The 576,716-nt window shown below is 45.2% G+C and overlaps 3 protein-coding genes, 6 long non-coding RNA genes and 5 pseudogenes across 27 annotated transcripts; 4 read left to right on the top strand and 10 right to left on the bottom strand.

Moving 5' to 3' along the window:
* Positions 1–96,386: 96,386 nt before the first annotated feature.
* Positions 96,387–97,488, bottom strand: LOC311602494 (actin, cytoplasmic 2-like; annotated as a pseudogene). Its single transcript has one exon. The product of its transcript is annotated as an actin, cytoplasmic 2-like (transcript).
* Positions 97,489–109,201: 11,713 nt separating this feature from the next.
* LOC311601329 lies at positions 109,202–127,740 on the bottom strand. 2 transcript variants are annotated; one of them, XR_014780512.1, is made up of 3 exons: positions 127,393–127,740; positions 111,774–112,575; positions 109,202–109,579 (listed from the first exon to the last, which is right to left on the bottom strand). It is a non-coding gene; the product is annotated as an uncharacterized lncRNA (long non-coding RNA). The 2 variants fall into 2 exon arrangements; XR_014780513.1 differs by lacking the exon at positions 127,393–127,740 and adding an exon at positions 113,707–113,796.
* Positions 127,741–129,680: 1,940 nt separating this feature from the next.
* On the bottom strand, positions 129,681–132,730 carry LOC311601349. Its single transcript, XR_014780540.1, has 3 exons — positions 132,655–132,730; positions 131,553–131,709; positions 129,681–129,742 (listed from the first exon to the last, which is right to left on the bottom strand). It is a non-coding gene; the product is annotated as an uncharacterized lncRNA (long non-coding RNA).
* Positions 132,731–143,311: 10,581 nt separating this feature from the next.
* LOC311601412 lies at positions 143,312–151,722 on the top strand. The gene is made up of 3 exons (XR_014780572.1): positions 143,312–143,999; positions 150,889–150,957; positions 151,440–151,722. It is a non-coding gene; the product is annotated as an uncharacterized lncRNA (long non-coding RNA).
* Positions 151,723–231,023: 79,301 nt separating this feature from the next.
* On the bottom strand, positions 231,024–232,078 carry LOC311602071 (actin, cytoplasmic 2-like; annotated as a pseudogene). The gene has a single exon. The product of its transcript is annotated as an actin, cytoplasmic 2-like (transcript).
* A 79,260-nt stretch (positions 232,079–311,338) lies between these two features.
* LOC311601305 (circadian clock protein PASD1-like) lies at positions 311,339–561,766 on the top strand. 4 transcript variants are annotated; one of them, XM_084788681.1, is made up of 10 exons: positions 311,339–311,416; positions 543,551–543,636; positions 546,646–546,735; positions 547,156–547,255; positions 548,160–548,309; positions 549,346–549,476; positions 550,434–550,507; positions 552,164–552,251; positions 552,506–552,626; positions 556,428–557,067. In XM_084788681.1, the coding sequence occupies exons 2-10, from the start codon at positions 543,553–543,555 to the stop codon at positions 556,526–556,528; spliced, it is 939 nt and encodes a 312-aa protein (XP_084644807.1). In that variant the 5' UTR covers positions 311,339–311,416; positions 543,551–543,552; the 3' UTR covers positions 556,529–557,067. The 4 variants fall into 4 exon arrangements, with proteins under 4 accessions (XP_084644807.1, XP_084644808.1, XP_084644809.1 ...); XM_084788682.1 differs by lacking the exon at positions 311,339–311,416 and adding an exon at positions 525,976–526,417; XM_084788683.1 differs by lacking the exons at positions 311,339–311,416; positions 556,428–557,067 and adding an exon at positions 561,684–561,766 and having other exon boundaries at positions 541,142–543,636.
* On the bottom strand, positions 377,331–378,758 carry LOC311601944 (melanoma-associated antigen 10-like; annotated as a pseudogene). Its single transcript has 2 exons — positions 378,741–378,758; positions 377,331–378,216 (listed from the first exon to the last, which is right to left on the bottom strand). The product of its transcript is annotated as a melanoma-associated antigen 10-like (transcript).
* On the bottom strand, positions 415,039–461,142 carry LOC311601303 (circadian clock protein PASD1-like). 6 transcript variants are annotated; one of them, XM_084788673.1, is made up of 10 exons: positions 460,799–461,142; positions 433,190–433,275; positions 430,096–430,185; positions 429,576–429,675; positions 428,522–428,671; positions 427,349–427,479; positions 426,318–426,391; positions 424,558–424,645; positions 424,177–424,297; positions 420,175–420,332 (listed from the first exon to the last, which is right to left on the bottom strand). In XM_084788673.1, the coding sequence occupies exons 2-10, from the start codon at positions 433,271–433,273 to the stop codon at positions 420,232–420,234; spliced, it is 939 nt and encodes a 312-aa protein (XP_084644799.1). In that variant the 5' UTR covers positions 433,274–433,275; positions 460,799–461,142; the 3' UTR covers positions 420,175–420,231. The 6 variants fall into 6 exon arrangements, with proteins under 6 accessions (XP_084644803.1, XP_084644799.1, XP_084644802.1 ...); XM_084788676.1 differs by lacking the exon at positions 460,799–461,142 and adding an exon at positions 459,390–459,514; XM_084788674.1 differs by lacking the exon at positions 460,799–461,142 and adding an exon at positions 450,409–450,432.
* LOC311601943 (actin, cytoplasmic 2-like) lies at positions 437,792–443,925 on the top strand (annotated as a pseudogene). Its single transcript has 2 exons — positions 437,792–437,889; positions 442,009–443,925. The product of its transcript is annotated as an actin, cytoplasmic 2-like (transcript).
* On the top strand, positions 465,584–477,999 carry LOC311601942 (melanoma-associated antigen 10-like; the record flags this gene model as incomplete). The annotated part of the gene is made up of 2 exons (XM_084789699.1): positions 465,584–465,657; positions 477,252–477,999. 2 exons carry the CDS (start codon positions 465,584–465,586, stop codon positions 477,997–477,999), a joined length of 822 nt encoding a protein of 273 aa, XP_084645825.1.
* On the bottom strand, positions 500,622–506,186 carry LOC311601335. The gene is made up of 3 exons (XR_014780526.1): positions 505,855–506,186; positions 502,814–502,865; positions 500,622–501,565 (listed from the first exon to the last, which is right to left on the bottom strand). It is a non-coding gene; the product is annotated as an uncharacterized lncRNA (long non-coding RNA).
* Positions 533,103–538,011, bottom strand: LOC311602070 (actin, cytoplasmic 2-like; annotated as a pseudogene). The gene is made up of 2 exons: positions 537,971–538,011; positions 533,103–534,813 (listed from the first exon to the last, which is right to left on the bottom strand). The product of its transcript is annotated as an actin, cytoplasmic 2-like (transcript).
* LOC311601345 lies at positions 545,075–547,161 on the bottom strand. Its single transcript, XR_014780537.1, has 2 exons — positions 546,716–547,161; positions 545,075–545,559 (listed from the first exon to the last, which is right to left on the bottom strand). It is a non-coding gene; the product is annotated as an uncharacterized lncRNA (long non-coding RNA).
* On the bottom strand, positions 549,142–561,889 carry LOC311601320. 5 transcript variants are annotated; one of them, XR_014780485.1, is made up of 5 exons: positions 561,768–561,858; positions 561,120–561,226; positions 558,007–558,191; positions 549,725–549,929; positions 549,142–549,195 (listed from the first exon to the last, which is right to left on the bottom strand). It is a non-coding gene; the product is annotated as an uncharacterized lncRNA (long non-coding RNA). The 5 variants fall into 5 exon arrangements; XR_014780483.1 differs by lacking the exon at positions 549,142–549,195 and adding an exon at positions 560,018–560,174 and having other exon boundaries at positions 549,563–549,929; positions 561,768–561,889; XR_014780484.1 differs by lacking the exon at positions 549,142–549,195 and having other exon boundaries at positions 549,563–549,929; positions 561,768–561,859.
* Positions 561,890–576,716: the final 14,827 nt, after the last annotated feature.

The following is a 576,716-nucleotide window of genomic DNA, read 5'->3' as shown; positions in this document are numbered from 1 at the left end:
AAGCCTTCACTTACTAGGAAACTGGGAGAGAGGAGAGGACATCCTATTGGGAATCTAGATGAGAGAAGCATGGGAGAATGGCAAAGTAGAAGGATCCAGAGGGTCCTAGAAACCAACAAGTAGAACATTATGATAGGCAGATTTGGGCCCAGGGGTCCCACTCAAACTAAGGAACCAGACAAGGACAATACAGGCCATAAACTTTAAACCCCTACCCAGATCTAGCCAATGGTCAGAACATTCTCCACAGTAGAGTGGAGAGTGAGATATGACTTTCTCACGTATTCTGGTGCCTCATATTTGACCATGTCCCCTGGAGGAGAAGACCTGGTGGCACTCAGAGAAAGGACAGCAGGTTACCAAGAAGAGACTTGATACCCTATGAGCATATACAGGGGGAGGAAATCCCCCTCAGGAACAGTCATAAGGTAGGGGAATAAGGGGAAAATGGGAGGGAGGCAAGAATGGGAAGATACAAGGGATGGGATAACCTTTGAGATATAACAAGAATAAATTAATAATAAAAAATCCCTAAAGAAAACTGAAACAACCTGGTGTCAGCATTTTCTGAGTTCCTATAGATGTTGGGTTTTTATAGTTTCCTGTTTAATGCCATGTAGGATACAGATAACTATATTATTCTACAACTGAATGGCTTACCTGACAAATACTGAATAAGCTTTTCAGGGTATCTGCCTGCATCTGCAGACACACACCAACGGGTTAAAATATAAAATAAAACCCTCAGTCTAAACTATCTTGTTTGTAAGGACCAAACAAACTCCCTTTTGAAAAAGAGACTCCATTTTGCAAAGGAAACTCCATTCTGTGTTCAACCTATCCGAAGGCTGAACCCAGATTCCAGACTAAGCACACACTAGCCTAAACAGAAACAATGTTCACTGGCCACTCAATCAGCTCACCTTGGGAAAGTCCAAATACACTCTCTGCTGGTCAAGCTGAGCAGCAGGGTGTCTGGCACATAGCAACAACCAATTAGGAGAGGCCAGGTCAAGGTTCCTAATGCCCCCAGGACTGCCTCAGCCAACATTTTCTATAGGCCAACTTGCCCCTACATCTATTACCCAACCATGAAACTCTAAGTCTTGTAACTCTCTGCTTACAGCTTTTCTGCCCAGATGTCATCCAATCTTATACTGTAGAACCCATTTATTTGTCTAAAACCTATAACAAACCCCTCTCAAATAAGACTCCAGGCCACTTCCCTGCACCTGCTGCATCAGTGCATTTGAGGTGTGTCCTGGGTTCCAACCTGCAATATAAATACAACCTTGCCATTGCATTTGGACTTGGCTCTTGGGTGGTCTATTCAGAGAGTCTCTCAAAATTTGGACATAACATTGTTAGTAACTCCAAACATGCCTACTTAAGATAACCAGAGCTGGATTCCTGAACACTTAATATGCATTCCAAAAAGGTGATAGGTAAGATGATTGGCCCTTCCTGGAAATATCCAATTCAAATGCAGCCCACCTAGGAAAGCACTCACAGCCCCACCCACAAGAGCTGCTGCAGCACACACAAACAGGCTCCCTCTTCTCCACTGCATTCAGTAGTTTTGCTAATGCTTTACACTTCACCCAGCCCTCAATGTGTCCATCAGCTGACAAGACAGGAGGCAGACCTGTCACTGCTGAAACCCCTACCTGGGCTTGCGAGCTCTGCCCACTATGCCTACATCATCAGCCTCAGCTGCACCTCAGCATCAAGCCCAGCCTACCACTACTACCTATGTTATCACAGCCCCACTCACAACACCTACAGCACAAGCTACCCCAGCAGAGACAGCTTCTGTCCCGGCCCCCCAGACACACATCTACAGCCCCTTAGCTCAGCACTCACACCTTCTCACTAAGAACATACAATACTTCCCGCCACAGACAAGGTTCTCAACCCACACACCAGCTATGTATGTTGTGGTTACATTTGTAACAGTGGCAAAATTCCAGTTGTAAAATAGCAAGAAAATACATGAGGGACTGTGTTAAACAGTCACAGCATTAGGAAGGTTGAAACCCACTGCCCTTCCCTGACCTTTGCAACCACAGCCCCCACCCACTACTCTATCTCAGCAGGTCACAGTGGCCCACTGCTACAGGTGTTCTCTGCCAAATGAAGGTCAAGTGAGGATTCAGCCTTCTGCCCCCTCCTCAGAAAGTGACCACTCACATCATAGCCTTGGCCTGGTGCTCTGCATTCCCTGCTCACTTATCTCACCACTCACACAGCCCAGCCCACAACAACTGCCACAGCAGAAACAGCCCTGGGCCCCCTTCTCCTTCAGCGGTTCTGGGCAACATTAAGTAGGGACCAAAAGTTACACTGACACAATCCAGCACTTAGTGAAAGGCATGACCTCAATCAAGCCCTGCATCAGCAAGAGAGCTCAGCCCACCACTCTTCAGTCAGCTCTCACAACCCCACACTAGTATACACCCACACAGCCCCATCCTGCTCTTAGGGTGACCCTCCCTCCACTCAGGTCAACATCCTGAGCCCAGCCCAATTTTGTAAGTGATCACCTAGCCTCCCAGCCTGGCAGGCCCTTACCTCCAAGCTGCAGGATCCATAGCCACGCCCCCAACACCTCACCACTTCCTGCTTCCCTAGTAATCAGGTGGGCTTGACCCCATGCAGATGCAGATTGTCCCTCACACCCCTGCCTGAGTCAGCCTACCTTCCCCCCTCAGCTGTTAGCACTCCAGGACTCCGCCCCTCCCCCACCCATGGTCCCCCTTCTAGTGCCTGTTCCCAAGGGCACAGAGTTTCCTTCTCTAGCTCTTACTAGGTCCAGATCCACCCACCCTTCCACCCTAACATACAAGCCCCGCCCACCACTATTGACCTCAGCAGTCACAGCCCCACCCACAAGACCAGCACTAGTCCTCCTGCTGCAGGGCACCCTATCCTTATTTCCAAGTTTTCCCATAGACTCCTTCTCCATTCAGCCCTGGCCCAACCCTGACACTCCTTTTTGACTTCTTTCTGGGCCAGCTGTTATGGACCCTTGCCCCTGCCCTCCTTAGAGGTCCTCAGGATGAGCCTGATCCAATGGTGTCCCTAATGGTTAGAGCAGCCTGCTGTGCTGATCTCACAAACTGCCTGTTTGCAGAAGACCAAGCCTTTAATCCCACCACTTGGGAGGCAGAGGCAGGCTGAGAACTGTGAGTTCCAGGGCAGCCTGTTCAACAAAGCAAGTCCAGGACAGCCAAGGCTACACAGAGAAACCCTGTCTCGGAAAAAAAGGAAAGAAACAAGGAAAAGAATGAAAGAAAAAGAAAAAGAAAAGAATAGATTAGTCAGGGGATGGACAAAGGCACCTGAGTGGATGGTTGTAAACTTCCCTCAACAGTTTTACAGGAGCAACTGGCTCATGCCTGACCAATCATACTTTGTGGTGCTGAGCACCCCCTCACCTGGGGTGGGGGTCTTTCGGCCTGAACCTGGATGCATGGCCAGGACACTGTGAGCTGGAGGCCTGTGCTGCCTGGTGACCACAAGGCTGAGCCCACCAGGGGTCCCTAAGACTGAAAGTCTTGGAATCCACTCCAAGGGAATGAAACAAGGAAACTCTGGAGCAGAGTTTGTGCCCTTTGCCCTCCTGTGGCTGTGGTCTCCCTCCTGGAGGGTCTCAAGCAGTGCTGGGCCAGCCCCACCTCCTGCCACCCACTCTTCCACCTTCCTCCTGAGTGTGGAGGCAGGCAGGTGGCAAGCTCTGTGCTGTTCCTCCTGGGCCCTCCCCTTCTTGCCATTAGGCTGTGAGCTCAGTGAGGAGGCCCAGGTCACATGGCCTGTGTGCCCTGAAACTCCACTGACATTGATGCTCTGCTGCTTCTCAACAACATGCCCTACAGTGGGGTTTTGCTTAAGGACAGGCCATGCAAACCTGGGGTTTGGTGCTCTTGTGCCTGTCTGTGCAGTTTGAGAGTCTGGGGTCAGGGAGGGGAAGTGGCACTCACTGGATAGGATGGAGGCTTCTAGAGAAAGGCCCCACAAGGTCCTGCCAACAGAAGTGGCCATGCCTGAGGGAACACAGAGGAGGGAGTGTCCCCTTGCCCTATTCAGGTGTCAAACTGTGTTAGTGGATATCAGCATAGAGGCAGTCAGTCCTCTGGTTGTCCTGCCTGCTGACTCACTCTGAGGTCATTGCCTCCAGTACCAAACCTAACTTCAGCTGAGAAGCACTTACAGAAGAGACCATGCTGCCCCTTTTGGTCAGCAAATTCTGGGCTATTAGGTCCAAAGGCACCTAGTTCCCCTTCAGCAAAAGGAACCATTTCCCTTCTGTGCTGGGAAGGGAAGCTTCTGGGCAGATAGCTGTGTCTGATGCCTATGAGCACAACAAGACTCATGTTCGCATCCTGGCTACTTCAGTATAACAAATGTCTGTTTGAAAATCATTGAGATGGGGCTGGAGAGATGGCTAAGTGGTTAAGAGCAAGCACTGTTTGTTTTTCCAAAGGTCCTGAGTTCAAGTCCCAGCAACCACATGGTGACTCACAACCATCTGTAATGTGATCTGGTGTCCTCTTCTGGTATGTAGGGGTACATGCAGTCAAAACACTATAAACATATTAATTAAATAAATATTTTCTTAAAAATCACTGAGTTACAAAAAACATAAAGGAAAGATTACTAAGCATGGTTGCTGTGATCTCATTGAATGACTTATTTTGTGATTATCAAATTTTACCTCAGTAAAGCAATTTTTATTTTCCTTTATAGAGTTTCTTTCTCTTCTCTTCTCTTCTCTTCTCTTGCTCTCTCTTTTTCTTTTCTTTCCCTCTTTCATTCTTTCTTTCTTCCTTTCTTTTTTCCCAAGATAAGGTTCCTCTGTGTAGTCTTGTCTGTCCTAGACTCACGTTTTAGACCTGGCTGGCCTTAAACTCACATAGATTTGCCTGCCTCTGCCTCCCTTAGTACTGAGATCAAAGGCTTGCACCATGACACCTGGCCCTAAAATCTCTAGGCAACTGTTCTATTAGGTGAAAAGAGGAGGAGTTTACTGACCAAGGGCCCCATGAGGATCCCATGATGCCTGCCATGTCCATGGGTTCTTTGAGGCCTCAAAGCTTCCCTTTCCCCTTTTGAGGAAACCTCAGTAGGCCCAATCTCCGCAAGGACTTGTGCAGGTGCTTAAAGATGTACTAGTTAAACATCATGTCCAACCTTGGGCAAACAGCCCCAGCAGGCTGAGGGAGGCTAGCTTCCCATGGTGACCCTCCTGGAGTAGACTGAAGTCAGCTCTAAGTTTCTCTCAGGGTTTACACTCCCAATCCCTTTGTTCATTCAGAGACATTCTTTTCTTTTCTTTTCTTTCTTTCTTTCTTACAGTCTTGTGGGGTTTGTTTTTGTTTCTTTGAGACAAGATTTCTCTGTGTAGCCTTGTCTGTCCTAGAACTCAATCGGTAAACCAGGCTGACCTCAAAGGCACATAGATCTGCCTGCCTCTGCCTACTGAGCTCTGGGATTAATCTCCATGTCCAGCGATGCTGTGCTTGTTAAGAAGCTTGTTTGGCATAAGAGATCGCTTTTACAAGACCTCCCGTCACCAGGTTTATCTTCCCCATTTCCATTTTTTTCTATCCTTCTCGTCTCCTGGCACCTCCCTCTCAGGACCTTGTTACTGAAGAGTGACCTGCAGGTTCAGTCAAACTGCCACCTGAAGGGTGTGCCTGAGTACAGGAGAGAGAATAGGCATTCCTGTGATACCTCTGTCCATATCTGTGTACTGATTACGTATATATACATGAGAAGTCGAGCCCGGCAGAGAAGAATCAGCAGTAAACGTGGGACAGCCATATTCTGAAGAGAATGTTGGCCGCCTTAGATGCTTTGCTTCTGCACTCTAGTTCTTATAATGAATTATTAAAGCACTTCAAAAGCTTCTTTATTTTCATTCTAAAAGCCTGCCCTTGCTTCCCTGACAAAGTTTCTGTGAATTTAAAGGCATGAGAACATGCAGGTAAAACTCACAGACAGAACAACACCTATGAGGGCCAACTAAGCTTCTACACCACCTACCCCAGCAGGGGCAGAGCTTAGAGCAAGGGAAGAGCAAGCAAGGGAGGGATAATTTGCACTAGGAAATTTGCTTTAAAATTGCTTAGATCCACAGGATGAGGTTATTTTAACTGTAGTACAACACCCCCAAATTTCTGGTTACTTCATAGTCCAAAGCAGATTGGAGGAGAAAACATTAAAAAAAAAAATGCACCAAAAAAAGCGTAGGAATAAAAGGTCCTGAAAACAAAAAATGACATCAGTTCTTAAATTACTTCATGATGCCAGAAGGAAAAAGGAAAATGGTTTTTTATTTTGGTGTTATGTTTTTGTTTTTTGGTGAAACAGTTATAAAACCTCCAAAAATGCTCCTACTGGTTCCTCTAAGCTAATGCTCCTACCACAGCAGGGGTTTTACAGACCAATGGGCCAAAGACAAGAAGAGATATGTGAAAACGATAAAAATTAGGAAGAACAGCTGCAGCTACCAGATGGTTTTTTTTTAAAATTGTTTTCCTTTATTAATTTATTCTTGTTACATCTCAATGGTTATCCCATCCCTTGTATCCTCCAATTCTTCCCTCCCTCCCGGTGGTTTTGAAGGCCCCTGCACTAGCTCCAGGAGGTGACCAGAACCTACAGCAGGGAGGAAGCTCACCTGTGTGGGGGCTTTTTTTTTTTTTCTTATTCACTCACTCACTCACTCACTCACTCACTCATTTGCTTTACATCCCTACAGCAGCCCACTCCCTCCCCTCCTCTGGGTCCCACCCTCCTACCCTCTTTTCTCTCTCAGCCCCCTCCCCTTCTCAGAAAATGAGAGCCCCCACCCATCAACTCACCTTAGCACATCAAGTGTTTTTTTAAAGCTGGCCTAGATGCTGGTGGCTGGGGGCACGAAGGGTGGGGTGACTGGCAGCCTGGCAGACTGGCCTTAGGCCCCAGACCCTCCTCCACCCCAAGCCTCTCAGGAGAGCCACTTGCTAGTGCAGGTGAGCCAAAGCCATGGCCTGGCATGTGGCACAGATCAGGCAGGACAAATGTGCCTGAGAGGCCACAGGCAGGCGCTGACAGACACAGCTTCATAGTGACAATGCTAAAATATTTCTGACCTCCAAGTCCTTTTTCTATTTTCTCCTCTGCTCTGATTAATTTCTACACATCAGGTTTTACCAGCTCAGACCTCTAATTGGAAACACTGTCTTGGATGCAAAGGAGGTCTAATGAGCTCCCATCAATTCAAGCAGAGCACCTGCTGCTTTCAAAATGACCTGTGGCATTTAAGCCAAAGGGCTGACTCTAGAATGTGGGATTTGACCCTCCCATTTCAGGTTCATAGGTGTTTTTTCTTTCTCCTTATGTCCTTTAACCCCCTTTCCTGGGTCAGTCCGACAGAATAGCCTTCTGGCTCTGTGACAGGGACAAGGAGAACAGAGCAGCATAAGAGATAAATACAAAAAATCAAGGCTAAAACAGAGCTGGTAACATGTCCTTGAAGAGAGTTACAATGTATCCTTCCTCTCTTCTCCACCCATCCTATCAACTACCTATGAGATCAGCTTCCTTGACCCAAAGAGATGTTTATGTTGTGACTTTGATGTTTTGTGTACTTTAATTTTGATACAATTTGACAGGATACATAACAGTAATGCAGTACTTCCAAAAACTAACCGTTTATGGCTGACAAATTTCAAAAACAACAACAACAAAAAGCTATAGTTGTTAGGAATAAAGAGCTGCTAAAGGTAGGTAGCCTCTGTTGGGTCTCAGTTCCCTAAGGAGTACTTAGTTGTTCCAAGCTGGCCTTCTCAGGAAATTTTTTATAAAGGTGGGATGGGGCTTTCTCTATAGTACTATTAAATCTCATGGTATTAATAAATAAAAATTTGATGCGGCTAAAATAAAAATATTTTGATAAATAAGGGTTTGTATATAAAGATTGAGATAGATACATATATATTTGCAAAAAAACCAAGAAGCTTTCTCATAACCTATAAAATCCCAAGTAAGTTATTTAAAGTACACAGAAGATGCATAAGCTATATAAGGTATATGAAGAACAAAAATTAAAGGCAATATTATGCTGTTAAAGTTTATAAGGTTCATGTTAAGCAATTAAAAACATCCTGTAAAGTATATCAAATAAAGGTTTAAAAATATCTGACTCTCATTACATAATAACTGAAAGTATCAGACTGATGTAACTGATCTTCTGGGTTAATTTCAAGAGCTGCCTTGCACTGCTTTCTTGAATGATTCTGGCATATCATCAACTATCCCTACATGTTTGTTACTGGAAGGTCCCTATGTGTCCCTTGCATCTTAATTACCTATAAGGCTAATGGCTTTGAGGTCGATGGAGACGGATATAGAGTGTTTAAAATAGCACTTCGTTCATCACTTGAATTTTCCGTTTTCTAACAATGCACAGGTTGCCCAAGCAGATAGATAGTCCCCAGGTTGCAATAAAGAGCCAATGCTCTGCTCTCAAAGCACAATCCCCCTTTGGGTGCTGTGTTCCATGGCTCTAACATGGTACGTAGTTTTAAAGGGCTCTGTGCCTCTGGATAGACAACCTGAGAGGCTGGTTGAATTGTCCTGGACATACCCACCTGGTCAGGCTTGATATCCTGAGATCCCCTCATTGAACCCCATCCTATTATAATGTCTACAAATAAAAAAAAGACTCTATTAGACCTTTGGCTTTTGGCCACAGCTCTGGAACTCATGATCATCTATGGGACTTTTAGAGAGGAAAAACAACTGTAACATGTTTGGAATCAGTGCTTATATTAGCCCTCCACATATATTATTTACGTGGAAAGTCCCTCTGCTCCAAAAAGTAGGGAATGTTTCCAAATTATTTGTATCAGCTGTTTCTCTCCAATTGTATAGATTTCCCATCCAAACTAGCCAAAGACACACTGTACAAGTAACAACATATAACCGCTTTACAACCCTCCACCTCCGTTCAATATTATGATTATAATACGGGTACTGATAATTCTTTTCACAATGGTAGAAGGCATTTGTAGGTTGAAGGACATAAGAGTCTCTTGGATAATCAGACACCGGTAAACTCATCTGGACTTTAAAAATAAATAATAATTAAAAATGAGGGAACTTCTGAGGCCTGGCCTGATCAACTGAGGCTTTCCCCAAGGCCCTGATCTATGGGCAAGGCACTATATTCTTCTCCTCAAAATTAGGATCCTGTATGGCAGAGCCAGTAATAGCCTGGGGCCATGCATTGGGAGCTTTCCACCCAGAAGCACTGATGTATGGGGAAGGAAGGAATGTAGCTCATTCTCTAAAACCAGAATTATGCTTAGTAGAGCTGGTAATGGCCTGGGACCAGGGCCTTGGAGGAGCTATGGCTCCACAACCTGTGACCTCAAGTCTTCCAATCACATGGGGCTGTGAATACCAGAACCAAGGCCACTATGTGCTCAGTCCATAAAGCTCTCAGGGTGTCCTGTGATTCCCCTGTGTAACTTTGAACAGCTTCCTGCTGACTGTGTCCCACAGTATGATAACATCTGCTGATTTTGTCCCATCTCTCCACTGGAAAAGGTGTATAAGATGTAGTACTTCTTACAAACCTGCTTGGCCTAAGACAAAGCTGTAGCGAGATGTTTGGTGTCTTAAAGAACCCAGTTATGCTAGGTAAACATCTTTTTGTTTTAATCCCAGGTGTGGGCTATGTGGCTGCTTCAGATTGTCCACAGCAGCAGACTATTTGCCTCCTGTGTGCTTTGGCAGCGACACAGTTCTGCCAGCTGAAGATAGTTTAATTCTGGGGACTCTAGAGAGGGGATAAAAAGACCAGAGCCCCAAGAGAGCAAGCCTGGCTCTTTCTCCTGCTGCTTCCTGCTCCTGCTGCTACTGTTGCTGGTTTGTCACTTGGTCATGAGAAAAGAGGTGATAAGTAGATTTTGGAAGCCAGGTGCTGTGGTGCAGGCCTGTAATCCCAGCCCTCAGGGAGGAAGAGACAAGCAGACCTCTGTGAATTTGAGGGAGTCCAGGACAGCCAAGGCTACATGGAGAAATCCTGTCTTGAAAAACCAACTGAACAAACAAAATAAGAAGAAGAAGATGAAGGAGGAGGAAGACAAGCAAGGCTCAGGATGCAGGGCTCCTCAGGTCCTCAGGGTTGAGATATCCCTTCCTAGCAGCAGCAGCAGCTGGAGAAGGAGCCCACGGAATATTTTTGAGAAGGAAAGCTGGAAGACCTTTCTTTGCCAGCTCTGCTCTGGAGAAGACTGGAAAATCATGGCAACTTACAAAGCTTTTCTTTGTCTCCCACTTTTTGTGAAGAGAACCTCCTCCTATCTACACACCGCATTAACAATGTGCTTCAAGCTCCTCATCAGCAGACAGTGTTGTTTACTAAAAGGTACAAGACTTTGACAATGCACTCCAGTTTGTCCCTTTAGATGTCTGAAGACAGGCAGTCTGGTAGGCAGAGGAGAAGCCGGTTTATTTCACATACATGTGACCTTACACATGAGTCCTTTCTCTTTACTGGGGTCCTGCCACAGCACAGCACACCTTTCGCCAGCCACTTCTGCCATTTTCTGCATCACAATAAAAGACCAGGAGAATGTGGTGTGGTCAGTATAGCTGTGTTTCAAATTGGCTAGCCTAATCCATTTTGTTTTAGATCTATAGCTACTTCAACTTCCAGAGGGACAAGCCAGAGCTCCTGGGGAATACAGTCAGGAGCAAATCGACTAATGTGGCTGTGGTGAGCGAGGCACAATCTCCATTTACAAGTGCGGGGCCACATCCAAAAATGGATGAGGCTTTTACCTACCCGATGTTCCTCTTGGTTGCATAAGGCCAAGAAAGATGGCAAGAAGTCCCACCAAGGGGTTCCCAACAAACAGATACTTACAGGCAACCTTTCCCCAGGTCCTTCTAGTACACTGAAAAAGAGCAACATCCCTGTAACTGCCCATGACACCTGTCCACCACAGGAGACAAGTGGCGTGAGCTGAGAGTAATTAAATAGCAAGGAAACACATGAGGGGCTGTGTTAAAGAGTCACAGCATTAGGAAGGTTGAAACCCACTGCCCTTCCTTGACCTTTGCAACCACAGCCCCCACCCACTACTCTATCTCAGCAGGTCACAGTGCCCCACTGCTACAGGTGTTCTCTGCCAAATGAAGGTCAAGGGAGGATTCAGCCTTCTACCCCCTCCTCAGAAAGTGACCACTCACATCATAGCCTTGGCCTGGTGCTCTGCATTCCCTGCTCATGTATCTCACCACTCACACAGCCCAGCCTACAACAACTGCCACAGCAGAAACTGCCCTTGGACACTCTTCTCCTTCGGCAGGTCCAGACAACACTCAGTAGGTATCAAAAGTTATACTGACACAATCCAGCACTGAGCTAAAGGCCAGACTACCTCAATCAAGCCCTGCATCAGCAAGAGAGCTCAGTCCACCACTCCTCAGTCAGCTCTCACAACCCCACACTAGTGTACACCCACACAACCCCATCCTGCTCTTAGAGTGACCCTGCCTCCTCTCAGGTCAACATCCAGAGCCCAGCCCAATTTTGTAAGAGATCACCTAGCCTCCCACCCTGGCTGCCCCTCACCTCCACACTGCAGGATCCATAGCCACGCCCCCAACACCTCAACACTTCCTGCTTCCCTAATAATCAGGTGGGCCCCTCACACCATGGTTGGCCCTCACACCCCTGCCTGAGTCTGTCTACCTCCCTGCCTCAGCTCTAAGCACTCCTGAACACCGCCCCTCCCCCACCTCTGCCCTCATCTGTTCCCAAGGGATTCCACATTGTACAAAGTTTCCTTCTTTAACTCTTACTAGGTCCAGATCCACCCACCCTTCCACCCTAGCATACAAGCCCCGCCCACCACCATTGACCTCAGTAGTCACAGCCCCACCCACAAGACCAGCACCAGTCCTCCTGCTGCAGGGCACCCTATCCTTACTTCCAAGTTTTCTCATACTCTCCTTCTCCATTCAGCCCTGGCCCATCCCATGACACTCCTTTTTGACTTCTTTCTGGGCCAGCTGTTTTGGACCCTTGCCCCTGCCCTCTTTTGAGGTCCTCAGGATGAGCCTGATCCAATAGTGTCCTTAATAGTTAGTGCATCATGCTGCACTGATCTCACAGACTGCATGTCTGAAGAAGACCAAGCCTGTAATCCCACCACTTGGGAGGCAGAGGCAGGTGGAGAACTGTGAGTTCCAGGCCAGCCTGGCCTACAAAGCAAGTCAAGGACAACACAGGGTACACAGAGACACCAGTCTCAGAAAAAAAAAAAGAAAAGAAAGAAAAAGAAAAAAGAGAAAGAAAAGAAAAAATGTGTCAGGGGCTGGACAAAGGCAGCTGAGTGGATGGTTGTAAAATTCCCTCAACAGTTTTACAGGAGCAGCTGGGGCAGGCCTGACCAATGGTACTCTGTGGTGCTGTGCACCCCTTCACCTGGGGTGGGGGTCTTTAGGCCTGAACCTGGATGCATGGCCAGGACACTGTGAGCTGGAGGCCTGTGCTGCCTGGTGACCACAAGGCTGAGCCCACCCAGCGACCCTAAGACTGAAAGTCCTGGAATCCACTGGAAGGGAAGGACACTCTGGATTAGAGTTCATGCCCTTTGCCCTCCTGTGGCTGTGGTCTCCCTCCTGGAGGGTCTCAAGCAGTGCTGGGCCTGCCCCACCTCCTGCCACCCACTCTTCCTCCTTCCTCCTGAGTGTGGAGGCAGGCAGGTGGCAAGCTCTGTGCTGCTCCTCCTGGGCCCTCTCCTTCTTGCCACTAGGCTGTGAGCTCAGTGAGGAGGCCCAGGTCACATGGCCTGTGTGCCCTGAAACTCCACTGACATTGATGCTCTGCTGCTTCTCAACAACATGCCTGGCAGTGGGGTTTTGCTTAAGGACAGGTCATGCAAACCTGGGGTTTGGTGCTCTTGTGCCTGTCTGTGCAGTTTGAGAGTCTGGGGTCAGGGAGGGGAAGTGGCACTCACTGGATAGGATGGAGGTTCTAGAGAAAGGCTCCACAAGGTCCTGCCAACAGAAGTGGCCTTGCCTGAGAGAACACAGAGGAGGGAGTGTCCCCTTGCCCTATTCAGGTGTCACAACTGTGTGAGTTGACATCAGCATAGAGGCAGTCAGTCCTCTGATTGTCCTGCCTGCTGACTCACTCTGAGGTCACTGCCTCCAGTACCAACCCTAACTTCAGCTGAGAAGCACTTACAGAAGACACCATGCTGCCCCTTTTGGTCAACACATCCTGGACTGTTAGGTCCAAAGACATCTAGTTCCCCTTCACCAAAAGGAACCACTTCCCTTCTGACAGGCAAAATGGGCAGATAGCTATGTCTGATGCCTATGAGCACAACAAAACTCATGCTGGCTTTCTGGCTACTTCAGTATAACAAATGTCTGCTTAAAAATAAGTAAGTTAAAAAAAAACACACAGCAAGGATTACTAAGCATGGTTGCTGGGATCTCACTGAATGACTTACTTTGTGATCATCATATTTTACCTGGGTAAAGCAATCTTTATTTTGTTTTATAGATAGGATTTCTTTCTTCTCTCTCTCAGGATGTTGTCCCCTGTGCCAGTATGTTCCAGGCTCTTCCCCACTTTTTCATCTAAGTGACTTAGTTGTCTCTGGTTTTATGTTGAGGTCTTTAATCCACTTTGAATTGAGTTTTGTGCAAGGTGACAAATATGGGTCCAGGTGCATTTTTTTACACATAGACATCCAGTTAGACCAGCACCATTTGTTGAAGATGCTATCCTTTTTCCATTAAATGGATTTGGCTTCTTTGTCGAAAATCAAGTGTGACCATATGTGTGTGGATTCATATCTGGGTCTTCGATTTGATTCCACTGATCAACCAGCCTGTTGCTGTGCCAGTACCATGCTGTTTTAATTACTATTGCTTTACAGTACAGTTTGAGATCAGGTATGGAGATTCCTCCAGAGCACCTTTTATTGGACAAGATTGTTTTAGCTATTCTGGGTTTTTTGTTTTTCCATATGAAGTTCAGAATTGACCTTTCAATGTCTTTAAAAAATTGTGTAGGTATTTTGATAGGGACTGCATTGAATTTGTAGATTGCTTTTGGTAGGATGGCCAGTTTTACTATGTTAATTCTCCTGATCCATGAGCAAGGAAGATCATTCCATCTTCTCAGGTCATCTTCAATGTCTTTCTTCAGAGTTTTGAAATTTTTTTCAAACAAGTCCTTCACTTGCTTAGTTAGAGTAACTCCTAAATATTTTATATTGCTTTTGGCCTATGTGAAGGGTGTGGCTTTCCTAATTTCTTCCTCTGCAAGCTTGTCATTTGTGTATAGGAAGGCTACAGACTTTTTTGAGTTAATTTTGTATCCAGACAATTTGCTGAAGGTGTTTATCAACTGTAGGAGTTCTCTGGTGGAATTTTGAGGGTCACTTATGTACACTATCATATCATCTGCAAATAGGGATAATTTGACTTCCTCCTTTCCCATTTGGATACCCTTGATCTCCTTCTGTCGTCCTATTGTTCTGGCTAGAACTTCGAGTACTATATTGAAGAGATATGGAGAGAGTGGGCATCAATAGAAGAATGGATAAAGAAACTGTGGTACATATACACTATGGAATACTATGTAGCTATTAAAAACAAGGAATTCCCGAAATTTGTGGATAAATGGATTGAGCTAGAAATGATCATAGCAAGTGAGTTGTCCCGGAAGCAAAAAGTCTCAAATGGTATATACTCACTTATATCTGCATATTAGCCCAAGGGGCATGTCCCAGGAAAGCCTTCACTTACCAGGAAACTGGGAGAGAGGAGAGGACATCCTATTGGGAATCTAGATGAGAGAAGCATGGGAGAATGGCAAAGTAAAAGGATCCAGAGGGTCCTAGAAACCAACAAGTAGAACATTATGATAGGCAGATTTGGGCCCAGGGGTCCCACTCAAACTAAGGAACCAGACAAGGACAATACAGGCCATAAACTTTAAACCCCTACCCAGATCTAGCCAATGGACAGGACATTCTCCACAGTAGAGTGGAGAGTGGGATATGACTCTCTCACATACTCTGGTGCCTCACATTTGACCATGTCCCCTGGAGGGGGAGACCTGGTGGCACTCAGAGGAAGGACAGCAGGTTAGCAAGAAGAGACTTGATACCCTATGAGAATATACTGGGGGAGGTAATCCCTCTCAGGAACAGTCATAGGGTAGGTGAATAAGGGGATAACGGGAGGGAGGGAAGAAAGGGAGGATACAAGCGATGGGATAACCATTGAGATGCAACAAGAATAAATTAATAATAAAAAATCCCTAAAGAAAACTGAAACAACCTGATGTTAGCATTTCTGAGTTCCTGTAGATGTTGGCTTTTATAGTTTCCTGTTTAATGCCATCTAGGATACGGATAACTATATTATTCTACAACTGAATGGCTTACTTGACAAATACTGAATAAGCTTTTCAGGGTATCTGCCTGCATCTGCAGACACACACAAACGGGTTAAAATTTAAAATAAAACTCTCAGTCTAAACTATCTTGTTTGTAAGGACCTAACAAACTCCCTTTTGAAAAAGAGACTCCATTTTGCAAAGGACACTCCATTTTGTCTTCAACCTAGGCAAGGGCTGAACCCAGATTCCAGACTAAACACACACTAGCCTAAACAGAAACAATGTTCACTGGCCACTCAATCAGCTCACCTTGGGAAAGTCCAAATACAGTCTCTGCTGATCAACCTGAGCAGCAGGTGGTCTGGCACATAGCAACAACAAATTAGGAGAGGCCAGGTCAAGGTTCCTAATGCCCCCATGACTGCCTCAGCCAATATTTTCTATAGGCCAACTTGCCCCTGCATCTATTACCCAACCATGAAACTCTAAGTCTTGTAACTCTCTGCTTGCAGCTTTTCTGCCCAGATGTCATCCAATCATATACTGTAGAACTCAATTCTTTGTCTAAAACCTATAACAAACCCCTCTCCATTGAGAATCCAGGCCACTTCCCTGCACCTGCTGCATCAGTGCATTGGAGGTGTGTCCTGGGTTCCAACCTGCAATATAAACACAACGTTGTCACTGCATTTGGTCTTGGCTCTTGGGTGGTCTGTTCGGAGAGTCTCTCAAAATTTGGACATAACATTGTTAGTAACTCCAAACATGCCTACTTAAGACAACCAGAGCTGGATTCGTGAACACTTAATATGCAATCCAAAAAGGTGATAGGTAAGATGATTGGTCCTTCCTGGGACTATCCAATTCAAATGCAGCCCACCTAGGAAAGCACTCACAGCCCCATCCACAAGAGTTGCTACAGCACATACAAACAGGCTCCCTCTTCTCCACTGCATTCAGTAGTTTTGCTAATGCTTTACACTTCACCCAGCCCTCAACATGTCTATCAGCTGTCAAGACAGAAGGCCGACCTGTCACTGCTCAAAGCTCCTACCTTGGCTTGCAAGCTCTGCCCACTATGCCTACATCATCAGCCTCAGCTGCACCTAAGCATCAAGTCCTGCCTACCACTACTACCTAAGTCATCTCTGCCCCACTCACAACACCTCCAGCAAAAGCTACCCCAGAAGAGACAGCTTCTGTTCTCCTACCCGCACCTACAGCTGTTTAACTCAGCACTCAAAGCTTCGCCCTGAGAATGTACAATATTTCACCCCCCCCCACAGACATGGTTCTCATCCCGTGGGTCGCGACCCCAACACCAGCTATGTATGAGCCCTTTGAAGTCACATAGTGTCTTTTCTTGGGCTGTTTAGCTTTGTTTTCTATCTTTGTCCTAGTTTCAGATAGTCTCCTGAACCAGGACAGGTATGATGGAGGAAATTTTAAAACAAACATGCTTGGGTTGGGAGACAGGGTGTCTAATCCAACTCCAGAGGCAGCTCTTTAATAGAGTAGTACAGCATGAAGCAATAGAATTTCAACTAATATTAGTGCAACCAGATGGGGAAGAATACACCATTCTCACCAAAGGAAAAGCCTAGCAAGAGGGCAATCTAATTCAGAACATCTTTGAACAATATACAAGAGTACCCAGATTTATTTTTTAAAAAAATGAAAACCAAACCAGAAGAAAGTTGCTACTAAGGCTAAAATCATTGAACGGTGCAGACCCCTCACTTTGGGGGAGAATTCAGTGCCCCACTCTAACCAATGGACAGATCACTGAGGCAGAAACAAAATAGAGAAATAATGAAACCTACAGATGGAATGAATCCAATGTAACCAATGGTTATCTACAGAACTTTTCACCCAAGCACAAAAGAATATTCTCTCTTCTTTGTGCCATAGGGACCCTTCTTGAAAATTGCCAGTATATACTCGGTCACAAATCAAATGGTAACTTATACAAAAAATTGAAATTACCCATTGTACTTTCTCAGATCACCATGGATTAAGATGGATCTCAACAACAGAAATAACAAAAACCCTACACAATCATGAAAAATGAGCAACTCCCTACTTAGTGACAACTGGGCCCAGGATGGGAAAAAGAAATTAAAGACTGTCTAAAATTCAATGAAAATAAAGGCACAACATACCCAAGTTTATGGGATACATGAAAGCAGTACTAAGAAGAAAGTGCGGAGCACTAAGTGCCTTCATACAGAAATTGGGGAGATTCCATACTAGCCACTTAACAGCTCCTCTGGAAGCTTCCACAACAAAAGAGGCTGACACACCCAAGAGGAGCACATGGCTGCAAATAATCAACCTCAAGCTGAAGTCAACAAACTAGAAACAGAGGACAAGAGGAAGAATGAACGGAATCAAGGGGTGGTTGTTTAAGAAAGTCAAGAAGATAGACAAAAGACACACACTTAGCCAAACTAACTAAAAGGCAGAGAGAAAATATCCAAATCAACAAAATCAGAAAGGAAAAACAGGACATAACAACAGACACTGGGGGTCGGGGAACCAAAGAAACATTAGGTCTTACTTCAAAAAACCATAGTCTACAAAATTGGAAAATCTAATTGAAATGGACAATTAACTTGGTAGATTCCATTTATGAAGTCTAAATCAAGATGAGGAAAACAAGTTAAACATCTCCATAACCCCTAAGGAAAAGAAGCAGTCACTGAATGTCTCCCAACCAGGGGGAGAGGACTGGAAAGCCTCAGGGCCAGATGATTTTAGCTCAGAATTCTACCAGACTTTCAAAGAAGAGCTAATACCAATACTCTTCAAACTATTGCACAAAATAGAAACAGAAGGAACATTGCCAAACTCATTCTATGGGGCCACAGTCATTCTGTTACCTAAAACACACAAAGACTCATCAAAGAAAAACAATTTCAGGCCAATTTCCCACATGAACATTGATGAAAAATATACTCACAAAATGAATCCAAGAACACAACAAAGATATCATTTGCCATGACCAAGTGAGCTCCATCCCAGGAATGTAGACGTGGCTCAACATATAAAAATCCATCAATGTAATCCATCATATAAACAAACAGAAAGAAAAACAAAACATGGCCATCTCATTTGATGCTAAAAACCATGTGACAAAATCCAACACCACTTCATGATAAAGGCCTTGGAGAGATCAGGGATGACAGTTCTGATAAGCTGGAGCACTGACTACTTACTAATCAGTCCCAAGCCCAAGATTTTAATTTCCCTTTGGTGGTATTCTGAATATAGACTTGAGGGTGCCTCTCATCATGCTAAAAACAAGTCTGTCCAATCTGTATACCAATTTTTCTGGACTGAGAAAAGAATGTCCACGCTTTTACTGGGTCTCAAAGGCATGAGCCTGCCCCAGCTGTCTTATAAACACAACTTTAACTTTTGTCCCTAGTCTGTATGTGTCTCAGCAGGTTTTTACCTGGCTAACAGACTCGATCCAGAGCTGCTGAGAGCTGGACCTGCTGGAAGTTGATGTAAACCAGTCTCCTTGATGTGACTACTCCCTGTCTCTCCAGCTGGATCAGCTAAACAGATGCTTTTGGTAAGTGCCCCATTACCTAGCCTTTGACTAGCTTTTCAGCCTTTCTAGGCCCCAATAACAGCACCCCTAATGTCACCAGGAAAAAAAGTGACAGGAGAGAATGACTTTGCCCATTTTCCCACTTTGTAGGCTGAAATGCTAAGTCACAGGCAACTCTCTGGCAGGAGATACAAATGGCCACAAGGAAAAAAGCTCTTAGTTCTGTTTAAAGCAGTCGTGCTTTGTGCCCACCTCATATAAAGCAAAAGGAGGGTGCCATCCGGATAATTGTCATGAGAGCACAGTACCTGGCCCTACAACAGGCCAAGTCAGAGGAATACATGTCCCTACAGCAGGCCAACTCAGCAAATAAGTTTCAGGAGGACCTGTGATTGGGCCTTAAGGGGACCTGTCAGAGGGGGGGAATGAGAGACCAGAAGAACTAAAATTGGATTTCAGGGTCACCAGGACAAAGGTTAAGAAATAGGCCTAAAGGGGAGACCAGGCATGATAAGGCATATCTGACCAGCTGAGGTAGAAAGAACCAGTCTGGCTGCAGGAGGGCAGGGAGGGCCCTGGAATCCTGTGTTTGGAAGGTGAAACTGTCAGTTCTCAGTTTGAATCTTGACACACCTGACCTTTCCTCAGATGAGCTGGGTCAAGTTGCTCAACTTCATCCAGGAAAGAGGGCCTGAGGCTCATACTGAGAGCCCTGCCCAAGGCTGTTTGTGTAATAGCAGTCCTGGGAAGGCTTTGTGAGTCCCTGCCTGTGTGCTGGCCTTCAGTTTGCTTAAATAGTCCCTGGACTTCTCACCTGGGTCCAGCCTGGGAACTCACAAGCCTCACAGATGTGTTCTTCTCAGGTCAAGTTCCTCCCCTCCATGAGATCCTTAACCCTCTCAGGAGAAGGGAGCTGGGGCTGTAACTCCTCGACCACTGTGTGGGACCGATCTTGCGTGGTGTCCACATGACCCAGCTATGCCTATCTAAAATAGGGTTTCCTGAAGTGTATTCATCTTACCTGTTCCTCTTGACATGTTCCCTTTCCACCAGAATGAATCTGGCCAAAGACTCCCCTGCCCCAACTTTCATCCTGAGGTACTTTAAGTAAAAAAGACACTTCCTGCCTTGCAAGGTGGACACAGGGACATAGGTGAACTGTGCTACCTCATTTTTCTTAGCTTCAGATAGCCACAGTCCTTGGGGGAAGGTCCAAACTTTGAATCCCTTTGACCCTACAAAGATGGCACCAACTGCTGATATGATTCAAATCCTAGGTACTAGTCATCACCACCCAGAGATACCTCACTCACCCTAACTCAAGACGCCTAAGAGAAGCCATCCACAGCAGCTTCCCCTTAGAGATCCACAGGAAACAGTATATGGGTATAACAGTATTGTGTTTTAACTTATCTGTCTTGCCTATATTCCTTGCTAGAAAACAAACAAGACACAGACAAGTGTTATATTTTAAAATCACCTTAGTTAACCTGGAGCAGGGCAGATATCAATCCTCTAAACTACCTCCCATGGTGGGGCAGGCATGGGATCCCTGCGTCAATCCCATGCCATCTGCTTGAGATAACTGCTATCAAGTTACCTAGCACCCATAATGCCATATTCTTGCTAATGTTCTTCATCTGGGCTGAATTCTCCATCCACTCAGGCCTTGTGCTTCTCCTCCATCTAACCCATGGCTGACTTCCTCTCTTCTCCTCAGGTCTCTTTCTCTCCTCCTCTTGGCAGTCCTGCCTTTTACTTCCCAGGATTACTCTCTCTCCTAGCCCCACCTATCTCCTCTGCCCTGCCCAGGTGGGATGGCTTTTTATTAAAGAAAAGGTGGGTCACAGAGACAGCAAGCAATAATTAGCATGAAAATACTTCAGACCATCCCCCAACATAACAGGCTCTATGTGGTCCCTGACTTGTGGAGATGGTTAAGTCCCATCAAAGGTGAATTTCCTTTTTTTAATTTTAATTTTATTATTTTATTCAGATTACAACGCAATTGCCATACTGTCACTGGTATCCTCCCATTCCACCCTCCTGCTTTCACTCTATTCACCTCCCCTAGGTCTGAGACTAAGCTGGACATAGGCTATCAAGTCTCATCTTGGTAACCTGCTTATTCTTTCTTTGAGTGCCATCAGGCCACCCCACCAAGGGGAGGTGCTCAAATATGGGGCACCAGAGTCTTACTGTGCTTGCTCACCTGGAAGGATGGCCTATCATGGACACCTTCTCTGCTAACCTCACATGGCTCTCTCTACTGCTTTGGTACATATACCCTTCCCTCACCAGGCAGGTTCATCTTCCTGGGGAGGAGACTGGAGTGAAGACAGAGCCCATCTGAACACCCCTAGCATGTTTCTCAAGACTGGTAAGAGGAGCAGGGGTCCACTCTTGTCTTGGGGATTCTGAAGGATGTCCTATTGACTCCTCACAAGTCCCCTGCTGACCTCCATCAGTGACATCCATGCTTCAGGTCAAGGTCAGCGATGATCCCGCCTGTAGCGGTGCCCCAAGCAGGAAGTCAGAGGTGGCATCTCTGGTCCACAGTCTTCCCCACCACCAGGCCCAGCTGACAGTAGGGAGAGCTTATTTATGCGCTGACTCAGAGGTCTCCTTGCTCCTCCTTCTGGCCCTGCTCCCTTACTTCTACATATCTTAGGCCTTTCTCCCTGGGACAAGTCTGGCTCTTCAAGTACTGCAAGCAGAAGCAAAGATGCCCAAGGTAACAACACCAAGGACCGCCCGGGACTGAGGGAGTGTGGAAGCCCTCCTGTGCTGTGTAGACCAAGAACATGGGCCCCGCTCAGTGGCAGGCTGCACTATGGCTATCTAGAGCCTCTATCTAGAAAGTGATTCTCCGGTCCAACCTGTGCTGTCAGTTGGCCCTGATAGCTTGGCCATTCCACCACCCCTGCCCCGGTGAACCCGTAAGGGTGGGCGAGGATCTCATTGCTGTATGTCAGTACTGAGGCATCTTCTAAGGACTCAGAACCACAGAACATCACTTATAACCCTCCCTGCTTGCCCTCACCGTGAAGTCCCAAAAGGCAGATGAGGAAGCTTGGTCAGTGGATCACTCACACAAGTCAGCCTTAGTTTCCTACACCACTGTTAAACATATACTCTGTAGCTTAATTATCCCAGTCTTTCTCCCTGTCTGCCTGTCTGTCTGTGGTACACTTTTAGGGAAGCACTCAGAGCTCACAACTTGACTGACAGATACTTTGTCCCCTCCTCTTTCTGAAGTCCCCAAAGGGCATCATGCACTGAGTATTTGAAGAGGGAGTGGGATCGGCCTGCACTTCCAAGTATACATTGGCGGAAATACCATTTGGGTGCCTTCTAGATGGGGTGGGGCTTCTGCAGTCCTCTCCCAGGTCCTACATACATGCCGAATGCAAAGCCACTGTCAGGAATAACTAGAACTCTAAAAATAGCTCCTGTGTGCTTGTCTACAGTGCCCTACAGGTCAAAGGGCTGACTCCAGCAACTGGGAACCTGTTTGGCACAGTGCTCCCTCACCACAAGGGGACAGCTGTGGGGCCCTCTCTCTGCACTGTGTCTTCTGCCATCCACTCTCAAGTCTGACTCTCACCCTGGGGATGATGGGATCCTCTTTCAGGGAAACCAGACCATGTGACCCAGATGATCTGAAGTGCTTGTTTCTGGACCAGAGCCATCACAGTCTGCTCTCAGGCTCCTGTGCTAAACCCCAAGGAGGAGCCCCTGGGCACAGCCCTCCTGGGTGGCATGCTAACCATGCCATGAAGCAGCACTATTTGTGGCCCACCTATCCTGAGAGAGGCCCTTTCAGCCCACCCTAAGCTCTCGCCCATATGCTTCAAAGGTCCATCAAGACTTTCTCCTTCTAGGAATCTCACAAAATGCCTCTGAGACATATCAAGCCCCAAGGTCCCTCATGCAGATGGGGACGCAGAAGCTTGGGGAACTGCCTATGGTGGAATCTTCAGTGATGGCCACCTGTCCTGACCTCCTCTCTGCTCTCTTATGAGTTTCCAAAGTCCACCTGAAGTGCATCTTAGCTTCCCTTCCTGGAAACCCAGTTTTCCACGGAAGGAGTAGCAGCTCCCACTCAGGGTTCCCTAGGCATCAGCACAGAACCATGCATGCTTTACACAGTCCTCTCTCTGGGGGACGGGGCCTTCTCACATGTTCATTAATGACCATGACAGCTTACCTGGTTACCAATACCTACCTCCTCTGTCAAATACGCCTGGCTCCCTCTTGCCTCAAGTGGTACCCCATGCTCCAAAGGCTCACCTTCCTGAGAGAGGAGACAGAAATCAAGATGAATCAGCTCTCGAAATGCCTAGCAAGAGCGACTCAAGATCCAAAGGGTAACTGCCTTGGTGGCACATGCATGTAGACCCAGCATTCACAAGAAAAAGGCTGGTGGATTGCTGGGAGTTCGAGGTCAATCTGGTCCACAAAGTGAGTCAAGGACAGCCAAGGCTATACAGATAGACTGTGTCTTGAAAAATGAGAAAATAAAAAAGTCAAAACTGCAGGCCCCTGCATTTTATTGCAGATTCTGAAGACTAGACTATCCACTCCCAGGAGCTCACCCCCAAAACCATTGCAGGAATTTAGAATGCGATGTCTATCTGTCACTCTTCCAGGGGTTTAACAACTGTTTTGAAAGCTACAAGGCCGTGTATGCAAACAGCATAGTATGGCAACAATTCTTAAGGCACCTCAGAAAATGGCTCTGAGTGGCCCTTTACACCCAGTTCATGAATACTTGAAACCCAGCTTTACCAACACACTTCACCTGAAGGGCCTGAAATCAGAAACACCTGATCTACACTCTCCAGTCCAGAAACCTGACAAAATGGCTTCAACCACTGGGAACCAAAAGAAGCTCTGTCCCCAGACAGAGTGTCCCTTGCCTAAAGGTACAGCCACTTCACAAAATAGCCTCGAGCCCTAGGGACCTGGAGGCCCTCAGTCCCCAGATGTAGTGTCCCTTACCTAAAGGTCCAGGAACCTGAAGGGCATGGTGTCACACACCTTTAATCCCAGCACTCAGGAGACAGAGGCTTGCTGTGTGTTCGAGGCCTGCCTGGTCTATAAAGTGAGTCCAGGACAGCCAAGGCTGCACAGAGAAACTCTGTCTCCAAAAAGAAAAAAAAAAAAAAAAAAAAAAAAGGAAAGGTCCAAGAACCTGAAATAATGTCCTGAACCAAGAAACTGATTCTAAACCATATAAGGGAAGTAGGGTACTTCCCATTCCTGGATACTCACACAACTCACTGTGCCTCGTTCCCTCTAAACCCTGAATCCAAAACCCACAGTGTGCCCTTCACCATTCCTGACATGTCAGAAATTGGCTCTGATACCCTAGGCTCTTGGGACTCTGAAACATGCTGTTGATAATTCTCTAGGCATATTGAAATATTGCTCTGGACGCCAGGTCCTGTATCCAGATATCTCCATGGATGTAGATGGGGAAGCAGAGGTTTGAGGGGGCTTATGAACACACTTACTGTGAACTTTGCTTTAGGACCCAGAACAAGATGCACACTTGCTTGACCCTTTAGGCCTGTGCACTTGGGCTCTGAGGCTGTGACTTGCATATTGACCAAGAAACTCTTATGACCTATCCTCTCTAGAAAACTCTGAAGTAGACCCAATGGGCTGATTTCTACCAGGAAGAACTAGAGGGAGGGGAAGGGGCTCGGTCTCACAAGAACTCTCGCTCTGGAGCAGCACACACCATAGCCACTGAATTATACTCCAGGGGTCACCCTAAGCACAGTCAACCTTCCACAGCCCCCTCTCGGGACCTAGTTTTATCCTGCAATTTAAGCAGTCCTCTTTCCCTTGGGGGAATGCCTCAATGTGGCGCCTTTGCAAAGGCCCTAGTCAAGGAGCATATGGGGCCTGGTTGGTCATGTGGTTCCTGTTTATCATTGTGGGCCCCACTTGGTTCTTGGCTGACGAGGGGTATCAGCTTCCTCAATAGGGGACCACCTCTCCTAAAGTACTCACCTCCCCTCAGTGAGCATGGGGAGCCCATCTCCCTTCCAGGAACATCACAAAATGGTGCTTATTTTCCCAATAACCAGAATGTATGTTGTGAAGGGTGGGGGAGGGCCTACAGACTGGCCTTAGCAGGGAGGCATGCTCCAATCTCCAGGGAACTCAGAAAATAACTCTAGCACCCCCACCCCAACCATGGATGAAGACACTGGAATAAACATATACTGGGGGTCTTCTTGTGGGAACGATCCCCTTCCCCTCTCTCTAGTCCTTCCTGGTGGATATCAATCCATGGAGTCTACCTCAGAGTTTTCCAGAGAGGAGGTAGTGTCTGTCTTCCTCATGTGTCAGGCAATTTCCTACCATGAGCTCCTGAGAGGAAAGACCTGCATCTCCCAGGCCAGGGTACAGTAGTGTCCATCTCTTAGCACACAGGCAGTAGTTTGAGGTGTGCTTACACAGGGCTAAGGGAAGCTTGCCTGTGACCCTTGGCTGCTGCTCAGAGACTTCCTGGCAACATCTGTGGAGGGCAGGGACCCAGGAGAATGGAATCTCGTGCTTCCAGATACCTGAGCAGTGAGGAGACACCACCAGGTCAGTAGCTATAGCCTTCTGCACCCAGTTTGCTGAGGGCACAAAACTGCTGGTGCTGTCCATGGAAGGACAAAGCTGACCAAAGGGTCTGGAAGCCTGGGCTCTGGGATAGTCCCAAGGATTAGATAGAATAGCAAGCAGAATCTGGGCTCAACTTTAAGATATTTATTTAGCACAAGATTTGTTTTCATGTAGTAAGAACTGAAAATGGCCTATTTTCAAAAAATAGTGACCGGGATTTCATGATCTTGTTTTGTTTTTGAACAGTATTTTTTTCTGAAAATAAACAAACATTTAAAGACAATATTATATGTACATTTCTGTATATATATATATATATATATATATATATATATATATATATATACATGTATATGTCTATATATAATATATACATGTATATGTGTATCTGTAATACATTATATATATATATATATATATATATATATATATATATATATATTATACAAGGTTCACACAAATCAACTAAAGATAATGTTAGGCTCTATGTTTGAGCAGGTGAAAGGCATGTATTATTTCCACAAGTCTGTTTGGCTTGCAGTATAAAATCTTCCTCCATGCTAGATAAAAGAACAGAATATCATAAGGACCAGGGAGCCAATAAGATTCACTTGCTATGTGAAAGTATTCATGTGTCAGTTAATAGAAGTTCTTCTTTGATCAGATCTAATCTTTATAAATTTTGTTGGTAACCATATTTTTTCACTCTCTGTAGATACATAAGCATAGCCATGTACTCATCTCAATACTATTGAAGATTTCCATTCTAATGTCAACAGATCTTTATAATATATTGGTTGGCTTAGTTCCTCAGTTTTTTTCTCTAACCCAGTATCTCTCAGCTGCTGTTGTTCCTTTTTCACAACCATAAAGACAACTTAGATTTAACAAAGCATTATTAAGACTATCCCTGGGGATTTTACTCTTCCTTTTTCTTTAATAACTATTTCTTTTAAAGTACAATTAGCTCTTAGTACAACTGCTTGTCCTGTGGGATTATGTGGTATACCAGCAATGTGCTTGGTATTATAATATGCAATTGCTTCATCTTACTGGACACATATGCAGGAGCAGAATCAGTCTTAATTAGTGTAGATATTGCTCAATTGTCATTAATCAAATAAATTTATAATTATGCAATCAGCCTTTTCTGAACTTAAAGCAATTGTCCACTGATATCTTAAATGTGTATCTATGATGAAACCCAACCAGTATGCCAGATTTCATTTCTTTTGCTACCCTATAGAGTTACTCACAGCAGGTAATGGAATTTTATTATACAGAGAACATGTAGGACATTTTTAAAATTTTTCTTTGGCCTGTTGCCAATTGATGGATACTTTTTCCTTAAACCTTTACTGTTAACATCATGTTTTTCATGAGGTTTTGAGGCTTCTAACACATTTCATATAAGTAATTGATCAATTTTTTCATTTTCTTGGGCCAATGGACCTGGCAAACCTGTATGAGACTGAGTATGAGTAATTTATAATGGATAGCATCTACTTCTAATGACTTTTTGTAATTGCATAAATAATAAAGTTAATTCTGAATTATCAGGAATAGATTCAGAAGTTTCTATATGCAAAAAACTCTTTATGCATATTGAGAGTCAGTAATTATATTAAGAGATTCAGGAAAATCTAATAATACTATAAGGATTGTATACAATTCAGTTTTAAATTGAAGTATCTGGGCTTTGGATCACGTTGCTTATTTTGTCTTGTATATAACTTGCCATTCCCATCTTGATTGCATCAACATAGAATGTATGTGCCTCAATAATTGTGTGTTCATTTTACAATACATGGAAGAATTCAATTAGTTCTTTTATTAATTGTATGTTTTTCCTTTTAGGATATTTGTTATTAATTTTTCCCAAATAGTTACTACATGCTCTTTGCCAGTATCCATTGATTGCCCATAATGGCATGATCTCAGTATTCGTAAGAGGCACTACAATTTCAGCTGGGTCTGTTTCTGACAAATGACATAGTCTTATTCTACCTTTTATAATTAATTCAGAAACCTTTTCTATGTATGTCTTCAATTTTTACTTTGCTTATGTGCTAAGAAAAACCATTCCATAATGCTATCTTTGCTTTACATAATAAGGCCAGTAGGAAAATGAGTTGAAGGCAAAATAATCAAAATACAATCAATTTTAGGATCAATTCAATTCACATATGTATTTTGCAGTCTTTGTTCTACCAGGGCAAACTTGTTTTCTGCTTCAGCTGTTAAACATCTTGTACTGTTTAAATCTGAATTTCTTTGTGATGCTTAAAACGAATCTTAACTCATGAGTACCTAATCCAATTGTAGGCCTCAACAAGTTAATACCTCCCATTAACTTTTGAAAATCATTAAAAGTTTGCAATTGGTCCCTATGGTTCTGTACCTTTTGTGATAGAATTTTTGGTTGACTGATTTTATAACCCAAATAACTAAGTGATTCTCTTTGTTTTTGTCTGATTTCATCTGTAACCCCCAGCTTGGTAGAATTCTTTGTGCTTCCTTAAACATTTTCTCTGATGTATCTGCATCAGAATCAGCCAACAAAATATAATCCATATAATGACAAACAATAGATTGAGGAAATGGCCTACAAAAAATTTCTAAACGTTTTTGCACAAAACATTGGCATGAAGCTGGACTATGTAACATAGTCCTGTGGTGAAACTTTCCAGTGTTATATCTTTAGTGGACCACTGTTTTTCAGAGTAGGTATTGAGAAAGCAAACCTTTCCCTATCCTGCTCATGCAAAAGTGTGAAAAAACAATCTTTTGTTATAATTATAGACCATGAGTTAGACAATAAAGAAGGTAGGAATTCTAGGCTGTAAAGGACTCATTGGTTGAATTACTCTATTCACTGCCCTTAAATCTGTTATCATCTTCAATACTTCTGATTTCACTTTTTGTGTACAGCAAGCACAGAGGAATTCCATTGCTGCTAGATGCTTCTGTATGTTGAGCCTCCAGCTGCTCTTGTACCAGTTGTTCAAATGAGTGCAGTTTTTTCTTTGTTATGAGCCACTAATCTTGCCACACAGATCTTTTTGATATCTGATTTGTGGTGGCACATTTTATAAATTTAGAAATTTGATTCCTGTGATGTCCTCTGTTTGGACAAGGGGCACAGCTTGTGATTGTTCTCAATCACATGTATCAATATCTTCCTCAGGAACATCTACCATAGCACCTCTAATTTTCCCATTTGTTGTCCCCATGATTACAGAAATATTAATTTGGATATCCCATTGTTGTAAAAGATATTTTCCCCATAAATTTATGGGTATGTCAGCCACATAGGGTCTCAACTTCCCTGTTTGCCCTTTTGGTCTCACACGTTTACTCCATTGTATTTAATCCATTGTACAGCTTGTCTTATTTGCGATAATTTACCAATTTTTATAAACTGTGTATAAACATTCTGAAGTGGCCAATCTGGGTTCCAAGACTTTGGGAAAAGGATAGTAATATCTGCTTCTCTATCTGCCAGTCCTTATATTTCAATACCATTCATTTGTACCATGAATTTGGGTCTCGGATCAGTAACCACTATTTGCTGGTTTCTAGTACTCCCAAATGCACCTGTTCTTTCTACTGGAACAGCTTTATACTTGATGTAGGGAATCAGTAATAGCTGAGCAATTCTATTGCCTGAATTAATTTGCATCTCCTTTTTTACATATATCATGATTTTTATTTCTTCATTGCAATCACCATCTGTGATATCTGGATGCACAACAAATCCTTGAGTAGTTAATCTACTTCTTACCAAGATTATCCCTACTGTCCCAGAGGCAAAGGACCATAAATACTTATGTTTATCTTATAACATTCTACTTTTGGAGGATAGTAGAAGAGGTTTATCTGTAGCCAGATCCAAAGCTCTGCTCCTTTCCATGGCATGTATTAGATTAGCAATAATTAATTTTGATCTTCCTGTCCACTTGTTACCTCCCAGCTGAACAAAGGAAGATGGTGGCTTGTGTTGTTTACTACAGGGCCTCTAGCTGAGGTGAAAGATAATATAGTGAGATGAATAAAGTAGTAGCCTGGGGTCAGATGATAGAGGAAGAGAGCTCCCCCTTTCTTATGACAATGGGAGCGGGAAGGGTATGAAAGAGGGTGGGTGGGACTAGGAGGAGATGAGGCAGGGGGCTACAACCTGGATGCAAAATGAACAAATTAAAAATTAGAAAACAAAGTAAAAAGCTAATACATTTGTTGCATTTTACATAAAAAATATAGTGTCACCCAAGGTAGTGACTTGATTTCAGATAAGAAGATTGTAATTTAGTTATTGTGTAAGAGTAGTAATCCTGTAGAACAATAAGTACTATGTATAGATGAAATACACATTTCACAAAACGGTGGTGGCGCACGCCTGTAATCCCAGAACTCGGGGGGCAGAGGCAGGCAAATCTTTGTGAGTTCGAGGTCAGCCTGGTCTACAAAGCGAGTCCAGAACACCCAGGGCTACACAGAGAAATTCTGTCTAGAAAAATAAAAGTGATGAAACGTCAATAATTGAAGTAGAGTTAGATATTTTCTGTTCTAGGAGTTGATTACATTATAGGTCACTCTGGTGCAGTGATTGAACAGTTGTGTTTCAAATTAGACAGAAATTTTTATATAAAAACTAAATAGACCAATCTGTCAGCACACAAGGAAAGGCTTATAGGACAATGAAAGCTTAAAAAAAAGACAAAAGATCATAGCCTGTCAGGTCTTTTCCTGGTAGCCTGCTTGCTCTTCCTCTCCGTGTCACCAGGATCTCAAATGAGATATAATCTGAATAAATTACTTAAATAAAAATGTAAAAAAGACAAAAAGGACCAGCAAGGCAAAAGACAATGGGCCAGTGGGAAGAATACAATGTTGTCTTTTCATGTTTATAAAGACTGGCAAAGACAAGTGGCCTGCTAGATTTTGTTAAACTCAAGATTCTGAATAATAGACTTATGTATCTCTGGGTAAGAATTATCAAAAGGCATAGACTCTTATGTTCCTTTAAACTCAGCATTCAGTAAACTGAGACAAGTGAATCTCTGTGAGTTCAAAGGCAGCCTGATCTACAGGCTCTTCTTCTGTCTCAAACAGAAAAAAAATAGTTTTCTAGCTGTATAATTACTGAGTTAAATAAGTTAAACAAGTTCACATATAGAACTGCTGTAAACATTTAAAATTTTCTATTACTAGAAATAGGCAGCTGGGCCCAGTGGTGAATGCCTGTTATCACACCACTATGAGAAACAGGCAGGTGGATCATTTTAGGCTTTGAACTTTTTCAAACCTACTTTATTTGGTGTTCTTTAATGTTTATACAACCCTCCCAACCCACCTACCCTAGATAAGAAAGAAAGGTTAATGGGAACAGGAGAAGTAGACCTTCTTGGACTCAGTTCCTTAGAGCGATTCCACTGGCTTAGTTGGCAGCATTCCAAAAGACCTGTTAAAGAGGAAACCATCAGCTCAGAAAAGGTGACTGAAACTGCAGCTGCCAGAATCTGGAACAGCATCCAGAACCTAAAGCAGCAGCTGGAACCTTGAAGCATTTGCTGGAAAGGTTCTCTGTAGGAACATCTCAAAGGGTATTAATGAGCAGTCAAACAATAGGAAATGATGCCAAGATCAAAAAGCCCAGGCTCTTGTTTTGGGCTGATATCTATATTTCCTCTCAGAGTCTGTACTAGGATAATTATCAGTTGGCAAAGACCATGCCCCAACAAGGAGAGGTTCCTCTTCTAGTGGACAAACATCACTTGTTCTCTCACAAGTATGTTTCCAGTGGAAAAATACCACAAACCATCACACAGGTCTGTTTCAAATCTGACACTTGGCATCAAAACAAAAACATATTTACATCTACTGCATACACACTTTCTATTAAAAAATAAACTATATACAATAGGAATAATTATGAGAATTTTCCAGGAAAAGTTACATTTACAAGGTCTACTCCATTTGTATTTGACAATCTTCGAGAAAATATTCCATGATCTATTCCCTTCTAATGAATCCCATCCTAGTATCCAACATTTTTCTAAATCATTTTCTTACATAACTTATTTTATCACCCTAAAAACATGTTTTTGGCCTCAAACAACTAAAACTGAATTATAGTAATATTATGACTATCTAGTCTTCAACTTCATCAGAGACTTAAGAAGAAAATACTAATGGAAGGTCAGGCAAGAAGCTTTTAAAAGTACAGACATGACAGAGACAATTGATTGCCTGGACAGTCTTCAATGATTTTTTCTGTATCATTGTGGCATCCAGTCTTCAGCCTTCTAGCTCACAATATCTGACGAAGTTTTCTGTGAAGCAGGAATTTTGAAAGACTGGCCCACCTAGTCTCTGCAAAGTTGGGCAGTCAATTTCCCAGTGTCATGCTTCTACACAGTTTGGACAGTCAGTCTACTATCAGCAGTAGAGATGAGAACAGTTTTTTGGTCCATTGGTTATTCTGGCACATTTGTTTCTTTGATGGCCACCATCTTCACTGAAGTAGATTGGAGGTGCTTCTAGGAGCAGATGTGTCTCTTTTTCATTAAAAGCTCTTCATTATTAAATGCCATATTCTATAGATCTCAAGTATTTGAAGACTATTGACCTATTTACTATAGTGAATAACCATATCTATCTATTTATTTATCTATGTATCTATCAATCAATCAATTTATCTATCTCAGTATATTTAAATAGACAAACATTGTTTTTTTCAGATGACTCTCTTAGGGAGATGGTTGAGAGGTCAGCGTTCATGATGGAATGGCAAGTGTTGTACATAGACATCATGTACCTGACGTGTGCTGAGGAGCTACCTGCTGCAGGCACTGCCCCTTCCATCTTACCAGTAGCCAATGGAGAAACTGTCCCATGATCAGATGTGCCCTCTCTGCTCAAGCCATTGTCTCCTGAAGTGGGCAGTTGTCAGGGGCACTTACAGGGATGATGCTCTTTTTCAGTGTACTAGAAGGCCCTGGGGAAAGGCTGCCTGCAGGTGTCTGTGTGTTGGGAACTCCCTGATGGGACTTCATGCCATCTTTCTTGGCCTTATGCAACCAAGAGGAACATCTGGTAGGTAAAAGCCTCATCCATTTTTGGATGTGGCCCCGCACTTTTAAATGGAGATTGTGCCATCACTTACCACAGCCACATCAGTCGATTTGCTCCTGATAGTATTCCCCAGGAGCTCTGGCTTGTCGCTCTGGAAGTTGAAGTAGCCATAGATCTAAAACAAAATGGATTAGGCTAGCCAATCTGAAATACAACTATACTGACCACACCACATTCTATTGGTCTTTTTTTGTGATGCAGAAAATGGCAGAAGTGGCTGGCGAAAGGTGTGCTGTGCTGTGGCAGGACCCCAGTAGAGAGAAATGACTCATGTGTAAGGTGGTGACACATGTATGTGACATAAACTGGCTTCTCCTCTCCCTACCTGACTGCCTGTCTTCAGACATCTAAAGGGAGAAACAGGAGTGCATTGTCAAAGTCTTGTACCCTTTAGTAAACAACAGTGTCTGCTGAATGAGGAGCTTGAAGCACATTGTTAATGGGGTATGTAGATAGGAAGAGGTTCTCTTCACAAAAATGGGAGACAAAGAAAAGCTTTGTAAGTTACCATGGTTTTCCAGTCTTCTCCAGAGCAGAGCTGGCAAAGAAGATCTTCCAGCATTCCTTCTCAAAAATATTCCGTGGGCTCCTTCTCCAGCTGCTGCTGCTGCTAGGAAGGGATGCCTCAACCCTGAGGACCTGAGGAGCCCTGGATCCTGAGCCTTGCTCATCCCAGGTTACTATCTATATGCTTGGGCAACCTGTGGGTTGTTAGAAACTAGAAAATTAAAGTGATGAAGGAAGTGGTGATTTGGGGTCCATGGACCCCAAAGCCATAAGCCTTATAGGTCATTAAATGGCAAGGGACATAGGGACCACCCAATGACAAACAAATAGGGATAGTTGATGATATGCCAGAATCATTCAAGAAAGCAGTGCAAGGCAGCACATGAAAATCACCCAGAAGATCAGTTACATCAGTCTGATACTTTCAGTTATTATGTAATGAGAGTCAGATATTTTAAAACCCTTTATTTGATATACTATCCAGGCTGTTTTTAATTGCTAAACATGGATCTATAATCTTTAACAGCATAATATTACCTTTAATTTGTATTCTTCATATGCCTTCTATAGCTTATGCATCCTCTGTGTACTTTAAATAACTTACTTGGGATTTTATAAGTTATGAGGAAGCCTCTTGGGGTTTTCTTTTCAAATATATATCTATCTCAATCTTTATATACAAACCCTTATATATCAAAATATTTTTATGTTAGCCGCATCACATTTTTATTTATTAAAACCATGAGATTGAATAGTACTATTGAGAAAGCCCCTTCCCACCTTTATATAAAATTTCCTGAGAAGGCCTGCTTGGAACAACTAACTACTCTTTAGGGAACTGAGACACAACAGAGACTACCTCCCTTTAGCAGCTCTTTACCCCCAGCAACTTCAAGTATTTTGTTGTTGTTGTTGTTGTTGTTGTTGTTGTTGACATTTGTCAGTGGTAAACTGTTAGTTTTTGGAAGTACTACGTTACTCTTATGTATCGTATAAAACTGTATCAAAATTAAACTAAACATAACATCAAAGTCACAACATACACATCTCTTTGGGTCAAGGAAGCTGATCTCATAGGTAGTTGATAGGGTGGGTGGAGAAGAGAGGAAGGATACATTGTAACTCTCTTCAAGGACATGTTACCAGCTCAGGTTTAGCCTTTGTTTTTTGTATTTATCTCTTAGGCTGCTCTGTTCTCCTTGTCCCTGTCACAGAGCCAGAAGGCTATTCTGACGGACTGACCCAGGAAAGGGGGTTAAAGGACATAAGGAGAAAGAAAAAAAACCTATGAACCTGAAATGGGAGGGTCTAATCCCACATTCTAGAGTCAGCCTTTTGGCTTAAATGCCACAGGTCATTTTGAGAGCAGCAGGTGCTCTGGTTGGATTGATGGGCGCTCATTAGACCTTCTTGCATCCACGAGAGTGTGTCCAATTGGAAGTTTGAGCTGGTGAAACCTGATGTGCAGAAATTAATCAGAGCTGGACAGAAGATAGAAAAAGGCATTGAAGGTCAGAAATATTTTATCATTGTCACTATGAAGCTGTGAGTGTCAGCGCCTGCCTGTGGCCTCTCAGGCACATTTGTCCTTCCTGCTCTGTGCCACATTCCAGGCCATGGCTTTGGCTCACCTGCACTAGCAAGTGGCTCTCCTGAGAGGCTTGGGGTGGAGGAGGGTCTGGGGCCTAAGGCCAGGCTGCCAGGCTGCCAGGCTGCCAGTCACCCCACCCTTTGTGCCCCCAGCCACCAGCATCTAGGCTACCTTTAAAAAACCCTTGATGTGCTGAGGTGAGTTGATGGGTGGGGGCTCTCATTTTCTGAGAAGGGGAGGGGGCTGAGAGAGAAGAGAGGGTAGGAGGGTGGGACCCAGAGGAGAGGAGGGAGTGGGCTGCTGTAGGGATGTAAAGCAAATGAGTGAGTGAGTGAGTGAGTGAGTGAGTGAATAAGCAAAGTCCCCACACAGGCAAGCTTCCTCCCCTGCTGTAGGTTCTGTCACCTCCTGGAGCTAGTGCAGGGGTCTTCAGAGCCACCCAGCCAGGGCAGCTGATCTTCCTAATTTTCTTACTGTTTTCATGTATCTCTTCCTGTCTTTGGTCCATTCGTCTGGAAACCCCTGCTGTGGTAGGAGCATAGCCTCAGGGGAACCAGTAGGAGATATTTTTGGAGATTTTACAACTGTTTCACCAAAAACAAAACCAAAAACATAACACCAACACAAGAAATCCATTTTCGTTGTTCCACCTCGCATCGTGAAGCACTGATGCCACTTTTTGTTCCTACACCGTTTTTAAGTATTTTTTAAATGTTTTCTCCTCCAGTCTACTTTGGACTACGGAGTAACCAGAAATTTGGGGGTGTTGTACTACAGTTAAATTAACTTCATCCTGTGGATCTAAGCAATTTTAAAGCAAATTTCCTAGTACAAATTATCCCTCCCTTGCTTGCTCTTCCCTTGCTCTAAGCTCTGCCCCTGCTGGGAGTAGGTGATGTAGAAGGTTAGTTGGCCCTCATAGGTGGTGTTCTGTCTGTGAGTTTTACCTGCATGTTCTCATGCCTTTAAATTCACAGAAACTTTGTCAGGGAAGCAAGGGCAGGCTTTTAGAATGAAAATAAAGGAACTTTTGAAGTGCTTTAATAATTCATTATAAGAACTAGAGTGCAGACGCAAAGCATCTAAAGCGGCAAACGTCTTCTTCAGATTATGGCTCTCCCATGCTTACTGCTGATTCTTCTCTGCCATGCATGACTTCTCATATATATATATATATATACAGATATATTGTATGTAATCAGTATACAGATATGGATAGAGGTATCACAGGAATGGCTAGTTTCTCTCCTGTACTCAGGTACACCCCTTCAGGTGGCAGTTTGACTGAACTTGCAGGCCACTCTTCAGTAACAAGGTCCTGAGAGGGAAGTGCCAGGAGACAAAAAAGATAGAAAAATTGGAAATAGGGAAGATAAACCTGTGGGCAGGAGGTGTTGTAAAAGCAATCTCTTATGCCAAGCAAGCTTGTCAACAAGCACAGCATCGCTAGACATGGCAGTGCACACTTTTAATATCAATGTTTGTAGGCAGAGGCAGGGGGATCTCTGAGGTCAAGCCCAGCCTGTTCTATAGAGCAGGTTTCAGCACATCCTGGGCTACCAAGTGAAACCCTCTCTTGTAGAAAAAAAAAGGGTAGAGCACCTCATAGATTATTTACAGGGGTGAAATGGGATAAAATCAGCAAGCATCTATTTAAACAATGCCACACAAGGACAGGTCATCTCAAGAGCATGACAGAGCAAAGCACACAGCAGTGACCTTGGGTCTGATAACCATAGCCCCAAATGTTAGGAAAAGTGGGGTTCTCAGAATATGTAGCCAGGCTTGCCCCAGGCTGTTAGCAGGTATGCCAAGTATATTCCTGGTTACATTGGGGCCTCAGGGAAAAGTCCTCAAGGCCCTGGCTCCAAACCATTACTGGCTCCTCCAAGCATATTCTTGGTTTAAAGAAGGAGCTAAGCCTCTTCTCCACATATATTAGGGCCTCAGGGAAAGCCTCCGATGTTCAACCCAGTCCTCCACAGGGGAGAGGAATTCGCACAAGTTGTTCACTGAGTTTTTTCATATGGACCCTGCCTGACAGCAACCCACCCACACCTACACTAAGATGGAGGGAGGGAAGGAGGGAGAGAGAGGGGAGAGAGAGAGAGAGAGAGAGAGAGAGAGAGAGAGAGAGAGAGAGAGAGAGAGAGAGAGAGAAAGAGAGAATAGCTGCTTTGGAGTTATCCACAGTCCCGTGGTGACCTCACTAAACTCATTGCTTCAACAAGCCAAACTAAATGGAATTCTCCTTTGTTATGTATCTTCTGTGTTTGGGGTGGACAATCCCTTCTGCCCAGCTCCTCAGTGAAAGTCACCTGGCACATGAGACCTAAAAGAAACTGACAGAGTAAAAGAGATGGGTTGCAGTGCAGTATCTGCCAGGGGGATCTAGGCACGAGCATCTTCCTCTGTGAGGCCTCCAATGGCGCATCCCCTAGCTATGGTGATAGTTTTATGGCCACTGCTACAGATAATAAAGCCTGCACGTTCGGCTCAGCACTTGGCTCATAGGAATCTTGCCTGACTAAGGAAGAATTGCAATGGGAAGTGGACATGCGGAAGGTGTCCACCTAAGACACAGCAGCAAAAGCAAATAGAGGGAGGCTGGTCCAGAAGATCTGAATGAGGTCCTGTGAAAGGCTCTTTTATTTGCCTGTTTCAGCTGTTGTCTCAGAGGACTATTGCCTCTGTCTGCTGGCCTAGGCCTGGTCCTGGAAGCTCCTTACCTCTGTACACTCTAACCCAGGCCTAGGATGTTTTCAGCCTCTGAGACTGACTGCTAAATAAACTCGCCCTTCCTTGTTCTTACTGAGCTCCAACTCCAAGAATGAGCCCAGATTTGAATTCATTACTTCATGCTCCCTGTGTCTTCTGTCCCTGGTCTCTCGATTGTGTGAGTCTGAACATATACCGGCCTGAAATCTGTCTTATGATTCTGTTGTGTGTATCTCTCCCTATGTGTGTCTGTCTCTTCTGTTATGGTGAGTGCCTGCTCTCTGAGGTGTGTGTGTGTGTGTGTGTGTGTGTGTGTGTGTGTGTGTGTGTGTGTGTGTGTGTGTTTATGTGTAAAAACTGTCTGTTCGGTTCAGCTGGTGCTGTCACCTTGCCTCTGAGAGCCTGTGTTGCCCTCCAAGAAATTCTTTTGCATGGGAAATGGTAGAGAAGGGGATGTTCCCTGTCAGCTGGCCCTCAGGCAACCTCTAAGCAGCAGGAACCTAAACACACAGCTCTAGCACTATCAAGTCCTAAGACATAGACATGGAAGGCAGAGCAGGGAAAATACCTCAAGTCAGCCTAGGCTGGTTTCTTAGAGCCTCAAAAGAATACAATGTAGCTTCAGTTTCCCTGTCTACCTGTCTGTCTGGGGTCTGGCTTGGAGCCCTGCCTGCTTCTGAAACCCAAAACTGGCCCCATGCCTGAGAACCAGGTGAGAGTATGGTATGAACCTGGTCTCCCGAGTCCAGAGGTTCCTGTGAGGTGGAGTGCGGCTTCTGCTGTTCTCTTGGGTCCCATATACACAATGAGCGCTAAGACACTGTAGGGAGTACCCCCCACCTCCAAAAATCAGCCCTTTAGCTTTGTGTCCACAGGGAGTGGCTGGGGTAAAGGCTGATTCTGGCTAATGGGACCCTGTTTGTTGCAGTGATCACACAGGGGAAGAGCTGAAACATTGTGGGCCCCTCTCCCTGGTGCTTGGCCTCCCTGCCCCCTACCCCTACTCTCATGCCGCCTTTGGGACCTCTAAGATTGGCCCAAGCAATGCTTTCATGCCAACTCTCATGAGGCCCTTGGAGACACACTAACCAGTGTCAACACTGCATTAACTTAAAAGGTCTATATCCTGAATAAGGCCGTTAGCAGCTATAAACTGCCCACTGTGACTCAGAAAGGGCAGCAACATAGTCTGCCTGTTGGGCATGGCACAAAAAGGCTCCTCCTTCAAGTCCCTGGATGCTGAAATACTTGCATCACAAAATGTGTCTGAGCCCTTACCCCAAGTCACTGGATGCCAAAAAAAAAACAAAACAAAACAAAACAAAACAAAAAAAAAACCACCTGCCTATTTACCTCACACTCTCCCTGTTGGGCATGGAACAAAATAGCTTCCCCATCAAGTCCCCAGATCGTGGAATACTTGTGTCACAAAATAGCTCTGAGCCCCAACCCAATTCCCCGGAATACTGGATAAAATACCAGGCTCCTTCCCTTCAGGAACCTTATAAAATGGCTCCTGATGTCCCACCTCATGGTTTCAGATATCTCTATGGATGTAGATGGGGATGCGGAGGTTTGAGGAGGCTTATGACCACAGTCATTGTGAACTTTGCTTTAGGACCCAGCACAAGATGCATACTTGCTTGACCCTTTAGGCCTGTGGGCTTCGGCCCTGAGGCCGTGACTTGCACAATGACCAAGAAAGTCATGTGACCACTCCTCTCTAGAAAACTCTGAAGTAGACTCCATGGGCTGATTTCCACCAGGAAGGACTAGAAGGAGGGAAAGAGGCTCGTTCCCACAAGAAGACCCACTTTGGGGAAGCACACACCACAGCCACTGAACTATACTCCTGGGGTCACCCTAAGTGCAGCCAACTTTCCACAGCCCTGCCTCGGGACCTAGTTCAATCCTGTCATTTAAGCATTCCCCTTTCCCGTGGGGAATGTCTCAATGTGGCACCTTTGCAAAGACCCTCGTCAAGGAGCATATGGGGCCTGGTTGGTCATATGGTTCCAGTTTATCATTGTGGGCCCCACTTGGTTCTTGCCTGAACAGGGGTATCAGCTGCCTCATTAGGGGACCACCTCTCCTAAAGTACTCACCTGCCTTCAGTAAGCATGGGGATCCCATCTGCCTTCCAGGAACATCACAAAATGATGCTTAGTTTGCCAATAACCAGAATGTATGTTGTGAAGGGTGAGGGAGGGCATCCAGACTGGCCTTAACAAGGAGGCATGCTCCAAGCTCCAGGCACCTCAGAAAATAACCCTAGCACCCCCACTGCAACCATGGATGGAGATACTGGAATAAACATATACTGCCAGTCTTGTTGTGGGAACAGGCCTTCCCCTCCCTATCGTCCTTCCCGGTGGAAATCAGCCTGTGGATTCTGCTTCAGAGTTTTCCACAGAGGAGAGGATATGTGGGGAAATTTATTATCTACCTAGATGCATGCTGCTTCCTGTGGTCCTTGACTCAGAAAGAAGGAATCTCCCATTGCCCTGGCTAGCAGCCCAAAACTGGACCAGAGTGAGGTCCTCATTTCTGTTCCCTGTGAGACCTGCCCTCCTTGCTCTTCTGGACAGCTAAAAGGAGCCAGAATGCAGTTAGTCACACCATAACAATTAGATGGGGCGAGGCTGTACATTTCTGGCCATGTGTCTCTGAGTCAGGGCTCCTGGGGACCTACCTTCAAGGAATTGGGGTCAGAACAACAGCGCTACTGTGCAGCAGAATTTTAGCAGACCCATTGTATCTAGCCTGAATCTGGAGTGACAGCAGCTAAGCTGTGAAGCTGCCTTTGGTCAATGATCATTATCTAAGAGTCTTTGTGTTGTTGTCTTGAAGGTTTCTCAGAGCCTTTGCATAAACCCAGTGCTCTGACCTGTCTGGCAACCCAGGAAGTCTCATATGCCTGAGGTGATGGCTCTTTCCAGATAGTCCCTAGATCAGATAGGAACTTTGGGTGTGTGGAAATTGACTCGCAAAAGATGCCTTTTCTTACTTCGAGACAGGGTTTCTCTGTTTTATGCCTGGTTGTCCTGGAACTCACTCTGTAGACCTCGCAGGCCCAGATGAAGCATATTAGCAGGAATTTGGAGTTATGGATGTGAGGTAGCTTGATAGAAGTTATTGGAAGCAGATGGCATGGGATTGACACAGGGATCCCATGCCTGCCCCACCATGGGAGGTAGTTTAGAGGATTGATACCAGCCCTGCCCCACATTTACTAAGGCTATTTTAAAATATAACATGTGTCTGTGTCTTGATTGATTGCTAGCAGGACCTTTAGGCAATAAAGATAATTATAAAAACAATACTGTTATACCCATAGTCTATTTCCTGTGGAGCTCTAAGGGGAAGCTGCTGTGGATGGCCTCTGTTAGGCATCTTGAGTTAGGGTGAGTGAGGTATCTCTGGGTGGTGATGACTAGTACCTAGGATTTGAATCATATCAGCAGTTGGGGCCATCTTTGTAGGGTAAAAGGGATTCAAAGTTTGGACCTTCCCCCAAGGACCTTGGCTATCTGAAGCTAAGAAAACAGAGGTGGCACAGTTCACCTATGTCCCTGTGTCCACCTCACTAGGCAGGAAGTGTCTTTCTTACTTACAGGACCTCAGGATGAAACGTGGGGCAGGGGAAGGCTTTGGCCAGATTCATTCTGTTGGAAAGGGAAGATGTCAAGAGGAACAGGTAAGATGAATACATATCAGGTGTACTTCAGGAAACCCTATTTTACATAGGCCTAGCTGGGTCATGTGCATGTCACTCAAGATCAGCCCCCCCATGCCTCCTGGCCCCCGTGGTCGACAAATGATAGCACCAGTTCACTTCTCCTGAGAGGGTTTAGGATCTCATGGAGGAGAGGAACTGGTCTCCCCTTTAGGCCCATTTCTTACCCTTTGTCCCGGTGACCCTGAAATCCAATTTTAATTCTTCTGGTCTCTCATTCTCCCCCTCTTACAGGTCCCCTGAAGGCCCAATCACTGGTCTTCCTTAAACTTATTATGTAGCGCCAGTTATTCCTCTGACTTGGCCTGTTGTAGGGCCAGGTACTGTGCTCTCATGACAATTATCCGGATGGCACCCACTTTTTGCTTGATATCAGGTAGGCACAAAGCACAATTGCTTTAAATGGAACTAACAGCTTTTTTTCCTTGTGGTCATTTGTCCCTCCTGCCAGAGAGTTGTCCTTGACTCAGCATTTCAGCCTATAAAGTGGGACAATGGGCAAAGTCATTCTCTCCTGTCACTTTTTTTCCTGGTGACATTAGGGGCACTGTTATTGGGGCCTAGAAAGGCTGAAAAGCTAGTCAAAGGCTAGGTAATGGGGCACTTACCAAAAGCACCTGTTTAGCTGATCCAGCTAAAGAGACAGGGAGTAGTCACATCTGTGAGACTGGTTTACATCAACTTCCAGCAGGTCCAGCTCTCAGCAGCTCTACATGGAGTCTGTTAGCTCGGTAAAAACCTGCTGAGGGACAAAAGATAAAGTTGTGTCTATAAGACATCTGGGGTAGGCTTATGCCTTTGAGACCCAGTAAAAGCATGGACATTCTTTTCTCAGTCTAGAAGACTTGGTATACAGATTGGGCAGACTTGTTTCTAGCATGATGAGAGGTACCCTCAAGTCTATGTTCAGAATCCCACCCAAGGGAAATTAAAATCTTGGGCTTGGGACTGAGTAGTAAGTAGTCAGTGCTCCATCTTATCAGAACTTTTATCCCTGATCTCTCCAAGGCCTTTATCATGAAGTGGTGCTGCATTTTGTCACATGATTTTTAGCATCTAGTGAGATGATCATGTTTTGGTTTTCTTTCTGTTTGTTTTTATGATGGGTTAAGTTGATGGATTTTTATATGTTGGACCACCTGTGCATTCCGGGGATGGAGCCTACTTGGTCATGGTGAATGATATCTTTGATGTGTTCTTCGATTTAGTTTGTGAGTATATTTTTCATCAGTGGTCATAAGGGAAATTGGCCTGAAATTCTTTTTCGTTGATGGGTCTTTGTGTGTTTTACGTACCAGAATGACTGTGGCCCCATAGAGTGAGGTTGGCAATGTTCCTTTGTTTCTAGTTCATGCAATAGTTTGAAGAGTATTGGTATTAGCTCTTCTTTGAAGGTTTGGTAGAATTCTGAGCTAAAATCATTTTTCCCCCTGGTTGGGAGACATTCAATGACTGCTTCTTTTCCTTAGGGATTATGGAGATGTTTAACTTGTTTTCCTCATCTTGATTTAGATTTGGTTAATGGAATCTACCAAAAAAAAATTATCCATTTCATTTAGATTTTCCAATTTTGTAGACTATGGTTTTTTTGAAGTATGACCTAGTATTTCTTTGGGTTTTTTTCCTCCAGTGTGTGTTGTTATATTCTGTTTTTCCGTTCTGATTTTGTTGATTTGGGAATTTTCCCCCTGCCTTTTAGTTAGTTTTACTAAATATGTGTCTTTTGTCTATCTTGCTGCCTTTCTGAAAGGACTGCCCCTTGATTCCATTCATTCTTCCTCTTAAAGAACCGCTTCTTGCTTCTGTTCACTCTTCGTCTTGTCCTCTGTTTCCAATCTGTTCACTTCAGCTTGAGATTGATTATTTGCAGCCATCTATTCCTCTTGGGTGTGTCAACCTCTTTTGTTGTGGAAGCTTCCAAAGGAGCTGTTAAGTGGCTAGTATGGAATCTCCCCAATTTCTATGTGAAGGCGCTTAGTGCTGCGAACTTTCCTCTTAGTACTGCTTTCATTGTGTCCCATAAGCTTGGGTATGTTGTACCTTCATTTTCAATGAATTTTAGACAGTCTTTAATTTCTTTTTTATATCTTCCCTGGCAGAGTTGTCATGAGTAGGGAGTTGCGCACTTTCCATGATTGTGTAGGGTTTTTGTTATTTCTGTTGTTGAGATCCATTTTAACCCTTGGTGATCTGAGAAAGCAACACTCTTTTGGATGCAAGGAGGTCTAATGAGCTCCCATCAATCCAAGCAGAGCACCTGCTGCTCTCAATATGACCTGTGGCATTTAAGCCAAAGGGCTGACTCTAGAATGTAGGATTTGACCCTCCCACTTAAGGTTCATAGGCGTTTTTTCATTCTCCATATGTCTTTTAACCCCCTTTCCGGGTTCAGTCCATTAGAATAGCCTTCTGCCTCTGTGACAGGGACAAGGAGAACAGAGCAGCCTAAGAGAGAAATACAAAAAAACAAAGGCTAAAACAGAGCTGATAACATGCCCTTGAAGAGAGTTACAATGTATCCATCCTTCCTCTCTTCTCCACCCACCCTATCAACTACTTATGAGATCAACTTCCTGGACCCAAAGAGACATTTATGTTATAATTTTGATGTTTTGTTTAGTTTAATTTTGATTCAGTTTTACAGGGTACATAACAGTAACATAGTACTTCCAAAAAATAAGTTATGGCTGACAAATTTCAACAACAACAACAACAACAACAACAACAACAACAACAACAAAATAGTTAAAGTTGCTAGGGATAAAGAGCTGCTAAAGGTAGGTAGCCTCTGTTGGGTCTCAATTCCCTAAGGAGTACTTAGTTGTTCCAAGCAGGCCTTCCCAGAAAATTTTTTATAAAGGTGGGATGGGGATTTCTCTATAGTACTATTAAATCTCATGGTATTCATAAATAAAAATATGATGTGGTTAAATAAAAATAATTTGTTAAATAAGGGTTTGTGTATAAAGATTGAAATATATATATATTTAAATATATATAATATATATTTAAAATATATTTAAATAAATATATATATTAATATATTAAATATATTAAAATATATTAAATATATATTAAATATATTAAATATTAAATAAATATTAAATATTAAATATTAAATAAATATTAAATATAAATATTAAATAAATATTAAATAAATTAAATAAATATTAAATAAATATTAAATAAATATATTAAATATTAAATATATTAAATATATATTAAATAAATATATTAAAATATATTTAAATAAATATATATATATATATATATATATTTGCAAAAAAAAAACCAAGAGGCTTTCTCATAACCTATATATACCCAAGTAAGTTATTTAAAATACACAGAAGATGCATAAGTTATATAAGGAAAATGAAGAACAAAAATTAAAGGGAATATTATGCTGTTAAAGTTTATAAGGTTCATATGAAGCAATTAAAAACAGCCTGTAAAGTATATCAAATTAAGGTTTTAAAATATCTGACTCTTAATACATAATAACGGAAAGTATCAGACTGATGTAACTGATCTTCTGGGTGATTTTCAAGTGCTGCCTTTCACTGCTCTCTTGGATGAATCTGGCATATCCCTAAGAGAGTCAGCTGAGGAGGACAGTTGTCACTTGGTGTGCCCCCAATTAATGCAGCCTGGTACCTAGTGAGGAACAATTAAAAAAATAATCTGTCATCCCCACCATTCAGGGCACAGGTGGGCCTCTGCACTATCTCCAGTCCTGATGGGCTTGAGGAGGCTACACTGACCCACTGTGCCTTTGCTTCAGACTGCGGATTGAGAAGGAGGAGGCAGATTTACCCTGGGGATAAGGCCTCAGGTTGACACAAGAAAGGAAGCAGGGGCCGCAATGAGGCAGAATGGGACCTCTGACAGAAGACATGCAATGGCTGCCCTGTGGCAACACAGACTCTAGGACTGGACTCACTGTAGACCACAGATGCCACCTCTGATTTGTGCTTGAGGAGCTAATGTAGGGCTCAGAGGTGGCTTGAAACCTGCAACCTGGAGCTGAGAGTCCTGAAGGGCTTTGTGGGATAGGAAAGGGAGGAAAGACTTCAGAGTCTGCAGGACAATGCAGGGGCATGGCCGTTTGGCTCTCCAGTCGGCCTTGCCAGGCATTTCCAGAGCTGGTTCATCTTGACTTCTGTCTCCTCTCTTAGGAAGATGAGCCTTTGGAGCATGGGGTACCACTTGAGGCAAGAGGGAGCCAGGCGTGTCTGACAGAGGAGGTAGGTATTGGCAACCAGGTAAGCTATCGTGGTCATTAATGAATATGTGAGAAGGACCCATCCCCCAGAGGGAGGATTGCATAAAGCATGCATGGCTCTGTGCTGACCCTAGGGAACCCTGAGTGGGAGCTGCCACTCCTGCCGAGGAAAACTGGGTTCCAGGAAGAGAAGCTAAGATGCACTTCGGGTGGATTTCGGAAACTCATAAGAGAGCAGAGAGGAGGCCAGGATAGGTGGCCATAACTGAAGATTCCACCACAGGGCATGATGGTCCTTGCCCCAGACTCCGCAAGAGCTTAGGGGGCACTGAAAGTGCCTCTCTCAGGATAAGTGGGCCACAAATAGTGCTACTTCATTGAGAGGTTAGCAGGCCAGCCAGGAGGGCTGTGCCCAGGGGCTCCTCCTTGGGGATTTAGCGCAGGAGCTTCAGAGCAGACTGTGATGGCTCTGGTCCAGAATTAAGCACTTCAGATCATCTGGGTCACATGGTCTGGTTTCCCTGAAAGCGGATCCCATCATCCCCAGGGTGAGAGTCAGACTTGAGAGTGGATGGCAGAAGACACGGTGCAGAGAGAGGGCCCCACAGCTGTCCCCTTGTGGTTAGGGAGCCCTGTGCCAAACAAGTTCCCAGTTGCTGGAGTCAGCCCTTTACCCAGTAGGGCACTGTAGACAAACACACAGGAGCTATTTTTAGAGGTCCAGTTATTCCTGACAGTGGCTTAGCATTAGGCATGTATGTAGGACCTGAGAGAGGACTGCAGAAGCCCCACCCCATCTAGAAGGCACCCAAATGGTATTTCCACTGATGTGTACTTGGAAGAACAGGCCAACCCCACTCCCTCTCCAGGCATTCAGTGCATGATGGCATTTGGGGACTTCAAATAGAGGAGGGGACCAAGTGTCTGTCAGTCATGTTGTGAGCTCTGAGTGCTTCCCTGAAACTGTAGCACTGACAGACAGGCATTGCAGGCAGACAGGCAGACAGGCAGACATGCAGACAGGCAGACAGACTGGGATAATCAAGCTACTGTGTATAGGTTTAACAGTGGTGAAGGAAACTAAGGCTGACTTGTATGAGTGATCCCCTCACCAAGCTTCCTCATCTGTAGTCTGGGACCTCAGGGTGAGGGCAGGCGGGGAGGGTTATAGGTGATGTTCTGTGGTTCTGAGTCCTTAGAAGATGCCTCAGTACTGACGTACAGGGATGAGATCCTCGTCTACTGATCTGTCAAGCAACAGACTATATCCCACAGCCCTTCTGTCCTGGATCTCGCATGAAGCAGACAGGGCGTTAGAGCCAGAAGCTACAGGGAAATCCCATGGTCCTTCCCAAGATGGCAGCTAATGTGGGCTGTCCCTAGGATTTGTTTTTCCTTTGGGTTAACTGGGTGGCCAGGGGTTGGACACACCAGTGCCCCACACAACGTGGATCCCTCTCACCTGGGAATCGGCAGCACTTGTCTTTTGTAGCTGTCAGTTTGTCCGTTAGGTTGCCCTGCAGTCCTGGGTTTCCTGCTAATCAGAGGCAGTGTGCAAAAGGGGCTGCTGCCATCTTGGAATCCTATGTTCAGGATTTTAGACACACCGAGATAGAAAAAATGTTTTCTTCAAGGCTGCCAAATACAAATAGCCAAAACACTAAGAAGGTAGCATTTATATAATTCCTGGTTGTGTCATGGTTCTTCTTGCTTCAGGTAGTTTCTTGCATATACATATACATTTATATTATTACATATATATATGCACAAAAATTAAGTATAACAACAAAAACAAACAAAAAAATGTCTCACGTTTAGAGGCATAAGCCAGCTGTCAAAGCAGTAACACTTCAAATCAGTCTGTACACAAAGCTTTTTGACGTGGGAGGCATATAGTGTGTAGGTTTGTATCCCTGTTCAACCTTGGGCCCTTATGAAGACCAACAGCACCAATAGATCTGAGGTCAAACTGCCCTTTGCTATCATGTCTCTTGTGGAAGCCCCACTTTTAAGGAAACTGGCTGGCAATTTTAGAGCAGTGTGACATTATTTTTCTTCACATCAACCTCAGATTGATGCATATCTAAATGTAGATCAGTAAGGATATAAAATCTATTTTTATGAAAAAAGGAGATTACATAGTAATTTTAAAAAGATATTTGTCATCTTGAGTCTTAGACTGTCTTTGTAAGTAGCTTATTTTATCATCGGGGGGTCACAGTGTGACTGACTATGTACACCAGGCTGGTCTAGAACTCCTAGAGATCTTTCTGTTTGTGTCTCTATTGTGCTAGGATTATGGGTTTCTGCCACCACCTTGCTGCTCTAATATTTGAACTCAATTACACTCAAAATCTTTAAAAATCTTAAGCAAAAATCATTCAAGGAAGTAAGAAAATTCTAAGTCTTGGGTCAGTTGTGTCAATTTAGGCTTTAGTAAGCAAAGCCTTGTCCATCTTTTTTTTTTCAATTTAGTTATTGTCAAATTGCATAGGAGGACCCTTTTTAGAAAGAGCTGACTCATAGGTAAGGAGTTTTAAATTTCAGTTGCAATCAACTCTATGGAGAAGAGGTTTTTTTTTTTTGTTTGTTTCTTTTTTTAATAGTCGCTAACTGAGCCTCACATCTCTCAGATATTTTACTGCTTTTCCCATAAACTCTCTTAGAGAAGGCGCAGAAAATTATGATCACCACTAAGCACACTGCAAAAAACTCCATAACAGTGACAGTCAAAACAAAGCCAAAAAACAAAAAGGAGCCTTCTTCTATGGCAACTCGGAGAGGGACCATAGCAGTCTCTAATTTTTTAAACAATCTGGGTGGTTAACTCCATTCCTCAGATTGGTCTAGAAGACTGCTGACCTCCTAATTCTGCCTGTCCAAGCTGCCATGTGTCGCAGCCATCGTAGCCCTGTAGGAGTAGAGCCCACAGGCAGCTTGGAGCAGCACCTGTGAAATGCTCTGGCCCACGAAGGAATGTGCGTTAAACCACCTTGTGTGTCTTTTGCACCTTGGAAGGTTTGGGCTGGGGAAAAAAAAAACACTATTATTAAGAAACTGTTCTTCTCTTCCATCTTTCTAATATGTAAAGATTGGAAAACAGCTTGAGTTTACAGGAAGGTATGGCAGATCAGTTAGAGGCCATCAGCTCTGCGTTCTTTTTTCTCCTCAGTTTGTATCCTTTCTGCCCACAGTAGGTTCTAAGTTTGGGTGTTCTCTCTGGGAGGTTTTCCCCATGCTAAACTGTGACAAAGTATGATTTTTAAAGGTGTGGATACTTGATTTAGCTGAGCACCAATACATTGTCTTTAATTTAGAAGCATGGCCTAATGTTTTTATTAGTCCTATAATTATTATTACAGTGGTATTTTTGTCTCCCACCATATCTTCCAGCTAGCTGAAACCATCCATAGGATAGATGTCACATGTACTTTGAGGCCTGTTGACCTTTATGCTCTTTCAGTCAGAGACCACTGATTAATGGGGTGGGCCACCACACCGAGCTACTCTTCACTCATATAAAGAGTGCTTGGTTAATGGGAGCAAGATGAGCAAGGAAACACACAAAATGTACGGTACTAGGAGAAAGGAGGTACATCCTGTGGTCAAGGAGATAAATAGATTAAAGATACTAAATGGAATACAAGGAATGGTGCCCTCAGGCACTCAGAGAAAGTTCCAGCACAGCCAAGCTTAGGCAGTGAAGGAACCCATCAAAAACAGAAGGCTAGTTGTGCTGGCTGCAATAGGTTTGTCGCCTTTGAGGCCATTCCTGTGTTTGAATGCTTGGCCCATAGAGAGTGGTACCACTAGGAGGAGTGGCTTGTTGGAGTCCCTGTAGCATTGTTGGAAGAAGTGTGCCACTGTAGAAGGCAGCTTTGAGGTCATTTATGCTCAAGCTCTGCCCAGTGTGGCACACAGTCTCCTCCTGCCTATACAGATCAAGATGTAGAACTCCCAGCTCTTTCTCCAGCACCATGTCTGCCTGCAGGGCGCCATGTTTCCCACCATAATGATAGTGGACTGAACCCCAGAAACTGTCAGCCAGCCCCAATAAAAGGTTTTCCTATGTGAAACTTTCCACGATCATGGTTGTCTCCTCACAGCAATAAAAGCCTAAGGGTCTAAAAAGGTGTTGTCAGGAACATATAGGTCTCAGAATATAAAATATTGCATTCTGAGGGTCTAAGTAAATAATGTGAGATGTGTAACTTCGAGTTATAAAGGCATGAGGAGATGACTTAAGGTAAATGAAAAATGGGAAGTGTTTCAGATTGCTTTCCCCTTCTGTGTCATTCAGCATCTGGCAGTTGGCCTGCTTTCCACTTCCGGAGGGCTAGCACAGGCCCTGCTTGATTCCGGACCAGAATAGAATGACCTGGAGGTCAAAGGTCCCATCCCATTTTCCAGTCAGGGTGAGTGAAGGCCTGTACTAGCCTGTGCTGTGGAAAGGATGGAGACTCACAGGTCTGAGGGAGTAAGGGCAAAGGTCAGGTGTCTCTGACAGCTGTAGCCTGGGAAGTGCTCAAGGATTTTGCTTGGGGGTAGGGTGGGGTGGCCTAAGGCCACAGGACTCTGTTCCTGCCTGCACCTCTGATGGCCTCAAGGGAGAAGACACATGGCTCTTCCTGTGTGTGCCTCCTCTTGCCTGTGGTAAAAATCTCGGAACAGGCTTCTATGTCACTAAGGTGGACCAGAAATCAGTACAATAGCTAAAGAAACTCCATTTTTATGGCAGACTTGTGTCTTGTGGTTTTATTGCTGCACAGATACACTATGACAAAGGCAACTCTTGTAGAAGAAACATTTGATTGGGGCTGGCTGACAGTGTCAGAAGTTCAGTCCATTAGCATCATGGCAGGGAACATGGTGACATGTGGGCCGACTTGGCACTGGAGACGCAGCTGAGAGCTCTATCTCTGGATCCACAGATGAGAGAGACAGTGAGCCACTAGGCCTGCCTTGAGCATCTGAAACCTCACAACCCACCCCTCCCAATGACACACTTTCTCCAACAAAGCCACTTCTATGCCAGGAGGCCATGCCTTCTAATGATGGCATGCCCTTCGGCCTATCAGGGCCATTTTTATTTAAACCACCACAGATTTATAATCTGCATGGTGAAGTAAACCCTTTGATGCCCTAGTTACATTTGGCCATGGTGGTTTGCCATTGCTGCAGACACCCACAGACTGTTTGCGGAAGTAGTGCAGCCATGCTGGAGGAAGGATGCCATTGGAAATAGACTCTGGGTGCTCACAGCCTCATCCTATTTCCAGCTAAATCTCTCTTTGGTGTGTGGTTGAAAACTTCATCTATCAGCTTAGTTCTCTGGCACTTACTGATGTTGCATCTCCTGCCATTACGGACTTTCCCTCTGGAAATGTAGGCCAAAATAAAAATCTTTTCCTTCCTTAAGTTGCTTTGGGTCATGGTGTTTTAATCCAGCAACCAAAAAAGTAGCTCATGTACACTCCAGTGGTCACAGACAAAGCTTGTTGCAGTACTATGCACAACCCAGTAGGCTTCTTTGTAGAGGGCGAATGCATGCTCTCAGAGGGTCTTAAGACTGCCTATTTCTAGGAGCATATGGGACCTGTTTGTCCATGTGGTTCCTGTTTATCATTATGGGCTCCACTTGGTTCTTGCCTGAACAGGGGTATCAGCTGCCTCATTAGGGGACCACCTCTCCTAAAGTACTCACCTGCCCTCAGTAAGCATGGGGAGCCCATCATACTTCCAGGAACATGTGAAAATGGTGCTTAGTTTCCCAACAACCAGAATGTGTGTTGTGAAGGGTGGGGGAGGGCCTCCAGACTGACTTTAGCAGGAAGGTATGCTCCAAGCTCCAGGCACGTCAGAAAATAACTCTATCCCCCCCACCCCAACCATGGATGAAGACACTGGAATAAACATATACTGCGGGCCTTCTTGTGGGAACGAGCCCCTTCCCCTCCCGCTAGTCCTTCCTGGTGGAAATCAGCCTATGGAGTCTACTTCACAGTGTTCCAGAGAAAAGAGGACATGTGACTTTCTTGGTCAATGTGTAAGTCAGGGCCTCAGAGTCCAAGTGCACAGGCCTAAAGGGTCAAGCAAGTGTGCATCTAGTTCCGGGTCCTAAAGCAAAGTTCATAGTGACTGTGGTCATAAGCCCCCTCAAACCTCCACATCGCCATCTACATCCATGGAGATATATGGATACAGGACCTGGGGCACAGAGCAATATTTCAATATGACTAGAGAATTATAAACAGCTTGTTTCAGATTCCCAAGAACACTAGGGTATCAGAGCAAATTTCTGACATGTCAGGAATGGTGAAGGGCACAGTGTGCTTTTTTGGATTCAGGGTTTAGAAGGCAGGAGGCACAGTCAGTTGTGTGAGTTTCCAGGAATGGGAAGTACCTTACTTCCCTTGGATGGTTCAGAATCAGTTTCTTGGTTCAGGAGATTTTGTCAGTTTCCTGGACATTTTCTTTTTTTCTTTTTCTTTTTCTTTTTTTTTTTTTTTTTTTTTTTTTGGGACAGGGTATCTCTGTTTAACCTTGGCTGTCCTGGACTCACTTTGAAGACCAGGCTGGCCTCAAACTCACAGAGAACCTCTGTCTCCCGAGTGCTGGGAGGAGGAAGACATAAACAAGGAGAAGAAATATGCAGATAACACAAGTATAATCTGCACACCATTCAAAAACAAAAGAAGCTCATGAAATCCCAGTCCAGTATAGACCGGGAAAAAGTCACCATTTTTTGAAGATAGGCCAGTTTCAGTTCTTACTACATTAAAACATATCTCGTGGTGCTGAATAAACATCTTAAAGTTGAGCCCAGAGTCTGCGTGCTATGCTAGCAAACTCTTGGCAGTGTTCCGGAGGCCCAGGCTTCCACATCCTTGGGTCAGCCTTGCCCTTCCATGGACAGCAGCCACAGTTTTGTGCCCTCAGCAAACTGGGTACAGAAGGCTATAGCTACTGACCTGATGGTGTCTTCTCACACTGCTCAGGTATCTGGAAGCACAAGTTTCCATTCTCCTGGGTCCCTGCCCTCTGCAGATGTTGCCAGGAACTTTCTGAGCAGTAGCCCTGGGTCACAGCCAAGCATCTCTTAGCCCTGTGTAAGCACACCTCAAATGATTGCCTGTCTGCTAAGAGATGGACACTACTGTACCCTGGGTTGCTAGACACAGGCCTTTCCTCTCATCACTTCTGGGTAGGAAATTGCCTGACACATGAGGAAGACAGACACTAGAAACTTTACAAAGGAACCTGCAAATGCTTGCTACAAAAAGTCCTCCAATTAACACTTTTTTCTTTTTTCTTTTTTCTTTTTTTTTTTTAGCTTATTGAGATGGGGTTTCTCTTTGTAGCCATGGCTGTCCTGGACTCCCGTTGTAGACCAGGCTGGCCTGGAACTCATAAAGATCTGCCTGTCCTTGTCTCCAAGGTGCTGGGATTGCACCTGTGTGCCACCTCACCTGGCCACCTAATACATGTTCCTCAACCTCAAGGAATCAGAGCTATATTTAGTATTTGTAAGATAAGAAATAGCTGGGTGGGAACCAGCCTTCCTTGCTGGGGAAACCTCTCCACAGAGCTCTTGCACTGCAGAAGGATTGGGGGCTTTCCCTGTTCATCACACATTTGCCAGGGCATCAGTGTCGACTCAATGCCTGGCCCTGGACTAGGCACCTGGTCTCCTGGATGCTGTTCATACACTACATGGGTCTGGGCTGAAATAACAACATGAGGAAGCGCACATGATGTTCCTGTGGGGGGCACAGACACTAACTGCTGTTTATCTGTGCAACCCATACTGCAGCAGGAGATATTTAGCATAGAGGGCATTTCCTTAAAATTTTCCATTTCCCCAAACATTGAGATACTTGTTGCCATATCAGGAAGGTCAGGGGGCACAGCACGAGAGAGGTTCTCTTTACCATCCCCTTCATGAGGGCATGACAGTCTGGATGGGTCTGGGAACAGCTTGGAGTGGGCCATGTTCTGTAAGGCAAAGGTGGCTCAATGTTGCCTTGTCTTTAGAGTCTACACTGAGAGAGTGAGCTGACAGGGCCTTTCCTTAGCTGCCTTCTCAGCACCATTGCACCCCGGCTCCTCTGAGCCCACAGTGGTCACACCGTCCTCCCCAAGTGAGGAGAAGTCCATTTTGGAATATTTCCTCCTGCTCTCTCCTAGGTATGGGCTTCTAGTACGGGTTTTGGTGTCTGAAACTTTGTTCAGGTGCCTCAGCTGCAGCCTGGTGAGTACTGATTGAGCTACTGATTTCAGCTCCACAGGACCTTGTAGGCTGCTGAGAGTTCTGGGCACAGCTAATATGGCCTGATGATGAGAAGCTGCAGATCCAATGACAGAGACTCGCCCTCCTTCACTTCTGGACAGCTAAGAGTAGCCAGAATGCAGTTAGTCACATCATAACAATTAGATCGGAAGAGGCTGAACATTACTGGCCATGTGTCACGGATTCAGGGCTCCCGGGGACCTACCTTCTAGGAATTGAGGTCAGAACAAAAGGGCTAGTGTGCAGCAGAATTTCAGCAGACCCATTGTATCTATCTGGAATGTGGAGTGACAGCAGCTCAGCTGTGAAGCTGCCTTTGGTCAGTGATCATTATCTCAGAGTCTTTGTATTGTTGTGTTGAAGGTTTCTCAGAGCCTTTGCATAAACCCAGTGCTCTGACCTATTTGACAACCCAGGAAGTCTCATATGCCTGAGGTGATGGCTCTTTCCATATAGCTCCTAGATAATATAGGAACTTTGGCTGTGTGGAAATTGACTGGCAAAAGATGCCTTTTCTTATTTTGAGGCAGGGTTTCTCTGTTAGGCCTGGTTGTCTGGGAACTCACTCTGTAGACCAGGCAGGCCTTGACCTCCCAGAGTTTAACCTCCTTTGGCATTTCCTGAGCGAGTGCTAGGATTAAAGGCAGTGATACCTTTTTCATGTAACAACAAAAAGAGATTTTAGGGCCAGGTGTCACAGGTGCAAGCCTGTGATCTCAGAACTAAGGGAGGCAGAAGCAGGCAGATCTAGGTGAGTTCAAGGCCAACCAGGTCTAAAACACGAGTCTAGGACAGACAAGGGTAAACACAGGAAACTTATCTTCAGAAAAAAGAAAGGCAGGAAGGAAGGAAGGGAGAGAGAGAGAGAGAGAGAGAGAGAGGGAGAGAGAAAAGAGAGAGAAAGAAACCTTATCCCTAAAAGAAAATAAAGATTGCTTTACCAGGGTAGAATTTGATAATCACAAAGTAAGTCATTCAATGAGATCCCAGCAACCATGCTTAGTAATCCTTCCTGTGTGGTTTTTTTTCCCAACTCACTGAGTTTTGAACAGACATGTGTTATACTGAAGTAGCCAAGAAGCCGGCATGTGTTTTGTTGTGCTCATAGGCATCAGACACAGCTATGTGCCCATTTTGCCTGATAGAAGGGAAGTGGTTCCTTTGATGAAGGGGAACTACATGCCTTTGGACCTAACAGCCCAGAATTTGTTGACCAAAAGGGGCAGCATGGTGTCTTCTGTAAGTGCTTCTCAGCTGAAGTTAGGGTTGGTACTGGAGGCAGTGACCTCAGAGTGAGTCAGCAGGCAGGACAATCAGAGGACTGACTGCCTCTATGCTGATGTCAACTCACACAGTTGTGACACCTGAATAGGGCAAGGGGACAATCCCTCCTCTGTGTTCCCTGAGGCAAGGCCACTTCTGTTGGCAAGACCTTGTGGAGCCTTTCTCTAGAAGCCTCCATCCTATCCAGTGACTGCCACTTCCCCTCCCCCACCCCAGACTCTCAAACTGCACAGACAGGCACAAGAGCACCAAACCCCAGGTTTGCATGGCCTGTCCTTAAGCAAAACCCCACTGTAGGGCATGTTGTTGAGAAGCAGCAGAGCATCAATGTCAGTGGAGTTTCAGGGTACACAGGCCATGTGACCTGGGCTTCCTCACTGAGCTCACAGCCTAATGGCAAGAAGGAGAGGGCCCAGGAGGAGCAGCACAGAGCTTGCCACCTGCCTGCCTCCACACTCAGGAGGAAGGAGGAAGAGTGGGTGGCAGGAGGTGGGGCTGGCCTAGCACTGCTTGAGACCCTCCAGGAGGGAGACCACAGGCACAGGAGGGCAAAGGGCACAAACTCTGATTCAGAGATTCCTTCCCTTCCAGTGGATTCCAAGGCTTTCATTGTTAGGTTCCCTGTGTGGGCTCAGCCTTGTGGTCACCAGGCAGCACAGGCCTCCAGGTCTCAGTGTCCTTGCCATGCATTGAGGTTCAGGCCGAAAGACCCCCACCCATGTTGAGGGGGTGCTCAGCACCACAGAGTACCATTGTTCAGGCCTGAGCCAGTTATTCATGTAACACTGTTGAGGGAAGTTTACAAACATCCACTCAGCTCCCTTTGCCCAGTCCCTGACACGTACTTTCTTTTCTATTTCTTTTTCCTTCATTCTTTTCCTTGTTTCTTTCCTTTTTTTCTGAGACAGGGTTTCTCTGTGTAGCCTTGGCTGTCCTGGACTTGCTTTGTTGAACAGGCTCCCTGGAACTCACAGTTCTCAGCCTGCCTCTGCCTGCCAAGTGGTGGGATTAAAGGCTTGGTGTTCTGCAAACAGGCAGTTTGTGAGATCAGCACAGCAGGCTGCTCTAACCATTAGGGACACCATTGGATCAGGCTCATTCTGAGGACCTCTAAAGAGGGCAGGGGCAAAGGTCCATAACAGCTGGCCCAGAAAGAAGTCAAAAAGGAGTGTTAAGGGATGGGCAAGGGCTGAATGGAGAAGGAATCTATGAGAAAACTTGGAAGTAAGGATAGTGTGCCCTGCAGCAGGAGGACTGGTGCTGATCTTGTGGGTGGGACTGTGACTGCTGAGGTCAACAGTCGTGGGCGGGGCTTGTATGCTAGGGTGGAAGGGTGGGTGGATCTGGACCTAGTAAGAGCTGGAGAAGGAAACTTTGTGCCCTTGGGAACAGGCACTAGCTGGGGGCTTTGGGGGGGGGAGGAGCGGTGTTCTGGAGTGCTAACAGCTGAGGGGGGGAGGTAGGATGACTCAGGCAGGTGTGTGAGGGCCAACCTGCATCTGCATGGGGTCCAGCCCACCTGAATACTAGGGAAGCAGGAAGTGGTGAGGTGTTGAGGGCTTGGCTATGGATCATGCAGTGTGGAGGTAAGGGGCTGTCAGGGTGATCACTGACAAAGTAGGGCTGGGCTCTGGATGTTGACCAGAGAGGGGGCAGGGTTACCCTAAGAGGAGGACATGGCTGTGTAGGTGTATACTAGTGTGGGGTTGTGAGAGCTGACTGAGGAGTGGTGGACTGAGCTCTCTCGCTGATGCAGGGCTTGATTGAGATAGTCTGGCCTTTCACTAAGTGCTAGATTTTGTCAGTGTTACTTTTGTTCCCTACTTAATGTTACCCAGAACCGCTGAAGGAGAAGAGTGTCCAAGGGCTGTTTCTGCTGTGGCAGTTGTCGTGGGCTGGGCTGTGTGAGTGGTGAGATAAGTGAGCAGGGAATGCAGAGCACCAGGCCAAGGCTATGATGTGAGTGGTCACTTTCTGAGGAGGGGGCAGAAGGCTGAATCCTCACTTGACCTTCATTTGGCAGAGAACACCTATAGCAGTGGGGCACTGTGACCTGCTGAGATAGAGTAGTGGGTGGGGGCTGTGGTTGCAAAGGTCAGGGAAGGGCAGTGGGTTTCAACCTTCCTAATGCTGTGACTCTTTAACACAGCCCCTCATGTATTTCCTTGCTATTTTACACCTGGAATTTTGCGACGGTTACAAATGGAACCACAACATACATAGCTGGTACGTGGGTCACGACCCACGGGTTGAGAATCCTGTCTGTGGCGGGAAATATTGTACATTCTCAGGAAGAAGCTGTGAGTGCTGGGCGAAGGGGCTGTAGATGTGTTTCTCGGGGGCCGGGACAGAAGCTGTCTCTGCTGGGGTAGCTTGTGCAGCAGGTGCTGTGAGTGGGGCTGTGATGACTTAGGTAGTAGTGGTAGGCAGGGCTTGATGCTTAGGTGCAGCTGAGGCTGATGATGTAGGCATAGTGGGCAGAGCTCGCAAGCCAAGGTAGGGGGGTTAGAGCAGTGACAGGTTGGCCTTCTGTCTTGCTAGCTGATGGACACGTTGAGGGCTGGGTGAAGTGTAAAGCATTGGCAAAACTACTGAATGCAGTGGAGAAGAGGGAGCCTGTTTGTGTGTGCTGCTGGGTCATGACAAATGATATCTTTCATGTGTTCTTGGATTCCGTATGTGAGTATAATTTTCATCAGTGTTAAAAAGGGAAATTAGCCTGAAATTCTTTTTCTTTGGTGGGTCTTTGTGTGTTCTAGGTACCAGAATGACTGTGGCCCCATAGAGTGAGTTTGGCAATGTTCGTTCTGTTTCCATTTTGTGCAATAGTTTGAAGAGTATTGGTATTAGCTCTTCTTTGAAAGTCTGGTAGAATTCTTACCTAAAATCATCTGGCCCTGAGGCTTTTTTCCCCCTGGTTGGGAGACATTCAATGACTGCTTCTTTTCCTTACTTAACTTGTTTTCCTGATCTTGATTTAGATTTGGTAAATGGAATCTACCAAGAAAATTGTCCATTTCTTTAGATTTTCCAATTTTGTAGACTACAGTTTTTTGAAGTAAGACCTAATGTTTCTTTGGTTTTTCCCCCCAGAGTCTGTAGTTCTGTTCTGTTTTTCCTTTCTGGTTTTGTTGATTTGGATATTTTCTCTCTGCCTTTTAGTTAGTTTGGCTAAGTGTGTGTCTTTTGTCTATCTTGTTGACTTTCTTATCAAACAGCCCCTTGCTTCTGTTCACTCTTGGTATTGTCCTCTGTTTCTAGTTTGTTGACTTCAGCTTGAGTTTGATTATTTGCAGCCATCTACTCCTCTTGGGTGTGTCAGCCTCTTTTGTTGTGAAAGCTCCCAGAGGAGCTATTAAGTGGCTAGTATGGAATCTCCCCAATTTCTGTATGAAGGCGCTTAGTGCTAAGAACTTTCCTCTTAGTACTGCTTTCATTGTGTCCCATAGGCTTGGGTATGTTGTGCCTTCATTTTCAATGAATTTTAGACAGTCTTTAATTTCTTTTTCATTTCTCCCCTGGCCCGTGTGTCACTGTGTAGAGAGTTGGTCATTTTTCATGATTGTGTAGGGTTTTTGCTATTTCTGGTGTTGAGATCCATGTTAATCCATGGTTATCTGAGAAAGCACAATGGGTAATTTCAATTGTTTTGTATAAGTTACGGTTTGCTTTGAGACCGACTATATACTACGAATTTCAAGAAGGGTCCATGTGGTGCATAGAAGACAGAATATTCTTTTGTGCTTGGGTGAAAAGTTCTGTAGATAACCATTGGTTCCACTGGATTCATTCCATCTGTTGATTTCATTATCTCTCTATTTTGTTTTTGCCTCAGTGATCTGTCCTTTGGTTAAAGTGCGGCACTGAACTCTCCCACAATTGTGGTGTCTGAATCGCCATGTGCTTTAATAACAAGTTTGTTCTGGTTTTGTTTTTGTTTTGTTCTGTTTTTTAATAAAGTTGTGTGTCCTTGTATATAGTTCAAAGATGTTCTGAATTGGAATGCCCGCTTGGTAGGATTTTCCTTTGGTGAGAATGACATATTGCTCCCCATCCTTTTTCATTAATTATGGTTGCAATTCTATTGCTTCATGCTGTACTACTCTATTAAAGAGCTGGCTGTGGAGCTGGATTAGAAACCCCGTCTCCCAACCCAAGCATGCTTGTTTTAAAATTTCCCCCAACATACCTGTCCTGGGTCAGGACACTAAGACACTAAGACACTAAGACAAAGATAGAAAACAAAGCTAAGCAGCCCAAGAAAAGACACTATGTGAATTCAAAGGACTAAAATATAAGCTATACCTTACGATCTTAAAGAAAAAAATTCTATTTAAAGATGTATTTATTATTTACACAGCATGTGTGCCTGTATGCCAGAAGAGGGCAGCAGATCTAACTATAGATAGTTGTAAACCATGTGTAGTATTATTGAATATCATTAAAAATACCTAAAGAAAACTGAAACAACCTGGTGTTGGCATATTCTGAGTTCCTGTAGATGTTGGGTTTTTATACTTTTCTCTTTAATGCCACCTAGGATTCAGGTAATTATATTATTCTACAATTGAATGGCTTCCATGACAAATAGTGAATAGGCTTTTCAGAGTATCTGCTTACATCTGCAGACACACACAAACGGTTTAAAATGTAAAATAAAACGGTCAGTGTAAACTATCTTGTTTGTAAGGACCAAATAAACTCCCTTTGGAAAAAGAGACTCCATTTTGCAAAGGAAACTCCATTTTGTGTTCAACCTCGGCAAGGGCTGAACCCAGATTCCAGACTAAGCACAAAATAGTCTGAACAGAAAAAATATTCCATGGCAACACAATCAACTCACCTTGGGAAAGTCCAAATACACGCTCTGCTGGTCAAGCTGAGCAGCAGGTGGTCTGGCACATAGCAACAACCAATTAGGAGAGGCCAGGCCAATGTTCCTAATGCCCCCATGACTGCCTCAGCCAATCTTTTCTATAGGCCAACTTGCCCCTACACCTATTACCCAACCATGAAACTCTAAGTCTTGTAACTCTCTGCTTGCAGCTTTTCTGATCAGATGTCATCCAATCATATACTGTAGAAGCCATTTATTTGTCTAAAACCTAATTTTTTAAAACCCTCTCAACTGAGACTCCAGGCCACTTCCCTGCACCTGCTGTGTCAGTGCATTGGAGGTGTGTCCTGGGTTTGACCCTGCAATATAAAGAGATCCTTGCCACTGCATATGGACTCGGCTCTTGGGTGGTCTATTCAGAGAGTCTCTCAAAATTTGGGCAGAGCATTCATTGTTAATAACTCCAAATATGCCTACTTAAGATAACCAGAGCTGAACACTTAATATTCCTTCCAAAAAGAAGATAAGTAAGACGATTGAACCTTCCTGGGAATATCGAGTCCAAATCCAGCCCACCTAGGAGAGCCCTCACAGCCCCACCTACAAGAGTTGCTGCAGCCCACACAAAGAGGCTCCCTCTTCTCCACTGCATTCAGTAGTTTTGCCAACACTTTACACTTCACCCAGCCCTCAATGTGTCCATCAACTGGCAAGACAGGAGGCAGACCTGTCACTGCTCAAAGCTCCTACCTTGGCTTGCAAGCTCTGCCCACTATGCCTATGTCATCAGCCTCAGCTGCACCTAAGCATCAAGCCCCGCCTTCCACTACTACCCAAGTCATCACAGTCCCACTCACAACACCTGCTGCACAAGCTACCCCAGCAGAGACAGCTTCTGTTCTCCCACCTGCAACTACAGCTCTTTAAATCAGCACTCACAGCTTCTCTCTGGGAATGTACAAGCTTCACCGCCCCCTACAGACATGGTTCTCATCCCGTGGGGTGCGACCCCCACACCAGCTATGTATGTTGAGGTTCCATTTGTAACAGTGTCAAAATTCCAGTAATGAAATATCAACAAAACACATGAGGGACTGTGTTAAAGAATCACAGCATTAGGAAGGTTGAAACCCACTGCCCTTCCCTGACCTTTGCAACCACAGCCCCCACCCACTACTCTATGTCAGCAGGTCACAGTGCCCCACTGCTACAGGTGTTCTCTGCCAAATAAAGGTCAAGTGAGGATTCAGCCTTCTGCCCCCTCCTCAGAAAGTGACCACTCACATCATAGCCTTGGCCTGGTGCTCTGCATTCCCTGCTCACTTATCTCACCACTCACACAGCCCAGCCCACAACAGCTGCCACAGCAGAAACAGCCCTTTACACTCTTCTCCTTCGGCAGGTCCAGACAACACTCAGTAGGTATCAAAAGTTATACTGACACAATCCAGCACTGAGCTAAAGGCCAGACGACCTCAATCAAGCCCTGCATCAGCAAGAGAGCTCAGCCCACCACTATTCAGTCAGCTCTCACAACCCCACACTATTATACACCTACACAGCCATGTCCTGCTCTTAGGGTGACCCTGCCCCCTCTCTGGTCAACATCCAGAGTCCAGCCTTATTTTGTAAGAGATCACCTAGCCTCCCACCCTGGCTGCCCCTTACCTCCACACTGCAGGATCCATAGCCACACCCCCAACAACTTACCACTTCTTGCTTCCCTAGTAATTTAGTGTGCCCAACACATCCAGGTTGGCCCTCACACCTCTGCCTCAGTCTGTCTACCTCCCTGGCTCAGCTCTAAGTGCTCCAGAATACGGCCCCTCCCCCTCCCCAGCCAGCACCTGTTCCCAAGGGATTCCACAGAGCACAAAGTTTCCTTCTCTAACTCTTACTAGGTCCAGATCCACCCACCCTTCCACCCTAGCATACAAGCCCCGCCCACCACTATTAACCTCAGCAGTCACAGCCCCACCCACAAGACCAGCACCAGTCCTCCTGCTGCAGTGCACCCTAATCTTACTTCCAAGTTTCCTCATAGACTCCTTCTCCATTCAGTCCTGGCCCAACACTGATACTCCTTTTTGACTTCCTTCTGGGCCAGCTGTTGTGGACCCCTGGCCCTGCCCTCTTTAGAGGTCCTCAGGATAAGCCTGATCCAATGGTGTCCCTAATGGTTAGAGCAGCCTGCTCCAGTGATCTCACAGACTGTATGTCTGCAGAAGACCAAACCTCAAATCTCAGCACTCAGGAGGCCGAGGCAGGCTGAGAACTGAGTTCAAGGCCAGCCTGGTCTAAAAGTGAGACCAGGATAGCCAAGGATACACAGAGAGACCCTGTGTCTAGGAAAAAAAAGAAAACGAAAAAAGAAAAGAGGGAAAGCAAAAAGAAAAAGAAAAGAATAGATGTGTCAGGGCTTGGACAAAGGCACCTGAGTGGATGGTTGTAAACTTCCCTCAACAGTTTTACAGGAGCAGCTGGCTCAGGCCTGACCAATGGTAGTCTGTGCTGCTGTGCTTCCCCTCACCTGGTGTGGGGGTCTTTTGGCTTGAACCTGGATGCATGGCCAGGACACTGTGAGCTGGAGGCCTGTGCTGTCTGGTGAGCAGAAGGCTCAGCCCATCCAGGGACCCTAAGACTTAAAGCCTAGGAATCCACTTGAAGCGAAGGAAACAAGGAAACTCTGGAGCAGAGTTTGTGCCCTTTGCCCTCCTGTGGCTGTGATTTCCCTCCTGGAGGGTCTAAAGCAGTGTTCGGTCTGCCCCACCTCCTGCCACCCACTCTTCCTCCTTTCTCCTGAGTGTGGAGGCAGGCAGGTGGCAAGCTCTGTGCCTCTCCTCCTGGGCTCTCCCCTTCTTGCCATTAGGCTGTGAGCTCAGTGAGGAGGCCCAGGTCACATGGCCTGTGTGCCCTGAAACTCCACTGACATTGATGCTCTGCTGCTTCTCAACAGCACGCCCGGCAGTGGGGTTTTGCTTAAGGACAGGCCATGCAAACCTGGGGTTTGGTGCTCTTGTGCCTGTCTGTGCAGTTTGAGAGTCTGGGGTGGGGGAGGGGAAGTGGCACTCACTGGATAGGATGGAGGTTCTAGAGAAAGGCTCCACAAGGTCCTGCCAACAGAAGTGGCCTTGCCTGAGGGAACACAGAGGAGGGAGTGTCCCCTTGCCCTATTCAGGTGTCACAACTGTGTGAGTTGACATCAGCATAGAGACAGTCAGTCCTCTGATTGTCCTGCCTGCTGACTCACTCTGAGGTCACTGCCTCCAGTACCAACCCTAACTTCAGCTGAGAAGCACTTACAGAAGACACCATGCTGCTGCCCCTTTTGGTCAACAAATTCTGGACTGTTAGGTCCTAAGACATTTAGATCCCCTTCACCAAAAGGATCCACTTCCCTTCTATCAGGCAAAATGGGTAGATAGTTGTGTCTGATGCCTATGAGCACAACAAAACTCATGCCGACTTCCTGGCTACTTCAGTATAACAAATGTCTGTTTAAAAGTCAGTGAGTTGGGGAAAAAAACCACACAGGAAGGATTACTAAGAATGGTTGCTGGGATCTCCTTGAATGACTTACTTTGTATAGATAAGGTTTCTTTCTTTCTCTTCTCTCTCTCTCTCTCTCTCTCTCTCTCTCTCTCTCTCTCTCTCTCTGTCTCTCTCTCCTTCTTCCTTCCTTTTTTTCTTTTTTCCGAAGATAAGCTTCCTCTGTGTACCCTTGTCTGTTGTAGATCCACATTTTAGAACTGGCTGGCCTTAAACTCACTTAGATCTGCCTGCCTCTGCTTCCCTTAGTTCTGAGATCACAGGCATGCACCATAACACCTGGCCCTAAAATCACTTTTATTTACATAAAAGAGGTACCACTGCACTTAATCCCAGCACTCACTCAGGGGATGCCAAAGCAGGTGGAACTCTGTGAGGTCAAGGCCGGCCTGGTCTACAGAGTGAGTTCCAGGACAACCAGGCCTAAAACAGAGAAACCCTGTCTCAAAATAAGAAAAGGCATCTTTTTCGAGTCAATTTCCACACAGCCAAAGTTCCTATCTGATCTAGGGGCTATCTGGAAAGAGCCATCACCTCAGGCATATGAGACTTCCTGGGTTGCCAGACAGGTCAGAGCACTGGGTTTTTGCAAAGGCTCTGAGAAACCTTCAACACAATGACACAAAGACTCTGAGATAATGATCACTGACCAAAGGCAGATTCACAGCTTAACTGCTGTCACTCCAGATTCAGGCTAGATACAATGGGTCTGGCCAGAAATGTACAGCTTCACCCCATCTTATTATTATGCTGTGATTAACTTCATTCTGCCTCCTCTTAGCTTTCCAGAAGTGCAAGGAGGGCAGGTCTCTGTCGTTAGATCCGCAGTTTCTCATCATCAGGCCGTGTTTGCTGTGCCCAGAACTCTCAGCAGCCTACAAGGTTGTGTGGAGCTGGAAGCTCAATCTCTACTCACCAGGCTGCAGCTGAGCCACCAGAACCAAGTTTCAGACCCCAAAGGCCATGCTAGAAGCCCATACCTAGGAGAGAGGAGGAGGATATATTCCAAAATGGACTTCTCCTCACTTGGGGAGGACAGTTTGACCACTGTGGGCTCAGAGGAACCAGGGTGGAATGATGCTGAGAAGGCAGCTAAGTAAAGGCCCTGTCAGCTCACTTTCACAGTGCAGACTCTAAAGGCAAGGCAACATTGAGCCACCATTGGCTTGCAGAACATGGCCCACTCTGTGCTGTTCCCAGCCCCATCCAGACTGTCATGCCCTCATGATGGGGATGGTAAAGAGGCCCTCCCTCCTGCGGTGCACCCAACCTTGCTGACATGGCCCCAAGTATCTCAGTATTTAGGGAAATGGAGAACTGCAAGGAAATGCCCTCTGATCTAAAGATCTCCTGCTGCACTGTGGATTGCACAGATAAACAGCACTTAGTGTCTGTGCCCCGCCCCCCACATCATGTGTGCTTCCTCATGTTGTTATTCCAGCCCAGACCCATGTAGGGTATGAACAACATCCAGGAGACCAGGTGCCAAGTCCAGGGCCAGGCACTGAGTCGACACTGATGCCCTGGCGAATGTGTGATGAAAAGGGAAAGCCACTAGTCCTTCTGCAGTGCAAGAGCTCTGTGGAGAGGTTTCCCCAGCAAGGAAGGCTAGCTCCCATCCAGCTATTTCTTATCTTACAAATACTAAATATAGCTCTGATTCCTTGAGGTTGACGAACATGTATTAGGGGGGGGCAGGTGAGATGGCACACAGCTGCAATCCCAGCACCTTGGAGACAAAGAAAGGCAGATCTTTGTGAGTCCCAGGCCAATCTGGTCTACAATGTGAGTCCAGGACAGCCAAGGCTACCAAGAGAAACCCCATCTCAATAAGCCAAAAAAAATGTTAAGTGGAGGATATTTTGTAGCAAGCCTTTGCAGGTTCCTTTACAAAGTTTCTAGTGTCTGTCTTGCTCATGTGTCAGGCAATTTCCTACCCCATGGCACTGAGAGGAAAGGCCTGCATCTCCTTGGCCAGGGTACAGTAGTGTCCATCTCTTAGCAGACAGGCAGTAGTTTGAGGTGTGCTTATACAGGGCTAAGAGATGCTTGGCTCTGAACCTCGGTTGCTACTCAGATATTTCCTGGTAACAGGTGCAGAGGGGAGGGACCCTGGAGAATGGAATCTCCTGCTTCCAGATACCTGACTAATGTGAGGTGACACCATAGGGTCAGTAGCTATTCCCTCATGCATCCAGTTCGCTGAGGGCTGTCCATGGAAGGGCAAGGCTGACCCAAGGGTGTGGAAGCCTGGGCCTTCTGGTTAGTTCCAAGGGTCAGATAGCATAGGAGGCAGACTCTTGGCTCAACTTTAAGATATTTATTCAGCATCACGAGATTTGTTTTCATGTAGTAAGAACTGAAACTGGCCTATTTTCAAAAAATGGTGACTTTTTCCCAGTCTTTAGTGCACTGGGATTTCATGAGCTTGTTTTGTTTTTGAACGGTGCGCAGATTATACTTGTGTTATCTGTGTATTGCTCCTCCTTGTCTATCTCTTCCTCCATTTCCTCCCCTTCCTCCACTTCCTCTCACTCCTCCTCTTCCTCCTCAGTGGCCTCTCTTAGGGATATGGTTGAGAGGTCAGCTTTCATGATGGAATGGCAAGTCTACGTAGACATCACGTACCAGAGGTATGGACATCACGTACCAGAGGTATGCTGTGGAGCTACCTGGTGCAGGCACTGCCCCTTCGATCTTTCGAGTATCCGATGGAGGAACCATCCCATGATCAGATGTGCCCTCTCTGCTCAGGCCACTTGTGTCCTGAGGTGGGCAGTTGTCAGGGCCACTTACAGGGATGTTGCTCTTTTTCAGTGTACTAGAAGGCCCTGGGGAAAGGCTGCCTGCAGGTGTCTGTGTGTTGGGAAACCCCTGTTGGGACTTCATGCCATCTTTCTTGGCCTTATGTTTCAGAGGGGAATGTCTGGGAGGTAAAAGCCTCATCCATTTGTGGATGTGGCCCCGCACTTTTGAATGGAGATTGTGCCTCGCTCACCACAGCCACATTAGTCAATTTGTTCCCCACAGTATTCCCCAGGAGCTCTGGCTTGTCCCTCTGGAAGTTGAAGTAGCCATAGATATAAAACAAAATGGATTAGGTTAGCCAATTTGAAACACAGCTGTACTGACCACATGACACCCTACTGGTCTTTTTTGTGATGCAGAGAATGACAGAAGTGGCAGGCAAAAGATGTGCTGTGCTGTGGCAGGACCCCAGTAAAGAGAAATGACTCATGTGTAAGGTGGTGATACTGTTGGACACTAGAGTCCACTCGGGCAGTAGGGGGTCATCATGAGAGACCACTTGAGGACCACAGTGTTGATGCAAAAGCACAAGGTTTATTGCTTATGCTGGCCAGGGGGCCTAAGCACTCACTCGGGAGGGAGGGAGGCACACCCTGAGTCACTGTTACAGACTTTTAAGGCTAAAACCGCAAAGGTTAGGAGGGGCTGCATGCCCTATGTTAGGATTGACTCTGGCTAGGGGTGCTTGTCTAATTATTATTGGCTACTGCAGGGGTCGTTGGCCTCGGGAGCTGTTCTTGGCAAAGAGGGGTGATGGGGAGATTTCAGAGAATTTCCTTAGTTGAAAGTGTTTATCTTGGTTGGCCACCTTGATCTCAGAAACAGAAGCTGAGCTGAACTTCAATTCTTTTGGGGTCATTTTCCCAAGCTTGCCTGGGTCATGTTCCCAGGCTGGCTGAGAGAGGAGGCCTTACAATACATGTACGTGACATAAACTGGCTTATCCTCTGCCTACCTGACTGCCTGTCTTCAGACATCTAAAGGGACAAACTGGAGTGCATTGTCAAAGTCTTTTACCCTTTAGTAAACAACACTGTCTGCTGAATGAGGAGCTTGAAGCACATTGTTAATGGGGTGTGTAGATAGGAAGAGGTTCTCTTCCCAAAAAGTGGGAAACAAGGAAAAGCTTTGTAAATTACCATGATTTTCCAGTCTTCTCCAGAGCAGAGCTGGCAAAGAAAGGTCTTCCAGCTTTCCTTCTCAAAAATCTTGCGAGGGCTCCTTCTCTAGCTGCTGCTGCTGCTAGGAAGGGATATCTCAACCCTGAGGACCTGAGGAGCCCTGGATCCTGAGCCTTGCTCATCTCTCTTCTTCTTCTTCTTCTTCTTCTTCTTCTTCTTCTTCTTCTTCTTCTTCTTCTCCTTCTTCTTCTTCTTCTTCTTCCTCCTCCTCCTCCTCCTCCTCCTCCTCCTCTTCATCCTCATCCTCATCTTCCTTCATCTTCTTCTTAATATTATTTTGTTTAGTTGCTTGGTTTTTCAAGACAGGATTTCTCTGTATAGCCTTGGCTGTCCTGGACTCCCTCAAATTCACAGAGATCTGCTTGTCTCTGACTCCCACACGTGCTGGGATTACAGGCCTGCAACACAGCACCTGGTTTCCAAAATCTACTTATCACCTCTTTTCTCATGACCATGTGACAAAGCAGCAGCAAGACAAAAAGCCAGGCCTGCTCTCTTGAGGCTCTGGCCTTTTTATCCCCTCTCTAGAGTCCCCAGAATTAAACTATCTCCAGTTGGTAGAACTGCAGTCCTGCCAACCACACAGGAGGCAAATAGTCTGCCGCTGTGGACAATCTGAAGCAGCCACATAGCCCAGGCCTGGGATTAAAACCAAAATATGTTTACATACCATAACTGGGTTTTTTAAGACACCAAAAATCTTGCTACATCTTTGTCTTAGGCCAAGCAGGTTTATAAGAAGTACTACATCTTATACACCAATTCCAGTGGAGAGATGGGACAAAGTCAGGAGATGTTATCATACAGTGGGACACAGTAAGCAGGAAGCTGTGCAAAGTTACACAGGGGAATCACAGGGGAAACACAGGGCACCTCCAGAGCATTATAGACTGAGCACATAATGGCCTTGGTTCTGGTAATCACAGCTCCATGTGATGGAAGACTTGAGGTTGCTGGATGTGGAGCCATAGCTCCTCCAAGACTGGGTCCCCGGTCCATTACCAGCTCTAGTATGCATAATTCTGGTTTTAAAGAATGAGCTACATTCCTTCCTTTCTTATACATCAGTGCTTCTGGGGGGCATCAGGCTCCCAAGTCCTGGACCCAGACTATTATAAGCTCTGCCAAACACAATGCTAATTTTGAGAAGAAGGATATATTGCATTGTCCATAGGTCAGGGCCTCAGGGAAAGCCTTGGTTGATCAGTCCAGGCCTCAGACGTTCCCTCCTTTTTAATTATTATTTATTTTTAAAGGCCAGAAGAGTTTACCAGTGTCTGAATCTCCAAGAGACACTTATGTTCTCTGACCAACTAATACCTTCTAGCATTGTGAAAGGAATTATCAATACACGTATTCTAATCATAATATTGAATGGAGGTAGAAGGTTGTAAAGCAGATTAAATCCTGTAACTAGTACAGTGTATCTTTGGCTGGTTTAGATGGGAAATCTATACAATTAGAGAGAAACAGCTGATACAAATAATCTGGAAACAATCCCTACTTTTTGGAGCAGAGGTACTTTCCGAGTAAATAATATATGTGGAGGGCTAACATAAGCACTGATTCCAAACATATTACAGTTGTTTTTCCTCTCTAAAAGTCCCATAGATGTTCAAGAGGTTCAGAGCTGTGGCTAACAGCCAAAAGTCTAGTTGAGTCTTTTATTATTTTTTTCCTTTTTGTAGACATTAAAACAGGATGGGGTTCAATGAGGGGATCTCAGGATATCAACAATGAGCAGGTGGACCCTCCCAGGACAATTGAACCAGCCCCTCCTGTTGTCCATCCAGAGGCACAGAGTCCTTTAGAACCAGGGACCATGTTAGAGCCATGGAACACAGTACCCAAAGGGGGATTGCGCTTTGAGAGCAGAGCATTGGCTCTTTATTTCAACCTGGGGACTATCTATCTGCTTGGGCAACTTGTGGGTTGTTAGATAAAGGAAAATTCAGTTAATGAATGAAGTAGTATTTTAAGCACTGTATATCAGTCTCCATGGACCCCAAAGCCTTAAGCCTTATAGGTCTGAAAGATGGAAGGGACACATAGGGACCTCCCAGTGACAAACATATAGGGATAGTTGATGATATCCCAGAATCATTCAAGAGAGCAGTGCAAGGCAGCACATGAAAATCACCCAGAAGATCCGTTACCTCAGTCTGATACTTTCAGTTATTATGTAATGAGAGTCAGATATTTTAAAAACTTAATCTGATATACTTTACAGCCTGTTTTTAATTGCTAAACATGGACCTTATAAACTTCAACAGCATAATATGGCCTTTAATTTTTGTTCTTCATATACCTTATATAGCTTATGCATCCTCTGTGTACTTTAAATAACTTACTTGGGATTTTATAGGTTATGAGGAACCCTCTTTGGCTTTTTTTTTTGCAAATATATATCTATCTCAATCTTTATATACAAACCCTTATTTATAAAGATATTTTTATTTTAGCCACATCAGATTTTTATTTATTAATTCAATGAGATTTAGTAGTACTATAGGAGTAAGCCCCATCCCACCTTCATAAAAAATTTCCTGAGAAGGCCTGCTTGGAACAACTAAGTACTCCTCAGGGAATTGAGACCCAACAGAGGCTACCTTCCTTTAGCAGCTCTTTACCCCTAGCAACTTTATTTTGTTGTAGTTGATGTTGTTGAAATTTGTCAGCCATAAACTGTTAGTTTTTGGAAGTACTATGTTAATGTTATGTATCCTGTCAAATTGTATCAAAATTAAACTAATGAAAACATCAAAATCATAACATAAACATCTCTTTGTGTCCGGGAAGTTGATCTCATAAGTAGTTGATAGGGTGGGTGGAGAAGAGAGGAAGGATACATTGTAACTCTCTTCAAGGACATGTTACCAGCTCAGTTTTAGCCTTGACTTTTTGTATTTATCTGTTATGCTGCTCTGTTCTCCTTGTCCCTGTCACAGAGCCAGAAGACTATTCTGACGGACTGACCCAGGAGACGGGGTTAAAGGACATATGGAGAAAGAAAAAATACCTGTGAACCAGAAATGGGAGGGTCAAATCCCACATTCTACTGTCAGCCCTTTGGCTTAAATGCCACAGGTCATTTTGAGAGCAACAGGTGCTCTGCTTGGATTGATGGGAGCTCATTAGACCTCCTTGCATCCACGAGAGTGTTTCCAATTGGAGGTTTGAGGTGGTAAAACCTGATGTGCAGAAATTAATCAGAGCAGAGGAGAAAATAGAAAAAGGACTTGGAGGTCAGAAATATTTTAGCATTGTTACTATGAAGCTGTGAGTGTCAACGCCTGCCTGTGGCCTCTCAGGCACATTTGTCCTGCCTGATCTGTGCCACATGCCAGACCATGGCTTTGGCTGACCTTCACTAGCAAGTGGCTCTCCTGAGAGGCTTGGGGTGGAGGAGGGTCTGGGGACTAAGGCCAGGCTGCCAGGCTGCCAGTCACCCCACCCTTTGTGCCCCCAGCCACCAGCATCTAGGCCACCTTTAAAACACCCTTGATGTGCTGAGGTGAGTTGATGGGTGGGGGCTCTCATTTTCTGAGAAGGGGAGGGGGCTGAGAGAGAAAAGAGGGTAGGAGGGTGGGACCCAGAGGAGGGGAGGGAGTGGGCTGCTGTAGGGATGTAAAGCAAGTGAGTGAGTGAGTGAGTGAGTGAGTGAATAACCAAACAACAGCCCCCACACAGGCAAGCTTCCTCCCCTCCTGTAGGTTCTGTCACCTCCTGGAGCTAGTGCAGGGGCCTTCAGAGCCACCCAGCCACTGCAGCTGATCTTCCTAATTTTCTTAATATTTTCATGTGTCTTTTCTTGTCTTTGGCCCATTGGTCTGTAAAACCCCTGCTGTGGTAGGAGCACTGGCTCAGAGGAACCAGTAGGAGCCATTTTTGGAGATTTTATAACTATTTTCATCAAAAACAGAACCAAAAACATAACACCAACACACAAAAAAATCCATTTTCCTTGTTCCTTCTGGCATCATGAAGTAACTTAAGCACTGATGTCACTTTTTGTTCCTAAACCTTTTTAAAGTTTTTAAAAAATGTTTTCTCCTCCAGTCTGCTTTGGACTATGGAGTAACCAGAAATTTGAGGTGTGGTATTACAGTTAAATTAACTTCATCCTGTGGATCTAAGCAATTTTAAAGCAAATTTCCTAGCTCAAATTATCCCTCCATTGCTTGCTCCTCCCTTGCACTAGGCTCCGCCCCTGCTGGGGGTAGGTGGTGTAGAAGCTTAGTTGGCCCTAATAGGTGGTGTTCTGTCTTTGAGTTTTACCTGCATGTTCTCATGCCTTTAAATTCACAGAAACTTTGTCAGGGAAGCAAGGGCAGGCTTTTAGAACGAAAATAAAGAAGCTTTTGAAGTGCTTTAATAATTCATTATAAGAACTAGAGTGCACAAGCAAAGTGTCTAAAGTGACAAATGTCGTCGTCAGAATTTGGCTGTCCCACATTTACTGCTGATTCCTCTCTGCTGGGCACGACTTCTCATGTATATATACGTAATCAGTATACAGATATGGACAGAGGTATCACAGGAATGCCTAGTCTCTCTCCTGTACTCAGGTACACCCCTTCAGGTGGCCATATGCCTGAACCTGCTGGTCACTCTTCAGTAACAAGATCCTGAGAGGGAGGTGCCAGGAGACGAGAAAGATAGAAAAACTGGAAATAGGGAAGATAAACCTGTGGGCAGAAGGTCTTATAAAAGCAATCTCTTATGCCAAACAAGCTTCTTAACCAGCACAGCATCACTGGACATGGCGGTGCACACTTTTAATCCCAATGTTTCTAGGCAGAGGCAGGTGGATCTCTGAGCTCAAGGCCAGCCTGTTCTATAGAGCAAGTTTCAGCACATCCTGGGCTACAAAGTGAAACCAGGTCTTGAAGAAAGAAAAAGAAAGGTACAGCATCTTATAGATTATTTACAGGGGTAAAATGTGATAAAATCAGGAAGAAGCTAATCAAGCAATGCCACAAAAGGACAGGTCATCTCAAGAGCAAGACACAGCCAAGCACACAGCAGTGGCCTTGGGTCTGATAACCATAGCCCCAAATGTTGGGAAAAGTGGGGTTCTCAGAATATGTAGCCAGGCTTGCCCCAGGCCGTTAGCAGCTCTGCCAAGTATATTCATGGTTACATTGGGGCCTCAGGGAAAAGTCCTCAAGGCCCTGGCTCCAAACCATTACTGGCTCCTCCAAGCATATTCTTGGTTTAAAGAAGGAGCTATGCCTCTTCTCCACATATATTAGGGCCTCAGGGAAGCCACAGATGCACAACCCAGCCCTCCACAGGAGAGAGCAAGTCGCACAAGTTGTTCACTGAGTTTTTTCATATGGACCCTGCCTGACACCAAACCACCCACAACTACAGGGGGGAGAGAGAGGGAGGGAGGAGAGAGAGAGAGAGAGAGAGAGAGAGAGAGAGAGAGAGAGAGAGAGAGAGAATGAGGAGGAGGAAGAAGAGGAGGAGGAGGAGGAAGAGGAAAAATAAAATAAAATAGTTTTAGTTAATTCCTAAGGAGAATTTCTACTTGCTTAGCTAGACATGACTGAAGTCATCCAAACCTAATAGGTATAAGTAAGAGCACAGTTAACTAGCCTGCTCCATCAGCAGAAAGGCTTGTTGGAGATTAAGCTGCAAAGGCACTCCCTCCTTCTCTCTCTCTCTCTCTCTCTCTCTCTCTCTCTCTCTCTCTCTCTCTCTCTGTCTCTCTCTCTCTCTTGGGTAGAAGAGAGCAGAACCAAAATGGTAGGTAAGGAAGCACATTTATATTTACGACGATCCGTAGGGTGGGTTCTTTGAACTGGTACAGGACATTTGGATTGACCCTGAACTACTGGCCTTGCCCAAGAATTTTGTTCTTTGGAGCAGGTTAATGGAGGTTACTATTACTTTAAGGGAGGCTGCCCCTAAGCAGAAAACAGCCTTTTGGCCTCCCTTTACCCAATAACAATACTTGTGTTCACCCAGTCAAAGACTCCTTAGCTTTGCACCATCACTGACATGTTGGGAGCTACTTTGAACATAGTAATAGGCTCCACTGCGCATGTGTTTATTGACTGAGTCTAGGTGTGGAAGGTGCAGTGGAAGGAAGCCGCGCTCCACCTCAGTGAGGGGCAGCAGAGGCTATGGTGTGTTCATTTGCCTCCAGCACCAGTCTGCAGAGGGAGATACAGATTTACAGTGGGAATCCACAACCAGATAGAACAGGAGTGGTACCCTGCCTCCCAGTATGTAGCCCAGTCTTACCTCTCTTAAGACCAGCACCCTGTTTCAAAGTGGTAGTGCAGAGAGGACGAAGCCTCCCATGCTTAGTGGAAGAGGACTTGAATAAGATTCTGTCCAGGCGGCTCACCAGTTTTACTCATGTCCCATACCTGGGTGCACGCTTCCTCCATTATCCTCAGGCTTTTTACATGATTTCTCTGCCCTCCTCTGTCTTGTCCAGCAGGACCAGTAATTACGGGGTCACGAGGGGAGCCATACCTGAAAAGATGGGACGAGAAAGAAGGAGGTGAGACCAAGTAGAACTCCTATCAAGGTCTGTTTATTGAATCAAAAGCAAAAGCTTATATGGGGTGGAGGGAGGGGCTAAGCAGCAGGGGCGGGGGCCCAAGAATGCCTCCAGATGATGCCATCAGGGGAACATCCTGTGGTTTATCTCAGAACACTATCTCTCTATCTCTCAGAAAGTCCCTAGCTATCCTGCTGAACAACATCTGCAGGGGGTGAAAGGAGGAAGTTATACAAGGCTGAAAGGAAGAAGTTAGCTTTGGAATGGGCCATCAGTATTTTTCCATAGCCAGTAGATTCTTTTACCCTTGAGAGACCTTGGGTTGGCTCCCGACACTCCTCTGTGTTGTGGACTTCATCAGTAAGCTCCTGCATGTAAATAAATAGGGTGTAGGGCTTTGGATGCCTCTGAATTGTAGGGTTTTTCAGTTCAGCAATCTGTGTCCTTCCCACGTAGAGAAACTTCACATTTCTTACACATGTCCTTGAGACCAAGGCTGGCACTTTCTTGGGGGCCTTTACAAGCTGCCTTAGCCAGCTTCATATTACCACAGTGAAACACCTGAGGCAGTTTGCAAGGACAGTAATCTCAGTTTCTTCCCATGCCTTTTTCTGCTCAGGAGATAATAACACATCCTGGCAGGCGAGTGTGACAGGACCAAGTGCTTAAATGACAGAACAGGGGAGAGAAGAGGGAGACATTCTGCCCTTAGCGACCACAGTCTGTCAGAGGCATGCCTTAATAATGCAAACCCCTGCCACAATGGACCACTGGAGGATACTCAACGTCCACACTATGGCAGGAGCCTATTAACTCTGGTGACCACTCACGTATAGGGACAGAGTCCTTGAGTGGGAAGGGACTGGTGTGGAAGAGATTGTGAAAGTCGCCGTTTTTGAAGTGCCTTTATTCATTTGTGTTTATGTAGCCACTGCAGCTGCTATAGAATCTGTCCCATTTTAAGGAATGTCTGAGCTGCTGGTGATGTCACATGCCATTAATCCCAGAGCTCGGGCAGCAGAGGCAAACAGATCTATGTGCCTTTTAGGCCAGCCTGGTTTACAGATTGAGTTCTAGGACAGGCAAAGCTACACAGAGAAATCTTGTTAAAAAAAAACCACACACACACACACACACAAACAAACCCACACAAGATTGTAAAAAAAAAAAAAAAAAAATAATGTCTCTGAATAGACAAAGGGATTGGGAGTGTAAACCCTGAGCTGAATTTAGAGCTGACATCAGTCTACTCCAGAAGGGTTACCATGGGAAGCTAGCCTCACTCAGCCTGCTGGGGCTGTTTGCCCAAGGTTGCACATGATGTTTTAGTACATCCTTAAGCACCTGTACAAGTCCTTGAGGAGACTGGGCCTACTACAGTTTTCTCAGAAGGAAAAAGGGGAGCTTTTAGGCCTCAAAGAACCCATGGACTTGGCAGGTGTCATGGGATCCTCAAGGGGCCCTTGGTCGATAAACTACTACTCTTTTCACCTAATGAAACAGTTCCCAAGGGTAATAATCTTTGGAAGAGCATATGTGCCTTTGTATAGCCCGAAGGAAGACCTCAGTGGTACACATTTGTGACCGTGTCCCCTGCTTTGGGTGACTCTCTGTGTTATAATGTCTTATGAAGCTGAGTGGAATGCTTCCATAGTGTGCCTGCTTTTCAGTTGAGCACAGAATCCCCCAATGGAATCGCTGCTTTGGAGTTATCCACAGTCCTGTGGTGACCTCACTAAACTCCTTGGTTCGACAAGCCAAACTAAATGGAATTCTTCTTTGTTATGTGTCTTCTATATTTGGGGTGGACAATCCCTTCTGCCCAGCTCCTCGGTGAGAGTCACCTGGCACATGAGACCTAGAAGAAACTGACAGAGTAAAAGAGATGGGTTGTAGTGCAGTATCTGCCAGGGGAATCTAGGCAGGAGCATCTTCCTCTGTGAGGCCTGCAATGGCGCATCCCCTAGCTATGCTGATAGTTTTATGGCCACTGCTACAGCTAATAAAGCCTGCATGATTGGCTCAGCACTTGGCTCATAGGAATCTTGCCTGACTAAGGAAGAATTGCAATGGGAAGTGGACATGCAGAAGGTGTCCACCTAAGACACAGCAGCAAAAGCAAATAGAGGGAACCTGGTCCAGAAGCTCTGAATGGGGTCCTGTGAAAGGCTCTTTTATTTGCCTGTTTCAACTGTTGTCTCAAAGGACTAGTGCCTCTGTCTGCTAGCCTAGGCCTGGTCCTGGAAGCTCCTTACCTCTGTACACTCTAACCCAGGCCTAGGACGTTCTCAGCCTCTGAGACTGACTGCTAAATAAACTCACCCCTCCTTGTTCTTACTGAGCTCCAACTGCAAGAATGAGCCCAGATTTGAATCCATTAGTTCATGCTCCCTGTGTCTAAGGTCCCCGGTCTCTTGATTGGATGAGTCTGAACATGTGCCTACCTGAAAGCTGTCTTGTGATTTTGTTGTGTATATCTCTCCCTATATGTGTCTGTCTCTTCTGTGTTACAGAGAGTGCCTGCTGTCTGGTGTGTATGTGTGTGTGTGTGTGTGTGTGTGTGTGTGTGTGTGTGTGTGTGTGTGTGTGTGAAAACTCTATAGTTCAGCTGGTGCTGTCACCTTGCCTCTGAGAGCCTGCCTTGCCTTCCAGGAAATTCTTTTGCATGGGAAATGGCAGAGAAGGAGATCTTCCCTGTCAGCTGGCCCTCAGGCAACCTCTAAGCAGCAGAAACCTAAAAACAGAGCTTTCACACTCTCAAGTCCTAAGACACAGACATGGAAGGCAGAGCAGGGAAAATAACCTCAAGTGAGATTAGGCTGGTTTCTTAGAGCCTCAAAAGAAAACAATGTAGCTTCAATTTCCCTGTCTACCTATCTGTCTGGGCTCTGGCTTGGAGCCCTGCCTGCTTCTGAAACCCAAAACTGGCCCCATGCCTGAGAACCAGGTGAGAGTATGGTGTGAACCTTGTCTCCCTAGTCCAGAGGTTCCTGCGAGGTGGAGTGTGGCTTCTGCTGTCCTCTTGGGTCCCACACACAATGACCACTAAGACACTGTAGGGAGTAACTCCACCTCCAAAAGTCAGCCCTTTAGCATTGTGTCCACAGGAAGTGGCTGGGTTAAAGGCTGATTCTGGCTAATGGGACTCTGTTTGTTGCAGTGATCACACAGGGGAAGAGCTGAAACACTGTGGGCCCTTCTCTCTGGTGCTTGGCCTCCCTGCCTCCTACTCCCACTCCCATGCTGCCTTTGGGACCTCTGAGATTGGCCGCAGGCAAGGCTTTCATGCCAACTCTCATGAGGCCTTTGGAGACACACTAACTAGTGTGAACACTGCTTTATCTTAAAATGTCTCTATCCTGAAAAGGGCCTTTCATGGCTATAAACTGCCCACTGTGACTCAGAAAGGGCAGCAACATAGTAGGGCATGGCACAAAAGGCTCCTCTTTCAAGTCCCCGGATGATGGAAATCTTGCATTAGAAAAGTTTTCTGAGACCTTACCCCAAGTCCCTGGATGCCAAAAAAAGCTACCTGCCTATTTCCCTCACCATCTCTCTGTTGGGCATGGCACTAAAAGGCTGCTCCTTCAAATCCCCAGGTGCTGGAATACTTGTGTCACAAAATGGCTCTGAGACCCATCCCAAGTCCCAGGAATGCTGCATAAACCACCAGGCTCCTTCCCTTCAGGAATCTCGTAAAATGGCTACTGATGCCCCAGGTTCTGGTTTAAGATGTCCCCATGGATGTAGATGGGGATGCAGAGGTTTGAGGGGCCTTATGACCACGAAAGACCCCCTCCCCAGGTGAGGGGGTGCTCAGCACCACAGAGTACCATTGGTCAGGTCTGAGCCAATTGCTCCTGTAAAACTGTTGAGGGAAGTTTACAAACATCCACTCAGCTACCTTTGCCCAGCCCCTGACACATACTTTCTTTTCTTTTTCTTTTTCCTTTATTCTCTTCCTTGTTTCTTTCCTTTTTTTCTGAGACAGGGTTTCTCTGTGTATCCTTGGCTGTCCTGGACTTGCTTTGTAGACCAGGCTGCCCTGGAACTCACAGTTCTCAGCCTGCCTCTACCTCCCAAGTGGTGAGATTAAAGGCTTGGCCTTCTGCAAACAGGCAGTTTGTGAGATCAGCGCAGCAGGCTGCTCTAACCATTAGGGACACCATTGGATCAGGCTCATCCTGAGGACCTTTAAGGAGGGCACAGGCAAGGGTCCATAACAGCTGGACCAGAAAGAAGTCAAAAAAGAGTGTCAGGGCTGAATGGAGAAGGAGTCTATGAGAAAACTTGGAAGTAAGGATAGGTGCCCTGCAGCAGGAGGACTGGTGCTGGTCTTGTGGGTGGGGCTGTGACTGCTGAGGTCAATAGTGGTGGGCGGGGCTTGTATGCTAGGGTGGAAGGGTGGGTGGATCTGGACCTAGTAAGAGCTAGAGAAGGAAACTTTGTGCCCTTGGTAACAGGCACTAGAAGGGGGACCATGTGTGGGGGAGGGGCGGTGTTCTGGAGTGCTAACAGCTGAGGGGGGAAGGTAGACAGACTGAGGCAGGGGTGTGAGGACCAACCTGCATCTGCATGGGGTGGAGCCCACCTGATCACTGGGGAAGCAGGAAGTGGTTAGGTGTTAGGTGTGTTGCTGTGGATCCTGCAGCATAGACATAAGGGCCTGCCAGGGTGGGAGGCAAGGTGATCATTTATAAATTAGGCTGGGCTCTGGATGTTGACCTGAGAGGAGGCAGGGTCACCCTAAGAGCTGGATGGGGTTGTGTAGGTGTATACTAGTGTGTGGTTGTGAGAGCTGACTGAAGAGTAGTGGGCTTTGCTCTCTTGCTGATCCAGGGCTTCACTGAGGTCTGGTCCTTCTCTGAGTGCTGGATTGTGTCAGTCTAACTTTTGGTCCCTACTTAATGTTGCCCAGAACCGCTGAAGGAGAAGGGGGCCCAGGGCTGTTTCTGCTGTGGCAGTTGTTGTGGGCTGGGCTGTGTGAGTGGTGAGATAAGTGAGCAGGGAATGCAGAGCACCAGGCCAAGGCTATGATGTGAGTGGTCACTTTCTGAGGAGGGGGCAGAAGGCTGAATCCTCCCTTGACCTTCATTTGGCAGGGAACACCTGTAGCAGTGGGGCATTGTGACCTGCTGAGATAGAGTAGTGGGTGGGGGCTGTGGTTGCAAAGGTCAGGGAAGGGCAGTGGGTTTCAACCTTCCTAATGCTGTGACTCTTTAATACAGTCCCTCATGTGTTTCGCTGCTATTTCATTACTGGAAATTTGCCACTGTTACAAATGGAACCTCCACATACATAGCTGGTGTTGGGGTCGCAACCCACGGGATGAGAACCATGTCAGTAGGGGGGGGGGTGAAGTATTGTACATTCTCAGGGCGAAGCTTTGAGTGCTGAGTTAAAGAGCTATAGGTCCGGGTAGGAGAACAGAAGCTGTCTCTGCTGGGGTAGCTTGTGCTGGAGGCGTTGTGAGTGGGGGAGAGATGACTTAGGTAGCAGTGGTAGGCAGGGCTAGATGCTTAGGTGCAGCTGAGGCTGATGGTGTAGGCATAGTGGGCAGAGCTTGCAAGCCAAGGTAGGAGCTTTAAGCAGGCCTGTAGGTCGACCTTCTGTCTTGCCAGCTGATGGACAAGATGAGGGCTGGGTGAAGTGTAAAGCTTTAGCAAAACTACTGAATGCAGTGGAGAAGAGGGAGCCTGTTTGTATGTGCTGCAGCAACTCTTGTGGGTGGGGCTGTGAGTGCTTTCCTAGGTGGGCTGCATTTGAATTGGATATTCCCAGGAAGGACCAATCATCTTACCTATCACCTTTTTGGAATGCATATTAAGTGTTCACGAATCCAGCTCTGGTTATCTTAAGTAGGCATGTTTGGAGTTACTAACAATGTTATGTCCAAATTTTGAGAGACTCTCCGAACAGACCACCCAAGAGCCAAGTCCAAATGCAGTGACAAGGTTGTGTTTATATTGCAGGTTGGAACCCAGGACACACCTCCAATGCGCTGATGCAGCAGGTGCAGGGAAGTGGCCTGGATTCTCAATGGAAAGGGGTTTGTTATAGGTTTTAGACAAAGAATTGGGTTCCACAGTATATGATTGGATGACATCTGGGCAGAAAAGCTGCAAGCAGAGAGCTACAAGACTTAGAGTTTCATGGTTGGGTAATAGATGTAGGGGCAAGTTGGCCTATAGAAAATATTGGCTGAGGCCGTCATGGGGGCACTAGGAACCTTGACCTGGCCTCTCCTAATTGGTTGTTGCTATGTGCCAGACACCCTGCTTCTCAGCTTGACCAGCAGAGAGTGTATTTGGACTTTCCCAAGGTGAGCTGATTGAGTGGCCAGTGAACATTGTTTCTGTTTAGGCTAGTGTGTGCTTAGTCTGGAATCTGGGTTCAGCCCTTGCCTAGATTGAAAACAAAATGGAGTGTCCTTTGCAAAATGGAGTCTCTTTTTCCAAAGGGAGTTTGTTTGGTCCTTACAAACAAGATAGTTTAGACTGATAATTTTATTTTACATTTTAACTCGTTTGTGTGTGTCTGCAGATGCAGGCAGATACCCTGAAAAGCTTATTCAGTATTTGTCAAGTAAGCCATTCAGTTGTAGAATAATATAGTTATCCGTATCCTAGATGGCATTAAACAGGAAACTATAAAAAGCCAACATCTACAGGAACTCAGAAATGCTAACATCAGGTTGTTTCAGTTTTCTTTAGGGATTTTTTTTATTAATTTATTCTTGTTGCATCTCAATGGTTATCCCATCGCTTGTATCCTCCCTTTCTTCCCTCCCTCCCATTTTTCCCCTTATTCACCTACCCTATGACTGTTCCTGAGAGGGATTACCTCCCCCTGTATATGCTCATAGGGTATCAAGTCTCTTCTTGGTAACCTGCTGTCCTTCCTCTGAGTGCCACCAGGTCTTCCCCTCCAGGGGACATGGTCAAATATGAGGCACCAGAGTATGTGAGAGAGTCATATCCCACTCTCCACTCTACTGTGGAGAATGTCCTGTCCATTGGCTAGATTTGGGTAGGGGTTTAAAGTTTATGGCCTGTATTGTCCTTGGCTGGTTCCTTAGTTTGAGTGGGACCCCTGGGCCCAAATCTGCCTATCATAATGTTCTACTTGTTGGTTTCTAGGACCCTCTGGATCCTTTTACTTTGCCATTCTCCCATGCTTCTCTCATCTAGATTCCCAATAGGATGTCCTCTCCTCTCTCCCAGTTTCCTGGTAAGTGAAGGCTTTCCTGGGACATGCCCCTTGGGCTAATATGCAGATATAAGTGAGTATATACCATTTGAGACTTTTTGCTTCCGGGACAACTCACTTGCTATGATCATTTCTAGCTCAATCCATTTATCCACAAATTTCGGGAATTCCTTGTTTTTAATAGCTACATAGTATTCCATAGTGTATATGTACCACAGTTTCTTTATCCATTCTTCTATTGATGCCCACTCTCTCCATATCTCTTCAATATAGTACTCGAAGTTCTAGCCAGAACAATAGGACGACAGAAGGAGATCAAGGGTATCCAAATGGGAAAGGAGGAAGTCAAATTATCCCTATTTGCAGATGATATGATAGTGTACATAAGTGACCCTCAAAATTCCACCAGAGAACTCCTACAGTTGATAAACACCTTCAGCAAATTGTCTGGATACAAAATTAACTCAAAAAAGTCTGTAGCCTTCCTATACACAAATGACAAGCTTGCAGAGGAAGAAATTAGGAAAGCCACACCCTTCACATAGGCCAAAAGCAATATAAAATATTTAGGAGTTACTCTAACTAAGCAAGTGAAGGACTTGTTTGAAAAAAATTTCAAAACTCTGAAGAAAGAGATTGAAGATGACCTGAGAAGATGGAATGATCTTCCTTGCTCATGGATCAGGAGAATTAACACAGTAAAACTGGCCATCCTACCAAAAGCAATCTACAAATTCAATGCAGTCCCTATCAAAATACCTACACAATTTTTTAAAGACATTGAAAGGTCAATTCTGAACTTCATATGGAAAAACAAAAAACCCAGAATAGCTAAAACAATCTTGTCCAATAAAATGTGCTCTGGAGGAATCTCCATACCTGATCTCAAACTGTACTGTAAAGCAATAGTAATTAAAACAGCATGGTACTGGCACAGCAACAGGCTGGTTGATCAGTGGAATCAAATCGAAGACCCAGATATGAATCCACACACATATGGTCACACTTGATTTTCGACAAAGAAGCCAAATCCATTTAATGGAAAAAGGATAGCATCTTCAACAAATGGTGCTGGTCTAACTGGATGTCCATGTGTAAAAAAATGCACCTGGACCCATATTTGTCACCTTGCACAAAACTCAAATCAAAGTGGATTAAAGACCTCAACATAAAACCAGAGACACTAAGTCACTTAGATGAAAAAGTGGGGAAGAGCCTGGAACATACTGGCACAGGAGACAACTTCCTGAGAGAGAGAAGAAAGAAATCCTATCTATAAAACAAAATAAAGATTTCTTTACCCAGGTAAAATATGATGATCACAAAGTAAGTCATTCAGTGAGATCCCAGCAACCATGCTTAGTAATCCTTGCTGTGTGTTTTTTTTTTAAACTTACTTATTTTTAAGCAGACATTTGTTATACTGAAGTAGCCAGAAAGCCAGCATGAGTTTTGTTGTGCTCATAGGCATCAGACACAGCTATCTGCCCATTTTGCCTGTCAGAAGGGAAGCGGTTCCTTTTGGTGAAGGGGAACTAGATGTCTTTGGACCTAACAGTCCAGAATTTGTTGACCAAAAGGGGCAGCATGGTGTCTTCTGTAAGTGCTTCTCAGCTGAAGTTAGGGTTGGTACTGGAGGCAGTGACCTCAGAGTGAGTCAGCAGGCAGGACAATCAGAGGACTGACTGTCTCTATGCTGATGTCAACTCACACAGTTGTGACACCTGAATAGGGCAAGGGAACACTCCCTCCTCTGTGTTCTCTCAGGCATGGCCACTTCTGTTGGCAGGACCTTGTGGAGCCTTTCTCTAGAAGCCTCCATCCTATCCAGTGAGTGCCACTTCCCCTCCCCCACCCCAGACTCTCAAACTGCACAGACAGGCACAAGAGCACCAAACCCCAGGTTTGCATGGCCTGTCCTTAAGCAAAACCCCACTGCTGTGCATGATGTTGAGAAGGAGCAGAGCATCAATGTCAGTGGAGTTTCAGGGCACACAGGACATTTGACCTGGGCCTCCTCACTGAGCTCAGAGCCTAATGGCAAGAAGGGGAGGGCCCAGGAGGAGCAGCACAGAGCTTGCCACCTGTCTGCCTCCACAGTCAGAAGGAAGGACAAAGAGTGGGTGGCAGGAGGTGGGGCAGACCCAGCACTGCTTGAGACCCTCCAGGAGGGAGATCACAGCCACAGGAGGGCAAAGGGCATGAACTCTGCTCCAGAGTGTCCTTCCCTTCCAGTGGATTCCAGGACTTTCAGTCTTAGGGTCGCTGGGTGGGCTCAGCCTTGTGGTCACCAGGCAGCACAGGCCTCCAGCTCACAGTGTCCTGGCCATGCATCCAGGTTCAGGCCCAAAGACCCCCATCCCAGGTGAGGGGGTGCACAGCACCACAGAGTACCATTGCTCATGCCTGCCCCAGCTGCTCCTGTAAAACTGTTGAGGGAAGTTTACAAGCATCCACTCAGCTGCCTTTGTCCAGCCCCTGACACATTTTTTCTTTTCTTTCTCTTTTTTCTTTTTCTTTCTTTTCTTTTTTTTTTTTTCTGAGACAGGGTTTCTCTGTGTCCCCTGGGCTGTCCTTGACTTGCTTTGTAGGCCAGGCTGGCATGGAACTCACAGTTCTCCACCTGCCTCTGCCTCCCAAGTGGTGGGATTACAGGCTTGGTCTTCAGACATGCAGTCTGTGAGATCAGTGCAGCATGATGCACTAACTATTAAGGACACTATTGGATCAGGTTCATCCTGAGGCTCTCAAAAGAGGGCAGGAAAGGGTCCATAACAGCTGACACAGAAAGAAGTAAAAAAGGAGTGTCAGGGGATGGGCCAGGGCGGAATGGAGAAGGAGTCTATGAGAAAACTTGGAAGGATAGGGTGCCCTGCAACAGGAGGACTGGTGCTGGTCTTGTGGGTGGGGCTGTGACTACTGAGGTCAATGGTGGTGGGCGGGGCTTGTATGCTAGGGTGGAAGGGTGGGTGGATCTGGACCTAGTAAGAGTTAAAGAAGGCAACTTTGTACAATGTGGAATCTCTTGGGAACAGATGCGCACAGAGGTGGGGGAGGGACGGTGTTCAGGAGTGCTTAGAGCTGAGGCAGGGAGGTAGACAGACTCAGGCAGGGGTGTGAGGGCCAACCATGGTGTGAGGGGCCCACCTGATTACTAGGGAAGCAGGAAGTGGTGAGGTGTTGAGGGCGTGGCTATGGATCCTGCAGTGTGGAGGTAAGGGGCTGCCTGTCTGGGAGGCTAGGTGATCAGTTACAAAATAGGGCTGGGCTCTGGATGTTGACCTGAGAGGAGGCAGGGTCACCCTAAGAGCATGACAGGGCTGTGTAGGTGTATACTAGTGTGGGGTTGTGAGAGCTGACTGAAGAGTGGTGTGCTGAGCTCTCTTGCTGATGCAGGACTTGATTGAGATAGTCTGGCCTTTCACTGAGTGCTGGATTGTGTCAGTGTTACTTTTGGTCCCTACTTAATGTTGCCCAGAACCGCTGAAGGAGAAGGGGGCCCAGGGCTGTTTCTGCTGTGGCAGTTGTTGTGAGTTGGGCTCTGTGATTGGTGAGATAAGTGAACAGGGAATGCAGAGCACCAGGCCAAGGCTATGATGTGAGTGGTCACTTTTTGAGGAGGGGGCAGAAGGCTGAATCCTCACTTGACCTTTATTTGGCAGAGAACACCTGTAGCAGTGGGGCACTGTGACCTGCTGAGATAGAGTAGTGGGTGGGGGCTGTGGTTGCAAAGGTCAGGGAAGGGCAGTGGGTTTCAATCTTCTGAATGCTGTGATTCTTTAACACAGACCCTCATGTGTTTCGTTGCTATTTCATTACTGGAATTTTGCCACTGTTACAAATGGAACCACAACATACATAGCTGGTTTGGGGGGTGCAACCCATGTGTTGAGATCCCTGTCTGTGGGAGAGTTACAATGTATCTATCCTTCCTCTCTTCTCCACCCACCCTATCAACTACCTATGAGGTCAACTTCATGGACACATGAAGTTTATGTTTTGACTTTGATGTTATGTTTAGTTTACTTTTTATACAGTTTTACACGATACATAACAGTAACGTAGTACTTCCAAAAACTAACAGTTTGCCACTGACAAATTTCATCAACAACAACAACAAAATACTTAAAGTTGTAAGGGGTAACGAGCTGCTAAAGGAAGGTAGCCTCGGTTGTGTCTCAATTCCCTAAAGAGTAGTTAGTTGGGTTGGAGAGATGGCTCAGAGGTTAAGAGCACTGGCTGTTCTTCCAAAGGTCCTGAGTTCCATTCCCAGTAACCACATGGTGGCTCACAACCATCTATAACAAGATCTGGTGCCCTCTTCTGGCCTGATGGCTTACATGCAGGCAGAACATTGTGTACTTAATAAATCTTTTAAAAAAAAGAAAAGAAAAGAAAAAAGAGTAGTTAGTTGTTCTAAGCAGGCCTTCTCAGGAAATTTTATATTAAAGTGGGATCGGCTTTCTCTATAGTACTATTCAATCTCATGGTATTAATAGATAGAAATGTGATGCAGCTAAAATAAACATATTTTGATATATAAGGGTTTGTATATAAAGATTGAGATGGATAGGTATTTGCAAAAAAAAAAACGCAAGAAGCTTTCTCATAACCTATAAAATCTCAAGTAAGTTGTTTAAAGTACACAGAGAATGCTTGAGACCCTCCAGGAGGGAGATCACAGCCACAGGAGGGCAAAGGGCACAAACTCTGCTCCAGAGTTTCCTTCCCTTCGAGGGGTTTCCTAGGCTTTCAGTCTTAGGGTCCCATTCTGGGCTCAGCCTTGTGGTCATCAGGTAGCACAGGCCTCCAGCTCACAGTGTCCTGGCCATGCATCCAGGTTCAAGTCGAAAGACACCCACCCCAGGTGAGGGGATGCACAGCACCACAGAGTACCATTGGTTAGACCTGCCCAAGCTGCTCCTGTAAAACTGTTGAGGGAAGTTTACAGACATCCACTCAGGTGCCTTTGTCCAGCCCCTGACACATCTATTCTTTTCTTTTTCTTTCTTCTTTCTTTTCTTTTTCTTTTTTTCCCCCAGAGACAGGGTCTCTCTGTGTATCCTTGGCTATCCTGAACTCACTTTGTAGACCAGGCTGGCCTTGAACTCAGTTCTCAGCCTGCCTCTGCTTCCTGAGTGTTGAAATTTGAGGTTTGGTCTTCTGCAGACCACTGTGAGATCACTGGAGCAGGCTGCTCTAACCATTAGGGACACTATTGGATCAGGCACATCCTGAGGACCTCTAAAGAGGGCAGGGGCAAGGGTCCATAACAGCAGGCCCAGAAAGAAGTCAAAAAGGAGTGTCAGGGGATGAGCCAGGGCTGAATGGAGAAGGATTCTTGAGAAAACGTGGAAGTAAGGATAGGGTGCCCTGCAGCAGGAGGACAGGTGCTGCTCTTGTGGGTGGGGCTGTGACTGTGGAGGTCATAGTGCTGGGCGGGGCTTGTAGGCTAGGGTGGAAGGGTGGGTGGATCTGGACCTAGTAAGTGTTAGAGAAGGAAACTTTGTGCACTGTGGAATCCCTTGGGAAAAGGTACTGGCAGGGGAGGGGGATGGGCGGTGTTCTGGAGTGCGTAGACCTGAGCCAGAAAGGTAGACATACTGAGGCACAGGTGTTAGGGCCAACCTGGATGTGTTGGGCCCAGTAAATTACTAGGGAAGCAGAAGTGGTGGGGTGTTGGGGGCGTGGCTATGGATCCTGCAGCATGGAGTTAAGGGACTTAACTCTTACAAAATAGGGCTGGGCTCTGGATGTTGACCTGAGAGGGGGCAGGGTCACCCTAAGAGCAGGATGGGGTACTGTAGGTGTATACTAGTGTGGGGTTGTGAGAGCTGACTGAAGAGTGGTGGACTGAGCTCTCCTGCTGAAGCAGGGCTTGATTGATGTAGTCTGGCCTTTAGCTCAGTGCTGGATTGTGTCTGTATAACTTTTGATAACTACTGAGTGTTGCCTGGACCTGCCGAAGGAGAAGAGTGTCCAAGGGCTGTTTCTGCTGTGGCAGTTGTTGTGGGCTGGGCTGTGTGAGTGGTGAGATAAGTGAGCAGGGAATGCAGAGCACCAGGCCAAGGCTATGATGTGAGTGGTCACTTTCTGAGGAGGGGGCAGAAGGCTGAATCCTCACTTGACCTTCATTTGGCAGAGAACACCTGTAGCAGTGGGGCACTGTGACCTGCTGAGATAGTGTAGTGGGTGGGGGCTTTGGTTGCAAAGGTCAAGGAAGGGCAGTGGGTTTCAACCTTCCTAATGCTGTGACTCTTTAACACAGCCCCTCATGTGTTTTGTTGCTATTTCATTACTGGAATTTTGACACTGTTACAAATGGAACCTCAACATACATAGCTGTTGTGGGGGTTGAGCCCCAGGGGATGAGAACCCTGTCTGTAGGGGGCAGTGAAGCATTGTACATTCACAGGGAGAAGCTGTGAGTGCTGAGTTAAAGAGCTGTAGGTGCAGGTGGGAGAACAGAAGCTTTCTCTGCTGTGGTAGCTTTTACTGGAGTTGTTTTTAATGGGGCTGTGATGACTTAGGTAGTAGTGGAAGGCGGGGCTTGATGCTTAGGTGCAGCTGAGGCTGATGATGTAGGCATAGTGGGCAGAGCTTGTAAGCCAAGGTAGGAGACTTGAGCAGTGACAGGTCTGCCTCCTGTCTGGCCAGTTGATGGACAAGATGAGGGCTGAGTGAAGTGTAAAGTGTTGGCAAAACTACTGAATGCAGTGGAGAAGAGGGAACCTGTTTGTGTGTGCTGCAGCAACTCTTGTGGGTGGGGCTGTGAGTGCTTTCCTAGGTGGGCTGCATTTGGACTGGACATTCCCAGGAAGGGCCAAGCCTCTTTCCTATTTCCTTTTTGGAAGGAATATTAAGTGTTCAGCTCTGGTTATCTTAAGTAGGCATATTTGGAGTTATTAACAATGAATGCTCTACCCAAGTTTTGAGAGACTCTCTGACCAGACCACCCAACAGCCGAGTCCAAATGCAGTGGCAAGGTTGACTGGTTTAAACAGAACTAAGAGCTTTTTTCCTTGTGGCCATTTGTCCCTCCTGCCAGAGAGTTGGCCTTGACTCAGCATTTCAGCCTATAAAGTGGGACAATGGGCAATGTCATTCTCTTCTGTCACTTTTTTTCCCTAGTGACATTAGGGGTGCTGTTATTGGGGCCTAGAAAGGCTGAAAAGGTAGTCAAAGGCTAGGTAATGGGGCACTTACCAAAAGCATCTGTTTAGCTGATCCAGCTGAAGAGACAGAGAGTAGTCCCATCTTTGAGATTGGTTTATATCAACTTCCCGTAGGTCCACCTCTCAGCAGCTCTGGATGGAGTCTGTTAGCCAGGTAAAAACTTGTTGAGGCACATACAGACTAGGGACAAAAGTTAAAGTTGTGTCTATAAGACATCTGGGGTAGGCTTATGCCTTTGAGACCCAGTAAAAGCGTGGACATTCTTTTCTCACTCAGAAGAATTGGTATACAGATTGGGCAGACTTGTTTCTAGCATGATGAGAGGCACCCTCAGGTCTATATTCAGTATACCACCAAAGGGAAATTAAAATCTTGTGCTTGGGAGTAATTAGTAAGTAGTCAGTGTTCCATCTTATCAGAACTTTTATCCCTGATCTCTCCAAGGCCTTTATCATGAAGTGGTGTTGAATTTTGCCACATGATTTTTAGCATCTAATGAGGTGATCATGTTTCATTTTTCCTTCCATGGTTTATATGACAGATTACGTTGATGGGCTTTTATATGTTGAACCACTTCTGTATGCCTGGGATGGAGCCTACTTGGTCGTGGCCAGTGATATCTTTGATGAGTTCTTGGATTCAGTTTGTGAGTATATTTTTCATCAGTGTTCATAAGGGAAATTGGCCTGAATTTTTTTTCATTGATGGGTCTTTGTCTGTTTTAGGTACCAGAATGATTGTGGCCCCATAAAGTGAGTTTTGCAATATTACTTCTGTTTCTATTTTGTGCAATATTTTGAAGGGTATTGGTATTAGCTCTTCTTTGAAAGTCTGGTAGAATTCTGAGCTAAAATCATCTGGCCCTGAGGCTTTTTCCCCCCCCTGGTTGGGAGACATACAATGACTGCTTCTTTTCCTAGGGGTTATGGAGATGTTGTTCTGTTTTGTTTTTCCTTTCTGATTTTGTTGATTTAGATATTTTCTCTCTGCCTTTTAGTTAGTTTGGCTAAGTGTGTGTCTTTTGTCTATCTTGTTGACTTTCTGATAGGACTGCCCCTTGATTCCCTTCATTCTTCCTCTTAAAGAACTGCTTCTTGCTTCTGTTCACTCTTAGTCTTGTTCTCTGTTTCTAGTTTGTTGACTTCAGCTTGAGTTTGATTATTTGCAGCCATCTATTCCTCTTGGGTGTGTCAGCCTCATTTGTTGTGGAAGCATCCAGAGAAGCTGTTAATTGACTAGTATGTAATGTCCCCAATTTCTGTATGAAGGCGCTTAGTACTATGAACTTTCCTCTTAGTACTGCTTTCATTGTGTCCCATAAGCTTGGGTATGTTGCACCTTCATTTTCATTGAATTTTAGACAGTCTTTAGTTTCTTTTTTTTTTAAATTTCTTCCCTGGACCAGTTGTCACTGAGTAGGGAGTTGCTCATTTTCCATGATTGTGTAGGGTTTTTGATATTTCTGTTGTTCAGATCCATCTTAATCCATGGTGATCTGGGAAAGCAGAATGAGTAATTTCAATTTTTGTATACGGTTTTTCTTTGTGTCCGACTATATACTGCCAATTTTCGAGAAGGTTCCATGCGGCACAAAGAAGAGAGAGTACTCTTTTTTGTTGGGTGAAAAGTTCTGTAGATAACCATTGGGTCCATTGGATTCATTGTTTCTCTATTATGTTTCTGCCTCAGTGATCTGTCCGTTGGATAGAATGGGGCACTGAATTCTCCCACAATTGAGGTATCTGCATCGTTCTGTGCTTTTACCTTTAATAACAAGTTTGTTTTGGATTTTTTTATATTTTTTAAAATAACTCTGGGTGCCCTTGGATATTGGTCAAAGATGTTCCGAATTGGAATGCCCTGTTGGTAGGCTTTTCCTTTGGTGAGAATGGCATATTCTTCCCCATCTCTTTTCATTAATTTTGGTTGAAATTCTATTGCTTCATGCTGTACTACTCTATTAAAGAGCTGGCTCTGGAGTTGGATTAGACACCCTGTCTCCCAACCCAAGCATGCTTGTTTTAAATTTTCCTCCTACATACCTGTCCTGGGTCAGGAGACCATCTGACACTAAGACAAAGATAGAAAGCAAAGTTAAACTTCCCAAGAAAAGACACTATGTGACCTCAAAGGGCTAAAATATAAGCTATACGTTAGGATCTTAAAAAAAATTATTTTAACATATATATGTGTATATATATATATATATATATATATATATATATATATATATATACACACACACACACACACACACACAATAGATTATCTATAGCAAGAAGAACCATGACACAATCAGGAATTATATAAATGTTACATTCTTAGTGTTTTAGCTATTTGTATTTGACAGCCTTGAAGAAGACATCTTTCCTATCTTGGTGCATCTACATTTCTGAATGTAAATCAGTCTCCATCACATACTGTCATTATCAACTTAGAACACCTATCTAGACCTGAATACATCTTAACCCCTAAACAACTAAGCTTCATTGTAAAACTAAGTTTCTGTCAGAGATATTGGGCCAGAAGGCCGAAGAAGATGCTCAACGTTATAGAGAGTTTTGGGAGACTATTCAGGTAGAAAACTGTCTCTGTTATATTTTCATTTGGAGAGTTACTAACCTGCACTCCTGGCATATTCAGATAATCAAGTTTATTTCTTCTCAAGTCTCTGAGGGAGTTGAAGACCAGGTAGCTTACTTTTACTCGAGTTCTTTTTTCTTAGCCATTCTGACTAATGTAAGACAGACTCTCAGAGTCGTTTTGATTTGTATATCCCTGATGACTAAGGATGTTGAACATTTTAAAAAGTGTTTCTAGGCTACTTGAGATCTCTGTTGAGAATTCCCTGCTTAAGCAGCACCCCATTTTAAAAATTGGGTTATTTTGTTGATGTTTAATTTCTTGAGTTAGTTCTATATTTTGGATATTAGCCCTTTATCTGATGTAGGATTCTTGAAGATCTTTTCCAAATCTTTGGACGGCTGTTTTGTTCTATTAACAGTGTCCTTTGCCTTACAGAAGCTTTTCAGTTTCAAGAGGTCTATTTTCAATTCCCATAAAACTACCAACAATTCTTTACAGACCATGAAAGTACAATTCTCAACTTCAACTGGATAAACAAAAAGCTCAGAATAGCTAAAACAATCCTATACAATAAAAGAACTTCTGGTGGTATCTCCATGCCTGATCTCAAGCTGTACAATAGAGCAACAGTAATAAAAACAGCATGATACTGGCATAGAAACAGACTGGTTGATCCATGGAATCAAATCAAAGACCCAGAAGTAAACCCACACATCTATGGGCATTTGATTTTGACAAAAAAGCCAAGGCCATACAATGGAAAAAAGAAAGCATCTTCGACAAATGATGCTGGTCTAACTGGATGTCTGTATATAGAAAAATGCAAATAGAGCCACATTTATCGCTCTACACAAAACTCAAGTCAAAGTGGATCAAAGAACTCAACCTAAAACCAGAAACACGAAATATATTAGAAGAAAAAGTGAGGAACAGCCTTGAGCTAATTGGCACAGGAGACAACTTCCTGAACAGAACACCAACAGCTCAGGCTCTAAGATCAACAATTAATAAAGGGGACCTTGTGAAATTGAAAAGCTCCTGTAATGCATAAGGCACTGTCAACAGAACAAACTGGCAGCCTATAGACTGGGAAAAGATCTTTGCCAATCCTACATGCAGCAAGGGGCTAAAATTCAAAATATATAAAGAACTTAAGAAATTAAAAACCAACAAAACACACACCACAATTTTAAAAATGGGGTATAGAGCAAAAAAGAATTCTCAACAAAGGTATAGCGAATGTCCAAGAAACACCTAGAGAAGTACTTAATGTCCTTAGTTATCAAAGAAACGCAAATCAAAATGACTCTGAGATTTCATCTTACACCTACCAGAATGTCTAACATCAAAATTTCAAGTGACCTCACATGCTGGTGAGGATGTGGAGAAAGGGGAACACTCCTCTATTTCTGGTGGGAACGCAAATTTGTACAACCACTTTGCAAATCAATATGGCACTTTCACAGAAAATTGGAAATATCTCTACCTCAAGACCCAGCTTTACCACTCCTGGGCATGTACCCAAAACATATTCCACCATACAAAACGACATTTGCTCAACTGTGTTCATAGCAGTTTTACTCATAATAGCCAGAATGTGGACACATTCTTGATGTCACTCAACTGAAGAATGGATAAAGTAATTGTGGTTTATTTACACAGTGCGATATTACTAGGCAACTAAAAACAAGGTAATTATGAAATTGTCAGATGGATGGAACTAGAAAAGATCATCCTGTGTGAGGCAACCCAGACTCAGAAAGACACACATGGTATGTACTCACTTATAAGTGGATATTAGCCATATAGTAAAGGATAAACATACTACAATCTACAGAACCAAAGATGCTAAATTAGAAAGAGGGCCCAAAGGAGGATGCTTGAATCTCATTCAGAAGAGGAAGTAGAATGGAGAGCAGAAGTGGTTGAAGAGAGGGTACAGGATAGAAGAGAGGGTGCTGAGGGAAGCTCGGGCAGGAATCAGATGTGGGGAGAGCAGGGCCAGGAGGACAGAGGGCTTTCAGAGAGAAAAGAAACTGTGGGCAGAGGCCATCTCTGAGACGAGCTGAAGAGTCACGACAGGGTAGGCTCCTGGGGGTGTATGAGGGTGACTCTAGCTGAGACTCCTGGCATCAGGGGACATCGAGACTGAAGAGGCCACCTCCTAGCCAGTCAGGGCTTCCGGTGGAGGGAAGGGGACACCAACCAATCCAGAAAACCTTTGACCCAAAATTTATTGTGCCTACAAGATGTGCAGGAATAAAAATGGAGCAGAGATTGAGGGAATGCCCAACCAATGACTGGTCCAATGTGAGATCGACCCCTGGGAGAGAAGCAGCCTCTGACACCATGTATGATTCTCTGCTATGCTTGAAGATAGGAGCCTAGCGTAACTGTCCTCTGAGAAACTCAACTAGCAGCGGAAGGAAACAGATATTGAAACCCACAGGCATACATTAGTTGGAGCTCAGAAAGTCTGTGGAAGAGTAGAGGGATGGATAGCCGGACCTAGAGGAGACAAGAACTTTGTAGAAAGACCAAGAGTGTCAACTAACCTAGGCCCATGGGGGCTTACAGAGACTGAATCACCAACCGAAGAGCATGCTTGGGCTGGACCTAGGCTCTTGACTCATATGTAACTGATGAGCAGCTTGGTCTTCATGTGTGTCCCCTTGAATGCAGAGCAGGGGTTGTCTCTGACACGGACTTTATTGCCTGCTTGTGGATCACTTTCCACTAGCTGGCCTCAGTGGAAGGGGATGTGCTTCGTCCTGAAGCAACTTGATGTGCCAGGGTGGGTTGGTAGGAAGTGGGTGATGAAAAGGGCAGCAGTAAAGGCAGAAGAGGGTAGGAGAGCGGGACCTAGGGGAGAGGAGGGAGGGGGCTGCGATCTGGATGTAAGGTAAAAAAAAAATCAATTAAGAAAAAGAATAAAGCATTGCTTAGAATCGCTAGTAGAATGTTTCTATTCTCATGTGTATTTCTGTATTCCTGCTGTAACAACTAACCATAAACCTAGTGCCTTGAAACAGCACAAGTTAATTATATTGCAATTCTGCATAGTAGGTACCCAACATAGGTCTCTTTGGGATGTAACCATGGTGTCAGCAAGGTGGTTGTCCATTCCAAACTTTGCTTTTGAAACCTTCTGCATGCCTTGGTTTGTGATCTCCTTGATCCTTCCACCATCTTCAGATCTAGCAACGGGAGGTACAGACCTGTCACATGACATTTTTCTGGCTCATTTCTCTTTTTGTCATCCTTTTCCTTTGCAGTATGCTAAGGACCATAGTGGACCAACCCAGAGAGCGTCTCATGTCCATATTTTATGATTTGATAATCATTGCATGTAATAACATTTGCAGCTTTATTTTTTCACTGGACTTGTAACATATTCATTGGTTATGGAGACAAGAAGGTGGATACTCTGGAGAGACTGTAACTGGGCTATCTGTAGCATGTTCTTATAGGTTTCTCTCATGTACAATTGTGTTCATCCCATCTATAGCTCCCAAATATTTCATCCATTTATTATAGCAGCATCTAAAAAGAATCACTATTATCTGAAATTTATCAGTTCCAAAATCTCAAATTTCATCATTTAAACTCAGCTATTAAAAACAAGGAATTGCAGAAATTTGTGGACAAATGGATGGAACTAGAAATGATCATAATGAGTGAGTTAACCCAGAAGCAGAAAGAGTCATGGGGCATGTCCCATGAAAGTCTTCACTTACCAGGAAAGTGGGACAGAGGAGAGGACATCCTGTTGTGTCCCTAGGTGAGAGAAGCATGGGAGAATGTGGAAATAGAAGGATCCAAACGGTCCTAGAAACCTACAAGAAAATTAATTGATTATGATAAGTGAATCTGGGCCCAAGAGTCCTGCTCAAACTATGGCACCAGCCAAGGACAATACATGCAGTAAACTTGGAACCCCTACCCAGATCAATCAATGGACAGGACATTCTTCACAGTTGACTGGAGAGTGGGGTCTGACTTTCACACGAACTCTAGTGCCCCATATTTGACCACATCCCCTGGATAGGGAGGCCTGGTGGCACTCAGAGGAAGGATAGCAGGCTACCAAGAAGAGACTTGATACCCTGTGAGCATATACAGGGGGAGGAAGTCCCCCTCATTCACAGTCATAGGGGAGGGGAGTAAGGGAAAAATGGAAGGGAGGGAGGAATGGGAGGATACAAGGGATGGGATAACCATTGAGATGTAATATGAATAAATTAATAAAATATATTTTTAAAAATAAATTAAGTGTGGGTTCGGTTCTGGGTATAGTCCCTTTTAGGGTACGATGCCTTTCTAGCTAGCACAGCTCTGAACATCAAGAGACTCTCAGTGGCTCCCAAACTTTGATGATGATCTGGAATACTGGTGATATGCACTCCTATTCACAAAGGGAGAGTACAATGAAATCAAGCCACCATTTTTGCAAACAAATTTTAAATGCAAGGAAACCAAATCCTGTTAGTTTTCAAGACCTAGAAAGAACGAGGCTGGTGGCTTCACCCTTTCTGTTGACCAGCAGCAGCTACGCACTCAGGGTCCACACTCCCACCCTAGTCACCCTTCTGTCACCCATATAAGGCACTGCATAGTTCCAGGATATTATTTCATCAGCCTTTGGATGCCTTCTGCATGTGGGTGTTTGGTGCTCAGACAGCCTTTTTTCATATAATAATCTCTGTGCCCTATTTAGTCTGAAGCAGCAGTGTTTCTCCTCGTATAGAATGAATGGTCAAGAACTGTGGGCCTCCCACATTCCTCATGGATCTTTTTTTTTTTTTGGTAAGGTGTGCACTTTTATTAAATTGTCTCAAGTCAGTGCACAGGCAAGGCCTGGCTACCTCAACACCTCAGCCCACCCCCAGGGAGACCAAAGCTTTCATACATCAAGTTGAGGGGACCAAAAAACAAAGGGGGAGCACGGATGGCTGACTGACCATTCAAAAATTAAAAAACAAAAGTAAAGTAGTATTAAGGCAGAAGGCTTAAAAAAATTTTTGCAGTACATAATTTATATAGAAGCAATGCTGTCACCTCGCCAGTGTGAACTCAGGGAGTGGACTTGGCCATCCTCCTCTAGGGACTAAAGGTAGCTTTTGGGAGGGTGAGGGACTTCCTGTAGCCATATCCCATTGATACTTGGAATGACTAAAACGAAACAAAAAACAAAACAAAAAATGTACAATCAAGGTCCTCAGCCACATTGTAGAATTTTGGGGGATGCTTGCTCCAACAGACTGCTGTTGCCTTCACCATTCCAGTTTTTAAATCCTGAGTCAAAAGTGCCAAAACAAACAAAAAAACTTTAGAAAAAATTAAAAATAAAACAAAAACAAATAAAGCCATTCCAATGTTGTCTCCCGTTTTTTTTTTTTTTTTCCTCCCTGGGCACGTTAGGTTTTGTCAAAAGAAAGGGTGTTAAAACGCAGCTTAGTAACAGTCCATCTATAAGCATTTGTGGTGGACGATGGAGGACCTGGACTCATTGACCTCCTGCTTGCTGATCCACATCTGCTGGAAGGTGGACAGTGAGGCTAAGATGGAGCCACCGATCCATACTGAGTACTTGTGCTCATGAGGAGCAATGACCTTGATCTTCATGGTGCGAAGAGCCAGAGCAGTGATCTTCTTCTGCATCTGGTCAGCAATGCTTAGGTACATGGTGGTGCCACCCGACAGCACTGTGTTGGCACAGAGGTCTTCGCAGATATCAAGGTCACACTTCATGATGGAATTGGATGTAGTTTCATGGATACCACAGGATTCCATACTCAGAAAGGAAGGCTGGAGAAGAGCCTCAGGGCAGCAGAACTGCTCATTGCCAGTTGTGATGACCTGGCCATCAGGAAGCTCATAGCTCTTCTCCAGGGAGGAAGAGGATGCAGCAGTGGCCATCTCTTGTTAGAAGTCCAGGGCAACATACCACAGCTTCTCTTTGATGTCATGCACGATTTCCCTTTCAGCTCTCCTTGTGAAGCTGTAGCCACACTTGGTCAGGATCTTCACGAGGTCAGGTCCCGGCCAGTCAGGTCCAGATGCAGGATGGCATGAGGAAGAATGTGGCCCTCATAGATAGGCACAGTGTGGGGGACCCCGTCTCCAGAGTCCATTACAATGCCAGTGGTACGACCAGATGCATACAGGGACAGCACAGCCTGGATGGCTGCGTACATGGCTGGGGTGTTAAAGGTCTCAAACATGATCTCAATCATCTTTTCACGGTTAGCCTTGGGGTTCAGGGGGGCCTCGGAAAGTAGCATAGGGTGCTCATCGGGGGCCTCACACAGCTTGTTATAGAAGGTGTGGTGCCAGATTTTCTCCATATTGTCCCGGTTGGTCACGATGTCGTGTTCAGTGGGGTTCAGGGTCAGGACGCCTCTCTTGCTCTGGGCCTCATCGCCCACGTAGAAGTCCTTCTGATCCATACACACCATCACGCTCTGGTGTGGCAGGTATGGACCAGCGACAGAAGAGCTGCGAGATCACTCACTGGGGATGAGGACTCTACCCATCATGGATCTTTTAATGCAAGACTCTCCTTCAAAGATCTTTCTGAAGTGATACTTTTTTTTTAAAGCTGCCATGATAGTTGACTTTCCATACAGGCCCAAGATCAGCACACTCCAAGCTATCAGTAGTTAGTGTTGCAAACACAGGTATGATGGAAACACATTAACTAAATGGTTCTCTCCTCCCCTTTCCCCAACACCCTAAAGGTCACACATTCATCCCTGCCACCTAGGAATTACAGACAGCCTGATCATAGTGCGTAGCATGGACTGCTCATAAGTTGCCCGGCATGGGGCTGCTTCCCTTCCTCTGAAATGTATAAAATGTATAAAAAGGGACTCCAAATCCACAGACGGGCTTGAGCACCCTCATCCTTGCTGTCTCTCCAGAGTGTTACTAACTCTTCTAATACATATTTTACTCCAAAGACATCCAGTTCGGTACCCTGTCTTGAGCTTCTATCCAGTAGCTGTGACATTTGCAGAAGGAGCCACGTGGATCTTAGCAACAGCGAAGAACCTTCCCTGTGTCCAAATATACTTTTCTCCCCTTACTCTTGGGGCCTAACACTCAATGTCCCCAGTGGATGCCAGAAGCAGTGGAGAGTGCCAAACAGTCTACTTTCTTTCATATGCCTGAGGCAAGAAGAGATACAGATTTTGGTGTTTGGAATATACATGTATATAATCAAATGTCATAGGAATGAGACTGTAATCCAAACATAGACTCAATTTTGTTTATTTTTATTTTTTATTTTTTAAAATATTTTATTACTTTATTCGTATTACATCTAAATTGGTAGCCCATCTCTTGTATCCTCCCATTCCTCCCTCCGTCCTGATTTCCCCCTACTCCCCTCCCGTATGTCTGTGACTGAGGGGGAACTCCTCCCCCTGTATATGCTCATAGGGTATCAAGTCTCTTCTTGGTAGCCTTCTATCCTTCCTTTGAGTGCCACCGGGCCTCCCCATGCAGGGGATTGGTCAAAAATGGGGCACCAGAGTTTGTTTGAAAGTCAGACCTCCCTCTCCACTCAATAGTGGAGAATGTCCTGTCCATTGGCTAGGTCTGGGTAGGGTTGGAAGTTTACTGCATGTATTGTCCTTGGCTGGTGCTATAGTTTGAACAGGACCCCAGGATCCAGATCCGCCTGTCATAATGTTCTTCCTGTAGGTTTCCAGGACCCTCTGGATCCTTCTATTTCCCCTTTCTCCCATGCTTCTCTCACCTAAAGTCCCAATAGTATGTCCTCCCCTCTGACCCACTTTCCTGGTAAGTAAAGTCTTTCATGGGACTAGCCACAGGAGACAACTTCCTGAACAGATCACCAACAGCCCAGGCCTTAAGGTCAACAATTAATAAATGGGACCTCATGAGGCTGAGAAGCTTCTGTAAGGCAGGAGACACTGTCAGTAGAACAAAGCGACAGCTTACAGACTGGGAAAAGATCTTCACCAATCCTTCATCTGACAAAGGTCTAATATCCAAAATATATAAAGAACTCAAGAAATTAAACACCACCAAACCAAATAAGCCAATTGAGAAATGAGGTTCAGAACTAAACAGAGAATGCTCAACAGAGGAATGTCAAATGGCTGAGAAACACTTAAAGAAATGCTCAGCCTCGTTAGTCATCAGAGAAATGCAAATCAATTTTGTTTAAAATAAACCTTATCACATAGCCTGAAATGACTTGTGTATCTGGAACAAAGTTTTCAAGGGTGGACTTTTTCACTCAACTGTGTTGGTTTTCCAATGGTTTTTGATTGTACAGTATTTGGTATTTTTAGTTACCAAATGAGGGCTAAGCAACCTGGACCTTTTAACACCTTCTATATAGGCATCTCTCTCAGAAAGTTCAACTTATAAATCAAGTGGAGTACAGGAGTGCTGCGATTTATTTACTTATTTTAAAAAGGAGAAAAGGCTCAAGGACATGGGTGAGGAAGGGATGAGAAGTGCAGCTGAGGGAGGAGCTCAGTGTTGGGGTGATGGACAGGGCAAGGGAGCCTAAGGGAGCAGTGAGGCTGTGGGGTAAGGGGACAGTCATGGGCGTGGCATCTCTCAGCTTCGCAGTGAACCCAAGGCATGGGATATACACATTCCTGGTGATTTTGTGTTGACACATGCTTTGTGGTCCTACTTGGCAGCATACTTCTCTCCTCACCACCACAGCTGCTTTCTTCTCTGTATTTCCTATTTTGCATTCAGCTCCCCAACAGCCAGGTACAGATTCTGGGTCTGGTTCACCAAATCCTGGCTCTTACCAAATTATGGCTTGGTCCTTCCTTCCTTCCTTCCTTCCTTCCTTCCTTCCTTCCTTTCTTCCTTCCTTTCTTCCCTCCTTCCTTCCTTCCCTCCTTCCTTCCTTCTAGCCTTCCTTGTGCAGCCAGGAGTCGACAATTAGTTGTGTGAATATTTTCCTTGAATCCACATACTTTTTTTTGGCAGTCCTGTGTCATTTCCTTATATTCATGTGGAAACACCACAACTCTGAGCCTGCACCAGTGCAATTGAATGTGGCTGCAGAAACCCACACAGACACCCTGAGTAAATACTCTCTTATTAAAGTAAGGGCCATTAATCCTCAGATGGGTTCTTGATGCAGCCCTGCAATCACGCCAAAGTTCCAGAGAGCATCCACCCTTCTGTCTCCCAGGAGACTACTGCAAGTTTTCTCCCCTCATATCACTAGACTATACTCATCCCTGCTGAATATCTGCCTGGGTTGGCACTCCTACCAAGCCCAGGGTATTCTTAAACTCAACCACCTGTATAAATCTCTCAAGGGAGGGATTGGGATTACAGTTGCCCCCCCCTTTCCCCAATCTTCATGCTGCCATTTGTTGGTTTCCCCCATAGCCTGGTGGTTTCACTTCTTGCCAGGCCATCCGCCTTTTTCACCTTTTGCATTTCCTCCTTGTCCTCTATTCTGTCTTAAAATGTAGGATTGTTCAGGGCCTAGTTCTGAAGGTGCTTCTCTTGTACCACATACAGAATCTTGCCAAGAGCCTGTCCTGTGGCTTAATAGTAATTAAATGATAATTGCCCATTCCCATTTCCAGCCTTGATATTGACTCAGGACTCTAGACCTTTCTATGTAACCGGCTCTACCCTGTCTTCTTCATCTCAGTTAAACCACCTCCATCATTCATGTTTCTTTGACTAATACTCTGAGCACCCTCCTTGACTCCAGTTTGTAAGTATTCATTAAATTTCATGCTGTCATCTAATATTCACATTTCTTCCATCAAACTCCATCTAGAATTTTATTTCCTTCCCACTGTTTGATACAAGTCAGTGTCACGTTTCTCCTGGATTGTTCCAGCAGCCTCCCAAAAGTGTCCTAACTTCTACGTGTGACATCTCATTTTCATTAGGAAATAAGTCTGACGGGTTACTTGAAGACAGAAAAGATTATGGTGCTCCCTGATTCATAGCCTTCAGTTTCTTTCCATGCCATTTAAACTGATGGTCAAAGTCTCCTGTGATGGCCTGGGAGGCCTTGCATGATTCCCACCCCTACCTTAAAACATACTAGAGGAAGCTGTGCTTTGGTGGTGCTTACTCCTGTAAGTCTGTGTATCCAGAACAAGATAGTTCCTGTCCTTCAGGTTTCAGCAAAAAGCACATCCTCTCAGTAGAGCCCTCAATGGCTACCTTACTCTGCTCCACTTTTCTCCATACAGCCAGTCTTCATTCACTGTTCTGCATATTTGACTTCCTGGAGAGAGGCTGGCCTAATGTACAAGAGGTAGTGGCTCGTGCTTGGCTCATTGTCATCTCTATTTGTAGGTCCTGGAAGTGTACCTGACATATGACATCACTGAACAATATAGGATATGTGACTTTGGGATATCAGAGGAAAGCCTTGAAGTACAGTGATTTGAACAGAAAAATATATTGCTTTTTCAGTTTTTAAAGATGGAAGTTGAAGGTCCAGATGTTGCCAGGGTTGGTTCTTTCTTGAGATCTTTCTCCCTGGCTTGTAGATGGCGGTCTACAGTGAGTGCACTCACAGGATCACACTCTGTATATGACTGTGTCTTATCTGCCCCCTGTAATAGGGACCGCAGTTACATTGCACCAGTGCCCACCCATTCTACCTCAGTTCCCTCATTAAAGACCTTGTCTCCAAATGCAGTTACAGTCTGGAGCAGTGAGGTGAGGGCCACCATGGAAAGGACTGAAGGAGTACAACTGAGACTACAATCTAACCAGTGACTAGTGTGTAGAGGGTGAAGAATTCATAGAGAAACACGAGTCTTTTGTAGAGGAAAGGTCAGGACTTGAAGGTGAAGTGAGGCTTGGAAAGGAAGACTCACAGAGAGGTTTGATTTTGTTGAAAGCATGTCAGGAAAATAATTAATGTGGCTGCAAATAGGTATAGGCAGAAATGCAAGAAGGCATAAGGGAGAGAAAAAACAGGAAGAGGAGGAGATAGGACTGGTGAAGTTGAGGGACAAGGGAGGACAGGGTGGTCAAGGTTTGCTGAGGGAGGAAGCAAATCCAACTTTTGATCTAAAAAGATTTAGCAAACACCTGTTGTGGATAAGACAGTGGCTCTGTCCAGATGCCTCTTGCTCCTGAATGAAAAGGAATGGACCTTGAGGTCAAAGGTCCTGGTTTTCTCAGGACATGCTAAAGTGCTTTAGGGTGAGGCCCATGTCCTACGTGACTTTCCTGGTCTTACCATGGGAGGTGGAAATTGAGTTTTCCATGGAGTGTTACAGTTTAGCTCTGATATCAGAAGGCAGTGGAGAATTTGGAGTTCTACATGGCCATGATGATACCAAACATGTTATAGCCCTTTGTCTAGCTGCTGTGCCAAGCATGGCAGAAGAAGCAGGTAGATGTTTGAAACTGGCTGGCAGACAGGTCAGGTGAGACACAGGCTGGTGGTGCTTCAGCAGTGGTCAGCACCTAGCTATCAGCAATGTAGCAGCTCTGCCATCACTGTGCCTGCCTTGATCAACACTCAAGCCCCAGGCATTCAACAGTGATTCTTCCCCAGAATAAATGGAGTCTCAGAAGGTCATGGTAGAAGGATGGCGTGAGCACAAGAGAGCCAGCCAGCCAGCCAGCCAGTCAGCCAGCTGACTTTTATTTGTAAACCTTGGGCAGTGGGGAGAGGTTTGAGGGTGTCTGATACACTATGTGCCAGGACACTTGATTTACATGCAGGGATACAGTATCTCATTAACATGCAGTAGCATGCGGTCCTTTCATAATTATCCTACGGATGGAGGAAGAACTTCCAGGTAATAATAAAGGTCATTTGCTGGAGGCTGGAGGTGCTTGCTGAACAGTTTCTTACCAGGAAACGGTTGGGGTTGTAATCTCCCTGAGGGCTACATGATACTCCTGAGAGGATCTGTAGGTCTCAGATCAGGGGAAGGGAGAGCCCCACTGAGAAAGGGAGTCCAGTGTAATGGACTGAACTCAGTTGGATATCCTGATATGCCAGAGTTTGACCTCTCCAGTAGCACCCCACAAGCCCCGGTGCCAGATTCCAGTGATGTCAAAAGATACATGGTCCCTAGTTCCAAGAAAGAGGAGGCACCCAATGTACAGAATGCAAGTCAGACTCACTGTGTCTTAAGCTCACTGGTAAATACCAGGCCAGCTTTAACTGATCACTTCACTGACTCTCTGAGCAACTCTTTGAAGCAGGCACTTTTAGCCTCATTCCTATTTGGCAGATAAACAAACTGAGGCACAGAGATGCCAATTCACTTGCTGAAGATCAGAGAGTAATATGTGGTCTTGCCAAGAGGTGGAGCAAGGCCTTGTTCTTGAGGTTCCACTTGTCCTTCCCCTCCTTTGCCATAAACAGAGCTCCCATGCCTCTAGGCCCTGTAGATAATGCTGAGAACGCAAAGGTCAGTGTGGCAGCGGGTGGAAGGCCTGGCAAGGATCTTATTGGTGCTATGTGTCTTTCACATTTGTTTCCTTATATTTTACATGTCGTCAGTGTTGTCAACAATCTCGAATACTGAAGCTTTATAATAATTCTTGATATCTAGTAAGTAAAGGCCCATTCTGTATTTTATTCTTACTCATAAATTACTGTGCAGGATTTGGGGCTTTTTATTTTCCACAGCTAGATTAATGGGGAAAAGACTTCACAAAGTTATCACAAAATACTGGGATGGTGATATGGATGATGTGTGTTCCATCTAAGCCATGAAGAATCTTACATGGTGGCAGAGGCATCTAATCCTAGTCCTTGTGGACTGGAGGCAGGAGGATCAGTAGTTTAAGGACCTAAAGTGAGTTGAGGGGGCAGCTAGGTTACACTGTTTCCCATGTTAAAGCAAATAAAACCAAAATGAAAAATGTCCAGAGTAATCTGAGCAACAGGAGGTGACACCCTACAGTATGGCAGCTCTTGTGCAGGCCTCTGGTATTGAGACTCTTTGCCTACTGAGCCTTCCAGTTATTGTCTGATCCTAGGAAGTAGAGAATGTCCACTCCTGCTTTGTAGTTAGACTTGTAATCCAAGGCAGGCTCAGATATTGAATTGTCTCATCCTTTGGCAGCAGCTAGTGTTATAAATCTTGCATAGGCATAAGAATTGGGGGCATTTCTTAGCCATTAACACAAGCTAGCTTTAGAGCTCTTAGCCAAAGACTGGGAACATTTCTAGCCTAAAGACTTGTCTGCTCTATGGACCTTTTCTAGTGTCCCGGGACAGTGGTCTTTTCTGTGTGGTACTATGCAGAGAGGCAACAGAATATAACTCGAGGAGGAGAGAGAAATGGTTCTGTGCTTATGCACATTTTTTGCCCCAGCACAGGACCTGAGTTTGGTTCGCAGTACCCATTATAGTGGCCTACAACTATTTGTAACTCAAGTTCAATGAGATAATACATTCTTCTGATCTCTATAGGTGTCAGACATACACATGGTATACATACATTCAGGGGAAACATTTAATAAAATAAAAGTAATCAAAATATAACATATAGAGACATATGTTTAAAAGATCAAATCAGGAAAGCAGCAACTGCTGAATGTCTCCCTATAGACTCATTGAGCCTAACAGCTATGCCTTGTAGAACCAGCCACTGTCATTGGGGCTTACATTTTAGACCTATCACAGCCTCACCACTAACCACCAATCACATTCATTAAGGATTATGTTTGAACAAATGACAACACTGACTCTGAGAACAAATCATAGTCATTGAAGTTTGTGTTTTAGGCCAATCACAGCCTTGCTCTTAACAGTAACCACAGTCACTTAAACTTGTGTTTTGACCAATCACAGCCCTACCTCTTAGGACCAATCATAGTCAGTGGCTTTTATGTTCTCAGCCAATCTCCTAATCAGTGTGCATTCTAGAGTTGCCTGGATACAGTAGACAGAAGACCACTTTACTTCAAGTGGGTGATAAGGTAAGGTTGACTCGGAGCTCCGTTGTAATGGCAAAATACTGAGTTATTTTTTTGTCTAATCTTGTACCAATCATTGATATAGGGATGGGGAACTCACCAACTGTAAACTGTGGATTTCATAATTTCACATTTCAGTTATATAAGTTTTTAGTCTAGTCTAAAGTTATGTAGTTAAGTATATACCTTATGTAAGCTTAGTTGTCTAACTTGGTGCTTATAAAATGTCTGTCCTCTTCTTGAGCAATACTATTTATACCACAGTTAACAATCTCATGGAATACACTGAAGCAACTATTTTTTTGACTACATTATTCCTCTATGGCTTTCCCTATTTCTATGCCTTCTTTGTGGCTAAACATCCTAAAATATTTTCTAGGCCCTGTGTCCACTCCATCACATTGCATTTCTTCTTCAGTCATCATCAGCCAGGCCATAGCTGCTACACTCTTCATCCTATGGCACCAATGCTACACACCCTATTCTCATTGCTTTGTTAGTGAAGGCACTTGAGTGCACTCTGAGGGCATGCTGTGAGACTCTTGACCTAGAGTCAGAATCCCCCAGCACAAACGTTGTACACCCCGACTATTTCTTTCTCTTGTGAGTAGAGGAGCTAATTCTTACTGACATAAAACATTGAGGTGGGAGGCTGTGTTACTGATGTCTTTACTGACTCAGGTCAAGGAGGAGAGGTGGTAGGGCTGTGAAGGGGAACAGAGGACAAGATGAGGTGTGGTGTTCACTGAGCAGACCTGGGAATGTCCTGAAGATCCCCCCAGTGTAAGGCCTTTGTCCAGAAATGAAGAGCAGAATTCCAGCTTTTAGTTAGGGACTGGTGGTATGGATCCAAGCAGAGTTGTTAACCTTCTCTGGCATATTGTGGATCCTGAGTTTTCACAGAACCAAATGGAAAATTGCATGTTGTTGGGTGAATTTTCAATGCCATCATTTTTAATCTGAATTGTATTCCACAGATTAAGTCTTCTCTATGATACTAATTATAACTTTGCCTTGGTAAGGTAGCTCAGTGGTTAAATGCACATGCCATGTAAGCCTGATGACCTCAGTTCACTCCTCAGAACCCACATAAAAGTGAAAGTAGAGAACTAACTTCCCAAAGTTCTCTTCTGACTTCCACTATAAGCTATGGTATACACAAATCCCACCTCCATTCAAAAACTAATACTTTTTTTCTAATTCGTAACTTTGAGAACTCTAATATCAACTGCTCATTATCTTAATATAACATCTCGCATTTCTTTTTTGAGAAGGAATGTCAGACGTAAGGGCCAATTTTGAAAAAAATGAAGCTCCTGTCTTCACTACCCATAAAGAGTACCATCAGACGGCGGTTATGGTAAGGGTGCTTTTGTTGCGTACTCTATGTGTAGATTGTGTATAATACAAGATGCACTACAGCACATCTCAAAGCATAGCTGGAAGACTAAAGGCCTTCAAGTAATACAACAAGTATTACAACAGTACACATTCTTAAATGAAAACCTAAGCCACGTATGGACTTCTTTCTTCCTTTTATGCAGTTCATTATAAAAAAAAAGGACTGGTAAGTATCATATAATGAAATTTGTGTTGTGTAGAGGCCTCAAAATTATCATTTGAAGTCTTTCAATAATTTGTATAAAACCTAATGCATATTTGAACTACTATAGAAGGTGACTATAAACCACAGGGATGTTTATCGGCACAAGTGCAGGGGGAAATGCCTCCTCTGCCACCTTTTAGCTTCTGTCATGTGTGAGTAACTTCCCTGGAAAACCTTTTCTTAGAGAAGCTTTTCGTGCCACAAACATTCTGTAAGTATGAGCACAGCTGTCTTTAAGCAGAAAAAATGTTTAAAAAATTAAGGCCTCTGGAACGAGGTGTAGCTTGGGCCATTATTTTGAGCCATGAAAAGAAGGTGGAGTTTTTTTCTTTCGTCTTTTGTTTTTAATTTCAACTGAGGCTGGGGTTATAGCTCAGTCGCAGCACTTACCTAGCAGTGTCAATACACTGACACCAATAAAAGCAGCATAGTCTTTTGGATTAACACATAATGAATCCAGGAGCTGGTCAGTTGCTATTTCTGTGCTACAAATATCTCCATGTGTGTGAACCTTTGGGTGAGGATACACTCAAACCAGTTTGAAACCACAGCAGGTAATAAGTGGATATGTGAAAGTAATGGTTCCATTCTATAGTGATCAAGGTATGATCCAAATTTTCTACTTTCATGAGTTATCTTTGGTAAACTACTTCCTAAGAACTTATTTATCCAATCAATTTCAATTGTCCTGGCATAAAATTGATGATAACGTTCTCGAGTCATATTTATTATGGCTGAAGGTTCTGTAATGATGTCTACCTTTTGTTCTTAAAATTGTTGATCATCAGTTAAGAGCACTGGCTGCTAGCTGGGTGTGGTGGCACACGCCTTTAAACCCAGCACTAGGGAAGCAGAGGCAGATGGATCACTGTGAGTTCGAGGCCGGCATGGTCTACAAAGTGAGTCCAGGACAGCCAAGGCTACATGGAGAGACCCTGTCTCCCCCTTCCCCCCAAAAAAAAAGGAGCACTGATGCTCTTTCAGAGGATCTGAGTTTAATTCCCAGCACTCATGCAACAGCTCACAATTCTCTGTAACTCCAGTCCCAGAGGGTCGGACAGACATGTATGCAGGGAAAAAAACCCACTCATACACATAAAATAAACTTGTTTTTTGAAGATTGTGGTTTTCATTATGCAATTCACTTTATCAGGGGCTTATCACCAGGATTTCTCTTTTCAAAGAGCTGATTTTCATTTTCTTTTTAAAAGTTTTTACTATTTTTATGGTTTGCTTTTCACTTTTTTCTTTCTCCTTACAATTTAATTATTTTACAGATGTCATAAAATGAAACATGCTTCTTTTCTGGAATGGCTTATTTCACTCACTAAAATATTTGGTGGCAGAATTCCCTGTAAAGGCTAAATAAGATTTACCTACTTGTTATGCTACATTTTTCAGAGCCTTTTATCTGTCAGTTGCTTGGAGTATATGTTAAGCTTTCTCTGCGGTAAATAAAACTGCTAAGTTTGGTTACTCTATAAAGACAAAAAGCTTGATGTGGCATTGGTGGTATAGTGGTGAGCGTAGCTCCCTTCTAAGAAATGAGGTTTATTTAGTGCAAGTTCAAAATTCTGCTTCCGTCGTGGATGGCCGCTTGGTTGTATCGCTTGTGAGATGGCTTCATGGTGGAGCTGGATTTACAGTGGAGGTAGGAAGTGAGAGAACAACCATACTGTAAGACAGAAAGCCAAAGAGTGGTAAGCAGTATCCCTAGTGACCTAGCACTCTGCTTCTCCTCTTACAGACCCTACCACCTCTCACAGTGTGCAATGGGGGCCAAGCTTTCAAGGCATGAGTGCTTGCAGGACTGGCCATATCCAAACCATAGTAGATTGCCTCCACCTTTTTGCTATTGTGAATAATGCTGCCAAGAATGTGGACAAACACAGTTCTTTGAGGCGCTGCTTTTTTCCTCATGTATATCTAGAAGAAGAACCATTAGCGTCTATGGTATCCTCTAATATCTTGAGGACTGGTCATATAGTTTCTTCATTTTAACCTTTCAGTGACATTCCCTGAAAATCTTCCTAAAACTTGCAGTCAGAGTCCTATCAGGTCCTGGCTTTAGGCTTACTTTAGTTTTGTTGTTGTTGTTGTTGTTGTTGTTGTTGTAGTTGTTGATTTGGGTGGTTGTTTTGTTGTTGTTGTCATTGTTTATTTGTTTTTTTCTGTTACTGGGATTATAAACCAGGTCCTTTTGCACCTGGTAAGTACTCTACCAACATAAACACATACAAAACTCTCTGGCTGTGTTTTACCATGTATTTTAACTTATAAGTTGATGTCTTCTTTTCCTTTTATGCTAAAGATGGAACCCAGGTCCTCACAAACACTAGGGAAATGTCCTACCACTGAGCTATAGCCTCAGCCCCCAAATTGATATTTCTATGATAATTTTCTTTGGAGACCTTTTGCTTACATTTCACTTCTCAGATCACATCAAACTTCAAAAAACCCATGTTATCTATGTTCGTATGTTAAGTGCACTTTTCATGTCTAAAAATTCCCATGTTTAGTGTTAATTGGGTGCACACTGACATTTGTTTAAGTGACACATCATTTGATAAGTATCTCATGCCTAAGGTTAAGTAGATTCTGTTGTGTAGGAGGAAGAATTTAATTAGGTATGGTCCTACCTTAACGATATGTAAGAAATGGAAAACATTTTCAGTGTTCTATTATAATTATTTATGCACTTAGAAATAAAGCTATCATTTTATTATTGTTCCACTATTGAATTATATTATTATTATGTCTTTATTAGCCATTGGAAAACATTTCAACTATCATGAACATAGATGGAAAAGTCGTTTTTATATCACAGAATGTGTTACCTCTTCTTGGCCACCGTCCAGTAAGTTCTTCCAGATTCTGGAGAAGCGGGTCATTATGGTTTCCTGTTTACGGGTGATTTACTTTTAGCCTCATATAACCCATTGGTATCCAACTATGCCCATATTTCATCATCTTCTCCACTGGTTTTCGTGTCAAGTCAATAAAAACAAATTCTGGAAACAGTACATGGTGGTGGTTACAGCGTTGGTGGTCTCCGAGATGGATAGGAAAGGCTTCAACTGTTTGAGGTAGATAATACATAGGAAAACCATGGCCAGAATGGGCTGTAGCATGGAGCAGTTACTGGAGGGCAATGCAATTGGGTTGAAGCTCAGCACCTACCTATAGCCATAGGTGGGCAAGGGCAGAGCTAGGTTCACAGGGCAGACTAATAGTATTAGTATAGGAAGCAAAGGCTGTTCTCTCTCACTCTCTCCAGGAAGATATTGTGGGAAAGACTTTATTAGATATTATTCTTGATGATCAAAAGGATGAAATATCTCAGAAGATCATTCTCCAACTTCCTTTGGCAAATGCAGGTATGTATACATGGCTTTGTTTTGTTTCAATTTAATTTTGAATTTTTGAGTGATCAGTAACACTCAGTTGAATAATTTCTTTCTCTCTTACCCCTTAGCAATTTTTGTCAAAAAAATATCAGGTAATATAGCTGATGATCATATATTCATTTAAGTTTATAGCCTATAATTTTATTCACAACATTTCTTACATTAAAATCTATCTCCTCTGGAGGAATAGGGAGTAGTAGTTCATGGGCCCTGACTCTCAGCCAAGGAGCTAGTGACATTTCGTGGATACTGGGGGAAGGTGAGTGGGTTTTCTTCAATGACGTGGTCCCTGGCTGGCTGAGCATGCTCTGTCCCAGTGGTTCTCAATCTTCCTAATGCTGTGACCCTTTAGTACAGTTCCTCATGCAGTGCTGACCTCCGACCATAACATTATTTTCACCAGTACTTCATAACTAATTTTTCTACTGCTGTGAATCCTAATGTAAATATCTGTGTTTTTCAATGGTCTTAAGTGACTCCGTGAAAAGGTCATTTGTCCCCCAAAGGGTTATGAGTAGATGTGAAACTGGATCTGGGAGAGTTTGGGAGGCATGGGACATAAACTTGACCAAAATATATCACATGCATATATGAAATTATCAAAGAATCAAGAAAATTATTTTATGGAATAATCATCCTCCACTCTGTCTTGTTCTTTATCCTAAGCCCTAATTACAGAAGTAATTCTCTGATTTTAGTAGTGCTATATAAATACCAGTATACTAGTCTACAGATACAACAATGATAGCTCAGTGAGTATCAGTGTTCATGGGAAGAAAGTTGTGTTCTTTAAGATGTTCTTTTAACTAAGGAAGACTTTCATTGTGTGAAATAATTCCGCAGACTACATAACTTTGCCTCTTGCTCTCCTTAGTTGGAAGTCTTGTTGAATTTTGCTGTTGGGTAAGAAAAGGAAATGCATATCAGAATGCCCAGCAAAGAGATGCTGACAGAGGCAAATATGAAAAAAACAAAATGTATGCCTATGTGAAATTCATCTTGTACCTGCAGAATTATTATGATGGTAAGCAGTCCATCCCATGATATATACATGATGATCAGGTGTGATGGATTCCCTGATTGCTAGCATACATGTTCTTGTGTTATTGGCCTTTACAAAACATCTAACATCAATAGACTCACAATTTATGGCTATGCCTATTAGGCATTAAAAAAATAGTAGTGACTTTTATAAAGTGGTCCCATATAGAAATATGGTAGATGACATTGGTAAATGATGGCTGTCTCACCTTAGAAAACAAAATATTTTTAAAACTTAATAAAAAAAGAAAAGGTTAATGCACTGCCAAGCTTAAAGGCAACTCTATGAACACCTAAAGTTACAAATGGATTGTGTAGCTTGTAAATCATACCACAGATTGAATTACTGGTTGGGTTGGGTGTCTAGAATTCTAGCATCCTCTCAAGGACCAATATATAAAATATAAACACTAAAGTTCTGCACACTAACCTGGGGAAAGAAGTCATCTCTCTAACATTTTCACTAGACAAATCTATGCTATTTCCACATTTATGGCATGTATGCTATGGGGCCTGATGTTTAATTTTTAAGGTTTAAGGATGTGCAAGCAGAGAAATTGACATATAAAAAGTTAACTGCTTCAGAGCCATAAAATATACAAGACAATCAGAGGTGAGGTATAGTTTGTGCTTCAGGTAACCAAATGCTAATTAAAATATTTTTCATGTTTCTTAGAAATTAAAGGTGAAATATCTTTAAAACATATGGAAAAAATGCATGCACACACACACACACACACACACACACACACAGACACAAACAAACACACAGTTTTTTTAGAGACTTCCACAACAATCAATTGAGCAACAGCAAACGACTGACCTCAGCACAAGTTTACATTTGGTTTTCATATTTTGGTGATGACCATCTGGGGAATCTGCAGAGCTTGGCTGTCAATGAAAGAAGACAAGAAAAATACCATGGCTCAAAATCTTGAAAAATGCCATTGGGGTGGCAAACAGCATTGTGATGTATTATTTAGCTGCCACCTTATTTATCCAGTATACTTTTTAAATTAATTGACATTGTGTCATCTTTAGAGTCATTTATGGTTTGGAAGAAATATGTTCCTAACAGCAGAAACATTCGGTCATCAGCTCCAAGGCTGTTAGGGGAGCAACAGTACTATCTCGTGGGAACCATTTCCATCCTTCCTAAGCCACACGAATCAGTGAGTATGTTTTATGTCTCCCTCACTTTAAAGGGCACATCATCTTTGCTTTCAGCAGCTGGACATCAGTGCAGAGGGACTCAGTATTCAGTGAGGAAAGAGCAATTGTATATTTGTTTAGGAGGTGAATGGCAGGAATCTGGACTGATTACAGTGATTACAGTGGATGGAATCTCAAGGATTTGGCACCAATGGGGGCATAAGTAGAACACCATGGACAGGGCAGTGTTAGCAGCCTAGATGAAGACCTCTGGCCTGTGGTACATGATCCTCTTGTGGTGGTGTAGCAGATCCATCACTCCCACATTCAGTTTTAGAATAAACCGCCTCTCCATATTGAAAACAGTAATGAATGTTGTATAGAAGCGAAAACTGAAGGAAGTTGTCCGTCATCTGCCATGAGAATGTAGACTTCAAAGATGTAGGACTCAGTCCCAAGATCTGCTTCCTCTTCTGAGAAAGAGAAAATGAATCTTACTTGGCCGATCCGTATTCCGCTAGCCTTCATCAAGGCACCAGGACGTCTACTTGTGATTTACTCCAGTTTTTCTCTCTAGGCCTCTAGGACACTGTTCCTATACTGGTGGGTATTTTATAAAAGATGAGAACAGAAGGACAGCAGTCAGAAGAGTCTTTACAGTCTTTACAGTATGATGGCATTAAATAGTGAGTGGTGAACTTGAGTGAAAATGAAATTTCTCTTCTGGATCTACTAGGCTTGGGATAAATCATTTTGTGTATACTTTGTTTTTATACCTATAAACCTGGTGTCTTCCTCACACTGACCTGTGGATCAGTTGTAACTAGAATATGTAATGGATGCTATATATGTCAAGCATATTTTAGTATGCAGAGACATTTGAGTGGAAATTAGGCTGGGGCTTGACTGTGGGTTTGACTCTCAAAGATGCCAACATGATGATGGCAACAACGGAAATGGATATGCTAATCTTTCTGCAGGAACACCCCACTGAAATTCAATCCAATGTTATAGTTATTGACTCGGATGATGACATTCCTGTGAAGTGCCGCAGGTAAGAGGTATCATGGCTGTAAGTAACGCAGAGCTGAAACACATTTTTTACTAACGAAATTGCATACAATACATGATCAACTAAGGATTTCAAATGAATCTAAGATGACCAATTTGCTGGTTTCCAAATCTGTGTATTTTCATGTATGTGAGGAACTATGTAACTGGTGTCTGTTGCATTATTTTCTAGATTGGTCCAATAATGGAACAAGAAAAAAATATACACAGTACATCTGAGATTGTGAGCCTAACTCTTAGAACCCACGTAGCAGAAAGAGAGGATTGATTCCTGAATGTTTTCCTTTGTCCTCCACACAAGTGACATACATGAACACACACACACACACACACACACACACACACACACACACACACACTGAATAAAGAAATACATATTTTTAAAAACAGGAGTATTGAAAGCACACGTGATAGCATTTGAGATATGGAGTAAGGATAATCAATAGTTCACAGTTATCCTCTGTCAACTCTGTCTTTACAAGTAGAGACACTGAGAAAGCAAATAAAATATGAACTAGTTGACAAAACCTTACCATGAGCATATGTAACCTGAGTAGGCCTTCTGAAACCATTTGCTTTACTTAAAATAGGTTGTCCTTGGTCTTTCTCATTGTGTAAAAAAAAGTGTTCTCGTTATACCATTTGGGTGTTAAGCTTAATCCATAAAGAGAAAAATAGATAATATATTAAAAATGGAAAATTAATGGAGTATGAAATAAACACAATACCCAGAGATTTATCAAAACAAACATCTGACTGGCTAGTTCCCGTCCTTGAGCTAGAGTTCTTTCTGTTTATGAATGTCTTTACTGTGTTCAGAGCAGAGATTGGGTTCTAACAGTGGCTTCTCATTGGATCATATTTCTATATTGTTCTAAAGAGGTCAATTAGAACAAACACTCTTTGGAGCAGTATTACAGGAGGTAGGGCTTCTGTGGGTCTCATGTGGCCACGCCACTATTATGAGCTCCTGAGTGCAGTGTTCCCGTCATGGTCCACATGACACTGTTATCTCCCTGATCTCTGATTCCTACAGCCTTCCTGCCCTACCTTCTGCAATACTCCCTAAGCCTTGTGTGGAAGGTGCTCTTACAGATGTACCATGTATATCTAAACATGCCAATAACACTTAATTCTCTATAGCTTGACTAGTTGTGAGTTTCAATTTTAACCACTGAATACTGCGTAAATGAACTTCTCTGATGAGATCTGAGAACTGCACTAATCCATGGGCATGAAGACGAATTGCATAAAGACATTAATTTAGAGAGCACATTGACGCTATGCCCATTTAGCAAGGTAATGGCAAGTAGATTCACGCTTGGGGCTGGTGAACTCCCCAGCATTGTGTTCTTGATCAGATTTATAATACCAGACATATGTTTCCTCCCGTGGTATGGCCATCAATCCATTCAGAAATTGCTCGGTTGCCACGTAACATTGATGCAACTGTTGTAAACGTGGGCATATTTTGCCATGCTAGTCATTATTGTTGATGACAGTGTTCACAGCTGGCAAAACTGTCACTGACTTTTTTTCTCCCTTCATCAGCTTATATAACCCTGTCTAGTGCAATGAAAGCTATCCAACAAAGAGCAAGATTCCTGGCCAGTACACAACACACATTTTGATAATTCTTTCTTTATGGCTTTATTGAGGCTTGAAAAATGACGCCAGAAGAATGAATTGCAAAGAATTTGCCAGGATGAAGCTGCGAAAATGGAACATCCTAATTCAGACTCAGAAGAATGTACACTGACCACCGTTGTGTAGAACTATGAACCTTTATCCCTCTAATGTTGTTATTTACTTCATGTCTGTTGCAAACACACACACACACACACACACACACACACACACACACACACACACAGTGTTGGCTTCTCAATTGCTTGAAGTATGTTATTATGTTTAAAGTGTTTGGGTTCTGCCTGTGTTTCCTATTATTTGTGTCTTATTCTATCCCGCTAGTCAAATGTATTCTCTTCTTTTGGAATCTCAGGTTGAGATTGTAGATATTCGACCAGCCACTCAGCAAAGGCCACTTGGAACAATTCAGACCAGGAAATCAGCTCGGTTGAGCACAAGCAGAAACATAAGTGCAACTACAAGGAAGTGCACAGGTACGAGGACAAGCCTTTCTTCCACGGGTTTTACACCCCTGATATCGAGTAGGTACAATGAGCTACTTGGAAGTGGATGAAATAAATCAGATGACCTTCAAGGTTGTTAGGAGGTTTAAAATAGTGTTCTGTTTATAACACTGTGAAATCACAGGTGTCATGTCCAATTTTGCTCATTTTCTGTAAATCTTTGAGATGATGATTCAGAGAAATATAAGTAAATATCTTCTCATAGATTCAAGCAATCACTGATCTTACACATTTTAGAAACCCCAGTTAGAAATGTGCAGACTCTCCTTTTTTCTGTTGAATTTGTATTACTCACTTGCTTTTGATTTTAATACTGCAAACATTGTGATAGATCTGTCTTTGAATAAATAACACTTTATTGTTTATGTCCTTGCAGTGTCTTAGTGTAACAACATGTTTTTGTTGTTAGTTTTGTTGATGTTTTGCCGCAAATTTTTTATGTATTGTTCACCCTGTCCTAGAAGTCAGAGCGGGCCCTTTAGCTCCACTCCTGAGTGCAGAGATGACAGAATTATAGGCATGTGTGTTGCCAGGACATTGTAATGGAAGTAGCAGTGAAGGTGGTTAATCCCTCCAAAATACTGCTGCTTTTTTTATGTGTTTCTATAACAAAGTCCTAATTATACCATTGTATAAAACCTGCAACACTTGAGACATGGATCTCATTGCAGATAAGTTATATTGTGACATTTTCACTTATTATGGTTCATCTTTCTTTTCTCCTCAGTTTCAAATGTAGGTTTAATTGTCAAATAGTTTTAGTAGCACCACTTCCATTATTTCTGTAAGTTTCAGATCTCCTTTCCAAATAGTTCTTTGAAAACAGCACAAAGGTAGGTGTGTGTGTGTGTGTGTGTGACCATTTCTAACATTTACATGAAGAGTGATTGCACTTAACGTACTTATCTGAAGTTACCTTGTAGGGTTGTTCTGTGGAATTATATTCATTATTGTTATACCAGCTGTGGAGCACTCCTTATAAGATCCCACAGCTAGCCTTTCCAGTCAGAGGAGCAAAGCCAGATAACCAGCAAGAGACATTGAAATTTAGCAGTATCTGGAGTGCTTGCTATGGCTTACTGATATTTATTTTATTTTTTCATTTGGAACCAGAAAATTGCAAATATACTATTAAGATGCAAAAGTGATTTGGAAGTGATTGATAGCAGAAAAGTTTAGTCAAAGCTCTGAGCACTGAAACTGTCAGGGAACTAGAATTTTCCAAAAGGACTAAAATGGAATATATAAAACTAACTGAATGATTGAAGAAGTGCAATTTGCTTGTATCCATAGCATTGTTGTGAAGTGTGCATCCTGAAGCGGTGTGGAGCAATTGGGATGTATCTGGTGGGGCACTCTGCCTGATCCTGATGCTTATATTTTGTAAATGTTTTTCATTTTGAACTAATTTTGGACTTAGAGAAAATTTTCAATGCAGTAGTCAGGAGGGAGAGGCAGAAGGGTCAGGGGTTCATGGCCATTATCTATGCCATGAGTTCAAGGCCATCCTGGGATTCATGGAAGTTGTCACAAAAATAAAGTAATTGGAATAGAAAGAGCAATACACGGGAAGATGGACAAAAGCAAAAAAGAATACCTATCCATTCCATTGTGATGCCCTTAATGTCACACATTACATAATCAAAACAACATTGGTTTCATTCTTATTACCAATGTGAGGACATTTTCATCTGTCTCCTTTTCTTAGAAATGTACAGTTAGCAAATTTCATGTCACAGGAAACAATGGATCACTTTCATTTATTCCACATTATGACTATATTGCCAATTTTAATCCCTCCATCAGCAGAAGAACATCTGGATTGCTTTCAAGTTTTTGATAATTATGAATAATTTTACTACAGACATTTTTTCAGAGGTTTTGCATGGAACTTTCAGTTTGCTTGTGTAAATTCCTGTCTGTGAGACTTAGAGTCATTTGTGACTTATTTCAACTTGTGGCTCTACAGTCTAAGAGGGAATCTGTATGATAGAGTTGAAATGCCCTATAGCTTTTTTCTTTTGATCTGGGACTCTTCTTCATAAGGAGAATGCCCCAGCAATATGTTCTCTATTTGGTATGCAGAGTTGAAAGCATTATCAATGTGAAGGAAGTCACACATGTGATGGTAGAACTCACTGCTGAGTAAAACCATTGGGTTTTATTGCAGTAGTAACAGCTACAAAGATCCTTGTATGACTGAGCTGCATAAATGATTCCTAAATACAATCTGACTTTCAGTCTTCCCCAGCCACACCTCACTTTAGTGCCAAGCTCAACACTGAATCCAGATTCCTTACTGAGATTATCCATTTTGCAATACTGCAATACAGTCTAGAACCTACCTTGGATAGGTCTCATCATGTTGAAAAAGTTCCTTAAAATTCCCTTTGCTGAGTGAGTGTGCTTGGCATTTATCTATGGAGTTGCCTTATGTTAGACAGGGCAGACAGACCTTGGGGACCATCTTTAAGGGCTACACTTACAGAATAAAACTGGTCCTGATAAAAATAACCCAGCAGATTTAGCTCTTCATGTAAAGTCCCAGCTAGCCTTATAAGGAGCAGAAACATTCAATCTGGCAAAGAAGCAAGACATCAAAAGTATTTTCATTTTAAATGTTTAGAAATTCTAGATAGCTAAATGTGTACCATTTTCATATACATGCCTTGACCAAATGAACCATCAGTTGAAATTAATCCATGTAACGATAATTAGTCCACCAACCAGTCCAGCTGGTCAGTTATTGGGGGATCGAGGGGGGTCGCAACCTGTACATAAAGACATGGGCGGGAGAGAGACAGTAGCTCAAGCGAACAATTGCTTGTCAAGAGCTCGTTTATTAAAGGTAAGGGCAGGCTTTTTAAAACCTGCTTTAGTGAGGGCGGGGTACGCAAGGGAGTAGTGGAAAAGTACAAAATCTTCTGGGTTGAGCCCCGGGAACATTTGCAAGGGGAGGGGTCTTTCAGGTGAGACAAAGCAGGATGTCTCTGTGAATATCTTAGGATCAGATCGCTGTCTTCTCAGGACTAAGCCGGATGCCTTGCATACCTAATGAGTGGCCCAGCAGGATGTTTGCTGCAAATACTGAATGGGTGGGAGTCGGCCTCAGGCCTTTTGGTCCCTGGCATCCTCACCCCTTTTGTTTACTTTGGCCTGAGGGAGACCTTACAGCCCAGCGAATGACCTTTAGGAGGTCACCAGTCATTGTTACAGGATGGCGGTATATTTAAGAATCACTAATGTCCAATGTTTCAGGACAACAGTTATTCTGGACCGGCCAAATTCCCAAGGAGAGGGGGCCTCGCGATGGCCTGAGCCTGCTAGAGGATCGATGCTCAATCTTACCACGCCTATGGTCTGTCCTCCCACCAAGGACCGACCGACGTCTGATAACCGAGACTTATTCGATCGCTCCGTCTCTGACTTACCAGGCACTATCGCGGGTCAGGTCAAGGTGGGCTCAGGCCAAAAGATATAGGGGAGGGCTTGCACAGGTTTACCAAAGGCACCGAGGGCACAACCAGGCTCACCATCCAGCATTCTGCATCCTCGGGAACTGCAAAGGCCGCCCATAGGAACTGCAAAGGCCGCCCGTAGTTAACCGACTGAGGCGTAGGTGAAATCTCCTGGATGGAAATAGAAGTCTCATTTGAGTCCTCAGTCTCCAGGCTGCGGTAGTGAACCTGGATATTCTTGGTGGCAGCTTCAACCTGACTTTTAACAAACCCTGTAAGACGGTTTAAAGTCCATGGGCCAAAGGATAATAGAAGGAGAACACCAACGAGGGGCCCGAGCAGGGTGGGGAGAAGAGTAGTAAGCCAGGGGGAGGCAAGGTTAGGGTTGGGGAAATTCCCCCTTTCAGAAAATTTAAAAATGAGTCGGGGTCATGAATAGTAAAACGGGGAAGAAGAATAACAAGGACACACCAGTCTTTGGAGGAAAGGAAGGTAGGGGCATAGACGATCGAGGTTAAACCAGAGGAACAAGCAAAATGGGTGTTATTTGGCGCGAGAATGTAGGGGAGGGAGAGGTCGGGAATGACAGTCTGGGCGCGAACGTCGCTGAGGGGAAGAGGTTGGGGGAGGGAGCATATGGGGACCCAGGAGGCAAGTACCTATGCCGGAAACAGGCTGGAGGGTAATGCGATTGTCGGGAGCTAAGCCGGTGAGGGTGGGGTAACATTAGTAAAGAGCAAGGTGGAAAGAAGAGCAATACCCTCGTAAAAGGGCGGGGAGGGGGAGAAACACATCCAACATTCAGGAAATGACAAGGAGGAGTCATTCATTTTTTTTTTTTTTTAAGGCCCATATGGAGGCATTTGTCAACTGGGGAATGACATCAGCCGAAATGGGGGGGGGGCCCAGGGGGAGGGTAGGTCGGAAGGGAGGGGGTGGGAGGGGAGGGAGGCATGGGGGTGGCGGGTTTAGGCGGGGGGGGGGGGGCGGGTCAGGAGCAGGAACGGGAACAGGATGATGGAAAATATGATTAGGCCCAACCACTGCAGCGCCCTTACTGGGTACCTTTTTCAGGAGGTGTAACCAAAATGTAAGTCCAAAATCGTACTCTGATTTATAAACACGGAGGCCCCATTTAAATCCACGACCCGTCCAAATGGCACGTTTACCGGGCTCAGTGAAGCGAATGGTCAGGGGGTTGCACCAGCCATTGGTGACTGAACGAGCTACATTGCAAAGGTCTTTAAGGGTCCCAAGAAGAGGATGGCTTCCAGTACGTGTCGCCAGTGGTCTCACACCCCCAAGAGGCACAGTAAAAATCTTGGGCCCCACCACAGCGATGAGAGGGTCCCGGGAAAACATAGAGCCCTCCGGCCCAAGCAATCCCATCTTGGTGTAAGGTTTTGTGGAGCATGATGCGCTCCAGGTCATTACAGCAGCCGGGACTGGGACCACCAACCGAGCGAGAGAAAAAAAAATGTCTTCCACGCCCCAAGAAGAGGGGCCTCCCAGGGCCAGGGCACAGAGGTCAACCTGTAAATCGAGCCACTGGGGATTAATGCCCTGAGAGGAGGAGGAACTAACAATATCTCCCGCTTGGTTAATAATGACCCAGATAAAATTATAGATTGTATAAGGCTGAGGTTGGCGCAGAAATGCGGCGAGAATCACTTCAGGGAGGCAGAGGCAAAGGAGCGACGTGGTGAGTAGCAACGTGATGCATCGGCGGTATCTTTTTTATCCTAAAAAAGAGCACAATTACATCTTTTCCTCAGGGGAGTTCCCTGGGAGAGGGGGGTTAAAAGGTTTGACTAGGCGCTCAGGTAACCAGCGCGCATTTTGTTCTTTCTGATCATAAATGCAGGCATGACCTTTGCCCCAAATAAGGACTGGGTCGGGTCCATGCCATTGGTGGGTCAGTGGATCCTTCCACAGAGCCTTGGCATAGGTGGAGGAGGTGGAAGAGTGCCAAAGGCGATCGGCCGCCGAATGGCCAAGATCATCCTTTTGTAGAAAATTTAGGACGAACAATGCATGATTGAGAAGCAGGCGAGGCCCTGCTGTAGAGGGATATAGGATTCCTTTGGAAAACTGTAATTTATTAAGCATTGTTTTAAGTGTCTGGTGGGCCCTCTCGACAATTCCTTGTCCTTGGGGATTGTAAGGTATCCCCGTAACATGTTTAATCTGCAGTTGGGCACAAAAGGACTTGAAGGCAGAGCTTATATACCCAGGGCCGTTATCAGTCTTTAAGGTAAAGGGTTTGGGGGCAACAGTAAGGCAATACAAAACATGATCAATAACATTTCTAGTAGACTCTCCATCATACAATAAGGCAATACAAAACATGATCAATAACATCTCTAGTAGACTCTCCATCATACAATAAGGCAATACAAAACATGATCAATAACATCTCTAGTAGACTCTCCAGTGTACAATAAGGCAATACAAAACATGATCAATAACATCTCTAGTAGACTCTCCAGCGTGTGGAGAGGCGCAAATAAATCCACTAAAAGTATCTATAGACACATGAATATACTTAAGTTTCTTAAAAGAGGAGAAATGAGTAACATCCATTTGCCAGACCTGTCCAGGCATGAGGCCACGAGGGTTGACTCCCGTATGTGGCTCGGGAAGAAAGGTGACACATGCCTGGCATTCTTTAACAATAGCCCGGGCTTGTTCCCGAGTGATGGAGAACATGTGGCGGAGGCTTTGGGAATTAAGGTGGTGGAGGGCGTGAGCCTCCCTGGCCATAGCAACGGGGTCACTGGCGGATGGAACGGCCAGCCCTGAAAGCAGGGGGCGCGTGGCTGAGTCCACCTGGGCATTAAGTGTAGTCAGAGGCCCTGGCAGGGTAGAGTGAGCGCGAATATGACCAACGAAAAAAGGCTGAGAGCGCAAAAGAATAAGCTGTTGGATACGGGAGAAGAGAGGAGAGGAATTAGTAGCAGGCTTAATACGAGGAACCGTCTCGAGGAGTGGAACAGAGGATGCTACATAGGCACTATCAGTATATAGATTAAAGGGAGTATGGGGAAGCAATGTAAAGGCGTGTGCAACAGCTTCCAGCTCAACAAGCTGAGCAGAGGTATGGGGGGTTTGTTTTTGCAGGATAGCTCCGTCCACAGAAAGGGCAGCAACCCCGGTAGAGGAGCCATCAGTAAAAACCAGGGAAGCTTGGGGGAGGGGTCTGGAGCGGGTGACTCTCGGGAAGATGACAGGTTGTCGCTGCAGGAATTGAATTAGTTTATCTGGGGGATAATGATTATCTAATAGGCCGCAAAAAGAAATACAGGAGACCGCCCAATCATCTGAATTTTGAAAAAGCCACCTTATTTGTGTGGCCGAGTAAGGCGTGATAATAGAGTGAGGGTCCCTTCCGAAAAGCCTGGTGGCCGCTTCCCGCCCCTGTCGAATGAGAGACGCAACCAGAGTAGGATAGGTAGGAAGGACCTTAGTGGAGGAGGAGGGGAGATGAAGCCAAAAGAGAGGGGTCCGTTGCCAGAGCAGTCCTGTGGGGGCAAAGAGGGAAGGAAAAATTATGAGCGCGAAAGGCTGGGTAGGGTCATAATAGGAGATGGACTGGTGGAAGATGGCGTCTTCGACCTTTTGTAGGGCCACTGAAGCTTCAGCAGTGAGACTGCGTGGTGAAGAAGGGTCAGAGTTGCCTTTTAAAATATCAAAAAGGGGTTTAAGCTCTCCAGTAGTGAGCTTAAGGTAGGGGCGCAGCCAGTTTATGTCCCCCAAAAGCTGCTGGAAGTCATGAAGTGTTTTAAGGGTGTCTCGGCGGAGCTGGACCTTTTGGGTCCTGACTGAAGAGGTCCCAAGTTCATAGCCCAGAAAAAGAAAAGGGGGGTGTAGTTGTATTTTGTCTGGGGCAATTTTAAGTCCCAGATGACCCAAACTCTTAACAAGTTCCTGGGTGACGAGAGAGAGCTCAGCCGTGTTAGGGCCAGCAAGTAAGATGTCATCCATATAATGAATAATATATAAATGTGGGTACCTAAGGCGTAGCGGGTCGATGGCCTGGGCTACATATTTTTGACAAAGAGTGGGACTGTTGGCCATGCCCTGAGGAAGTACCCGCCATTGAAATCTGGGTGAGGGCCCAACATGATTAACAACAGGGAGGCTAAAGGCAAAACGTTTGGAATCGTCAGGGTGTAGGGGAATGCAAAAGAAGCAATCTTTAAGGTCGAGAACAAGTTTATGAAATCCTTTAGGGATAGCTACAGGAGAGGGGAGACCAGGCTGCAGAGCTCCCATGGGCATCATGGTCTTGTTAATTTCCCTGAGATCCTGGAGGAGTCGCCAGGCACCATTCTTTTTTTGGATGACAAAAATGGGGGTGTTCCAGGGGGAAGTAGAGGGCTCAACATGGCCTGCATCAAGTTGCTCCTGCACCAGCCTTGAGGCTGCGGCCAGTTTACGGGAAGGAAGGGGCCACTGATCGATCCAGACAGGAGAATCAGTTCTCCAAGTAATTTTATCGGCCTGGAGTGCAGGGGGAGAAGTGGCCCTTATAAAAAATTTTGTTCATATCCCAGCCCTTGGCGACTAATCCTAGGCATAGGGACAATGGGCTCGAGACGCCCCTGTCCCAGCTTGCCGAGGCCCTGGCCTGGCAAATAGCCTTGATCCAAAAGCTGATGCGTGACAGGAGAGGAGGGGCTATAGATAAAGACCCCCATCTGAGAGAGTATGTCCCGGCCCCACAGATTAACGGGTAACCCTGGGACAATGAACGGTTGCACCGTCCCTGTCTGGCCATCAGGGTCAGTCCAGCGAAGGACCTTAGAACTTTGAAGGGTATTGGTAGATATTCCGATGCCCTGAAGGTGAGTAAGGGAGGGCTGACAGGGCCAAGACGAGGGCCAAGAAGATTGGGACAGGACCGTCGAATCTGCCCCGGAATCAATGATGCCTTCAAAGGGGCGGCCATCAAGCCTTAGTGTAAGATGGGGTCTATCAGAAGTTAAGCGTTGGACCCAAAAAGCGGAGGGGGGCAGGGAGGGAGTCGGGGTGGCGGGAGGAGAGACAACAGAGTCAGCCAGGGTTAACGGAAGGGCCCAGGCCAGAATCTGACCAGGAGAGATGGAGAGAGGGCCCTGGGTAGCGGCGGCAAGGAGGAGCGTAGGAGAAGGGAGCGGGTGTTTTAAAACGAGGGGATAGATGAGTAGCCCGATAAGGGCAGAAGAGGCACGGCCGAGGACCAGGAGGGGAAGAGGGGGAGGGTTTCCAAAGAGGGCGACAGGCAAGGACAAGGTTCCATCCTCGGGCGTCAGTATTGTAGAGGTGGTGGCACGGAAGTCCAATCCTGTGGGGGAGGGCAAGGGGCCGCCGCTGGAATGGGAGGAGGTTGGGTTTGGGAGGTGGGGTAGGAGGTCTGTGGATGGAAGCGGGTCTGTAAATTGGGGGGAGCCTGTGACACCGGTCCCGACGCAGGCCGGAATTGGATAGGGTGAGGGGCCCGGGACTGGCCCCCAGAGGAGTTTCCCGAATGCGGGGGGAGAGGGTTACCCATGGCATCAACAGTGGAACGGCAGGTGTTCGCCCAATGACGACCTCTACGGCAACGAGGGCAGAGCGTAGTAGGGGGGGGGCCGGGCCACAGGTCCCCGGGATCCAGTGGGTGGCGGAACGACCGGCGGCTGTCCAGCCTGTGAGGGTGGGCGGTTACGCTCATTTGGGCAGGCGCGGGCAAAATGTCCCGGTTGGCCGCACCGGTAACAGGAGGCCCCGCTAGGGAGGGCTCCGACGGCCATAATGGCCTTGGTAAACTTATCAGTTAGGGGATCAACCTCTCGGCAAAGCTGAATCATCTCATCAAGATCCCTGCCCTTATATTTGTGTCTAAGAACTGCCTTACAGGCTGAGTTGGCATTTTCAAAGGCCAATTGTGTGAGAAATTTACTGTCTGTCTGGCCAGGACCAAGGGATCTTTCTGAAGCCTCCAGGAGGCGCGCAGCGAAGTCGCTGAAGGGCTCCTGAGGTCCCTGAAGAATCTTGGTAATAGGGGACAGGGCGGAGCCCGTGGAAGCAATAGTTCTCCAAGCAGCGAGAGCGGCAGAACTAGAATGTGAAAGTAAGGAAAAGGGGAGTGCACGCTGTTTTTCGTCAGTGGCATATTTGCCCTGGCCAAGGAGTTTGTCAAGAGACCATTCACGGGTCTCGCGATGTCCCTGCTGTACGTTTTTTCGGATAAGGTCACGGCAACGATCAGCCCAGTCCGCCCTCCAAGAAAGGAACTGTCCTCGAGTGAGGACAGTCTGTGCAGTGGTGATCCACTCGTTGGGCGTTAGATGACCTCCATCTGCCAAATCATCAAGGAGGGAGAGTGTGAACGGCGCATTAGGTCCGTAACTACGGACAGCCGTGTTAAGTTTTTCTAGCTTTTTAAATTTGAGTTTATGATAAGCAGTGGGGGTAGGGTCAGGAGCCGTTCCACCACCTTTCTGTTCTCCCTCCGAACCTGAGGAATCATGCTCACTATCAGAATCTACAAGGGCCGCGGACGACTGGGAGGGTGTAGGGGCAGGTGGGTCTCCCAAAGCAGCGCCTGAATCAATGGCCTCAGTTTTCGCCCCGCTCAGGGTGGGCTGGCTCTGGGAACGGGTGACAGGGAAAATAAACGGAGCTGTGGAGGAAATGCGCGTTGTTAAAAGCGAAAGCCGTTGTTGAAGCTGAAGAATCTTCGTCGCATGGGAGATCTGGTGTTGGAGATGAGCCTCCGTCTGGCAAAAGCAGTTTGGGAGGGAACAAGGTGGCGGGAGCCGGGAGGCAGGGTAGGGCTTAGTAAGGGGAGGGGGAAGAGTGAGCAAGGTAGAGGAGGGAAAGGTTGGCGCCGCGCGGAGGAGGCCATCATCGGAATGATGTCGAGCAGCCTCCTCCTCAAGGGTGGCAGCAGCATCCGGATCCAAGGGCTCATCTGGGGCCTGAGAAAGGAAAATGGCGGAATGGCGGGAGGCGCGTGAAGGGGGAACAGGAGAGGCTGGCGGACCGGACCGGACAGAGGGTGTCCTTTTTGGGGGAAAAACAGAGGCACAAAGTGGTGAACACCCGCGTTCCATAGCGGAAATAGGGTCCTCATAGGTGGGAGGAAGCGACGGATAAAGACGGCGGGAGGAAGGGGAAGGCTTGGACGCAGGCGCAGGGGAAAGATTTTTTAAGGGCTCCGAGGATGTAGGAAGAGAGGAACCCTGCAAAGAGGAACAGGAAGGAACACGAGAAGGAGGGAGAGATTCGCGCAGGCAGAGTTCAGCCACGGAGAGGAGCTGCCTCTCTCCGCTTTCGTTTTCGCCGGACTCAATTATGTCCCGTATAAGGCCCCAATAAGAAAAAATACTGTTCGACACCGCTGTATTACCATCTTTTTTAATAAGTGCATTAAGCTCACGCCCCACCTTCTGCCACTTTTCAGAATGAATAGTAGGTCCATCAATCATGAACCAGGGACAGGTCTGGTCAATAAAAACAAAAAACTCGATCAAATGTTTCTTTTTTACCCTAATACCTCTCTCTCTGAGTACGTCCTTTAAGCCTTTTATGAACTTTGCTTCCTTGGACAGCGAATGGCCCATTCTTGAGATATGCGAACAGATGACTCACCTAATGACGAAGCCGGCCGGGCGAGCTCGGCTGGTCATGAAAACTCCTGTGGACCGGTCCCTTAATCCGTTCGGGGAGAAACCCGCACCTCGAATCCCTTCGTGGTTGCCAGATGAAATTAATCCATGTAACGATAATTAGTCCACCAACCAGTCCAGCTGGTCAGTTATTGGGGGATCGAGGGGGGTCGCAACCTGTACATAAAGACATGGGCGGGAGAGAGACAGTAGCTCAAGCGAACAATTGCTTGTCAAGAGCTCGTTTATTAAAGGTAAGGGCAGGCTTTTTAAAACCTGCTTTAGTGAGGGCGGGGTACGCAAGGGAGTAGTGGAAAAGTACAAAATCTTCTGGGTTGAGCCCCGGGAACATTTGCAAGGGGAGGGGTCTTTCAGGTGAGACAAAGCAGGATGTCTCTGTGAATATCTTAGGATCAGATCTCTGTCTTCTCAGGACTAAGCCGGATGCCTTGCATACCTAATGAGTGGCCCAGCAGGATGTTTGCTGCAAATACTGAATGGGTGGGAGTCGGCCTCAGGCCTTTTGGTCCCTGGCAATCAGTGTCACCAGAAATTGGGTCCCTATGATCTCATACCGAGATTAAAATTGGCAAATGGTCTGACGGGCTCACTAGCAAAGTAGACTCCAAAAGGTAGCCCTTTTCGTGCCCATTACCAATACAATGATGTTCTTGAGTGGAACTCTAAGAATCAGAGTTGACAGCAAATTGATCTAATCGTCCAGGCAGTGAACGTAGGGTTTCAGATAGCTCATTGGGAAAGAGTTAGAGTAGGAAGGGCAAGAGTTTCATCCTGTGGACATATGACTCTGACTGGGCTCTTTCCTTTCTGCTCACTCCTGTCCTGGTCTTCAGCTGTCTGCTTGAAACCCAACTCCTCCTGAATCTATTTTCCTCATTCACCCCATTTGGTTCCACTTACTTGGTCCTGAATCACTTCAAAATAGAGTCAAAAAAGAGTTCTACAACTGATACCTGTAACACTGCCTTTGTGCTTGTCCTCCTCCACTTCCTGGTGGGAGCTGACACCTTTACTTCCACTGTGTAAGTGCGGAAATGACTTCAATCCAAGGCTAAAGTTGAGACTTTGGCTAGGTCTGACTTCACAAAAGCTGGGGAGTGGAAGGCCAGACACAGATGCTGCAGACTAAAAGGAAGTTTTGGGTTCTCAGGACGGCCATTAAGCCAAGGGGCATCTGGAAGGAAGAATAGTACAGGAATCCTAACTTTCCAAGCTCTCTTTCTGTCTCTGTCTCTGTCTCTGTCTCTGTCTCTGTCTCTGTCTCTGTCTCTGTCTCTGTCTCTGTCTCTGTCTCTGTCTCTCTGTCTCTGTCTCTCTCTGTCTCTGTCTCTCTGTCTCTGTCTCTGTCTCTGTTTCTCTCTCTCTCTCTCTCTCTCTCTCTCTCTCTCTCCATCCCCCCCTGCCTCTCTCTCTCCTCTGCTAGTACCTTGTAAACCAATAATGCAAAGATACTTGTCAGTGGCTCACTGGCTTGAAATAAAGGAATACTCCTATCACCACAGAATATTTCAGTTTACCACTCTCCCTGCTTTTTTTTTCTTTGCAGCATGCCTCTTCTGCTTACCTGAGAGAGACCAGGCAGCCTGGTCAAGATAATTCTGCATATTTTCTGACTGAAGAGAACACCATCAATCCTCACCCCTAAGGGGAAGATGAGGCAGAAGACCTAAGTCCATGGTCTATATGGGAAAGGGACATACAAGAGTCCCTTGATGTGAGAGGGTGGGTGGGTTATTTTCTTTACTCATAAGTTTAGTTTTTAGTTGTTTCTTAAGCATAATGAGTTTAATGGAAAGGAAGCTGCAAAAGCAAACTATTACATCCAGATTAGTGTGTGATAACTACTATTCATTTCCATCTGCTTGCCCCACACTTTTTCAAGTATACGTATATACATCTGTGCTTTTGCTGGGGCAAGCTGCCATCAATGGGCAGAATTCTAGGGTACTAATGTTTTTGCCAAAATAGGAAATGCCACAGAGGTTTGAAATGCAGAAAAATATTGTTCCATCATGCCCTTTTTTTTTTTAAATCTCGGGCCTTAATCTTGATTTATTCATATATGTCTTCTGTGGTCCTATGCCACTTTGTAACCTATATTCCAGACAACCAATTTGAGAAGTAATATCTGTTCAAAAAAGGGTATGTCTTTGCTTAATAAACACTATATTGTACTGCAAGTCTTGTGTCTGTGAGGCTGACTTTGAAATCCTAGGAATATTACTGACTTGGTAGACCCACACTTATGTCCTGATGAAGAGCCTATGTTCTAGAGAGAAACATTTCATGCAGTACCTGTTCCTGGCACATTGGCCTGTTTTCTACACTTACAGACTCCAATGGCTGGAACCCTCCTCTGTGGCTATGAATATAGGCACCCTTTTTGCACCTGCAACCTTTTTGGTTGGTTGATTTGTCTTTGTGTGTGTGTTATCCCCATCTTACTTTTAAAGACAGTGTCTACCACTGCACCTGGAGCTCACAAGCAGGCTAGATTGGCTGGCCAGTACAGTTCAGGGATCATCTCCCCAGAATTGTGGCCACAAAGGTGATTTTGCTTGTTGGTCATGTACCAAGAAGAACATTTCCACACTATATTAAGAGTGGTAGGAGTGTGGGGGGGTCAGGGGCATGGATAGCTCTACCAGAAATCACCCCATTTGGAGATGAGGTCTTAAAGAGGTATGGCCCTGAGGGCAACAGAAGGATGGTGGTGGCATGTGGGCTTTTGATAGCTACTCAAGCACCCTGGTCCCAGTGTGACTTTGGAGTTCACTCTAATTTGCTGGACAGCATCCATAGTTCTCAGAATCACAGCCTAAGCTCTGCATTTGCAAAGTTGTTTTAGCAATCTGCTCTTCAGCTGAAGAATATGCCATTGGGGAGCAGAACACTTTCCTCACAAAGCACAGGACTGCTGAGGACAGCGGTAAGATTGAGCGCTTCTTAGGAAGGCATGGGAATTCCAGGAGGCCTGAGGCCACCTGTGGGCATGACTGCTTCTGCCCACTGCTTAGAATGTGGTTGTTCTTGGAGATAACCTCCTTGAGCAGCCCTGCAATGGCTGAGCACAGTCACACTCACGTTGTCAGGTAGTTCATCAAATGCTGACACTCACCAGAGTTTCCTGCTGTAGTTGTTGCCCCTCCTGCATATGCTCAACTCCTACCAGCTGAGGGTAAGTAGAGGCACAGAGAAGTTCTCCAGAGATTGTGAGCAGAGGAGTCAACAGCTGCAGCCCAGGAGCTCTGTCCTTCTCTCGAACACCACAGAACAGCTGCAACACCTTCTAGATTGAAGAGCCTGGAAAGGAAGCCCCGGGACCTAGCCTGCCTTCTCCATCCTCAACACAGTAGTCATTAGCTCTAAGATTCAAAGTAGGTGGCTCTGTACCCTCTCCTGTGTTTCTCCACTCCAACAACAATGTCAATAAAGTGGCCCCAAGCTGAAAGCACCTCACTATAACCCAGTGAGGAGACATGGGGTGGTAGAGTCAGTTTGACCTTGTTTATCTTTTCAACATGAGGCCAAGTTCAATTCACCCTCCAGGGAGAGCTCAGGAGTTACATATTAGTGTGGCTCATGCAGGGGAAATGATGAAATTCACAAGGGCTTCCAGACATGGTTTAATTTAACTTCTACACTTGCTCATTTCCACATAGAAAGGACAAGACTTGGCTTATATATAATGGAATATTATATATACGCAGATTTACAGCTGCATATTCATGAGTTTTCTGTGGCATCCAACATTTATAAAGATTCTTAGTCCCAAATGCATTTTATAATAAAAAAGGAAGAGCATTATTAAGACTATCAGCTTCAGTCCACACCCTTCCTCCACATCTTTTCATGCCACAGTAGCAGCCAATAGCCAGGGCTATGTATTGAGCAATGTTTTGAAGTGTATCTTGAGGACAATGAAGGGGAAAGTAGGCTTGACGTGTTGTAGCCTGTAGGTATTGTTCACCCTGACTGGGCTGGAGACATGTTCCTGTTAATAACTGTCCCACCCACTGTGATCTCAAGCCACCTGAAGCCTTGCTCCTGAGCCCCTGCTGCACTCCCAACTCCTGCTGGGATTCTAACTCTGTCAGAGGACAGCCTGATAGACCCCACTGATAACCCTCACCTCAGGCTCTCTGACTAACTGAAGCAAGAGCCTGCTCGCCCGATGAAGGATTAATGTGTGTGGCCAGAAGCCTCACCTTGCACTAACTGACCTAGGACTACTCTTGCCACCCAAATTACACATCACCATGGAGTGGCCCCAACACTTTAACCTCAAGCTCGGGTCATCAGTGACAACAAATGGCTGCTGGGAGAAGGAGATTGAGGGTTGTTTTTCTGGCAATATAGACTCTCTCATGGGCTGTCTGTGTCCCAGTGAATGACTCCACACCCGTGCACATACTGGCTGCACTGAAGAGATTCAGTGGGCAGAGAGTGGTGGTAGGAAAACTAATGTGTGGAGTTAGGGGAGAGGGAGAAGGACAGACTGATCAAAGTACATGTTATTCATTCTCAAACACCAAATTAAAAATCAACTCTCAGATTCAGAGCTAGGTTTCCATTAACTATGCCACAGGGGATGTTAAATGATTAGGCTTTTCAGCAGGAACAGTAAGCAAGGCTCTGCTGCATGATCATCTATTGTTATGCAATGCAATCCCAGTCCCCCCTTATTGGTCCTATCTTTTCCTTCCCTCTGTAGTTGTTTCTTTCCTCTCAGCATGCACTCTGCCTTCAGCTTTGGTGAACCATTGGGTATGATACAAAGGTTCTGCAACTTTCTGCCCTCGTGCATCGCCAATATCATAAGCAGCACAAAGTTCTCTTTTGTCTCTGCATCTTTGCCCACAATGCAGGTGGAAAGGGCTCCACGTGGGAAGAGCCGCAGGTGGGAAGAACCCCAGATGGCAAGGGCCCCAAGTGGAAGGGGCTCCATGAGGAAAGGGCCCCAGGTGGGAAAAGCCCCACATGGGAAGAGCCCCAGGTGGGAAGAGCCCCAGGTGGGAAGAGCCCCAGGTGGGAAGAGCCCCAGGTGGGAAGTGCCCCAGTGGGAAGAACCCCTGGCTCTCCTAGACCATTCTTGACTTTGTTCAGCACCTGCCATAAGTGCATCAGTGCTCTTTTAAACTGCTCCCAGGATGGGTAGAGGTTGGCTCAGGTCTTAGATGTTCCTACTACTCCCAGAAGTGAGAGCCTTGCACAACTCAACTGGCTTTCCACAAATATTCAAGGCTTGTGACCCTGGTGCTTAGTCAACACTAGGAAAATGTTGCCCAAAGAAAATCAGTTACTTGAGACATGAGCGTGTGGGAAATAAAGACTGGCATGTAGCCCTGCACAGAAGCTAAGATGATCAGGCAAGACAGCATTCCACCTCTGCTCTGTCTTTCTGCCTCAAGTATAAACTTGTCCTAAGCTTATGAACCTTAACCAGTAAATGGGTTTAGGCTTAGTCCTTGGAGTGAGACCCTTCTACCAGTAGATCTGGCCCCTGGCTTAGCTGCAGTCTGATGAAACCAGGGAGCTAATGAAACTTGGTGGATGAGACTGCTCAATACACTACCAACAACTTGGTGGCTCCAGTTAGCCTCTGGGCATTCCTCCATGGCACACACAAGTCCTGACACTGCAGAGACATGGGGGTGGTGAATGGGTGAAATTTCTGGAGTCACTGATGTTTCCTGCCCAGATGGAGGCCTTGACCCCAAAAGTCAAAGGGTAATTAACCACATAGTCACCTTGGTGATGAAACAAAACCCACAACCCTACAGAATCAAACCATGTCAAATACAGAGAGGCCGAGGTCAGCAGACAGGACAGGCAAATTGCAGTATTTAGAATAGCGAATTCAAGTGTTTGTGTAATCCAAGTTCCAGCCTGTGGGGAAGGTAGGTGGAAGAGGAGCTGGAAATTCACCTGACTGGGAGTGGGGTAGGACTTCAGCAAGGAAACAACCTCTAGGTTTTAGGAGAGGGCTGGTATCATGGGATGATTTAAACCTGAGGCATTGGGTATGCCGTCTGCTAGGCAAGCCAGTGTAAGGAGGGTACTTGTGCACAGTAAATGCCTTGAGAAAAGTGGTTTGGTTTTCTGGTTTAGGGCTGATTTTTTATTCCACATGTGTCACCTGCCAATGACCAGTGTCTAGCCATGTCCATCTGGGATTTAGGGTGGAGAATCAAGACAATACTTTGAGTTTTTACCTGGATCATCTATGAATCCCTTTGTTGACTCCTGGGTTTACAAGGTAAGGTTAAGACAGTTGACTGACAGCAGGGACTTCATCTGTTTTCTGAAGCTCTCCAAGATCCTAAAAACAAGGAACAGGCGAAGAAACACATGTTAGTCATCTCTAAGTCAAACTTCAGCTCCTCCCCTACCCCCCTTCCCCGTGCTCCTTTGAAGGCACAGAGCAAGCACTGATCCTGTGAAAGGATGAGCATGCTGGGAGATCAGACCCTCCTAATTGATTGCATCTTTCCTTCTATTTTCCTGGCCCAATTGGGTCTTCTCCCTTGGTTCCCTCCTCTAGTCACTGTATGTTCTTCTCTCAGTCACCAAGATATCTGCCTGACTCTTCCCTGTAGGCTCAATGTTCTTAGCAAATAGATTTTATTATGAACTTATTGACCAAGAGTACCTCACTGATAACCCGACTAACCTAAATAATAAGAAAAAGAGTTTTAAAAATACAATAATGAAACCATAAAGATATCAGTTCTGAGGAATGGTTATCCTGGCATAATCAGCAGGATTTCTTCTGCAGGAACCTGGAGCAACCAGAACCCATAGCCTCAAATGGAGCCCAGAGCCCCGAAGCCTTCCCTCCAGCAGTTCTCTCTAGGAGCACCTTGAGGCACAGGAATGAATAGCCGAAATTATCCCCAAGTCTCCAAAGGATCCGCCTCTTATTTTGGGCTCACATATATACCTCTTCTCAGAATTTGTTCAAGCGTGTTTTTCAGCTGGTTAATAACCAATCTCCCCCACATGGTGATTTGACTTCTAAGGGGATAAACATTATCTGCTCTCTCACAAGTCTTTTTCTCATCCTCAACTTGTGATCTAAACAAAAACATGTTTATCTCTCCTTCATCTCCCCTTTCTATTAAATAAAATAAGTTATATACAACAAAATAAGAATTATCCAGTAAGTCACATTTACAAGGAGCAGTCAGTCCGTTTGTAGTTAAAATTTTCAGGAAATTATTCAACTATCTATCCTATGCTACTGTTTCTTATCCTAATATCTACATTTTTCAAACTAAATTTATATTACTACTGTTACTATCTAGTCTTCAACCCCATAAGAGATTCCAGAAGGAAAAACTATCTAATATGAAGGAAGTGCAGGCAAGCAACTTCCAAAAGTATTGACAGGACAGAGAGCTGAGTGTCTGTACTGTCACAAGTTCCTCTTCATTGTTGGGGCATCCCAGCCTTCAGCCAGCCAGCCCAAGGCATCTTAAAGACTGCTTCTGTACTGTCACAAGTTCCTCTCCATTGTTGGGGCATCCCAGCCTTCAGCTAGCCAGTCCAAAGCATCTCACAGACTGCTCTGAAGCAGGAATCCTGAAGGATTGGCCCACGTAATCCCTGCAAAGCTGGGCAGCTAATTTCTCAGTTTCAGGCTTGATCATAGTGGACAGTCATTCTGTCATCAGCTGTAGAGATAAGCAAAGTTCTTCAGACCAGTGGCTGTCTGCCACTATCTTTTCTTGATGGCTGCGTGATTAGACTCGAGGTGCTGCCAGGAACAGATGTGTCTCTCTGTCATAAAAGCCCTTTATTATTAAATGCCATTTTCTTTGGATCTCTGAAGTGTTTGAAGACCATCTATCTATCTATTCTATCCGTCATCAACCTATTCCTTTGGAAACATATACAAAAAACTTAATAAAGCTTATTCTATAATTAAGTAATTTATTATCTAGTCAGATTTATAAGTGACCAACTAACAATTTCTATCTCTGACTGTACTGAGCAAGTTGTAACAGTTGTATTTCACCTGTTCAAATAAGTTGTACATGTATAAAACATTACATAAATGTCAAACAAAATGATCTTAAGTTTCTACCAGTGTACAATATACAATTTAAGTTTCCATTAACATACCATATACAATACATAAAGCAAATGTTGAAAAAGAAAAAACTTAAATTCCTGTCAATCTACAATACCAATATGAAATATTTGAATACCAATATAAATTATTTGAGGCCAGCAGATTCAATAATCTACTTTTTATTCTATAAATCTATACCCTACCTTATATTCTTTCCTTATATTGTCCCTTCTTCACCCTTTATTCCCTAATGTTAGATAAGATAGAAAAATAAGGGAGAAAGAATGATAGAAGAAATCCTTAAATGAAACTTTTATTAACTTACAACTAACCCCCCTAGGCAAAAATGGACATCGATAACCCACCAAAAACCACCACCCCACATATTGGGAATGGGGACATCGTTCTCTTAAAATTACTTTTTGCTGTTTGGGGGAAAACATCTTTTGGGTAACCATAGAAAAATAAGATGTTGGCCAAGCGCTGCAAAAGCTAGCGGTATCTGTTTTGTCCAGTCTTTTTTGGATTGATCCTTGGGACTAGCCCCTTTTAATGTCAACAGGCATGCAATTGCTTGAGGAAATAGTAGCTAAAGCAGTCTTTGATGTTGAATTGCTCAGGCTACCTGCTTTGTCATGTATTTATTATTTAGACAGCATGTGTGCCTGCACGCCAGAAGAGGGCACCAGATGTCACTATAGATGGTTCTGAAGCACATGGTTAGTTCTTGGAAATTGAACTCAGGGTCTCTGAGCCATGGTTTGTAGTCATATTGAATATCATTAAAAATCCCTAAAGAAAACTGAAACAACCTGACGTTAGCATTTTCTGAGATCCTGCAGATGTTGGGTTTTTATACTTTTCTGTTTAAGGCCATCTAGGAAAGGAATAATTATATTATTCTACAACTGAATGGCTTATATGACAAATACTGAATACGCTTTTTAGGCTATCTGCCTGCATCTGTAGACACACACAAATGGGTTAAAATATAAAATAAAACCCTCAGTCAAAACTATCTTGTTTGTAAGGACCAAACAAACTCCCTTTTGAAAAAGAGACTCCATTTTGCAAAGGAAACTCCATTTTGTGTTCAACCTATCCGAAAGCTGTACCCAGATTCCAGACTAAGCACACACTAGCCTAAACAGAAAAAAAATATTTGCTGACAACACAATCAGCTCACCTTGGGAAAGTCCAAATATACTCTCTGCTGGTGAAGCTGAGTAGCAGGGGGTCTGGCACATAGCAAGAACCAATTGGGAAAGGCCAGGCCCAAGTTCCTTATGCCCCCATGACTGCCTCAGCCAATTTTTTCTGTAGGCCAACTTGAACTACATCTAATACCCAACCCTGAAACTCTAAGTCTTGTAACTCTCTGCTTGCAGCTTTTCTGCCCAGATGTCATCCAATCATATACTGTAAAACCCATTTCCTTGTCTAAAACCTATATTTAATAAACCCTCTCAGTTGAGACTCCAGGCCACTTCCCTGCACCTGCTGCATCAACGCATTGGAGGTGTGTCCTGGGTTAGAACCTGCAATATAAAGACATCCTTGCCACTGATTTGGACTCCGCTCTTGGGTGGTTTGTTCAGAGATTCTCTCAAAATTTGGGCATAACATTGTTAAATGCCTACTTAAGATAACCAGAGCTGGACTCGTGAACACTTAATATTCCTTCCAAAAAGGAGATAGGTAAGACGATTGGCCCTTCCTGGGAATATCCTGTCCAAATCCAGCCCACCTAGGAAAGCACTCACAGCCCCGCCAACAAGAGTTGCTGCAGCACACACAAACAGGCTCCCTCTTCTCCACTGCATTCAGTAGTTTGCCAATACTTTACACTTCACCCAGTCCTCAATGTGTCCATCAACTGGCAAGACAGGAGGCAGACCTGTCACTGCTCAAAGCTCATACCTTGGCTTGCAAGCTCTGCCCACTATGCCTACATCATCAGCCTCAGCTGCACCTAAGCATCAAGCCCTGCCTACCACTACTACCTAAGTCATCACAGCCCCACTCACAGCACCTGCTGCACAAGCTACCCCAGCAGAGAAAGCTTCTGTCACGGCCCAGCAGAAACACATCTACAGCTCCTTAGCTCAACACTCACAGCTTCTCCCTGAGAATATGCAATACTTCCCCCCAAAGACAGGGTTCTCCACCCGTGGGTCGAGACCCCCACACCAGCTATTTATATTGTAATTTGGTTCCATCCCTAAAAGTGGCAAAATTCCAGTTGTGAAATAGCAAGGAAACACATGAGGGGCTGTGTTAAAGAGTCCCAGCATTAGGAAGGTTGAAACCCACTGCCCTTCCCTGACCTTTGCAACCACAGCCCCCACCCACTACTCTATCTCAGTAGGTCACAGTGCCCCACTGCTACAGGTGTTCTCTGCCAAATGAAGGTCAAGTGAGGATTCAGCCTTCTGCCCCCTCCTCAGAAAGTGACCACTCACATCATAGCCTTGGCCTGGTGCTCTGCATTCCCTGCTCACTTATCTCACCACTCACACAGCCCAGCCCACAACAACTGCCACAGCAGAAACAGCCCTGGACCCCCTTCTCCTTCAGCGGTTCTGGGCAACATGAAGTAGGGACCAAAAGTTATACTGACACAATCTAGCACTGAGAGAAATGCCAGACCTCAATCAAGTCCTGCATTAGCAAGAGAGCTCAGTCCACCACTCTTCAGTCAGCTCTCACAACTCCACACTAGTATACACCTACACAGCCCCATCCTGCTCTAAGGGTGACTGTGTGTCCTCTCAGGTCAACATCCAGAGTCCAGCTATATTTTATATGGGATCTCCTAGCCTCCCAGCCTGGCAGCTCCTTAACTCCACACTGCAGGATCCATAGCAATGCCCCCAACACCTCACCACTTCCTGCTTCCCTAGTAATCAGGGGGGCCCTGCACACCCAGGTCTGCTCTCACACCCCTGCCTGAGTCTGTCTACCTCCCTGCCTCAGCTCTAAGCACTCCTGAACACTGCCCCTCCCCCATCTTGGCCTGCATCTGTTCCCAAGGGATTCCACAGTGCACAAAGTTTCCTGCTCTAACTCTTAATAGGTCCAGATCCACCCAGCCTTCCACCCTAGCATACAAGCCCCGCCCACCACTATTGACCTCCGCAGTCACAGCCCCACCCACAACACCAGCACCAGTCCTCCTGCTGCAGGGCACCCTATCTTTACTTCCAAGGTTTCTCAAAGACTCATTCTCCATTCAGCCCTGGCCCAACTCCTGACACTCCTTTTTGACTTCTTTCTAGGCCAGCTGTTATGGACACTTGCCCCTGCCCTCTTTAGAGGTCCTCACGATGAGCCTGATCCAATAGAGTCCCTAATGTTTAGAGCACCCTGTTGCAGTGATCTCACAGACTGAATGTCTGCAGAAGACCAAGCCTTTAATCCCAGCACTCAGGAGGCAGCAGCAGGATGAGAACTGTGAGTTCAAATCCAGCCAGGTCTACAAAGTGAGTCCAGGATAGCCAAGACTACAGAGAGGGACCCTGTCTCTGGGGACAAAAAAAGAAAAACAAAAGAAAAGGAAAAAGAGAAAAAGAAAAAGAAAAGATGTGTCAGGGGCTGGGCAAAGGCACCTGAGTGGATGATTGTAAACTTCCCTCAACAGTTTTACAGGAGCAGCTGGGGCAGGCCTGACCAATGGTACTCTGTGGTGCTGAGCATCCCCTCACCTGAGGTGGGGATCTTTTGGCTTAACCTGGATGCGTGGCCAGTACACTGTGAGCTGGAGGCTGTGCTGCCAGGTGACCACAAGGCTGAGCCCACCCAGGGACCCTAAGAGCCAGGCCTGCTCTATTGAGGCTCTGGTCTTTTTATCCCCTCTCTAGAGTCCCCAGAATTAAACTATCTTCAGCTGGAAAAACTGCAGCCCTGCAAGCACACAGGAGGCAAATAGTCTGCTGCTGTGGACAATCTGAAGCAGCCGCATCCCAAGCCTGGGATTAAAACCAAAAGATGTTCACATACCATAACTGGGTTTTTTTTTTAATTAATTTATTCATATTACATCTTGATTGTTAGCCCTTCCCCTGTTTCCTCCCATTCCTCCCTCCCTCCCACTTCCCCCCTTCTCCCCTCCCCTATGTCTGTGATTGAGGGAGACTTCTTCCCCCTATGTATGCTCTAAGATTATTGAGTCTCTTCTTGGTAACTTGCTATCCTTCTTCTGAGTGCCACCAGGCCTCCCCATCCAGGGGACATGGTCAGAAAAGGGGCACCAGAGTTCACGTGAGAATCAGATCTCACTCTCCACTCAACAGTGGAGAATATCGTGTTCGTCGGCTAGGTCTTGGTAGGGGTTCGAAGTTTACTGCCTATTTCTCCTTGGCTGGTGCCTTAGTTTGAGGAGGACCCCAGGACCCAGATCTGCCTGTCCTAAAGTTCTTCTTGTAGGTTTCCAGGACCCTGTGGGTCCTGTTATTTCCCCATTCTTCCATGCTACTCTCGCCTAAAGTCTCAATAGGATGTCCTCTCCTCTGACCCACTTTCTTGGTAAGTAAGGTTTTTCATGGGACGTATCCCTTGGACTAGTGTTTTGATATAAGTGAGTATATACCGTTTGTCTCTTTTTGCTTCTGGGTGAACTCACTCATTATGATAATTTCTAGGTCAATCCATTTGTCCACAAATTTCGGGAATTCCTCGTTTTTAATAGCTGAGTAATACTCCATAGTGTAAATGTACCATAGTTTCTTAGTCCAAGACACCAAAAATCTTGCTACAGCTTTGTCTTAGGCCAAGCAGGTTGATAAGAAGTACTACATCTTATACACCAATTCCAGTGGAGAGATGGGACAAAGTCAGCAGATGTTATCATACAGTGGGACACAGTCAGCAGGAAGCTGTTCAAAGTTACACAGGGGAATCACAGGGGAAACACAGGGAACTTTGAGAGCATTATAGACTGAGCGCCTAGTGGCCTTGGTTCTGGTAATCACAGCTCCATGTGATTGGAAGAGTTCAGATCACAGGATGTGAAGCAATAGCTCCCCCAAGGCCCTGACCCCAAGCCATTACCAGGTCTACTATGCATAATTCTGGTTTTAGAGACTGAGCTACATTCCTTCCTTCCCCATACTTCAGTACTTGTGGGTGGAAAGCTCCCAAGACCTGGCCCCAGGCTATTACTGGCTCTGCCAAACACGATGCTAATTTTGAGAAGGAAGTAGTTCCTTGTCCATAGGTCAGGGCCTCAGAGAAAGCCTTGGTTCATCAGGCCGGGCCGTAGAAGTTCTCTCCTTTTTAATTATTATTAATTTTTAAAGTCCAGATAAGTTTACCGGTGTCTGAATATCCAAGAGACTCTTATGTCCTCCAACCAACAAATACCTTCTAGCATTGTGAAAAGAATTATCAGTACACACACTGTAGTCATAATATTGAATGGAGGTGGAGGGTTGTAAAGCAGATTAAATGCTGTAACTTGTACAATGCGTCTTTGGCTAGTTTGGATGGGAAATCTGTAAAATTAGAGAGAAACAGGTGATACAAATAATCTGGAATCATTCCCTACTTTTTGGAGCAGACGGACTTTCCAAGTAAATAATGTATGTGGAGGGCTAACATAAGCACTGATTCCAAACATGTTACAGTAGTTTTTCCTCTCTAAAAGTCCCATAGATGATCACGAGGTCCAGAGCTGTGGCTAACAGCCAAAGGTCTAGTTGAGTCTTTTTTTTTCTTTTTTGTAGACATTATAATAGGATGGGGTTTAATGAGGGGATCTCAGGATATCAACCCTGACCAGGTGGGCTCGTCCAGGACAATTGAACCGGCCCCTCAGGTTGTCCATCCAGAGGCACAGAGTCCTTTAGAACCATGGACCATGTTAGAGACATGGAACATAGCATCCAAAGGGGGATTGTGCTTTGAAAGCAGAGCATTGGCTCTTTATTGCAACCTGGGGATAATCTATCTGCTTCGGCAACGTGTGGGCTGTTAGAAACCGGAAAATTCAAGTGATGAATGAAGTGGTATTTTAAACACTGTATATCAGTCTCCATGGACACCACAAACAGCCTATTAGGTGGGACAATGGGCAAAGTCATTCTCTTCTGTCACTTTTTTCCTGGTAACATTATTGGGGCCTAGAAAGGCTGAAAAGGTAGTCAAAGACTAGATAATGGGGCACTTACCAAAAGCGTCTGTTTAACTAATCAAGCTGAAGAGACAGGAGTAGTCACATCTGCGAGACTGGTTTACATCAATTTCCAGCAGGTCCTGCTCTCAGCAGCTCTGGATGGAGTCTGTTAGCCAGGTAAAAACCTGCTGAGACAAATACAGACTAGGGACAAAAGTTAAAGTTGTGTCTATAAGACATATGGGCTAGGCTTATGCCTTTAAGACCTAGTAAAAGCATGGACAAAAACAAAAACAAGCCCCTTCCCTTCCCTCTTGTCCTTCCCAGTGGAAATCAGCCTGTGGATTCTACCTCAGAGTTTTCCAGAGAGGAGAGGACAGCTGGGTAAATTTATTATCTACCTAGATGCATGCTGCTTCCTGTGGTCCTTGACCCAGAGAGAAGAAACCTCCCCTTGCCCTGGCTAGCAGCCCCAAGCCAGACCAGCGTGAAGTACTCATTTCTGTTCCCCATGAGACCTGCCCTCCTCGCTCTTCTGGACAGCTAAGAGGAGGCAAATGCAGTTAGTCACACCATAACAATTAGATGGGGAGAGGCTGTACATTTCTGGCCATGTGTCTCTGAGTCAGGGCTCCTGGGGACCTACCTTCTAGGAATTGGGATCAGAACAAAAGGGCTAGTGCACAGCAGAATTTTAGCAGACCCATTGTATCTAGCCTGAATCTGGAGTGACAGCAGCTAAGCTGTGAAGCTGCCTTTGGTCAGTGATCATTATCTCAGAGTCTTTGTGTTATTGTCTTGAACGTTTCTCAGAGCCTTTGCGTAAACCCAGTGCTCTGACTTGTCTGTCAACCCAGGAATTCACATATGCCTTAGGTGATGGCTCTTTCCAGATAGCCTGTAGATCAAATAGGAACTTTGGGTATGTGGAAATTGACTCACAAAAGATACCTTTTCTTATTTCGAGACAGAGTTTTTCTGTTTTTGGCCTGGTTGTCTTGGAACTCACTCTGTAGACCAGGCAGGTCTTGGTCTCACAAATTTCCAGCTGCTTTGGCATTCCCTGAGTGAGTGCTGGGATTACAGGCAGTGACATCTTTTTTGTGTAAGAATAAAAAGAGATTTTAGGGCCAGGTGTCATGGTGCAAGCCTGTGATCTCAGAACTAAGGGAGACAGAGGCAGACAGATCTAGGTGAGTTCAAGGCCAGCCAGGACTAAAACATGAGTCTAGGACATACAAGTCTACACACAGGACAAAAGAAGGAAGAGAAAAAGCGCACGCGCGCATGTGTGTGTGTGTGAGAGAGAGAGAGAGAGAGAGAGAGAGAGAGAGAGAGAGAGAGAGAGAGAGAGAAGAGAAGCAAAGAGAGGAGAAAAGAAAGAAAGAAAGAAAGAAAGAAAGAAACCCTATCTATAAAAGAAAATAAAGATTGCTTCACCCAGATAAAATCTGATAATCACAGAGTAGTAACTAGTTCAATAAGATCCCAGAAACCATGCTGAGCAAACCTTCCTGTGTGTTTTTTGTAACTCACTTTTAAGCAGACATTTGTTCTACTGAAGTAGCCAGGAAGCCTGCAGGATGTTTGTTGTGCTCATAGGCATCAGACACAGCTATCTGCCCATTTTGCCTGACAGAAGGGAAGCGGTTCCTTTTGGTGGAGGGGAACTAGATGTCTTTGGACCTAACAGTCCAGAATTTGTTGACCAAAAGGGGCAGCATGGTGTCTTCTGTAAGTGCTTCTCAGCTGAAGTTAGGGTTGGTACTGGAGGCAGTGACCTCAGAGTGAGTCAGCAGGCAGGACAATCAGAGGACTGACTGCCTCTATGCTGATGTCAACTCACACAGTGGTGACACCTGAATAGGGCAAGGGGACACTTCCTCCTCTGTGTTCCCTCAGGGATGGCCACTTCTGTTGGCAGGAACTTGTGGGGGCCTTTCTCTAGAAGCCTCCATCCTATCCAGTGAGTGCCACTTCCCCTCTCAAACCCCAAACTCTGAAACTGCACAGACAGGCACCAGAGCACCAAACCCCAGGTTTGCATGACCTGTCCTTAAGGAAAACCCCACTGCCGGGCATGTTGTTGAGAAGCAGCAGAGCATCAATGTCAGTGGAGTTTCAGGGCACACAGGGCGTGTGACCTGGGCTTCCTCACTGAGCTCACAGCCTAATGGCAAGAAGGGGAGGGCCCAGGAGGAGCAGCACAGAGCTTGCCACCTGCCTGCCTCCACACTCAGGAGGAAGGAGGAAGAGTGGGTGGCAGGAGGTGGGGCTGGCCTAGCACTGCTTGAGACCCTCCAGGAGGGAGATCACAGCCACAGGAGGGCAAAGGGCACAAACTCTGATCCAGAGTTTCCTTGCTTTCTTCTCTTCAAGTGGATTCCAGGGCTTTCAGTGTTAGAGTCCCTGGGTGGTCTCACCATTGTGCTTACCCGGCAGCACAGGCCCCTAGCTCACAGTGTCCTGGCTATGATTCCAGGTTCAGGCCCAAAGACCCCCACCCCAGCTGAGGGTATGCACAGCACCACAGAGTACTATTGGTCAGGCCTGAGCCAGCTGCTCCCATGAAACTGTTGAGGGAAGTTTACAAACATCCACTCAGGTGCCTTTGCCCAGCCCCTGTCACATACTTTCTTTTCTTTTTCTTTTTTCTTTCTTTCTTTTCTTTGTTTCTTTCCATTTTTTCTGAGACAGGGTTTCTCTGTATAGCCTTGGCTGTCCTGGACTTGCTTTGTAGACCAGGCTGCCCTAGAACTCACAGTTCTCAGCCTGCCTCTCCCTCCCAAGTGGTGGGATTAAAGGCTTGGTCTTCTGCAGACATACAGTCTGTGAGATCAGTGCAGCAGGATGCGCTAACCATTAGGGACACCATTGGATCAGGCTCATCCTGAGGACCTCTACAGGGGGCTGGGGAAAGTGTCCATAACAGCTGGCACAGAAATAAGTCAAAAAGGAGTGTCAGGAGATGGGTCAGGGCTGAATGGAGAATGAATCTATGAGAAAACTTGGAAGTAAGGATAGAGTGCCCTGCAGCAGGAGGACTGGTGCTGGTCTTGTGGGTGGGGCTGTGACTGCTGAGGTCAATAGTGGTGGGCAAGGCTTGTATGCTAGAGTGGAAGGGTGGGTGGATCTGGACCTAATAAGAGCTAGAGAAGGAAACTTTGTGCACTGTGGAATCCCTTGGGAACAAATCCTGGCAAGGGTGGGGGAGGGCCGTGTTTGGGAGTGCTTAGAGCTGAGGCAGAGAGGCAGACAGACCCAGGTAGGGGTGTAAGGGCCAAACTGGATGTGAGGGGCCCCCCTGATTACTAGGGAAGCAGGAAGTATTGAGGTGCTGGGGGCGTGGCTATGGATCCTGCAGTATGGAGGTAAGGGGCTGCCAGTCTGGGAGGCTAGGTGATCGCTTACAAAATTGGGCTGGGCTCTGGATGTTGACCTGAGAGGAGGCAGGGTCACCCTAAGAGCAGGATGGGGCTGTGTAGGTGTATACTAGTGTGGGGTTGTGAGAGCTGACTGAAGAGTAGTGGGCTGAGCTCTCTTGCTGATGCAGGGCTTGATTGATGTCTGGCCTTTCTCTGAGTGCTGGATTGTGTCAGTGTAACTTTGGTCCCTACTTCATGTTGCCCAGAACCGCTGAAGGAGAAGGCGCCCCAGGCCTGCTTCTGCTGTGGCAGTTGTTGTGGGCTGGGCTGTGTGAGTGGTGAGATAAGTGAGCAGGGAATGCAGAGCACCAGGCCAAGGCTATGATGTAAGAGGTCACTTTCTGAGGAGGGGGCAGAAGGCTGAATCCTCACTTGACCTTCATTTGGCAGAGAACACCTGTAGCAGTGGGGCACTGTGACCTGCTGAGATAGAGTAGTGGGTGGGGGCTGTGGTTGCAAAGGTCAGGGAAGGGCAGTGGGTTTCAACCTTCCTAATGCTGGGACTCTTTAACGCAGTCCCTCATGTGTTTCGTTGCTATTTCACAACTGGAATTTTGCCACTGTTAGGAATGGAACCACAACATACATAGCTGGTGTGGGGTTCACGACCCATGGGATGAGACCATGTCTGTGGGGGGAAGTATTGTACATTCACAGGGAGAAGCTGTGAGTGCTGACCTAAGGAGCTGTAGTTGTGTATCTGGGGTCCTGGACAGAAGCTGTCTCTGCTGGGGTAGCTTGTGCTGGAGGTGTTGTGAGTGGGGCACATTTACATAGTAGTGGTAGGTTGGGCTTGATGCTAAGGTGCTGTTGAGGCTTATGATATAGGCATAGTGGGCAGAGCTTGCAAGCCGAGGTAGGAGCTTTGAGCAGTGTCAGGTCTGCCTCCTGTCTGGCCAGTTGATGGACACGTTGAGGGCTGGGTGAAGTGTAAAGTCTTGGCAAAACTACTGAATGCAGTGGAGAAGAGGGAGCCTGTTTGTGTGTGCTGCAGCAACTCTTGTGGGTCCGGCTGTGAGTGCTTTCCTAGGTGGGCTGCATTTGAATTGGATATTCCCAGGAAGGGCCAAGCGTCTTACCTATCTCCTTTTTGGAAGGAATATTTAGTATTCCCGAGTCCAGCTCTGGTTATCTTAAGTAGGCATATTTGGAGTTATTAACAATGTTATGCCCAAATTTTGAGGGACTCTCTGAACAGACTACCCAAGAGCCGAGTCCAAATGCAGTGGCAAGAATGTGTTTATATTTCAGGGTCGAACCCAGGACACACCTTTAATGCGCTGACACAGCAGGTGCAGCGAAGTGGCCTGGATTCTCAATTGAGAGGGTTTTTTTTTTATAGGTTTTAGACAAAGAAATGGGTTCTACAGTATATGATTGGATGACATCTGGGCAGAAAAGCTGCAAGCAGAGAGTTACAAGACTTAGAGTTTCATGGTTGGGTAATAGGTGTAGGGGCAGGTTGGCATATAGAGAAGATTGGCTGAAGCAGTCATGGGGGCATTAGGAACTTTGGCCTGGCCTCTCCTAATTGGTTGTTGCTATGTGCCAGACCCCGTGCTGCTCAGCTTGAGGAGCAGAGAGTGTATTTGGACATTCCCAAGGTGAGCTGATTGTGTGGTCAGGGAATATTTTTTTCTGTTTAGGCTAGTTTGTGCTTAGTGTGTAATCTGGGTTCAGCCCTTGGCTAGGTTTAACACAAAATGGAGTTTCTTTTTCCAAAGGAAGTTTGTTTGGTCCTTACAAACAAGATAGTTTAGACTGAGGGTTTTATTTTACATTTTAACCCGTTGGTGTGTGTCTGTAGATGTAGGCAGATACCCTGAAAAACTTATTCAGTATTTGTCATATAAGCCATTCAACTGTAGAATAATATAGTTATCCGTATCCTAGATGGCATTAAACAGAAAACTATAAAAACCCAACATCTACAGGAACTCAGAAAATGGTAACATCAGGTTGTTTCAGTTTCCTTTAGGGATTTTTAACAATATTCAATAAGACTACAAATCATAACCCAGAGACCCTCAGTTCAATTTTCAGGAACTAACCCTGTGGTTCACAGTGAGATCTGGTGCCCTCTTCTGGCCTGCAGAAGGACATGCTGTGTAAATAATAAATACATCTTTAAACATTTTTTCTTTAAGATCCTAAACTACATCTTATATATTAGTCCTCTGAAGTTACATAATGTCTTTCCGTGGGCTGTTTAGATTTGTTTTCTCTCTTTGTCCTAGTGTCAGATGGTCTCCTGACCCAGGACAGGTACGTTGGAGGAAATTTTAAAACAAGCATGCTTGGGTTGGGAGAGAGGGTGTCTAATTTAATTCCAGAGGCAGCTCTTTAATAGAGTAGTACAACATGAAGCAATAGAATTTCAACCAAAATTAATGAAAAGATATGGGGAAGAATATGCCATTCTCACCAAAGGAAAAGACTACCAAGGGGACATTCCAATTCAGAACATCTTTGAACAATATACAAGAGCACCCACATTTATTAAAAAAAGAAAGAAAGAAAACAAAACCTGAACAAAGTTGCTACTAAACCTAAAAGCATTGAAGGGTGCAGACACCTCAATTGTGGGAGAATGCAGTGCCCCACTCTAACCAATGGACAGATCGGTGAGGCAGAAACAAAATAGAGAAAATATGAAACCAACAGATGGAATGAATCCAATGGACCCAATGGTTATCTACACAACTTTTCCCTGAAGCACAAAGGAATATTCACTCTTCTTTGCACCACATGGAACCTTCTCGAAAATTGGCAGTATATAATCGGTCACAAAGCAAAGGGTAACTTATACAAAAAATTGAATTTACCCATTGTGCTTTCTCAGATCACCATGGGTTAAAATGGGTCTCAACAACAGAAATAACAAAATCCCTACACAATCATGGAAAATGAGCAACTCCCTACTCAGTGACAACTGGGTCAGGGAAGAAATGAAAAAGAAATTAAAGACTGTCTAAAATTCAATGGAAATAAAGGCATAATATATCCAAGCTTATGGGTCACAATGAAAGCAGTACTAAGAGGAAAGTTTGTAGCACTGAGTGCCTTCATACAGAAATTGGGGAGATTCCATACTAGCCACTTAACAGCTCCTCTGGAAGCTTCTGCAACAAAAGAGGCTGATACACCCAAGAGGAGTAGATGGCTGCAAATAATCAAACTCAAGCTGAAGTCAACAGATTAGTAACAGAGAACAAGAGGAAGGAATGAATGGAATCAAGGGGCGGTCCTTTAAGAAAGTCAACAAGATAGACAAAAGACACACACTTAGCCAAACTAACTAAAAGGCAGAGAGAAAATATCCAAATCAACAAAATCAGAAAGGAAAAACAGAACATAACAACACACACTTTGGAAAAAAACCAAAGAAATATTAGGTCTTTTTTCAATAACCCATAGTCTACAAAATTGGAAAATAGAAATGAAATGGACAATTTTCTTGGTAGATTCCATTTACCAAATCTAAATCAAGATGAGGAAAACAAGTTAAATAACTCCATAACCCCTAAGGAAAAGAAGCAGTCATTGAATGTGTCCCAACCTGGGGGGAGGGCGGGAAAGCCTCAGGGCCAGATGATTTTAGCTCAGAATTCTACCAGACTTTCAAAGAAGAGCTAATACCAATACTCTTCAAACTATTGCACAAAATAGAAACAGAAGGAACATTGCCAAACTCACTCTATGGGGCCACAGTCATTCTTGTGCCTAAAACACACAAAGACCAACCAAAGAAAAACATTTTCAGGCCAATTTCCCTTATGAACACTGATGAAAAATATACTCACAAACAGAATTCAAGAGCACATCAAAGATGTCATTGGCCATGACCAAGTAGGCTCCATCCCGGGAATGCAGAGGTGGTTCAATATATAAAAATGCATCAACATAATTCATTATATGAAGAAACAGAAAGAAAAACAAAATATGATCATCTCATTAAATGCTAAAAATCATGTGACAAAATACAACACCACTTCATGATTAGGCCTTGAGGAGATCAGGGATAAAAGTTCTGACAAGCTGGAGCACTGACTACTTACTACTCAGTCCCAAGCCCAAGATTTTTTAATTTCCCTTTGGTGGTATTCTGAATATAGACTTGAGGGTGCCTCTCATCATGCTAAAAACAAGTCTGTCCAATCTGTATACCAGTTCTTCTGGACTGAGAAAAGAATGTCCATGCTTTTACTGGGTCTCAAAGGCATAAGCCTACCCCAATTGTCTTATAGACACAACTTTAACTTTTGTCCCTAGTCTGTATTTGTCTCAGCAGGTTTTTACCTGGCTAACAGACTCCTTCCAGAGCTGCTGAGAGCTGGACCTGCTGGAAGTTGATGTAAACCAGTCTTCTTGATGTGACTACTCCCTGTCTCTTCAGCTGGATCAGCTAAACAGATGCTTTTGGTAAGTGCCCCATTACCTAGCCTTTGACTAGCTTTTCAGCCTTTCTAGGCCCCAATAACAGTGCCCCTATTGTCACCAGGAAAAAAGTTACAGAAGAGAATGACTTTGCCCATTGTCCCACTTTATAGGCTGAAATGCTGAGTCAAGGCAACTCTCTGGCAGGAGGGACAAATGACCACAAGGAAAAAAAAGCTTAGTTCTATAGAAACAGTCGTGCTTTGTGCCCACCTCATACCAAGCAAAAGGTAGGTGCCATCCAGATAATGGTCATGAGAGCACAGTACCTGGCCCTACAACAGACCAAGTTACAGGAATACCTGGTCCTACAGCAGGCCAACTCAGCAAAGAAGATTCAGGAGGACCCGTGATTGGGCCTTCAGGGCAGGTGTCAGAGGGAGGGAATGAGAGACCAGAAGAACTAAAATTGGATTTCAGGGTCACCGGGACAAAGGTTAAGAAATAGGCCTAAAGGGGAGACCAGTCATGATAAGGCATAGCTGACCAGCTGAGGGGTAAAGAAGCAGTCTGGCTGCAGGAGGGCAGGGAGAGTCCTGGAATCCTCTGTTTGGACAATGAAACTGTCAGTTCTCAGTTTGAATCTTGACACACTGACCTTTCCTCAGATGAGCTGGGTCAAGTTGCTCAACTACATCTAGGAAAGAGGGCCTGGGGCTCAGACTGAGCCTTGCCCAAGGCTGTTTGTGTAATAGCAGTCCTGGGAAGGCTTTGTGAGTTCCTGCCTGTGTGCTGGCCTGGAGTTTCTTTAAATAGTCCCTGGACTTCTCACCTGGATGTGTCCAGACTGGGAACTCACAAGCCTCACAGATGTCTCCTTCTCAGGTCAAGTTCCTCTCCTCCATGAGATCCTAAACCCTCTCAGGATAAGTGAGCTGGTGCTGTCATCTGTTGACCCCCGGGGGCCAGGAGGCGGAAGGGCATACCGATCTTGCATGATGTGCACATGACCTAGCTATCCCTATCTAAAATAGGGTTTCTTGAAGTACACCTGATGTGCATTCATCTTACCTGTTCCTCTTGCTGTCTTACCTTTCCACCAGAATGAATCTGGCCAAAGACTCCTCTGCCCCACCTTTCATTCTGAGGTCCTGTAAGTAAGAAAGACACTTCCTGCCTTGCAGGGTGGACACTGGGACATAGCTGAACTGTGGCACCTCATTTTTCTTAGCTTCAGATGGCCACAGTCCTTGTGGGAAGGTCCAAACTTTGAATCCCTTTTGCCTTACAAAGATGGCCCCAACTGCTGATATGATTCAAATTCTAGGTAATAGTCATCACCACCCAGAGATACCTCACTCACCCTAACTCAAGATGCCTAAGAGAGGCCATCCACAGCAGCTTCCCCTTAGAGCTCCATAGGAAACAGACTATGGGTATAACAGTATTGTTTTAATAATTATCTTTATTGCCTATAGGTCCTGCTAGCAAGCAAGCAAGACAAAGACATATGTTATATTTTAAAATAGCCTTAGTTAACCTGGGGCAGGGCTGGTATCAATACTCTAAACTACCTCCCATGGTGGGGCAGCATGGGATCCCTGCCTCAGTCCCATGCCCTCTGCTTCCAATAACTTCTATCAAGCTACCTCGCATCCTGTGCCTTTAGGTAAGGGACACTACATCTGGGGACTGAGGTGCTCCAGGTCCCTAGGGCTTGAGACCATTTTGTGGAATTCTTAGACCTTTATGTAAGGGACTCTACTTACAGTGAGTGAGGGCCTCCAGGTCCCTAGGGCTCGAGGCTATTTTGTGAAGTGTCTGTACTTTTAGGCAAGGGACACTCTATCTGGGGACAGGTCCTCTCTTGGTTCCCAGTGGTTGAAGCCCTTTTGTCAGGTTTCTGGAATGGAGAGTGTCAATCAGGTGTTTCTGATTTCAGGCCCTCAGGGGAAGAGTGTTGCTAAAGCTGGGTTTCACTTATTCGCGAACTGGGTAGGAGGGGCCACTCAGAGCCATTTTCTGAGGTGCCTTAAGAATTTTTGCCATACTATGCTGTTTGTATACACGGCCTTGTAGCTTTCAAAACAGTTGTTAAACTCCTGGAAGAGTGACAGGTAGACATAGCATTCTAAATTCCTGCAATAGTTTTGGGGGTGAGCTCCTGGGAGTGGATAGGCTAGTCTTTAGAATCTGCAGGAAAACGCAGGGGCACACCATGTTGACCTTTTTATTTTCTCATATTTCGAGTCACGGTCTCTCTGTATAGCCTTGGCTGTCCTTGACTCACTTTGTGGACCAGAATGTCCTTGAATTCATAACAATCGACCAGCCTTTTCCTCCTGAATGCTGGGACTAAAGGCAAGCGCCACCAAGGCAGAAACACTTTTCGCTCTTGAGTCGCCCCTGCCAGGCATTTCCAGAGCTGATTCATCTTGACTTCTCTCTCCTCTCTCAGGAAGATGAGCCTTTGGAGCATGGGGTGCCATTGGAGGCAAGAGGGAGCCAGGCATCTTTGACAGAGGAGGTAGGTATTGGCAACCAGGTAAGCTGTCATGGTCATTAATGAACATGTGAGAAGGCCCCGTCCCCCAGAGAGAGGACTGCATAAAGCATGCATGGCCCTGTGCTGATGCCTAGGGAACCCTGAGTGGGAGCTGCCACTCTTGCCGTGGAAAACTGATTTTCCAGGAAGGGGAGCTAAGATGCACTTTGGATGGACTTTGGAAGCTCCGAACAGAGCAGAGAAGAGGCCAGGCCAGGTGGCCATCACTGCAGATTCCACCACAGGGCATGATGGCACGTGCTCCAGGCTCAGCCATCATGTCAGGGTACATTATTGCCAGGTGTGGGAGTGTGCCACAGTGAGAATCCTTGCACTCAAAGGCACACGCAGGCCCAGAGTCCTTTGGGCATAGGGCACCCCCCAGGAAAAACCCGGCAACAAGTTTTGAGAGCTGCCCAAGCTTCAGGTGTCAGATTCAACTCATCCTTTCTCTCCCCCTGCAGGCCTGTGAGTCTTCATCCCTCTGAGCTGCAACAAGTCCATTCCTGTGTTCCCAAGAATATCAGCATGGATCCAACTGTCAGCAGACACACAAGCAACCTCCTAGACAGCTCTCAGTCCCAAAGCAGGGCAAGGGGCCTGGATCTTGGCCACATCACAGGAGCTGAGGCAGGTGAGGTGGAGGCCACCGCCACCCACTCAGGGCATCCATCTGTTGGCAATACGCTGGGCTCTCCCCAGTGGCCTAAGAGCCTCCTCTCCTTACTATGCCAGGGGCCCTGTCAGTAGGGCATCATCTCTTGAGTCTTTTGGCAGACTAGTAACAAAACTGGCTGACCCACACTCTCCCTCACAAGGTGTCCTCAACAGAAAGAGGATTGATGTGGTTCATTTCCTTCTCCTCAAGTACACTAGGAAGCAGCTGACATCTAAGGCTCAGATTCTGTACATAGTCCTCCGCGGTTACAAGGAATACTACCCTGTCATCTTTTCTAAGGCCTCTGATTGTTTGAGGCTGCTCTTTGGCCTGGAGATAGTGGAAAGAAACGCCCTGGACCACATCTACTCTGTTGCTCTTGCCCTTGGGATCAACTACCATGGCACTCAGCATGGTTTTCCAGGCGTACCCAAGACAGGCCTGCTACTAATCGTGCTGTGCATCATCGTCATAGAGGACAACTGTACTAGTGAGCAGGCCTTGTGGCGCGTACTGAACAACATGGGGCTGTATGTGGGCAGTGAGCATTTCATGTACGGGGAGCCCAGATGTCTCATCACGGAGCATTTTGTGCACGAAGGGTACCTGGAATACAGGCAGGAGCCTGAAAGCGATCCTCCTTCCTTTGAGTTCCTATGCGGCCCAAGGGCCCGCGCTGAAACCACCAAGATGAAATTACTCAAGTTTTTTGCCAGCATCTTTAAGCAGGATCCCAGAGCCTACCCCTTTAGATATGCAGAGGCTTTGAGAGAGGAGATAGACAGGGTCTAGGCCAGGAGGGCCGGGCAGATGGCCCTTCTGGCTCTGCCCTGCACACGTTCTACTTCCCACACTGGCAGTTCCCATCCAACCCCAGTACAGGCAGAGTCAGTCATCTAAGTACCACACCATCATGTGACACAGGGTGGGAGCAGCTGTGTGAACCACTCTCTTCTGTTCTTCCCTCTACTCTGTCCTGTCTGAGTGGCTTGAGGTTGTCTTGTTGTTATAGAATGTTGCTACCTTTACTACAAGGCCCATGAACCTGGGATGTCTTAAGTCTGCAAATGGATTTAGCAATGCCCTTGCTGTTGTTCATCCACTTCAGGAGAAGGGTATTATTGTGTAAACAAACGAGAATGACTTCCTTCTATGTTGTGCTATTTCTCAAGCTACGATGGCATTCTAAGTGGACATTCCCAGGCAATGGGGAAGGCCTTGGCCTTTCCCTGACAAACAGAATAAAATGATCTCGATTGCTTCCTCAGTTTTTGTCTCCTGTTCTGGGCAACTGCAGTGAAGGCAAAGGGAAGGTGAAAGCAATTTTTCTGCATGCTCTCTCTGAGCACCAGCTGCTCTGTGAGAGGTCCTGGGTTAGCAGGCAGCCTTAAGGCTGGTCCACCCTCTTCTAGGAAGTGGTGTCACTCAAGTGCCCCAACCCTGTCAGGAGGACAGGTGAGAAATCCCTTCACAGCACAAGTACAGCAATGTTGCCGAGGGGTCACCTTCAGCTAGTAGCCCCAAGTTGGTGGAGTAAACCAAGGCCCTTATGGGTCTCAGAATTAACTAACCAGGAACAGGGCCTGGGGCGGTGTGAATGACTTAGGGCTGGGAGAAGGGAAAACTGCTCCAAGCTGCTGTGCTGCTGGACTTGGCATGGAGGACACGGGCTGGGGTTTCCTCGGTGACTGAACACTAGGATAACACATACAGTCAGAAAGGGTGTACCCCATCACCCCCAAACAGGAAAGGAAAAGTGTGCAGACAGGAAGCCTATCCTGGTGTTAGAGTTACAGAGGACACAGCACGTGTAGGGCATGGTTCACCTCTGCCCTCTGCACGTGTTCCTCCACACACACAGGGTAGAATCATGGGAAGGTGAGGCCTAGAGCTCTTGGCAGGGCCTCTTCCACCTCTCTAGTCAGGAGAGACAGAGATGACTACTAAGGGTGTATTAGTGTGTTGTCTACATGTGAAGTGTTCTGCACGTGTCCCTGGTATCCCCAGAGGACAGAAGAGGATGCCACATTTCATGGAAGCAGTGTTCCACACGCTTGTGAGTTTGCATGTCAGTGCTAGAAATTGAAACTTCCTCCTGCAAAACCAGGAAGTGCTCAGCAAAGCTCTAGCACCAGGCCAATTTGTTTTTTAAAAAACAAACAAACAGACAAAAAAACATTCCAATCCCCTTATAGGAGAGTGTGAGGGAGGACTCATGCATGCCTCAGTGCTGGTGGGGAGCTAGAGGATATATCTCAAGTTGGCTCTTCCTTCCACCTTGTGGTGTTGGTACCTAATTGGCTTCCGTTGCTGCTGCAGTATGCAGTCCAAGCTGGCTGCCTGGGAGATTCTGGCCCATTCTCCTGCCTCTCCTGCCATCTTGCCAAAGGAGTGCTAGGATTCCTGCATCAGGTGCTAGCTGCTGCATCCCACTATTTATGCAGGTTGCAGGGAGGTAATCAGACAGATCCTCAGGCATGAGCAGCTACCACTCTTATCCTGTGATCTGTCCCCCCAACCAGAAGATAGCATTCTAGCTCAGTTCTCTAGTGCAGTGGTGACCGAGATCTTAACATGTGCCCAACAAGCAGGAGGATTTAGTAAAGTTTATTCAGGAAATTTCATTCTGGCTGCTTGGCTGTCCCCTGCCCCTCCTTTCTCTGTGGTTCTCTCCCCTCAAGGAACTGCACCTAGAGGTTCACAGTCAGGTCCCCACTTCCCAGATGAGGAACTTTCAGGCATCCTAGCATTGGGAACGTCCCCTCTTCACACCAATTTCTGAGGTTTCTCAAATGGAGAAAGCCACTCTGATCTTTCTGAATTCAGGTAGGTGCTTTGCAGGGACCCTAAAGGTCTCTCTTTGAGTACCAGGGGTGTGGAAGTCACACAGCTTTGTCCCTGTGGTCAGCCTAGCCCAAATGCCTCACACTGTATGGATGAACCCCCTTTCCTTCCATTCTGGGGAACCCAGCAGAGACATCATTTTTAGGCACTCCCGGAGGAAAAGACCTGTGTAGGGTACGCACAGGTCCTGAGAGTGCACTGTGGGAGCTCTGGTCTGGTTACAACAACTTCAGATAATCAGGGTCAGATGGTCTGGTGAGCTGCACCCAGCAGCTACCAACATGGGGCAGTGAGCCCCCTCCTTTCCCGATCAGGGGCCTCTGTGGATAGAAGGCATTAGAGAGGTTCCCAGAAAGAAAGAGGCCCCAGGACTTAGAAAGAGGCCCCAGGACTTAGTCAAGACTGAAGATCAGACTTAGCCTCAGAAGCTGCAACACATGTCCATGGCCACTGACAGCCAAGTGCAGTGTATCCTGCTGTGGGTCTGGCAACAAATCTCATGTGACTTAGAGGAAGAAAGGGCAGCTCCCCATGCTTCTGCATCCCCATCTGCATCAGGGACCTTGGGGGTTGGGGTGTCTCAGAGCCATTTTGTGAGATTCCTGGAAGGAGAAAGCCTCAATTCTCTTTTGAAGCATATGGGCGAGAGCTTAGGGTGGGCTGAAGGGGCCTCTCTCAGGATAGGTGGGCCACAAATAGTGCTGCTTCATGGCGTGGTTAGCAGGCCAGCCAGGAGGGCTGTGTTCAGGGGCTCCTCCTTGGGGATTTAGCACAGGAGCCTGAGAGCAGACTGTGATGGCTCTGGTCCAGAAACAAGCACTTCAGATCATCTGGGTCACATGATCTGGTTTCCTGAAAGAGGATCCCATCATCCCCAGGGTGAGAGTCAGACCTGAGAGTGGATGGCAGAAGACACAGTGCAAAGAGAGGGCCCCACAGCTGTCCCCTTGTGGTGAGGGAGCACTGTGCTAAACAGGTTCCCAGTTGCTGGAGTCAGCCCTTTGCCCTGTAGGGCACTGTAGACAAGCACACAGGAGCTATTTTTAGAGTTCTAGTTATTCCTGACAGTGGCTTTGCATTCGGCATGTATGTAGGACCTGAGACACGACAGCAGAAGCCCCACCCCATCTAGAAGGCACCCAAATGGTATTTCCACCTATGTGTACTTGGAAGAGCAGGTCGATCCCACTCCTCTCCAGGCATTCAGTGCATGATGCCATTTGGGGACTTTAGAAAGAGAAGGGGACCAAGTGTCTGTCAGTCAAGTTGTGTGCTCTGAGTGCCTCTGGGAAACTGACCCACAGATTGACATGCATTGCAGGCAGACAGGCAGACAGGCAATGCAGGCAGACAGGCAATGTAGGCAGACAGGCAGACAGGCAGACAGGCAGACAGGCAATGCAGGCAGACAGGCAGACAGGCAGACAGGCAGACAGGCAATGCAGGCAGACAGGCAGACACGCAGACAGGCAGACAGACTGGGATAATTAAGCTACTCTGTATAGGTTTAAAAGTGGTGAAGGAAACTAAGGCTGACTTATATGAGTGATCCCCTCACCAAGCTTCCTCATCTGCCTTCTGTGACCTCAGGGTCAGCACATGTGGGGAGGGTTATAAGTGATGATTGTGGTTGTGAGTGCTCAGAAGATGCCTCAGCACTGACATACAGGAATGAGATCCTCGTCCACCCTCTCGGGTTCACCATGGCAGGGGTGGTGGGATGGCCAGGCTATCAGGGCCAACTGACAGCACAGGTTGGACCTGAGAATCACTTCCTAGATAGAGGCTCTAGATAGTGGTAGTGCAGCCTGCCACTGAGCGGGGGCCATGTTCTTGGTCTACACAGCACAGGAGGGCTTCCACACTCCCTCAGCCACGGGGGTCCTAGGTGTTGTTCCTGTGGGCATCTGTCGGCGTCGCACCGTCCAGCGGATATAAGAAACCAACAACCAGACTTCTTCTCGAGATCTTTACTCAGGATTAAGCTCAGTGGGAATGGCCCCGAAGAAGGGAAGGGCCAAGTTTAAGTACAACTCAAGGGCCAATCAGCTCATGCCAGGCTCCACCTCCTCATAGGTCCGCATCAGAGCAGGACTGCTGGTCATCAGATCACCAGTTACCCTTACACAGCCTTTTGCCATATAAGGACTTGTTTATCTTCGAGAGCGCTTGCCATCGGGATGGCTGAAGGTAGAAGCCTATGCCATATTAAGGCGCGGCACCTTTCTGCTTCTGGGATAACTCACTCATTATGATCATTTCTAGCTCAATCCATTCATCCACAAATTTCGGGAATTCCTTGTTTTTAATAGCTGAATAGTATTCCATAGTGTATATGTACCACAGTTTCTTTATCCATTTTTCTATTGATGGACACTTAGGCTGTTTCCATGTTCTGGCTATTATGAATAAGGCTGCTATGAACATGGTTGAGCAAATTTTCTTGTTGTGTGCTAGAGCATCTTCTGGGTATATTCCAAGGAGTGGAATAGCTGGGTCTTGAGGAAGCCCTAGTCCCATTTTTCTGAGATAGCACCAGATAGATTTCCAAAGTGGCTGTACTAGTTTGCATTCCCACCAGCAATGAAGGAGTGTTCCTCTCTCCCCACATCCTCGCCAGCATGTGGTGTCCCTTGAATTTTTGATCTTAGCCATTCTCATGGGTGTAAGATGGAATCTCAGAGTTGTTTTGATTTGCATTTCCCTGATGATTAAGAAGGTTTAGCATTTCTTTACCTGTTTCTTAGCCATTTGATAATCCTCTGTTGAGAATTCTCTGTTTAGTTCCAAGCCCTACTTCTCAATTGGGTTATTTGGTTTGGTGGTGTTTAATTTCTTGAGTTCTTTATATATTTTGGATATTAGACCTTTGTCAAATGTAGGGTTGGTGAAGATCTTTTCCCAGTCTGTAGGCTATTGCTTTGTTCTCTTGACAGTAGAGCTAGAAATGATCATAATGAGTGAGTTATCCCAGAAGCAGAAAGACTCAAATGGTATATACTCACTTATATCTGCATATTAGCCCAAGGGGCATGTCCCACAAAAGCCTTCACTTACCAGGAAACTGGGACAGAGGAGAGGACATCCTATGGGGAATCTAGATGAGAGAAGCATGGGAGAATGGCAAAGTAGAAGGATCCAGAGGGTCCTATAAACCAACAAGTAGAACATTATGATAGGCATATTTGGGCCCAGGGGTCCCGCTCAAACTAAGGAACCAGCCAAGGACAATACAGGCAGTAAACTTTAAACCACTCCCCAGATCTAGCCAATGGTCAGAACATTCTCCACAGTAGAGTGGAGAGTGGGATGTGACTCTCTCACATACTCTGGTGCCTCATATTTGACCATGTCCCCTGGAGGGGAAGACCTGGTGGAACTCAGAGAAAGGACAGCAGGTTACCAAGAAGAGACTTGATAACCTTTGAGCATGTACAGGGGGAGGTAATCCCCCTCAGGAACAGTCATAGGGGAGGGGAATATGGGGAACATGGGAGGGAGGGAAGAATGGGAGGATACAAGGCATGGGATAAACATTGAGATGCAACAAGAATAAATTAATAAAAAAAAATCCCTAAAGAAAACTGAAACAACCTGGTGTCAGCATTTTCTGAGTTCCTATAGATGTTGGGTTTTTATAGTTTCCTGTTTAATGCCATCTAGGATACAGAAAACTATATTATTCTACAACTGAATGGCTTACCTGACAAATACTGAATAAGCTTTTCAGGGTATCTACCTGCATCTGCAGACACACACAAACAGGTTAAAATGTAAAATAAAACACTCAGTCTAAACTATCTGGTTTGTAAGGACAAAACAAACTCCCTTTTGAAAAAGAGACTCCATTTTTCAAAGGAAACTCCATTTTGTCTTCAACCTAGGCAAGGGCTGAACCCAGATTCCAGACTAAGGACACACTAGCCTAAACAGAAACAATGTTCACTGGCCACACAATCAGCTCACCTTGGGAAAGTCCAAATACACTCTCTGCTGGTCAAGCTGAGAAGCAGGGTGTCTGGCACATAGCAACAACCAATTAGGAGAGGCCAGGTCAAGGTTCCTAATGCCCCCATGACTGCCTCAGACAATATTTTCTATAGGCCAACTTGCCCCTACATCTATTACCCAACCATGAAAATCTAAGTCTTGTAACTCTCTGCTTGCAGCTTTTCTGCCCAGATGTCATCCAATCATATACTGTAGAACCCAATTCTTTGTCTAAAACCTATAACAAACCCCTCTCAATTGAGAATCCAGGCCACTTCCCTGCACCTGCAGCATCAGCGCATTGGAGGTGTGTCCTGGGTTCCAACCTGCAATATAAACACAACCTTGCCACTGCATTTGGACTTGGCTCTTGGGTGGTCTGTTCAGAGAGTCTCTCAAAATTTGGACATAACATTGTTAGTCACTCCAAACATGCCTACTTAAGATAACCAGAGCTGGATTCTTGAACACTTAATATGCATTCCAAAAAGGTGATAGGTAAGATGATTGGCCCTTCCTGGGAATATCCAATTCAAATGCAGCCCACCTAGGAAAGCACTCACAGCCCCACCCACAAGAGTTGCTGCAGCACATACAAACAGGCTCCCTCTTCTCCACTGCATTCAGTAGTTTTGCCAATGCTTTACACTTCACCCAGCCCTCAATGTGTCCATCAGCTAGCAAGACAGAAGGCAGACCTGTCACTGCTCAAACCCCCCTACCTTGGCTTGCAAGCTCTGCCCACTATGCCTACATCATCAGCCTCAGCTGCACCTAAGCATCAAGCCCCGCTTTCCACTACTACCTAAGTCATCACAGTCCCACTCACAACACCTCCAGCACAAGCTACCCCAGCAGAGACAGCTTCTGTTCTCCCACCCGCACCTATAGCTCTTTAACTCAGCACTCACAGCTTCTCCCTGAGAATGTACAATGCTTCACCGCCCCATACAGACAGGGTTGTCATCCCATGGGTCTCGACCCCCCACACCAGCTATGTATGTTGAGGTTCCATTTGTAAAAGTGGCAAAATTCCAGTAATGAAATAGCAACAAAACACATGAGGAACTGTGTTAAAGAGTCACAGCATTAGGAAGGTTGAAACCCACTGCCCTTCCCTGACCTTTGCAACCACAGCCCCCACCCACTACTCTATCTCAGCAGGTCACAGTGCCCCACTGCTACAGGTGTTCTCTGCCAAATGAAGGTCAAGGGAGGATTCAGCCTTCTGCCCCCTCCTCAGAAAGTGACCACTCACATCATAGCCTTGGCCTGGTGCTCTGCATTCCCTGCTCACTTATCTCACCACTCACACAGCCCAGCCCACAACAACTGCCACAGCAGAAACAGCCCTAGGCCCCCTTCTCCTTCAGCGGTTCTGGGCAACATTAAGTAGGGACCAAAAGTTACACTGACACAATCCAGCACTTAGTGAAAGGCCAGACTATCTCAATCAAGTCCTGCATCAGCAAGAGAGCTCAGCCCACCACTCTTCAGTCAGCTCTCACAACCCCACACTAGTATACACCTATACAGTCCCATCCTGCTCTTAGGGTGACCCTGTGTCCTCTCAGGTCAACATCCAGCACCCAGCCCTATTTTGTAAGTGATCACCCTGATAGTCCCTTAGCTCCACACTGCAGGATCCATAGCCACGCCCCCAACACCTCACCACTTCCTGCTTCCCTAGTAATCAGGTGGGCTGGACCCCATGCAGATGCAGGTTGGCCCTCACACCCCTGCCTGAGTCTGTCTACCTTCCCCCCTCAGCTGTTAGCACTCCAGAACACCGCCCCTCCCCCACCCATGGCCCCCAGCTAGTGCCTGTTCCCAAGGGCACAAAGTTTCCTTCTTCAGCTCTTACTAGGTCCAGATCCACCCACCCTTCCACCCTAGCATACAAGCCCCGCCCACCACTATTGACCTCAGCAGTCACAGCCCCTCCCACAGGACCAGCACCAGTCCTCCTGCTGCAGGGCACCCTATCCTTACTTCCAAGTTTTCTCATACACTCCTTCTCCATTCAGCCCTGGCCCATCCCCTAACACTCCTTTTTGACTTCTTTCTGGGCCTGCTGTTATGGACCCTTGCCCCTGCCCTCTTTAGAGGTCCTCAGGATAAGCCTGATCCAATGGTGTCCCTAATGGTTAGAGCAGCCTGCTGTGCTGATCTCACAAACTGCCTGTTTGCAGAAAACCAAGCCTTTAATCCCACCACTTGGGAGGCAGAGGCAGGCTGAGAACTGTGAGTTCTAGGGAGCCTGTTCAACAAAGCAAGTCCAGGACAGCCAAGGCTACACAGAGAAACCCTGTCTCAGAAAAAAAGGAAAGAAACAAGGAAAAAAATGAAGGAAAAAGAAATAGAAAAGAATGTATGTGTCAGGGACTGTGCAAAGGGAGCTGAGTGGATGTTTGTAAACTTCCCTCAACAGTTTTACAGGAGCAGCTTGCTCAGGCCTGAACAATGGTACTCTGTGGTGCTGTGCACCCCCTCAACTTGGGTGGGGGTCTTTCGGCCTGAACCTCAATGCATGGCAAGGACACTGAGACCTGGAGGCCTGTGCTGCCTGGTGACCACAAGGCTGAGCCCACACAGGGAACCTAACAATGAAAGCCTTGGAATCCACTCGAAGGGAAGGACACTCTGGAGCAGTTTGTGCCTTTTGCCCTCCTGTGGCTGTGGTCTCCCTCCTGGAGGGTCTCAAGCAGTGCTAGGCCAGCCCCACCTCCTGCCACCCACTCTTCCTCCTTCCTCCTGAGTGTGGAGGCAGGCAGGTGGCAAGCTCTGTGCTGCTCCTCCTGGGCCCTCCCCTTCTTGCCATTAGGCTGTGAGCTCAGTGAGGAAGCCCAGGTCACATGGCCTGTGTGCCCTGAAACTCCACTGACATTGATGCTCTGCTGCTTCTCAACAACATGCCCGGCAGTGGGGTTTTGCTTAAGGACAGGCCATGTAGACCTTGGGTTTGGTGCTCTTGTGCCTGTCTGTGCAGTTTGAGAGTCTGGGGTGGGGGAGGGGAAGTGGCACTCACTGGATAGGATGGAGGTTCTAGAGAAAGGCTCCACAAGGTCCTGCCAACAGAAGTGGCCATGCCTGAGGGAACACAGAGGAGGGAGTGTCCCCTTGCCCTATTCAGGTGTCAAACTGTGTTAGTGGACATGAGCATAGAGGCAGTCAGTCCTCTGGTTGTCCTGCCTGCTGACTCACTCTGAGGTCACTGCCTCCAGTACCAACCCTAACTTTAGCTGAGAAGCACTTACAGAAGAGACCATGCTGCCCCTTTTGGTCAACAAATTCTGGACTGTTAGGTCCAAAGACATCTAGTTCCCCTTCACCAAAAGGAACCATTTCCCTTCTGTCAGGCAAAATGGGCAGATAGCTGTGTCTGATGCCTATGAGCACAACAAAACTCATGCCGGCTTCCTGGCTACTTCAGTATAACACATGTCTGCTTAAAAGTCAGTTAGTTACAGAAAACACACAGGAAGGATTACTAAGCATGGTTGCTGGGATCTCATTGAATGACTTACTTTGTGATTATCAAATTCTACCCAGGTAAAGCAATCTTTATTTTCTTTTAGGGATAAGGTTTCTTTCTTTCTTTCTCTTCTCTCTCTCTCTCTCTCTTTCTCTCTCTCTCTGTCTCTCTCTCTCTCTGTGTCTCTCTCTCTCTCTTCCTTCCTTCCCTCCTTCTTGCCTTTCTTTTTTCTGAAGATAATTTTCCTGTGTTTACCCTTGTCTGTCCTAGACTCGTGTTTTAGACCTGGCTGGCCTTGAACTCACATAGGTCTGCCTGCTTCTGCCTCCCTTAGTCCTGAGATCACAGGCTTGCACCTGTGACACCTGGCCCTAAAATCTCTTTTTGTTGTTACATGAAAAAGGTATCACTGCCTTTAATCCCAGCACTCGCTCAGGGAATGCCAAAGCAGGTTAAACTCTGGGAGGTCAAGGCCTGCCTGGTCTACAGAGTGAGTTCCCAGACAACCAGGCCTAACACAGAGAAACCCTGCCTCAAAATAAGAAAAGGCATCTTTTGCGAGTCAATTTCCACACAGCCAAAGTTCCTATATGATCTAGGAGCTATCTGGAAAGAGCCATCACCTCAGGCATATGAGACTTCCTGGGTTGTCAAACAGGTCAGAGCACTGGGTTTATGCAAAGTCTCTGAGAATCCTTCAACACAACAACACAAAGACTCTGAGATAATGATCACTGACCAAAGGCAGCTTCACAGCTGAGCTGCTGTCACTCCACATTCCGGATAGATACAATGGGTCTGCTAAAATTCTGCTGCACACTAGCCCTTTTGTTCTGACCCCAATTCCTAGAAGGTAGGTCCCCTGGAGCCCTGACTCAGACACACATGGCCAGCAATGTTCAGCCTCTTCCCATCTAATTGTTATGATGTGGCTAACTGCATTCTGGCTCCTCTTAGCTGTCCAGAAGTGGAAGAGGGCAGGTCTCTGTCATTGGATCTGCAGCTTCTCTCATCATCAGGTCATGTTTGCTGTGGCCAGAACTCTCAGCAGCCTACAAGGTCCTGTGGAGCTGAAATCGGTAGCTCAATCAGTACTCACCAGGCTGCAGCTGAGGCACCAGAACAAAGTTTCAGACACCAAAACCCGTACTAGAAGCACATACCTAGGAGAGAGAAGGAGGAATTATTCCAAAATGGACTTCTCCTCACTTGGGGAGGACGGTGTGGCCACTGTGGGCTCAGAGGAGCCAGGGTGCAGTGGTGCTGAGAAGGCAGCTAAGGAAAGGCCCTGTCAGCTCACTCTCTCAGTGTAGACTCTAAAGACAAGGCACCATTGAGCCACCTTTGCCTTACAGAACATGGCCCACTCCAAGCTGTTCCCAGACCCATCCAGACTGTCATGCCATCATGAAGGGGATGGTAAAGAGAATCCCTCTTGTGCTGTGCCCCCTGACCTTCCTGACATGGCACCAAGTATCTCAATGTTTGGGTAAATGTAGAACTGCAAGGAAATGTCCTCTATGCAAAGTATCCTCTGCTGCAGTGTGGGTTGCACAGATAAAGAGCAGTTAGTGTTTGTGCCCCCCACAGGCACATCATGTACGCTTCCTCATGTTGTTATTTCAGCCCAGACCCATGTAGTGTATGAACAGCATCCAGGAGACCAGGTGCCAAGTCCCGGGACAGGCACTGAGTCGACACTGATGCCCTGGCAAATGTGTGATGAACAGGGAAAGCCCCCAATCCTTCTGCAGTGCAAGAGCTCTGTGGAGAGGTTTCCCCAGCAAGGAAGGCTGGCTCCCATCCAGCTATTTCTTATCTTACAAATACTAAATATAGCTCTGATATCTTGAGGTTGAGGAACATGTATTAGGTGGCCAGGTGAGGTGGCACACAGGTGCAATCCCAGCACCTTGGAGACAAAGACAGGCAGATCTTTGTGAGATCCATGCCAGCCTGGTCTACAACGGCTGTCCAGGACAGCCATGGCTACAAAGAAAAACCTTATCTCAATAAGCCAAAAAAAAAAAAAGAAAAGAAAAAAGAAAAAAGTGTTAAGTGGAGGACTTTTTGTAGCAAGCATTTGTAGGTTCCTTTGTAAAGTTTCTAGTGTCTGTCTTCCTCATATGTCAGGCAATTTCATACCAGGAAGCGATGAGAGGAATGGCCTGCGTCTAGCAACCCAGGGTACAGTAGTGTCCATCTCTTAGCAGACAGGCAATAGTTTGAGGTGTGCTTACACAGGGCTAAGGGAAGCTTGACTGTGACCCAGGGCTGCTGCTCAGAAACTTCCTGGCAACATCTGCAGAGGGCAGGGACCCAGGAGAATGGAATCTTGTGCTTCCAGATACCTGAGCAGTGTGAGGAGACACCACCAGGTCAGTAGCTATAGCCTTCTGCACCCAGTTTGCTGAGGGCACAAAACTGTGGCTGCTGTCCATGGAAGGGCAAGGCTGACCCAAGGATGTGGAAGCCTGGGCCTCCGGAACACTGCCAAGAGTTACCTAGCATAGCACGCAGACTCTGGGCTCAACTTTAAGATGTTTATTCAGCACCACGAGATATGTTTTAATGTAGTAAGAACTGAAACTGGCCTATCTTCAAAAAATGGTGACTTTTTCCCGGTCTATACTGGACTGGGATTTCATGAGCTTCTTTTGTTTTTGAATGGTGTGCAGATTATACTTGTGTTATCTGCATATTTCTTCTCCTTGTTTATGTCTTCCTCCTCCCAGCACTCGGGAGACAGAGGTTCTCTGTGAGTTTGAGGCCAGCCTGGTCTTCAAAGTGAGTCCAGGACAGCCAAGGTTAAACAGAGATACCCTGTCCCAAAAAAAAAAAAAAAAAAAAGAAAAAGAAAAAAAGAAAATGTCCAGGAAACTGACAAAATCTCCTGAACCAAGAAACTGATTCTGAACCATCCAAGGGAAGTAAGGTACTTCCCATTCCTGGAAACTCACACAACTGACTGTGCCTCCTGCCTTCTAAACCCTGAATCCAAAAAAGCACACTGTGCCCTTCACCATTCCTGACATGTCAGAAATTTGCTCTGATACCCTAGTGTTCTTGGGAATCTGAAACAAGCTGTTTATAATTCTCTAGTCATATTGAAATATTGCTCTGTGCCCCAGGTCCTGTATCCATATATCTCCATGGATGTAGATGGCGATGTGGAGGTTTGAGGGGGCTTATGACCACAGTCACTATGAACTTTGCTTTAGGACCCGGAACTAGATGCACACTTGCTTGACCCTTTAGGCCTGTGCACTTGGACTCTGAGGCCCTGACTTACACATTGACCAAGAAAGTCACATGTCCTCTTTTCTCTGGAACACTGTGAAGTAGACTCCATAGGCTGATTTCCACCAGGAAGGACTAGCGGGAGGGGAAGGGGCTCGTTCCCACAAGAAGGCCCGCAGTATATGTTTATTCCAGTGTCTTCATCCATGGTTGGGGTGGGGGGGATAGAGTTATTTTCTGACGTGCCTGGAGCTTGGAGCATACCTTCCTGCTAAAGTCAGTCTGGAGGCCCTCCCCCACCCTTCACAACACACATTCTGGTTGTTGGGAAACTAAGCACCATTTTCACATGTTCCTGGAAGTATGATGGGCTCCCCATGCTTACTGAGGGCAGGTGAGTACTTTAGGAGAGGTGGTCCCCTAATGAGGCAGCTGATACCCCTGTTCAGGCAAGAACCAAGTGGAGCCCATAATGATAAACAGGAACCACATGGACAAACAGGTCCCATATGCTCCTAGAAATAGGCAGTCTTAAGACCCTCTGAGAGCATGCATTCGCCCTCTACAAAGAAGCCTACTGGGTTGTGCATAGTACTGCAACAAGCTTTGTCTGTGACCACTGGAGTGTACATGAGCTACTTTTTTGGTTGCTGGATTAAAACACCATGACCCAAAGCAACTTAAGGAAGGAAAAGATTTTTATTTTGGCCTACATTTCCAGAGGGAAAGTCCGTAATGGCAGGAGATGCAACATCAGTAAGTGCCAGAGAACTAAGCTGATAGATGAAGTTTTCAACCACACACCAAAGAGAGATTTAGCTGGAAATAGGATGAGGCTGTGAGCACCCAGAGTCTATTTCCAATGGCATCCTTCCTCCAGCATGGCTGCACTACTTCCGCAAACAGTCTGTGGGTGTCTGCAGCAATGGCAAACCACCATGGCCAAATGTAACTAGGGCATCAAAGGGTTTACTTCACCATGCAGATTATAAATCTGTGGTGGTTTAAATAAAAATGGCCCTGATAGGCCGAAGGGCATGCCATCATTAGAAGGCATGGCCTCCTGGCATAGAAGTGGCTTTGTTGGAGAAAGTGTGTCATTGGGAGGGGTGGGTTGTGAGGTTTCAGATGCTCAAGGCAGGCCTAGTGGCTCACTGTCTCTCTCATCTGTGGATCCAGAGATAGAGCTCTCAGCTGCGTCTCCAGTGCCAAGTCGGCCCACATGTCACCATGTTCCCTGCCATGATGCTAATGGACTGAACTTCTGACACTGTCAGCCAGCCCCAATCAAATGTTTCTTCTACAAGAGTTGCCTTTGTCATAGTGTATCTGTGCAGCAATAAAACCACAAGACACAAGTCTGCCATAAAAATGGAGTTTCTTTAGCTATTGTACTGATTTCTGGTCCACCTTAGTGACATAGAAGCCTGTTCCGAGATTTTTACCACAGGCAAGAGGAGGCACACACAGGAAGAGCCATGTGTCTTCTCCCTTGAGGCCATCAGAGGTGCAGGCAGGAACAGAGTCCTGTGGCCTTAGGCCACCCCACCCTACCCCCAAGCAAAATCCTTGAGCACTTCCCAGGCTACAGCTGTCAGAGACACCTGACCTTTGCCCTTACTCCCTCAGACCTGTGAGTCTCCATCCTTTCCACAGCACAGGCTAGTACAGGCCTTCACTCACCCTGACTGGAAAATGGGATGGGACCTTTGACCTCCAGGTCATTCTATTCTGGTCCGGAATCAAGCAGGGCCTGTGCTAGCCCTCCGGAAGTGGAAAGCAGGCCAACTGCCAGATGCTGAATGACACAGAAGGGGAAAGCAATCTGAAACACTTCCCATTTTTCATTTACCTTAAGTCATCTCCTCATGCCTTTATAACTCGAAGTTACACATCTCACATTATTTACTTAGACCCTCAGAATGCAATATTTTATATTCTGAGACCTATATGTTCCTGACAACACCTTTTTAGACCCTTAGGCTTTTATTGCTGTGAGGAGACAACCATGATCGTGGAAAGTTTCACATAGGAAAACCTTTTATTGGGGCTGGCTGACAGTTTCTGGGGTTCAGTCCACTATCATTATGGTGGGAAACATGGCGCCCTGCAGGCAGACATGGTGCTGGAGAAAGAGCTGGGAGTTCTACATCTTGATCTGTATAGGCAGGAGGAGACTGTGTGCCACACTGGGCAGAGCTTGAGCATAAATGACCTCAAAGCTGCCTTCTACAGTGGCACACTTCTTCCAACAATGCTACAGGGACTCCAACAAGCCACTCCTCCTAGTGGTACCACTCTCTATGGGCCAAGCATTCAAACACAGGAATGGCCTCAAAGGCGACAAACCTATTGCAGCCAGCACAACTAGCCTTCTGTTTTTGATGGGTTCCTTCACTGCCTAAGCTTGGCTGTGCTGGAACTTTCTCTGAGTGCCTGAGGGCACCATTCCTTGTATTCCATTTAGTATCTTTAATCTATTTATCTCCTTGACCACAGGATGTACCTCCTTTCTCCTAGTACCGTACATTTTGTGTGTTTCCTTGCTCATCTTGCTCCCATTAACCAAGCACTCTTTATATGAGTGAAGAGTAGCTCGGTGTGGTGGCCCACCCCATTAATCAGTGGTCTCTGACTGAAAGAGCATAAAGGTCAACAGGCCTCAAAGTACATGTGACATCTATCCTATGGATGGTTTCAGCTAGCTGGAAGATATGGTGGGAGACAAAAATACCACTGTAATAATAATTATAGGACTAATAAAAACATTAGGCCATGCTTCTAAATTAAAGACAATGTATTGGTGCTCAGCTAAATCAAGTATCCACACCTTTAAAAATCATACTTTGTCACAGTTTAGCATGGGGAAAACCTCCCAGAGAGAACACCCAAACTTAGAACCTACTGTGGGCAGAAAGGATACAAACTGAGGAGAAAAAAGAACGCAGAGCTGACGGCCTCTAACTGATCTGCCATACCTTCCTGTAAACTCAAGCTGTTTTCCAATCTTTACATATTAGAAAGATGGAAGAGAAGAACAGTTTCTTAATAATAGTGTTTTTTTTTTTTTCCCCAGCCCAAACCTTCCAAGGTGCAAAAGACACACAAGGTGGTTTAACGCACATTCCTTCGTGGGCCAGAGCATTTCACAGGTGCTGCTCCAAGCTGCCTGTGGGCTCTACTCCTACAGGGCTACGATGGCTGCGACACATGGCAGCTTGGACAGGCAGAATTAGGAGGTCAGCAGTCTTCTAGACCAATCTGAGGAATGGAGTTAACCACCCAGATTGTTTAAAAAATTAGAGACTGCTATGGTCCCTCTCCGAGTTGCCATAGAAGAAGGCTCCTTTTTGTTTTTTGGCTTTGTTTTGACTGTCACTGTTATGGAGTTTTTTGCAGTGTGCTTAGTGGTGATCATAATTTTCTGCGCCTTCTCTAAGAGAGTTTATGGGAAAAGCAGTAAAATATCTGAGAGATGTGAGGCTCAGTTAGCGACTATTAAAAAAACAAACAACCAAAAATAAAACCTCTTCTCCATAGAGTTGATTGCAACTGAAATTTAAAACTCCTTACCTATGAGTCAGCTCTTTCTAAAAAGGGTCCTCCTATGCAATTTGACAATAACTAAATTGAAAAAAAAAAGATGGACAAGGCTTTGCTTACTAAAGCCTAAATTGACACAACTGACCCAAGACTTAGAATTTTCTTACTTCCTTGAATGATTTTTGCTTAAGATTTTTAAAGATTTTGAGTGTAATTGAGTTCAAATATTAGAGCAGCAAGGTGGTGGCAGAAACCCATAATCCTAGCACAATAGAGACACAAACAGAAAGATCTCTAGGAGTTCTAGACCAGCCTGGTGTACATAGTCAGTCACACTGTGACCCCCCGATGATAAAATAAGCTACTTACAAAGACAGTCTAAGACTCAAGATGACAAATATCTTTTTAAAATTACTATGTAATCTCCTTTTTTCATAAAAATAGATTTTATATCCTTACTGATCTACATTTAGATATGCATCAATCTGAGGTTGATGTGAAGAAAAATAATGTCACACTGCTCTAAAATTGCCAGCCAGTTTCCTTAAAAGTGGGGCTTCCACAAGAGACATGATAGCAAAGGGCAGTTTGACCTCAGATCTATTGGTGCTGTTGGTCTTCATAAGGGCCCAAGGTTGAACAGGGATACAAACCTACACACTATATGCCTCCCACGTCAAAAAGCTTTGTGTACAGACTGATTTGAAGTGTTACTGCTTTGACAGCTGGCTTATGCCTCTAAACGTGAGACATTTTTTTGTTTGTTTTTGTTGTTATACTTAATTTTTGTGCATATATATATGTAATAATATAAATGTATATGTATATGCAAGAAACTACCTGAAGCAAGAAGAACCATGACACAACCAGGAATTATATAAATGCTACCTTCTTAGTGTTTTGGCTATTTGTATTTGGCAGCCTTGAAGAAAACATTTTTTCTATCTCGGTGTGTCTAAAATCCTGAACATAGGATTCCAAGATGGCAGCAGCCCCTTTTGCACACTGCCTCTGATTAGCAGGAAACCCAGGACTGCAGGGCAACCTAACGGACAAACTGACAGCTACAAAAGACAAGTGCTGCCGATTCCCAGGTGAGAGGGATCCACGTTGTGTGGGGCACTGGTGTGTCCAACCCCTGGCCACCCAGTTAACCCAAAGGAAAAACAAATCCTAGGGACAGCCCACATTAGCTGCCATCTTGGGAAGGACCATGGGATTTCCCTGCAGCTTCTGGCTCTAACGCCCTGTCTGCTTCATGCGAGATCCAGGACAGAAAGGCTGTGGGATATAGTCTGTTGCTTGACAGATCAGTAGACGAGGATCTCATTGCTGTATGTCAGTACTGAGGCATCTTCTAAGGACTCAGAACCACAGAACATCACTTATAACCCTCCCTGCATGCCCTCACCCTGAGGTCCCAGAAGGTGGATGAGGAAGCTTGGTGAGGGCATCACTCATACAAGTCAGCCTTAGTTTCCTTCACCACTGTTAAACCTATACACAGTAGCTTGATTATCCCAGTCTGTCTGCCTGTCTGCCTGTCTGCCTGTCTCTCTGCCTGTCTGCATGTATGCCTGTCTGCCCGCAATGCCTGTCTGTCAGTGCTACAGTTTCAGGGAAGCACTCAGAGCTCACAACATGACTGACAGACACTTGGTCCCCTCCTCTCTTTGAAGTCCCCAAATGGCATCATGCACTGAATGCCTGGAGAGGGAGTGGGGTTGGCCTGTTTTTCCAAGTACACATCGGTGGAAATACCATTTGGGTGCCTTCTAGATGGGGTGGGGCTTCTGCAGTCTTCTCTCAGGTCCTACATACATGCCTAATGCTAAGCCACTGTCAGGAATAACTGGACCTCTAAAAATAGCTCCTGTGTGTTTGTCTACAGTGCCCTACAGGTCAAAGGGCTGACTCCAGCAACTGGGAACTTATTTGGCACAGGGCTCCCTCAGCACAAGGGTACAGCTGTGGGGCCCCCTCTCTGCACCGTGTCTTCTGCCATCCACTCTCAAGTCTGACTCTCACCCTGGGGATGATGGGATCCTCTTTCAGGGAAACCAGACCATGTGACCCAGATGATCTGAAGCGCTTAATTCTGGACCAGAGCCATCACAGTCCGCTCTGAGGTTCCTGCGCTAAATCCCCAAGGAGGAGCCCCTGGGCACAGCCCTCCTGGCTGGCCTGCTAACCTCTCAATGAAGTAGCACTATTTGTGGCCCACTTATCCTGAGAGAGGCACTTTCAGTGCACCCTAAGCTCTTGCGGAGTCTGGGGCATGGACCATCATGCCCTGTGGTGGAATCTTTAGTGATGGCCACCTGTCCTGGCCCCCTCTCTGCTCTCTTATGAGTTTCCAAAGTCCACCCGAAGTGCATCTTAGCTTCTCTACCTGGAAACCCAGTTTTCCTCGGCAGGAGTGGCAGCTCCCACTCAGGGTTCCCTAGGGTCAGCACAGAGCCATGCATGCTTTATGCAGTCCTCTCTCTGGGGGATGGGTCCTTCTCACATATTCATTAATGACCACGATAGCTTACCTGGTTGCCAATACCTACCTCCTCTGTCATACACGCCTGGCTCCCTTTTGCCTCAAGTAGTACCCCATGCTCCAAAGGCACATCTTCCTGAAAGAGGAGACAGAAGTCAAGATGAACCAGCTCTGGAAATGCCTGGCAAGGCCGACTGGAGAGCCAAAAGGCCATGCCCCTGCATTGTCCTGCAGACTCTGAAGTCTTTCCTCCCTTTCCTATCCCACAAAGCCCTTCAGGACTCTCAGCTCCAGGTTGCAGGTTTCAAGCCACCTCTGAGCCCTACATTAGCTCCTCAAGCACAAATCAGAGGTGGCATCTGTGGTCTACAGTGAGTCCAGTCCTAGAGTCTGTGTTGCCACAGGGCAGCCATTGCATGTCTCCTGTCAGAGGTCCCATTCTGCCTCCTTGCTGCCCCTGTTTCCTTACTTGTGTCAACCTGAGGCCTTATCCCCAGGGGAAATCTGCCTCCTCCTTCTCAATCCGCAGTCTGAAGCAAAGGCACAGTGGGTCAGTGTAGCCTCCTCAAGGCCATCAGGACTGGAGATGGTGCAGAGGCCCACCAGTGCCCTGAATGGTGGGGATGACAGATTATTTTTTTAATTGTTCCTCACTAGGTACCAGGCTGCATTAATTGGGGGCACATCAAGGGACATCTGTCCTCCTCAGCTGACTCTCTTAGGGATATGCCAGAGTCATTCAAGAGAGCAGTGAAAGGCAGCACTTGAAAATCACCCAGAAGATCAGTTACATCAGTCTGATACTTTCAGTTATTATGTATTAAGGGTCAGATATTTTAAAACCTTAATTTGATATACTTTACAGGCTGTTTTTAATTGCTTAATATGAACCTTATAAACTTTAACAGCATAATATTCCCTTTAATTTTTGTTCTTCATTTTCCTTATATAACTTATGCATCTTCTGTGTACTTTAAATAACTTACTTGGGTATATATATATAGGTTATGAGAAAGCCTCTTGTTTTTTTTTTTTGCAAATATATATATTATATATATATATACATATATATATATCAATCTTTATATACAAACCCTTATTTAACAAATTATTTTTATTTAACCGCATCGTATTTTTATTTATAAATACCATGAGATTTAATAGTACTATAGAGAAATCCCCATCCCACCTTTATAAAAAATTTTCTAGGAAGGCCTGCTTGGAACAACTAAGTACTCCTTAGGGAATTGAGGCACAACAGAGGCTACCTACCTTTAGCAGCTCTTTATCCCTAGCAACTTTAACTATTTTGTTGTTGTTGTTGTTGTTTTTGAAATTTGTCAGCCATAACTGTTATTTTTTGGAAGTACTATGTTACTGTTATGTACCCTGTAAAACTGAATCAAAATTAAACTAAACAAAACATCAAAATCATAACATAAACGTCTCTTTGGGTCCAGGAAGTTGATCTCATAGGTAGTTGATAGGGTGGGTGGAGAAGAGAGGAAGGATGGATACATTGAAACTCTCTTCAAGGACATGTTACCAGCTCTGTTTTAGCCTTTGTTTTTTTGTATTTCTCTCTTAGGCTGCTCTGTTCTCCTTGTCCCTGTCACAGAGCCAGAGGGCTATTGTGATGGACTGAACCCGGAAAGGGGGTTAAAGGACATATGGAGAATGAAAAAACGCCTATGAACCTGAAGTGGGAGGGTCAAATCCTACATTCTAGAGTCAGCCCTTTGGCTTAAATGCCACAGGTCATATTGAGAGCAGCAGGTGCTCTGCTTGGATTGATGGGAGCTCATTAGACCTCCTTGCATCCAAAAGAATGTTGCTTTCTCAGATCACCAAGGGTTAAAATGGATCTCAACAACAGAAATAACAAAAACCCTACACAATGACTGAAAGTGAGCAAATCCCTACTCATGACAACTCTGCCAGGGAAGACATAAAAAAGAAATTAAAGACTGTCTAAAATTCATTGAAAATGAAGGTACAACATACCCAAGCTTATGGGACACAATGAAAGCAGTATTAAGAGGAAAGATCGCAGCACTAAGCGCCTTCACATAGAAATTGGGGAGATTCCATACTAGCCACTTAACAGCTCCTCTGGAAGCTTCCACAACAAAAGAGGTTGACACACCCAAGAGGAATAGATGGCTGCAAATAATCAATCTCAAGCTGAAGTCAACAGATTGGAAACAGAGGACAAGACGAAGAGTGAACAGAAGCAAGAAGAAGTTCTTTAAGAGGAAGAATGAATGGAATCAAGGGTCAGTCCTTTCAGAAAGTCAACAAGATAGACAAAAGACACATATTTAGTAAAACTAACTAAAAGGCAGAGGGAAAATTCCCAAATCAACAAAATCAGAACGGAAAAACAGAATATAACAACACACACTGGAGGAAAAAAACCCAAAGAAATACTAGGTCTTACTTCAAAAAAGCCATAGTCAACAAAATTGGAAAATCTAAATGAAATGGATAATTTTTTTGGTAGATTCCATTAAGCAAATCTAAATCAAGATGAGGAAAACAAGTTAAACATCTCCATAATCCCTAAGGAAAAGAAGCAGTCATTGAGTGTCTCCCAACCAGGGGGAAAAATGATTTTAGCTCAGAATTCTACCAAACCTTCAAAGAAGAGCTAATACCAATACTCTTCAAACTATTGCATGAAATAGAAACAAAGGAACATTGCCAAACTCACTCTATGGGGCCACAGTCATTCTGGTACGTAAAACACACAAAGACCCATCAACGAAAAAGAATTTCAGGCCAATTTCCCTTATGACCACTGATGAAAAATATACTCACAAACTAAATCGAAGAACACATCAAAGATATCATTCACCATGACCAAGTAGGCTCCATCCCAGGAATGCAGATGTGGTTCAACATATAAAAATCCACCAACTTCACCCATCATAAAAACAAACAGAAAGAAAAACAAAACATGATCATCTCACTAGATGCTAAAAATCATGTGACAAAATGCAGCACCACTTCATGATAAAGGCCTTGGAGATATCAGGGATAAAAGTTCTGATAAGATGGAGCACTGACTACTTACTACTCAGTCCAAAGCTGAAGATTTTAATTTCCCTTGGGTGGGATTCTGAACATAGACTTGAGGGTACCTCTCATCATGCTAGAAACAAGTCTGCCCAATCTGTATACCAAGTCTTCTAGACTGAGAAAAGAATGTCCACGCTTTTACTGGGTCTCAAAGGCATAAGCCTATCCCAGATGTCTTATAGACATAATATTAACTTTTGTCCTTAGTCTGTATTTGTCTCAGCAGGTTTTTACCTGGCTAACAGACTCCATCCAGAGCTACTGAGAGCTGGACCTGCTGGAAGTTGATGTAAACCAGTCTCACAGATGTGACTACTCCCTGTCTCTTTAGCTGGATCAGCTAAACAGGTGCTTTTGGTAAGTGCCCCATTACCTGCCCTTTGACTAGCTTTTCAGCCTTTCTAGGCCCCAATAACAGTGCCCCAAATGTCACCAGGAAAAAAAATAACATAAGAGAATGACTTTGCCCATTGTCCCACTTTATAGTTTGAAATGATAAGTCAAGGGCAACTCTCTGGCAGGAGGGACAAATGACCACAAGGAAAAAAAGCTGTTAGTTCCATTTAAAGCAATTGTGCTTTGTGCCTACCTGATATCAAGCCAAAAGTGTGTGCCATCCAGATAATGGTCATGAGAGCACAGTACCTGGCCCTACAACAGGCCAAGTCAGAGGAATAACTGGCGCTACAGCAATAAGTTTAAGGAAGACCAGTGATTGGGCCTTCAGGGGACCTGTCAGAGGGGGGGAATGAGAGACCAGAAGAACTAAAATTGGATTTCAGGGTCACCGGGACAAAGGGTAAGAAATGGGCCTAAAGGGGAGACCAGGCATGATAAGGCATATATGATCAGCTAAGGTAGAAAGAACCAGTCTGGCTGCAGGAGGGCAGGGAGGGTCCTGGAATCCTCTGTTTGGACAATGAAACTGTCAGTTCTCAGTTTGAATCTTGACACACCTGACCTTTCCTCAGATGACCTGAGTTAAGTTGTTCAACTTCATCCAGGAAAGAGGTCCAGAGGGCTCAGATTGAGAGCCCTGTCCAAGGCTGTTTGTGTAATAGCAGTCCTGGGAAGGCTTTTGTGAGTCCCTGCCTGTGTGCTGGCCTGCAGTTTCCTTAAATAGTCCCTGAACTTCTCACCTGGATGTGTGGAAACTTGGAACTCACCTGCTTCAGAGATGTGTTCTTCTCAGGTCAAGTTCCTCCCCTCCATGAGATCCTCAACCGTCTCAGGGGAAGTGAACTGGTGCTATCATCTTTCGACCACTGGGGGCCAGGAGGCATGGAGGGGCAATCTTGAGTGACATGCACATGACCCAGCTATGCCTATCTAAAATAGGGTTTCCTGAAGTACACCTGATGTGTATTCATCTTACCTGTTCCTCTTGACATCTTCCCTTTCCACCAGAATGAATCTGGCCAAAGCCTCCCCTGCCCCACCTTTCATCCTGAGGTCCTGTAAGTAAGAAAGACACTTCCTGCCTAGTGAGGTGGACACAGGGACATAGGTGAACTGTGCCACCTCATTTTTCTTAGCTTCAGATAGCCAAAGTCCTTGGGGGAAGGTCCAAACTTTGAATCCCTTTTACCCTACAAAGATGGCCCCAACTGCTGATATGATTCAAATCCTAGGTAATAGTCATCACCACCCAGAGATACCTCACTCACCCTAACTCAAGATGCCTAACAGAGGCCATCCACAGCACCTTCCCCTTAGAGCTCCACAGGAAACAGACTATGGGTATAACAGTATTGTTTTTATAATTATCTTTATTGCCTAAAGTTCCTGCTAGCAATCAATCAAGACACAGACACATGTTATATTTTAAAATAGCCTTAGTTAACCTGGGGCAGGGCTGGTATCAATCCTCTAAACTACCTCCCATGGTGGGGCAGGCATGGGATCCCTGTGTCAATCCCATGCCATCTGCTTCCAGTAACTTCTATCAAGCTACCTCTCTTCCATAACGCCAAATTCCTGCTAATATGCTTCATCTGGGCCTGCGAGGTCTACAGAGTGAGTTCCAGGAAACCAGGCATAAAACAGAGAAACCCTGTCTCGAAGTAAGAAAAGGCATCTTTTGCGAGTCAATTTCCACACACCCAAAGTTCCTATCTGATCTAGGGGCTATCAGGAAAGTGCCATCACCTCAGACATATGAGACTTCCTGGGTTTCCAGACAGGTCAGAGCACTGGGTTTATGCAAAGGCTCTGAGAAACCTTCAAGACAACACAAAGACTCTGAGATAAGGATCACTGACCAAAGGCAGCTTCACAGCTTAGCTGCTGTCACTCCAGATTGAGGCGAGATACAATGGGTCTGCTAAAATTCTGCTGCACAGTAGCGCTTTTGTTCTGACCCCAATTCCTTGAAGGTAGGTCCCCAGGAGCCCTGACTCAGAGACACATGGCCAGAAATGTACAGCCTCGCCCCATCTAATTGTTATGGTGTGACTAACTGCATTCTGGCTCCTTTTAGCTGTCCAGAAGTGTGAGGAGGGCAGGTCTCACAGGGGAACAGAAATAAGGACCTCACTCTGGTCCAGTTTTGGGCTGCTAGCCTGGGCAATGGGAGATTCCTTCTCTCTGAGTCAAGGACCACAGGAAGCAGCATGCATCTAGATAGATAATAAATTTCCCCACGTATCCTTTCCCATCTGGAAAACTCTGAATTAGAATCCACAGGCTGATTTCCACCGGGAAGTACGAGAGGGAGGGGAAGGCCTGTTCCCACAACAAGACCGGCAGTATATGTTTATTCCAGTATCTCCATCCATGGTTGCAGTGGGGGTGCTAGGGTTATTTTCTGAGGTGCCTGGAGCTTGGAGCATGCCTCCTTGTTAAGGCCAGTCTGGAGGCCCTCCCTCACCATTCACAACATACATTCTGGTTGTTGGCAAACTAAGCATCATTTTGTGATGTTCCTGGAAGGCAGATGGGATCCCCATGCTTACTGAAGGCAGGTGAGTACTTTAGGAGAGGTAGTCCCCTAATGAGGCAGCTGATACCCCTGTTCAGGCAAGAACCAAGTGGGGCCCATAATGATAAACAGGAACCAAATGGACAAACAGGCCCCATATGCTCCTTGACGAGGGTTTTTGCAACGGTACCACATTGAGACATTCCCCACGGGAAAGAGGACTGCTTAAATGACAAGATCGAACTAGGTCCCGAGGCGGGGCTGTGGAAAGTTGGCTGCACTTAGGGTGACCCCAGGAGTATAGTTCAGTGGCTGTGGTGTGTGCTTCCCCAAAGTGGGTCTTCTTGTGGGAACGAGCCTCTTTCCCTCCCTCTAGTCCTTCCTGGTGGAAATCAGCCCATGGAGTCTACTTCAGAGTTTTCTAGAGAGGAGTGGTCCCATGACTTTCTTGGTCATTGTGCAAGTCACGGCCTCAGGGCCGAAGCCCACAGGCCTAAAGGGTCAAGCAAGTATGCATCTTGTGCTGGGTCCTAAAGCAAAGCTCATGGTGACTGTGGTCATAAGCCCCCTCAAACCTCCGCATCCCCATCTACATCCATAGAGATATCTGAAACCATGAGGTGGGACATCAGGAGCCATTTTATGAGGTTCCTGAAGGGAAGGAGCCTGGTAATTTATCCAGCATTATGGGGACTTGGTTTGGGGCTCAGAGCTATTTTGTGACACAAGTATTCCACGATTTGGGGACTTGATGGAGAAGCTATTTTGTTCCATGCCCAACAGGGATAGTGTGAGGGAAATAGGCAGGTTTTTTTTGTTGTTGTTGTTGTTGTTTTTTTGTTTTGTTTTGTTTTGTTTTTTTGCATCCAGTGACTTGGGGTAAGGGCTCAGACAAATTTTGTGATGCAAGTATTTCAGCATCCAGGGACTTGAACGAGGAGCCTTTTTGTGCCATGCCCAACAGGCAGACTATGTTGCTGCCCTTTCTGAGTCACAGTGGGCAGTTTATAGCTGCTAACGGCCTTATTCAGGATATAGACCTTTTTAAGATAATGCAGTGTTGACACTGGTTAGTGTGTCTCCAAGGGCCTCATGAGAGTTGGCATGAAAGCATTGCTTGGGCCAATCGTAGAGGTCCCAAAGGCAGCATGAGAGTAGGGGTAGGGGGCAGGGAGGCCAAGCACCAGGGAGAGGGGCCCACAATGTTTCAGCTCTTCCCCTGTGTGATCACTGCAACAAACAGGGTCCCATTAGCCAGAATCAGCCTTTACCCCAGCCACTCCCTGTGGACACAAAGCTAAAGGGCTGATTTTTGGAGGTGGGGGTTACTCCCTACAGTGTATTAGCACTCATTGTGTGTGTGGGCCCAAGAGAACAGCAGAAGCCACACTCCACCTCACAGGAACCTCTGGACTCAGGAGACCAGGTTCATCCCATACTCTCACCTGGTGCTCAGGCATGGGGCCAGTTTTGGGTTTCAGAAGCAGTCAGTGCTCCAAGCCAGACCCCAGACAGACAGGTAGACAGGGAAACTGAAGCTACATTGTATTCTTTTGAGGCTCTAAGAAACCAGCCTAGGCTGACTTGAGGTATTTTCCCTGCTCTGCCTTCCATGTCTATGTCTTAAGACTTGAGAGTGCTAGAGCTGTGTGTTTAGGTTCCTGATGCTTAGAGGTTGCCTGAAGGCCAGCTGACAGGGAAGATCTCCTTCTCTGCCATTTCCCATGCAAAAGAATTTCTTGGAGGGCAACACAGGCTCTCAGAGGCAAGGTGACAGCACCAGCTGAAACGAACAGACAGTTTTTACACACACACACACACACACACACACACACACACACACACTCACCTCAGACAGCAGGCACTCACCATAACACAGAAGAGACAGACACACATAGGGAGAGATACACACAACAGAATCATAAGACAGATTTCAGGCCGGTACATGTTCAGACTCATACAATCAAGAGACCGGGGACAGTAGACACAGGGAACATGAAGTAATGAATTCAAATCTGGGCTCATTCTTGGAGTTGGAGTTCAGTAAGAACAAGGAATGACGAGTTTATTTAGCAGTCAGTCTTAGAGGCTGAAAACATCCTAGGCCTGGGTTAGAGTGTACAGAGGTAAGGAGCTTCCAGGACCAGGCCTAGGCAGGCAGACAGAGGCAATAGTCCTCTGAGACAACAGCTGAAACAGGCAAATAAAAGAGCCTTTCACAGGACCCCATTCAGAGCTTCTGGACCAGCCTCCCTCTATTCGCTTTTGCTGCTGTGTCTTAAGTGGACACCTTCTGCATGTCCACTTCCCATTGCAATTCATCCTTAGTCAGGCAAGATTCCTATGAGCCAAGTGCTGAGCCGAACGTGCAGGCTTTATTATCTGTAGCAGTGGCCATAAAACTATCACCATAGCTAGGGGATGCGCCATTGGAGGCCTCACAGAGGAAGATGCTTGTGCCTAGATTCCCCTGGCAGATACTGCACTGCAACCCATCTCTTTTACTCTGTCAGTTTCTTTTAGGTCTCATGTGCCAGGTGACTTTCACCGAGGAGCTGGGCAGAAGGGATTGTCCACCCCAAACACAGAAGACACATAACAAAGAAGAATTCCATTTAGTTTGGCTTGTCGAACCAAGGAGTTGAGTGAGGTCACCACGGGACTGTGGATAACTCCAAAGCAGCTATTCTCTCTTTCTCTCTCTCTCTTTCTCTCTTTCTCTCTCTCTCTCTCTCTCTCTCTCTCTCTCTCTCTCTCTCTCTCTCCCTCTCTCCCTCTCTCCCTCCCTCCCTCTCTCCCCCCTCTCTCTCCCTCCTTCCCTTTCTCCATCTTAGTGTAGGTGTGGGTGGGTTGCTGTCAAGCAGGGTCCATATGAAAATAATCAGTGAACAACTTGTGCGATTTCCTCTCTCCTGTGGAGGACTGGGTTGAACATAGGAGGCTTTCTCTGAGGCCCTAATATATGTGGAGAAGAGGCATAGCTCCTTCTTTAAACCAAAAGGAGCCAGTAACGGTTTGGAGCCTGAAGCTTGAGGACTTTTCCCTGAGGCCCCAATGTAACCAGGAATATACTTGGCAGACTTGCTAACAGCCTGGGGCAAGCCTGGCTACATATTCTGAGAACCCCACTTTTCCTAACATTTGGGGCTATGGTTATCAGACCCAAGGCCACTGCTGTGTGCTTTGCTCTGTCATGCTCTTGAGATGACCTGTCCTTGTGTGGCATTGTTTAATTAGCTGCTTGCTGATTTTATACCATTTCACCCCTGTATATAATCTATAAGATGCTCTACCTTTTTTTTTTCTACAAGAGAGGGTTTCACATGGTAGCCCAGGATGTGCTGAAACCTGCTCTATAGAACAGGCTGGGCTTGAACTCAGAGATCCCCCTGCCTCTGCCTACAAACATTGATATTAAAAGTGTGCACTGCCATGTCTAGCGATGCTGTGCTTGTTGACAAGCTTGCTTGGCATAAGAGATTGCTTTTACAACACCTCCTGCCCACAGGTTTATCTTCCCTATTTCCAATTTTTCTATCTTTTTTGTCTCCTGGCACCTCCCTCTCAGGACCATGTTACTGAAGAGTGGCCTGCAAGTTCAGTCAAACTGCCACCTGAAGGGGTGTACCTGAGTACAGGAGAGAGACTAGGCATTCCTGTGATACCTCTATCCATATCTGTGTACTGATTACATATAATATATCTGTATATATATATATATATATATATATATATATATATATATATATGAGAAGTCATGCATGGCAGAGAAGAATCAGCAGTAAACACGGGAGAGCCATAATCTGAAGAAGACCTTTGCAGCTTTAGATGCTTTGCTTCTGCACTCTAGTTCTTATAATGAATTATTAAAGCACTTCAAAAGCTTCTCTATTTTCATTCTAAAAGCCTGCCCTTGCTTCCCTGACAAAGTTTCTGTGAATTTAAAGGCATGAGAACATGCAGGTAAAACTCACAGACAGAACACCACCTATGAGGGCCAACTAAGCTTCTACACCACATACTCCCAGCAGGGGCAGAGCTTAGTGCAAGGGAGGAGCAAGCAAGGGAGGGATAATTTGTGCTAGGAAATTTGCTTTACAAATTGCTTAGATCCACAGGATGAAGTTAATTTAACTGTAGTACAACACCTCAAATTTCTGGTTACTCCATAGTCCAAAGCAGACTGGAGGAGAAAACATTAAAAAAAAAAAAAAACAACTTAAAAATGGTGTAGGAACAAAAAGTGGCATCAGTGCTTCACGATGCGAGATGGAACAACGAAAATGGATTTCTTGTGTTGGTGTTATGTTTTTGTTTTTGTTTTTGGTGAAACAGTTGTTAAATCTCCAAAAATATCTCCTACTCATTCCCCTGAGGCTATACTCCTACCACAGCCGGGGTTTCCAGACGAATGGACCAAAGACAAGAAGAGATACATGAAAACAGTAAGAAAATTAGGAGGAACAGCTGCCCTGGCTGGGTGGCTTTGAAGGCCCCTGCACTAGCTCCAGGAGGTGAGCAGAACCTACAGCAGGGGAGAAAGCTTGCCTGTGTGGGGACTTTGGTTAATCACTCACTCACTCACTCACTCACTCACTCACTCATTTGCTTTACATCCCTACAGCAGCCCACTCCCTCCTCTCCTCTGGGTCCCACCCTCCTACCCTCTTCTCTCTCTCAGCCCCCTCCCCTTCTCAGGAAATGAGAGCCCCCACCCATCAACTCACCTCAGCACATCAAGGATTTTTTAAAGGTGGCCTAGATGCTGGTGGCTGGGGGCACAAAGGGTGGGGTGACTGGCAGCCTGGCAGCCTGGCCTTAGGCCCCAGACCCTCCTCCACCCCAAGCCTCTCAGGAGAGCCACTTGCTAGTGCACAAGAGCCAAAGCCATGGCCTGGCATGTGGCACAGATCAGGTAGGACAAATGTGCCTGAGAGGCCACAGGCAGGCGCTGACACACACAACTTCATAGTGACAATGCTAAAATATTTCTGACCTTCAAAGCCTTTTTCTATCTTCTCTCCAGCTCTGATTAATTTCTACACATCAGGTTTCACCAGCTCAAATTTCCAATTGGAAACACTCTCGTGGATGCAAGGAGGTCTAATGAGCTCCCATCGATTCAAGCAGAGAACATGTTCTCAAAATGACCTGTGGCATTTAAGCCAAAAGGCTGACTCTTGAATGTGGGATTCGACCCTCCCATTTCAGGTTCATAGGTTTTTTTTCTTTCTCCTTATGTCCTTTAACCCCCTTTCCTGGGTCAGTCCGTCAGAATAGCCTTCTGGCTCTGTGAGAGGGACAAGGAGAACAGAGCAGCCTAAGAGATAAATACAAAAAACAAAGGCTAAACCTGAGCTGGTAACATGTCCTTGAAGAGAGTTACAATGTATCCTTCCTCTCTTCTCCACCCACCCTATCAACTACCTATGAGATCAGCTTCCTTGACCCAAAGAGATGTTTATGTTGTGACTTTGATGTTATGTTTAGTTTAATTTTGATACAATTTTATACATACATAACAGTAACCTAGTACTTCCAAAAACTAACAGTTTACCACTGACAAATTTCAACTACAACAACAACAACAACAAAATACTTGAAGTTGCTGGGGGTAAAGTGCTGCTAAAGGAAGGTAGCCTCTGTTGTGTCTCAGTTCCCTAAAGAGTAGTTAGTTGTTCCAAGCAGGCCTTCTCAGGAAATTTTATATAAAGTTGGGATGGGGCTTTCACTATAGTACTATTAAATCTCATGGTTTTAATAAAAAAATGTGATGCAGCTAACATAAAAATATTTTGATATATAAGGGTTTGTATATAAAGATTGAGATAGATAGATATTTGAAAAGAAAACCCCAAGAGGCTTCCTCATAACTTATAGAATCCCAAGTAAGTTATTTAAAGTACACAGAGGATGCATAAGCTATAGAAGGCATATGAAGAATACAAATTAAAGGCAATATTATGCTGTTAAAGATTATAGATCCATGTTTAGCAATTAAAAACAGCCTGGATAGTATATCAAATAAAGGTTTTTAAAATATCTGACTCTCATTACATAATAACTGAAAGTATCAGACTGATGTAACTGATCTTCTGGGTGATTTTCATGTGCTGCCTTGCACTGCTTTCTTGAATGATTCTGGCATATCATCAACTATCCCTATTTGTTTGTCATTGGGCGGTCCCTATGTCCCTTGCCATTTAATGACCTATAAGGCTTATGGCTTTCGGGATCATGGAGACTGATATACAGTGTTTAAAATACCCCTTCATTCATCACTTGAATTTTCTGGTTTCTAACAACCCACAGGTTGCCCAAGCAGATAGATAGTAACCTGGGATGAGCAAAGCTCAGGATGCAGGGCTCCTCAGGTCCTCAGCGTTGAGGCATCCCTTCCTAGCAGGAGCAGCAGCTGGAGAAGGAGCCCATGGAAGATTTTTGAGAAGGAATGCTGGAAGACCTTCTTTGCCAGCTCTGCTCTGGAGAAGACTGGAAAATCATGGCAACTCCAAAAGCTTTTCTTTGTCTCCCATTTTTGTGAAGAGAACCTCTTCCTATCTACATACCCCATTAACAATGTGCTTCAAGCTCCTCATTCAGCAGACACTGTTGTTTACTAAAGGGTACAAGACTTTGATAATGCACTCCAATTTGTCCCTTTAGATGTCTGAAGACAGGCAGTCAGGTAGGGAGAGGAGAAGCCAGTTTATGTCACATACATGTGTCACCACCTTACACATGAGTCATTTCTCTCTACTGGGGTCCTGCTACAGCACAGCACATCTTTCGCCAGCCACATCTGCCATTTTATGCATAAAAAAAAAGACCAGTAGAATGTGGTGTGGTCAATATGGTTGTGTTTCAGATTGGCTAGCCTAATCCATTTTGTTTTAGATCTATAGCTACTTCAACTTCCAGAGGGACAAGCCAGAGATCCTGGGGAATAATGTCAGGAGCAAATCCACTAATGTGGCTGTGGTAAGCTATGGCACAATCTCCACTTAAAAGTGCAGGGCCACATCCAAAAATGGATGAGGCTTTTACCTACCAGATGTTCCTCTTGGTTGCATAAGGCCAAGAAAGATGGCATGAAGTCCCAATAGGGGGTTCCTAAAAACCAGAAACTTGCAGGCAACATTTGCACAGGGCCTTCTAATACACTGAAAAAGAGCAACATCCCTGTAAGTGGCCCTGACAACTGCCCACCTCAGGAGACAAGTGGCCTGAGCAAAGAGGGCACATCTGATCATGGGACAGTTTCTCCATCGGCTACTGGTAAGATGGAAGGGGCAGTGCCTGCACCAGGTAGCTCCTCAGCACACCTCAGGTACATGATGTCTATGTACAACACTTGCCATTCCATCCTGAAAGCTGACCTCTCAACCATATCCCTAAGAGAGTCAGCTGACGAGGAAGAGGAGGAGTGAGAGGAAGAGAAGGAAGGGGAGGAAGAGGAAAAGGAGGAGGAAGAGATGGACAAGGAGGAGAAATACGCAGATAACACAAGTATAATCTGCGCACTGTTCAAAAAGAAAACAAGCTCCGAAAATCCCGGTCCACTTAAGACTGGGAAAAAGTCACCATTTTTCTGAAGTTGGGCCAGTTCCAGTTCTTACTACATTACAACAAATCTCGTGGTGCTGAATATACATCTGAAAGTTGAGCCCAGAGTCTGCATGTTATGCTATCTAACCCTTGGCTCTATTCCGGAGGCCCAGGCTTCCACACCCCTGGGTCAGCCTTGCCCTTCCATGGACAGTAGCAGCAGTTTTGTGCCCACAGCAATCTGGGTGCAGAAGGCTATAGCTACTGACCTGGTGGTGTCTCCTCACATTAGTCCAGTATCTGGAAGCAGCAGATTCCATTCTCCTGGGTCCCTGCCCTGTGCAGATGTTGCTAGGAAGTTTCTGAGCAGCAGCCCAGGGAGGGTCACAGCCAAGCATCCCTTAGCTCTGAATAAGCACACCTCACACTACTGCCTGTCTGGTAAGAAATGGACACTACTGTACCCTGGCCTGGGAGATGCAGGCCTTTCATCTCAGCGCCTTGGGGTAGGAAATTGCCTGACACATGAGGAAGCCAGACACGAGAAACTTTGTAAAGGAACCTGCAAACGCTTGTTACAAAATGTCTTCCACTTAAATTTTTTTTTTTTAGGCTCTTTGAGATGGGATTTCTCTGTGTAACCTTGGCTGACTTGGAACTCCCTTTGTAGACCAGGCTGGCCAGGAACTCACAAAGATCTGCCTGCCTTTGTCTCCCACGTGCTGGGCTTGCAGCAATGAGCCACCTCACCTGGCCACCTAATTCTTGTTCATCAACCCCAAGGAATCAGAGCTATATATGGCTCTTGTGGGAAGCACTGTCAACCTGAATGGCATAATTTTTCATTGTCAACCCAAATGCCCCATCCCTCCTACTCTTTCCTCCATCCCTCAACCTGTACTGTGTATATTTATAAGTTTTTTATAATTTTAGGTTATTAAAACTATATGACTTCTTGAGGTTTTATCAAACAAAAAACAAAGAAGAAAGAAAGAAGGAAAGAAAGAAAAAAGTAGCTGGGTGGGAGCCAGCCTTCCTTGCTGGGGAAACCTCTCCACAGAGCTCTTGCACTGCAGAAGGACCAGGGGCTTTCCCTGTTCATCACACATTTGCCAGGGCATCGGTGTCAAATCAGTGCCGGGCCCTAGACTTTGCACCTGGCCTCCTGGATGGTGATCATACACTACATGGGTCTGGGCTGAAAAAACGACATGAGGAAGCACATATGATGCAGGGGAGGGAGGGCACAGACACTAAGTACTGTTTATCTGTGCAATCCACAGTGCAGCAGGAGATTGTTAGCACAGAGGGCATTTCCTTGCAGTTCTCCCTTTTTCTAAACACCAAGGTGTTTGGGGCCATGTCAGCAAGGTCAGAGGGGCACAGCAGGAGGGAGGGTCTTTTTGCCATCCCCTATATGAGGGCATAGCAGTCTGGATGGGTCTGGGAACAGCATGGAGTGGGCCATGTTCTGAAAGCCAATGGTGGTTAAGTGTTGCCTTGCTTTTAGAGTCTGCACTGTGAGAGTGAGCTGACAGGGCATTTACTTAGCTGCCTTCTCAGCACCATTCCACCCGGGCTCCTCTGAGCCCACAGTGGTCACACCGTCCTCCCCAAGTGAGGAGAAGTCCATTTTGGAATATATCCTCCTTCTCTCTCCTAGGTATGGGCTTCTAGGATGGGCTTTGCTGTCTGAAACTTGGTTCTGGTGCCTCAGCTGCAGCCTGCTGAGTACCGAGTGAGCTTCCAGCTCCACAGGACCTCATAGGCTGCTGAGAGTTCTGGGCACAGCAAACTCCGCCTGATGATGACAAGCTGCATGCCCAACGACAGAGACCCATAAAGGTTTGTATTTCATTCTGTCCATGCCGTACACCAAGCCCGCTGCTTGTGTGAGAAGAGGGCCACTGGGATTCCCCTGCTGGGATCCATGGTCAGGACTGTCACCAGGTTGACAGGAAACCTGGATCCTTCTCATTGAGCACCGGTATCTGACAGACAGACTACACTCTGAGGCCCCTATACCTGTCCAATAGGTAGCTCAATCGGCCTGTTGTAGGGCCAGGCACTGTGCTCTCATGACCATTATCCGGATGGCACCCACTTTTTGGTTGATATGAGGTGGGCACAAAGCACGACTGGGTTAAACAGAATAAGAGCTTTTTTTCCTTGTGGCTATTTGTCCCTCCTGCCTGAGAGTTGCCCTTGACTTAGCATTTCAGCTAATAAAGTGGGACAATGGGCAAAGTCATTCTCCTCTGTAACTTTTTTTCCTGGTGACACTAGGGGCGCTGTTATTGGGGCCTGGAAAGGCTGAAAAGGTAGTCAAAGGCTAGGTAATGGAGCACTTACCAAAAGCAATGTTCCTTCTGTTTCTATTTTGTGCAAAAGTTTGAAGAGTATTGGTATTAGCTCTACTTTGAAAGTCTGGTAGAATTCTGAGCTAAAATCATCTGGTCCTGAGGCTTTCCCCTCCCCCCTGTTTGGGAGACATTCAATGACTGCTTCTTTTCCTTAGGGGTTATGGAGATATTTAACTTGTTTTCCTGATTTTGATTTAGATTTGGTAAATGGAACCTACCAAGAAAATTCTCTATTTCATTTAGATTTTCCAAATTTGTAGACTGTGGTTTTTTGAAGTAAGACCTAATGTTTCTTTGGTGTTTTCCCCCAATGTGTGTTGTTATGTTCTGGTTTTCCTTTGTGATTTTGTTGATTTGGATATTTTCTCTCTGCCTTTTAGTTAGTTTGGCTAAGTGTGTGTCTTTTGTCTATCTTGTTGATTTTCTTAAAGGACAGCCACTTTAATCCATTCATTCTTCCTCTTGTCCTCTGTTTCTAGTTTGTTGACTTCAGCTTGAGTCGGATTATTGGCAGGCATCTACTCCTCTTGGGTGTGTCAGCCTCTTTTGTTTTGGAAGCTTCCAGAGGAGCTGTTTAGTGGCTAGTATGGAATCTCTAAAATTTCTGTATGAAGGCGCTTAGTGCTTAGTCCTGCTTTCATTGTGTCCCATAAGCTTGGATGTATTGTGCCTTCATTTTAATGCAGCCCACCTAGGAAAGCCCTCACAGCCACAAGAGTTGCTGCAGCACACACAAACAGGCTCCCTCTTCTCCACTGCATTCAGTAGTTTTGCCAACACTTTACACTTCACCCAGCCCTCAACGTGTCCATCAGCTTATAAGACAGGAGGCAGACCTGTCACTGCTAAAAGCTCCTACCTTGGCTTGCAAGCTCTGCCCACTATGCCTACATGATCAGCCTCAGCTGCACCTAAGCATCAAGCCCCGCCTTTCACTACTACCTAAGTCATCCCAGCCCCACTCACAACACCCACAGTACAAGCTACCCCAGCAGAGACAGCTTCTGTTCTCCCACCTGCTCCTACAGCTCTTTAACTCAGCACTCATAGCTTCTCCCTGTGAATGTACAATGCTTCACCCCCCCTACATACAAGGTTCTCATCCCGTGGGTCACGACCCCCACACCAGCTATGTATGTTGAGGTTCTATTCATAACAGTGGCAAAATTCCAGTAATGAAATAGCAATGAAACACATGAGGGGCTGTGTTAAAGAGTCACAGCATTTGGAAGGTTGAAACCCGCTGCCCTTCACTGACCTTTGCAACCACAGCCGCCACCCACTACTCTATCTCAGCAGGTCACAATGCCTCACTGTTATAGGTGTTCTCTGCCAAATGAAGGTCAAGTGAGGATTCAGCCTTCTGCCCCCTCCTCAGAAAGTGACCACTCACATCATAGCCTTGGCCTGGTGCTCTGCATTCCCTGCTCACTTATCTCACCACTCACACAGCCCAGCCCACAACAACTGCCACAGCAGAAACAGCCCTTGGACACTCTTCTCATTTGGCAGGTCCAGACAACACTCAGTAGGTATCAAAAGTTATACTGACACAATCCAGCACTGAGCTAAAGGCCAGACTACCTCAATCAAGCCCTGCATCAGCAAGAGAGCTCAGCCCACCACTCCTCAGTCAGCTCTCACAACCCCACACTAGTATACACCTACACAACCCCATCCTGCTCTTAGGGTGACCCTGCCCCTTCTCAGGTCAACATCTAGAGCCCAGCCCAATTTTGTAAGAGATCACCTAGCCTCTCAACTGGGCAACCCCTTACCTACACACTACAAGATCCATAGCCACGCCCCCAACACCTCAACACTTCCTGCTTCCCTAGTAATTTAGTGTGTCCAACACATCCTGGTTGGCCCTCACACATCTGCCTCAGTCTGTCTACCTCCCAGGCTCAGCTCTAAGCACTCCAGAACACCGCCCCTCCACCTCCCCTGCCAGTACTTGTTCCCAAGGGATTCCACAGTGCACAAAGTTTCCTTCTCTAACACTTACTAGGTCCAGATCCACCCACCCTTCCACCCTAGCATACAAGCCCCGCCCACCACTATGACCTCAGCAGTCACATCCCCACACACAAGACCAGCTCCACTCCTCCTGTTGCAGGGCACCCTATCCTTACTTCCAAGTTTTCTCATAGACTCCTTCTCCATTCAGCCCTGGCCCATCCCCTGACACACCTTTTTGACTTCTTTCTTTGCCAGCTGTTATGGACTGTTGCCCCTGCCCTCTTTAGCAGGTCCTCAGGATGTGCCTGTCCCTAATGGTTAGAGCAGTCTGCTCCAGTAATCTCACAGACTGTATGTCTGCAGAAGACCAAAACTCAAATTTCAGCACTCAGTAGGCAGAGGCAGGCTGAGAACTGAGTTCAAGGCTAGCCTGGTCTACAAAGTGAGTCCAGGATAGCCAAGGATACACAGAGAGACCCAGTCTCTGAGGGAAAAAAAGAAAAAGAAAAAAGAAAAGTGGGAAAGCAAAAAGAAAAAGAAAAGAATATATGTGCCAGGGGATGGACAAAGGCAGCTGAGTGGATGGTTGTAAACTTCCCTCAATAGTTTTACAGGAGCAGCTGGGGCAGGTCTGACCAATGGTACTCTGTGGTGCTATGCATCCCCTCACCTGGGGTGGGGGTCTTTCGGCTTGAACTGGATGCATGGCCAGGACACTGTGAGTTGGAGGCATGAGCTTCCTGGTGACCAAAGGCTGAGCCCAAAATGGGACCCTAAGACTGAAAGCCTAGGAATACACTTGAACAGAAGGAAACACTGGAGCAGAGTGTGTGACCTTTGCCTTCCTGTGGCTGTGATCTCCCTCCTGGAGGGTCTCAAGCAGTGCTGGGCCTGTCCCACCTCCTGCCACCCACTCTTCCTCCTTCCTCCTGAGTGTGGAGGCAGGCAGGTAGAAAGCTCTGTGCTGCTCCTCCTGGGCCCTCTCCTTCTTGCCATTAGGCTGTGAGCTCAGTGAGGAGGCCCAGGTCACATGGCCTGTGTGCCCTGAAACTCCACTGACATTGATGCTCTGCTGCTTCTCAACAACATGCCCGGCAGTGGGGTTTTGCTTAAGGACAGGTCATGCAAACCTGGGGTTTGGTGCTCCTGTGCCTCTCTGCGCAATTTGAGAGTCTGGGGTCAGGGAGGGGAAGTGGCAGTCACTGGATAGGATGGAGGCTTCTAGAGAAAGGCCCCACAAGGTCCTGCCAAAGGAATTGGCCATGCCTGAGGGAACACAGAGGAGGGAGTGTCCCCTTGCCCTATTCAGGTGTCAAACTGTGTTAGTGGACATCAGCATAGAGACAGTCAGTTCTCTGATTGTTCTGCCTGCTGAATCACTCTGAGGTCACTGCCTCAGGTCCCAACCCTAACTTCAGCTGAGAAGCATTTACAGAAGAGACCATGCTGCACATTTTGGTCAACAAATTCTGGACTCTTAGGTCCAAAGACATCTAGTTCCCCTTCATCAAAAGGAACCGCTTCCTTTCTGTCAGGCAAAATGGGCAGATAGCTGTGTCTGATGCCTAGGAGCACAACAAAACTCATGCCGACTTCCTGGCTACTTCAGTACAACAAATATCTGTTTAAAAGTCAGTGAGTTGCAATAAAACACACACACACACACACACACACACACACACACACACAAAAAGGAAGGATTATTAAGCATGGTTGCTGGGATCTCATTGAATGACTTACTTTTGATTATCAAATTTTACCTGGGTAAAGCAATCTTTATTTTCTTTTATAGATAAGGTTTCTTTCTTTCTCTTCTCTCTCTCTCTCTCTCTCTCTCTCTCTCTCTCTCTCTCTCTCTCTCTCTCTCTCTCTTTCTTTTTCTTCCTTACTTTTTTTTCTTTTTTCCTAAGATAAGCTTCCTCTGTGTACCCTTGTCTGTCGTAGACCCACATTTTAGACCTGGCTGGCCTCAAACTCAACTAGATAGGCCTGCCTCTGCCTCCCTAAGTTCTGAGATCACAGGATTGCACCATGACACCTGGCCCTAATGTCACTTTTCATTGTTACATAAAAAAGGTACCACTGCACCTAATCCCTGCGCTCACTGAGGGGATGCCAAAGCAGGTGGAACTCTGTGAGGTCAATGCTTGCCTGGTCTACAGAGTGAGTTCCAGGACAACCAGGCATAAAACATAGAAACTCTGTCTCGAAATGGGAAAAGGCATCTCTTGGGAGTCAACTTCCACACACCCAAAATTCCTATCTGATCTAGGGGCTTTCTGGAAAGAGCCATCACCTCAGGCATATGAGACTTCCTGGGTTGCCAGACAGGTCAGAGCACTGGGTTTATGTGAAGGCTCTGAGAAACCTTCAAGACAACAACACAAAGACTCTGAGATAATCATCACTGACCAAAGTTTCATGGCTTAGCTGCTGTCACTCCAGATTCAGGCTAGATACAATGGGTCTGCGAAAATTCTGCTGTGCACTAGCCCTATTGTTGTGACCCCGATTCCTAGAAGGTAGGTCCCTAGGAGCCCTGACTCAGAGACACATGGCCAGAAATGTACAGCTTCACCCCATCTAATTGATATGGTGTAACTAACTGCATTCTGCCTCCTCTTAGCTGTCCAGAAGTATGAGGAGGGTAGGTCTCTGTCGTTAGATCCACAGTTTCACATCATCAGGCCATGTTTGCTGTGCCCAGATCTCTCAGCAGCTTACAAGGTTGTGTGGAGCTGGAAGCTCAATTTGTACTCACCAGGCTGCAGCTGAGGCACCAGAACCAAGTTTCAGACCCCAAAGCCCATAGTAGAAGCCCATACCTAGGAGAGAGAAGGAGGATATATTCCAAAATGGACTTCTCCTCACTTGGGGAGGACGGTGTGACCACTGTGGGCTCAGAGGAGCCGGGGTGGAATGGTGCTGAGAAGGCAGCTAAGTAAATGCCCTGTCAGCTCACTCTCACAGTGCAGACTCTAAAGGCAAGGCAACATTGGGCCACCATTGTCTGGCAGAACATGGCCCACTCCGTGCTGTTCCCAGACCCATCCTGTCTGCTATGCCCTCATGATGGGGATGGTAAAGAGGACCTCCCTCCTGCGCTGCCCCCAACCTTGCTGACATGGCCCATGAGATTTAATAGTACTATAGAGAAAGCCCCATCCCACCTTTATAAAAAATTTCTGAAGAAGGCCAGCTTGGAACAACTAAGTACTCCTTAGGGAATTGAGACCCAACAGCAGCTACCTACCTTTAACAGCTCTTTGCCCCTAGGAACTTTAACTATTTTGTTGTAGTTGTTGTTGTTTTTGAAATTTGTCATTGGTAAACTGTTAGGGTTTGGAAGTACTGTGTAACTGTTATGTATCCTGTAAAACTGTATCAAAATTAAACTAAACAAAACATCAATGTCATAAAATAAACATCTCTTTGGGTCCAGGATGTTGACATCATAGGTAGTTGATAGGGTGGGTGGGTGGAAGGGAAGGAGGGGGACAGAAAGAGAGAGAGAGAGAGAGAGAGAGAGAGAGAGAGAGAGAGAGAGAGAGAGAAGAGAAGCAGGAAAAGGAGGAAAAGGAGAAAAAGGAGGAGGAGGAGGAGGAGGAGGAGGAGGAGGAGGAGGAGGAGGAGGAGGATAAATAAAATTGTTTTAGTTAAATCCTAAGAAGAATTTCCACTTGCTTAGCAAGACATGACTGAAGCCATCCAAACCTAATAGGTATAAGGGAGGACACATTTAACTAGCCTGCTGCATCAGAAGAAAGAAAGGCTTCTTGGAGATCAAGCTACAAAGGCCATCTCTCTCTCTCTCTCCTCTCTCTCTCTCTCTCTCTCTCTCTCTCTCTCTCTCTCTCTCTCTCTCTGTGTGTGTGTGTGTGTGTGTGTGTGTGTGTGTGTCTGTCTCTGTCTCTCTCTGTCTCTGTCTCTGTCTCTCTCTCTCTCCCCGTGGGTCTTTGGTGTTGTTACCTTGGGCATCTTTGCTTCTGCTTGCAGTACTTGAGGTGACAGAAGAGCTGGACTTGTCCCAGGGAGAAAGGCCTAAGATATGTAGAAGTAAGGGATCAGGCCCGGAAGGAGGAGCAAGGAGACCTCTGAGTTAGCACATGAATAAGCTCTCCCCACTGTCAGCTGTGCCTGGTGGTGGGGAAGACTGTGAACCAGAGATGCCACCTCTGACTTCCTGCTCGGGGGACCTCGGAGGCGGGGATCATCACTGACCTTGACCTGAAGCATGGATGTCACTGATGGAGGTCAGCAGGGGACTTGTGAGGAGTCAATAGGACATCCTTCAGAATCCCCAAGACAAGACTGGGCCCCTGCTCCTCTTGTCAGTCTTGAGAAACAGGCTAGGGGTACTCAGATGGGCTCAGTCTCCACTCTTGTCTCCTCCCCAGGAAGCTGAACCTCCCTGGGGAGGGAAGGGTATATATACCAAGGCAGTAGAGGGAGCCATGTGAGGTTACCAGAGAAGGTGTCCATGATCAGCCATCCATCCAGGTGAGCAAGCACAGTAAGACTCTGGTGCCCCATATTTGACCACCTCCCCTTGATGGGGAGACCTCATGGCACTGAAAGAAAGAATAAGCAGGCTACCACGATGAGACTTGATAGCCTATGACCATATAGTGGGGCAGGGGGTCCAGCTGGGTCTCAGACCTAGTGGATGGGAATAGAGTAAAAGCAGGAGGATGGAATGGGAGGATACAAGTGATAGGATAGCAACTGCTTGTAATCTGAATAAATAAAATTAAAATTTAAAAAAGTAATTAACCATTGATGGGACTGAACCAACTCCACAAGTCAGGGACCACATAGAGCCTGTTATGCTGGGGGATGGTCTGAAGTATTTTGATGCTAATCACTGCTTGCTGTCTCTGTGACCCACCTTTTTGTTAATAAAAAGCCATCCCACCTGGGCAGGGCAGAGGAGATAGGTGGGGCTAGGAGAGAGAGGAATCCTGGGAAGAAAAAGGCAGGACTGCCAAGAGGAGGAAGGAAAGAGACCTGAGGAAAGGAGAGGAAGGCAGCCATGGGTTAGATGGAGGAGAAGCACATGGCCAGAGTGGATGGAGAATTCGGCCCAGATGAAGAAATTTAGCAAGAATTTGGTGTTATGGAAGAGAGGTAGCTTGATAGAAGTTATTGGAAGCACATGGTGTGGGATTGAGGCAGGGATCACATGCCTGCCCCACCAAGGGAGGTAGTTTAGAGGATTGACATCTGCCCTGCCCAAGGTTAATTAAGAAGATTTTAAAATATAACACGTGTCTGTGTTGGTTGATTGCTAGCAGGGACTACAGGCAATACAGATAACTTAAAAAAAAACAATACTGTTATAGCCATATTCTGTTTCCTGTGGAGCTCTAAGTGGAAGCTGCTGTGGGTGACCTCTCTTAAGCATCTTGAGTGAGGGTGAGTGAGGTATCTCTGGGTGGTGATGACCAGTATCTAGGATTTGAATCATATCAGCAGTTGGGGCCATCTTTGTAGGGTAAAAGGGATTCAAAGTTTGGACCTTCCAAGGACTGTGGCTATCTGAAGCTAAGATAAAGGAGGTGGCACAGTTTGGCTGAGTCCCTGTGTCCACCCGACAAGGCAGGAAGGGCCTTTCTTACTTATAGTACCTCAGGATGAAAGGTGGGGCAGGGGAGTCTTTGGCCAGATTCATTCTGGAGGAAAGGGAAGACATCAAGAGGAACAGGTAAGAGGAACGCACATCAGGTGTACTTCAGGAAACCTTATTTTAGATAGGCATAGCTAGGTCATGTGCACTTCACAGAAGACCGGGCCCCTCTTTGGTCACAGAGTTGCAGCACCAGCTCACTTCTCCTGAGAGGGTTTAGGATCTCATGGAGGGGAGGAACTTGAGCTGGAGACATCTGTGAGGCATGTGAGTTCCCAGTCTGGACACATCCAGGGGAGAAGTCCAGGGACTATTAAAGGAAACTCCAGGCCAGAACACAGGCAGGGACTCACAAAGCCTTCCCAGGACTGCTATTACACAAACAGCCTTGGGCAGGGCTGTCAGTCAAAGGCCCAGGCCCTCTTTCCTGGCTTAAGTTGAGCAACTTGACCCAGCTCATCTGAGGAAAGGTCAGGTGTGTCAAGATTCAAACTGAGAACTGACATTTTCATTGTCCAAGTGCAGGATTCCAGGACCCTCCCTGCCCTCCTGCAGCCAGACTCGTTCTTTCCCCCTCAGCTGGTCAGATATGCCTTATCATGCCTGGTCTCCCCTTTAGGCCTATTTCTTAACCTTTGTCCCGGTGACCCTGAAATCCAATTTTAGTTCTGGTCTCTCATTTCCCCCCTCTGACAGGTGCCCTGAAGGCCCAATCACGGGTCTTCCTGAAACTTATTCGCTGAGTTGGCCTGCTGTAGGGCCAGGTATTCCTCTGACTTGGCCTGTTGTAGGGCCAGGTACTGTGCTCTCATGACCATTGTCCAGATGGCACCCACTTTTTGCTTGGTATGAGGTGGGCACAAAGCACGACTAGGTTAAATGTAACTAAGAGCTTTTTTCCTTGTGGGACAATGGGCAAAGTCATTCTCTTCTGTAACTTTTTTTCCTGGTGACATTTGGGGCACTGTTATTGGGGCCTAGAAAGGCTGAAAAGCTAGTCAAAGGCTAGGTAATGGGGCACTTACCAAAAGCATCTGTTTAGCTGATCCAGGTGAAGAGACAGGGAGTAGTCACATCTGCGAGACTGGTTTACATCAACTTCCAGCAGGTCCAGCTCTCAGCAGCTCTGAATGGAGTCTATTAGCCAGGTAAAAACCTGCTGAGACACATACAGACTAGGGACAAAAGTTAAAGTTGTGTCTCTAAGAGATCTGGGGTAGGCTTATGCCTTTAAGGCCCAGTAAAAGCATGGACATTCTTTACTAATTCCAGAAGACTTGGTATACAGATTGAGTAGACTTGTTTCTAGCATGATGAGAGGCACCCTCAAGTCTATATTCAGAATACCACCAAACGGAAATTAAAATCTTGGGCTTGGGACTGAGTAGTAAGTAGTCAGTGCTCCAGCTTATCAGAACTTTTATCTCTGATCTCTCCAAGGCCTTTATCATGAAGTGGTGTTGGATTTTGTCACATGGTTTTATCATCATGGTTTGTTTTTTCTTCCGTCTGTTTATATGACGGATTACATTGATGGATTTTTATATGTTGAACCACCTCTGCATTCCCTGGATGGAGCGTACTTGGTCATGGCAAATGATACCTTTGATACATTCTTGGATTCGGTTTGGGGTATTTTTTTCATCAATGTTCATAAGGGAACATTGACCTAAAATTCTTTTTCCTTGATGGGTCTTTGTGTGTTATAGGTACCAGAATGACTGTTGCCCCATAGAGTGATTTTGGCAATGTTCTTTCTGTTTCTATTTTGTGCAATAGTTTTAAGAATATTGGTATTAGCTCTTCTTTGAAAGTCTGGTAGAATTCGGAGCTCATCTGGCCCTGAGGCTATTTCCCTCCCCTGGTTGGGAGACATTCAATGACTGCTTCTTTTCCTTAGGGATTATGGAGATATTCGACTTGTTTTCCTCATCTTGATTTAGGTTTGGTAAATGTAATCTACCAAAACAATTGTCCATTTCATTTAGATTTTCCAATTTTGTAGACTATGGTTTTTTTGAAGTAAGACCTAATGTTTCTTTGGTTTTTTCCTCCCACTGTGTGTTGTTATGTTCTGTTTTTCCTTTCTGATTTTGTTGATTTGGATATTTTCTCTCTGCCTTTTAGTTAGTTTGGCTAAGTGTGTATTTTGTCTATCTTGTTGACTTTCTTAAAGGACTGCCCCTTGATTCCGTTCATTCTTTGTCTTCTCCTCTGTTTCTAATTTGTTGACTTCAGCTTGAGTTTGATTATTTGCAGCCACCTACTCCTCTTGGGTGTGTGTTGCGAGCAGAGAGTTTACACTCAGAATCCGGAACAAAGGAGGCAGGCCAAGAGCAAGTGGTATGACTTAGCAAGAGAGGTTTATTAGCAATACAAAGGCAACTACAACAAAAGGCAGTGGCTAAGGCTCCAAGGCCAAGCCACCAATACCATTCCATTATACTCTTAAAACTATCTTAATTCTAATAGGAGTAGCATTTAGCATCTTATAATATCAATGTTCTGGGAGCTTATGCCATTAGGGTATACGACCTGATATTGCGACAATCTGTCGAACAGGTTCACTGCTGCGACTTGAATCAGTTCTCGGGTTGTTATCTGACAGCATGTCTATCTGCTCTGTCCGGGGAGAGCGCCCCGTCGGCTGGCAGCATTTCAGGTAATCATGGTGACAGCGAGAGAGCTGGCTGCTTCTTCTCAGGGTTTTTATACTTAACTTAACCTTGTCCTCTCTAATTCACACATCTAGCTTTCTGCGTCACTCTTATCACCAACTTGAAGTCGTGGCTGCTCCTAGGTCAGAATTTACTACTAAGGTTTTATCTATCACTCAGACATCTGGTCACACGTCAGCTTTTTGGACTGCCAACTGTTTTCTACACTGGACTTTGAAACAAGCCCTGACATGTAGCTGCTTCCTACACTGGGCTTTGAAACAAGCCCTGACATGTTTATTACAGTGTGTCAGCCTCTTTTGTTGTGGAAACTTCCAGAGGAGCTGTTAAGTGGCTAGTATGGAATCTCCCCAATTTCTCTATGGAGGCGCTTAGTGCTATGAACTTTCCTCTTAGTACTGCTTTCATTGTGTCCCATAAGCTTGGGTATGTTGTGCCTTCATTTTCATTGAATTTTAGACAGTCTATAAATTCTTTCTCATTTCTTCCCTGGCCAGTTGTCACTGAGTAGGGAGTTGCTCATTTTCCATGATTGTATAGGGTTTTGTTTATTTCTGTTGTTGAGATCCATTTTAAACCATGCTGATCTGACAAAGCACAATGGGTAAATTGAATTTCTTGTATAAGTTACAGTTTCCTTTGTGGCCAACTATATACTGCCAATTTTCTAGAAGGTTCAGTGTGGCGCAAAGAAGAGAGAATATTCTTATTTGCTTTGGCGAAAAGTTCTGTAGATAACCATTGGTCCCATTGGATTCAATCCATCTGTTGCTTTCATTATTTCTCTATTTTGTTTCTGCCTCAGTGATCTGTCCATTGGTTAGAATGGGGCACAGAATTCTCCCTCAATTGAGGTGTGTGCATCGTACAATGCTTTTAGGTTTAATAGCAAGTTTGTTCTGGTTTTGTTCTCATTTTTGGTTTTTGTTGTTGTTGTTTTCCCCCTTTTTTAAAAATCTGGATGCCCTTGGATATTGTTCAAAGATGTTCTGAATTGGAATGCCCTCTTGCTAGGCTTTTCCTTTGGTGAGAATGGCGTATTCTTCCCCATCTCTTTTCATTAATTTTGGTTGAAATTCTATTGCTTCATGCTGTACTACTCTATTAAAGAGCTGGCTCTGGAGTTGGATTAGACACCCTGTCTCCCAACCCAAGCATGCTTGTTTTAAAATTTCTTCCAACATACCAGTCCTGGGTCAGGAGATGATCTGACACTAGGACAAAGATAGAAAACAAAGCTAAAATGCCCAAGGAAAGATACTTTGTGACTTCAAAGGGCTAAAATATAAGGTGTATGTTAGTACCTTAAAGAAAAATATTTTTAAAGATGTATTTATTATTTAGACCGCATGTGTGCCTGCTCGCCAGAAGAGGGCACCAGATCTCACTATAGATGGTTGTGAACCACATGGTTGTTGCTGGATATTGAACTCAGGGTCTCTGAGGCAGGATTTGTAGTCTTATTGAATATCCTTTAAAAATCCCTAAAGACAACTGAAACAACCTCATGTCAGCATTTTCTGAGTTCCTGTAGATGTTGGGTTTTTATACTTTTCTTTTTAATTCCATCTTGGATACAGATAACTATATTATTCTACAACTGAATGGTTGTAATGACAAATAATGAATAAGCTTTTCAGGGTATCTGCCTACATCTGGTGAAACACACAAATGGGTTAAAATGTAAAATAAAACTCTCAGTCTAAACTATCTTGTTTGTAAGGACCAAACAAACTCCCTTTTGAAAAAGAAAATCAATTTTGCAAAGAAACTCCATTTTGTGTTCAACCTAGCCAAGGGCTGAACCCAGATTACAGACTAAGCACAAACTAGTCTGAACAGAAAAAATGTTCACTGGCAACACAATCAACTCACCTTGGGAAAGTCCAAATATACTCTCTGCTGGTCAAGCTGAGCAGCACGGGGTCTGGCACATAGCAACAACCAATTAGGAGAGGCCAGGCCAAAGTTCCTAATGCCCCCATGACTGCTTCAGCCAATCTTTTCTATTGGCCAACTGGCCCCTACACCTATTACCCAACCATGAAACTCTAAGTCTTGTAACTCTCTGCTTGCAGCTTTTCTGCCTAGATGTCATCCAATCATATACTGTAGAAGCCATTTCTTTGTCTAAAACCTATTTAAAAAAAAAAACCCTCTCAACTGAGAATCCAGGCCACTTCCCTGCACCTGCTGTGTCAGCGCATTGGAGGTGTGTCCTGGGTTAGAACCTGCAATGTAAAGACATCCTTGACAATGCGTTTGGACTCGGCTCTTAGGTGGTCTGTTCAGAGAGTCTCTCAAAATTTGGTCATAGCATTGTTAATAACTCCAAATATGCCAACTTAAGATAACCAGAGCTGGATTCGTGAACACTTAATGTTCCTTCCAAAAGGAGATAGGTAAGACGATTGGTCCTTCCTGGTAATATCCAGTCCAAATCCAGCCGGCCTAGGAAAGCACTCACAGCCCAACCGACAAGAGTTGCTGCAGCACACACAAACAGGCTCCCTCTTCTCCACTGCATTCAGTAGTTTTGCCAACACTTTACATTTCACCCAGCCGTCATCTTATCCATCAACTGGCCAGACAGGAGGCAGACCTGTCACTGCTAAAAGCTCCTACCTTGGCTTGCAAGCTCTGCCCACTATGCCAACATCATCAACCTCAGCTGCACCTTAGCATCAATCCCTGCCTACCACTACTACCTAGGTCATCACAGCCCAAGTCACAACACCTCCAGCACAAGCTACCCCAGCAGAGACAGCATCTGTCCCGCCATATACACACACTTCTGCAGCTCCTTAGCTCAACACTCAGAGCTTCTCCCTGAGAATGTACAATACTTCACCCCCACAGACAGGGTTCTCCTCCCGTGGGTCACAACCCCCACACCAGCAACCTATGTTGTGGTTCCATTTGTAACAGTGGCAAAATTCCAGTTGTGAAACAGGAACGAAACACATGAGGGGCTGTGTTAAAGAGTCACAGCATTAGGAAGGTTGAAACCCACTGCCCTTCCCTGACCTTTGCAACCACAGCCCCCACCCACTACTCTATCTCAGCAGGTCACAGTGCCCCACTGCTACAGGTATTCTCTGCCAAATAAAGGTCAAGTGAGGATTCAGCCTTCTGACCCCTCCTCAGGAAGTGACCACTCACCTCATAGCCTTGGCCTGGTGCTCTGCATTCCCTGCTCACTTATCTCACCACTCACACAGCCCAGCCCACAACAACTGCCATAGCAGAAACAGCCCTTGGACACTCTTCTCCTTCGGCAGGTCCAGACAACACTCAGTAGGTATCAAAAGTTAAACTGTCACAATCCAGCACTGAGCTAAAGGCCAGACTACCTCAATCAAGCCCTGCTTCAGCAAGAGAGCTCAGTCCACCACTCTTCAGTCAGCTCTCACAACCCCACACTAGTATACACCTACACAGCCCGATCCTGCTCATAGGGTGACCCTGCCCCCTCTCAGGTCAACAACCAGAGCCCAGCACTATTTTGTAAGAGATCATCTAGCCTCCTACCCTGGCTGCCCCTTACCTCCACACTGCAGGATCCATAGCCTCGGCCCCAACACCTCACTCCTCCCTGCTTCACTAGTAATTTACTGGGCCCAGTACATCCAGGATGGCCCTAAACCCTCTGCCTCAGTCTGTCTACCTCCCTGGCTCAGCTGTAAGCACTCCAGAACACCGCCCCTCCACCTCCCCTGCCAGCACCTGTTCCCAAGGGATTCCACAGTGCACAAAGTTTCCTTCTCTAACATTTACTAGGTCCAGATCCACCCACCCTTCCACCCTAGCATACAAGCCCCGCCTACCACTATGACCTCAGCAGTCACAGCCCCACCCACAAGACCAGCACCAGTCCTCCTGCTGCAGGGCACCCTATCCTTACTTCCAAGTTTTCTCAAGAATCCTTCTCCATTCAGCCCTGGCCCATCCCCTGACACACCTTTTGGACTTCTTTCTGGGCCTCCTGTTATGGACCCTTGCCCTTGCCCTCTTTAGAGGTCCTCAGGATGTGCCTGATCCAATAGTGCCCCTAATGGTTAGAGCAGCCTGCTCCAGTGATCTCACAGTGGTCTGCAGAAGACCAAATCTCAAATTTCAACACTCAGGGGCAGAGGCAGGCTGAGAACTGAGTTCAAGGCTAGCCTGGTCTATAAAGTGAGTCCAGGATAGCCAAGGATACACAGAGAGACCCTGTCTCTGGGGAAAAAAAAGAAAAGAAAAGAAAGAAGAAAAAAAAAGAAAAGAATAGATGTGTTAGGGGCTGGACAAAGACACCTGATTAGATGTCTGGAAACTTCCCTCAACAGTTTTACAGGAGCAGCTTGGGCAGGTCTAACTTATGGTACTCTGTGGTTCTGTGCATCCCCTCACCTGGGGTGGGGGTCTTTCGGCTTGAACCTGGATGCATGGCCAGGACACTGTGAGCTGGAGGCCTGTGCTACCTGGTGACCACAAGGCTGAACCCAGAATGGGACCCTAAGACTGAAAGCGTAGGAAACCCCTCGAAGGGAAGGAAACTCTGGAGCAGAGTTTGTGCCCTTTGCCCTCCTGTGGCTGTGATCTCCCTCCTGGAGGGTCTCAAGCATCCTCTGTGTACTTTAAACAACTTAGTTGGGATTTTATCGGTTATGAGAAAGCTTCTTGCGTTTTTGTTTTTGTTTTTGTTTTTGTTTTTTTGCAAATACATATCCATCTCAATCTTTATATACAAACCCTTATATATCAAAATATCTTTATTTTAGCTGCATCACATTTCTATCTATTAATACCATGAGATTGAATAGTACTATAGAGAAAGCCCATCCCACCTTTATATAAAATTTCCTGAGAAGGACTGCTTGGAACAACTAACTACTCTTTAGGGAATTGAGACACAACACAGGCTACCTTCCTTTAGCAGTTCTTTACCCCTTACAACTTTAAGTATTTTGTTGTTGTTGTTGTTGTTGAAATTTGTCAGTGGTAAACTGTTAGTTTTTGGAAGTACTACGTTACTGTTATGTATCGTGTAAAACTGTATCAAAATTAAACTAAACATAACATCAAAGTCACAACATAAACTTCATGTTTCCATGAAGTTGACCTCATAGGTAGTTGATAGGGTGGGTGGAGAAGAGAGGAAGGATGGATACATTGTAACTCTCCCACAGACAGGGTTCTCAACCAGTGGGTCACACCCCCCAAACCAGCTATGTATGTTGTGGTACCATTTGTAAAATTGGCAAAATTCCAGTTGTGAAATAGCAACGAAACACATGAGCGGCTGTGTTAAAGAGTCCCAGCATAAGGAGGGTTGAAACCCACTTCCCTTCCCAGACCTTTGCAACCACAGCCCCCACCCACTACTCTATCTCAGCAGGTCACAGTGGCCCACTGCTACAGGTGTTCTCTGCCAAATAAAGGTCAAGTAAGGATTCAGCCTTCTGCTCCCTCCTCAGAAAGTGACCACTCCCAATCATAGCCTTGGCCTGGTGCTCTGCATTCCCTGCTCACTTATCTCACCACTCACACAGCCCAGCCCACAACAACTGCCACAGCAGAAACAGCCCTGGACCCCATTCTCTTTCAGCGGTTCTGGGCAACATTAAGTAGGGACCAAAAGTAACACTGACACAATCCAGCACTCAGTGAAAGGCCAGACTATCTCAATCAAGCCCTGCATCAGCAAGAGAGCTCAGTCCACCACTTTTCAGTCAGCTCTCACAACCCCACACTAGTAAACACCTACACAGCCCTTTCCTGCTCTTAGGGTGACCCTGCCTCCTCTCAGGTCAACATCCAGAGCCCAGCCCAATTTTGTAAGTGATCACCTAGCCTCCCATACTGGCAGCCCCTTACCTCCACACTGCGGGATCCATAGCCACACCCTCAACACCTCACCACTTCCTGCTTCCCTAGTAATCAGGTGGGCTCTTCACACCCAGGTTGGCCCTCACATCCCTGCCTGAGTCTGTCTACCTTTCTTTCTCAGCTCTAAGCACTCCTGAACACCGCCCCTCCTCCATGACAGGCCACAACTCTTCCCAAGGGATTCCATAGTGCACAAAGTTTTCTTCTCTAACTCTTACTAGGTCCAGATCCACCCAGCCTTCCACCCTAGCATACAAGCCCTGCCCACCAATATTGACCTCAGCAGCCACAGCCCCACCCACAAGACCAGCACCAGTCCTGCTGCAGGGCACCCTATCCTTACTTCCAAGTTTTCTCATAGACTCTTTCTCCATTCAGTCCTGGCCCAACCCTGATACTCCTTTTCGACTTCTTTCTGGGCCAGCTGTGGTGGCCCCGTGGCTCCGCCCTCTTTAGAGGCTCTCAGGATGAGCCTGATCCAATGGTGCCCCTAATGGTTAGAGCAGCCTGCTGCAATGATCTCCCAGACTGCATGTCTCTAGAAGACCAAGCCATTAAGCCCAGCACTCAGGAGACAAGAGGCAGGCTGAGAACTGTGAGTTCAGGGCCAGTATGGTGTAGAAAGTGAATCCAGGACAGCCAAGGATATACAGAGAAACCCTGTTTTCAGGGAGAAAAAAGAAAGAAGAACGAAAAAGAAAAGAAAAGCTGTGTCAGGAGCTGGACAAAGGCACATGAGTAGATGGTGTAAACTTCCCTCAACAGTTTTACAGGAGCAGCTGGGGCAGGCCTGACCAATGGTACTCTGTGGTGCTGAGCATCCCCTCACCTGAGGTGGGGATCTTTTGGCCTGAACCTGGATGCGTGGCCAGTACACTGTGAGCTGGAGGCTGTGCTGCCTGGTGACCAAGAGGCTGAACCCACCCAGGGACCCTAAGAATGAAAGCCTTGGAATCCACTCAAAGGGAAGGAAACTCTGGAGCAGAGTTTGTGCCCTTTACCTCCTGTGGCTGTGGTCTCCCTCCTGGAGGGTCTCAAGCAGTGCTAGGCCAGCCCCACCTCCTGCCACCCACTCTTCCACCTTCCTCCTGAATGTGGAGGCAGGCAGGTGGCAAGCTCTGTGCTGCTCCTCTTCGGCCCTCCCCTTCTTGCCATTAGGCTGTGAGCTCAGTGAGGAGGCCCAGGTCACATGCCCTGTGTGCCCTGAAACTCCACTGACATTGATGCTCTGCTGCTTCTCAACAACATGCCCGGCAGTGGGGTTTTGCTTAAGGACAGGTCATGCAAACCTGGGGTTTGGTGCTCTTGTGCCTGTCTGTGCAGTTTGAGAGTCTGGGGTGAGGGAGGGGAAGTGGCACTCACTGGATAGGATGGAGGCTTCTAGAGAAAGGCCACCACAAGGTCCTGCCAACAGAAGTGGTCTTGCCAGAGGAGGGATTGTCACCACTGTGTGAGTTGACATCAGCATAGAGACAGTCAGTGCTCTGATTGTCCTGCCTGCTGACTCACTCTGAGGTCACTGCCTCCAGTACCAACCCTAACTTCAGCTGAGAAGCAGTTACAGAAGAGACCATGCTGCACATTTTGGTCAACACATTCTGGACTGTTAGGTCCAAAGACATCTAGTTCCCCTTCACCAAAAGGAACCATTTCCCATCTGTCAGGCAAAATGGACAGATAGCTGTGTCTGATTGTAAGACCCCCAGCATGGTGGTCTTAACGTGGAGACCCCCACCAAGAACCAGCGAGACCAAGGTTTCGGTTGCAACATGCAAGAGGCTTTATTGTAGGGGGACGGGTACCCGGGCGTCCCAGTCTCTGGAGAGGCTGGCGCGCCGAGCGAGTCTTTCGGGGGTCTTTTATAGGGATTTTGGCGGGAAGCGCGGTTACAGAAGCGAGAAGCATAGTTACAGGGCTCTGATTGGTAAATTTAAATGAGATGAGGTTATAGCCCGGTCATTAGATGGGCTCTGGGAACAGGGGAGTTTATCCGTTCTCTGGGCCAGGTGGTCGTCCATAAATATCTTGTTTGACATGAAGCGAGGTTATGGCCCGGCCATCAGATGGGAACAGGGGAGTTTACCCATTCTCTGGGCCAGATGGCCGACCATAAATATCTTGTTTGACAAGGACAAACTGTTTCTGTTATCTTAGCACGCTTTTATCTTTCTCCTCTGAGCCCCAGGCCTTATCTTATCCCGGGAACCTGTTATTCTAGTCTTGCCTTGCAAGATAGCGTTACTGCTGCTATGCTTGCTATGTCGGGTGCACAGGGGAGGGGGTCTTACATGATGTCTATGAGCACAACAAAGCTCATGCTGGCTTCCTGGCTACTTCAGTATAACAAATGTCTGCTTAAAATTCAGTTAGATACAGAAAACACACAGGAAGTATTACTAAGCATGGTTGCTGGGATCTCATTGAATGACTTACTTTGTGATTATCAAATTTTACCTGGGTAAAGCAATCTTTATTTTCTCTTATAGATAAGGTTTCTTTCTTTCTCTTCTCTCTCTCTGTCTCTCTGTCTCTCTCTGTCTCTCTCTCTCTCTCTCTCTCTCTCTGTCTCTCTCTCTCTCTCCTTTCACTCTTTCTTTCTTTCTTCCTTTTCTCCCAAGATAAGGTTCCTCTCTGTAGTCTTATCTGTCCTAGACTCATGTTTTAGACCTGGCTGGCTCAAACTCACCTAGATCTGCCTGCTTCTGCCTCCATTAGTTCTGAGATCACAGGCTTGCTCCATAACACTTGGCCCTAAAATCTCTTTTTATTGTTACATAAAAAAGGTATAACTGACTTTAATGCCAGCACTCACTCAGGGGATGCCAAAACAGGTGGAACTCTGTGAGGTCAAGGCCGGCCTGGTCTACAGAGTGAGTTCCAGGGAAACCAGGCCTAAAACAGAGAAACTCTCTCTAGAAATAAGGAAAGGCATTTTTTGCAAGTCAATTTCCACACAGCCAAAGTTCCTATATGATCTAGGGGCTATCAGGAAAGAGCCATCACCTCAGGTATATGAGACTTCCTGGGTTGTCAGACAGGTCAGAGCACTGGGATTATGCAAAGGCTCTGAGACACCTTCAAGACAATAACACAAAGACTCTGAGATAATGATCACTGACCAAAGGCAGCTTCACAGCTTAGCTGCTGTCACTCCACATTCCGGATAGATACAATGGGTCTGCTAAAATTCTGCTGCACAGTAGCCCTTTTGTTCTGACCCAATTCCTAGAAGGTAGGTCCCCAGGAGCCCTGCCTCAGAGACACATGGCCAGAAATGTACAGCCTCGCCCCACCTAATTGTTGTGATGTGACTAACTGCATTCTGGCTCCTCTTAGCTGTCCAGATGAGCGAGGTGGGCAGATTTCACAGGGAACAGAAATGAAGACCTCATGTTGGTCCTGCTTGGGGCTTCTAGCCAGGGCAATGGGAGGTCAAGTACCACAGGAAGCAGCATGCATCTAGGCAGATAATCAGTTTGCACAAGTGGCCTTATCCTTAGGACAAGCATGCAGGATAGCACAGAAGAAAATGCATAAGTGTTCCCACAGATACAGTTGCACATAAACCCTTGGGGAAACTGAACCCCATTGGCCTTCTTATCTGAGCTGCCTATTGGACAGGTGTAGGATCCTCAGAGTGCAGTCTGTTTGTCAGGTGCTCGAGCTCAAAAAGAAGATCCATGGTGACTGTCCTGACCATGGATCCCAGCAGGTGAATCCCAATGTTAAGTGGAGGACATTTTATAGCAAGCCTTTGCAGGTTCCCTTACAAAGATTCTAGCATCTGGCTTCCTCATGGGTTAGGCAATTTCCTACCCCGAAGCGATGTGAGGAAAGGCCTGGGTCTCCCAGGCCAGGGTACAGTAGTGTCCATCTCTTAGCAGACAGGCAGTAGTTTGAGGTGTGCTTATACAGGGCTAAGGGATGTCTGGCTGTGACCCAGGGCTGCTGCTCAGAGACTTCCTGGCAACATCTGTGGAGGGCAGGGACCCAAGAGAATGGAATCTCCTGCTTCTAGATACCTGACTAGTGTGAGGAGACACCACCAGGTCAGTAGCTATAGCCTTCTGCACCCAGTTTCCTGAGGGCACAAAACTGCAGCTGCTATCCAGGGAAGGGCAAGGCTGATCCAAGGGTGTGGAAGACTGGGCCTCCGGAATAGTGCCAAGGGTTAGCTAGCATAGCACACAGACACTGGGCTCAACTTTAAGATGTTTATTCAGCACCATGAGATTTGTTATAATGTAGTAAGAATTGAAACAGGCACAACTTCAGAAAAATGGTGACTTTTTCCCAGTCCTTAGTGGACCTGATTTCATGAGCTTGTTTTGTTTTTGAAGAGTGCGCAGAATATACTTGTGTTATCTGTGTATTACTTCTTCTTGTCCATCTCTTCCTCCTCTTCTTCCTCTTCCCCTTATTCTTCCCCTTCCTCCTCTTTCTCCTCAGCTGACTCTCTTAGGGATATGGTTGAGAAGTCAGCCTTCATGATGGAATGGCAAGTGTTATACATGATTTTCCAGTCTTCTCCAGAGCAGAACTGGCAAAGAAAGGTCTTCCAGCTTTCCTTCTCAAAAATCTTCCGTGGCCTCCTTCTCCAGCTGCTGCTGCTGCTAGGAAGGATGTCTCAACCCTGAGGACCTGAGAAGCCCAGGATCCTGAGCCTTGCTCATCCCTCTCTTCTTCTTCTTCTTCTTCTTCTTCTTCTTCTTCTTCTTCTTCTTCTTCTTCTTCTTCTTCTTCTTCTTCTTCTCCTCCTTCTTCTTTCTCACCTCTTCCTCCTCTTCCTTCTCCTCCTCCTCCTTCTTCATTTTCTTCTTACTATTATTTTGTTTATTTGGTTGGTTTTTCAAGACAGGATTTCTGTGTGTAGCCTTGGCTGTCCTGGACTCCCTCAAATTCACAGAGATCTGCTTGTCTCCGTCTCCCTGAGGGCTGGGATTACAGGCCTGCACCACAGCACCTGGCTTCCAAAATCTCCTTATCACCTCGTTTCTCATGACCACGTGACAAACCAGCAACAGTAGCAGCAGGAGCAGGAAGCAGCAGGAGAAAGAGCCAGCCCAGGCCCCAGGCCATTACCAGCTCTACTAAACAAAATTCTGGTTTTAGAGACTGAGCTACATTCCTTCCTTCCCCATACATCAGTGCTTCTGGGGGGGAAAGCTCCCAAGGCCTGGCTCCATCTATTAGTGGCTCTGCCAAACAGGATCCTAATTTTGAGAAAAAGGATATAGTGCCTTGTTCATAGGTCAGGGCCTCAGGGAAAGCCTCGGTTGATCAGTCCAGGCCTCAGAAGTTCCCTCCTTTGTAAATATTATTTATTTTTAAAGTCCAGATGAGTTTACTGGTGTCTGGATATCCAAGAGACTCTTATGTCCTCCAAGCAACAAATACCTTCCAGCACTGTGAAAAGAATTATCAATACACATATTCTAATCATAATATTGAATGGAGGTGGAGGGTTGTAAAGCACACTAAATCCTGTAACTTGTACAGTGTATCTTTGGCTAGTTTGGATGGGAAATCTATACAATTAGAGAGAAACAGCTGATACAAATAATCTGGAAACATTCTTGAAACTTTTTGAAGCAGAGGGACTTTCCGAGTAAATAATATATGTGGGGGGCTAACATAAGCACTGATTCCAAACATGTTACAGTTGTTTTTCCTCTCTAAAAGTCCCATAGATGATCACGAGGTCCAGAGCTGTGGCTAACAGCCAAAGGTCTAGTTGAGTCTTTTTTTTTCTTTTTTGACATTATAATAGGATGGGGTTCAATGAGGGGATTTCAGGATATCAACCCCAACCAGGTGGGCACACCCAGGCCAATTCAACCAGCCCCTCAGGTTGTCTATCCAGAGGCACAGAGTCCTTTAGAACCACGCACCATGTTAGAGCCATGGAACACAGCACCCAAAGGGAGATTGTGCTTTGAAAGCAGAGCGTTGGCTCTCTATTGCAACCTGGGGACTATCTATCTGCTTGGGCACCCTGTGGGTTGTTAGAAACCGGAAAATTCAAGTGATGAATGAAGTGGTATTTCAAGCACTGTATATCAGTCTCCATGGACCTGAAAGCCATAAGCCTTATAGGTCAATAAGATGCAAGGGATACATAGGGACCTCCCAATGACAAACAAATAGGGACAGTTGATGATATGCCAGAATCATTCAAGAAAGCAGTGCAAGGCAGCACATGAAAATCACCAAAAGATCAGTTACATCAGTCTGATACTTTCAGTTATTATGTAATGAGAGTCAGATATTTTAAAATCTTTATTTGACATACTATACAGCTTGTATTTAATTGCTTTACTTGGACCTTGTAAACTTTAACAGCATAATATTGCCTTTAATTTTTGTTCTTCATATGTCTTATATAGCTTATGCATCCTCTTTGTACTTTAAATAACTTACTTGGGATTTTATAGGTTATGAGAAAGCCTCTTGGTTTTTTTTTTCAAATATCTCTCTCAGTCTTTAAATATACAAACCCTTATTTATCAAAATATTTTTATTTTGGCTGTATCACATTTTTATTTATTAATACCATGAGATTTAATAGTACTATAGAGAAAGCCCTATGCGGCCTTTATATAAAATTTCCTGATCAGGCCTGCTTGGAAAAACTAACTACTCCTTACAGAATTGAGACCCCACAGAGGCTACCTACCTTTAGCAGCTCTTTACCCCCAGCAACTTTAACTATTTGTTGTTGTTGTTGTTGTTAAAATTTGTCAGCTGTAAACTGTTAGTTTTTGGAACTACTAAGTTACTGTTATGCATCCTGTAAAACTGTATCAAAATTAAACTAAACAAAATATCAAAATCATAACATAAACATCTCATTGGGTCCAGGAAGTTAATCTCATAGGTTGTTGATAGGGTGGGTGGAGAAGAGAGGAAGGATACATTGTAACTCTCTTCAAGGACATGTTACCAGCTCAGATTTAGCCTTTTTTTTTTTATTTATCTCTTAAACTGCTTTGTTTTCCTTGTCCCTGTCACAGAGCCAGAAGGCTATTCTGACTGACCGACCCAGGAAAGGGGGTTAAAGGACATATGGAGAAAGAAAAAATACCTATGAACCTGAAATGGGAGGGTCAAATCACACATTCTAGAGTCAGCCCTTTGGCTTAAATGCCACAGGTCATTTTGAGAGCAGCAGGTGCTCTGCTTGGATTGATGGGAGCTCATTAGACCTCCTTGCATCCAAGAGAGTGTTTCCAATTAGAGGTTGGAGCTGGTAAAAACTGATGTGTAGAAATTGATCAGAGCATAATAGAAAATAGAAAAAGGACTTGAAGGTCAGAAATATTTTAGCATTGTCACTATGAAGCTGTGTGTGTCAACGCATGCCTGTGCCCTCTCAGGCACATTTGTCCTTCCTGCACTGTGCCACAGGCCAGGCCATGGCTTTGGCTCTTGTGCACTAGCAAGTGGCTCTCCTGAGAGGCTTGGGGTGGAGGAGGGTCTGGGGCCTAAGGCCAGGCTGCCAGGCTGCCAGTCACCCCACCCTTTGTGCCCCCAGCCACCAGCATCTAGGCCACCTTTAAAATACCCTTGATGTGCTGAGGTGAGTTGATGGGTGGGGGCTCTCATTTTCTGAGAAGGGGAGGGGGCTGAGAGAGAAAAGAGGGTAGGAGGGTGGGACCCAGAGGAGAGGAGGGAGTGGGCTGCTGTAGGGATGTAAAGCAAATGAGTGAGTGAGTGAGTGAGCAAATAACCAAACAACAGCCCTCACACAGGCAAGCTTCCTCCCCTGCTGTAGGTTCTGCTCACCTCCTGAAGCTAGTGCAGGGGCCTTCAGAGCCACCCACCCAGGGCAGCTGATCTTCCTAATTTTCTTACCGTTTTCATGTGTCTTTTCTTGTCTTTGGTCCATTGGTCTGTAAAACCCCTGCTGTGGTAGGAGCACTGGCTCAGAGGAACCAGTAGGAGCCATTTTTGGAGATTTTATAACTGTTTTCATCAAAAACAAAAACAAAAACATAACACCAACACAAAAAAATCCATTTTCCTTCTTCCTTCTGGCATCATGAAGTAACTTAAGCACTGATGTCACTTTTTGTTTCTAAACCCTTAAAAAATTTTTTTTAATGTTTTCTCCTCCAGGATGCTTTGGACTATGGGGTAACCAGAAATTTGAGGTGTTGTATTACAGTTAAATGAACTTCATCCTGTGGATCTAAGCAATTTTAAAGGAAATTTCCTAGTGCAAATTATCTCTCCATTGCTTGCTCCCTTGCACTAAGCTCTGCCCCTGCTGGGGTAGGTGGTGTAGAAGCTTAGTTGGCCCTCATAGGTGTTGTTCTGTCTGTGAGTTTTACCTGCATGTTCTCATGCCTTTAAATTCATAGAAACTTTGTCAGGGAAGCAAGGGCAGGCTTTTAGAATGAAAATAAAGAAGCTTTTGAAGTGCTTTAATAATTCATTATAAGAAATAGAGTGCAGAAGCAAAGCATCTAAAGTGACAAAGGTCGTCATCAGAATTTGGCTGTCCCACGTTTACCGCTGATTCTTCTCTGCCGGGCACGACTTCTCATGTGTATATATACGTAATCAGTACACAGATATGGATAGAGGTATCACAGGAATGCCTAGTCTCTCTCCTGTACTCAGGCACACCCTTCAGGTGGCAGTTTGACTGAACCTGCAGGTAACTCTTCAGTAACAAGGTCCTGAGAGGGAGGTGCCAGGAGACGAGAAGGATAGAAAAATTGGAAATGGGGAAGATAAACCTGTGGGCAGGAGGTGTTGTAAAAACAATCTCTTATGCCAAACAAGCTTCTTAACAATCACAGCATCGCTGGACATGGAGATTAATCCCAGAGATCAGGAGGCAGAGGCAGGCAGATCTATGTACCTTTGAGGCCAGCCTGGTTTACAGATTGAGTTCTGGGACAGACAAGGCTACACAGAGAAATCTTGTCTCAAAGAAACACAAACAAACCCCAACTAGATTGTAAAAAATGTGTCTGAATGGACAAAGGGATTGGGAGTGCACCACTGAGAGGACCTTAGAGCTGACTTCAGTCTATTCCAGTATGGTCACCATGGGAAGCTAGCCTCCCTCAGCCTGCAGGGGTTGTTTGCCCAAGGTTGGACATGATGTTTAACTAGTACATCTTTAAGCACCTGCACAAGTCCTTGCAGAGATTGAGCCTAGTAAGGTTTCCTCAAAAGGGGAAAGGGGAGCATTCAGGCCTCAAAGAACCCATGGACTTGGCAGGTGTCATGGGATCCTCAAGGGGCCCTTGGTCAAAAAACTCCTCCTCTTTTCACCTAATGAAACAGTTCCCAAGGGTAAGAATCTTTGGAAGAGCATATGTGCCTGTGTATAGCCCCAAGGAAGCCCTCAGTGGTACACATTTGTGACCGTGTCCCCTGCTTTGGGTGACGCTCTGTGTTATAACCTCTTATGAAGCTGAGTGGAATGCTTCCATAGTGTGCCTGCTTCTAAGTTGAGCACAGAATCCCCCAACGGAATCGCTGCTTTGGAGTTATCCACAGTCCTGTGGTGACCTCACTAAACTCCTTGGTTCGACAAGCCAAACTAAATGGAATTCTTCTTTGTTATGTGTCTTCTATATTTAGGGTGGACAATCCCTTCTGCCCAGCTCCTTGGTGATGAGTCACCTAGCACATGAGCCATAAAAGAAACTGACAGAATAAAAGAGATGGGTTGCAGTGCAGTATCTGCTGGGGGACTCTAGACATGAGCATCTTCCTCTGTGAGGCCTGCAATGGCGCATCCCCTAGCTTTGGTGATAGTTTTATGGCTACTGCTACAGATACTAAAGCCTGCACATTCGGCTCAGAATTGGCTCATAGGAATCTTGCCTGACTAAGGAAGAATTGCAATGGGAAGTGGACATACAGAATTGTCCACTTAAGACACAGCAGCAAAAGCGAATAGAGGGAAGCTGGTCCAGAAGCTCTGAATGGGGTCCTGTGATAGGCTCTTTTATTTGCCTGCTTCAGCTGTTGTCTCAAAGGAATATTGCCTCTGTCTGCTAGCCTTGGCCTAGTCCTAGAGGCTCCTTACCTCTGTGTACTCTAACCCAGGCCTAGGATGTTTTCAGCCTCTGAGACTGACTGCTAAATAAACTCACCCTTCCTTGTTCTTACTGAGCTCCAACTCCAAGGGTGAGCCCAGATTTGAATCCATTAGTTCATGCTCCCTGTGTCTAAGGTCCCCGGTCTCTTGATTGGATGAGTCTGAACATGTGCCTACCTGAAAGCTGTCTTGTGATTCTGTTGTGTGTATCTCTCCGTATATGTGTCTGTCTCTTCTGTGTTACAGAGAGTGCCTGCTGTCTGAGGTGTGTGTGTGTGTGTGTGTGTGTGTGTGTGTGTGTGTGTGTGTGTATGTGTGTTTGTGTGCGTGGGCACGTGTGTGTGTGTGTGTGTGTGTGTGTGTGTGTGTGTGTGTGTGAAAACTCCTCTAAAGTTCAGCTTGTGCTGTCACCTTGCCTCTGAGAGACTGCCTTGCCCTCCAGGAAATTCTTTTGCATGGGAAATGGCAGAGAAGGAGATCTTCCCTGTCAGCTGGTCCTCAGGCAACCACTAAGCAGCAGAAACCTAAAAACACAGCTCTCACACTCTCAAGTCTTAAGACACAGACATGGAAAGCAGAGCAGGGAAAATAACCTCAAGTGAGAATAGGCTGGCTTCTTAGAGCCTCAAAAGAATACAATGTAGCTTCAATTTCCCTGTCTACCTATCTGTCTGGGCTCTGGCTTGGAACCCTGCCAGCTTCTGAAACCCAAAACTGGCCCCATGCCTGAGAACCAGGTGAGAGTATGGTGTGAACCTTGTCTCCTGAGTCCAGAGGTTCCTGTGAGGTGGAGAGCGGCTTCTGCTGTCCTCTTGGGTCCCACACACAATGACCACTAAGACGCTGTAGGGAGTAACTCCACCTCCAAAATCAGCCCTTTAGCATTGTGTCCACAGGGAGTGGCTGGGGTAAAGGCTGATTCTGGCTAATGGGACCCTGTTTGTTGCAGTGATCACACAGGGGAATAGCTGAAACATTGTGGGCCCCTCTCTCTGGTGCTTGGCCTCCCTGCCTCCTACCCCCACTCCCATGCCACCTTTGGGACCTCTGAGATTGGCCCCAGGCAAGGCTTTCATGTCAAGGCTCATGAGGCCCTTGGAGACACACTAACCAGTGTCAACACTGCATTCCCTTAAAATGTCTCTATCCTGAAAAGGGCCTTTGCCTGCTATAAACTGCCCACTGTTACTCAGAAAGGGCAGCAACATAGTAGGACATGGCACAAAAAGGCTCCTGTTTAAAGTCCCCAGATGCTGGAAAACTTGGATTACAAAAGTATTCTGAGACCTTACCCCAAGTCCTTGGATGCCAGAAAAACCCACCTGTCTATTTCCCTCACCATCTCTCTGTTGGGCATAGCACTTAAAGGCTGCTCCTTCAAATCCCCAGGTGCTGGAATACTTGTGTCACAAAATGGCTCTGAGACCCATTCCAAGTCCCAGGAATGCTGCATAAACCACCAGGCTCCTTCCCTTCAGGAATCGCGTAAAATGGCTCCTGATGACCCAGGTCCTGGTTTCAGATGTCCCCATGGATGTAGATGGGGATGCAGAGGTTTGAGGGGGCTTATGACCACGAAAGACCCCCACCCCTGGTGAGGGGGTGCTCAGCACCACAGAGTACCATTGGTCAGGCCTGAGCCAGTTGCTCCTGTAAAACTGTTGAGGGAAGTTTACAACCATCCACTCAGCTGCCTTTGTCCAACCCCTGACACATACTTTCTTTTCTTTTTCTTTTTCCTTCATTCTTTTCCTTGTTTCTTTCCTTTTTTTCTGAGACAGGGTTTCTCTGTGTAGCCTTGGCTGTCCTGGACTTGCTTTGTAGACCAGGCTGCCCTGGAATTCAAGGTTCTCAGCCTGCCTCTGCCTCCCAAGTGGTGAGATTAAAGGCTTGGTCTTCTGCAAACAGGCAGTTTGTGAGATCAGCACAGCAGGCTGCTCTAACCATTAGGGACACCATTGGATCAGGCTCATTCTGAGGACCTCTAAAGAGGGCACAGGCAAGGGTCCATAGCAGCTGGCCCAGAAAGAAGTCAAAAAGGAGTGTCAGGGGATGGGCCAGGGCTGAATGGAGAAGGAGTCTATGAGAAAACTTGGAAGTAAGGATAGGGTGCCCTGCAGCAGGAGGACTGGTGCTGGTCTTGTGGGTGGGGCTGTGACTGCTGAGGTCAATAGTGGTGGGCGGGGCTTGTATGCTAAGGTGGAAAAGTGGGTGGATCTGGACCTAGTAAGAGCTAGAGAAGGAAATTTTGTGCCCTTGGGAACAGGCACTAGCAGGGGGACCATGGGTGGGGGAGGGGCGGTGTTCTGGAGTGCTAACAGCTGAGGGGGGGAGGTAGACAGACTCAGGCAGGGATGTGAGGGCCAAACTGCATCTGCATGGGGTCCAGCCCACCTGATTACTAGGGAGGCAGGAAGTGGTGAGGTGTTGGGGGCGTGGCAATGGATCCTGCAGTGTAGAGGTAAGGGCCTGCCAGGGTGGGAGGCTAGGTGATCTCTTAGAAAATTGGGCTGGGCTCTGGATGTTGACCTGAGAGGAGGCAGGGTCACCCTAAGAGCAGAATGGGGCAGTGTAGGTGTATACTAGTGTGGGGTTGTGAGAGCTGACTGAAGAGTGGTGGGCTGAGCTCTCTTGCTGATACAGGGCTTGATTGAGGTCATGCCTTTCACTAAGTGCTGGATTCTGTCAGTGTAACTTTTGGTCCCTACTTAATGTTGCCCAGAACCGCTGAAGGAGAAGGGGGCCCAGGGCTGTTTCTGCTGTGGCAGTTGTTGTGGGCTGGGCTGTGTGAGTGGTGAGATAAGTGAGCAGGGAATGCAGAGCACCAGGCCAAGGATATGATGGGAGTGGTCACTTTCTGAGGAGGGGGCAGAAGGCTGAATCCTCACTTGACCTTCATTTGGCAGAGAACACCTGTAGCAGTGGGGCACTGTGACCTGCTGAGATAGAGTAGTGGGTGGGGGCTGTGGTTGCAAAGGTCAGGGAAGGGCAGTGGGTTTCAACCTTCCTAATGCTGTGACTCTTTAACACAGCCCCTCATGTGTTTCGTTGCTATTTCACAACGGGAATTTTGACACTGTTACAAATGGAACCGCAAAATACATAGCTGGTGTTGGGGTCGCGCCCCACGGGATGAGAACCATGTCTGAAGGGGGGGGGGTGTGAAATATTGTACATTCTCAGGGAGAAGCTGTGAGTGCTGAGTGAAAGAGCTGTAGGTGCAGTGGGAGAACAGAAGCTGTCTCTGCTGGGGTAGCTTGTGCTGGCGGTGTTGTGAATGGGGCTGTGATGACTTAGGTAGTAGTGGAAGGCGGGGCTTGATGCTGAGGTGCAGCTGAGGCTGATGATGTAGGCATAGTGGGCAGAGCTTGCAAGCCAAGGTAGGAGCTTTGAGCAGTGCTAGGTCTGCCTTCTGTCTTGCCAGCTGATGGACACATTGAGGGCTGGGTGGAGTGTAAAGCGTTAGCAAAACTACTGAATGCAGTGGAGAAGAGGGAGCCTGTTTGTGTGTGCTGCAGCAACTCTTGTGGGTGGGGCTGTGAGTGCTTTTCTAGGTGGGCTGCATTTGAGTTGGATATTCTCAGGAAGGGCCAATCATCTTACCTATCACCTGTTTGGAATGCATATTAAGTGTTCATGAATCCAGCTCTGGTTATCTTAAGTAGGCATGTTTGGAGTTACTAACAATGTAATGTCCAAATGTTGAGAGACTCTCTGAACAGACCACCCAAGAGCCAAGTCCAAATGCAGTGACAAGGTTGTATTTATATTGCAGGTTGGAACCCAGGACACACCTCCAATGCGCTGATGCAGCAGGTGCAGGGAAGTGGCCTGGAGTCTTATTTGAGAGGGGTTTGTTATAGGTTTTAGACAAATAAATGGCTTCTACAATATATGATTGGATGACGTCTGGGCAGAAGAGCTGTAAGCAGAGAGTTACAAGACTTAGAGTTTCATGGTTGGGTAATAGATTTAGGGGCAAGTTGGCCTATAGAAAATATTGGCTGAGGCAGTCCTGGGGGCATTAGGAACCTTGACCTGGCCTCTCCTAATTGGTTGTTGCTATGTGCCAGACCCCCTGCTGCTCAGCTTGACCAGCAGAGGGTGTATTTGGACTTTCCCAAGGTGAGCTGATTGTGTGGCCAGTGAACATTTTTTTCTGTTTAGGCTAGTGTGTGGTTAGTCCGGAATCTGGATTCAGCCCTTGCCTAGGTTGAACACAAAATGAAGTTTCCTTTGCAAAATGGAGTCTCATTTTAAAAAGGGAGTTTGTTTGGTCCTTACAAACAAGACAGTTTAGACTGAGGGTTTTATTTTACATTTTAACCTGTTTGTGTGTGTCTGCAGATACAGGCAGATATCCTGAAAAGCTTATTCAGTATTTGTCAGGTAAGCCATTCAGTTGTAGAATATAGTTATCCGTATCCTAGATGGCATTAAACAGGAAACTATAAAAACCCAACATCTACAGGAACTCAGAAAATGCTGACACCAGGTTGTTTCAGTTTTCTTTAGGGATTTTTTTTTTATTAATTTATTCTTGTTGAATCTCAATGGTTATCCCATCCCTTGTATCCTCCCTTTCTTCCCTCCCTCCTGTTTTCCCCTATTTCCCCTACCCTATGACTGTTCCTGAGGGGGATTACCTCCCCTGTATATGTACAAAGGGTATCAAGTCTCTTCTTGGTAACCTGCTGTCCTTTCTCTGATGCCACCAGGTCTCCCCTTCCAGGGGACATGGTCAAATATCAGGCACCAGAGTATGTGAGTAAGTCATATCCCACTCTCCACTCTACTGTGGAGAATGTTCTGACCATTTGCTAGATCTGGGTAAGGGTTTAAAGTTTATGGCCTGTATTGTCCTTGGCTGGTGCCTTAGTTTGAGCTGGATCCCTGAGCCCAAATCTGCCTATCATAATGTTCTACTTGTTGGTTTCTAGGACCCTCTGGATCCTTCTACTTTGCCATTCTCCCATGCTTCTCTCATCTCGATTCCCCATAGGATGTCCTCTCCTCTGTCCCAGTTTCCTGGTAAGTGAAGTCATTCGTGGGACATGCCCCTTCGGCTAATATGCAGATATAAGTGAATATATACCATTTGAGTCTTTCTGCTTCTGGGATAACTCATCGATATGATCATTTCTAGCTCAATCCATTTATCCACAAATTTCGGGAATTCCTTGTTTTTAATAGCTACATAGTATTCCATAGTGTATATGTACCACAGTTTCTTTATCCATTCTTCTACTGATGGACACTCTCTCCTTATCTCTTCAATATAGTACTCGAAGTTCTAGCCAGAACAATAAGACGACAAAAGGAGATCAAGGGTATCCAAATGGGAAAGGAGGAAGTCAAATTATCCCTATTTGTAGATGATATGATAGTGTACATCAGTGACTCTCAAAATTCCACCAGAGAACTCCTACAGTTGATAAACACCTTCAGCAAATTGGCTGGATATAAAATTAACTCAAAAAAGTCTGTAGCCTTTCTACACAAGCTTGCAGAGGAAAAAATTAGGAAAGCCACACCCTTCACATTAGCCACAAGCAATATCAAGTATTTAGGGATTACTCTAACTAAGCAAGTAAAGGACTTGTTTGAAAAAAAATTTGAAGACTCTGAAGAAAGAGATTGAAGATGACATGAGAAGATGGAATGATCTTCCTTGCTCATGGATCAGGAGAATTAACATAGTAAAAATGGCCATCCTACCAAAAGCAATGTACAAATTCAATGCAATCCCTATCAAAATACCTACACAATTTTTTAACAACGTTGAAAGTTCAATTCTCAACTTCATATGGAAAAACAAAAAACCCAGAATAGCTAAAACAATCTTGTACAATAAAAGGTGCCCCAGAAGTGTCTCCATACCTGATCTCAAACTGTACTATAAAGCAATAGTAATTTAAACAGCATGGTACTGGCACAGCAACAGGCTGGTTGATCAGTGGAATCGAATCGAAGACCCAGATATGAATCCACACACATATGGTCACTTGATTTTCGACAAAGAAGCCAAATCCATTCAATGGAAAAAGGATAGCATCTTCAACAAATGGTGCTGGTCTAACTGGATGTCTACGTGTAAAAAAAAATGCAACTGGATCCATATTTGTCACCTTGCACAAAACTCAAATCCAAGTGGATTAAAGACCTCAACATAAAACCAGAGACACTAAGTCAATTAGATGAAAAAGTGGGGAAGAGACTGGAACATATTGGCACAGGAGACAACTTCCTGAGAGAGAGAAGAAAGAAATCCTATCTATAAAACAAAATAAAGATTGCTTTACCCAGGTAAAATATGATAATCACAAAGTAAGTCATTCAGTGAGATCCCAGCAACCATGCTTAGTAATCCTTCCTGTGTGTTTTTTTTAACTTACTCATTTTTAAGCAGACATTTGTTATCCTGAAGTAGCCAGAAAGCCGGCATGAGTTTTGTTGTGCTCATAGGCATCAGACACAGCTATCTGCCCATTTTGCCTGACAGAAGGGAAGCGGTTCCTTTTGGTGAAGGGGAACTAGATGTCTTTGGACCTAAGAGTCCAGAATGTGTTGACCAAAAGGGGCAGCATGGTGTCTTCTGTAAGTGCTTCTCAGCTGAAGTTAGGGTTGGTACTGGAGGCAGTGACCTCAGAGTGAGTCAGCAGGCAGGACAATCAGAGGACTGCCTGTCTCTATGCTGATGTCAACTCACACAGTTGTGACACCTGAATAGAGCAAGGGGACACTTCCTCCTCTGTGTTTCCTCAGGCAAGGCCACTTCTGTTGACAGGACCTTGTGGGGCCTTTCTCTAGAAGCCTCCATCCTATCCAGTGAGTGCCACTTCCCCTCCCCCACCCCAGACTCTCAAACTGCACAGACAGGCACAAGAGCACCAAACCCCAGGTTTACATGGCCTGTCCTTAAGCAAAACCCCACTGCCGGGCATGTTGTTGAGAAGCAGTAGAGCATCAATGTCAGTGGAGTTTCAGGGCACACAGGGCATGTGACCTGGGCCTCCTCACTGAGCTCACAGCCTAATGGCAAGAAGGCGAGGGCCCAGGAGGAGCAGCACAGAGCTTGCCACCTGCCTGCCTCCACACTCAGGAGGAAGGAGGAAGAGTGGGTGGCAGGAGGTGGGGCTGGCCTGGCACTGCTTGAGACCCTCCAGGAGGGAGACCACAGCCACAAGAGGGCAAAGGGCACAAACTCTGCTCCAGAGTTTCCTTCCCTTTGAGTGGATTCCTAGGCTTTCAGTCTTAGGGTCCCAGTCTGGGCTCAGCCTTGTGGTCACCAGGTAGCACAGGCCTCCAGCTCACAGTGTCCTGACCATGTATCCAGGTTCAAGGTGAAAGAACCCCACCCCAGGTGAGGGGATGCACAGCAGCACAGAGTACCATTGGTCAGACCTGCCCCAGCTGCTCCTGTAAAACTGTTGAGGGAAGTTTACAATCATCCACTCAGGTGCCTTTGTCCAGCCCCTCACACATCTATTCTTTTCTTTTTCTTTCTTCTTTTTTTTCTTTTCTTTTTTCTTTTTCTCTTTTTCTCCCAGAGACAGGGTCTCTCTGTGTATCCTTGGCTATCCTGGACTCACTTTGTACACCAGGCTGGCCTTGAACTCAGTTCTCGGCCTGCCTCTGCCTCCTGAGTGTTGAATTTTGAGGTTTGGTCTTCTGCAGACATACAGTCTGTGAGATCACTGGAGCAGGCTGCTGTAACCATTAGGGACACTATTGGATCACGCACATCCTGAGGACCTCTAAGGAGGGCAGGGGCAAGAATCCATAACAGCAGGCCCAGAAAGAAGTCAAAAAGGTGTGTCAGGGGATGGGCCAGTGCTGAATGGAGAAGGATTCTTGAGAAAAGTTGGAGTTAAGGATAGGGTGCCCTGCAGCAGGAGGACTGGTGCTGGTCTTGTGGGTGGGGCTGTGACTGCTGAGGTCATAGTGGAGGGCGGGGCTTGTATGCTAGGGTGGAAGGCTGGGTGGATCTGGACCTAGTAAGTGTTAGAGAAGGAAACTTTGTGCACTATAGAATCCCTTAGGAACTGGTGCTCCAGGGGAGGTGGAGGGGCGGTGTTCTGAAGTGCATAGATCTGAGCCAGGGAGGTAGACAGACTGAGGCAGAGGTGTTAGGGCCAACCTTGATGTGTTGGACACACTAAATTTCTATGGAAGCAGAAGTGGTGAGGTGTTGGGGGCGTGGCTATGGATCCTGCAGTGTGGAGGTAAGGGGCAGCCAGGGTGGGAGGCTAGGTGATCTCTTACAAAATAGGGCTGGGCTCTGGATGTTGACCTGAGAGGGGGCAGGGTCACCCTAAGAGCAGGATGAGGCTGTGTAGGTGTATACTAGTGTGAGTTTGTGAGAGCTGACTGAGGAGTGGTGGACTGAGCTCTCTTGCTGATGCAGGGCTTGATTGAGGTCCTCTGGCCTTTAGCTCAGTGATGGATTGTGTTAGTATAACTTTTGATACCTACTGAGTGTTGTCTGGAACTGCCGAAGGAGAAGAGTGTCCAAGGGCTGTTTCTGCTGTGGCAGTTGGTGTGGGCTGGGCTGTGTGAGTGGTGAGATAAGTGAGCAGGGAATGCAGAGCACCAGGCCAAGGCTATGATGTGAGTGGTTACTTTCTGAGGAGGGGGCAGAAGGCTGAATCCTCACTTGACCTTCGTTTGGCAGAGAACACCTGTAGCAGTGGGGCACTGTGACCTGCTGAGATAGAGTAGTGGGTGGGGGCTGTGGTTGCAAAGGTCAGGGAAGGGCAATGGGTTTCAACCTTCCTAATGCTGTGACTCTTTAACACAGCCCCTCATGTGTTTTGTTGCTATTTCATTATCGGAATTTTGACACTGTTACAAATGGAACCTCAACATACATAGCTATTGTGGGGGTCGAGACCCAAGGGATGAGAACCCTGTCTGTAGGTGGCGGTGAAGCATTGTACATTCACAGGGAGAAGCTGTGAGTGCTGAGTTAAAGAGCTGTAGGTGCAGGTGGGAGAACAGAAGCTGTCTCTGCTGGGGTAGCTTGTGCTGGAGGTGTTGTGAGTGGGGCTGTGATGACTTAGGTAGTAGTGGTAGGCAGGGCTTGATGCTTAGGTGCAGCTGAGGCTCATGGTGTAGGCATAGTGGGCAGAGCTTGCAAGCCAAGGTAGGAGCCTTGAGCAGTGCCAGGTCTGCCTCCTGTCTTGCCAGTTGATGGACAAAGATGAGGGCTGGGTGAAGTGTAAAGTGTTGGCAAAACTACTGAATGCTGTGGAGAAGAGGGCGCCTGTTTGTGTGGGCAGCAGCAACTCTCGTGGGTGGGGCTGTGAGGGCTCTCCTAAGTGGGCTGCATTTGGACTGGATATTCCCAGGAAGGGCCAATCGTCTTACCTATCTCCTTTTTGAAAGGAATATTTAGTATTCAGCTCTGGTCATCTTAAGTAGGCATATTTGGAGTTATTTACAATGAATGCTCTACTCAAGTTTTGAGAGACTCTATGACCAGACCACCCAACAGCCGAGTCCAAATGCAGTGGCAAGGATGACTGGTTTAAACAGAACTAAGAGCTTTTTTCCTTGTGGCCATTTGTCCCTCCTGCCAGAGAGTTGGCCTTGACTCAGCATTTCAACCTATAAAGTGGGACAATGGGCAATGTCATTCTCTTCTGTCACTTTTTTTTTCCTAGTGACATTAGGGGCACTGTTATTGGGGCCTAGAAAGGCTGAAAGGTAGTCAAAGGCTAGGTAATGGGGCACTTACCAAAATCATCTGTTTAACTGATCCAGCTGAAGAGACAGAGAGTAGTCCCATCTTTGAGATTGGTTTATATCAACTTCCCGCAGGTCCAGCTCTCAGCAGCTCTGGATGGAGTCTGTTAGCCAGTTAAAAACCTGCTGAGAAGAATACAGACTAGGGACAAAAGTTAAAGTTGTGTCTATAAGACATCTGGGGTAGGCTCATGCCTTTGAGACCCAGTAAAAACATAGACATTCTTTTCTCACTCAGAAGAATTGGTATACAGATTGGGCAGACTTGTTTCTAGCATGATGAGAGGCACCCTCAGGTCTATATTCAGTATACCACCAAAGGGAAATTAAAATCTTGTTCTTGGGAGTAATTAGTAAGTAGTCAGTGTTCTATCTTATCAGAACATTTATGCCTGATCTCTCCAAGGCCTTTATCATGAAGCGGTGTTGAATTTTGCCCCATGATTTTTAGCATCTAATGAGATGATCATGTTTCGTTTTTTCTTCCATGGTTTACATGACAGATTACATTGATGGGCTTTTATATGTTGAACCACTTCTGTATTCCTGGTATGGAGCCTACACGGTCATGGCCAGTGATATCTTTGATGAGTTCTTGGATTCAGTTTGTGAGTATTTTTTTCATCAGGGGTCATAAGGGAAACTGGCCTGAATTTTTTTTCTTTGATGGGTCTTTGTCTGTTTTAGGTACCAGAATGACTGTGGCCCCATAGAGTGAGTTTGGCAATGTTCCTTCTGTTTCTATTTTGTGCAATATTTTGAAGGGTATTGGTATTAGCTCTTCTTTGAAAGTCTGGTAGAATTCTGAGCTAAAATCAACTGGCCCTGAGGCTTTTTCCCCCCCCCTGGTTGGGAGACATACAATGACTGCTTCTTTTCCTTAGGGGTTATGGAGATGTTGTTCTGTTTTGTTTTTCCTTTCTGATTTTGTTGATTTGGATATTTTCTCTCTGCCTTTTAGTTAGTTTGGCTAAGTGTGTGTCTTTTGTCTATCTTGTTGACTTTCTGAAAGGACTGCCCCTTGATTCCCTTCATTCTTCCTCTTAAAGAGCTGCTTCTTGCTTCTGTTCACTCTTAGTCTTGTTCTCTGTTTCTAGTTTGTTGACTTCAGCTTGAGTTTGATTATTTGCAGCCATCTATTCCTCTTGGATGTGTCAGCCTCTTTTGTTGTGGAAGCTTCCAGAGGAGCTGTTAAGTGGCTACTGTGGAATCTCCCCAATTTCTGTATGAAGGCGCTTAGTGGTATGAACTTTCCTATTAGTACTGCTTTCATTGTGTCCCATAAGCTTCGGTATGTTGCGCCTTCATTTTCAATGAATTTTAGACAGTCTTTAATTTCTTTTTTTTAAAATTTCTTCCCTGTTGTCACTGAGTAGGGAGTTGCTCATTTTCCATGATTGTGTAGGGTTTTTGTTATTTCTGTTGTTCAGATCCATCTTAATCCATGGTGATCTGGGAAAGCAGAATGAGTAATTTCAATTTTTTGTATACGGTTTGCTTTGTGACCGACTATGTACTGCCAATTTTCAAGAAGGTTCCATGCGGTGCAAAGAACAGCGAGTACTCTTTTGTGTTTTGTGAAAAGTTCTGTAGATAACCATTGGGTCCATTGGATTCATTGTTTCTCTATTATGTTTCTGCCTCAGTGATCTGTCCATTGGTTAGAATGGGGCACTGAATTCTCCCACAATTGAGGTATCTGCATCGTTCTGTACTTTTACCTATAATAACAAGTTTGTTTTGGATTTTTTTTATATTTTTTAAAATAACTGTTGGTGCCCTTGGATATTGGTCAAAGATGTTCTGAATTGGAATGCCCTGTTGGTAGGCTTTTCCTTTGGGGAGAATGGCATATTCTTCCCCATCTCTTTTCATTAATTTTGGTTGAAATTCTATTGCTTCATGCTGTACTACTCTATTAAAGAGCTGACTCTGGAGTTGGATTAGACACCCTGTCTCCCAACCCAGGCATGCTTGTTTTAAATTTTTCTCCAACGTAGCTGTCCTGGGTCAGGAGACCATCTGACACTAAGACAAAGATAGAAAGCAAAGTTAAACAGCCCAAGAAAAGACACTATGTGACCTCAAAGGGATAAAATATAAGCTATACATTAGGATCTTAAAAAATTATTTTAATATATATATATATATATATATATATATATATATATATATATATATGCAATAGATTACCTATAGCAAGAAGAACCATGACACAATCAGGAATTATATAAATGTTACATTCTTAGTGTTTTGGCTATTTGTATTTGACAGCCTTGAAGAAGACATCTTTCCTATCTTGGTGCATCTACATTTCTGAATGTAAATCGGTCTCCATCACATACTGTCATTATCAACTTAGAGCACCTCGCTAGACCTAAATACATCTTAACCCCTAAACAACTAAGCTTCATTGTAAAACTAAGTGTCTGTCAGAGATATTGGGCCAGAAGGCCGAAGAAGATGCTCAACGTTATAGAGAGTTTTGGGAGACTATTCAGGTAGAAAACTGTCTCTGTTATATTTTCATTTGGAGAGTTACTAACCTGCACTCCTGGCATATTCAGATAATCAAGTTTATTTCTTCTCAAGTCTCTGAGGGAGTTGAAGACCAGGTAGCTTAATTTTACTTGAGTTCTTTTTTCTTAGCCATTCTGACTAATGTAAGACAGACTCTCAGAGTCGTTTTGATTTGTATATCCCTGATGACTAAGGACGTTGAACATTTTAAAAAGTGTTTTTGGCTACTTGAGATCTCTGTTGAGAATTCCCTGCTTAAGCAGCACCCCATTTTAAAAATTGGGTTATTTTGTTGATGTTTAATTTCTTGAGTTAGTTCTATATTTTGGATATTAGCCCTTTATCTGATGTAGGATTCTTGAAGATCTTTTCCAAATCTTTGGACGGCTGTTTTGTTCTATTAACAGTGTCCTTTGCCTTACAGAAGCTTTTCAGTTTCAAGAGTTCTATTTTCAATTCCCATAAAACTACCAACAATTCTTTACAGACCATGAAAGTACAGTTCTCAACTTCAACTGGATAAACAAAAAGCTCAGAATAGCTAAAACAATCCTATACAATAAAAGAACTTCTGGTGGTATCTCCATGCCTGATCTCAAGCTGTACAATAGAGCAACAGTAATAAAAACAGCATGATACTGGCATAGAAACAGACTGGTTGATCCATGGAATCAAATCAAAGACCCTGAAGTAAACCCACACATCTATGCGCTTTTGATTTTGACAAAAAAGCCAAGGCCATACAATGGAAAAAAGAAAGCATCTTCGACAAATGATGCTGGTCTAACTGGAGGTCTGTATATAGAAAAATGCAAATAGAGCCACATTTATCGCTCTACACAAAACTCAAGTCAAAGTGGATCAAAGAACTCAACATAAAACCAGAAATATATTAGAAGAGAAAGTGAGGAACAGCCTTGAGCTAATTGGCACAGGAGACAACTTCCTGAACAGAACACCAACAGCTCAGGCTGTAAGATCAACAATTAATAAAGGGGACCTTGTGAAATTGAAAAGCTCCTGTAATACATAGGGCACTGTCAACAGAACAAACTGGCAGCCTATAGACTGGGAAAAGATCTTTGCCAATCCTACATGCAGCAAGGGGCTAATATTCAAAATATATAAAGAACTTAAGAAATTAAAAACCAACAAAACACACACCACAATTTTAAAAATGGGGTATAGAGCAAAACAGAATTCTCAACAAAGGTACATCGAATGTCCAAGAAACACCTAGAGAAGTACTTAATGTCCTTAGTTATCAAAGAAACGCAAATCAAAATGACTCTGAGATTTCATCTTACACCTACCAGAATGTCTAACATCAAAATTTCAAGTGACCTCACATGCTGGTGAGGATGTGGAGAAAGGGGAACACTCCTCTATTTCTGGTGGGAACGCAAATTTGTACAACCACTTTGCAAATCAATATGGCACTTTCACAGAAAATTGGAAATATCTCTAAATCAAGACCCAGCTTTACCACTCCTGGGCATATACCCAAAACATATCCCACCATACAAAAAGACATTTGCTCAACTGTGTTCATAGCAGTTTTACTCATAATAGCCAGAATCTGGACACATTCTTCATGTCCCTCAACTGAAGAATGGATAAAGAAATTGTGGTTTATTTACACAGTGCTAGATATTACTAGGCAACTAAAAACAAGGTAATTATGAAATTGTCAGATGGATAGAACTAGAAAAGATTATCCTGCGTGAGGCAACTCAGACTCAGACAGACACATATGGTATCACTTATAAGTGGATATTAGCCATATAGTAAAGGATAAACATACTACAATCTACAGACCCAAAGATGCTAAATTAGAAAGAGGGCCCAAAGGAGGATGCTTGAATCTCATTCAGAAGAGGAAGTAGAATGGAGAGCAGAAGGGGTTGAAGAGAGGGTACAGGATAGAAGAGAGGGTGCTGAGGGAAGCTAGGGCAGGAATCAGATGTGGGTAGAGCAGGGCCAGGAGGACAGAGGGCTTTCAGAGAGAAAAGAACTGTGGGCAGAAGCCATCTCTGAGACAGACGAGCTGAAGAGTCACGACAGGGTAGGTTCCTGGGGGTGTATGTGGGTGACTCTAGCTGAGACTCCTGGCATCAGGGGACATCAAGACTGAAGAGGCCACCTCCTAGCCAGTCAGGGCTTCCGGTGGAGGGAAGGGGACACTAACCGACCCAGAAAACCTTTGACCCAAAATTTATTGTGCCTACAAGATGTGCAGGAATAAAAATGGAGCAGAGATTGAGGGAATGTCCAAACAATGACTGGTCCAATGTGAGATCCACCCCTGGGAGAGAAGCAGCCTCTGACACCATGAATGATTCTCAGCTATGCTTGCAGACAGGAGCCTAACATAGCTGTCCTCTGAGAAACTCCACCTAGCAGCGACGGAAACAGATATTGAAACCCACAGGCATACATTAGGTGGAGCTCAGGGAGTCTGTGGAAGAGTGGAGGGATGGATAGCCGGACCTAAAGGAGACAAGAACTTTGTAGGAAGACCAAGAGTGTCAACTAACCTAGGCCCATGGGGGCTTACAGAGCCTGAATCACCAACCGAAGAGCAGGCATGGGCTGGACCTAGGCTCTTGACTCATATGTAACTGATGGGCAGCTTGGTCTTCATGTGCATCCCCTTGAATGCAGAGCAGGGGTTGTCTCTGACCCGGACTTTGTTGCCTGCTTGTGGATCACTTTCCACTAGCTGGCCTCAGTGGAAGGGGATGTGCTTCGTCCTGAAGCAACTTGATGTGCCAGGGTGGGTTGGTAGGAAGTGGGTGAGGAAAAGGGCAGCAGAAAAGGCAGAAGAGGGTAGGAGGGCGGGACCTAGAGGAGAGGTGGGAGGGGGCTGCGATCTGGATGTAAGGTAAAAAAAATCAATTAAGAAAAAGAATAAAGCATTGCTTAGAATCGCTAGTAGAATGTTTCTATTCTCATGTGTATTTCTGTATTCCTGCTGTAACAACTAACCATAAACCTAGTGCCTTGAAACAGCACAAGTTAATTACATTGCAATTCTGCATAGTAGGTACCCAACATAGGTCTCTTTGGGATGTAACCATGGTGTCAGCAAGGTGGTTGTCCATTCCAATCTTTGCTTTTGAAACCTTCTGCATGCCTTGGTTTGTGATCTCCTTGATCCTTCCACCATCTTCAGATCTAGCAACGGGAGGTACAGACCTGTCACATGGCGTTTTCCTGGCTCATTTCTCTTTTTGTCATCCTTTTCCTTTGCAGTATGCTAAGGACCGTAGTGGACCAACCCAGAGAGAGTATCATGTCCATATTTTATGATTTGATAATCATTGCCTGTAATTACCTTTGCAGCTTTATTTTTCACTGGACTTGTAACATATTCATTGGTTATGGAGACAAGAAGGTGGATACTCTGGAGAGACTGTAACTGGGCTACCTATAGCATGTTCTTATAGGTTTCTCTCATGTGCAAATGTGTTCATCCCATCTATAGCTCCCAAATATTTCATCCAATTATTATAGCAGCATCTAAAGAGAATCACTATTATCTGAAATTTATCAGTTCCAAAATCTCAAATTTCATCCTTTATACTCAGCTATCAAAAACAAGGAATTCCAGAAATTTTTGGACAAAAGGGTGGAACTAGAAATGATCATAATGAGTGAGTTAACCCAGAAGCAGAAAGAGTCATGGGGCATGTCCCATGAAAGTCTTCACTTACCAGGAAAGTGGGACAGAGGGGAGGACATCCTGTTGTGTCTCTAGCTGAGAGAAGCATGGGAGAATGTGGAAATAGAAGGATCCAAAGGGTCCTAGAAACCTACAAGAAAATCAATTGATTATGATGGGCGAATCTGGGCCCAGGAGTCCTGCTCAAACTATGGCACCAGCCAAGGACAATACGTGCAGTAAACTTGGAACCCCTACGCAGATCTAGCCAATGGACAGGACATTCTTCAAAGTTGAGTGGAGAGTGGGGTCTGACTCTCACACGAACTCTAGTGCCCCATATTTGAACACATCCCCTAGATAGGGAGGCCTGGTGGCACTCAGAGGAAGGATAGCAGGCTACCAAGAAGAGACTTGATACCCTGTGAGCATATACAGGGGCAGGAGGTCCCCCTCAGGAACAGTCATAGGGGAGGGAAGTAAGGGAAAAATGGAAGGGAGGGAGGAATGGGAGGATACAAGGGATGGGATAACCATTGAGATGTAATATGAATAAATTAATAAAAATATATTTTAAAAAATAAATTAAGTGTGGGTTCGGTTCTGGGTATAGTCCCTTTTAGGGTACGATGCCTTTCTAGCTAGCACAGCTCTGAAAGTCAAGAGACTTTCCATGGCTCCCAAACTTTGAAGATGTTCTGGAATACTGGTGATATGCACTCCTATTCACAAAGGGAGAGTACAATGAAATCAAGCCACTGTTTTTGCAAACAAATTTTATTGCAAGGAAACCAAATCCTGTTCGTTTCCAAGACCTAGAAAGAACGAGGCTTGTTGCTTCACCCTTTCTGTTGATCAGCAGCAGCTACGCACTCAGGGTCCACACTCCCAGCCTAGTCACCCTTCTGTCACCCATATAAAGCACTGCATAGTTCCAGGATATTATTTCATCAGCCTTTGGATGCCTTCTGCATGTGGATATTTGGTGCTCAGACAGCCTTTTCTCATATAATAATCTCTGTGCCCTATTTAGTCTGAAGTAGCAGTGTTTCTGCTCATTTAGAATTGTCAAGAACTGTGGGCCTCCCACATTTCTCATGGATCTTTTTTAAATTTTTTTTTGGTAAGGTGTGCACTTTTATTAAATTGTTTCAAGTCAATGTACAGGCAAGGCCTGGCTACCTCAACACCTCAGCCCACCCCCAGGGAGATGAAAGCCTTCATACATCAAGTTGAGGGGACCAAAAACCAAAGGGGGAGCACGGATGGCTGGTTGACCATTCAAAAATTAAAAAACAAAAGTAAAGTAGTATTAAGGCAGAAGGTTTAAAAATTTTTTTGCAGTACATAATTTATACAGAAGCAATGCTGTCACCTCGCCAGTGTGAACTCAGGGAGTAGACTTGGCCACCCTCCTCTAGGGAATAAAGGTAGCTTTTGGGAGGGTGAGGGACTTCCTGTAGCCACATCTCATAGATACTTGGAATGACTAAAACGAAACAAAAAACAAAACAAAAAAATGTACAATCAAGGTCCTCAGCCACATTGTAGAACTTTGGGGGATGCTTGCTCCAACAGACTGCTGTTGCCTTCATTATTCCAGTTCTTAAATCCTGAGTCAAAAGTGCCATAACAAACAAAAAACACTTTAGAAAAAATTAAAAATAAAACAAAAACAAATAAAGCCATTCCAATGTTGTCTCACGGTTTTTTGTTTTTTCCTCCCTGGGCACATTAGGTTTTGTCAAAAGAAAGGGTGTTAAAACGCAACTTAATAACAGTCCATCTATAAGCATTTGTGGTGGACGATGGAGGACCTGGACTCATTGTACTCCTGCTTGCTGATCCACATCTGCTGGAAGGTGGACAGTGAGGCTAAGATGGAGCCACCGATCCATACTGAGTACTTTTGCTCATGAAGAGCAATGACCTTGATCTTCATGGTGCGAAGAGCCAGAGCAGTGATCTCCTTCTGCATGTGGTCAGCAATGCTTGGGTACATGGTGGTGCCACCAACAGCACTGTGTTGGCACAGAGGTTTTCGCAGATATCAAGGTCACACTGCATGATGGAATTGGATGTAGTTTCATGGATGCCACAGGATTCCATACTCAGAAAGAAAGGCTGGAGAAGAGCCTCAGGGCAGCGGAACTGCTCATTGCCAGTTGTGATGACCTGGCCATCAGGAAGCTCATAGCTCTTCTCCAGGGAGGAAGAGGATGCAGCAGTGGCCATCTCTTGTTAGAAGTCCAGGGCAACATACCACAGCTTCTCTTTGATGTCATGCACGATTTCCCTTTCCGCTCTCCTTGTGAAGCTGTAGCCACACTTGGTCAGGATCTTCACGTGGTCAGGTCCCGGCCAGCCAGGTCCAGATGCAGGATGGCATGAGGAAGAGTGTGGCCCTCATAGATGGGCACAGTGTGGGGGACCCCGTCTCTAAAGTCCATTACAATGCCAGTGGTACGACCAGATGCATACAGGGACAGCACAGCCTGGATGGCTGTGTACATGGCTGGGGTGTTAAAGGTCTCAAAGATGATCTCAGTCATCTTTTCACGGTTAGCCTTGGGGTTCAGGGGGACCTCAGAAAGTAGCATAGGGTGCTCATCGGGGGCCACACGCAGCTTGTTATAGAAGGTGTGGTGCCAGATTTTCTCCATATTGTCCCGGTTGGTGACGATGTCGTGTTCAGTGGGGTACGTCAGGGTCAGGATGCCTCTCTTGCTCTGGGCCTCGTCGCCCACGTAGAAGTCCTTCTGACCCATACACACCATCACGCTCTGGTGTGGCAGGTATGGACCAGTGACAGAAGAGCTGCAAGATCACTCACTGGGGATGAGGATTCTACCCGTCATGGATCTTTTAATGCAAGACTCTCCTTCAAAGTTCTTTCTGAAGTGATAATTTATTTTTTTTTAAGCTGCCATGATAGTTGACTTTCCATACAGGCCCAAGATCAGCACACTCCAAGCTATCAGTAGTTTGTGTTGCAAACACAGGTATGATGGAAACACATTAACTAAATGGTTCTCTCCTCCCCTTTCCCCAACACCCTAAAGGTCACACATTCATCCCTGCCACCTAGGAATTACAGACAGCCTGATCATAGTGTGTAGCATGGACTGCTCATCAATTGCCCGGCATGGGGCTACTTCCCTTCCTCTGAAATGTATAAAATGTATAAAAAGGGACTCCAAATCCACAGAGGGGCTTGAGCACCCTCATCCTTGCTGTCTCTCCAGAGTGTTACTAACTCTTCTAATACACGTTTTACTCCAAAGACATCCAGTTCGGTACCCTGTCTTGAGCTTCTATCCAGTAGCTGTGACATTTGCAGAAGGAGCCACGTGGATCTTAGCAACAGCGAAGAACCTTCCCTGTGTCCAAATACACTTTTCTCCCTTTACTCTTGGGGCCTAACACTCAATGTCCCCAGTGGATGCCAGAAGCAGTGGAGAATGCCAAACAGTCTACTTTCTTTCATATGTCTGAGGCAAGAAGAGATACAGATTTTGGTGTTTGGAATATTTACATGTATATAATCAAATGTCATAGGAATGAGACTGTAGTCCAAACATAGACTCAATTTTGTTTATTTTTATTTTTTAAAATATTTTATTAATTTATTCTTATTACATCTCAATTGTTAGCCCATGCCTTGTATTCTCCCACTCCTTCCTCCCTACTGCTTCCCCCCTACTCCCCTCCCCTATGTCTGTGACTGAGGGGGACCTCGTCCCCCTGTATATGCTCATAGGGTATCAAGTCTCTTCTTGGTAGCCTTCTATCCTTCCTCTGAGTGCCACCAGGCCTCCCCATGCAGGGGATGTGGTCAAAAATGGGGCACCAGTGTTTGTTGAAAGTCAGACCTCCCTCTCCACTCAACAGTGGAGAATGTCCTGTCCATTGGCTAGGTCTGGGTAGAGTTGGAAGTTTACTGCATGTGTTGTCCTTGGCTGGTGCTATAGTTTGAACAGGACCCCAGGATCCAGATCCGCCTGTCATAATGTTCTTCTTGTAGGTTTCTAGGACCCTCTGGATCCTTCTATTTCCCCTTTCTCCCATGCTTCTCTCACCTAAAGTCCCTATAGGATGTCCTCCCCTCTGACCCACTTTCCTGGTAAGTAAAGTCTTTCATGGGACTAGCCACAGGAGACAACTTCCTGAACAGATCACCAACAGCCCAGGCCTTAAGGTCAACAATTAATAAATGGGACCTCATGAGGCTGAGAAGCTTCTGTAATGCAGGAGACACTATCAGTAGAACAAAGCGACAGCCTACAGACTGGGAAAAGATCTTCACCAATCCTTCATCTGACAAAGGTCTAATATCCAAAATATATAAAGAACTCAAGAAATTAAACACCACCAAACCAAATAAGCCAATTGAGAGATGACGTTCAGAACTAAACGGAGAATTCTCAACAGAGGAATGTCAAATGGCTGAGAAACACTTAAAGAAATGCTCAGCCTCGTTAGTCATCAGAGAAATGCAAATCAATTTTGCTTAAAATAAACCTTATCACATAGTCTGAAATGACTTGTGTATCTGGAACAAAGTTTCAAGGGTGGACTTTTTCACTCAACTGTGTTGGTTTTCCAATGGTTTTTGATTGTGTAGTATTTGGTATTTTTAGTTACCAAATGAGGGATAAGCTACCTGGACCTTTTAACCCTTCTATGTAGGCACCCCTCTCAGAAAGTTCAACTTATAAATCAAGTGGAGTACAGGAGTGCTGCGATTTATTTATTTATTTTAAAAAGGAGAAAAGGCTCAAGGACATGGGTTAAGAAGGGATGAGAAATGCAGCTGAGGGAGGAGCTCAGTGTTGGGGTGATGGACAGGATAAGGGAGCCTAAGTGAGGCTGTGGGGTAAGGGGACAGTCATGGGCGTGGCATCTCTCAGCTTCGCAGTGAACCCAAGGCATGGGATATACACATTCCTGGTGATTTTGTGTTGACACATGCTTTGTGGTCCTACTTGGCAGCATACTTCTCTCCTCACTACCACAGCTGCTTTCTTCTCTGTTCTTCCTATTTTGCATTCACCTCTCCAACAGCCAGGTACAGATTCTGGGTCTGGTTCACCAAATCCTGGCTCTTACCAAATTATGGTTTGGTCCTTCCTTCCTTCCTTCCTTCCTTCCTTCCTTCCTTCCTTCCTTCCTTCTAGCCTTCCTTGTGCAGCCAGACGTCGACAATTAGTTGTGTGAATATTTTCCTTGAATCCACATACTTTTTTTGGCAGTCCTGTGTCATTTCCTTATATTCATCTGGAAACACCACAACTCTGAGCCTGCACCAGTGCAATTGAATGTGGCTGCAGAAACCCACACAGCCACCCTGAGTAAATACTCTCTTATTAAAGTAAGGGCCATTAATCCTCAGATGGGTTCTTGATGCAGCCCTGCAATCACGCCAAAGTTCCAGAGAGCATCCACCCTTCTGTCTCCCAGAAGACTACTGCAAGTTTTCTCCCCTCATATCACTAGACTATACTCATCCCTGCTGAATATTTGCCTGGGTTGGCACTCCTACCAAGCCCAGGGTATTCTTAAAGTCAACCACCTGTATAAATCTCTCAAGGGAGTGATTGGGATTACAGTTGCCCCCCCCTTTCCACAATCTTCATGCTGCCATTTGTTGGTTTCTTCCATAGCCTGGTGGTTTCACTTCTTTCCAGGCCATCCTTCTTTTTCACCTTTTGCACTTCCTCCTTGCCGTCTGTTCTGCCTTAAAATGTAGGATTGTTCAGGGCCTAGTTCTGGGGGTGCTTTTCTAGGGCCACATACAGAATCTTGCCAAGAGCCTGTCCTGTGGCTTAATATTGCCCATTCCCATTTCCAGCCTTGATATTGACTCAGGACTCTAGACCTTTCTATGTAACCAGCTCTACCCTGTCTTCTTCATCTCAGTTAAACCACCTCCATCATTCATGTTTCTTTGACTAATACTCTGAGCACCCTCCTTGACTCCAGTTTGTAAGTATTCATTAAATTTCTTGCTGTCATCTAATATTCACATTTCTTCCATCAAATTCCATCTAGAATTTTATTTCCTTCCCACTGTTTGATACAAGTCAGTGTCACGCTTCTCCTGGATTGTTCCAGCAGCCTCCCTAAAGTGTCCTAACTTCTACGTGTGACATCTCATTTTCATTAGGAAATAAGTCTGACGGGTTACTTGAAGATAGAAAAGATTATGTTGTTCCCTGATTCATAGCCTTCAGTTTCTTTCCATGCCTTTTAAACTGATGGTCAAAGTCTCCTGTGATGGCCTGGGAGGCTTTGCATGATTCCCACCCCTACCTTAAAACATACTAGAGGAAGCTGTGCTTTGGTGGTGCTTACTTTTGTAAATCTGTGTATCCAGAACAAGATAGTTCATGTCCTTCAGGTTTCAGCAAAAATGGCATCCTCTCAGTAGAGCCCTCAATGGCTACCTTACTCTGCTCCACTTTTCTCCATACAGCCAGTCTTCATTCACTCTCCTGCATATTTGACTTCCTGGAGAGAGGCTGGCCTAATGTCCATGAGGTAGTGGCTCGTGCTTGGCTCATTGTCATCTCTATTTGTAGGTCCTGGAAGTGTACCTGACATATGACATCACTGAACAATACAGGATATGTGACTTTGGGATATCAGAGGAAAGCCCTGAAGTACAGTGATTTGAACAGAAAAATATATTGCTTTTTCAGTTTTTAAAGATGGAAGTTGAAGGTCCAGATGTTGCCAGGGTTGGTTCTTTCTTGAGATCTTTCTCCCTGGCTTGTAGATGGCGGTCTACAGTGAGTGCACTCACAGGATCACACTCTGTATATGACTGTGTCTTATCTGCCCCCTGTAATAGGGACCGCAGTTACACTGCACCTGTGCCCACCCATTCTACCTCAGTTCCCTCACTAACGACCTTGTCTCGAAATGCAGTCACAGTCTGGAGCAGTGAGGTGAGGTCCACCATGGAAAGGACTGAAGGAGCACAACTGAGACTACAATCTAACCAGTGACTAGTGTGTAGAGGTTGAAGAATTCTCAGAGAAAACATGAGTCTTTTGAAGAGTAAAGGTCAGGACTTGAAGGTGAAATGAGGCTTGGAAAGGAAGACTCACAGAGAGGTTCGATTTTGATGAACGCATGTCAGGAAAATAATTAATGTGGCTGCAAATAGGTATAGGCAGAAATGCAAGAAGGCATAAGGGAGAGAAAAAACAGGAAGAGGAGGAGATAGGACTGGTGAAGTTGAGGGACAAGGGAGGACAGGGTGGTCAAGGTTTGCTGAGGGAGGAAGCAGATCCAACTTTTGATCTAAAAAGATTTAGCAAACACCTGTAGTGGATAAGACAATGGCTCTGTCCAGATGCCACTTGCTCCTGAATGAAAAGGAATGGACCTTGAGGTCAAAGGTCCTGGTTTTCTCAGGACATGCTAAAGTGCTTTAGGGTGAGGCCCTTGTCCTACGTGACTTTCCTGGTCTTACCAGGGGAGGAGGAAATTGAGTTTTCCATGGAGTGTTACAGTTTAGCTCTGATATCAGAAGGCAGTGGAGAATTTGGAGTTCTACATGGCCATGATGATACCAAACATGTTATAGCCCTTTGTCTAGCTGCTGTGCCAAGCATGGTAGAAGAAGCAGGTAGATGTTTGAAACTGGCTGGCAGACAGGTCAGGTGAGACACAGGCTGGTGGTGCTTTAGCAGTGGTCAGCACCTAGCTATCAGCAATGTAGCAGCTCTGCCATCACTGTGCCTGCCTTGATCAACACTCAAGCCCCAGGCATTCAACGGTGATTTTTCCCCAGAATAAATGGAGTCTCAGAAGTTCATGGTAGAAGGATGGCATGAGCACAAGAGAGCCAGCCAGCCAGCCAGCCAGCCAGCCAGCCAGCTGATTTTTATTTGTAAACCTTGGGCAGTGGGGAGAGGTTTGAGGGTGTCTGATACACTATGTGCCAGGACACTTGATTTACATGCAGTGATACAGTATCTCATTAACATGCAGTAGCATGGGGTCCTATCACAAGAAGGAAAACACAGTACATAATTATCCTATGGATAGAGGAAGAACTTCCAGGTAATAATAAAGGTCATTTGCTGGAGGCTGGAGGTGCTTGCTGAACAGTTTCTCATCAGGAAACGGTTGGGGTTGTAATCTCCCTGAGGGCTCATGATACTCCTTAGAGGATCTGTGGGTCCCAGATCAGGGGAAGAGAGAACCCCACTGAGAAAGGGAGTCCAGTGTAATGGACTGAACTCAGTTGGATATCCAGATATGCCAGAGCTTGACCTCTCCAGCAGCACCCCACAAGCCCCGGTGCCAGATTCCAGTGATGTAGAAAGATACATGGTCCCTAGTTCCAAGAAAGAGGAGGCACGCAATGTACAGAATGCAAGTCAGACTTACTGTGTCTCAAGCTCACTGGTAAACACCAAGCCAGTTTTAACTGATCACTTCACTGACTCTCTGAGCAACTCTTTGAAGCAGGCACTTTTAGCCTCGTTCCTATTTGGCAGATAAACAAACTGAGGCACAGAGATGCCAACTCATTGGCTGAAGATCAGAGAGTAATATGTGGTCCTGCCAAGAGGTGGAGTAAGGCCTTGTTCTTGAGGTTCCACTTGTCCTTCCCCTCCTTTGCCATAAACAGAGCTCCCATGCCTCTAGCCCCTATAGATAATGCTGAGAACGCAAAGGTCAGTGTGGCAGCAGGTGGAAGGCCTGGCAAGGATCTTATTGGTGCTATGTGTCTTTCACATTTGTTTCCTTATATTTTACATGCCTTCAGTGTTGTCAACAATCTCGAGTACTGAAGCTTTATAATAACTCTTGATATCTAGTAAGTAAAGACCCATTCTGTATTTTATTCTTACTCATAAATTACTGTGCAGGATTTGGGGCTTTTTATTTTCCACAGCTAGATTAATGGGGAAAAAACGTCACAAATTCATCACAAAATACTGGGATGGTGATATGGATGATGTGTGTTCCATCTAAGCCATGAAGAATATTACATGGTGGCAGAGGCATCTAATCCTAGTCCTTGTGGACTAGAGGCATGAGAATCAGTAGTTTAAGGACCTAAAGTGAGTTGAGGGGGCAGCTAGGTTACACTGTTTCCCATGTTAAAGCAAATAAAACAAAAATGAAAAATATCCTGGGTAATCTGAGCAACAGGAGGTGACACCCTACATTATGGCAGCTCTTGTGCAGGCCTCTGGTATTGAGACTCTTGGCCTACTGAGCCTTCCAGTTATTGTCTGAGCCTAGGAAGTAGAGAATGTCCACTCCTGCTCTGTAGTTAGACTTGTAATCCAAGGCAGGCTCGGATATTGAATTATCTCATCCTTTGGCAGCAGCTAGTGTTATAGGTCTTGCATAGGCATAAGAATTGGGGGTATTTCTTAGCCAGTAACACAAGCTAGCTTTAGAGCTCTTAGCCAAAGACTGGGAACATTTCTAGCCTAAAGACTTGTCTGCTCTATGGAACTCTTCTGGTGTCCTGGGACAGTGGTCTTTTTCTGTGTGATACTATGCAGAGAGGCAACAGAATATAACTCGAGGAGGAGAGAGAAATGGTTCTGTGGTTCTGAACATTTGTTGCCCCAGCACAGGACCTGAGTTTGGTTCGCAGTATCCATTATAATGGCTTACAACTATTTGTAACTCTAGTTCAATGAGGTACAACACATTCTTCTGATCTCTATAGGTGTCAGACATGCACAATGTATACATACATTCAGGGGAAACATTTAATAAAATAAAAGTAATCAAAATATAACACATAGAGATATATGTTTAAAAGATCAAATCAGGAAAGCAGCAACTGCTGAATATCTCCCTATAGACTCATTGAGCCTAACTGCTATGTCTTGTAGAACCAGCCACTGTCATTGGGGCTTACATTTTAGACCTATCACAGCCTCACCACTAACCACCAATGACATTCATTAAGGATTATCTTTGAACAAATGACAACACTGACTCTGAGAACAAATCACAGTCATTGAAGTTTGTGTTTTAGGCCAATCACAGCCTTGCTCTTAACAGTAACCACAGTCATTTAAACTTGTGTTTTGACCAATCACAGCCCTGCCTCTTAGGACCAACCATAGTCAGTGGCTTTTATGTTCTCAGCAATCTCCTAATCAGTGTGCATTCTAGAGTTGCCTGGATACAGTAGACAGAAGACCACTTTACTTCAAGTGGGTGATAAGGTAAGGTTGACTCGGAGCTCTGTTGTAAGGGCAAAGTACTGAGTTATTTTTTTGTCTAATCTTGTACCAATCATTGATATAGGGATGAGGAACTCACCAACTGTAAACTGTGGATTTCATAATTTCATATTTCAGTTATATAAGTTTTTAATCTAGTCTAAAGCTATGTAGTTAAGTATATACCTTATTTAAGCTTAATTGTCTAACTTGGTGCTTATGAAATGTCTTTCCTGTTCTTGAGTAATACTATTTATACCGCAGTTAACAATCTCATGGAATACACTGGCAAAAGGGGCCAGATTGGCTGTACTTTTAAATACCAACATGTTTTTAAAATATATTTTATTAATTTATTCATATTACATCTCAATGGTTATCCCATCCCTTGTATCCTCCCATTCCTCCCTCCCTCCCATTTTCCCCTTACTCCCCTCCCCTATGACTGTGAATGAGGAGGGGCCTCTTCCCCCTGTATATGCTCATAGGGTATCAAGTCTCTTCTTGGTAGTCTGCTATCCTTCCTCTGAGTGCCACCAGGCCTCCCCATCCAGGGGGCATAGTCAAATATGAGGCACCAGAGTTCATGTGAAAGTCAGACCACACTCTCCACTCGACTGTGGAGAATGTCCTGTCCATTGGCTAGATTCGAGTAGCGGTTCAAAGTTCACTGCACTTATTGTCCTTGGCTCGTGCCATATTTTGAGCCAGATCCCTGGGCCCAGATCTGCCCATCATAATGCTCTTCTTGTAGGTTTCTAGGACCTCCTGGATCCTTCTATTTCCACATTCTCCCATGCTTCTCTCACCTAGAGTCCCAATAGGATGTCCTCCCTTCTGTCCCACTTTCCTGGTAAATGAAGGCTTTCATGGGACATATTTTTTGGGCTAATGTCCAGATTTAAGTAAGTATATACCATTTGAGTCTTTCTGCTTCTGGGTTAACTCACTCATTATGATCATTTCTACTTCAATCCATTTGGCCACAAATTTTGGGAATTCCTTGTTTTTAATAGCTGAGTAGTATTCCATAGTGTAAATGTATCAGTTTTTTTTTATCCATTCTTCTACTGAGGGACGCTTCAGCTGTTTCCAGGTTCTGGCTATTAAGAATAAAGCTGCTATGAACATGGTTGAGCAAATGTTCTTGTTGTGTGGTGGAGCATCTTTTGGGTATATTCCAAGGAGTGGAATAGCTGGGTCTTGAAGAAGCCCTGTTCCCAGTTTAATACCAACAAGTTTTATCACAAAAGTTACACAGTACAAAAAAATACATGAAGGATGATGAATGCTATGTGATAAATTATAGCTCATTACTATAAGAGGTATGATAGATTATAAACAATAGATGGTAAAGTATATGACATAGAAGAGGAAGAACTAGATAAAAGAATATACAATACATTTAACAATGGAGGTATAAAAGAAAGAAAAAAATGAAAGTTATCTAGATATATCATAGAGAAGAGATGGGAAATAAATAAATCTAAAGAGATTAGGTGATAGACACAGAATAGGTAGAGGATAGGAGAGAGAGAGGTGGATGAGAGATAAAAGGTAGCTAATGATAAATGATACTTGGATGGTATACATGCACAGGATAGCTTGAGGGATAGATGGAAGACGGGCATGGGATGCTTAGAGGATTGTGATCTATGGTTAGAGAGATACAGGACAGTAAGATGATAAATAACAGGAATATTATATAGATACATTATAGGTAGAGGAAATATGATATAAGTAGACACAGGGTATACAAAGGATGGAAGACTGATAGATGATTTTGATAGATGGAACAAGACCACAGGATAGCTATAGGATAGGTGATCCATAAATGGAAGATAGAATCAGAACAGCTGCAGTATAGGTGATCCATTGATGGACCATACACACAAGGTAACTGTGGGCTAGATTCAAATACAAACACAGGATAGGTACAAGGTGTATATGTAGATAGATTGACACAGAACAGCTACAGGACAGATGATAGATAGATTCAATATAAACACAGAATGGCTAGATAACCAAGTATAGGAATTTGGAAGATAGACACAGGGTATATAGATCGTAGGTGATAGACAGATGGATGACAGATACAAGATCAATAGAACATAAACAGTAGATAAATGGAAGATACTAGATGGAATGTAGACTTAGAAGAGGTAAATTTTGATGATAGATGAAATAATAGATCAGAGCGGGATACAGTATAGGTAGATCGTCAATCATACATAGGTGTAAATTAGACACAGGATAGCAGGGGTATAAATGATACATAGAAAGTAAACACAAGATAGATAGATGATAGATTGTAGATAGATGATAATAGCTGAAAGGTAAATATAGGTTAGTTGGGGATGGGATAGACTGTTGATAGAAAATACAGTGACATAAATATCTTCTCATAGATTCAAGCAATCACTGATCGTTCACCTTCTAGAAACCCCAGTTAGAAATGTGCAGACTCTCCTTTTTTCTGTTGAATTTGTATTACTCACTTGCTTTTGATTTTAATACTGCAAACATTGTGATAGATCTGTCTTTGAATAAATAACACTTTATTGTTTATGTCCTTGCAGTGTCTTAGTGCAACAACATGTTTTTGTTTTAGTTTTGTTGATGTTTTGACGCAAATTTTTTGTGTATAGTTCACCCTGTCCTAGAAGTCAGAGCGGGCCCTTTAGCTCCACTCCTGAGTGCAGAGATGACAGAATTATAGGCATGTGTGTTGCCAGGAAAATGTAATGGAAGTAGCAGTGAAGGTGGTTAATCCCTCCAAAATACTGCTGCTTCTTTTATGTGTTTCTATAACAAAGTCCTAATTTTACCATTGTATAAAACCTGCAATACTTGAGACATGGATCTCATTGCAGATAAGTTATATTGTAACATTTTCACTTATTATGGTTCATCTTTCTTTTCTCCTCAGTTTCAAATGTAGGTTTAATTGTCAAATAGTTTTAGTAGCACCACTTCCATTATTTCTGTAAGTTTCAGATCTCCTTTCCAAATAGTTCTTTGAAAACAGCACAAAGGTAGGTGTGTGTGTGTGTGTGTGTGTGTGTGTGACCATTTCTAACATTTACATGAAGAGTGATTGCACTTAACGTACTTATCTGAAGTTACCTTGTAGGGTTGTTCTGTGGAATTATATTCATTATTGTTAAACCAGCTGTGGAGCAATCCTTATAAGATCCCACAACTAGCCTTTCCAGTCCAGACGAGCAAAGCCAGATAACCAGCAAGAGACATTGAAATTTAGCAGCATCTGGAGTGCTTGCTATGGCTTACTGATATTTATTTTATTTTTTCATTTGGAACCAGAAAATTGCAAATATACTATTAAGATGCAAAAGTGATTTGGAAGTGATTGATAGTAGAAAAGTTTAGTCAAAGCTCTGAGCACTGAAACTGTGCACAGAATTTTCCAAAATAACTAAAATGGAATATATAAAACTAACTGAATGATTGAAGATCAATTTGCTTGTATCCATAGCATTGTTGTGAAGTGTGCATCCTGAAGCTGCATGGAGCAATTGGGAGGTATCTGGTGGGGCACTCTGCCTGATCCTGATGCTTATATTTTGTAAATGTTTTTCATTTTGAACTAATTTTGGACGTAGAGAAATTTTTCAATGCAGTAGTCAGGAGGGAGAGGCAGAAGGGTCAGGGCTTCATGGCCATTATCTGTGCCATGAGTTCAAGGCCATCCTGGGGTTCATGGATGTTGTCACAAAAATAAAATAATTTGAATAGAATGAGCAATACACGGGAACATGGACAAAAGCAAAAAAAAAAAATCTATCCATTCCATTGTGATGCCCTTAATGTCACACATTACATAATCAAAACAAAATTGGTTTCATTCTTATTACCAATGTGAGGACTTTTTCATCTGTCTTCTTTTCTTAGAAATGTACAGTTAGCAAATTTCATGTCACAGGAAACAATGGATCACTTTCATTTATTCCACATTATGACTATATTGCCAATTTTAATCCCTCCATCAGCAGAAGGACATCTGGATTGCTTTCAAGTTTTTGATAATTATGAATAATGTTACTAAAGACATTTTTTCAGAGGTTTTGCATGGAACTTTCAGTTTGCTTACGTAAATTCCTGCCTGTGAGACTTAGAGTCATTTGTGACTTATTTCAGCTTTAGTATTTAGAGGACACCCAACATCATGAGGTAGAGCCCAAAGGATGTTGCCATGAAAGGTTACTATTAACTGGGCTGGATTTAAGCACCAGTATAAAATGGGAGGTGGGCACAGAGAAATTCAGATATATTTGTCATTAACTTTCAAATATGAATGAATTTTAAAAAATACTGTCCTGTAAATGATTCCTAGTACCTGGCACATCTCCTTTTTTTTAAAGATTTGTATTTGTTTATTTTATGTATGAGTGCTTTATCTGCATGTATGCCTGCATCGCAGAAGAGGGCATCAAATTACAGTACAGATGGGTGTGAGCCACTATATGGTTGCTGAGAATTGAACTCAGGACATCGGGAGGAGCAGACAGTGCTCTTATCTTCTGAGCCATCTCTCCAAGCATATCTCATCCTTAAACATGAGATTAAACCACAATGTCCTGTTATATAACGATGGCACATTTTATTGTTTTAGTCCCAATCTCCTCTATGGTTGTTCCTTCCTCAGGTTCTGGACAGAAGTGTACGACAGATTCAAACAACATGGACATGGAATTAGAAGTGCCTCCAGAGATCCTTTTAAATGACAGCCAGGAAGAAGAAGGCTCCCCAGAACAAGAAGGCAGCAGTGATGAGGATGAGAATAAATCATTGGAAGAGGCAAAGACCTCCAATTCTAAGGAACAGAATATCGATGAAATGATTGTACTTTGTAGCTCCTCATCATATGAATATTACTGTCAAATAACAGAAAACACCGAAGACAAGAAAAATGTTAAGACCCTAGAAACCATTGTAGACCAAGGCCAAGGACATCAAAAGGCAGCAGAGACAGCCTCAACAAACCCAAACACAATCACACAGCATGTGCGCCCAGTGGCAGTAGTGGAACCCACAGTGCACATAGATCAGTCAGCCTCTGGAGTAACTGAGGTACATCTCAAAGTCTTTCAAGTACATTTTTTTAACCTCTAACAATGTTAAGCTTAAATTCACTCTGTTTGTTCAGGTTTACTTTATAGAAAGCATGATCTTTACTTTTCAAAAACATATATCACTGTTTGTAATGTCCTAGCTTTTCAGACACACAAGAAAATCTATTGAACCCTTAAAAACAGGCAGGTTGGATGTTCTCTAAGGCAAATCACACCCCCTTTCTTCTCATCTCGTTAAATATACAAGGACGTGTTTTTGAAAGGCCTTCTTGCCTTACATGGATTTTTGGAGTACCGTGAAATTTCCTTGAACTATTTAGAAGGAAATTTATACGAATAATTAAACTCTCAGTGTGGATACAGTCTTAAATTCTTAAAACAATCAATAGCGGATCTTCAATCTGCCTGTGTACAGGAGCTGAGGAGAGCCCAGCCAGATCTTAGCTTCTAGATATCTAAGGTTCCCTGTGGGCTTGTTGAGCGCTCCTTTTCCATGTTCACATGTGTTTAGTGTATTAAGGAAAGGCATGGACTAACTGCAAGTAATTTTGTGTCCTTACAAATGCAACCAATGAGATCTTTTCAATTCCAGAATCCACTTTTGCGGCAAAGGGTTGCCCTACTCAACACCCCACAAATAAGGACACAAGTCTATGATTTGACCATAACCAGAACCTTTGATGAAGAAGAGGTATGGAAAGTTTAAGTTAATAACTGAAAGGACATTTCATTTGTATAGGAAGTCTGATTGGCTTTGTTGATTCAACTCAGCCTACCCCATAGACTGCAGTTGAGTTGCTCCAGAGAATTAAACATATCTATGCTAGGGAGACCTCGATATAAGATAAATGCTATACACTTGCTTGTGCAGATGTTTTGGATGTTCAGAAATCTGTGACTCAGAGGCATGTCTGTGACTAATGTGCTACCAAAGCAGTCAGTAGTCCCCATAGCCCTGTCTGCATATAGAGACCAGACTTCCATTAGTTTGGGATTCATTTAAATGCACATTTCATTTCTGGGGGGGGTGCTTTATCAAACATCAAGTTATTTTTATAAATTACCCAATCTTACTCTAGGAACCTAAGGTCAAGATGCCCCAACTAACTTATCTTGGCTTCTGTTAAACTGCCTGCTTATGCAACCCTCAACTTCAGCTAACTGCTTATCTTAGCTCCCTCTTGCAGCTGTCGGGTGTGTTTTTTTTTTGTTTTTGTTTTTGGTTTTCTTTTTTGCCTTTAAAAGCTCCTTGCTTTCAATTCTTTGTGCTACACTTAAGTCCCAGTCGGCTGGATTAATGTCTTTGAATTGTCTATAAAAAGTTACTATCATGTTCGTTTTTGACACGTCAATATCTGCAGGACAGAGAACGAGAACAACGTATATATGAGTTGGCCCAGCGTATTGAGATGCTTCGCGGCTTGTATGACCCGCCACAAACTGGACAAGGACAAGCGAATCGGGCATGTCGGCCACGAGAACAGGTACAGGAGCAGCCAGAGCCTAAGATGTCAATAAGTTCATGTATGGTACCCCTGTATTTTTTTTTTACAATAACGCTGTTGGTTTTGTGTAGATGGTGACTGCTATTAATGACGTGGGGAGAGGCCCCATTAATTCTTATGGAAATGACAATTCTGAGCATCCACAAAATCAGACAAATAGGTAAGAGACAGACTGACTGGGGAGAAGGGTGGAGGCCAATGCTTTTTTCCCTTGTTCCTGCCTGTATAGTGCCTATCTCAGCATCTATTAATAAAATGGAAGATCTTCCACACAGAAGGTTTAGACAAGACAGCCTCAAATGCAGAGATTTCCCATCCAACCCTTGAAATCATTGGCTTTATTCCTCAAGTTCAGACTCTTTGCACAGGGTGTTTGTAGAGAAGTGTTTATTGACCATAACTAACTCCCGAGTTTCATGTCCATTCTTCAGCTTCTGTGGAAAGAAGGCATGGGAAATGAAAACCAGGGAAGTAGATGTAAGATGTTTGCTACTTGCTGTGAGCAGCCAATAACATAAACCTGGATGAGCTTTTACAGGTAACATGGAGAACTCCATATGAGCCATCATTCTTTGACCTGTGTAACAGCTCCAAATTTCTTACAGACATAGGGGAGATCCTGCTGATTGTACTCCTCTACTTCGGCCTCACCCATCAACAAGGTCACATCAAACAATGACAGTGCCACGTCAGCCATTGGCAACAGCAGCGGAATCCCCACCAGCGGAATCACAGTACTCATCGGCAAGGCCACAGGACCCACCAACACTGTCACATGTAGGTGCTTCTCAATCATCTGAAAGTCATAAATCAAAAATAACTGAAGGTCATTAATCAAAAATTCCTGGCCTGGGGGACTCAGGAAATTTCATGCAGTTATGAAATAATGCCATGGGCCACATTATAGACCAACGTTGTTTAGTATAGGTGAACTTGTGGCTCTACAGTTTAAAAGAGAATTTGTATGAGAGAGTTGAAATGCCCTATAGCTTTTCTCTTTTGATCTGGGACTCTTCTTCATAAGGAGAATGCCCCAGCAATATGTTCTCTATTTGATATGCAGAGTTGAAAGCATTATCAATGTGAAGGAAGTCACACATGTGATGGTAGAACTCACTGCTGAGTAAAACCATTGGGTTTTATTGCAGTAGTAACAGCTACAAGGATCCTTGTATGACTGAGCTGCATAAATGATTCCTAAATACAGTCTGACTTTCAGTCTTCCCCAGCCACACCTCACTTTAGTGCCAAGCTCAACACTGAATCCAGATTCCTTACTGAGATTATCCATTTTGCAATACTGCAATACCGTCTAGAACCTACCTTGCATAGGTCTCATCATATTGAAAATTTTCCTTAAAATTCCCTTTGCTGAGTGAGTGTACTTAGCATTTATTTATGGAGTTGCCTTATGTTAGACAGGGCAGACAGACCTTGGGCACCATCTTTAGGGGCTACGCTTGCAGAATAAAACTGGTCCTGATAAAAATAACCCAGCAGATTTAGCTCTTCATGTAAAGTCCCAGCTAGCCTTATAAGGAGCAGAAACATTCAATCTGGCAAAGAAGCAAGACATCAAAAGTATTTTCATTTTAAATGCTTAGAAATTCTAGATAAGTAAATGTGTAACATTTTCATATACATGCCTTGACCAAGTGAACCATCAGAGTCACCAGAAATTGAATCCCTGTGATCTCATACCGAGATTAAAATTGGCAAATGGTCTGACGGGCTCACTAGCAAAGTAGACTCCAAAGGTAGCCCTTTTCGTGCCCATTACCAATACAATGATGTTCTTGAATGGAACTCTAAGAATCAGAGTTGTCAGCAAATTGATCTAATCGTCCAGGCAGTGAACGTCGGGTTTCAGATAGCGCATTGGGAAAGAGTTAGAGTAGGAAGGGCAGGAGTTTCATCCTGTGGACATATGACTCTGACTGGGCTCTTTCCTTTCTGCTCACTCCTGTCCTGATCTTCAGCTATCTGCTTGAAACCCAACTCCTCCTGAATCTATTTTCCTCATTCACCCCATTTGGTTCCACTTACTGGGACCTGTACCACTTCAATAGAGTCAAAAAAGAGTTCTACAACTAATACCTGTAACACTGCCTTTGTGCTTATCCTCCTCCACTTCCTGGTGGGAGCTGACACCTTTACTTCCACTGTGTAAATGTGGAAATGACTTCAATCCAAGGCTAAAGTTGAGACTTTGGCTAGGTCTGACTTCACAAAAGCTGGGGAGTAGAGGGCCAGACACAGATGCTGCAGACTAAAGGGAAGTTTTGGGTTCTCAGGACGGCCATTAAGCCAAAAGGCATCTGGAAGGAAGAATAGTACAGGAATCCTAACTTTCCAAGCTCTCTCTCTCTCTCTCTCTCTCTCTCTCTCTCTCTCTCTCTCTCTCTCTCTCCTCTGCTAGTACCTTGTAAACCAATAATGCAAAGATGCTTTTCAGTGGCTCACTGGCTTGCAATCACCAGAGAATATTTCAATTTACCACTCTCCCTCCTTTTTTTTTCCTTGCAGCATGCCTCTTCTGATTACGTGAGAGAAACCAGGCAGCCTGGTCAAGATAATTCTTCATATTTTCTGACTGAAGAGAACACCATCAATCCTCACCCCTAAGGGGAAGATGTGGCAGAAGACCTAAGTCCATGGTCTATGTGGGAAAGGGGCATACAAGAGTCCCTTGATGTGAGAGGGTGGGTGGGTTATTTTCTTTACTCATAAGTTTAGTTTTTAGTTGTTTCTTAAGCATAATGAGTTTAATGGAAAGTAAGCTGCAAAAGCAAACTATTACATCCAGATTAGTGTGTGATAACTACTATTCATTTCCATTTGCTTGCCCCACACTTTTTCAAGTATACGTATATACATCTGTGCTTTTGCTGGGGCAAGCTGCCTTCAATGGGCAGAATTCTAGGGTACTAATGTTTTTGCCAAAATAAGAAATGCCACAGAGGTTTGAAATGCAGAAAAATATTGTTCCATCATGCCCTTTTTTTTTTTTAAATCTCGGGCCTTAATCTTGATTTATTCATATATGTCTTCTGTGGTCCTATGCCACTTTGTAACCTATATTCCAGACAACCAATTTGAGAAGTAATATCTGTTCAAAAAAGGGTATGTCTTTGCTTAATAAACACTATATTGTACTGCAAGTCTTGTGTCTGTGAGGCTGACTTTGAAATCCTAGGAATATTACTGACTTGGTAGACCCACACTTATGTCCTGATGAAGAGCCTATGTTCTAGAGAGAAACATTTCATGCAGTACCTATTCCTGGCACATTGGCCTGTTTTCTACACTTACAGACTCCAATGGCTTGAGTGGGCCATGTTCTGCAAGCCAATGGTGTATCAATGTTGCCTTCCCTTTGGAGTCTGCACTGTGAGAGTGAGCTGACAGGGCCTTTACTTATCTGCCTTCTCAGCACAATCCCACCCCGGCTCCACTGAGCCGACAGTGGTCACACTGTCCTCCCCAATTGAGGAGAAGTCCATTTTGGACTATATACTCCTCCTCTCTCCTAGGTATGGGCTTCTACTATGGGCTTTGGGATCTGAAACTTGGTTCTGGTGCCTCAGCTGCAGCCTGTTGAGTACAGAGTGAGCTTTCAGCTCCACACAACCATGTAGGCTGCTGAGAGTTCTGGGCACAGCAAACACGGCCTGATGATGAGAAATTGCGGACCCAAGGACAGAGACCTGCCCTCCTCACACTTCTGGGGAGCTAAGAGGAGCCAGAATGCAGTTAGTCACACCATAACAATTAGATGGGGTGAAGCTGTACATTTCTGGCCATGGGTCTCTGAGTCAGGGCTCCTAGCGACCTACCTTCTAGGAATCGGGGTCACAATAATAGGGCTAGTGCGCAGAAGAATTTAGCAGACCCATTGTATCTAGCCTGAATCTGGAGTGACAGCAGCTAAGCTGTGAAGCTGCCTTTGCTCAGTGATCATTATCTCAGATTCTTTTTGTTATTGTCTTGAAGGTTTCTCAGAGCCTTCGCATAAATCCAGTGTTCTGACCTGTCTGGAAACCCAGGAAGTCTCATATGCCTGAGGTGATAGCTCTTTCCAGATAGCTCCTAGATCACATAGAAACTCTGGGTGTGTGGAAATTGACTCGAAAAGATGCCTTTTCTTATTTCAAGACAGGTTTTCTCTGTTTTAGGCCTGATTGTCCTGGAACTCACTCTGTAGACTAGGCAGGTGTTGACCTCACAGAGTCCCACCTGCTTTGGCATCACCTAAGTGAGTGCTGCGATTAAGGGTAGTGGTACCTTTTTATGTAACAATAAAAAGTGATTTTAGAGCCAGGTGTCATGATGCAAGCCTGTGATCTCAGAACTAAGGCAGGCAGAGGCAGGCAGATCTAGTTGAGTTTGAGGCCACCCAGGTCTAAAATGTGGATCTACGACAGACAAGGGTACACAGATGAAGCTTATCTTCGGAAAAAAGAAAAAAAAGAAGGAAGAGGGAGAAAGAGAGAGGAAGAGAGAGAGAGAGAGAGAGAGAGAGAGAGAGAGAGAGAAGAGAAAGAAAGAAACCTTATCTATGAAAGAAAATAAAGATTGGTTTACCCAGGTAAAATTTGATAATCACAAAGTAAGCCATTCAATGAGATCCCAGCACCCATGCTTAGCAATCCTACCTGTGTGTGTGTGTGTGTGTGTGTGTGTGTTTGTTTTTTTTTCTTTTTGTAACTCACTGTCTTTTAAGCAGACAGGTGTTATACTGAAGTACCCAGGAAGCCGGCATGAGTTTTGTTGTGCTCAGAGACATCAGACAGAGCTATCTGCCCATTTTGCCTGACAGAAGGGAAGCGGTTCCTTTTGGTTAAGGGGAACTAGATGTCTTTGGACCTAAGAGTCCAGAATTTGATGACCAAAAGGGGCAGCATGGTCTCTTCTGTAAGTGCTTCTCAGCTGAAGTTAGGGTTGTTACTGGAGGCAGTGACCTCAGAGTGAGTCAGCAGGCAGGACAATCAGAGAACTGACTGCCTCTATGCTGATGTCCACTAACACAGGTGTGATGCCTGAATAGGGCAAGGGGACACTCCCTCCTCTGTGTTCCCTCAGGCATGGCCACTTCTGTTGGCAGGACCTTGTGGGGGCCTTTCTCTAGAAGCCTCCATCCTATCCAGTGAGTGCCACTTCCCCTCTGCGACCCTAGACTCTCAAACTGCGCAGACAGGCACAGGAGCACCAAACCCCAGGTTTGCATGGCCTGTCCTTAAGGAAAACCCCACTGCCGGGCATGTTGTTGAGAAGCAGCAGAGCATCAATGTCAGTGGAGTTTCAGGGCACACAGGCCATGTGACCTGGGCCTCCTCACTGAGCTCACAGCCGAATGGCAAGAAGGCGAGGGCCCAGGAGGAGCAGCACAGAGCTTGCCACCTGCCTGCCTCCACACTCAGGAAGAAGGTGGAAGAGTGGGTGGCAGGAGGTGGGACAGGCCCAGCACTGCTTGAGACCCTCCCGGAGGGAGATCACAGCCACAAGAGGGCAAAGGGCACAAACTCTGCTCCAGAGTTTCCTTATTTCCTTCCGTTCAAGTGGATTCCTAGGCTTTCAGTCTTAGGGTCCCATTCTGGGCTGAGCCTTGTGGTCATCAGGCAGCACAGGCCTTCAGCTCACAGTGTCTCGGCCATGCATCCAGGTTCAAGCCGAAAGACCCCTCACCAGGTGAGGGGATGCACAGCACCACAGAGTACCATTGGTCAGACCTGAGCCAGCTGCTCCTGTAAAACTGTTGAGGCACGTTTACAACCATCCACTCAGGTGCCTTTGTCCATCCCCTGACACATCTATTCTTTTCTTTTTCTTTTTGCTTTCCTACTTTTCTTTTCTCTTTTTCTTTTTTTTCCCCAGAGACAGGGTCTCTCTGTATTCTTGGCTATCCTGAACTCACTTTGTAGTCCAGGCTGGCCTTGAACTCAGTTCTCAGCCTGCCTCTGCCTCCTGCATGCTGAGATTTGAGGTTTGGTCTTCTGCAGACAAACAGTCTGTGAGATCACTGGAGCAGGCTGCTCTAACCATTAGGGACACCATTGGATCAGGCACATCCTGAGGACCTCTAAAAAGGGCAGAGGCAAGGGTCCATAACAGCAGGCCCAGAAAGAAGTCAAAAAGGTGTGTCAGGGGATGGGCCAGGGCTATTTGGAGGATCAGTCTGTGAGAAAACATGGAAGTAAGGATAGGGTGCCCTGCAGAGGAAGGACAGGTGCTGGTCTTGTGGGTGGGGCTGTGACTGCTGAGATCAATAGTGGTGGGCGGGGCTTGTATGCTAGGGTGGAAGGCTGGGTGGTACTGGTCTTAGTAAATGTTAGAGAAGGAAACTTTGTGCACTGTGGAATCCCTTGGGAACAGGTGCTGGCAAGGGAGGGGGAAGGGCTGTGTTCTGGAGTGCTTACAGCTGAAGCAGGGAGGTAGACAGACTGAGGCAGAGGTGTGAGGGCCAACTTGGATGTGTTGGGCCCACTAATTTACTAGGGAATCAGGAAGTAGTAGGGTGTTGTAGGCGTGGCTATGGATCCTGCAGTGTGGAGGTAAGGGGCAGCCAGGGTGGGAGGCTAGGTGATCTCTTACAAAATAGGTCTGGGCTCTGGATGTTGACCTGAGAGGGGGCAGGGTCAACCTAAGAGCAGGATGGGGTTCTGTAGGTGTATACTAGTGTGGGGTTGTGAGAGCTGACTGAAGAGTGGTGGGCTAAGCTCTCTTGCTGATGGAGGGCTTGATTGAGGTAGTCTGGCCTTTAGCTCAGTGCTGGATTGTGTCAGTATAACTTTTGATACCTACTGAGTGTTGTCTGGACCTGCCGAAGGAGAAGAGTGTAAAGGGCTGTTTCTGCTGTGGCAGTTATTGCGGGCTGGGCTGTGTGAGTGGTGAGAATAGTGAGCAGGGAATGCAGAACACGAGGCCAAGGCTATGATGTGAGTGGTCACTTTCTGAGGAGGGGGCAGAAGGCTGAATCCTCACTTGAACTTCATTTGGCAGAGAACACCTGTAGCAGTGGGGCACTGTGACCTGCTTAGATAAAGTAGTGGGTGGAGGCTGTGCTTGCAAAGGTCAGGGAAGGGCAGTGGGTTTCAACCTTCCTAATGCTGTGACTCTTTAACACAGCCCCTTATGTGTTTCATTGCTATTTCATTACTGGAATTTTGCCACTGTTACAAATGGAACCTCAACATACATAGCTGGTGTGGGGGTCGTGACCCACGGGATGAGAAACCTTTCTGTAGGGGGCGGTGAAGCATTGTACATTCACAGGGAGAAGCTGTGAGTGCTGAGTTAAAGAGTTGTAGGTACGGGTGGGAGAACAGAAGCTGTCTCTGCTGGGGTAGCTTGTGCTGGAGGTGTTGTGAGTGGGGCTGTGATGACTTAGATAGTAGTGGAAGGCGGGGCTTGATGCTTAGGTGCAGCTGAGGCTGATCACATAGGCATAGTGGGCAGAGCTTGCAAGCCAAGATAGGAGCCTTGAGCAGTGACAGATCTACCTCCTGTCTGGCCAGTTGATGGATACATTGAGGGCTGGGTGAAGTGTAAAATGTTGGCAAAACTACTGAATGTAGTGGAGAAGAGGTAGCCTGTTTGTGTGTGCTGCAGCAACTCTTGTGGATGGGGCTGTGAGTGCTTTCCTAGGTGGGCTGCATTTGGAATGGATATTCCCAGGAGGTCCAATCATCTTACTTATCTCCTTTTGGAAGAAATATTAAGAGTCCAGCTCTAGTTATCTTAAGTAGGCATATATGGACTTATTAACAATGAATGCTCTGCCCAAATTTTGAGAGATTCTCTGAATAGACCACCCAAGAGCCGAGTCCAAATGCAGTGGCAAGAATCTCTTTATATGCAGGGTCAAACCCAGGACTCACCTCCAATGCACTGACACAGCAGGTGCAGGGAAGTGGCCTTGAGTCTCAGCTGAGAGGGTTTGTTATAGGTTTTAAACAAAGAAATGGGTTCCACAGTATATGATTGGATGACATCTGGGCAGAAAAGCTGCAAGCAGAGAGTTACAAGACTTAGAGTTTCATGGTTGGGTAATAGGTGTAGGGGCAAGTTGGCCTATAGAAAAGATTGGCTGAGGCAGTCCTGGGGGCATTAGGAACTTTGGCCTAGCCTCTCCTAATTGGTTGTTGCTATGTGCCAGATCCCTGCTGCTCAGCTTGACCCTCAGAGGGTGTATTTGGACTTTCCCAAGGTGAGTTGATTGTGTTGCCACAGAATATTTTTTCTGTTTAGGCTAGTTTGTGCTTAGTCTGTAAATTGGTTTCAGCCCTTGGCTAGGTTGAACACAAAATGGAGTTTCCTTTGCAAAATGGAGTTTCTTTTTCCAAAGGGAGTTTGTTTGGTCCTTACAAACAAGATAGTTTAGACTGACGGTTTTATTTTACATTTTAACCCGTTTGTGTATGTCTGCAGATGTAAGCAGGTACTCTTAAAAGTATATTCACTATTTGTCGTGGAAGCCATTCAATTGTAGAATAATATAATTACCTGAATCCTAGGTGGCATTAAACAGAAAAGTATAAAAACCCAACATCTACAGGAACTCAGAAAATGCCAACACCAGGTTGTTTCAGTTTTCTTTAGGTATTTTTAATGATATTCAATAATACTACATGTGGTTCACAATCGTCTATAGTGTGATCTGGTCCCCTCTTCTGGCGTGCAGGCACACATGGTGTGTAAATAATAAATACAACTTTAAATAGAATTTTTTTCGTTAAGATCCTAAGGTACAGCTTATATTTTAGTCCTTTGAATTCACATAGTGTCTTTTCTTCGGTTGATTAGCTTTGTTTTCTACATTTGTCCTAGTGTCAGATGGTCTCCTGACCGAGGACAGGTATGTTGGAGGAAATTTTAAAACAAGCATGCTTGGGTTGGGAGACGGGGTGTCTAATTCAATGCCAGAGCCGGCTCTTTAATAGAGTAGTATAGCATGAAGCAATAGAATTTCAACTGATATTAGTGAAAAGAGATGGGGAAGAATATGCCATCCTCACCAACGGTAAATGCTACCCAGAGGGCAATCCAATTCAGAACATCTTTGACCAATATACAAGGACAACTAGATTTATTAAAAAAAAAAACAAACCAAAAATGAAAGGAAAAACAAAAGCAAAAGACAACACTGTTGTTATTAAAGGTAAAAGCACAGAAGGATGCTTACACCTCAATTGTGGGAGAATTCAGTGCCCCACTCTAACCAATGGACAGATCACTGAGGCAGAAACAAAATAGAGAAATGATGACACCAACAGATGGAATGAATCCAATGGAACCACTGGTTATCTACAGAACTTTTCACCCAAACACAAAAGAATATTCTCTCTTCTTATCCCCACATGGAACCTCTCGAATATTGGCAGTATATAGTCAGTCACAAAGTGAAACATAACTTATACAAAAAAATTGAAATTACCTACTGTGCTTTTCCAGATGGCCATGGATTAAGATGGATCTCAACAACAGAAATAACAAAAACCCTACATAATCATGGAAAATGACCAAGTCCATACTCAGTAACAACTGGGACAGGGAAGAAATGAAAAAAAAATTAAAGACTTTTCAAAATCAGTGAAAATGAAGGCACAACATACCCAAACTTATGGGACACAATGAAAGCAGTACTAAGAGGAAAGTTTGTAGCACTAAGCACCTTCATACAGAAATTGGGGAGATTCTAGACTAGCCAGTTAACAGCTCCTCTGGAAGCTTCCACAACAAAAGAGGCTGAAACAACCAAAAGGAGTAGATGGCAGCACATAATCAAACTCAAGCTGAATTCAACAAACTAGAAACAGAACAAGAGGAAGAATGAATGGAATCAAGGGGCAGTCCTTTAAGAAAGTCAACAAGATAGACAAAAGACACACACTTAGCCAAACTAACTAAAAGGCAGAGAGAAAATAACCAAATCAACAAAATCAAAAAGGAAAACCAGAACATAACCACACACATTGGGGGAAAACACCAAAGAAACATTAGGTCTTACTTCAAAAACCACACTCTACAAAATTGGAAAATCTAAAAGAAATAGACAATTTTCTTGGTAGGTTCCATTTACCAAATCTAAATCAAGATCAGGAAAACAAGTTAAATATCTCCATAACCTCTAAGGAAAAGAAGCAGTCATTGAATGTCTCCCAACAATGGGGGGAAAAAAGCCTCAGGGCCAGATGATTTTAGCTCAGAATTCTACCAGACTTTCAAAGAAGAGCTAATACCAATACTCTTCAAACTTTTGCACAAAATAGAAACCGAAGGAACATTGCTTTTGGTAAGTGCCCCATTACCTAGCCTTTGACTAGCTTTTCAGCCTTTCTAGGCCCCAATAACAGTGCCCCTAGTGTCATCAACAAAAAAAGTTACAGGCCAAGTCAGAGAAATACCTGTCCCTACAGCAGGCCAACTCAGCAAAGAAGATTCAGGAAGACCCATGATTGGGCCTTCAGGGGACCTGTCAAAGGAGGGGAATGAGAGAACGGAAGAACTAAAATTGGGTTTCAGGGTCACCGGGACAAAGGTTAAGAAATAGGCCTAAAGAGGAGACCAGGCATGGTAAGGCATATCTGACCAGCTGAGGGGCAAATAAGCAGTCAGGCTGCAGGAGGCCAGAGAGGGTCCTGGAATCCTGGGTTTGGACAATGAAACTCTGTCAATTCTCAGTTTGAATCTTGACACACCTGACCTTTCCTCAGATGAGCTGAGTTAAGTTGCTCAACTTAAGTCAGGAAAGAGGGCCTGGGTCTCAGACAGAGAACCCTGCCCAAGGCTGTTTGTGTAATAGCAGTCCTGGGAAGGCTTTGTGAATCCCTGCCTGTGGGCTGACCTGGAGTTTTCTTGAATAGACCCTGGACTTCTCACCTGGATGTGACCATCCTGGGAACTCACAAGCTTCACAGATGTCTCCAGATCAGGTCAAGTTCCTCTCCTCCATGAGATCCTAAACCCTCTCAGGAGAAGTGAGCTGATGCTGTCACCCATCTACCACGGGGGGCCGGGAGGCAGAGGGAGGCGGGGGCGGGGCGGGGGACAGATCTTGCATTACATACACATGACCGAGATATGCCTATCTAAAATAGGGTTTCCTGATGTACACCTGATGTGCGTTCATCTTACCTGTTCGTCTTGAAGTCTTCCCTTTCCACCAGAATGAATCTGGCCAAAGGCTCCCCGCCCCACCTTTCATCCTGAGGTACTTTGAGTAAGAATGACACTTCTTACCTTGCGGGGTGTATACCGGGACAGAGCCGAACTGTGCCACCTCCTTTTTCTTACCTTCAGATAGCCACAGTCCTTGGGGGAAGGTCCAAACTTTCAATCCCTTTTACCCTACAAAGATGGCCCCAACTGCTGATATGATTCAAATCCTAGTTACTAGTCATCACCACCCATAGATACCTCACACACTCTAACTCAAGATGCCTAAGAGAGGCAATCCACAGCAGCTTCCCCTTAGAGCTCCACAGGAAACAGAATATGGGTATAACAGCATTTTTTTTTTATTAAACTTATCAGATCTATGTGCCTTTGAGGCCAGCCTGATTGTGTTCTAGGACAAGCAAGGATACACAGAGAAATCTTGTCTCAAAGGAACAAAAACAAACCCCCAAAAAATTGTAAAAAAAAGAATGTCTCTGAATGGACAAAGGGATTGGGAGTGTAAACCCTGAGCAGAACTTAGAGCTGACTTCAATCTACTTTAAGAGGGTCACCATGGGAAGCTAGCCTCCCTCAGCCTGCTGGGGCTGTTTGCCCAAGGTTGGACATGATGTTTAACTAGTATATCTTTAAGCACCTGCACAAGTCCTTGTGAAGATTGGGCCTACTACAGTTTTCTCTGAAGGGAAAAGGGGAGCATTGAGGCCTCAAAGAACCCATGGACTTGGCAGGTGTCATTGGATCCTCAAGGGGCCCTTGGTCAGTAAACTTCTCCTCTTTTCACCTTTGAAACATTTGCCTAGGGTGAGAATCTTTGGAAGATTATATGTGCCTGTATATAGCCCAAAGGAAGCCCTCAGTGGAATATATTTGTGACCGTGTCCTCTGCTTTGATTGACTCTCTGTGTTATAATCTCCTATGAAGCTGAGTGGAATGCATCCATAGTGTGCCTGCAGAATCACCCAACGGAATCGCTGCTTTGGAGTTATCCACAGTCCTGTGGTGACCTCACTAAACTCCTCGGTTTGACAAAGGAAACTAAAGGGAATCCTTCTTTGTTATGTGTCTTCTGTGTTTGCAGTGGACAATCCCTTCTGCCCAGCTCCTCGGTGAAAGTCACCTGGCACATGAGACCTAAAAGAAACTGACAGAGTAAAAGAGATGGGTTGCGATGCAGTATCTACCAGGGGAATCTAGGCACGAGCATCTCCCTCTGTCAGGCAAGCAATGGCGCACCCCCTAGCTATGGTGATAGTTTTATGGCCACTGATACAGATAATAAAGCCTGCACGTTCCGCTCAGCCGTTGGCTCAAAGGAATCTTGCCTGACTACGGAAGAATTGCAATGGGAAGTGGACATGCGGAAGGTGTCCACCTAAGACACAGCAGCAAAAGCGAATAGAGGGAGGCTGGTCCAGAAGCTCTGAACAGGGTCCTGTGAAAGGCTCTTTTATTTGCCTGTTTCAGCTGTTGTCTCAGAGGACTATTGCCTCTGTCTGTTAGGCAAGGCCTAGCCTGGAAGCTGCTTACCTTTGTACACTCTAACCCAGACCTAGGATGTTTTCAGCCTCTGAAACTTACTGCTAAATAAACTCACACTTCCTTGTTCTTACTGAGCTCCAATTCCAAGGGTGAGGCCAGATTTGATTTCATTACTTCCTGCTCCCTGGTTCTAAGGTCCCTGGTCTCTTGATTGGATGACTCTGAACATGTGCCTACCTAAAAGCTGTCTTGTGATTCTCTTGTGTGTATCTCTCCCTATGTGTGTCTCTCTCTTCCGTGTTACGGTGAGTGCCTGCTGTCTGAGGTGTCTGTGTGTGTGTTATTCTGTGTGTGTGTGTGTGTGTGTGTGTGTGTGTGTGTGTGTGTGTGTGTATGTGTGTCGGTGTGTGTTAAAACTGTCTATTCGGTTCATCTGGTTCTGTCACCTTGCCTCTGAGAGTCTGCCTTGCCCTCCAGGAAATTCTTTTGCATGGGAAATGGCAGAGAAGGAGATCTTCCCTGTCAGCTGGCCCTCAGGCAACCTCTAAGCAGCAGGAACCTAACAACACAGCTCTCACACTCTCAAGTCATTTAGACACAGACATGGAAGGCAGAGCAGGGATAATATCTCAAGTCAGCCTAGGCTGGATTCTTAGAGCCTCAAAAGACTACAATGTAGCTTCAATTTCCCTGTGTACCTGTCTGTCTGGGGTCTGACTTAGAGCCCTGCCTGCTTCAGAAACCCAAAACTGGCCTCATGCCTGAGAACCAGGTTAGAATGTGGTATGAACCTTGTCTCCCTAGTCCAGAGGTTCCTGGCCGATGGAGTGCAGCTTCTGCTGTTCTCTTGGTTCCCTTGTACTCAATGAGTGTTAAGACACTGTAGGGAGTGACCCCACATCCAAAAATCAGCCCTTTAGCTCTGTGTCCACAGGCAGTGGCTGGGTTAAAGCCTGATTCTGGCTAATGGGACCCTTTTTTTGGCAGTGATCACAAAGGGGAAGAGCTGAAACATTGTGGACGCCTCTCTCTGGTGCTTGGCCTCCCTGCCTCCTACCCCTACTCTCATGCCACCTTTGGGACCTCTGAGATTGGCCCCAGGCAAGGCTTTCATGCCAGCTCTCATGAGGCCCTTGGAGACACACTAACCTGTGTCAACACTGCATTATCTTAAAAGGTCTATATCCTGAAAAGGGCCTTTGCCTGCTATAAACTGCCCACTGTGACTCAGAAAGGGCAGCAACATAGTCTCCGTGTTGGGCATGGCACAAAAAGGCTCCTCCTTCAAGTCCCTGGATGCTGAAATACTTGCATCACAAAATGGTTCTCAGCCCTTACCCCAAGTCCCTGGGTGCCAAAATACAAACAAACAAAACAAACAAAAAACAAAACAAAACAAAAAAACTCACCTGCCTCTTTCCCTCACCTTCTCCTTGTGGGGCATAGAATAAAATGGCTTCCCCATTAACTCCCCAGATGCTGGAATCCCTGTGTCAGAAAATGGCTCTGAGCCCCAACCCAAATCTCCGGAATGCTGGATAAACCATCTGGCTGTTTTCCTTCAGCAATCTTGTAAAATGACTCCTGGCGCCCCAGGTCCTGGTTTCAGATATCCCCATGGATGTAGATGGGGATGCAGAGGTTGGAGATGTTGGAGGGGGCTTATGACCACAGTCACTGTGAACTTTGCTTTAGGACCCAGAACAAGATGCACACTTGCTTCACCCTTTAGGCCTGTGCACTTTGGCACTGAGGCCCTCTCTGACTTGCACATTGACCAAGAAAGTCATGTGACCTCTCCTCTCTAGAAAACTCTGAAGTAAACCCCATGGGCTGAGATCCACTGGGAAGTACTAGAGGGAGTACAAGAAGACGTGCTCTAGAGCAGCACACACCACAGCCACTGAACTATACTCCTGGGGTCACCCTAAGTGCAGCCAACTTTCCACAGCCCCCCCTCGGGACCTAGTTTTCTCCTGTCATTTAAGCAGTCCTCTTTCCCGTGGGGAATGCCTCAATGTGGCACCTTTGCAAAGGCCCTAGTCAAGGAGCATATGGGGCCTGTTTGTCCATGTGGTTCCTGTTTATCATTGTGGGCCCCACTTGGTTCTTGACTGAACAGGGGTATCAGCTACCTCACTAGGGGACCACCTCTCCTAAAGTACTCACCTGCCCTCTGTAAGCATGGGGAGCCCATCATCCCTCCAGGAACATCTCAAAATGGTGCTTAGTTTCCCAACAACCAGAATGTGTGTTGTGAAGGCTGGGGGAGGGCCTCCAGACTGACTTTAGCAGGAAGGCATGGTCCAAGCTCCAGGCACCTCAGAAAATAACTCTAGCACCCCCACTGCAACCATGGATGAAGACACTGGAATAAACATATACTGCGGGCCTTCTTGTGGGAACAAGCCCCTTCCCCTCCGTCTATTCCTTCCCGGTGGAAATCAGCCATGGAGTCTACTTCACAGTGCTCCAGAGAGAAGAGGACATGTGACTTTCTTGGTCAATGTGCAAGTCAGGGCCTCAGAGTACAAGCGCACAGGCCTAAAGTGTCAAGCAAGTGTGCATCTTATTCTGGGTCCTAAAGCAAAGTTCATAGTGACTGTGGTCATAAGCCCCCTCAAACCTCCGCATACCCATCTACATCCATGGAGATATATGGATACAGGACCTGGGGCACAGAGCAATATTTCAATATGCCTAGAGAATTATCAACAGCTTGTTTCAGATTCCCAAGAACACTAGGGTATCAGAGCCAATTTCTAACATGTCAGGAATGGTGAAGGGCACACTGTGCTTTTTGGATTCAGGGTTTAGAGGGCAGGAGACACAGTCAGTTGTGTGAGTTTCCAGGAATGGAAAGTACCTTCCTTCCCTTGTATGCTTCAGAATCAGTTTCTTGGTTCAGGAGATTTTGTCAGGTTCCTGGACATTTCCTTTTTTTTTTTTTTTTGTTTTTGTTTTTGTTTTGGTTTGGTTTGGTTTTTTGTTTCTTTTGTTTTTTTGAGACAGTGTTTCTCTGTGTACCCTTGGCTGTCCTGGACTCACTTTGTAGACCAGGCTGGCCCCAATCTCACAGAGAGCCTCTGTCTCCCAAGTGCTGGGAGGAGGAAGAGATAAACAAGGAGAAGAAATACGCAGATAACACAAGTATAATCTGAGCACCATTCAAAAAGAAATGAAGCTCATGAAATCCCAGTCCAGTAAAGACTGGAAAAAGGCACCATTTTTTGAAGATAGGCCAGTTTCAGTTCTTACTACATTAAAACATATCTCATGGTGATTAATAAACATCTTAAAGTTGAGCCAGAGTCTACATGCTATGCTAGCTAACCCTTGGCAGTATTCCGGAGGCCCAGGCTTCCACATCCTTGGGTCAGCCTTGCCCTTCCATGGACAGCAGCCACAGTTTTGTGCCCTCAGCATACTGGGTGCAGAAGGCTATAGCTACTGACCTGGTGGTGTCTCCTCACACTGCTCAGGTATCTGGTAGCAGGAGATTCCATTCTCCTGGGTCTCTACCCTCCGCAGATGTTGCCAGGAAGTTTCTGAGAAGCAGCCCTGGGTCACAGCCAAGTATACCTTAGCCCTGTGTAAGCACACCTCAAACTATTGCCTATCTCCTAAGAGATGGACACTGCTGTCCCCTGGGTTGCTAGACCCAAATCTTTCCTCTCATTGCTTTGGGGTAAGAAATTGCCTGACACATGAGGAAGACAGACCCTAGAAACTTTGTAAAGGAACCTGCAAAGGCTTGTTACAAAATGTCCTCCACTTAACACATGTTTCTTTATTTCTTTATTTCTTTTCTTTTTTTTTTTTTGGCTTATTGAGATGGGGTTTCTCTTGGTAGCCATGGCTGTCCTGGACTCCTGTTGTAGACCAGGCTGGACTGCAACTCACAATGATCTGCCTGTCTTTGTCTCCCAGGTGCTGGGATTGCGGTTGTGGGCCACCCTACCTGGCCACCTAATACATGTTCCTCAACCTCAAGGAATCAGAGCTATATTTAATATTTGTAAGAGAAGAAATAGCTGGATGGGAGCCAGCCTTCCTTGCTGGGGAAACCTCTCCACAGAGCTCTAGCACTGCAGAAGGACTAAGGGCTTTCCCTGTTCATCACACATTTGCCAGGGCATCGGTGTCGACTCACTGCCTGGCCCTGGACTAGGCACCTGGTCTCCTGAATGGTGTTCATTCACTACATGGGTCTGGGCTGAAATAACGAAATGAGGAAGCACACATGATGTGGGGTGGGGGCACAGACACTAAGTGCTGTTTATCTGTGCAACCCACACTGCAGCAGGAGATACTTAGCATAGAGGGCATTTCCTTGCAGTTCTACCTTTTCCTAAACATTGAGATACATGGTGCCATGTCAGGAAGGTCAGGGGGCACAGCATGAGGGAGGTCCTCTTTACCATCCCCTTCATGAGGGCATGACAGTCTGGATGGCTCTGGGAACAGCACGAAATGGGCCATGTTCTGCAAGCCAATGGTGGCTCAATGTTGCCTTGCCTCTAGAGTCTGCGCTGTGAGAGTGAGCTGACAGGGCCTTTACTTAGCTGCCTTCTCAGCACCATTCCACCCGGGCTCCTCTGAACCCACAGTGGTCACACCGTCCTCCTCAAGTGAGGAGAAGTCCATTTTGGAATATTTCCTCCTTCTCTCTCCTAGGTATGGCCTTCTAGTATGGGTTTTGGGTCTAAAACTTGGTTCTGGTGCCTCAGCTGCAGCCTGGTGAGTATTGATTGAGCTACTGATTTCAGCTCCACACAACCTTGTAGGCTGCTAAGAGTTCTGGGCACAGCAAATACGGCCTGATGATGAGAAGCTACGGACCCAAGGACAGAGACCTGCCCTCCTCGCTCTTCTGGACAGCTAAGAGGAGCCAGAATGCAGTTAGTCACATCATAACAATTAGATGGGGTGAGGCTGTACATTTCTGGCCATGTGTCTCTAAGTCAGGGCTCCTGGGGACCTACCTTCTAGGAATTGGGGTCAGAACAGAAGGGCTAATGCACAGCAGAATTTTCGAAGACCCATTGTATCTAGCCTGAATCTGGAGTGACAGCAGCTAAGCTGTGAAGCTGCCTGTGCTCAGTGATCATTATCTCAGAGTCTTTGTGTTATTGTTCTGAAGAATTCTCAGTGCCTTTGAATAAACCTAGTGCTCTTACCTGTCTGACCACCCAGGAAGTCTCATATACCTGAGGTGATGGCTCTTTCTAAATAGCCCCAGATCAGATAGGAACTTTAGCTGTGTGGAAATTGACTCGCAAAAGATGCCTTTTCTTATTTCGAGACAGGGTTTCTCTGTTTTGGGCCTGCTTGTCCTGAACTCACTCTGTAGACAAGGCCGGACTTGACCTCCCAGAGTATCACCTGCTTTGGATTCCCCTGAGTGAGTGCTGGCATTAATGGCAATTGACGCCTTTTTTGTGTAACATTAAAAAGAGATTTTAGGGCCAGGTGTCACAGGTACAAGCCTGTGATCTCAGAACTAAGGGAGGCAGAGCAGGCAGATCTAGGTGAGTTCAAGGCCAGTCAGGTCTAAAACGTGAATCTAGGACAGACAAGGGTAAACAAAGGAAACTTATATTCAGAAAAAGAAAGGCAGGAAGTAAGAGAGAGAGAGAGAGAGAAAGAGAGAGAGAGAGAGAGAGAGAGAGAGAGAGAGAGAAGAGAAAGAAAGAAACCTTATCTATAAAAGAAAATAAAGATTGCTTTACCCAGGTTAAATTTGATAATCACAAAGTAAGTCATTCAATGAGATCCCAGCAACCATGCTTAGTAATCCTTCTGAAAGGGAAAATTTTTAATTAGCATTAAAGCAACCAGAACAGCAGAGCTCTCTAACTCATAAGTGCAGGTCGACAGGTATGCTAGCCCAAGGTCCCAGATGATAAGTCACAAAGAATGCGGAGCTAGGAGACAAAGGCCTATTGAGTGTTCCAGGGACTGGCTGGCCATAAAAGATAGGGAGGATACACAAGGACAAATTCCTGAGAAAAACAGGTACCGGACATGGTCGAGTGAGTAATGAGCCAAGACCCCTCATCCAATCTTATGGTGTCTGCTTAATCCCCCCTTAAGGCCCGCACACAATGTTCCAGGTTTGAGTTTAACCAGGTGTGTCGTTAGCTCAGGTAAACATCTACCCTCGGGTTCCAAGAAAAACAGGAACCGAGGACTGTTCCCATGTGATTATGTCTGAGCTTACCCCAGATCTGCCTACGCAATTTGCTGATGTTCAAATGTTTAAAACAACCAATCCTGTGTGGCCGCGCCAAAACTTCCCACTCCCCCCTACCCTTGCCCATATTAACCCCTGGGCTTCTGGGTCGACCCCTCTGTCTCCTGCGTGAGAAACGTGTCGACCCGGAGCTCTGCCAATAAACCGCCGCATGTGTTTACAGCAAGATGGTCGTTTGTGTGTCTTTGGGTGTGCACTATCCTGAGGCTTCAGTGAGGGTCACCCTTCAGGGGTCTTTCACTTTCTGTGTGTTTTCTGTAACTAACTGACTTTGAATCAGACATGTGTTATACTGAAGTAGCCAGGAAGCCAGCATGAACTTTGTTGTGCTCATAGGTATCAGACACAGCCATCTGCCCATTTTGCCTGGCAGAAGGGAAATGGTTCCTTTTGGTGAAGGGAAACTAGATGTCTTTGGACCTAACAGCCCAGAATGTGTTGACCAAAAGGGGCAGCATGGTCTCTTCTGTAAGTGCTTCTCAGCTGAAGTTAGGGTTGGTACTGGAGGCAGTGACCTCAGAGTGAGTCAGCAGGCAGGACAATCAGAGGACTGACTGTCTCTATGCTGATGTCAACTCACACAGTTGTGACACCTGAATAGGGCAAGGGGACACTCCCTCCTCTGTGTTCCCTCAGGCATGGCCACTTCTGGTGGCACTACATTGTAGGGGCTTTTCTCTAGAAGCCTCCATCCTATCCAGTGACTGCCACTTCCCCTCACTCACCCCAGACTCTGAAACTGCACAGAGCAGCACAGAGCTTGCCACCTGCCTGCCTCCACACTCAGGAGGAAGGAGGAAGAGTGGGTGGAAGGAGGTAGGGCTGGCCTAGCACTGCTTGAGAGCCTCCAGGAGGGAGACCACAGCCACAGGAGGGCAAAGGGCACAACCTCTGATCCAGAGTTTCCTTCCCTTTGAGTGGATTCCAAGGCTTTCATTGTTAGGTTCCCTGTGTGGGCTCAGCCTTGTGGTCACCAGGTAGCACAGGCCTCCAGCTCACAGTGTCCTGGCCATGCATTGAGGTTCAGGCCGAAAGACCCCCACCCCAGTTGAGGGTGTGCACAGCACCACAGAGTACCATTGGTCAGTCCTGAGCCAGCTGCTCCTGTAAAACTGTTGAGGGAAGTTTACAAACATTCACTCAGGTGCCTTTGCCCAGCTCCTGACACATCCTTTCTTTTCTTTTTATTTTTCTTTTCTTTTCTTTTTGGTTTTTTTAATTGTTGTTGTTTTTGTTGTTTGTTTGTTTTGTTTTTTCTGAGACAGGGTTTCTCTGTGTACCCTTGGCTGTCCTGGACTTGCTTTGTAGACCAGGCTTGCCTAGAACTCACAGTTCTCAGCCTGCTTCTGCCTCCCAAGTGGTGGGGTTAAAGGCTTGGTCTTCTGCAGACATGCAGTCTGTGAGATCAGTGCAGCTGGCTGCTCTAACCATTAGGAACACCATTGGATCAGACTCACCCTAAGGACCTCTACAGAGGGCAGGGGCAAGGGTCCAAAACAGCTGACACAGAAAGAAGTAAAAAAGGAATGTTAGGGGATGGGACAGGGCTGAATGGAGAAGGAGTCTATGAGAAAACTTGGAAGTAAGGATAGGGTGCCCTGCAGCAGGAGGACTGGTGCTGGTTTTGTGGGTGGGGCTGTGAGTGCTGAGATCAATAGTGCTGGGCGGGGCTTGTATGCTAGGGTGGAAGGGTGGGTGGACCTGGACCTAGTAAGAGTTAGAGAAGGAAACTTTGTGCTATGTGAAATCCCTTGGGAACAGGTGCTGGGATGGGTGGGGGAGGGGTGGTGTTCAGGAGTGCTTAGAGCTGAGGCAGGGAGGTAGACAGACTCAGGCAGGGTTGTGAGGGCCAACCTGGGTGTGAGGGGCCCACCTGATACTAGGGAGGCAGGAAGTGGTGAGGTGTTGGGGGCCTGGCTATGGATCCTGCAGCATGGAGGTAAGGTTCTGCTAGGGTGGGAGGCTAAGTGATCATTTACAAAATTAGGATGGGCTCTGGATGTTGACCTGAGAGGAGGCAGGGTCACCCTAAGAGCAGGACAGGGCTGTCTAGGTGTATTCTGGTGTGGGGTTGTGAGAGCTGACTGAAGAGTGATGGGCTGAGTTGTCTTGCTGATGCAGGGCTTGATTGAGGTCTGGCTTTTAGCTTTGTCCTGGATTGTGTCAGTGTAACTTTTGGTCCCTACTTAATGTTACCCAGAACCACTGAAGGAGAAGGGGGCCCAGGGCTGTTTCTGCTGTGGCAGTTGTCGTGGGCTGGGCTGTGTGAGTGGTGAGATAAGTGAGCAGGGAATGCAGAGCACCAGGCCAAGGCTAAGATGTGAGTGGTCACTTTCTGAGGATGGGGCAGAAGGTTGAATCCTCACTTGACCTTCATTTGGCAAAGAACATCTGTAGCAGTTGGGCACTGTGACCTGCTGAGATAGAGTAGTGGGTGGGGGCTGTGGTTGCAAAGGTCAGGGAAGGGCAGTGAGTTTCAACCTTCCTAATGCTGTGACTCTTTAACACAGCCCCTCATGTGTCTCCTTGCTATTTCTCAACTGGAATTCTGCCACTGTTACAAATTGAACCAAGGCTGAAGGGCTGAGAACCCTGTCTGTGGGGGGATTGGTGAGGGGTAAAGCATTGTACATTCTCAGGGAGAAGCTGTGAGTGCTGAGCTAAGGAGTTGTAGATGTGAGTGGGGGCTGGTACAGAAGCTGTCTCTGTTGGCGTAGCTTGTGCTGGAGGTGTTGTGAGGTGGGCTGTGATGACTTAGGTAGCAATGGTACGTGGGGCTTGATACTGAGGCACAGCTGAGGCTGATGATGTAGGCATAGTGGGCAGAGCTTGCAAGCCAAGGTAGGAGACTTGGGCAGTGACAAGTCTGCCTCATGTCTGGCCAGTTGATGGACACATTGAGGGCTGGGTGAAGAGGAAAGTGTTGGCAAAACTACTGAATCTAGTGGAGAAGAGGGAGCCTGTTTGTGTGTGCTGCAGCAACTCTTGTGGGTGGGGCTGTGAGGGCTTTCCTAGGTGGGCTGGATTTGGACTGGACATTCCCAGGAGGTCCAATCATCTTACCTATCTCCTTTTTGGAAGGAATATTAAGTGTTCACCAATCCAGCTCTGGATTTGCTTTAGTAGGCATATTTGGAGTTATTAACAATGTTGTGTCCAAATTTTGAGAGACTCTCTGAACTGACCACCCAACAGCCGAGTCCAAATGCAGTGGCAAGGATGTCTTTATATTGCAGGTTCTAACTCAGGACACACCTCGGATGCGCTGATGCAGCAGGTACAAGGAAGTGGCCTAGAGTCTCAGATGAGAGGGTTTTTTAAATATAGGTTTTAGACAAGGAAATGGGTTCTACAGTATATGATTGGATGATTTCTGGGCAGAAAAGCTGCAAGCAGAGAGTTACAAGTCTTAGAGTTTCATGTTTGGGTAATAGGTGTAGGACAAGTTGGCCTATAGAAAAGATTGGCTGAAGCAGTCATGGGGGCATTAGGAACTTGGGCCTGGCCTCTCCTAATTGGTTGTTGCTATGTGCCAGACCACCTGCTGCTCAGCTTGACCAGCAGAGAATGAATTTGGGCTTTCCCAAGGCGAGCTGATTGTGTTGGCAAGGAAATTTTTTTCTGTTTAGGCTAGTTTGTGCATTGTCTGGAACCTGGGTTCAGCCCTTGGCTAGGTTGATCACAAAATGGAATTTTCTTTGCAAAATGGAGTCTGTTTTTCAAAAGGGAGCTTGTTTGGTCCTTACAAACAAGATAGTTATCCAGGCATGGTGGCACATGCCTTTAATCCCAGCACTCAGGAGGCAGAGGCAGGTGGATCCCTGTGAGTTTGAGGCCAGCCTGGTCTGCAAAGCGAGTCCAGGGCAGCCAGGGATACTCACAGAGAAACCCTGTCTCGAAAAACCATTAGAAAAAACAAAAAACAAGATATTTTAGACTGACTTTTTTTTTATTTTTGTATTTTAACCCATTTGTGTGTGTCTGCAGATGTAGGCAGATACCCTGAAAAGCTTATTCAGTATTTGTCATATAAGCCATTTAATTGTAGAATAATAGAATTATCCCTATCCTAGATGCATTAAACAGAAAAGTATAAAAACTGAACATCTACAGGAACTCAGAAAATGCTAACATCAGGTTGTTTCAGGTTTCTTTAGGGATTTTTAATGATATTCAATAGACTACAAATCCTGGCTCAGAGACCCTGAGTTCAATATCCAGGAACTAACCATGTGGTTCACAACCATCTATCATGAGATCTGGTGCCCTCTTCTGGCGAGCAGGCACACGTGCTGTCTAAATAATAAATACAATTTGACAGAAAAATGTTTTTCTTTAAGATCCTAAGGTACAAGTTATATTTTAGCCCTTTGAAGTCACCTAGTGTCTTTTCTTGGGCTGTTTAACTTTGTTTTCTCTCTTTGTCCTAGTGACAGATGGTCTCCTGACCCAGGACAGGTATGTTGGAGGAAATTTTAAAATAAGCATGTTTGGGTGGGGAGACGGGGTGTCTAATCCAACTCCAGAGCCAGCTCTTTAATAGAGAAGTACAGCATGAAGCAATAGAATTTCAACCAAAATTAATGAAAAGCAATGGGGAAAATTACACCATTCTCACCAAAGGAAAAGCCTACCAAGAGGGCATTCCAATTCAGAACATCTTTGAAGAATATACAAGGGCACCCAGATTTATTTTTAAAAAATACCAAAAAACAAAACAAAAACAAAAACAAAAACAAAAACAAAAAAACAGAACAAAGTAGTTATTAAAGCTTTAAACAGAATGATGCAGACATCTCAATTGTAGGAGAATTCAGTGCCCCACTATAATCAATGGACAAATCACTGATGCAGAAAAAAATGGAGAAATAATGAAACCAACAGATGGAATGAATCCAGATGACCCAATGGTTATCTACAGAACTTTTCACCCAAACACAAAAGAATAGCTTTTCTTCTAAGGACCACACAGAACCTTCTCGAAAATTGGCAATATATATTCGGTCACAAAGCGAATGGTAACTTATAGAAAAAATTGGAATTACCCATTGTGCTTTCCCAGATCACCATGGATTAAGATGGATCTCAACAACAGAAATAACAAAAACCCCACACAGTCATGGAAAATGAGCAACTCCCTACTCAGTGACAACTGGGCCAGGGAAGAAATGAAAAAGAAATTAAAGACTGTCAAAATTCAATGAAAATGAAGACACAATATACTCAAGCTTATGGGACACAATGAAAGGAGTGCTAAGAGGAAAGTTCTTAGCACTAAGTGCCTTCATACAGAAATTGGGGACATTCCAGGCTAGCCACTTAACAGCTCCTCTGGAAGCTTCCACAACCAAAGAGGCTGACACACCCAAGAGGAGTAGATGGCTGCAAATAATCAAACACAAGATCAATTCTACAAACTAGAAACAGAGAACAAGACAAAGAATGAACCGAATCAAGGGGCAGTCCTTTAAGACAGTCAACAAGATAGACAAAAGACAAACATTGAGCCAAACTAACTAAAAGGCAGAGAGACAATATGCAAATCAACGAATCAGAAAGGAAAATCAGAACTTAACAAGAGACACTGGGGGGACAAAAACCAAAGAAACATTAAGACTTACATCAAAAAAACCATAGTCTACAAAATTGGAAAATCTAAATGAAATGGACAATTTTCTTGGTAGATTCCGTTTACCAAATCTAAATCAAGATGAGGAAAACAAGTTAAATATCTCCATAACCCCTAAGGAAAAGAAGCGGTCATTGAAAGTCTCCCAACCAGGGGGAAAAATGAGTTTAGCTCAGAATTCTACCAAATTTTCAAAGAAGAGCTAATACCAATACTCTTCAAAATACTGCATGAAATAGAAACAAAGGAACACTGCCAAACTCACTCTAAGGGGCCACAGTCATTCTGGTATCTAAAACACACAAAGACCCATCAAAAAAAAGAATTTCAGGCCAATTTCCCTTATGAACACTGATGAAAAATATACTCACAAACTAAATCGAAGAACACATCAAAGATATCATACACCATGACCAAGTAGGCTCCATCCCAGGAATGCAGAGGTGGTTCAACATATAAAAATCCATCAACGTAATCCATCATAAAAACAAACAGAAAGAAAAACAAAACATGATCATCTCACTAGATGCTAAAAATCATGTGACAAAATGCAACACCACTTCATGATAAAGGCCTTGGAGAGATCAGGGATGACAGTTCTGATAAGCTGGAGCACTGACTACTTACTACTCAGTCCCAAGCCCAAGATTTTAATTTCCCTTGGGTGGGATTCTGAACATAGACTTGAAGGTGCCTCTCATCATGCTAGAAACAAGTCTGTCCAATCTGTACACCAAGTCTTCTGGACTGAGAAAAGAATGTCCACGCTTTTACTGGGTCTCAAAGGCATAAGCCTACCCCAGATGTCTTATAGACACAGCTTTAACTTTTGTCCCTAGTCTGTATTTGTCTCAGCAGGTTTTTACCTGGCTAACAGACTCGATCCAGAGCTGCTGTGAGCTGGAACTGCTGGAAGCTGATGTAAACCAGTCTCATAGATGTGACTACTCCCTGTCTCTTCAGCTGGATCAGCTAAACAGATGCTTTTGGTAAGTGCCCCATTACCTGTCCTTTGACTAGCTTTTCAGCCTTTCTAGGCCCCAATAACAGTGCCACTAACGTCACCAGGAAAAAAAATGAAAGAAAAGAGTGACATTGCCCATTGTCCCATTTTATAGGCTGAAATGATAGTCAAGGGCAACTCTCTGGCAGGAGGGACAAATGGCCACAAGGAAAAAAAGCTGTTAGTTCCATTTAAAGCAGTTGTGCTTTGTGCCCACCTCATATCAAGCAAAAAGTGGGTGCCATCCAGATAATGGTCATAAGAGCACAGTACCTGGCCCTACAACAGGCCAACTCAGCGAATAAGTTTCAGGAAGACCCGGGATTGGGCCTTCAGGGCACCTGTCAGAGGGGGGGAATGTGAGACCAGAAGAACTAAAATTGGATTTCAGGGTCACCGTGACAAAGGTTAAGAAATGGGCCTGAAGGGGAGACCAGGCATGATAAGGTATATCTGATCAGCTAAGGTAGAAAGAACCAGTCTGGCTGCAGGAAGGCAGGGAGGGTCCTGGAGTCCTGTGTTTGGACAATGAAACACTTTCAGTTCTCAGTTTGAATCTTGACACACCTGACCTTTCCTCAGATGAGCTGGGTCAATTTGCTCACCTTCATCCAGGAAAGAGGGCCAGAGGGCTCAGACTGAGAGCCCTGGCCAAGGCTGTTTGTGTAATAGCAGTCCTGGGAAGGCTTTGTGATTCCCTGCCTGTGTTCTGGCCTGGAGTTTCCTTAAATAGTCCTGGACTTCTCACCTGGATGTGTCCAGACTGGGAACTCACAAGCTACACAAATGTCTCCAGATCAGGTCAAGTTACTCCTCTCCATGAGATCCTAAGCCCTCTCAGGAGAAGTGAACTGGTGCTATCATCTGTCGACCACAGGGGGCCAGGAAGCATGGGGGGGAGATCTTGAGTCACATGCACATAACCCAGCTATGCCTATCTAAAATAGGGTTTCCTGAAGTACACCTGATATGTATTCATCTTACTTGTTCCTCTTGACGTCTTCCCTTTCTACCAGAATGAATCTGGCCAAAGACTCCCCCGCCCCACCTTTCATACTGAGGCCCTTTAACTAAGAATGACACTTCCTGCCTTGTGAGGTGGACACGGGACACAGGTGAACTGTGCCACCTCAGTTTTCTTAGCTTCAGATAGCCACAGTCCTTGGAGGAAGGTCCAAACTTTGAATCCCTTTTACCCTACAATGATGGCCCCAAGTGCTGATATGATTCAAATCCTAGGTACTAGTCATTACGACCCAGAGATACCTCACTCACCCTAACTCAATATGCCTAAGAGAGGTCACCCACAGCAGCTTCCCCTTAGAGCTCCACAGGAAACAGAATATGGGTATAACAGTATTGTTTTTATAATTATCTTTATTGTCTAAAGGTCCTGCTAGCAATCAATCAAGACACAGACGCGTGTTACATTTTAAATTAGCCTTAGTTAACCTGGGGCAGGGCTGGTATCAATCCTCTAATCTACCTCCCAAGGTGGGGCAGGCATGGAATCCCTGAGTCAATCCCACGCCATCTGCTTCCCATAACTTCTATCAAGCTACCACACATCCATAACGCCAAATTCTTGCTAATATGCTTCATCTGGGCCTGCGAGGTCTACAGAGTGAGTTCCAGGACAACCAGGCCTAAAACAGAGAAACCCTGTCTCGAAATGAGAAAAGGCATCTTTTGCAAGTCAATTTCCACACACCCAAAGTTCCTATCTGATCTAGGGACTATCTGGAAAGAGCCATCACCTCAGGAATATGAGATTTCCTGGGTTTCCAGACAGGTTAGAGCATGGGGTTTATGCAAAGGCTCTGAGAAACCTTCAAGACAACCACACAAAGAATCTGAAATAATGATCACTGACCAAAGGCAGCTTCACAGCTTAGCTGCTGTCACTCCAGATTGAGGCTAGATACAATGGGTCTGCTAAAATTCTGCTGCACAGTAGCACTGTTGTTCTGACCCCAATTCCTTGAAGGTAAGTCCCCAGGAGCCCTGACTCAGAGACACATGGCCAGAAATGTACAATCTCGCCCCATCTAATTGTTATGGTGTGACTAACTGCATTCTGGCTCCTCTTAGCTGTCCAGAAGAGCGAGGAGGGCAGGTCTCACAGGGAACAGAAATGAGGACCTCACTCTGGTCCAGCTTGGGGCTGCTAGCCAGGGCAATGGGAGAGGTTCCTTCTCTCTGGGTCAAGGACCACAGGAAGCAGCATGCATCTAGGTAGATAATAAATTTCCCCATGTGTCCTGTCCTCTCTGGAAAACTCTGAAGTAGAATCCACAGGCTGATTTCCACCGGGAAGGACGATAGGGAGGGGAAGGCCTGTTCCCACAACAAGACTGGCAGTATATGTTTATTCCAGTATCTCCATCCATGGTTGCAGTGGGGGTGCTAGGGTTATTTTCTGAGGTGCCTGGAGCTTGGAGCATGCCTCCTTGTTAAGGCCAGTCTGGAGGCCCTCCCCCACCCTTCACAGCACACATTCTGGTTGTTGGCAAACTAAGCATCATTTTGTGATGTTCCTGGAAGGCAGATGGGATCCCCGTGCTTACTGAGGGGAGGTGAGTACTTTAGGAGAGGTGGTCCCCTAATGAGGCAGCTGATACCCCTGTTCAGGCAAGAACCAAGTGGGGACCAGAATGATAAACAGGAACCACATGGACAAACGGTCCCCATATGCTCCTTGAGTAGGGCCGTTGCAAAGGTGCCAAATTGAGACATTCCCCATGGGAAAGAGAACTGCTTAAATGACAGGATAAAACTAGGTCCCGAGGGGGGGGCTGTGGAAGGTTGGCTGCGCTTAGGGTGACCCCAGGAGTATAGTTCAGTGGCTGTGGTGTGTGCTTCCCCAAATTGCGTCTTCTTGTGGGAACGAGCCCCTTCCCCTCCCTCTAGTCCTTCCTGGTGGAAATCAGCCCATGGAGTGTATTTCAGAGTTTTCTAGAGAGGAGATGTCACATGGCTTTCTTGGTCATTGTGCAAGTCACGGCATCAGGGCCAAAGCCCACAGGCCTAAAGGGTGAAGTAAGTTTGCATCTTGTTCTGGGTCTTAAAACAACGTTCACAGTGACTGCGGTCATAAGCCCCCTCCAACCTCTGCATTCCCATCTACATCCAGAGAGATATGTGAAACCATGAGGTGGGACATCAGGAGCCATTTTTTGAGGTTCCAGAAGGAAAGGAGCCTGGTAGTTTATTCAGCATTCTGGGGACTTGGGTTGGGGCTCAGAGCTATTATGTGACACAAGTATTCCACCAACCGGGGACTTGGTGGGGAAGCCATTTTGTTCCATGCCCAACAGGGAGAGGGTGAGGGAAGTCGGCAGGTGGTTTTTTTTTTTTTTCATCCAGTGACTTGGGGTAATGGCTCAGAACCATTTTGTGATGCAAGTATTTCAGCATCCAGGGACTTGAACGAGGAGACTTTTTGGGCCATGCCCAACAGGCAGACTATGTTGCTGCCCTTTCTGAGTCACAGTGGGCAGTTTATAGCTGCTAACGGCCTTATTCAGGATATAGACCTTTTAAGATAATGCAGTGTTGACACTGGTTAGCCTATCTCCAAGGGCCTCATGAGAGTTGGCATGAAAGCGTTTCCTGGGGCCAATCACAGAGGTCCCAAAGGCAGCATGAGAGTAGGGGTAGGGGGCAGGGAGACCAAGCACCAGAGACAGGGGCCCACAATGTTTCAGCTCTTCCCCTGTGTGATCACTGCAACAAACAGGGTCCCATTAGCCAGAATCAGCCTTTAACCCAGACACTCCCTGTGGACACAAAGCTAAAGGGCTGATTTTTGGAGGTGGGGTCACTCCCTACAGTGTCTTAGTGCTCATTGTGTGTAGGGTAACCAAGAGGACAGCAGAAGCCACACTCCACCTCACAGGAACCTCTGGACTCATGAGACCAGGTTCATACCACATTCTCACCTGGTTCTCAGGTATGGGGCCAGTTTTGGGTTTCAGAAACAGGCAGTGCTCCAAGCCAGACCCCATACAGACAGGTTGACAGGGAAACTGAAGCTACATTGTATTCTTTTGAGGCTCTAGGAAACCAGCCTAGGCTGACTTGAGGTATTTCCCTGCTCTGCCTTCCAACTCTATGTCTTAGGACTTGAATGTGTCAGAGCTGTGTTTTTAGGTTCCTGCTGCTTAGAAGTTGCCTGAGGGCCAGCTGACAGAGAAGATCTCATTCTCAGCAATTTCTCATGCAAAAGAATTTCCTGGAGGGCAAGGCAGGCTCTCAGAGGCAAGGTGACAGCACAGGCTGAGCTGAACAGACAGATTTTACACACACACACACACACACACACACACACACACACACACACACACAGCTCAGACAGCAGGCACTCACTGTAACACAGAAGAGACAGACACACATAGGGAGAGATACACACAACAGAATCATAAGACAGCTTTCAGGCAGGCACATGTTCAGACTCATACAATGGAGAGACCAGGGACAGTAGACACAGGGAGCATGAAGTAATGAACTCAAATCAGGGCTCATCTTTGGAGTTGGAGCTCAGTAAGAACAAGGAAGGGTGAGCTTATTTAGCAGTAAGTTTCAGAGGCTGGAAACATCATAGGCCTGGGTACTGTGTACAGAGGTAAAGAGCTTCCAGGACCAGGCCTAGGCTAGCAGACAGAGGCAATAGTCCTCTGAGACAACAGCTGAAACAGGCAAATAAAAGAGCCTTTCACAGGACCCCATTCAGAGCTTCTGGACCAGCCTCCCTCTATTTGCTTTTGCTGCTGTATCTTAGGTGGACACCTTCCGCATGTCCACTTCCCATTGCAATTCTTCCTTAGTCAGGCAAGATTCCTATGAGCCAAGTGCTGAGCCGAAGGTGCAGGCTTTATTAGCTGTAGCAGTGGCCATAAAATTATCACCATAGCTAGGGGATGTGCCATTGCATGCCTCACAAAGGAAGATGCTCGTGCCTAGATTCCCCTGGCAGATACTGCACTGCAACCCATCTCTTTTACTCTGTCAGTTTCTTTTAGATCTCATGTACCAGGTGATTTTCAACGAGGAGCTGGGCAGAAGGGATTGTCCACCACAAACACAGAAGCCACATAACAAAGAATTCCATTTAATTTGGCTTGTTGAAGCAATGAGTTTAGTGAGGTCACCACGCGACTGTGGATAACGCCAAAGCCGCTATTCTCTCTCTCTCTCTCTCTCTCTCTCTCTCTCTCTCTCTCTCTCTCTCTCTCTCTCCTCCCTCTCTCCCCCCCTCTCTCCCTCCTTCTCTCCACCTTAGTGTAGGTGTGGGTGGGTTGCTGTCAGGCAGGGTCCATATGAAAAACTCAGTGGACAACTTGTGCGAATTCCTCTCTCCTGTGGAGGACTGGGTTGAACATCTGAGGCTTTCTCTGAGGCCCTAATATATGTGGAGAAGAGGCATAGCTCCTTCTTTAAACCAAGAATATGCTTGGAGGATCCAGTAATGGTTTGGAGCCAGGGCCTTGAGGACTTTTCCCTGAGGCTCCAATGTAACCAGGAATATACGTGGTAGACCTGCTAACAGCCTGGGGCAAGCCTGGCTACATATTCTGAGAACCCCACTTTTCCTAACATTTGGGGCTATGGTTATCAGACCCAAGGACTGCTGTGTGCTTTGCTCTGTCATGCTCTTGAGATGACCTGTCCTTGTGTGGCACTGTTTAATTAGATGCTTGCTGATTTTATTCCATTTTATCCCTGTAAATAATCTATAAGATGCTCTACCTTTTTTTTTCAACAAGAGAGGGTTTTACTTAGTAGCCACGGATGTGCTGAAACCTGCTCTATAGAACAGGCTGTGCTCGAACTCAGAGATCCCCCTGCCTCTGCATACAAACATTGATATTAAAAGTGTGCACTACCATGTCTAGCGATGCTGTGCTTGTTGACAAGCTTGCTTGGCATAAGAGATTGCTTTTACAACACCTCCTGCCCACAGGTTTATCTTCCCTATTTCCAGTTTTTCTATCTTTTTTGTCTCCTGGCACCTCCCTCTCAAAACCTTGTTACTGAAGAGTGACCTGCAGGTTCAGTCAAACTGCCACCTGAAGGGGTGTACCTGAGTACAGGAGAGAGACTAGGCATTCCTGCGATACCTCTATCCATATCTGTATACTGATTACATAAATATATATGAGAAGTCGTGCCCGGCAGAGAAGAATCAGCAGTAAACATGGGAGAGCCATAATCTGAAGAGGATGTTTGCCACTTTAGACGCTTTGCTTCTGTACGCTAGTTCTTATAATGAATTATTAAAGCACTTCAAAAGCTTCTTTATTTTCATTCTAAAAGCCTGCCCTTGCTTCCTTGACAAAGTTTCTGTGAATTTAAAGGCATGAGAACATGTAGGTAAAACTCACAGACAGAACACCACCCATGAGGGCCAACTAAGCATCTACACCACCTACCCCCAGCAGGGGCAGAGCTTAGAGCAAGGGAAGAGCAAGCAAGGGAGGGATAATTTGTACTAGGAAATTTGCTTTAAAATTGCTTAGATCCACAGGAAGAAGTTAATTTAACTGTAGTACAACACCCCCAAATTTCTGGTTACTCCGTAGTCCAAAGTAGACTTGAGGAGAAAACATTAAAAAAAAAAACCTTAAAAATGGTGTAGGAACAAAAAGTGGCATCAGTGCTTCATGATGCAAGGTGGAACAACGGAAAAGGATTTTTTGTGTTGGTGTTTTGTTTTTGTTTTTGGTGAAACAGTTGTAAAATGTCCAAAAATGGCTCCTACTGGTTCCTCTGAGCCAGTGCTCCTACCACAGCAGGGGTTTTACAGACCAATGGGCCAAAGACAAGAAAAGACACATGAAAACATTAAGAAAATTAGGAAGATCAGCTGCAGGGTCTGGGTGGCTCTGAAGGCCCCTGCACTAGCTCCAGGAGGTGAGCAGAACCTACAGCAGGGGAGGAAGCTTGCCTGTGTGGGGGCTGTTGTTTGCTTATTCACTCACTCACTTACTCACTCACTCACTCACTCACTCACTCACTCACTCATTTGCTTTACATCCCTACAGCAGCCCACTCCTGTTAATGCCCGGCTGGTGCTCTGGTGAGGGTCCAGGGTAGATTCTCTCTGTGGTGTTGGATTGCGGGTGCCCTTCTTGTTCACTTTGTCTCTAGGGTGGCCAGAGCTGATAGCTCAGGCAACCATTCAGGATTGGAAGAAGAAAAAGGAAGGAAAGGGAAAAAGAGCCCAAGGTTTCTTCTCTAGGGACTGGCTGTACCGCGGCTGAGGAGAACTTAAACTGACCACCTTTTTTCCTATGGCTGAGGCTGTAAAAGCGGCTTCTGGCTAGAAACTGCACGGGGTCGTAAAAGGAGGCTCTTTGATCTGTAGATAGGCCTCTTTACGGAGATCTCCAATAAGTTGGTGTAAACTTAGGCTTGATAGCTATAGAAGGCTGATGGCTCTGAGTCTGCTAACTTATTTGCTAATCTATAGAGAAATAAGAAGTAAGAGAGAGATAGAAAATAAACCACTCACACACATACATTCAAGAAAAGAGGATCAGGAGAAAAGGTGAATGAAGTCGGGCATCTTAACTTCAACTGAAGTTGAGCTGCTTCATTTTTTCTCCTCAACTTTTCTCTCGCTCTCCTTCTCTCTCTCTCTCCTTTATTGTAGAAGACCATACTTATACTTCTGAGAACAGGGAATTACCTCATAGTCAAAACAGTACAATTAATTACAAAAGCAGATGAATTCTAAAATACAACAGATTACATGCTTTAAATCTAAACATTTCTTATCTATGTATCCATTACATAAGTTCATGGTGAGTTCAGAATGACAAAGGTTGACAGGGTCTAAGGTTAATAGGGTCAGAAACTTACAAGAGTATACAACTTATCAGTTAGGATGAACCTGGCTATACATTATCCAGCTATCTAAGTTCGTTATGAGCTCAGGACAATAATTTTGTCTGTCTTTCATTCTAAGAAACAGAGTAAATTCAGACATCTCTAGGTATCTTCATTCCACATAGGTTCACATGGAGTTTAAACAAAGTTGGCTATATTTATGGTCAAATACCAGGATTCGTGGTGCCATCTGTGGTGGAGGCTTATCTGAAGCCACAAATCTGCTGGTAGGCTATCCTAGTGAGGCATTTGGAGGTCCACAAAGGTATTTATTGCAGCCATAAACTAACTTTAACTTTTAAAACTATTTGAGCCAAATCAGGAATTCCATAATCAGGGATTAATTCATCTGGATAACAAAAAGTACATCTTCAATAAGAACCTCTAGGAAGTTTGCTCAATCAGAGCTGGTCAGTACCCAGAAAATAACAATTCACACCAGTGCCAGATGTACTTATTTTTGGTTTTTCGAGACAGGGTTTCTCTGTGTAATCTTGGCTATCCTGGACTCGCTTTGTAGACGGGGCTGGCCATGAATGTAGTCCTGGCTGTCCTGGACTCACTTTGTAGACCAAGCTGGCCTTAGACTCACAGTGATTCACCTGCCCCTGCCTCCCTGGGTGCTGGGATTAAAGGCATGCGCCACCATGCCCGGCTCTAATGCCAGATTTCAGAGAGATGCAGCAGTGCACAATTGACAGGGTAGTCAGAGGTTGGAAGCAATTCTGGGGCACATCACGATACAGACCTTGCAAATATCAGATCACCTCCAGAGATCTCTCATGCCTCCTGGATTTTCCCAAATCAATGGCTCCTGACAGTATGTTAGAGGCTGGAAGTAGTTTCGGGGTACATCATGGTATAAGACCTTGCAAACACCAGATCACCTCCTAGACAGCCCACATGCCTAGTGAGCCCCCTCAACAGGGCGGCTCTTGGCACACTCCCTCCTCTCCTCTTGGTCCCACCCTCCTACCCTCTTTTCTCTCTCAGCCCCCTCCCCTTCTCAGAAAATGAGAGCCCCCACCCATCAACTTACCTCAGCACATCAAGTGTGTTTTAAAGGTTGCCTAGATGCTGGTGGCTGGGAGCACAAAGGGTGGGGTGACTGGCAGCCTGGCCTTAGGCCCCAGACCCTCCTCCACCCCAAGCCTCTCAGGAGAGCCACTTGCTAGTGCACAAGAGCCAAAGCCATGGCCTGGCATGTGGCACAGAGCAGGTAGGACAAATGAGCCTGAGAGGCCACAGGCAGGCGCTGACACACACAGCTTCATAGTGACAATGCTAAAATATTTCTGACCTTCAATGCCTTTTTCTATCTTCTCCCCAGCTTTGATTAATTTCTACACATTAGATTTTACCACCTCAAACTTCCAATTGGAAACACTCTCGTGGATGCAAGGAGGTCTAATGAGCTCCCATCAATCCAAGCAGAGCACCTGTTGCTCTCAAAATGACCTGTGGCATTTAAGCCAAAGGGCTGACACTAGAATGTGGGATTTGACCCTCCCATTTCTGGTTCACAGGTATTTTTTCTTTCTCCATATGTCCTTTAACCCCCTTTCCTGGGTCAGTCCGTCAGAATAGCCTTCTGGCTCTGTGACAGGGACAAGGAGAACAGAGCAGCCTAAGAGATAAATACAAAAAATCAAGGCTAAAACTGAGCTGGTAACATGTCCTTGAAGAGAGTTACAATGTATCCTTCCTCTCTTCTCCACCCACCCTATCAAATACCTATGAGATCAGCTTCCTTGACACAAAGGGATGTTTATGTTGTGACTTTGATGTTATGTTTAGTTTAATTTTGATACAGTTTTATACGATACATAACAGTAACGTAGTACTTCCAAAAACTAACAGTTTACCACTGACAAATGTCAACAACAACAACAACAACAACAAAATACTTGAAGTTGCTGGGGGTAAAGAGCTGCTAAAGGAAGGTAGCCTCTGTTGTGTCTCAGTTCCCTAAAGAGTAGTTAGTTGTTCCAAGCAGGCCTTCTCAGAAAATTTTATATAAAGGTGGGATGGGGCTTTCTCTATAGTACTATTCAATCTCATGGTTTTAATAAATAAAAATGTGATGCGGCTAACATAAAAATATTTTGATATATAAGGGTTTGTATATAAAGATTGAGATAGATAGATATTTGAAAAGAAAACCCCAAGTGGCTTCTTCATAACTAATAGAATCCCAAGTAAGTTATTTAAAGTACACAGAGGATGCATAAGCTATAGAAGGCATACGAAGAATACAAATTAAAGGCAATATTATGCTGTTAAAGATTATAGATCCATGTTTAGCAATTAAAAACAGCCTGTATAGTATATCAAATAAAGGTTTTAAAATATCTGACTCTCATTACATAATAACTGAAAGTATCAGACTGATGTAACTGATCTTCTGGGTGATTTTCATGTGCTGCCTTGCACTGCTCTCTTGAAAGATTCTGGCATATCATCAACTATCCCTATTTGTTTGTCATTGGGCAGTCCCTATGTATCCCTTGCAATTTAATGACCTAGAAGGCTTATGGCTTTGGGGATCATGGAGACTGATATACAGTGTTTAAAATACCCCTTCATTCATCACTTGAATTTTCCAGTTTCTAACAACCCACAGGTTGCCAAAGCAGATAGATAGTAACCTGGGATGAGCAAGGCTCAGGATCCAGGGCTCCTCAGGTCCTCAGGGTTGAGGCATCCCTTCCTAGCAGCAGCAGCAGCTGGAGAAGGAGCCCACGGAATATTTTTGAGAAGGAATGCTGGAAGACCTTCTTTGCCAGCTCTGCTCTGGAGAAGACTGGAAAATCATGGCAACTCCAAAAGCTTTTCTTTGTCTCCCATTTTTGTGAAGAGAACCTCTTCCTATCTACATACCCCATTAACAATGTGCTTCAAGCTCCTCATTCAGCAGACACTGTTGTTTACTAAAGGGTACAAGACTTTGACAATGCACTCCAGTTTGTCCCTTTAGATGTCTGAAGACAGGCAGTCAGGTAGGGAGAGGAGAAGCCAGTTTATGTCACGTACATGTGTCACCACCTTACACATGAGTCATTTCTCTCTACTGGGGTCCTGCCACAGCACAGCACACCTTTTGCCAGCCACTTCTGCCATTTTCTGCATCACAAAAAAAGACCAGTAGAATGTGGTGTGGTCAGTATAGCTGTGTTTCAAAGTGGCTAGCCTAATCCATTTTGTTTTAGATCTATAGTTACTTCAATTTCCAGAGGGACAAGCCAGAGCTCCCGGGGAATACTGTCAGGAGCAAATCGACTGATGTGGCTGTGGTAAGCGATGGCACAATCTTCACTTAAAAGTGCGGGGCCACATCCAAAAATGGATGAGGCTTTTACCTACCCGATGTTCCTCTTGGTTGCATAAGGCCAAGAAAGATGGCATGAAGTCCCAAAAGGGGGTTCCCAAAAAACAGAAACTTGCAGGCAACATTTGCACAGGGCCTTCTAGTACACGGAAAAAGAGCAACATCCCTGTAAGTGCCCCTGACAACTGCCCACCTCAGGAGACAAGTGGCCTGAGCAAAGAGGGCACATCTGATCATGGGACAGTTTCTCCATCGGCTACTGGTAAGATGGAAGGGGCAGTGCCTGCAGCAGGTAGCTCCTCAGCACACCTCAGGTACATGATGTCTATGTACAACACTTGCCATTCCATCCTGAAAGCTGACCTCTCAACCATATCCCTAAGAGAGTCAGCTGACGAGGAAGAGGAGGAGTGAGAGGAAGAGAAGGAAGGGGAGGAAGAGGAAAAGGAGGAGGAAGAGATGGACAAGGAGGAGAAATACGCAGATAACACAAGTATAATCTGCGCACTGTTCAAAAAGAAAACAAGCTCCGAAAATCCCGGTCCACTTAAGACTGGGAAAAAGTCACCATTTTTCTGAAGTTGGACCAGTTCCAGTTCTTACTACATTACAACAAATCTCGTGGTGCTGAATATACATCTGAAAGTTGAGCCCAGAGTCTGCATGTTATGCTATCTAACCCTTGGCTCTATTCCGGAGGCCCAGGCTTCCACACCCCTGGGTCAGCCTTGCCCTTCCATGGACAGTAGCAGCAGTTTTGTGCCCACAGCAATCTGGGTGCAGAAGGCTATAGCTACTGACCTGGTGGTGTCTCCTCACATTAGTCCAGTATCTGGAAGCAGCAGATTCCATTCTCCTGGGTCCCTGCCCTGTGCAGATGTTGCTAGGAAGTTTCTGAGCAGCAGCCCAGGGAGGGTCACAGCCAAGCATCCCTTAGCCCTGAATAAGCACACCTCACACTACTGCCTGTCTGCTAAGAAATGGACACTACTGTACCCTGGCCTGGGAGATGCAGGCCTTTCATCTCAGCGCCTTGGGGTAGGAAATTGCCTGACACATGAGGAAGCCAGACACGAGAAACTTTGTATAGGAACCTGCAAACGCTTGTTACAAAATGTCCTCCACTTACATTTTTTTTTAGGCTCTTTGAGATGGGATTTCTCTGTGTAACCTTGGCTGACTTGGAACTCCCTTTGTAGACCAGGCTGGCCAGGAACTCACAAAGATCTGCCTGCCTTTGTCTCCCAGGTGCTAGGCTTGCAGCAATGAGCCACCTTACCTGGCTACCTAATACTTGTTCATCAACCCCAAGGAATCAGAGCTATATATGGCTCTTGTGGGAAGCACTGTCAACCTGAATGGCATAATTTTTCATTGTCAACCCAAACGCCCCATCCCTCCTCCTCTTTCCTCCATCCCTCAACATGTACTGTGTATATTTATAAGGTTTTTATAATTTCAGGTTATTAAAACTATATGACTTCTTGAGGTTTTATCAAACAAAAAAGAAAAAAGAAAGAGAGAAAGAAAGAAAGAAAGAAAGAAAGAAAGAAAGAAAGAAAGAAAGAAAGAAAGAAAAAAGTAGCTGGGTGGGAGCCAGCCTTCCTTGCTGGGGAAACCTCTCCACAGAGCTCTTGCACTGCAGAAGGACCAGGGGCTTTCCCTGTTCATCACACATTTGCCAGGGCATCAGTGTCAAATCAGTGCCGGGCCCTAGACTTGGCACCTGGCCTCCTGGATGCTGTTCATACACTACATGTGTCCGGGCTGAAAAAACGACATGAGGAAGCACATATGATGCAGGGGAGGGAGGGCACAGACACTAAGTGATGTTTATCTGTGCAATCCACAGTGCAGCAGGAGATCCTTAGCACAGAGGGCATTTCCTTGCAGTTCTCCCTTTTTCTAAACACCAAGGTGTTTGGGGCCATGTGAGCAAGGTCAGGGGGGCACAGCAGGAGGGAGGGCCTTTTTGCCATCCCCTATATGAGGGCATAGCAGTCTGGATGGGTCTGGGAACAGCATGGAGTGGGCCATGTTCTGAAAGCCAATGGTGGTTAAGTGTTGCCTTGCTTTTAGAGTCTGCACTGTGAGAGTGAGCTGACAGGGCCTTTACTTAGCTGCCTTCTCAGCACCATTCCACCCGGGCTCCTCTGAGTCCACAGTGGTCACACCGTCCTCCTCAAGTGAGGAGAAATCCATTTTGGAATATATCCTCCTCCTCTCTCCTAGGTATGGGCTTCTAGGATGGGCTTTGGGGTCTGAAACTTGGTTCTGGTGCCTCAGCTGCAGCCTGCTGAGTACCGAGTGAGCTTCCAGCTCCACAGGACCTCATAGGCTGCTGAGAGTTCTGGGCACAGCAAACTCCGCCTGATGATGACAAGCTGCAGGCCCAACGACAGAGACCCACAAAGGTTTGTATTTCATTCCATCCATGCCGTACACCAAGCCCGCTGCTTGTGTGAGAACAGGGCCACTGGGATTCCCCTGCTGGGATCCATGGTCAGGACTGTCACCAGGTTGACAGGAAACCTGGATCCTTCTCATTGAGCACCGGGACCTGACAGACAGACTACACTCTGAGGTTCCTATACCTGTCCAATAGGTAGCTCAATCAGCCTGTTGTAGGGCCAGGCACTGTGCTCTCATGACCATCATCCCGATGATACCCACTTTTTGCTTGATATGAGGTGGCACAAAGCACAACTGGGTTAAACAGAATAAGAGCTTTTTTTCCTTGTGGCTATTTGTCCCTCCTGCCTGAGAGTTGCCCTTGACTTAGCATTTCAGCTAATAAAGTGGGACAATGGGCAAAGTCATTCTCCTCTGTAACTTTTTTTCCTGGTGACACTAGGGGCGCTGTTATTGGGGCCTAGAAAGGCTGAAAAGCTAGTCAAAGGCTATGTAATGGGGCACTTACCAAAAGCAATGTTCCTTCTGTTTATATTTTGTGCAAATCTTTGAAGAGTATTGGTATGAGCTCTTCTTTGAAAGTCTGGTAGAATTCTGAGCTAAAATCATCTGGTCCTGAGGTTTTTTTCCCCCCATTGTTGGGAGACATTCAATGACTGCTTCTTTTCCTTAGAGGTTATGGAGATATTTAACTTGTTTTCTTCATCTTGATTTAGATTTGGTAAATGGAACCTACCAAGAAAATTGTCCATTTCATTTAGATTTTCCAATTTTGTAGACTATGGTTTTTTGAAGTAAGACCTAATGTTTCTTTGGTGTTTTCCCTCAATGTGTGTTGTTATGTTCTGGTTTTCTTTTCTGATTTTGTTGATTTGGTTATTTTCTCTTTGCCTTTTAGTTAGTTTGGCTAAGTGTGTGTCTTTTGTCTATCTTGTTGATTCTCTTAAAGGACAGCCACTTTAATCCATTCATTCTTCCTCTTGTCCTCTGTTTCTAGTTTGTTGACTTCAGCTTGAATTGGATTATTTGCAGGCATCTACTCCTCTTGGGTGTGTCAGCCTCTTTTGTTTTGGAAGCTTCCAGAGGAGCTGTTTAGTGGCTAGAATGGAATCTCTAAAATTTCTGTATAAAGGCGCTTAGTGCTACAAACTTTCCTCTTATTACTGCTTTCATTGTGTCCCATAAGCTTGGATGTATTTTGCCTTCATTTTAATTGATTTTGAAAAGTCTTTAATTTCTTTTTCATTTCTTCCCTGGCTCAGTTGTTACTGAGTAAGGAGTTGGTCATTTTCCATGATTGTGTATGGTTTTTTTAATTTTATTGTTGAGATCCATCTTAATCCATGGCAATCTGGAAAAGCACAATAGGTAATTTCCAATTTTTTTTGTATAAGTTACGATTTGCTTTGTGACCGACTATATACTGCCAATTTTCGAGAAGGTTCCATGTGGGGCTAAGAAGAGAGAATAATCTTTTGTGTTTGGGTGAAAAGTTCTGTACATAACCATTGGTTCCATTGGATTCATTCCATCTATTAGTGTCATCATTTCTCTATTTTGTTTCTGCCTCAGTGATCTGTCCATTGGTTAGAGTGGGGCACTGAATTCTCCCACAATTGAGGTGTAAGCATCGTTCTGTGCTTTTTCCTTTAATAACCACAGTGTTCTGATTTTGCTTTTGTTTTTTATTTTCGTTTATGGTTTTGTTTTTTTTTTAATAAATCTAGTTGTCCTTGTATATTGGTCAAAGATGTTCTGAATTGGATTACCCTCTTGGTAGGCTTTTCCGTTGGTGAGAATGGCGTATTCTTTCCCATCTCTTTTCACTAATATTAGGAGAAATTCTATTGCTTCATGCTGTACTTCTGTCTTAAAGAGCTGGCTCTGGAGTTGGAGTAGACACCCCATCTCCCAACCCGAGCATGCTTGTTTTAATATTTCCTCAAACATACCTGTCCTGGGTCAGGAGACCATCTGACACTCGGACAAAGATAGAAAACAAGGCTAATCAGCTCAAGAAAAGACACTATGTGAGTTCAAAGTCCTAAAACATAAGCTGTACCTTAGGATCTTAAAGAAAAAAAAAATCTATTTAAGGATGGATTTATTATTTACACAGCATGTGTGCCTACAAGCCAGAAGAGGGCACCAGATCTCACTATAGATGGTGGTGAACCACATGTAGTATTATTGAATATCATTAAAAATACCTAAAGAAAACTGAAACAACCTGGTGTTGGCATATTCTGAGTTCCTGTATATATTGAGTTTTTATACTTTTCTGTTTAATACCATCTAGGATTCAGGTAATTATATTATTCTACAATTGAATGGCTTCCATGACAAATAGTGAATATGCTTTTCAGAGTATCTGCCTACATCTGCAGAAACACACAAACGGGTTAAAATGTAAAATAAAACCATCAGTCTAAACTATATTGTTTGTAAGGACCAAACAAACTCCCTTTGGAAAAAGAAACTCCATTTTGCAAAGGAAACTCCATTTTGTGTTCAACCTAGCCAAGGGCTGAACCCAGATTCCAGATTAAGCACAAACTAGCCTAAACAGAAAAAATATTCTGTGGCAACACAATCAACTCACCTTGGGAAAGTCCAAATACACTCTCTGCTGGTCAAGCTTAGCAGCACGGGGTCTGGCACATAGCAACAACCAATTAAGAGAGGCCAGACCAAAGTTCCTAATGCCCCCATGACTGCTTCAGCCAATCTTTTCTATAGGCCAACTTGCCCTACACCTAATACTCAACCATGAAACTCTAAGTCTGGCAGCTTTTCTGCCCAGATGTCATCCAATCATATACTGTAGAATCCATCTCTTTGTCTAAAACCTATTTTTTAAAAACCCTCTCAATTGAGACTCCAGGCGACTTCCCTGTACCTGCTGCGTCAGCGCATTGGAGGTGTATCCTGAGTTTGATCCTGCAATATAAAGAGATCCTTGCGACTGCATATGGACTCAACTCTTGGGTGGTCTATTCAGAGAGTCTCTCAAAATTTGGGCCTAAGATTCATTGTTAATAACTCCAAATATGCCTACTTAACATAACCAGAGCTGAACAATTAATATTCCTTTCAAAAATAAGATAGGTAAAACGATTGACCCTTCCTGGGAATATCCAGTCCAAATGCAGCCCACCTAGGAAAGCCCTCACAGCCACAAAAGTTCTGCAGCACACACAAACAGGATCCCTCTTCATCCACTGCTTTCAGTAGTTTTGCCAACACTTTACACTTCACCCAGCCCTCATCTTGTCCATAAGCTTATAAGACAGGAGGCAGACCTGTCACTGCTAAAAGCTCCTACCTTGGCTTGCAAGCTCTGCCCACTATGCCTACATCATCAGCCTCAGCTGCACCTAAGCATCAAGCCCCGCCTTCCACTACTACCTAAGTCATCCCAGCCCCATTCAAAACACCTCCAGCACAAGCTACCCCAGCAGAGACAGCTTCTGTTCTCCCACCTGCACCTACAGCTCTTTAACTCAGCACTCACAGCTTCTCCCTGTGAATGTACAATGCTTCACCCCCCCTACATACAATGTTCTCATCCCGTGGGTCGCGACCCCCACACCAGCTATGTATGTTGAGGTTCTATTCATAACAGTGGCAAAATTCCAGTAATGAAATAGCAACGAAACACATGAGGGGCTATGTTAAAGAGTCACAGCATTAGGAAGGTTGAAACCCACTGCCCTTCCCTGACCTTTGCAACCATAGCCCCCACCCACTACTCTATCTCAGCAGGTCACAGTGCCCCACTGCTACAGGTGTTCTCTGCCAAATGAAGGTCAAGTGAGGATTCAGCCTTCTGATCCCTCCTCAGAAAGTGACCACTCACATCATAGCCTTGGCCTGGTGATCTGCATTCCCTGCTCACTTATCTCACCACTCACACAGCCCAGCCCACGACAACTGCCACAGCAGAAACAGCCCTTGGACACTCTTCTCCTTCAGCAGGTCGAGACAACACTCAGTAGGTATCAAAAGTTATACTGCCACAATCCAGCACTGAGCTAAAGGCCAGAGGACCTCAATCAAGTCCTGCATCAGCAAGAGAGCTCAGCCCACCACTCTTCTCTCAGCTCTCACAACCCCACACTAGTATACACCTACACAACCCCATCCTGCTCTTAGAGTGACCCTGCCCCTTCTCAGGTCAACATCTAGTGCCCAGCCCGATTTTGTAAGAGATCACCTAGCCGCCCACCCTGGCAACCCCTTACCTACACATTACAAGATCCATAGCAACGCCCCCAACACCTCACCACTTCCTGCTTCCCTAGTAATTAGTGGGCCCAACACATCCAGGTTGGCCCTCACACCTCTGCCTCAGTCTGTCTACCTCCCTGCCTCAGCTCTAAGCACTCCAGAACACTGCCCATACCCCTCCCCTGCCAGCACCTGTTCCCAAGGGATTCCACAGTGCACAAAGTTTCCTTCTCTAACACTTACTAGGTCCAGATCCACCCACCCTTCCACCCTAGCATACAAGCCCCGCCCACCACTATGACTTCAGCAGTCACAGCCCCACCCACAAGACCAGCTCCACTCCTCCTGCTACAGGGCACCCTATCCTTACTTCCAAGTTTTCTCATAGACTCCTTCTCCATGCAGCCCTGGCCCATCCCCTAACACACCTTTTTGACTTCTTTCTTTGCCAGCTGTTATGGACTGTTGCCCCTGCCCTCTTTAGCAGGTCCTCAGGATGTGCCTGTCCCTAATGGTTAGAGCAGTCTGCTCCAGTAATCTCACAGACTGTATGTCTGCAGAAGACCAAAACTCAAATTTCAGCACTCAGGAAGCAGAGGCAGGCTGAGAACTGAGTTCACGGCTAGCCTGGTCTACAAAGTGAGTCCAGGATAGCCAAGGATACACAGAGAGACCCAGTCTCTGAGGGAAAAAAAGAAAAAGAAAAAAGAAAAGTGGGAAAGCAAAAAGAAAAAGAAAAGAATATATGTGCCAGGGGATGGACAAAGGCAGCTGAGTGGATGGTTGTAAACTTCCCTCAATAGTTTTACAGGAGCAGCTGGGGCAGGTCTGACCAATGGTACTCTGTGCTGCTGTGCATCCCCTCACCTGTGGTGGGGGTCTTTCGGCTTGAACCTGGATGCATGGCCAGGACACTGTGAGTTGGAGGCCTGCGCTGCCTGGTGACCACAAGGCTGAGCCCAGAATGGGACCCTAAGACTGAAAGCCTAGGAATACACACGAAGGGAAGGAAACTCTGGAGCAGAGGTTGTGACCTTTGCCCTCCTGTGGCTGTGATCTCCCTCCTGGAGGGTCTAAAGCAGTGCTGGGCCTGTCCCACCTCCTGCCACCCACTCTTCCTCCTTCCTCCTGAGTGTGGAGGCAGGCAGGTGGCAAGCTCTGTGCTGCTCCTCCTGGGCCCTTTCCTTCTTGCCATTAGGCTGTGAGCTCAGTGAGGAGGCCCAGGTCACATGCCCTGTGTGCCCTGAAACTCCACTGACATTGATGCTCTGCTGCTTCTCAACAACATGCCCAGCAGTGGCGTTTTGCTTAAGGACAGGCCATGTAGATCTGTGGTTTGGTGCTCCTGTGCCTGTCTGTGCAGTTTGAGAGTCTGGTGTCAGGGAGGGGAAGTGGCACTCACTGGATAGGATGGAGGCTTCTAGAGAAAGGCCCTACAAAGTCCAGCCAACAGAAATGGCCATGCCTGAGGGAACACAGAGGAGGGAGTGTCCCCTTGCCCTATTCAGGTGTCACAACTGTGTGAGTGGACATCAGCATAGAGACAGTCAGTCCTCTGATTGTCCTGCCTGCTGACTCACTCTGAGGTCACTGCCTCCAGTACCAACCCTAACTTCAGCTGAGAAGCATTTACAGAAGAGACCATGCTGCCCCTTTTGGTCAACACATTCTGGACTGTTAGGTCCAAAGACATCTAGTTCCCCTTCACCAAAAGGAACCACTTCCTTTCTGTCAGGCAAAATGGGCAGATAGCTGTGTCTGATGCCTAGGAGCACAACAAAACTCATGCTGGCTTCCTGGCTACTTCAGTACAACAAATATCTGTTTAAAGGTCAGTGAGTTGCAATAAAACACACACATACACACACACATACACACACACACACACGCACACACACACACACACACAGGAAGGATTATTAAGCATGGTTGCTGGGATCTCATTGAATGACTTACTTTGTGATTATCAAATTTTACCTGGGTAAAGCAATCTTTATTTTCTTTTATAGATAAGGTTTCTTTCTTTCTCTTCTCTCTCTCTCTCTCTCTCTCTCTCTCTCTCTCTCTCTCTCTCTCTCTTTCTTTTTCTTCCTTACTTTTTTTCTTTTTTCTGAAGATAAGCTTCCTCTGTGTACCCTTGTCTGTCGTAGACCCACATTTTAGACCTGGCTGGCCTCAAACTCAACTAGATAGGCCTGCCTCTGCCTCCCTAAGTTCTGAGATCACAGGATTACACCATGACACCTGGCCCTAATGTCACTTTTCATTGTTAAATAAAAAAGGTACCACTGCACCTAATCCCTGCGCTCACTGAGGGGATGCCAAAGCAGGTGGAACTCTGTGAGGTCAATGCTTGCCTGGTCTACAGAGTGAGTTCCAGGACAACCAGTCATAAAACATAGAAACTCTGTCTCGAAATGGGAAAAGGCATCTCTTGGGAGTCAACTTCCACACACCCAAAATTCCTATCTGATCTAGGGGCTTTCTGGAAAGAGCCATCACCTCAGGCATATGAGACTTCCTGGGTTGCCAGACAGGTCAGAGCACTGGGTTTATGTGAAGGCTCTGAGAAACCTTCAAGACAACAACACAAAGACTCTGAGATAATCATCACTGACCAAAGTTTCATGGCTTAGCTGCTGTCACTCCAGATTCAGGCTAGATACAATGGGTCTGCGAAAATTCTGCTGTGCACTAGCCCTATTGTTGTGACCCCGATTCCTAGAAGGTAGGTCCCTAGGAGCCCTGACTCAGAGACACATGGCCAGAAATGTACAGCTTCACCCCATCTAATTGATATGGTGTTACTAACTGCATTCTGCCTCCTCTTAGCTGTCCAGAAGTATGAGGAGGGTAGGTCTCTGTCGTTAGATCCACAGTTTCACATCATCAGGCCATGTTTGCTGTGCCTAGATCTCTCAGCAGCTTACAAGGTTGTGTGGAGCTGGAAGCTCAATTTGTACTCACCAGGCTGCAGCTGAGGCACCAGAACCAAGTTTCAGACCCCAAAGCCCATAGTAGAAGCCCATACCTAGGAGAGAGAAGGAGGATATATTCCAAAATGGACTTCTCCTCACTTGGGGAGGACGGTGTGACCACTGTGGGCTCAGAGGAGCCGGGGTGGAATGGTGCTGAGAAGGCAGCTAAGTAAATGCCCTGTCAGCTCACTCTCACAGTGCAGACTCTAAAGGCAAGGCAACATTGGGCCACCATTGTCTGGCAGAACATGGCCCACTCCGTGCTGTTCCCAGACCCATCCTGTCAGCTATGCCCTCATGATGGGGATGGTAAAGAGGACCTCCCTCCTGCGCTGCCCCCAACCTTGCTGACATGGCCCATGAGATTTAATAGTACTATAGAGAAAGCCCCATCCCACCTTTATAAAAAATTTCTGAAGAAGGCCAGCTTGGAATAACTAAGTACACCTTAGGGAATTGAGACCCAACAGCAGCTACCTACCTTTAACAGCTCTTTGCCCCTAGGAACTTTAACTATTTTGTTGTAGTTGTTGTTGTTGTTTTTGAAATTTGTCATTGGTAAACTGTTAGGGTTTGGAAGTACTGTGTAACTGTTATGTATCCTGTAAAACTGTATCAAAATTAAACTAAACAAAACATCAATGTCATAAAATAAACATCTCTTTGGGTCCAGGATGTTGACATCATAGGTAGTTGATAGGGTGGGTGGGTGGAAGGGAAGGAGGGGGACAGAAAGATAGAGAGAGAGAGAGAGAGAGAGAGAGAGAGAGAGAGAGAGAGAGAGAGAGAAGAAAGAGAAGCAGGAAAAGGAGGAAAAGGAGAAAAAGGAGGAGGAGGAGGAGGAGGAGGAGGAGGAGGAGGAGGAGGAGGAGGATAAATAAAATTGTTTTAGTTAAATCCTAAGAAGAATTTCCACTTGCTTAGCAAGACATGACTGAAGCCATCCAAACCTAATAGGTATAAGGGAGGACACATTTAACTAGCCTGCTGCATCAGAAGAAAGAAAGGCTTCTTGGAGATCAAGCTACAAAGGCCATCTCTCTCTCTCTCTCTCTCTCTCTCTCTCTCTCTCTCTCTCTCTCTCTGTGTGTGTGTGTGTGTGTGTGTGTGTGTGTGTGTGTGTGTCTGTCTGTCTCTGTCTCTCTCTGTCTCTGTCTCTGTCTCTCTCTCTCTCCCCGTGGGTCTTTGGTGTTGTTACCTTGGGCATCTTTGCTTCTGCTTGCAGTACTTGAGGTGACAGAAGAGCTGGACTTGTCCCAGGGAGAAAGGCCTAAGATATGTAGAAGTAAGGGATCAGGCCCGGAAGGAGGAGCAAGGAGACCTCTGAGTTAGCACATGAATAAGCTCTCCCCACTGTCAGCTGTGCCTGGTGGTGGGGAAGACTGTGAACCAGAGATGCCACCTCTGACTTCCTGCTCGGGGGACCTCGGAGGCGGGGATCATCACTGACCTTGACCTGAAGCATGGATGTCACTGATGGAGGTCAGCAGGGGACTTGTGAGGAGTCAATAGGACATCCTTCAGAATCCCCAAGACAAGACTGGGCCCCTGCTCCTCTTGTCAGTCTTGAGAAACAGGCTAGGGGTACTCAGATGGGCTCAGTCTCCACTCTTGTCTCCTCCCCAGGAAGCTGAACCTCCCTGGGGAGGGAAGGGTATATATACCAAGGCAGTAGAGGGAGCCATGTGAGGTTACCAGAGAAGGTGTCCATGATCAGCCATCCATCCAGGTGAGCAAGCACAGTAAGACTCTGGTGCCCCATATTTGACCACCTCCCCTTGATGGGGAGACCTCATGGCACTGAAAGAAAGAATAAGCAGGCTACCACGATGAGACTTGATAGCCTATGACCATATAGTGGGGCAGGGGGTCCAGCTGGGTCTCAGACCTAGTGGATGGGAATAGAGTAAAAGCAGGAGGATGGAATGGGAGGATACAAGTGATAGGATAGCAACTGCTTGTAATCTGAATAAATAAAATTAAAATTTAAAAAAGTAATTAACCATTGATGGGACTGAACCAACTCCACAAGTCAGGGACCACATAGAGCCTGTTATGCTGGGGGATGGTCTGAAGTATTTTGATGCTAATCACTGCTTGCTGTCTCTGTGACCCACCTTTTTGTTAATAAAAAGCCATCCCACCTGGGCAGGGCAGAGGAGATAGGTGGGGCTAGGAGAGAGAGGAATCCTGGGAAGAAAAAGGCAGGACTGCCAAGAGGAGGAAGGAAAGAGACCTGAGGAAAGGAGAGGAAGGCAGCCATGGGTTAGATGGAGGAGAAGCACATGGCCAGAGTGGATGGAGAATTCGGCCCAGATGAAGAAATTTAGCAAGAATTTGGTGTTATGGAAGAGAGGTAGCTTGATAGAAGTTATTGGAAGCACATGGTGTGGGATTGAGGCAGGGATCACATGCCTGCCCCACCAAGGGAGGTAGTTTAGAGGATTGACATCTGCCCTGCCCAAGGTTAATTAAGAAGATTTTAAAATATAACACGTGTCTGTGTTGGTTGATTGCTAGCAGGGACTACAGGCAATACAGATAACTTAAAAAAAAACAATACTGTTATAGCCATATTCTGTTTCCTGTGGAGCTCTAAGTGGAAGCTGCTGTGGGTGACCTCTCTTAAGCATCTTGAGTGAGGGTGAGTGAGGTATCTCTGGGTGGTGATGACCAGTATCTAGGATTTGAATCATATCAGCAGTTGGGGCCATCTTTGTAGGGTAAAAGGGATTCAAAGTTTGGACCTTCCAAGGACTGTGGCTATCTGAAGCTAAGATAAAGGAGGTGGCACAGTTTGGCTGAGTCCCTGTGTCCACCCGACAAGGCAGGAAGGGCCTTTCTTACTTATAGTACCTCAGGATGAAAGGTGGGGCAGGGGAGTCTTTGGCCAGATTCATTCTGGAGGAAAGGGAAGACATCAAGAGGAACAGGTAAGAGGAACGCACATCAGGTGTACTTCAGGAAACCTTATTTTAGATAGGCATAGCTAGGTCATGTGCACTTCACAGAAGACCGGGCCCCTCTTTGGTCACAGAGTTGCAGCACCAGCTCACTTCTCCTGAGAGGGTTTAGGATCTCATGGAGGGGAGGAACTTGAGCTGGAGACATCTGTGAGGCATGTGAGTTCCCAGTCTGGACACATCCAGGGGAGAAGTCCAGGGACTATTAAAGGAAACTCCAGGCCAGAACACAGGCAGGGACTCACAAAGCCTTCCCAGGACTGCTATTACACAAACAGCCTTGGGCAGGGCTGTCAGTCAAAGGCCCAGGCCCTCTTTCCTGGCTTAAGTTGAGCAACTTGACCCAGCTCATCTGAGGAAAGGTCAGGTGTGTCAAGATTCAAACTGAGAACTGACATTTTCATTGTCCAAGTGCAGGATTCCAGGACCCTCCCTGCCCTCCTGCAGCCAGACTCGTTCTTTCCCCCTCAGCTGGTCAGATATGCCTTATCATGCCTGGTCTCCCCTTTAGGCCTATTTCTTAACCTTTGTCCCGGTGACCCTGAAATCCAATTTTAGTTCTGGTCTCTCATTTCCCCCCTCTGACAGGTGCCCTGAAGGCCCAATCACGGGTCTTCCTGAAACTTATTCGCTGAGTTGGCCTGCTGTAGGGCCAGGTATTCCTCTGACTTGGCCTGTTGTAGGGCCAGGTACTATGCTCTCATGACCATTGTCCAGATGGCACCCACTTTTTGCTTGGTATGAGGTGGGCACAAAGCACGACTAGGTTAAATGTAACTAAGAGCTTTTTTCCTTGTGGGACAATGGGCAAAGTCATTCTCTTCTGTAACTTTTTTTCCTGGTGACATTTGGGGCACTGTTATTGGGGCCTAGAAAGGCTGAAAAGCTAGTCAAAGGCTAGGTAATGGGGCACTTACCAAAAGCATCTGTTTAGCTGATCCAGGTGAAGAGACAGGGAGTAGTCACATCTGCGAGACTGGTTTACATCAACTTCCAGCAGGTCCAGCTCTCAGCAGCTCTGAATGGAGTCTATTAGCCAGGTAAAAACCTGCTGAGACACATACAGACTAGGGACAAAAGTTAAAGTTGTGTCTCTAAGAGATCTGGGGTAGGCTTATGCCTTTAAGGCCCAGTAAAAGCATGGACATTCTTTACTAATTCCAGAAGACTTGGTATACAGATTGAGTAGACTTGTTTCTAGCATGATGAGAGGCACCCTCAAGTCTATATTCAGAATACCACCAAACGGAAATTAAAATCTTGGGCTTGGGACTGAGTAGTAAGTAGTCAGTGCTCCAGCTTATCAGAACTTTTATCTCTGATCTCTCCAAGGCCTTTATCATGAAGTGGTGTTGGATTTTGTCACATGGTTTTATCATCATGGTTTGTTTTTTCTTCCGTCTGTTTATATGACGGATTACATTGATGGATTTTTATATGTTGAACCACCTCTGCATTCCCTGGATGGAGCGTACTTGGTCATGGCAAATGATACCTTTGATACATTCTTGGATTCGGTTTGGGGTATTTTTTTCATCAATGTTCATAAGGGAACATTGACCTAAAATTCTTTTTCCTTGATGGGTCTTTGTGTGTTATAGGTACCAGAATGACTGTTGCCCCATAGAGTGATTTTGGCAATGTTCTTTCTGTTTCTATTTTGTGCAATAGTTTTAAGAATATTGGTATTAGCTCTTCTTTGAAAGTCTGGTAGAATTCGGAGCTCATCTGGCCCTGAGGCTATTTCCCTCCCCTGGTTGGGAGACATTCAATGACTGCTTCTTTTCCTTAGGGATTATGGAGATATTCGACTTGTTTTCCTCATCTTGATTTAGGTTTGGTAAATGTAATCTACCAAAACAATTGTCCATTTCATTTAGATTTTCCAATTTTGTAGACTATGGTTTTTTTGAAGTAAGACCTAATGTTTCTTTGGTTTTTTCCTCCCACTGTGTGTTGTTATGTTCTGTTTTTCCTTTCTGATTTTGTTGATTTGGATATTTTCTCTCTGCCTTTTAGTTAGTTTGGCTAAGTGTGTATTTTGTCTATCTTGTTGACTTTCTTAAAGGACTGCCCCTTGATTCCGTTCATTCTTTGTCTTCTCCTCTGTTTCTAATTTGTTGACTTCAGCTTGAGTTTGATTATTTGCAGCCACCTACTCCTCTTGGGTGTGTGTTGCGAGCAGAGAGTTTACACTCAGAATCCGGAACAAAGGAGGCAGGCCAAGAGCAAGTGGTATGACTTAGCAAGAGAGGTTTATTAGCAATACAAAGGCAACTACAACAAAAGGCAGTGGCTAAGGCTCCAAGGCCAAGCCACCAATACCATTCCATTATACTCTTAAAACTATCTTAATTCTAATAGGAGTAGCATTTAGCATCTTATAATATCAATGTTCTGGGAGCTTATGCCATTAGGGTATACGACCTGATATTGCGACAATCTGTCGAACAGGTTCACTGCTGCGACTTGAATCAGTTCTCGGGTTGTTATCTGACAGCATGTCTATCTGCTCTGTCCGGGGAGAGCGCCCCGTCGGCTGGCAGCATTTCAGGTAATCATGGTGACAGCGAGAGAGCTGGCTGCTTCTTCTCAGGGTTTTTATACTTAACTTAACCTTGTCCTCTCTAATTCACACATCTAGCTTTCTGCGTCACTCTTATCACCAACTTGAAGTCGTGGCTGCTCCTAGGTCAGAATTTACTACTAAGGTTTTATCTATCACTCAGACATCTGGTCACACGTCAGCTTTTTGGACTGCCAACTGTTTTCTACACTGGACTTTGAAACAAGCCCTGACATGTAGCTGCTTCCTACACTGGGCTTTGAAACAAGCCCTGACATGTTTATTACAGTGTGTCAGCCTCTTTTGTTGTGGAAACTTCCAGAGGAGCTGTTAAGTGGCTAGTATGGAATCTCCCCAATTTCTCTATGGAGGCGCTTAGTGCTATGAACTTTCCTCTTAGTACTGCTTTCATTGTGTCCCATAAGCTTGGGTATGTTGTGCCTTCATTTTCATTGAATTTTAGACAGTCTATAAATTCTTTCTCATTTCTTCCCTGGCCAGTTGTCACTGAGTAGGGAGTTGCTCATTTTCCATGATTGTATAGGGTTTTGTTTATTTCTGTTGTTGAGATCCATTTTAAACCATGCTGATCTGACAAAGCACAATGGGTAAATTGAATTTCTTGTATAAGTTACAGTTTCCTTTGTGGCCAACTATATACTGCCAATTTTCTAGAAGGTTCAGTGTGGCGCAAAGAAGAGAGAATATTCTTATTTGCTTTGGCGAAAAGTTCTGTAGATAACCATTGGTCCCATTGGATTCAATCCATCTGTTGCTTTCATTATTTCTCTATTTTGTTTCTGCCTCAGTGATCTGTCCATTGGTTAGAATGGGGCACAGAATTCTCCCTCAATTGAGGTGTGTGCATCGTACAATGCTTTTAGGTTTAATAGCAAGTTTGTTCTGGTTTTGTTCTCATTTTTGGTTTTTGTTGTTGTTGTTTTCCCCCTTTTTTAAAAATCTGGATGCCCTTGGATATTGTTCAAAGATGTTCTGAATTGGAATGCCCTCTTGCTAGGCTTTTCCTTTGGTGAGAATGGCGTATTCTTCCCCATCTCTTTTCATTAATTTTGGTTGAAATTCTATTGCTTCATGCTGTACTACTCTATTAAAGAGCTGGCTCTGGAGTTGGATTAGACACCCTGTCTCCCAACCCAAGCATGCTTGTTTTAAAATTTCTTCCAACATACCAGTCCTGGGTCAGGAGATGATCTGACACTAGGACAAAGATAGAAAACAAAGCTAAAATGCCCAAGGAAAGATACTTTGTGACTTCAAAGGGCTAAAATATAAGGTGTATGTTAGTACCTTAAAGAAAAATATTTTTAAAGATGTATTTATTATTTAGACCGCATGTGTGCCTGCTCGCCAGAAGAGGGCACCAGATCTCACTATAGATGGTTGTGAACCACATGGTTGTTGCTGGATATTGAACTCAGGGTCTCTGAGGCAGGATTTGTAGTCTTATTGAATATCCTTTAAAAATCCCTAAAGACAACTGAAACAACCTCATGTCAGCATTTTCTGAGTTCCTGTAGATGTTGGGTTTTTATACTTTTCTTTTTAATTCCATCTTGGATACAGATAACTATATTATTCTACAACTGAATGGTTGTAATGACAAATAATGAATAAGCTTTTCAGGGTATCTGCCTACATCTGGTGAAACACACAAATGGGTTAAAATGTAAAATAAAACTCTCAGTCTAAACTATCTTGTTTGTAAGGACCAAACAAACTCCCTTTTGAAAAAGAAAATCAATTTTGCAAAGAAACTCCATTTTGTGTTCAACCTAGCCAAGGGCTGAACCCAGATTACAGACTAAGCACAAACTAGTCTGAACAGAAAAAATGTTCACTGGCAACACAATCAACTCACCTTGGGAAAGTCCAAATATACTCTCTGCTGGTCAAGCTGAGCAGCACGGGGTCTGGCACATAGCAACAACCAATTAGGAGAGGCCAGGCCAAAGTTCCTAATGCCCCCATGACTGCTTCAGCCAATCTTTTCTATTGGCCAACTGGCCCCTACACCTATTACCCAACCATGAAACTCTAAGTCTTGTAACTCTCTGCTTGCAGCTTTTCTGCCTAGATGTCATCCAATCATATACTGTAGAAGCCATTTCTTTGTCTAAAACCTATTTAAAAAAAAAACCCTCTCAACTGAGAATCCAGGCCACTTCCCTGCACCTGCTGTGTCAGCGCATTGGAGGTGTGTCCTGGGTTAGAACCTGCAATGTAAAGACATCCTTGACAATGCGTTTGGACTCGGCTCTTAGGTGGTCTGTTCAGAGAGTCTCTCAAAATTTGGTCATAGCATTGTTAATAACTCCAAATATGCCAACTTAAGATAACCAGAGCTGGATTCGTGAACACTTAATGTTCCTTCCAAAAGGAGATAGGTAAGACGATTGGTCCTTCCTGGTAATATCCAGTCCAAATCCAGCCGGCCTAGGAAAGCACTCACAGCCCAACCGACAAGAGTTGCTGCAGCACACACAAACAGGCTCCCTCTTCTCCACTGCATTCAGTAGTTTTGCCAACACTTTACATTTCACCCAGCCGTCATCTTATCCATCAACTGGCCAGACAGGAGGCAGACCTGTCACTGCTAAAAGCTCCTACCTTGGCTTGCAAGCTCTGCCCACTATGCCAACATCATCAACCTCAGCTGCACCTTAGCATCAATCCCTGCCTACCACTACTACCTAGGTCATCACAGCCCAAGTCACAACACCTCCAGCACAAGCTACCCCAGCAGAGACAGCATCTGTCCCGCCATATACACACACTTCTGCAGCTCCTTAGCTCAACACTCAGAGCTTCTCCCTGAGAATGTACAATACTTCACCCCCACAGACAGGGTTCTCCTCCCGTGGGTCACAACCCCCACACCAGCAACCTATGTTGTGGTTCCATTTGTAACAGTGGCAAAATTCCAGTTGTGAAACAGGAACGAAACACATGAGGGGCTGTGTTAAAGAGTCACAGCATTAGGAAGGTTGAAACCCACTGCCCTTCCCTGACCTTTGCAACCACAGCCCCCACCCACTACTCTATCTCAGCAGGTCACAGTGCCCCACTGCTACAGGTATTCTCTGCCAAATAAAGGTCAAGTGAGGATTCAGCCTTCTGACCCCTCCTCAGGAAGTGACCACTCACCTCATAGCCTTGGCCTGGTGCTCTGCATTCCCTGCTCACTTATCTCACCACTCACACAGCCCAGCCCACAACAACTGCCATAGCAGAAACAGCCCTTGGACACTCTTCTCCTTCGGCAGGTCCAGACAACACTCAGTAGGTATCAAAAGTTAAACTGTCACAATCCAGCACTGAGCTAAAGGCCAGACTACCTCAATCAAGCCCTGCTTCAGCAAGAGAGCTCAGTCCACCACTCTTCAGTCAGCTCTCACAACCCCACACTAGTATACACCTACACAGCCCGATCCTGCTCATAGGGTGACCCTGCCCCCTCTCAGGTCAACAACCAGAGCCCAGCACTATTTTGTAAGAGATCATCTAGCCTCCTACCCTGGCTGCCCCTTACCTCCACACTGCAGGATCCATAGCCTCGGCCCCAACACCTCACTCCTCCCTGCTTCACTAGTAATTTACTGGGCCCAGTACATCCAGGATGGCCCTAAACCCTCTGCCTCAGTCTGTCTACCTCCCTGGCTCAGCTGTAAGCACTCCAGAACACCGCCCCTCCACCTCCCCTGCCAGCACCTGTTCCCAAGGGATTCCACAGTGCACAAAGTTTCCTTCTCTAACATTTACTAGGTCCAGATCCACCCACCCTTCCACCCTAGCATACAAGCCCCGCCTACCACTATGACCTCAGCAGTCACAGCCCCACCCACAAGACCAGCACCAGTCCTCCTGCTGCAGGGCACCCTATCCTTACTTCCAAGTTTTCTCAAGAATCCTTCTCCATTCAGCCCTGGCCCATCCCCTGACACACCTTTTGGACTTCTTTCTGGGCCTCCTGTTATGGACCCTTGCCCTTGCCCTCTTTAGAGGTCCTCAGGATGTGCCTGATCCAATAGTGCCCCTAATGGTTAGAGCAGCCTGCTCCAGTGATCTCACAGTGGTCTGCAGAAGACCAAATCTCAAATTTCAACACTCAGGGGCAGAGGCAGGCTGAGAACTGAGTTCAAGGCTAGCCTGGTCTATAAAGTGAGTCCAGGATAGCCAAGGATACACAGAGAGACCCTGTCTCTGGGGAAAAAAAAGAAAAGAAAAGAAAGAAGAAAAAAAAAGAAAAGAATAGATGTGTTAGGGGCTGGACAAAGACACCTGATTAGATGTCTGGAAACTTCCCTCAACAGTTTTACAGGAGCAGCTTGGGCAGGTCTAACTTATGGTACTCTGTGGTTCTGTGCATCCCCTCACCTGGGGTGGGGGTCTTTCGGCTTGAACCTGAATGCATGGCCAGGACACTGTGAGCTGGAGGCCTGTGCTACCTGGTGACCACAAGGCTGAACCCAGAATGGGACCCTAAGACTGAAAGCGTAGGAAACCCCTCGAAGGGAAGGAAACTCTGGAGCAGAGTTTGTGCCCTTTGCCCTCCTGTGGCTGTGATCTCCCTCCTGGAGGGTCTCAAGCATCCTCTGTGTACTTTAAACAACTTAGTTGGGATTTTATCGGTTATGAGAAAGCTTCTTGCGTTTTTGTTTTTGTTTTTGTTTTTGTTTTTTTGCAAATACATATCCATCTCAATCTTTATATACAAACCCTTATATATCAAAATATCTTTATTTTAGCTGCATCACATTTCTATCTATTAATACCATGAGATTGAATAGTACTATAGAGAAAGCCCATCCCACCTTTATATAAAATTTCCTGAGAAGGACTGCTTGGAACAACTAACTACTCTTTAGGGAATTGAGACACAACACAGGCTACCTTCCTTTAGCAGTTCTTTACCCCTTACAACTTTAAGTATTTTGTTGTTGTTGTTGTTGTTGAAATTTGTCAGTGGTAAACTGTTAGTTTTTGGAAGTACTACGTTACTGTTATGTATCGTGTAAAACTGTATCAAAATTAAACTAAACATAACATCAAAGTCACAACATAAACTTCATGTTTCCATGAAGTTGACCTCATAGGTAGTTGATAGGGTGGGTGGAGAAGAGAGGAAGGATGGATACATTGTAACTCTCCCACAGACAGGGTTCTCAACCAGTGGGTCACACCCCCCAAACCAGCTATGTATGTTGTGGTACCATTTGTAAAATTGGCAAAATTCCAGTTGTGAAATAGCAACGAAACACATGAGCGGCTGTGTTAAAGAGTCCCAGCATAAGGAGGGTTGAAACCCACTTCCCTTCCCAGACCTTTGCAACCACAGCCCCCACCCACTACTCTATCTCAGCAGGTCACAGTGGCCCACTGCTACAGGTGTTCTCTGCCAAATAAAGGTCAAGTGAGGATTCAGCCTTCTGCCCCCTCCTCAGAAAGTGACCACTCCCAATCATAGCCTTGGCCTGGTGCTCTGCATTCCCTGCTCACTTATCTCACCACTCACACAGCCCAGCCCACAACAACTGCCACAGCAGAAACAGCCCTGGACCCCATTCTCTTTCAGCGGTTCTGGGCAACATTAAGTAGGGACCAAAAGTAACACTGACACAATCCAGCACTCAGTGAAAGGCCAGACTATCTCAATCAAGCCCTGCATCAGCAAGAGAGCTCAGTCCACCACTTTTCAGTCAGCTCTCACAACCCCACACTAGTAAACACCTACACAGCCCTTTCCTGCTCTTAGGGTGACCCTGCCTCCTCTCAGGTCAACATCCAGAGCCCAGCCCAATTTTGTAAGTGATCACCTAGCCTCCCATACTGGCAGCCCCTTACCTCCACACTGCGGGATCCATAGCCACACCCTCAACACCTCACCACTTCCTGCTTCCCTAGTAATCAGGTGGGCTCTTCACACCCAGGTTGGCCCTCACATCCCTGCCTGAGTCTGTCTACCTTTCTTTCTCAGCTCTAAGCACTCCTGAACACCGCCCCTCCTCCATGACAGGCCACAACTCTTCCCAAGGGATTCCATAGTGCACAAAGTTTTCTTCTCTAACTCTTACTAGGTCCAGATCCACCCAGCCTTCCACCCTAGCATACAAGCCCTGCCCACCAATATTGACCTCAGCAGCCACAGCCCCACCCACAAGACCAGCACCAGTCCTGCTGCAGGGCACCCTATCCTTACTTCCAAGTTTTCTCATAGACTCTTTCTCCATTCAGTCCTGGCCCAACCCTGATACTCCTTTTCGACTTCTTTCTGGGCCAGCTGTGGTGGCCCCGTGGCTCCGCCCTCTTTAGAGGCTCTCAGGATGAGCCTGATCCAATGGTGCCCCTAATGGTTAGAGCAGCCTGCTGCAATGATCTCCCAGACTGCATGTCTCTAGAAGACCAAGCCATTAAGCCCAGCACTCAGGAGACAAGAGGCAGGCTGAGAACTGTGAGTTCAGGGCCAGTATGGTGTAGAAAGTGAATCCAGGACAGCCAAGGATATACAGAGAAACCCTGTTTTCAGGGAGAAAAAAGAAAGAAGAACGAAAAAGAAAAGAAAAGCTGTGTCAGGAGCTGGACAAAGGCACATGAGTAGATGGTGTAAACTTCCCTCAACAGTTTTACAGGAGCAGCTGGGGCAGGCCTGACCAATGGTACTCTGTGGTGCTGACCATCCCCTCACCTGAGGTGGGGATCTTTTGGCCTGAACCTGGATGCGTGGCCAGTACACTGTGAGCTGGAGGCTGTGCTGCCTGGTGACCAAGAGGCTGAACCCACCCAGGGACCCTAAGAATGAAAGCCTTGGAATCCACTCAAAGGGAAGGAAACTCTGGAGCAGAGTTTGTGCCCTTTACCTCCTGTGGCTGTGGTCTCCCTCCTGGAGGGTCTCAAGCAGTGCTAGGCCAGCCCCACCTCCTGCCACCCACTCTTCCACCTTCCTCCTGAATGTGGAGGCAGGCAGGTGGCAAGCTCTGTGCTGCTCCTCTTCGGCCCTCCCCTTCTTGCCATTAGGCTGTGAGCTCAGTGAGGAGGCCCAGGTCACATGCCCTGTGTGCCCTGAAACTCCACTGACATTGATGCTCTGCTGCTTCTCAACAACATGCCCGGCAGTGGGGTTTTCCTTAAGGACAGGTCATGCAAACCTGGGGTTTGGTGCTCTTGTGCCTGTCTGTGCAGTTTGAGAGTCTGGGGTGAGGGAGGGGAAGTGGCACTCACTGGATAGGATGGAGGCTTCTAGAGAAAGGCCACCACAAGGTCCTGCCAACAGAAGTGGTCTTGCCAGAGGAGGGATTGTCACCACTGTGTGAGTTGACATCAGCATAGAGACAGGCAGTCCTCTGATTGTCCTGCCTGCTGACTCACTCTGAGGTCACTGCCTCCAGTACCAACCCTAACTTCAGCTGAGAAGCAGTTACAGAAGAGACCATGCTGCACATTTTGGTCAACACATTCTGGACTGTTAGGTCCAAAGACATCTAGTTCCCCTTCACCAAAAGGAACCATTTCCCATCTGTCAGGCAAAATGGACAGATAGCTGTGTCTGATTGTAAGACCCCCAGCATGGTGGTCTTAACGTGGAGACCCCCACCAAGAACCAGCGAGACCAAGGTTTCGGTTGCAACATGCAAGAGGCTTTATTGTAGGGGGACGGGTACCCGGGCGTCCCAGTCTCTGGAGAGGCTGGCGCGCCGAGCGAGTCTTTCGGGGGTCTTTTATAGGGATTTTGGCGGGAAGCGCGGTTACAGAAGCGAGAAGCATAGTTACAGGGCTCTGATTGGTAAATTTAAATGAGATGAGGTTATAGCCCGGTCATTAGATGGGCTCTGGGAACAGGGGAGTTTATCCGTTCTCTGGGCCAGGTGGTCGTCCATAAATATCTTGTTTGACATGAAGCGAGGTTATGGCCCGGCCATCAGATGGGAACAGGGGAGTTTACCCATTCTCTGGGCCAGATGGCCGACCATAAATATCTTGTTTGACAAGGACAAACTGTTTCTGTTATCTTAGCACGCTTTTATCTTTCTCCTCTGAGCCCCAGGCCTTATCTTATCCCGGGAACCTGTTATTCTAGTCTTGCCTTGCAAGATAGCGTTACTGCTGCTATGCTTGCTATGTCGGGTGCACAGGGGAGGGGGTCTTACATGATGTCTATGAGCACAACAAAGCTCATGCTGGCTTCCTGGCTACTTCAGTATAACAAATGTCTGCTTAAAATTCAGTTAGATACAGAAAACACACAGGAAGTATTACTAAGCATGGTTGCTGGGATCTCATTGAATGACTTACTTTGTGATTATCAAATTTTACCTGGGTAAAGCAATCTTTATTTTCTCTTATAGATAAGGTTTCTTTCTTTCTCTTCTCTCTCTCTGTCTCTCTGTCTCTCTCTGTCTCTCTCTCTCTCTCTCTCTCTCTCTGTCTCTCTCTCTCTCTCCTTTCACTCTTTCTTTCTTTCTTCCTTTTCTCCCAAGATAAGGTTCCTCTCTGTAGTCTTATCTGTCCTAGACTCATGTTTTAGACCTGGCTGGCTCAAACTCACCTAGATCTGCCTGCTTCTGCCTCCATTAGTTCTGAGATCACAGGCTTGCTCCATAACACTTGGCCCTAAAATCTCTTTTTATTGTTACATAAAAAAGGTATAACTGACTTTAATGCCAGCACTCACTCAGGGGATGCCAAAACAGGTGGAACTCTGTGAGGTCAAGGCCGGCCTGGTCTACAGAGTGAGTTCCAGGGAAACCAGGCCTAAAACAGAGAAACTCTCTCTAGAAATAAGGAAAGGCATTTTTTGCAAGTCAATTTCCACACAGCCAAAGTTCCTATATGATCTAGGGGCTATCAGGAAAGAGCCATCACCTCAGGTATATGAGACTTCCTGGGTTGTCAGACAGGTCAGAGCACTGGGATTATGCAAAGGCTCTGAGACACCTTCAAGACAATAACACAAAGACTCTGAGATAATGATCACTGACCAAAGGCAGCTTCACAGCTTAGCTGCTGTCACTCCACATTCCGGATAGATACAATGGGTCTGCTAAAATTCTGCTGCACAGTAGCCCTTTTGTTCTGACCCAATTCCTAGAAGGTAGGTCCCCAGGAGCCCTGCCTCAGAGACACATGGCCAGAAATGTACAGCCTCGCCCCACCTAATTGTTGTGATGTGACTAACTGCATTCTGGCTCCTCTTAGCTGTCCAGATGAGCGAGGTGGGCAGATTTCACAGGGAACAGAAATGAAGACCTCATGTTGGTCCTGCTTGGGGCTTCTAGCCAGGGCAATGGGAGGTCAAGTACCACAGGAAGCAGCATGCATCTAGGCAGATAATCAGTTTGCACAAGTGGCCTTATCCTTAGGACAAGCATGCAGGATAGCACAGAAGAAAATGCATAAGTGTTCCCACAGATACAGTTGCACATAAACCCTTGGGGAAACTGAACCCCATTGGCCTTCTTATCTGAGCTGCCTATTGGACAGGTGTAGGATCCTCAGAGTGCAGTCTGTTTGTCAGGTGCTCGAGCTCAAAAAGAAGATCCATGGTGACTGTCCTGACCATGGATCCCAGCAGGTGAATCCCAATGTTAAGTGGAGGACATTTTATAGCAAGCCTTTGCAGGTTCCCTTACAAAGATTCTAGCATCTGGCTTCCTCATGGGTTAGGCAATTTCCTACCCCGAAGCGATGTGAGGAAAGGCCTGGGTCTCCCAGGCCAGGGTACAGTAGTGTCCATCTCTTAGCAGACAGGCAGTAGTTTGAGGTGTGCTTATACAGGGCTAAGGGATGTCTGGCTGTGACCCAGGGCTGCTGCTCAGAGACTTCCTGGCAACATCTGTGGAGGGCAGGGACCCAAGAGAATGGAATCTCCTGCTTCTAGATACCTGACTAGTGTGAGGAGACACCACCAGGTCAGTAGCTATAGCCTTCTGCACCCAGTTTCCTGAGGGCACAAAACTGCAGCTGCTATCCAGGGAAGGGCAAGGCTGATCCAAGGGTGTGGAAGACTGGGCCTCCGGAATAGTGCCAAGGGTTAGCTAGCATAGCACACAGACACTGGGCTCAACTTTAAGATGTTTATTCAGCACCATGAGATTTGTTATAATGTAGTAAGAATTGAAACAGGCACAACTTCAGAAAAATGGTGACTTTTTCCCAGTCCTTAGTGGACCTGATTTCATGAGCTTGTTTTGTTTTTGAAGAGTGCGCAGAATATACTTGTGTTATCTGTGTATTACTTCTTCTTGTCCATCTCTTCCTCCTCTTCTTCCTCTTCCCCTTATTCTTCCCCTTCCTCCTCTTTCTCCTCAGCTGACTCTCTTAGGGATATGGTTGAGAAGTCAGCCTTCATGATGGAATGGCAAGTGTTATACATGATTTTCCAGTCTTCTCCAGAGCAGAACTGGCAAAGAAAGGTCTTCCAGCTTTCCTTCTCAAAAATCTTCCGTGGCCTCCTTCTCCAGCTGCTGCTGCTGCTAGGAAGGATGTCTCAACCCTGAGGACCTGAGAAGCCCAGGATCCTGAGCCTTGCTCATCCCTCTCTTCTTCTTCTTCTTCTTCTTCTTCTTCTTCTTCTTCTTCTTCTTCTTCTTCTTCTTCTCCTCCTTCTTCTTTCTCACCTCTTCCTCCTCTTCCTTCTCCTCCTCCTCCTTCTTCATTTTCTTCTTACTATTATTTTGTTTATTTGGTTGGTTTTTCAAGACAGGATTTCTGTGTGTAGCCTTGGCTGTCCTGGACTCCCTCAAATTCACAGAGATCTGCTTGTCTCCGTCTCCCTGAGGGCTGGGATTACAGGCCTGCACCACAGCACCTGGCTTCCAAAATCTCCTTATCACCTCGTTTCTCATGACCACGTGACAAACCAGCAACAGTAGCAGCAGGAGCAGGAAGCAGCAGGAGAAAGAGCCAGCCCAGGCCCCAGGCCATTACCAGCTCTACTAAACAAAATTCTGGTTTTAGAGACTGAGCTACATTCCTTCCTTCCCCATACATCAGTGCTTCTGGGGGGGAAAGCTCCCAAGGCCTGGCTCCATCTATTAGTGGCTCTGCCAAACAGGATCCTAATTTTGAGAAAAAGGATATAGTGCCTTGTTCATAGGTCAGGGCCTCAGGGAAAGCCTCGGTTGATCAGTCCAGGCCTCAGAAGTTCCCTCCTTTGTAAATATTATTTATTTTTAAAGTCCAGATGAGTTTACTGGTGTCTGGATATCCAAGAGACTCTTATGTCCTCCAAGCAACAAATACCTTCCAGCACTGTGAAAAGAATTATCAATACACATATTCTAATCATAATATTGAATGGAGGTGGAGGGTTGTAAAGCACACTAAATCCTGTAACTTGTACAGTGTATCTTTGGCTAGTTTGGATGGGAAATCTATACAATTAGAGAGAAACAGCTGATACAAATAATCTGGAAACATTCTTGAAACTTTTTGAAGCAGAGGGACTTTCCGAGTAAATAATATATGTGGGGGGCTAACATAAGCACTGATTCCAAACATGTTACAGTTGTTTTTCCTCTCTAAAAGTCCCATAGATGATCACGAGGTCCAGAGCTGTGGCTAACAGCCAAAGGTCTAGTTGAGTCTTTTTTTTTCTTTTTTGACATTATAATAGGATGGGGTTCAATGAGGGGATTTCAGGATATCAACCCCAACCAGGTGGGCACACCCAGGCCAATTCAACCAGCCCCTCAGGTTGTCTATCCAGAGGCACAGAGTCCTTTAGAACCACGCACCATGTTAGAGCCATGGAACACAGCACCCAAAGGGAGATTGTGCTTTGAAAGCAGAGCGTTGGCTCTCTATTGCAACCTGGGGACTATCTATCTGCTTGGGCACCCTGTGGGTTGTTAGAAACCGGAAAATTCAAGTGATGAATGAAGTGGTATTTCAAGCACTGTATATCAGTCTCCATGGACCTGAAAGCCATAAGCCTTATAGGTCAATAAGATGCAAGGGATACATAGGGACCTCCCAATGACAAACAAATAGGGACAGTTGATGATATGCCAGAATCATTCAAGAAAGCAGTGCAAGGCAGCACATGAAAATCACCAAAAGATCAGTTACATCAGTCTGATACTTTCAGTTATTATGTAATGAGAGTCAGATATTTTAAAATCTTTATTTGACATACTATACAGCTTGTATTTAATTGCTTTACTTGGACCTTGTAAACTTTAACAGCATAATATTGCCTTTAATTTTTGTTCTTCATATGTCTTATATAGCTTATGCATCCTCTTTGTACTTTAAATAACTTACTTGGGATTTTATAGGTTATGAGAAAGCCTCTTGGTTTTTTTTTTTCAAATATCTCTCTCAGTCTTTAAATATACAAACCCTTATTTATCAAAATATTTTTATTTTGGCTGTATCACATTTTTATTTATTAATACCATGAGATTTAATAGTACTATAGAGAAAGCCCTATGCGGCCTTTATATAAAATTTCCTGATCAGGCCTGCTTGGAAAAACTAACTACTCCTTACAGAATTGAGACCCCACAGAGGCTACCTACCTTTAGCAGCTCTTTACCCCCAGCAACTTTAACTATTTGTTGTTGTTGTTGTTGTTAAAATTTGTCAGCTGTAAACTGTTAGTTTTTGGAACTACTAAGTTACTGTTATGCATCCTGTAAAACTGTATCAAAATTAAACTAAACAAAATATCAAAATCATAACATAAACATCTCATTGGGTCCAGGAAGTTAATCTCATAGGTTGTTGATAGGGTGGGTGGAGAAGAGAGGAAGGATACATTGTAACTCTCTTCAAGGACATGCTACCAGCTCAGATTTAGCCTTTTTTTTTTATTTATCTCTTAAACTGCTTTGTTTTCCTTGTCCCTGTCACAGAGCCAGAAGGCTATTCTGACTGACCGACCCAGGAAAGGGGGTTAAAGGACATATGGAGAAAGAAAAAACACCTATGAACCTGAAATGGGAGGGTCAAATCACACATTCTAGAGTCAGCCCTTTGGCTTAAATGCCACAGGTCATTTTGAGAGCAGCAGGTGCTCTGCTTGGATTGATGGGAGCTCATTAGACCTCCTTGCATCCAAGAGAGTGTTTCCAATTAGAGGTTGGAGCTGGTAAAAACTGATGTGTAGAAATTGATCAGAGCATAATAGAAAATAGAAAAAGGACTTGAAGGTCAGAAATATTTTAGCATTGTCACTATGAAGCTGTGTGTGTCAGCGCCTGCCTGTGCCCTCTCAGGCACATTTGTCCTTCCTGCACTGTGCCACAGGCCAGGCCATGGCTTTGGCTCTTGTGCACTAGCAAGTGGCTCTCCTGAGATGCTTGGGGTGGATGAGGGTCTGGGGCTTAAGGCCAGGCTACCAGGCTGCCAGTCACCCCACCCTTTGTGCCCCCAGCCACCAGCACCTAGGCCACCTTTAAAACACCCTTGATGTGCTGAGGTGAGTTGATGGGTGGGGGCTCTCATTTTCTGAGAAGGGGAGGGGGCTGAGAGAGAAAAGAGGGTAGGAGGGTGGGACCCAGAGGAGAGGAGGGAGTGGGCTGCTGTAGGGATGTAAAGCAAATGAGTGAGTGAGTGAGTGAGTGAGTGAGTGAGTGAGTGAGTGAGCAAATAACCAAACAACAGCCCCCACACAGGCAAGCTTCCTCCCCTGCTATAGGTTCTGCTCACCTCCTGAAGCTAGTGCAGGGGCCTTCAGAGCCACCCACCCAGGGCAGCTGATCTTCCTAATTTTCTTACCGTTTTCATGTGTCTTTTCTTGTCTTTGGTCCATTGGTCTGTAAAACCCCTGCTGTGGTAGGAGCACTGGCTCAGAGGAACCAGTAGGAGCCATTTTTGGAGATTTTATAACTGTTTTCATCAAAAACAGAACCAAAAACATAACACCAACACAAAAAAATCCATTTTCCTTCTTCCTTGCCGCATCATGAAGTAACTTAAGCACTGATGTCACTTTTTGTTTCTAAACCTTTAAAAAAAATTTTTTTTAATGTTTTCTCCTCCAGGATGCTTTGGACTATGGGGTAACCAGAAATTTGAGGTGTTGTATTACAGTTAAATAAACTTCATCCTGTGGATCTAAGCAATTTTAAAGCAAATTTCCTAGTATAAATTATCCCTCCATTGCTTGCTTGTCCCTTGCACTAGGCTTTGCCCCTACTGGGGTAGGTGGTGTATAAGCTTAGTTGGCCTTCATAGGTGTTGTTCTGTCTGTGAGTTTTACCTGCATGTTCTCATGCCTTTAAATTCACAGAAACTTTGTCAGGGAAGCAAGGGCAGGCTTTTAGAATGAAAATAAAGAAGCTTTTGAAGTGCTTTAATAATTCATTATAAGAAATAGAGTGCAGAAGCAAAGCATCTAAAGTGACAAAGGTCGTCATCAGAATTTGGCTGTCCCACGTTTACTGCTGATTCTTCTCTGCCAGGCACGACTTCTCATGTATATATACATAATCAGTACACAGATATGGATAGAGGTATCACAGGAATGCCTAGTCTCTCTCCTGTACTCAGGCACACCCTTCAGGTGGCAGTTTGACTGAACCTGCAGGTCACTCTTCAGTAACAAGGTCCTGAGAGGGAGGTGCCAGGAGACGAGAAGGATAGAAAAATTGGAAATGGGGAAGATAAACCTGTGGGCAGGAGGTGTTGTAAAAACAATCTCTTATGCCAAACAAGTTTCTTAACAAGCACAGCATCGCTGGACATGGAGATTAATCTCAGAGATCAGGAGGAAGAGGCAGGCAGATCTATGTACCTTTGAGGCCAGCCTGGTTTACAGATTGAGTTCTAGGACAGGCAAGGCTACACAGAGAAATCTTGTCTCAAAAAAACACAAACAAACGCCAACAAGATTGTAAAAAATGTCTCTGAATGGACAAAGGGATTGGGAGTGCACCACTGAGCGGACCTTAGAGCTGACCTCAGTCTATTCCAGTACGGTCATCATGGGAAGCTAGCCTCCCTCAGCCTGCAGGGGTTGTTTGCCCAAGGTTGGACATGATGTTTAACTAGTACATCTTTAAGCACCTGCACAAGTCCTTGCGGAGATTGAGCCTAGTAAGGTTTCCTCAAAAGGGGAAAGGGGAGCATTCAGGCCTCAAAGAACCCATGGACTTGGCAGGTGTCATGGGATCCTCAAGGGGCCCTTGGTCAATAAACTCCTCCTCTTTTCACCTAATGAAACAGTTCCCAAGGGTAAGAATCTTTGGAAGAGCATATATGCCTGTGGATAGCCCGAAGAAAGCCCTCAGTGGTATACATTTGTGACCGTGACCCCTGCTTTGGGTGACTCTCTGTGTTATAACGTCTTATGAAGCTGAGTGGAATGCTTCCATAGTGTGCCTGCTTTTCAGTTGAGCACAGAATCCCCCAATGGAATAGCTGCTTTGGAGTTATCCACAGTCCTGTGGTGACCTCACTAAACTCCTTGGTTCGACAAGCCAAACTAAATGGAATTCTTCTTTGTTATGTGTCTTCTATATTTAGGGTGGACAATCCCTTCTGCCCAGCTCCTTGGTGAGAGTCACCTGGCACATGAGACCTAAAAGAAACTGACAGAATAAAAGAGATGGGTTGCAGTGCAGTATCTGCTGGGGGACTCTAGACATGAGCATCTTCCTCTGTGAGGCCTGCAATGGCGCATCCCCTAGCTTTGGTGATAGGATTATGGCTACTGCTACAGATACTAAAGCCTGCACATTCGGCTCAGAATTGGCTCATAGGAATCTTGCCTGACTAAGGAAGAATTGCAATGGGAAGTGGACATACAGAATTGTCCACTTAAGACACAGCAGCAAAAGCGAATAGAGGGAAGCTGGTCCAGAAGCTCTGAATGGGGTCCTGTGATAGGCTCTTTTATTTGCCTGCTTCAGCTGTTGTCTCAAAGGAATATTGCCTCTGTCTGCTAGCCTAGGCCTAGTCCTAGAGGCTCCTTACCTCTGTGTACTCTAACCCAGGCCTAGGATGTTTTCAGCCTCTGAGACTGACTGCTAAATAAACTCACCCTTCCTTGTTCTTACTGAGCTCCAACTCCAAGGGTGAGCCCAGATTTGAATCCATTAGTTCATGCTCCCTGTGTCTAAGGTCCCCGGTCTCTTGATTGGATGAGTCTGAACATGTGCCTACCTGAAAGCTGTCTTGTGATTCTGTTGTGTGTATCTCTCCGTATATGTGTCTGTCTCTTCTGTGTTACAGAGAGTGCCTGCTGTCTGAGGTGTGTGTGTGTGTGTGTGTGTGTGTGTGTGTGTATGTGTGTTTGTGTGCGTGGGCACGTGTGTGTGTGTGTGTGTGTGTGTGTGTGTGTGTGTGTGTGTGTGTGTGTATGTGTGTTTGTGTGCGTGGGCACGTGTGTGTGTGTGTGTATGTGTGTTTGTGTGCGTGGGCACGTGTGTGTGTGTGTGTGTGTGTGTGTGTGTGTGTGTGTGTGTGTGTGAAAACTCCTCTAAAGTTCAGCTTGTGCTGTCACCTTGCCTCTGAGAGACTGCCTTGCCCTCCAGGAAATTCTTTTGCATGGGAAATGGCAGAGAAGGAGATCTTCCCTGTCAGCTGGTCCTCAGGCAACCACTAAGCAGCAGAAACCTAAAAACACAGCTCTCACACTCTCAAGTCTTAAGACACAGACATGGAAAGTAGAGCAGGGAAAATAACCTCAAGTGAGAATAGGCTGGCTTCTTAGAGCCTCAAAAGAATACAATGTAGCTTCAATTTCCCTGTCTACCTATCTGTCTGGGCTCTGGCTTGGAGCCCTGCCTGCTTCTGAAACCCAAAACTGGCCCCATACCTGAGAACCAGGTGAGAGTGTGGTATGAACCTTGTCTCCTGAGTCCAGAGGTTCCTGCGAGGTGGAGAGCGGCTTCTGCTGTCCTCTTGGGTCCCACACACAATGACCACTAAGACACAGTAGGGAGTAACTCCACCTCCAAAATCAGCCCTTTAGCATTGTGTCCAGAGGGAGTGGCTGGGGTAAAGGCTGATTCTGGCTAATGGGACCCTGTTTGTTGCAGTGATCACACAGGGGAAGAGCTGAAACATTGTTGGCCCCTCTCTCTGGTGCTTGGCCCCCCTGCCTCCTACCCCCACTCCCATGCCACCTTTGGGACCTCTGAGATTGGCCCCAGGCAAGGCTTTCATGTCAAGGCTTATGAGGCCCTTGGAGACACACTAACCAGTGTCAACACTACATTCTCTTAAAATGTCTCTATCCTGAAAAGGGCCTTTGCCTGCTATAAACTGCCCACTGTTATTCAGAAAGGGCAGCAACATAGTAGGACATGGCACAAAAAGGCTCCTGTTTCAAGTCCCCAGATGCTGGAAATCTTGCATTACAAAAGTGTTCTGAGACCTTACCCCAAGTCCTTGGATGCCAAAAAAACCCACCTGTCTATTTCCCTCACCCTCTCTCTGTTGGGCATGGCACTAAAAGGCTGCTCCTTCAAATCCCCAGGTGCTGGAATACTTGTGTCACAAAATGGCTCTGAGACCCATTCCAAGTCGCAGGAATGCTGCATAAACCACCAGGCTCCTTTCCTTCAGGAATCTCGTAAAATGGCTCCTGATGACCCAGGTCCTGGTTTCAGATGTCCCCATGGATGTAGATGGGGATGCAGAGGTTTGAGGGGGCTTATGACCACGAAAGACCCCCCCGCAAGTGAGGGGGTGCTCAGCACCACACAGTACCATTGGTCAGGCCTGAGCCAGTTGCTCCTGTAAAACTGTTGAGGGAAGTTTACAACCATCCACTCAGGTGCCTTTGTCCAACCCCTGACACATACTTTCATTTCTTTTTTCTTTTTCCTTCTTCTTTTCCTGTTTCTTTCCTTTTTTTCTGAGACAGGGTTTCTCTGTGTAGCCTTGGCTGTCCTGGACTTGCTTTGTAGACCAGGCTGCCCTGGAATTCAAGGTTCTCAGCCTGCCTCTGCCTCCCAAGTGGTGAGATTAAAGGCTTGGTCTTCTGCAAACAGGCAGTTTGTGAGATCAGCACAGCAGGCTGCTCTAACCATTAGGGACACCATTGGATCAGGCTCATTCTGAGGACCTCTAAAGAGGGCACAGGCAAGGGTCCATAACAGCTGGCCCAGAAAGAAGTCAAAAAGGAGTGTCAGGGGATGGGCCAGGGCTGAATGGAGAATGAATCTATGAGAAAACTTGGAAGTAAGGATAGGGTGCCCTGTAGCAGGAAGACTGGTGCTGGTCTTGTGGTTGGGGCTGTGACTGCTGAGGTCAATAGTGGTGGGTGGGGCTTGTATGCTAAGGTGGAAAGGTGGGTGGATCTGGACCTAGTAAGAGCTAGAGAAGGAAATTTTGTGCCCTTGGGAACAGGCACTAGCAGGGGGACCATGGGTGGGGGAGGGGCGGTGTTCTGGAGTGCTAACAGCTGAGGGGGGGAGGTAGACAGACTCAGGCAGGGTTGTGAGGGCCAACCTGCATCTGCATGGGGTTCAGCCCACCTGATTACTAGGGAGGCAGGAAGTGGTGAGGTGTTGGGGGCGTGGCTATGGATCCTGCAGTGTGGAGGTAAGGGCCTGCCAGGGTGGGAGGCTAGGTGATCTCTTAGAAAATTGGGCTGGGCTCTGGATGTTGACCTGAGAGGAGGCAGGGTCACCCTAAGAGCAGAATGGGGCAGTGTAGGTGTATACTAGTGTGGGGTTGTGAGAGCTGACTGAAGAGTGGTGGGCTAAGCTCTCTTGCTGATCCAGGGCTTGATTGAGGTCATGCCTTTCACTAAGTGCTGGATTGTGTCAGTGTAACTTTTACTCCCTACTTAATGTTGCCCAGAACCGCTGAAGGAGAAGGGGGTCCAGGGCTCTTTCTGCTGTGGCAGTTGTTGTGGGCTGGGCTGTGTGAGTGGTGAGATAAGTGAGCAGGGAATGCAGAGCACCAGGCCAAGGCTATGATGTGAGTGGTCACTTTCTGAGGAGGGGGCAGAAGGCTGAATCCTCACTTGACCTTCATTTGGCAGAGAACACCTGTAGCAGTGGGGCACTGTGACCTGCTGAGATAGAGTAGTGGGTGGGGGCTGTGGTTGCAAAGGTCAGGGAAGGGCAGTGGGTTTCAACCTTCCTAATGCTGTGACTCTTTAACACAACCCCTCATGTGTTTCGTTGCTATTTCACAACTTGAATTTTGCCACTGTTACAAATGGAACCGCAAAATACATAGCTGGTGTTGGGGTCGCGACCCATGGGCTGAGAACCATGTCTGAAGGGGGGGGGGTGTGAAATATTGTACATTCTCATGGAGAAGCTGTGAGTGCTGAGTGAAAGAGCTGTAGGTGCAGTGGGAGAACAGAAGCTGTCTCTGCTGGGGTAGCTTGTGCTGGAGGTGTTGTGAATGGGGCTGTGATGACTTAGGTAGTAGTGGAAGGCGGGGCTTGATGCTGAGGTGCAGCTGAGGCTGATGATGTAGGCATAGTGGGCAGAGCTTGCAAGCCAAGGTAGGAGCTTTGAGCAGTGCTAGGTCTGCCTTCTGTCTTGCCAGCTGATGGACACATTGAGGGCTGGGTGAAGTGTAAAGCATTAGCAAAACTACTGAATGCAGTGGAGAAGAGGGAGCCTGTTTGTGTGTGCTGCAGCAACTCTTGTGGGTGGGGCTGTGAGTGCTTTCCTAGGTGGGATGCATTTGAATTGGATATTCCCAGGAAGGGCCAATCATCTTACCTATCACCTGTTTGGAATGCATATTAAGTGTTCACGAATCCAGCTCTGGTTATCTTAAGTAGGCATGTTTGGAGTTACTAACAATGTAATGTCCAAATTTTGAGAGACTCTCTGAACAGACCACCCAAGAGCCAAGTCCAAATGCAGTGGCAAGGTTGTATTTATATTGCAGGTTGGAACCCAGGACACACCTCCAATGCGCTGATGCAGCAGGTGCAGGGAAGTGGCCTGGAGTCTTATTTGAAAAGGGTTTGTTATAGGTTTTAGACAAATAAATGGCTTCTACAGTATATGATTGGATGACGTCTGGGCAGAAGAGCTGTAAGCAGAGAGTTACAAGACTTAGAGTTTCATGGTTGGGTAATAGATGTAGAGGCAAGTTGGCCTATAGAAAATATTGGCTGAGGCAGTCCTGGGGGCATTAGGAACCTTGACCTGGCCTCTCCTAATTGGTTGTTGCTATGTGCCAGACCCCCTGCTGCTCAGCTTGACCAGCAGAGGGTGGATTTGGACTTTCCCAAGGTGAGCTGATTGTGTGGCCAGTGAACATTTTTTCTGTTTAGGCTAGTTTGTGGTTAGTCCGGAATCTGGATTCAGCCCTTGCCTAGGTTGAACACAAAATGAAGTTTCCTTTGCAAAATGGAGTCTCTTTTTAAAAAGGGAGTTTGTTTGGTCCTTACAAACAAGATAGTTTAGACTGAGGGTTTTATTTTACATTTTAACCTGTTTGTGTGTGTTTCTGCAGATACAGGCAGATATCCTGAAAAGCTTATTCACTATTTGTCAGGTGAGCCATTCAGTTGTAGAATATAGTTATCCATATCCTAGATGGCATTAAACAGGAAACTATAAAAACCCAACATCTACAGGAACTCAGAAAATGCTGACACCAGGTTGTTTCAGTTTTCTTTAGGGATGTTTTCTACTAATTTATTCTTGTTGCATCTCAATGGTTATCCCATCCCTTGTATCCTCCCTTTCTTCCCTCCCTCCTGTTTTCCCCTTATACCCCTACCCTATGACTGTTCCTGAGGGGGATTACCTCCCCTGTATATGTACAAAGGGTATCAAGTCTCTTCTTGGTAACCTGCTGTCCATTCTCTGATGCCACCAGGTCTCCCCTTCCAGGGGACATGGTCAAATATCAGGCACCAGAGTATGTGAGTAAGTCATATCCCACTCTCCACTCTACTGTGGAGAATGTTCTGACCATTTGCTAGATCTGGGTAGGGGTTTAAAGTTTATGGCCTGTATTGTCCTTGGCTGGTGCCTTAGTTTGAGCTGGATCCTTGGGCCCAAATCTGCCTACCATAATGTTCTACTTGTTGGCTTCTAGGACCCTCTGGATCCTTCTACTTTGCCATTCTCCCATGCTTCTCTCATCTCGATTCCCCATAGGATGTCCTCTCCTCTGTCCCAGTTTCCTAGTAAGTGAAGTCATTCGTGGGACATGCCCCTTCGGCTAATATGCAGATATAAGTGACTATATACCATTTGAGTCTTTCTGCTTCTGGGATAACTCATCGATATGATCATTTCTAGCTCAATCCATTTATCCACAAATTTCGGGAATTCCTTGTTTTTAATAGCTACATAGTATTCCATAGTGTATATGTACCACAGTTTCTTTATCCATTCTTCTACTGATGGACACTCTCTCCTTATCTCTTCAATATAGTACTCGAAGTTCTAGCCAGAACAATAAGATGACAAAAGGAGATCAAGGGTATCCAAATGGGAAAGGAGGAAGTCAAATTATCCCTATTTGCAGATGATATGATAGTGTACATAAGTGACCCTCAAAATTCCACCAGAGAACTCCTACAGTTGATAAACACCTTCAGCAAAATGGCTGGATACAAAATTAACTCAAAAAAGTCTGTAGCCTTTCTATACACAAGCTTGCAGAGGAAAAAATTAGGAAAGCCACACCCTTCACATTAGCCACAAGCAATTTCAAGTATTTAGGGGTTACTCTAACTAAGCAAGTGAAGGACTTGTTTGAAAAAAATTTGAAGACTCTGAAAAAAGAGATTGAAGATGACATGAGAAGATGGAATGATCTTCCTTGCTCATGGATCAGGAGAATTAACATAGTAAAAATGGCCATCCTACCAAAAGCAATGTACAAATTCAATGCAGTCCCTATCAAAATACCTACACAATTTTTTAACGACATTGAAAGTTCAATTCTCAACTTCATATGGAAAAACAAAAAACCCAGAATAGCTAAAACAATCTTGTACAATATAAGGTGCTCCAGAAGTGTCTCCATACCTGATCTCAAACTGTACTATAAAGCAATAGTAATTTAAACAGTGTGGTACTGGCACAGCAACAGGCTGGTTGATCAGTGGAATCGAATCGAAGACCCAGATAAGAATCCACACACATATGGTCACTTGATTTTCGACAAAGAAGCCAAATCCATTCAATGGAAAAAGGATAGCATCTTCAACAAATGGTGCTGGTCTAACTGGATGTCTACGTGTAAAAAAAATGCAACTGGATCCATATTTGTCACCTTGCACAAAACTCAAATCCAAGTGGATTAAAGACCTCAACATAAAACCAGAGACACTAAGTCAATTAGATGAAAAAGTGGGGAAGAGACTGGAACATATTGGCACAGGAGACAACTTCCTGAGAGAGAGAAGAAAGAAATCCTATCTATAAAACAAAATAAAGATTGCTTTACCCAGGTAAAATATGATAATCACAAAGTAAGTCATTCAATGAGATCCCAGCAACCATGCTTAGTAATCCTTCCTGTGTGTTTTTTTTTAACTTACTTATTTTTAAGCAGACATTTGTTATACTGAAGTAGCCAGAAAGCCTGCATCAGTTTTGTTGTGCTCATAGGCATCAGACACAGCTATCTGCCCATTTTGCCTGACAGAAGGGAAATGGTTCCTTTTGGTGAAGGGGAACTAGATGTCTTTGGAACTAACAGTCCAGAATTTGTTGACCAAAAGGGGCAGCATGGTCTCTTCTGTAAGTGCTTCTCAGCTGAAGTTATGGTTGGGACTGGAGAAAGTGACCTCAGAGTGAGTCAACAGGCAGGACAATCAGAAGACTGACTGTCTCTATGCTGATGTCAACTCACACAGTTGTGACACCTGAATAGGGCAAGGGGACACTCCCTCCTCTGTGTTTCCTCAGGCAAGGCCACTTCTGTTGACAGGACCTTGTGGGGCCTTTCTCTAGAAGCCTCCATCCTATCCAGTGAGTGCCACTTCCCCTCCCCCACCCCAGACTCTCAAACTGCACAGACAGGCACCAGAGCACCAAACCCCAGGTTTGCATGGCCTGTCCTTAAGCAAAACCCCACTGCCGGGCATGTTGTTGAGAAGCAGCAGAGCATCAATGTCAGTGGAGTTTCAGGGCACACAGGCCATGTGACCTGGGCCTCCTCACTGAGCTCACAGCCTAATGGCAAGAAGGCGAGGGCCCAGGAGGAGCAGCACAGAGCTTGCCACCTGTCTGCCTCCACACTCAGGAGGAAGGAGGAAGAGTGGGTGGCAGGAGGTGGGGCTGGCCTAGCACTGCTTGAGCCCCTCCAGGAGGGAGACCACAGCCACAGGAGGGCAAAGGGCACAAACACTGCTCCAGAGTTTCCTTCCCTTTGAGTGGATTCCTAGGCTTTCAGTCTTAGGGTCCCATTCTGGGCTCAGCCTTGTGGTAAACATGTAGCACAGGCCTCCAACTCACAGTGTCCTGACCATGTATCCAGGTTCAAGGTGAAAGAACCCCACCCCAGGTGAGGGGATGCACAGCACCACAGAGTACCATTGGTCAGACCTGCCCCAGCTGCTCCTGTAAAACTGTTGAGGGATGTTTACAGTCATCCACTCAGGTGCCTTTGTCCAGGCCCTCACACATCTATTCTTTTCTTTTTCTTTCTTCTTTTTCTTTTCTTTTTTCTTTTTCTTTTTTCTCCCAGAGACAGGGTCTCTCTGTGAATACTTGGCTATCCTGGACTCACTTTTTATACCAGGCTGGCCTTGAACTCAGTTCTCAGCCTGCCTCTGCCTCCTGAGTGTTGAATTTTGAGGTTTGGTCTTCTGCAGACATACAGTCTGTGAGATCACTGGAGCAGGCTGCTGTAACCATTAGGGACACTATTGGATCAGGCTCATCCTGAGGACCTCTAAAGAGGGCAGGGGCAAGGATCCATAACAGCAGGCCCAGAAAGAAGTCAAAAAGGTGTGTCAGGGGATGCGCCAGGGCTGAATGGAGAAGGATTCTTGAGAAAAGTTGGAGTTAAGGATAGGGTGCCCTGCAGCAGGAGGACTGGTGCTGGTCTTGTGGGTGGGGCTGTGACTGCTGAGGTCATAGTGGAGGGTGGGGCTTGTATGGTAGGGTGGAAGGCTGGATGGATCTGGACCTAGTAAGAGCTAGAGAAGGAGACTTTGTGCACTGTAGAATCCCTTAGGAATGGGTGCTCCAGGGGAGGTGGAAGGGCGGTGTTGTGGAGTGCATAGATCTGAGCCAGGGAGGTAGACAGACTGAGGCAGAGGTGTTAGGGCCAACCTGGATGTGCTGGGCCCACTAAATTTCTATGGAAGCAGAAGTGGTGAGGTGTTGGGGGCGTGGCTATGGATCCTGCAGTGTAGAGGTAAGGGGCAGCCAGGGTGGGAGGCTAGGTGATCTCTTACAAAATAGGGCTGGGCTCTGGATGTTGACCTGAGAGGGGGCAGGGTCACCCTAAGAGCAGGATGAGGCTGTGTAGGTGTATACTAGTGTGAGTTTGTGAGAGCTGAATGAGGAGTGGTGGACTGAGCTCTCTTGCTGAAGCAGGGCTTGATTGAGGTCCTCTGGCCTTTAGCTCAGTGCTTGATTGTGTTAGTATAACTTTTGATACCTACTGAGTGTTGTCTGGACCTGCTGAAGGAGAAGAGTGTCCAAGGGCTGTTTCTGCTGTGGCAGTTGTTGTGGGCTGGGTTGTGTGAGTGGTGAGATAAGTGAGCAGGGAATGCAGAGCACCAGGCCAAGGCTATGATGTGAGTGGTCACTTTCTGAGGAGGGGGCAGAAGGCTGAATCCTCACTTGACCTTCATTTGGCAGAGAACACCTGTAGCAGTGGGGCACTGTGACCTGCTGAGATAGAGTAGTGGGTGGGGGCTGTGGTTGCAAATGTCAGGGAAGGGCAATGGGTTTCAACCTTCCTTATGCTGTGACTCTTTAACACAGCCCCTCATGTGTTTTGTTGCTATTTCATTACTGGAATTTTGCCACTGTTACAAATGGAACCTCAACATACATAGCTGTTGTGGGGGTCGAGACCCAAGGGATAAGAACCCTGTCTGTAGGGGGCGGTGAAGCATTGTACATTCTCAGGGAGATGCTTTGAGTGCTGACTTAAAGAGCTGAAGGTGCGGGTGGGAGAACAGAAGCTGTCTCTGCTGGGGTAGCTTGTGCTGGAGGTGTTGTGAGTGGGGCTGTGATGACTTAGGTAGTAGTGGTAGGCAGGGCTTGATGCTTAGGTGCAGCTGAGGCTCATGGTGTAGGCATAGTGGGCAGAGCATGCAAGCCATGGTAGGAGCCTTGAGCAGTGCCAGGTCTGCCTCCTGTCTGGTCAGTTGATGGACAAGATGGGGGCTGGGTGAAGTGTAAAGTGTTGGCAAAACTACTGAATGCAGTGTAGAAGAGGGAGCCTGTTTGTGTGGGCAGCAGCAACTCTCGTAGGTGGGGCTGTGAGTGCTTTCCTAGGTGGGCTGCATTTGGACTGGATATTCCCAGGAAGGGCCAATCGTCTTACCTATCTCCTTTTTGGAAGGAATATTTAGTATTCAGCTCTGGTCATCTTATGTAGGCATATTTGGAGTTATTTACAATGAATGCTCTACCCAAGTTTTGAGAGACTCTATGACCAGACCACCCAACAGCCGAGTCCAAATGCAGTGGCAAGGTTGACTGGTTTAAACAGAACTAAGAGCTTTTTTCCTTGTGGCCATTTGTCCCTCCTGCCAGAGAGTTGGCCTTGACTCAGCATTTCAGCCTATAAAGTGGGACAATGGGCAATGTCATTCTCTTCTGTCACTTTTTTTTCCTAGTGACATTAGGGGCACTGTTATTGGGGCCTAGAAAGGCTGAAAGGTAGTCAAAGGCTAGGTAATGGGGCACTTACCAAAAACATCTGTTTAACTGATCCAGCTGAAGAGACAGAGAGTAGTCCCATCTTTGAGATTGGTTTATATCAACTTCCCGCAGGTCCAGCTCTCAGCAGCTCTGGATGGAGTCTGTTAGCCAGGTAAAAACCTGCTGAGAAGAATACAGACTAGGGACAAAAGTTAAAGTTGTGTCTATAAGACATCTGGGGTAGGCTTATGCCTTTGAGACCCAGTAAAAACATAGACATTCTTTTCTCACTCAGAAGAATTGGTATACAGATTGGGCAGACTTGTTTCTAGCATGATGAGAGGCACCCTCAGGTCTATATTCAGTATACCACCAAAGGGAAATAGAAATCTTGTGCTTGGGAGTAATTAGTAAGTAGTCAGTGTTCCATCTTATCAGAACTTTTATCCCTGATCTCTCCAAGGCCTTTATCATGAAGCGGTGTTGAATTTTGCCACATGATTTTTAGCATCTAATGAGATAATCATATTTCGTTTTTTCTTCCATGGTTTACATGACAGATTACGTTGATGGGCTTTTCTATGTTGAACCACTTCTATATTCCTGGTATGGAGCCTACTTGGTCGTGGCCAGTGATATCTTTGATGAGTTCTTGGATTCAGTTTGTGAGTATTTTTTTCATCAGTGTTCATAAGGGAAATTGGCCTGAATTTTTTTTCTTTGATGGGTCTTTGTCTGTTTTAGGTACCAGAATGACTGTGGCCCCATAGAGTGAGTTTGGCAATGTTCCTTCTGTTTCTATTTTGTGCAATATTTTGAAGGGTATTGGTATTAGCTCCTCTTTGAAAGTCTGGTAGAATTCTGAGCTAAAATCATCTGGCCCTGAGGCTTTTTCCCCCCCTGTTTGGGAGACATTCAATGACTGCTTCTTTTCCTTAGGGGTTATGGAGATGTTGTTCTGTTTTGTTTTTCCTTTCTGATTTTGTTGATTTGGATATTTTCTCTCTGCCTTTTAGTTAGTTTGGCTAAGTGTGTGTCTTTTGTCTATCTTGTTGACTTTCTGAAAGGACTGCCCCTTGATTCCCTTCATTCTTCCTCTTAAAGAACTGCTTCTTGCTTCTGTTCACTCTTAGTCTTGTTCTCTGTTTCTAGTTTGTTGACTTCAGCTTGAGTTTGATTATTTGCAGCCATCTATTCCTCTTGGATGTGTCAGCCTCTTTTGTTGTGGAAGCTTCCAGAGGAGCTGTTAAGTGGCTACTGTGGAATCTCCCCAATTTCTGTATGAAGGCGCTTAGTGGTATGAACTTTCCTATTAGTACTGCTTTCATTGTGTCCCATAAGCTTCGGTATGTTGCGCCTTCATTTTCAGTGACTTTTAGACAGTCTTTAATTTCTTTTTTTTTTATTTCTTCCCTGGCCCAGTTGTCACTGAGTAGGGAGTTGCTCATTTTCCATGACTTTGTAGGGTTTTTGTTATTTCTGTTGTTCAGATCCATCTTAATCCATGGTGATCTGGGAAAGCAGAATGAGTAACTTCAATTTTTTGTATACGGTTTGCTTTGTGACCGACTATATACTGCCAATTTTCAAGAAGGTTCCATGCAGTGCAAAGAACAGCGAGTACTCTTTTGTGTTTTGTGAAAAGTTCTGTAGATAACCATTGGGTCCATTGGATTCATTGTTTCTCTATTATGTTTCTGCCTCAGTGATCTGTCCATTGGTTAGAATGGGGCACTGAATTCTCCCACAATTGAGGTATCTGCATCGTTCTGTACTTTTACCTATAATAACAAGTTTGTTTTGGATTTTTTTTTATATTTTTTAAAATAACTGTTGGTGCCCTTGGATATTGGTCAAAGATGTTCTGAATTGGAATGCCCTGTTGGTAGGCTTTTCCTTTGGGGAGAATGGCATATTCTTCCCCATCTCTTTTCATTAATTTTGGTTGAAATTCTATTGCTTCATGCTGTACTACTCTATTAAATAGCTGGCTCTGGAGTTGGATTAGACACCCTGTCTCCCAACCCAAGCATGCTTATTTTAAATTTTTCTCCAACGTAGGTGTCCTGGGTCAGGAGACCATCTGACACTAAGACAAAGATAGAAAGCAAAGTTAAACAGCCCAAGAAAAGACACTATGTGACCTCAAAGGGCTAAAATATAAGCTATACATTAGGATCTTAAAAAATTATTTTAACATATATATATATATATATATATATATATATATATATATATATGCAATAGATTATCTATAGCAAGAAGAACCATGACACAATCAGGAATTATATAAATGTTACATTCTTAGTGTTTTGGCTATTTGTATTTGACAGCCTTGAAGAAGATATCTTGGTGCATCTACATTTCTGAATGTAAATCAATCTCCATCACATACTGTCATTATCAACTTAGAACACCTAGCTAGACCTAAATACATCTTAATCCCTAAACAACTAAGCTTCATTGTAAAACTAAGTGTCTGTCAGAGATATTGGGCCAGAAGGCCGAAGAAGATGCTCAACGTTATAGAGAGTTTTGGGAGACTATTCAGGTAGAAAACTGTCTCTGTTATATTTTCATTTGGAGAGTTACTAACCTGCACTCCTGGCATATTCAGATAATCAAGTTTATTTCTTCTCAAGTCTCTGAGGGAGTTGAAGACCAGGTAGCTTAGTTTTACTTGAGTTCTTTTATCTTAGCCATTCTGACTAATGTAAGACAGACTCTCAGAGTCGTTTTGCTTTGTATATTCCTGATGACTAAAGACGTTGAACATTTTAAAAAGTGTTTCTAGGCTACTTGAGATCTCTGTTGAGAATTCCCTGCTTAAGCAGCACCCCATTTTAAAAATTGGGTTATTTTGTTGATGTTTAATTTCTTGAGTTAGTTCTATATTTTGGATATTAGCCCTTTATCTGATGTAGGATTCTTGAAGATCTTTTCCAAATCTTTGGACGGCTGTTTTGTTCTATTAACAGTGTCCTTTGCCTTACAGAAGCTTTTCAGTTTCAAGAGTTCTATTTTCAATTCCCATAAAACTACCAACAATTCTTTACAGACCACGAAAGTACAATTTTCAACTTCAACTGGATAAACAAAAAGCTCAGAATAGCTAAAACAATCCTATACAATAAAAGAACTTCTGGTGGTATCTCCATGCCTGATCTCAAGCTGTACAATAGAGCAACAGTAATAAAAACAGCATGATACTGGCATAGAAACAGACTGGTTGATCCATGGAATCAAATCAAAGACCCAGAAGTAAACCCACACATCTATGCGCTTTTGATTTTGACAAAAAAGCCAAGGTCATACAATGGAAAAAAGAAAGCATCTTTGACAAATGATGCTGGTCTCACTGGAGGTCTATATATAGAAAAATGAAAATAGAGCCACATTTATCGCTCTACACAAAACTCAAGTCAAAGTGGATCAAAGAACTTCACATAAAACCAGAAACACGAAATATATTAGAAGAGAAAGTGAGGAACAGCCTTGAGCTAATTGGCACAGGAGACAACTTCCTGAACAGAACACCAACAGCTCAGGCTCTAAGATCAACAATTAATAAAGGGGACCTTGTGAAATTGAAAAGCTCCTGTAATGCATAGGGCACTGTCAACAGAACAAATTGGCAGCCTATAGACTGGGAAAAGATCTTTGCCAATCCTACATGCAGCAAGGGGCTAATATTCAAAATATATAAAGAACTTAAGAAATTAAAAACCAACAAAACACATACCACAATTTTTAAAATGGGGTATAAAGCAAAACAGAATTCTCAACAAAGGTACATCGAATGTCCAAGAAACACCTAGAGAAGTACTCAATGTCCTTAGTTATCAAAGAAACGCAAATCAAAATGACTCTGAGATTTCATCTTACACCTACCAGAATGTCTAACATCAAAATTTCAAGTGACCTCACAAGCTGGTGAGGATGTGGAGAAAGGGGAACACTCCTCTATTTCTGGTGGGAACGCAAATTTGTACAACCACTTTGCAAATCAATATGGCACTTTCACAAAAAATTGGAAATATCTCTACCTCAAGACCCAGCTTTACCACTCCTGGGCATATACCCAAAACATATCCCACCATACAAAAAGACATTTGGTCAACTGTGTTCATAGCAGTTTTACTCATAATAGCCAGAATCTGGACACATTCTTGATGTCCCTCAACTGAAGAATGGATAAAGAAATTGTGGTTTATTTACACAGTGGGATATTACTAGGCAACTAAAAACAAGGTAATTATGAAATTGTCAGATGGATGGAACTAGAAAAGATTATCCCGCTTGAGGAAACCCAGACTCAGAAAGACACACATGGTATGTACTCACTTATAAGTGGATATTAGCCATATAGTAAAGGATAAACATATTACAATCTACAGACCCAAAGATGCTAAATTAGAAAGAGGGCCCAAAGGAGGATGCTTGAATCTCATTCAGAAGAGGAAGTAGAATGGAGAGCAGAAGGGGTTGAAGAGAGGGTACAGGATAAAAGAGAGGGTGCTGAGGGAAGCTAGGGCAGGAATCAGATGTAGGGAGAGCAGGGCCAGGAGGACAGAGGGCTTTCAGAGAGAAAAGAAACTGTGGGCAGAGGCCATCTCTGAGACGAGCTGAAGAGTCACGACAGGGTAGGCTCCTGGGGGTGTATGAGGGTGACTCTAGCTGAGACTCCTGGCATCAGGGGACATCGAGACTGAAGAGGCCACCTCCTAGCCACTCAGGGCTTCCGGTGGAGGGAAGGGGACACCAACCGACCCAGAAAACCTTTGACCCAAAATTTATTGTGCCTACAAGATGTGCAGGAATAAAAATGGAGCAGAGATTGAGGGAATGTCCAAACAATGACTGGTCCAATGTGAGATCCACCCCTGGGAGAGAAGCAGCCTCTGACACCATGAATGATTCTCTGCTATGCTTGCAGACAGGAGCCTAACATAACTGTCCTCTGAGAAACTCCACCTAGCAGCGACGGAAACAGATATTGAAACCCACAGGCATACATTAGGTGGAGCTCAGGGAGTCTGTGGAAGAGTGGAGGGATGGATAGCCGGACCTAAAGGAGACAAGAACTTTGTAGGAAGACCAAGAGTGTCAACTAACCTAGGCCCATGGGGGCTTACAGAGACTGAATCACCAACCGAAGAGCATGCATGGGCTGGACCTAGGCTCTTGACTCATATGTAACTGATGGGCAGCTTGGTCTTCATGTGCATCCCCTTGAATGCAGAGCAGGGGCTGTCTCTGACACGGACTTTGTTGCCTGCTTGTGGATCACTTTCCACTAGCTGGCCTCAGTGGAAGGGGATGTGCTTCGTCCTGAAGCAACTTGATGTGCCATGGTGGATTGGTAGGAAGTGGGTGAGGAAAAGGGCAGCAGTAAAGGCAGAAGAGGGTAGGAGAGCGGGACCTAGAGGAGAGGAGGGTGGGGGCTGCGATCTGGATGTAAGGTAAAAAAAAAATCAATTAAGAAAAAGAATAAAGCACTGCTTAGAATCGCTAGTAGAATGTTTCTATTCTCATGTGTATTTCTGTATTCCTGCTGTAACAACTAACCATAAACCTAGTGCCTTGAAACAGCACAAGTTAATTATATTGCAATTCTGCATAGTAGGTACCCAACATAGGTCTCTTTGGGATGTAGCCATGGTGTCAGCAAGGTGGTTGTCCATTCCAACCTTTGCTTTTGAAACCTTCTGCATGCCTTGGTTTGTGATCTCCTTGATCCTTCCACCATCTTCAGATCTAGCAACGGGAGGTACAGACCTGTCACATGGCGTTTTCCTGGCTCATTTCTCTTTTTGTCATCCTTTTCCTTTGCAGTATGCTAAGGACCGTAGTGGACCAACCCAGAGAGCGTATCATGTCCATATTTTATGATTTGATAATCATTGCCTGTAATTACATTTGCAGCTTTATTTTTCACTGGACTTGTAACATATTCATTGGTTATGGAGACAAGAAGGTGGATACTCTGGAGAGACTGTAACTGGGCTACCTATAGCATGTTCTTATAGGTTTCTCTCATGTGCAAATGTGTTCATCCCATCTATAGTTCCCAAATATTTCATCCATTTATTATAGCAGCATCTAAAGAGAATCACTATTATCTGAAATTTATCAGTTCCAAAATCTCAAATTTCATCCTTTATACTCAGCTATCAAAAACAAGGAATTGCAGAAATTTGTGGACAAAAGGATGGAACTAGAAATGATCACAATGAGTGAGTTAACCCAGAAGCAGAAAGAGTCATGGGGCATGTCCCATGAAAGTCTTCACTTACCAGGAAAGTGGGACAGAGGGGAGGACATCCGAGAATGGCCAGACCTCAACCAAGCCCTGCATCAGCAAGAGAGCTTAGCCCACCACTCTTCAGTCAGCTCTCACAACCCCACACTAGTAAACACCTACACATCCCCATCCTGCTCTTAGGGTGACCCTGCCTTCTCTTAGGTCAATATCCAGAGCCCAACCCAATTTTCTACAAGATCAACTAGCCTCCCAGCCTGGCAGGCCCTTACCTCCACACAGCAGGATCCATTGCCACGCCCCCAACACCTCAACACTTTTTGCTTCCCTAGTAATCAGGTGGGCTTCTCACACCCAGGTTGGCCCTCACAAGACTGCCTAAGTCTGTCTACCTCCCTGCCTCAGCTCTAAGTACTCTTGAACACCGCCCCTCCCCCACCCCTCCCAGGACCTGTTCCCAAGGGATTCCACAGTGCACAAAGTGTCCTTCTCTAGCTCTTACTAGGTCCAGGTCCACCCACCCTTCCACCCTAGCATACAAGTCCCGCCCACCACTATTGACCTCAGCAGTCACAGCCCCACCCACAAGACCAGCACCAGTCCTCCTGCTGCAGGGCACCCTATCCTTACTTCCAAGTTTTCTCATAGACTCCTTCTTCATTCAGCCCTGGCCCATCCCCTGACACTCTTTTTGGACTTCCTTCTGGGCCTGCTGTTATGGAGCCATGGCCCCGCCCTCTTTAGAGGTTCTCAGGCTGAGCCTGATCCAATAGAGTCCCTAATGGTTAGAGCAGCCTACTGCAATGATCTCATAGACTTCATGTCTGCAGAAGACCAAGCCTTTAATCCCACCCCTTGGGAAGCAGAGGCAGGATGAAAACTGAGTTCAAGGCCAGGCTTGTATTTAGAGAGAGTCCAGCACAGTCAAGGATACACAGAGAAACCCTGTCCCCGGAAAAATAGAAAACAAAGAGAAAAGGGGAAAAAAAAAAGAAAATATGTGTTAGAGGCTGGACAAAAGCAGCTGAGTGAATGTTAACTTCCCTCAACAGTTTTACAGGAGGAGCTGCCTCAGGCCTGACCAATGGTACTCTGTGCTGCTGTGCATCCCCTCACCTGGGGTGGGGGTCTTTAGGCCTGAACCTGTATGCATGGCCAGGACATTGTGAGCTGGAGGCCTGTGCTGCCTGGTGACAACAAGGCTGAGCCCAGAATGGGATCCTAAGAAGGAAAGCCTTGGAATCCACTTGAAGAGAAGGAAATAAGGAAACTCTGGAGCAGAGTTTCTGCCCTTTGCCCTCCTGTGGCTGTGGTCTCCCTCCTGGAGGGTCTCAAGCAGTGCTAGGCCAGCCCCACCTCCTGCCACCCACTCTTCCTCCTTCCTCCTGAGTGTGGAGGCAGGCAGGTGGCAAGCTCTGTGCTGCTCCTCCTGGGCCCTCCCCTTCTTGCTATTAGGCTGTGAGCTCAGTGAGGAGGCCCAGGTCACATGGCCTGTGTGCCCTGAAACTCCACTGACATTGATGCTCTGCTGCTTCTCAACAACATGCCCGGCAGTGAGGTTTTGCTTAAGGACAGGCCATGCAAACCTGGGGTTTGGTGCTCTTGTGCCTGTCTGTGCAGTTTGGGAGTCTGGGGTGAGGAAGGGGAAGTGGCACTCACTGGATAGGATGGAGGCTTCTAGAGAAAGGCGCCCACAAGGTCAAGCCAACAGAAATGGCCTTGCCTGAGGAAACACAGAGGAGGGGTGTCCCCTTGCCCTATTCAGGTGTCACAACTGTGTGAGTTGACATCAGCATAGACACACGCAGTCCTCTGATTGTCCTGCCTGCTGACTCACTCTGAGGTCACTGCCTCCAGTACCAACTTTAACTTCAGTTGAGAAGCACTTACAGAAGAGACCATGCTGCCCCTTTTGTTCAACAAATTCTGGGTTATTAGGTCCAAAGACATCTAGTTCCCCTTCACCAAAAGGAATGGCTTCCCTTCTCTCAGGTAAAATGGGCAGAGAGCTGTGTCTGATGCCTATGAGCACAACAAAGCTCATGCTGGCTTCCTGGCTACTTTAGTATAACAAATGTCTGCTTGAAAGACAGTTAGTTACAGAAAACACACAGGAAGGATTACTAAGCATGGTTGCTGGGATCTCATTGAATGACTTACTTTGTGATTATCAGATTTTACATGGGTAAAGCAATCTTTATTTTATTTTATAGATAAGGTTTCTTTCCTTCTCTCTCTCTCTCTCTCTCTCTCTCTCTCTCTCTCTCTCTCTCTCTCTCTCTCTCTTTCTCTCTCTCTCCTTTCTCTCTTCCTTCCTGCCTTTCTTTTTTCTGAAGATAAGTTTCCTGTGTTTACCCTTGTCTGTCCTAGACTCACATTTTAGACCTGGCTGACCTCGAACTCATGTAGATCTGCCTGCTTCGGCCTCCCTTAGTTCTGAGATCACATGCTTGCACCTGTGACACCTGGCCCTAAAATCTCTTTTTATTGTTACATGAAAAAGGTACCACTGCCTTTAATCTCAGCACTCACTCAGGGAATGCCAAAGCAGGTGGAACTCTGTGAGGTCAAGGCCTGCCTGGTCTACAGTGTGAGTTCCAGGATAACCAGGCATAAAACAGAGAAACCCTGTCTTGAAATAAGAAAAGGCATCTCTTGGGAGTCAATGGCCACACACCCAAAGTTCCTATCTGATCTAGTGGCTCTCTGGAGAGAGCATCACCTGAGGCATATGAGACTTCCTGGGTTGTCAGACAGGTCAGAGCACTGGGTTTATGCAAAGGCTCTGAGAATCCTTCAACACAACAACACAAAGACTCTGAGATAATGATCACTGACCAAAGGCAGCTTCACAGCTTAGCTGCTGTCACTACACATTCCAGATAGATACAATGGGTCTGCTAAAATTCTGTTTGCACTCTAGGCCTTTGTTCTGACCCCAATTCCTAGAAGCTAGGTCCCCAGGAGCCCTGACTGAGACATACATGGCCAGAAATGTACAGCCTAGCCCCATCTAATTGTTGTGGTGTGACTAACTGCATTCTGGCTCCTCTTAGCTGTCCAGAAGAGGAGGAGGGCAGGTCTCTGTCCTTGGGTCTGTAGCTTTTCATTATCAGGTCGTGTTTGTTGTGCCCAGAACTCTCAGCAGCCTATGAGGTTGTGTGGAGCTGAAATCGGTAGCTCAATCGGTACTCACCAGGCTGCAGCTGAGGCACCAGAACCAGGTTTCAGACACCAAAACCCGTACTAGAAGCCCATACCTAGGACAGAGAAGGAGGAAATATTCCAAAATGGACTTCTCCTCACTTGGGGAGGACGGTGTGACCACAGTGAGCTCAGAGGAGCCGGGGTGGAATGGTGCTGAGAAGGCAGCTAAGTAAAGGCCCTGTCAGCTCACTCTCACAGTGCAGACTCTAGAGGCAAGGCAACATTGAGCCACCATTGGCTTGCAGAACATGGCCCACTCCCTGCTGTTCCCAGACCCATCCAGACTGTCACGCCCTCATGAAGGGGATGGTAAAGAGACCCCCCCTTGTGCTGTGACCCCTGACCTTCCTGACATGGCACCAAGTATCTCAATGTTTGGGGGAATGGAGAACTGCAAGGAAATGCCCTCTATGCTAAGTATCTCCTGCTGCAGTGTGGGTTGCACAGATAAACAGCAGTTAGTGTCTGTGTCCCCCACAGGCATATCATGTGTGCTTCCTTATGTCATTATTTCAGCCCAGACCCATGTAGTGGGCCCCACTTGGTTCTATGCTGACCAGGGGTATCAGCTGCCTCATTAGGGGACCACCTCTCCTAAAGTACTCACCTCCCCTTAGTAAGCCTGGGGAGCCCATCTCCCTTCCAGGAACATCACAAAATGGTGCTTAGTTTCCCAACAACCAGAGTTTATGTTGTGAAGGGTTGGGGAGGGCCTCCAGACTGACTTTAGCAGGAAGGTATGCTCCAAGCTCCAGGCACCTCAGAAAATAACTCTAGCACCCCCACCCCAACCATGGATGAAGATACTGGAATAAACATATACTGCGGGCCTTCTTGTGGGAACGAGACCCTTCCCCTCCCTCTAGTCCTTCCTGGTGGAAATCAGCCCATGGAGTCTATTTCAGAGTTTTCCAGAGAGGAGAGGACATGTGACTTTCTTGGTCAGTGTCCAAGTCAGGGCTTCAGAGCCCAAGCCCACAGGTCTGAAGGGTCAAGCAAGAGTGCAGCTTGTTCTGGGCCCTAAAGCAAAGTTCACCGTGACTGTGGTCATAAGCCCCCTCAAACCTCTGCATCCTCATCTACATCCATGGAGATATCTGGATACAGGACCTGAGGTCCAGATCAATATTTCAATATGCCTAGAGATTTATCAATAGCTTGTTTCAGATTCCCAAGAACACTAGGGTATCAGAGCCAATTTCTGACATGTCAGGAATGCTGAAGGGTACACTGTGCTTTTTGGATTCAGGGTTTAGATGGCAGGAGTCACAGTGAGTTGTGTGAGTTTCCTGGAATGCGAAGTACCCTACTTCCCTTGCGTGGTTCAGAGTCAGTTTCTTGGTTCAGGACATTTTGTCAGGTTCTTGGACCTTTCCTTTTTTTTCTTTTTGAGACAGATTTTCTCTGTGTAGCCTTGGCTGTCCTGGACTCACTTTGTACACCAGGCAGGCCTCAAACTCACAGCGAGCCTCTGTCTCCTGAATGCTGGGATTAAAGGTGTGTGCCACCATGCCCCTCAGGTTCCTGGACCTTTAGGAAAGTTACACTACATCTGGGGACTGAGGGGCCCCGGGTCCCTAGGGCTTCAGACCATTTTGTGGAATTCTTGGACATTTATATAAGGGACTCTACTTCCGGGGACTGAGGGACTCTGGGTGCCTAGGGCTTGAGGCCATTTTGTCTGGTTCCTGGGCCATTAGGTAAGGGACACTACTTCCAAGGACTGAGGGCCTCCAGGTCCCTAGGGCTCGAGGCTATTTTGTCAAGTGTCTGTACCTTTAGGCAAGGGACATTCTATCTGGGGACAGAGCTTCTCTTGGTTCCCAGGGGTTGAAGCCATTTTGTCAGGTTTCTGGAATGGAGAGTGTCAATCAGGTGTTTCTGATTCCAGGCCCTTCAACAGAACTGTGTTGCTAAAGCTGGGTTTCAAGTATTAGTGGACTGGGTGTGAGGGGCCACTCAGAGCCATTTTCTGAGGTGCCTTAAGAATTGTTGCCATACTATGCTGTTTGCATACACGGCCTTGTAGCTTTGAAAACAGTAGTTAAACCCCTGGAAGAGTGACAGGTAGACATAGCGTTCTAAATTCCTGCAATGGGTTTGGAGGTGAGCTCCTGGGAGTGGATAGTCTAGTCTTTAGAATCTGCAGGAAAACGCAGGGGCCTGCTGTTTTGAATATTTCATATTCTTGTTTTATGAGACACAGTCTATTTGTATAGCCTTGGCTGTCCTTGACTCACTTTGTGGACCAGATTGACCTCGAACTCACAGCAATCCACCAGCCTTTTCCTCCTGAATGCTTGGTCTACATGCATGCGCCACCAAGGCAGGTATCCTTTGAATCTTGAGTCGCCCTTGCCTGGCATTTCGAGAGCTGATTCATCTTGACTTTTGTCTCCTCTTTCAGGAAGATGATCCTTTGGAGCATGGGGTACCACCGGAGACAAGAGGGAGCCAGGTGTGTTTGACAGAGGGGGTAGGTATTGGCAACCAGGTAAGCTGTCATGGTCATTAATGAATATGTGAGAAGGCCCTGTCCCCCAGAGAGAGGACTGCATAAAGCATGCATGGCTCTGTGCTGGTGCCTAGGGAACCCTGAGTGGGAGCTGCCACTCCTGCCATGGAAAACTGGGGTTCCTGGCAGGGGAGATAGATGCATTTTAGGTGGACTTTGGAAACTCGTAAGAGAGCAGAGAGGAGGCCAGGCTAGGGGGCCATCACTGCAGATTCACCATAGAGCATGATGGGCCGTGCCCCAGGCTCAGCCATCATGTCAGGGAACAGTATTGCCAGGTGTGGGAGTGTGCCACAGTGAGAATCCTTGCACTCAGAGGCACATGCAGGCCCAGAGTCCTTTGGGGACAGTGCCCCCACCACCAACCTTGCTGTCATGGCCTCAAGCACCTAGATGGTTAGGGAAATGGAGAACTGTGAGGAAATGCCCTCTGTGCTAAGGATCTCCTGCTGTAGTGTGGATTGCACAGATAAACAGCACTCAGTGTCTGTGTCCCCAGCCCAACCCACATCATATGTGCTTCCTCATGTCATTATTTCAGCCCAGACCCATGTAGTGTATGAACAGCATCCAGGAGACCAGGTGCCAAGTCCAGGGCCAGGCACTGAGTCGACACTTATACCCTGGCAAATGTGTGATGAACAGTGAAAGCCCCCAGTCCTTCTGCAGTGCAAGAGCTCTCTGTAGAGGTTTCCCCAGCTAGGAAGGCTGGCTCCTACCCAGCTATTTCTTATCTTAAAATTCCTAAATATAGCTCTGATTCCTTGAGGTTGACAAACAAGTATTAGGTGGCCAGGTGAGGTGGCTCACTGCTGCAATCCCAGCACCTGGGAGACAAAGGAAAGCAGATCTTTGTGAGTTCCAGGCCAGCCTGGTCTACAATGGGAGTCCAGGACAGCCATGGCTACACAGAGAATCCCTGTCTCAAAAAGCCAAAAAAAAAAAAAAAAACTGTCAAGTGGAGGACATTTTGTAGTACGCATTTGCAGGTTCCTTTGCAAAATTTTTAGCATCCGTTTTCCTAATGTGTCAGGCAATTTCCTACCACGAAGCGATAAGAGGAAAGGCCTGCATTTACCAGGACAGGGTACAGTATTTTCAATCTCCTATCAGACAGGCAGTAGTTTGAGGTGTGCTTATACAGGGCTAAGGGATGCTTGGCTGTGACCCTCCCTAGGCTGCTGCTCATAAACTTCCTGGCAACATGTGCAGAGGGCAGGGACCCAGGAGAATGGAATCTCCTGCTTCCAGATACCTGAGCAGTGTGAGGAGACACCACCGGGTCAGTACTTATAGCCTTCTGCACCCAGATTGCTGAGGGCACAAAACTGCTGGTGCTGTCCATGGAAGGACAAGGCTGACCCAAGGGTGTGGAAGCCTGGGCCTCCGGAATAGTGCCGAGTGTTAGCTAGCATAGCACTCAGACTCTGGGCTCAACTTTAAGATGTTTATTCAGCACCACAAGATTTGTTTTAATGTAGTAAGAACTGAAACTGACCTATTTTCAGAAAAATGGTGGCTTTTCCCCAGTCTTTAGTGGACCGAGATTTCATGAGCTTGTTTTGTTTTTGAACAGTATGCAGATTATACTTGTGTTATCTGTGTATTTCTCCTCCTTGTCCATCTCTTCTTCCCCCTTCCCCCTCTTCCTCTTACCCCCCTCTTCCTCCTCAGCTGACTCTCTTAGGGATATGGTTGAGAGGTCAGCTTTCATGATGGAATGGCAAGGGTTGTACATAGACATCACATACCTGAGGTGTGCTGAGGAGCTACCTGCTGCAGGCACTGCCCCTTCCATCTTACCAGTAGCCGATGGAGATTCTGTCCCATGATCAGATGTGCCCTCTCTGCTCAGGCCACTTTTCTCCTAAAGTGGGCAGTTGTCAGAGGCACTTACAGGGATGTTGCTCTTTTTCAGTGTACTAGAAGGCCCTGTGCAAATGTTGCCTGCAAGTTTCTGTTTGTTTGGAACCCCCTATTGGGACTTCATGCCATCATTCTTGGCCTTATCTATCCAAGGGGAATGTCTGGGAGGTAAAAGCCTCATCCATTTTTGGATGTGGCCCTGCACCTGTGAATGGAGATTGTGCCTTGCTCACCAGAGCCACATTAGTGGATTTGCTCCTGACAGTATTCCCCAGGATCTCTGGCTTGTCCCTCTGGAAGTTCAAGTAGCCATAGCTCTAAAACAAAATGGATTAGGCTAGCCAATCTGAAACACAACTATACTGGCCACATGACATTCTACTGGTCTTTTATTGTGATGCAGAAAATGGCAGAAGTGGCTGGCGAAAGGTGTGCTGTGCTGTGGCAGGACCCCTGTAAAGAGAAATGACTTATATGTAAGGTGGTGACACATGTATGTGACATAAACTGGCTTCTCCTCTGCCTACCTGACTGCCTGTCTTCAGACATCTAAAGGGACAAACTGGGGTGCATTGTCAAAGTCTTGAACCCTTTAGTAAACAACACTGTCTGCTGCATGAGGAGCTTGAAGCACATTGTTAATGGGGTATGTAGATAGGAAGAGGTTCTCTTCACAAAAAGTGGGAGACAAAGAAAAGCTTTGGAAGTTACCAGTTTTCTCCAGGGCAGAGATGGCAAAGAAAGGTCTTCCAGGTTTCCTTCTAAAAAATCTTGTCTGTGCTCCTTCTCCAGCTGCTGCTGCTGCTAGGAAAGGAAACCTCAACCCTGAGGGCCTGAGGAGCCCTGGATCTTGAGCCTTGCTCATCCCTCTCTTCTTCTTCTTCTTCTTCTTCTTCTTCTTCTTCTTCTTCTTCTTCTTCTTCTTCTTCTTCTTCTTCTTCTTCCTCTTCTCTTCCTCTTTTCTTCCTCCTCCTCCTTCAACTTCCTCTTATTATTTTGTTTGTTCAGTTGGTTTTTCAAGACAGGTTTTCTCTCTGTAGCCTTGTCTGTCCTGGACTTCCTGAAATTCACAGAGATCTGCTTGTCTCTTCCTCCCTGAGTGCTGGGATGACAGGCCTGTACCACATCACCTGGCTTCCAAAATTTCCTTAACACCTCTTTTCTCATGACCAAATGACAAACCAGCAACAGTAGCAGCAGGAGCAGGAAGCAGCAGGAGAAAGAGGCAGCCCTGGTCCCAGGCCATTACCAGCTCTATTAAGCATAATTCTGGTTTTAGAGATTGATCTGCATTCCTTCCTTCCCCATACATCAGTGCTTCTGGGGGAAAGCTCCCAAGGCCTGGCCCCAGTTTATTACTGGCTATGCCCAACAGGATCCTAATTTTGAGAAGAAGGATATAGTGCCTTGTCCATAGGTCAGGGCCTCAGGGAAAGCCTTGGTTGATCAGGCCAGGCCTCAGAAGTTCTCTCCTTTTTAATTATTATTTATTTTTAAAGTTCAGATGAGTTTACCAGTGTCTGAATCTCCAACAGACTCTTATGTCCTCCCAGCAACAAATACCTTCTAGCATTGTGAAAGGAATTATCAATACATGTATTATAATCATAATATTGAATGGAGGTGGAGGGTTGTAAAGCAGATTAAATCCTGTAACTTGTACAGTGTATCTTTAGCTACTTTGGATGGGAAATCTATACAATTAGAGAGAAACAGCTGATACAAGTAATCTGGAAACATTCTCTACTTTATGGAGCAGAGGGACTTTCCGAGTAAATAATATATGTGGAGGGCTAACATAAGCACTGATTCCAAACATGTTACAGTTGTTTTTCCTCTCTAAAAGTCCCATAGATGATCACGAGGTCCAGAGCTGTGGCTAACAGCCAAAGGTCTAGATGAGTCTTGTTTTTTTCTTTTTTTTTTTCTTTTTTTTTTTTGACATTATAATGGGATGGGGTTCAATGAGGGGAATCTCAGGATATCAACCCCAAGCAGGTGGGCTCGCCCAGGACAATTCAACCAGACTCTTAGGTTGTCCATTCAGAGGCACAGAGTCCTTTAGAACCACGCACCATGTTAGAGCCATGGAACACAGCACCCAAAGGGGGATTGTGTTTTGATAGCACAGCATTGGCTCTCTATTGTAACCTGGGGACTATCTATCTGCTTGGGCAACCTGTGGGTTGTTAGAAACTGAAAAATTCAAGTGATGAATGAAGTGGTATTTTAAGCACTGTATATCAGTCTCCATGAACCCCAAAGCCATAAGCCTTATAGGTCATTAAGATGCAAGGGATACATAGGGACCACTAATGACAAACAAATAGGGATAGTTGATGATATGCCAGAATCATTCAAGAAAGCAGTGCAAGGCAGCACATGAAAATCACCCAGAAGATCAGTTACATCAGTCTGATACTTTCAGTTATTATGTAATGAGAGTCAGATATTTTAAAACCTTTATTTGATATACTATACAGCCTGTTTTTAATTGCTAAACATGGACCTTATATACTTTAACAGGGTAATATTGCCTTTAATTTTTATTCTTCATATGCCTTATATATCTTATGCATTCTCTGTGTACTTTAAAGAACTTATTTTGATTTTATATGTTATGAGAAACCCTCTTGGGTTTTTTTTTTTTTTTTTTTTTGCAAATACATATCCATCTCAATCTTTTTATACAAACCCTTATTTATCAAAATATTTTTATTTTAGCCGCATCACATTGCTATTTATTAATACCATGAGATTTAATAGTATTATAGAGAAAGCCCCATCCCACATTTAAGTAAAATTTCTTGAGGAGGCCTGCTTGGAACAACTAACTACTCTTTAGGCAATTGAGATACAACAGTGCAGGAGGAGGTCCCACTTGGTCTCAGACCTAGGGGAGGGGAAAAGAGTGAAAGCAGGAGGGTGGACTGGGAGGATACAAGTGACAGGATAGCAATTGAGTTGTAATCTGAATAAATTAATAAATTTAAAATAAAAAAAAGAAATTAACCTTTGATGGGACTGAACCAACTTTACAAGTCAGGGACCACATAGAGCCTGTTAAGTTGGGGGATGGTCTGAAGTATTTTGATGGTAATTACTGCTTCCTGTCCCTATGGCCCAGCTTTTGCTTAATAAAAAGCCATCCTACCTGGTCAGATCACAGGAGACAGCTTGGGCTAGGAGAGAGAGGAACCCTGGGAAGAAAAAGGCAGGACAGCCAAGAGGAGGAAGGAAAGAGACCTGAGGAGAGCAGAGGAAGGCAGCCATGGGTTAGATGGAGGAGAAGCACATGGCCTGAGTGGATGGAGAATTCGGCCCAGATGAAGAACATTAGCAAGAATTTGGTGTTATGGATGCGAGGTAGCTTAATAGGAATTATTGGAAGCAGATGGCATGGGAGTGAGCCAGGGATCCCATGCCTGCCCCACCATGGGAGGTAGTTTAGAGGATTGATATCTACCCTGCCCCAGGTTAATTAAGGTTGTTTTAAAATATAACACGTATGTGTGTCTGGATTGATTGCTAGCACTGCCTACAGGCAAGACAGATAAGTTAAAAAACAACACTGTTATACCCATATCCGGTTTCCTGTGGAGCTCTAAGGGGAAGCTGCTGTGGATGGCCTCTCTTAGGCATCTTGAGTTAGGGTGAGTGAGGTATCTCTGGGTGGTGAAGACTAGTACCTAGGATTTGAATCATAACAGCAGTTGGGGCCATCTTTGTAGGGTAAAAGGGATTGAAAGTTTGGACCTTCCCCCAAGGACTGTGGCTATCTGAAGCTAAGAAAAATGAGGTGGCACAATTTGGCTATGTCCTGGTGTCCACCCCGCAGGGCAGGAAGTGATTTTCTTACTTAAAGTACCTCAGGAGGAAAGGTGGGGAAGGAGAGTCTTTGGCCAGTCTCATTCTGGTGGAAAGGGAAGACGTTAAGAGGACCAGATAAGATGAACGCACATCAGGTGTACTTCAGGAAACCCTATTTTAGATAGGCATAGCTGGGTCATGTGCATGTCATGCAAGATCGGCCCCCGCTCCCGAGGTCGACAGATGACAGCACCAGCTCACTTCTCCTGAGAGGGTTTAGGATCTCATGGAGGGGAGGAACTTGACCTGACCTGGACACATCTGTGAGGCTTGTGAGTTCCCAGGCTGGACACATCCAGGTGAGAAGTCCAGGGACTATTTAAGGAAACTGCAGGCCAGCACACAGGCAGGGACTCACAAAGCCTTCCCAGGACTGCTATTACACAAACAGCCTTGGGCAGGGCTCTCAGTCTGAGCCCTGGGCCCTCTTTCCTGGATGAAGTTGAGCAACTTGACCCAGCTCAACTGAGGAAGGGTCAGTGTGTCAAGATTCAAACTGAGAACTGACAGAGTTTCCTTGTCCAAACACAGGATTCCAGGACCCTTCCTGCCCTCCTGCAGCCAGACTGGTGCTTTGCCCCTTAGCTGGTCAGATATGCCTTATCGTGCCTGCTCTCCCCTTTAGGCCTATTTCTTAACCTTTGTCCCGGTGACCCTGAAATCCAATTTCAGTTCTTCTGGTCTCTCATTTCCCCCCTCTGACAGGTCCCCTGAAGGCCCAATCACAGGTCTTCCTGAAACTTATTCCCTGAGTTGGCCTGCTGTAGGGACAGGTATTCCTCTGACTTGGCCTGTTTTAGGGCCAGGTACTGTGCTCTCATGACCATTATCTGGATGGCACCCACTCTTTGCTTGATGTGAGGTGGATACAAAGTACAACTGGGTTAAACAGAATAAGAGCTTTTTTTTCCTTGTGGCCATTTGTCCCTCCTGCCAGAGAGTTGCCCTTGACTTAACATTTCAGCCTATAAACTGGGACAATGGGCAAAGTCATTCTCTTTTGTCACTTTTTTTCCTGGTGACAATAGAGGTGCTGTTATTGGGGACAAGAAAGGCTGAAAAGCTAGTCAAAGGCTAGGTAGTGTGGCACTTACCAAAAGCATCTGTTTAGCTGATCCAGTTGAAGAGACAGGGAGTAGTCACATCTGTGAGACTCAGATAATCATAAAGCAAATCATTCAATGAGATCCCAGCAACCATGCTGAGTAATCCTTCCTGTGAGTTTTGTGTAACTAACTGACTTTTAAGCAGACATTTGTTATACTGAATTAGCCAGGAAGCCAGCATGAGCTTTTTTGTGCTCATAGGCATCAGACACAGCTATCTGCCCATTTTACCTGACAGAAGGGAAATGGTTCCTTTTGGTGAAGGGGAACTAGATGTCTTTGGACCTAAGTGCTCAGAATTTGTTGACCAGAGAGGCAGCATGGTGTCTTCTGTAAGTGCTTCTCAGCTGAAGTTAGGGTTGGTCCTGGAGGCAGTGACCTCAGAGTGAGTCAGCAGGCAGGACAATCAGAGGACTGCCTGTGTCTATGCTGATGTCAACTCACACAGTTGTGACCCCTGAATAGGGCAAGGGGACACTTCCTCTTCTGTGTTCCCTCAGGCATGGCCACTTCTGTTGACAGGACCTTGTGGGGCCTTTCTCTAGAAGCCTCCATCCTATCCAGTGAGTGCCATTTCCCCTCCCTGACCCCAGACTCTCAAACTGCACGGACAGGCACAAGAGCACTAAACCCTAGGTTTACATGTCCAGTCCTTAAGCAAAACCCCACTGTCGGGCATGTTGTTGAGAAGCAGCAGAGCATCAATGTCAGTGGAGTTTCAGGGCACACAGGACATTTGACCTGGGCCTCCTCACTGAGCTCAAAGCTTAATGGCAAGTAGGGGAGGGCCCAGGAGGAGCACCACAGAGCTTGCCACCTGCCTGCCTCCACACTCAGGAGGAAGGAGGAAGAGTGGGTGGCAGGAGGTGGGGCAGGCCCAGCACTGCTTGAGACCCTCCAGGAGGGAGACCACAGCCATAGGAGGGCAAATGTCACAAACTCTGCTCCAGAGTTTCCTTCCCTTTGAGTGGAATCTAAGGCTTTCATTATTAGGTTCCCTGTGTGGGCTCAGCCTTGTGGTCACCAGGTAGCACAGGCCTCCAGCTCACAGTGTCCTGACCATGTATCCAGGTTCAAGGTGAAAGACCCCCACCCCAGGTCAGGGTGTGCACAGAACCACAGAGTACCATTGGTCAGGCCTGCCCCAGCTGCTCCTATAAAACTGGTGAGCGAAGTTTACAAACATCCCCTCAGGTGCTTTTGCCCAGCCATTGACCCATCGTTTCTTTTCTTTTTGTTTTTCTTTTTTTTTCTTTTCTTTTCTTTCTTTTTTCTTTTTTCTTTTTCTTTTTTTTTTTTTTTTTTTTTTGATTGTTTGTTTTTCTGAGACAGGGATTCTCTGTGTACCCTTGGCTGTCCTGGACTTTCTTTGGCTTAGAACTCACAGTTCTCAGCCTGCTTCTGCCTCCCAAGTGGTGGGGTTAAAGGCTTGGTCTTCTGCAGCCATGCAGTCTGTGAGATCAGTGCAGCTGGCTGCTCTAACCATTAGGAACACCATTGGATCAGGCTCACCCTGAGGACCTGTACAGAGGGCAGGGGCAAGGGTCCAAAACAGCTGGCCCAGAAAGAAGTCAAAAAAGAGTATCAGGGGATGGGCCAGGGCTGAATGGAGAAGGAGTCTATGAGAAAACTTGGAAGTAAGGATAGGGTGCCCTGCAGCAGGAGGACTCTTGCTGGTCTTGAGGGCGGGGCTGTGACTGCTGAGGTCGGTAGTGGTGGGCAGGGCTTGTATGCTAGGGTGGAAGGGTGGGTGGACCTGGACCTAGTTAGAGTTAGAGAAGGAAACATTGTGCACTGTGGACTCCCTTGGGAACAGGAGCCTGGGAGTAGAAGAAGGCGGGGGAGGGGCGGTGTTCAGGAATGCTTAGAGCTGAGCCAGGGAGGTAGACAGACTCAGGCAGGGTTGTGAGGGCCATCCAGGGTGTGCAGGGTCCACCTGATTACTAGGGAAGCAGGAGGTGGTGAGGTGTTGGGGGTGTGGCTATGGATCCTGCAGCATGGAGGTAATGGCCTTCCAGGGTGAGAGGCTAGGTGATCACTTACAAAATTAGGCTGGGCTCTGGATGTTGACCAAAGAGGAGGCAGGGTCATTCTAAGAGCAGGACAGGGCTCTGTAGGTGTATACTAGTGTGTGGTTGTGAGAGCTGTCTGAAGAGTGATGGGCTGAGCTCTCTTGCTGATCCAGGGCTTCACTGAGGTCTGGTCCTTCTCTGAGTGCTGGATTATGTCAGTGTAACTTTTGGTCCCTACTTAATGTTGCCCAGAACCACTGAAGGAGAAGGGGGTCCAGGGCTGTTTCTGCTGTGGTAGTTGTTGTGGGCTGGGCTGTGTGAGTGGTGAGATAAGTGAGCAGGGAATGCAGAGCACCAGGCCAAGGCTATGATGTGAGTGGTCACTTTCTGAGGAGGGATCAGAAGGCTGAATCCTCACTTGACCTTCATTTGGCAGAGAACGCCTGTAGCAGTGGGGCACTGTGACCTGCTAAGATAGAGTAGTGGGTGGGGGCTGTGGTTGCAAAGGTCAGGGAAGGGCAGTGGGTTTCAACCTTCCTAATGCTGTGACTCTTTAACACAGCCCCTCATGTGTTTCCTTGCTATTTCACAACTGGAATTTTGCCACCGTTACAAATGAAGCCAAGGCTGAAGGGCTGAGAACCCTGTCTGTGGGGTGATGTGTGAGGGGTGAAGTATTGTACATTCTCAGGGAGAAGCTGTGAGTGCTGAGTTAAGGAGCTGTAGATGTGGGTGGGGTCGGGACAGAAGCTGTCTCTGCTGGGGTAGCTTGTGCTAGAGGTGTTGTGAGTGGGGCTGTGATGATTTAGGTAGTAGTGGTAGATGGGGCTTGATGCTGAGGTGCAGCTGATGCTGATGATGTAGGCATAGTGGGCAGAGTTTGCAAGCCTAGGTAAGAGCCTTGAGCAGTGACAGGTCTGCCTCCTGTCTTGCCAGCTGATGGACACATTGAGGGCTGAGTGAAGTGTAAAGTGTTGGCAAAACCGCTGAATGCAGTGAAGAAGAGGGAGCCTGTTTATGTGTGCTACAGCAACTCTTGTGGGTGGGGCTGTGAGGGCTTTTCTAGGTGGGCTGGATTTGGACTGGACATTCCCAGGAGGTCCAATCATCTTACCTATCTCCTTTTTGGAAGGAATATTAAGTGTTTACCAGTCCAGCTCTGGATTTTCTTTAGTAGGCATTTTTGGAGTTATTAACAATGTTATGTCCAAATTTTGAGAGACTCTCTGAACTGACCACCCAACAGCCGAGTCCAAATGCAGTGGCAAGGATGTCTTTATATTGCAGGTTCTAACTCAGGACACACCTCGGATGCGCTGACACAGCAGGTACAAGGAAGTAGCCTAGAGTCTCAGTTGAGAGGGTTTTTTTTTTTAAATATAAGTTTTAGACAAGGAAATGGGTTCTACAATATATGATTGGATTATTTCTGGTCAGAAAAGCTGCAAACAGAGAGTTACAAGACTTAGAGTTTCATGGTTGGGTAATAGGTGTAGGGCAAGTTGGCCTATAGAAAAGATTGGCTGAAGCAGTCATGGGGGCATTAGGAACTTGGGCCTGGCCTCTCCTAATTGGTTGTTGCTATGTGCCAGACCCCATGATGCTCAGCTTGACCAGCAGAGGGTGTATTTGGACTTTCCCAAGGTGAGTTGATTTTGTTGCCACGGAATATTTTTTCTGTTTAGGCTAGTTTGTGCTTAGTCTGTAATCTGGGTTCAGCCCTTGGCTAGGTTGAACACAAAATGGAGTTTCCTTTGCAAAATGGAGTCTCTTTTTCCAAAGGGAGTTTGTTTGGTCCTTACAAACAAGATAGTTTAGACTGACGGTTTTATTTTACATTTTGACCCGTTTGTGTGTGTCTGAAGATGTAGGAAGATACTCTGAAAAGCATATTCACTATTTGTCATGGAAGCCATTCAATTGTAGAATAATATAATTACCTGAATCCTAGATGGTATTAAGCAGAAAAGTATAAAAACTCAATATCTACAGGAACTCAGAAATGCCAAAACCAGGTTGTTTCAGTTTTCTTTAGGTATTTTTAATAATATTCAATAATACTACATGTGGTTCACCACCATCTATAGTGAGATCTGGTGCCCTCTTCTGGCTTGCAGGCACACATGCTCTTTAAATAATAAATACATCTTTAAATAGATTTTTTTTCTTTAAGATCCTAAGGTACAGCTTATGTTTTAGGACTTTGAACTCACATAGTGTCTTTTCTTGAGCTGATTAGCTTTGTTTTCTATCTTTGTCCGAGTGTCAGATGGTCTCCTGACCCAGGACAGGTATGTTCGAGGAAATTTTAAAACAAGCATGCTCGGGTTGGGAGATGGGGTGTCTAATCCAACTCCAGAGCCAGCTCTTTAAGAGACATGTACAGCATGAAGCAATAGAATTTCTCCTAATATTAGTGAAAAGAGATGGGGAAGAATATGCCATTCTCACCAACGGAAAATCCTACCAAGAGGGTAATCCAATTCAGAACATCTTCGACCAATATACAAGGACAACTAGATTTATTAAAAAAACAAAACAAAACCAAAAACGGAAAGAAAAAAACAAAAGCAAAACCAGAACACTGTTGTTATTAAAGGTAAAAGCACAGAACGATGCTTACACGTCAATTGTGGGAGAATTCAGTGCCCCACTCTAACCAATGGACAGATCACTGAGGCAGAAACAAAATAGAGAAATGATGAAACCAACAGATGGAATGAATCCAATGGAAGCAATGGTTATCTACAGAACTTTTCACCCAAACACAAAAGAATATTCTCTCTTCTTAGCCCCACATGGAACCTTCTCGAAAATTGGCAGTATATAGTCGGTCACAAAGAGAATCGTAACTTATACAAAAAAATTGAAATTACCTATTGTGCTTTCCCAGATCGCCATGGATTAAGATGGATCTCAACAACAGAAATAACAAAAACCCTACAGAATCATGGAAAATGACCAACTCCCTACTCAGTAACAACTGAGCCAGGGAAGAAATGAAAAAGAAATTAAAGACTTTTCAAAATCAATTAAAATGAAGGCACAATACATCCAAGCTTATGAGACACAATGAAAGCAGGACTAAGAGGACAGTTTGTAGCACTAAGCACCTTCATACAGAAATTTTAGAGATTCCATACTAGCCACTAAACAGCTCCTCTGGAAGCTTCCAAAACAAAAGAAGCTGACACACCCAAGAGGAGTAGATGCCTGCAAATAATCCAACTCAAGCTGAAGTCAACAAACTAGAAACAGAGGACAAGAGGAAGAATGAATTGATTCAAGTGGCTGTCCTTTAAGAAAATCAACAAGAAAGACAAAAGACACACACTTAGCCAAACTAACTAAAAGGCAGAGAGAAAATATCCAAATCAACAAAATCAGAAAGGAAAACCAGAACATAACAACACACATTGGGGGAAAACACCAAAGAAACATTAGGTCTTACTTCAAAAAACCACAGTCTACAAAATTGGAACATCTAAATGAAATAGAGAATTTTCTTGGTAGGTTCCATTTACCAGATCTAAATATCTCCACAACCCCTAAGGAAAAGAAGCAGTCATTCAATGTCTCCCAAACAGGGGGGAGGGGAAAGCCTCAGGACCAGATGATTTTAGCTCAGAATTCTAACAGACTTTCAAAGAAGAGCTAATACCAATACTCTTCAAACTTTTGCACAAAATAGAAACCGAAGGAACATTGCTTTTGGTAAGTGCCCCATTACATAGCCTTTGACTAGCTTTTCAGCCTTTCTAGGCCCCAATAACAGCGCCCCTAGTGTCACCAGGAAAAAAAGTTACAGAGGAGAATGACTTTGCCCATTGTCCCACTTTATTGGCTGAAATGCTAAGTCAAGGGCAACTCTCAGGCAGGAGGGACAAATAGCCACAAGGAAAAAAAGCTCTTATTCTGTTTAACCCAGTTGTGCTTTGTGCCCACCTCATATCAAGCAAAAAGTGTGTGCCATCCGGATAATGGTCATGAAAGCACAGTGCCTGGCCCTACAACAGGCCGATTGAGCTACCTATTGGACAGGTATAGGAGCCTCAGAGTGTAGTCTGTCTGTCAGGTCCCGGTGCTCAATGAGAAGGATCCAGGTTTCCTGTCAACCTGGTGACAGTCCTGACCATGGATCCCAGCAGGGGAATCCCAGTGGCCCTGTTCTCACACAAGCAGCGGGCTTGGTGTACGGCATGGACGGAATGAAATACAAACCTTTGTGACTCTCTGTCGTTGGATCTGCAGCTTGTCATCATCAGGTTGTTTGCTGTGCCCAGAACTCTCAGCAGCCTATGAGGTCCTGTGGAGCTGGAAGCTCACTCGGTACTCAGCAGGCTGCAGCTGAGGCACCAGAACCAAGTTTCAGACAGCAAAGCCCATCCTAGAAGCCCATACCTAGGAGAGAGGAGGAGGATATATTCCAAAATGGACTTCTCCTCACTTTGGGAGGACGGTGTGACCACTGTAGGCTCAGAGGAGCCGGGGTGGAATGGTGCTGAGAAGGCAGCTAAGTAAAGGCCCTGTCAGCTCACTCTCACAGTGCAGACTCTAAAAGTAAGGCAACACTTAACCACCATTGTCTGGAAGAACATGGCCCACTCCATGCTGTTCCCAGACCCATCCAGACTGCTATGCCCTCATATAGGGGATGGCAAAAAGGCCCTCCCTCGTGCTGTGCCCCCCTGACCTTGCTGACATGGCCCCAAACACCTTGGTGTTTAGAAAAAGGGAGAACTGCAAGGAAATGCCCTCTGTGCTAAGGATCTCCTGCTGCACTGTGGATTGCACAGATAAACATCACTTAGTGTCTGTGCCCTCCCTCCCCCGCATCATATGTGCTTCCTCATGTCGTTTTTTCAGCCCAGACCCATGTAGTGTATGAACAGCATCCAGGAGGCCAGGTGCCAAGTCTAGGGCCCGGCACTGAGTTGACACCGATGCCCTGGCAAATGTGTGATGAACAGGGAAAGCCCCTGGTGCTTCTGCAGTGCAAGAGCTCTGTGGAGAGGTTTCCCCAGCAAGGAAGGCTGGCTCCCACCCAGCTACTTTTTTCTTTCTTTCTTTCTTTCTTTCTTTCTTTCTTTCTTTTTTGTTTTTTGTTTGATAAAACCTCAAGAAGTCATATAGTTTTAATAACCTGAAATTATAAAAAACTTATAAATATACACAGTACACGTTGAGGGATGGAGGAAAGAGGAGGAGGGATGGGGCATTTGGGTTGACAATGAAAAATTATGCCATTCAGGTTGACAGTGCTTCCCACAAGAGCCATATATAGCTCTGATTCCTTGGGGTTGATGAACAAGTATTAGGTGGCCAGGTGAGGTGGCGCATGTCTGCAAGCCGAGCACCTGGGAGACAAAGGCAGGCAGATCTTTGTGAGTTCCAGGCCAGTCTGGTCTACAAAGGGAGTTCCAAGTCAGCCAAGGTTACACAGAGAAATCCCATCTCAAAGAGCCTAAAAAAAAAAATTTAAGTGGAGGACATTTTGTAACAAGCATTTGCAGGTTCCTTTACAAAGTTTCTCGTGTCTGGCTTCCTCATGTGTCAGGCAATTTCCTACCCCAAGGCGCTGAGATGAAAGGCCTGCATCTCCCAGGCCAGGGTACAGTAGTGTCCATTTCTTAGCAGACAGGCAGTAGTGTGAGGTGTGCTTATTCAGGGCTAAGGGATGCTTGGCTGTGACCCTCCCTGGGCTGCTGCTCTGAAACTTCCTGGCAACATCTGCACAGGGCAGGGACCCAGGAGAATGGAATCTGCTGGGGAGGAGACACCACCAGGTCAGTAGCTATAGCCTTCTGCAGCCAGATTGCTGAGGGCACAAAACTGCTGCTGCTGTCCATGGAAGGGCAAGGCTGACCCAAGGGTGTGGAAGCCTGGGCCTCTGGAATAGAGCCAAGGGTTAGATAGCATAGCATGCAGACTCTAGGCTCAACTTTCAGATGTATATTCTGCACCACGAGATTTTTTGTAATGTAGTAAGAACTGGAACTGGCCCAACTTCAGAAAAATGGTGACTTTTTCCCAGTCTTAAGTGGACTGGGATTTTCGGAGCTTGTTTTCTTTTTGAACAGTGCACAGATTATACTTGTGTTATCTGTGTATTTCTCCTCCTTGTCCATCTCTTCCTCCTCCTTTTCCTCTTCCTCCCCTTCCTTCTCTTCCTCTCACTCCTCCTCTTCCTCGTCAGCTGACTTTCTTAGGGATATGGTTGAGAGGTCAGCTTTCAGGATGGAATGGCAAGTGTTGTACATAGACATCATGTACCTGAGGTGTGCTGAGGAGCTACCTGCTGCAGGCACTGTCCCTTCCATCTTACCAGTATCCGATGGAGGAACTGTCCCATGATCAGATGTGCCCTCTTTGCTCAGGCCACTTGTCTCCTGAGGTGGGCAGTTGTCAAGGGCACTTACAGGGATGTTGCTCTTTTTCAGTGTACTAGAAGGCCCTGTGCAAATGTTGCCTGCAAGTTTCTGTTTTTTGGGAACCCCCTATTGGGACTTCATGCCATCTTTCTTGGCCTTATGCAACCAAGAGGAACATCTGGTAGGTAAAAGCCTCATTCATTTTTGGATGTGGCCCCGCACTTTTAAGTGGAGATTGTGCCATCGCTTACCATAGCCACATTAGTGGATTTGCTCCTGACATTATTGCCCAGGAGCTCTGGTTGTCTCTCTGGAAGTTGAAGTACCTATAGATCTAAAACAAAATGGATTAGGCTAGCCAATCTGAAACACAGCTATACTGACCACACCACATTCTACTGGTCTTTTTTTTATGCATAAAATGGCAGATGTGGCTGGCGAAAGGTGTGCTGTGCTGTGGCAGGACCCCAGTAGAGAGAAATGACTCATGTGTAAAGTGGTGACACATGTATGTGACATAAACTGGCTTCTCCTCTCCCTACCTGACTGCCTGTCTTCAGACATCTAAAGGGAGAAACAGGAGTGCATTATCAAAGTCTTGTACCCTTTAGTAAACAACAGTGTCTGCTGAATGAGGAGCTTGAAGCACATTGTTAATGGGGTATGTAGATAGGAAGAGGTTCTCTTCACAAAAATGGGAGACAAAGAAAAGCTTTGAAAGTTGCCATGATTTTCCAGTCTTCTCCAGAGCAGAGCTGGCAAAGAAGGTCTTCCAGCATTCCTTCTCAAAAATATTCTGTGGGCTCCTTCTCCAGCTGCTGCTGCTGCTGTTAGGAAGGGATGCCTCAACCCTGAGGACCTGAGGAGCCCTGGATCCTGAGCCTTGCTCATCCCAGGTTATTATCTATCTGCTTGGGCAACCTGTGGGTTGTTAGAAACCAGAAAATTCAAGTGATGAATGAAGGGGTATTTTAAACACTGTATATCAGTCTCCATGATCCCCAAAGTCATAAGCCTTATAGGTCATTAAATGGCAAGGGACATAGGGACCGCCCAATGACAAACAAATAGGGATAGTTGATGATATGCCAGAATCATTCAAGAGAGCAGTGCAAGGCAGCACATGAAAATCACCCAGAAGATCAGTTACATCAGTCTGATACTTTCAGTTATTATGTAATGAGAGTCAGATATTTTAAAACCTTTATTTGATATACTATACAGGCTGTTTTTAATTGCTAAACATGGATCTATAATCTTTAACAGCATAATATTGCCTTTAATTTGTATTCTTCATATGCCTTCTATAGCTTATGCATCCTCTGTGTACTTTAAATAACTTACTTGGGATTTTATAAGTTATGAGAAAGCCTCTTGGGGTTTTCTTTTCAAATATATATCTATCTCAATCTTTATATACAAACTCTTATATATCAAAATATTTTTATGTTAGCCGCATCACATTTTTATTTATTAAAACCATGAGATTGAATAGTACTATTGAGAAAGACCCTTCCCACCTTTATATAAAATTTCCTGAGAAGGCCAGCTTGGAACAACTAACTACTCTTTAGGGAACTGAGACCCAACAGAGGCTACCTCCCTTTAGCAGCTCTTTACCCCCAGCAACTTCAAGTATTTTGTTGTTGTTGTTGTTGTTGTTGTTGTTGTTGTTGTTGTTGACATTTGTCAGTGGTAAACTGTTAGTTTTTGGAAGTACTACGTTACTGTTATGTATCGTATAAAACTGTATCAAAATTAAACTAAACATAACATCAAAGTCACAACATAAACATCTCTTTGGGTCAAGGAAGCTGATCTCATAGGTAGTTGATAGGGTGGGTGGAGAAGAGAGGAAGGATACATTGTAACTCTCTTCAAGGACATGCTACCAGCTCTGTTTTAGCCTTTATTTTTTGTATTTATCTCCTATGCTGCTCTGTTCTCCTTGTCCCTGTCACAGAGCCAGAAGGCTATTCTGAGGAACTGACCCAGGAAAGGGAGTTAAAGGACATATGGAGAAAGAAAAAGTACCTATGAACCTGAAATGGGAGGGTCGAATCTCACATTCAAGAGTCAGCCTTTTGGCTTAAATGCCACAGGTCATTTTGAGAGCAGCAGGTGCTCTGCTTGAATTGATGGGAGCTCATTAGACCTCCTTGCATCCACGAGAGTGTTTCCAATTGGAAGTTTGAGCTGGTGAAACCTGATGTGTAGAAATTAATCAGAGCTGGAGAGAAGATAGAAAAAGGCATTGAAGGTCAGAAATATTTTAGCATTGTCACTATGAAGCTGTGAGTGTCAGCGCCTGGCTGTGGCCTCTCAGGCACATTTGTCCTACCTGCTCTGTGCCACATGCCAGGCCATGGCTTTGGCTCACCTTCACTAGCAAGTGGCTCTCCTGAGAGGCTTGGGGTGAAGGAGGGTCTGGGGCCTAAGGCCAGGCTGCCAGGCTGCCAGTCACCCCACACTTCGTGCCCCCAGCCACCAGCATCTAGGCCAACTTTAAAAAACCCTTGATGTGCTGAGGTGAGTTGATGGGTGGGGGCTCTCATTTCCTGAGAAGGGGAGGGGGCTGAGAGAGAAAAGAGGGTAGGAGGGTGGGACCCAGAGGAGAGGAGGGAGTGGGCTGCTGTAGGGATGTAAAGCAAATGAGTGAGTGAGTGAGTGAGTGAGTGAGCAAATAACCAAACAACAGCCCCCACACAGGCAAGCTTCCTCCCCTGCTGTAGGTTCTGTCACCTCCTGGAGCTAGTGCAGGGGCCTTCAGAGCAACCCAGCCAGGGCAGCTGATCTTCCTAATTTTCTTACTGTTTTCATGTACCTCTTCCTGTCTTTGGTCCATTCGTCTGGAAACCCCTGCTGTGGTAGGAGCATAGCCTCAGGGGAACCAGTAGGAGATATTTTTGGAGATTTTACAACTGTTTCACCAAAAACAAAAACAAAAACATAACACCAACACAAGAAATCCATTTTCGTTGTTCCATCTCGCATCATGAAGCACTGATGCCACTTTTTGTTCCTACACCATTTGTAAGTTTTTTTTTTTTAATGTTTTCTCCTCCAGTCTACTTTGGACTACGGAGTAACCAGAAATTTGGCGGTGTTGTACTACAGTTAAATTAACTTCATCCTGTGGATCTAAGCAATTTTAAAGCAAATTTCCTAGTACAAATTATCCTTCCCTTGCTTGCTCTTCCTTTGCTCTAAGCTCTGCCCCTGCTGGGAGTAGGTGGTGTAGAAACTTAGTTGGCCCTCATAGGTGGTGCTCTGTCTTTGAGTTTTACCTGCATGTTCTCATGCCTTTAAATTCACAGAAACTTTGTCAGGGAAGCAAGGGCAGGCCTTTAGAATGAAAATAAAGAAGCTTTTGAAGTGCTTTAATAATTCATTATAAGAACTAGAGTGCAGAAGCAAAGCATCTAAAGCTGCAAAGGTCTTCTTCAGATTATGGCTCTCCATGTTTACTGCTGATTCTTCTCTGCCATGCATGACTTCTTATATATATACATTATATTATACAGATATATTATATGTAATCAGTACACAGATATGGATAGAGGTATCACAGGAATGCCTAGTCTCTCTCCTGTACTCAGGTACACCCCTTCAGGTGGCAGTTTGACTGAACTTGCAGGCCACTCTTCAGTAACAAGGTCCTGAGAGGGAGGTGCCAGGAGACAAAAAAGATAGAAAAACTGGAAATAGGGAAGATAAACCTGTGGGCAGGAGGTGTTGTAAAAGCAATCTCTTATGCCAAGCAAGCTTGTCAACACGCACAGCATCGCTAGACATGGCAGTGCACACGTTTAATATCAATGTTTGTATGCAGAGGAAGGGGGATCTCTGAGTTCAAGCCCAGCCTGTTCTATAGAGCAGGTTTCAGCACATCCTGGGCTACCAAGTGAAACCCTCTCTTGTAGAAAAAAAAAAAGGTAGAGCATCTTATAGATTATCTACAGGGGTGAAATGGTATAAAATCAGCAAGCAGCTAATTAAACAATGCCACACAAGGACAGGTCATCTCAAGAGCATGACAGAGCAAAGCACACAGCAGTCCTTGGGTCTGATAACCATAGCCCCAAATGTTAGGAAAAGTGGGGTTCTCAGAATATGTAGCCAGGCTTGCCCCAGGCTGTTAGCAGGTCTGCCAAGTATATTCCTGGTTACATTGGGGCCTCAGGGAAAAGTCCTCAAGGCCCTGGCTCCAAACCATTACTGGCTCCTCCAAGCATATTCTTGGTTTAAAGAAAGAGCTATGCCTCTTCTCCACATATATTAGGGCCTCAGAGAAAGCCTCAGATGTTCAACCCAGTCCTCCACAGGAGAGAGGAATTCGCACAAGTTGTTCACTGATTATTTTCATATGGACCCTGCCTGACAGCAACCCACCCACACCTACACTAAGATGAGGGAGGGAAGGAGGGAGAGAGAGCGGGGAGAATGGGAGGGAGGGAGGGAGGGAGGGAGGGAGAGAGAGAGAGAGAGAGAGAGAGAGAGAGAGAGAGAGAGAGAGAGAGAGAGAATAGCTGCTTTGGAGTTATCCGCAGTCCCGTGGTGACCTCACTAATCTCATTGCTTCAACAAGCCAAACTAAATGGAATTCTTCTTTGTTATGTGTCTTCTGTATTTGGGGTGGACATTCCCTTCTGCCCAGCTCCTCGGTGAAAGTCACCTGGCACATGAGACCAAAAGGAAACTGACAGAGTAAAAGAGATGGGTTGCAGTGCAGTATCTGCCAGGGGAATCTAGGCACGAGCATCTTCCTCTGTGAGGCCTGCATCTCCTAGCTATAGTGATAGTTTTATGGCCACTGCTACAGCTAATAAAGCCTGCACTTTCAGGCTCAGCAGTTGGCTCATAGGAATCTTGCCTAACTAAGGAAGAATTGCAATGGGAAGTGGACATGCAGAAGGTGTCCACCTAAGACACAGCAGCAAAAGCGAATAGAGGGAGGTTGGTCCAGAAGCTCTGAATAGGGTCCTGTGAAAGGCTCTTTTATTTGCCTGTTTCAACTGTTGTCTCAGAGGACTATTGCCTCTGTCTGCTAGCCTAGGCCTGGTCCTGGAAGCTCCTTACCTCTGTACACTCTAACCCAGGCCTAAGATGTTTCCAGCCTCTGAAACTTACTGTTTAATAAACTCACCCTTCCTTGTTCTTACTGAGCACCAACTCCAAGGATGAGCCCAGATTGGAATTCATTACTTCATGCTTGCTGTGTCTACTGTCCCCGGTCTCTTGATTGTATGAGTCTGAACATGTACCGGCCTGAAATCTGTCTTATGATTCTGTTGTGTGTATCTCTCCCTATGTGTGTCTGTCTCTTCTGTGTTATGGTGAGTGCCTGCTGTCTGGTGTGTGTGTGTGTGTGTGTGTGTGTGTGTGTGTGTGTGTGTGTGTGTGTGTGTGTGAAAACTGTCTGTTCAGTTCAGCTGGTGCTGTCACCTTGCCTCTGAGAGCCTGCCTTGCCCTCCAGGAAATTCTTTTGCATGGGAAATGGCAGAGAAGGAGGGCAGCAACATAGTCTGCCTGTTGGGCATGGCACAAAATGGCTCCTCCTTCAAGTCCCTGGATGCTGAAATACTTGCATCACAAAATTTGTCTGAGCCCTTACCCCAAGTCACTGGATGCCAAAAAAAAAAAAAAAACCCCACCTGCCTATTTCCCTCACACTCTCCCTATTGGGCATGGAACAAAATAGCTTCCCCATCAAGTCCCCAGATCGTGGAATACTTGTGTCACATAATAGCTCTGAGCCCCAACCCAAGTCCCCATAATGCTGGATAAACTACCAGGCTCCTTCCCTTCAGGAACCTCATAAAATGGCTCCTGATGTCCCACCTCATGGTTTCAGATATCTCTATGGATGTAGATGGGGATGCGGAGGTTTGAGGGGGTTTATGACCACAGTCATTTTGAACTTTGCTTTAGGACCCAGCACAAGATGCATACTTGCTTGACCCTTTAGGCCTGTGGGCTTCGGCCCTGAGGTCGTGACTTGCACAATGACCAAGAAAGTCATGTGACATCTCCTCTCTAGAAAACTCTGAAGTAGACTCCATGGGCTGATTTCCACCAGGAAGGACTAGAGGGAGGGGAAGGGGCTCGTTCCCACAAGAAGACCCACTTTGGGTAAGCACACACCACAGCCACTGAACTATACTCCTGGGGTCACCCTAAGTGCAGCCAACTTTCCACAGCCCCGCCTGGGGACCTAGTTTGATCCTGTCATTTAAGCAGTCCTCTTTCCCGTGGGGAATGTCTCAATGTGGCACCTTTGCAAAGACCCTCGTCAAGGAGCATATGGGGCCTGTTTATCCATGTGGTTCCTGTTTATCATTGTGGGTCCCACTTGGTTCTTGCCTGAAGAGGGGTATCAGCTGCCTCATTAGGGGACTACCTCTCCTAAAGTACTCACCTACCTTCAGTAAGCATGGGGATCCCATCTGCCTTCCAGGAACATCACAAAATGATGCTTAGTTTGCCAACAACCAGAATGTGTGTTGTGAAGGGTGGGGGAGGGCCTCCAGAATGGCCTTAAAAAGGAGGCATGCTCCAAGCTCCAGGCACCTCAGAAAATAACCCTAGCACCCCCACTGCAACCATGGATGGAGATACTGGAATAAACATATACTGCCGGTCTTGTTGTGGGAACAGGCCTTCCCCTCCCTATCGTCCTTCCCGGTGGAAATCAGCCTGTGGATTCTACTTCAGAGTTTTCCAGAGAGGAAAGGACACGTGGGGAAATTTATTATCTATCTAGATGCATGCTGCTTCCTGTGGTCCTTGACTCAGAGAGAAGGAATCTCCCATTGCCCTGGCTAGCAGCCCAAAGCCGGACCAGAGTGAGGTCCTCATTTCTGTTCCCTGTGAGACCTGCCCTCCTCGCTCTTCTGGACAGCGAAAAGGAGCCAGAATGCAGTTAGTCACACCATTACAATTAAATGGGGCGAGATTGTACGTTTCTGGCCATGTGTCTCTGAGTCAGGGCTCCTGGGGACCTACCTTCAAGGAATTGGGGTCAGAACAACAGCGCTACTGTGCAGCAGAATTTTAGCAGACTCATTGTATCTAGCCTCAATCTGGAGTGACAGCAGCTAAGCTGTGAAGCTGCCTTTGGTCAGTGATCATTATCTCAGATTCTTTGTGTTGTTGTCTTGAAGGTTTCTCACAGCCTTTGCATAAACCCAGTGCTCTGACCTGTCTGGCAACCCAGGAAGTCTCATATGCCTGAGGTGATGGCTCTTTCCAGATAGTCCCTAGATCAGATAGGAACTTTGGGTGTGTGGAAATTGACTCGCAAAAGATGCCTTTTCTTACTTTGAGACAGGGTTTCTCTGTTTTAGGCCTGGTTGTCCTGGAACTCACTCTGTAGACCTCGCAGGCCCAGATGAAGCATATTAGCAGGAATTTGGCGTTATGGATGTGAGGTAGCTTGATAGAAGTTATTGGAAGCAGATGGCATGGGATTGACACAGGGATCCCATGCCTGCCCCACCATGGGAGGTAGTTTAGAGGATTGATACCAGCCCTGCCCCAGGTTAACTAAGGCTATTTTAAAATATAACATGTGTCTGTGTCTTGATTGATTGCTAGCAGGAACTTTAGGCAATAAAGATAATTATAAACACAATACTGTTATACCCATAGTCTGTTTCCTGTGGAGCTCTAAGGGGAAGCTGCTGTGGATGGCCTCAGTTAGGCATCTTGTGTTAGAGTGAGTGAAGTATCTTTGGGTGGTGATGACTAGTACCTAGGATTTGAATCATATCAGCAGTTGGGGCCATCTTTGTAGGGTAAAAGGGATTCGAAGTTTGGACCTTCCCCCAAGGACTGTGGCTATCTGAAGCTAAGAAAACTAAGGTGGCACAGTTCACCTATGTCCCTGTGTCCACCTCACAAGGCAGGAAGTGTCTTTCTTACTTACAGGACTTCAGGATGAAAGGTGGGGCAGGGGAGGCTTTGGCCAGATTCATTCTGGTGGAAAGGGAAGAAAGACGTCAAGAGGAACAGGTAAGATGAATACACATCAGGTATACTTCAGGAAAACCTATTTTAGATAGGCATAGCTGGGTCATGTGCATGTCACCCATGATTGCCCCCCTCCATGCCTCCTGGCCCCCTGTGGTCGACAGATGATAGCACCAGTTCACTTCCCCTGAGACGGTTGAGGATCTCATGGAGGGGAGGAACTTGACGTGCGAAGAACACATCTGTGAGGCAGGTGAGTTCCAAGTCTCCATACATCCAGGTGAGAAGTTCAGGGACTATTTAAGGAAACTGCAGGCCAGCACACAGGCAGGGACTCACAAAAGCCTTCCCAGGACTGCTATTACACAAACAGCCTTGGGCAGGGCTCTCAATCTGAGCCCTCTGGCCCTCTATCCTGGATGAAGTTGAGCAACTTGACCCAGCTCTTCTGAGGAAAGGTCAGGTGTGTCAAGATTCAAACTGAGAACTGACAGAGTTTCACTGTCCAAACACAGAATTCCAGGACCCTCCCTGCCCTCCTGCAGCCAGACTGGTGCTTTGCCCCTTAGCTGATCAGATATGCCTTATCATGCCTGGTCTCTCCTTTAGGCCCATTTCTTACCCTTTGTCCCGGTGACCCTGAAATCCAATTTTAGTTCCTCTGGTCTCTCATTCCCCCCCTCTGACAGGTCCCCTGAAGGCCCAGTAACTGGTCTTCCTTAAACTTATTGCTGTAGCGCCAGTTATTCCTCTGACTTGGCCTGTTGTAGGGCCAGGTACTGTGCTCTCATGACCATTATCTGGATGGCACCCACTTTTTGCTTGATATCAGGTAGGCACAAAGCACAATTGCTTTAAATGGAACTAACAGTTTTTTTCCTTGTGGTCATTTGTCCCTCCTGCTAGAGAGTTGCCCTTGAATTAGCATTTCAGCCTATAAAGTGGGACAATGGGCAAAGTCATTCTCTTATGTTATTTTTTTTCATGGTGACATTAGTGGCACTGTTATTGGGGCCTAGAAAGGCTGAAAAGCTAGTCAAAGGTTAGGTAATGGGGCACTTACCAAAAGCACCTGTTTAGCTGATCCAGCTAAAGAGACAGGGAGTAGTCACATCTATGAGACTGGTTTACATCAACTTCCAGCAGGTCCTGCTCTCAGCAGCTCTGGATGGAGTCTGCTAGCCAGGTAAAAACCTGCTGAGACAAATACAGACTAGGGAGAAAAGTTAATATTATGTCCATAAGACATCTGGGGTAGGCTTATGCCTTTGAGACCCAGTAAAAGCCTGGACATTCTTTTCTCAGTCTAGAAGACTTGGTATACAGATTGGGCAGACTTGTTTCTAGCATGATGAGAGGTACCCTCAAGTCTATGTTCAGAATCCCACCCAAGGGAAATTAAAATCTTCAGCTTGGGACTGAGTAGTAAGTAGTCAGTGCTCCATCTTATCAGAACTTTTATCCCTGATCTCTCCAAGGCCTTTATCATGAAGTGGTGCTGCATTTTGTCACATGATTTTTAGCATCTAGTGAGATGATCATGTTTTGTTTTTCTTTCTGTTTGTTTTGGTGATTGGTAAAGTTGATGGATTTTTATATGTTGAACCACCTATGCATTCCTGGGATGGAGCCTACTTGGTCATGGTGAATGATATCTTTGATGTGTTCTTCGATATAATTTGTGAGTATATTTTTCATCAGTGGTCATAAGGGAAATTGGCCTGAAATTCTTTTTCGTTGATGGGTCTTTGTGTGTTTTAGGTACCAGAATGACTGTGGCCCCATAGAGTGAGTTTGGCAATGTTCCTTTGTTTCTAGTTCATGCAATAGTTTGAAGAGTATTGGTATTAGCTCTTCTTTGAAGGTTTGGTAGAATTCTGAGCTAAAATCATTTTTCCCCCTGGTTGGGAGACATTCAATGACTGCTTCTTTTCCTTAGGGATTATGGAGATGTTTAACTTGTTTTCCTCATCTTGATTTAGATTTGCTTAATGGAATCTACCAAAAAAATTATCCATTTCATTTAGATTTTCCAATTTTGTAGACTATGGTTTTTTTGAAGTATGACCTAGTATTTCTTTGGGTTTTTTTCCTCCAGTGTGTGTTGTTATATTCTGTTTTTCCGTTCTGATTTTGTTGATTTGGGAATTTTCCCTCTGCCTTTTAGTTAGTTTTACTAAATATGTGTCTTTTGTCTATCTTGTTGACTTTCTGAAAGGACTGCCCCTTGATTCCATTCATTCTTCCTCTTAAAGAACTTCTTCTTGCTTCTGTTCACTCTTCGTCTTGTCCTCTGTTTCCAATCTGTTGACTTCAGCTTGAGATTGATTATTTGCAGCCATCTATTCCTCTTGGGTGTGTCAACCTCTTTTGTTGGGGAAGCTTCCAGAGGAGCTGTTAAGTGGCTAGTATGGAATCTCCCCAATTTCTATGTGAAGGCGCTTAGTGCTGCGAACTTTCCTCTTAGTACTGCTTTCATTTTGTCCCATAAGCTTGGGTATGTTGTACCTTCATTTTCAATGAATTTTAGACAGTCTTTAATTTCTTTTTTATATCTTCCCTGGCTGAGTTGTCACGAGTAGGGAGTTGCTAACTTTCCATGATTGTGTAGGGTTTTTGTTATTTCTGTTGTTGAGATCTATTTTAACCTTTGGTGATCTGAGAAAGCAACACTCTCTTGGACGCAAGGAGGTCTAATGAGCTCCCATCAATCCAAGTAGAGCACCTGCTGCTCTCAAAATGACCTGTGCCATTTAAGCCAAAGGGCTGACTCTAGAATGTAGGATTTGACCCTCCTACTTAAGGTTCAGAGGCGTTTTTTCATTCTCCATATGTCCTTTAACCCCCTTTCCGGGTTCAGTCCATCAGAATAGCCTTCTGGCTCTGTGACAGGTCAAGGAGAACAGAGCAGCCTAAGAGAGAAATACAAAAAAAGCAAAGGCTAAGACAGAGCTGGTAACATGTCCTTGAAGAGATTTACAATGTATCCATCCTTCCTCTCTTCTCCACCCACCCTTTCAACTACCTATGAGATCAACTTCCTGGACCCAAAGAGACATTTATGTTATGATTTTGATGTTTTGTTTAGTTTAATTTTGATTCAGTTTTACAAGGTACATAACAGTAACATAGTACTTCCAAAAAATAACAATTATGGCTGACAAATTTCAACAACAACAACAACAACAAAATAGTTAAAGTTGCTAGGGATAAAGAGCTACTAAAGGTAGGTAGCCTCTGTTGTGTCTCAATTCCCTAAGGAGTACTTAGTTGTTCCAAGCAGGCCTTCCCAGAAAATTTTTTATAAAGGTGGGATGGGGATTTCTCTATAGTACTATTAAATCTCATGGTATTCATAAATAAAAATATGATGTGGTTAAAAAAATAATTTGTTAAATAAGGGTTTGTATATAAAGATTTATATTTGCAAAAAACAAACTAAGAGGCTTTCTCATAACCTATATATACCCAAGTAAGTTATTTAAAGTACACAGAAGATGCGTAAGTTATATAAGGAAAATGAAGAACAAAAATTAAAGGGAATATAATGCTGTTAAAGTTTATAAGGTTCATATTAAGCAATTAAAAACAGCCTGTAATGTATATCAAATTAAGGTTTTAAAATATCTGACTCTTAATACATAATAACTGAAAGTATCAGACTGATGTAACTGATCTTCTTGGTGATTTTCAAGTGCTACCTTTCACTGCTCTCTTGAATGACTCTGGCATATCCCTAAGAGAGTCAGCTGAGGAGGACAGTTGTCCCTTGATGTGCCCCCAATTAATGCAGCCTGGTACCTAGTGAGGAACAATTAAAAAAATAATCTGTCATCCCCACCATTCAGAGCACAGGTGGGCCTCTGCACCATCTCCAGTCCTGATGGCCTTGAGGAGGCTACACTGATCCACTGTGCCTTTGCTTCAGACTGCAGATTGAGAAGGAGGAGGCAGATTTCCCCAGGGGATAAGGCCTCAGGTTGACACAAGTAAGGAAGCAGGGGCCACAATGAGGCAGAATGGGACCTCTGACAGAAGACATGCAATGGCTGCCCTGTGGCAACACAGACTCTAGGACTGGACTCACTGTAGACCACAGATGCCACCTCTGATTTGTGCTTGAGGAGCTAATGTAGGGCTCAGAGGTGGCTTGAAACCTGCAACCTGGAGCTGAGAGTCCTGAAGGGCTTTGTGGGATAGGAAAGGGAGGAAAGACTTCAGAGTCTGCAGGACAATGCAGGGGCATGGCCTTTTGGCTCTCCAGTCGGCCTTGCCAGGCATTTCCAGAGCTGGTTCATCTTGACTTCTGTCTCCTCTTTCAGGAAGATGAGCCTTTGGAGCATGGGGTACCACTTGAGGCAAGAGGGAGCCAGGCGTGTTTGACAGAGGAGGTAGGTATTGGCAACCAGGTAAGCTATCGTGGTCATTAATGAATATGTGAGAAGGACCCATCCCCCAGAGGGAGGACTGCATAAAGCATGCATGGCTCTGTGCTGACCCTAGGGAACCCTGAGTGGGAGCTGCCACTCCTGCCGAGGAAAACTGGGTTTCCAGGAAGAGAAGCTAAGATGCACTTCGGGTGGACTTCGGAAACTCATAAGAGAGCAGAGAGGAGGCCAGGACAGGTGGCCATCACTAAAGATTCCACCACAGGGCATGATGGTCCATGCCCCAGACTCCGCAAGAGCTTAGGGTGCACTGAAAGTGCCTCTCTCAGGATAAGTGGGCCACAAATAGTGCTACTTCATTGAGAGGTTAGCAGGCCAGCCAGGAGGGCTGTGCCCAGGGGCTCCTCCTTGGGGATTTAGCGCAGGAACCTCAGAGCAGACTGTGATGGCTCTGGTCCAGAATTAAGCACTTCAGATCATCTGGGTCACATGGTCTGGTTTCCCTGAAAGAGGATCCCATCATCCCCAGTGTGAGAGTCAGACTTGAGAGTGGATGGCAGAAGACATGGTGCAGAGAGAGGGCCCCACAGCTGTACCCTTGTGCTGAGGGAGCACTGTGCTAAACAGGTTCCCAGTTGCTGGAGTCAGCCCTTTGCCCAGTAGGGCACTGTAGACAAACACACAGGAGCTATTTTTAGAGGTCCAGTTATTCGTGACAGTGGCTTAGCATTAGGCATGTATGTAGGACCTGAGAGAGGACTGCAGAAGCCCCACCCCATCTAGAAGGCACCCAAATGGTATTTCCACCGATGTGTACTTAGAAGAACAGGTCAACCACACTCCTTCTCCAGGCATTCAGTGCATGATGCCATTTGGGGACTTCAAAGAGAGGAGGGGACCAAGTGTCTGTCAGTCATGTTGTGAGCTCTGAGTGCTTCCCTGAAACTGTAGCACTGACAGACAGGCATTGCAGGCAGACAGGCATACATGCAGACAGGCAGAGAGACAGGCAGACAGGCAGAGAGACAGGCAGACAGGCAGACAGGCAGACAGGCAGAAAGGCAGAAAGGCAGACAGGCAGACAGACTGGGATAATCAAGCTACTGTGTATAGGTTTAACAGTGGTGAAGGAAACTAAGGCTGACTTGTATGAGTGATCCCCTCACCAAGCTTCCTCATCCACCTTCTGGGACCTCAGGGTGAGGGCAGGCGGGGAGGGTTATAAGTGATGTTCTGTGGTTCTGAGTCCTTAGAAGATGCCTCAGTACTGACGTACAGGGATGAGATCCTCGTCTACTGATCTGTCAAGCAACAGAATATATCCCACAGCCCTTCTGTCCTGGATCTTGCAAGCAGCAGGCAGGGCGTTAGAGCCAGAAGCTGCAGGGAAATCCCATGGTCCTTCCCAAGATGGCAGCTAATGTGGGCTGTCCCTAGGATTTGTTTTTCCTTTGGGTTAACTGGGTGGCCAGGGGTTGGACACACCAATGCCCCACACAACGTGGATCCCTCTCACCAGGGAATCGGCAGCACTTGTTTTTTGTAGCTGTCAGTTTGGCCTTTAGGTTGCCCTGCAGTCCTGGGTTTCCTGCTAATCAGAGGCAGTGTGCAAAAGGGGCCGCTGCCATCTTGGAATCCTATGTTCAGGATTTTAGACACACCAAGATAGAAAAGATGTTTTCTTCAAGGCTGCCAAATACAAATGGCCAAAACACTAAGAATGTAGCATTTATATAATTTGTGGTTGTGTCATGGTTTTTCTGGCTTCAGGTAGTTTCTTGCATATACATATACATTTATATTATTACATATATATATGCACAAAAATTAAGTATAACAACAAAAACAAACAAAAAATAAGTCCCACGTTTAGAGGCATAAGCCAGCTGTCAAAGCAGTAACACTTCAAATCAGTCTGTACACAAAGCTTTTTGACGTGGGAGGCATATAGTTTGTAGGTTTGTATCCCTGTTCAACCTTGGGCCCTTATGAAGACCAACAGCACCAATAGATCTGAGGTCAAACTGCCCTTTGCTATCATGTCTCTTGTGGAAGCCCCACTTTTAAGGAAACTGGCTGGCAATTTTAGAGCAGTGTGACATTATTTTTCTTCACATCAACCTCAGATTGATGCATATCTAAATTTAGATCAGTAAGGACATAAAATCTATTTTTATGAAAAAAGGAGTTACATAGTAATTTTAAAAAGATATTTGTCATCTTGAGTCTTAGACTGTCTTTGTAAGTAGCTTATTTTATCATCGGGGGGTCACAGTGTAAATGACTATGTACACCAGGCTGGTCTAGAACTCCTAGAGATCTTTCTGTTTGTGTCTCTATTGTGCTGGGATTATGGGCTTCTGCCACCACCTTGCTGCTCTAATTTTTGAACTCAGTTACACTCAAAATCTTTAAAAATCTTAAGCAAAAATCATTCAAGGAAGTAAGAAAATTCTAAGTCTTGGATCAGTTGTGTCAATTTAGGCTTTAGTAAGCAAAGCCTTGTCCATCTTTTTTTTTTTCAATTTAGTTATTGTCAAATTGCATAGGAGGACCCTTTTTAGAAAGAGCTGACTCATAGGTAAGGAGTTTTAAATTTCAGTTGCAATCAACTCTATGGAGAAGAGTTTTTTTTGTTGTTTGTTTGTTTGTTTGTTTAATAGTCGCTAACTGAGCCTCACATCTCTCAGATATTTTACTGCTTTTCCCATAAACTCTCTTAGAGAAGGTACAGAAAATTATGATCACCACTAAGCACACTGCAAAAACCTCCATAACAGTGACAGTCAAAACAAAGCCAAAAAAGAAAAAGGAGCCTTCTGCTATGGCAACTCGGAGAGGGACCATAGCAGTCTCTAATTTTTTAAACAATCTGGGTGGTTAACTCCATTCCTCAGGTTGGTCTAGAAGACTGTTGACCTCCTAGTTCTGCCTGTCCAAGCTGCCATGTGTCGCAGCCATCGTAGCCCTGTAGGAGTAGAGGCCACAGGCAGCTTGGAGCAGCACCTGTGAAATGCTCTGGCCCACGAAGGAATGTGCATTAAACCAGCTTGTGTGTCTTTTGCACCTTGGAAGGTTTGGGCTGGGGAAAAAAAACACTACTATTAAGAAACTGTTCTTCTCTTCCATCTTTCTAATATGTAAAGATTGGAAAACAGCTTGAGTTTACAGGAAGGTATGGCAGATCAGTTAGAGGCCGTCAGCTCTGCGTTCTTATTTCTCCTCAGTTTGTATCCTTTCTGCCCACAGTAGGTTCTAAGTTTGGGTTTTCTCTCTGGGAGGTTTTCCCCATGCTAAACTGTGACAAAGTATGATTTTTAAAGGTGTGGATACTTGATTTAGCTGAGCGCCGATACATTGTCGTTAATTTAGAAGCATGGCCTAATGTTTTTATTAGTCCTATAATTATTATTACAGTGGTATTTTTGTCACCCACCATATCTTCCAGCTAGCTGAAACCATCCATAGGATAGATGTCACATGTACTTTGAGGCCTGTTGACCTTTATGCTCTTTCAGTCAGAGACCACTGATTAATGGGGTGGGCCACCACACCGAGCTACTCTTCACTCATATGAAGAGTGCTTGGTTAATAGGAGCAAGATGAGCAAGGAAACACACAAAATGTACGGTACTAGGAGAAAGGAGGTAAATCCTGTGGTCAAGGAGATAAATAGATTAAAGATACTAAATGGAATACAAGGAATGGTGCCCTCAGGCACTCAGAGAAAGTTCCAGCACAGCCAAGCTTAGGCAGTGAAGGAACCCATCAAAAACAGAAGGCTAGTTGTGCTGGCTGCAATAGGTTTGTCGCCTTTGAGGCCATTCCTGTGTTTGAATGCTTGGCCCATAGAGAGTGGTACCACTAGGAGGTGTGGCTTGTTGGAGTCCCTGTAGCATTGTCGGAAGAAGTGTGCCAATGTGGAAGGCAGCTTTGAGGTCATTTAAGCTCAAGCTCTGCCCAGTGTGGCACACAGTCTCGTCTTGCCTATACAGATCAAGATGTAGAACTCCCAGCTCTTTCTCCAGCACCATGTCTGCCTGCAGGCCGCTATGTTTCCCACCATAATGATAGTGGACTGAACCCCAGAAACTGTCAGCCAGCCCCAATAAAAGGTTTTCCTATGTGAAACTTTCCACGATCATGGTTGTCTCCTCACAGCAATAAAAGCCAAAGGTTCTAAAAAGGTGTTGTCAGGAACATATAGGTCTCAGAATATGAAATATTTCATTCTGAGGGTCTAAGTAAATAATGTGAGATGTGTAACTTCAAGTTATAAAGGCATGAGGAGATGACTTAAGGTAAATGAAAAATGGGAAGTGTTTCAGATTGCTTTCCCCTTCTGTGTCATTCAGCATCTGGCAGTTGGCCTGCTTTCCACTTCCGGAGGGCTAGCCCAGGCCCTCCTTGATTCCGGACCAGAATAGAATGACCTGGAGGTCAAAGGTCTCATCCCATTTTCCAGTCAGGGTGAGTGAAGGCCTGTACTAGCCTGTGCTGTGGAAAGGATGGAGACTCACAGGTCTGAGGGAGTAAGGGCAAAGGTCAGGTGTCTCTGACAGCTGTAGCCTGGGAAGTGCTCAAGGATTTTGCTTGGGGGTGGGCTGGGGTGGCCTAAGGCCACAGACTCTGTTCCTGCCTGCACCTCTGATGGCCTCAAGGGAGAAGACACATGGCTCTTCCTGTGCGTGCCTCCTCTTGCCTGTGGTAAAAATCTCGGAACAGGCTTCTCTGTCACTGAGGTGGACCAGAAATCAGTACAATAGCTAAAGAAACTCCATTTTTATGGCATACTTGTGTCTTGTGGTTTTATTGCTGCACAGATACACTATGACAAAGGCAACTCTTGTAGAAGAAACATTTGATTGGGGCTGGCTGACAGTGTCAGAAGTTCAGTCCATTAGCATCATGGCAGGGAACATGGTGACATGTGGGCCGACTTACCTTACTTCCCTTGGATGGTTCAGAATCAGTTTCTTGGTTCAGGACATTTTGTCAGTTTCCTGGACATTTTCTTTTTTTCTTTCTTTCTTTCTTTTTTTTTTTTTTTTTGGGACAGGGTATCTCTGTTTAACCTTGGCTGTCCTGGACTCACTTTGTAGACCAGGCTGGCCTCAAACTCACAGAGAACCTCTGTCTCCCGAGTGCTGGGAGGAGGAAGACATAAACAAGGAGAAGAAATATGCAGATAACACAAGTATAATCTCCACACCATTCAAAAACAAATGAAGCTCATGAAATCCCAGTCCAGTAAAGACCGGGAAAAAGTCACCATTTTTTGAAGATAGGCCAGTTTCAGTTCTTACTACATTAAAACATATCTCGTGGTGATTAATAAACATCTTAAAGTTGAGCCCAGAGTCTGCGTGCTATGCTAGCTAACCCCTGGCAGAGTTCCGGAGGCCCAGGCTTCCACATCCTTGGGTCAGCCTTGCCCTTCCATGGACAGCAGCCACAGTTTTGTGCCCTCAGCAAACTGGGTGCAGAAGGCTATAGCTACTGACCTGGTGGTGTCTCCTCACACTGCTCAGGTATCTGGAAGCACGAGATTCCATTCTCCTGGGTCCCTGCCCTCCGCAGATGTTGCCAGGAAGTTTCTGAGCAGCAGCCCTGGGTCACAGCCAAGCTTCCCTTAGCCCTGTGTAAGCACACCTCAAACGATTGCCTGTCTGCTAAGAGATGGACACTACTGTACCCTGGGTTGCTAGACGCAGGCCTTTCCTCTCATCGCTTCCGGATATGAAATTGCCTGACACATGAGGAAGACAGACACTAGAAACTTTACAAAGGAACCTGCAAATGCTTGCTACAAAAAGTCTTCCACTTAACACTTTTTTCTTTTTTCTTTTCTTTTTTTTTTTTTTTTTTTTTTTTTTTTTTTTTTTTTGGCTTATTGAGATAAGGTTTTTCTTTGTAGCCATGGCTGTCCTGGACCTCCGTTGTAGACCAGGCTGGCATGGATCTCACAAAGATCTCCCTGTCTTTGTCTCGCAGGTGCTGGGATTGCACCTGTGTGCCACCTCACCTGGCCACCTAATACATGTTCCTCAACCTCAAGATATCAGAGCTATATTTAGTATTTGTAAGATAAGAAATAGCTGGATGGGAGCCAGCCTTCCTTGCTGGGGAAACCTCTCCACAGAGCTCTTGCACTGCAGAAGGATTGGGGGCTTTCCCTGTTCATCACACATTTGCCAGGGCATCAGTGTCGACTCAGTGCCTGGCCCGGGACTTGGCACTTGGTCTCCTGGATGCTGTTCATACACTACATGGGTCTGGGCTGAAATAACAACATGAGGAAGCACACATGATGTGCCTGTGGGGGGCACAAACACTAACTGCTGTTTATCTGTGCAACCCACACTGCAGCAGGAGATACGTTGCATAGAGGACATTTCCTTGCAGTTCTACATTTACCCAAACATTGAGATACTTGGTGCCATGTCAGGAAGGTCAGGGGGTACAGCACGAGAGAGGTTCTCTTTACCATCCCCTTCATGATGGCATGACAGTCTGGATGGGTCTGGGAACAGCTTGGAGTGGGCCATGTTCTGTAAGGCAAAGGTGGCTCAATGGTGCCTTGTCTTTAGAGTCTACACTGAGAGAGTGAGCTGACAGGGCCTTTCCTTAGCTGCCTTCTCAGCACCACTGCACCCTGGCTCCTCTGAGCCCACAGTGGCCACACCGTCCTCCCCAAGTGAGGAGAAGTCCATTTTGGAATAATTCCTCCTTCTCTCTCCTAGGTATGTGCTTCTAGTACGGGTTTTGGTGTCTGAAACTTTGTTCTGGTGCCTCAGCTGCAGCCTGGTGAGTACTGATTGAGCTACCGATTTCAGCTCCACAGGACCTTGTAGGCTGCTGAGAGTTCTGGCCACAGCAAACATTGCCTGATGATGAGAAGCTGCAGACCCAATGACAGAGACCTGCCCTCTTCCACTTCTGGACAGCTAAGAGGAGCCAGAATGCAGTTAGTCACATCATAACAATTAGATGGGAAGAGGCTGAACATTGCTGGCCATGTGTCTCTGAGTCAGGGCTCCAGGGAACCTACCTTCTATGAATTGGGGTCAGAACAAAAGGGCTAGTGTGCAGCAGAATTTTAGCAGACCCATTGTATCTATCCGGAATGTGGAGTGACAGCAGCTCAGCTGTTAAGCTGCCTTTGGTCAGTGATCATTATCTCAGAGTCTTTGTGTTGTTGTGTTGAAGGATTCTCAGAGCCTTTGCATAAACCCAGTGCTCTGACCTGTTTGACAACCCAGGAAGTCTCATATGCCTGAGGTGATGGCTCTTTCCAGATAGCTCCTAGATCATATAGGAACTTTGGGTGTGTGGAAATTGACTCGCAAAAGATGCCTTTTCTTATTTTGAGGCAGGGTTTCTCTGTGTTAGGCCTGGTTGTCTGGGAACTCACTCTGTAGACCAGGCAGGCCTTGACCTCCCAGAGTTTAACCTGTTTGGCATTCCCTGAGCGAGTGCTGGGATTAAAGGCAGTGATACCTTTTTCATGTAACAACAAAAAGAGATTTTAGGGCCAGGTGTCACAGGTGCAAGCCTGTGATCTCAGAATTAACGGAGGCAGAAGCAGGCAGACCTATGTGAGTTCGAGGCCAGCCAGGTCTAAAACATGAGTCTAGGACAGACAAGGGTAAACACAGGAAACTTATCTTCAGAAAAAAGAAAGGCAAGAAGGAAGGAAGGAAGGAAGAGAGAGAGAGAGAGAGAGAGAGAGAGAGAGAGAGAGAGAGAGAGAGAGAGAAGAGAAAGAAAGAAACCTTATCCCTAAAAGAAAATAAAGATTGCTTTACCCGGGTAGAATTTGATAATCACAAAGTAATTCATTCAATGAGATCCCAGCAACCATGCTTAGTAATCCTTCCTGTGTGTTTTCTGTAACTAACTGACTTTTAAGCAGACATTGGCTGAGGCAGTCATGGGGGCTTTAGGAACTTTGGCCTGGCCTCTAATAATTGGCTGTTGCTATGTGCCAGACCCCCTGCTGCTCAGCTTGACCAGCAGAGAGTGTATTTGGACTTTCCCAAGGTGAGCTGATTGTGTGGCCAGTGAACATTTTTTCTGTTTAGGCTAGTGTGTCCTTAGTCTGGAATCTGGGTTCAGCCCTTGCCTAGGTTGAAGACAAAATGGAGTTTCCTTTGAAAAATGGAGTCTCTTTTTCAAAAGGGAGTTTGTTTTGTCCTTACAAACCAGATAGTTTAGACTGAGTGTTTTATTTTACATTTTAACCTGTTTGTGTGTGTCTGCAGATGCAGGTAGATATCCTGAAAAGCTTATTCAGTATTTGTCAGGTAAGCCATTCAGTTGTAGAATAATATAGTTTTCCGTATCCTAGATGGCATTAAACAGGAATCTCTAAAAACCCAACATCTATAGGAACTCAGAAAATGCTGACACCAGGTTGTTTCAGTTTTCTTTAGGGATTTTTTTTTATTAATTTATTCTTGTTACATCTCAATGTTTATCCCATGCCTTGTATCCTCCCATTCTTCCCTCCCTCCCATGTTCCCCTTATTCCCCTCCCCTATGACTGTTCCTGAGGGGGATTACCTCCCCCTGTACATGCTCAAAGGTTATCAAGTCTCTTCTTGGTAACCTGCTGTCCTTTCTCTGAGTGCCACCAGGTCTTCCCCCCCAGGGGACATGGTCAAATATGAGGCACCAGAGTATGTGAGAGAGTCACATCCCACTCTCCACTCTACTGTGGAGAATGTTCTGACCATTGGCTAGATCTGGGTAGTGGTTTAAAGTTTACTGCCTGTATTGTCCTTGGCTGTTTCCTTAGTTTGAGCGGGACCCCTGGGCCCAAATATGCCTATCATAATATTCTACTTGTTGGTTTATAGGACCCTCTGGATCCTTCTACTTTACCATTCTCCCATGCTTCTCTCATCTAGATTCCCAAAAGGATGTCCTCTCCTCTGTCCCAGTTTCCTGGTAAGTGAAGGCTTTCGTGGGACATGCCCCTTGGGCTAATATGCAGATATAAGTGATTATATACCATTTGAATCTTTCTGCTTCTGGGATAACTCAACTCATTATGATCATTTCTAGCTCAGCTGTCAAGAGAACAAAGCAATAGCCTACAGACTGGGAAAAGATCTTCACCAACCCTACATTTGACAAAGGTCTAATATCCAAAATATATAAAGAACTCAAGAAATTAAACACCACCAAACCAAATAACCCAATTGAGAAGTAGGGCTTGGAACTAAACAGAGAATTCTCAACAGAGGATCATCAAATGGCTGAGAAACACGTAAAGAAATGCTAAACCTTCTTAATCATCAGGGAAATGCAAATCAAAACAACTCTGAGATTCCATCTTACACCTATCAGAATGGCTAAGATCAAAAATTCAAGGGACACCACATGCTGGCGAGGATGTGGGGAGAGAGGAACACTCCTTCATTGCTGGTGGGAATGCAAACTAGTACAGCCACTTTGGAAATCTATCTGGTGCTATCTCAGAAAAATGGGACTAGGGCTTCCTCAAGACCCAGCTATTCCACTCCTTGGAATGTACCCAGAAGATGCTCTAGCACACAACAAGAAAATTTGCTCAACCATGTTCATAGCAGCCTTATTCATAATAGCTAGAACATGGAAACAGCCTAAGTGTCCATCAATAGAAAAATGGATAAAGAAACTGTGGTATATATACACTATAGAATACTATTCAGCTATTAAAAACAAGGAATTCCCGAAATTTGTGGATGAATGGATTGAGCTAGAAATGATCATAATGAGTGAGTTATCCCAGAAGCAGAAAGGTGCCGCGCCTTAATATGGCATAGGCTTCTGCCTTCAGCCATCCCGATGGCAAGCGCTCTCGAAGATAAACAAGTCCTTATATGGCAAAAGGCTGTGTAAGGGTAACTGGTGATCTGATGACCAGCAGTCCTGCTCTGATGCGGACCTATGAGGAGGTGGCGCCTGGCATGAGCTGATTGGCCCTTGAGTTGTACTTAAACTTGGCCCTTCCCTTCTTCGGGGCCATTCCCACTGAGCTTAATCCTGAGTAAAGATCTCGAGAAGAAGTCTGGTTGTTGGTTTCTTATATCCGCTGGACGGTGCGACGCCGACAGATGCCCACAGGAACAACACCTAGGACCCCCGTGGCTGAGGGAGTGTGGAAGCCCTCCTGTGCTGTGTAGACCAAGAACATGGCCCCCGCTCAGTGGCAGGCTGCGCTACCGCTGTCTAGAGCCTCTATCTAGGAAGTGATTCTCAGGTCCAACCTGTGCTGTCAGTTGGCCCTGATAGCCTGGCCATCCCACCACCCCTGCCATGGTGAACCCGAGAGGGTGGACGAGGATCTCATTCCTGTATGTCAGTGCTGAGGCATCTTCTGAGTACTCACAACCACAATCATCACTTATAACCCTCCCCACATGTGCTGACCCTGAGGTCACAGAAGGCAGATGAGGAAGCTTGGTGAGGGGATCACTCATATAAGTCAGCCTTAGTTTCCTTCACCACTGTTAAACCTATACAGAGTAGCTTAATTATCCCAGTCTGTCTGCCTGTCTGCGTGTCTGCGTGTCTGCCTGTCTGCCTGTCTGCCTGCATTGCCTGTCTGCCTGTCTGCCTGTCTGCCTGTCTGCCTGCATTGCCTGTCTGCCTGTCTGCCTGCATTGCCTGTCTGCCTGTCTGCCTGCAATGCATGTCAATCTGTGGGTCAGTTTCCCAGAGGCACTCAGAGCACACAACTTGACTGACAGACACTTGGTCCCCTTCTCTTTCTGAAGTCCCCAAATGGCATCATGCACTGAAGGCCTGGAGAGGAGTGGGATCAGCCTGCTCTTCCAAGTACACATAGGTGGAAACACCATTTGGATGCCTTCTAGATGGGGTGGGGCTTCTGCTGTCGTGTCTCAGGTCCTACATACATGCCGAATGCAAAGCCACTGTCAGGGATAACTGGACCTCTAAAAATAGCTCCTGTGTGTTTGTCTACAGTGCCCTACAGGGCAAAGGGCTGACTCCAGCAACTGAGAACCTGTTTGGCACAGTGCTCCCTCACCACAAGGGGACAGCTGTGGGGCCCTCTCTCTGCACTGTGCCATCCACTCTCAGGTCTGACTTTCACCCTGGGGATGATGGGATACTCTTTCAGGGAAACCAGACCATGTGACCCAGATGATCTGAAGTGCTTGTTTCTGGACCAGAGCCATCACAGTCTGCTCTCAGGCTCCTGTGCTAAATCCCCAAGGAGGAGCCCCTGGGCACAGCCCTCCTGGCTGGCCTGCTAACCACGCCATGAAGCAGCACTATTTGTGGCCCATCTATCCTGAGAGAGGCCCCTTCGGCCCACCCTATGCTCTTGCCCATTTGCTTCAAAAGAGAATCGAGGCTTTCTCCTTCCAGGAATCTCACAAAATGGCTCTGAGACACCCCAACCCCCAAGGTCCCTGATGCAGATGGGGATGCAGAAGCTTAGGGAGCTGCCCTTTCTTCCTCTAAGTCACATGAGACTTGTTGCCAGACCCACAGCAGGATACACTGCACTTGGCTGTCAGTGACCATGGACATGTGTTGCAGCTTCTGAGACTAAGTCTGATCTTCAGTCTTGACTAAGTCCTGGGGCCTCTTTCTAAGTCCTGGGGCCTCTTTCTTTCTGGGAACCTCTCTAATGCCTTCTATCCACAGAGGCCCCTGATCGGGAAAGGAGGGGGCTCACTGCCCCATGTTGGTAGCTGCTGGGTGCAGGTCAACAGACCATCTGACCCTGATTATCTGAAGTTGTTGTAACCAGACCAGAGCTCCCACAGTGCACTCTCAGGACCTGTGCGTACCCTATAAGCTACTCACTCATCTTTTCCTCCGGGAGTGCCTAAAAATGATGTCTCTGCTGGGTTCTTCAGAATGGAAGGAAAGGGGGTTCATCCATACAGTGTGAGGCATTTGGGCTAGGCTGACCACAGGGACAAAGCTGTGTGACTTCCACACCCCTGGTACTCAAAGAGAGACATTTAGGGTCCCTGCAAAGTGCCTACCTGAATTCAGAAAGATCAGAGTGGCTTTCTCCATTTGAGAAACCTCACAAAATGGTGTGAAGAGGGGACGTTCCCAATGCTAGGATGCCTGACAGTTCCTCATCTGGGAAGTGGGGACCTGACTGTGAACCTCTAGGTGCAGTTCCTTGAGGGGAGAGAACCACAGAGAAAGGAGGGGCAGGGGACAGCCAAGCAGCCAGAATGAAATATCCTGAATAAACTTTACTAAATCCTCCTGCTTGTTGGACACATGTTAAGATCTCGGTCACCACTGCACTAGAGAACTGAGCTAAAATGCTATCTTCTGGTTGGGGGGACAGATCACAGGATAAGAGTGGTAGCTGCTCATGCCTGAGGATCTGTCTGATTACCTCCCTGCAACCTGCATAAATAGTGGGATGCAGCAGCTAGCACCTGATGCAGGAATCCTAGCACTCCTTTGGCAAGATGGCAGGAGAGGCAGGAGAATGCGCCAGAATCTCCCAGGCAGCCAGCTTGGACTGCATACTGCAGCAGCAACAGAAGCCAATTAGGTACCAACACCACAAGGTGGAAGGAAGAACCAACTTGAGATATATCCTCTGGCTCCCCACCAGCACTGAGGCATGCATGAGTCCTCCCTCACACTCTCCTATACGGGGATTGAAATATTTTTTTGTCTGTTTGTTTGTTTTTTAAAAAACAAATTGGCCTGGTACTAGAGCTTTGCTGAGAACTTCCTGGTTTTGCAGGAGGAAGGTTCAATTTCTAGCACTGACATGCAAACTCACAAGCATGTGGAACACTGCTTCCATGAAATGTGGCATCCTCTTCTGTCCTCTGGGGATACCAGGGACACGTGCAGAACACTTCACATTTAGACAACACACTAATACACCCTTAGTAGTCATCTCTGTCTCTCCTGACTAGAGAGGTGGAAGAGGCCCTGCCAAGAGCTCTAGGCCTCACCTTCCCATGATTCTACCCTGTGTGTGAGGAGGAACACGTGCAGAGGGCAGAGGTGAACCATGCCCTACACGTGCTGTGTCCTCTGTAACTCTAACACCAGGAGAGGCTTCCTGTCTGCACACTTTTCCTTTCCTGTTTTGGGGTGATGGGGATACACCCTTTCTGACTGTATGTGTTATCCTAGTGTTCAGTCACCGAGGAAACCCCAGCCCGTGTCCTCCATGCCAAGTCCAGCAGCACAGCAGCTTGGAGCAGTTTTCCCTTCTCCCAGCCCTAAGTCATTCAAACCCCCCAGGCCCTGTTCCTGGTTAGTTAATTCTGAGACCCATAAGGGACTTGGTTTACTCCACCAACTTGGGGCTACTAGCTGAAGGTGACCCCTCGGCAACATTGCTGTACTTGTGCTGTGAAGGGAGTTCTCACCTGTCCTCCTGACAGGGTTGGGGCACTTGAGCGACACCATTTCCTAGAAGAGGGTAGACCAGCCTTAAGGCTGCCTGCTAACCCAGGACCTCTCACAAAGCAGCTGGTGCTCAGAGAGAGCATGCAGAAAAATTGCTTTCACCTTCCCTTTGCCTTCACTGCAGTTGCCCAGAACAGGAGACAAAAACTGAGGAAGCAATCGAGATCATTTTATTCTGTTTGTCAGGGAAAGGCCAAGGCCTTCCCCATTGCCTGGGAACGTCCACTTAGAATGCCATCGTAGCTTGGGAAATAGCACAACATAGAAGGAAGTCATTCTCGTTTGTTTACACAATAATACCCTTCTCCTGAAGTGGATGAACAACAGCAAGGGCATTGCTAAATCCATTTGCAGACTTAAGACATCCCAGGTTCATGAGCCTTGTAGTAAAGGTAGCAACATTCTATAACAACAAGACAACCTCAAGCCACCCAGACAGGACAAAGTAGAGAGAAGAACAGAAGAGAGTGGTTCACACAGCTCCTCCCACCCTGTGTCACATGATGGTGTGGTACTTAGATGACTGACTCTGCCTGTGCTGGGGTTGGATGGGAACAGCCAGTGTGGGAAGTAGAACGTGTGCAGGGCAGAGCCAGAAGGGCCATCTGCCCGGCCCTCCTGTCCTAGACCCTGTCTATCTCCTCTCTCAAAGCCTCTGCATATCTAAAGGGGTAGGCTCTGGGATCCTGCTTAAAGATGCTGGCAAAAAACTTGAGTAATTTCATCTTGGTGGTTTCGGCGCGGGCCCTTGGGCCGCATAGGAACTCAAAGGAAGGAGGATCGCTGTCAGGCACCTGCCTGTCTTCCAGATACCCTTCCTGCACAAAATGCTCTGTGATGAGACATCTGGGCTCCCCGTACATGAAATGCTCACTGCCCACACACAGCCCCATGTTGTTCAGTACGCGCCACAAGGCCTGCTCACTAGCACAGTTGTCCTCTATGAAGATGATCCACAGCACTATTAGTAGCAGGCCTGTCTTGGCTACGCCTGGAAAACCATGCTGAGTGCCATGGTAGGTGATCCCAAGGGCAAGAGCAACAGAGTAGATGTGGTCAAGGGCGTTTCTTTCCACTATCTCCAGGCCAAAGAGCAGCCTCAAACAATCAGAGGCCTTAGAAAAGATGACAGGGTAGTTAGTATTCCTCGTAACCGCGGAGGACTATGTACAGAATCTGAGCCTTAGATGTCAGCTGCTTCCTAGTGTACTTGAGGAGAAGGAAGTGAACCACATCAATCCTCTTTCTGTTGAGGACACCTTGTGAGGGAGAGTGTGGGTCAGCCAGTTTTGTTACTAGTCTGCCAGAAGACTCAAGAGATGATGCCCTACTGACAGGGCCCCTGGCATAGTAAGGAGAGGAGGCTCTTAGGCCACTGGGGAGAGCCCAGCGTATTGCCAACAGATGGATGCCCTGAGTGGGTGGCGGTGGCCTCCACCTCACCTGCCTCAGCTCCTGTGATGTGGCCAAGATCCAGGCCCCTTGCCCTGCTTTGGGACTGAGAGCTGTCTAGGAGGTTGCTTGTGTGTCTGCTGACAGTTGGATCCATGCTGATATTCTTGGGAACACAGGAATGGACTTGTTGCAGCTCAGAGGGATGAAGGGGGAGAGAAAGGGTGAGTTGAATCTGACTCCTGAAGCTTGGGCAGCTCTCAAAACTTGTTGCCGGGTTTTTCCTGGGGGGTGCCCTATGCCCAAAGGACTCTGGGCCTGCGTGTGCCTTTGAGTGCAAGGATTCTCACTGTGGCACACTCCCACACCTGGCAATACTGTACCCTGACATGATGGCTGAGCCTGGAGCACGCGCCATCATGCCCTGTGGTGGAATCTGCAGTGATGGCCACCTGGCCTGGCCTCCTCTCTGCTCTGTTCGGAGCTTACAAAGTCCATCCAAAGTGCATCTTAGCTCCCCTTCCTGGAAAATCAGTTTTCCACGGCAAGAGTGGCAGCTCCCACTCAGGGTTCCCTAGGCATCAGCACAGGGCCATGCATGCTTTATGCAGTCCTCCCTCTGGGGGACAGAGCCTTCTCACATGTTCATTAATGACCATGACAGCTTACCTGGTTGCCAATACCTACCTCCTCTGTCAAACACGCCTGGCTCCCTCTTGCCTCCAATGGCACCCCATGCTCCAAAGGCTCATCTTCCTGAGAGAGGAGAGAGAAGTCAAGATGAATCAGCTCTGGAAATGCCTGGCAGGGGCGACTCAAGAGCGAAAAGTGTTTCTGCCTTGGTGGCACTTGCCTTTAGTCCCAGCATTCAGGAGGAAAAGGCTGGTCGATTGTTGTGAATTCAAGGTCATTCTGGTCCACAAAGTGAGTCAAGGACAGCCAAGGCTATACAGATAGACTGTGTCTAATAAAACAAGAATATAAAAAATTCAAAACAGCAGGCCCCTGTATTTTCCTACAGATTCTAAAGACTAGACTATCCACTCCCAGGAGCTCACCCCCAAAACCATTGCAGGAATTTAGAACGCTATGTCTACCTGTCACTCTTCCAGGGGATTAACTACTGTTTTCAAAGCTACAAGGCCGTGTATGCAAACAGCATAGTATGGCAACAATTCTTAAGGCACCTCAGAAAATGGCTCTGAGTGGCCCCTCCTACCCAGTTCGCGAATAAGTGAAACCCAGCTTTAGCAACACTCTTCCCCTGAGGGCCTGAAATCAGAAACACCTGATTGACACTCTCCATTCCAGAAACCTGACAAAAGGGCTTCAACCACTGGGAACCAAGAGAGGACCTGTCCCCAGATAGAGTGTCCCTTGCCTAAAGGTACAGACACTTCACAAAATAGCCTCAAGCCCTAGGGACCTGGAGGCCCTCACTCACTGTAAGTAGAGTCCCTTACATAAAGGTCTAAGAATTCCACAAAATGGTCTCAAGCCCTAGGGACCTGGAGCACCTCAGTCCCCAGATGTAGTGTCCCTTACCTAAAGGCACAGGATGCGAGGTAGCTTGATAGAAGTTATTGGAAGCAGAGGGCATGGGACTGAGGCAGGGATGCCATGCTGCCCCACCATGGGAGGTAGTTTAGAGGATTGATACCAGCCCTGGCCCAGGTTGACTAAGGCTATTTTAAAATATAACATATGTCTTTGTCTTGCTTGCTTGCTAGCAGGACCTATAGGCAATAAAGATAATTATTAAAACAATACTGTTATACCCATAGTCTGTTTCCTGTGGAGCTCTAAGGGGAAGCTGCTGTGGATGGCCTCTCTTAGGCATCTTGAGTTAGGGTGAGTGAGGTATCTCTGGGTGGTGATGACTATTACCTAGGATTTGAATCATATCAGCAGTTGGGGGCCATCTTTGTAAGGCAAAAGGAATTCGAAGTTTGGACCTTCCCACAAGGACTGTGGCCATCTGAAGCTAAGAAAAATGAGGTGCCACAGTTCAGCTATGTCCCAGTGTCCACCCTGCAAGGCAGGAAGTGTCTTTCTTACTTACAGGACCTCAGGATGAAAGGTGGGGCAGAGGAGTCTTTGGCCAGATTCATTCTGGTGGAAAGGTAAGACAGCAAGAGGAACAGGTAAGATGAATGCACATCAGGTGTACTTCAAGAAACCTTATTTTAGATAGGGATAGCTAGGTCATGTGCACATCACGCAAGATCGGTATGCCCCTCTGCCTCCTGGCCCCCGGGGGTCAACAGATGACAGCACCAGCTCACTTATCCTGAGAGGGTTTAGGATCTCATGGAGGAGAGGAACTTAACCTGAGAAGGAGACATCTGTGAGGCTTGTGAGTTCCCAGTCTGGACACATCCAGGTGAGAAGTCCAGGGACTATTTAAAGAAACTCCAGGCCAGCACACAGGCAGGAACTCACAAAGCCTTCCCAGGACTGCTATTACACAAACAGCCTTGGGCAAGGCTCAGTCTGAGCCCCAGGCCCTCTTTCCTAGATGTAGTTGAGCAACTTGACCCAGCTCATCTGAGGAAAGGTCAGTGTGTCAAGATTCAAACTGAGAACTGACAGTTTCATTGTCCAAACAGAGGATTCCAGGACTCTCCCTGCCCTCCTGCAGCCAGACTGCTTCTTTACCCCTCAGCTGGTCAGCTATGCCTTATCATGCCTGGTCTCCCCTTTAGGCCTATTTCTTAACCTTTGTCCCGGTGACCCTGAAATCCAATTTTAGTTCTTCTGGTCTCTCATTCCCTCCCTCTGACACCTGCCCTGAAGGCCCAATCACGAGTCCTCCTGAATCTTCTTTGCTGAGTTGGCCTGCTGTAGGACCAGGTATTCCTGTAACTTGGTCTGTTGTAGGGCCAGGTACTGTGCTCTCATGACCATTATCTGGATGGCACCTACCTTTTGCTTGGTATGAAGTGGGCACAAAGCACAACTGTTTTTATAGAACTAAGCTTTTTTTTCCTTGTGGCGATTTGTCCCTCCTGCCAGAGAGTTGCCCTTGACTCAGCATTTCAGCCTATAAAGTGGGACAATGGGCAAAGTCATTCTCTTCTGTAACTTTTTTCCTGGTGACAATAGGGGCACTGTTATTGGGGCCTAGAAAGGCTGAAAAGCTAGTCCAAGGCTAGGTAATGGGGCACTTACCAAAAGCATCTGTTTAGCTGATCCAGTTGAAGAGACAGGGAGTAGTCACATCAAGGAGACTGGTTTACATCAACTTCCAGCAGGTCCAGCTCTCAGCAGCTCTACATGGAGTCTGTTAGCCAGGTAAAAACCTGCTGAGACAAATACAGACTAGGGACAAAAGTTAAAGTTGTGTCTATAAGACATCTGGGGTAGGCTTATTCCTTTAAGGCCCAGTAAAAGCATGGACATTCTTTTCTCAGTCCAGAAGACCTGGTATACAGATTGGACAGACTTGTTTTTAGCATGATGAGAGGCACCCTCAAGTCTATATTCAGAATACCACCAAAGGGAAATTAAAAAATCTTGGGCTTGGGACTGATTAGTAAGTAGTCAGTGCTCCAGCTTATCAGAACTTTTATCCCTGATCTCCTCAAGGCCTAATCATGAAGTGGTGTTGTATTTTGTCACATGATTTTTAGCATTTAATGAGATGATCATATTTTGTTTTTCTTTCTGTTTCTTCATATAATGAATTATGTTGATGCATTTTTATATATTGAACCACCTCTGCATTCCCGGGATGGAGCCTACTTGGTCATGGCCAATGACATCTTTGATGTGCTCTTGAATTCTGTTTGTGAGTATATTTTTCATCAGTGTTCATAAGGGAAATTGGCCTGAAAATGTTTTTCTTTGGTTGGTCTTTGTGTGTTTTAGGCACAAGAATGACTGTGGCCCCATAGAGTGAGTTTGGCAATGTTCCTTCTGTTTCTATTTTGTGCAATAGTTTGAAGGGTATTGGTATTAGCTCTTCTTTGAAAGTCTGGTAGAATTCTTACCTAAAATCATCTGGCCCTGAGGCTTTTTTTCCCCCTGGTTGGTAGATATTAAATGACTGCTTCTTTTCCTTAGGGGTTATGGAGTTATTTAACTTGTTTTCCTCATCTTGATTTAGATTTGGTAAATGGAATCTACCAAGAAAATTGTCCATTTCATTTCTATTTTCCAATTTTTTAGACTATGGGTTATTGAAAAAAGACCTAATATTTCTCTGTTTTTTTTCCAAAGTGTGTGTTGTTATGTTCTGTTTTTCCTTTCTGATTTTGTTGATTTGGATATTTTCTCTCTGCCTTTTAGTTAGTTTGGCTAAGTGTGTGTCTTTTGTCTATCTTCTTGACTTTCTTAAAGGACCGCCCCTTGATTCCATTCATTCCTTCCTCTTGTTCTCTGTTACTAATCTGTTGACTTCAGCTTGAGTTTGATTATTTGCAGCCATCTACTCCTCTTGGGTGTATTAGCCTCTTTTGTTGCAGAAGCTTCCAGAGGAGCTGTTAAGTGGCTAGTATGGAATCTCCCCAATTTCTGTATGAAGGCACTCAGTGCTACAAACTTTCCTCTTAGTACTGCTTTCATTGTGACCCATAAGCTTGGGTATGTTGTGCCTTTATTTTCATTGAATTTTAGACAGTCTTTAATTTCTTTTTCATTTCTTCCCTGACCCAGTTGTCACTGAGTAGGGAGTTGCTCATTTTCCATGATTGTGTATGGATTTTGTTATTTCTGTTGTTGAGACCCATTTTAACCCATGGTGATCTGAGAAAGCACAATGGGTAAATTCAATTTTTTGTATAAGTTACCCTTTGCTTTGTGACCGATTATATACTGCCAATTTTCGAGAAGGTTCCATGTGGTGCAAAGAAGAGTGAATATTCCTTTGTGCTTCAGGGAAATGTTGTGTAGATAACCATTGGGTCCATTGGATTCATTCCATCTGTTGGTTTCATATTTTCTCTATTTTGTTTCTGCCTCACCGATCTGTCCATTGGTTACAGTGGGGCACTACATTCTCCCACAATTGAGGTGTCTGCACCGTTCAATGCTTTTAGGTTTAGTAGCAACTTTGTTCAGGTTTTGTTTTCTTTTTGTTTTTTTTTTTTTTTCATAAATGTGGGTGCTCTTGTATATTGTACAAAGATGTTCTGAATTGGAATGTCCCCTTGGTAGTCTTTTCCTTTGGTGAGAATGGCATATTCTTCCCCATATCTTTTCATTAATTTTGGTTGAAATTCTATTGCTTCATGTTGTACTACTCTATTAAAGTGCTGCCTCTGGAATTAAATTAGACACCCTCTCTCCCAACCCAAGCATGCTTGTTTTAAAATTTCCTCAAACGTACCTGTCCTGGGTCAGGAGACCATCTGACACTAAAACAAAGAGAGAAAACAAATCTAAACAGCCCACAGAAAGACATTATGTAACTTCAGAGGACTAATATATAAGATGTAGTTTAGGATCTTAAAGAAAAAATGTTTAAAGATGTATTTATTATTTACACAGCATGTCCTCCTGCAGGCCAGAAGAGGGAACCAGATCTCATTGTGAACCACAGGGTTAGTTCCAGGAAATTGAACTCAGGGTCTCTGGGTTAGGATTTGTAGTCTTATTGAATATCGTTAAAAATCCCTAAAGGAAACTGAAACAACCTGATGTTACCATTTTCTGAGTTCCTGTAGATGTTGGGTTTTTATAGTTTTCTGTTTAATGCCATCTAGGATATGGATAACTATATTATTCTACAGTTGAATGGCTTATATGACAAATACTGAATAAGCTTTTCAGGGTATCTGCCTACATCTACAGACACACACCAATGGGTTAAAATGTAAAATAAAACCCTCAGTCTAAACTATCTTGTTTGTAAGGACCAAACAAACTCCCTTTGGAAAAAGAAACTCCATTTTGTGTTAAACCTAGCCAAGAGTTGAATCCAGATTACACACTAAGCACAAACTAGCCTAAACAGAAAAAATATTCCCTGGCCACACAATCAGCTCACCTTGGGAATGTCCAAATACACTCTCTGCTCCACAAGCTGAGCAGCACGGGGTCTGGCACATAGCAACAATCAATTAGGAGAGGCCAGGCCAAAGTTCCTAATGCCCCCACGACTGCTTCAGCCAATCTTCTCTATAGGCCAACTTGCCCCTACACCTATTACCCAACCATGAAACTCTAAGTCTTGTAACTCTCTGCTTGCAGCTTTTCTGCCCAGATGTCATCCAATCATATACTGTAGAACCCATTTCTTTGTCTAAAACCTATAAAAAAAAAAACCTTCTCAATTGAGAATCCAGGCCACTTCGAAGCACCTGCTGTGTCAGCGCATTAAAGGTGTGTCCTGGGTTCGACCCTGAAATATAAACACATTCTTGCCACTGCATTTGAACTCGGCTCTTGGGTAGTCTGTTCAGAGAGTCCCTCAAAATTTGGGCATAACATTGTTAATAACTCCAAATATGCCTACTTTAGATAACCAGAGCTGGACTCGGGAATACTAAATATTCCTTCCAAAAAGGAGATAGGTAAGACGCTTGGCCCTTCCTGGGAATATCCAATTCAAATGCAGCCCACCTAGGAAAGCACTCACAGCCGGACCCACAAGAGTTGCTGCAGCACACAGAAACAGGCTCCCTCTTCTCCACTGCATTCAGTAGTTTTGCCAACACTTTATACTTCACCCAGCCCTCAACGTGTCCATCAACTGGCCAGACAGGAGGCAGACCTGTCACTGCTCAAAGCTCCTACCTCGGCTTGCAAGCTCTGCCCACTATGCCTATATCATAAGCCTCAACAGCACCTTAGCATCAAGCTCAACCTACCACTACTATGTAAATGTGCCCCACTCACAACACCTCCAGCACAAGCTACCCCAGCAGAGAAAGCTTCTGTCCAGGACCCCAGATACACATCTACAGCTCCTTAGGTCAGCACTCACAGCTTCTCCCTGTGAATGTACAATACTTCCCCCCACAGACATGGTCTCATCCCATGGGTCGTGAACCCCACACCAGCTATGTATGTTGTGGTTTTATTCCTAACAGTGGCAAAATTCCAGTTGTGAAATAGCAACGAAATACATGAGGGACTGCGTTAAAGAGTCCCAGCATTAGGGAGGTTGAAACCCACTGCCCTTCCCTGACCTTTGCAACCACAGCCTCCACCCACTACTCTATCTCAGCAGGTCACAGTGCCCCACTGCTACAGGTGTTCTCTGCCAAATGAAGGTCAAGTGAGGATTCAGCCTTCTGACCCCTCCTCAGAAAGTGACCTCTTACATCATATCCTTGGCCTGGTGCTCTGCATTCCCTGCTCATTTATCTCCCCACTCACACAGCCCAGCCCATGTCAACTGCCACAGCAGAAGCAGGCCTGGGGAGCCTTCTCCTTCAGTGGTTCTGGGAACATTAAGTAGGGACCAAAAGTTACACTGACACAATCCAGCACTCAGAGAAAGGCCAGACCTCAATCAAGTCCTGCATCAGCAAGAGAGCTCAGCCCACCACTCTTCAGTCAGCTCTCACAACCCCACACTAGTATACACCTACACAGCTCCATCCTGCTCTTAGGGTGACCCTGCCTCATCTCAGGTCAACATCCAGAGCCCAGCCCAATTTTGTAAGTGATCACCTAGCCTCCCAGCCTGGCAGCCCCTTACCTCCATACTGCAGGATCCATAGCCACGCCCCCAACACCTCACCACTTCCTGCTTCCCTAGTAATCAGGGGGGCCCCTCACATCCAGTTTGGCCCTTACACCCCTGCCTGGGTTTGTCTGCCTCTCTGCCTCAGCTCTAAGCACTCCCAAACACGGCCCTCCCACACCCTTGCCAGGACTTTTCCCAAGGGATTCCACAGTGCACAAAGTTTCCTTCTCTAGCTCTTACTAGGTCCAGATCCAGCCACCCTTCCACTCTAGCATACAAGCCCCGCCCACCACTATTGACCTCAGCAGTCACAGCCCCACCCACAAGACCAGCACCAGTCCTCCTGCTGCAGGGCACTCTATCCTTACTTCCAAGTTTTCTCATAGATTCATTCACCATTCAGCCCTGACCCATCTCCTGACACTCCTTTTTGACTTATTTCTGTGCCAGCTGTTATGGACACTTTCCCCGGCCCCCTGTAGAGGTCCTCAGGATGAGCCTGATCCAATGGTGTCCCTAATGGTTAGCGCATCCTGCTGTACTGATCTCACAGACTGTATGTCTAGAGAAGACCAAGCCTTTAATCCCACCACTTGGGAGGGAGAGGCAGGCTGAGAACTGTGAGTTCTAAGGCAGCCTGGTCTACAAAGCAAGTCCAGGACAGCCAAGGCTATACAGAGAAACTCTGTCTCAGAAAAAATGGAAAGAAACAAAGAAAAGAAAGAAAGAAAAAAGAAAAAGAAAAGAAAGTATGTGTCAGGGGCTGGGCAAAGGCAGCTGAGTGGATGTTTGTAAACTTCCCTCAACAGTTTCATGGGAGCAGCTGGCTCAGGCCTGACCAATAGTACTCTGTAGTGCTGTGCATACCCTCAGCTGGGGTGGGGGTCTTTGGGCCTGAACCTGGATTCATAGCCAGGACACTGTGAGCTAGGGGCCTGTGCTGCCTGGTAAGCACAAGGCTGAGACCACCCAGGGACCCTAACACTGAAAGCCCTGGAATCCACTTGAAGCGAAGGAAACAAGGAAACTCTGGAGCAGAGTTTGTGCCCTTTGCCCTCCTGTGGCTGTGGTCTCCCTCCTGGAGGGTCTCAAGCAGTGCTAGGCCAGCCCCACCTCCTGCCACCCACTCTTCCTCCTTCCTCCTGAGTGTGGAGGCAGGCAGGTGGCAAGCTCTGTGCTGCTCCTCCTGGGCCCTCCCCTTCTTGCCATTAGGCTGTGAGCTCAGTGAGGAGGCCCAGGTCACATGCTCTGTGTGCACTGAAACTCCACTGACATTGATGCTCTGCTGCTTCTCAACAGCACGCCTGGCAGTGGGGTTTTGCTTAAGGACAGGCCATGCAAACCTGGGGTTTGGTGCTCTGGTGCCTGTCTGTGCAGTTTGAGAGTTTGGGGTTGGAGAGGGGAAGTGGCACTCACTGGATAGGATGGAGGCTTCTAGAGAAAGTCCCCCACAAGGTCCTGCCAACAGAACTGGCCATGCCTGAGGGAACACAGAGGAGGAAGTGTCCCCTTGCTCTATTCAGGTGTCACCACTGTGTGAGTTGACATCAGCATAGAGACAGTCAGTGCTCTGATTGTCCTGCCTGCTGACTCACTCTGAGGTCACTGCCTCCAGTACCAACCCTAACTTCAGCTGAGAAGCACTTACAGAAGAGACCATACTGCCCCTTTTGGTCAACAAATTCTGGGCTGTTAGGTCCAAAGACATCTAGTTCCCCTTCACCAAAAGGAACCGCTTCCCTTCTGTCTGGCAAAATGGGCAGATAGCTGTGTCTGATGCCTATGAGCACAACAAACATCCTGCAGTCTTCCTGGCTACTTCAGTAGAACTAATGTCTGTTTAAAAGTGAGTTACAAAAAACACACAGGAAGGTTTGCTCAGCATGGTTTCTGGGATCTTATTGAACTACTTACTACTCTGTGATTATCAGATTTTATCTGGGTGAAGCAATCTTTATTTTCTTTTATAGACAGGGTTTCTTTCTTTCTTTCTTTCTTTCTTTTCTCCTCTCCTCTCTTCTCTTCTCTCTCTTTCTCTCTCTCTCTCTCTCTCTCTCTCTCTCTCTCTCACATGCGCACGAGCTTTTTCTCTTCCTTCATTTGTCCTCTGTGTAGACTTGTATGTCCTAGACTCATGTTTTAGTCCTGGCTGGCCTTGAACTCACCTAGATCTGTCTGCCTCTGTCTCCCTTAGTTCTGAGATCACAGGCTTGCACCATGACACCTGGCCCTAAAATCTCTTTTTATTGTTACACAAAAAAGGTGTCACTGCCTTTAATCCCAGCACTCACTCAGGGAATGCCAAAGCAGCTGGAAATTTGTGAGACCAAGACCTGCCTGATCTACAGAGTGAGTTCCAAGACAACCAGGCCAAAAACAGAAAAACTCTGTCTCGAAATAAGAAAAGGTATCTTTTGTGAGTCAATTTCCACATACCCAAAGTTCCTATTTGATCTACAGGCTATCTGGAAAGAGCCATCACTTAAGGCATATGAGAATTCCTGGGTTGCCAGACAGGTCAGAGCACTGGGTTTACACAAAGGCTCTGAGAAACCTTCAAGACAATAACACAAAGACTCTGAGATAATGATCACTGACCAAAGGCAGCTTCACAGCTTAGCTGCTGTCACTCCAGATTCAGGCTAGATACAATGGGTCGGCTAAAATTCTGCTGTGCACTAGCCCTTTTGTTCTGATCCCAATTCCTAGAAGGTAGGTCCCCAGGAGCCCTGACTCAGAGACACATGGCCAGAAATGTATAGCCTCGCCCCATCTAATTGTTATGGTGTGACTAACTGCATTTGCCTCTTCTTAGCTGTCCAGAAGATCGAGGAGGGCAGGTCTTATGTGGAACAGAAATGAGTACCTCACGCTGGTCTGGCTTGGGGCTGCTAGCCAGGGCAAGGGGAGGTTTCTTCTCTCTGGGTCAAGGACCACAGGAAGCAGCATGCATCTAGGTAGATAGTAAATTTACCCAGCTGTCCTCTCCTCTCTGGAAAACTCTGAAGTAGAATCCACAGGCTGATTTCCACTGGGAAGGACAAGAGGGAAGGGAAGGGGCTTGTTCCTACAACAAGACACACAGTATATATTTATTCCAGTATCTTCATCCATGGTTGCAGTGGGGGTGCTAGTGTTATTATCTGAGGTGCCTGGAGCATGGACCATGCCTCCTTGTTAGGGCCAGTCTGGAGGCCCTCCGCCACCCTTCACAGCACACATTCTGGTTTTTGGGAAACTAAGCACCATTTTGTGATGTTCCTGGAAGGGAGATGGGCTCCCCATGCTTACTGAGGGGAGGGGAGTACTTTAGGAGAGGTGGTCCCCTAATGAGGCAGCTGATACCCTTGGTCAGCCACGAACCAAGTGGGGTCCACAATGATAAACAGGAACCACATGGACACACAGGCCCCATATGCTCCTTGACTAGGGCCATTGCAAAGGTGCCACGTTGAGGCATTCCCCATGGGAAAGAGGACTGCCTGAATGACAGGATAAAACTAGGTCCCAAGGGGGGGGCTGTGGAAGGTTGGCTGTGTTTAGGGTGACTCCAAGAGTATAGTTCAGTGGCTGTGGTATGTGCTGCCCCAGAGCAGGTCTTCTTGTGGGAATGAGCCCCTTCCCCTCCCTCCAGTCCTTCCTGGTGGAAATCAGCCCATGGGGTCTACTTCAGAGTTTTCTAGAGAGGAGATGTCACATGACTTTCTTGGTCAATGTGCAAGTCAGGGCGTCAGAGCCCAAGCACACAGGCCTAAAGGGTGAAGCAAGTGTGCATCTTGTGCTGGGTCCTAAAGCAAAGTTCACAGTGACTGTGGTCATAAACCCCCTCAAACCTCTGCATCCCCATCTACATCCATGGGGATATCTGAAACCATGACGTGGGGGTGCCAGGAGCCAATTTATGAGGTTCCTGAAGGGAAGGAGCCTTGAGGTTTATCTAGCATTCTGGGGACTTGGGGAAGGGCTCAGAGCCCTTTTGTGACACAAGTATTCCAGTATCCTGGGACTTGATGGGGATTCCATATTGTTCCATGGCCAACAGGGAGAGGGTGAGGGTGAGGGAAATAGGCAGGTGATATCTTTGATGTGTTCTTCGATTCGCTTTGCGAGTTTTTTTTCATCTATGTTGATAAGGGAAATTGGCCTGAAATTGTTTTTCTTCGATGGTTCTTTGTGTGTTTTAGGTAGCAGAATGACTGTGGCCCCATAGAGTGAGTTTGGCAATGTTCCTTCTATTTCTATTTTTTGCAATAGTTTGAAGAGTATTGGTATTAGCTCTTCTTTGAAAGTCTGGTAGAATTCTCAGCTAAAATCTGGCCCGGAGGCTTTCCTGCCCTCCTCCCTGGTTCGGAGACATTCAATGACTGCTTCTTTTCCTTAGGGGTTTTGGAGATATTTAACTTGTTTTCGTCTTCTTGATTTAGATTTGGTAAATGTAATCTACCAAGAAAATTGTCCATATCATTTAGATTTTCCAATTCTGTAGATTATGGCGTTTTGAAGTAAGAATTGATATTTCTTTGGGTTTTTTTTCCCCAGTGTGTGTTGTTATGTTCTGTTTTTCCTTTCTGATTTTGTTGATTTGGATATTTTCTCTCTGCCTTTTAGTTAGTTTGGCTAAGTGTGTGTCTTTTGTTTATCTTGTTGTCTTTCTTAAAAGACTGCCCCTTGATTCTGTTCATTCTTACTCTTGTTCTCTGTTTCTAATTTGTTGACTTCAGCTTGAGTTTGATTATTTGGAGGCATCTACTCCTCTTGGGTGTGTTAGCCTCTTTTGTTGTGAAAGTTTCCAGAGGAGCTGTTAAGTGGCTAGTATGGAATCTCCCCAATTTCTGTATGAAGGCGCTTAGTGCTACAAACTTTCCTCTTAGTACTGCTTTCATTGTGTCCCATAAGCTTGGGCATATTATGCCTTTATTTCCATTGAATTTCAGACAGTCTTTAATTTCTTTTTCATTTCTTCCCTGGGTTAGTTGTCACTGAGTAGGGAGTTGCTCATTTTCCATGATTGTGTAGGGTTTTTCTTATTTCTGTTGTTGAGATCCATCTTAATCCATGGTGATTTGAGAAAGTACAATGGATAATTTCAATTTTTTGTATACGGTTTGCTTTGTGACCAACTATATACTGACCACTTTCGAGAAGGTTCCACGGGTGCTAAGAGAAAGACTATTCTTTTGTGCTTCGGTGAAAAGTTCTGTAGATAATCATTGGGTCCACTGGATTCATTCCATATGTTGATTTCATTATTTCTCTATTATGTTTCTGCCTCAGTGGTCTGTCCATTGCCTAGAGTAGGGCACTGAATTCTCCCACAATTGAGGTGTCTACATCATTGTATGATTTTACCTTTAATAAAAATTGTGTTCTGATTTTACTATTGCTTTTTGTTTCCGTTTTTAAAAAATAAATCTGGGTGTCCTTGTATATTTGTCAAAGATGTTCTGAATTGGAATGCCCTCTTGGTAGGCTTTTCCTTTCATGAGAATGGCGTATTCTTCCCCATCTCTTTTCATTAATTTTGGTGGAAATTCTATTGCTTCATGCTGTAATACTCTATTAAAGAGCTGGCTCTGGAGTTGGATTAGACACTCTGTCTCCCAACCCAAGCATGCTTGTTTTAAAATGTCCTCCAATATACCTGGCCTGGTTCAGGAGACCATCTGACACTAGGACAAAGATAGAAAACAAAGCTAAACAGCCCTAGAAAAAAAACTATGTGACTTCAAAGTGCTAAAATATAAGCTGTACCTTACGATCTTAAAGAAAAAATTTTTATTAATATGTATTTATTATTTAGACAGCATGTGTGCCTGCATGCCAGTAGATGGCACAAGATCTCACTATATATGGTTGTGAACCACATATTTAGTAGCTGGAAATTGAACTCAGGGTCTCTGAGCCAGGACTTGTAGTCTTATTGAATATCATTCATAATCCCTAAAGGAAACTGAAACAACCTGATGTTACCATTTTCTGAGTTCCTATAGATGTTGGGTTTTTATAGTTTCCTGTTTAATGCCATCTAGGATACGGATAACTATATTATTCTACAACTGAATGGCTTATATGACAAATACGGAATAACCTTTTCAGGGTATCTGCCTGCATCTGCAGACACTCACAAACGGGTTAAAATGTGAAATAAAACCCTCAGTCTAAACTATCCTGTTTGGAAGGACCAAACAAACTCCCTTTTGAAAAAGAGACTCCATTTTGCAAAGGAAACTCCATTTTGTGTTCAACCTATCTGAAAGCTGAACCCAGATTCCAGACTAAGCACACACTAGCCTAAACAGAAAAAATATTCCCTGGCCACACAATCAGCTCACCTTGGGAAAGTCCAAACACACTCTCTGCTCCTCAAGCTGAGCAGCTAGGGTCTGGCACATAGCAACAACCAATTAGGAGAGGCCAGCCCAAAGTTCCTAATGCCCCCATGACTGCTTCAGCCAATCTTTTCTATAAGCCAACTTGCCCCTACACCTATTACACAACCATGAAACTCTAAGTCTTGTAACTCTCTACTTGCAGCTTTTCTGCCCAGATGTCATCCAATCCTATACTGTAGAACCCATTTCTTTGTCTAAATCTTTTATTTAATAAGCCCTCTCAACTGAGACTCCAGGCTACTTCCCTGCACCTGCGGCATCAGCGCATTGGAGGTGTGTCCTGGGTTTGACCCTGCAATATAAAGAGATCCTTTCCACTGCATTTGGACTCGCCTCTTGGGTGGTTTGTTCAGAGAGTCTCTCAAAATTTGGGCATAACATTGTTAATAACTCCAAATATGCCTACTTGAGATAGCCAGAGCTGGACTCCTGAACACTTAATATTCCTTCCAAAAAGGAGATAGGTAAGACGATTGGCCCTCCCTAGGAATATCCAGTCTAAATCCAGCCCACCTAGGAAAGCACTCACAGCCCCATCCATAAGAGTTGCTGCAGCACACACAAACAGGCTCCCTCTTCTCCACTGCATTCAGTAGTTTTGTCAATACTTTAAACTTCACCCAGCCCTCAATGTGTCCATCAACTGGCAAGACCAGAGGCAGACCTGTCACTGCTCAAAGCTCCTAGCTCTACCCAGTATGCCAACATCATCAACCTCAGCTGCACCTCAGCATCAAGCCCTGCCTTCCACTACTACCTAAGTCATCACAGCCCCACCCACAACACCTCCAGCACAAGCTACCCGAGGAGAGACAGCTTTTGTCCTGCCATACATACACACATCTACAGCTCCTTAGCTCAGCACTCACAGCTTCTCCTTGAAAATGTACAACACTTCACCACCCCTACAGACAGGGTTCTCCACCCATGGGTCACGACCCCCACACCAGCTATGTATGTTGTGGTTCCATTCCTAACAGTGGCAAAATTCCAGTTGTGAAATAGCAACGAAACGCATGCGGGACTGCGTTAAAGAATCCCAGCATTAGGAAGGTTGAAACCCACTGCCCTTCCCTGACCTTTGCAACCACAGCCCCCACCCACTACTCTATCTCAGCAGGTCACAGTGCCCCACTGCTACAGGTGTTCTCTGCCAAATGAAGTTCAAGTGAGGATTCAGCCTTCTGCCCCCTCCTCAAAAAGTGACCACTCACATCATAGCCTTGGCCTGGTCCTAAAAAGAGGAAAGGTGAGCCTTGAGGCCTCAAGAACACATGGACTTGGCAGGCATCATGGGATCCTCAAGGGCCCCTTGGTCGATAAACTCCTCCTCTTTTCACCTAATGAAACAGTTGCCTAGGGTAATAATCTTTGGAAGAGCAGATGTTCCTGTGTATAGCCCGAAGGAAGCTCTCAGTGGTATACATTTGTGACTCTCTGTGTTATAACCTCTTACGAAGCTGAGTGGAATGCTTCCATAGTGTGCCTGCTTATAAGTTGAGCACAGAATCCCCCAATGGAATAGGTGCTTTGGAGTTATCCACAGTCCTGTGGTGACCTCACTAATCTCCTTGGTTGGACAAGCCAAACTAAATGGAATTTTTCTTTGTTATGTGTCTTCTGTGTTTGGGGTGGACCATGCCTTCTGCCCAGCTCCTCGGTAACAGTCACCTGGCACAGGAGACCTAGAAGAAACTGACAGAGTAAAAGAGAGGGTTGCAGTGCAGTATCTGCCAGGGGAATCTAGGCAGGAGCATCTTCCTCTGTGAGGCCTGCAATGGCGCATCCCCTAGCTATGGTGATAGTTTTATGGCCACTGCTACAGCTAATAAAGCCTGCACTTGTGGCTCAGCAGTTGGCTCAGAGGAATCCTGCCTGACTATGGAAGAATTGCAATGGAAGTGGACATGAGGAAGGTGTCCACCTAAGACACAGCAGCAAAAGTGGGGATTCAGGAGCTCTGGGTTCCTAGGGCTTGAGACCATTTTGTGGAATTCGTTGACCTTTATATAAGGGACTCTACTTGCAGGGACTGAGGGCCAATGGGACCCTAGTGCTCGAGGCTATTTTGTGAAGAGTCTGTACCTTTATGTAAGGGTCTCTACTTCAAGTCCTTTTTCTATCTTCTGTCCTGCTCTGATCAATTTCTACCCAACTTATAATTGGAAACACTCTTGTATGCCAGATGGTCTAATGAGCTCCCATCAATCCAAGCAGAGCACCTGTTGCTCTCAAAATGACCTGTGGCATTTAAGCCAAAGGGCTGACTCTAGAATGTGGGATTTGACCCTCCCATTTCAGGTTCATAGGTATTTTTTCTTTCTCCATACATCCTTTAACCCCCTCTCCTGGGTCAGTCAGTCAGAATAGCCTTCTGGCTCTGTGACAGGGACAAGGAGAACAGAGCATCCTAAGAGATAAATTAAAAAAAATAAAGGCTAAAAGTGAGCTGGTAACATGTCCTTGAAGAGAGTTACAATGTATCTTTCCTCTCTTCTCCACCTACCCTATCAACTACCTATGAGATCAATTTCCTGGACCCAAAGAGATGCTTATGTTATGATTTTGATGTTTTGATTAGTTTAATTTTGATACAGTTTTACAGGATACATAACAGCAGTGTAGTACTTCCAAAAACTAACAGTTTATGGCTGACAAATTTCAACAACAACAGCAAAGTTAAAGTTCCTAGGGATAAGGAGCTGCTAGAGGTAGGTAGCCTCTGTTGGGTCTCAGTTTCCTAAGGAATAGTTAGTTGTTCCAAGCAGGCGTTCTCAGGAAATTTTATATAAAGTTGGGATGGGGCTTTCGCTATAGTACTATTAAATCTCATGGAGTAAATAAAAAAAATGTGATGCAGATAAACTAAAAATATTTTGATAAACAAGGGTTTGTATATTTAAAGATTGAGAGAGATACATATTTGAAAAAAACACCAAGAGGCCTTCTCATAACCTATAAAATCCCAATTAAGTTATTTAAAGTACAAAGAGGATGCATAAGCTATATAAGGCATATGAAGAACAAAAATTAAAGGCAATATTATGCTGTTAAAGTTCATAAGGTCCAAGTTAAGCAATTCAAAACAGGCTGTGAAGTATATCAAATAAAAGTTTTAAAATATCTGACTCTCATTACATAATAACTGAAAGTATCAGACTGATGTAACTGATCTTCTGGGTGATATTTATGTGCTGCTTTTCACTGCTCTCTTGAAAGATTCTGGCATATCATCAACTATCCCTATTTGTTTGTCATTGGGAGGTCCCTAATGTGTCCCTTGCATCTTAATGACCTATAAGGCTTATGGCTTTGGGGTCCATGGAGACTGCTATATAGTGTTTAAAAGACTACTTCATTCATCACTTGAATTTTCCAGTTTCTAACAACCCACAGGTTGCCTAAGCAGATAGATAGTCCCCAGGTTGCAATAAAGAGCCAATGCTCTGCTTACAAAGCACAATCCCCCTTTGGGTGCTATGTTCCATGGCTCTAACATGGTCTGTGGTTCTAAAGGACTCTGTGCCTCTGGATGGACAACAGGAGGGACTGGTTGAATTGTCCTGGGCGTGCCCACCTGGTCGGGGATGATATCCTGAGATTCCCTCATTGAACCCCATCCTATTATAATGTCTAAAAAAAAAGACTCAACTAGACCTTTGGCTGTTAGCCACAGCTCTGGACCTCTTGATCATCTATGGGACTTTTAGAGAGGAAAAACAACTGTAACGTGTTTGGAATCAGTGCTTATGTTAGCCCTCCACATATGTTATTTATTCAGAAAGTCCCTCTGCTCCAAAACATAGGGAATGTTTCCAAATTATTTGTATCAGCTGTTTCTCTCTAATTATATAGATTTCCCATCCAAACTAGCCAAAGATACATTGTACTAGTTACAGGATTTAATCTGCTTTACAACCCTCCACCTCCATTCAATATTGTGATTATAATACGTGTATTGATAATTCTTTTCACAGTGCTGGAAGGTATTTGTTGGTTGGAGGACATAGAAGTCTCTTGAATATTCAGACACCAGTAAACTCATCTGGACTTTAAAAATAAATAATAATAATTAAAAAGGAGAGAACTTCTGAGGCCTGGCCTGATCAACCGAGGCTTTCCCTGAGGCTCTGACCTATGGACAAGGCACTATATCCTTCTTCTCAAAATTAGGATCCTGTTTCTTGGAGCCAGTAATAGCCTGGACCAGGCCTTGGGAGCTTTCCCCCCAGAAGCACTGATGTATGGGGAAGGAAGGAATGTAGCTCATTCTCTAAAACCAGAATTATGCATAGTAAAGCTGGTAATGGCGTGGAGCAGGGGCCTTGGAGGAGCTGTGGCTCCACATCCTGTGACCTCAAGTCTTCTGATCACAAGGGGCTGTGATTACCAGAACAAAGATCACTATGTGCTCAGTCTATAATGCTCTGGAGGTGCCCTGTGTTTCCCCTGTGATTCCCCTGTGTAACTTTGCACAACTTCCTGCTGACTGTGTCCCACTGTATGATAACATCTGCTGACTTTGTCCCATCTCTCCACTGGAATTGGTGTATATGATGTAGTACTTCTTATAAACCTGCTTGGCCTAAGACAAAGCTGTAGCGAGATTTTTGGTGTCTTAAAAAACCCAGTTATGGTATGTAAATATCTTTTGGTTTTAATCCCAGGCCTGGGCTATGTGGCTGCTTCAGATTGTCCACAGCAGCAGACTACTTGCCTCCTGTGTGGTTGGCAGGGCTGCATTTCTGCCAACTGGAGATAGTTTAATTCTGGGGACTCTAGAGAGGGGATGAAAAGGCCAGAGCCTCAAGAGAGCAGGCCTGGCTTTTTGTCTTGCTGCTGCTTTGTCACATGGTCATGAGAAAAGAGGTGATAAGTAGATTTTGGAAGCCAGGTGCTGTGGTGCAGGCCTGTAATCCCAGCACTTGTGGGGGTCAGAGACAAGCAGATCTCTGTGAATATGAGGGAGTCCAGGACAGCCAAGGCCATACAGAGAAATCCTGTCTTGAAAAACCAACCGATTAAAGAAAATAATATTAAGAAAAAGATAAAGGAGGATGAGGAGGAGGAGGAGGAAGAGGAGGAGGAGGAAGAAGAAGAAGAAGAAGAAGAAGAAGAAGAAGAAGAAGAAGAAGAAGAAGAGGAAGAGGAGGAGGAAGAGGAAGAAGAGGAAGAAGAGAGGGATGAGCAAGGCTCAGGATCCAGGGCTCCTCAGGTCCTCAGGGTTGAGATATCCCTTTCTAGCAGCAGCAGCTGGAGAAGGAGCCCCCAGAAGAGTTTTGAGAAGGAAAGCTGGAAGACCTTTCTTTGCCAGCTCTGCTCTGGAGAAGACTGGAAAATCATGGTAACTTACAAAGCTTTTCCTTGTTTCCCACTTTTTGTGAAGAGAACCTCTTCCTATCTACACACCCCATTAACAATGTGCTTCAAGCTCCTCATTCACAGACAGTGTTGTTTACTAAAGGGTAAAAGACTTTGACAATGCACTCTAGTTTGTCCCTTTAGATGTCTGAAGACAGGCAGTCAGGTAGGCAGAGGAGAAGCCAGTTTATGTCACATACATGTATTGTAAGGCCCCTCTCTCAGCCAGCCTGGGAACATGACCCAGGCAAGCTTGGGAAAATGACCCAAAAAGAATTGCAGGCCAGCTCAGCTTCAGGTTCTGAGATCAAGGTGGCCAACCAAGATAAACAATTTCAACTAAGGTAAACAATTACCATCTGGAAATTCTCTGAAATCTCCCCAACACCCCTCTTTGCCAAGAACAGCTCCCGAGACCAAAAACCCCTGCAGTAGCCAATAATAATTAGACAAGCACCCCTAGCGACCACCAGAGCCAATCCTAACATAGGGCATGCAGCCCCTCCTAACATTTGCGGTTTTAGCCTTTAAAAAGTCTGTAACAGTGACTCGGGGTGTGCCTCCCCCCCTCCCGGGTGAGTGCTGAGTCCCCCTGACACGCATCAGCAATAAACCTTGTGCTTTTGCATCAACACTGTGGTCCTCAAGTGGTCTCTCGTGACGACCCCCTACTACCCGAGTGGACTCTAGGGTCCAACAGTATCACCACCTTACACATGAGTCATTTCTCTTTACTGGGGTCCTACCACAGCACAGCACACCTTTCACCAGTCACTTCTGTCATTCTCTGCATCACAAAAAAGATCAGTAGGATGTCATGTGTTCAGTACAGCTGTGTTTCAAATTGGCTAGCCTAATCCATTTTGTTTTACATCTATGGCTACTTCAACTTCCAGGGGGACAAGCCAGAGCTCCTGGGGAATACTGTGGGGAGCAAATTGACTAATGTGGCTGTGGTGAGCGAGGCACAATCTCCATTGACAAGAGCAGGGCCACATCCACAAATAGATGAGGATTTTACCTCCCAGACATTCCCCTCTGAAACATAAGGCCAAGAAAGATGGCATGAAGTCCCAACAGGGGTTTCCCAACACACAGACACCTGCAGGCAACCTTTCCTAAGGGCCTTCTAGTACACTGAAAAAGAGCAACATCCCTGTAAGTGCCCCCTGGCAACTGCCCACCTCAGGAGACAAGTGGCCTGAGCAGAGATGGCACATCTGATCATGGGACGGTTCCTCCATCGGATACTGGTAAGATCGAAGGGGCAGTGCCTGCACCAGGTAGCTCCACAGCACACCTCTGGTACGTGATGTCCATACCTCTGGTACGTGATGTCTATGTAGACTTGCCATTCCATCATGAAAGCTGACCTCTCAACCATATCCCTAAGAGAGGCCGCTTAGGAGGAAGAGGAGGAGTGAGAGGAAGGGGAGGAAGGGGAGGAAGAGGAGGAAGAGATGGACAAGGAGGAGCAATACACACATAACACAAGTATAATCTGCACACCATTCAAAAACAAAACAAGCTCATGAAATCCAAGTGCACTAATGACTGGGAAAAAGTCATCATTTTTTGAAAATAGGCCAGTTTCAGTTCTTATTACATTGAAACAAATCTCGTGGTGCTGAATAAACATCTTAAAGTTGAGCCCAGAGTTTGCGTGCTATGCTAAGTAACCCTTGCCAGTGTTGCAGAGGCTAAAGCTTCTACATCCTTGGGTCAGCCTTGCCCTTCCATGGACAGCAGCCACAGTTTTGTGCCCTCAGCAAACTGGGTGCAGAAGGCTATAGCTACTGACCTGGTGATGTCTCCTCACACTGCTCATGTATCTGGAAGCACAAGATTCCATTCTCCTGGGTCCCTGCCCTCTGCAGATGTTGTCAGGAAGTTTCTTAGCAGCAGCCCTGGGTCAGAGCAAAGCATCCCTTAGCCCTGTGTAAGCACACCTCAAATGATTGCCTGTCTGCTAAGAGATGAACACTACTGTACCCTGGGTTGCTAGAAGCAAGCCTTTCCTCACATCGCTTCGGGGTAGGAAATTGCCTGACACATGAGGAAGACAGACGCTAGAAACTTTGTAAAGGAACCTGCAAAGGCTTGCTACAAAATGTCCTCCACTTAAGATATTTTTTTTTTTGGCTTATTGAGAAAGGGTTTCTCTTGGTAGCCTTGGCTGTCCTGGACTCCTGTTGTAGACCAGATTGGCCTGGGACTCACAAAGATCTGCCTGTCTTTGTCTCCAAGGTGCTGGGATTGCAGCTGTGTGCCATTTCACCTGGCCACCTAATACATGTTCGTCAACCTCAAGGAATCAGAGCTATATTTAGTATTTGTAAGATAAGAAATAGCTGGATGGGAGCCAACCTTCCTTGCTGGGGGAACCTCTCCACAGAGCTCTTGCACTGCAGAAGGATTGGGGGCTTTCCCTGTTCATCACACATTTGCCTGGGCATCAGTGTCCACTCAGTGCCTGGCCCTGGACTTGGCACCTGGTCTTCTGGATGCTGTTCATACACTACATGGGTGTGGGCTGAAATAACAACATGAGGAAGCACACATGATGTGGGGGGCGGGGCACAGACACTAACTGCTGTTTATCTGTGCAATCCACAGTGCAGCAGGAGATCTTTAGTACTGAGGGCATTTTCTTGCAGTTCTCCATTTCCCTAAATACTGAGATACTTGGGGCCATGTCAACAATGTTGGGGCACCACAGGAGGGAGAGCCTCTTTACCATCCCCATCATGAGGGCATGACAGTCTGGATGGGTCTGGGAATAGCACGGAGTGGGCCATGTTCTGCAAACAAATGGTGGCTCAATGTTGCCTTGCCTTTAGAGTCTGCACTGTGAGAGGGAGCTGACAGGGCCTTTACTTAGCTGCCTTCTCAGTACCATTTCACCCTGTCTCCTCTGAGCCCTCAGTGGACACACGGTCCTCCCCAAGTGAGGAGAAGTCCATTTTGGAATATATCCTGCTCCTCTCTCCTAGGTATGGGCTTCTAGCATGGGCTTTGGGGTCTGAAACTTGGTTCTGGTGCCTCAGCGGCAGCCTGGTGAGTACCGAGTGAGCTTCCAGCTCCACACAACCTTGTAGGCTGCTGAGAGTTCTGAGCACAGCAAACACGGCCTGATGATGAGAAACTGCGGATCTAACGACAGAGACCTGCCCTCCTCGCACTTCTGGAAAGCTAAGAGGAGGCAGAATGCAGTTGGTCACACCATAACAATTAGATGGGGTGAAGCTGTACATTTCTGGCCATGTGTCTCTGAGTCAGGGCTCCTAGAGACCTACCTTCTAGGAATCGGGGTCAGAACAAAAGGGCTAGTGGGCAGCAGATTTTTAGCAGACCCATTGTATCTAGCCTGAATCTGGAGTGACAGCAGCTAAGCTGTGAAGCTGCCTTTGGTCAGTGATCATTATCTCTGAGTCTTTGTGTTATTGTCTTGAAAGTTTCTCAGAGCCTTTACAAACACCCAGTGCTCTGACCTGTCTGGCAACCCAGGAAATCTCATATGTCTGAAGTGATGGTTCTTTCCTGATAGCCCCTAGATCAGATAGGAACTTTGGCTATGTAGAAATTGACTTGCAAAAGATGCCTTTTCTTACTTCGAGACACGGTTTCTCTGTTTTAGGCCTGGTTGTCCTGGAACTCACTCTGTAGACCAGGCAGGCATTGACCTCATAGAGTTCCACCTGCTTTGGCATCCCCCGAGTGAGTGCTGGTGTTAAGTGCAGTGGTACCTTTTTTATGTAACAATAAAAGGTGATTTTAGGGCCAGGTGTCATGGTGCAAGCCTGTGATCTCAGAACTAAGGGAGCCAGAGGCAGGCAGATCTAGGTGAGTTTGAGGCAAGCCAGGTCTAAAATGTGGATCTACGACAGAAAAGGGTACACAGAGGAAGCTTATCTTCAGAAAAAAGAAAAAAAAAAGGAAGAAGGAGAGAGAGAGAGAGAGAGAGAGAGAGAGAGACAGAGACAGAGACAGAGACACAGAGAGAGAGAGAAGAGAAAGAAAGAAACCTTATCTATGAAGGAAAATAAAGATTGCTTTACCCAAGTAAAATCTGATAATCACAAAGTAAGTCATTCAATGAGATCCCAGCAACCATGCTTAGTAATCCTTCCTGTGTTTTTTTTTTTTTTTTGTAACTCACTGACTTTTAAGCAGACATTTGTTATACTGAGGTAGCCAGGAAGCCAGCATGAGCTTTGTTGTGCTCATAGGCATCAGACAAAGCTATCTGCCCATTTTGCATGACAGAAGGGAAGTGGTTCCTTTCGGTGAAGGGGAACTAGATGTCTTTGGACCTAAGAGTCCAGAATTTGTTGAGCAAAAGGGGAAGCATGGAATCTTCTGCAAATGCTTCTCAGCTGAATTTAGGGTTGGTACTGGAGGCAGTGACCTCAGAGTGAGTCAGCAGGCAGGACAATCAGAGGACTGATTGTCTCTATGCTGATGTCAACTCACACTGTTGTGACACCTGAATAGGGCAAGGGGACACTCCCTCCTCTGCATTCCCTCAGGCATGGCCACTTCTGTTGGCAGGACCATGTGGGGGCCTTTCTCTAGAAGCCTCCATCCTATCCAGTGAGTGCCTCTTCCCCTCCCCCACCCCAGACTGTCAAACTGCACAGACAGGCACAAGAGCACCAAACCCCAGGTTTGCATGTCCTGCCCTTAAGCAAAACCCCACTGCTGGGCATGTTGTTGAGAAGCAGCAGAGCATCAATGTCAGTGGAGTTTCAGGGCACACAGGCCATGTGACCTGGGCCTCCTCACTGAGCTCACAGCCTAATGGCAAGAAGGGGAGGGCCCAGGAGGAGCAGCACAGAGCTTGCCACCTGCCTGCCTCCACACTCAGGAGGAAGGAGGAAGAGTGGGTGGCAGGAGGTGGGGCAGGCCCAGCACTGCTTGAGACCCTCCAGGAGGGAGACCACAGCCACAGGAGAGCAAAGGGCACAAACTCTGCTCCAGAGTTTCCTTGCTTTCTTCTCTTCAAGTGGATTCCAGGGCTTTCAGACTTAGGGTCCCATTCTGGGCTGAGCCTTGTGGTCACCAGGCAGCAAAGGCCTCCAGTTCACAGTGTCATGGCCATGCATTGAGGTTCAGGTCGAAAGACCCCCACACCAGGTGAGGGGATGCACAGCACCACAGAGTACCATTGGTCAGGCCTGAGCCAGCTGCTCCTGTAAAACTGTTGAGGGATGTTTTCAACCATCCACTCAGGTGCCTTTGTCCAGCCCATGACACATCTATTATTTTCTTTTTCATTTTGCTTTCCAACGTTACTTTTTTCTTTTTCTTTTTTTTTTTCCCAGAGACAGGGTCTCTCTGTGTATCCTTGGCTATCCTGGACTCACTTTTTAGACCAGGCTGGTCTTGAACTCAGTTCTCAGTCTGTCTCTTCCTCCTGAGTACTAAGATTTGAGGGTCGATCTTCTGCAGACATACAGTCTGTGAGATCACTGGAGAAGGCTGCTCTAACCATTAGGGACACTATTGGATCAGGCACATCCTGAGGACCTGCTAAAGAGGACAGGGGCAAGGGTCCATAACAGGAGGCCCAGAAAGAAGTCAAAAAGGTGTGTCAGGGGATGGCCCAGGGCTGAATGGAGGATGAGTCTGTGAGAAAACTTGGAAGTAAGGATAGGGTGCCCTGCAGAGAAAGGACTGGTGCTGGTCTTGTGGGTGGGGCTGTGACTGCTGAGGTCATAGTGGTGAGCAGGGCTTGTATCCTAGGGTGGAAGGGTGGGTGGATCTGGACCTAGTAAGTGTTAGAGAAGGAAACTTTGTGCACTGTGGAATCCCTTGGGAACAGGTGCTGGCAGGGGAGGGGGAGGGGCGGTGTTCAGGAGTGCTAACAGCTGAGGCAGGGAGGTAGACAGACTGAGGCAGAGGTGTGAGGGCCAACTTGGATGTGTTGGGCCCACTAAATTACTCAGGAAGCAGGAAGTGGTGAGGTGTTGGGGGCGTGGCTATGGATCCTGCAGTGTGGAGGTAAGGGGCAGCCAGGGTGGGAGGCTAGGTGATCTCTTACAAAATTGGGCTGGGCTCTGGATCTTGACCTGAGAGGGGGCAGGGTCACCCTAAAAGCAGGATGGGGCTGTGTAGGTGTATACTTAGTGTGGGGTTGTGAGAGCTGACTGAAGAGTGGTGGGCTGAGCTCTCTTGCTGATGCAGAGCTTGATTGAGGTAGTCTGGCCTTTAGCTCAGTGCTGGATTGTGTCAGTATAACTTTTGATACCTACTGAGTGTTGTGTGGACCTGCTGAAGGAGAAGTGTGTCCAAGGGCTGTTTCTGCTGTGGCAGTTGTTGTGGGCTGGGCTGTGTGAGTGGTGAGATAAGTGAGCAGGGAATGCAGAGCACCAGGCCAAGGCTATGATGTGAGTGGTCACTTTCTGAGGAGGGGGTAGAAGGCTGAATCCTCACTTGACCTTCATTTGGCAGAGAACACCTGTAGCAGTGGGGCACTGTGACCTGCTGAGATAGAGTAGTGGGTGGGGGCTGTGGTTGCAAAGGTCAGGGAAGGGCAGTGGGTTTCAACCTTCCTAATGCTGTGACTCTTTAACACAGCCCCTCATGTGTTTCCTTGCTATTTCACAACTGGAATTTTGCCACTGTTACAAATGGAACCTCAACATACATAGCTGGTGTGGGGGTCGCGACCCATGGGATGAGAACCCTGTCTGTACGGGGGGGGGGGGGGTGAATCATTGTACATTCACAGGGAGAAGCTATGAGAGTCCTGAGTTAAAGAGTTATAGGATCCGGTGGGGGGACAGACGCTGTCTCTGCTGCCTTTGCTTGTGCTGCAGGTGTTGTGAGTGGGGCTGGGATGACTTAGGTAGTAGTGGAAGGCGGGGCTTGATGCTTAGGTGCATCTGAGGCTGATGATGTAGGCATAGTGGGCAGAGCTTGCAAGCCAAGGTAGGAGCTTTGAGCAGTAACAGGTCTGCCTCCTGTCTGGCCAGCTGATGGACAAGATGAGGGCTGGGTGAAGTGTAAAGTGTTGGCAAAACTACTGAATGCAGTGGAGAAGAGGGAGCCTGTTTGTGTGGGCTGCAGCAACTCTTGTGGGTGGGGCTGTGAGTGCTTTCCTAGGTGGGCTGGATTTGAACTGTATATTTCCCAGGAAGGGCCAATCGTCTTCCCTATCTCTTTTTTGGGAGGAATATTAAGTGTTTATGAGTCCAGCTCTGGTTATCTAAAGTAGGCATATTTGGAGTTAATAACAATGTTATGGGCAAATATTGAGAGACTCTCTGAACAGATCACCCAAGAGCCCAGTCCAAATGCAGTGACAAGGTTCTGTTTATATTGCAGGTTGGAACCCAGGACACACCTCTAAAGCGCTGATGCAGCAGGTGCAGGGAAGTGTGTGGCTAGCGTTACCGTCTCGTCAGCAAGAACGACGCTGCACACACAAACAGGATCCTTCTGCAGTAAAGCTTTACTGCCTCTTGAGAGGAAGAGCATAAGCTTACAACACGAAAAACGGAGACAGAGAGAGCAAACAGCAGAAACCCCTCCCTTATATAGGAAACTGTCCTCCGCTTAGGACGTGTCAGTCCCTGATTGGCTGTTGCTCATCGGGCGAGATGATGCCACGGGAGAGGCAGAGCACAACAAGTGGAAAATCCCTTCGCACATGCGCAGATTAGTCGTTTGTCAGCATGGGACACAGGGTGTCAGCGCCATCTTGTAATGGCGAATGTGGGCGCGGCTTCCCACAGAAGTGGCCTGGAGTCTCAATGGAGAGGGGTTTGTTGTAGGTTTTAGACAAAGAATTGGGTTCTACAGTCTATGATTGGATGACATCTGGGCAGAAAAGCTGCAAGCAAAGAGTTACAAGACTTAGAGTTTCATGGTTGGGTAATAGGTGTAGGGGCCAGTTGGCCTATAGAAAAGATTGCCCTAAGCAGTCATGGGGGCTTTAGGAACTTTGGCCTGGCCTCTCCTAATTGGTTGTTACTATGCTCCAGACTCCCTGCAGACCAGCAGAGAGTATATTTGGAGTTTCCCAAGGTGAGTTGATTGTGCTGCCATGGGATATTTTTTGTGTTTAGGCTAGTTTGTGCTTGATCTGGAATCTGAGTTCAGCCCTAGGCTAGGATTAACACAAAATGGAGTTTCTTTTACCAAAGGCAGTTTGTTTGGTCCTTACAAATAAGATAGTTTAGACTGAGGGTTTTATTTTATATATTAACCCATTTGTGTGTGACTGCAGATGCAGAGAGATACCCTGAAGAGTGTATTCAGTATTTGTCATATAAGCCATTCAATGGTAGAATAATATAGTTATCCGTATCCTAGATGGCATTAAACAGGAAATTATAAAAACCCAACATCAACAGGAACTCAGAAAATGCTAACATCAGGTTGTTTCAGTTTCCTTTATGGATTTTTAACGATATTCAATAAGACTATAAGTCCTGGCTCAGAGACCCTGAGTTCAATTTCCAGCAACTAACCATGTGGTTCACAACCATCTATAGTGACATCTGGTGCCCTCTTCTGGCTTGTAGGCACATATGCGGTCTAAATAATAAAGACATCTTTAAAAAAATTTTTTTCTTTAAGATCCTAAGGTACAGCTTATGTTTTAGCCCTTTGAAGTCACATAGTGTCTTTTCTTGGGCTGTTTAGCTTTGCTTTCTATCTTTGTCCTAGTGTCAGATGATCTCCTGACCCAGGATAGGTATGTTGGAGGAAATTTTAAAACAAGCTTGCTTGGGTTGGGAGACAGAGTGTCTAATCCAACTCCAGAGCCAGCTCTTTAATAGAGTAGTACAGCATGAAGCAATAGAATTTCAACCTATAGTAGTGAAAAGAGATGGGGAAGAATATGCCATTCTCACCACAGGAAAAGCCTACCAAGAGGGCATCCCAATTCAGAACACCTTTGAACAATATACAAGAGCACCCAGATTTATTTTTTAAAAAAATGAAAACCAAACCAGAACAAAGTTGCAACTAAAGCTAAAAGCATTGAACAGTGCAGACACCTCAATTGTGAAAGAATTCAGTGCCCCACTCTAACCAATGGACAAATCACTGGGGCAGAAACAAAATAGAGAAAAAATGAAACCAACAGATGGAATGAATCCAAAGGACCCAATGTTTATCTACAGAACTTTTCACTCAAGCACAAAGAAATATTCTCTCTTCTTTGGGCCACATGGAAACTTCTTGAAAATTGGCAGTATGTAATCAGTAACAAAGCAAACTGTAACGTATACAAAAAAATTGAAATTACCCATTGTGCTTTCTCAGATCACCATGGATTAAGATGGATCTCAACAACAGAAATAACAAAAACCCTACACGATCATGGAAAATGAGCAACTCCCTACTCAGTGACAACTGGGCCAAGGAAGAAATGAGAAAGAAATTAGAGACTGTCTAAAGTTCAATGAAAATGAAGGCACAACATACCCAAGCTTATGGGACACGATGAAAGCAGTACTAAGAAGAAAGTTTGTAGCACTGAGTGCCTTCATACAGAAATTGGGGAGATTCCATACTAGCCAATTAACAGCTCCTCTGGAAGCTTCCACAACAAAAGAGGCTGACACACCCAAGAGAAGTTGATGGCTGCAAATAATCAAACTCAAGCTGAAGTCAACAAACTAGAAACAGAGGACAATACCAAGAGTGAACAGAAGCAAGGGGCCGTTTGTTAAGAAAGTCAAGAAGATAGACAAAAGACACACACTTAGCCAAACTAACTAAAAGGCAGAGAGAAAATATCCAAGTCAACAAAATCAGAAAGGAAAAACAGAACATAACAACACACACTGGGGATAAAAAAACCAAAGAAACATGAGGTCTTACTTCAATAACCCATAGTCTACAAAATTGGAAAATCTAAATGAAATGGACAATTTTCTTGGTAGGTTCCACTTACCAAATTTAAATCAAGATGAGGAAAACAAGTTAAATACCTCTATAACCCTTAAGGAAAAGAAGCAGTCATTTAATATCTCCCAACCAGGGGGAATAAAAGCCACAGGGCCAGATGATTTTATGTAAGAATTCTACCAGACTTTCAAAGAAGAGCTAATACCAATACTCTTCAAACTATTGCACAAAATAGAAACAGAAGGAACATTACCAAATTCACTCTATGGGGTCAGAGTCAATCTGGTACCTAGAATACACAAAGACCCATCAACGAAAAAGAATTTCAGGGCAATTTTCCTTATGAACGCTGATGAAAAATATACTCACAAACGGAGCCCAAGAACACATCAAAGATATCGTTTGCCATGACCAAGTAGGCTCAATCCCCGGCATGCACAGGTTGTTCAACATATAAAAATCCATCAATGTAATCTGTCATATAAAAAATGGAAGGAAAAACAAAACATGATCATCTCATTAGATGCTAAAAATCATGTGACAAAATGCAACACCACTTCATGATAAAGGCCTTGGAGAGATCAGGGATAAAAGTTCTGATAAGCTGGAGCACTGACTACTTACTAATCAGTCCCAAGCCCAAGATTTTAATTTCCCTTTAGTGATATTCTGAATATAGACTTGAGAGTGCCTCTCATCATGCTAAAAACACCTCTGTCCAATCTGTATACCAAGTCTTCTGGACTGAGAAAAGAATGTCCATGCTTTTACTGGGTCTTAAAGGCATAAGCCTACCCCAGATGTCTTATAGACACAACTTTAACTTTTGTCCCTAGTCTGTATTTGTCTCAGCAGGTTTTTACCTGGCTAACAGACTCCATCCAGAGCTGCTGAGAGCTGGACCTGCTGGAAATTGCTGTAAACCAGTCTCACAGATGTGACTACTCCTGTCTCTTCAGCTTGATTAGTTAAACAGACGCTTTTGGTAAGTGCCCCATTATCTAGTCTTTGACTACCTTTTCAGCCTTTCTAGGCCCCAAGAATGTTACCAGGAAAAAAGTGACAGAAGAGAATGACTTTTCCCATTGTCGCATCTAATAGGCTGTTTGTGGTGTCCATGGAGACTGATATACAGTGTTTAAAAGACCACTTCATTCATCACTTGAATTTTCCAGTTTCTAACAGCCCACACATTGCCGAAGCAGATAGATTATCCCCAGGTTGCAATAAAGAGCCAATGCTCTGCTTTCAAAGCACAATCCCCCTTTGGATGCTATGTTCCATGTCTCTAACATGGTCCGTGGTTCTAAAGGACTTTGTGCCTCTGGATGGACAACCTGAGGGGCCGGTTCAATTGTCCTGGGTGTGCCCACCTGGTCAGGGTTGATATCCTGAGATCCCCTCATTAAACCCCATCCTATTATAATGTCTACAAAAAAGAAAAAAAAAGACTAAACTAGACCTTTGGCTGTTAGCCACAGCTCTGGACCTCGTGATCATCTATGGGACTTTTAGAGAGGAAAAACAACTGAAACATGTTTGGAATCAGTGCTTATGTTAGCCCTCCACATATATTATTTACTTGGAAAGTCCCTCTGTTCCAAAAAGGAGGGAATGATTCCAGATTATTTGTATCACCTGTTTCTCTCTAATTTTACAGATTTCCCATCCAAACCAGCCAAAGACGCATTGTACAAGTTACAGCATTTAATCTGCTTTACAACCCTCCACCTCCATTCAATATTATGATTACAGTGTGTGTGCTGATAATTCTTTTCACAATGCTAGAAGGTATTTGTTGGTTGGAGGACATAAGAGTCTCTTGGATATTCAGACACCGGTAAACTCTTCTGGACTTTAAAAATAAATAATAATTAAAAAGGAGAGAACTTCTGCGGCCTGGCCTGATCAACCAAGGCTTTCCCTGAGGGCCTGACCTATGGACAAGGAACTACTTCCTTCTCAAAATTAGCATTGTGTTTGGCAGAGCCAGTAATAGCCTGGGGCCAGGCCTTGGGAGCTTTCCACCCACAAGCACTGAAGTATGGGGAAGGAAGGAATGTAGCTCAGTCTCTAAAACCAGAATTATGCATAGTAGAGCTGGTAATGGCTTGGGGTCAGGGCCTTGGGGGGAGCTATTGCTTCACATCCTGTGATCTGAACTCTTCCAATCACATGGAGCTGTGATTACCAGAACCAAGGCCACTATGTGCTCAGTCTATAATGCTCTGGAGGTGCCCTGTGTTTCCCCTGTGATTCCCCTGTGTAACTTTGAACAGCTTCCTGCTGACTGTGTCCCACTGTATGATAACATCTGCTGACTTTGTCCCATCTCTCCACTGGAATTGGTGTATAAGATGTAGTACTTCTTATAAACCTGCTTGGCCTAAGACAAAGATGTAGCAAGATTTTTGGTGTCTTAAAAAACCCAGTTATGGTATGTGAACATCTTTTGGGTTTAATCCCAGGCTTGGGATGCGGCTGCTTCAGATTGTCCACAGCAGCAGACTATTTGCCTCCTGTGTGCTTGCAGGGCTGCATTTCTGCCAGCTGAAGATAGTTTAATTCTGGGGACTCTAGAGAGGGGATAAAAAGACCAGAGCCTCAATAGAGCAGGCCTGGCTCTTAGGGTCCCTGGGTGGGCTCAGCCTTGTGGTCACCTGGCAGCACAGCCTCCAGCTCACAGTGTACTGGCCACACATCCAGGTTCAGGCCAAAAGATCCCCACCTCAGGTGAGGGGATGCTCAGCACCACAGAGTACCATTGGTCAGGCCTGCCCCAGCTGCTCCTGTAAAACTGTTGAGGGAAGTTTACAATCATCCACTCAGGTGCCTTTGCCCAGCCCCTGACACATCTTTTCTTTTTCTTTTTCTCTTTTTTCTTTTCTTTTGTTTTTCTTTTTTTGTCCCCAGAGACAGGGTCCCTCTCTGTAGTCTTGGCTATCCTGGACTCACTTTGTAGACCTGGCTGGATTTGAACTCACAGTTCTCATCCTGCTGCTGCCTCCTGAGTGCTGGGATTAAAGGCTTGGTCTTCTGCAGACATTCAGTCTGTGAGAACACTGCAACAGGGTGCTCTAAACATTAGGGACTCTATTGGATCAGGCTCATCGTGAGGACCTCTAAAGAGGGCAGGGGCAAGTGTCCATAACAGCTGGCCTAGAAAGAAGTCAAAAAGGAGTGTCAGAAGTGGGGCCAGGGCTGAATGGAGAATGAGTCTTTGAGAAAACTTGGAAGTAAAGATAGGGTGCCCTGCAGCAGGAGGACTGGTGCTGGTCTTGTGGGTGGGGCTGTGACTGCGGAGGTCAATAGTGGTGGGCGGGGCTTGTATGCTAGGGTGGAAGGGTGGGTGGATCTGGACCTAGTAAGAGCTAGAGAAGGAAACTTTGTGCACTGTGGAATCCCTTGGGAACAGATGCAGGCCAAGATGAGGGAGGGGCGGTGTTCAGGAGTGCTTAGAGCTGAGGCAGGGAGGTAGACAGACTCAGGCAGGGGTGTGAGAGCAGATCTGGGTGTGCAGGGCCCCCCTGATTACTAGGGAAGCAGGAAGTGGTGAGGTGTTGGGGGCATTGCTATGGATCCTGCAGTGTGGAGTTAAGGAGCTGCCAGGCTGGGAGGCTAGGTGATCCCATACAAAATAGGGCTGGGCTCTGGATGTTGACCTGAGAGGACACACAGTCACCCTAAGAGCAGGATGGGGCTTTGTAGGTGTATACTAGTGTGGGGTTGTGAGAGCTGACTGAAGAGTGGTGGACTGAGCTCTCTTGCTAATGCAGGGCTTGATTGAGGTCTGGCCTTTCACTGATTGCTGGATTGTGTCAGTATAACTTTTGGTCCCTACTTCATGTTGCCCAGAACCGCTGAAGGAGAAGGGGGCCCAGGTCTGTTTCTGCTGCGGCAGTTGTCGTGGGCTGGGCTGTGTGAGTGGTGAGATAAGTGAGCAGGGAATGCAGGGCACCAGGCCAAGGCTATGATGTGAGTGGTCACTTTCTGAGGAGGGGGCAGAAGGCTGAATCCTCACTTGACCTTCATTTGGCAGAGAACACCTGTAGCAGTGGGGCACTGTGACCTGCTGAGATAGAGTAGTGGGTGGGGGCTGTGGTTGCAAAGGTCAGGGAAGGGCAGTGGGTTTCAACCTTCCTAATGCTGTGACTCTTTAACACAGCCCCTCATGTGTTTCCTTGCTATTTCACAACTGGAATTTTGCCACTTTTAGGGATGGAACCAAATTACAATATAAATAGCTGGTGTGGGGGTCTCGACCCACGGGTGGAGAACCCTGTCTTTGGGGGGAAATATTGCATATTCTCAGGGAGAAGCTGTGAGTGTTGAGCTAAGGAGCTGTAGATGTGTTTCTGGTGGGCCGTGACAGAAGCTTTCTCTGCTGGGGTAGCTTGTGCTGGAGGTGTTGTGAGTGGGGCTGTGATGACTTAGGTAGTAGTGGTAGGCAGGGCTTGATGCTTAGGTGCAGCTGAGGCTGATGATGTAGGCATAGTGGGCAGAGCTTGCAAGCCAAGGTATGAGCTTTGAGCAGTGACAGGTCTGCCTCCTGTCTTGCCAGTTGATGGACACATTGAGGACTGGGTGAAGTGTAAAGTATTGGCAAACTACTGAATGCAGTGGAGAAGAGGGAGCCTGTTTGTGTGTGCTGCAGCAACTCTTGTTGGCGGGGCTGTGAGTGCTTTCCTAGGTAGGCTGGATTTGGACAGGATATTCCCAGGAAGGGCCTTACCTATCTCCTTTTTGGAAGGAATATTAAGTGTTCACGAGTCCAGCTCTGGTTATCTTAAGTAGGCATATTTCGAGTTATTAACAATGTTATGCCCAAATTTTGAGAGACTCTCTGAACAAACCACCCAAGAGCAGAGTCCAAATCAGTGGCAAGGATGTCTTTATATTGCAGGTTCTAACCCAGGACACACCTCCAATGCGTTGATGCAGCAGGTGCAGGGAAGTGGCCTGGAGTCTCAACTGAGAGGGTTTATTAAATATAGGTTTTAGACAAGGAAATGGGTTTTACAGTATATGATTGGATGACATCTGGGAAGAAAAGCTGCAAGCAGAGAGTTACAAGACTTAGAGTTTCATGGTTGGGTATTAGATGTAGTTCAAGTTGGCCTACAGAAAAGATTGGCTGAGGCCGTCATGGGGGCATAAGGAACTTGGGCCTGGCCTTTCCTAATTGGTTGTTGCTATGTGCCAGACCCCCTGCTACTCAGCTTCACCAGCAGAGAGTATATTTGGACTTTCCCAAGGTGAGCTGATTGTGTTGTCAGCAAATATTTTTTTTCTGTTTAGGCTAGTGTGTGCTTAGTCTGGAATCTGGGTTCAGCTTTCGGATAGGTTGAACACAAAATGGAGTTTCCTTTGCAAAATGGAGTCTCTTTTTCAAAAGGTAGTTTGTTTGGTCCTTACAAACAAGATAGTTTTGACTGAGGGTTTTATTTTATATTTTAACCCATTTGTGTGTGTCTACAGATGCAGGCAGATAGCCTAAAAAGCGTATTCAGTATTTGTCATATAAGCCATTCAGTTGTAGAATAATATAATTATTCCTTTCCTAGATGGCCTTAAACAGAAAAGTATAAAAACCCAACATCTGCAGGAACTCAGAAAATGCTAACATCAGGTTGTTTCAGTTTTCTTTAGGGATTTTAATGATATTCAATATGACTACAAACCATGGCTCAGAGACCCTGAGTTCAATTTCCAACAACTAACCATGTGCTTCAGAACCATCTATAGTGACATCTGCTGCCCTCTTCTGGCGTGCAGGCACACATGCTGTCTAAATAATAAATACATGACAAAGCAGGTAGCCTGAGCAATTGAACATCAAAGACTGCTTCAGCTACTATTTCCTCAAGAAATTGCATGCCTGTTGACTTTAAAAAGGGCTAGTCCCAAGGATCAATCCAAAAAAGACTGGACAAAACAGATACCGCTAGCTTTTGCAGCGCTTGGCCAACATCTTATTTTTCTATGGTTACCCAAAAGATGTTTTCCCCCAAACAGCAAAAAGTAATTTTAAGAGAACGATGTCCCCATTCCCAATATGTGGGGTGGTGGTTTTTGGTGGGTTATCGATGTCCATTTTTGCCTAGGGGGGTTAGTTGTAAGTTAATAAAAGTTTCATTTAAGGATTTCTTCTATCATTCTTTCTCCCTTATTTTTCTATCTTATCTAACATTAGGGAATAAAGGGTGAAGAAGGGACAATATAAGGAAAGAATATAAGGGAGGGTATAGATTTATAGAATAAAAAGTAGATTATTGAATCTGCTGGCCTCAAATAATTTATATTGGTATTCAAATATTTCATATTGGTATTGAAGATTGACAGGAATTTAAGTTTTTTCTTTTTCAACATTTGCTTTATGTATTGTATATGGTATGTTAATGGAAACTTAAATTGTATATTGTACACTGGTAGAAACTTAAGATCATTTTGTTTGACATTTATGTAATGTTTTATACATGTACAACTTATTTGAACAGGTGAAATACAACTGTTACAACTTGCTCAGTACGGTCAGAGATAGAAATTGTTAGTTGGTCACTTATAAATCTGACTAGATAATAAATTACTTAATTATAGAATAAGCTTTATTAAGTTTTTTGTATATGTTTCCAAAGGAATAGGTTGATGACGGATAGAATAGATAGATAGATGGTCTTCAAACACTTCAGAGATCCAAAGAAAATGGCATTTAATAATAAAGGGCTTTTATGACAGAGAGACACATCTGTTCCTGGCAGCACCTCGAGTCTAATCACGCAGCCATCAAGAAAAGATAGTGGCAGACAGCCACTGGTCTGAGGAACTTTGCTTATCTCTACAGCTGATGACAGAATGACCGTCCACTATGATCAAGCCTGAAACTGAGAAATTAGCTGCCCAGCTTTGCAGGGATTACGTGGGCCAATCCTCCAGGATTCCTGCTTCAGAGCAGTCTGTAAGATGCTTTGGACTGGCTAACTGAAGGCTGGGATGCCCCAACAATGGAGAGGAACTTGTGACAGTACAGAAGCAGTCTTTAAGATGCCTTGGCCCAGCTGGCTGGCTGAAGGCTGGGATGCCCCAACAATGAAGAGGAACTTGTGACAGTACAGACACTCAGCTCTCTGTCCTGTCAATACTTTTGGAAGTTGCTTGCCTGCACTTCCTTCATATTAAACAGTTTTTCCTTCTGGAATCTCTTATGGGGTTGAAGACTAGATAGTAACAGTAGTAATATAAGTTTAGTGTGAAAAATGTAGATATTAGGATAAGAATCAGTAGCATAGGATAGATAGTTGAATAATTTCTTAAAAATTTTAACTACAAACAAACTGACTGTTCCTTGTAAATGTGACTTACTGGATAATTCTTATTTTGTTGTATATAACTTATTTTATTTAATAGAAAGGGGAGATGAAGGAGAGATAAACATGTTTTTGTTTAGATCACAAGTTGAGGATGAGAAAAAGACTTGTGAGAGAGCAGATGATGTTTATCCCCTTAGAAATCAAATCACCATGTGGGGGAGATTGGTTATTAACCAGCTGAAAAACATGCTTGAACAAATTCTGAGAAGAGGTATATATGTGAGCCCAAAACAAGAGGCGGATCCTTTGGAGACTTGGGGATAATTTCGGCTATTCATTCCTATGCCTCAAGGTGCTCCTAGAGAGAACTGCTGGAGGGAAGGCTTCGGGGCTCTGGGCTCCATTTGAGGCTATGGGTTCTGGTTGCTCCAGGTTCCTGCAGAAGAAATCCTGCTGATTATGCCAGGATAACCATTCCTCAGAACTGATATCTTTATGGTTTCATTATTGTATTTTTAAAACTCTTTTTCCTATTATTTAGGTTAGTTGGGTTATCAGTGAGGTACTCTTGGTCAATAAGTTCATAATAAAATCTATTTGCTAAGAAAATTGAGCCTACAGGGAAGAGTCAGGCAGATATCTTGGTGACTGAGAGAAGAACATACAGTGACTAGAGGAGGGAACCAAGGGAGAAGACCCAATTGGGCCAGGAAAATAGAAGGAAAGATGCAATCAATTAGGAGGGTCTGATCTCCCAGCATGCTCATCCTTTCACAGGATCAGTGCTTGCTCTGTGCCTTCAAAGGAGCACGGGGAAGGGGGAGTAGGGGATGAGCTGAAGTTTGACTTAGAGATGACTAACATGTGTTTCTTCGCCTGTTCCTTGTTTTTAGGATCCTGGAGAGCTTCAGAGAACAGATGAAGTCCCTGCTGTCAGTCAACTGTCTTAACCTTACCTTGTAAACCCAGGAGTCAACAAAGGGATTCATAGATGATCCAGGTAAAAAGTCAAAGTATTGTCTTGATTCTCCACCCTAAATCCCAGATGGACATGGCTAGACACTGGTCATTGGCAGGTGACACATGTGGAATAAAAAATCAGCCCTAAACCAGAAAACCAAACCACTTTTCTCAAGGCATTTACTGTGCACAAGTACCCTCCTTACACTGGCTTGCCTAGCAGACGGCATACGCAATGCCTCAGGTTTAAATCATCCCATGATACCAGCCCTCTCCTAAAACCTAGAGGTTGTTTCCTTGCTGAAGTCCTACCCCACTCCCAGTCAGGTGAATTTCCAGCTCCTCTTCCACCTACCTTCCCCACAGGCTGGAACTTGGATTACACAAACACTTGAATTCGCTATTCTAAATACTGCAATTTGCCTGTCCTGTCTGCTGACCTCGGCCTCTCTGTATTTGACATGGTTTGATTCTGTAGGGTTGTGGGTTTTGTTTCATCACCAAGGTGACTATGTGGTTAATTACCCTTTGACTTTTGGGGTCAAGGCCTCCATCTGGGCAGGAAACATCAGTGACTCCAGAAATTTCACCCATTCACCACCCCCATGTCTCTGCAGTGTCAGGACTTGTGTGTGCCATGGAGGAATGCCCAGAGGCTAACTGGAGCCACCAAGTTGTTGGTAGTGTATTGAGCAGTCTCATCCACCAAGTTTCATTAGCTCCCTGGTTTCATCAGACTGCAGCTAAGCCAGGGGCCAGATCTACTGGTAGAAGGGTCTCACTCCAAGGACTAAGCCTAAACCCATTTACTGGTTAAGGTTCATAAGCTTAGGATCAGTTTATACTTGAGGCAGAAAGACAGAGCAGAGGTGGAATGCTGTCTTGCCTGATCATCTTAGCTTCTGTGCAGGGCTACATGCCAGTCTTTATTTCCCACACGCTCATGTCTCAAGTAACTGATTTTCTTTGGGCAATATTTTCCTAGTGTTGACTAAGCACCAGGGTCACAAGCCTTGAATATTTGTGGAAAGCCAGTTGAGTTGTGCAAGGCCCTCACTTCTGGGAGTAGTAGGAACATCTAAGACCTGAGCCAACCTCTACCCATCATGGGAGCAGTTTAAAAGAGCACTGATGCACTTATGGCAGGTGCTGAACAAAGTCAAGAATGGTCTAGGAGAGCCAGGGGTTCTTCCCACTGGGGCACTTCCCACCTGGGGCTCTTCCCATCTGGGGTTCTTCCCACCTGGGGCTCTTCCCACCTGGGGCTCTTCCCATGTGGGGCTTTTCCCACCTGGGGCCCTTTCCTCATGGAGCCCCTTCCACTTGGGGCCCTTTCCATCTGGGGTTCTTCCCACCTGCGGCTCTTCCCACGTGGAGCCCTTTCCACCTGCATTGTGGGCAAAGATGCAGAGACAAAAGAGAACTTTGTGCTGCTTATGATATTGGCGATGCACGAGGGCAGAAAGTTGCAGAACCTTTGTATCATACCCAATGGTTCACCAAAGCTGAAGGCAGAGTGCATGCTGAGAGGAAAGAAACAACTACAGAGGGAAGGAAAAGATAGGACCAATAAGGGGGGACTGGGATTGCATTGCATAACAATAGATGATCATGCAGCAGAGCCTTGCTTACTGTTCCTGCTGAAAAGCCTAATCATTTAACATCCCCTGTGGCATAGTTAATGGAAACCTAGCTCTGAATCTGAGAGTTGATTTTTAATTTGGTGTTTGAGAATGAATAACATGTACTTTGATCAGTCTGTCCTTCTCCCTCTCCCCTAACTCCACACATTAGTTTTCCTACCACCACTCTCTGCCCACTGAATCTCTTCAGTGCAGCCAGTATGTGCACGGGTGTGGAGTCATTCACTGGGACACAGACAGCCCATGAGAGAGTCTATATTGCCAGAAAAACAACCCTCAATCTCCTTCTCCCAGCAGCCATTTGTTGTCACTGATGACCCGAGCTTGAGGTTAAAGTGTTGGGGCCACTCCATGGTGATGTGTAATTTGGGTGGCAAGAGTAGTCCTAGGTCAGTTAGTGCAAGGTGAGGCTTCTGGCCACACACATTAATCCTTCATCGGGCTAGCAGGCTCTTGCTTCAGTTAGTCAGAGAGCCTGAGGTGAGGGTTATCAGTGGGGTCTATCATGCTGTCCTCTGACAGAGTTAGAATCCCAGCAGGAGCTGGGAGTGCAGCAGGGGCTCAGGAGCAAGGCTTCAGGTGGCTTGAGATCACAGTGGGTGGGACAGTTATTAACAGGAACATGTCTCCAGCCCAGTCAGGGTGAACAATACCCACAGGCTACAACATGTCAAGCCTACTTTCCCCTTCATTGTCCGCAAGATACACTTCAAAACATTGCTCAATACACAGCCCTGGCTATTGGCTGCTACTGTGGCATGAAAAGATGTGGAGGAAGGGTGTGGACTGAAGCTGATAGTCTTAATAATACTCTTCCTTTTTTATTATAAAATGCATTTGGAACTAAGAATCTTTATAAATGTTGGATGCCACAGAAAACTCATGAATATGCAGCTGTAAATCTGTGTATATATAATATTCCATTATATATAAGCCAAGTCTTGTCCTTTCTATGTGGAAATGAGCAAGTGTAGAAGTTAAATTAAACCATGTCTGGAAGCTCTTGTGAATTTCATCATTTCCCCTGCGTGAGCCACACTAATATGTAACTCCTGAGCTCTCCCTGGAGGGTGAATTGAACTTGGCCTCATGTTGAAAAGATAAACAAGGTCAAACTGACTCTACCACCCCATGTCTCCTCACTGGGTTATAGTGAGGTGCTTTCAGCTTGGGGCCACTTTATTGACATTGTTGTTGGAGTGGAGAAACACAGGAGAGGGTACAAAGCCACCTACTTTGAATCTTAGAGCTAATGACTACTGTGTTGAGGATGGAGAAGGCAGGCTAGGTCCCGGGGCTTCCTTTCCAGGCTCTTCAATCTAGAAGGTGTTGCAGCTGTTCTGTGGTGTTCGAGAGAAGGACCGAGCTCCTGGGTTGCAGCTGTTGACTCCTCTGCTCACAATCTCTGGAGAACTTCTCTGTGCCTCTACTTACCCTCAGCTGGTAGGAGTTGAGCATATGCAGGAGGGGCAACAACTAAAGCAGGAAACTCTGGTGAGTGTCAGCATTTGATGAACTACCTGACAAAGTGAGTGTAACTGTGCTCAGCCATTGCAGGGCTGCTCAAGGAGGTTATCTCCAAGAACAGCCACATTCTAAGCAGTGGGCAGAAGCAGTCATGCCCACAGGTGGCCTCAGGCCTCCTGGAATTCCCATGCCTTCCTAAGAAGTGCTCAAGCTTACCGCTGTCCTCAGCAGTCCTGTGCTTTGTGAGGAAAGTGTTCTGCTCCCCAATGGCATATTCTTCAGCTGAAGAGCAGATTGCTAAAACAACTTTGCAAATGCAGAGCTTAGGCTGTGATTCTGAGAACTATGGATGCTGTCCAGCAAATTAGAGTGAACTCCAAAGTCACACTGGGACCAGGGTGCTTGAGTAGCTATCAAAAGCCCACATGCCACCACCATCCTTCTGTTGCCCTCAGGGCCATACCTCTTTAAGACCTCATCTCCAAATGGGGTGATTTCTGGTAGAGCTATCCATGCCCCTGACCCCCCCCCACTCCTACCACTCTTAATATAGTGTGGAAATGTTCTTCTTGGTACATGACCAACAAGCAAAATCACCTTTGTGGCCACAATTCTGGGGAGATGATCCCTGAACTGTACTGGCCAGCCAATCTAGCCTGCTTGTGAGCTCCAGGTGCAGTGGTAGACACTGTCTTTAAAAGTAAGATGGGGATAACACACACACAAAGACAAATCAACCAATCCAAAAGGTTGCAGGTGCAAAAAGGGTGCTTATATTCATAGCCACAGAGGAGGGTTCCAGCCATTGGAGTCTGTAAGTGTAGAAAACAGGCCAATGTGCCAGGAACAGGTACTGCATGAAATGTTTCTCTCTAGAACATAGGCTCTTCATCAGGACATAAGTGTGGGTCTACCAAGTCAGAAATATTCCTAGGATTTCAAAGTCAGCCTCACAGACACAAGACTTGCAGTACAATATAGTGTTTATTAAGCAAAGACATACCCTTTTTTGAACAGATATTACTTCTCAAATTGGTTGTCTGGAATATAGGTTACAAAGTGGCATAGGACCACAGAAGACATATATGAATAAATCAAGATTAAGGCCCGAGATTTAAAAAAAAAAGGGCATGATGGAACAATATTTTTCTGCATTTCAAACCTCTGTGGCATTTCTTATTTTGGCAAAAACATTAGTACCCTAGAATTCTGCCCATTGAAGGCAGCTTGTCCCAGCAAAAGCACAGATGTATATACATATACTTGAAAAAGTGTGGAGCAAGCAGATGGAAATGAATAGTGGTTATCACACACTAATCTGGATGTAATAGTTTCCTTTTGCAGCTTACTTTCCATTAAACTCATTATGCTTAAGAAACAACTAAAAACTAAACTTATGAGTAAAGAAAATAACCCACCCACCCTCTCACATCACGGGACTCTTGTATGTCCCTTTCCCATATAGACCATGGACTTAGGTCTTCTGCCTCATCTTCCCCTTAGGGGTGAGGATTGATGGTGTTCTCTTCAGTCAGAAAATATGCAGAATTATCTTGACCAGGCTGCCTGGTCTCTCTCTTAGGTAAGCAGAAGAGGCATGCTGCAAAGGAAAAAAAAGCAGGGAGAGTGGTAAACTGAAATATTCTGTGGTGATAGGAGTATTCCTTTATTTCAAGCCAGTGAGCCACTGACAAGTATCTTTGCATTATTGGTTTACAAGGTACTAGCAGAGGAGAGAGAGAGGCAGGGGGGATGGAGAGAGAGAGAGAGAGAGAGAGAGAGAGAGAGAGAGAGAGAGAGAGAAACAGAGACAGAGACAGAGACAGAGAGAGACAGAGACAGAGAGACAGAGACAGAGAGACAGAGACAGAGACAGAGACAGAGACAGAAAGACAGAGACAGAGACAGAGACAGAGAGACAGAGACAGAGACAGAGACAGAGACAGAGACAGAGACAGAGACAGAGACAGAGACAGAGACAGAGACAGAGACAGAGACAGAAAGAGAGCTTGGAAAGTTAGGATTCCTGTACTATTCTTCCTTCCAGATGCCCCTTGGCTTAATGGCCGTCCTGAGAACCCAAAACTTCCTTTTAGTCTGCAGCATATGTGTCTGGCCCTCCATTCCCCAGCTTTTGTGAAGTCAGACCTAGCCAAAGTCTCAACTTTAGCCTTGGATTGAAGTCATTTCCGCACTTACACAGTGGAAGTAAAGGTGTCAGCTCCCACCAGGAAGTGGAGGAGGACAAGCACAAAGGCAGTGTTACAGGTATCAGTTGTAGAACTCTTTTTTGACTCTATTTTGAAGTGATTCAAGACCAAGTAAGTGGAACCAAATGGGGTGAATGAGGAAAATAGATTCAGGAGGAGTTGGGTTTCAAGCAGACAGCTGAAGACCAGGACAGGAGTGAGCAGAAAGGAAAGAGCCCAGTCAGAGTCATATGTCCACAGGATGAAACTCTTGCCCTTCCTACTCTAACTCTTTCCCAATGAGCTATCTGAAACCCTACGTTCACTGCCTGGATGATTAGATCAATTTGCTGTCAACTCTGATTCTTAGAGTTCCACTCAAGAACATCATTGTATTGGTATTGGGCACGAAAAGGGCTACCTTTTGGAGTCTACTTTGCTAGTGAGCCCGTCAGACCATTTGCCAATTTTAATCTCGGTATGAGATCATAGGGACCCAATTTCTGGTGACACTGATGGTTCATTTGGTCAAGGCATGTATATGAAAATGGTACACATTTAGCTATCTAGAATTTCTAAACATTTAAAATGAAAATACTTTTGATGTCTTGCTTCTTTGCCAGATTGAATGTTTCTGCTCCTTATAAGGCTAGCTGGGACTTTACATGAAGAGCTAAATCTGCTGGGTTATTTTTATCAGGACCAGTTTTATTCTGTAAGTGTAGCCCTTAAAGATGGTCCCCAAGGTCTGTCTGCCCTGTCTAACATAAGGCAACTCCATAGATAAATGCCAAGCACACTCACTCAGCAAAGGGAATTTTAAGGAACTTTTTCAATATGATGAGACCTATCCAAGGTAGGTTCTAGACTGTATTGCAGTATTGCAAAATGGATAATCTCAGTAAGGAATCTGGATTCAGTGTTGAACTTGGCACTAAAGTGAGGTGTGGCTGGGGAAGACTGAAAGTCAGATTGTATTTAGGAATCATTTATGCAGCTCAGTCATACAAGGATCTTTGTAGCTGTTACTACTGCAATAAAACCCAATGGTTTTACTCAGCAGTGAGTTCTACCATCACATGTGTGACTTCCTTCACATTGATAATGCTTTCAACTCTGCATACCAAATAGAGAACATATTGCTGGGGCATTCTCCTTATGAAGAAGAGTCCCAGATCAAAAGAAAAAAGCTATAGGGCATTTCAACTCTATCATACAGATTCCCTCTTAGACTGTAGAGCCACAAGTTGAAATAAGTCACAAATGACTCTAAGTCTCACAGACAGGAATTTACACAAGCAAACTGAAAGTTCCATGCAAAACCTCTGAAAAAATGTCTGTAGTAAAATTATTCATAATTATCAAAAACTTGAAAGCAATCCAGATGTTCTTCTGCTGATGGAGGGATTAAAATTGGCAATATAGTCATAATGTGGAATAAATGAAAGTGATCCATTGTTTCCTGTGACATGAAATTTGCTAACTGTACATTTCTAAGAAAAGGAGACAGATGAAAATGTCCTCACATTGGTAATAAGAATGAAACCAATGTTGTTTTGATTATGTAATGTGTGACATTAAGGTCATCACAATGGAATGGATAGGTATTCTTTTTTGCTTTTGTCCATCTTCCCGTGTATTGCTCTTTCTATTCCAATTACTTTATTTTTGTGACAACTTCCATGAATCCCAGGATGGCCTTGAACTCATGGCATAGATAATGGCCATGAACCCCTGACCCTTCTGCCTCTCCCTCCTGACTACTGCATTGAAAATTTTCACTAAGTCCAAAATTAGTTCAAAATGAAAAACATTTACAAAATATAAGCATCAGGATCAGGCAGAGTGCCCCACCAGATACCTCCCAATTGCTCCACACCGCTTCAGGATGCACACTTCACAACAATGCTATGGATACAAGCAAATTGCACTTCTTCAATCATTCAGTTAGTTTTATATATTCCATTTTAGTCCTTTTGGAAAATTCTAGTTCCCTGACAGTTTCAGTGCTCAGAGCTTTGACTAAACTTTTCTGCTATCAATCACTTCCAAATCACTTTTGCATCTTAATAGTATATTTGCAATTTTCTGGTTCCAAATGAAAAAATAAAATAAATATCAGTAAGCCATAGCAAGCACTCCAGATGCTGCTAAATTTCAATGTCTCTTGCTGGTTATCTGGCTTTGCTCCTCTGACTGGAAAGGCTAGCTGTGGGATCTTATAAGGATTGCTCCACAGCTGGTTTAAAAATAATGAATATAATTCCACAGAACAACCCTACAAGGTAACTTCAGATAAGTAGGTTAAGTGCAATCACTCTTCATGTAAATGTTCGAAATGGTCACACACACACACACACACACACACACACACACACACACACACACACTACCTTTGTGCTGTTTTCAAAGAACTATTTGGAAAGGAGATCTGAAACTTACAGAAATAATGGAAGTGGTGCTACTAAAACTATTTGACAATTAAACCTACATTTGAAACTGAGGAGAAAAGAAAGATGAACCATAATAAGTGAAAATGTCACAATATAACTTATCTGCAATGAGATCCATGTCTCAAGTGTTGCAGGTTTTATACAATGGTATAATTAGGACTTTGTTATAGAAACACATAAAAAAGCAGCAGTATTTTGGAGGGATTAACCACCTTCACTGCTACTTCCATTACATTGTCCTGGCAACACACATGCCTATAATTCTGTCATCTCTGCACTCAGGAGTGGAGCTAAAGGGCCCGTTCTGACTTCTAGGACAGGGTGAACAATACATAAAAAATTTGCGGCAAAACATCAACAAAACTAACAACAAAAACATGTTGTTACACTAAGACACTGCAAGGACATAAACAATAAAGTGTTATTTATTCAAAGACAGATCTATCACAATGTTTGCAGTATTAAAATCAAAAGCAAGTGAATAATACAAATTCAACAGAAAAAAGGAGAGTCTGCACATTTCTAACTGGGGTTTCTAAAATGTGTAAGATCAGTGATTGCTTGAATCTATGAGAAGATATTTACTTATATTTCTCTGAATCATCATCTCAAAGATTTACAGAAAATGAGCAAAATTGGACATGACACCTGTGATTTCACAGTGTTATAAACAGAACACTATTTTAAACCTCCTAACAACCTTGAAGGTCATCTGATTTATTTCATCCACTTCCAAGTAGCTCATTGTACCTACTCGATATCAGGGGTGTAAAACCCGTGGAAGAAAGGCTTGTCCTCGTACCTGTGCACTTCCTTGTAGTTGCACTTATGTTTCTGCTTGTGCTCAACCGAGCTGATTTCCTGGTCTGAATTGTTCCAAGTGGCCTTTGCCGAGTGGCTGGTCGAATATCTACAATCTCAACCTGAGATTCCAAAAGAAGAGAATACATTTGACTAGCGGGATAGAATAAGACACAAATAATAGGAAACACAGGCAGAACCCAAACACTTTAAACATAATAACATACTTCAAGCAATTGAGAAGCCAACACTGTGTGTGTGTGTGTGTGTGTGTGTGTGTGTGTGTGTATGTGTGTGTGTGTTTGCAACAGACATGAAGTAAATAACAACATTAGAGGGATAAAGGTTCATAGTTCTACACAATGGTGGTCAGTGTACATACTTCTGAGTCTGAATTAGGATGTTCCATTTTCGCAGCTTCATCCTGGCAAATTCTTTGCAATTCATTCTTCTGGCGTCGTTTTTCAAGCCTCAATAAAGCCATAAAGAAAGAATTATCAAAATGTGTGTTGTGTACTGGCCAGGAAACTTGCTCTTTGTTGGATAGCTTTCATTGCACTAGACAGGGTTATATAAGCTGATGGAGGGAGAAAAAAAGTCAGTGACAGTTTTGCCAGCTGTGAACACTGTCATCAACAATAATGACTGGCATGGCAAAATATGCCCATGTTTACAACAGTTGCATCAATGTTACGTGGCAACCTAGCAATTTCTGAATGGATTGATGGCCATACCACGGGAGGAAACATATGTCTGGTATTATAAATCTGATAAAGAACACAATGCTGGGGAGTTCACCAGCCCCAAGAGTGAATCTACTTGCCATTACCTTGCTAAATGGGCATAGCGTCAATGTGCTCTCTAAATTAATGTCTTTATGCAATTCGTCTTTATGCCCATGGATTAGTGCAGTTCTCAGATCTCATCAGAGAAGTTCATTTACGCAATATTCAGTGGTTAAAATTGAAACTCACAACTAGTCAAGCTATAGAGAATTAAGTGTTATTGGCATGTTTAGATATACATGGTACATCTGTAAGAGCACCTTCCACACAAGGCTTAGGGAGTATTGCAGAAGGTAGGGCAGGAAGGCTGTAGGAATCAGAGATCAGGGAGATAACAGTGTCATGTGGACCATGACGGGAACACTGCACTCAGGAGCTCATAATAGTGGCGTGGCCACATGAGACCCACAGAAGCCCTACCTCCTGTAATACTGCTCCAAAGAGTGTTTGTTCTAATTGACCTCTTTAGAACAATATAGAAATATGATCCAATGAGAAGCCACTGTTAGAACCCAATCTCTGCTCTGAACACCGTAAAGACATTCATAAACAGAAAGAACTCTAGCTCAAGGACGGGAACTAGCCACTCAGATGTTTGTTTTGATAAATCTCTGGGTATTGTGTTTATTTCATACTCCATTAATTTTCCATTTTTAATATATTATCTATTTTTCTCTTTATGGATTAAGCTTAACATCCAAATGGAATAATGAGAACACTTTTTTTACACAATGAGAAAGACCAAGGACAACCTATTTTAAGTAAAGCAAATGGTTTCAGAAGGCCTACTCAGGTTACATATGCTCATGGTAAGGTTTTGTCAACTAGTTCATATTTTATTTGCTTTCTCAGTGTCTCTACTTGTAAAGACAGAGTAGACAGAGGATAACTGTGAACTATTGATTATCCTTACTCCATATCTCAAATGCTATCACGTGTGCTTTCAATACTCCTGTTTTTAAAAATATGTATTTCTTTATTCAGTGTGTGTGTGTGTGTGTGTGTGTGTGTGTGTGTGTGTGTGTGTTCATGTATGTCACTTGTGTGGAGGACAAAGGAAAACATTCAGGAATCAATCCTCTCTTTCTACTACGTGGGTTCTAAGAGTTAGGCTCACAATCTCAGATGTACTGTGTATATTTTTTTCTTGTTCCATTATTGGACCAATCTAGAAAATAATGCAACAGACACCAGTTACATAGTTCCTCACATACATGAAAATACACAGATTTGGAAACCAGCAAATTGGTCATCTTAGATTCATTTGAAATCCTTAGTTGATCATGTATTGTATGCAATTTCTTTAGTAAAAAATGTGTTTCAGCTCTGCGTTACTTACAGCCATGATACCTCTTACCTGCGGCACTTCACAGGAATGTCATCATCCGAGTCAATAACTATAACATTGGATTGAATTTCAGTGGGGTGTTCCTGCAGAAAAATTAGCATATCCATTTCCGTTGTTGCCATCATCATGTTGGCATCTTTGAGAGTCAAACCCACAGTCAAGCCCCAGCCTAATTTCCACTCAAATGTATCTGCATACTAAAATATGCTTGACATATATAGCATCCATTACATATTCTAGTTACAACTGATCCACAGGTCAGTGTGAGGAAGACACCACGTTTATAGGTATAAAAACAAAGTATACACAAAATGATTTATCCCAAGCCTAGTAGATCCAGAAGAGGAATTTCATTTTCACTCAAGTTCACCACTCACTATTTTATGCCATCATACTGTAAAGACTGTAAAGACTCTTCTGACTGCTGTCCTGTTCTCATCTTTTATAAAATACCCACCAGTATAGGAACAGTGTCCTAGAGGCCTAGAGAGAAAAACTGGAGTAAATCACAAGTAGACGTCCTGGTGCCTTGATGAAGGCTAGCGGAATATGGATCGGCCAAGTAAGATTCATTTTCTCTTTCTCAGAAGAGGAAGCAGATCTTGGGACTGAGTCCTACATCTTTGAAGTCTACATTCTCATGGCAGATGACGGACAACTTCCTTCAGTTTTCGCTTCTATACAACGTTCATTACTGTTTTCAATATGGAGAGGCGGTTTATTCTAAAACTGAATGTGGGAGTGATGGATCTGCTACACCACCACAAGAGGATCATGTACCACAGGCCAGAGGTCTTCATCTAGGCTGCTAACACTGCCCTGTCCATGGTGTTCTACTTATGCCCCCATTGGTGCCAAATCCTTGAGATTCCATCCACTGTAATCACTGTAATCAGTCCAGATTCCTGCCATTCACCTCCTAAACAAATATACAATTGCTCTTTCCTCACTGAATACTGAGTCTTTCTGCACTGATGTCCAGCTGCTGAAAGCAAAGATGATGTGCCCTTTAAAGTGAGGGAGACATAAAACATACTCACTGATTCGTGTGGCTTACGAAGGATGGAAATGGTTCCCACGAGATAGTACTGTTGCTCCCCTAACAGCCTTGGAGCTGATGACCGAATGTTTCTGCTGTTAGGAACATATTTCTTCCAAACCATAAATGACTCTAAAGATGACACAATGTCAATTAATTTAAAAAGTATACTGGATAAATAAGGTGGCAGCTAAATAATACATCACAATGCTGTTTGCCACCCCAATGGCATTTTTCAAGATTTTGAGCCATGGTATTTTTCTTGTCTTCTTTCATTGACAGCCAAGCTCTGCAGATTCCCCAGATGGTCATCACCAAAATATGAAAACCAAATGTGAACTTGTGCTGAGGTCAGTCGTTTGCTGTTGCTCAATTGATTGTTGTGGAAGTCTCTAAAAAAACTGTGTGTGTGTTTATGTCTGTGTGTGTGTGTGTGCATGCATTTTTTCCATATGTTTTAAAGATATTTCACCTTTAATTTCTAAGAAACATGAAAAATATTTTAATTAGCATTTGGTTACCTGAAGCACAAACTATACCTCACCTCTGATTGTCTTGTATATTTTATGGCTCTGAAGCAGTTAACTTTTTATATGTCAATTTCTCTGCTTGCACATCCTTAAACCTTAAAAATTAAACATCAGGCCCCATAGCATACATGCCATAAATGTGGAAATAGCATAGATTTGTCTAGTGAAAATGTTAGAGAGATGACTTCTTTCCCCAGGTTAGTGTGCAGAACTTTAGTGTTTATATTTTATATATTGGTCCTTGATAGGATGCTAGAATTCTAGACCCCCAACCCAACCAGTAATTCAATCTGTGGTATGATTTACAAGCTACACAATCCATTTGTAACTTTAGGTGTTCATAGAGTTGCCTTTAAGCTTGGCAGTGCATTAACCTTTTCTTTTTTTATTAAGTTTTAAAAATATTTTGTTTTCTAAGGTGAGACAGCCATCATTTACCAATGTCATCTACCATATTTCTATATGGGACCACTTTATAAAAGTCACTACTATTTTTTTAATGCCTAATAGGCATAGCCATAAATTGTGAGTCTATTGATGTTAGATGTTTTGTAAAGGCCAATAACACAAGAACATGTATGCTAGCAATCAGGGAATACATCACACCTGATCATCATGTATATATCATGGGATGGATTGCTTACCATCATAATAATTCTGCAGGTACAAGATGAATTTCACATAGGCATACATTTTGTTTTTTTCATATTTGCCTCTCTCAGCATCTCTTTGCTGGGCATTCTGATACGCATTTCCTTTTCTTACCCAACAGCAAAATTCAACAAGACTTCCAACTAAGGAGAGCAAGAGGCAAAGTTATGTAGTCTGCGGGATTATTTCACACAATGAAAGTCTTCCTTAGTTAAAAGAACATTTTAAAGAACACAACTTTCTTCCCATGAACACTGATACTCACTGAGCTATCATTGTTGTATGTGTAGACTAGTATACTGGTATTTATATAGCACTACTAAAATCAGAGAATTACTTCTGTAATTAGGGCTTAGGATAAAGAACAAGACAGAGTGGAGGATGATTATTCCATAAAATAATTTTCTTGATTCTTTGATAATTTCATATACGCATGTGATATATTTTGGTCAAGTTTATGTCCCATGCCTCCCAAACTCTCCCAGATCCAGTTTCACATCTACTCATAACCCTTTGGGGGACAAATGACCTTTTCACGGAGTCACTTAAGACCATTGAAAAACACAGATATTTACATTAAAATTCACAGCAGTAGAAAAATTAGTTATGAAGTACTGGTGAAAATAACATTATGGTCGGAGGTCAGCACTGCATGAGGAACTGTACTAAAGGGTCACAGCATTAGGAAGATTTAGAACCACTGGGACAGAGCATGCTCAGCCAGCCAGGGACCACGTCATTGAAGAAAACCCACTCACCTTCCCCCAGTATCCACGAAATGTCACTAGCTCCTTGGCTGAGAGTCAGGGCCCATGAACTACTACTCCCTATTCCTCCAGAGGAGATAGTTTTTTAATGTAAGAAATGTTGTGAATGAAATTATAGGCTATAAACTTAAATGAATATATGATCATCAGCTATATTACCTGATATTTTTTGACAAAAATTGCTAAGGGGTAAGAGAGAAAGAAATTATTCAACTGAGTGTTACTGGTCACTCAAAAATCCAAAATTAAATTGAAACAAAACAAAGCCATGTATACATACCTGCATTTGCCAAAGGAAGATGGAGAATGATCTTCTGAGATATTTCATCCTTTTGTTCATCAAGAATAATATCTAATAAAGTCTTTCCCACAATATCTTCCTGGAGAGAGTGAGAGAGAACAGCCTTTGCTTCCTATACTAATACTATTAGTCTGCCCTGTGAACCTAGCTCTGCCCTTGCCCACCTATAGGTATAGGTAGGTGCTGAGCTTCAACCCAATTGCATTGCCCTCCAGTAACTGCTCCATGCTACAGCCCATTCTGGCCATGGTTTTCCTGTGTATTATCTACCTCAAACAGTTGAAGCCTTTCCTATCCATCTCGGAGACCACCAACGCTGTAACCACCACCATGTACTATTTCCAGAATTTGTTTTTATTGACTTGACACGAAAACCAGTGGAGAAGATGATGAAATATGGGCATAGTTGGATACCAATGGGTTATATGAGGCTAAAAGTAAATCACCCGTAAACAGGAAACCATAATGACCCGCTTCTCCAGAATCTGGAAGAACTTACTAGACGGTGGCCAAGAAGAGGTAACACATTCTGTGATATAAAAACGACTTTTCCATCTATGTTCATGATAGTTGAAATGTTTTCCAATGGCTAATAAAGACATAATAATAATATAATTCAATAGTGGAACAATAATAAAATGATAGCTTTATTTCTAAGTGCATAAATAATTATAATAGAACACTGAAAATGTTTTCCATTTCTTACATATCGTTAAGGTAGGACCATACCTAATTAAATTCTTCCTCCTACACAACAGAATCTACTTAACCTTAGGCATGAGATACTTATCAAATGATGTGTCACTTAAACAAATGTCAGTGTGCACCCAATTAACACTAAACATGGGAATTTTTAGACATGAAAAGTGCACTTAACATACGAACATAGATAACATGGGTTTTTTGAAGTTTGATGTGATCTGAGAAGTGAAATGTAAGCAAAAGGTCTCCAAAGAAAATTATCATAGAAATATCAATTTGGAGGCTGAGGCTATAGCTCAGTGGTAGGACATTTCCCTAGTGTTTGTGAGGACCTGGGTTCCATCTTTAGCATAAAAGGAAAAGAAGACATCAACTTATAAGTTAAAATACATGGTAAAACACAGCCAGAGAGTTTTGTATGTGTTTATGTTGGTAGAGTACTTTCCAGGTGCAAAAGGACCTGGTTTATAATCCCAGTAACAGAAAAAAACAAATAAACAATGACAACAACAACAAAACAACCACCCAAATCAACAACTACAACAACAACAACAACAACAAAACTAAAGTAAGCCTAAAGCCAGGACCTGATAGGACTCTGACTGCAAGTTTTAGGAAGATTTTCAGGGAATGTCACTGAAAGGTTAAAATGAAGAAACTATATGACCAGTCCTCAAGATATTAGAGGATACCATAGACGCTAATGGTTCTTCTTCTAGATATACATGAGGAAAAAAGCAGCGCCTCAAAGAACTGTGTTTGTCCACATTCTTGGCAGCATTATTCACAATAGCAAAAAGGTGGAGGCAATCTACTATGGTTTGGATATGGCCAGTCCTGCAAGCACTCATGCCTTGAAAGCTTGGCCCCCATTGCACACTTTGAGAGGTGGTAGGGTCTGTAAGAGGAGAAGCAGAGTGCTAGGTCACTAGGGATACTGCTTACCACTCTTTGGCTTTCTGTCTTACAGTATGGTTGTTCTCTCACTTGCTACCTCCACTGTAAATCCAGCTCCACCATGAAGCCATCTCACAAGCGATACAACCAAGCGGCCATCCACGACGGAAGCAGAATTTTGAACTTGCACTAAATAAACCTCATTTCTTAGAAGGCAGCTACGCTCACCACTATACCACCAATGCCACATCAAGCTTTTTGTCTTTATAGAGTAACCAAACTTAGCAGTTTTATTTACCGCAGAGAAAGCTTAACATATACTCCAAGCAACTGACAGATAAAAGGCTCTGAAAAATGTAGCATAACAAGTAGGTAAATCTTATTTAGCCTTTACAGGGAATTCTGCCACCAAATATTTTAGTGAGTGAAATAAGCCATTCCAGAAAAGAAGCATGTTTCATTTTATGACATCTGTAAAATAATTAAATTGTAAGGAGAAAGAAAGAAGTGAAAAGCAAACCATAAAAATAATAAAAACTTTTAAAAAGAAAATGAAAATCAGCTCTTTGAAAAGAGAAATCCTGGTGATAAGCCCCTGATAAAGTGAATTGCATAATGAAAACCACAATCTTCAAAAAACAAGTTTATTTTATGTGTATGAGTGGGTTTTTTTCCCTGCATACATGTCTGTCCAACCCTCTGGGACTGGAGTTACAGAGAATTGTGAGCTGTTGCATGAGTGCTGGGAATTAAACTCAGATCCTCTGCAAGAGCATCAGTGCTCCTTTTTTTTGGGGGGGGGGAGGAGACAGGGTCTCTCCATGTAGCCTTGGCTGTCCTGGACTCACTTTGTAGACCATGCCGGCCTCGAACTCACAGTGATCCATCTGCCTCTGCTTCCCTAGTGCTGGGTTTAAAGGCGTGTGCCACCACGCCCAGCTAGCAGCCAGTGCTCTTAACTGATGATCAACAATTTTAAGAACAAAAGGTAGACATCATTACAGAACCTTCAGCCATAATAAATATGACTCGAGAACGTTATCATCAATTTTATGCCAGGAAAATTGAAATTGATTGGATAAATAAGTTCTTAGGAAGTAGTTTACCAAAGATAACTCATGAAAGTAGAAAATTTGGATCATACCTTGATCACTATAGAATGGAACCATTACTTTCACATATCCACTTATTACCTGCTGTGGTTTCAAACTGGTTTGAGTGTATCCTCACCCAAAGGTTCACACACATGGAGATATTTGTAGCACAGAAATAGCAACTGACCAGCTCCTGGATTCATTATGTGTTAATCCAAAAGATTATGCTGCTTTTATTGGTGTCAGTGTATTGACACTGCTAGGTAAGTGCTGCGAATGAGCTATAACCCCAGCCTCAGTTGAAATTAAAAACAAAAGACAAAAGAAAAAAACTCCACCTTCTTTTCATGGCTCAAAATAATGGCCCAAGCTACACCTCATTCCAGAGGCCTTAATTTTTTAAACATTTTTTCTGCTTAAAGACAGCTGTGCTCATACTTACAGAATGTTTGTGGCACGAAAAGCTTCTCTAAGAAAAGGTTTTCCAGGGAAGTTACTCACACATGACAGAAGCTAAAAGGTGGCAGAGGAGGCATTTCCCCCTGCACTTGTGCCGATAAACATCCCTGTGGTTTATAGTCACCTTCTATAGTAGTTCAAATATGCATTAGGTTTTATACAACTTATTGAAAGACTTCAAATGATAATTTTGAGGCCTCTACACAACACAAATTTCATTATATGATACTTACCAGTCCTTTTTTTTTTATAATGAACTGCATAAAAGGAAGAAAGAAGTCCATACGTGGCTTAGGTTTTCATTTAAGAATGTGCACTGTTGTAATACTTGTTGTATTACTTGAAGGCCTTTAGTCTTCCAGCTATGCTTTGAGATGTGCTGTAGTGCATCTTGTATTATACACAATCTACACACAGAGTACGCAACAAAAGCACCCTTACCATAACCGCCGTCTGATGGTACTCTTTATGGGTAGTGAAGACAGGAGCTTCATTTTTTTCAAAATTGGCCCTTACGTCTGACATTCCTTCTCAAAAAAGAAATGCGAGATGTTATATTAAGATAATGAGCAGTTGATATTAGAGTTCTCAAAGTTACGAATTAGAAAAAAAGTATTAGTTTTTGAATGGAGGTGGGATTTGTGTATACCATAGCTTATAGTGGAAGTCAGAAGAGAACTTTGGGAAGTTAGTTCTCTACTTTCACTTTTATGTGGGTTCTGAGGAGTGAACTGAGGTCATCAGGCTTACATGGCATGTGCATTTAACCACTGAGCTACCTTACCAAGGCAAAGTTATAATTAGTATCATAGAGAAGACTTAATCTGTGGAATACAATTCGGATTAAAAATGATGGCATTGAAAATTCACCCAACAACGTGCAATTTTCCATTTGGTTCTGTGAAAACTCAGGATCCACAATATGCCAGACAAGGTTAACAACTCTGCGTGGATCCATACCACCAGTCCCTAACTAAAAGCTGGAATTCTACTCTTCATTTCTGGACAAAGGCCTTACACTGGGGGGATCTTCAGGCCATTCCCAGGTCTGCTCAGTAAACACCACACCTCATCTTGTCCTCTGTTCCCCTTCACAGCCATACCACCTCTCCTCCTTGACCTGAGTCAGTAAAGACATCAGTAACACAGCCTCCCACCTCAATGTTTTATGTCAATAAGAATTAGCTCCTCTACTCACAAGAGAAAGAAATAGTCGGGGTGTACAACGTTTGTGCTGGGGGATTCTGACTCTAGGTCAAGAGTCTCACAGCATGCCCTCAGAGTGCACTCAAGTGCCTTCACTAACGAGGCAATGAGAATAGGGTGTGTAGCATTGGTGCCGTAGGATGAAGAGTGTAGCAGCTATGGCCTGGCTGATGATGACTGAAGAAGAAATGCAATGTGATGGAGTGGACACAGGGCCTAGAAAGTATTTTAGGATGTTTAGCCACAAAGAAGGCATAGAAATAGGGAAAGCCATAGAGGAATAATGTAGTCAAGAAAATAGTTGCTTCAGTGTATTCCATGAGATTGTTAACTGTGGTAAAAATAGTATTGCTCAAGAAGAGGACAGACATTTTATAAGCACCAAGTTAGACAACTAAGCTTACATAAGGTATATACTTAACTACATAACTTTAGACTAGACTAAAAACTTATATAACTGAAATGTGAAATTATGAAATCCACAGTTTACAGTTGGTGAGTTCCCCATCCCTATATCAATGATTGGTACAAGATTAGACAAAAAAATAACTCAGTATTTTGCCATTACAACGGAGCTCCGAGTCAACCTTACCTTATCACCCACTTGAAGTAAAGTGGTCTTATGTCTACTGTATCCAGGCAACTCTAGAATGCACACTGATTAGGAGATTGGCTGAGAACATAAAAGCCACTGACTATGATTGGTCCTAAGAGGCAGGGCTGTGATTGGTCAAAACACAAGTTTAAATGACTGTGGTTACTGTTAAGAGCAAGGCTGTGATTGGCCTAAAACACAAACTTCAATGACTATGATTTGTTCTCAGAGTCAGTGTTGTCATTTGTTCAAACATAATCCTTAATGAATGTGATTGGTGGTTAGTGGTGAGGCTGTGATAGGTCTAAAATGTAAGCCCCAATGACAGTGGCTGGTTCTACAAGGCATAGCAGTTGGGCTCAATGAGTCTATAGGGAGACATTCAGCAGTTGCTGCTTTCCTGATTTGATCTTTTAAACATATGTCTCTATATGTTATATTTTGATTACTTTTATTTTATTAAATGTTTCCCCTGAATGTATGTATACCATGTGTATGTCTGACACCTATAGAGATCAGAAGAATGTATTATCTCATTGAACTTGAGTTACAAATAGTTGTAAGCCACTATAATGGGTACTGCGAACCAAACTCAGGTCCTGTGCTGGGGCAAAAAATGTTCACAACCACAGAACCATTTCTCTCTCCTCCTCGAGTTATATTCTGTTGCCTCTCTGCATAGTACCACACAGAAAAGACCACTGTCCCGGGACACCAGAAAAGGTCCATAGAGCAGACAAGTCTTTAGGCTAGAAATGTTCCCAGTCTTTGGCTAAGAGCTCTAAAGCTAGCTTGTGTTACTGGCTAAGAAATGCCCCCAATTCTTATGCCTATGCAAGAGCTATAACACTAGCTGCTGCCAAAGGATGAGACAATTCAATATCTGAGCCTGCCTTGGATTACAAGTCTAACTACAAAGCAGGAGTGGACATTCTCTACTTCCTAGGATCAGACAATAACTGGAAGGCTCAGTAGGCAAAGAGTCTCAATACCAGAGGCCTGCACAAGAGCTGCCATACTGTAGGGTGTCACCTCCTGTTGCTCAGATTACTCTGGACATTTTTCATTTTGGTTTTATTTGCTTTAACATGGGAAACAGTGTAACCTAGCTGCCCCCTCAACTCACTTTAGGTCCTAAAACTACTGATCCTCCTGCCTCCAGTCCACAAGGACTAGGATTAGATGCCTCTGCCACCATGTAAGATTCTTCATGGCTTAGATGGAACACACATCATCCATATCACCATCTCAGTATTTTGTGATAAATTTGTGAAGTATTTTCCCCATTAATCTAGCTGTGGAAAATAAAAAGCCCCAAATCCTGCACAGTAATTTATGAGTAAGAATAAAATACAGAATGGGCCTTTACTTACTGGATATCAAGAATTATTATAAAGCTTCAGTACTCGAGATTGTTGACAACACTGAAGACATGTAAAATATAAGGAAACAAATGTGAAAGACACATAGCACCAATAAGATCCTTGCCAGGCCTTCCACCCGCTGCCACACTGACCTTTGCGTTCTCAGCATTATCTACAGGGCCTAGAGGCATGGGAGCTCTGTTTATGGCAAAGGAGGGGAAGGACAAGAGGAACCTCAAGAACAAGGCCTTGCTCCACCTCTTGGCAGGACCACATATTACTCTCTGATCTTCAGCAAGTGAATTGGCATCTCTGTGCCTCAGTTTGTTTATCTGCCAAATAGGAATGAGGCTAAAAGTGCCTGCTTCAAAGAGTTGCTCAGAGAGTCAGTGAAGTGATCAGTTAAAGCTGGCCTGGTATTTACCAGTGAGCTTAAGACACAGTGAGTCTGACTTGCATTCTGTACATTGGGTGCCTCCTCTTTCTTGGAACTAGGGACCATGTATCTTTCGACATCACTGGAATCTGGCACCGGGGCTTGTGGGGTGCTACTGGAGAGGTCAAACTCTGGCATATCAGGATATCCAACTGAGTTCAGTCCATTACACTGGACTCCCTTTCTCAGTGGGGCTCTCCCTTCCCCTGATCTGAGACCTACAGATCCTCTCAGGAGTATCATGTAGCCCTCAGGGAGATTACAACCCCAACCGTTTCCTGGTAAGAAACTGTTCAGCAAGCACATCCAGCCTCTAGCAAATGACCTTTATTATTACCTGGAAGTTCTTCCTCCATCCGTAGGATAATTATGAACTGTGTTTTCCTTCTTGTGAAAGGACCGCATGCTACTGCATGTTAATGAGATACTGTATCACTGCATGTAAATCAAGTGTCCTGGCACATAGTGTATCAGACACCCTCAAACCTCTCCCCACTGCCCAAGGTTTACAAATAAAAGTCAGCTGGCTGACTGGCTGGCTGGCTGGCTGGCTCTCTTGTGCTCACGCCATCCTTCTACCATGACCTTCTGAGACTCCATTTATTCTGGGGAAGAATCACTGTTGAATGCCTGGGGCTTGAGTGTTGATCAAGGCAGGCACAGTGATGGCAGAGCTGCTACATTGCTGATAGCTAGGTGCTGACAACTGCTAAAGCAACACCAGCCTGTGTCTCATCTGACCTGTCTGCCAGCCAGTTTCAAACATCTACCTGCTTCTTCTGCCATGCTTGGCACAGCAGCTAGACAAAGGGCTATAACATGTTTGGTATCATCATGGCCATGTAGAACTCCAAATTCTCCACTGCCTTCTGATATCAGAGCTAAACTGTAACACTCCATGGAAAACGCAATTTCCTCCTCCCCTGGTAAGACCAGGAAAGTCACGTAGGACATGGGCCTCACCCTAAAGCACTTTAGCATGTCCTGAGAAAACCAGAACCTTTGACCTCAAGGTCCATTCCTTTTCATTCAGGAGCAAGAGGCATCTGGACAGAGCCATTGTCTTATCCACAACAGGTGTTTGCTAAATCTTTTTAGATAAAAAGTTGGATCTGCTACCTCCCTCAGCAAACCTTGACCACCCTGTCCTCCCTTGTCCCTCAACTTCACCAGTCCTATCTCCTCCTCTTCCTGTTTTTTCTCTCCCTTATGCCTTCTTGCATTTCTGCCTATACCTATTTGCAGCCACATTAATTATTTTCCTGACATGCGTTCATCAAAATCGAACCTCTCTGTGAGTCTTCCTTTCCAAGCCTCACTTCACCTTCAAGTCCTGACCTTTACTCTACAAAAGACTCGTGTTTTCTCTGCAAATTCTTCACCCTCCACACACTAGTCACTGGTTAGATTGTAGTCTCAGTTGTGCTCCTTCAGTCCTTTCCATGGTGGCCCTCACCTCACTGCTCCAGACTGTGACTGCATTTGGAGACAAGGTCTTTAATGAGGGAACTGAGGTAGAATGTGTGGGCACTGGTGCAGTGTAACTGCGGTCCCTATTACAGGGGGCAGATAAGACACAGTCATATACAGAGTGTGATCCTGTGAGTGCACTCACTGTAGACCGCCATCTACAAGCCAGGGAGAAAGATCTCAAGAAAGAACCAACCCTGGCAACATCTGGACCTTCAACTTCCATCTTTAAAAACTGAAAAAGCAATATATTTTTCTGTTCAAATCACTGTACTTCAAGGCTTTCCTCTGATATCCCAAAGTCACATATCCTGTATTGTTCAGTGATGTCATATGTCAGGTACACTTCTAGGTCCTACAAATAGAGATGACAATGAGCCAAGCACGAGCCACTACCTCATGGACATTAGGCCAGCCTCTCTCCAGGAAGTCAAATATGCAGGAGAGTGAATGAAGACTGGCTGTATGGAGAAAAGTGGAGCAGAGTAAGGTAGCCATTGAGGGCTCTACTGAGAGGATGCGCTTTTTGCTGAAACCTGAAGGACATGAACTATCTTGTTTTGGATACACAGACTTACAGAAGTAAGCACCACCAAAGCACAGCTTCCTCTAGTATGTTTTAAGGTAGGGGTGGGAATCATGCAAGGCCTCCCAGGCCATCACAGGAGACTTTGACCATCAGTTTAAATGGCATGGAAAGAAACTGAAGGCTATGAATCAGGGAGCACCATAATCTTTTCTATCTTCAAGTAACCCGTCAGACTTATTTCCTAATGAAAATGAGATGTCACACGTAGAAGTTAGGACACTTTTGGGAGGCTGCTGGAACAATCCAGGAGAAGCGTGACACTGACTTGTATCAAACAGTGGGAAGGAAATAAAATTCTAGATGGAGTTTGATGGAAGAAATGTGAATATTAGATGACAGCATGAAATTTAATGAATACTTACAAACTGGAGTCAAGGAGGGTGCTCAGAGTATTAGTCAAAGAAACATGAATGATGGAGGTGGTTTAACTGAGATGAAGAAGACAGGGTAGAGCTGGTTACATAGAAAGGTCTAGAGTCCTGAGTCAATATCAAGGCTGGAAATGGGAATGGGCAATTATCATTTAATTACTACTAAGCCACAGGACAGGCTCTTGGCAAGATTCTGTATGTGGTACAAGAGAAGCACCTTCAGAACTAGGCCCTGAACAATCCTACATTTTAAGTCAGAATAGAGGACAAGGAGGAAATGCAAAAGGTGAAAAAGGAGGATGGGCTGGCAAGAAGTGAAACCACCAGGCTATGGGGGAAACCAACAAATGGCAGCATGAAGAGTGGGGAAAGGGGGGGGGGCAACTGTAATCCCAATCCCTCCCTTGAGAGATTTATACAGGTGGTTGAGTTTAAGAATACCCTGGGCTTGGTAGGAGTGCCAACCCAGGCAGATATTCAGCAGGGATGAGTATAGTCTAGTGATATGAGGGGAGAAAACTTGCAGTAGTCTCCTGGGAGACAGAAGGGTGGATGCTCTCTGGAACTTTGGCGTGATTGCAGGGCTGCATCAAGAACCCATCTGAGGATTAATGGCCCTTACTTTAATAAGAGAGTATTTACTCAGGGTGTCTGTGTGGGTTTCTGCAGCCACATTCAATTGCACTGGTGCAGGCTCAGAGTTGTGGTGTTTCCACATGAATATAAGGAAATGACACAGGACTGCCAAAAAAAAAGTATGTGGATTCAAGGAAAATATTCACACAACTAATTGTCGACTCCTGGCTGCAGAAGGAAGGCTAGAAGGAAGGAAGGAGGGAAGGAAGGAAGGAGGGAAGGAAGGAAGGAAGAAAGGAAGGAAGGAAGGAGGGAAGGAAGGAAGGAAGGACCAAGCCATAATTTGGTAAGAGCCAGGATTTGGTGAACCAGACCCAGAATCTGTACCTGGCTGTTGGGGAGCTGAATGCAAAATAGGAAGAACAGAGAAGAAAGCAGCTGTGGTAGTGAGGAGAGAAGTATGCTGCCAAGTAGGACCACAAAGCATGTGTCAACACAAAATCACCAAGAATGTGTACATCCCATGCCTTGGATTCACTGCGAAGCTGAGAGATGCCACGACCATGACTGTCCCCTTACCCCACAGCCTCACTGCTCCCTTAGGCTCCCTTGCCCTGTCCATCACCCCAACACTGAGCTCCTCCCTCAGCTGCACTTCTCATCCCTTCCTCACCCATGTCCTTGAGCCTTTTCTCCTTTTTAAAATAAATAAATAAATCGCAGCACTCCTGTACTCCACTTGATTTATAAGTTGAACTTTCTGAGAGGGGTGCCTACATAGAAGGGGTTAAAAGGTCCAGGTTGCTTAGCCCTCATTTGGTAACTAAAAATACCAAATACTACACAATCAAAAACCATTGGAAAACCAACACAGTTGAGTGAAAAAGTCCACCCTTGAAAACTTTGTTCCAGATACACAAGTCATTTCAGGCTATGTGATAAGGTTTATTTTAAACAAAATTGATTTGCATTTCTCTGATGACTAATGAGGCTGAGCATTTCTTTAAGTGTTTCTCAGCCATTTGACATTCCTCTGTTGAGAATTCTCTGTTTAGTTCTGAACCTCATTTCTCAATTGGCTTATTTGGTTTGGTGGTGTTTAATTTCTTGAGTTCTTTATATATTTTGGATATTAGACCTTTGTCAGATGAAGGATTGGTGAAGATCTTTTCCCAGTTTGTAAGCTGTCACTTTGTTCTACTGACAGTGTCTCCTGCCTTACAGAAGCTTCTCAGCCTCATGAGGTCCCATTTATTAATTGTTGACCTTAAGGCCTGGGCTGTTGGTGATCTGTTCAGGAAGTTGTCTCCTGTAGCTAGTCCCATGAAAGACTTTACTTACCAGGAAAGTGGGTCAGAGGGGAGGACATCCTATAGGGACTTTAGGTGAGAGAAGCATGGGAGAAAGGGGAAATAGAAGGATCCAGAGGGTCCTAGAAACCTACAAGAAGAACATTATGACAGGTGGATCTGGATCCTGGGGTCCTGTTCAAACTATAGCACCAGCCAAGGACAAAACATGCAGTAAACTTCCAACCCTACCCAGACCTAGCCAATGGACAGGACATTCTCCACTGTTGAGTGGAGAGGGAGGTCTGACTTTCAAACAAACTCTGGTGCCCCATTTTTGACCACATCCCCTGCATGGGGAGGCCTGGTGGCACTCAGAGGAAGGATAGAAGGCTACCAAGAAGAGACTTGATACCCTATGAGCATATACAGGGGGAGGAGGTCCCCCTCAGTCACAGATATAGGGGAGGGGAGTAGGGGGGAAGCAGGAGGGAGGGAGGAATGGGAGGATACAAGAGATGGGCTACCAATTTAGATGTAATACGAATAAAGTAATAAAATATTTTAAAAAATAAAAAATAAAAATAAACAAAACTGAGTCTATGTTTGGACTACAGTCTCATTCCTATGACATTTGATTATATACATGTATATTCCAAACACCAAAATCTGTATCTCTTCTTGCCTCAGGCATATGAAAGAAAGTAGACTGTTTGACACTCTCCACTGCTTCTGGCATCCACTGGGGACATTGAGTGTTAGGCCCCAAGAGTAAGGGGAGAAAAGTGTATTTGGACACAGGGAAGGTTCTTCGCTGTTGCTAAGATCCACGTGGCTCCTTCTGTAAATGTCACAGCTACTGGATAGAAGCTCAAGACAGGGTACTGAACTGGATGTCTTTGGAGTAAAATATGTATTAGAAGAGTTAGTAACACTCTGGAGAGACAGCAAGGATGAGGGTGCTCAAGCCCCTCTGTGGATTTGGAGTCCCTTTTTATACATTTTATACATTTCAGAGGAAGGGAAGTAGCCCCATGCCGGGCAACTTATGAGCAGTCCATGCTACACACTATGATCAGGCTGTCTGTAATTCCTAGGTGGCAGGGATGAATGTGTGACCTTTAGGGTGTTGGGGAAAGGGGAGGAGAGAACCATTTAGTTAATGTGTTTCCATCATACCTGTGTTTGCAACACTAACTACTGATAACTTGGAGTGTGCTGATCTTGGGCCTGTATGGAAAGTCAACTATCATGGCAGCTTTAAAAAAAATAAAGTATCACTTCAGAAAGATCTTTGAAGGAGAGTCTTGCATTAAAAGATCCATGATGGGTAGAGTCCTCATCCCCAGTGAGTGATCTCGCAGCTCTTCTGTCGCTGGTCCATACCTGCCACACCAGAGCGTGATGGTGTGTATGGATCAGAAGGACTTCTACGTGGGCGATGAGGCCCAGAGCAAGAGAGGCATCCTGACCCTGAACCCCAATGAACACGACATCGTCACCAACCGGGACAATATGGAGAAAATCTGGCACCACACCTTCTATAACAGGCTGTGTGAGGCCCCCGATGAGCACCCTATGCTACTTTCCGAGGCCCCCCTGAACCCCAAGGCTAACCGTGAAAAGATGACTGAGATCATGTTTGAGACCTTTAACACCCCAGCCATGTACGCAGCCATCCAGGCTGTGCTGTCCCTGTATGCATCTGGTCGTACCACTGGCATTGTAATGGGCTCTGGAGACTGGGTCCCCCACACTGTGCCCATCTATGAGGGCCACACTCTTCCTCATGCCATCCTGCATCTGGACCTGACTGGCCGGGACCTGACCTCGTGAAGATCCTGACCAAGTGTGGCTACAGCTTCACAAGGAGAGCTGAAAGGGAAATCGTGCATGACATCAAAGAGAAGCTGTGGTATGTTGCCCTGGACTTCTAACAAGAGATGGCCACTGCTGCATCCTCTTCCTCCCTGGAGAAGAGCTATGAGCTTCCTGATGGCCAGGTCATCACAACTGGCAATGAGCAGTTCCGCTGCCCTGAGGCTCTTCTCCAGCCTTCCTTTCTGAGTATGGAATCCTGTGGTATCCATGAAACTACATCCAATTCCATCATGAAGTGTGACCTTGATATCTGCGAAGACCTCTGTGCCAACACAGTGCTGTCGGGTGGCACCACCATGTACCCAAGCATTGCTGACCAGATGCAGAAGGAGATCACTGCTCTGGCTCTTCGCACCATGAAGATCAAGGTCATTGCTCCTCATGAGCACAAGTACTCAGTATGGATCGGTGGCTCCATCTTAGCCTCACTGTCCACCTTCCAGCAGATGTGGATCAGCAAGCAGGAGTACAATGAGTCCAGGTCCTCCATCGTCCACCACAAATGCTTATAGATGGACTGTTACTAAGCTGCGTTTTAACACCCATTCTTTTGACAAAACCTAACGTGCCCAGGGAGGAAAAAACAAAAAACCGTGAGACAACATTGGAATGGCTTTATTTGTTTTTGTTTTATTTTTAATTTTTTCTAAAGTTTTTTTGTTTGTTTTGGCACTTTTGACTCAGGATTTAAAAACTGGAATGGTGAAGGCAACAGCAGTCTGTTGGAGCAAGCATCCCCCAAAGTTCTACAATGTGGCTGAGGACCTTGATTGTACATTTTTTGTTTTGTTTTTTGTTTCGTTTTAGTCATTCCAAGTATCCATGGGATATGGCTACAGGAAGTCCCTCACCCTCCCAAAAGCTACCTTTAGTCCCTAGAGGAGGATGGCCAAGTCCACTCCCTGAGTTCACACTGGCGAGGTGACAGCCTTGCTTCTATATAAATTATGTACTGCAAAATTTTTTTTAAACCTTCTGCCTTAATACTACCTTACTTTTGTTTTTTAATTTTTGAATGGTCAGTCAGCCATCCGTGCTCCCCATTTGTTTTTTGGTCCCCTCAACTTGATGTATGAAGGCTTTGGTCTCCCTGAGGGTGGGCTGAGGTGTTGAGGTAGCCAGGCCTTGCCTGTACACTGACTTGAGACAATTTAATAAAAGTGCACACCTTACCAAAAAAAAAAAAAAAAGATCCATGAGGAACGTGGGAGGCCCACAGTTCTTGACCATTCATTCTATACGAGGAGAAACACTGCTGCTTCAGACTAAATAGGGCACAGAGATTATTATATGAAAAAAGGCTGTCTGAGCACCAAACACCCACATGCAGAAGGCATCCAAAGGCTGATGAAATAATATCCTGGAACTATGCAGTGCCTTATATGGGTGACAGAAGGGTGACTAGGGTGGGAGTGTGGACCCTGAGTGCGTAGCTGCTGCTGGTCAACAGAAAGGGTGAAGCCACCAGCCTCGTTCTTTCTAGGTCTTGAAAACGAACAGGATTTGGTTTCCTTGCATTTAAAATTTGTTTGCAAAAATGGTGGCTTGATTTCGTTGTACTCTCCCTTTGTGAATAAGAGTGCATATCACCAGTATTCCAGATCATCATCAAAGTTTGGGAGCCACTGAAAGTCTCTTGACGTTCAGAGCTGTGCTAGCTAGAAAGGCATCGTACCCTAAAAGGGACTATACCCAGAACCGAACCCACACTTAATTTATTTTTAAAAATATATTTTATTAATTTTTTCATATTACATCTCAATGGTTATCCCATCCCTTGTATCCTCCCATTCCTCCCTCCCTTCCATTTTTCCCTTACTCCCCTCCCCTATGACTGTGAATGAGGGGGACTTCCTCCCCCTGTATATGCTCACAGGGTATCAAGTTTCTTCTTGGTAGCCTGCTATCCTTCCTCTGAGTGCCACCAGGCCTCCCTATCCAGGGGATGTGGTCAAATATGGGGCACTAGAGTTCGTGTGAAAGTCAGACCCCACTCTCCAGTCAACTGTGAAGAATGTCCTGTCCATTGATTGATCTGGGTAGGGGTTCCAAGTTTACTGCATGTATTGTCCTTGGCTGGTGCCATAGTTTGAGCAGGACTCTTGGGCCCAGATTCACTTATCATAATCAATTAATTTTCTTGTAGGTTTCTAGGACCCTTTGGATCCTTCTATTTCCACATTCTCCCATGCTTCTCTCACCTAGGGACACAACAGGATGTCCTCCCCTCTGTCCCACTTTCCTGGTAAGTGAAGACTTTCATGGGACATGCCCCATGACTCTTTCTGCTTCTGGGTTAACTCACTCATTATGATCATTTCTAGTTCCATCCATTTGTCCACAAATTTCTGCAGTTCCTTGTTTTTAATAGCTGAGTTTAAATGATGAAATTTGAGATTTTGGAACTGATAAATTTCAGATAATAGTGATTCTTTTTAGATGCTGCTATAATAAATGGATGAAATATTTGGGAGCTATAGATGGGATGAACACAATTGTACATGAGAGAAACCTATAAGAACATGCTATAGATAGCCCAGTTACAGTCTCTCCAGAGTATCCACCTTCTTGTCTCCATAACCAATGAATATGTTACAAGTCCAGTGAAAAAATAAAGCTGCAAATGTTATTACATGCAATGATTATCAAATCATAAAATATGGACATGAGACGCTCTCTGGGTTGGTCCACTATGGTCCTTAGCATACTGCAAAGGAAAAGGATGACAAAAAGAGAAATGAGCCAGAAAAATGTCATGTGAGAGGGCTGTACCTCCCGTTGCTAGATCTGAAGATGGTGGAAGGATCAAGGAGATCACAAACCAAGGCATGCAGAAGGTTTCAAAAGCAAAAGTTGGAATGGACAACCACCTTGCTGACACCATGGTTACATCCCAAAGAGACCTATGTTGGGTACCTACTATGCAGAATTGCAATATAATTAACTTGTCCTGTTTCAAGGCACTAGGTTTATGGTTAGTTGTTACAGCAGGAATACAGAAATACACATGAGAATAGAAACATTCTACTAGCGATTCTAAGCAAGGCTTTATTCTTTTTCTTAATTGATTTTTTTTACCTTACATCCAGATCGCAGCCCCCTCCCTCCTCTGCCCTAGGTCCCACTCTCCTACCCTCTTCTGCCTTTACTGCTGCCCTTTTCGTCACCCACTTCCTACCAACCCACCCTGGCACATCAAGTTGCTTCAGGACGAAGCACATCCCCTTCCACTGAGGCCAGCTAGTGGAAAGTGATCCACAAGCAGGCAATAAAGTCCATGTCAGAGACAGCCCCTGCTCTGCATTCAAGGGGACACACATGAAGACCAAGCTGCTCATCAGTTACATATGAGTCAAGAGCCTAGGTCCAGCCCATGCATGCTCTTCGGTTGGTGATTCAGTCTCTGTAAGCCCCCATGGGCCTAGGTTAGTTGACACTCTTGGTCTTCCTACAAAGTTCTTCTCTCCTCTAGGTCCGGCTATCCATCCCTCTACTCTTCCACAGACTTTCTGAGCTCCACCTAATGTATGCCTGTGGGTTTCAAAATCTGTTTCCTTCCGCTGCTAGATGGAGTTTCTCAGAGGACAGTTACGCTAGGCTCCTGTCTGCAAGCATAGCAGAGAATCATACATGGTGTCAGAGGCTGCTTCTCTCCCAGGGGTCGATCTCACATTGGACCAGTCATTGGTTGGACATTCCCTCAATCTCTGCTCCATTTTTATTCCTGCACATCTTGTAGGCACAATAAATTTTGGATCAAAGGTTTTCTGGATTGGTTGGGGTCCCTTTCCCTCCACCGGAAGCCCTGACTGGCTAGGAGGTGGCCTCTTCAGTCTCGATGTCCCCTGATACCAGGAGTCTCAGCTAGAGTCACCCTAATATACCCCTAGGAGCCTACCCTGTCGTGACTCTTCAGCTCGTCTCAGAGATGGCCTCTGCCCACAGTTTCTTTTCTCTCTGAAAGCCCTCTGTCCTCCTGGCCCTGCTCTCCCCACATCTGATTCCTGCCCGAGCTTCCCTCAGCACCCTCTCTTCTATCCTGTACCCTCTCTTCAACCACTTCTGCTCTCCATTCTACTTCCTCTTCTGAATGAGATTCAACCATCCTCCTTTGGGCCCTCTTTCTAATTTAGCATCTTTGGGTCTGTAGATTGTAGTATGTTTATCCTTTACTATATGGCTAATATCCACTTATAAGTGAGTACATACCATGTGTGTCTTTCTGAGTCTGGGTTGCCTCACACAGGATGATCTTTTCTAGTTCCATCCATCTGACAGTTTCATAATTACCTTGTTTTTAGTTGCCTAGTAATATCGCACTGTGTAAATAAACCACAATTACTTTATCCATTCTTCAGTTGAGGGACATCAAGAATGTGTCCAGATTCTGGCTATTATGAGTAAAACTGCTATGAACACAGTTGAGCAAATGTCGTTTTGTATGGTGGAATATGTTTTGGGTATATGCCCAGGAGTGGTAAAGCTGGGTCTTGAGGTAGAGATATTTCCAATTTTCTGTGAAAGTGCCATATTGATTTGCAAAGTGGTTGTACAAATTTGCGTTCCCACCAGAAATAGAGGAGTGTTCCCCTTTCTCCACATCCTCACCAGCATGTGAGGTCACTTGAAATTTTGATGTTAGACATTCTGGTAGGTGTAAGATGAAATCTCAGAGTCATTTTGATTTGCGTTTCTTTGATAACTAAGGACATTAAGTACTTCTCTAGGTGTTTCTTGGACATTCGCTATACCTTTGTTGAGAATTCTGTTTTGCTCTATACCCCATTTTTAAAATTGTGGTGTGTGTTTTGTTGGTTTTTAATTTCTTAAGTTCTTTATATATTTTGAATTTTAGCCCCTTGCTGCATGTAGGATTGGCAAAGATCTTTTCCCAGTCTATAGGCTGCCAGTTTGTTCTGTTGACAGTGCCCTATGCATTACAGGAGCTTTTCAATTTCACAAGGTCCCCTTTATTAATTGTTGATCTTAGAGCCTGAGCTGTTGGTGTTCTGTTCAGGAAGTTGTCTCCTATGCCAATTAGCTCAAGGCTGTTCCTCACTTTCTCTTCTAATATATTTCGTGTTTCTGGTGTTATGTTGAGTTCTTTGATCCACTTTGACGTGAGTTTTGTGTAGAGCGATAAATGTGGCTCTATTTGCATTTTTCTATATACAGACATCCAGTTAGACCAGCATCATTTGTCGAAGATGCTTTCTTTTTTCCATTGTATGGCCTTGGCTTTTTTGTCAAAATCAAATGCCCATAGATGTGTGGGTTTACTTCTGGGTCTTTGATTTGATTCCATGGATCAACCAGTCTGTTTCTATGCCAGTATCATGCTGTTTTTATTACTGTTGCTCTATTGTACAGCTTGAGATCAGGCATGGAGATACCACCAGAAGTTCTTTTATTGTATAGGATTGTTTTAGCTATTCTGAGCTTTTTGTTTATCCAGTTGAAGTTGAGAATTGTACTTTCATGGTCTGTAAAGAATTGTTGGTAGTTTTATGGGAATTGAAAATAGACCTCTTGAAACTGAAAAGCTTCTGTAAGGCAAAGGACACTGTTAATAGAACAAAACAGCCGTCCAAAGATTTGGAAAAGATCTTCAAGAATCCTACATCAGATAAAGGGCTAATATCCAAAATATAGAACTAACTCAAGAAATTAAACATCAACAAAATAACCCAATTTTTAAAATGGGGTGCTGCTTAAGCAGGGAATTCTCAACAGAGATCTCAAGTAGCCTAGAAACACTTTTTAAAATGTTCAACATCCTTAGTCATCAGGGATATACAAATCAAAACGACTCTGAGAGTCTGTCTTACATTAGTCAGAATGGCTAAGAAAAAAGAACTCGAGTAAAAGTAAGCTACCTGGTCTTCAACTCCCTCAGAGACTTGAGAAGAAATAAACTTGATTATCTGAATATGCCAGGAGTGCAGGTTAGTAACTCTCCAAATGAAAATATAACAGAGACAGTTTTCTACCTGAATAGTCTCCCAAAACTCTCTATAACGTTGAGCATCTTCTTCGGCCTTCTGGCCCAATATCTCTGACAGAAACTTAGTTTTACAATGAAGCTTAGTTGTTTAGGGGTTAAGATGTATTCAGGTCTAGATAGGTGTTCTAAGTTGATAATGACAGTATGTGATGGAGACTGATTTACATTCAGAAATGTAGATGCACCAAGATAGGAAAGATGTCTTCTTCAAGGCTGTCAAATACAAATAGCTAAAACACTAAGAATGTAACATTTATATAATTCCTGATTGTGTCATGGTTCTTCTTGCTATAGATAATCTATTGTGTGTGTGTGTGTGTGTGTGTGTGTGTGTATATATATATATATATACACATATATATGTTAAAATAATTTTTTTTAAGATCCTAACGTATAGCTTATATTTTAGCCCTTTGAGGTCACATAGTGTCTTTTCTTGGGAAGTTTAACTTTGCTTTCTATCTTTGTCTTAGTGTCAGATGGTCTCCTGACCCAGGACAGGTATGTAGGAGGAAAATTTAAAACAAGCATGCTTGGGTTGGGAGACAGGGTGTCTAATCCAACTCCAGAGCCAGCTCTTTAATAGAGTAGTACAGCATGAAGCAATAGAATTTCAACCAAAATTAATGAAAAGAGATGGGGAAGAATATGCCATTCTCACCAAAGGAAAAGCCTACCAACAGGGCATTCCAATTCAGAACATCTTTGACCAATATCCAAGGGCACCAAGAGTTATTTTAAAAAATATAAAAAAATCCAAAACAAACTTGTTATTAAAGGTAAAAGCATAGAACGATGCAGATACCTCAATTGTGGGAGAATTCAGTGCCCCATTCTATCCAACGGACAGATCACTGAGGCAGAAACATAATAGAGAAACAATGAATCCAATGGACCCAATGGTTATCTACAGAACTTTTCACCCAACACGTGTGCCGCATGGAACCTTCTCGAAAATTGGCAGTATATAGTCGGACACAAAGAAAAACCGTATACAAAAATTGAAATTACTCATTCTGCTTTCCCAGATCACCATGGATTAAGATGGATCTGAACAACAGAAATATCAAAAACCTTACACAATCATGGAAAATGAGCAACTCCCTACTCAGTGACAACTGGGCCAGGGAAGAAATTAAAAAAAAAAGAAATTAAAGACTGTCTAAAATTCAATGAAAATGAAGGCGCAACATACCCAAGCTTATGGGACACAATGAAAGCAGTACTAAGAGTGTTCATAGTACTAAGCGCCTTCATACAGAAATTGGGGACATTCCATACTAGTCAATTAACAGCTTCTCTGGAAGGTTCCACAACAAAAGAGGCTAACACACCCAAGAGGAATAGATGGCTGCAAATAATCAAACTCAAGCTGAAGTCAACAAACTAGAAACCGAGAACAAGACTAAGAGTGAACAGAAGCAAGAAGCAGTTCTTTAAGAGGAAGAATGAAGGGAATCAAGGGGCAGTCCTTTCAGAAAGTCAACAAGATAGACAAAAGACACACACTTAGCCAAACTAACTAAAAGGCAGAGAGAAAATATCTAAATCAACAAAATCAGAAAGGAAAAACAAAACAGAACAACATCTCCATAACCCCTAAGGAAAAGAAGCAGTCATTAAATGTCTCCCAACCAGGGGGGGGGGAGGAAAAGCCTCAGGGCCAGATGATTTTAGCTCAGAATTCTACCAGACTTTCAAAGAAGAGCTAATACCAATACCCTTCAAAATATTGCACAAAATAGAAACAGAAGGAAGATTGCCAAACTCACTCTATGGGGCCACAGTCATTCTGGTACCTAAAACAGACAAAGACCCATCAAAGAAAAAAAAATTCAGGCCAATTTCCCTTATGAACACTGATGAAAAAAATACTCACAAACTGAATCCAAGAACTCATCAAAGATATCACTGGCCACGACCAAGTAGGCTCCGTCCCAGGAATACAGAAGTGGTTCAACATATAAAAGCCCATCAACGTAATCTGTCATATAAACCATGGAAGGAAAAACGAAACATGATCACCTCATTAGATGCTAAAAATCATGTGGCAAAATTCAACACCACTTCATGATAAAGGCCTTGGAGAGATCAGGGATAAAAGTTCTGATAAGATGGAACACTGACTACTTACTAATTACTCCCAAGCACAAGATTTTAATTTCCCTTTGGTGGTATACTGAATATAGACCTGAGGGTGCCTCTCATCATGCTAGAAACAAGTCTGCCCAATCTGTATACCAATTCTTCTGAGTGAGAAAAGAATGTCCACGCTTTTACTGGGTCTCAAAGGCATAAGCCTACCCCAGATGTCTTATAGACACAACTTTAACTTTTGTCCCTAGTCAGTATGTGCCTCAACAAGTTTTTACCTGGCTAACAGACTCCATCCAGAGCTGCTGAGAGCTGGACCTACGGGAAGTTGATATAAACCAATCTCAAAGATGGGACTACTCTCTGTCTCTTCAGCTGGATCAGCTAAACAGATGCTTTTGGTAAGTGCCCCATTACCTAGCCTTTGACTACCTTTTCAGCCTTTCTAGGCCCCAATAACAGCGCCCCTAATGTCACTAGGGAAAAAAAGTGACAGAAGAGAATGACATTGCCCATTGTCCCACTTTATAGGCTGAAATGCTGAGTCAAGGCCAACTCTCTGGCAGGAGGGACAAATGGCCACAAGGAAAAAAGATCTTAGTTCTGTTTAAACCAGTCATCCTTGCCACTGCATTTGGACTCGGCTCTTGGGTGGTCTGGTCATAGAGTCTCTCAAAACTTGGGTAGAATATTCATTGTTAATAACTCCAAATATGCCTACTTAAGATAACCAGAGCTGAACACTTAATATTCCTTCCAAAAAGGAAATAGGAAAGAGGATTGGCCCTTCCTGGGAATATCCAGTCCAAATGCAGCCCACCTAGGAAAGCACTCACAGCCCCACCCACAAGAGTTGCTTCAGCCCACACAAACAGGTTCCCTCTTCTCCACTGCATTCAGTAGTTTTGCCAACACTTTACACTTCATCCAGCCCTCATCTTGTCCATCAACTGGCCAGACAGGAGGCAGACCTGTCACTGCTCAAGTCTCCTACCTTGGCTTGCAAGCTCTGCCCACTATGCCTACATCATCAGCCTCAGCTGCACCTAAGCATCAAGCCCCGCCTTCCACTAATACCTAAGTCATCACAGCCCCATTAAAAACAACTCCAGCAAAAGCTACCACAGCAGAGACATCTTCTGTTCTCCCACCTGCACCTACAGCTCTTTAACTCAGCACTCACAGCTTCTCCCTGTGAATGTACAATGCTTCACCGCCCCCTACAGACAGGGTTCTCATCCCCTTGGGCTCAACCCCCACAACAGCTATGTATGTTGAGGTTCCATTTGTAACAGTGTCAAAATTCCAGTAATGAAATAACAACAAAACACATGAGGGGCTGTGTTAAAGAGTCACAGCATTAGGAAGGTTGAAACCCGCTGCCCTTCCTTGACCTTTGCAACCACAGCCCCCACCCACTACTCTATCTCAGCAGGTCACAGTGCCCCACTGCTACAGGTGTTCTCTGCCAAATGAAGGTCAAGTGAGGATTCAGCCTTCTGCCCCCTCCTCAGAAAGTGACCACTCACATCATAGCCTTGGCCTGGTGCTCTGCATTCCCTGCTCACTTATCTCACCACTCACACAGCCCAGCCCAAAACAACTGCCACAGCAGAAACAGCCCTTGGACACTCTTCTCCTTCAGCAGGTCCAGACAACACTCAGTAGGTATCAAAAGTTATACTGACACAATCCAGCACTGAGCTAAAGGCCAGACTACATCAATCAAGCCCTGCTTCAGCAAGAGAGCTCAGTCCACCACTCCTCAGTTAGCTCTCACAACCCCACACTAGTATACACCTACACAGCCCCATCCTGCTCTTAGGGTGACCCTGACCCCTCTCAGGTCAACATCCAGAGCCCAGCCCAATTTTGTAAGAGATCACCTAGCCTCTCACCCTGACAGTCCCTTACCTCCATGCTGCAGGATCCATAGCCACGCCCCCAACACCTCACCACTTCTGCTTCCCTAGTAATTTACTGGGCCCAACACATCCAGGTTGGCCCTAACACTTCTGCCTCAGTATGTCTGTCTTTCTGGCTCAGGTCTACGCACTCCAGAACACCGCCCATCCCCCTCCCCTGCCAGTAACTGTTCCCAAGGGATTCCACAGTGCACAAAGTTCCCTTCTCTAACACTTACTTGGTCCAGATCCACCCACCCTTCCACCCTAGCATACAAGCCCCGCCCACCACTATGACCTCCACAGTCACAGCCCCACCCACAAGAGCAGCACCAGTCCTCCTGCTGCAGGGCACCCTATCCTTACTTCCATGTTTTCTCAAGAATCCTTCTCCATTCAGCCCTGGCCCATCCCCTGACACTCCTTTTTGACTTCTTTCTGGGCCTGCTGTTATGGACACTTGCCCCTGCCCTCTTTAGAGGTCCTCAGGATGTGCCTTATCCAATAGTGTCCCTAATGGTTAGAGCAGCCTGCTCCAGTGATCTCACAGTGGTCTGCAGAAGACCAAACCTCAAATTTCAACACTCAGGAAGCAGAGGCAGGCTGAGAACTGAGTTCAAGGCCAGCCTGGTCTACAAAGTGAGTTCAGGATAGCCAAGGATACACAGAGAGACCCTGTCTCTGGGGGGAAAAAAGAAAAAGAAAAGAAAGAAGAAAGAAAAAGAAAAGAATAGATGTGTCAGGGGCTGGACAAAGGCACCTGAGTGGATGTCTGTAAACTTCCCTCAACAGTTTTACAGGAGCAGCTTGGGCAGGTCTAACCAATGGTACTCTGTGGTGCTGTGCATCCCCTCACCTGGGGTGGGGGTCTTTCGACTTGAACCTGGATTCATGGCCAGGACACTGTGAGCTGGAGGCCTGTGCTACCTGATGACCACAAGGCTGAGCCCAGAATGGGACCCTAAGACTGAAAGCCTAGGAAACCCCTCGAAGGGAAGGAAACTCTGGAGCAGAGTTTGTGCCCTTTGCCCTCCTGTGGCTGTGATCTCCCTCCTGGAGGGTCTCAAGCATTCTCTGTGTACTTTAAACAACTTACTTGAGATTTTATAGGTTATGAGAAAGCTTCTTGCGTTTTTGTTTTTGTTTTTTGTTTTTTGTTTTGTTTTTTTTTTGCAAATACCTATCCATCTCAATCTTTATATACAAACCCTTATATATCAAAATATGTTTATTTTAGCTGCATCACATTTCTATCTATTAATACCATGAGATTGAATAGTACTATAGAGAAAGCCGATCCCACTTTAATATAAAATTTCCTGAGAAGGCCTGCTTGGAACAACTAACTACTCTTTTTTCTTTTCTTTTCTTTTTTTTTAAAGATTTATTAAGTACACAATGTTCTGCCTGCATGTAAGCCATCAGGCCAGAAGAGGGCACCAGATCTTGTTATAGATGGTTGTGAGCCACCATGTGGTTACTGGGAATGGAACTCAGGACCTTTGGAAGAACAGCCAGTGCTCTTAACCTCTGAGCCATCTCTCCAACCCAACTAACTACTCTTTAGGGAATTGAGACACAACCGAGGCTACCTTCCTTTAGCAGCTCGTTACCCCTTACAACTTTAAGTATTTTGTTGTTGTTGTTGATGAAATTTGTCAGTGGCAAACTGTTAGGTTTTGGAAGTACTACGTTACTGTTATGTATCATGTAAAACTGTATAAAAAGTAAACTAAACATAACATCAAAGTCACAACATAAACTTCATGTGTCCATGAAGTTGACCTCATAGGTAGTTGATAGGGTGGGTGGAGAAGAGAGGAAGGATGGATACATTGTAACTCTCCCACAGACAGGGTTCTCAACCCATGGGTTGCACCCCCCAAACCAGCTATGTATGTTGTGGTTCCATTTGTAACAGTGGCAAAATTCCAGTTGTGAAATAGCAACGAAACACATGAGGGTCTGTGTTAAAGAGTCACAGCATTCAGAAGATTGAAACCCACTGCCCTTCCCAGACCTTTGCAACCACAGCCCCCACCCAGTACTCTATCTCAGCAGGTCACAGTGCCCCACTGCTACAGGTGTTCTCTGCCAAATGAAGGTCAAGTGAGGATTCAGCCTTCTGCCCCCTCCTCAGAAAGTGACCACTCACATCATAGCCTTGGCCTGGTGCTCTGCATTCCCTGTTCACTTATCTCACCACTCACACAGCCCAACCCACAACAACTGCCACAGCAGAAATGCCACACCATACTCTCACCTGGTTCTCAGGCATGGGGCCAGTTTTGGGTTTCAGAAGCAGGCAGGGCTCCAAGCCAGAGCCCAGACGGATAGGTGGACAGGGAAATTGAAGCTACATTGTTTTCTTTTGAGGCTCTAAGAAACCAGCCTAGTGTCACTTGAGGTTATTTTCCCTGCTCTGCCTTCCATGTCTGTGTCTTAGGACTTGAGAGTGTGAAAGCTGTGTTTTTAGGTTTCTGCTGCTTAGAGGTTGCCTGAGGGCCAGCTGACAGGGAAGATCTCCTTCTCTGCCATTTCCCATGCAAAAGAATTTCCTGGAGGGCAAGGTAGTCTCTCAGAGGCAAGGTGACAGCACAAGCTGAACTATAGAGTTTACACACACACACACACACACACACACACACATACACACACACACACACACACACACACACCAGACAGCAGGCACTCTCTGTAACACAGAAGAGACAGACACATATAGGGAGAATACACACAACAAAATCACAAGACAGCTTTCAGGTAGGCACATGTTCAGACTCATCCAATCAAGAGACCGGGGACCTTAGACACAGGGAGCATGAACTAATGGATTAAAATCTGGGCTCATTCTTGGAGTTGGAGCTCAGTAAGAACAAGGAGGGGTGAGTTTATTTAGCAGTCAGTCTCAGAGGCTGAGAACGTCCTAGGCCTGGGTTAGAGTGTACAGAGGTAAGGAGCTTCCAGGACCAGGCCTAGGCTAGTAGACAGAGGCACTAGTCCTTTGAGACAACAGCTGAAACAGGCAAATAAAAGAGCCTTTCACAGGACCCCATTCAGAGCTTCTGGACCAGGTTCCCTCTATTTGCTTTTGCTGCTGTGTCTTAGGTGGACACCTTCTGCATGTCCACTTCCCATTGCAATTCTTCCTTAGTCAGGCAAGATTCCTATGAGCCAACTGCTGAGCCGATCATGCAGGCATTATTAGCTGTAGCAGTGGCCATAAAACTATCACCATAGCTAGGGGATGAGCCATTGGAGGCCTCACAAAGGAAGATGCTCGTGCCTAGATTCCCCTGGCAGATACTGCACTACAACCCATCTCTTTTATTCTGTCAGTTTCTTTTAGGTCTCATGTGCCAGGTGACTCTCACCGAGGAGCTGGGCAGAAGGGATTGTCCACCCCAAATATAGAAGACACATAACAAAGAAGAATTCCATTTAGTTTGGCTTGTCAAACCAAGGAGTTTAGTGAGGTCACCACAGGACTGTGGATAACTCCAAAGCAGCGATTCCATTGGGGGATTCTGTGCTCAACTGAAAAGCAGGCACACTATGGAAGCATTCCACTCAGCTTCATAAGAGGTTATAACACAGAGAGTCACCCAAAGCAGGGGACACGGTCACAAATGTGTACCACTGAGGGCTTCCTTCGGGCTATACAAAGGCACATATGCTCTTCCAAAGATTCATACCCTTGGGAACTGTTTCATTAGGTGAAAAGAGGAGGAGTTTATCGACCAAGGGCCCCTTGAGGATCCCATGACACCTGCCAAGTCCATGGGTTCTTTGAGGCCTAAAAGCTCCCCTTTTTCCTTCTGAGAAAACTGTAGTAGGCCCAATCTCCTCAAGGACTTGTACAAGTGCTTAAGGATGTACTAGTTAAACATCATGTGCAACCTTGGGCAAACAGCCCCAGCAGGCTGAGGGAGGCTAGCTGCCCATGGTGACCCTTCTGGAGTAGACTGATGTCAGCTCTAAGTTCAGCTCAGGGTTTACACTCCCAATCCCTTTGCCTATTCAGAGACATTCTTTTTTTTTTTTTTTTTACAATCTTGTGTGGGTTTGTTTGTGTGTGTGTGTGTGGGGGGGGGGTTTTAACAAGATTTCTCTGTGTAGCTTTGCCTGTCCTAGAACTCAATCTGTAAACCAGGCTGGCCTAAAAGGCACATAGATCTGTTTGCCTCTGCTGCCCGAGCTCTGGGATTAATGGCATGTGACATCACCAGCAGCTCAGACATTCCTTAAAATGGGACAGATTCTATAGCAGCTGCAGTGGCTACATCAACACAAATGAATAAAGGCACTTCAAAAACGGCGACTTTCACAATCTCTTCCACACCAGTCCCTTCCCACTCAAGGACTCTGTCCCTGTACGTGAGTGGTCACCAGAGTTAATAGGCTCCTGCCATAGTGTGGACGTTGAGTATCCTCCAGTGGTCCATTGTGGCAGGGGTTTGCATTATTAAGGCATGCCTCTGACAGACTGTGGTCGCTAAGGGCAGAATGTCTCCCTCTTCTCTCCCCTGTTCTGTCATTTAAGCACTTGGTCCTGTCACACTCGCCTGCCAGGATGTGTTATTATCTCCTGAGCAGAAAAAGGCATGGGAAGAAACTGAGATTACTGTCCTTGCAAACTGCCTCAGGTGTTTCACTGTGGTAATATGAAGCTGGCTAAGGCAGCTTGTAAAGGCCCCCAAGAAAGTGCCAGCCTTGGTCTCAAGGACATGTGTAAGAAACGTGAAGTTTCTCTACGTGGGAAGGACACAGATTGCTGAACTGAAAAACCCTACAATTCAGAGGCATCCAAAGCCCTACACCCTATTTATTTACATGCAGGAGCTTACTGATGAAGCCCAGCAACACAGAGGAGTGTCGGGAGACAACCCAAGGTCACTCAAGGGTAAAAGAATCTACTGGCTATGGAAAAATACTGATGGCCCATTCCAAAGCTAACTTCTTCCTTTCAGCCTTGTATAACTTCCTCCTTTCACCCCCTGCAGATGTTGTTCAGCAGGATATCTAGGGACTTTCTGAGAGATAGAGAGATAGTGTTCTGAGATAAACCACATGATGTTCCCCTGATGGCATCATCTGGAGGCATTCTTGGGCCCCAGCCCCTGCTGCTTAGCCCCTGCCTCCACCCCATATAAGCTTTTGCTTTTGATTCAATAAACAGACCTTGATAGGAGTTCTACTTGGTCTCACCTTCTTTCTCGTCCCATCTTTTCAGGTATGGCTCCCCTCGTGACCCCGTAATTACTGGTCCTGCTGGACAGGACAGAGGAGGGCAGAGAAATCATGTAAAAAGCCTGAGGATAATGGAGGAAGCGTGCACCCAGGTATGGGACATGAGTAAAACTGGTGAGCCGCCTGGACAGAATCTTATTCAAGTCCTCTTTCACTAAGCATGGGAGGCTTCGTCCTCTCTGCACTACCACTTTGAAACAGGGTGCTGGTCTTCAGAGAGGTCAGACTGGGCTACATACTGGGAGGCAGGGCACCACTCCTGTTCTATCTGGTTGTGGATTCCCACTGTAAATCTGTATCTCCCTCTGCAGACTGGTGCTGGAGGCAAATGAACACACCACAGCCTCTGCTGTCCCTCACTGAGATGGAGCGCGGCTTCCTTCCACTGCACCTTCCACACCTAGACTCAAGTCAATAAGCACATGCGCAGTGGAGCCTATTACTATGTTCAAAGTAGCTCCCAACATGTCAGTGATGGTGCAAAGCTCTAAGGAGTCTTTGACTGGGTGAACACAAGTATTGTTATTGGGTAAAGGGAGGCCAAAAGGCTGTTTTCTGCTTAGGGGCAGCCTCCCTTAAAGTAATAGTAACCTCCGTTAACCTGCTCCAAAGAACAAAATTCTTGGGCAAGGCCAGTAGTTCAGGGTCAATCCAAATGTCCTGTACCAGTTCAAAGAACCCACCCTACGGATCGTCGTAAATATAAATGTGCTTCCTTACCTACCATTTTGGTTCTGCTCTCTTCTACCCAAGAGAGAGAGAGAGAGACAGAGAGAGACAGAGAGAGAGAGAGAGAGAGAGAGAGAGAGAGAGAGAGAGAGAGAGAGAGAGAAGGAGGGAGGGCCTTTGCAGCTTAATCTCCAACAAGCCTTTCTGCTGATGGAGCAGGCTAGTTAACTGTGCTCTTACTTATACCTATTAGGTTTGGATGACTTCAGTCATGTCTAGCTAAGCAAGTAGAAATTCTCCTTAGGAATTAACTAAAACTATTTTATCTTATTTTTCCTCTTCCTCCTCCTCCTCCTCTTCCTCCTCCTCCTCATTCTCTCTCTCTCTCTCTCTCTCTCTCTCTCTCTCTCTCTCTCTCTCTCTCTCTCTCTCTCTCTCTCCTCTCTCTCCCCCCTGTCCCTTCCTCCCTCCCTGTGTGGGTGTGGGTGGTTTGCTGTCAGGCAGGGTCCATATGAAACAACTCAGTGAACAACTTGTGCGACTTGCTCTCTCCTGTGGAGGGCTGGGTTGTGCATCTGTGGCTTCCCTGAGGCCCTAATATATGTGGAGAAGAGGCTTAGCTCCTTCTTTAAACCAAGAATATGCTTGGAGGAGCCAGTAATGGTTTGGAGCCAGGGCCTTGAGGACTTTTCCCTGAGGCCCCAATGTAACCATGAATATACTGGGCAGAGCTGCTAACGGCCTGGGGCAAGCCTGGCTACATATTCTGAGAACCCCACTTTTCCCAACATTTGGGGCTATGGTTATCAGACCCAAGGCCACTGCTGTGTGCTTGGCTGTGTCTTGCTCTTGAGATGACCTGTCCTTTTGTGGCATTGCTTGATTAGCTTCTTGCTGATTTTATCACATTTTACCCCTGTAAATAATCTATAAGATGCTGTACCTTTCTTTTTCTTTCTTCAAGACCTGGTTTCACTTTGTAGCCCAGGATGTGCTGAAACTTGCTCTATAGAACAGGCTGGCCTTGAGCTCAGAGATCCACCTGCCTCTGCCTAGAAACATTGGGATTAAAAGTGTGCACCGCCATGTCCAGTGATGCTGTGCTGGTTAAGAAGCTTGTTTGGCATAAGAGATTGCTTTTACAAGACCTTCTGCCCACAGGTTTATCTTCCCTATTTCCAGTTTTTCTATCTTTCTCGTCTCCTGGCAACTCCCTCTCAGGATATTGTTACTGAAGAGCGACCAGCAGGTTCAGGCATATGGCCACCTGAAGGGGTGTACCTGAGTACAGGAGAGAGACTAGGCATTCCTGTGATACCTCTGTCCATATCTGTATACTGATTACGTATATATACATGAGAAGTCGTGCCCAGCAGAGAGGAATCAGCAGTAAATGTGTGACAGCCAAATTCTGACGGCGACATTTGTCACTTTAGACACTTTGCTTGTGCACTCTAGTTCTTATAATGAATTATTAAAGCACTTCAAAAGCTTCTTTATTTTCGTTCTAAAAGCCTGCCCTTGCTTCCCTGACAAAGTTTCTGTGAATTTAAAGGCATGAGAACATGCAGGTAAAACTCAAAGACAGAACAACACCTATTAGGGCCAACTAAGCTTCTACACCACCTACCCCCAGCAGGGGCGGAGCCTAGTGCCAGGGAGGAGCAAGCAATGGAGGGATAATTTGAGCTAAGAAATTTGCTTTAAAATTGCTTAGATCCACAGGATGAAGTTAATTTAACTGTAATACCACACCTCAAATTTCTGGTTACTCCATAGTCCAAAGCAGACTGGAGGAGAAAACATTTTTTAAAAACTTTAAAAAGGTTTAGGAACAAAAAGTGACATCAGTGCTTAAGTTACTTCATGATGCCAGAAGGAACAAGGAAAATGGATTTTTTTGTGTGTGTTGGTGTTATGTTTTTGGTTTTGTTTTTGATGAAAATAGTTATAAAATCTCCAAAAATGGCTCCTACTGGTTCCTCTGAGCCAGTGCTCCTACCACAGCAGGGGTTTTACAGACCAATGGGCCAAAGACAAGAAAAGACACATGAAAATATTAAGAAAATTAGGAAGATCAGCTGCAGTGGCTGGGTGGCTCTGAAGGCCGCTGCACTAGCTCCAGGAGGTGACAGAACCTACAGCAGGGGAGGAAGCTTGCCTGTGTGGGGGCTGTTGTTTGGTTATTCACTGACTCACTCACTCACTCACTCACTCACTCACTCACTCATTTGCTTTACATCCCTACAGCAGCCCACTCCCTCCTCTCCTCTGGGTCCCACCCTCCTACCCTCTTTTCTCTCTCAGCCCCCTCCCCTTCTCAGAAATGAGAGCCCCCACCCATCAACTCACCTCAGCACATCAAGGGTGTTTTAAAGGTGGCCTAGATGCTGGTGGCTGGGGGCACAAAGGGTGGGATGACTGGCAGCCTGGCAGCCTGGCCTTAGGCCCCAGACCCTCCTCCACCCCAAGCCTCTCAGGAGAGCCACTTGCTAGTGCACAAGAGTCAAAGCCATGGTTTGGCATGTGGCACAGATCAGGCAGGACAAATGTGCCTGAGAGGCCACAGGCAGGCGTTGACACTCACAGCTTCATAGTGACAATGCTAAAATATTTCTGACCTCCAAGTCCTTTTTCTATTTTCTCCTCTGCTCTGATTAATTTCTGCACATCAGGTTTTACCACCTCAAACCTCCAATTGGAAACACTCTCTTGGATGCATGGAGGTCTAATGAGCTCCCATCAATCCAAGCAGAGCACCTGTTGCTCTCAAAATGACCTGTGGCATTTAAGCCTAAGGGCTGACTCTAGAAAGTGGGATTTGACCCTCCCATTTCTGGTTCACAGGTATTTTTTCTTTCTACATATGTCCTTTAACCCCGTCTCCTGGGTCAGTCCGTCAGAATAGCCTTCTGGCTCTGTGACAGGGACAAGGAGAACAGAGCAGCATAAGAGAGAAATACAAAAAGTCAAGGCTAAAACTGAGCTGGTAACATGTCCTTGAAGAGAGTTACAATGTATCTTTCCTCTCTTCTCCACCTACCCTATCAACTACTTATGAGATCAACTTCCTGGACACAAAGAGATGATTATGTTATGATTTTGATGTTTTCATTAGTTTAATTTTGATACAATTTGACAGGATACATAACATTAACATAGTACTTCCAAAAACTAACAGTTTATGGCTGACAAATTTCAACAACATCAACTACAACAAAATAAAGTTGCTAGGGGTAAAGAGCTGCTAAAGGTAGGTAGCCTCTCTTGGGTCTCAATTCCCTGAGGAGTACTTAGTTGTTCCAAGCAGGCCTTCTCAGGAAATTTTTTATGAAGGTGGGATGGGGCTTACTCCTATAGTACTACTAAATCTCGTGGAATAAATAAATTAAAATCTGATGTGGCTAAAATAAAAATATCTTTATAAATAAGGGTTTGTATATAAAGATTGAGATAGATATATATTTGCAAAAAAAAAAGCCAAAGAGGGTTCCTCATAACCTATAAAATCCCAAGTAAGTTATTTAAAGTACACAGAGGATGCATAAGCTATATAAGGTATATGAAGAACAAAAATTAAAGGCCATATTATGCTGTTGAAGTTTATAAGGTCCATGTTTAGCAATTAAAAACAGGCTGTAAAGTATATCAGATTAAGGTTTTAAAATATCTGACTCTCATTACATAATAACTGAAAGTATCAGACTGAGGTAACGGATCTTCTGGCTGATTTTCATGTGCTGCCTTGCACTGCTCTCTTGAATGATTCTGGGATATCATCAACTATCCCTATATGTTTGTCACTGGGAGGTCCCTATGTGTCCCTTCCATCTTTCTGACCTATAAGGCTTAAGGCTTTGGGGTCCATGGAGACTGATATACAGTGCTTAAAATACTACTTCATTCATTAACTGAATTTTCCTGTTTCTAACAACCCACAAGTTGCCCAAGCAGATAGATAGTCCCCAGGTTGAAATAAAGTTCCAATGCTCTGCTCTCAAAGCACAATCCCCCTTTGGGTACTGTGTTCCATGGCTCTAACATGGTCCCTGGTTCTAAAGGACTCTGTGCCTCTGGATGGACAACAGGAGGGGCTGGTTCAATTGTCCTGGGCGGGGTCAACCTGCTCAGGGTTGATATCCTAAGATCCCCTCATTGAACCCCATCCTGTTTTAATGTCTACAAAAAGGAAAAAAATAATAAAAGACTCAACTAGACCTTTGGCTGTTAGCCACAGCTCTGGACCTCTTGAACATCTATGGGACTTTTAGAGAGGAAAAACAACTGTAATATGTTTGGAATCAGTGCTTATGTTAGCCCTCCACATATATTATTTACTCGGAAAGTACCTCTGCTCCAAAAAGTAGGGATTGTTTCCAGATTATTTGTATCAGCTGTTTCTCTCTAATTGTATAGATTTCCCATCCAAACTAGCCAGAGATACATTGTACTAGTTACAGGATTTAATCTGCTTTACAAGCTTCTACCTCCATTCAATATTATGATTAGAATACGTGTATTGATAATTCCTTTCACAATGCTAGAAGGTATTAGTTGGTCAGAGAACATAAGTGTCTCTTGGAGATTCAGACACTGGTAAACTCTTCTGGCCTTTAAAATTAAATAATAATTAAAAAGGAGGGAACGTCTGAGGCCTGGACTGATCAACCAAGGCTTTCCCTGAGGCCCTGACCTATGGACAATGCAATATATCCTTCTTCTCAAAATTAGCATTGTGTTTGGCAGAGCTTATAATAGTCTGGGTCCAGGCCTTAGGAGCCTGATGCCCCCCAGAAGCACTGATGTATAAGAAAGGAAGGAATGTAGCTCATTCTTTAAAACCAGAATTATGCATAGTAGAGCTGGTAATGGCCCGGGGACCCAGTCTTGGAGGAGCTATGGCTCCACATCCTGCAACCTCAAGTCTTCCATCACATGGAGCTGTGATTACCAGAACCAAGGCCATTATGTGCTCAGTCTATAATGCTCTGGAGGTGCCCTGTGTTTCCCCTGTGATTCCCCTGTGTAACTTTGCACAGCTTCCTGCTTACTGTGTCCCACTGTATGATAACATCTGCTGACTTTGTCCCATCTCTCCACTGGAATTGGTGTATAAGATGTAGTACTTCTTATAAACCTGCTTGGCCTAAGACAAAGATGTAGCAAGATTTTTGGTGTCTTAAAAAAACCAGTTATGGTATGTAAACATATTTTGGTTTTAATCCCAGGCCTGGGCAATGTGGCTGCTTCAGATTGTCCACAGCAGCAGACTATTTGCCTCCTGTGTGGTTGGCAGGGCTGCAGTTCTACCAACTGGAGATAGTTTAATTCTGGGGACTCTAGAGAGGGGATAAAAAGGCCAGAGCCTCAAGAGAGCAGGCCTGGCTTTTTGTCTTGCTGCTGCTTTGTCACATGGTCATGAGAAAAGAGGTGATAAGTAGATTTTGGAAGCCAGGTGCTGTGGTGCAGGCCTGTAATCCCAGCACGTGTGGGAGGCAGAGACAAGCAGATCTCTGTGAATTTGAGGGAGTCCAGGACAGCCAAGGCCATACAGAAAAATCCTGTCTTGAAAAACCAAGCAACTAAACAAAATAATATTAAGAAGAAGATGAAGGAAGATGAGGATGAGGATGAAGAGGAGGAGGAGGAGGAGGAGGAGGAGGAGGAGGAGGAAGAAGAAGAAGAAGAAGAAGAAGAAGAAGAAGAAGAAGAAGAAGAAGAAGAAGAAGAAGAAGAAGAAGAAGAGAGATGAGCAAGGCTCAGGATCCAGGGCTCCTCAGGTCCTCAGGGTTGAGATATCCCTTCCTAGCAGCAGCAGCAGCTGGAGAAGGAGCCCACGCAAGATTTTTGAGAAGGAAAGCTGGAAGATCTTTCTTTGCCAGCTCTGCTCTGGAGAAGACTGGAAAATCATGGTAATTTACAAAGCTTTTCCTTGTTTCCCACTTTTTGTGAAGAGAACCTCTTCCTCTCTACACACCCCATTAACAATGTGCTTCAAGCTCCTCATTCAGCAGACAGTGTTGTTTACTAAAGGGTAAAAGACTTTGACAATGCACTCCAGTTTGTCCCTTTAGATGTCTGAAGACAGGCAGTCAGGTAGGCAGAGGATAAGCCAGTTTATGTCACGTACATGTATTGTAAGGCCTCCTCTCTCAGCCAGCCTGGGAACATGACCCAGGCAAGCTTGGGAAAATGACCCAAAAAGAATTGAAGGTCTGCTCAGCTTCAGTTTCTGAGATCAAGGTGGCCAACCAAGATAAACACTTTCAACTAAGGAAATTCTCTGAAATCTCCCCATCACCCCTCTTTGCCAAGAACAGCTCCCGAGGCCAACGAGCCCTGCAGTAGCCAATAATAATTAGACAAGCACCCCTAGCCAGAGTCAATCCTAACATAGGGCATGCAGCCCCTCCTAACCTTTGCGGTTTTAGCCTTTAAAAAGTCTGTAACAGTGACTCGGGGTGTGCCTCCCTCCCTCCCGAGTGAGTGCTTAGGCCCCCTGGCCAGCATAGGCAATAAACCTTGTGCTTTTGCATCAACACTGTGGTCCTCAAGTGGTCTCTCACGACGACCCCCTACTGCCCGAGTGGACTCTATTGTCCAACAGTATCACCACCTTACACATGAGTCATTTCTCTTTACTGGGGTCCTGCCACAGCACAGCACATCTTTTGCCTGCCACTTCTGTCATTCTCTGCATCACAAAAAAGACCAGTAGGGTGTCATGTGGTCAGTACAGCTGTGTTTCAAATTGGCTAACCTAATCCATTTTGTTTTACATCTATGGCTACTTCAACTTCCAGAGGGACAAGCCAGAGCTCCTGGGGAATACTGTGGGGAACAAATTGACTAATGTGGCTGTGGTGAGCGAGGCACAATCTCCATTCACAAGTGCAGGGCCACATCCACAAATGGATGAGGCTTTTACCTCCCAGACATTCCCCTCTGAAACATAAGGCCAAGAAAGATGGCATGAAGTCCCAACAGGGGTTTCCCAACACACAGACACCTGCAGGCAGCCTTTCCCCAGGGCCTTCTAGTACACTGAAAAAGAGCAACATCCCTGTAAGTGGCCCTGACAACTGCCCAGCTCAGGACACAAGTGGCCTGAGCAGAGAGGGCACATCTGATCATGGGATGGTTCCTCCATCGGATACTCGTAAGATCGAAGGGGCAGTGCCTGCACCAGGTAGCTCCACAGCATACCTCTGGTACGTGATGTCCATACCTCTGGTACGTGATGTCTACGTAGACTTGCCATTCCATCATGAAAGCTGACCTCTCAACCATATCCCTAAGAGAGGCCGCTGAGGAGGAAGAGGAGGAGTGAGAGGAAGTGGAGGAAGGGGAGGAAGAGGAGGAAGAGATGGACAAGGAGGAGCAATACACAGATAACACAAGTATAATCTGCGCACCGTTCAAAAACAAAACAAGCTCATGAAATCCCAGTGCACAAAGACTGGGAAAAAGTCACCATTTTTTGAAAATAGGCCAGTTTCAGTTCTTACTACATGAAAACAAATCTCGTGGTGCTGAATAAACATCTTAAAGTTGAGCCAAGAGTCTGCCTCCTATGCTATCTGACCCTTGGAACTAACCTGAAGGCCCAGGCTTCCACACCCTTGGGTCAGCCTTGCCCTTCCATGGACAGCAGCCACAGTTTTATGCCCTCAGCGAACTGGATGCATGAGGCTATAGCTACTGACCCTATGGTGTCACCTCACATTAGTCAGGTATCTGGAAGCAGGAGATTCCATTCTCCAGGGTCCCTCCCCTCTGCACCTGTTACCAGGAAATTTCTGAGTAGCAACCGAGGTTCAGAGACAAGCATCTCTTAGCCCTGTATAAGCACACCTCAAATTACTGCCTGTCTGCTAAGAGATTGACACTACTGTACCCTGGCCAAGGAGATGCAGGCCTTTCCTCTCAGTGCCATGGGGTAGGAAATTGCCTGACACATGAGCAAGACAGACACTAGAAACTTTGTAAAGGAACCTGCAAAGGCTTGCTACAAAATATCCTCCACTTAACATTTTTTTTGGCTTATGGAGATGGGGTTTCTCTTGGTAGCCTTGGCTGTCCTGGACTCCCGTTGTAGACCAGATTGGCCTGGGACTCACAAAGATCTGCCTTTCTTTGTCTCCAAGGTGCTGGGATTGCAGCTGTGTGCCATCTCACCTGCCCCCCCCTAATACATGTTCGTCAACCTCAAGGAATCAGAGCTATATTTAGTATTTGTAAGATAAATAGCTGGATGGGAGCTAGCCTTCCTTGCTGGGGAAACCTCTCCACAGAGCTCTTGCACTGCAGAAGGACTAGTGGCTTTCCCTTTTCATCACACATTCGCCAGGGCATCAGTGTCGACTCAGTGCCTGGCCCTGGACTTGGCACCTGGTCTCCTGGATGTTGTTCATACCCTACATGGGTCTGGGCTGGAATAACAACATGAGGAAGCACACATGATGTGGGGGGCGGGGCACAGACACTAAGTGCTGTTTATCTGTGCAATCCACAGTGCAGCAGGAGATCTTTAGATCAGAGGGCATTTCCATGCAGTTCTCCATTTCCCTAAATACTGAGATACTTGGGGCCATGTCAGCAAGGTTGGGTGCACTGCAGGAGGGAGGGCCTTTTTACCATCCCCATCATGAGGGCATGAGAGTCTGGATGGGTCTGGGAACAGCATGGAGTGGGCCATGTTCTGAAAGCCAATGGTGGCTCAATGTTGCCTTGCCTTTAGAGTCTGCACTGTGAGAGTGAGCTGACAGGGCCTTTACTTAGCTGCCTTCTCAGCACCATTCCACCCTGGCTCCTCTGAGCCCACAGTGGTCACACTGTCCTACACAAGTGAGGAGAAGTCCATTTTGGAATATATCCTGCTCCTCTCTCCTAGGTATGGGCTTCTAGCATGGGCTTTGGGGTCTGAAACTTGGTTCTGGTGCCTCAGCTGCAGCCTGGTGAGTACCGATTGAGCTTCCAGCTCCACACAACCTTGTAGGCTGCTGAGAGTTCTGGGCACAGCAAACACGGCCTGATGATGAGAAACTGCGGATCTAACGACAGAGATCTGCCCTCCTTGCACTTCTGGAAAGCTAAGAGGAGGCAGAATGAAGTTAATCACAGCATAACAATTTGATGGGGTGAAGCTGTACATTTCTGGCCAGACCCATTGTATCTAGCCTGAATCTAGAGTGACAGCAGTTAAGCTGTGAGTCTGCCTTTGGTCAGTGATCATTATCTCAGAGTCTTTGTGTCGTTGTGTTGAAGGTTTCTCAGAGCCTTTGCAAAAACCCAGTGCTCTGACCTGTCTGGCAACCCAGGAAGTCTCATATGCCTGAGGTGATGGCTCTTTCCAGATAGCCCCTAGATCAGATAGGAACTTTGGCTGTGTGGAAATTGACTCGAAAAAGATGCCTTTTCTTATTTTGAGACAGGGTTTCTCTGTTTTAGGCCTGGTTGTCCTGGAACTCACTCTGTAGACCAGGCCGGCCTTGACCTCACAGAGTTCCACCTGCTTTGGCATCCTCTGAGTGAGTGCAGGGATTAAGTGCAGTGGTACCTCTTTTATGTAACAATAAAAGTGATTTTAGGGCCAGGTGTCATGGTGCATGCCTGTGATCTCAGAACTAAGGGAAGCAGAGGCAGGCAGATCTAAGTGAGTTTAAGGCCAGCCAGTTCTAAAATGTGGATCTACAACAGACAAGGGTACACAGAGGAAGCTTATCTTCGGAAAAAAGAAAAAAAGGAAGGAAGAAGGAGAGAGAGAGAGAGAGAGAGAGAGAGAGAGAGAGAGAGAGAAGAGAAAGAAAGAAACCTTATCTATACAAAGTAAGTCAATCAATGAGATCCCAGCAAGCATGCTTAGTAATCCTTCCTGTGTAGTTTTCTTTTTCCCAACTCACTGACTTTTAAACAGACATTTGTTATACTGAAGTAGCCAAGAAGCCGGCATGAGTTTTGTTGTGCTCATAGGCATCAGACACAGCTATCTACCCATTTTGCCTGATAGAAGGGAAGTGGATCCATTTGGTGAAGGGGATCTAAATGTCTTTGGACCTAACAGTCCAGAATTTGTTGACCAAAAGGGGCAGCAGCATGGTTTCTTCTGTAAGTGCTTCTCAGCTGAAGTTAGGGTTGGTACTGGAGGCAGTGACCTCAGAGTGAGTCAGCAGGCAGGACAATCAGAGCACTGACTGTCTCTATGCTGATGTCAACTCACACAGTTGTGACACCTGAATAGGGCAAGGGGACACTCCCTCCTCTGTGTTCTCTCAGGCAAGGCCACTTCTGTTGACAGGACCTTGTGGAGCCTTTCTCTAGAACCTCCATTCCTATCCAGTGAGTGCCACTTCCCCTCCCCCACCCCAGACTCTCAAACTGCACAGACAGGCACAAGAGCACCAAACCCCAGGTTTGCATGGCCTGTCCTTAAGCAAAACCCCACTGCCTGGCGTGCTGTTGAGAAGCAGCAGAGCATCAATGTCAGTGGAGTTTCAGGGCACACAGGCCATGTGACCTGGGCCTCCTCACTGAGCTCACAGCCTAATGACAAGAAGGGGAGGGCCCAGGAGGAGCAGCACAGAGCTTGCCAGCTGCCTGCCTCCACACTCAGGAGGAAGGAGGAAGAGTGGGTGGCAGGAGGTAGGGCTGGCCTAGCACTGCTTGAGACCCTCCAGGAGGGAAATCACAGCCACAGGAGGGCAAAGGGCACAAACTCTGCTCCAGAGTTTCCTTGTTTCCTTCCCTTCAAGTAGATTCCTAGGCTTTAAGTCTTAGGGTCCCTGGATGGGCTGAGCCTTGTGGTCACCAGACAGCACAGTCCTCCAGCGCACAGTGTCCTGGCCATGCATCCAGGTTCAAGCCGAAAGACCTCCACACCAGGTGAGGGGAAGCACAGCACCACAGACTACCATTGGTCAGGCCTGAGCCAGCTGCTCCTGTAAAACTGTTGAGGGAAGTTTACAGCCATCCACTCAGGTGCCTTTGTCCAAGCCCTGACACATCTATTCTTTTCTTTTTCTTTTTGCTTTCCCTCTTTTCTTTTTTCGTTTTCTATTTTTTCCTAGAGACAGGGTCTCTCTGTGTATCCTTGGCTATCCTGGACTCACTTTTAGACCAGGCTGGCCTTGAACTCAGTTCTCAGCCTGCCTCGGCCTCCTGAGTGCTGAGATTTGAGTTTTGGTCTTCTGCAGACATACAGTCTGTGAGATCACTGGAGCAGGCTGCTCTAACCATTAGGGACACCATTGGATCAGGCTCATCCTGAGGACCTCTAAAGAGGGCGGGGCCACGAGGCCACAACAGCTGGCCCAGAAGGAAGTCAAAAAGGAGTATCAGTATTGGGCCAGGACTGAATGGAGAAGGAGTCTATGAGGAAACTTGGAAGTAAGATTAGGGTGCACTGCAGCAGGAGGACTGGTGCTGGTCTTGTGGGTGGGGCTGTGACTGCTGAGGTCATAGTGGTGGGCGGGGCTTGTATGCTAGGGTGGAAGGGTGGGTGGATCTGGACCTAGTAAGTGTTAGAGAAGGAAACTTTGTGCTCTGTGGAATCCCTTGGGAACAGGTGCTGGCAGGGGAAGGGGAGGGGCGGTGTTCTGGAGTGCTTAGAGCTGAGGCAGGGAGGTAGACAGACTGAGGCAGAGGTGTGAGGGCCAACCTGGATGTGTTGGGCCCACTAAATTACTAGGGAAGCAGGAAGTGGTGAGGTGTTGGGGGTGTGTCTACAGATCCTGCAGTGTGGAGGTAAGGGGCAGCCAGGGTGGGAGGCTAGGTGATCTCTTACAAAATAGGGCTGGGCTCTGGATGTTGACCAGAGAGGGGGCAGGGTTACCCTAAGAGCAGGACATGGCTGTGTAGGTGTATACTAATGTGGGATTGTGAGAGCTGACTGAAGAGTGGTGGGCTGGGCTCTCTTGCTGATACAGGGCTTGGTTGAGGTAGTCTGGCCTTTAGCTCAGTGCTGGATTGTGTCAGTATAACTTTTGATACCTACTGAGTGTTGCCTGGACCTGCTGAAGGAGAAGAGTGTCCAAGGGCTGTTTCTGCTGTGGAAGTTGTTTTGGGCTGGGCTGTGTGAGTGGTGAGATAAGTGAGCAGGGAATGCAGAGCACCAGGCCAAGGCTATGATGTGAGTGGTCACTTTCTGAGGAGGGGGCAGAAGGCTGAATCCTCACTTGACCTTCATTTGGCAGAGAACACCTGTAGCAGTGGGGCACTGTGACCTGCTGAGATAGAGTAGTGGGTGGGGGCTGTGCTTGCAAAGGTCAGGGAAGGGCAGTGGGTTTCAACCTTCCTAATGCTGTGATTCTTTAACACAGTCCCTCATGTGTTTTGTTGCTATTTCATTACTGGAATTTTGCTACTGTTACAAATGGAACCTCAACATACATAGCTGTTGTGGGGGTCGCGACCCACGGGATGAGAACCCTGTCTGTAGGGGGTGGGTGAAGTATTGTACATTCACAGGGAGAAGCTGTGAGTGCTGAGTTAAAGAGCTGTAGTTGCAGGTGGGAGAACAGAAGCTGTCTCTGCTGGGGTCGCTTGTGCTGGAGGTGTTGTGAGTGGGGCAGTGATGACTTAGGTAGTATTCGAAGGCAGGACTTGATGCTTAGGTGCAGCTGAGGCTGATGATGTAGGCATAGTGGGTAGAGGTTGCAAGCCAAGGTAGGAGCTTTGAGCAGTGACAGGTCGGCCTCCTGTCTTGTAAGCTGATGGACACGTTGAGGGCTGGGTGAAGTGTAAAGTGTTGGCAAAACTACTGAATGCAGTGGAGAAGAGGGAGCCTGTTTGTGTGTGCTGCAGCAACTCTTGTGGGTGGGGCTGTGAGTGCTTTCCTAGGTGGGCTGGATTTGGACTCGATAATCCAAGGAGGGGTCAATCATCTTACCTATCTCCTTTTTGGAAGGAATATTAAGTGTTCAGCTCTGGTTATTTAAGTAGGCATATTTGGAGTTATTAACAATGAATTCTCTGCCCAAATTTTGAGAGACTCTCTGACCAGACCACCCAAGGGCCGAGTCCATATGCAGTGGCAAGGATCCCTTTATATTGCAGGGTCAAACCCAGGACACACCTCCAATGCGCTGATGCAGCAGGTGCAGGGAAGTAGCCTGGAGTCTCAGTTGAGAGGGTTTTAAAAAATAGTTTTTAGACAAATAAATAGCTTCTACAGTATATGATTGGATGACATCTGATCAGAAAAGCTGCAAGCAGAAGAGTTACAAGACTTAGAGTTTCATGGTTGGGTAATAGATGTAGGGGCAGTTGGCCTATAGAAAAGATTGGCTGATGCAGTCATGGGGGCATTAGGAACTTTGGGCTGGCCTCTCCTAACTGGTTGTTGCTATGTGCCAGACCACCTGCTGCTCAACTTGACCAGCAGAGGGTGTATTTGGACTTTCCCAAGGTGAGTTGATTGTGTTGCCATGGAATATTTTTTCTGTTCAGACTATTTTGTGCTTAATCTGGAATCTGGGTTCAGGCCTTCCCTAGGTTGAACACAAAATGGAGTTTCCTTTGCAAAATGCAGTTTCTTTTTCTAAAGGGAGTTTGTTTGGTCCTTACAAACAAGATAGTTTAGACTGACCGTTTTATTTTACATTTTAAACTGTTTCTGTGTGTCTGCAGATGTAGGCAGATACTCTGAAAAGCATAATCACTATTTGTCGTGGAAGCCATTCAATTGTAGAATAATATAATTACCTGAATCCTAGGTGGCATTAAACAGAAAAGCATAAAAACACAACATCTACAGGAACTCAGAAAATGCCAACACCAGGTTGTTTCAGTTTTCTTTAGGTATTTTTAATGATATTCAATAATACTACATGTGGTTTACAACCATCTATAGTGAGATCTGCGGCCCTCTTCTGGCGTGCAAGCACACATGCTGTGTAAATAATAAATATATCTTTAAATAGAATTTTTTTCTTTAAGATCCTAAGGTACAGCTTATATTTTAGTCCTTTGAATTCACATAGTGTCTTTTCTTGGGCTGTTTAGCTTTGTTTTCTATCTTTGACCTAGTGTCAGATGGTCTCCTGACCCAGGACAGGTATGTTGGGGGAAATTTTAAAACAAGCATGCTTGTGTTGTGAGACTGGGTGTCTAATCCAGCTCCACAGCCAGCTCTTTAATCGAGTAGTACAACATGAAGCAATAGAATTTCAACCAAAATTAATGAAAAAAGATGGCGAACAATATGTCATTCTCACCAAAGGAAAAGCCTACCAAGAGGGCATTCCAATTCAGAACATCTTTGAACTATATACAAGGGCACACAACTTTATTAAAAAACAGAACAAAACAAAAATAAAACCAGAACAAACTTGTTATTAAAGCACATGGCGATTCAATTGTGGGAGAATTCAGTGCCCCACTGTAACCAATGGACAGATCACTGATGGAGAAACAAAATAGAGAAATAATGAAACCAACAGATGGAATGAATCCAATGGAACCAATGGTTATCTACAGAACTTTTCACTCAAACACAAAAGAATATTCTCTCTTCTTAGCCCCTCATGGAACCTTCTTGAAAATTCGTAGTATATAGTCGGTCTCAAAGCAAACTGTAACTTATACAAAAAAATTGAAATTACCCATTGTGCTTTCTCAGATCACCATGGATTAACATGGATCTCAACACCAGAAATAAGAAAAACCCTATACAATCATGGAAAATGACCAACTCTCTACTCAGTGACAACTGAGCCAGGGAAGAAATGAAAAAGAAATTAAAGACTGTCTAAAATTCAATGAAAATGAAGGCACATCATACCCAAGCCTATGGGACACAATGAAAGCAATAATAAGAGGAAAGTTCTTAGCACTAAGCGCCTTCATACAGAAATTGGGGAGATTCCATACTAGCCACTTAATAGCTCCTCTGGGAGCTTTCACAACAAAAGAGGCTGACAAACCCTAGAGGAGTAGATGGCTGCAAATAATCAAACTCAAGCTGAAGTCAACAAACTAGAAACAGAGGACAATACCAAAAGTGAACAGAAGCAAGGGGCTGTTTGATAAGAAAGTCAACAAGATAGACAAAAGACACACACTTAGCCAAAGTAACTAAAAGGCAGAGAGAAAATATCCAAATCAACAAAACCAGAAAGGAAAAACAGAACAGAACAACAGACACTGGGGGGGAAAAACCAAAGAAACATTAGGTCTTACTTCAAAAAACTGTAGTCTACAAAATTGGAAAATCTAAAGGAAATGGACAATTTTCTTGGTAGATTCCATTTACCAAATCTAAATCAAGATCAGGAAAACAAGTTAAATACCTGTATAACAACTAAGGAAAAGAAGCAGTCATTGAATGTCTCCCAACCAGGGGGGGAGGACTGGAAAGCCTCAGGGCCAGATGATTTTAGCTCAGAATTCTACCAGACTTTCAAAGAAGAGCTAATACCAATACCCTTCAAACTATTGTACAAAATGGAAACAGAAGGAACATTGCCAAACTCACTCTATGGGACCAGAGTCATTCTGGTACTTAGAACACACAAAGACCCACCTAAGAAAAATAATTTCAGGCCAATTTCCCTTATGAACACTGATGAAAAATATACTCACAAACAGAATCCAAGAACACATCAAAGATATCATTTGCCATGACCCAGTAGGCTCCATCCCCGGAATGCACAGTTGGTTCAACATATAAAAATCCATCAATGGAATCCATCATATAAAAAATGGAAGGAAAAACAAATCATGATCATCTCATTAGATGCTAAAAATCATGTGAAAAATGCAACACCACTTCATGATAAAGGCCTTGGAGAGATCAGGGATAAAAGTTCTGATAAGCTGGAGCATTGACTATTTACTAATCAGTCCCAAGCCCAAGATTTTAATTTCCCTTGGGTGGTATTCAGAATATAGACTTGAGGGTGCCTCTCATCATGCTAGAAACAAATCTGTCCAATCTGTATACCAAGTCATCTGGACTGAGAAAAGAATGTCCACGCTTTTACTGAGTCTCAAAGGCATGAGTCTACCCCAGATGTCTTATAGACAAAACTTTAACTTTTGTCCCTAGTCTGTATTTGTCTCAGCAGGTTTTTACCAGGCTAACAGACTCCATCCAGAGCTTCTGAGAGCTGGACCTGCTGGAAGTTGATGTAACCCAGTCTCGCAGATGTGACTACTCCCTGTCTCTTCAGCTGGATCAGCTAAACCAGAGGTTTTTGGTAAGTGCCCCGTTACCTAGCCTTTGACAAGCTTTTCAGCCTTTCTCGGCCCCAATAACAGTGTCCCAAATGTCACCAGGAAAAAAAGTTACAGAAGAGACTGGCTTTGCCCATTGTCCCACTTTATAGCATGAAATACTGAGTCAAGGACAACTCTCTGGCAGGAGGGACAAATGGCCACAAGGAAAAAAGCTCTTAGTTCTGTTTAAACCAATCGTGCTTTGTGCCCTCCTCATATCAAGCAAAAAGTGGGTGCCATCCGGATAATGGTCATGAGAGCACAGTACCTGGCCCTACAATAGGCCATGTCAGAGGAATATCTGTCCCTGTAGCAGGCCAACTCCGTGAATAAGTTTCAAGGAGACCCGTGATTGGGCCTTCAGGGGACCTGTCAGAGGGGGGAATGAGAGACCAGAAGAACTTAAATTGGATTTCAGGGTCACCGGGACAAAGGTTAAGAAATAGGCCCAAACAGGAGAGCAGGCATGATAAGGCATATCTGACCAGCTGAGGTAGAAAGAACCAGTCTGGCTACAAGAGGGCAGGGAGGGCCCTGGAATCCTGTGTTTGGACAGTGAACCTCTGTCAGTTCTCAGTTTGAATCTTGACACACCTGACCTTTCCTCAGATGAGCTGGGTCAAGTTGCTCAACTTCATCCAGGAAAGAGGGCCTGGGGCTCAAACTGAGAACCTTGCCCAAGGCTGTTTGTGTAATAGCAGTCCTGGGAAGGCTTTGTGAATCCTTGTCTGTGTGCTGGCCTGGAGTTTCCTTAAATAGTCCCTGGACTTCTCACCTGGATGTGTCCAGCCTGGGAACTCACAAGCCTCACAGATGTCTCCAGCTAAGGTCAAGTTCCTCCCCTCCATGAGATCCTAAACCCTCTCAGGAGAAATCAGCTGGTGCTGTAACCTGTGGACCACGGTGGGGACCGATCTTGCATGACATGTACATGACCCAGCTATGTCTATATAAAATAGGATTTCCTGAATTATACCTGATGTGCGTTCATCTTACCTGTTCCTCTTGATGTCTTCCCTTTCCATCAGAATGAGACTGGTTAAAGACTCACCCGCCCCACCTTTCCTCCTGAGGTACTTTAAGTAAGAAAGACCCTTCCTGCCTTGCGGGGTGGACACCGGGACATAGCTGAACTGTGCCACCTCATTTTTCTTAGCTTCAGATAGCCACAGTCCTTGGGGGAAGGTCCAAATTCATATCTGGGGACAGGTCCTCTCTTGGTTCCCAGTGGTTGAAGCACTTTTGTCAGGTTTCTGGACTGGAGAGTGTCAATCAGGTGTTTCTGATTTCAGGCCCTCAGGGGAAGTGTGTTTCTAAAGCTGGGTTTCAAGTATTCTTGAACTGGGTGGGAGGGGCCACTCAGAGCCATTTTCTGAGGTGCCTTAAGAATTGTTGCCATATTATGCTGTTTGCATACACGGCCTTGTAGCTTTCAAAACAGTAGTTAAACTCCTGGAAGAGGGACAGATAGACATGGCATTCTAAATTCCTGCGGTGGGGGTGAGCTCCTGGGAGTGGATAGTCTAGTCTTCAGAATCTGCAGGAAAATGCAGGGGCCAGCTGTTTTGACTTTTTTATTTTCTCGTTTTTCAAGACACTGTCTCATTGTATAGCCTTGGCTGTCCTTGACTCACTTTGTGGACCAGAATGACCTCGAACTCAAAACAATCCACCAGCCTTTTCCTCTTGAATGCTGGGTCTAAAGGCAAGCGCCACCAATGCAGGCACCCTTTGGATCTTGAGTCACCCTTGCCAGGCATTTCCAGAGCTGCTTCATCTTGACTTCTGTCTCCTCTCTCAGAAAGATGAGCCTTTGGTGCATGGAGTACCGCTGGAGGCAAGAGGGAGCCAGGCGTGTTTGACAGAGGTGGTAGGTATTGGCAACCAGGTAAGCTGTCATGGGCATTAATGAATATGTGAGAAGGCCCTGTCCCCCAGAGAGAGGACTGCATAAAGCATGCATGGCTCTGTGCTGGGTCCTAGGGAACCCTGAGTGGGAACTGCCACTCCTGCCAAGGAAAACTGGTTTTCTAGGAACGGGAGCTAAGATGCACTTTGGATGGACTTTGGAAATTCGTAAGAGAGCAGAGAGGAGGCCAGGCAGGGTGGCCATCACTGCAGATTCCACCACAGGGCTTGATGGTCCCTGCCCCAGGCTCAGCCATCATGTCAGGGTAAAATATTGCCACGTGTGGGAGTGTGCCACAGTGAGAATCCTTGCACTCAGAGGCGCATGCAGGACCAGAGTCCTTTCGGCATAGGGCAACCCCCCACAAAACCCTGCAGCAGGTTTTGAGAGCTGCCCAGGCTACAGGTGTCAGATTCAACTCATCCTTTCTCTCCCTCTGCAGGCCTGTGAGTCTTCATCCCTCTGAGCTGCAACAAGTCCATTCCTGTGTTCCCAAGGATATCAGCATGGATCCAACTGTCAGCAGACACACAAGCAACCTCCCAGACAGCTCTCAGTCCCAAAGCAGGGCAAGGGGCCTGGATCTTGGCCACATCACAGGAGCTGAGGCAGGCGAGGGGGAGGCCACCGCCACCCACTCAGGGCATCCATCTGTTGGCAATAACGCTGGGCTCTCCCCAGTGGCCTCAGAGCCTCCTCTCCTGACTATGCCAGGGGCCCTGTCAGTAGGGCATCATCTGTTGAGTCTTCTGGCAGACTAGTAACAAAACTGGCTGACCCACACTCTCCCTCACAAGGTGTCCTCAACAGAAAGATTATTGATGTAGTTCACTTCCTTCTCCTCAAGTACACTAGGAAGCAGCTGACATCTAAGGCTCAGATTCTGTACATAGTCCTCCGCGGTTACGAGGAATACTACCCTGTCATCTTTTCTAAGGCCTCTGATTGTTTGAGGCTGCTCTTTGGCCTGGAGATAGTGGAAAGAAACGCCCTGGACCACATCTACTCTGTTGCCCTTGCCCTTGGGATCACCTACCATGGCACTCAGCATGGTTTTCCAGGCGTACCCAAGACAGGCCTGCTACTAATCGTGCTGTGCATCATCTTCATAGAGGACAACTGTGCTAGTGAGCAGGCCTTGTGGCGCGTACTGAACAACATGGGGCTGTGTGTGGGCAGTGAGCATTTCATGTACGGGGAGCCCAGACATCTCATCACAGAGCATTTTGTGCAGGAAGGGTACCTGGAATACAGGCAGGTGCCTGACAGCGATCCTCCTTCCTATGAGTTCCTGTGGGGCCCAAGGGCCCGCGCTGAAACCACCAAGATGAAATTACTCAAGTTTTTTGCCAGCATCTTTAAGCAGGATCCCAGAGCCTACCCCTTTAGATATGCAGAGGCTTTGAGAGAGGAGATGGACAGGGTCTAGGCCAGGAGGACCGGGCAGATGGCCCTTCTGGCTCTGCCCTGCACACGTTCTACTTCCCACACGGGCAGTTCCCATCCAACCTCAGCACAGGCAGAGTCAGTCATCTAAGTACCACACCATCATGTGACACAGGGTGGGAGGAGCTGTGTGAACCATTCTCTTCTGTTCTTCCCTCTACTCTGTCCTGTCTGGGTGGCTTGAGGTTGTCTAGTTGTTATAGAATGTTGCTACCTTTACTACAAGGCTCATGAACCTGGGATGTCTTAAGTCTGCAAATGGATTTAGCAATGCCCTTGCTGTTGTTCATCCACTTCAGGAGAAGGGTATTATTGTGTAAACAAATGAGATTGACTTCCTTCTATGTTGTACCATTTCTCAAGCTACCTTGGCATTCTAAGTGGACGTTCCCAGGCAATGGGGAAGGCCTTGGCCTTTCCCTGACAAACAGAATAAAATGATCTCGATTGCTTCCTCAGTTTTCGTCTCCTGTTCTGGTTAACTGCAGTGAAGGTGAAGGGAAGGTGAAAGCAATTTCTTCTGCATGCTCTCTCTGAGCACCAGCTGCTCTGTGAGAGGTCCTGGGTTAGCAGGCAGCCTTAAGGCTGGTCCACCCTCTTCTAGGAAATGGTGTCGCTCAAGTGCCCCAACCCTGTCAGGAGGACAGGTGAGAACTCCCTTCACAGCACAAGTACAGCAATGTTGCAGAGGGCTCACGTTCAGCTAGTAGCCCCAAGTTGGTGGAGTAAACCAAGGCCCTTATGGGTCTCAGAATTACTAACCAGGAACAGGGCCTGGGGCGGTGTGAATGACTTAGGGCTGGGAGAAGGGAAAACTGCTCCAAGCTGCTGTACTGCTGGACTTGGCATGGAGGACACGGGCTGGGGTTTCCTCGGTGACTGAACACTAGGATAACACATACAGTCAGAAAGGGTGTATCCCCATCACCCCCAAACAGGAAAGGAAAAGTGTGCAGACAGGAAGCCTCTCCTGGTGTTAGAGTTACAGAGGACACAGCACGTGTAGGGCATGGTTCACCTCTGCCCTCTTCATGTGTTCCTCCACACACACAGGGTAGAATCATGGGAAGCTGAGGCCTAGAGCTCTTGGCAGGACCTCTTCCACCTCTCTAGTCAGGAGAGACAGAGATGACTCCTAAGGGTGTATTAGTGTGTTGTCTACATGTGAAGTGTTCTGCACGTGTCCCTGGTATCCCCAGAGGACAGAAGAGGGTGCCACATTTCATGGAAGCAGTGTTCCACACGCTTGTGAGTTTGCCTGTCAGTGCTAGAAATTGAACCTTCCTCCTGCAATACCAGGAAGTGCTCAGCAAAGCTCTAGCACCAGGCCAATTTGTTTTTTAAAAAACAAACAAACAGACAAAAAAACATTTCAATCACCGTATAGGAGAGTGTGAGGGAGGACTCATGCATGCCTCAGTGCTGATGGGGAGCCAGAGGATATATCTCAAGTTGGCTCTTCCTTCCACCTTGTGGTGTTGGTACCTAATTGGCTTCTGTTGCTGCTCTCTCAGGAAGATGAGCCTGGCTTCTGCTGCTGCTGCAGTATGCAGTCCAAGCTGGCTGCCTGGGAGATTCTGGCCCATTCTCCTGCCTCTCCTGCCATCTTGCCAAAGGAGTGCTAGGATTCCTGCATCAGGTGCTAGCTGCTGCATCCCACTATTTATGCAGGTTCCAGGGAGGTAATCAGACAGATCCTCAGGCACGAGCAGCTCCACTGTTTTCCTCTGTTCTGTTGCCCCAACCATAAGATAGCATTTTAGCTCAGTTCTCTAGTGCAGTGGTGACCGAGATCTTAACATGTGTCCAACAAGCAGGAGGATTTAGTAAAGTTTATTCAGGAAATTTCATTCTGGCTGCTTGGCTGTCCCCTGCCCCTCCTTTCTCTGTGGTTCTCTCCCCTCAAGGAACTGCATCTGGAGGTTCACAGTCAGGTCCCCACTTCCCAGATGAGAAAATTTCAGGCATCCTAGCATTGGGAAGGTCCCCTCTTCACACCATTTTGTGAGGTTTCTCAAATGGAGAAAGCCACTCTGATCTTTCTGAATTCAGGTAGGCGCTTTGCAGGGACCCTAAAGGTCTCTCTTTGAGTACCAGGGGTGTGGAAGTCACACAGCTTTGTCCCTGTGGTCAGCCTAGCTCCAAATGCCTCACACTGTATGGATGAACCCCCTTTCCTTCCATTCTGGGGAACCCAGCAGAGACATCATTTTTAGGCACTCCCAGAGGAAAAGATGTGTGAGCAGCTTTTAGGGTACGCACAGGTCCTGAGAGGGCACTGTGGAAGCTCTGGTCTGGTTACAACAACTTCAATTAATCAGGGACAGATGGTCTGGTGAGCTGCACCCAGCAGCTACCAACATGGGGCAGTGAGCCCCCTCCTTTCCTGATCAGGGGCCTCTGTGGATAGAAGGCATTAGAGAGGTTCCCAGAAAGAAAGAGGCCCCAGGAATTAGAAAGAGGCCCCAGGACTTAGTCAAGACTGAAGATCAGACTTAGTCTCAGAAGCTGCAACACATGTCCATGGCCACTGACAGTCAAGTGCAGTGTATCCTGCTGTGGGTCTGGCAACAAATCTCATGTGACTTAGAGGCAGAAAGGGCAGCTCCCCAAGCTTCTGCATCCCCATCTGCATCAGGGACCTTGGGGGTTGGGGTGTCTCAGAGCCATTTTGTGAGATTCCTGGAAGGAGAAAGCCTGGATTATCTTTTGAAGCAAATGGGCAAGAGCTTAGGGTGGGCTGAAGGGGCCTCTCTCAGGATAGGTGGGCCACAAATAGTGCTGCTTCATGGCGTGGTTAGCAGGCCAGCCAGGAGGGCTGTGTCCAGGGGCTCCTCCTTGGGGATTTAGCACAGGAGCCTGAGAGCAGACTGTGCTGGCTCTGGTCCAGAAACAAGCACTTCAGATCATCTGGGTCACATGATCTGGTTTCCCTGAAAGAGGATCCCATCATCCCCAGGGTGAGAGTCAGACCTGAGAGTGGATGGCAGAAGACACAGTGCAGAGAGAGGGCCCCACAGCTGTCCCCTTGTGGTGAGGGAACACTGTGCCAAACAGGTTCCCAGTTGCTGGAGTCAGCCCTTTGCCCAGTAGGGCACTGAAGACAAACACACAGGAGCTATTTTTAGAGGTCCAGTTACTCCTGACAGTGGCTTAGCATTCGGCATGTATGTAGGACCTGAGACATGCATGACAGCAGAAGCCCCACCCCATCTAGAAGGCACCCAAATGGTATTTCCTTGGAAGAGCAGGTCAATCCCACTCCTCTCCAGGCATTCAGTGCATGATGCCATTTGGGGACTTCAGAAAGAGAAGAGGACCAAGTGTCTGTCAGTCAAGTTGTGTGCTCTGAGTGCTTCCGGGAAACTGATCCACAGATTGACATGCATTGCAGGCAGACAGGCAGACAAGCAGACAGACTGGGATAATCAAGCTACTGTGTATAGGTTTATCAGTGGTGAAGGAAACTAAGGCTGACTTGTATGAGTGATTGCCTCTGAAAGCGTCCTCATCTGCCTTCTGCGACCTCAGGGTCAGCACATGTGGCGAGGGTTATAAGGGATGATTGTGGTTGTGAGTGCTTAGAAGATGTCTCAGCACTGACATACAGGAATGAGATCCTCATCTACCCTTTGGGTTAACCAGGGCAGGGGTGGTAGGATGGCCAGGCTATCAGGGCCAACTGACAGCACAGGTTGGACCTGAGAATCACTTCCTAGATAGAGGCTCTAGATAGTGGTAGTGCAGCCTGACACTGAGCGGGGCCCATGTTCTTGGTCTACACAGCACAGGAGGGCTTCCACACTCCCTCAGCCACGGGGGTCCTAGATGTTGTTCCTGTGGGCATCTGTCAGCGCTGCACCGTCCAGCGGAAATAAGACACCAACAACCAGACTTCTTCTGGAGATCTTTACTCAGGATTAAGCTCAGTGGGAATGGCCCCGAAGAAGGGAAGGGCCAAGCTTAAGTACAACTCAAGGGCCAATCAGCTCATGCCAGGCGCCACCTCCTCATAGGTCAGAGCAGGACTGCTGGTCATCAGATCACCAGTTACCCTTGCACAGCCTTTTGCCATATAAGGACTTGTTTATCTTCGAGAGCGCTCGCAGTCGGGATGGCAGAAGGCAGAAGCATACGCCATATTAAGGCGTGGCACCTCGCAGCTCTCCACAGGCTTCTTTGCTTCTGCTTGCAGTACTTGAGGTGACAGAAGAGCTGGACTTGTCCCAGGGAGAAAGGCCTAAGATACGTAGAAGTAAGGGAGCAGGGCCGGAAGGAGGAGCAAGGAGACCTCTGAGTCAGCACATAAATAAGCTCTCCCTACTGTCAGCTGGGCCTGGTGGTGGGGAAGACTGTGGACCAGAGATGCCACCTCTGACTTCCTGCTCTGGGGACCTCTGAGGCGGGGATCATCGCTGTCCTTGACCTGAAGCATGGATGTCACTGATGGAGGTCAGCAGGGGACTTGTGAGGAGTCAATAGGACATCCTTCAGAATCACCAAGACAAGAGTGGACCCCTGCTCCTCTTGCCAGTCATGAGAAACACACTAGGGGTGCTCAGATGGGCTCTGTCTTCACTCCAGTCTCCTCCTCAGGAAGCTGAACCTTCCTGGTGAGGGAAGGGTATATGTACCAAGGCAGTAGAGGGAGCCATGTGAGGTTAGCAGAGAAGGTATCCACGATCGGCCATCCATCCAAGTGAGCAAGCACAGTAAGACTCTGGTGCCCCATTTTTTGCCATCACCCCTTGGTGGGGAGGCCTGAGGACACTCAAAGAAAGAATAAGCAGGTTACCAAGATGAGGCTTGATAGCCTATGTCCAGCTTAGTCTCAGACCTAGGGGAGGTGAATAGAGTGAAAGCAGGAGGGTGGAATGGGAGGATACAAGTGACAGGATAGCAACTGAGTTGTAGTCTGAATAAATTAATACATTTAAATTTTAAAATAAGCAATAAACCTTGATGGGACTGAGCCAACTCCACAAGTCAGGGACCACATAGAGCCTGTTATGTTGGGGGATGGTCTGAAGTACTTTGATGCTAATCACTGCTTGCTGTCTCTGTGACCCACCTTTTTTCTTAATAAAAAGCTGTCCCACCTGGGTAGGGTAGAGGAGACAGGTGGGGCTAGGAGAGAGAGGAATCCTGGGAAGAAAAAGGCAGGAATGCCAAGAGGGGGAAGGAAAGAGACCTAAGGAAAGGAGAAGAAGGCAGCCATGGGCTAAATGGAGGAGAAGCACATGGCCTGAGTGGATAGAGAAATCAGCACAGATGAAGAACATTAGGAGGAATTTGATGTTATGGATGCGAGGTAGCTTAATAGAAGTTATAGGAAGCAGATGGCATGGGATTGAGGCAGGGATCCCATGCCTGCACCACCATGGGAGGTAGTTTAGAGGATTGATATCTGCCCTGCCCCACATTTACTAAGGCTATTTTAAAATATAACACGTGTGTGTCTTCATTGATTGCTAGCAGGGCCTACAGGCAATGCATATAACAGAAAAAAATGTTATACCCATATTCTGTTTCCTGTGGAGCTCTAAGGGGAAGCTGCTGTGGATGGCCTCTCTTAGGCATCTTGAGTTAGGGTGAGTGAGGTATCTCTGGTGTTGATGATTAGTACCTAGGATTTGAATCATATCAGCAGTTGGGGCCATCTTTGTAGGATAAAAGGGATTCAAAGTTTGGACCTTCCCCCAAGGACTGTGCCTATCTGAAGCTAAGAAAAATAGGTGGCACAATCGTCTCTGTCCCAGTGTCCACCCCACAAGGCAGGAAGTGTCTTTCTTACTTAAAGTACCTCAGGATGAAAGTTGGGGCGGTGGAGTCTTTGGCCAGATTCATTCTGGTGGAAAGGGAAGATGTCAGGAGGATCAGGTAAGATGAATGCACATTAGGTGTACTTCAGGAAACCCTTCTTTACATAGGCATAGCTGCGTCATGTGCATGTTAAGCAAGATCGGTCCCCCGCCCTGCCTCCAGGGCCCCTAGGTCGATGATGGATAACAGCACCAGGTCACTTCTCCTGAGAGGGTTTAGGATCTCATGGAGGGGAGGAACTTGACCTGAGCTGGAGACATCTGTGAGGCTTGTGAGTTCCCAGGCTGGACACATCCAGGTGAGAAATCCAGGGACTATTTAAGGAAACTCCAGGCCAGCACACAGGCAGGGACTCACAAAGCCTTCCCAGGACTGCTATTACACAAACAGCCTTGGGCAGGGCTCTCATTCTGAGCCCTCTGGCCTCTTTCCTGGCTTACATTGAGCAACTTGACCCAGCTCATCTGAGCAAAAGTCAATGTGTCAAGATTCAAACTGAGAACTGACAGAGTTACTTTGTCCAAACACAGGATTCCAGGACCCTCCCTGCCCTCCTGCAGCCAGACTGGTTCTTTCCACCTCAGCTGGTCAGATATGCCTTATTAGGCCTGGTCTCCCCTTTAGGCCTATTTCTTAATCTTCGTCCCAGTGAATTCAGAGTTAAAATCATCTGGCCCTGAGGCTTTCCCCTCCTCCTGCTTGGTTGGGAGACATTCAATGACTGCTTCTTATCCTTAGGGGTTATAGAGGTATTTAACTTGTTTTCCTGATCTTGATTTAGATTTGGTAAATGGAATCTACCAATCTACCAAAAAAAATGTCCATTTTATTTAAATTTTCCAATTTTGTAGACCATGATTTTTTGAAGTAAGACCTTACATGTCTTTGTTTTTTTTTTCACCAGTGTCTGTTGTTATGTTCTGTTTTTCCTTTCTGATTTTGTTGATTTGGATATTTTCTCTCTGCCTTTTAGTTAGTTTGGCTAAATGTGTGTCTTTTGTCTATCTTGGTGACTTTCTTAAAGAACTGATCCTTGCTTCTGTTCACTCTTGGTATTATCCTCTGTTTCTAGTGTGTTGACTTCAGCTTGAGTTGGATTATTTACAGCCATCTACTCCTCTTGTGTGTGTTAGCCTCTTTTGTTGTGGAAGCTTCCAGAGGTGCTGTTAAGTAGCTAGTATGGATTCTCCCCAATTTCTGTATGAAGGGGCTTAGTGCTATGAACTTTCTTCTTAGTATTGCTTTCATTGTGTCTCATAAGCTTGGGAATGTTGTGCCTTCATTGTCTTTGAATTTTAGACAGTCATTAATTTCTTTTTCATTTCTTCCTTGGCCCAGTTGTCACTGAGTAGGGAGTTGCTCATTTTCCATGATTGTGTAGGGTTTTTGTTATTTCTGTTGTTGAGATCCATCTTAATCTATGGTGTTCTGAGAAAGCACAATGGGTAATTTCATTTTTTTTTGGTATAAGTTACGGTTTGCTTTGTGACTGACTACATACTGCCAGTTTTAGAGAAGGTTCCATGTGGCACAAAGAAGAGAGAATATTCTTTTGTGCTTTGGGTGAAAAGTTCTGTAGATAAAATTTGGGTTCACGGGATTCATTCCATCTGTTGGTTTCATTATTTCTCTGTTTTGTTTCTTCCTCAGTGATCTGTCCATTGGTTAGAGTGGGGCACTGAATTCTCCCACAATTGTGGTGTCTGCATCGTCGTGTGCTTTAATAACAGGTTTGTTCGGGTTTTGTTGCTTTTTGTTTGTTTTGTTTTTTAATTTTTTTAAATAAAGGTGTGTGCCCTTGTATATTGTTCAAAGATGTTCTGAATTGGAATGCCCTGTGGTAGGCTTTTCCTTTAGTGAGAATGGCATATTCTTCCCCATCTCTTTTCATGAATTTTGGTTGAAATTCTACTGTTTCATGCTGTACTAGTCTATTAAAGAGCTGGCTCTATAGTTGGATTAGACACCCAGTCTCACAACCCAAGCATGCTTGTTTTAAAATTCCCTTGAACATTCCAGTTCTGGGTCAGGAGACCATCTGACACTAGGACAAAGAGAGAAAACAAAGCTAAACAGCCCATGGAAAGACACTATGTGACTTCAAAGAGCTAAAATATAAGCTGTACTTTAGGATCTTAAAGAAAAGAATATTTTTTAAAGATGTATTTATTATTTAGACAGCATGTGTGCCTGCACGCCAGAAGAGGACACCAGATCTCACTACAGATGGTTGTGAACCACATGGTTAGTTGCTGGAAATTGAACTCAGGGTCTCTGAGACAGGATTTGTAGTCTTATTGAATATTGTTAAAAATCTCTAAAGAGGGTATATACCATTGGAGTCTTTCTGCTTCTGGGATAACTCACTCATTATGATCATTTCTAGCTCAATCCATTCATCCACAAATTTCGGGAATTCCTTGTTTTTAATAGCTGAATAGTATTCCATAGTGTATATGTACCACAGTTTCTTTATCCATTCTTCTATTGATGGACACTTAGGCTGTTTCCATGTTCTGGCTATTATGAATAAGGCTGCTATGAACATGGTTGAGCAAATTTTCTTGTTGTGTGCTAGAGAATCTTCTGGGTATATTCCAAGACGTGGAATAGCTGGGTCTTGAGGAAGCCCTATTCCCATTTTTCTGAGATAGCACCAGATAGATTTCCAAAGTGGCTGTACTAGTTTGCATTCCCACCAGCAATGAAGGAGTGTTCCTCTCTCCCCACATCCTCGCCAGCATGTAGTGTCGCTTGAATTTTTGATCTTAGCCATTCTCATGGGTGTAAGATGGAATCTCAGAGTTGTTTTGATTTGCATTTCCCTGATGATTAAGAAGGTTTAGCATTTCTTTACGTGTTTCTCAGCCATTTGATAATCCTCTGTTGAGAATTCTCTGTTTAGTTCCAAGCCCTACTTCTCAATTGGGTTATTTGGTTTGGTGGTGTTTAATTTCTTGAGTTCTTTATATATTTTGGATATTAGACCTTTGTCAAATGTAGGGTTGGTGAAGATCTTTTCCCAGTCTGTAGGCTATTGCTTTGTTCTCTTGACAGTAGAGCTAGAAATGATCATAATGAGTGAGTTATCCCAGAAGCAGAAAGACTCAAATGGTATATACTCACTTATATCTGCATATTAGCCCAAGGGGCATGTCCCACAAAAGCCTTCACTTACTAGGGAACTGGGAGAGAGGAGAGGACATCCTATTGGGAATCTAGATGAGAGAAGCATGGGAGAATGGCAAAGTAGAAGGATCCAGAGGGTCCTAGAAACCAACAAGTAGAACATTATGATAGGCAGATTTGGGCCCAGGGGTCCCGCTCAAACTAAGGAACCAGACAAGGACAATACAGGCCATAAACTTTAAACCCCTACCCAGATCTAGCCAATGGTCAGAACATTCTCCACAGTAGAGTGGAGAGTGAGATATGACTTTCTCACGTATTCTGGTGCCTCATATTTGACCATGTCCCCTGGAGGAGAAGACCTGGTGGCACTCAGAGAAAGGACAGCAGGTTACCAAGAAGAGACTTGATACCCTATGAGCATATACAGGGGGAGGAAATCCCCCTCAGGAACAGTCATAAGGTAGGGGAATAAGGGGAAAATGGGAGGGAGGCAAGAATGGGAAGATACAAGGGATGGGATAACCTTTGAGATATAACAAGAATAAATTAATAATAAAAAATCCCTAAAGAAAACTGAAACAACCTGGTGTCAGCATTTTCTGAGTTCCTATAGATGTTGGGTTTTTATAGTTTCCTGTTTAATGCCATGTAGGATACAGATAACTATATTATTCTACAACTGAATGGCTTACCTGACAAATACTGAATAAGCTTTTCAGGGTATCTGCCTGCATCTGCAGACACACACAAACAGGTTAAAATGTAAAATAAAACTCTCAGTCTAAACTATCTTGTTTGCAAGGACCTAACAAACTCCCTTTTGAAAAAGAGACTCCATTTTGCAAAGGAAACTCCATTTTGTCTTCAACCTAGGCAAGGGCTGAACCCAGATTCCAGACTAAGGACACACTAGCCTAAACAGAAACAATGTTCACTGGCCACTCAATCAGCTCACCTTGGGAAAGTCCAAATACACTCTCTGCTGGTCAAGCTGAGCAGCAGGGTGTCTGGCACATAGCAACAACCAATTAGGAGAGGCCAGGTCAAGGTTCCTAATGCCCCCAGGACTGCCTCAGCCAACATTTTCTATAGGCCAACTTGCCCCTACATCTATTACCCAACCATGAAACTCTAAGTCTTGTAACTCTCTGCTTACAGCTTTTCTGCCCAGATGTCATCCAATCATATACTGTAGAACCCATTTATTTGTCTAAAACCTTTAACAAACCCCTCTCAAATAAGACTCCAGGCCACTTCCCTTCACCTGCTGCATCAGCGCATTGGAGGTGTGTCCTGGGTTCCAACCTGCAATATAAATACAACTTTGCCACTGCATTTGGACTTGGCTCTTGGGTGGTCTATTCAGAGAGTCTCTCAAAATTTGGACATAACATTGTTAGTAACTCCAAACATGCCTACTTAAGATAACCAGAGCTGGATTCCTGAACACTTAATATGCATTCCAAAAAGGTGATAGGTAAGATGATTGGCCCTTCCTGGAAATATCCAATTCAAATGCAGCCCACCTAGGAAAGCACTCACAGCCCCACCCACAAGAGTTGCTGCAGCACACACAAACAGGCTCCCTCTTCTCCACTGCATTCAGTAGTTTTGCTAATGCTTTACACTTCACCCAGCCCTCAATGTGTCCATCAGCTGACAAGACAGGAGGCAGACCTGTCACTGCTGAAACCCCTACCTGGGCTTGCGAGCTCTGCCCACTATGCCTACAACATCAGCCTCAGCTGCACCTCAGCATCAAGCCCAGCCTACCACTACTACCTAAGTTATCACAGCCCCACTCACAACACCTACAGCACAAGCTACCCCAGCAGAGATAACTTCTGTCCCGACCCCCCGACAAACATCTACAGCCCCTTAGCTCAGCACTCACACCTTCTCCCTAAGAACATACAATACTTCCCGCCACAGACAAGGTTCTCAACCCGTGGGTCACGACCCACACACCAGCTATGTATGTTGTGGTTACATTTGTAACAGTGACAAAATTCCAGTTGTAAAATAGCAAGAAAATACATGAGGGACTGTGTTAAACAGTCACAGCATTAGGAAGGTTGAAACCCACTGCCCTTCCCTGACCTTTGCAACCACAGCCCCCACCCACTACTCTATCTCAGCAGGTCACAGTGCCCCACTGCTACAGGTGTTCTCTGCCAAATGAAGGTCAAGGGAGGATTCAGCCTTCTGCCCCCTCCTCAGAAAGTGACCACTCACATCATAGCCTTGGCCTGGTGCTCTGCATTCCCTGCTCACTTATCTCACCACTCACACAGCCCAGCCCACAACAACTGCCACAGCAGAAACAGCCCTGGGCCCCCTTCTCCTTCAGCGGTTCTGGGCAACATTAAGTAGGGACCAAAAGTTACACTAACACAATCCAGCACTTAGTGAAAGGCATGACCTCAATCAAGCCCTGCATCAGCAAGAGAGCTCAGCCCACCACTCTTCAGTCAGCTCTCACAACCCCACACTAGTATACACCCACACAGCCCCATCCTGCTCTTAGGGTGACCCTCCCTCCACTCAGGTCAACATCCTGAGCCCAGCCCAATTTTGTAAGTGAGCACCTAGCCTCCCAGCCTGGCAGCCCCTTACCTCCACACTGCAGGATCCATAGCCACGCCCCCAACACCTCACCACTTCCTTCCTCCCTAGTAATCAGGTGGGCAGGACCCCATGCAGATGCAGATTGTCCCTCACACCCCTGCCTGAGTCAGCCTACCTTCCCCCCTCAGCTGTTAGCACTCCAGGACTCCGCCCCTCCCCCACCCATGGTCCCCCTTCTAGTGCCTGTTCCCAAGGGCACAGAGTTTCCTTCTCTAGCTCTTACTAGGTCCAGATCCACCCACCCTTCCACCCTAACATACAAGCCCCACCCACCACTAATGACCTCAGCAGTCACAGCCCCACCCACAAGACCAGCACCAGTCCTCCTGCTGCAGGGCACCCTATCCTTATTTCCAAGTTTTCCCATAGACTCCTTCTCCATTCAGCCCTGGCCCAACCCTGACACTCCTTTTTGACTTCTTTCTGGGCCAGCTGTTATGGACCCTTGCCCCTGCCCTCCTTAGAGGTCCTCAGGATGAGCCTGATCCAATGGTGTCCCTAATGGTTAGAGCAGCCTGCTGTGCTGATCTCACAAACTGCCTGTTTGCAGAAAACCAAGCCTGTAATCCCACCACTTGGCAGGCAGAGGCAGGCTGAGGACTGTGAGTTCCAGGGCAGCCTGGTCTACAAAGCAAGTCCAGTACAGCCAAGGCTACACAGAGAAACCCTGTCTCGGAAAGAAAGGAAAGAAACAAGGAAAAGAATGAAAAAAAAAAGAAAAAGAAAAGAATAGATGAGTCAGGGGATGGACAAAGGCACCTGAGTGGATGGTTGTAAACTTCCCTCAACAGTTTTACATGAGCAACTGGCTCAGGCCTGACCAATCGTACTTTGTGGTGCTGTGCACCCCCTCACCTGGGGTGGGGGTCTTTCGGCCTGAACCTCAATGCATGGCCAGGACACTGTGAGCTGGAGGCCTGTGCTGCCTGGTGACCACAAGGCTGAGCCCACCAGGGGTCCCTAAGACTGAAAGTCTTGGAATCCACTCCAAGGGAATGAAACAAGGAAACTCTGGAGCAGAGTTTGTGCCCTTTGCCCTCCTGTGGCTGTGATCTCCCTCCTGGAGGGTCTCAAGCAGTGCTAGGCCAGCCCCACCTCCTGCCACCCACTCTTCCACCTTCCTCCTGAATGTGGAGGCAGGCAGGTGGCAAGCTCTGTGCTGTTCCTCCTGGGCCCTCCCCTTCTTGCCATTAGGCTGTGAGCTCAGTGAGGAGGCCCAGGTCACATGCCCTGTGTGCCCTGAAACTCCACTGACATTGATGCTCTGCTGCTTCTCAACAACATGTCCTGCAGTGGGGTTTTGCTTAAGGACAGGCCATGCAAACCTGGGGTTTGGTGCTCTTGTGCCTGTCTGTGCAGTTTGAGAGTCTGGGGTGGGGGAGGGGAAGTGGCACTCACTGGATAGGATGGAGGCTTCTAGAGAAAGGCCCCACAAGGTCCTGCCAACAGAAGTGGCCATGCCTGAGGGAACACAGAGGAGGGAGTGTCCCCTTGCCCTATTCAGGTGTCAAACTGTGTTAGTGGATATCAGCATAGAGGCAGTCAGTCCTCTGGTTGTCCTGCCTGCTGACTCACTCTGAGGTCACTGCCTCCAGTACCAAACCTAACTTCAGCTGAGAAGCACTTACAGAAGAGACCATGCTGCCCCTTTTGGTCAGCAAATTCTGGGCTATTAGGTCCAAAGGCACCTAGTTCCCCTTCAGCAAAAGGAACCATTTCCCTTCTGTGCTAGGAAGGGAAGCTTCTGGGCAGATAGCTGTGTCTGATGCCTATGAGCACAACAAGACTCATGTTGGCATCCTGGCTACTTCTGTATAACAAATGTCTGTTTAAAAATCAGTGAGATGGGGCTGGAGAGATGGCTAAGTGGTTAAGAGCAAGCACTGTTTGTTTTTCCAAAGGTCCTGAGTTCAAGTCCCAGCAACCACATGGTGACTCACAACCATCTGTAATGTGATCTGGTGTCCTCTTCTGGTATGTAGGGGTACATGCAGTCAAAACACTATGAACATATTAATTAAATAAATATTTTTTTAAAAATCACTGAGTTACAAAAAACATAAAGGAAGGATTACTAAGCATGGTTGCTGTGATCTCATTGAATGACTTATTTTGTGATTATCAAATTTTACCTCAGTAAAGCAATTTTTATTTTCCTTTATAGAGTTTCTTTCTCTTCTCTTCTCTTCTCTTCTCTTCTCTTGCTCTCTCTTTTTCTTTTCTTTCCCTCTTTCATTCTTTCTTTCTTCCTTTCTTTTTTCCCAAGATAAGGTTCCTCTGTGTAGCCTTGTCTGTCCTAGACTCACGTTTTAGACCTGGCTGGCCTTAAACTCACATAGATTTGCCTGCCTCTGCCTCCCTTAGTACTGAGATCAAAGGCTTGCACCATGACACCTGGCCCTAAAATCTCTAGGCAACTGTTCCATTAGGTGAAAAGAGGAGGAGTTTACTGACCAAGGGCCCCATGAGGATCCCATGATGCCTGCCATGTCCATGGGTTCTTTGAGGCCTCAAAGCTCCCCTTTCCCCTTTTGAGGAAACCTCAGTAGGCCCAATCTCCGCAAGGACTTGTGCAGGTGCTTAAAGATGTACTAGTTAAACATCATGTCCAACCTTGGGCAAACAGCCCCAGCAGGCTGAGGGAGGCTAGCTTCCCATGGTGACCCTCCTGGAGTAGACTGAAGTCAGCTCTAAGTTTCTCTCAGGGTTTACACTCCCAATCCCTTTGTTCATTCAGAGACATTCTTTTCTTTTCTTTTCTTTCTTTCTTTCTTTCTTTCTTTCTTTCTTTCTTTCTTTCTTTCTTTCTTTCTTTCTTTCTTACAGTCTTGTGGGGTTTGTTTTTGTTTCTTTGAGACAAGATTTCTCTGTGTAGCCTTGTCTGTCCTAGAACTCAATCTGTAAACCAGGCTGACCTCAAAGGCACATAGATCTGCCTGCCTCTGCCTCCTGAGCTCTGGGATTAATCTCCATGTCCAGCGATGCTGTGCTTGTTAAGAAGCTTGTTTGGCATAAGAGATTGCTTTTACAAGACCTCCTGCCACCAGGTTTATCTTCCCCATTTCCAATTTTTCTATCTTTCTCGTCTCCTGGCACCTCCCTCTCAGGACCTTGTTACTGAAGAGTGACCTGCAGGTTCAGTCAAACTGCCACCTGAAGGGGTGTACCTGAGTACAGGAGAGAGACTAGGCATTCCTGTGATACCTCTATCCATATCTGTGTACTGATTATGTATATATACATGAGAAGTCGTGCCTGGCAGAGAAGAATCAGCAGTAAACGTGGGACAGCCATATTCTGAAGAGAATGTTGGCCGCCTTAGATGCTTTGCTTCTGCACTCTAGTTCTTATAATGAATTATTAAAGCACTTCAAAAGCTTCTTTATTTTTATTCTAAAAGCCTGCCCTTGCTTCCCTGACAAAGTTTCTGTGAATTTAAAGGCATGAGAACATGCAGGTAAAACTCACAGACAGAACACCACCTATGAGGGCCAACTAAGCTTCTACACCACCTACCCCAGCAGGGGCAGAGCTTAGTGCAAGGGAGCAAGCAAGGGAGGGATAATTTGCACTAGGAAATTTGCTTTAAAATTGCTTAGATCCACAGGATGAAGTTATTTTAACTGTAGTACAACACCCCCAAATTTCTGGTTACTTCATAGTCCAAAGCAGATTGGAGGAGAAAACATTAAAAAAAAATGCACCAAAAAAAGCGTAGGAATAAAAGGTCCTGAAAACAAAAAATGACATCAGTGCTTAAATTACTTCATGATGCCAGAAGGAAAAAGGAAAATGGTTTTCTATTTTGGTGTTATGTTTTTGTTTTTTGGTGAAACAGTTATAAAACCTCCAAAAATGCTCCTACTGGTTCCTCTAAGCTAATGCTCCTACCACAGCAGGGGTTTTACAGACCAATGGGCCAAAGACAAGAAGAGATATGTGAAAACGATAAAAATTAGGAAGAACAGCTGCAGCTACCAGATGGTTTTTTTTAAATTTTTTTCCTTTATTAATTTATTCTTGTTACATCTCAATGGTTATCCCATCCCTTGTATCCTCCAATTCTTCCCTCCCTCCCGGTGGTTTTGAAGGCCCCTCCACTAGCTCCAGGAGGTGACCAGAACCTACAGCAGGGAGGAAGCTCACCTGTGTGGGGGCTTTTTTTTTTTTTTTTTTTTTTTTTTTTTGCTTATTCACTCACTCGCTCACTCACTCACTCACTCACTCATTTGCTTTACATCCCTACAGCAGCCCACTCCCTCCTCTCCTCTGGGTCCCACCCTCCTACCCTCTTTTCTCTCTCAGCCCCCTCCCCTTCTCAGAAAATGAGAGCCCCCACCCATCAACTCACCTCAGCACATCAAGGGTTTTTTTAAAGCTGGCCTAGATGCTGGTGGCTGGGGGCACGAAGGGTGGGGTGACTGGCAGCCTGGCAGCCTGGCCTTAGGCCCCAGACCCTCTTCCACCCCAAGCCTCTCAGGAGAGCCACTTGCTAGTGCAGGTGAGCCAAAGCCATGGCCTGGCATGTGGCACAGATCAGGCAGGACAAATGTGCCTGTGAGGCCACAGGCAGGCGCTGACAGACACAGCTTCATAGTGACAATGCTAAAATATTTCTGACCTCCAAGTCCTTTTTCTATTTTCTCCTCTGCTCCGATTAATTTCTGCACATCAGGTTTTACCACCTCAAACCTCCAATTGGCAACACTCTCGTGGATGCAAGGAGGTCTAATGAGCTCCCATCAATCCAAGCAGAGCACCTACTGCTCTCAAAATGACCTGTGGCATTTAAGCCAAAGGGCTGAATCTAGAAAGTGGGATTTGACCCTCCCATTTCAGGTTCATAGGTGTTTTTTCTTTCTCCATATGTCCTTTAACCCCCTCTCCTGGGTCAGTCCGACAGAATAGCCTTCTGGCTCTGTGACAGGGACAAGGAGAACAGAGCAGCATAAGAGATAAATACAAAAAATCAAGGCTAAAACTGAGCTGGTAGCATGTCCTTGAAGAGAGTTACAATGTATCCTTCCTCTCTTCTCCACCCACCCTATCAACTACCTATGAGATCAGCTTCCTTGACCCAAAGAGATGTTTATGTTGTGACTTTGATGTTTTGTGTACTTTAATTTTGATACAATTTGACAGGAAACATAACAGTAATGCAGTACTTCCAAAAACTAACAGTTTATGGCTGACAAATTTCAAAAACAACAACAACAAAAAGCTATAGTTGTTAGGAATAAAGAGCTGCTAAAGGTAGGTAGCCTCTGTTGGGTCTCAGTTCCCTAAGGAGTACTTAGTTGTTCCAAGCTGGCCTTCTCAGGAAATTTTTTATAAAGGTGGGATGGGGCTTTCTCTATAGTACTATTAAATCTCATGGTATTAATAAATAAAAATTTGATGTGGCTAAAATAAAAATATTTTGATAAATAAGGGTTTGTATATAAAGATTGAGATAGATACATATATATGTGCAAAAAAAACCCCAAGCTTTCTCATAACCTATAAAATCCCAAGTAAGTTATTTAAAGTACACAGAAGATGCAGAAGCTATATAAGGTATATGAAGAACAAAAATTAAAGGCAATATTATGCTGTTAAAGTTTATAAGGTTCATGTTAAGCAATTAAAAACATCCTGTAAAGTATATCAAATAAAGGTTTAAAAATATCTGACTCTCATTACATAATAACTGAAAGTATCAGACTGATGTAACTGATCTTCTGGGTTAATTTCAAGAGCTGCCTTGCACTGCTTTCTTGAATGATTCTGGCATATCATCAACTATCCCTACATGTTTGTTACTGGAAGGTCCCTATGTTTCCCTTGAATCTTAATTACCTATAAGGCTAATGGCTTTGAGGTCGATGGAGACGGATATAGAGTGTTTAAAATAGCACTTCGTTCATCACTTGAATTTTCCGGTTTCTAACAATGCACAGGTTGCCCAAGCAGATAGATAGTCCCAAGGTTGCAATAAAGAGCCAATGCTCTTCTCTCAAAGCACAATCCCCCTTTGGGTGCTGTGTTCCATGGCTCTAACATGGTACGTGGTTTTAAAGGGCTCTGTGCCTCTGGATGGACAACCTGAGAGGCTGGTTGAATTGTCCTGGACGTACCCACCTGGTCAGGCTTGATATCCTGAGATCCCCTCATTGAACCCCATCCTATTATAATGTCTACAAATAAAAAAAAGACTCTATCAGACCTTTGGCTTTTGGCCACAGCTCTGGAACTCATGATCATCTATGGGACTTTTAGAGAGGAAAAACAACTGTAACATGTTTGGAATCAGTGCTTATATTAGCCCTCCACATATATTATTTACTTGGAAAGTCCCTCTGCTCCAAAAAGTAGGGAATGTTTCCAAATTATTTGTATCAGCTGTTTCTCTCCAATTGTATAGATTTCCCATCCAAACTAGCCAAAGACACACTGTACAAGTTACAGCATATAACCGCTTTACAACCCTCCACCTCCGTTCAATATTATGATTATAATACGGGTACTGATAATTCTTTTCACAATGGTAGAAGGCATTTGTAGGTTGAAGGACATAAGAGTCTCTTGGATAATCAGACACCGGTAAACTCATCTGGACTTTAAAAATAAATAATAATTAAAAATGAGGGAACTTCTGAGGCTGGCCTGATCAACTGAGGCTTTCCCTAAGGCCCTGATCTATGGGCAAGGCACTATATTCTTCTCCTCAAAATTAGGATCCTGTATGGCAGAGCCAGTAATAGCCTGGGGCCAGGCCTTGGGAGCTTTCCACCCAGAAGCACTGATGTATGGGGAAGGAAGGAATGTAGCTCAGTCTCTAAAACCAGAATTATGCATAGTAGAGCTGGTAATGGCCTGGGACAAGGGCCTTGGAGGAGCTATGGCTCCACAACCTGTGACCTCAAGTCTTCCAATCACATGGGGCTGTGAATACCAGAACCAAGGCCACTATGTGCTCGGTCTGTAAAGCTCTCAGGGTGCCCTGTGATTCCCCTGTGTAACTTTGCACAGCTTCCTGCTGACTGTGTCCCACTGTATGATAACATCTGCTGACTTTGTCCCATCTCTCCACTGGAAAAGGTGTATAAGATGTAGTACTTCTTACAAACCTGCTTGGCCTAAGACAAAGCTGTAGCGAGATGTTTGGTGTCTTAAAGAAGCCAGTTATGCTAGGTAAACATCTTTTGATTTTAATCCCAGGTGTGGGCTATGTGGCTGCTTCAGATTGTCCACAGCAGCAGACTATTTGCCTCCTGTGTGCTTTGGCAGCGGCACAGTTCTGCCAGCTGAAGATAGTTTAATTCTGGGGACTCTAGAGAGGGGATAAAAAGACCAGAGCCCCAAGAGAGCAAGCCTGGCTCTTTCTTTTGCTGCTTCCTGCTCCTGCTGCTACTGTTGCTGGTTTGTCACGTGGTCATGAGAAAAGAGGTGATAAGGAGATTTTGGAAGCCAGGTGCTGTGGTGCAGGCCTGTAATCCCAGCACATGTGGGAGGCAGAGACAAGCAGATCTCTGTGAATTTGAGGGAGTCCAGGACAGACAAGGCTACATGGAGAAATTCTGTCTTGAAAAACCAACTGAACAAACAAAATAATAAGAAGAAGATGAAGGAGGAGGAAGACAAGCAAGGCTCAGGATGCAGGGCTCCTCAGGTCGGTTGAGATATCCCTTCCTAGCAGCAGCAGCAGCTGGAGAAGGAGCCCACGCAAGATTTTTGAGAAGGAAAGCTGGAAGACCTTTCTTTGCCAGCTCTGCTCTGGAGAAGACTGGAAAATCATGGCAACTTACAAAGCTTTTCTTTGTCTCCCACTTTTTGTGAAGAGAACCTCTTCCTATCTACACACCCTATTAACAATGTGCTTCAAGCTCCTCATTCAGCAGACAGTGTTGTTTACTAAAGGGTACAAGACTTTGACAATGCACTCCAGTTTGTCCCTTTAGATGTCCGAAGACAGGCAGTCAGGTAGGCAGAGGAGAAGCCAGTTTATGTCACATACATGTGTCACTACCTTACACATGAGTCATTTCTCTTTACTGGGGTCCTGCCACAGCACAGCACACCTTTCACCAGCCACTTCTGCCATTTTCTGCATCACAATAAAAGACCAGGAGAATGTGGTGTGGTCAGTATAGCTGTGTTTCAAATTGGCTAGCCTAATCCATTTTGTTTTAGATCTATAGCTACTTCAACTTCCAGAGAGACAAGCCAGAGCTCCTGGGGAATACAGTCAGGAGCAAATCGACTAATGTGGCTGTGGTGAGCGAGGCACAATTTCCATTTACAAGTGCGGGGCCACATCCAAAAATGGATGAGGCTTTTACCTACCCGATGTTCCTCTTGGTTGCATAAGGCCAAGAAAGATGGCAAGAAGTCCCACCAAGGGGTTCCCAACAAACAGATACTTACAGGCAACCTTTCCCCAGGTCCTTCTAGTACACTGAAAAAGAGCAACATCCCTGTAAGTGCCCATGACACCTGTCCACCACAGGAGACAAGTGGCCTGAGCTGAGAGGGCACATCTGATAATGGGACAGTTTCTCCATCGGCTACTGGTAAGATGGAAGGGGCAGTGCCTGCAGCAGGTAGCTCCTTAGCACGTGATGTCTATGTACAACACTTGCCATTCCATCATGAAAGCTGACCTCTCAACCATATCCCTAAGAGAGACAGATGAGGAGGAAGAGGAGGAGTGAAAGAAAGGGGAGGAAGGGGACGAAGAGGAGGAAGTGATTGAGGAGCAATACCCAGATAAAACAAGTATAATCTGTACATCATTCACAAACAAAACAAGCTCATGAAGTCCCGGTCAACTAAAGACTGGGAAAAAGTCACCATTTTTTCTGAAAATGGGTCAGTTTCAGTTCTTACTACATTAAAACAAATCTCGTGGTGCTCAGTAAACATCTTAAAGTTGAGCCCAGAGTCTGCATACTATGCTAGCCAACCCTTGGGTCAGCCTTGCCCTTCCATGGACAGCAGCCACAGTTTTATGTCCTCAGCAAACTGGGTGTGGAAGGCTATAGCTACTGACCCGGTGGTGTCTCCTCAACTAGTCAGGTATCTAGAAGCAGGAGATTCCATTCTCCTGGGTCCCTGCCCTCCGCAGATGATGACAGGAAGTTTCTGAGCAGCAGCCAAGGGTCACTGCCAAGCATCCCTTAGCCCTGTATAAGCACACCTCAAACTGCTGCCTGTCTGCTAAGAGATGGACACTACTGTACCCTGGCCTGAGAGACACAGGCCTTTTTTCTCAGTGCCTCCGGGTAGGAAATTGCCTGACCCATGATGAAGACAGACACTAGAAACTTTGAAAAGGAACCTTCAAACGCTTGTTACAAAATGTCCTCCACTTAACACTTTTTTTTTTGGCTTTTTGAGATGGGATTTCTCTGTGTAACCTTGGCTGATTGGAACTCCCTTTGTAGACCAGGCTGGCCTGGAACTCACAAAGATCTGCCTGCCTTTGTCTCCCAGGTGCTGGGCTTGCAGCCGTGAGCCACCTCACCTGGCTACCTAATACTTGTTCATCAACCCCAAGGAATCAGAGCTATATATGGCTCTTGTGGGAAGCACTGTCAACCTGAATGGCATAATTTTTCATTGTCAACCCAAATGCCCCATCCCTCCTCCTCTTTCCTCCATCCCTCAACATGTACTGTGTATATTTATAAGTTTTTTATAATTTCAGGTTATTAAAACTATATGACTTCTTGAGGTTTTATCAAACAAAAAACAAAAAAGAAAGAAAGAAAGAAAGAAAGAAAGAAAGAAGGAAAGAAAGAAAAAAGTAGCTGGGTGGGAGCCAGCCTTCCTTGCTGGGGAAACCTCTCCACCGAGCTCTTGCACTGCAGAAGGACCAGGGGCTTTCCCTGTTCATCACACATTTGCCAGGGCATCGGTGTCAACTCAGTGCCGGGCGCTAGACTTGGCACCTGGCCTCCTGGATGCTGTTCATACACTACATGGGTCTGGGCTGAAAAAACGACATGAGGAAGCACATATGATGCGGGGGAGGGAGGGCACAGACACTAAGTGCTGTTTATCTGTGCAATCCACAGTGCAGCAGGAGATCCTTAGCACAGAGGGCATTTCCTTGCAGTTCTCCCTTTTTCTAAACACCAAGGTGTTTGGGGCCATGTCAGCAAGGTCAGGGGGCCACAGCAGGAGGGAGGGCCTTTTTGCCATCCCCTATATGAGGGCATGACATTCTGGATGGGTCTGGGAACAGCTTGGAGTGGGCCATGTTCTGCAAGCCAATGGTGGCTCAGTGTTGCCTTGCCTTTAGAGTCTCACTGTGAGAGTGAGCTGACAGGGCCTTTACTTAGCTGCCTTCTCAGCACCATTCCACCCGGGCTCCTCTGAGCCCACAGTGGTCACACCGTCCTCCCCAAGTGAGGAGAAGTCCATTTTGGAATATATCCTCCTCCTCTCTCCTAGGTATGGGCTTCTAGGATGGGCTTTGGTGTCTGAAACTTGGTTCTAGTGCCTCAGCTGCAGCCTGGTGAGTACCGAGTGAGCTTCCAACTCCACACGACCTCATAGGCTGCTGAGAGTTCTGGGCACAGCAAACAACCTGATGATGACAAGCTGTGCACCCAACGACAGAGACCCACAAAGGTTTGTATTTCATTCCATCCATGCCTTACACCAAGCCCGCTGCTTGTGTGAGAACAGGGCCACTGGGATTCACCTGCTGGGATCCATGGTCAGGACTGTCTCCAGGTTGACAGGAAACCTGGATCCGTCGCACAGAGCACCAAGGACCTGACAGACGGACTGCACTCTGAGGCTCCTACACCTGTCCAATAGGTAGCACAATTGGCCTGTTGTAGGGCCAGGTACTGTGCTCTCATGACCATTAACCGGATGGCACCCACTTTTTGCTGATATGAGGTGGGCACAAAGCACGACTGGGTTAAACAGAATAAGAGCTTTTTTCCTTGTGGCCATTTGTCCCTCCTGCGTGAGAGTTGTCCTTGACTTAACATTTCAGCCTATAAAGTGGGACAATGGGCAAAGTCATTCTCTTTTGTAACTTTTTTTCTTGATGACACTAGGGGCGCTGTTAATGTGGCCTAGAAAGGCTGAAAAGCTAGTCAAAGGCTAGGTAATGGGGCACTTACCAAAAGCAATGTTCCTTCTGTTTCTATTTTGTGCAAAAGTTTGAAGCGTATTGGTATTAGCTCTTCTTTGAAAGTCTGGTAGAATTCTGAGATAAAATCATCTGGTCCTGAGGCTTTTTCCCCCCATTGTTGGGAGACTTTCAATGACTGTTTCTTTTCCTTAGGGCTTATGGAGATATTTAACTTGTTTTCCTGATCTTGATTTAGATTTGGTAAATGTAATCTACCAAGAAAATTGTCCATTTCATTTAGATTTTCCAATTTTGTGGACTATGGTTTTTTGAAGTAGGACCTAATGTTTCTTTGGAGTTTTCCCACAATGTGTGTTGTTATGTTCTGATCGTCCTTTCTGATTTTGTTGATTGGGATATTTTCTCTCTGCCTTGTAGTTAGTTTGGCTAAGTGTGTGTCTTTTGTCTATCTTCTTGACTTTCTTAAAGGAAGGCCCCTTCATTCCGTTCATTCTTCCTCTTGTCCTCTGTTTCTAGTTTGTTGACTTCAGCTTGAGTTTGAATATTTGCAGCCATCTACTCCTCTTGAGTTTGTCAGCCTCTTTTGTTATGAAAGCTTCCAGAGGAGCTGTTAAGTGGCTAGTATGGAATCTCCCCAATTTCTGTATGAAGGCACTTAGAGCTACGAACTTTCCTCTTAGTCCTGCTCTCATTGTGTCCCATAAGCTTGGATATATTGTGCCTTCATTTTCATTGATTTTGAAAAGTCTTTAATTTATTTTTGATTTCTTCCCTGGCTCAGTTGTTACTGAGTAGGGAGTTGCTCATTTCCCATGATTGTGTAGGGTTTTTGTTATTTCTGTTGTTGAGATCCATCTTAATCCATGGCGATCTGGAAAAGCACAATAGGTAATTTCAATTTTTTTTGTATAAGTTACGGTTCGCTTTGTGACCGAGTATATACTGCCAATTTTCGAGAAGGTTCCATGTGGCACAAAGAAGAGAGAATATTCTTTTGTGCTTGGGTGAAAAGTTCTATAGATAACAATTGGTTCCATTGGATTCGTTCCATCTGTTGGTTTCGTTATTTCTCTATTTTGTTTCTGCCTCAGTGATCTGTCCATTGGTTAGAGTGGGGCACTGAATTCTCCCACAATTGAGGTGTAAGCATCGTTCTGTGCTTTTACCTTTAAAAACAACAGTGTTCTGGTTTTGCTTTTGTTTTCTCTTTTCGTTTTTGGTTTTTTTTTTTTTAATACATCTAGGTGTCCTTGGATATTGGTCAAAGATGTTCTGAATTGGAATTGCCCTCTTGGTAGGCTTTTCCGTTGGTGAGAATGGCGTATTCTTCCCCATCTCTTTTCACTAATATTAGGAGAAATTCTATTGCTTCATGCTGTACTTCTCTCTTAAAGAGCTGGCTCTGGAGTTGGATTAGACACCCCATCTCCCAACCCGAGCATGCTTGTTTTAAAATTTCCTCCAACATACCTGTCCTGGGTCAGGAGACTACCTGACACTAGGACAAAGATACAAAACAAAGCTAATCAGCCCAAGAAGAGACACTATGTGAATTCAAAGTCTTAAAACATAAGCTGTACCTTCGGATCTTAAAGAAAAAAAAATCTATATAAAGATATATTTATTATTCACACAGCATATGAGCCTGCAAGCCAGAAGAGGGCAGCAGATCTCACTATAGATGGTTGTGAACCACATGTAGTATTATTGAATATCATTAAAAATACCTAAAGAAAACTGAAACAACCTGGTGTTCTCATTTTCTGAGTTCCTGTAGATATTGGGTTTTTATACTTTTCTGTTTAATACCATCTAGTATTCAGGTAATTATATTATTCTACAATTGAATGGCTTCCATGACAAATAGTGAATATGCTTTTCAGAGTATCTGCCTACATCTGCAGACACACACAAACGGTTTAAAATGTAAAATAAAACCGTCAGTCTAAACTATCTTGTTTGTAAGGACCAAACAAACTCCCTTTGGAAAAAGAGACTCCATTTTGCAAAGGAAACTCCATTTTGTGTTAAACCTAGCCAAGGGCTGAACTCAGATTACAGACTAAGCACAAACTAGCCTAAACAGAAAATATATTCCAAGGCAACACAATCAACTCACCTTGGGAAAGTCCAAATACACTCTCTACTGGTCAAGCTTGGCAGCAGGGGGTCTGGAACATAGCAACAACCAATTAACAGAGGCTAGTCCAAACTTCCTAATACCCCCATGACTGCTTCAGCCAATCTTTTCTATAGGCAAATTTGCCCTACACCTATTACCCAACCATGAAACTCTAAGTCTTGTAACTCTCTGCTTGCAGATTTTCTGCCCAGATGTCATCCAATCATATACTGTAGAACCCATCTCTTTGTCTAAAACCTATTTTTTAAAAACCCTCTCAATTGAGACTCCAGGCCACTTCCCTGCACCTGCTGCATCGGCGCATTGGAGGTGTGTCCTGGGTTTTACCATGCAATATAAAGTGATCCTTGCCACTGCATATGGACTCAGCTCTTGACTGGTCTGTTCAGAGAGTCTCTCAAAATTTGGGCCTAAGATTCATTGTTATTAACTCCAAATATGCCTACTTAACATAACCGGAGATGAACACTTAATATTCCTTCCAAAAAGGAGATAGGTAAAACGATTGACCCTTCCTGGGAATATCCAGTCCAAATGCAGCCCACCTAGGAAAGCCCTCACAGCCCACCCACAAAAGTTGCTGCAGCACACACAAACAGGCTCCCTCTTCTCCACTGCATTCAGTAGTTTTGCCAACATTTTACACTTCACTCAGCCCTCAACTTGTCCATCAGCTGGCAAGACAGAAGGCAGACCTAGCACTGCTCAAAGCACCTACCTTGGCTTGCAAGCTCTGCCCACTATGCCTACACCATCAGCCTCAGCTGCACCTCAGCATCAAGCCCCGCCTTCCACTACTATCTAAGTCATCACAGCCCCACTCACAACACCTCCAGCACAAGCGACCCCAGCAGAGACAGCTTCTGTTCTCCCACCTGCACCTACAGCTCTTTAACTCAGCACTCACAGCTTCTCACTGTGAATGTACAATGCTTCACCCCCCCCCCCACATACAGGGTTCTCATCCCGTGGGTCGCGACCCCCACACCAGCTATATATGTTGAGGTTCTATTCATAACAGTGGCAAAATTCCAGTAATTAAATAGCAACGAAACACATGAGGGACTGTGTTAAAGATTCACAGCATTAGGAAGGTTGAAACCCATTGCCCTTCCCTGACCTTTGCAACCACAGCCCCCACCCACTACTCTATCTCAGCAGGTCACAGTGCCCCACTGCTACAGGTGTTCTCTGCCAAATGAAGTTCAAGTGAGGATTCAGCCTTCTGACCCCTCCTCAGAAAGTGACCACTCACATCATAGCCTTGGCCTGGTGCTCTGCATTAACTGCTCATGTATCTCACCACTCACACAGCCCAACCTACAACAACTGCCACAGCAGAAACAGCCCTTGGACACTCTTCTCCTTCAGCAGGTCCACACAACACTCAGTAGGTATCAAAAGTTATACTGACACAATCCAGCACTGAGCTAAAGGCCAGAGGACCTCAATCAAGCCCTGCATCAGCAAGAGAGCTCAGTCCACCACTCTTCAGTCAGCTCTCACAACCCCACACTAGTATACACCTACACAACCCCATCCTGCTCTTAGAGTGACCCTGCCCCCTCTCAGGTCAACATCCAGAGCCCAGCCCAATTTTGTAAGAGATCACCTAGCCTCCCACCCTGGCTGCCCCTTACTTCCACACTGCAGGATCCATAGCCACGCCCCCAACACCTCACCACTTCCTGCTTCCCTAGTAATTTAGTGGGCCCAACACATCCAGGTTGGCCCTCACACCTCTGCCTCAGTCTGTCTACCTCCCAGGCTCAGCTCTAAGTGCTCCAGAACACCGCCCCTCCCCCTCCCCTGCCAGCACCTGTTCCCAAGGGATTCCACAGTGCACAAAGTTTCCTTCTCTAACACTTACTAGGTCCAGATCCACCCACCCTTCCACCCTAGCATACAAGCCCCGCCCACCAATATTGACCTCAGCAGTCACAGCCCCTCCCACAGGACCAGCACCAGTCCTCCTGCTGCAGGGCACCCTATCCTTACTTCCAAGTTTTCTCATAGACTCCTTCTCCATTCAGCCCTGGCCCATCCCCTGACACACCTTTTTGACATCTTTCTGTGCCAGCTGTTATGGACTGTTGCCCCTGCCCTCTTTAGCAGGTCCTCAGGATGTGCCTGTCCATAATGGTTAGAGCAGCCTGCTCCAGTAATCTCACAGACTGTATGTCTGCAGAAGACCAAACCTCAAATCTCAGCACTCAGTAGGCAGAGGCAGGCTGAGAACTGAGTTCAAGGCCAGCCTGGACTACAAAGTGAGTCCAGGATAGCCAAGGATACACAGAGAGACCTTGTCTCTGAGGGAAAAAAAGAAAAAGAAAAAAGAAAAGTGGGAAAGCAAAAAGAAAAAGAAAAGAATATATGTGCCAGGGGATGGACAAAGGCAGCTGAGTGGATGGTTGTAAACTTCCCTCAACAGTTTTACAGGAGCAGCTGGGGCAGGTCTGACCAATGGTACTCTGTGCTGCTGTGCATCCCCTCACCTGGGGTGGGGGTCTTTCGGCCTGAACCTGGATTCATGGCCAGGACACTGTGAGCTGGAGGCCTACGCTGCCTGGTGACCACAAGGCTCAGCCCAGAATGGGACCCTAGGACTGAAAGCCTAGTAATACACTCGAAGGGAAGGAAACTTTGGAGCAGAGTTTGTGCCCCTTGCCCTCCTGTGGCTGTGACCTCCCTCCTGGAGGGTCTCAAGCAGTGCTAGGCCAGCCCCACCTCCTGCCACCCACTCTTCCTCCTTCCTCCTGAGTGTGGAGGCAGGCAGGTGGCAAGCTCTGTGCTGCTCCTCCTGGGCCCTCTCCTTCTTGCCATTAGGCTGTGAGCTCAGTGAGGAGGCCCAGGTCACATGGCCTGTGTGCCCTGAAACTCCACTGACATTGATGCTCTGCTGCTTCTCAACAACATGCCCAGATGTGGGGTTTTGCTTAAGGACAGGCCATGTAGACCTTGGGTTTGTGTCCAGTCCAGCAGGACCAGTAATTACGGGGTCGCAAGGGGAGCCATACCTGAAAAGATGGGACGAGAAAGAAGGAGACGTGACCAAGTAGAACTCCTATCAAGGTCTGTTTATTGAATCGAAAGCAAAAGCTTATATGGGGTGGAAGCAGGAGCCAAGCAGTAGGGGAGGGGTCTGAGAATGCCTCCAGGTGATCTCAGCAGGGGAACATCCTGTGGTTCATCTTGAAACAATTCCTATCTTATTTTAGCTAACTATCTCTTGGAAAGTCCCCAGCCAACCCAGCTAAACAACATCTGCAGGGGGTAAAAGGAGGAAGTCTGCTAAACAACATCCGCAGAGGTCTAAAGGAGGAGGTTATGCAGAGGCTGAAATGAGGAAGTTTAGCTTTGGAATGGGACATCAGAATTTTGCCTCAGCCAGTAGATTCTTTTAGCCTTGAATGACCCTGGGCTGGCTCCGGACAGGTTTGGTGCTCCTGTGCCTGTCTGTGCAGTTTGAGAGTCTGGGGTGGGGGAGGGGAAGTGGCACTCACTGGATAGGATGGAGGCTTCTAGAGAAAGGCCCCCACAAGGTCCTGCCAACAGAAGTGGCCATGCCTGAGGGAACACAGAGGAGGGAGTGTTCCCTTGCCCTATTCAGGTGTCAAACTGTGTTAGTGGAAATCAGCATAGAGACAGTCAGTCCTCTGATTGTCCTGCCTGCTGACTCACTCTGTGGTCACTGCCTCCAGTAACAATCCTAACTTCAACTGAGAAGCATTTACAGAAGAGACCATGCGAAAACAGTAAGAATTAGGAAGAACAGCTGCAGCTACCAGGTGGTTTTGAAGGCCCCTGCACTAGCTCCAGGAGGTGAGCAAAACCTACAGCAGGGGAGGAAGCTTGCCTGTGTGGGGGCTGTTGTTTGGTTCTTCACGCACTCACTCACTCACTCATTTTCTTTACATCCCTACAGAACCTAAGAGATAAATACAAAAAACAAAGGCTAAAACAGAGCTGGTAACATGTCCTTGAAGACAGTTACAAAGTATCCTTCCTCTCTTCTTTATGCACCCTATCAACTACCTATGAGATCAACTTCCTGGACCCAGAATGTTTATGTTATGATTTTGATGTTTAGATTAATTTTGATACAGTTTTACACGATACATAACAGTAACATAGTACTTCCAAAAACTAACAGTTATGGCTGAGCTGCTAAAGTTAGGTAGCCTCTGTTGGGTCTCAATTCCCTAAGGAGTACTTAGTTGTTCCAAGCAGGCCTTCCCAGGAATTTTTTTATAAAGGTAGGATGCGGCTTTCTCTATAGTACTATTAAATCTCATGGTATTAATAAATAAAAATGTGATGTGGTTAAATAAAAATAATTTGTTAAATAAGGGTTTGTATAAAAAGATTGAGATAGATACATATATATTTGCAAAAAAAAAAAAACCCAAAAAACAAAAAACAAAAAGACGCAAGAAGCTTTCTCATAACCTATAAAATCCCAAGTAAGTTATTTAAAGTACACAGAAGATGCATAAGTTATATAAGGAATATGAAGAACAAAAATTAAAGGGAATATTATGCTGTTAAAGTTTATACGGTTCATATTAAGCAATTAAAAACAGCCTGTAAAGTATACCAAATTAAGGTTTTAAAATATCTGACTTGACAATCAGAGGATTGATTGTCTCTATGCTGATGTCAACTCACACAGTTGTGACACCTGAATAGGGGAAGGGGACACTCCCTCCTCTGTGTTCCCTCAGGCATGGCCACTTCTGTTGGCACTACCTTGTGGTGGCCTTTCTCTAGAAGCCTCCATCCTATCCAGTGAGTGCCACTTCCCCTCCCCCACCCCAGACTCTCAAACTGCACAGACAGGCACAAGAGCACCAAACCCCAGGTTTGCATGGCCTGTCCTTAAGCAAAACCCCACTGCCGGGCATGTTGTTGAGAAACAGCAAAGCATCAATGTCAGTGGAGTTTCAGGGCACACAGGCCATGTGACCTGGGCCTCCTCACTGAGCTCACAGCCTAATGGCAAGAAGGGGAGGGCCCAGGAGGAGCAGCACAGAGCTTGCCAGCTGCCTGCCTCCACACTCAGGAGGAAGGAGGAAGAGTGGGTGGCAGGAGGTGGGGCAGACCCAGCACTGCTTGAGACCCTCCAGGAGGGAGATCACAGCCACAGGAGGGCAAGGGGCACAAACTCTGCTCCAGAGTTTCCTTGTTTCCTTCCCTTCGAGTGGATTCCAAGGCTTTCAGTCTTAGGGCCCCATTCTGGGCTCAGCCTTGTGGTCACCAGGAAGCACAGGCCTCCAGCTCACAGTGTCCTGGCCATGCATCCAGGTTCAAGCCGAAAGACCCTCACCGCAGGTGAGGGGGTGCACAGCAGCACAGAGTACCATTGATCACGGCTGCCTCAGCTACTCCTATAAAACTGTTGAGGGAAGTTTACAAACATACACTGAGGTGCCTTTGCCCAGACCTTGACACATCTATTCTTTTTCTTTTTTCTTTCTTTTGTTTTCTTTTTTCTTTTTCTTTTTCTTTTTTTTCCAGCGACAGGGTTTCTCTGTGTAGCCTTGGCTGTCCTGGACTTGCTTTGTAGAACAGGCTGCCATGGAACTAACAGTTCTCAGCCTGCCCCTGCCTCCTGACTGCTGGGATTAAAGGCTTGGTCTTCTGCAGACTTGCAGTCTGTGAGATCATTGCCTCAGGCTGCTCTAGCCATTAGGGACACAATTGGATCAGGCTCATCCTGAGGACCTCTAAAGAGAGCAAGGGGAAGGGTCCATAACAGCTGGCCCAAAAAGAAGTCAAAAAGGAGTGTCAGGGGATGGGCCAGGGCTGAATGGAGAAGGAGTCTATGAGAAAACTTGGAAGTAAGGATAGGGTGCCCTGCTGCAAGAGGATAGGTGCTGGTCTTGTGGGTGGGGCTGTGACTGCTGAGGTCAATAGTGGTGGGCGGGGCTTGTATGCTAGGGTGGAAGGGTGGGTGGATCTGGACCTTGTAAGAGCTAGAGAAGGACACTTTGTACCCTGGGGAACAGGTACTAGCAGGGGGACCAAGTGTGGGGGAGGGGCGGTGTTCTGGAGTGCTAACAGCTGAGGCAGGGAGGTAGACAGACTCAGGCAGGGGTGTGAGGGCCAACCTGCATCTGCATGGGGTCAAGCCCACCTGATTACTAGGGAAGCAAGAAGTGGTGAGGTGTTGGGGGCGTGGCTATGGATCCTGCAGTGTGGAGGTAAGGGGCTGCCAGGGGGGGAGTCAAGGTGATCATTTACAAAATAAGTCTGGGCTCTGGATGTTAACCTGAGACGAGGCAGGGTCACCCTAAGAGCAGGACAGGGCTGTGTAGGTGTATACTAGTGTGGGGTTGTGAGAGCTGACTGAAGAGTGGTGGGCTGAGCTACCTTGCTGATGGAGGGCTTGATTGAGGCCTGGCCTTTCTCTCAGTGCTAGATTGTGTCAGTATAACTTTTGGTCCCTACTTCATGTTGCCCAGAACCGCTGAAGGAGAAGGGGGCCCAGGGCTGTTTCTGCTGTGGCAGTTGTTGTGGGCTGGGCTGTGTGAGTGGTGAGATAAGTGAGCAGGGAATGCAGAGCACCAGGCCAAGGCTATGATGTGAGTGGTCACTTTCTGAGGAGGGGGCAGAAGGCTGAATCCTCACTTGACCTTCATTTGGCAGAGAACACTTGTAGCAGTGGGGCACTGTGACCTGCTGAGATAGAGTAGTGGGTGGGGGCTGTGGTTGCAAAGGTCAGGGAAGGGCAGTGGGTTTCAACCTTCCTAATGCTGTGACTCTTTAACACAGCCCCTCATGTGTTTCGTTGCTTTTTCACAACTGCAATTTTGCCACTGTTACGAATGGAACCACAGCATAGATAGCTGGTGTGGGGGATGCGACCCACTGGTTGAGAACCCTGTTTGTTGAAGGAAGCATTGTTCATTCTCAGGGAGAAGCTGTGAGTCCTGAGTTAAAGAGTTATAGGTGCCGGTGGGGGGACAGAAGCTGTCGCTGCTGGGGTAGCTTGTGCTGGAGGTGTTGTGAGTGGGGCTGTGATGACTTAGGTAGTAGTGGAAGGCAGGACTTGATGCTTAGGTGCAGCTGAGGCTGATGATGTAGGCATAGTGGGCAGAGCTTGCAAGCCAAGGTAGGAGCCTTGAGCAGTGACAGGTCTGCCTCCTGTCTTGCCAGTTGATGGACACGTTGAGGGCTGAGTGAAGTATAAAGTGTTGGCAAAACTAATGAATGCAGTGGAGAAGAGGGAGCCTGTTTGTGTGTGCTGCAGCAACTCTTGTGGGTGGGGCTGTGAGTGCTTTACTAGGTAGGGTGCATTTGGACTGGATATTCCCAGGAAGGGCCAATCGTCTTACCTATCTCCTTTTTGGGAGGAATATTAAGTGTTTATGAGTCCAGCTCTGGTTATCTAAAATAGGCATATTTGGAGTTAATAACAATGTTATGTGTAAATTTTGAGAGACTCTCTGAACAGACCAACCAAGAGCCCAGTCCAAATGCATTGGTAAGGATGTGTTTATATTGCAGGTTCGAACCCAGCACACCTACAATGCACTGACGCAGCAGGTTCAGAGAAGTGGTCTGGAGTCTCAATTGAGAGGGGTTTGTTATAGGTTTTAGACAAAGAAATGGGTTCTACAGTATATGATTGGATGACATCTGGGCAGAAAAGCTGCAAGCACAGAGTTACAAGACTTAGAGTTTCATGGTTGGGTAATAGGTGTAGGGGCCAGTTGGCCTACAGAAAAGATTGGCTGAAGCAGTCATGGGGGCATTAGGAACTTTGGCCTGGCCTCTCCTAATTGGTTGTTGCTATGCTCCAGACTCCCTGCACACCAGCAGAAAGTATATTTGGAGTTTCCCAAGGTGAGCTGATTGTGCTGCCATGGAATATTTTTTGTGTTTAGGCTAGTTTGTGCTTGATCTTGAATCTGGGTTCAGCCCTAGGCTAGGATTAACACAAAATGGAGTTTCTTTTACCAAAGTCAATTTGTTTGGTCCTTACAAACAAGATAGTTTACACTGAGAGTTTTATTTTATATATTAACCATTTGTGTGTGTCTGCAGATGCAGGCAGATACCCTGAAAAGTGTATTCAGTATTTGTCATATAAGACATTCAATGGTAGAATAATATAATTATCCGTATACTAGACAGCATTAAACAGGAAACTATAAAAACCCAACATCAACAGGAACTCAGAAAATGCTAACATCAGGTTGTTTCAGTTTCCTTTATGGATTTTTAACGATATTCAATAAGACTACAAGTCCTGGCTCAGAGACCCTGAGTTCAATTTCCAGCAACTAACCATGTGGTTCACAACCATCTATAGTGAGATCTGGTGCCCTCTTCTGGCTTGTAGGCACACATGCGGTCTAAATAATAAAGACATCTTTAAAAAATTTTTTTTCTTTAAGATCCTAAGGTACAGCTTATGTTTTAGCCCTTTGAAGTCACATAGTGTCTTTTCTTGGGCTGTTTAGCTTTGCTTTCTATCTTTGTCCTAGTGTCAGATGATCTCCTGGCCCAGGTCAGGTATGTTGGGGGAAATTTTAAAACAAGCATGCTTGGGTTGGGAGATGGGGTGTCTAATCCAACTCCAGAGGCAGCTCTTTAATAGACTAGTACAGCATGAAGCAATAGAATTTCAACCTATATTAGTGAAAAGAGGTGGGGAAGAATATGCCATTCTCACCAAAAGAAAAGCCTACCAAGAGGGCATCCTAATTCAGAACACCTTTGAACAATATACAAGAGCACCCAGATTTATTTTTTTAAAAAATGAAAACCAAACCAGAACAAAGTTGCTACTAAAGCTAAAAGCATTGAACAGTGCAGACACCTCAATTGTGGGAGAATTCCGTGCCGCAATCTAACCAATGGACAGATCACTAAGGCAGAAACAAAATAGAGAAAAAATGAAACCAACAGATGGAATGAATCCAAAGGACCCAATGTTTATCTACAGAACTTTTTACCCAAGCACAAAGGAATATTCTCTCTTCTTTGGGCCACATGGAACTTATTGAAAATTGGCAGTATGTAATCGGTCACAAAGCAAACCGTAACTTATACAAAAAATTGAATTTACCCATTGTGCTTTCTCAGATCACCATGGATTAAGATGGATCTCAACAACAGAAATAAAAAAACCCTACACAGTCATGGAAAATGAGCAACTCCCTACTCAGTGACAACTGGGCCAGGGAAGAAATGAAAAAGAAATTAAAGACTGTCTAAAATTCAATGAAAATGAAGGCACAACATACCCAAGCTTATGGGACACAATGAAAGCAGGACTAAGAGGAAAGTTCGGAGCACTAAGTGCCTTCATACAGAAATTGGGGAGATTCCATACTAGCCACTTAACAGCTCCTCTGGAAGCTTCCACAACAAAAGAGGCTGACACACCCGAGAGAAGTTGATGGCTGCAAATAATCCAACTGAAGCTGAAGTCAACAAACTAGAAACAGAGGACATTACCAAGAGTGAACGGAAGCAAGGGGCCGTTTGTTAAGAAAGTCAAGAAGATAGACAAAAGACACACACTTAGCCAAACTAACTAAAAGGCAGAGAGAAAATATCCCAATCAACAAAATCAGGAAGGAAAAATAGAACATAACAACACACACTGGGGATAAAAAACCAAAGAAACATTAGGTCTTACTTCAATAAACCATAGTCAACAAAATTGCAAAATCTAACTGAAATGGACAATTTTCTTGGTAGGTTCCATTTAAGAAATCTAAATCAAGAAGAGGAAAAAAGTTAAATACTTCTATAACCCCTAAGGAAAAGAAGCAGTCATTGAATATCTCCCAACCAGGGGGGAATAAAAGCCACAGGGCCAGATGATTTTAGCTCAGAATTCTACCAGACTTTCAAAGAAGAGCTAATACCAATACTCTTCAAACTATTGCACAAAATAGAAACGAAGGAACATTGCCAAAATCACTCTATGGGGCCACAGTCATTCTGGTACCTAGAATACACAAAGACCCATCAAGGAAAAAGAATTTCAGGGCAATTTTCCTTATGAATGCTGATGAAAAATATACTCACAAACAGAATCCAAGAACACATCAAATATATCATTTGCCATGACCAAGTAGGCTCCATCCCCGGAATGCACAGGTGGTTCAACATATAAAAATCCATCAATGTAATCTGTCATATAAAAAATGGAAGGAAAAACAAAACATGATCATCTCATTAGATGCTAAAAATCATGTGACAAAATGCAACACCACTTCATGATAAAGGCCTTGGAGCGATCAGGGATAAAAGTTCTGATAAGCTAGAGCATTGACTGCTTACTGATCAGTCCCAAGCCCAAGATTTTAATTTCCCTTGGGTGGGATTCTGAATATAGACTTGAGGGTGTTTCTCATCATGCTAAAAACAAGTCTGTCCAATCTGTATGCCAAGTCTTCTGTACTGAGAAAAGAATATCCATGCTTTTACTGGGTCTCAAAGACATAAGCCTACCCCAGATGTCTTATAGACACAACTTTATCTTTTGTCCCTAGTCTGTATTTGTCTCAGCAGGTTTTTACCTGGCTAACAGACTCCATCCAGAGCTGCTGAGAGCTGGACCTGCTGGAAGTTGATGTAAACCAGTCTCCTTGATGTGACTACTCCCTGTCTCTTTAGCTGGATCAGCTAAACAGATGCTTTTGGTAAGTGCCCCATTACCTAGTCTTTGACTACCTTTTCAGCCTTTCTAGGCCCCAATAACAGTGCCCCTAATGTTACCAGGAAAAAAGTGACAGTAGAGAATGACTTTGCCCATTGTCCCACCTTATAGGCATTTTTGGTGTCCATGGAGACTGATATACAGTGTTTAAAATACCACTTCATTCATCACTTGAATTTTCCCGTTTCTAACAACCCACACGTTGCCGAAGCAGATAGATTATTCCCAGGTTGCAATAAAGAGCCAATACTCTGCTTTAAAAGCACATTCCCCCTTTGGATGCTATGTTCCATGTCTCTAACATGGTCCGTGGTTCTAAAGGGCTCTGTGCCTAAGGATGGACAACCTGAGGCACCGGTTCAATTGTCCTGGGCGAGCCCACCTGGTCAGGGTTGATATCCTGAGATCCCCTCATTGAACCCCATCCTGTTATAATGTCTGCAAAAAAGAAAAAAAAGACTCAACTAGACCTTTGGCTGTTAACCACAGCTCTGGACCTCATGATCATCTATGGGACTTTTAGAGAGGAAAAACAACTGTAACATGTTTGGAATCAGTGCTTATGTTAGCCCTCCACATATATTATTTACTTGGAAAGTCCCTCTGCTCCAAAAAGTAGGGAATGTTTCCAGATTATTTGTATCACCTGTTTCTCTCTTATTTTACAGATTTCCCATCCAAACCAGCCAAAGACGCATTGTACAAGTTACAGCATTTAATCTGCTTTACAACCCTCCACCTCCATTCAATATTATGACTACAGTGTGTGTACTGATAATTCTTTTCACAATGCTAGAAGGTATTTGTTGGTTGGAGGACATATGAGTCTGTTGGAGATTCAGACACCGGTAAACTCTTCTGGACTTTAAAAATAAATAATAATTAAAAAGGAGAGAACTTCTGCGGCCTGGCTTGATCAACCAAGGCTTTCCCTGAGGGCCTGACCTATGGACAAGGAACTACTTCCTTCTCAAAATTAGCATTGTGTTTGGCAGAGCCAGTAATAGCCTGGGGCCAGGCCTTGGGAGCTTTCCACCCACAAGCACTGAAGTATGGGGAAGGAAGGAATGTAGCTCAGTCTCTAAAACCAGAATTATGCATAATAGAGCTGGTAATGGCTTGGGGTCAGGGCCTTGGGGGAGCTATTGCTTCACATCCTGTGATCTGAACTCTTCCAATCACATGGAGCTGTGATTACCAGAACCAAGGCCACTAGGTGCTCAGTCTATAATGCTCTGGAGGTGCCCTGTGTTTCCCATGTGATTCCCCTGTGTAACTTTGAACAGTTTCCTGCTGACTGTGTCCCACTGTATGATAACATCTGCTGATTTTGTCCCATCTCTCCACTGGAATTGGTGTATAAGATGTAGTACTTCTTATAAACCTGCTTGGCCTAAGACAAAGCTGTAGCAAGATTTTTGGTGTCTTAAAAAACCCAGTTATGGTATGTGAACATCTTTTGGTGTTAATCCCAGGCTTGGGATGCGGCTGCTTCATACTGTCCACAGAAGAAGACTATTTGCCTCCTGTGTGCTTGCAGGGCTGCAGTTCTGCCAGCTGAAGATAGTTTAATTCTGGGGACTCTAGAGAGGGGATAAAAAGACCAGAGCCTCAATAGAGCAGGCCTGGCTCTTAGGATCCCTGGGTGGGCTCAGCCTTGTGGTCACCTGGCAGCACAGCCTCCAGCTCACAGTGTACTGGCCACGCATCCAGGTTCATGCCCAAAGACCCCACCCCAGGTGAGGGGATGCTCAACACCACAGAGTACCATTGGTCAGGCCTGCCCCAGCTGCTCCTGTAAAACTGTTGAGGGAAGTTTACAATCATCCACTCAGGTGCCTTTGCCCAGCCCCTGACACATCTTTTCTTTTTCTTTTTCTCTTTTTTCTTTTCTTTTGTTTTTCTTTTTTTGTTCCCAAGACAGGGTCTCTCTCTATAGCCTTGGCTATCCTGGACTCACTTTGTAGACCTGGCTGGAATTGAACTCACAGTTGTCATCCTGCTGCTGCCTCCTGAGTGCTGGGATTAAAGGCTTGGTCTTCTGCAGACATTCAGTCTGTGAGATCACTGCAACAGGGTGCTCTAACCATTAGGGACAACATTGGATTAGGCTCATCGTGAGGACCTCTAAAGAGGGCAGGGGCAAGTGTCCATAACAGCTGGCCTAGAAGGAAGTCAAAAAGGAGTGTCAGGAGATGGGCCAGGGCTGAATGGAGAATGAGTGTTTGAGAAAACTTGGAAGTAAGGATAGTGTGCCCTGCAGCAGGAAGACTGGTGATGGTCTTGTGGGTGGGGCTGCGACTGCTGAGGTCAATAGTGGTGGGCGGGGCTTATATGCTAGGGTGGAAGGGTGGGTGGATCTGGACCTATTAAGAGTCAGAGCAGGAAACTTTGTGCACTGTGGAATCCCTTGGGAACAGATGCAGGCCAAGATGGGGGAGGGGCGGTGTTCAGGAGTGCTTAGAGCTGAGGCAGGGAGGTAGACAGACTCAGGCAGGGGTGTGAGAGCAGACCTGGGTGTGCAGGGCCCCCCTGATTACTAGAGAAGCAGGTAGTGGTGAGGTGTTGGGGGTGTTACTATGGATCCTGCAGTGTGGAGTTAAGGAGCTGCCAGGCTGGGAGGCTATGTGAACACTTCCAAAATTGGGCTGGGCTCTTGGTGTTGAACTGAGAGGACACAGGGTCACCCTAAGAGCAGGATGGGGCTGTGTAGGTGTATACTAATGTGGAGTTCTGAGAGCTGACTGAAGAGTGGTGGACTGAGCTCTCTTGCTAATGCAGGGCTTGATTGAAGTCTGGCCTTTCTCTGAGTGCTGGATTGTGTCAATCTAACGTTTGGTGCCTACTTAATGTTGCCCAGAACCGCTGAAGGAGATGGGGGGGCCCAGAGCTGTTTCTGCTGTGGCAGTTGTCGTGGGCTGGGCTATGTGAGTGGTGAGATAAGTGAGCAGGGAATGCAGAGCACCAGGCCAAGGCTATGATGGGAGTGGTCACTTTCTGAGGAGGGGGCAGCGGGTTTCAACCTTCCTAATGCTGTGACTCTTTAACACAGCCCCTCATGTGTTTCGCTGCTATTTCATTACTGGAAATTTGCCACTGTTACAAATGGAACCTCAACATACATAGCTGGTGTTGGGGTCGCGACCCACAGGATGAGAACCATGTCTGTAGGGGGGGTGAAGTATTGTACATTTTCAGGGCGAAGCTTTGAGTGCTGAGTTAAAGAGCTGTAGGTGCGGGTAGGAGAACAGAAGCTGTCTCTGCTGGGGTCGCTTGTGCTGGAGGTGTTGTGATTGGGGCAGAGATGACTTAGGTAGTAGTGGTAGGCAGGACTTGATGCTTAGGTGCAGCTGAGGCTGATGATGTAGGCATAGTGGGCAGAGCTTGCAAGCCAAGGTAGGAGCTTTGAGCAGTGACAGGTCGGCCTTCTGTCTTGACAGCTGATGGACATGTTGAGGGCTGGGTGAAGTGTAAAGCATTAGCAAAACTACTGAATGCAGTGGAGAAGAGGGAGCCTGTTTGTATGTGCTGCAGCAACTCTTGTGGGTGGGGCTGTGAGTGCTTTCCTAGGTGGGCTGCATTTGAATTGGATATTCCCAGGAAGGGCCAATCATCTTACCTATCACCTTTTTGGAATGCATATTAAGTGTTCACGAATCCAGCTCTGGTTATCTTAAGTAGGCATGTTTGGAGTTACTAACAATGTTATGTCCAAATTTTGAGAGACTCTCCGAACAGACCACCCAAGAGCCAAGTCCAAATGCAGTGACAAGGTTGTGTTTATATTGCAGGTTGGAACCCAGGACACACCTCCAATGCGCTGATGCAGCAGTTGTAGGGAAGTGGCCTGGATTCTCAATGGAGAGGGGTTTGTTACAGGTTTTAGACAAAGAATTGGGTTCTACAGTATATGATTGGATGACATCTGGGCAGAAAAGCTGCAAGCAGAGAGCTACAAGACTTAGAGTTTCATGGTTGGGTAATAGATGTAGGGGCAAGTTGGCCTATAGAAAATATTGGCTGAGGCAGTCATGGGGGCATTAGGAACCTTGACCTGGCCTCTCCTAATTGGTTGTTGCTATGTGCCAGACCACCTGCTGCTCAGCTTGACCAGCAGAGAGTGTATTTGGACTTTCCCAAGGTGAGCTGATTGAGTGGCCAGTGAACATTGTTTCTGTTTAGGCTAGTATGTGCTTAGTCTGGAATCTGGGTTCAGCCCTTGCCTAGATTGAAGACAAAATGGAGTGTCCTTTGCAAAATGGAGTCTCTTTTTCAAAAGGGAGTTTGTTTGGTCCTTACAAACAAGATAGTTCAGACTGAGAATTTTATTTTACATTTTAACCCGTTTGTGTGTGTCTGCAGATGCAGGCAGATACCCTGAAAAGCTTATTCAGTATTTGTTAGGTAATCCATTCAGTTGTAGAATAATATAGTTATCCGTATCCTAGATGGCATTAAACAGGAAACTATAAAAAGCCAACATCTACAGGAACTCAGAAATGCTAACATCAGGTTGTTTCAGTTTTCTTTAGGGATTTTTTTATTAATTTATTCTTGTTGCATCTCAATTGTTATCCCATCGCTTGTATCCTCCCTTTCTTCCCTCCCTCCCGTTTTCCCCTTATTCACCTACCCTATGACTGTTCCTTAGAGGGATTACCTTGCCCTGTATATGCTCATAGGGTATCAAGTCTCTTCTTGGTAACCTGCTGTCCTTCCTCTGAGTGCCACCAGGTCTTCCCCTCCAGGGTACATGGTCAAATATGGGGCACCAGAGTATGTGAGAGAGTCATATCCCACTCTCCACTCTACTGTGGAGAATGTTCTGTCCATTGGCTAGATTTGGGTAGGGGTTTAAAGTTTATGGCCTGTATTGTCCTTGGCTGGTTCCTTAGTTTGAGTGGGACCCCTGGGCCCAAATGGGCCTATCATAATGTTCTACTTGTTGGTTTCTAGGACCCTCTGGATCCTTTCACTTTGCCATTCTCCCATGCTTCTCTCATCTAGATTCCCAATAGGATGTCCTCTCCTCTCTCCCAGTTTCCTGGTAAGTGAAGGCTTTCCTGGGACATGCCCCTTGGGCTAATATGCAGATATAAGTGAGTATATACCATTTGAGACTTTTTGCTTCCGGGACAACTCACTTGCTATGATCATTTCTAGCTCAATCCATTTATCCACAAATTTTGGGAATTCCTTGTTTTTAATAGCTACATAGTATTCCATAGTGTATATGTACCACAGTTTCTTTATCCATTCTTCTATTGATGCCCACTCTCTCCATATCTCTTCAATATAGTACTCGAAGTTCTAGCCAGAACAATAGGACGACAGAAGGAGATCAAGGGTATCCAAATGGGAAAGGAGGAAGTCAAGTTTTCCCTATTTGCAGATGATATGATAGTGTACATAAGTGACCCTCAAAATTCCACCAGAGAACTCCTACAGTTGATAAACACCTTCAGCAAATTTTCTGGATACAAAATTAACTCAAAAAAGTCTGTAGCCTTCCTATACACAAATGACAAGCTTGCAGAGGAAGAAATTAGGAAAGCCACACCCTTCACATTAGCCAAAAGCAATATAAAATATTTAGGAGTTACTCTAACTAAGCAAGTGAAGGACTTGTTTGAAAAAAATTTCAAAACTCTGAAGAAAGAGATTGAAGATGACCTGAGAAGATGGAATGATCTTCCTTGCTCATGGATCAGGAGAATTAACATAGTAAAACTGGCCATCCTACCAAAAGCAATCTACAAATTCAATGCAGTCCCTATCAAAATACCTACACAATTTTTTAAAGACATTGAAAGGTCAATTCTGAACTTCATATGGAAAAACAAAAAACCCAGAATAGCTAAAACAATCTTGTCCAATAAAAGGTGCTCTGGAGGAATCTCCATACCTGATCTCAAACTGTACTGTAAAACAATACTAATTAAAACAGCATGGTACTGGCACAGCAACAGGCTGGTTGATCAGTGGAATCAAATCGAAGACCCAGATATGAATCCACACACATATGGTCACACTTGATTTTCGACAAAGAAGCCAAATCCATTTAATGGAAAAAGGATAGCATCTTCAACAAATGGTGCTGGTCTAACTGGATGTCTATGTGTAAAAAAATGCACCTGGACCCATATTTGTCACCTTGCACAAAACTCAAATCAAAGTGGATTAAAGACCTCAACATAAAACCAGAGACACTAAGTCACTTAGATGAAAAAGTGGGGAAGAGCCTGGAACATACTGGCACAGGAGACAACTTCCTGGGAGAGAGAAGAAAGAAATCCTATCTATAAAACAAAATAAAGATTGCTTTACCCAGGTAAAATATGATGATCACAAAGTAAGTCATTCAGTGAGATCCCAGCAACCATGCTTAGTAATCCTTCCTGTGTGTTTTTTTTTAACTTACTTATTTTTAAGCAGACATTTGTTATACTGAAGTAGCCAGAAAGCCAGCATGAGTTTTGTTGTGCTCATAGGCATCAGACACAGCTATCTGCCCATTTTGCCTGACAGAAGGGAAGCGGTTCCTTTTGGTGAAGGGGAACTAGATGTCTTTGGACCTAACAGTCCAGAATGTGTTGACCAAAAGGGGCAGCAGCATGGTGTCTTCTGTAAGTGCTTCTCAGCTGAAGTTAGGGTTGGTACTGGAGGCAGTGACCTCAGAGTGAGTCAGCAGGCAGGACAATCAGAGGACTGACTGTCTCTATGCTGATGTCAACTCACACAGTTGTGACACCTGAATAGGACAAGGGAATACTCCCTCCTCTGTGTTCTCTCAGGCATGGCCACTTCTGTTGGCAGGACCTTGTGGAGCCTTTCTCTAGAACCTCCATCCTATCCAGTGAGTGCCACTTCCCCTCCCCCACCCCAGACTCTCAAACTGCACAGACAGGCACAAGAGCTCCAAACCCCAGGTTTGCATGGTCTGTCCTTAAGCAAAACCCCACTGCTGTGCATGATGTTGAGAAGGAGCAGAGCATCAATGTCAGTGGAGTTTCAGGGCACACAGGACATTTGACCTGGGCCTCCTCACTGAGCTCAGAGCCTAATGGCAAGAAGGGGAGGGCCCAGGAGGAGCAGCACAGAGCTTGCCACCTGTCTGCCTCCACAGTCAGAAGGAAGGACAAAGAGTGGGTGGCAGGAGGTGGGACAGGGCCAGCACTGCTTGAGACCCTCCAGGAGGGAGACCACAGCCACAGGAGGGCAAAGGGCATGAACTCTGCTCCAGAGTGTCCTTCCCTTCCAGTGGATTCCAGGACTTTCAGTCTTAGGGTCGCTGGGTAGGCTCAGCCTTGTGATCACCAGGCAGCACAGGCCTCCAGCTCACAGTGTCCAGGCCATGCATCCAGGTTCAGGCCTAAAGACCCCCATCCCAGGTGAGGGGGTGCACAGCACCACAGAGTACCATTGGTCACGCCTGCCCCAGCTGCTCATGTAAAACTGTTGAGGGAAGTTTACAACCATCCGCTCAGGTGCCTTTGTCCAGCCCCTGACACATTTTTTCTTTTCTTTCTCTTTTTTCTTTTTCTTTCTTTTCTTTTTTTTTTCTGAGACAGGGTTTCTCTGTGTACCCTGGGCTGTCCTTGACTTGCTTTGTAGGCCAGGCTGGCCTGGAACTCACAGTTCTCCACCTGCCTCTGCCTCCCAAGTGGTGGGATTACAGGCTTGGTCTTCTTCAGACATGCAGTCTGTGAGATCAGTGCAGCATGATGCACTAACTATTAAGGACACTATTGGATCAGGTTCATCCTGAGGACCTCAAAATAGGGCAGGAAAGGGTCCAAAACAGCTGACACAGAAAGAAGTAAAAAAGGAGTGTCAGGGGATGGGCCAGGGCTGAATGGAGAAGGAGTCTATGAGAAAACGTGGAAGTAAGGATAGGGTGCCCTGCAACAGGAGGACTGGTGCTGGTCTTGTGGGTGGGGCTGTGACTACTGAGGTCAATGGTGGTGGGCGGGGCTTGTATGCTAGGGTGGAAGGGTGGGTGGATCTGGACCTAGTAAGAGTTAAAGAAGGCAACTTTGTACAATGTGGAATCCCTTGGGAACAGATGCGGGCAGAGGTGGGGCAGGGGCGGTGTTCAAGAGTGCTTAGAGCTGAGGCAGGGAGGTAGACAGACTCAGGCAGGGGTGTGAGGGCCAACCATGGTGTGAGGGGCCCACCTGATTACTAGGGAAGCAGGAAGTGTTGAGGTGTTGGGGGCGTGGCTATGGATCCTGCAATGTGGAGGTAAGGGGCTGCCTGTCTGGGAGGCTAGGTGATCAGTTACAAAATAGGGCTGGGCTCTGGATGTTGACCTGAGAGGAGGCAGGGTCACCCTAAGAGCATGACAGGGCTGTGTAGGTGTATACTAGTGTGGGGTTGTGAGAGCTGACTGAAGAGTGGTGGGCTGAGCTCTCTTGCTGATGCAGGACTTGATTGAGATAGTCTGGCCTTTCACTGAGTGCTGGATTGTGTCAGTGTTACTTTTGGTCCCTACTTAATGTTGCCCAGAACCGCTGAAGGAGAAGGGGGCCCAGGGCTGTTTCTGCTGTGGCAGTTGTTGTGGGTTGGGCTGTGTGAGTGGTGAGATAAGTGAGCAGGGAATGCAGAGCACCAGGCCAAGGCTATGATGTGAGTGGTCACTTTCTGAGGAGGGGTCAGAAGGCTGAATCCTCACTTGACCTTTATTTGGCAGAGAACACTTGTAGCAGTGGGGCACTGTGACCTGCTGAGATAGAGTACTGGGTGGGGGCTGTGGTTGCAAAGGTCAGGGAAGGGCAGTGGGTTTCAATCTTCCTAATGCTGTGACTCTTTAACACAGACCCTCATGTGTTTTGTTGCTATTTCACAACTGGAATTTTGCCACTATTACAAATGGAACCACAACATACATAGCTGGTTTGGGGGGTGCAACCCATGGGTTAAGAACCCTGTCTGTGGGAGAGTTACAATGTATCCATCCTTCCTCTCTTCTCCACCCACCCTATCAACTACCTATGAGGTCAACTTCATGGACACATGAAGTTTATGTTTTGACTTTGATGCTATGTTTAGTTTACTTTTTATACAGTTTTACACGATACATAACAGTAAGGTAGTACTTCCAAAACCTAACAGTTTGCCACTGACAAATTTCATCAACAACAACAACAAAATACTTAAAGTTGTAAGGGGTAACGAGCTGCTAAAGGAAGGTAGCCTCGGTTGTGTCTCAATTCCCTAAAGAGTAGTTAGTGGGTTGGAGAGATGGCTCAGAGGTTAAGAGCACTGGCTGTTCTTCCAAAGGTCCTGAGTTCCATTCCCAGTAACCACATGGTGGCTCACAACCATCTATAACAAGATCTGGTGCCCTCTTCTGGCCTGATGGCTTACATGCAGGCAGAACATTGTGTACTTAATAAATCTTTAAAAAAAAAAGAAAAGAAAAGAAAAAAGAGTAGTTAGTTGTTCCAAGCAGGCCTTCTCAGGAAATTTTATATTAAAGTGGGATCGGCTTTCTCTATAGTACTATTCAATCTCATGGTATTAATAGATAGAAATGTGATGCAGCTAAAATAAACATATTTTGATATATAAGGGTTTGTATATAAAGATTGAGATGGATAGGTATTTGCAAAAAAAAACAAAAAACAAAAACAAAAACGCAAGAAGCTTTCTCATAACCTATAAAATCTCAAGTAAGTTGTTTAAAGTACACAGAGAATGCTTGAGACCCTCCAGGAGGGAGATCACAGCCACAGGAGGGCAAAGGGCACAAACTCTGCTCCAGAGTTTCCTTCCCTTCGAGGGGTTTCCTAGGCTTTCAGTCTTAGGGTCCCATTCTGGGCTCAGCCTTGTGGTCATCAGGTAGCACAGGCCTCCAGCTCACAGTGTCCTGGCCATGAATCCAGGTTCAAGTCGAAAGACCCCCACCCCAGGTGAGGAGATGCACAGCACCACAGAATACCATTGGTTAGACCTGCCCAAGCTGCTCCTGTAAAACTGTTGAGGGAAGTTTACAGACATCCACTCAGGTGCCTTTGTCCAGCCCCTGACATATCTATTCTTTTCTTTTTCTTTCTTCTTTCTTTTCTTTTTCTTTTTTCCCCCCAGAGACAGGGTCTCTCTGTGTATCCTTGGCTATCCTGAACTCACTTTGTAGACCAGGCTGGCCTTGAACTCAGTTCTCAGCCTGCCTCTGCTTCCTGAGTGTTGAAATTTGAGGTTTGGTCTTCTGCAGACCACTGTGAGATCACTGGAGCAGGCTGCTCTAACCATTAGGGACACTTTTGGATCAGGCACATCCTGAGGACCTCTAAAGAGGGCAGGGGCAAGTGTCCATAACAGCAGGCCCAGAAAGAAGTCAAAAAGGAGTGTCAGGGGATGGGCCAGGGCTGAATGGAGAAGGATTCTTTAGAAAACATGGAAGTAAGGATAGGGTGCCCTGCAGCAGGAGGACTGGTGCTGCTCTTGTGGGTGGGGCTGTGACTGTGGAGGTCATAGTGGTGGGCGGGGCTTGTATGCTAGGGTGGAAGGGTGGGTGGATCTGGACCTAGTAAGTGTTAGAGAAGGAAACTTTGTGCACTGAGGAATCCCTTGGGAACAGGTGCTGGCAGGGGAGGGGGAGGGGCGGTGTTCTGGAGTGCATAGACCTGAGCCAGAAAGGTAGACATACTGAGGCAGAGGTGTTAGGGCCAACCTTGATGTGTTGGGCCCAGTAAATTACTAGGGAAGCAGGAAGTGGTGAGGTGTTGGGGGCGTGGCTATGGATCCTGCAGCATGGAGGTAAGGGACTGTCAGGGTGAGAGGCTAGGTGATCTCTTACAAAATAGGGCTGGGCTCTGCATGTTGACCTGAGAGGGGGCAGGGTCACCCTAAGAGCAGGATGGGGCTGTGTAGGTGTATACTAGTGTGGGGTTGTGAGAGCTGACTGAGGAGTGGTGGACTGAGCTCTCTTGCTGAAGCAGGGCTTGATTGATGTAGTCTGGCATTTAGCTCAGTGCTGGATTGTGTCAGTATAACTTTTGATACCTACTGAGTGTTGTCTGGACCTGCTGAAGGAGAAGAGTGTCCAAGGGCTGTTTCTGCTGTGGCAGTTGTTGTGGGCTGGGCTGTGTGAGTGGTGAGATAAGTGAGCAGGGAATGCAGAGCACCAGGCCAAGGCTATGATGTGAGTGGTCACTTTCTGAGGAGGGGGCAGAAGGCTGAATCCTCACTTGACCTTCATTTGGCAGAGAACACCTGTAGCAGTGGGGCACTGTGACCTGCTGAGATAGAGTAGTGGGTGGGGGCTGTGGTTGCAAAGGTCAAGGAAGGGCAGCGGGTTTCAACCTTCCTAATGCTGTGACTCTTTAACACAGCCCCTCATGTGTTTTGTTGTTATTTCATTACTGGAATTTTGACACTGTTACAAATGGAACCTCAACATACATAGCTATTGTGGGGGTTGAGACCCAGGGGATGAGAACCCTGTCTGTAGGGGGCGGTGAAGCATTGTACATTCACTACATTCACAGGGAGAAGCTGTGAGTGCTGAGTTAAAGAGCTGTAGGTGCAGGTGGGAGAACAGAAGCTGTCTCTGCTGGGGTAGCTTGTGCTGGAGTTGTTTTTAATGGGGCTGTGATGACTTAGGTAGTAGTGGAAGGCGGGGCTTGATGCTTAGGTGCAGCTGAGGCTGATGATGTAGGCATAGTGGGCAGAGCTTGCAAGCCAAGGTAGGAAACTTGAGCAGTGACAGGTCTGCCTCCTGTCTGGCCAGTTGATGGACAAGATGAGGGCTGAGTGAAGTGTAAAATGTTGGCAAAACTACTGAATGCAGTGGAGAAGAGGGAACCTGTTTGTGTGGGCTGAAGCAACTCTTGTGGGTGGGGCTGTGAGTACTTTCCTAGGTGGGCTGCATTTGGACTGGACATTCCCAGGAAGGGCCAATCCTCTTTCCTATTTCCTTTTTGGAAGGAATATTAAGTGTTCAGCTCTGGTTATCTTAAGTAGGCATATTTGGAGTTATTAACAATGAATGCTCTACCCAAGTTTTGAGAGACTCTATGACCAGACCACCCAAGAGCCGAGTCCAAATGCAGTGGCAAGGATGACTGGTTTAAACAGAACTAAGAGCTTTTTTCCTTGTGGCCATTTGTCCCTCCTGCCAGAGAGTTGGCCTTGACTCAGCATTTCAGCCTATAAAGTGGGACAATGGGCAATGTCCTTCTCTTCTGTCACTTTTTTTCCCTAGTGACATTAGGAGCGCTGTTATTGGGGCCTAGAAAGGTTGAAAAGGTAGTCAAAGGCTAGGTAATGGGGCACTTACCAAAAGCATCTGTTTAGCTGATCCAGCTGAAGAGACAGAGAGTAGTCCCATCTTTGAGATTGGTTTATATCAACTTCCCGTAGGTCCAGCTCTCAGCAGCTCTGGATGGAGTCTGTTTGCCAGGTAAAAACTTGTTGAGGCACATACAGACTAGGGACAAAAGTTAAAGTTGTGTCTATAAGACATCTGGGGTAGGCTTATGCCTTTGAGACCCAGTAAAAGCGTGGACATTCTTTTCTCACTCAGAAGAATTGGTATACAGATTGGGCAGACTTGTTTCTAGCATGATGAGAGGCACCCTCAGGTCTATATTCAGTATACCACCAAAGGGAAATTAAAATCTTGTGCTTGGGAGTAATTAGTAAGTAGTCAGTGTTCCATCTTATCAGAACTTTTATCCCTGATCTCTCCAAGTCCTTTATCATGAAGTCGTGTTGAATTTTGCCACATGATTTTTAGCATCTAATGAGATGATCATGTTTCGTTTTTCCTTCCATGGTTTATATGACAGATTACGTTGATGGGCTTTTATATGTTGAACCACTTCTGTATGCCTGGGATGGAGCCTACTTGGTCGTGGCCAGTGATATCTTTGATGAGTTCTTGGATTCAGTTTGTGAGTATTTTTTTCATCAGTGTTCATAAGGGAAATTGGCCTGAATTTTTTTTCTTTGATGGGTCTTTGACTGTTTTAGGTACCAGAATGACTGTGGCCCCATAGAGTGAGTTTGGCAATATTCCTTCTGTTTCTATTTTGTGCAATATTTTGAAGGGTATTGGTATTAGCTCTTCTTTGAAAGTCTGGTAGAATTCTGAGCTAAAATCATCTGGCCCTGAGGCTTTTCCACCCCCCCCCTGGTTGGGAGACATACAATGACTGCTTCTTTTCCTTAGGGGTTATGGAGATGTTGTTCTGTTTTGTTTTTCCTTTCTGATTTTGTTGATTTAGATATTTTCTCTCTGCCTTTTAGTTAGTTTGGCTAAGTGTGTGTCTTTTGTCTATCTTGTTGACTTTCTGAAAGGACTGCCCCTTGATTCCCTTCATTCTTCCTCTTAAAGAACTGCTGCTTGCTTCTGTTCACTCTTAGTCTTGTTCTCTGTTTCTAGTTTGTTGACTTCAGCTTGAGTTTGATTATTTGCAGCCATCTATTCCTCTTGGGTGTGTCAGCCTCTTTTGTTGTGGAAGCTTCCAGAGAAGCTGTTAATTGACTAGTATGGAATGTCCCCAATTTCTGTATGAAGGCGCTTAGTACTATGAACTTTCCTTTTAGTTCTGCTTTCATTGTGTCCCATAAGCTTGGGTATGTTGTGCCTTCATTTTCATTGAATTTTAGACAGTCTTTAATTTCTTTCTTTTTAAATTTCTTCCCTGGCCCAGTTGTCACTGAGTAAGGAGTTGCTCATTTTCCATGATTGTGTAAGGTTTTTGATATTTCTGTTGTTCAGATCCATCTTAATCCATGGTGATCTGGGAAAGCAGAATGAGTAATTTCAATTTTTGTATATGGTTTTTCTTTGTGTCCGACTATACACTGCCAATTTTCGAGAAGGTTCCATGCGGCACAAAGAAGAGAGAGTACTCTTTTGTGTTGGGTGAAAAGTTCTGTAGATAACCATTGGGTCCATTGGATTCATTGTTTCTCTATTATGTTTCTGCCTCAGTGATCTGTCCGTTGGATAGAATGGGGCACTGAATTCTCCCACAATTGAGGTATCTGCATCGTTCTGTGCTTTTACCTTTAATAACAAGTTTGTTTTGGATTTTTTAATATTTTTTAAAATAACTCTTGTTGCCCTTGGATATTGGTCAAAGATGTTCTGAATTGGAATGCCCTGTTGGTAGGCTTTTCCTTTGGTGAGAATGGCATATTCTTCCCCATCTCTTTTCATTAATTTTGGTTGAAATTCTATTGCTTCATGCTGTACTACTCTATTAAAGAGCTGGCTCTGGAGTTGGATTAGACACTCTGTCTCCCAACTCAAGCATGCTTGTTTTAAATTTTCCTCCTGCGTACCTGTCCTGGGTCAGGAGACCATCTGACACTAAGACAAAGATAGAAAGCAAAGTTAAACTTCCCAAGAAAAGACACTATGTGATCTCAAAGGGCTAAAATATAAGCTATACGTTAGGATCTTAAAAAAATTATTTTAACATATATATGTATATGTATATATATGTATATACAATAGATTATCTATAGCAAGAAGAACCATGACACAATCAGGAATTATATAAATGTTACATTCTTAGTGTTTTAGCTATTTGTATTTGACAGCCTTGAAGAAGACATCTTTCCTATCTTGGTGCATCTACATTTCTGAATGTAAATCAGTCTCCATCACATACTGTCATTATCAACTTAGAACACCTATCTAGACCTGAATACATCTTAACCCCTAAACAACTAAGCTTCATTGTAAAACTAAGTTTCTGTCAGAGATATTGGGCCAGAAGGCCGAAGAAGATGCTCAACGTTATAGAGAGTTTTGGGAGACTATTCAGGTAGAAAACTGTCTCTGTTATATTTTCATTTGGAGAGTTACTAACCTGCACTCCTGGCACATTCAGATAATCAAGTTTATTTCTTCTCAAGTCTCTGAGGGAGTTGAAGACCAGGTAGCTTAGTTTTACTTGAGTTCTTTTTTCTTAGCCATTCTGACTAATGTAAGACAGACTCTCAGAGTCATTTTGATTTGTATATCCCTGATGACTAAGGATGTTGAACATTTTAAAAAGTGTTTCTAGGCTACTTGAGATCTCTGTTGAGAATTCCCTGCTTAAGCAGCACCCCATTTTAAAAATTGGGTTATTTTGTTGATGTTTAATTTCTTGAGTTAGTTCTATATTTTGGATATTAGCCCTTTATCTGATGTAGGATTCTTGAAGATCTTTTCCAAATCTTTGGACGGCTGTTTTGTTCTATTAACAGTGTCCTTTGCCTTACAGAAGCTTTTCAGTTTCAAGAGGTCTATTTTCAATTCCCATAAAACTACCAACAATTCTTTACAGACCATGAAAGTACAATTCTCAACTTCAACTGGATAAACAAAAAGCTCAGAATAGCTAAAACAATCCTATACAATAAAAGAACTTCTGGTGGTATCTCCATGCCTGATCTCAAGCTGTACAATAGAGCAACAGTAATAAAAACAGCATGATACTGGCATAGAAACAGACTGGTTGATCCATGGAATCAAATCAAAGACCCAGAAGTAAACCCACACATCTATGGGCATTTGATTTTGACAAAAAAGCCAAGGCCATACAATGGAAAAAAGAAAGCATCTTCGACAAATGATGCTGGTCTAACTGGATGTCTGTATATAGAAAAATGCAAATAGAGCCACATTTATCGCTCTACACAAAACTCACGTCAAAGTGGATCAAAGAACTCAACATAACACCAGAAACACGAAATATATTAGAAGAGAAAGTGAGGAACAGCCTTGAGCTAATTGGCATAGGAGACAACTTCCTGAACAGAACACCAACAGCTCAGGCTCTAAGATCAACAATTAATAAAGGGGACCTTGTGAAATTGAAAAGCTCCTGTAATGCATAGGGCACTGTCAACAGAACAAACTGGCAGCCTATAGACTGGGAAAAGATCTTTGCCAATCCTACATGCAGCAAGGGGCTAAAATTCAAAATATATAAAGAACTTAAGAAATTAAAAACCAACAAAACACACACCACAATTTTAAAAATGGGGTATAGAGCAAAACAGAATTCTCAACAAAGGTATAGCGAATGTCCAAGAAACACCTAGAGAAGTACTTAATGTCCTTAGTTATCAAAGAAACGCAAATCAAAATGACTCTGAGATTTCATCTTACACCTACCAGAATGTCTAACATCAAAATTTCAAGTGACCTCACATGCTGGTGAGGATGTGGAGAAAGGGGAACACTCCTCTATTTCTGGTGGGAACGCAAATTTGTACAACCACTTTGCAAATCAATATGGCACTTTCACAGAAAATTGGAAATATCTCTACCTCAAGACCCAGCTTTACCACTCCTGGGCATATACCCAAAACATATTCCACCATACAAAACGACATTTGCTCAACTGTGTTCATAGCAGTTTTACTCATAATAGCCAGAATCTGGACACATTCTCGATGTCCCTCAACTGAAGAATGGATAAAGTAATTGTGGTTTATTTACACAGTGCGATATTACTAGGCAACTAAAAACAAGGTAATTATGAAACTGTCAGATGGATGGAACTAGAAAAGATCATCCTGTGTGAGGCAACCCAGACTCAGAAAGACACACATGGTATGTACTCACTTATAAGTGGATATTAGCCATATAGTAAAGGATAAACATACTACAATCTACAGACCCAAAGATGCTAAATTAGAAAGAGGGCCCAAAGGAGGATGGTTGAATCTCATTCAGAAGAGGAAGTAGAATGGAGAGCAGAAGTGGTTGAAGAGAGGGTACAGGATAGAAGAGAGGGTGCTGAGGGAAGCTCGGGCAGGAATCAGATGTGGGGAGAGCAGGGCCAGGAGGACAGAGGGCTTTCAGAGAGAAAAGAAACTGTGGGCAGAGGCCATCTCTGAGACGAGCTGAAGAGTCACGACAGGGTAGGCTCCTAGGGGTATATTAGGGTGACTCTAGCTGAGACTCCTGGCATCAGGGGACATCGAGACTGAAGAGGCCACCTCCTAGCCAGTCAGGGCTTCCGGTGGAGGGAAAGGGACCCCAACCAATCCAGAAAACCTTTGATCCAAAATTTATTGTGCCTACAAGATGTGCAGGAATAAAAATGGAGCAGAGATTGAGGGAATGTCCAACCAATGACTGGTCCAATGTGAGATCGACCCCTGGGAGAGAAGCAGCCTCTGACACCATGTATGATTCTCTGCTATGCTTGCAGACAGGAGCCTAGCGTAACTGTCCTCTGAGAAACTCCATCTAGCAGCGGAAGGAAACAGATTTTGAAACCCACAGGCATACATTAGGTGGAGCTCAGAAAGTCTGTGGAAGAGTAGAGGGATGGATAGCCGGACCTAGAGGAGAGAAGAACTTTGTAGGAAGACCAAGAGTGTCAACTATCCTAGGCCCATGGGGGCTTACAGAGACTGAATCACCAACCGAAGAGCATGCATGGGCTGGACCTAGGCTCTTGACTCATATGTAACTGATGAGCAGCTTGGTCTTCATGTGTGTCCCCTTGAATGCAGAGCAGGGGCTGTTTCTGACATGGACTTTATTGCCTGCTTGTGGATCACTTTCCACTAGCTGGCCTCAGTGGAAGGGGATGTGCTTCGTCCTGAAGCAACTTGATGTGCCAGGGTGGGTTGGTAGGAAGTGGGTGACGAAAAGGGCAGCAGTAAAGGAAGAAGAGGGTAGGAGAGTGGGACCTAGGGCAGAGGAGGGAGGGGGCTGCGATCTGGATGTAAGGTAAAAAAAATCAATTAAGAAAAAGAATAAAGCCTTGCTTAGAATCGCTAGTAGAATGTTTCTATTCTCATGTGTATTTCTGTATTCCTGCTGTAACAACTAACCATAAACCTAGTGCCTTGAAACAGGACAAGTTAATTATATTGCAATTCTGCATAGTAGGTACCCAACATAGGTCTCTTTGGGATGTAACCATGGTGTCAGCAAGGTGGTTGTCCATTCCAACTTTTGCTTTTGAAACCTTCTGCATGCCTTGGTTTGTGATCTCCTTGATCCTTCCACCATCTTCAGATCTAGCAACGGGAGGTACAGCCCTCTCACATGACATTTTTCTGGCTCATTTCTCTTTTTGTCATCCTTTTCCTTTGCAGTATGCTAAGGACCATAGTGGACCAACCCAGAGAGCGTCTCATGTCCATATTTTATGATTTGATAATCATTGCATGTAATAACATTTGCAGCTTTATTTTTTCACTGGACTTGTAACATATTCATTGGTTATGGAGACAAGAAGGTGGATACTCTGGAGAGACTGTAACTGGGCTATCTATAGCATGTTCTTATAGGTTTCTCTCATGTACAATTGTGTTCATCCCATCTATAGCTCCCAAATATTTCATCCATTTATTATAGCAGCATCTAAAAAGAATCACTATTATCTGAAATTTATCAGTTCCAAAATCTCAAATTTCATCATTTAAACTCAGCTATTAAAAACAAGGAACTGCAGAAATTTGTGGACAAATGGATGGAACTAGAAATGATCATAATGAGTGAGTTAACCCAGAAGCAGAAAGAGTCATGGGGCATGTCCCATGAAAGTCTTCACTTACCAGGAAAGTGGGACAGAGGGGAGGACATCCTGTTGTGTCCCTAGGTGAGAGAAGCATGGGAGAATGTGGAAATAGAAGGATCCAAAGGGTCCTAGAAACCTACAAGAAAATTAATTGATTATGATAAGTGAATCTGGGCCCAAGAGTCCTGCTCAAACTATGGCACCAGCCAAGGACAATACATGCAGTAAACTTGGAACCCCTACCCAGATCAATCAATGGACAGGACATTCTTCACAGTTGACTGGAGAGTGGGGTCTGACTTTCACACGAACTCTAGTGCCCCATATTTGACCACATCCCCTGGATAGGGAGGCCTGGTGGCACTCAGAGGAAGGATAGCAGGCTACCAAGAAGAAACTTGATACCCTGTGAGCATATACAGGGGGAGGAAGTCCCCCTCATTCACAGTCATAGGGGAGGGGAGTAAGGGAAAAATGGAAGGGAGGGAGGAATGGGAGGATACAAGGGATGGGATAACCATTGAGATGTAATATGAAAAAATTAATAAAATATATTTTTAAAAATAAATTAAGTGTGGGTTCGGTTCTGGGTATAGTCCCTTTTAGGGTACGATGCCTTTCTAGCTAGCACAGCTCTGAACGTCAAGAGACTTTCAGTGGCTCCCAAACTTTGATGATGATCTGGAATACTGGTGATATGCACTCCTATTCACAAAGGGAGAGTACAACGAAATCAAGCCACCATTTTTGCAAACAAATTTTAAATGCAAGGAAACCAAATCCTGTTCGTTTTCAAGACCTAGAAAGAACGAGGCTGGTGGCTTCACCCTTTCTGTTGACCAGCAGCAGCTACGCACTCAGGCTCCACACTCCCACCCTAGTCACCCTTCTGTCACCCATATAAGGCACTGCATAGTTCCAGGATATTATTTCATCAGCCTTTGGATGCCTTCTGCATGTGGGTGTTTGGTGCTCAGACAGCCTTTTTTCATATAATAATCTCTGTGCCCTATTTAGTCTGAAGCAGCAGTGTTTCTCCTCGTATAGAATGAATGGTCAAGAACTGTGGGCCTCCCACGTTCCTCATGGATCTTTTTTTTTTTTTTTTTTGGTAAGGTGTGCACTTTTATTAAATTGTCTCAAGTCAGTGTACAGGCAAGGCCTGGCTACCTCAACACCTCAGCCCACCCTCAGGGAGACCAAAGCCTTCATACATCAAGTTGAGGGGACCAAAAAACAAATGGGGAGCACGGATGGCTGACTGACCATTCAAAAATTAAAAAACAAAAGTAAGGTAGTATTAAGGCAGAAGGTTTAAAAAAAATTTTGCAGTACATAATTTATATAGAAGCAAGGCTGTCACCTCGCCAGTGTGAACTCAGGGAGTGGACTTGGCCATCCTCCTCTAGGGACTAAAGGTAGCTTTTGGGAGGGTGAGGGACTTCCTGTAGCCATATCCCATGGATACTTGGAATGACTAAAACGAAACAAAAAACAAAACAAAAAATGTACAATCAAGGTCCTCAGCCACATTGTAGAACTTTGGGGGATGCTTGCTCCAACAGACTGCTGTTGCCTTCACCATTCCAGTTTTTAAATCCTGAGTCAAAAGTGCCAAAACAAACAAAAAAACTTTAGAAAAAATTAAAAATAAAACAAAAACAAATAAAGCCATTCCAATGTTGTCTCACGGTTTTTTGTTTTTTCCTCCCTGGGCACGTTAGGTTTTGTCAAAAGAATGGGTGTTAAAACGCAGCTTAGTAACAGTCCATCTATAAGCATTTGTGGTGGACGATGGAGGACCTGGACTCATTGTACTCCTGCTTGCTGATCCACATCTGCTGGAAGGTGGACAGTGAGGCTAAGATGGAGCCACCGATCCATACTGAGTACTTGTGCTCATGAGGAGCCATGACCTTGATCTTCATGGTGCGAAGAGCCAGAGCAGTGATCTCCTTCTGCATCTGGTCAGCAATGCTTGGGTACATGGTGGTGCCACCCGACAGCACTGTGTTGGCACAGAGGTCTTCGCAGATATCAAGGTCACACTTCATGATGGAATTGGATGTAGTTTCATGGATACCACAGGATTCCATACTCAGAAAGGAAGGCTGGAGAAGAGCCTCAGGGCAGCGGAACTGCTCATTGCCAGTTGTGATGACCTGGCCATCAGGAAGCTCATAGCTCTTCTCCAGGGAGGAAGAGGATGCAGCAGTGGCCATCTCTTGTTAGAAGTCCAGGGCAACATACCACAGCTTCTCTTTGATGTCATGCACGATTTCCCTTTCAGCTCTCCTTGTGAAGCTGTAGCCACACTTGGTCAGGATCTTCACGAGGTCAGGTCCCGGCCAGTCAGGTCCAGATGCAGGATGGCATGAGGAAGAATGTGGCCCTCATAGATGGGCACAGTGTGGGGGACCCCATCTCCAGAGTCCATTACAATGCCAGTGGTACGACCAGATGCATACAGGGACAGCACAGCCTGGATGGCTGCGTACATGGCTGGGGTGTTAAAGGTCTCAAACATGATCTCAGTCATCTTTTCACGGTTAGCCTTGGGGTTCAGGGGGGCCTCGGAAAGTAGCATAGGGTGCTCATCGGGGGCCTCACACAGCCTGTTATAGAAGGTGTGGTGCCAGATTTTCTCCATATTGTCCCGGTTGGTGACGATGTCGTGTTCAGTGGGGTTCAGGGTCAGGACGCCTCTCTTGCTCTGGGCCTCATCGCCCACGTAGAAGTCCTTCTGATCCATACACACCATCACGCTCTGGTGTGGCAGGTATGGACCAGCGACAGAAGAGCTGCGAGATCACTCACTGGGGATGAGGACTCTACCCATCATGGATCTTTTAATGCAAGACTCTCCTTCAAAGATCTTTCTGAAGTGATACTTTATTTTTTTTAAAGCTGCCATGATAGTTGACTTTCCATACAGGCCCAAGATCAGCACACTCCAAGTTATCAGTAGTTAGTGTTGCAAACACAGGTATGATGGAAACACATTAACTAAATGGTTCTCTCCTCCCCTTTCCCCAACACCCTAAAGGTCACACATTCATCCCTGCCACCTAGGAATTACAGACAGCCTGATCATAGTGTGTAGCATGGACTGCTCATAAGTTGCCCGGCATGGGGCTACTTCCCTTCCTCTGAAATGTATAAAATGTATAAAAAGGGACTCCAAATCCACAGAGGGGCTTGAGCACCCTCATCCTTGCTGTCTCTCCAGAGTGTTACTAACTCTTCTAATACATATTTTACTCCAAAGACATCCAGTTCAGTACCCTGTCTTGAGCTTCTATCCAGTAGCTGTGACATTTACAGAAGGAGCCACGTGGATCTTAGCAACAGCGAAGAACCTTCCCTGTGTCCAAATACACTTTTCTCCCCTTACTCTTGGGGCCTAACACTCAATGTCCCCAGTGGATGCCAGAAGCAGTGGAGAGTGTCAAACAGTCTACTTTCTTTCATATGCCTGAGGCAAGAAGAGATACAGATTTTGGTGTTTGGAATATACATGTATATAATCAAATGTCATAGGAATGAGACTGTAGTCCAAACATAGACTCAGTTTTGTTTATTTTTATTTTTTATTTTTTAAAATATTTTATTACTTTATTCGTATTACATCTAAATTGGTAGCCCATCTCTTGTATCCTCCCATTCCTCCCTCCCTCCTGCTTCCCCCCTACTCCCCTCCCCTATGTGACTGAGGGGGACCTCCTCCCCCTGTATATGCTCATAGGGTATCAAGTCTCTTCTTGGTAGCCTCTATCCTTCCTCTGAGTGCCACCAGGCCTCCCCATGCAGGGGATGTGGTCAAAAATGGGGCACCAGAGTTTGTTTGAAAGTCAGACCTCCCTCTCCACTCAACAGTGAAGAATGTCCTGTCCATTGGCTAGGTCTGGGTAGGGTTGGAAGTTTACTGCATGTTTTGTCCTTGGCTGGTGCTATAGTTTGAACAGGACCCCAGGATCCAGATCCACCTGTCATAATGTTCTTCTTGTAGGTTTCTAGGACCCTCTGGATCCTTCTATTTCCCCTTTCTCCCATGCTTCTCTCACCTAAAGTCCCTATAGGATGTCCTCCCCTCTGACCCACTTTCCTGGTAAGTAAAGTCTTTCATGGGACTAGCTACAGGAGACAACTTCCTGAACAGATCACCAACAGCCCAGGCCTTAAGGTCAACAATTAATAAATGGGACCTCATGAGGCTGAGAAGCTTCTGTAAGGCAGGAGACACTGTCAGTAGAACAAAGCGACAGCTTACAAACTGGGAAAAGATCTTCACCAATCCTTCATCTGACAAAGGTCTAATATCCAAAATATATAAAGAACTCAAGAAATTAAACACCACCAAACCAAATAAGCCAATTGAGAAATGAGGTTCAGAACTAAACAGAGAATTCTCAACAGAGGAATGTCAAATGGCTGAGAAACACTTAAAGAAATGCTCAGCCTCATTAGTCATCAGAGAAATGCAAATCAATTTTGTTTAAAATAAACCTTATCACATAGCCTGAAATGACTTGTGTATCTGGAACAAAGTTTTCAAGGGTGGACTTTTTCACTCAACTGTGTTGGTTTTCCAATGGTTTTTGATTGTGTAGTATTTGGTATTTTTAGTTACCAAATGAGGGCTAAGCAACCTGGACCTTTTAACCCCTTCTATGTAGGCACCCCTCTCAGAAAGTTCAACTTATAAATCAAGTGGAGTACAGGAGTGCTGCGATTTATTTATTTATTTTAAAAAAGAGAAAAGGCTCAAGGACATGGGTGAGGAAGGGATGAGAAGTGCAGCTGAGGGAGGAGCTCAGTGTTGGGGTGATGGACAGGGCAAGGGAGCCTAAGGGAGCAGTGAGGCTGTGGGGTAAGGGGACAGTCATGGGCGTGGCATCTCTCAGCTTCGCAGTGAATCCAAGGCATGGGATGTACACATTCTTGGTGATTTTGTGTTGACACATGCTTTGTGGTCCTACTTGGCAGCATACTTCTCTCCTCACTACCACAGCTGCTTTCTTCTCTGTTCTTCCTATTTTGCATTCAGCTCCCCAACAGCCAGGTACAGATTCTGGGTCTGGTTCACCAAATCCTGGCTCTTACCAAATTATGGCTTGGTCCTTCCTTCCTTCCTTCCTTCCTTCCTTCCTTCCTTCCTTCCTTCCTTTCTTCCTTCCTTCCTTCCCTCCTTCCTTCCTTCCCTCCTTCCTTCCTTCTAGCCTTCCTTGTGCAGCCAGGAGTCGACAATTAGTTGTGTGAATATTTTCCTTGAATCCACAAACTTTTTTTCGGCAGTCCTGTGTCATTTCCTTATATTCATGTGGAAACACCACAACTCTGAGCCTGCACCAGTGCAATTGAATGTGGCTGCAGAAACCCACACAGACACCCTGAGTAAATACTCTCTTATTAAAGTAAGGGCCATTAATCCTCAGATGGGTTCTTGATGCAGCCCTGCAATCACGCCAAAGTTCCAGAGAGCATCCACCCTTCTGTCTCCCAGGAGACTACTGCAAGTTTTCTCCCCTCATATCACTAGACTATACTCATCCCTGCTGAATATCTGCCTGGGTTGGCACTCCTACCAAGCCCAGGGTATTCTTAAACTCAACCACCTGTATAAATCTCTCAAGGGAGGGATTGGGATTACAGTTGCCCCCCCCTTTCCCCACTCTTCATGCTGCCATTTGTTGGTTTCCCCCATAGCCTGGTGGTTTCACTTCTTGCCAGCCCATCCTCCTTTTTCACCTTTTGCATTTCCTCCTTGTCCTCTATTCTGCCTTAAAATGTAGGATTGTTCAGGGCCTAGTTCTGAAGGTGCTTCTCTTGTACCACATACAGAATCTTGCCAAGAGCCTGTCCTGTGGCTTAGTAGTAATTAAATGATAATTGCCCATTCCCATTTCCAGCCTTGATATTGACTCAGGACTCTAGACCTTTCTATGTAACCAGCTCTACCCTGTCTTCTTCATCTCAGTTAAACCACCTCCATCATTCATGTTTCTTTGACTAATACTCTGAGCACCCTCCTTGACTCCAGTTTGTAAGTATTCATTAAATTTCATGCTGTCATCTAATATTCACATTTCTTCCATCAAACTCCATCTAGAATTTTATTTCCTTCCCACTGTTTGATACAAGTCAGTGTCACGCTTCTCCTGGATTGTTCCAGCAGCCTCCCAAAAGTGTCCTAACTTCTACGTGTGACATCTCATTTTCATTAGGAAATAAGTCTGACGGGTTACTTGAAGATAGAAAAGATTATGGTGCTCCCTGATTCATAGCCTTCAGTTTCTTTCCATGCCATTTAAACTGATGGTCAAAGTCTCCTGTGATGGCCTGGGAGGCCTTGCATGATTCCCACCCCTACCTTAAAACATACTAGAGGAAGCTGTGCTTTGGTGGTGCTTACTTCTGTAAGTCTGTGTATCCAAAACAAGATAGTTCATGTCCTTCAGGTTTCAGCAAAAAGCGCATCCTCTCAGTAGAGCCCTCAATGGCTACCTTACTCTGCTCCACTTTTCTCCATACAGCCAGTCTTCATTCACTCTCCTGCATATTTGACTTCCTGGAGAGAGGCTGGCCTAATGTCCATGAGGTAGTGGCTCGTGCTTGGCTCATTGTCATCTCTATTTGTAGGACCTAGAAGTGTACCTGACATATGACATCACTGAACAATACAGGATATGTGACTTTGGGATATCAGAGGAAAGCCTTGAAGTACAGTGATTTGAACAGAAAAATATATTGCTTTTTCAGTTTTTAAAGATGGAAGTTGAAGGTCCAGATGTTGCCAGGGTTGGTTCTTTCTTGAGATCTTTCTCCCTGGCTTGTAGATGGCGGTCTACAGTGAGTGCACTCACAGGATCACACTCTGTATATGACTGTGTCTTATCTGCCCCCTGTAATAGGGACCGCAGTTACACTGCACCAGTGCCCACACATTCTACCTCAGTTCCCTCATTAAAGACCTTGTCTCCAAATGCAGTCACAGACTGGAGCAGTGAGGTGAGGGCCACCATGGAAAGGACTGAAGGAGCACAACTGAGACTACAATCTAACCAGTGACTAGTGTGTGGAGGGTGAAGAATTTGCAGAGAAAACACGAGTCTTTTGTAGAGTAAAGGTCAGGACTTGAAGGTGAAGTGAGGCTTGGAAAGGAAGACTCACAGAGAGGTTCGATTTTGATGAACGCATGTCAGGAAAATAATTAATGTGGCTGCAAATAGGTATAGGCAGAAATGCAAGAAGGCATAAGGGAGAGAAAAAACAGGAAGAGGAGGAGATAGGACTGGTGAAGTTGAGGGACAAGGGAGGACAGGGTGGTCAAGGTTTGCTGAGGGAGGTAGCAGATCCAACTTTTTATCTAAAAAGATTTAGCAAACACCTGTTGTGGATAAGACAATGGCTCTGTCCAGATGCCTCTTGCTCCTGAATGAAAAGGAATGGACCTTGAGGTCAAAGGTTCTGGTTTTCTCAGGACATGCTAAAGTGCTTTAGGGTGAGGCCCATGTCCTACGTGACTTTCCTGGTCTTACCAGGGGAGGAGGAAATTGCGTTTTCCATGGAGTGTTACAGTTTAGCTCTGATATCAGAAGGCAGTGGAGAATTTGGAGTTCTACATGGCCATGATGATACCAAACATGTTATAGCCCTTTGTCTAGCTGCTGTGCCAAGCATGGCAGAAGAAGCAGGTAGATGTTTGAAACTGGCTGGCAGACAGGTCAGGTGAGACACAGGCTGGTGTTGCTTTAGCAGTTGTCAGCACCTAGCTATCAGCAATGTAGCAGCTCTGCCATCACTGTGCCTGCCTTGATCAACACTCAAGCCCCAGGCATTCAACAGTGATTCTTCCCCAGAATAAATGGAGTCTCAGAAGGTCATGGTAGAAGGATGGCGTGAGCACAAGAGAGCCAGCCAGCCAGCCAGCCAGTCAGCCAGCTGACTTTTATTTGTAAACCTTGGGCAGTGGGGAGAGGTTTGAGGGTGTCTGATACACTATGTGCCAGGACACTTGATTTACATGCAGTGATACAGTATCTCATTAACATGCAGTAGCATGCGGTCCTTTCACAAGAAGGAAAACACAGTTCATAATTATCCTACGGATGGAGGAAGAACTTCCAGGTAATAATAAAGGTCATTTGCTAGAGGCTGGATGTGCTTGCTGAACAGTTTCTTACCAGGAAACGGTTGGGGTTGTAATCTCCCTGAGGGCTACATGATACTCCTGAGAGGATCTGTAGGTCTCAGATCAGGGGAAGGGAGAGCCCCACTGAGAAAGGGAGTCCAGTGTAATGGACTGAACTCAGTTGGATATCCTGATATGCCAGAGTTTGACCTCTCCAGTAGCACCCCACAAGCCCCGGTGCCAGATTCCAGTGATGTCGAAAGATACATGGTCCCTAGTTCCAAGAAAGAGGAGGCACCCAATGTACAGAATGCAAGTCAGACTCACTGTGTCTTAAGCTCACTGGTAAATACCAGGCCAGCTTTAACTGATCACTTCACTGACTCTCTGAGCAACTCTTTGAAGCAGGCACTTTTAGCCTCATTCCTATTTGGCAGATAAACAAACTGAGGCACAGAGATGCCAATTCACTTGCTGAAGATCAGAGAGTAATATGTGGTCCTGCCAAGAGGTGGAGCAAGGCCTTGTTCTTGAGGTTCCTCTTGTCCTTCCCCTCCTTTGCCATAAACAGAGCTCCCATGCCTCTAGGCCCTGTAGATAATGCTGAGAACGCAAAGGTCAGTGTGGCAGCGGGTGGAAGGCCTGGCAAGGATCTTATTGGTGCTATGTGTCTTTCACATTTGTTTCCTTATATTTTACATGTCTTCAGTGTTGTCAACAATCTCGAGTACTGAAGCTTTATAATAATTCTTGATATCCAGTAAGTAAAGGCCCATTCTGTATTTTATTCTTACTCATAAATTACTGTGCAGGATTTGGGGCTTTTTATTTTCCACAGCTAGATTAATGGGGAAAATACTTCACAAATTTATCACAAAATACTGAGATGGTGATATGGATGATGTGTGTTCCATCTAAGCCATGAAGAATCTTACATGGTGGCAGAGGCATCTAATCCTAGTCCTTGTGGACTGGAGGCAGGAGGATCAGTAGTTTTAGGACCTAAAGTGAGTTGAGGGGGCAGCTAGGTTACACTGTTTCCCATGTTAAAGCAAATAAAACCAAAATGAAAAATGTCCAGAGTAATCTGAGCAACAGGAGGTGACACCCTACAGTATGGCAGCTCTTGTGCAGGCCTCTGGTATTGAGACTCTTTGCCTACTGAGCCTTCCAGTTATTGTCTGATCCTAGGAAGTAGAGAATGTCCACTCCTGCTTTGTAGTTAGACTTGTAATCCAAGGCAGGCTCAGATATTGAATTGTCTCATCCTTTGGCAGCAGCTAGTGTTATAGCTCTTGCATAGGCATAAGAATTGGGGGCATTTCTTAGCCAGTAACACAAGCTAGCTTTAGAGCTCTTAGCCAAAGACTGGGAACATTTCTAGCCTAAAGACTTGTCTGCTCTATGGACCTTTTCTGGTGTCCCGGGACAGTGGTCTTTTCTGTGTGGTACTATGCAGAGAGGCAACAGAATATAACTCGAGGAGGAGAGAGAAATGGTTCTGTGGTTGTGAACATTTTTTGCCCCAGCACAGGACCTGAGTTTGGTTCGCAGTACCCATTATAGTGGCTTACAACTATTTGTAACTCAAGTTCAATGAGATAATACATTCTTCTGATCTCTATAGGTGTCAGACATACACATGGTATACATACATTCAGGGGAAACATTTAATAAAATAAAAGTAATCAAAATATAACATATAGAGACATATGTTTAAAAGATCAAATCAGGAAAGCAGCAACTGCTGAATGTCTCCCTATAGACTCATTGAGCCCAACTGCTATGCCTTGTAGAACCAGCCACTGTCATTGGGGCTTACATTTTAGACCTATCACAGCCTCACCACTAACCACCAATCACATTCATTAAGGATTATGTTTGAACAAATGACAACACTGACTCTGAGAACAAATCATAGTCATTGAAGTTTGTGTTTTAGGCCAATCACAGCCTTGCTCTTAACAGTAACCACAGTCATTTAAACTTGTGTTTTGACCAATCACAGCCCTGCCTCTTAGGACCAATCATAGTCAGTGGCTTTTATGTTCTCAGCCAATCTCCTAATCAGTGTGCATTCTAGAGTTGCCTGGATACAGTAGACATAAGACCACTTTACTTCAAGTGGGTGATAAGGTAAGGTTGACTCGGAGCTCCGTTGTAATGGCAAAATACTGAGTTATTTTTTTGTCTAATCTTGTACCAATCATTGATATAGGGATGGGGAACTCACCAACTGTAAACTGTGGATTTCATAATTTCACATTTCAGTTATATAAGTTTTTAGTCTAGTCTAAAGTTATGTAGTTAAGTATATACCTTATGTAAGCTTAGTTGTCTAACTTGGTGCTTATAAAATGTCTGTCCTCTTCTTGAGCAATACTATTTTTACCACAGTTAACAATCTCATGGAATACACTGAAGCAACTATTTTCTTGACTACATTATTCCTCTATGGCTTTCCCTATTTCTATGCCTTCTTTGTGGCTAAACATCCTAAAATACTTTCTAGGCCCTGTGTCCACTCCATCACATTGCATTTCTTCTTCAGTCATCATCAGCCAGGCCATAGCTGCTACACTCTTCATCCTACGGCACCAATGCTACACACCCTATTCTCATTGCCTCGTTAGTGAAGGCACTTGAGTGCACTCTGAGGGCATGCTGTGAGACTCTTGACCTAGAGTCAGAATCCCCCAGCACAAACGTTGTACACCCCGACTATTTCTTTCTCTTGTGAGTAGAGGAGCTAATTCTTATTGACATAAAACATTGAGGTGGGAGGCTGTGTTACTGATGTCTTTACTGACTCAGGTCAAGGAGGAGAGGTGGTATGGCTGTGAAGGGGAACAGAGGACAAGATGAGGTGTGGTGTTTACTGAGCAGACCTGGGAATGGCCTGAAGATCCCCCCAGTGTAAGGCCTTTGTCCAGAAATGAAGAGTAGAATTCCAGCTTTTAGTTAGGGACTGGTGGTATGGATCCACGCAGAGTTGTTAACCTTGTCTGGCATATTGTGGATCCTGAGTTTTCACAGAACCAAATGGAAAATTGCACGTTGTTGGGTGAATTTTCAATGCCATCATTTTTAATCCGAATTGTATTCCACAGATTAAGTCTTCTCTATGATACTAATTATAACTTTGCCTTGGTAAGGTAGCTCAGTGGTTAAATGCACATGCCATGTAAGCCTGATGACCTCAGTTCACTCCTCAGAACCCACATAAAAGTGAAAGTAGAGAACTAACTTCCCAAAGTTCTCTTCTGACTTCCACTATAAGCTATGGTATACACAAATCCCACCTCCATTCAAAAACTAATACTTTTTTTCTAATTCGTAACTTTGAGAACTCTAATATCAACTGCTCATTATCTTAATATAACATCTCGCATTTCTTTTTTGAGAAGGAATGTCAGACGTAAGGGCCAATTTTGAAAAAAATGAAGCTCCTGTCTTCACTACCCATAAAGAGTACCATCAGACGGCGGTTATGGTAAGGGTGCTTTTGTTGCGTACTCTGTGTGTAGATTGTGTATAATACAAGATGCACTACAGCACATCTCAAAGCATAGCTGGAAGACTAAAGGCCTTCAAGTAATACAACAAGTATTACAACAGTGCACATTCTTAAATGAAAACCTAAGCCACGTATGGACTTCTTTCTTCCTTTTATGCAGTTCATTATAAAAAAAAAAAGGACTGGTAAGTATCATATAATGAAATTTGTGTTGTGTAGAGGCCTCAAAATTATCATTTGAAGTCTTTCAATAAGTTGTATAAAACCTAATGCATATTTGAACTACTATAGAAGGTGACTATAAACCACAGGGATGTTTATCGGCACAAGTGCAGGGGGAAATGCCTCCTCTGCCACCTTTTAGCTTCTGTCATGTGTGAGTAACTTCCCTGGAAAACCTTTTCTTAGAGAAGCTTTTCGTGCCACAAACATTCTGTAAGTATGAGCACAGCTGTCTTTAAGCAGAAAAAATGTTTAAAAAATTAAGGCCTCTGGAACGAGGTGTAGCTTGGGCCATTATTTTGAGCCATGAAAAGAAGGTGGAGTTTTTTTCTTTCGTCTTTTGTTTTTAATTTCAACTGAGGCTGGGGTTATAGCTCATTCGCAGCACTTACCTAGCAGTGTCAATACACTGACACCAATAAAAGCAGCATAATCTTTTGGATTAACACATAATGAATCCAGGAGCTGGTCAGTTGCTATTTCTGTGCTACAAATATCTCCATGTGTGTGAACCTTTGGGTGAGGATACACTCAAACCAGTTTGAAACCACAGCAGGTAATAAGTGGATATGTGAAAGTAATGGTTCCATTCTATAGTGATCAAGGTATGATCCAAATTTTCTACTTTCATGAGTTATCTTTGGTAAACTACTTCCTAAGAACTTATTTATCCAATCAATTTCAATTTTCCTGGCATAAAATTGATGATAACGTTCTCGAGTCATATTTATTATGGCTGAAGGTTCTGTAATGATGTCTACCTTTTGTTCTTAAAATTGTTGATCATCAGTTAAGAGCACTGGCTGCTAGCTGGGCGTGGTGGCACACGCCTTTAAACCCAGCACTAGGGAAGCAGAGGCAGATGGATCACTGTGAGTTCGAGGCCGGCATGGTCTACAAAGTGAGTCCAGGACAGCCAAGGCTACATGGAGAGACCCTGTCTCCTCCCCCCCCCCCAAAAAAAAGGAGCACTGATGCTCTTGCAGAGGATCTGAGTTTAATTCCCAGCACTCATGCAACAGCTCACAATTCTCTGTAACTCCAGTCCCAGAGGGTTGGACAGACATGTATGCAGGGAAAAAAACCCACTCATACACATAAAATAAACTTGTTTTTTGAAGATTGTGGTTTTCATTATGCAATTCACTTTATCAGGGGCTTATCACCAGGATTTCTCTTTTCAAAGAGCTGATTTTCATTTTCTTTTTAAAAGTTTTTATTATTTTTATGGTTTGCTTTTCACTTCTTTCTTTCTCCTTACAATTTAATTATTTTACAGATGTCATAAAATGAAACATGCTTCTTTTCTGGAATGGCTTATTTCACTCACTAAAATATTTGGTGGCACAATTCCCTGTAAAGGCTAAATAAGATTTACCTACTTGTTATGCTACATTTTTCAGAGCCTTTTATCTGTCAGTTGCTTGGAGTATATGTTAAGCTTTCTCTGCGGTAAATAAAACTGCTAAGTTTGGTTACTCTATAAAGACAAAAAGCTTGATGTGGCATTGGTGGTATAGTGGTGAGCGTAGCTGCCTTCTAAGAAATGAGGTTTATTTAGTGCAAGTTCAAAATTCTGCTTCCGTCGTGGATGGCCGCTTGGTTGTATCGCTTGTGAGATGGCTTCATGGTGGAGCTGGATTTACAGTGGAGGTAGGAAGTGAGAGAACAACCATACTGTAAGACAGAAAGCCAAAGAGTGGTAAGCAGTATCCCTAGTGACCTAGCACTCTGCTTCTCCTCTTACAGACCCTACCACCTCTCACAGTGTGCAATGGGGGCCAAGCTTTCAAGGCATGAGTGCTTGCAGGACTGGCCATATCCAAACCATAGTAGATTGCCTCCACCTTTTTGCTATTGTGAATAATGCTGCCAAGAATGTGGACAAACACAGTTCTTTGAGGCGCTGCTTTTTTCCTCATGTATATCTAGAAGAAGAACCATTAGCGTCTATGGTATCCTCTAATATGTTGAGGACTGGTCATATAGTTTCTTCATTTTAACCTTTCAGTGACATTCCCTGAAAATCTTCCTAAAACTTGCAGTCAGAGTCCTATCAGGTCCTGGCTTTAGGCTTACTTTAGTTTTTTTTTTGTTGTTGTTGTTGTTGTAGTTGTTGATTTGGGTGGTTGTTTTGTTGTTGTTGTCATTGTTTATTTGTTTTTTTCTGTTACTGGGATTATAAACCAGGTCCTTTTGCACCTGGTAAGTACTCTACCAACATAAACACATACAAAACTCTCTGGCTGTGTTTTACCATGTATTTTAACTTATAAGTTGATGTCTTCTTTTCCTTTTATGCTAAAGATGGAACCCAGGTCCTCACAAACACTAGGGAAATGTCCTACCACTGAGCTATAGCCTCAGCCCCCAAATTGATATTTCTATGATAATTTTCTTTGGAGACCTTTTGCTTACATTTCACTTCTCAGATCACATCAAACTTCAAAAAACCCATGTTATCTATGTTCGTATGTTAAGTGCACTTTTCATGTCTAAAAATTCCCATGTTTAGTGTTAATTGGGTGCACACTGACATTTGTTTAAGTGACACATCATTTGATAAGTATCTCATGCCTAAGGTTAAGTAGATTCTGTTGTGTAGGAGGAAGAATTTAATTAGGTATGGTCCTACCTTAACGATATGTAAGAAATGGAAAACATTTTCAGTGTTCTATTATAATTATTTATGCACTTAGAAATAAAGCTATCATTTTATTATTGTTCCACTATTGAATTATATTATTATTATGTCTTTATTAGCCATTGGAAAACATTTCAACTATCATGAACATAGATGGAAAAGTCGTTTTTATATCACAGAATGTGTTACCTCTTCTTGGCCACCGTCTAGTAAGTTCTTCCAGATTCTGGAGAAGCGGGTCATTATGGTTTCCTGTTTACGGGTGATTTACTTTTAGCCTCATATAACCCATTGGTATCCAACTATGCCCATATTTCATCATCTTCTCCACTGGTTTTCGTGTCAAGTCAATAAAAACAAATTCTGGAAACAGTACATGGTGGTGGTTACAGCGTTGGTGGTCTCCGAGATGGATAGGAAAGGCTTCAACTGTTTGAGGTAGATAATACACAGGAAAACCATGGCCAGAATGGGCTGTAGCATGGAGCAGTTACTGGAGGGCAATGCAATTGGGTTGAAGCTCAGCACCTACCTATACCTATAGGTGGGCAAGGGCAGAGCTAGGTTCACAGGGCAGACTAATAGTATTAGTATAGGAAGCAAAGGCTGTTCTCTCTCACTCTCTCCAGGAAGATATTGTGGGAAAGACTTTATTAGATATTATTCTTGATGAACAAAAGGATGAAATATCTCAGAAGATCATTCTCCATCTTCCTTTGGCAAATGCAGGTATGTATACATGGCTTTGTTTTGTTTCAATTTAATTTTGGATTTTTGAGTGACCAGTAACACTCAGTTGAATAATTTCTTTCTCTCTTACCCCTTAGCAATTTTTGTCAAAAAATAACAGGTAATATAGCTGATGATCATATATTCATTTAAGTTTATAGCCTATAATTTCATTCACAACATTTCTTACATTAAAAAACTATCTCCTCTGGAGGAATAGGGAGTAGTAGTTCATGGGCCCTGACTCTCAGCTAAGGAGCTAGTGACATTTCGTGGATACTGGGGGAAGGTGAGTGGGTTTTCTTCAATGACGTGGTCCCTGGCTGGCTGAGCATGCTCTGTCCCAGTGGTTCTAAATCTTCCTAATGCTGTGACCCTTTAATACAGTTCCTCATGCAGTGCTGACCTCCAACCATAACGTTATTTTCACCAGTACTTCATAACTAATTTTTCTACTGCTGTGAATTTTAATGTAAATATCTGTGTTTTTCAATGGTCTTAAGTGACTCCGTGAAAAGGTCATTTGTCCCCCAAAGGGTTATGAGTAGATGTGAAACTGGATCTGGGAGAGTTTGGGAGGCATGGGACATAAACTTGACCAAAATATATCACATGCGTATATGAAATTATCAAAGAATCAAGAAAATTATTTTATGGAATAATCATCCTCCACTCTGTCTTGTTCTTTATCCTAAGCCCTAATTACAGAAGTAATTCTCTGATTTTAGTAGTGCTATATAAATACCAGTATACTAGTCTACAGATACAACAATGATAGCTCAGTGAGTATCAGTGTTCATGGGAAGAAAGTTGTGGTCTTTAAGATGTTCTTTTAACTAAGGAAGACTTTCATTGTGTGAAATAATCCCGCAGACTACATAACTTTGCCTCTTGCTCTCCTTAGTTGGAAGTCTTGTTGAATTTTGCTGTTGGGTAAGAAAAGGAAATGCGTATCAGAATGCCCAGCAAAGAGATGCTGAGAGAGGCAAATATGAAAAAAACAAAATGTATGCCTATGTGAAATTCATCTTGTACCTGCAGAATTATTATGATGGTAAGCAATCCATCCCATGATATATACATGATGATCAGGTGTGATGGATTCCCTGATTGCTAGCATACATGTTCTTGTGTTATTGGCCTTTACAAAACATCTAACATCAATAGACTCACAATTTATGGCTATGCCTATTAGGCATTAAAAAAATAGTAGTGACTTTTATAAAGTGGTCCCATATAGAAATATGGTAGATGACATTGGTAAATGATGGCTGTCTCACCTTAGAAAACAAAATATTTTTAAAACTTAATAAAAAAAGAAAAGGTTAATGCACTGCCAAGCTTAAAGGCAACTCTATGAACACCTAAAGTTACAAATGGATTGTGTAGCTTGTAAATCATACCACAGATTGAATTACTGGTTGGGTTGGGGGTCTAGAATTCTAGCATCCTATCAAGGACCAATATATAAAATATAAACACTAAAGTTCTGCACACTAACCTGGGGAAAGAAGTCATCTCTCTAACATTTTCACTAGACAAATCTATGCTATTTCCACATTTATGGCATGTATGCTATGGGGCCTGATGTTTTAAGGTTTAAGGATGTGCAAGCAGAGAAATTGACATATAAAAAGTTAACTGCTTCAGAGCCATAAAATATACAAGACAATCAGAGGTGAGGTATAGTTTGTGCTTCAGGTAACCAAATGCTAATTAAAATATTTTTCATGTTTCTTAGAAATTAAAGGTGAAATATCTTTAAAACATATGGAAAAAATGCATGCACACACACACACACAGACATAAACACACACACAGTTTTTTTAGAGACTTCCACAACAATCAATTGAGCAACAGCAAACGACTGACCTCAGCACAAGTTCACATTTGGTTTTCATATTTTGGTGATGACCATCTGGGGAATCTGCAGAGCTTGGCTGTCAATGAAAGAAGACAAGAAAAATACCATGGCTCAAAATCTTGAAAAATGCCATTGGGGTGGCAAACAGCATTGTGATGTATTATTTAGCTGCCACCTTATTTATCCAGTATACTTTTTAAATTAATTGACATTGTGTCATCTTTAGAGTCATTTATGGTTTGGAAGAAATATGTTCCTAACAGCAGAAACATTCGGTCATCAGCTCCAAGGCTGTTAGGGGAGCAACAGTACTATCTCGTGGGAACCATTTCCATCCTTCGTAAGCCACACGAATCAGTGAGTATGTTTTATGTCTCCCTCACTTTAAAGGGCACATCATCTTTGCTTTCAGCAGCTGGACATCAGTGCAGAAAGACTCAGTATTCAGTGAGGAAAGAGCAATTGTATATTTGTTTAGGAGGTGAATGGCAGGAATCTGGACTGATTACAGTGATTACAGTGGATGGAATCTCAAGGATTTGGCACCAATGGGGGCATAAGTAGAACACCATGGACAGGGCAGTGTTAGCAGCCTAGATGAAGACCTCTGGCCTGTGGTACATGATCCTCTTGTGGTGGTGTAGCAGATCCATCACTCCCACATTCAGTTTTAGAATAAACCGCCTCTCCATATTGAAAACAGTAATGAACGTTGTATAGAAGCGAAAACTGAAGGAAGTTGTCCGTCATCTGCCATGAGAATGTAGACTTCAAAGATGTAGGACTCAGTCCCAAGATCTGCTTCCTCTTCTGAGAAAGAGAAAATGAATCTTACTTGGCCGATCCATATTCCGCTAGCCTTCATCAAGGCACCAGGACGTCTACTTGTGATTTACTCCAGTTTTTCTCTCTAGGCCTCTAGGACACTGTTCCTATACTGGTGGGTATTTTATAAAAGATGAGAACAGGACAGCAGTCAGAAGAGTCTTTACAGTCTTTACAGTATGATGGCATAAAATAGTGAGTGGTGAACTTGAGTGAAAATGAAATTCCTCTTCTGGATCTACTAGGCTTGGGATAAATCATTTTGTGTATACTTTGTTTTTATACCTATAAACGTGGTGTCTTCCTCACACTGACCTGTGGATCAGTTGTAACTAGAATATGTAATGGATGCTATATATGTCAAGCATATTTTAGTATGCAGATACATTTGAGTGGAAATTAGGCTGGGGCTTGACTGTGGGTTTGACTCTCAAAGATGCCAATATGATGATGGCAACAACGGAAATGGATATGCTAATCTTTCTGCAGGAACACCCCACTGAAATTCAATCCAATGTTATAGTTATTGACTCGGATGATGACATTCCTGTGAAGTGCCGCAGGTAAGAGGTATCATGGCTGTAAGTAACGCAGAGCTGAAACACATTTTTTACTAAAGAAATTGCATACAATACATGATCAACTAAGGATTTCAAATGAATCTAAGATGACCAATTTGCTGGTTTCCAAATCTGTGTATTTTCATGTATGTGAGGAACTATGTAACTGGTGTCTGTTGCATTATTTTCTAGATTGGTCCAATAATGGAACAAGAAAAAATATACACAGTACATCTGAGATTGTGAGCCTAACTCTTAGAACCCACGTAGTAGAAAGAGAGGATTGATTCCTGAATGTTTTCCTTTGTCCTCCACACAAGTGACATACATGAACACACACACACACACACACACACACACACTGAATAAAGAAATACATATTTTTAAAAACAGGAGTATTGAAAGCACACGTGATAGCATTTGAGATATGGAGTAAGGATAATCAATAGTTCACAGTTATCCTCTGTCAACTCTGTCTTTACAAGTAGAGACACTGAGAAAGCAAATAAAATATGAACTAGTTGACAAAACCTTACCATGAGCATATGTAACCTGAGAAGGCCTTCTGAAACCATTTGCTTTACTTAAAATAGGTTGTCCTTGGTCTTTCTCATTGTGTAAAAAAAGTGTTCTCGTTATACCATTTGGATGTTAAGCTTAATCCATAAAGAGAAAAATAGATAATATATTAAAAATGGAAAATTAATGGAGTATGAAATAAACACAATACCCAGAGATTTATCAAAACAAACATCTGAGTGGCTAGTTCCCGTCCTTGAGCTAGAGTTCTTTCTATTTATGAATGTCTTTACTGTGTTCAGAGCAGAGATTGGGTTCTAACAGTGGCTTCTCATTGGATCATATTTCTATATTGTTCTAAAGAGGTCAATTAGAACAAACACTCTTTAAGCAGTATTACAGGAGGTAGGGCTTGTGTGGGTCTCATGTGGCCATGCCACTATTATGAGCTCCTGAGTGCAGTGTTCCCGTCATGGTCCACATGACACTGTTATCTCCCTGATCTCTGATTCCTACAGCCTTCCTGCCCTACCTTCTGCAATACTCCCTAAGCCTTGTGTGGAAGGGGCTCTTACAGATGTACCATGTATATCTAAACATGCCAATAACACTTAATTCTCTATAGCTTGACTAGTTGTGAGTTTCAATTTTAACCACTGAATACTGCGTAAATGAACTTCTCTGATGAGATCTGAGAACTGCACTAATCCATGGGCATAAAGACGAATTGCATAAAGACATTAATTTAGAGAGCACATTGACGCTATGCCCATTTAGCAAGGTAATGGCAAGTAGATTCACTCTTGGGGCTGCTGAACTCCCCAGCATTGTGTTCTTGATCAGATTTATAATACCAGACATATGTTTCCTCCCGTGGTATGGCCATCAATCCATTCAGAAATTGCTCGGTTGCCACGTAACATTGATGCAACTGTTGTAAACGTGGGCATATTTTGCCATGCCAGTCATTATTGTTGATGACAGTGTTCACATCTGGCAAAACTGTCACTGACTTTTTTTCTCCCTCCATCAGCTTAGATAACCCTGTCTAGTGCAATGAAAGCTATCCAACAAAGAGCAAGTTTCCTGGCCAGTACACAACACACATTTTGATAATTCTTTCTTTATGGCTTTATTGAGGCTTGAAAAACGACGCCAGAAGAATGAATTGCAAAGAATTTGCCAGGATGAAGCTGCGAAAATGGAACATCCTAATTCAGACTCAGAAGTATGTACACTGACCACCGTTGTGTAGAACTATGAACCTTTATCCCTCTAATGTTGTTATTTACTTCACGTCTGTTGCACACACACACACACACACACACACACACACACACACACACACACACAGTGTTGGCTTCTCAATTGCTTGAAGTATGTTATTATGTTTAAAGTGTTTGGGTTCTGCCTGTGTTTCCTATTATTTGTGTCTTATTCTATCCCGCTAGTCAAATGTATTCTCTTCTTTTGGAATCTCAGGTTGAGATTGTAGATATTGGACCAGTCACTCGGCAAAGGCCACTTGGAACAATTCAGACCAGGAAATCAGCTCGGTTGAGCACAAGCAGAAACATAAGTGCAACTACAAGGAAGTGCACAGGTACGAGGACAAGCCTTTCTTCCACGGGTTTTACACCCCTGATATCGAGTAGGTACAATGAGCTACTTGGAAGTGGATGAAATAAATCAGATGACCTTCAAGGTTGTTAGGAGGTTTAAAATAGTGTTCTGTTTATAACACTGTGAAATCACAGGTGTCATGTCCAATTTTGCTCATTTTCTGTAAATCTTTGAGATGATGATTCAGAGAAATATAAGTAAATATCTTCTCATAGATTCAAGCAATCACTGATCTTACACATTTTAGAAACCCCAGTTAGAAATGTGCAGACTCTCCTTTTTTCTGTTGAATTTGTATTACTCACTTGCTTTTGATTTTAATACTGCAAACATTGCGATAGATCTGTCTTTGAATAAATAACACTTTATTGTTTATGTCCTTGCAGTGTCTTAGTGTAACAACATGTTTTTGTTGTTAGTTTTGTTGATGTTTTGCCGCAAATTTTTTATGTATTGTTCACCCTGTCCTAGAAGTCAAAGCGGGCCCTTTAGCTCCACTCCTGAGTGCAGAGATGACAGAATTATAGGCATGTGTGTTGCCAGGACAATGTAATGGAAGTAGCAGTGAAGGTGGTTAATCCCTCCAAAATACTGCTGCTTTTTTTATGTGTTTCTATAACAAAGTCCTAATTATACCACTGTATAAAACCTGCAACACTTGAGACATGGATCTCATTGCAGATAAGTTATATTGTGACATTTTCACTTATTATGGTTCATCTTTCTTTTCTCCTCAGTTTCAAATGTAGGTTTAATTGTCAAATAGTTTTAGTAGCACCACTTCCATTATTTCTGTAAGTTTCAGATCTCCTTTCCAAATAGTTCTTTGAAAACAGCACAAAGGTAGGTGTGTGTGTGTGTGTGTGTGTGTGTGTGTGTGTGTGTGTGTGTGTGTGTGTATGTGTGTGAGACCATTTCTAACATTTACATGAAGAGTGATTGCACTTAACCTACTTATCTGAAGTTACCTTGTAGGGTTGTTCTGTGGAATTATATTCATTATTGTTAAACCAGCTGTGGAGCAATCCTTATAAGATCCCACAGCTAGCCTTTCCAGTCAGAGGAGCAAAGCCAGATAACCAGCAAGAGACATTGAAATTTAGCAGCATCTGGAGTGCTTGCTATGGCTTACTGATATTTATTTTATTTTTTCATTTGGAACCAGAAAATTGCAAACATACTATTAAGATGCAAAAGTGATTTGGAAGTGATTGATAGCAGAAAAGTTTAGTCAAAGCTCTGAGCACTGAAACTGTCAGGGAACTAGAATTTTCCAAAAGGACTAAAATGGAATATATAAAACTAACTGAATGATTGAAGAAGTGCAATTTGCTTGTATCCATAGCATTGTTGTGAAGTGTGCATCCTGAAGCTGCGTGGAGCAATTGGGAGGTATCTGGTGGGGCACTCTGCCTGATCCTGATGCTTATATTTTGTAAATGTTTTTCATTTTGAACTAATTTTGGACTTAGAGAAAATTTTCAATGCAGTAGTCAGGAGGGAGAGGCAGAAGGGTCAGGGGTTCATGGCCATTATCTATGCCATGAGTTCAAGGCCATCCTGGGATTCATGGAAGTTGTCACAAAAATAAAGTAATTGGAATAGAAAGAGCAATACACGGGAAGATGGACAAAAGCAAAAGAGAATATCTATCCATTCCATTGTGATGCCCTTAATGTCACACATTACATAATCAAAACAACATTGGTTTCATTCTTATTACCAATGTGAGGACATTTTCATCTGTCTCCTTTTCTTAGAAATGTACAGTTAGCAAATTTCATGTCACAGGAAACAATGGATCACTTTCATTTATTCCACATTATGACTATATTGCCAATTTTAATCCCTCCATCAGCAGAAGAACATCTGGATTGCTTTCAAGTTTTTGATAATTATGAATAATTTTACTACAGACATTTTTTCAGAGGTTTTGCATGGAACTTTCAGTTTGCTTGTGTAAATTCCTGTCTGTGAGACTTAGAGTCATTTGTGACTTATTTCAACTTGTGGCTCTACAGTCTAAGAGGGAATCTGTATGATAGAGTTGAAATGCCCTATAGCTTTTTTCTTTTGATCTGGGACTCTTCTTCATAAGGAGAATGCCCCAGCAATATGTTCTCTATTTGGTATGCAGAGTTGAAAGCATTATCAATGTGAAGGAAGTCACACATGTGATGGTAGAACTCACTGCTGAGTAAAACCATTGGGTTTTATTGCAGTAGTAACAGCTACAAAGATCCTTGTATGACTGAGCTGCATAAATGATTCCTAAATACAATCTGACTTTCAGTCTTCCCCAGCCACACCTCACTTTAGTGCCAAGTTCAACACTGAATCCAGATTCCTTACTGAGATTATCCATTTTGCAATACTGCAATACAGTCTAGAACCTACCTTGGATAGGTCTCATCATATTGAAAAAGTTCCTTAAAATTCCCTTTGCTGAGTGAGTGTGCTTGGCATTTATCTATGGAGTTGCCTTATGTTAGACAGGGCAGACAGACCTTGGGGACCATCTTTAAGGGCTACACTTACAGAATAAAACTGGTCCTGATAAAAATAACCCAGCAGATTTAGCTCTTCATGTAAAGTCCCAGCTAGCCTTATAAGGAGCAGAAACATTCAATCTGGCAAAGAAGCAAGACATCAAAAGTATTTTCATTTTAAATGTTTAGAAATTCTAGATAGCTAAATGTGTACCATTTTCATATACATTCCTTGACCAAATGAACCATCAGTGTCACCAGAAATTGGGTCCCTATGATCTCATACCGAGATTAAAATTGGCAAATGGTCTGACGGGCTCACTAGCAAAGTAGACTCCAAAAGGTAGCCCTTTTCGTGCCCATTACCAATACAATGATGTTCTTGAGTGGAACTCTAAGAATCAGAGTTGACAGCAAATTGATCTAATCGTCCAGGCAGTGAACGTCGGGTTTCAGATAGCTCATTGGGAAAGAGTTAGAGTAGGAAGGGCAAGAGTTTCATCCTGTGGACATATGACTCTGACTGGGCTCTTTCCTTTCTGCTCACTCCTGTCCTGGTCTTCAGCTGTCTGCTTGAAACCCAACTCCTCCTGAATCTATTTTCCTCATTCACCCCATTTGGTTCCACTTACTTGGTCCTGAATCACTTCAAAATAGAGTCAAAAAAGAGTTCTACAACTGATACCTGTAACACTGCCTTTGTGCTTGTCCTCCTCCACTTCCTGGTGGGAGCTGACACCTTTACTTCCACTGTGTAAGTGCGGAAATGACTTCAATCCAAGGCTAAAGTTGAGACTTTGGCTAGGTCTGACTTCACAAAAGCTGGGGAATGGAGGGCCAGACACATATGCTGCAGACTAAAAGGAAGTTTTGGGTTCTCAGGACGGCCATTAAGCCAAGGGGCATCTGGAAGGAAGAATAGTACAGGAATCCTAACTTTCCAAGCTCTCTTTCTGTCTCTGTCTCTGTCTCTGTCTCTGTCTCTGTCTCTGTCTCTGTCTCTGTCTCTGTCTCTGTCTCTGTCTCTGTCTCTCTGTCTCTGTCTCTGTCTCTGTCTCTGTCTTTCTGTCTCTGTCTCTGTCTCTGTTTCTCTCTCTCTCTCTCTCTCTCTCTCTCTCTCTCTCTCTCTCTCTCTCCATCCCCCCCTGCCTCTCTCTCTCCTCTGCTAGTACCTTGTAAACCAATAATGCAAAGATACTTGTCAGTGGCTCACTGGCTTGAAATAAAGGAATACTCCTATCACCACAGAATATTTCAGTTTACCACTCTCCCTGCTTTTTTTTCCTTTGCAGCATGCCTCTTCTGCTTACCTAAGAGAGAGACCAGGCAGCCTGGTCAAGATAATTCTGCATATTTTCTGACTGAAGAGAACACCATCAATCCTCACCCCTAAGGGGAAGATGAGGCAGAAGACCTAAGTCCATGGTCTATATGGGAAAGGGACATACAAGAGTCCCTTGATGTGAGAGGGTGGGTGGGTTATTTTCTTTACTCATAAGTTTAGTTTTTAGTTGTTTCTTAAGCATAATGAGTTTAATGGAAAGTAAGCTGCAAAAGCAAACTATTACATCCAGATTAGTGTGTGATAACTACTATTCATTTCCATTTGCTTGCCCCACACTTTTTCAAGTATACGTATATACATCTGTGCTTTTGCTGGGGCAAGCTGCCTTCAATGGGCAGAATTCTAGGGTACTAATGTTTTTGCCAAAATAAGAAATGCCACAGAGGTTTGAAATGCAGAAAAATATTGTTCCATCATGCCCTTTTTTTTTTTTTTTAAATCTCGGGCCTTAATCTTGATTTATTCATATATGTCTTCTGTGGTCCTATGCCACTTTGTAACCTATATTCCAGACAACCAATTTGAGAAGTAATATCTGTTCAAAAAAGGGTATGTCTTTGCTTAATAAACACTATATTGTACTGCAAGTCTTGTGTCTGTGAGGCTGACTTTGAAATCCTAGGAATATTTCTGACTTGGTAGACCCACACTTATGTGCTGATGAAGAGCCTATGTTCTAGAGAGAAACATTTCATGCAGTACCTGTTCCTGGCACATTGGCCTGTTTTCTACACTTACAGACTCCAATGGCTGGAACCCTCCTCTGTGGCTATGAATATAGGCACCCTTTTTGCACCTGCAACCTTTTTGGTTGGTTGATTTGTCTTTGTGTGTGTGTTATCCCCATCTTACTTTTAAAGACAGTGTCTACCACTGCACCTGGAGCTCACAAGCAGGCTAGATTGGCTGGCCAGTACAGTTCAGGGATCATCTCCCCAGCATGGTGGCCACAAAGGTGATTTTGCTTGTTGGTCAGGTACCAAGAAGAACATTTCCACACTATATTAAGAGTGGTAGGAGTGGGGGGGGGGTCAGGGGCATGGATAGCTCTACCAGAAATCACCCCATTTGGAGATGAGGTCTTAAAGAGGTATGGCCCTGAGGGCAACAGAAGGATGGTGGTGGCATGTGGGCTTTTGATAGCTACTCAAGCACCTTGGTCCCAGTGTGACTTTGGAGTTCACTCTAATTTGCTGGACAGCATCCATAGTTCTCAGAATCACAGCCTAAGCTCTGCATTTGCAAAGTTGTTTTAGCAATCTGCTCTTCAGCTGAAGAATATGCCATTGGGGAGCAGAACACTTTCCTCACAAAGCACAGGACTGCTGAGGACAGCGGTAAGCTTGAGCACTTCTTAGGAAGGCATGGGAATTCCAGGAGGCCTGAGGCCACCTGTGGGCATGACTGCTTCTGCCCACTGCTTAGAATGTGGCTGTTCTTGGAGATAACCTCCTTGAGCAGCCCTGCAATGGCTGAGCACAGTTACACTCACTTTGTCAGGTAGTTCATCAAATGCTGACACTCACCAGAGTTTCCTGCTTTAGTTGTTGCCCCTCCTGCATATGCTCAACTCCTACCAGCTGAGGGTAAGTAGAGGCACAGAGAAGTTCTCCAGAGATTGTGAGCAGAGGAGTCAACAGCTGCAACCCAGGAGCTCGGTCCTTCTCTCGAACACCACAGAACAGCTGCAACACCTTCTAGATTGAAGAGCCTGGAAAGGAAGCCTCGGGACCTAGCCTGCCTTCTCCATCCTCAACACAGTAGTCATTAGCTCTAAGATTCAAAGTAGGTGGCTTTGTACCCTCTCCTGTGTTTCTCCACTCCAACAACAATGTCAATAAAGTGGCCCCAAGCTGAAAGCACCTCACTATAACCCAGTGAGGAGACATGGGGTGGTAGAGTCAGTTTGACCTTGTTTATCTTTTCAACATGAGGCCAAGTTCAATTCACCCTCCAGGGAGAGCTCAGGAGTTACATATTAGTGTGGCTCACGCAGGGGAAATGATGAAATTCACAAGAGCTTCCAGACATGGTTTAATTTAACTTCTACACTTGCTCATTTCCACATAGAAAGGACAAGACTTGGCTTATATATAATGGAATATTATATATACACAGATTTACAGCTGCATATTCATGAGTTTTCTGTGGCATCCAACATTTATAAAGATTCTTAGTCCCAAATGCATTTTATAATAAAAAAGGAAGAGTATTATTAAGACTATCAGCTTCAGTCCACACCCTTCCTCCACATCTTTTCATGCCACAGTAGCAGCCAATAGCCAGGGCTGTGTATTGAGCAATGTTTTGAAGTGTATCTTGCGGACAATGAAGGGGAAAGTAGGCTTGACATGTTGTAGCCTGTGGGTATTGTTCACCCTGACTGGGCTGGAGACATGTTCCTGTTAATAACTGTCCCACCCACTGTGATCTCAAGCCACCTGAAGCCTTGCTCCTGAGCCCCTGCTGCACTCCCAGCTCCTGCTGGGATTCTAACTCTGTCAGAGGACAGCCTGATAGACCCCACTGATAACCCTCACCTCAGGCTCTCTGACTAACTGAAGCAAGAGCCTGCTCACCTGATGAAGGATTAATGTGTGTGGCCAGAAGCCTCACCTTGCACTAACTGACCTAGGACTACTCTTGCCACCCAAATTACACATCACCATGGAGTGGCCCCAACACTTTAACCTCAAGCTCGGGTCATCAATGACAACAAATGGCTGCTGGGAGAAGGAGATTGAGGGTTGTTTTTCTGGCAATATAGACTCTCTCATGGGCTGTCTGTGTCCCAGTGAATGACTCCACACCCGTGCACATACTGGCTGCACTGAAGAGATTCAGTGGGCAGAGAGTGGTGGTAGGAAAACTAATGTGTGGAGTTAGGGGAGAGGGAGAAGGACAGACTGATCAAAGTACATGTTATTCATTCTCAAACACCAAATTAAAAATCAACTCTCAGATTCAGAGCTAGGTTTCCATTAACTATGCCACAGGGGATGTTAAATGATTAGGCTTTTCAGCAGGAACAGTAAGCAAGGCTCTGCTGCATGATCATCTATTGTTATGCAATGCAATCCCAGTCCCCCCTTATTGGTCCTATCTTTTCCTTCCCTCTGTAGTTGTTTCTTTCCTCTCAGCATGCACTCTGCCTTCAGCTTTGGTGAACCATTGGGTATGATACAAAGGTTCTGCAACTTTCTGCCCTCGTGCATCGCCAATATCATAAGCAGCACAAAGTTCTCTTTTGTCTCTGCATCTTTGCCCACAATGCAGGTGGAAAGGGCTCCACGTGGGAAGAGCCGCAGGTGGGAAGAACCCCAGATGGAAAGGGCCCCAAGTGGAAGGGGCTCCATGAGGAAAGGGCCCCAGGTGGGAAAAGCCCCACATGGGAAGAGCCCCAGGTGGGAAGAGCCCCAGGTGGGAAGAGCCCCAGGTGGGAAGAGCCCCAGGTGGGAAGAGCCCCAGGTGGGAAGTGCCCCAGTGGGAAGAACCCCTGGCTCTCCTAGACCATTCTTGACTTTGTTCAGCACCTGCCATAAGTGCATCAGTGCTCTTTTAAACTGCTCCCATGATGGGTAGAGGTTGGCTCAGGTCTTAGATGTTCCTACTACTCCCAGAAGTGAGGGCCTTGCACAACTCAACTGGCTTTCCACAAATATTCAAGGCTTGTGACCCTGGTGCTTAGTCAACACTAGGAAAATATTGCCCAAAGAAAATCAGTTACTTGAGACATGAGCGTGTGGGAAATAAAGACTGGCATGTAGCCCTGCACAGAAGCTAAGATGATCAGGCAAGACAGCATTCCACCTCTGCTCTGTCTTTCTGCCTCAAGTATAAACTGATCCTAAGCTTATGAACCTTAACCAGTAAATGGGTTTAGGCTTAGTCCTTGGAGTGAGACCCTTCTACCAGTAGATCTGGTCCCTGGCTTAGCTGCAGTCTGATGAAACCAGGGAGCTAATGAAACTTGGTGGATGAGACTGCTCAATACACTACCAACAACTTGGTGGCTCCAGTTAGCCTCTGGGCATTCCTCCATGGCACACACAAGTCCTGACACTGCAGAGACATGGGGGTGGTGAATGGGTGAAATTTCTGGAGTCACTGATGTTTCCTGCCCAGATGGAGGCCTTGACCCCAAAAGTCAAAGGGTAATTAACCACATAGTCACCTTGGTGATGAAACAAAACCCACAACCCTACAGAATCAAACCATGTCAAATACAGAGAGGCCGAGGTCAGCAGACAGGACAGGCAAATTGCAGTATTTAGAATAGCGAATTCAAGTGTTTGTGTAATCCAAGTTCCAGCCTGTGGGGAAGGTAGGTGGAAGAGGAGCTGGAAATTCACCTGACTGGGAGTGGGGTAGGACTTCAGCAAGGAAACAACCTCTAGGTTTTAGGAGAGGGCTGGTATCATGGGATGATTTAAACCTGAGGCATTGCGTATGCCGTCTGCTAGGCAAGCCAGTGTAAGGAGGGTACTTGTGCACAGTAAATGCCTTGAGAAATGTGGTTTGGTTTTCTGGTTTAGGGCTGATTTTTTATTCCACATGTGTCACCTGCCAATGACCAGTGTCTAGCCATGTCCATCTGGGATTTAGGGTGGAGAATCAAGACAATACTTTGACGTTTTACCTGGATCATCTATGAATCCCTTTGTTGACTCCTGGGTTTACAAGGTAAGGTTAAGACAGTTGATTGACAGCAGGGACTTCATCTGTTCTCTGAAGCTCTCCAGGATCCTAAAAACAAGGAACAGGCGAAGAAACACATGTTAGTCATCTCTAAGTCAAACTTCAGCTCCTCCCCTACCCCCCCTTCCCCATGCTCCTTTGAAGGCACAGAGCAAGCACTGATCCTGTGAAAGGATGAGCATGCTGGGAGATCAGACCCTCCTAATTGATTGCATCTTTCCTTCTATTTTCCTGGCCCAATTGGGTCTTCTCCCTTGGTTCCCTCCTCTAGTCACTGTATGTTCTTCTCTCAGTCACCAAGATATCTGCCTGACTCTTCCCTGTAGGCTCAATTTTCTTAGCAAATAGATTTTATTATGAACTTATTGACCGAGAGTACCTCACTGATAACCCGACTAACCTAAATAATAGGAAAAGGAGTTTTAAAAATACAATAATGAAACCATAAAGATATCAGTTCTGAGGAATGGTTATCCTGGCATAATCAGCAGGATTTCTTCTGCAGGAACCTGGAGCAACCAGAACCCATAGCCTCAAATGGAGCCCAGAGCCCCGAAGCCTTCCCTCCTGCAGTTCTCTCTAGGAGCACCTTGAGGCACAGGAATGAATAGCCAAAATTATCCCCAAGTCTCCAAAGGATCCGCCTCTTGTTTTGGGCTCACATATATACCTCTTCTCAGAATTTGTTCAAGCGTGTTTTTCAGCTGGTTAATAACCAATCTCCCCCACATGGTGATTTAACTTCTAAGGGGATAAACATCATCTGCTCTCTCACAAGTCTTTTTCTCATCCTCAACTTGTGATCTAAACAAAAACATGTTTATCTCTCCTTCATCTCCCCTTTCTATTAAATAAAATAAGTTATATACAACAAAATAAGAATTATCCAGTAAGTCACATTTACAAGGAGCAGTCAGTCCGTTTGTAGTTAAAATTTTTAAGAAATTATTCAACTATCTATCCTATGCTATTGTTTCTTTTCCTAATATCTACATTTTTCAAACTAAATTTATATTACTACTGTTACTATCTAGTCTTCAACCCCATAAGAGATTCCAGAAGGAAAAACTATCTAATATGAAGGAAGTGCAGGCAAGCAACTTCCAAAAGTATTGACAGGACAGAGAGCTGAGTGTCTGTACTGTCACAAGTTCCTCTCCATTGTTGGGGCATCCCAGCCTTCAGCCAGCCAGCCCAAGGCATCTTAAAGACTGCTTCTGTACTGTCACAAGTTCCTCTCCATTGTTGGGGCATCCCAGCCTTCAGCTAGCCAGTCCAAAGCATCTTACAGACTGCTCTGAAGCAGGAATCCTGAAGGATTGGCCCACATAATCCCTGCAAAGCTGGGCAGCTAATTTCTCAGTTTCAGGCTTGATCATAGTGGACGGTCATTCTGTCATCAGCTGTAGAGATAAGCAAAGTTCCTCAGACCAGTGGCTGTCTGCCACTATCTTTTCTTGATGGCTGCGTGATTAGACTCGAGGTGCTGCCAGGAACAGATGTGTCTCTCTGTCATAAAAGCCCTTTATTATTAAATGCCATTTTCTTTGGATCTCTGAAGTGTTTGAAGACCATCTATCTATTCTATCCGTCATCAACCTATTCCTTTGGAAACATATACAAAAAACTTAATAAAGCTTATTCTATAATTAAGTAATTTATTATCTAGTCAGATTTATAAGTGACCAACTAACAATTTCTATCTCTGACCGTACTGAGCAAGTTGTAACAGTTGTATTTCACCTGTTCAAATAAGTTGTACATGTATAAAACATTACATAAATGTCAAACAAAATGATCTTAAGTTTCTACCAGTGTACAATATACAATTTAAGTTTCCATTAACATACCATATACAATACATAAAGCAAATGTTGAAAAAGAAAAAACTTAAATTCCTGTCAATCTTCAATACCAATATGAAATATTTGAATACCAATGTAAATTATTTGAGGCCAGCAGATTCAATAATCTACTTTTTATTCTATAAATCTATACCCTCCCTTATATTCTTTCTTTATATTGTCTCTTCTTCACCCTTTATTCCCTAATGTTAGATAAGATAGAAAAATAAGGGAGAAAGAATGATAGAAGAAATCCTTAAATGAAACTTTTATTAACTTACAACTAACCCCCCTAGGCAAAAATGGACATCGATAACCCACCAAAAACCACCACCCCACATATTGGGAATGGGGACAACGTTCTCTTAAAATTACTTTTTGCTGTTTGGGGGAAAACATCTTTTGGGTAACCATAGAAAAATAAGATGTTGGCCAAGCGCTGCAAAAGCTAGCGGTATCTGTTTTGTCCAGTCTTTTTTGGATTGATCCTTGGGACTAGCCCTTTTTAAAGTCAACAGGCATGCAATTTCTTGAGGAAATAGTAGCTGAAGCAGTCTTTGATGTTGAATTGCCCAGGCTATCTGCTTTGTCATGTATTTATTATTTAGACAGCATGTGTGCCTGCACGCCAGAAGAGGGCACCAGATGTCACTATAGATGGTTCTGAAGCACATGGTTAGTTGTTGGAAATTGAACTCAGGGTCTCTGAGCCATGGTTTGTAGTCATATTGAATATCATTAAAAATCCCTAAAGAAAACTGAAACAACCTGACGTTAGCATTTTCTGAGATCCTGCAGATGTTGGGTTTTTATACTTTTCTGTTTAAGGCCATCTAGGAAAGGAATAATTATATTATTCTACAACTGAATGGCTTATATGACAAATACTGAATACGCTTTTTAGGCTATCTGCCTGCATCTGTAGACACACACAAATGGGTTAAAATATAAAATAAAACCCTCAGTCAAAACTATCTTGTTTGTAAGGACCAAACAAACTACCTTTTGAAAAAGAGACTCCATTTTGCAAAGGAAACTCCATTTTGTGTTCAACCTATCCGAAAGCTGAACCCAGATTCCAGACTAAGCACACACTAGCCTAAACAGAAAAAAAATATTTGCTGACAACACAAACAGCTCACCTTGGGAAAGTCCAAATATACTCTCTGCTGGTGAAGCTGAGTAGCAGGGGGTCTGGCACATAGCAACAACCAATTAGGAAAGGCCAGGCCCAAGTTCCTTATGCCCCCATGACTGCCTCAGCCAATCTTTTCTGTAGGCCAACTTGAACTACATCTAATACCCAACCATGAAACTCTAAGTCTTGTAACTCTCTGCTTGCAGCTTTTCTGCCCAGATGTCATCCAATCATATACTGTAAAACCCATTTCCTTGTCTAAAACCTATATTTAATAAACCCTCCCAGTTGAGACTCCAGGCCACTTCCCTGCACCTGCTGCATCAACGCATTGGAGGTGTGTCCTGGGTTAGAACCTGCAATATAAAGACATCCTTGCCACTGATTTGGACTCCGCTCTTGGGTGGTTTGTTCAGAGAGTCTCTCAAAATTTGGGCATAACATTGTTAATAACTCGAAATATGCCTACTTAAGATAACCAGAGCTGGACTCGTGAACACTTAATATTCCTTCCAAAAAGGAGATAGGTAAGGCCCTTCCTGGGAATATCCTGTCCAAATCCAGCCTACCTAGGAAAGCACTCTCAGCCCTGCCAACAAGAGTTGCTGCAACACACACAAACAGGCTCCCTCTTCTCCACTGCATTCAGTAGTTTTGCCAGTACTTTACACTTCACCCAGTCCTCAATGTGTCCATCAACTGGCAAGACAGGAGGCATACCTGTCACTGCTCAAAGCTCCTACGTTGGCTTGCAAGCTCTGCCCACTATGATTACATCATCAGCCTCAGCTGCACCTTAGCATCAAGCCCTGCCTACCACTACTACCTAAGTCATCACAACCCCATGCACAGCACCTGCTGGACAAGCTACCCCAGCAGAGAAAGCTTCTGTCACGGCCCACCAGAAACACATCTACAGCTCCTTAGCTCAACACTCACAGCTTCTCCCTGAGAATATGCAATACTTCCCCCCAAAGACAGGGTTCTCCACCCGTGGGTCGAGACCCCCACACCAGCTATTTATATTGTAATTTGGTTCCATCCCTAAAAGTGGCAAAATTCCAGTTGTGAAATAGCAAGGAAACACATGAGGGGCTGTGTTAAAGAGTCACAGCATTAGGAAGGTTGAAACCCACTGCCCTTCCCTGACCTTTGCAACCACAGCACCCACCCACTACTCTATCTCAGCAGGTCACAGTGCCCCACTGCTACAGGTGTTCTCTGCCAAATGAAGGTCAAGGGAGGATTCAGCCTTCTGCCCCCTCCTCAGAAAGTGACCACTCACATCATAGCCTTGGCCTGGTGCTCTGCATTCCCTGCTCACTTATCTCACCACTCACACAGCCCAGCCCACAACAACTGCCACAGCAGAAACAGCCCTTGGACACTCTTCTCCTTCAGCGGTTCTGGGCAACATGAAGTAGGGACCAAAAGTTATACTGACACAATCCAGCAATCAGTGAAAGGCCAGACCTCAATCAAGCCCTGCATTAGCAAGAGAGCTCAGTCCACCACTCTTCAGTCAGCTCTCACAACCCCACACTAGTATACACCTACACAGCCCCATCCTGCTCTTAGGGTGACTGTGTGTCCTCTCAGGTCAACATCCAGAGCCCAGCCCAATTTTGTATGAGATCACCTAGCCTCCCAGCCTGGCAGCTCCTTAACTCCACACTGCAGGATCCATAGCCACGCCCCCAACACCTCACCACTTCCTGCTTCCCTAGTAATCAGGGGGGCCCTGCACACCCAGATCTGCTCTCACACCCCTGCCTGAGTCTGTCTACCTCCCTGCCTCAGCTCTAAGCACTCCTGAACACCACCCCTCCCCCATCTTGGCCTGCATCTGTTCCCAAGGGATTCCACAGTGCACAAAGTTTCCTTCTCTAGCTCTTACTAGGTCCAGATCCACCCAGCCTTCCACCCTAGCATACAAGCCCCACCCACCACTATTGACCTCAGCAGTCACAGCCCCACCCACAAGACCATCACCAGTCCTCCTGCTGCAGGGCACCCTATCTTTACTTCAAAGTTTTCTCAAAGACTCATTCTCCATTCAGCCCTGGCCCAACTCCTGACACTCCTTTTTGACTACTTTCTAGGCCAGCTGTTATGGACACTTGCCCCTGCCCTCTTTAGAGGTCCTCACGATGAGCCTGACCCAATAGAGTCCCTAATGTTTAGAGCACCCTGTTGCAGTGATCTCACAGACTGAATGTCTGCAGAAGACCAAGCCTTTAATCCCAGCACTCAGGAGGCAGCAGCAGGATGAGAACTGTGAGTTCAAATCCAGCCAGGTCTGCAATGTGAGTCCAGGATAGCCAAGACTACAGAGAGGGACCCTGTCTCTGGGGACAAAAAAAGAAAAACAAAAGAAAAGAAAAAAGAGAAAAAGAAAAAGAAAAGATGTGTCAGGGGCTGGGCAAAGGCACCTGAGTGGATGATTGTAAACTTCCCACAACAGTTTTACAGGAGCAGCTCGGGCAGGCCTGACCAATGGTACTCTGTGGTGCTGAGCATCCCCTCACCTGAGGTGGGGATCTTTTGGCCTGAACCTGGATGTGTGGCCAGTACACTGTGAGCTGGAGGCTGTGCTGCCAGGTGACCACAAGGCTGAGCCCACCCAGGGACCCTAAGAGCCAGGCCTGCTCTATTGAGGCTCTGGTCTTTTTATCCCCTCTCTAGAGTCCCCCGAATTAAACTATCTTCAGCTGGAACAACTGCAGCCCTGCAAGCACACAGGAGGCAAATAGTCTGCTGCTGTGGACAATCTGAAGCAGCTGCATCCCAAGCCTGGGATTAAACCCAAAAGATGTTCACATACCATAACTGGGTTTTTTAAGACACCAAAAATCTTGCTACATCTTTGTCTTAGGCCAAGCAGGTTTATAAGAAGTACTACATCTTATACACCAATTCCAGTGGAGAGATGGGACAAAGTCAGCAGATGTTATCATACAGTGGGACACAGTCAGCAGGAAGCTGTTCAAAGTTACACAGGGGAATCACAGGGGAAACACAGGGCACCTCCAGAGCATTATAGACTGAGCACCTAGTGGCCTTGGTTCTGGTAATCACAGCTCCATGTGATTGGAAGAGTTCAGATCACAGGATGTGAAGCAATAGCTCCCCCCAATGCCCCGACCCCTAGCCATTACCAGCTCTACTATGCATAATTCTGGTTTTAGAGACTGAGCTACATTCCTTCCTTCCCCATACTTCAGTGCTTGTGGGTGGAAAGCTCCCAAGGCCTGGCCCCAGGCTATTACTGGCTCTGCCAAACACAATGCTAATTTTGAGAAGGAAGTAGTTCCTTGTCCATAGGTCAGGCCCTCAGGGAAAGCCTTGGTTGATCAGGCCAGGCCTCAGAAGTTCTCTCCTTTTTAATTATTATTAATTTTTAAAGTCCAGAAGAGTTTACCGGTGTCTGAATATCCAAGAGACTCTTATGTCCTCCAACCAACAAATACCTTCTAGTATTGTGAAAAGAATTATCAGTACACACACTGTAGTCATAATATTGAATGGAGGTGGAGGGTTGTAAAGCAGATTAAATGCTGTAACTTGTACAATGCGTCTTTGGCTGGTTTGGATGGGAAATCTGTAAAATTAGAGAGAAACAGGTGATACAAATAATCTGGAATCATTCCCTACTTTTTGGAGCAGAGGGACTTTCCAAGTAAATAATATATGTGGAGGGCTAACATAAGCACTGATTCCAAAGAATCAGTTGTTTTTCCTCTCTAAATGTCCCATAGATGATCAAGAGGTCCAGAGCTGTGGCTAACAGCCAAAGTTCTAGTTGAGTCTTTTTTTTTCTTTTTTGTAGACATTATAATAGGATGGGGTTTAATGAGGGGATCTCAGGATATCAACCCTGACCAGGTGGGCACACCCAGGACAATTGAACCGGCCCCTCAGGTTGTCCATCCAGAGGCACAAAGTCCTTTAGAACCACGGACCATGTTAGAGACATGGAACATAGCATCCAAAGGGGGATTGTGCTTTGAAAGCAGAGCATTGGCTCTTTATTGCAACCTGGGGATAATCTATCTGCTTCGGCAACGTGTGGGCTGTTAGAAACCGGAAAATTCAAGTGATGAATGAAGTGGTCTTTTAAACACTGTATATCAGTCTCCATGGACACCACAAACAGCCTATTAGGTGGGACAATGGGCAAAGTCATTCTCTTCTGTCACTTTTTTCCTGGTAACATTATTGGGGCCTAGAAAGGCTGAAAAGGTAGTCAAAGACTAGATAATGGGGCACTTACCAAAAGCATCTGTTTAACTAATCAAGCTGAAGAGACAGGAGTAGTCACATCTGCGAGACTGGTTTACAGCAATTTCCAGCAGGTCCTACTCTCAGCAGCTCTGGATGGAGTCTGTTAGCCAGGTAAAAAGCTGCTGAGACAAATACAGACTAGGGACAAAAGTTAAAATTATGTCTATAAGACAGCTGGGGTAGGCTTATGCCTTTGAGACCCAGTAAAAGCATGGACATTCTTTTCTCAGTCCAGAAGACTTGGCATACAGATTGGACAGAGGTGTTTTTAGCATGATGAGAGGCACTCTCAAGTCTATATTCAGAATATCACCAAAGGGAAATTAAAATCTTGGGCTTGGGACTGATTAGTAAGTAGTCAGTGCTCCAGCTTATCAGAACTTTTATCCCTGATCTCTCCAAGGCCTTTATCATGAAGTGGTGTTGCATTTTGTCACATGATTTTTAGCATCTAATGAGATGATCATGTTTTGTTTTTCCTTCCATTTTTTATAGGACAGATTACATTGATGGATTTTTATATGTTGAACCACCTGTGCATGCCGGGGATGGAGCCTACTTGGTCATGGCAAACGATATCTTTGATGTGTTCTTGGGCTCCGTTTGTGAGTATATTTTTCATCAGCGTTCATAAGGAAAATCGCCCTGAAATTCTTTTTCCTTGATGGGTCTTTGTGTATTCTAGGTACCAGATTGACTCTGACCCCATAGAGTGAGTTTGGCAATGTTCCTTCTGTTTCTATTTTGTGCAATAGTTTGAAGAGTATTGGTATTAGCTCTTCTTTGAAAGTCTGGTAGAATTCTTACCTAAAATCATCTGGCCCTGTGGCTTTTTTCCCCCCTGGTTGGGAGATATTAAATGACTGCTTCTTTTCCTTAAGGGTTATAGAGATATTTAACTTGTTTTCCTCATCTTGATTTAAATTTGGTAAGTGGAATCTACCAAGAAAATTGTCCATTTCATTTAGATTTTCCAATTTTGTAGACTATGGGTTATTGAATTAAGACCTAATGTTTCTTTGGTTTTTTATCCCCAGTGTGTGTTGTTATGTTCTGTTTTTCCGTTCTGATTTTGTTGATTTGGATATTTTCTCTCTGCCTTTTAGTTAGTTTGGATAAGTGTGTGTCTTTTGTCTATCTTCTTGACTTTCTTAACAAACGGCCCCTTGCTTCTGTTCACTCTTGGTATTGTCCTCTGTTTCTAGTTTGTTGACTTCAGCTTGAGTTTGATTATTTGCAGCCATCACTCCTCTTGGGTGTGTCAGCCTCTTTTGTTGTGGAAGCTTCCAGAGGAGCTGTTAATTGGCTAGTATGGAATCTCCCCAATTTCTGTATGAAGGCACTCAGTGCTAAGAACTTTCTTCTTAGTACTGCTTTCATTGTGTCCCATAAGCTTGGGTATGTTGTGCCTTCATTTTCATTGAACTTTAGACAGTCTCTAATTTCTTTCTCATTTCTTCCTTGGCCCAGTTGTCACTGAGTAGGGAGTTGCTCATTTTCCATGATCGTGTAGGGTTTTTGTTATTTCTGTTGTTGAGATCCATCTTAATCCATGGTGATCTGAGAAAGCACAGTGGGTAATTTCAATTTTTTTGTATACGTTACAGTTTGCTTTGTGACTGATTACATACTGCCAATTTTCAAGAAGTTTCCATGTGGCCCAAAGAAGAGAGAATATTTCTTTGTGCTTGGGTGAAAAGTTCTGTAGATAAACATTGGGTCCTTTGGATTTATTCCATCTGTTGGTTTCATTTTTTCTCTATTTTGTTTCTGCCCCAGTGATTTGTCCATTGGTTAGAGTGGGGCACTGAATTCTCCCACAATTGAGGTGTCTGCACTGTTCAATGCTTTTAGCTTTAGTAGCAACTTTGTTCTGGTTTGGTTTTCATTTTTTAAAAAAATAAATCTGGGTGCTCTTGTATATTGTTCAAAGGTGTTCTGAATTGGGATGCCCTCTTAGTAGGCTTTTCCTGTGGTGAGAATGGCATATTCTTCCCCATCTCTTTTCACTACTATAGGTTGAAATTCTATTGCTTCATGCTGTACTACTCTATTAAAGAGCTGCCTCTGGAGTTGGATTAGATACTCTGTCTCCCAACCCAAGCAAGCTTGTTTTAAAATTTCCTCCAACATACCTATCCTGGGTCAGGAGATCATCTGACACTAGGACAAAGATAGAAAGCAAAGCTAAACAGCCCAAGAAAAGACACTATGTGACTTCAAAGGGCTAAAACATAAGCTGTACTTTAGGATCTTAAAGAAAAAAAATTTTTTAAAGATGTATTTATTATTTAGGCCGCATATGTGCCTACAAGCCAGAAGAGGGCACCAGATGTCACTATAGATGGTTGTGAACCACATGGTTAGTTGCTGGAAATTGAACTCAGGGTCTCTGAGCCATGGTTTGTAGTCATAATGAATATCGTTAAAAATCCCTAAAGGAAACTGAAACAACCTGATGTTAGCATTTTCTGAGTTCCTGTTGATGTTGGGTTTTTATAGTTTCCTATTTAATGCCATCTAGGATACGGATAACTATATTATTCTACAACTGAATGGCTTATATGACAAATACTGAATACACTCTTCAGGGTATCTGCCTGCATCTGCAGTCACACACAAATGGGTTAATATATAAAATAAAACCCTCAGTCTAAACTATCTTATTTGTAAGGACCAAACAAACTGCCTTTGGTAAAAGAAACTCCATTTTGTGTTAATCCTAGCCTAGGGCTGAACTCAGATTCCAGATCAAGCACAAACTAGCCTAAACACAAAAAATATCCCATGGCAGCACAATCAACTCACCTTGGGAAACTCCAAATATACTTTCTGCTGGTCTGCAGGGAGTCTGGAGCATAGTAACAACCAATTAGGAGAGGCCAGGCCAAAGTTCCTAAAGCCCCCATGACTGCTTAGGGCAATCTTTTCTGTAGGCCAACTGGCCCCTACACCTATTACCCAACCATGAAACTCTAAGTCTTGTAACTCTCTGCCTGCAGCTTTTCTGCCCAGATGTCATCCAATCATAGACTGTAGAACCCAATTCTTTGTCTAAAACCTATAACAAACCCCTCTCCATTGAGACTCCAGGCCACTGCCCTGCACCTGCTGCATCAGCGCTTTAGAGGTGTGTCCTGGTTTCCAACCTGCAATATAAACACAACCTTGTCACTGCATTTGGACTGGGCTCTTGGGTGATCTGTTCAGAGAGTCTCTCAATATTTGCCCATAACATTGTTATTAACTCCAAATATGCCTACTTTAGATAACCAGAGCTGGACTCATAAACACTTAATATTCCTCCCAAAAAAGAGATAGGTAAGACGATTGGCCCTTCCTGGGAATATAAAGTCCAAATCCAGCCCACCTAGGAAAGCACTCACAGCCCCACCCACAAGAGTTGCTGCAGCCCACACAAACAGGCTCCCTCTTCTCCACTGCATTCAGTAGTTTTGCCAACACTTTACACTTCACCCAGCCCTCATCTTGTCCATCAGCTGGCCAGACAGGAGGCAGACCTGTTACTGCTCAAAGCTCCTACCTTGGCTTGCAAACTCTGCCCACTATGCCTACATCATCAGCCTCAGCTGCACCTAAGCATCAAGCCCCGCCTTCCACTACTACCTAAGTCATCACAGCCCCACTCACAACACCTCCAGCACAAGCAAAGGCAGCAGAGACAGCGTCTGTCCCCCCACCGGCACCTATAACTCTTTAACTCAGGACTCTCATAGCTTCTCCCTGTGAATGTACAATGATTCACCCCCCCCTACAGACAGGGTTCTCATCCCATGGGTCGCGACCCCCACACCAGCTATGTATGTTGAGGTTCCATTTGTAACAGTGGGAAAATTCCAGTTGTGAAATAGCAACAAAACACATGAGGGGCTTTGTTAAAGAGTCACAGCATTAGGAAGGTTGAAACCCACTGCCCTTCCCTGACCTTTGCAACCACAGCACCCACCCACTACTCTATCTCAGCAGGTCACAGTGCCCCACTGCTACAGGTGTTCTCTGCCAAATGAAGGTCAAGTGAGGATTCAGCCTTCTGCCCCCTCCTCAGAGAGTGACCACTCACATCATAGCCTTGGCCTGCTGCCCTGCATTCCCTGCTCACTTATCTCACCACTCACACAGGCCAGCCCACAACAGCTGCCACAGCAGAAACAGCCCTTGGACACTCTTCTCCTTCGGCGGGTCCCACCAACACGCAGTAAGTATCAAAAGTTATACTGACACAATCCAGCACTGAGCTAAAGGCCAGACTACCTCAATCAAGCCCTGCATCAGCAAGAGAGCTCAGCCCACCACTCTTCAGTCAGCTCTCACAACCCCACACTAGTATACACCTACACAGCCCCATCCTGCTTTTAGGGTGACCCTGCCCCCTCTCAGGTCAAGATCCAGAGCCCAGCCCAATTTTGTAGGAGATCACCTAGCCTCCCACCCTGGCTGCCCCTTACCTCCACACTGCAGGATCCATAGCCACGCCCCCAACACCTCACCACTTCCTGCTTCCCTAGTAATTTAGTGTGCCCAACACATCCAACTTGGCCCTCACACCTCTGCCTCAGTCTGTCTACCTCCCTGCCTCAGCTGTTAGCACTCCTGAACACCGCCCCTCCCCCTCCCCTGCCAGCACCTGTTCCCAAGGGCACAAAGTTTCCTTCTCTAACACTTACTAGGTCCAGATCCACCCACCCTTCCACCCTAGGATACAAGCCCAGCTCACCACTATGACCTCAGCAGTCACAGCCCCACCCACAAGACCAACACCAGTCCTTTCTCTGCAGGGCACCCTATCCTTACTTCCAAGTTTTCTCACAGACTCATCCTCCATTCAGCCCTGGGCCATCCCCTGACACACCTTTTTGACTTCTTTCTGGGCCTGCTGTTATGGACCCTTGCCCCTGTCCTCTTTACCAGGTCCTCAGGATGTGCCTGATCCAATAGTGTCCCTAATGGTTAGAGCAGCCTGCTCCAGTGATCTCACAGACTGTATGTCTGCAGAAGATCGACCCTCAAATCTCAGTACTCAGGAGGAAGAGGCAGACTGAGAACTGAGTTCAAGACCAGCCTGGTCTAAAAAGTGAGTCCAGGATAGCCAAGGATACACAGAGAGACCCTGTCTCTGGGAAAAAAAAAGAAAAAGAAAAAAGTAACGTTGGAAAGCAAGATGAAAAAGAAAAGAATAGATGTGTCGGGCTGGACAAAGGCACCTGAGTGGATGGTTGTAAACTTCCCTCAACAGTTTTACAGGAGCAGCTGGCTCAGGCCTGACCAATGGTACTCTGTGGTGCTGTGTATCCCCTCACCTGGTGTGGGGTTCTTTCGGCCTGAACCTCAATGCATGGCCATGACACTGTGAACTGGAGGCCTTTGCTGCCTGGTGACCACAAGGTTCAGCCCAGAATGGGACCCTAAGTCTGAAAGCCTTGGAATCCACCTGAAAGGAAGGAAACAAGGAAACTCTGGAGCAGAGTTTGTGCCCTTTGCCCTCTTGTGGCTGTGGTCTCCCTCCTGGAAGGTCTCAAGCAGTGCTAGGCCAGCCCCACCTCCTGCCACCCACTCTTCCTCCTTCCTCCTGAGTGTGGAGGCAGGCAGCTGGCAAGCTCTGTGCTGCTCCTCCTGGGCCCTCCCCTTCTTGCCATTAGGCTGTGAGCTCAGTGAGGAGGCCCAGGTCACATGGCCTGTGTGCCCTGAAACTCCACTGACATTGATGCTCTGCTGCTTCTCAACAGCACGCCCGGCAGTGGGGTTTTGCTTAAGGGCAGCACATGCAAACCTGGGGTTTTGTGCTCTTGTGCCTGTCTGTGCAGTTTGAGAGTCTGGGGTGGGGGAGGGGAAGAGGCACTCACTGGATAGGATGGAGGCTTCTAGAGAAAGTCCCCCACATGGTCCTGCCAACAGAAGTGGCCATGCCTGAGGGAACACAGAGGAGGGAGTGTCCCCTTGCCCTATTCAGGTGTCACAACTGTGTGAGTTGACATCAGCATAGAGACAGTCAGTGCTCTGATTGTCCTGCCTGCTGACTCACTCTGAGGTCACTGCCTCCAGTACCAACCCTAAATTCAGCTGAGAAGCATTTGCAGAAGATTCCATGCTTCCCCTTTTGCTCAACAAATTCTGGACTGTTAGGTCCAAAGACATCTAGTTCCCCTTCACCGAAAGGAACCACTTCCCTTCTGTCAGGCAAAATCGGCAGATAGCTGTGTCTGATGCCTATGAGCACAACAAAGCACATGCTGGCTTCCTGGCTACCTCAGTATAACAAATGTCTGCTTAAAAGTCTTTGTGTTGGGGGAAAAAAAAACACACAGGAAGGATTACTAAGCATGGTTGCTGGGATCTCATTGAATGACTTACTTTGTGATTATCAGATTTTACTTGGGTAAAGCAATCTTTATTTTCTTTCATAGATAAGGTTTCTTTCTCTTCTCTCTGTCTCTGTCTCTGTCTCTGTCTCTGTCTCTGTCTCTGTCTCTGTCTCTGTCTCTCTCTCTCTCTCTCTCTCTCTCTCTCTCTCTCTCTCTCCTTCTTCCTTTTTATTTCTTTTTTCCGAAGATAAGCTTCCTCTGTGTACCCTTGTCTGTCGTAGATCCACATTTTAGACCTGGCTTGCCTCAAACTCACCTAGATCTGCCTGCCTCTGGCTCCCTTAGTTCTGAGATCACAGGCTTGCACCATGACACCTGGCCCTAAAATCACCATTTATTGTTACATAAAAAAGGTACCACTGCACTTAACACCAGCACTCACTCGGGGGATGCCAAAGCAGGTGGAACTCTATGAGGTCAATGCCTGCCTGGTCTACAGAGTGAGTTCCAGGACAACCAGGCCTAAAACAGAGAAACCGTGTCTCGAAGTAAGAAAAGGCATCTTTTGCAAGTCAATTTCTACACAGCCAAAGTTCCTATCTGATCTAGGGGCTATCATGAAAGAACCATCACTTCAGACATATGAGATTTCCTGGGTTGCCAGACAGGTCAGAGCACTGGGTTTTTGCAAAGGCTCTGAGAAACTTTCAAGACAATAAATAACACAAAGACTCTGAGATAATGATCACTGACCAAAGGCAGCTTCACAGCTTAGCTGCTGTCACTCCAGATTCAGGCTAGATACAATGGGTCTGCTAAAAATCTGCTGCCCACTAGCCCTTTTGTTCTGACCCCGATTCCTAGAAGGTAGGTCTCTAGGAGCCCTGACTCAGAGACACACGGCCAGAAATGTACAATCTCGCCCCATCTAATTGTTATGGTGTGACCAACTTCATTCTGCCTCCTCTTAGCTTTCCAGAAGTGCGAGGAGGGCAGGTCTCTGTCCTTAGATCTGCAGTTTCTCATCATCAGGCTGTGTTTGCTGTGCTCAGAACTCTCAGCAGCCTACAAGGTTGTGTGGAGCTGGAAGCTCAATCGGTACTCACCAGGCTGCAGCTGAGGCACCAGAACCAAGTTTCAGACCCCAAAGCCCATGCTAGAAGCCCATACCTAGGAGAGAGGAGCAGGATATATTCCAAAATGGACTTCTCCTCACTTGGGGAGGACCGTGTGTCCACTGAGGGCTCAGAGGAGCCGGGGTGAAATGGTACTGAGAAGGCAGCTAAGTAAAGGCCCTGTCAGCTCCCTCTCCCAGTGCAGACTCTAAAGGCAAGGCAACATTGAGCCACCATTGGTTTGCAGAACATGGCCAACTCCGTGCTGTTCCCAGACCCATCCAGACTGTCATGCCCTCATGATGGGGATGGTAAAGAGGCCCTCCCTCCTGTGGTGCCCCCAACATTGTTGACATGGCCCCAAGTATCTCAGTATTTAGGGAAATGGAGAACTGCAAGAAAATACCCTCAGTACTAAAGATCTCCTGCTGCAGTGTGGATTGCACAGATAAACAGCAGTTAGTGTCTGTGCCCCGCCCCCCACATCATGTGTGCTTCCTCATGTTGTTATTTCAGCCCAGACCCATGTAGTGTATGAACAGCATCCAGAAGACCAGGTGCCAAGTCCAGGGTCAGGCACTGAGTCGACACTGATGCCCAGGCAAATGTGTGATGAACAGGGAAAGCCCCCAACCCTTCTGCAGTGCAAGAGCTCTGTGGAGAGTTTTCCCGAGCAAGGAAGGCTGGCTCTCACCCAGCTATTTCTTATCTTACAAATAGTAAATATAGCTCTGATTCCTTGAGGTTGACGAACATGTATTAGGTGGCCAGGTGAAATGGCACACAGCTGCAATCCCAGCACCTTAGAGACAAAGACAGGCAGATCTTTGTGAGTCC

Source organism: Acomys minous (genome assembly GCF_964271855.1).
Source record: "Acomys minous genome assembly, chromosome: 7".
Taxonomy (NCBI): Eukaryota; Metazoa; Chordata; class Mammalia; order Rodentia; family Muridae; genus Acomys; species Acomys minous.
Note: the sequence above shows the minus strand (reverse complement) of the source record. Positions and strands in the feature narration are given on the sequence as shown.

Bases quoted from the DNA above. Each gene is read 5' to 3' on its own strand.
- LOC311601303 (XM_084788673.1), bottom strand. From the start codon at position 433,273: ATGTCAGACGTAAGGGCCAATTTTGAAAAAAATGAAGCTCCTGTCTTC. The intron at 429,676-430,095 runs GTAAGTTCTTCC...CACTCTCTCCAG, and splicing joins CTCTTCTTGGCCACCGTCTA to GAAGATATTGTGGGAAAGAC. The intron at 428,672-429,575 runs GTATGTATACAT...TGCTCTCCTTAG, and splicing joins TCTTCCTTTGGCAAATGCAG to TTGGAAGTCTTGTTGAATTT.
- LOC311601305 (XM_084788681.1), top strand. From the start codon at position 543,553: ATGTCAGACGTAAGGGCCAATTTTGAAAAAAATGAAGCTCCTGTCTTC. The intron at 546,736-547,155 runs GTAAGTTCTTCC...CACTCTCTCCAG, and splicing joins CTCTTCTTGGCCACCGTCTA to GAAGATATTGTGGGAAAGAC. The intron at 549,477-550,433 runs GTGAGTATGTTT...ATCTTTCTGCAG, and splicing joins TTCGTAAGCCACACGAATCA to GAACACCCCACTGAAATTCA.